This window comes from Halichoerus grypus, chromosome 3, assembly GCF_964656455.1.
Source record: "Halichoerus grypus chromosome 3, mHalGry1.hap1.1, whole genome shotgun sequence".
Classification (NCBI taxonomy): Eukaryota; Metazoa; Chordata; class Mammalia; order Carnivora; family Phocidae; genus Halichoerus; species Halichoerus grypus.
The window spans coordinates 76,356,186-76,898,618 of NC_135714.1; the positions used below are offsets into that span (position 1 = coordinate 76,356,186).

The following is a 542,433-nucleotide window of genomic DNA, read 5'->3' on the forward strand; positions in this document are numbered from 1 at the left end:
GAAACTACATCAGTTGTGTGAAAAACCAAAAATGATGTATTTTATCAACTTCAAACTTGTCCCGGGGCTTTCTCCCACACTGTGTTAAATAATAGAAGACTTTTTAATTGAATTTCTTTGTGTGTAGCATATGCTGGGCGACATTATGCCAGCATCTTGCTCTAAGCAGCAAAACGTCCTTCATAAAAGCATTAAGATCCAGAGCGTCATTCCGCATGGAGGGAGGGAACACAGAACTGCAACAGCTTGAAACCACATAAAAACGGTGCCTCTGAAATGTAATTGTAAAAACACATTGAAACAAAGTTGGGGGGGGGGGGATGATACTTAGAGAACAAAATCAAAAAAAAAAAAGAAGAAGAGGAAGGAAGGGGGGAGCAAGAGCGGGTACAGAAGGAGGAGAGGAAACCCTGTGGCACAACTCTGTCTATAATATCAAAGCAATAACGTTTTCAGCGTCCTGGCATTCCATCTGCAGGCTAATCTATATGTTCATTTCCCCTTGACAGCCACCATCCTTTAGCGGTGGGATTATAAATGGATGTGTTGTGGACCGAAGCAGTAACGATGTCTGCACTGACACATGGCTGTGTTCTTTACCCCAAGGATCCTGGAGCTTCAGCAGAATGGTGACATGGACATCCTGAAGCACAAATGGTGGCCAAAGAATGGCCAGTGTGACCTGTACTCCTCTGTGGACACAAAGCAGAAAGGAGGTGCCCTGGATATAAAGAGCTTTGCAGGAGTCTTTTGTATCCTGGCGGCTGGAATTGTCCTCTCCTGCTTTATAGCCATGCTGGAGACGTGGTGGAACAAGAGGAAAGGCTCCCGGGTCCCATCGAAAGAGGTACTTGATTGAGAGCTTCTGGCGCTCAGTTGAGCCAATAAGCGGGCGGTCTTTCCCGGGAGGGTAATCAGCAGGAAGAGGATAATGGGCTGGGGGTGGTCCTTGTTTCTTCTTTCTTGGAATATTGAAAATGAATTATTGATGAAATATAAAAATCGATAATGCCAATACCAATGACCATTTTAAGACATCCCAGATATGTGAAGCAGAGATTTGCAGTGCTTGCAAAGACTGATCATTTCATGTGCCATCAAGGGCTTTAAGATTCTGCCAGATCTCAAGGTAGACTTTCATTCAGTGATTTTCTTAAAGGCTGTGATTCCCTTGACCAGTTCACAGAGATGCTTGTCATCTTATTTCAATAAGTTGTTTAACTTATAGGTAAATTATTGGTATCTCTAAGCCTCAGCTGAAGAAATACAGTGCTGTAGGAACATAACCAGAATTTGTCTCTTCACTACCAGCGGCTCCTTCCCTCTATCGGTATGTGGACCTATAGAAGGGATCATATGTTTTTAGCTCTTTGATGGCTCTAAGCTTAATGAATCCAAAGTGTGGAATCATCTAGAGTTAAATTTTTAATAAAATTAAATTAAAATTTTTTCAGAGATCTGAAAGAATAATTGCAGAGTTACACATAATATCTCTTTGAAAGTGGCATGTGCCTTGTTTTCATCAAAAATTATGGAATTTACAAATCAGCAGAGAAAATGTGAAGTTAAAATAAATTACTTGATTAATTTATCATATTTCTACTGGACCAAAAGGTGAAAATTTTTTAAATAATGAAATCATATTCATTCACTAAAGCTTCACAAAATGAAATGGAAAATGACTTGAATTTGCTACATGATTTGATCTGCTGGATAGTTTCAAAGGACAGTTTTAAACTTTCTGTAACTAGACTTTGGCTAACTGAGGGTTAGAGCAAATCCTGAGAAGATCTGCTTTAATGCACAAATAAAAATGACTTCTCAACGTTCATATGAATTTTTACATATTAATATATTCTTTCAAACAGATCTTTTTCTAAAGTAATCTGAGAATTCCTTTCTACCGCCTTGTATGCAAAATTGATCAGCAGCATTTATAAGGAAAAGCTTGGCTTACCAAAGATAAAACTTAGCTTCCTACCTATCTGAATGATCATACATTCTAAATTAGTAGAGTATGAACTAAAAATTAAGCAGGGTTCACTGTAGTGTTTTCTTTATGGAATAAGCTCCTGGTTTTTCTATTGACGTTGATTCAGTGCAAAAGACCACATTAATGCAACATTATAGCTGAGATTTCATATTCTAAAAAATCTGGAAATTAAGGACTCCCCAAGCTCCTTATATTTTGAATTACTATATATGATATTAAATTTTTGCATTATTATATCTGTTGATGGATGACTACATTATAGTTGCTGTGGGAACCATAAAATTACATCTCTCAACCCTCTAAAGTCTCAGTGATAATATTGTATTAATGGATATTTTTTATTGGATTTTGAAATGAAAAAGGAGAAGGAAAAACCGTGATGCACATCAAAATATTTTTCACTGAGGAGCACTACAATAGCACAATGAAAAAAATACATACTCCATTCTAACTCATGACAGCTAATCCAGATCTATGAACAAATATTTTCTCTTCTTATGATTAATAGGTATTTTTAAATCCTCATGAATTTAATTTATTGAACTTGGCTATAAATATGACTGATAGGAGACAATTTTTTTTTTTCTTGCCAGTTTTATTTTTCAAACGTTGGGCTTTCATGCTCACTTTAAGTGAAAATCCTGAAAGATTTATGAATTGGTTTCAGCACCAGAAATCTGAGATTTTCCTTCCTTTTCCTTTATTAAGTACCTCCTTACTAAGACTCCATTAGCATAGCTCAAAGCATCTTTGATTTAGAGGCCATTTAGCATAAACCTGGCCCTAGACCAAAGTTGTCATTCGCAGGTCATGACTTGAAGGGGTCTCTAAAGGTCTTGCTGACCTCACAATATTGCCTCATTCAGGTACTAAATAGATTGAGTGTATGACATCCCTCAATTAGAAATGGATTCTTTTGTGTTGAATGTTGTTCTTTCTGAATAATCTCACATCTCTCTGGCCTGAAGAGAAATAACACTTTAACAGTCACTAACACTTTAGTGTGAACTAGCATATCGTATCACTTATCTCCAAGAATGGAAAGTTAAGGTTAGGAGGGAATAGGAGAAAAGAACAGAAATCCAACTTGGAAGGAGACACTCTGAAAAAGGAGAAAGCACGTGGAAAGAAGAGGTGTGGAGGGGGACTGAGTAGTTAAAACCGTATTTTTTGTTTGTACAGATTTGCCTGGGTCTGTCTCTGATCTCATAGAAGGCAATCACCCATCTACTGCTCCCCTACTTTTGTAGTTGCATGTGACATATATAGAACTTTTAGTGCAAGAAAATTATTTATTATAGATAACCTTATCTCAGAGTCATATTTGTACCCCCAGAACCTAGAGCAATGCCTGGCTCATATTAGGTGCTCAATAGGTATTTGTTAAATGAATAAACCCCAAAGTTCAGTTAATCACATATCATGTTTGCTGAACTACTTTTTTTTTTTTTTTTTTAACCATGGAAGCTAGTACTGATGAGAACCTTATCTTCTTTTTCTTCATCTCCAGGATGACAAGGAAATTGACCTGGAGCACCTCCATAGACGTGTAAATAGCTTGTGCACAGATGACGACAGCCCCCATAAACAGTTTTCCACCTCGTCAATTGACTTGACCCCTCTGGACATTGACACTTTGCCAACACGACAAGCACTGGAGCAAATCAGTGATTTCAGGAACACTCATATCACCACAACAACCTTTATCCCAGAGCAGATCCAGACTCTTAGCCGCACACTGTCAGCTAAAGCTGCCTCTGGTTTCGCTTTTGGCAACGTGCCTGAGCACCGAACTGGCCCATTTAGGCACAGGGCACCTAATGGGGGCTTTTTCAGGAGTCCTATAAAAACAATGTCATCTATTCCTTATCAACCAACTCCTACCCTGGGGCTCAATCTGGGTAATGATCCAGACCGAGGCACCTCCATATGAGCATCCAACAAAATCTCTTCACTGTTTCTTTTGTAGGACTCCCTCTGCAAGGAGCAACTATAAAATTGTGGGACTAACATGGATGTAACACTTAAAAAAAAAAAAAAATCAGGATTATTAGTAACAATTATAGTTCTTTCTCTCCACCTTCTCCCTCTTCTCTCTCTTCTATTTCTTTCTCTTTTTCCCTCTCTTTCTGTACATTTCCCTCCACTTTTTTTCATTACTCAACTTGTTCCCCCAGAATATAGTATACTAGGATCCTATTAGTCCGCTTTTCATATACTGTACTTCAAGTATAGGAAATGTGCACTGAGTATACTAAAAGTATATGCAGGATTAATTTTACATAAAGGCCTCTTACGTAACATTTCTCTATTTTTAAAAATATAATTGCAATAACTTCAGTCTTTTTACATTCTTCTGCTGCATCCATACAACGCTCCACTGTTGTTGAGTGTCCTTTAACTGTGGACCAAAGGCAACCCCTGCAGTGTTTATAAAATAATTTAAAGACCATTCAGGCCACATAATATGAGAATGCAATTTTGTAGGATTACAAAAAAGCCATTAATATGCCAGTCAAGACTACAGTTAAAACTACTCTCGCACTGCAACAGTGCATATGACCTTTATGTGATTGTACAGTATTAAAAGTTTTTTCTTATGTACAGTAAACTTTATCATATGGCAGAAGCCTCTATTGTGTTAAATAAATTAGTATCTCATCTATATATACATATATATGCACCTATATAATGTGTATATATATTAAAGGGCGGCCATTGCTATTGCAATTCATTTAATAAAGCTTTAGTTTAAAAAAAAAAAAAGCATTGTATACAGGAACTATGTATAGTGCAGGGGGTCTTTTCAGTTAGAAAAGGCAGGTTGCTTTAATGTTCTTCTGACTCGTATTGTTTGCCAACAGAGAATATTTTATACTTTTGTTATTAAAACATCCAGGGCGATTTAGTATTTGTTCCTAGATGTAACTCCTTTGAGTAGGTTTTGCATTTGTTACTCAGCAGTGTATAAAGCTAACCTTGATAATTTTACTTTTAATGAATTATCTAAATGGAAAATGCTATTAGCCGGACCACGTCCACAGCAGCACATAGAGCTCTAGAAGAGTTGAAACGTAGATCATTGAAGGTTAATAAATTCTCTTCCAAAGCAGAAAGCCAATCGATACAGCTGTAGTTGGGGAGAGGTGGGAGCCCTTACGAAATATTGATGTGGCCTTAATTACTGTCCTACATTATCCTAAAGAAGAAAATATAATGATCATACTGGGCTCTCGACTTAACCCCGCCCCCCCGCCTTTTTATTCAGTTCTATTTGGAGGAGTTATGTATTTTTTACATTAGTGCCAAGTGTATAGGAGGATGACAGCAAAAACAGTGCCTCTTTGTGCACGATCCTTTTAAAGTAGCATTCTTACCTGTTAGAAATAGAGAATGAACTTTGTTTGTAATCCTTAAATCAAAATGTGGTAAGTAGGAAGCAAGAACTTATCCTGTGTTTTTACGCAGCCATACACTTATTTTAATCTAATTCATTCCGTAGCTAGGATTGATATAGGAATCAACCTATGTGATTTGCTTTAGGAGAAATTAAAAGGTATATTCTTAAGGTATATTATATTTTGATGCTAATTCTGTTCTGGGGAGCATCTTGTACTGTCACTGTTTTTGTACTAAATCTTCAAATATTGTCTACTGTGTAAGGCAGAAAATTTTCTTATCATGCAAAAACCATTTTGTTTCCAGGGTAACAAGTACCTAAGTGCATGCACGACTTGTTTTCCCTTGTAACATTCATGATCTCATTCACAACACTGATTTTAAAACAAAACAAAAAAAAATTCTTTACAACAAGCTATATAGGGACATACCAGATGTTGCAGTGATTTTAGCTATCAACAAACTGTTAACCATGTACAATATTTAAAATAGGCCTATTTTGATGTATTGCCTATTATACGAATACACAAAACACTTTTTGGAGGCCTCAGTTATGAGTGGCAGAGCTTTCTGTGTATAATTTGTCTAAATAATTTGTCTAATAAAAATGTTTTCTAAACTTGCTCTCATACCATTGAAGTCTTAACTATAAAATTTGACGATGCTTACTCTCTCACAGAACGAACTGAATTTTTCTAAAAAATTATCTTGAGTTAATTAAAGCATAAAACACATGAAGTTTTACTAGCAGAACTATGCCGAAAGGAGTGGCTCTCTAAAAACAATACTGTGTGTGTGTCTTAAACCAATGAAAGACTGCCTTTCTGCTATTTGAAACAATTGGAACCAACAATATATTTGTTTTTCTTCACATATATTTATATTTGTGATGTCTCTGTGAGTACTTTTTTGGGAGAGAGTTATCCTGATTCATGTAAACAATGCAACCATTATAAGAATAGCAGGATGATGGTTTGTTACATCAAAGAAAGGAGGAGAGAAAGAAAGAAAGAAAGGAAAGAAAGAAAGAAAGAAAGGAAAGAAAGAAAGAAAGAAAGAAAGAAAGAAAGAAAGAAAGAAAGAAAGAAAGAAAGAAAGAAAGAAAAGAAAAGAAAAAGGAAATGAAGGGTAATTAAACTTAGAATTTATGTATTAATGATTGTTTTGCTGTTAGGGAAATACTCATCATGTTGAATCTATTAATTTGAAAATTAATTGACTTCAAGATTATTTCTAATACAGTGTTACTTTCCTCATTTGAACAATATTTTTGTCTAGCATTTAACTCACTCAGTGAATATATATCTGAAAACATATTTAATTAGATTAAAACCTTTGCTGATCTAAAATTCTATTAAAAGTGATTTTTTTATAAATGTTGGAACTATGATGAACTATACAGATCTAGACTCTCTCTCTGGTTTTGCAAATAAGGGAACATAAGATGCTAAGAAGCTGTGACTTCCCAGATGTTTGACAATCTAACACTTAAAACTGGGTCCTTTTTAATTATTATTATTTAACGCTGCCATGCTTCAGTCATATCCACAGGTCCTCATGGGTTTAAATGCAGGGACGGCTCAGGGACAATGCCTCCACCCGGTCCTCTCCCCAAGCCTAGGCTGCAAATCTCTAGGAACCTTCCCTCCTGTCTGCGGCCAACTAGAGCACCTGAATCAACCGCTCCTTTCACAGATGGGAAAGTGAACACCTCAGGCTACTTCCCCAAAGTCAGAGCATGAGGCAGACCTCAGGCCAGATCCAGCTTCTCTCTAGTGCTACTTCCTTTAGCCCACTGTCCGCCTGGTTCGCACCACTTACGCCAAACTTGCTATTTTGAAACCAGACAAATACCTTATATCCATGTAATTTTATTCTACTCAGATGTTGAAATTTTTCCTTCGGTGAATCATTAAGAGAACTGGTTGTCACTTTCAACCACATCAGAACTTATGCACAGGTTTTGGCTCAGTCATACATTAGAAGATTATAAGGCCTCCTTTCTTCCCTCATACATATCAAGCTACATACAGGCAATTTGTTGTTTTCATAATTATGTTATTTTTCATCTCTCTTAATTTGGGATTGGTTGTCAACTGAATAAATACTTTAAAAAATAGACTTTGCTGAACGCTACTTTGCTTCATCAATTAAAAAGAAAAAAAAAAAATGAGAAGATCCACAATGCCTTCCAAGCCACACGATTGGATAACAAATTATTAGTATTTTATAATCAGAAATTTGGAGTGGAGAAACACATTCGGGACTATTGAGTATAGTAAGTGAGGCAGAGCTAAGAACTTCTGTACTGGTAAACGCAGGTTTTATGCTTATATATACATCTCATGATAACTGACAAAATATAATGGTCTCACTAAAAATTGACTTCCTTCTAGAATGTTTTATTTCTAAAAACAAATCCTATTTCCAATCTTTGTGATCAGATATTAATAAAAGGCTAACAAGTATGGCCATAGTTATCAGTTCAACAAATTGTAGTAAATACCCTCTCATGAAGTAGCATATGAGCTCCCTTGGGCGCAAACGACTTACCTAGCATTGAAAAATCAGGAAATAAAGTTTGTTAGATTTGATAGACTTAATTCTATTATTTGTTTATTTATTTATTATTTTATTCTATTAGTGTTCGCTCAAAACCTATTTTGTGAAAGCCACTGTGCTAAGCAATTACACATGGCACAGATGAATATATATGCTTAAAAATGGGTCTGGATGTGTTCTAATGCCCAGTTCTTTCCTTGTCCCACATCAACATGCAAGATACAGAGACCACCTTACAGACTTTCTGAGGAAGCGGAATGAGTCTCTCCAAGCCAGTGCAGTCCTCTTTGGCCTTGGCCATTCCAACTCACTGGGGCAAGCCATCCTGGCAGTTCTCATGGGCTAATAGAATCTATCTGCTTAGATTCAGATCACCTCCACAAAGAAGACTTGGAGATTTCCCAAGATGCCAGACCATGAGGCCAACTTTTCAGAAATGTGAAAATTCCCATAAGCTTCAGGCAAACTATTAACTAACCCCTCCTCCTTATCAATACCTGCATACCAATCAGAGACTGACTCCTACCTTCAGATGTCCATGTCAGGATGATACAGACCACAGTAACTCATTTTCTGTCCCTGCAGGTCTAATCACTTGTGATAGAGCTCCTCAGTGTTTAAATTTGCTTCACAGGGATTACACAGTGAATCCTTTTCAGGCTACTTTTCAACTTTCATCAACTTTTATTTATACTGCAACTAAGATCCCGAGCCACCTTTCCTGTCATCTAAGACACAGAATACAGTGGGACCTATGAGCCTGAGGAATAGATAGCAGGGTTTTACAGGTTGCCAAATCAGGACAACAGCCTCCAACCCACACAACTTCCAGAAGAGTAGAAACCTCCCGGTTTTGCTCCATGCGTGGAGCTCCACAGAGGCACAGAACAATTACACCACATAAGATTCACCCTCCCATGGGGATAGAAACAGACTAAAGGAGAAGTTGCTCGTTTTCTCACCTGAATTTCCCAAATTTCCCTTGTTTCAATCATTCTCATTTGTTTTATTCCCATGTAATCTTAGTAACAAAGCAAAAATCGTTCAAATTTCAGTAATATATTTTCATTATCTAAAAGCTTTCCTGGACTTGTTATTACACACAAGATAAGACCAAGTGTCACCTCTTGACTAATTTTGCACATTTCCTAGAGCTTCCTCAGAGTGGAGGGAGAAAAAAACTGGTTGTGTGATTTAGACACGTCATTACCTGTGTCATGTGTAGGCCTGGCTATCTGACCTTTGGGAGGAATGGAGGCCTGGTTTCCCTTTGGGGAAGCCTATTGGTTCCCGCCTCAGAACTGGCAGAATGTTTCAAAAGTCTCAAACGACCTGTGATGAAATGGAAAATTCACACCATTTTCAGGATGACATTAATTCTCCTTAATTAAAAACTAAAGAAGCTTTCATAACAGCTGTTTTAGAAGGAGAAACATATCACAAAATCAAAAAATGATACAACATCAGAGCTAGACAGGGATGAGAAACAGTGCTTTTAATGAATACTTTGCCTGCCAGAAGATTTGAAATGTGAGTAAGCGGCACACTTTGGTTTTTAAAAATGTTGTGTCTGATTTTTAAATTGGTGCTACTGAAAATTCTTAGGAATTAAGTAGCAGACACCTGTGGCTATTTTTCATTCTTAAAAATCGGACATCACTATTAAAAAACAAAAAACAACTTGTTTATTCACTACACAAAAGATTCATGATGGGGGCCTTTGAGAATTAGTTTCTCTAATGTGTAATAAATAAGATTCAATTTGCAAAAGTTTAAGTGATATAAGACTTTTCAGGATCAGCCACTTCCTAGAGCAAGGGGCACCTCTATCTACTTGACACTTACGATGTAATGTTTAATTCCTCTCCAAAATTACATTAAAGTTGACTTTCAAATTAATGCTAGGCCTCTATTAATACCTGTTTATAAAAGGTAGCTATAAGATATGTCTAAAAAAAACACACACACACTAAAATTAAGTTGAAAATAGAGGCATCACATATCCAGCTCATTTAATTTGACCTTATTATTCTAGAAAGAGTTATTGAATGCCTAATATGTTCAAGTACTTCCATAAACAATGTTAAGGAGAGCTCTGGACATTAGTTGCTACATGAGTTATAGTCATGTCGTATATCTAATTGACATAATTGACATTAGATACCAAATGCAGAACTCTCATTCACATATGATCTTTTTTAATGAGTACAGTACTTCTTACTGTACTTACTTACAAATGAACATATTAAAAATAAAAATAAAAAATAACTAAGCAGTGTAGCAAGAGATACATGTAATGGGGACTTCCAGCCTCACTTCTGCATGACTAAGCATTTAAAATTTATTGTTCACTCACTCAGATTTCCCCATGGAAATATCATGGTAAAACTGTTCATAAACCGAGCAACAAGTATATAAAATCACTCCTCGTGTGTAACCTCCATTTTTTGGCATGTCCAATTAACATGGTAAGTCCTATAAAATAATTCAATCGCCAACAATTAATATATTTTAATTAATTCTTTTTCATCATTATTAAATGACATTTTTAATTCTTACTCCACAATCATGATTATGTGTCTCTTTTAAAAAAAAAAAAAACTAGTATTAGTACATATACATAAACCTTAGTAACACTGAAGAGCGATTATTAAGAATAAAACAATCACACAAGATCAATCAGTCCATTGACTAACAGTTTTCGAGCACCTACTATGAGCAAGGCACCGTAGGACAGAGATTTCCTAACTGGTATGCCAAGGCACACTCCTGAGCCAACAGGGGTCCAAGGGTGCTGAGGTATTGACCCTATCATGTCTCAGGGTGGTGAGGTGAGCCCCTGGTCTGGAATTCTGTCCATGAGCATTTCTAGTCATTTACACCTGGCCTTTCTTCAGAAAGCTCCTGAAGTTGGAGAAACAAAATAGAAACTTTTGAAAAGTTAAATACAAAGTCATAGTTTAAATAACATCAGAAGGCAAGAATATAAATTATATCATGATGCAGAATGTATTCCATTACCAAGTTAGTTGATAGAGAAAATATTCTATGAGAAGAGAAGAAGAAGGCAGCCTAGCATGGGATGGTTTCCCAGAATAAGAGGAAATTTAGCCTAATCACAGAGACTACGGAAAGGTCAGGGGAATGCAAAAGGGCTTCCAAGTGCAAGGAAGGCACAAAGATGGGAAAGAGTGTTCGGAGGATCAGTAGCCCACGATGTCTGGAATATGGGTTTCATGTCAGGAAGCAGCAGATAGTAAAGCTCAGGTGAGACCGTGGAAAGCCTGTAGGCTGGGCTCAAGAGATTGCACTAGACGCTGTTCATCCATTCATTCCTTCATTCATGTAGTCAACAGATGTTCACTGAGCTCTTGCTATGTGCAAAACACTATTCTAGATGCTGGGGACACACAGTAAACAAGACTCCCTGCCCTCACGGAGTTTACAATCAGTTGGAGGAGACAGACAGTAAACGGGATAAATAAGTGAGGTATATAATCGATTAGCTGATAAGTGCTATAGAGAAAAACAAAAAGGAGTGGGAAGCCTGGAGTAAGAGTAGGCATTTCCTATTTTAAATAAGGTGCCCATGAGCGGCCTCACTGATCAGTTGACATTTGACTGAAGTCTTCAAAAGAGCGAGGGAGTTAGCCCTGTCGCTATCTGAGGAGAGAACATTCCAGACTTTGAAAACAGCTAGTACCAGGCCTCTGAGGTGGGACTGTGCTGGGCACGTTTGAAGAACAGGAAGAAGATCCATGTGGCCGGACCACAATGAGGGGTGAGAGAGAGAGCTCAGGAAGGTAACACGAGGCCCAACATATAAGGCTTTATAGGATGCTATAAGAGCCCAGAAACCATCAGAGTGGTTTGAACAAAGTGGAATGCCTGTTACTAGATCCAGCAGATTGATTATAAAGCCAGATGTAAATCAAACTTGGGATCCGAAGTGCTGCCACTTTCCCACCCTCCCTTGGGCCTAAATATTTGCCACCATTTTGAGTGTTATGGGAGAGTGGCATGGAGTGCTAGTCGCTGGCCATGCCTCCATTTGAATTTCAGCCCTCGAACCATCAGAGAGAGACTGAAACCTGGCTACTGTTCACAGAGGCTCACAAACATGAGATGTATGGAGACTGCCAGCGTGGGCAAGAGGGAGCCACTGAAGATTTTTACCAAAGGAGAAACATGCTCTTAAAGGGGTGGTTTAAAAAGATCCAGCTGGTAGTAACTCATAGAATGCAGTGGAAAAGAGGCCAATTGAAAGCCTTGTGCAATAATTCAGGCATGATCTGAACTTCTGCGATAGCCCAAAAAGGAAAAAAAGATACAGATGGTAGATGTGTTTTGAAGGGACAGTAGAGAGAACCTGAAGATTAACTGAATGCAGACTGTAAAAGAGAAAAAGAAACCAAATATGACTGATTTTTCAAATTCAGATGGTAGAAAAGTAGAAATAATCTTACCAAAACGTGCTAAAGTCAGAAGAATATGTTGTTTTATTCTTTTTTTTTTTTTCTTAAATTGGGGGTTAAGGAGAAGAAATCATAGAATTGAGAATTGTTTATTTTCCATCATTAGGAGTCTACATGAGGGATTCGGAATGAATGGGGGGAAGGGGTTATCCAGAGTCCATGACTTTTAAACTGTGCTCCCCAGATTCCAGAGGGTTTTCCTCGGGGTTTATGGGGGTGCTGCTCAGCGGAGGTGAGGCTCACTGGGCCTCAGTCAGACCAGCTCTGTTTTGATCTCTTCATATATCTCACTTATAGTTCTGATTTCCCTCACCTCCGAATAGCACGTCCTGACAGATGACCACAACCTCAACTCCAGCGTGTTCTGAGGCAGTCCACTAGCACATTCAACAATTTTAATTGTCCGTTTGATTATTCTTCCTTACAGCTGGTCTTCGTATTGTGTTGAAAGTTGCCCCCTACTGGTTCTTTGAAATGCTGCAGAGCAAGCCTCATCCCTTTTTCTCACGTGAGGTTTATCCTGTTTCCCACATAGTGAATACTCAGAATTGACCAAACTGTCCTGTGATATGGTGATAGTGATTCAGATCGCATAACTGGGCTTGAAATACACCCAATATCTCCAATGTCCTTAAAGGAGAGAAAGAGCTAGAGCAGAGTCCCCTTGCAGTAGGCTTTACTAAAATGACCACAGAGCAGACATACTGAATAGAAAGCCGAAAAAAAAAAAAAAAAAATGTTTTCAACACAGACTTGTCTTATAAAAGGAACAAATTAAAATTAGCCCAATTGTTACAAACACCTGCTATGTGAAAGCCAGTATACTTGGGGCTATAAGTCAAACCAAAAACCTGTGGAACTAATGTGTTTGGTTCTTGTAATTGCTGTGTGCTTTTAGTTCTGAGTCTATGTCCGCTCAAGAGTTCAGAAGGCATCCACTAACACAGTTAAGAGTATTATATGAGAATCAAAAGGTAGGTCTGAAATACTCATCATCACCAATCTTATCCTCTGAGAGTTTAAGAAGTTAGATCTCACCAAGCAGGCCATCAAAAAGGCTACTTGGATTTTGCTCTGGATGTTGTCTGTCAGCTTTAACTGTCTCTCAACACTGAGGTGATGATAATGGTTCACTTTTAAAAGGTCAAAGATGATTTCCCAATTCTAAGGGAAAAATGTCATATATCAAATACAAAACAAGAAATAAGTAGCATGCGCCTTTATGAATTGAGAATAACTTTGATAAAACCTGCTTTTCAAATTGTGTGAGAATACAATCACTTGCAATTTACTCTTGCCCCAGAATCTCACTTTTAAAATATAAGCCACACACATACGCAGAACTAATCTTTCTTTTCCTATAAAAGATATAGCACCCAAATTGTGTACACATGTTGTACTGAATATCTACACAAGATAAAAATTTCAAGGTAGTTTGCAGAGTCACACATTTCTGAATTGCACTTCATAAAATATATGGCATATACCCTCAGCTAGAATTATTTCAAGTGCAGGGACTTTAATCCAGTCTCATCTGAAGATGTAAGTTGCCAATTTCTGCTTTAATTCTTGTCCTTTACAAGCCAATATCTATGTTCTTCTAAATGTAACAACCATGGGGAGGGAGGGCATGTTGACCATATGCCAGTCACAGTGCTTGGTACTACCTACATGGTTCACTTGATTCTCATAACCTCTCTGTAAATTTGCTATTACTGATACTAATCGAACAGTTTAAAAACAAAAAAACCTGTCTCTAGAAAGTTAAGTCATTTGGCCAAGGTCATCCAAATAGTAAGTGACCAAAACGGAATTCAAACCCACATGTCTCTCCCTCAGAAACTCATGTTCTTTCCATCCCAACAGGCTGCTCCTGACATCAAAGAGAGATGGAAGGTAAAAGGCCCTTTTATAGCCCTTCATTGCTGCAAGAGGCTTTGAACACTATGGGGATCCATAAAGATCAGCTGGTCCTCACCAGCTGACTATATTTTTGATACAAAAACTACAAGTGGTGAATAAAATATTCAAAAAGATGAATATAAATGATGCATGCATCATAGTCGCTTAGAAAACATAAACAGATTCTGATACTCCACCGGATTAGCATCTGCTGCAGACACTGCTCGAAGACCAGCAAACCTGCTGGTCCTGCTGTGGTCTTCATCTCTGCCAGTGATGTCAGCGATCTTTCCGTCTTCTTCCCCGCTTTCTTAGCATCCCTCTAATGGATCCGTTGGAAGAACAAAGCCCTGTTGAGTCACCTCACATATCTCTCTCCTACCTGACCCCCTTTTGTCCAACCTCACTGCTACCAGACAAGTTTAAACACATGTCAGCTTCTGTGGGAAAACATGACAAGCTTCACTCTCTTCCAGCACACATCCCTCCGAACATCTTACTAGGTGATCTTGCTACATTACTTCTCAAGTCACTTCCCAGGTCACTGCATGATTTCATTTTTTTCCCATGGTATTTCTATGGTCCGCTAACCAATGACGAAGCACCTTAGCCAAGAATCCCTTCTGGCAGGAAGTACTAAGGCAGCCTTCACAGAAAGCAATATTTAAGCCAAGGAGGTAGGATTTTGACAATGAGAAATATGAATGTGCACTATAACAGCTATGTGCAAAGAGGAAATGGGAAAATATAATGGACAAGTTTGGGGCCAGGAATAAGGCTATTCAGCTTGAAAGAGAAGGTCCTATGGAGACAGATAGAAGATAAGGTGAGAGCCAGTTGGTTGATGCATTCAACAATTACATTTTGAGAGTCCATCATACAGGTATATACACATATATCTCCACACATGCCAAGATGCTAGGCATGCAGAACATAGAAACATGAACATGCAAGATCTCAAAGCTATTACGGAGGAGATGTCCTGCATACGCATAACTACAACGTAAGGCAAAGCAAACAAGTGCTACAACATAGTATAGGAATTGAAGGGAGAGATGGTACTCTTCCAGGTATCCTTTTATGGAAATACGGTGATTTGATTTGATTTTTTTTAAGATTTTTAGTTATTTATTTGACAGAGAGAGCGAGCACAAGAAAGGGAGCAACCCGCAGAGGCAGAGGGAGAAGCAGGCTCCCCACTGAGCCTGGAGCCCAATGCGGGGCTCGATCCCAGGACCCTGGGATCATGACCTGAGCCAAAGGCAGACGCTTACTGACTGAGCCACCCAGGCGCCCCAAAATACAGTGATTATAAATGATACATAATAAGTACTTTAAAAAGTCTATAGTGTTTTGAGAATTCAGAGAAAAGCAAGACCTTTCTTCACCAGGGTGATAAAATGTCTTTGTGGAGAAGATGGCGTAGGAACTAGATTTAACAAGGAGTATAATTTCCAAAGATACAGCATAAGGGAAAAAACATTTTTAGGCCAAGGGCAAGATATGGTCTAACTCACAGAGGAGGAAAGCACAAAGCATATTTGAGAAAAATCAAATAATTTGGTGGCAACATATGGCCCATGAAGAGCAGTAAGAACATAAGATGACAAAACTATAAAAATCAAATCCAACCACCTACCTAACGTTTGAGTGTAGTGTCTTTTATAGTCTATTCCATCTTTGAACAGCTGTGAATATTAGTAATATGATAGTGTTTACAGTCTACTGGGGAAGGCAGACAATTTAACAGGCAATGACAATAAATTGTGATAAGTGCTATAGTAATGTAAATGCAAAGTGATTTGCAACCTAGTGCAGGGAAAGGAAAAGCTCCCTAGCCGGGATTCCAAGTTAGACCTGAGGTATAATTGAGAGTCAGCCAGGCAAAAGAAAGAGGGATGAGCAGCGTATGCAAAGACCTGAAGCCAGAGGGCAAGATTTGTTCCAGGAACTGAAAAAAGTCACACCAAGTCGGAACTTAGAGGGAACAGAGAATATCAAGAGAGTAAAATGAAGAGGTGAAAAGCAGTCCTCAACATCCTCCATAAACCACATTAAAGAGTTTGTATTTTTTAGGAATAAAGTTCCAGGCATCACTAGGTAGTCACTGAAGAGTATAGAGTGAAGTAGTGACCTGCCCATATTCTTATTTTGAAGAATCATTCGAGCTGCCCTAGGAGAAAGCTTTGGGAACAGGACAAGATCTGAGAAAGGTAGACGAGTTAGGAAGCTTGTGTGGCATCAAGTCCTAGTTACCTGTAGTAGCCACAGAGGAAGTAGGGGGTGGGAAGATTCTAGGGGCAGCTTTGGTGGGAATGGGGTCTGGGTCTGGGTTTGGGGCCTTTTCTGAAGTTTTTAGTGTAAGTGAAACCATGAGAGGTAATAAAATCATCCAAGGAATAAGAGGTCTATTTAGCAGAAATGAGATCTAGACACAGAACCCTGAGGAAGATCAACACTTGATCACAGGACAGAAGAGTATTCTGGCTAAAACAGAATGAGGAAGAAAACTTGAGGAGTGAGTAGTCTCAGAAGTCAAGGGAAGAGTATCTCGATAGAGAGAGGTCAGTGTCGTCAACCGCACTCCCGGAAGGAACAGCACCCGTTACAACTAGCAGCAGGAAGGTCTTCCAGGTCTCGTCAAGAACAGTGTGGAGGAAAAATGGCAGACAAGGAAGCCAAACTGTAGCTGGTGGAAGAATAAGTGGAAGGGCTTATACGCTGCTCTTCCAAGGAACGTGGTGATGAAAGAGAGGGGGAAAAAAAGGACAGAACGGAATCCAGGAAGGGTGTCTGTTTCCAAGCCAGGAGAGTCTTGAGCACAGTTAAATGCAACAGGAAGGTACAGGGAGGTCAATGTTGAGAGTACAGCAGCAAGTGGAGGATTCAAAAGGTGGTAAGTTATTGAGTTATTACTTGTGGAATGATTGAATATCATGAGATTAACAAGGTTCGTTATGGTGAGGTCAAGTTAAAATGAGAAATATACCCACATATTTACTAATGCTGGCTTAGGTGCAGAAAGAGAAGGAACACTCAAACATCATGACAGAGATTTGAGGTTGGATATTCGAAGAAACAGCAAACTCAGGGAAATTAGTTTTTAGGTGGAGTGGAAGATGATATTTGGTTTTTAAAATTTTTTTAATTTAAAAATTTAAAAATATCACATTTGAGGGGCTCCTGGGTGGCTCGGTCAGTTAAGCCTCCAACTCTTGATTATAGCTCAGGTCATGATCTCAGGATCATGGAGCCTGCTTAAGATTCTTTCTCTCCCTCTCCCTCTGCCCCTCCCCTCCTGCTCCTGTGGTAGCTCTCTCTCTCTCTCCCTCTCTCAATAACATATTTGAAATGAAGGTAAAATATCCAGGTAGATATATTCAACAACACACTGGAAAGGTAGAAGCTAGGTTTAGCCAGAACATTCAGAATTGAAGTCTCAGGATAAGAAGAGAAAAGCCTCATAAGAAGATGGAAAGCTATTCAATGGCCAGTGGACGTTCTGAGCAGCAAAATTTTACAATCTAGGTACATTCAAGGATAATTAATCTAGTGGCTTCTTATTGGATATTAAAAATATGTATATCACAACTTAATTCTGTCGAAAAATATTCATATAGGAAAATATTTACTTCCTCGTTTAAGTCAATTTCACTATTTATATAAAGTGCACCATATACATAAGGGAAATCTAAAGCTTGTTTTCTCATCGTTCTCCTGTTGAAAAGGGATCAGCGCCAACGCCCTCGTGTGGTGGCTCTAGGTAGGAACAGGCATACCCCTCGAGTCTGATTTGCACCATTCCTTGCCCACATGATGGAGAACAAATCGTCTTTTTTATTATTCTGTATCTGCATCTTCGGAGAATAGAGAAATAACTTTTCTTCCCCTCACAATCTTCCTCTTCTTCATATTCAACCTATCCCAAAGTAAGAGCTTAACCATGGATAACTAGTATGCTGGCAAAAGTCCAAGTCAACAAATACAAATGCTAGATAGATGACCAAAAGTTTTTTTATAATTCAAATTTTCTTTTCTTTTTTTTTTTTTTTTAAAGATTTTATTTATTTATTTGAGAGAGAGAGAACGAGAGACAGAGAGCATGAGAGGGAGGAGGGTCAGAGGGAGAAGCAGACTCCCCGCCGAGCAGGGAGCCTGATGTGGGACTCGATCCCGGGACTCCAGGACCATGACCTGAGCCGAAGGCAGTCGCTTAACCAACTGAGCCACCCAGGCGCCCATAATTCAAATTTTCAATAAATAACCATAGAAATGATTTTTAGGAACTTAGGAACTTAGCCAGTGACCTCCAACATTGTCAAAATCAATTTTCCAATTCAGCATCAAAACAGTACATTTTACGATATTTTTTATGTCACATTTTTTCTTTCTAAAACAGTGACTGAAATTATAGTAAAATATCCTACATGGCCCCACTTTCTTCTATCTCCATTAGAATAACATGGGACATGTTGTACTATATTTGAAAAAAAATTCCAATAAGATCAGTTTAAGAGTTGTTTGGGAGGCCAATTGTTACATAAGACTCAAATATCCACAGAGTCTCTAAAATTGATAGAGTATGAGTTTCAGAAGTATCTGAACCTCTAGAGAACTTTAGAAAATTCTGAACATTTTAACAAATTAGAAAAAAACTGAAGGGTTTCTCTGTATATAGCTAAAATATTAGCAACAGTTTCTCTTTTTTTTTTAAGATTTTATTTATTTATTTGACACAGAGACAGCGAGAGAGGGAACACAAGCAGGGGGAGTGGGAGAGGGAGAAGCAGGCTTCCTGCTGAGCAGGGAGCCCGACGCAGGGCTCGATCCCAGGACCCTGGATCATGATCTGAGCCAAAGGCAGATGCTTAACAGACTGAGCCACCTAGGCGCCCCAACAGTTTCTCTTAATTACTTTTTAGAACACACTACAATAAAATGAGCATGAATAATTCAATATAATTATCTAAAGTCATTATTTAGAACCTAAAATAGAAAATAAGGTAAAATAAAAAGTCCTCAATTTACAAAAATTCATTTCTAGAAGTTCATTTACAAGTCACTTATTTTGAGCACATGGTATATGATTTCTTAGGGTGGGGGAGATATACATAATGGTTGCTTTTTAGGTTAGCTTTCAAAAAATGTTTCATTCATTAACCATTAACACAATTGAAATATTTTTCATAAAATGATTTAAATGCGGTATTTTTACACTAGGTTCTTGCACAAAAAGAAAATACAGTAATATGAGAGAGCATGACATTTTAAATATTTTTAGAGTACTTTATACTGAGAAAATAGATTTAGTGTCATCATCAAGAACAGCTTTCATATCCATCATTTGTCAGCTCTGCTACCCTAGGCAAGTTACTCAATGTCTCTGTGTTTCATTTTCCTCATCCATGAAATAGAAATAAAAATAGGACACTCCTTAGTTTTGCTGAAAAGATTTCATGCCTTAACATGAAGTGCAGAGCACTTAGAACAGTTCCTTGTTCACAGTAGGCTCAAAACAGTGTTATAATGTTATCATTCTGCACACTACTGCTTAATAAAATGTAGGAATTAATCAAATATAGATGCTGCAAGAGGGCAAAATACGGTAAAAGCTAACATTTTATCTTTCAAGCCAATTCTGTAAGGTCTTCATTGAAAGAGATGTACAAGTGAAAATATATGCATTCGCCACTCTATTACTTAGCAATTTTGTACAATCTTGTGAAACTTTGCAATATAAAGTAAAAAAAAAAATTAAAGCATTCAAATTGTAGAAGTATAAACTTTATTCCAAAGAAAGTAAACTGTTAAATATGCAATAAAATTATTTCACCATCTCTTCAGGGTCAAAATCGTACTTCTGATTATGTATTAGAATATGTTTCATCCTAAATATCTCTGAGCTTTAAGAATGCAAAGAAGCAATAAATAAATAAAAACCAAAAATGCAAAGAAGCTTCCGCAACATTATGAAACAATCATACCCAAAGGCAAGGTGAAAATCAGTGAGGTAAGCCTGTTTATGGAAGCTCTACAGACGAACATGAAAATTACAGTTTTTAATATTAAAAAAAGACTTTTTATTTTCTGTCCAAATTAAAAAAAAATGAAAAGAAAGACTGCTAACATTAAAGAGATTTCCTTTTTTGAAGATTTTATCCACTAAAAATGGGTTCATTCTTCAAATTAAAATAGAGACAGAAAAAGAGATCCGGGGCAGTTTCCGATACCATAGACATTTTATGTTAGCTGAAATAGTGACAAATGCAACGCTACAGGGTTAAGAGAAATACAAGGGCTGAGAGAGTTCCTTGTTTTCCTTTTTCCAATCTCTCTTTAGGGAAGAGACAACTTTACCTTTCGTCTTCCTCTCTTACGTTGTGACTCCCTGCTCTCTTTTACAAAGCCAGATGGTGGCGCTGTGGTATCACTTGCCGAGATTTTAGCTTCAATTCCCTGGGCTTCTATAAGCAATAGCATTTTGTGAAGAATCAAGCCCTCTTTTAAAAAAAGAAATATTAAACGTGCTTTATTCTTCTTTTTAGTGGTAAGTAAGTCCACCATTTAAGTCCTTATGGTTATTTTAATGTTTACTCTCTTTACAAGGATGTATCTAAAACCTATACGTACAGGTAACTTATACTCTCTAAAAGATTGAGAGGTTGTGGCATTTTTGTGTTATTGTTTTTTCTTAGTCCAAGAAAATAAAAATAACAAATGATTATATTCTGTCTACCTTGTTTTCAGATATCCATAATTTATATATAAAGTCCTATGACACTTCCTAACCCCAACCCACTACCCAAATCTTCAGGAAAAAAAAAAATTGTTAAGGCTTTTTTCAGTAAAAGTAAACACAGTCTGTTTGTTTGTTTGTTTTTTAAGATTTGATTTATTTTGTTTGAGAGAGAGAGAGCACAGCCAGGGGGAGTGGCAGAGAAAGCAGACTCCCCGCTGAGCAGGACCCTGAGATCATGACCTGAGCCAAGGGCAGACGCTTAACCGACTGAGCCACCCAGGTGTCCCAAAAATAAACTCAGTTTTAATCCCAGTCCTCTCTCAAACTCTCTCAACAATTGGTGAAAATGCTTGTTTCTCTTGAAAGTGATATTATGAGGTTAATCTGGTGATGCCTCTAATTATCCTGACTCTCTCTTCCTCTGTGGATCTCATTAAACCACCTTCTTGTGAGTCTGGGTTTCATCTGATTTATGCCCCACAGATGAAAACTGAAAACAAAGTTGGCTGATGCAAAATTATGAATTGGGCCGTTTTCTTCCCCATCCACATTGCTATCAATGTTCTTCTCCTTTTATCTTTGGCCCACCCTGAACAAAAATCACTCTGGGTAACCCTACCATACCTCCTTCTACCCTTCTTCGAATTCTGAATAAAGCGAATGTCAGAACAACATTGAAATCAATGCAACTATCAGAATATGTCCGAGGAGACATATCACAGGTGAAAAATAAAGCCCAAGAAGAAAGACACATCAGGAAAGGGCAACATGCCCTTTTAAAGTCTATATACCAAGGGCCCCTGTGACCAAGGTGCAGTCTCAGCATCACTCGCATTATCTCGCTGAATGAGCAAGGGCCAAGAGAAGGACTCGTGATAGTCACGATGCCCCAGCTGGAGGGACACCTGTTCCTCTGCCCACTGCTACAGCTACCACTCCAGGGAGGCCCTTGGAAGCATGGAACTTCAGAGTTCAAGGACTTTCCCACCTCTTCTAGGTAACTTGCGGAGCAGGGTCCATGCAATGGAGATGCCGTCCTCTGCAATTACTTTTTCAATGGAAACTATGTTCTTTTCCAAACAAAACCCTAGGTCCAAGTCCAATATGCCAAACAGATTAAAACGGTATTTTAAACACGTTTATAGCTTAAAATTTATGAAATTCACTTCCCGAACGGCAATAAAAGAGGAAAATGGGTGACCGTTCTGGACCAAAGACTGAGCATTCTGCTTACTTTGGTCTTTTAATGGGCCCACATACAAAATTACTGTAGAACGGATCTGTACCATAGAATTTGAAAGAAGCCATTCCTAACCTGCTTTGATAATGGCTTATTTCTCTATGAGACAAAAAAGATTACACTGGAAATAATTGGATTCTAATAACGAAGATAAAGACATTGATCTATAACATGCTTTAAAAGCCCTCATTCTGGAACGATGCCCTGACTCCCCTCTACACCCCCATCCCCAGTTAGGCAACTTCCAATTCTTCCTATGTGTGGAGTTGGTTTCCAACTTGGTTCTATGGGAATTCCCCCTATCGTTAATGGTTGTCTATAATTTAACATGCCTTTTTCCCCCTCTATTTCAATAGTCCTAGTTCCAACTGTCTTCTAAAGTTGTAATATTGAGATGCACTTAAAACCAAATAATTTGAGAAAGCATCTTTCTGAATTCCACAATGCCACTTCGTCTTTTTGTGCACAAGACAACTAAGTTGAGAAGAATTTTCTGATGAATGATGAGGTGAGGCTGAATCTCAAAGCTTCAGAAGCTCCTGGAATGGAGGAAAAAGGAAAGGAAATGAGAGGAGCACCCTGTCTTCTCAGCGTGTCTCCCTCAGCCAGTTTTCACATCTTGGCGCTCTCCTCTAGAGCTTTTAAAATCAAAGGGGGAAAATGAGGTGACAAGAGGGATGATGTCGAGAATCCTGCCTGTTGTCAGGGACCAGTTGTGGGTTATCAATCTAATCTAATGTGGAATTCTCTTTGAAAGAGAAAGACTTTCTTATTTTTCCCATCTATAGCCTGTGTGTGTGTGTGTGTGTGTGTGTGTGTGTGTATGCATATATATGATTTACCTGATTGCAGATTTTCTTCCTGGAGACTGTGAATAAGTTGATAGAATGAAATTTGTTTCCATCATAAATGCTTCTCCAAACTATAAAATCAAACCCCTAATAGAAATTCTATCAGGGTGTCTCTACTTCTGAGCATAAATGATAGGTTCCTTTTGAGATGGCAGTGATACGTCTGTGGAGTTTTATTTCCAGGGAGACAGGGCAGGATTTGCTGCTATGCAGACTGAATAATGTTGGAAGCCAACATCATGTCACATTTTGTGTGCACTTTCCAAAGATTAATCCAAGCGTTACAAATGGGACACAGACTGCCATTGTCCCAGGGACACTTTAATAACCCACACCTACAATATTCAACCTGTTGTTTGCATAGGGACAACTTTGGGACACAAAAACCCACCAGAACGACTTGGGGAAAGGAGCCATGGAGAGGCAGAGACCCAGGCGCCACGGCACCTCCACATTTCATCCTTCATGGCAAATGAGTCTGTTTGGAGTTTATTTATGCTTGGAGATGGGGGTCGTGCAGCTTGCTTTCTTCAAAGCCCCTCAGCGAGCATGTCTTAAATCGGCTGCACACTAACTTGGTTTCTTCCTCGCTTTGCACTTTCAAGCAGGCTTTGCCAACTTGCAGATAATTTTTGTTTTGTTTTGCATAATGCCGCTCAAATTAAGTAACATGGCCACATGCCCTCAGGACTTAAATTTTGCCTGGCCAGCTTCTTTTCTTTTTCACCCCATCCCCCCCTTTCCTTATGATTCCTGGCATCTGTTGTTCAACTAGGATATTTGTCACGAATGGAAGACTCAGTAGAGGAAGATGAGAAGAACTCATAGTTGTCACATTCCCCCGTTCGTCATCTTTAAGCACAACTCTACAGTTCTTAATTATTATTACTTTCTTATTTACTTTAGAAAACAAATACTGATGGACCAGTAGATTGGAACTGATAACCAAGTTCCGTTTTGAGTTGAAAATATCAGTAACGTTTTCCATAGAAGGTATTTTTACCATAGAGATAGAAACATGTAAGAAAACAATGAACAGAATCACAAATAGTTATGATATATTTAATCCTAGTTATTTTGAACAGTCTCCTGAAAATAACTTTTTTCTTTTCATAAGACACTCTTACCTTATTTTATGGTAGTGATACTTATCAATAGGAGGCAATTCACTTAATTTCCACTTTAATGACAGGTTTTAATTATGTGGAAAATGACAAAAGGCAGGAGAAAATGAAACTAAAAGGGGCTAGTGTACATTTTGCTAAAAGACATGTTCCTACAATTTAAACTTAAACTTGCTACTTATTTAAATAAGTATCAACAAATCCATAATAATATAACATTTCAAATTTACGTTTAGTGCTTGATATAATTTTTTAATTCAAACTATGGTATTTCTCTAACATCCTATTTTTGTTTTTATTATCATTCTTATAACCAGGTAGGTAAGTAAGGCTTCTTCTTGATTTCTATAAACATTATTAGCCTTGAGATCTAAAAATAATACGACTACATGGGAATATGTGTATGACGCAGTCAGTTGAGTCTTAAAAGCGAGTATGTTAATGGCAAGTGGTTCATGGGAAAACTGTGTGTAGATTGCTTTGCCTTTATGAGCTTAGTTTGAGGCAATAATGTACCCAGGGGGCAGGTGAAAGAGTTGAGGGAACGTGTGGAGGGACCCAAGTTCATTCTCTGCTCGGGGTCCCACAAGGCTGGAATAAAGCTGTTGGCTGAGCTGCATCCTTTTCTGGCACCAGGAATTCTCTTCCAAGTCCGTTTGGTGTTGAAAGAACTCCATTCCTTGCAGACATAGGTCTGTATCCCCTCTACTCTTCCCCTGAGGTTTGTTTGGTCAGGGACCCCTCACAGCTCCCAAAGGCTGCTCACAGCTCCTTTCCACATGGCCATTTTCATAAGCCCTCCTGTGCTTCAAATCTCTCTGACTTCTGGAACGCCACCGCCCCCACCCCCCCACCCGTCCCTTTTAGGGGCTTGCCTGATGAGGTCAGGCTCAACCAGATCATCTGCCTTGTGATTAACTCAAAGTTAACTGATTAGTAACCTAATCACAGGAGTGATATTCCATCATGCTCACAGGTCCTGCCTACACTCGAGGGGAGAGGATTATACAGAACTCATCTAGCAGCATGTGGGAACTTTGAGGGCCATCTTAGAATTCTGCTTTGCACAAAAGCTAATTACAGATAGTGAAACGGTTGTGAAGGAAATAAAGTAGGAGATAGATAGAGTGGGCAGAAAAGGCCTCCCTGGGGCAGTAATATTTGATCTGAGACTTACAGGGCAAAGAATGGGCCTTTGTGGGAATGACTGCCAAAAGGGTATTGTGTCACTCTTCAAATTTCAAATTCAACGTTTTATTATAATATTGTTATAATTCCACTGATATGTCAAAGTACCTGCTTTTTGAGATTTCGATAACAAAGCAATTCCTACTTCTAATGCATATTTAAAAATAAAACTTCTTTGTCTAGAAGCTCTAATTTCGTTCCTCCAGGAAAGAGAGTTTGTGGTGCGTTTGAGCTGTGAGCTGCCTTTCTTAGGGGCCCCGCAGAGAAATGTCTCAATAGCAATTGGTGGGGAGATGCCAAGGCACTTTGCCCTTGGAAAGACAAAAAGAAAATCCCCTACAAACTAACAATTACAATTGCATCATAGTGACAGTGTCAAAACCACTCATGCATTAGTTCAAAAAGCATCTGTGCTAGGATATTTTTGAAACACGAATTTATGTTCCACTTTCTACAGTTTTCCCTCCTTCCTCCTCTAAGCATAGAGCCAGGCCCTTTGTGTTTCTTTGCCTGGGGGATTTTGCAAAGTGGAAAGAAGTGCTGGCAGGTGCTTTTCCTGCCTTTGGTACAAACTTAAAGTTATCAGAGATGATCTGAGAAGATCTGGAGATTCAGAAATGCCAGAGAGTTACTCTGGAAGCGTCAAGTAAGAAGGGCCAACATGTCCCCCAGAATAAAAAAAAAAAGGAGAGGAGGGGGAAGTGTTGGGGGCCAGGGAGCTGTCAGTGAAAGGGGACCCGGAGAGGAGGTTTGTAGTGCAGGACTCCAGTCTCTCCAAATAATCTTACTTTACTTCCCAAACACAAAGAGAAACAGCAAAGCCTTTGGACTTGAAAGGGACTCTCCCCTCAACCCGGGACGTGAGCATCTCATCAGAAAAGCACTGTGGACCCATGACTAGAGAAACCCCCTCGATATGGTGGCTAGTGTTTGAAGACCCGGGACCTTGGCCCAAACTCGATTTGAGGCCAAGCACATGTGGGGGAGGTGAAGGAGAACCTCAATAATGACCATGAGTGAATTCCCCAAGTCAAGTTTAAATCCAGTGTGAGTTTATAGACTATGCATCATGCACATAACGTCGAGGACTTAGGTATCGGGCGCATCGGGGAACTGTTAACAAATTCTGTCCTCAGTAAGCTGAATCGTTCAGGTAGCCAGAGTTGCTCATACATATGTTATGGACAACACAGAATAAATTTTGCTAGTTTAAATGCTCCGAAGCATTTCTGTACCTGTGACATTAAGTCTACCTCTACCTTCTCAAATGCCACCTTCTGCCCGCTGAATGGAGTGGTGGTGTAGAAGAAACAGAGCTGGACCAGTTAGCCAGAGTCCCGGGTTTCTTTGTTTTCAGTCTTTTATTGAGTGTTCTTCATTATCCGAGTGTTCTGGGCTTACAAAGATAAATAACACCAGTTCCTGCCTTTTGTCTGAGAATGGAGAAAGGCAAGAGAGAGAAAAGCGGTTATAGGCAGTATGCACGGTGGTTACTCACCAAAGCTCAGGAATCAGAAAACAGGAGTTCAAACCTAAGCTTTTGCGATGCTTTAGCTGTCTGATCTTGGGAAAACCATGGAATGATCCTGAACTTGTTATCTCACCCATTAAATGATCCCTACCATTAATGATTCTCACCTCGTGGTGCTGTTGTGGCTATGAGATAGTGTTTATGAAAGTTTATCATTGTAAATGAGTCACTGCGATGCAATGTCTTCAGTACTGTGGTGCTGTATTTATGTAACTCCGCATCGATTTTTCCAGTCAAGCCATCTCTACTGAGGAACTACTACGCTGCCAGATCTGAGGAATAAAAGTCATGTAAACTCTCCAAGTCTGCCTCCTTTGTGAAATGAGAAATTTGGAACAGGTGATCCCTAAAGTCCCTCAAAATAGGTAGTGAGCTCAAGGGGAAACTGTACAAAATACCAGCCCATTGTCCTTTTACAAAAATATTTAGGTCATATCCACGTAGACATAGAGGGGAGAGGGGAGAGAGAAGAACTAGAAGCAAAAGGACAAAAAATATTAAATTAAGCCCAGCAACTATCTATTTTTAAAGTAAATAAAATTTTTGGAAGCCAGCTAATAACTAAAATTTTGAATAACTGGATCATTTCACAATTCCGGTACTGAAATAGAGGCTATGTGACTAGCTGGTAAATTTGATCAATAAAAGCAACCAATTAGGATTATTTGGGTAGATGTGATATTTCAAGTATACACCCTTTTACTCTTTACGTAATAAAAAGTTTAATTGAAACTCTGAATTCAGTCAGCTAATTTCTAACCCAATTGCTACATTTTGCTTTTGTTTAAGAAGAAAAATATTTGAAAAAATTCATAGGTATCTGTTCTCCCAAGAGGTTTCTCTAAACATGGCTGTAATACTTTTCAGTGAGACTCTGAACCTTATTTTAGTGATTAGTCCAATAAATGGAAGCACTGCTAGGTCTAGAACTCGTCAATCTACTTTAAAAGACTAAATTTCTCTTAAATTTTGCATATTTAAAAAAATAAAAGCACGTGTATTCCCGGGGTTTGGATTACTATGAAGAGAATGTGTTCGTCTGATAGTTGGCATGCCGCATTTTGATGTCATTTTGTGGGTCAAAGATAACACCTCTGCAGAAAAGAAGGAAGAGGTAGAGAACAACTGTAAGCATAGCAAGACGAGATTTACAGCACCAGTAAAATATATGACATGACAAGTGGGGCAGAGCAGCGTGACACACCGCAGTGATCCTGTGCAAACTGGGAGGCCCCGTTTGCATCGCTCCTTCAGAACTGTGGCTTTCACTGACATTTATAAACAGGATGAGAACATTATATGACCCTTTGCACGCAGCCACTGCCTAAAGCTGGAAAGCATTGCAATGCCTGATTGGTACCTGCATATCTCATCGAATTTAGGATCAAATAATTTGGAAGCTTTCAGTATCTAGAAATGCTATGCAACATTAAAGACAGAAATGGGATTAGTTTACACTGCATCGGAAAGATAAAAATACTTCTTTTGTACTCTTCTCTGTGTAGTTGTATTAGGACTATGGTTTTTGTGTAAGTGAAACAGACCCCTTAAACTTTCTAGACAACATTTAAATGAGTATGGTGAGTCCCCAGCCTTTCCTAATATCAAAGAAATTTTTCTCATGTTACGTATAGATGTTTGAACAAAGATTCATAAATAGTAACTCAGATACACGTGGAAGAAACTCAAGAGAAATTGTAGTTATAAAAGTTATTGCATGGTTATTCCCAATTTTTGAAACAATCCTCTCATGTTATTGCTAAAAATATGTATTTGACCAATATTTGAATAATTGGATTATATCAGAAATCATTTTCTGTCTTTCTTTTAAGCTGCGGACATAGAAGCCAAAGTTAAAAAGAATTGGGGGCAATTAGCTGGTTGACTTGTTATCTGAGCATAAAATATGTTGGAAAATGCTGAATGGATTCAATGATACCACTATATATTTTCCTAGGAGTTAATAGGTAATGTTATTCGCACAAACACATAAATAGTGCTCAATACACTTACTAAACTGAATTTAATTTAATCGAAAATAACCAACCATTTGCTTATCAAATTTCCTTTTTTTCCTAGATTATTCAGCTAGTAGCATATTCTTTTCCAGGAGGCCTAGGAACACAAGAGTGAACTCATTTATGCAAAAGTAAACTATACACCTAATTAATATAGACTGGTTCTCTAAACCAATCGAACAAACCAGATAATTACTAAATTTGTAGTTACTGTGCTTCCTCACTTGTTTGGTCTTAAAAACAAAGGGTTTCTTTTAGAGACTTGGGTAAAAATTGAATTTAACTATTATCTGAACACCTTAAAGTGGTAAGTTTGTGTGTGTGTCAACTGAAACTGGACTGTTTTTCCTTATTTTCTGTGTTTTTTTTTTTATTTTCAGTTCCAAGTTCTAATTCAGTGACATAGTCCTGAAAGATTTGCCACATAAAGTGTAATATGTGAGTAAACAGAGATATTTTAAATAAGACATAACACCATCTTATTAAATATTTTTTTTAATTTATGAAAATGGAAATACTGATATGGAATGTAAAATATTAACTCCTCCTTCTATCTAGACTTTCTATTAATAATATAGAGCATGGCTTCTAACAATAGCTTGACAATACTTACAACAGCATTGCTTTCAACTTCATGCATAAGTAAATAGAAAGTTAAAGCACTGCACTTTCTCACCTCATTTTTTTTAAGGGAAAGGACCATGTGTCATTGAAAATCTCAGCTATGTTGATGCCCTAACAGCAGTGAAATGGAAACAAACTAATTTATAAATCATAGGGAAACTTTGGCGAAACTAACAAATAGGTAAATGCATATAAACATATCTCTGGTTCAAATTCCTACCTCCAGCTCCATCCAGGTTAAAAATCGCCCCAAAATGCCTACCTCACTGTTAAATTTTACATCACACATCCCTAGAAAATAATATCTGGAGAATATATTACATGTCCGCCCCTCCTCTTATGTGTTCTGATGCTGTTTCGGAGACAGAAAATCCAGTTTCTGAGCCTGGATCTGCCTGGCTCTGGTGAAGTAGCTGCCCCAGCCCTGTGTGCTTATGTTTCCGATTCCTGGGAAGTTCTCTTTGCCACAGGGCGTGCCCTGAAACACATCAAAAGAACCAAGTTCTACAAAAGAAAAAAGAAACTCAAGTAGGCTTGAACATACAAAGAGAGGGAGAAAGAGATGAGAAAGGGGCCAGGCAGAGTGTTGAATACAAAATGAGTTCAACCAACCCCAGGAGCTCTTCGTCACTTACATTTATCTTGTTCTGGGAGAGGGGCGTCAAAACCAGCCCTGACATAAACCACCCACTGCCATTGACTTTGACTCTATGTGTGAGTGAGTGAGTGTGTGTGTGTGTGTGTGTGTGTGTGTTGTACATAAAAAGGAACAGATTTCATGAGGTATCACTGTTACCTCACAAGCACCAAAAAGACAGCATTTAAAAGCACAAATCTCCAAAGTCCTAAGTAAATACGTTTAGCATGGTTTTGCATTTAATGAATGCATAGTGTTACTATCAAAATCTTCTAATTGTGCATTGCTTTAACATATTTGCTGCAGTATTTATATTGTAATTTCTGTGCTTAGAATCATAAAGCATGTGAAATTTTCCATTTCTACCTGTAGTATTTTTTACGTGTTTAGTTTTCAGGGTCAGAGCTCATGGTCAAAATCTCTGTAACCAGATACATTCTGTATGATAAATAAAAAACATAAGTAAAATATAAATGGTCCAAAAAGCTGAAAAATAAGAATATCTTTTCTGAGTCTATGCTCATTTCATCTTTGAAATGAATGCCCCGAAATTCTGATTCTCTGTTTTGTTAAAAGTATATTACAATTGATAAATCCCTTCAGATAAATTTTACTATCCCAATAGGATCATGTTCTTGAATGTCTGTGCAAATTTTCTAGAGCTAGAAAGTGTAACATCAGGTTTGCCTACACTATAGTCATGTAATGGAAAATGACCTTTAAATTTTGGTGGCTTGGAGGTAAGTACATTAGCAGTGAATGGGAAGAGATGAACTTGCAAAAAGAAAAGAAGAGAGAGAGAGATCGAAAGTACTATCAAAAAGACTTTTCTTACTAGAAAGATTTAAAAACATTGCATAAGAGGCACATTTAAAACTTCAACACAAGTTTTTGTTATCAAGACCACTATAAATAATAGTAGATCCAAGATTGTTTCCAATGCATAGGAAGCTATAATCTAACGTGCTGATATTGATTTCCTAACACAGATCCATTGAATTATAGTGTGGATCTACCAATATCATCATGCTTATTTTAATTTGTTGCTTACGTGAGGCTTCCTAATTTCTACTTTACTGTGTTTGCATTATTTTTATGTCTCTAGACGACCGATAAATCGTCATTATAATATAATTCTCACGAGTTGCTTTTGTTAAGTGGTATTCAATACAAAAACTAAAAAAAATTTTTTAAAGGATTTTTGCAAAAGGACATAAGTGCATTTAGGTGAGTGTGTCAGGTTTTCTTAGTGGACTGTGTCAAGCACTGCTCTGCTGGCCTTGCTTGAACAAAGGGTTTCGGTCAGTCGGCTGTCTGGGAGGAGAAGGTACAATCCTGTGCCCACCCTGTTTACACACAGCACAATTATATGTCCATAACTAAAGTGATCTTGCAAACTCTTTTACAGACTCTTTCTCAGTTTCGGCTTTCTTTCATTTCCTTTTTTTTTTTTTTTCCTTTTTTTTTTTAATTTTACTTTATTATGTTATGTTAGTCACCGTACATTACATCATTAGTTTTTGATGTAGTGTTCCATGATTCATTGTTTGCCTATAACACCCAGCTCCATTCATTTTCTTAAGCAAATAAAATAATTTAAAGTTTCAAACATTAAGAGGTGAGGCAATCATGCTCAACTCTGATACATCAGTAATAACAAAATAAAATGATGTGATCTCAGTTTCGTTTCTACAGTGAATTACCCAGAAAGTCTATTCAGAGAGAGAGCAAAAGAGAGAAACAGAAGTAATAATAAATAAATAAATAAATAAATAAATAAATAAATAAATAAAACATAATTTATAATTCTGAATGTTTTAGTCCTGGTCCCAATTTTTCTCTGCCTTCAAAACCAGCCCCTTTTCAAATGTATCACACAAATTCACCATATGATTTTATGTGGTTACGTTTCTTTTTTGCATACTTTGTGCTTAGCATGTAAACCACCACAAAGTGTAAATGCAACAATGGACAAAGCAGACAGAAGACTCACCTAAAGATTAAAAACAAAAACAATATAAAACACGACACCCACCACATCGCAGCCAAAGCCCAGGGGTCATGTGTGATGTTTCCAGGCTGAGCAACCTCTGGAGCCTCAGTGAGTTGGTCAGAGATAAAAAGAAGAAAAGCACATCACAGCTTTTACGTGGCCCTCTGAATTCTGCGGGTCAAATAATTCACTCTAACTGCAGGCTTTATAAGGCTGAAGGTCAGTCAGTCTTGACCCTGGAGGTCATGGCGTTCTTAGCAGGCAGCAACTTGCCTTGGGTAACAGCTCCCTGGCCGTCTTGGCTGTGCCCTCAGAAGGCATTGACTGGTTTCCTACCATATCCTGTCCTCTCAGAGGGAAATCCTCTTCTACATCACTGATGGGACTGTATTTTAAGCGATACATTAACAGACCCTTTAAAAAACTGATCATTTATTAAATCAAGCTCCAAGCTCTTAGAGACATAATGATAGTCTTTCCAGTGATATATTTCAAGATCATCTCGAAATTCAAATACGCAAAACCAGTCTGTTATCTTCTAGTGATGTTTCTACCTGTCTAAAGAACATTCGTCCCAATTCCAGAGATGGCCGGGGCTAGGGGCATAGGCTCTGAGGTGGGGCTGCTCCTTACTAATAGTGTGACTTGGAACAAATTTCTAAACTTCTGTAACCATTTCCCTCTCAATACAATAGAGATGACAATAGTTCTTATCTGATACAACTGTTGTGGAGAATAAATGGGATTGAATTAGAAATTAAACCGAGGTGCCTGATGCAACCTATAACAGTGATTCAATAAATTTTAACTGTTATTACACTTACAAAATAATTTTGGGTTCATGCTTCTTGATTCTTCACATCAGCCAACTCCAGAGACTCATTCACTTGGCATTTGTGCCTTTTCCCCATACATTCTTAGTGCTTGGTTCTAGACCCTTATCTCTTCATAACTAGACTGCTTTAACAATAATTTCAATGGATCTCCCAGTCCATTTTTACTTCATTCCAACTTATATGTCACTGCCAGTTTGAGTTTTCATAAGTAATGCTTTCAGCAGTTCTGTCTACTGCTGTTAAAAATCTTTTCTGATTTCCTCTTTCCTACTCCTCGCCTTCAAGAGCCTACACATTTGGATTCTGCTCAATCTATTCATCATTCCCCGATGGAAGAATCAGTTTGCTGTAGACAATTTTCTGCCATACAATTCTTTTCATAGATTCCCTCACATAGTCAACGAATATTTCTTGAGGGCCTACCATGGACCAGATGCTAGGGATGCAAAGATATTAGTTTCCAAGAATATAAAAATAAATAAAATATTCTCTCTGCCATCAATGAGACTATCACAGACACTAGACAATTAAACAACTCATTGTAATATACCAGGTAAGAAGAAGTCTAAAGAAGTATAGGACAAATAAAAGAAAACTATACTGTAACATTTTGTCTTTAGGTGGGAAGGCCTCAAGATGTCTTAGAAAATGAAATGATTACAACGTAACGAAGTATTATTTGCCACACTATTTCTCGCTTCTAGGAATCATAGGGCCCTAAAAGTTTGTGTACTTTTGCCCTTAATTAAAAATGCCCTCAACCTACCAGAATTCTAGCCATCCCCACAAAACCAGTCCTACTTCCTCATCATTTCTTCCTTCATTGTTCTGGTACTTGATCTTTTTCTCTGGAGCTAATGTAAGTCTGTATTATTTAACTTAGTGGTTGATTATATGGAATCTTCAGGTGTTGGACTTATTTTCCAAAGAACCTAACTTAATAACTGTAGTAAAATATAACTAGTAATTGGTTAATTTATTTATTTTTCATGGGAAAATGTGTATCTTTTAAATGACCGTGTTTTTCACATTTTTTTTCTAGCCCACAATTTCCTAAAATTTATGCTACATAGCACTAGTTCTACATGATGCTAATAAATATTACTCAGAACTTTAACTCTTGTTGAAATGTTGGGGAAATACTGAGTTAAAATAGTTAAATAAGTTTGTTTACTGCAAGACTTCCCAGAGCATTATAGCTTGTATAATTTAAGGCTTCAAGAACAGTAAATATTAAGCAGTGTTTCCCAAATCCACTTCATGACAAAACCCACTTCTTGGAATTAGTGTTCACAGGGTTCACTTTGAGGAATTCTGATGTTGTGTAAAGTCTATGGAACTGATTTCTATTTTTAGCTCAAACCATTTGCATAACTTAAATAACTGGTTATTTAATTTAATCAACTGGTAAGTGCTATCAATCCACTAACACTATTAGAAACACTTAGGTTTCTCTAAGTTCTATAACGTTAGCAGAGATTTTGATAAACATAAAACCTGGGCACAAGTTCTCCTAACAGGGACAGAGAGGCAAGAATCACACTAATGTCTTCAGAAGGTTGGCCAAAGTCAAAATCATGATTTGTGCCTACATTCAAGGCTCCTGCTATCAATCTAAATGTTTATGATTCTTTATTTAATGGCTGAATTATGAGATCCACACCTTAGGTCTCAAGAAAGAGGGAAGTTCCTTATTTAAGAGCACATATTTAATCACTGATAGATGAATAGATATAGAAGATATGATATAGATATATATACAATGGAATATTAGCCATAGAAAAAAATATCTTGGACCTTGAGGGTATCATACTAAGTGAAATAAGTCAGACAGAGAAAGACAAATACTATATGATTTTGCTCATATGTGGCGTCTAAAAACAAAACAAATGAATAAACAAACAAAAAACAGGACCAGACCTATAAAGACAGAGAAGAAACTGATGGTTGCCAGAGGGGAGGGAGTGTGAAGGGCTGGGCAAAATGGGTGAAGGGGAGTGGGAGGTACAGACTTCCATTAGAGAATGAATAAGTCATGAAAATGAAAGGTACGGCATAGGGAATATAGTCTGTGGTATTGTAACAGTGCTGTATGGTGACAGATGACAGCTACGCTTGAGGTGAGCATCGTGTGATGTATAAACTTGTTGAATCACCATGTTGTACACTTATACTAATATAACATTGTGTGTCAACTATACTTCAATTTTTTAAAAGAAAGAATGCATATTTAAATAGGTAGGTTCAAATGTATTTGACAATATCAAATCCAATTAGTGATTCCCAACTTTAGTATGACTTATATAACTATCATCATTAGTTGTAACAGCTTCTGTGTGGTCTGAAACTGATAACTAAAAGTCCAGATCTAAGGAAACAGGTTGCAGGATATTACATGTAATCGTATATCCATACCAACTTGGACTCCGTGTGAGGGTGATACTGACTTTGTCCTCTGGTGAAGATATCCAAGGCCTATCCAGTGTAACCTACCAATGTATCCTAATCCAGACCTGGCTGAACTCCAAGGCCCTCCCCTAAACAGGTTCTAGTGAACCAGAAGTCAGTAAGGCCCTGCTTTCTGATGGCTGCCTGGAGTCCAGAAAACCCATGAAGCCCAACATGGGAGGTTTGTAAGGGCTGTGCTCATGCTCCCCTTTGTTTACAATGGACCTTTAAAGTGGAGCCAATGCCTTGTAAGTAGTGGTAGAACCATGGAAAGCCAAGTCTTGTCTGAAATCAGCCTTGATGTGACCTTATGCTTTATTTTCCCACAGGCTTCATCCCTGCAGAATGAAACTACAACATCTGAAAGAAGGAATGCCTGGCCATTAAGGCCATGTTTGAAACTTGGCACCAATACCTGGAGAAGCCAGGCATCCAGTCACAGCCTGCACCAATCGTCACAACTGGGAGGTCCTCTGGATGATCCGTAACCTCTACCAGCACCACAGCTGCTGATCTCTTTCCCACCTACTGATTTCAGGACCCAAAACATCCTGAATACCCAAAACTGGTGAGCTGATGTACTATATCCTAAGTTAAAAATTCTTATTCAGTTCAAGGAAGTCACACTCACCGGGTTGTGCCACCGAAAAATCTTTGTTGTATTCCACTTAGAGAAGAGCAACAACGGGACTGCCATTTTCAACCAAAGGTGATGGGTCTTGCCCAAGCCAGCCCATTAGCTTTGGAGGGAGGCTTCTATGCAGTGGACTTCTTGCCTATGTGTCCTGGTCAGGAGCACTCACACTGAGGTCCAAGTCTGTACCATAGCAGCTTTGTCCTCCAGCTTCTACCTGTTTTAAGATACACCACAGTCTCAACTGTGGGCCTTGGGACTTCTGATGGCCAAGTGTTCAGGAAGACGTGGAGGACCAAGGAGAATGTGCCTTGGCAGAATTGAAGCAGAAAAAGACACAGGCCTCTTCCAACCCTATTGAAATACTGGTGATTGTGATGAATCATCTTTGGAGAATTTCATCACAGAGCTCTCTCCATATTACTAAAACATTATCTTCACATTTGCCCAAGTGATCCACTTGTCTCTACGCCGAGGGACATTGCCTTCACCCCCAGTGGCCATCAAATATCTGCATTCTGCATGGATCCCTGGCTAATATAGAGCCTCCCATTTGAATCCACATCTAGTAAATTTGTCATTGTAGATAAAGACCTTGGATCATGAGATTACACTCTGGAATAGCAGTGCCTGTGTATACTACCCAGCACCAAAATAACTGAGTATTCCCCATACCCAGATGAACATATCCATATTCATCTATAATACCTCTTCCATGCAAATCAATCTCTTACAAGTAAACTGTGGAAGCACCCCATAGAACATCCCCAACCCTCTTGAATTTGACCAGTTTTTACTGAGAACCTATCATGTGCCCAGCACTGTATTACATTCTGAGACTATAATGATGGATGAGGCATAGTGCTTGCCCTAAGAAGTGTGCATTCCAGTGGGGATGTCAGACAATTAAACAGCATGATGAGGGCTAGAGCATTGTAATGATGGCCATGAGAATTCCTTCATGTCTGTTCTTTGACCACCCAAGGAGCTCCTAGTTGCCCAGGCTGACTCACAGATGATCTTCTAATATGCCAAAGCAACCCACAAGATTCAAGCCAACAAGCAGCAGTCCCCAAGGGACCCCCTGCAAGTGGTGATCCTATGGATTCTGCTTACTAATGTATTATTTCTAAACCATCTGACTTTTAAACAAGTTAGATGCTCACTTACTAAGCGCCTTCCCATCACGTCATCAAACTGGTAGCCGTAAGATTGTAGCTGCTCATAGGTGGAATCAGGCTGTAAAGTTAGAAAATTTGGCTTCAAGTTTGGGTCCTGGCACTTATTATGACTGTGGGCAAATCACTTAAACTCTTCGGTCTTTGGTGTCTTTCTTTGCAAAATAAGAATAAAAACATTATATACTAGACCTACCTCACAGGGTTGTTGTGAGAACCAAGTGAAAATGTATATGAAAGCACTTTGTAAACTTTGTTATTTTTGATCACCCCATTTCTCATGGGTTCTTCCTTCTCCCTCCCAAATACAATACTATAACTTACCAGAAGGATGTACTATGACACCAGCCCCCCATGCAAGTGAATGATACAAAGAAGATGAAGTACATGCCTTCCTGGATATCTGGTTTCAGTATGGGAACTCTGACACCTCACAAGATGACAAGTATAGAAGCCACAGGACCAAAGCCAGGGCCGTATTGCCATATAGACGTTCCACCATTAACACTTCACTGGACCCAGACACCGGTCAGCCCTCTTGATGGAAGGTTTTCCCCCAGAACCCATTGTAGAGAACCTACTCTTGGCCCCAGCGAACTAAGCAGACAACAATAATTCAGGGAATCACCTGGGCTCTAGCTGCCAAAGGAATCACCAGCCACTCCAGTGGGGACCATGCCTCCCAAGGGAGAGTGAGAAGACTTGGTAAAAGGAGACACTGACTCAGTTAAACAAAATACAAGCCATCCTTCCTGCCTGACCTACTCTAGTTGGGCTGGCAAAAGAAACTCCTAGGCATTTATTTAAAGCAAAGATTTGGTGACACATTTCTCCTTTAAGCACAGTTTTTCCCTCAAGCCAACTTGGCTCTTGCCTTTCTGACTTTGACTTGTCTGTTCCCTGTCTGTCCAACAGACGTGTGCTGAGATGTACTCAGGGACTTGCAAGTCTTATATGTTCCTCTTACACACACACACACACACACACACACACACACACCCATTGAGGAATCCCACCCATGTTTCCTGTGTTACCCCCATAGCCAAGCCCGAACTTGACCTCCCATTTCTGGTGAGTCAAAATGGATTCTGGATTGGCTGATCTAATTTGAGTTCAGTCTCACTGGAACAGTCTATGCCCGGATGGAATGCTGACTGTATTTCAGTCCGGGGTAGGAGTTTAGAGTTCCTATGGAGTCAGTGATACCCAGAAATCCTTTAAGAAAAAAAAATTGATTTTTGCCTTCTACTTCAAATATACCACCTTCTCCAAAACTAAGAGCATATTAGCATGTGCCTCCAGGAATAGCATGAAGTTTCTGTAATAGATCTCCTGAGTTAGGAGAATGAGGATTATGTACCCAAAGATCAAACAGGATTGGCATCCCACAAATTCTGCAGTAAGATCTTAAGGCTAAAATATAAAATTTCAACTATAATCCATTCTTCAGTTTCCTGGAGCAAGGAAAGAGGATTATAGGGAAAATGTTTATTCAATGTTCATATCAGTTTTCAAAATATGTTTAAATGTAATGGAAAAATAATTCACAATTTCCTCTTTGCTGTATGTCAGAACAGCTGATCTAATATACCAACTCAATGAGCTGAGAAATTCCCAAATCTTTTCTTAAGGCTATAATATTAAATTTTCATTTTCAATACCTTTACTTTTTTTTTAAATTAAAAGTGTCTTATAGTTTACACTCACTACTTGTTGTGGGAAGGGAGCCAGAGAGACTCAGAGCACCAGCCACCCAAGGTCAGAGGCACTGAGCCAAAGGACCCAGCAACGAGAGGCCCAAGCCAAGAAGAAAAGCTGTTGCTGAAATGACAGACCAAGCATATGAAATAAGATGATCTCCAGGTCATGGTAGTTGAGAAAGAAGAATAGACAGATCCAAATTGGGAAGCAGATTAAGATGTTGAAGTAAGTATCAGGACGAATACAGCCAGGCAAGAGAAGAAGTCCCCTCCGCCACACGTTGTCTGTCTTACAGCAGTTTTTCCCGTGAGTCCCAGTATTATAGCCCTGGTTTTTTAGAAGTAAAATCCTCAGTATCACTGATGTCACTTACAGAGCCAGCCCAAAATAGAATGCTTTCCTTACCCACAGACATACCTTTTGCTGTCTTGGTTGATATAATTTTCTTTTTCAGAGATTTTTAATTTTTTCACAAATCTTTGATAGATGATCTTATCAATAAAAATAAATAATAACTCTCAATAAACAACTTCCTTGGTGGAATTCCAATTCCTTCCTGGGTAAGTAAAAATTGGTGATAAAAATGCATTCCTTCCATCAATAGTTTGCCTGCCCTTGCACGGCCAAGGCTGTACTATCTAACATAGATCACATGTACGTGAGCCAGAAACAATTACAGTGAAACTCTAGGCAAGGGCAGGCAGAGGGCTGTCTGAGAGTGACACGTAGCTTAACCTGAATCTGCAAATTGTACCTCTCTCTCAAATGTCTCCCACGGCCACATCAGGACACAGAGACTGCCGAGTGAAAGACAGACAGACAGACAGGATAGGAAAAAATAATGCAGGCAGCATTTTGCAGAAAGAGGTAGCTGGATGCAGAGATCCGTCACTCCCCATGGCTGGCAAGAGTGCCAGGCTTTTCAGAGAACTCACATTAGAAGTTGCAGCAGCTCATGGAATCGAGCCAGTAGACACAACAGTGGGGAGAATGGGGAAGATTCTGTAATTAAAGACTGAACCCAGCACACTTCCAAAGAGACGAAGAACTCTCTACTGTTGGCAACTAGGAACTGATTTTGTTTAAGTGAATGTTCTTACTGAACCTGGTAAATCATGGATGAGTGTGGAAATAAAGGAAATCAGTGGAGTACAGCCCTTGGGCTAAGAATAGAGAAGGTAATCTGAATGGTCCCAGGAGACAGAGATCCACAAACTCCCTAACAGGAGAGACTGGAGCAAAGTTGTGTCCTTTCCAAAATGCTGTGTATCCAGCTTATGCTTAACCTGACTGCCTCGTCGATTGCGATTCGTTCTCATCTTTTGTGTGAGTTCAATTCTTCTATATTGAGTCTTTTCACGGCCTTTATAAAGTCCAGAATTTATTAAGAACTTTCACAGTTAAGAGAGTACCTGGTAATATATGATAATTGCCGGCAATACTCTAGAATGACTCAGCCAAATAAGCACCAATTCTTTACTTAATAAAATCTATTTTAAACTGAACAGGTATAAAGGACATCAGGAAAACATAATACCTTCTATTACAGCAACCCCTAGTGTAAATATAATCCCAAATTTCCCATCTTCCACTTAGCCACAAACTAAATTAAATTTCTGAGAGCTGAAAATCTACACAGAGAGTATTACTTTTTCACTAGTTACAAAATGTGGCAGTAACTAAACCATTCTTTGGAGGAACTAATAAAACAAAGTTAAACAGCTCTTAAGTATTCTTTCTTTTAATTTATGTTGATTGAGAACCATTCACGTTCCAGACACTGGGTTAAGCAATGTACCTAACGTAGTGGGCAAAATTATGGAGTTCACACTCTGGGGTCGGAGAATGATACTAAATAAATAATCATACCGATGAATGTGTAATTGCCAACCGAGATTAATTCCCTCAGGAAAGGAACAAGATACCTTAAGAACGTATGACAAAGAACACTGACCTAGTTTGGAAGGCTTACTGGAAGAAATAAAAATCTCAAGCTAAAGGAAGAACAATGAGTAGACGTTGGGGGAGTAGAGGTAGGGGGTAGAGGACATTTTAGGCCGAGGGACCAGCAGTGGTTCTTCAGTGGGAGAAAGCTCATCTGAGAACTGAAATGCCGATGGCTGAGAGAACCGGCAGCAGTTCCAAGGGAGGGGAGCCCCAGAAACGAAGGTAAGAGTTGAGTTATAAAGGTCGGTATTTACCAAACGAGGCAGTTTTTGAGGCCACACGAAGGAACTCAGTCCGCAGCCTAAGAGAATTCAGAAGCTGTTACAGGTTTTTCCAAGAGCCATATCTTAAATTTTGTGTTGTGTTGTACACAGAGAGTACTCAATATATACACATTGAATAAATTCAGGAAGGTTTTTTGATCCCCCCCACAAAAGATCCTAGAGAACTGTCATTAGGTTATCCTAAATTGAATTGGTTATCAGAACCCATTACTCCGAAGCTTCCACGTCAAGAGGCATTCTGAGCTATACATTCCAGTGGTGCCAAGAGTACCCTCACTGCATCCTCTCCCGTGTGCATGCGGAAATTCCAGCTTTAAAACAGATCCCAAAACTGTCCCCATTAGCAGTAGTACAGATGAAAATATTTTGGAAGCTTCCATGACAGTAAGTGAAGGGGTCGTTAGTATTTACTACTCTACAAGGGACAAGGGTTCAATTTAGAATGTAAAGAGGAAATCAGGGAGCCCTAGAAATCCAGCATGCACACCAATAGCAACGTTAGGTTGCAGTCTCTCCCCCCGCCCGCTCGTGGACCCTTCCCTCACCCCAGCCTTCAGAGATTCCCCGGGCGGGGACCTTGGCTTCCCCTGAAGATTAAGGTGCAGGCTTTCTCAGTTCCACTAAGTCAGTGATCACTTGTCCGTCTGCTTCCATTTTGTAAAAATTTGTCAACATCTTTCATTTGTTATGGTCTCCTCAGCCATTCTCTTTGTTCTGTGGGTTTATGCCTTTTGTGACCTTTTTTTTTTTTTTTTTCTTTGTCGTATTAATGATGTTTGAGGAGGGCATCTGTGTGTTTAATCTGAAATAATTAACTGGAACTTTCTTATTGTTTTAATTTGCATTTCCGGGTTGAATATGTTTTTCATCTTTGTGGACCATTTCTACTGCTCCTTCATGAATTACCTGCTCTTATCTTTTGGCTGTTTTTCTTTCAGGAACTAGTCATTTTCTTATCAATTTTAATCGTTCCTCTTTATATTATGTCTGTTAACTTACCGTGTGTAAAATTTGTTGCAAATATTTTTCCAGTTTGTCATTTACTTTAAACTCTTATGATTTTTGTACATGGAAAGGGTTCTTTTAATTTTTATGTACTACAGTTTGTGAAACTTTAATTATTAAAAAGTATTATTAATTTTAAATTATTTAATTAATTGTTGAATTATTACATCTTTCAGTGATTTTTATGCATAGAAAGCCCTTACTTGGCCTGATATCAGTAAGACACTTTTGTTATCTTCACAGGTGTCTATAATTTCATGTTTTTATATTTAACTTTTAATCCATCTGTAATTTTCTTTTCATGTAGTGCAAGGAGAGATTTTAAAAAATAATTGAGAAATATAACATGTACACCATCAAATGCACGAAATGTACACCTATAGTTAGGCACAATTTAACAAATAATTGAAAAGCAAATACTCATTCTACCACATCCCGAATCCTTGTCTAAAAATCTGCTTCTGGGAGAACCTAAACTAAAATCATTCCTACTGGAGATGGTGTAGGAAGTGTAACCTGAGATGGATTTCTGGAATTGGATCATCCACCGGCCAGACCGTAACAAAGATAAGTGGGTTGTGATAACCCCTGCCATGCTGTAGGGTCAGTATTACTAAGAGTCTCTTCCATCCTGAACTGGGACGGCATGCAGGAGAAAGGGGATAAATTAGGTTTATGCTCTATCTCTACCATTTGAGAGATATGGCAGCAGTGGTTGTCATGAAAGACTGCAGATATGGTAGGGCGTTGTGGAGAACCATAGATGTACCCCTGAAAGAAAATGGTGGCTCAAGTCAGCCAACCACCAACTCAGGACACAACATAAAATCCAGAAAACGTCTATGACACCCACCTTCACTGCAGCCAGAGGGCAGTACAGGCTGAAAACCAGGCCTGATGGTGAGCGGAGCAGAATTGCAGAGAAGGCTTCCTACATAGCCCTGGCAAATGTACTACGCTACGATGCCTCAACAAGAGAATACTTGCCTTCATCCAAGATTTAGCCCACCGTTCTCATAGTTTATAGGCATATAGGTAGGGTCAAGTTTCAGCATGGCCCACTTGGGCAAGTACTGTTCTTTTTTGGATACAAAGGAATTATTCACCAAAAGTACTACAATACGTAGGGGAACTTCCATAACTTAGGATTTAACGTTCTAGAAGTCCAAATATTATGCTGGGATGGGTTTCTTAAACTTGAGAGAAGCACGGACCCATAGCAAATGAGGTGGAAATGCCAGAAAACAGCTTTATCAGTTTTAGAGGAGTATATGCTTGAATGGATTTAATGTTTAAGACTAGAGAAACCATTGGCTATGTTTCTCAGCAGAGCCCCAAAAAAAACCTCTTCACCAAATCAAAAAGGAAAGTGCTAATGTGAGGACACTGGCATGACTGAGAAAATTCAGTGACTCCTTTTTAAGTCAGGTGTATAGTTGGGAAAGCTGCCGTGGAATGGAATGATAGGATTCATCCGTGTGAATGGAATGATAGGATTCTGGAATTACTATTCCAGGGGCCAGGTGGTATCACTTAAATGTCAAAGGTAAGGTGGATGTAATTACTATATCAGAAAGCAAAGCCAGAATGGAAATCAGGGACCCAGACAGGGATCTGTGGCAATAGCCAACAGACCACAGTGTTTCCTGGGGCACAAGTAAATGGGTAATATGGTAGCCTAAATAACCCCTCCGCCAAAGATGTCCACATCCTAATCCCCTGGAACTTGTGAATGTGTTACCTTACATGGCAAAAGAGACTTGCAATGTGATTAAGAATCTTGAGATGCGGCAATTATCCTGGACGATCCGGGTGTGCCCAGTATAATCACAAGATTCTCCGTAAGGTAAAGGAGGCAGGAGGTGGAGTCAGAGATGGGCATGTGACAACAGAAACAGAAGTCGGAGAGATTTAAAGATGCTATGCTGCTGGCTTCAAAGAGGGAGAAAAGAGCCGTGAGCCAAGATGTGCAGGCAGCCTCTAGAAGCTGGAAAAAGCAAGGGAACACATTCTCCCTTAGAGGTTTAAGAAAGAGCATGGCCTTACCGACCCCCTGATTTGGGCCCTGTGAAACAGATTCCAAACCTTTAACCCTACAACCCTGAGGTATACACATGTGTGGTTTAAAGCCACTGAGTTTGTAGTCATTTGTTGTGATGATTAGTTTTTTGGATCAACTTGGCTAGGCTTTAGTACCCGGTTACTCAATCACACACGAATCTAGGTGTGAAGGTATTTGTAGATGTGGTTAATACAGTTTACAATACTTTAAGTAAAAGAGATTACCCTCAATAATGTAGGTAGGCCTCAATCAATTAGTTGGAGGCCTGAAGAGCAGAAATTGAGGCTTCCCATAGAAGAAGCCATTCTGCCTGAAGCCTGCAGCGTTAACTCCTGCCTGAGTTACCAGGCTGCTAGCCTGCTCTCAGCGCTCAGACTTGTCGGCCCCCACACTCTCATGAACCAATTCCTTAAAGTACATAAATGTATATATAGAATCTCCTATCCATTCTGTTTCCATGGATACCCTGACCAAAACATTTGTTATAATAGCAATAGGAAATGAATACAGATAGCCAGCAAGGGTATTGTTTGATCTACATAAATAGAGAAGACCAAAGTAGGTAGGTCAACGATTGGTATCAGACATCAAAACAACATTTTACTAATCTTTTCCTAGTTTCTACACTTGAGCAAGTTTGAGCCATTCAATGGAAAGGGGTATTAGATGCCCCGGAGGACTCCTCCAATCCTTTTGCAAATGGACCCAAACTAGTTATACCTGGGAAAGAAAAACACACAGAATATTAAAGGTTCTGTTGGATACAGGTTGTGAGCTGACACTGAGACCGGAGAACCAAAATGCTATCACAGATGTTTGTTACAGTGACAATATATGAAGTCCAGATGATACATAGAATCCTTCCTAACTCCGTCCAGTGGGAGCCCAGTGGGTGCAAATGCTGTGGTCATTTCTCCAGTCCCTAAGTGCATAGGTTAGATGAATATGATTAACAGCTGTCCGAAAGCTCACATTTGCTCTCTAAACCTTGGATTCAAACCCATAGTGGCAGAAGAAGCCAAGGGAAAGTCTCTGAAAATGCACCCCCTCCAAGAGAGGAAATCAGAAAAATGCCACATCCTGAATGGAGCTACAGACATTTAGTATCATGCTAAAGGATGCAGGAGGAGTTGTCTCCATCTATCCGTCTGACTCCTGCAAAAACCAGATGGATTGTGGCAGATGGGAGTAAACGACTGTGGTCCTAACCAAGTGGTAGTTCTGATCTCAGCTGCTGGTCTGCTGCTGCACTTACTACGTGGCTATTGATCTGCTGAATTTACCAGGAAGGATGATTAGAAGCAGTTTACGTTCACTTGAAATGAACAATGGTGCATTCAAGATCTTAACCAAGGATGTTAATATTCGAGTGATAAAGGAACTTGATTATTTGGACCTTTTGCAGGACATCATAGTGATCCTTCTACTGATGACATCATTTTAGTTGGACCTGAAAAGCGGAAAGTGCTTTGTAAAAAATGCCTTTGTGAGGCATATGTGGCCCAGGGGGTGGGAGATAAACCCTACAAATATCTAAGCTCCTACTAAACTAGTGATGATTTTAGAATTATATTACTCCTTGCACCTTTTGCCACTAGGAAAACCATAATGCCTGATAGTCCTCTTTGGATTTTGGAGAAAGCATGTGCCGTATTTAGGAACACAGCTCTGACTTACCAGTTGACTCATGCAGCAGCTAGTTTTGAGTGGGGCTTTGTAGCAGATTCAAGCTGTGGAATGAGCATCCTTGTCCCTTAGATCATATGATTCAGCAGATCCCATGGTGCTAGAGGTATTTGTGGAACACAAGGTTGCCATTTAGAGTCTTTTGCAAGCCCAAGTAGAAGAGTCCTAGCACAGACCCCTAAGCCTTGACACAAGGCCCTGCCATCTGTGGCGGAGAACTATTCGCCATCAAAGCAGATCCTGGCATGTTACTGGACCTTAGTAGAGACTAGACTCTCACCAAGAGATAGTAAGAGACTCTACAACTGGAGCTGCTCCGCTTAATCTGGATATCACATCAAGTCACAAGTGGGGTGGGAGGGAGAGGAGTCACAATAGCAATCCATCATGTTTCGGAGATGGGACATTCTGGATCAGACCCAATCAGGCCCTAAGAGTCTAAGTAATTTATACAAACATGTGTCCCAGGCCCTTATATTACTTAGCTACACCAATGCCTCCCTTTAGTGAGCTAACAGAGAAGGAATGGCTAACAGAAGGAAAAACTGAGGCCTGATTCATGGGTGAGGTGATTTGATACATTTGCAAACCGACAATAGGCCACTGTTGCACTACAGCCGATCTCGGAGAAGGCTCTGAAAGACAGTGTGGAGAGGAAATCCTGTGCGGTTCACTTGGCCACCAGCTTTCTATGAAGAAAGAAATGGTGTATGGCAAGGATACACCTTGATTCCTGGGCAATGTCTGGTTAATCAGGGGCCTGTAGGGAGTAAGATTGGAAGAGTGGAGATAAGGGGATATGAGGAAGAATCATGTAGGTGGACCAGTAGGAGTGAACACAAAGTGTCCAGATCTTTATCTCCCATCCCAAAGCCCACCACAGGCCATCTACCACAGAGGAAACACTGAAAAACCAGGTGGTGAAAATGACTCATCCACTGGAAATCAGCCAGCTTCCCTCCTCAGCTGCCCCAATGCTTGCACAATGGGTCCTTGAGCAGAATAGCCTCACCCGCAGGAGCGGAGGGTGATAGAGGAGAGATAAACATAAAATAAATAATCACACAAATAATCATCCGATAATGATTTTCTTTTTTTTTTTTTTAAGATTTTATTTATTTATGAGAGAGAGAGAGCACGAGCTGGGGAGGTGGGCAGGGGGAGGGGCAGAGAGAGAAGCAGACTCGCTACTGAGCAGGGAGCCGGACTCAGGACTTGATCCCAGGACCCTGGGATCATGACCTGAGCCAAAGGCAGATCCCAACCAACTGAGCCACCCAGGTGCCCTCTGATAATGATTTTCAATACTAAAGTGAACAAATATAATGTACCATTAAAGTGTAAAACGGGGAATTCTGGGGGGTCAGGAAATGCTTCCCTGAGAAAGTAGGAGCTGAAAGTGGAACAGGAAGTAGCCAGACAAAGAGGCGCCAGGACAGGAAGAGCATAGCAGACAACGTGTGCGAAGGCAGACACGGGAAAATGTTTGACACCTATGAGCAAAGAAAAAACCTGTGTGGCTAGAGCACCGCAAGGGACAGGGATACATGAAGCAGAAGAGACAGGGAGGGACCAGAGAGAGCAGGACTTTGCAGTCTCTCTTCAAGGATCCTTTTTGCTGTTGCTGTTATAATAGCTATGTGTCCATTCTCCTTCCTTAGCTGCCTCCTATTCAACTTTCAGGTCTTACTTCCTTGGGAAACATTCTCCGATCCCCCAAATTAGTGTTGGTTGTTGATGTTTGTGCTTACTTTAAGAGCAGTGAAAATCATCGAGAAAGAACCGGACTTTAGAGAAGACTTTACTATTGATTGGCATATAGATGGTATAGGGAAAGTAAGAGGAAATGAGAGCATAGTAGCAAGCCAATCAGGGAAGGAAACCTCCTCAAAAGAAGTTAAGAAAGAACAACCTGAGAAGTAGGGAGAAACAAAGGAGAAGAATATGCCACCCCCAAATCAAGAGAAAAGAAAGTTTGGAAAAAAATGTTTTTGACTGTGTTGAAAGTTGAAGAGGAAATCGATTAAGATATGGCTAAGGAAAATGTCCATTTGACCTAGGAACTGGAGTATTTACACCAACAGAAATCTGTAAATGCCCAAATCAAGGCTTGCTTTATTGTTGTATTGATTGTCTAAACTTAAGAAAGTGATAGTGAAATGTTAATAATGAAGATTAAACTTAAAATTTTGTCAGTGTCTGTAGCCATTACATTATGAATAATATCAAAAAAGGGCACATATTCTTACAATATTGGGAAATTATTATTATTATATTCAACAAAGAAGTTGTTCATCATTAACTCTCGAGCGTTTCCGACATACATCCTCATTATTGTTTCACTTTCATCTTATTCATTAACAGTAATTGAAAAACATTAATCCACATTCAAGTGGGCACTCTAGTTTTTCATCAAATGCAGCCATTAGTTAGTTATGCATACAAAAAAGGCAAAAATTAATGAAAGCATTCTATGAGAGCATCAGCAGCTATATTTACAATAAAGAATATTGAATATTTTATTATTATTTATTAACTGTGTGTTACACACTTTATATTAGTAAATTTTACAATAAACTTCTGTAGGTATACAATACATGCATGCATTTTTTTCAGTTGTTACACATTTACCAGCATACCACTGTCCCTAACCATCCCAATAGTCATTATAAAGCAATGGTCAGGATATACTTACATAAATTAAAAACAAATCCACAAATATGACTAAAATAAAAAGAGATCTCACAAAAACGTGAGAAAATGAAATACAAGGCAAATTACCCATCATAATATGGTTTCTGTGGAAAGTCTAAATGGTTGACAATGGTCAACATTGTCACATTATAAGTGGTCACAGATACAATCTTTAAACACATGCCATTTGAAATTGCTACAGAAACAGAAAGTCTGAAATTTCTCTTCACTTGTAATTTGCTAAATTAGTTCACTTACTCTAACCTTCACATGCAACTTCCAGAGCATTCTGCTGCATTTTTCTCGCTTTACCAAAATATCTCTGCACTCTGAGTTCAATAAAGAATTAAATTTTGCAAAAGGAAACAAAGAAATTAACATGAAACAAAGGTATGTGGTGGTTTTAACACAAGTTCACAAATTCTTTGATTCTTTTCCCTTCCATTAGGAGCTGAATTGTTCTCTCATTAAGTCTTGACTTAGTAACTCACCTCTAATAACTAGAATATGGTAGAAATGACACAGTGTGCTTTTGGCATGTAGATCTAAAACATAGTGCAGCTTGCTTCTCTCTCCCTTGAGTCACTTCCTCTGGCATAAGCAAGTTGATCATGTGTCAGAGGACACTCAAACAGCCCTACGGAGAAATCCACATGGCGAGAAATAGACCCCCTGTCAACAGCCGATGCTAACTTTCCAGCCATGTCAATGAGCCATCTGGGAAGTGAATCTTCCAATCCCAGTCAGGCCTTCAGATTACAGCCCGAGCTGATATCTTGACTAAAACCTCATGAGAGACCTTGAGCAGAACCACCCAGCTAAGCAGCATCAGAATCTCTTACCCACTGACCGTGACATAATGAATGTCTGTTGTATAAACCACTAAGTTTGGGGGGATTTATTATGCAACAATAGATAACTAATACAGATACTGTAAAATTGTGAAGGAGTTGACAGTTCCTGGTGGTCAATGACCCTTAGGTAAATGTAGGCACTATAATGAATGCAATTTTGAACTTCTCCAACCTGAAGACACCGCTTTCACCTCCTTGCTGAAAGACAAATGGTGGTCCTAGAGAGGGAAGAATTCCTAGAGGCGGTGGCATTTGATCTAGACTTTGAATCTTAGGTTACACTTTAGTAAGTAGGAATGAATAATAGGTATCTGGGGATTATTGATTTGTGGTGACAGAAATTACAATACATGTTCTCAGAAATATAAAGTAGCTGAAGAGAACACAGGAAAACTTGTAGAAAAATAGTTCTCAAGATAGGACACATCTAAGAATCCCTTGAAGTGTTTATCTATTTACAAGTTCTGGGCCCCCTTGACAAAGGTGATTTGGTATATGTGATAGGGGCCCAGGAATCTACCTTTTTAATAAATACCCCCAAGTGATTCTCATGCAGATAGATGATCTTTAAAATATAGTTCAAGAGGGGGGCGGAGCAAGATGGCGGAGGAGTAGGAGACCTGGATTTCGTCTCCTCTCAGGAATTCAGCTGGATAGGGATCAAACCATTCTGAACACCTACAAACTCAACAAGAGATCGAAGAAAAGAAGAGCAACAACTCTCTGAACAGAAAAGCGACCACTTTCTGGAAGGTAGGACGTGCAGAGAAGTGAATCCGAGGCGATATTCGGGAGGATAGACGGCGGGGGAGGGGCCTCCATCGACCGCTTCTGGCAAGTGATAGAGCCGCGGAGCACAAAATCGGAACTTTTAGAAGTCTGCTCCGCTGAGGGACGTCACTCTGGTGGCGAAGTGGGGGGTGGAACCCTCGCGGGACAGTGTGGTCTCAGGACCCTCGGGGTCACAGAAAGACCGGGGGTGCCTGAGTGCGGCAGAGCTCCCAGGTATCGGAGCGGGGAAGCCAGCTGCAGAGACGGAGCCCAGGCGCGGGCTCTCAGCTCGGGGTTGCTATAAACCGTGATCCGCGGCACAGTCGGGCCACTGCTCCTCCAGCAGGGACCCAACAAGCGGCAGATCCGGGGAGACTCACCTTCTTCCCCCGAGAGGAGAGGTGCGGGAGCGCACCGCGGGGATCTGCTGGGTTTGGAGACTCCACCTGGGGTCGGGTGCCGGAGATAGAAGCGCGCGGTCACAGGCCGGGTGAGCGCGGAGTGCGGCCAGAGACCGGGCAGACGGGAGTGACTGACTGCTTTTCTCTGGGGGCTCACTGAGGAGCGGGACCCCGAGTTCTCGGCTCCGCCGGGGCGGAGACTGGGAGGCCGCCATTTTCACTCTCCGCCTCCAAAGCTGTACGGAAAGCTTGCAGGGAACAAAAGCTCCGGAGAGCAAACCCGAGCAGATTACTTAGCCTGGACCGGCAAGGGCGGGGCAATTTTGCCTCCGGCAAAGACATTTGGGCACCACGGCAACAGGCCCCTCCCCCAGAAGATCAGCGAGAACAGCCAGCCAAGACCAAGTTTACCGATCAGTGAGAACGGCAGAACTCCAGCGCTAGGGGAATACTGCACATAGAATTCATGGCTTTTTTACCATGATTCTTTAGTCTTTCAAAGTTAATTATTTTTTTTAACTGTCTTTTTTTCTTTTTTCCTTTTCTCTTTTTTTTTGAATTTTTCTTTTTCCCTTTTTCAACCAACATCTTATCAATCCCTTTTTTAAAAAAAAACATTTTTATTTTTCATTTTTAAAGTCATATTCTATCCCTTCATAGTAGTTACCCGTATTTTTGGCATATATATATAAGTTGTTCTCTCTTTAAAATCTTGAGATAGTTTCTTCTAACAGATCAAAATATACTCTAAATCTCTAGTGTATGGTTTTTTTCTACTCCCCTGCCTGATCACATTCTCTCCCTTTTTTCTTTCTTTCTTTTTTTTTTTTTTAATCCTCTTCTTTCTTTTTTCAAACAACTTATCAAATCCTTTTTTAAAATTTTTTATACTTTCCATCGTTACAGTCATATTCCATCCCTTCATCATATCAACCCTTATTTTTGTACATATATAAGTTTTTCTTTCTTTAAAATTTTGGGAGGGACTTTCTTTTAACAGACGAAAATACACCCAAAATCTAGTGTGTGGCACTGATCTATAATCCAGCCTGATCATATTTGATCACATTCTGTTTTTGTTTTGTTTTGTTTTGTTCTGCTTTTGTTTGTTTTTATCTTTATCTTTTTCTTTTTTCTTTTTTTCTTTCCTTTTCTTTTTTCTCTCTTTCCCTTTCTTTTCCCACTGCTTCAGGTCTTTTCTGATTTGTTTAGAGTATATTTTCTGGGGACGTTGTTACCCTGCTAGCATTTTGTTCTCTCATTAATCTATTCTCCTCTGCACAAAATGACAAGACGGAAAAAATCACCTCAACAAAAAGAACAAGAGGTAGTACCGACTGCCAGGGACCTACTCAATACGGACATTAGTACGATGTCAGATCTAGAGTTCAGAATCATCACTTTAAAGATACTAGCTGGGCTTGAAAAAAACATGGAAGTTATTAGAGAAACCCTTTCTGGAGAAGTAAAAGAACTAAAATCGAACCAAGTAGAAATCAAAAAGGCTATCAATGAGGTGCAATCAAATATGGGGGCGCTAACCGCTAGGATAAATGAGGCAGAAGAAAGAATCAGTGAGATAGAAGACCAAATGATGGAAAATAAAGAAGCTGAGAAAAAGAGAGAAAAACAACTACTGGATCACGAGGGCAGAATTCGAGAGATAAACGATACCATAAGACGAAACAACATTAGAATAATTGGGATCCCAGAAGAAGAAGAAAGAGAGAGAGGGGCAGAAAGTATAATGGAGCAAATTATAGCAGAGAACTTCCCTAATTTGGGGAAGGAAACAGGCATCAAAATCCAGGAAGCACAGAGAACCCCTCTCAAAATCAATAAAAATAGGTCAACACCCCGACATCTAATAGTAAAACTTACGAGTCTCAGAGACAAAGAGAAAATCCTGAAAGCAGCTCGGGAGAAGAGATATGTAACCTACAATGGTAGAAACATTAGAATGGCAACAGACTTATCCACAGAGACCTGGCAGGCCAGAAAGGACTGGCAGGACATATTCAGAGCACTAAATGAGAAAAATATGCAGCCAAGAATACTATATCCAGCTAGGCTGTCATTGAAAATTGAAGGAGAGATAAAAAGCTTCCAGGACAAACAAAAACTAAAGGAATTTGCAAACACGAAACCAGCCCTACAACAAATCTTGAAAGGGGTCCTCTAAGCAAAGACAGAGCCTAAAAGCAACATAGACCAGAAAGGAACACAAACAATATACAGTAACAGTCACTTTACAGGCAATACAATGGCACTGAATTCCTATCTTTCAATAGTTACCCTGAATGTAAATGGGCTAAATGCCCCAATCAAAAGACACAGGCTATCAGATTGGATTAAAAAACAAGACCCATCGATATGCTGTCTGCAAGAGACTCATTTTAGACCCAAAGACACCCCCAGATTTAAAGTGAGGGGGTGGAAAACCATTTACCATGCTAATGGACACCAAAGGAAAGCTGGGGTGGCAATCCTTATATCAGACAAATTAGATTTTAAACCAAAGACTGTAATAAGAGATGAGGAAGGACACTATATCATACTTAAAGGGTCTATCCAACAAGAAGATCTAACAATTGTAAATATCTATGCCCCTAACATGGGAGCAGCCAATTATATAAGGCAATTAATAACAAAAGCAAAGAAACACATCGACAACAATACAATAATAGTGGGGGACTTTAACACCCCCCTCACTGAAAGGGACAGATCATCTAAGCAAAAGATCAACAAGGAAATAAAGACTTTAAATGACACACTGGACCAAATGGACTTCACAGACATATTCAGAACATTCCATCCCAAAGCAACGGAATACACATTCTTCTCTAGTGCCCATGGAACATTCTCCAGAATCGATCACATCCTAGGTCATAAATCAGGTCTCAACCAGTACCAGAAGATTGGGATCATCCCCTGCCTATTTTCAGACCACAATGCTTTGAAACTAGAACTCAATCACAAGAGGAAAGTCGGAAAGAACTCAAATACATGGAGGCTAAAGAGCATCCTACTGAAGAATGAATGGGTCAACCAGGAAATTAAAGAAGAATTAAAAAAATTCATGGAAACCAATGAAAATGAAAACACAACTATTCAAAATCTTTGGGATACAGCAAAGGCAGTCCTAAGAGGAAAGTATATAGCAATACAAGCCTTTCTCAAGAAACAAGAAAGGTCTCAAGTACACAACCTAACCCTACACCTAAAGGAGCTGGAGAAAGAACAGCAAATAAAGCCTAAACCCAGCAGGAGAAGAGAAATAATAAAGATCAGAGCAGAAATCAATGAAATAGAAACCAAAAGAACAGTAGAACAGATCAACGAAACTAGGAGCTGGTTCTTTGAAAGAATTAACAAGATTGATAAGCCCCTGGCCAGACTTATCAAAAAGAAAAGAGAAATGACCCAAATCAACAAAATCATGAATGAAAGAGGAGAAATCACAACCAACACCAAAGAGATACAAACAATTATAAGAACATATTATGAGCAACTCTATGCCAGCAAATTAGATAACCTGGAAGTAATGGATGCATTCCTAGAGATGTATCAACTACCAAAACTGAACCAGGAAGAAATAGAAAACCTGAACAGACCTATAACCACTAAGGAAATAGAAGCAGTCATCAAAAATCTCCCAAAACACAAAAGCCCAGGGCCAGATGGCTTCCCAGGGGAATTCTACCAAACATTTCAAGAAGAATTAATACCTATCCTTCTGAAACTGTTCCAAAAAATAGAAATGGAAGGAAAACTTCCAAACTCATTTTATGAGGCCAGCATTACCTTGATCCCAAAACCAGACAAAGACCCCATCAAAAAGGAGAATTACAGACCAATATCCCTGATGAACATGGATGCAAAAATTCTCACCAAAATACTAGCCAATAGGATCCAACAGTCCATTAAAAGGATTATTCACCACGACCAAGTCGGATTTATCCCTGGGCTGCAAGGTTGGTTCAACATCCGCAAATCAATCAACGTGATACAATACATGAACAAAAGAAAGAACAAGAATCATATGATCCTCTCAATAGATGCAGAAAAAGCATTTGACAAAGTACAGCATCCTTTCTTGATCAAAACTCTTCAGAGTATAGGGATAGAGGGTACATACCTCAATATCATAAAAGCCATCTATGAAAAACCTACAGCGAATATCATTCTCAATGGGGAAAAACTGAGAGCTTTCCCCCTAAGGTCAGGAACGTGGCAGGGATGTCCACTATCACCACTGCTATTCAACATAGTATTGGAAGTCCTAGCCACAGCAATCAGACAACAAAAAGAAATCAAAGGCATCCAAATTGGCAAAGAAGAAGTCAAACTCTCACTCTTTGCAGATGATATGATACTTTATGTGGAAAATCCCAAAGACTCCACCCCAAAACTGCTAGAACTCATACAGGAATTCAGTCAAGTGGCAGGATATAAAATCAATGCACAGAAGTCAGTGGCATTCCTATACACCAACAACAAGTCAGAAGAAAGAGAAATTAAGGAGTCGATCCCATTTACAATTGCACCCAAAACCATAAGATACCTAGGAATAAATCTAACCAAAGAGGCAAAGGATCTGTACTCAGAAAACTATAAAATACTCATGAAAGAAATTGAGGAAGACACAAAGAAATGGAAAAACGTTCCATGCTCATGGATTGGAAGAACAAATATTGTGAAGATGTCAATCCTACCTAGAGCAATCTACACATTCAATGCAATCCCCATCAAAATACCATCCACTTTCTTCAAAGAAATGGAACAAATAATCCTAAAATTTATATGGAACCAGAAAAGACCCCGCATAGCCAGAGGAATGTTGAAAAAGAAAAGCAGAGCTGGCGGCATCACAATTCCAGACTTCCAGCTCTACTACAAAGCTGTCATCATCAAGACAGTATGGTACTGGCACAAAAACAGACACATAGATCAATGGAACAGAATAGAGAGCCCAGAAATGGACCCTCAACTCTATGGTCAACTCATCTTTGACAAAGCAGGAAAGAATGTCCAATGGAAAAAAGACAGTCTCTTCAACAAATGGTGTTGGGAAAATTGGACAGCCACATGCAGAAGAATGAAACTGGACCATTTCCTTACACCACACACACAAATAGACTCCAAATGGTTGAAAGACCTCAATGTGAGACAGGAGTCCATCAAAATCCTAAAGGAGAACACAGGCAGCAACCTCTTCGACCTCAGCTGCAGCAACTTCTTCCTAGAAACATCGCCAAAGGCAAGGGAAGCAAGGGCAAAAATGAACTATTGGGACTTCATCAAGATAAAAAGCTTTTGCAAAGCAAAGGAAACAGTCAACAAAACCAAAAGACAACTGACAGAATGGGAGAAGATATTTGCAAATGACATATCAGATAAAGGGCTAGTATCCAAAATCTATAAAGAACTCATCAAACTCAACACCAAAAGAACAAAGAATCCAATCAAGAAATGGGCAGAAGACATGAACAGACATTTTTCCAAAGAAGACATCCAAATGGCCAACAGACACATGAAAAAGTGTTCAATATCGCTCGGCATCAGGGAAATCCAAATCAAAACCTCAATGATTTACCACCTCACACCAGTCAGAATGGCTAAAATTAACAAGTCAGGAAATGACAGATGTTGGCGGGGATGCGGAGAAAGGGGAACCCTCCTACACTGTTGGTGGGAATGCAAGCTGGTGCAGCCACTCTGGAAAACAGTATGGAGGTTCCTCAAAAAGTTGAAAATAGAGCTACCATACGATCCAGCAATTGCACTACTGGGTATTTACCCCAAAGATACAAAAGTAGGGACCCGAAAGGCTACGTGCACCCCGATGTTTATAGCAGCAATGTCCACAATAGCCAAACTGTGGAAAGAGCCAAGATGTCCATCAACAGATGATTGGGTAAAGAAGAGGTGGTATATATATACAATGGAATATTATGCAGCCATCAAAAGGAATAAGATCTTGCCATTTGCAACGACGTGGATGGAACTGGAGGGTATTATGCTGAGCGAAATAAGTCAAACAGAGAAAGACATGTATCATATGACCTCACTGATATGAGGAATTCTTAATCTCAGGAAACAAACTGAGGGTTGCTGGAGTGGGGGGTGGGGTGGGAGGGATGGGGTGACTGGGTGATGGACACTGGGGAGGGTATGTGTTCTGGTAAGCGCTGTGAATTGTGCAAGACTGTTGAATCTCAGATCTGTACCTCTGAAACAAATAATGCAATATATGTTAAGAAAGAAAAAAAGAAGAAGAATATAGCAGGAGGGGAAGAATGAAGGGGGGGAAATCGGAGGGGGAGAAGAACCATGAGAGACGATGGACTCTGAAAAACAAACTGAGGGTTCTAGAGGGGAGGGGGTTGGGAGGATGGGTTAGCCTGGTGATGGGTATTGAGGAGGGCACGTTCTGCATGGAGCACTGGGTGTTATGCACAAACAATGAATCATGGAACACTATATCTAAAACTAATGATGTAATGTATGGGGATTAACATAACAATAAAAAAAAATTTAAAAAAAAATATATAGTTCAAGAAACACTGTACAAAAGGAAAAAGGAAATCTCAGTCTAGAAACATAGGTTAGGACCAGATAACTGGGATTTTAAAGCTAAACTAAGCCATGTGGCTGGTATGTAATAGATAGTGAGAAGCCACTGGATTTTTAAGAAGTCTTTATTGTAAACATTTTCATGAGCAAATAGAGCTAATAGTCTAATGAATCTTTACATCACCCATATCCAGTAATTACTGAGATTTTTCTACATTCACTTCACTATTCCTTTTTCATATTGTTGATATTATGATGAAATACTTTAAAGGAAATCATAGATCTCCTGCTATTTCACCCCTACATGCATCTATGTGTGGCTCCGAACACAGATAGCTTCTCAGATAAAGACACTACCTTTGTTGTAACTGGGAAAAAAATAACAATAACTCATTGGTATCATATAATACTGAATTCAAATTCACATTTCATCAATTGTCTTAAAAAAAAAAAAATGTCCTTTTACAGTTGAATCTGAATCTAAACAAGGTCCACACAGTGCTTTTGGTACTATATCGTAAGACTATCTTAATCAAGAGCAATCCTTCTTCACCTCCCTCTTTTTTTCTTCATGTCACACACTTGTTGAAATTGAACATTTGTTCTACAGAATGTTAAATGATGTAGGTTTGGCTTTTTGCATTCTTGTGATGTCGTTTAACTTGATATAGTATCCTCCATATTTCCTGAAAGCAGGAGGTTATCTTGAAGCCTTAATTAAATTCAGATTTTTTTTCTTTTTTAAACAATACTTCATAAGGGTTTGTTTACTTCATAATTCATGAAAAACCAGGAAGCACAAAATATCAGCATCTTCTACTCTAAATGATGCTACTAAGATTGATGACTAGGGTTCGTGTTGACAAATGGACGCCTTTATTGTAAAATTCCCCAACAGACTTTGATCTAATTGCTCCTTCATTTGTAAATGATTGCCTAAATAGAAATTTTTATTAGGGGTTTCAAATAATCGATTTTTTTTTAATTTTCTATTTTTTCTACTTTATCAGATAGAAATAGTCTGAAAAGAAATTTTCCTGATGAACTAAAGTAAGACTATTTGATTACTCTGAAATACCATTCATATCAGAATGATTGAATAAATGCGTAATTCTTTCCCAAAATTGCCAATTATTAAGGTAAGGCTACAACCAGTGGTGAAAACAATCCATTTGGGCGGAGGATATTTGTTTGTTTCATTTTTTTTTATTATTGTTTGTAACCTGATCAGAACACTGCTTAGGAGAATTCATCATGACTAGGAAATTTTTAATTTAAAAACCTGTAAGAGAATGCATTTCAAGTTAATATTCCATTTTTGGCACCTCTTGAGAAATATTCTTTGAGTTCTTGTGAATGGAATAGTCATTAACACCTAAGAATTTTTAAACCCATTAGATACATACTGTGCTGTGGCTAGGCAGAGCACAGTTTAACTTAAAGCATCATCGATAACTATAGGCCTCAACGCCCTGTGGTATGAAGCTTGGATTGAGATGAATTAGTAACTCCAGACAAGAACAAAGTAAATATGCCTATTAGTTTGGGCTTTTGTTTTTGTTTTTGTTTTTGTTTTTACTTTTCATTAGAGACAATCTCAAACTTACAAAAAAGTTGCAAGCACAGTACAAAAAAGATTTTTACTAAACTATTGGAGAGTAAGCTGCTCTATTATCCCCAAATATTTTACTGAGTATTTCCTGAAAAGGAGAACCTTCTCTTCTTTTACATAACCATAACAAAACCATCAAAAATCGGGAAATTAACTTTGCTACCATCTATTTCTCACACACCATTCAAGTTTTCTCAATTTTCCCAATGATGCTCTTTATTAGAAAACAAGACAGCATAGAATCAGGCATCAGATTTATTATCATGTCGCTTTATCTTCCTCTAGTCTGGAATAGATCCTGAAGCGTTTTGCTTTTTATGATCTTGATACTTTTAAAATTTACAGGCTGGTTATTTTCTAGAAGCTCTCTCAGTTTGGGTTGGTTTGATATTCTCTCTCTCTCTCTCTCTCCAAAGATTTATTTATTTGAGAGAGAGAGAAAGTGGGGGAGGAGGGCAGAGGGAGAGGGAGAGAGATCCTTAAGCAGACTCCCCAGTGAGCGAAGAACCATCTTGAGGCTCAATCTCAGCACCCCGAGATCATGACCAGAGCCCAAATCAAGAGTCGGGAACTCAACCCACTGAGCCACGCAGGCACCCCATCATGCTCTCTCTTGATTGGATTCAGGATATGTATCTTTGGCAGGAATATCATGGAAGTAATGCTGAGTTTTCTGCATCATAACAAATGGCACATAAATTTGATTTATCCCATTGCTAGTGGTATTAACTTTGATCACTTGATTAAGTTGGTGTCTGCCATAGTTCACCATGGCAGTAAGGACAATCTTCTTTCATTTGTAATCAATACGTATTTCATGACTAAGTATTCATCAAACCTTCAATGCATTCATTTATTCTGTTATATTAATAAGGATTCATAGATTATTTCTCAATGGTAGCTAATTACATATTTTGATGCTCAAATTGTCCTATATTTTATCCGTAGAAGCCTCTTCAAGCAGGCTTCTGTGGTCTTTTGACCTGTCCCCATCACACTTCGCACACTTCCTTATTTCTGACACAAGATGTTTTATGTTCATCTGTATCTTTTCTGCCCCATTCTTGGAATCAGCCCATTTCCCCAAGAACACTGGTTCTTTTTAGAGGACAATTTTATTTAAAAACTAAAATCTGAGAACTAGATATGCTCATTGCTGATCCCAGGCCCTGAGAACAAAAAGAACTAGAGAATATGTAGGTACACACACACCTCAGATTTCTATCTGTTGATTTCTACTTCATCTATTTATACATATTGAAAACAATAAATTTATATCAAAATTTCCAATTTGAATCCAACATCACAGCCTTCTCCATTTCAATATTTGTAACTCCCTTGTGTGACAGTGAGAAACCTTACTCTGATTGTCCCCAAATATGTACTTCTTTCATTAATCCTTCCTTATGTCACTAATCCAGCTGCCCATGGACGCACAAGCCTTCCTCCCTCTGCTTAAATCACCATACCCTCCGCTGCACTACCATCCAGCCCCTACAGACACTTGCCTCACTTGATGATTGACATCGTATGCCACAGACCCTCTGCAGGGGCACCCTGCTCACACTACTCAGGCTCCAACCCCAACCCCCCAGCCCTGGGCCCTGTGTTCCCTTCCCCAGCTCAGACGCCTAGCTTCCTCAGCCCCACCTAATGGAAGAGAAAGGAAGGGAAGGCAAGACAAGGAAAATAGCTTCCTGTTTACTCTAAAGGCAAAAGAATGTATTTCACTACACCCTATAAAAAATTCTTACTGTCCCTCACATTATTGGGCCACTCTAATTTACTCACTTAAACATTAAGGCTTGCTTCAAAGAAGCACTAATGCTAATAATTATGTACAAAGCTAGCAAATTAGGATCAATAATCTGTGTATCTGACAAATATTTGGCTACAGCCCATAATACTGTTTAAGCGCAGAGGAAAATGAATATTTGGTGGTTATGCAGTCAAATCTAAAGTACAAACAAAACGTTTGGATGATGTAAGTCCAGGGAAAATTGGGGCATCCTACATATTTAGTAGTGACATTACGTGGAAGGAGTAACTTTCAGCTGATACAGTTGCGAACTGTTAGGAATAAAATGCAATATAAACAACTGATCCTGCCAGACTCTAGCCGTTTACTCTGCCACACCTATATAGAAGATGATTCATCGTTTTTCTGAAAGTTGTAATATGGCACCCACAGCTATTAGCAATTATTTTTTTGAAGTAGCACATTTTATATGGCAGTATTATTTATAAATAGAAAACGCATCATTAGTTGATGCCAGTAGTGCTCAGTCCAATCACCAAAAAATTGGAGAATTTTCTCCCCAAAAAGATGCTAGATGACTTTCCTTTTTCACGTTTTCTTTATTCTCATCAATAGTTTTCAGATTAAGTTTGGGTTTCTCTGTTTTTGCTTTGTTTCGGCATGTCTTACTTAACATACTGATTTCAGCAGAACCTAAACATTTATATAAGAATCCAGCTCTGATCGGTCTGGCTCTTAAGGTCTAAAGGCCAAGGACTGTGCCTACACACCAGCAAACAAACAAGGTTGAAGGAAAAACAGAATTAGCACTCTATTCTACCCTTCTATACCTTTATAGAGATGGAGATAGATGTAGCTATCTCCACAAAGGTATACAAGGCATGGAAGGGTAGGAGATAGTGTGTAGTATACAGTACAGAAAATGTAGGTAGAATACAGTGTGTGTGTATATATATAAAATACAGTGTGTGTGTGTGTGCGTGTGTGTACACACTAATCCAGTCCAGTCCCAGAAATTCTTCTGTCCAAGGAGATCTAAATAGCAGGTTAGATCAAGTCCCTGTGAATACTAGCAAGAACAACTTTGAGTCATTTCTGTGCCCTGCAAAACCAGGTTCTAGGGAGCTCTCTCTTCTGGCTTTTCTTTTCACCATCTCTTCTAGAGGAAGAAACCCCCTTCCACCGCTAACGTAGAAAGCAGCACTAGCACCCGCCGGTTGCGTCCCACTCCTGCGCCCCACGGACAGTGCAGGAAAGCGCCCCGAGGTGTAGCGACACAAGCCAGGGCGGTCCCCGGGCCAGGGCGTTTCTGATTGGCTTTTTGTTGTGAATTCAAGAGGCCTGGGCTAAGGGGCGGGAGCAAGAAGCTCACCTGAGCGACTGCGCCCCAGCTTCGCCAAGACCTCCCGGGTTTTGGCTCTCTGGCTGGCTGTGGTGATCGTGGGGGTGGGAATAGGGGATGCTGGGGAAAGCACCCCGAACTAAGCGGGGGGGGGGGGGCATGGAGTGAGTTAGGCTGTGGTTTTCTGGGTGTTTGCCGGAGAAGCCACGCGCCCTATTAAACCCAGGGCTCCTGAAGCAGAAGGGTAGGTAACTCTGGGATTCTGTACCTTGAAAAGGTTCAGAATTGCAGGGAACGGAGGCGCCTTTCATTTTTCTTTGGGCACTCTCCCCTGGCTCCGCATTTCGTAAGGAGTCCTACTGTGGGTGTTGAAAGTGTAAAATATCCCCGTCTTACAACACTCAGCAAGAGAGTTTCCTGCAGATTACAATCCTAGTTGGCCGGGGTGCTGGGAAAAGGGCACTGAGAGGACTGGGGGATCTGAAATTTAGTGCATTCTATCACTGTACCACAACTTGACTAGATTACATAAAGTCGATTTGGAGCGAGATATGAAAGTTAAGAAATGTATTCTGAGACAGTTACGGGTTTTTTGTTGTTGTTGTTGTTTTTCATTCTAACATTGATTTTAAATAGTGGGTCTCACCTAGCAATTATATAACTATGCAATTACATATCTATGAACATGTATTATGAAAGATTTATATATACATATATGTATGCCATACATGAGAGATTTTACACGTTTGGGCACAAATGGTGAGAGCTGCGATCCGGGCTTGGAGGCAGCAAAGGGCAGGCGGGTTTTTCCCCGCCGGGAGTGCCCTCCCAGAGCCAGGCGCGTCCAGCCCCGCTCAGGTTCCAGCCAAGAGTGCGCTCCGCATCCGCTCACGCACCCCGCGGCTGGCGCGGTGACACAACACTGGAGTCGAATTACAACCCTCAATTAACATATGAATTTGACTAACTTAAAAGAGCATAGACGAAGTGGCGCGGGGGAGGGCGGGTGGACATTGAGCGGGCGCTTGAGTCTTCAGTACGCAGGAACTTTTCTCCGGGTGTAAAAACTCTTTGATTGGCTGCTCGCACGCGCCTGCCGGCGCCCTCCATTGGCTGAGCAGACACGCGACCGGCGCGAGGAGGGGGCTGGGAGAGGAGCGGGGGGTGGGGGGAGGGGGGGAGACACACTGGCGCGTGCCGCTTTTTAAAGGGGCGCAGCGCCTTCAGCAACCGGAGAAGCTTCGTTGCACGCGACCTGGTGTGTGATCTCCGTGTGGGTGGGGGAGGGTCGAGGAGAAAAAAAAATAAGACATTGCAGTAGAGACCCAGGAAGGGTTTTTGTTGTAGTTGAGCTGGTTTGCCAGTACCTCATCTGACTCTGCGCCTCCGAGCCTCTGAGGTGCAATGTCCCGCCTGCTGCACGCAGAGGAGTGGGCTGAAGTGAAGGAGTTGGGAGACCACCATCGCCATCCCCAGCCTCACCCCCTGCCGCAGCCGCCGCCGCCACAGCCACCTGCGACCCTGCAGACGAGAGAGCATCCCGTCTACCCGGCCGAGCTGTCCCTCCTGGACGGCACCGACCCACGCGCCTGGCTGGCTCCTACTTTGCAGGGCATCTGCACGGCACGCGCCGCCCAGTACTTGCTGCATTCCCCCGAGCTGGGTGCCTCTGAGGCTGCGGCGCCCCGGGAGGAGGCGGACGGCCGGGGGGAGCTGGTGAGGAGGAGCGGCGGCGGCGGCGGTAGCAGCAGCAAGAGTCCTGGGCCAGTGAAAGTGCGGGAACAGCTGTGCAAGCTGAAAGGCGGGGTGGTAGTGGACGAGCTGGGCTGCAGCCGCCAGCGCGCCCCTTCCAGCAAACAGGTGAACGGGGTGCAGAAGCAAAGGCGCCTGGCGGCCAACGCCAGGGAGCGACGCAGGATGCACGGGCTGAACCACGCCTTCGACCAGCTGCGCAACGTTATCCCGTCCTTCAACAACGACAAGAAGCTGTCCAAATACGAGACCCTGCAGATGGCCCAGATCTACATCAACGCCTTGTCCGAGCTGCTACAAACGCCCAGCGGCGGGGAGCAACCGCCACCGCCGCCAGCATCCTGCAAGAGCGACCATCACCACCTTCGCGCCGCCGCCCCCTACGAAGGCAGCGCGGGCACCGCGACCGCAGCGGGGGCCCAGCCAGCCTCGGGAGGGGGCCAGCGGCCGACGCCGCCTGGAAGTTGCCGGACTCGCTTTTCGGCCCCAGCCTCCGCGGGAGGATACTCGGTGCAGCTGGACGCTCTGCACTTCTCGACTTTCGAGGACAGCGCCCTGACGGCGATGATGGCGCAAAAGAACCTGTCGCCTTCCCTGCCCGGGGGCATCCTGCAGCCGGTGCAGGAAGAAAGTAGCAAAACTTCGCCCCGGTCCCACAGAAGCGACGGGGAGTTTTCCCCCCATTCCCATTACAGTGACTCAGATGAGGCAAGTTAGGAAGGTGACAGAAACCTGAAAACTGAGACAGAAACTAAACCGCCCTTGCCCAATGCGCGGGAAGCCCCGCGGTTAAAGATCCCCGCACCCTTTTAATTTTTGCTCTGCGATTGTCGTTGTTTAGCAACGACTTGGCTTCACATGGCAGCTATATTTGATGGCTTGCAAAAGCCGCCGCTATTTCAAACTTCCTATGGTCCATAGTGATGAAAACTTGTTGTTGAAGTTCTGTTCTTTCCTCCCACCTTCTCCCCCCGTAGCTAGATAAGGTATAATTCTATGTACCCAAATATGGCATCATTACTCTAGTTCCCTGCTGCCAATACGCTGCTAAAACGTCGCATTTTCTTCTCTGTCGCTGGTTTGTGTTTTAATTTATTTTATGCCCTGGGCATTCATCCCTGTGTGTTGCGCGCACTCACGTGTGGGAGAATTGGTATTCCGAAGTATTTTCTCAAAATGTATCATGAAACGCAAAGTTAATGGCTCCAAAGTGAATAACTTTTGACTATGGAACGTTAGAAAACAGGGAACTCTTAGGCTTATATACTGTATAAACATACCCAGTATGTATGTCGGATCGCGATAATGTTGGCGTCTTTTAGGAAACTTGGCGCACGCACTTTATCAGCCGCTCCCGCTGCGGCTCCAGGACAAACTCAACTGCCAATTGCAGACCAGTTTTGTGTTGTTGTTGTTGTTGTTGTTGTTGTTTTAAACACGGCCACTTATAATCCTTAAGCTCTTTGCAAATGTTTGTTTAAAAAAATTAAAATTTTAAAAAAATCCAGTAGTGTCAAAAGCATTTGGTCCATTTTATTTTGCTTTGTTAATGTTAGGAAAGTTATTTATTATCGATTGTTTGCTACCATTTCTACTTACCTTGATTCATTTTTTTTTTTTACGTTTTTCTACTCGAGATCATTTTATTTTAATTTAGCAAAGCCAACTGCCATTGTTTTATGTATTTTCTTTTGCAAATGATAAAAATAAACGTGAAAATAACTTTATTTGTCACTTATTCCATTCTAATATAAGCATTAAAAACAGTTTTGAAATGACCTTGAAGACTTGAACTTATTCTTCTATTAAATGCAAATCTAAGAGTTTTGAAGGAAAAAAATCTGTCATAAACATTGTAGCTTCAAGCAGTACCGGTGATCAAGTCAGTAAATAAGTAAACGTTAGGTAAAAATTTCTCCAAATTTGCAACCATTTCGCCTCTTCGATAGCCTGGATCTTTCCAGTCTTCCTCACTCCTGGCCCCAACAACCTCTGCAAGAGGAGGCACCTGTTTCAGGTCTCCTAAGATCTCACCAGGAGTAGTGAACTTTACCAAGGTTACCTATTCCCACTTTATAAAAACTTTAGCCAAGTTGAAGACTTTTGCCATGGGTCAAAAACACACAGCACAAGCTTTCTCAATTTCTCTCTCTCTCTCTCTCTCTCTGTCTCCCCTTTCCTCCCTCCCTCTCTTTCCTTCAGTGGTGGGTGGGACGGGGGCGATAGGGCTAAGTTGAAGGCAGGAATGAAAAAGAGAACAATGGAAAAAACTTGAGGGGAAAGGGGATGGGGTTCCTTGATTCAAAAATTAGAAGCCCTAGGAAATTGTTGAGCTCCCCCCTTTTCCCCCCAAACAATTCTGCTTATTCCACTATAGAAGATAACATTTGCTTTCATTTTGTCTTTCTGAATTAGTTCCTATGTAGAAAATACTTATATTTTTGAGTCAGTTGCAGAAACTAAACAGAACTCCCACTCTCACCTCTGGGTCCACACCAAGGAAAAGCCTATTCTGGGTGTTAGGATCAAAGATTTTGAAAAAGCTAATATAGTGCGTGTGTGGAGATGGTAGAGAGGAATTTAAAAAATGTATTCGGCAAACGTGAGAGAAAAACTATTTGTTAAACTAAAGATTGGGCGACGTTCCACTGGATAAACCGCTGAATTTGAGAAGTTGATTTTAAGCCAAATCTTTTATATTTTGTGTCTTCATTAGGATAACAAATTGTGAGAACAAGAAAGCAGGGGTGGGCGGAGGGAAAGCCAGAGAAAGTTAATTTAATCGCCCCAGCATCATCCTCTCCCTCCAGCACCTTGAAAAGAGGAGAGCTCCAGGTTTGCAGTAAAGTAATGCGCGAAGCAGCGCAGTTCTGATCTTGAGTAGGGAACTGTGGAACCAGCTCTTGACTGACCACCTGGGTTTCCATGGCTTTCAGCTGAAGCCGAAGCTTGAGGGAAGCCCAGAGAGAGACTCCACCAGCTCTGAGAGGTGAGCGGTAGCTCCCGACACTTTCCAGGGGCAGAAACAATGCACCTGTCCCTTAGATAACCTTTTGCACCGCTGAGTTTGCCGTGCTCACGATAAACATCAGGAATCTTCAGGCTGCTGAATAAATCAAGCGATTGCTTCTAACACATGTCCATTCCACGCTCAGTAAGTAAACTCAACAGGCATGGACACACCGCAACTTTGCAGGATGAGCACACACATATTTTCATAGTTATTTGGCTTGGTGTGTTTGTATACATGTTTAGCGGGAGAGAGAGAAGACGACCTAGAATTATTTCACCTGTTATGAATCTGATTTGGGTAAGGGCAGGATGGAAAAAAAAAATTAAAGTTGTGATCTTTTTTTTCCTCAAAGTGACCTATATTTCATTTTTCAAAACCATTTATGCTCATTTTGTGTTGACCGGGGGGGGCGGGGGGGAACAACCTCTTCCAAAGTTATTATTTTTCTTTTCATGGACTTATAGGAATTTCAAAACAGAAATGACATTAACAACATCTTCCTTCCCATCTTTTATAAATGAGGAAACTTCTGCCCCTAACTGGTCCCGAAATCACACAATCACAAAGTGTCAATATCCAGACTGGATCTAACTATTCCCATCCACTAGGTCAATGTGGCCAAGACTTTTTTCTCTAAAAAAATCCATGGAACGGAGTTACAGCTAGGCAAATGTGCAGTGTTTTCTCTTGAACCACAAAAATAGATATTTATGTTTTTAAATGTTAGGGGCATCATACTTGAATCAGAGATGATGCAAACTTCATTTAAGGAAGTCATTTTGCATTTCTTCTCAAGAGAAAACAGCCAGAACAGAATGTCAGATTGGAAATTCTATATCACACTGATTGAAAAGTGAGGGTGAATTCTTCTAACTCATCAAGACATGCACAAAAAGCCAAATGACTTTGTGTAAATTAAGTGCTCAAAGTTCAAATGAGGACTTTAACCTCTTTTCTTTCCTTCATTCTATTTCTTTCTTTCTTTTTATGCTGGCATTTCTTTGAAAGAGATGTACAACCACATTTCCATCTTAGGGTTCTGCTATGGAGTTTGCATAACAAACGTTTGGCAGCCCTCTCTCTTACACTCCATTAACAAGCTGTAACATATAGCTGCAGGTTGCTATAATCTCATTAATATTTTGGAAACTTGAATATTGAGTATTTCTGAGCGCTCATTCCCCATATGCCAGACCACTCCTGCCATGCTGACTGGTTCCTTTCTCTCCATTATTAGCAATTAGCTTCTACCTTCCAAAGTCAGATCCAAGTATCCAAGATACTAGCAAAGGAATCAACTATGTGTGCAAGTTAAGCATGCTTAATATCACCCAAACAAACAAAGAGGCAGCATTTCTTAAAGTAATGAAGATAGATAAATCGGGTTAGTCTTTTGCGACACTGCTTGGTGCTTTCTAGAGTTTTATGTACTTTAAACAGCTTGTTTTCTATCCTGTCTTTGCCTTCTATCCCACCACTTTTATTCGTGAAGGGTTTTGGCTCACCACCCTTCGGGAAACTTACTTGATTTCACAGAAAGCTGAAGAAAGATTATTCTTGGCAACTGGCAAGTTTAAACATGTTCCCTATGGGACATTGTTAACTGGGGGTCCAGCATAACAAGAAAAAAAAGGGGGGGGGAGTTAAGTTTCCTTAATCTTAACTAATGCAGGACCAATGCTTTCATTAGGCCTTTCAATTGATTTTTAGAGCTTGAAACCTGAACGAAGCGAGCGGTCTTTTATCAAAGGATATCTGGGAATCATTTCTCTCCTCTGTCCATTTGAGAGTTCAAGAAAGAGATGATCAACTTCGTCATGGCAGTTTCAAACCCCAGTCAGAACTGGAAACGGAAAGCGGGCGACCTACTTGTCAACTGCAATCTAGACCTGTCCATTGCAATCTGGAAAACCCAGCAAGTACTGCTGGTGAGAGTTAAAGATGACCTCTAGCAGTTAAATTATTTGCAATTGGTTTTGTGGGAAGGGGTGGGAGATTTGAGGGAGACGGGGGACGGTGGGCATGTAATAAAGGTGTAAGTTTCCTCGCTGTTTTTGACTCTACTCTCACCAGCCACCCTCACCCCTGGGCCGAGCAGAGAGTCCCAGACGCCCGCCTCTGAGGTTGCTTCCCTTCCGCTAGGCCTCTAGCAAGACTAGGCGACCGGAGCGGAGAATGGGTTAAATCCTGGGACGCGGGGCAGAGGCAGGGGAGGAGAGTCGTCGGGGGAAGATAAAGAAAAGGACAGGAACCAAGAAGCGTGGGGGTGGTTTGCCGTAATGTGAGTGTTTCTTAATTAGAGAGCGGTTGACAATAGAGGGGCTGGCAGAGACTCCTGGCCGCGGTGCGGAGCGTCTGGAGCGGGGCACGCGCTGTCAGCTGGTGAGCGCACTCTCCTTTCAGGCAGCTCCCCGGGGAGCTGCGCGGCCACATTTAACACCATCATCACCCCTCCCCGGCCTCCTCAACCTCGGCCTTCTCCCGGTCGACAGCCTTCTTCGGCCCCCCACCGGCAGAACTCACAGAAGCGAGCGACTCTCGCCGCCTTCCGTGGCTGGCCGGGGCCCCTCTCCTCCCCCAGCTTCGCCGCGGGAGCCGCCACTGCCCACTGCACCTCCCAGCAACCGGCCCGGCAAGAAAAGAAGCGGCGCAGAGGAAAAGCCCAGCTCTGCCAAGGGGAGGGGAAGCTGGAGGAGGCGGCGGCGGGAGAGCTGAGGGCTTGTCCGGGAAAAGTTGGGCTGGGGGCTGCGGCACCTGAGGCAGTGAACCAGGACCAAGGAGCAGGCGCATCCTCTGCGCCACGGGCCCAGCCAACGCGCTCCCGGCCAAGCCGCGCCACTGACTGCCGGGCCCAGGGCCTGCGGCGGAAGATCCGTTCCCCCGCTTCCTAGCCAAAGATACAGTTCTTCAGCCCCTCCCTTATTCTAAAATATTTGATAGTCTATACACAGTTGGATATTGTTACAGTTCTTAGAATTCCAAACGTTGATTGAAACGAGTGCACGGGCTGGGACGTACGTGAAGGACTTTTCTTTCATTTAGCTCCTTAAGCAAAGCAGAATTAAGCACTTTTGTACAAAGATTTTGGGCCTCTCGACATCCCAGGGTTTCACTTCCTATTTCAGTCCTGCTTTCTCTGGTCCAAAACAAACAAGCAAATAAAATGGGTTTTTGCTGCTTCATCTGCAGAGAGGTCAGGCCCATGCTCCAAGTTCTCACTCCCCCCCCCCCCCCCCCCCGGGGGAAACCAGAAGCTACCTCCACAGGGATGAAAAACAAGATGCTCTCCACTATAAATATTTTTTTTAAAATCTGATTAAATAATTAAGAGATCTGATGAAAGAAATGGTGTTCTGCTGACCAGCCCATTTACCAGGCCCAGCTACAGTCAGGATGGGGAAAGAAGGTGGGAACTAGGATCTGAGGTGGCCGTCCTGGGACTTCTCAAACCAGCAGAGGTCATTGCTCTTTTGGGCCACTGTCCACTAATTAGTCTCTTCCAGAGACAGTTCCTTACAATTCTTCCTACTTTTCCTGCCCCTACAAACTCTTGGCATTAGGGTGCTGGTGAGGGAAGGGCTGGATTTAGGAGGGATCCTCAGCCTGAGACAGGGGTGAGGTAGCGCTTGAGGAAGGAGTAGGCATCATTTGTGGACTTTATATCTTAAAGGCCACAAGACTAGGGGAAATCTGAAAACATCGGGCCACCAGCTGACCAGGAAGGCAAAAGGTCAGTTCTTTTCATTTTCAATAACACGTATCTGCTTCTGGAAACAGCCTAGTGGCAATGTACAGGATTTTTTTCTTTAAATTTTCTTATAACCCAAGAGATGTTGATTCATTGGGTCAAAGAAAAATGCCAGGAATCTGCATACAGCATTCTTAGACGAATCTGATGCAAATGGAGCCAAAGACTATACTGTGAAAGCATTGGCCTAAAGGAGTCCCTGTTAGACATCCTCTTGGGATTGTCTATGAAAATGGATACTGGCTAATACAGGTTTCCCCTGCTATCTGAAAGTAGAGCATTCCCATGAAAACTTTCATAAGCCAAAATGGCATAAAGCAAAGAAGCAATTATCATCAATTTACATGGAAAAGTTTTTGAGCATTCCCAGACCCCCAAAAGAACCTTTCTTAATCTTTTCTGATCCTTTAGGACATACCTTGCTAATGGACACACAAAATAAATTGAGATAAAGCACAAGTGCTCACAGATACAGTTCAGAACGATGGCAGCTAGATGCTGAGATGTTGAGTGTAGTTCCTGGGAAAGGATCTAGGCAATGTCGCTATCGCTGCTGGGGGTGCTGTTGGCCGGGGGGGGGGGGGGGGGGGGGGGGGGGGGGGGCTGGGGGGGGATGCTCCTGCCTCTACACAGCTAGTAAGCTCAAAAATCCTCTTCAAGGGCGCCTGGGTGGCTCAGTCGTTAAGCGTCTGCCTTCAGCTCAGGTCATGATCCCAGGGTCCTGGGATTGAGCCCCGCATCAGGCTCCCTGCTCAGCGGGAAGCCTGCTTCTCCCTCTCCCACTCCCCCTGCTTGTGTTCCCTCTCTCACTGTGTCTCTGTCAAATAAATAAATAAAACCTTTAAAAAAAAAAAATCCTCTTCAGATTGCCCTTGGTCAGCAGGAAAAGGTACTAATGTAGATCTTTCACAAAAGAAGTGTTCTAATGTGGCCTCTCAAAAAGCAGGAGATATCTGTAATCCCCTTTTGCCTTCTTTTATAATATTCAGTCATTTTTCCAAGAAAAGAGCAGCAGGCAACTTAGCTTCTTGGATCCCATGAACTTGACTTGGTTGTTTTCAGGTTATGATGGGTGCCTGGGACGATATCCTTCAGGCCTGAGGTGTCTCAACTCTCAGGTGATACCAGCTAGCTTTCGAGGCAGAAGAGCAGCGTTCAGGTTCCAAGACCGTCACTCCCTGGCTCAGTTAGAGAAGCCAAATCATAACCAATGAGTCCTTGAGAAAAGTAGGGAACAGGAATCTTCTCTTGCTACACAAATTCTAAGAGAACAGAGGACAGAATCAGGTTGTCAGGATGCCCCTGGTTTAAGGTAGGTAGGCTAAGTCACATCACTGTAATAACTCCAGCATGAAGCATTTAGAGGGCTGTGGACTTCAATAGAAAGGTCAGCCACCTATAACCTGACTGAAGGAGTAGTTGCTCCCTTGTGTTGATTTATGCCAATTGATTTGTGCCAATTTGATGATTTAGAGGGCAATAATCTCATAAAGCAGCATGACTTCCTTTGGTCACTAATTTTTTTATTCTTTCCAAACTCTTGCCCCACCATCTCTCATTCGTATCCCCCCATCTCCCCGTTCTCTTCAGCAATGATTGAGCAATTTGTAGGTAGTGATGGCAGAGTGGCATTGGGGTTAGCCGCCATGAGAGATACACAGAGATAAAACAGAGCCCCTGCCCTTACACGACTTGGTGGAATCTCAGTAAAACATAGAAAAGAAGCTTTGTCTCCCAGGTGAGAGTGACATTCTTGCTACAAATGAGCCCACCAGACTTGAGGTCCTATGTTTGCCATCAAATTATTCTATCCCTAGTTCCAAGGATACCCTCTTCCTAGTCTTCATTGTTTCTCTCAAAAATAGTAGAGATTCCAAGTGGTTTGAAGTCCTCAGTGCTAATCTTCAAGTCAACCTCAGTCCCGATCTCTTCCTTTGGAACTCGGAGGAAACCTTCATTTTGTTTCTTATGAAGTGTTGAGAGTGTTGTTATAATTTCATACTGAAGAAACTGACGCTCTGGGAGAGGTTAAATGGCCTGCCAAAGTAATGCAGCTTTGGTACTGCAGAAACAATGGCCACAGAAACCCAGGTCTGCTCTGAGTCTGAGGTCAACGTTCTTCCCACTACACTTCACCTGCCTCAGGTGCGTATTTTCATCAATCATCTTACACCCGCTCTTTCTTTTGTTTTTTAAGATTTTATTTATTTATTTGACAGAGAGAGAGAGGGAACACGAGCAGGGGGAGAGGCAGAGGGAGAAGCAGGCCTCCTGCTGAGCAGGGAGCCTGATGTGGGGCTCGATCCCAGCACCCTGAGATCATGGCCTGAGCCAAAGGCAGACCCTTAAGGACTGAGCCACCCAGGCGCCCCACACCCGCTCCTCTTATTCTTGTTCAGACTTGTGAGTGATAGAGATTCCTGAACTCTTTCATGTTACATTTGCCTCAGAGAGAGGGATAATTCTCTGAAGATGGCCATGGATCAAGCTCTATTTCCAGAGGATAGATTTACGAGAAAACTAGTGAGAATAATTTTCATTTAGAATGCCAGCTTTGCTGTCTGATTCAACTAATACTGGACACGAGTGCCTCTTACTCTATGTAGAAATTCGTTTCTGCTCTCATCTAAAAAAAACAATCCATCCATATACTAAACAGCACATGTAGGTTAGGGAATGAGGCTAAATTTTAGAATGTTATATGAAACTGTGTCCTGAAGAGTAATGGCCTGAAAGGGGGTCATTTCCCAGAATTGTTACTCTATCTATGTTTGTAAGGATGTTAAGGAAACTGGGCTACAACTTTTATTGTTTCTTTCTGAGGGAGAAGTAAATTAACCTGCTACATTTATAGCTGTGGATTCGTTCAGTGATAACATACATTTTTTATTCCCTCAGTCATCTGAGCTATTGGCTTTTTCCCCCCCTTTAAACCTTCCTCCAAGTAAACATTTACCACTGTCTGAGTAGTTCAATGTCTGAAAAATATCTGTTTTGAAAAGTTCTGTACTTGGCCTACCATGAGTCAGTACTCCATTTTATAACACTTCTATTCATTGATTTAAGGCAATCTCTTCTGTTTTACTTGTAACTTAGATGCTTTCAAGCCCCCAACGAGTGAAGCGGGGAGTCCCTATTTGAAAAGCAGAGTATATTTCTAATCAAACTAGGAAAGTTTGCAAGCAGTTACATATGCCACATTTTATTTATTTGAGTATAGTTGACACATAATGTTACATTAGTTTCAGGTGTACAGTATAGTGATTCAACAAGTCTATATGTTACCATTATGCTCACCACAAGTGTAGCTACCATCTGTCACCATATAAGACTTTTACAATACTTTTGATTGTATTCCCTATGCTGTATCTTTTATTCCCTGTGATTTATTCATTCCATAACTGGAAGCCCATTTTGCCCATCACCCCGACCCCCGTCCCCTCTGGAAACCATCAGTTTGTTCTCTGTATTTATAGGTCTGCTTCTGCTTATTGTTTGTTTGTTTGTTTTGTGTTTTAGATTCCACATATAAGTGAAATCAAATGGCATTTGTCTTTCTCTGATTCATTTCGCTTAGCATAATACCCTCTAGGCCCATTAAAGTAGGCTACATTTTAGGACCAAGGGGTAAACTTTGTTCTTGCCCTGATACCTAGATATATCACCACAGGCTATGTATTCCCCATGCTCCTTCTCCCCACCTGCATACCAGGACAGCTCCTAAAGATTTAGTTAAGAGTCCTTTTTGCCAAGACCTAAACCCAGACTGTTTCTTAACATGTCCTGCATTGTGGTACTACATGACCCACCTGGCCAAACTCCGCCCTCCCTCACACACACACACACACACTATAGTGGACCATCTATATGGCTCCTATTTCTAGAAAGGGAGTACAAAGCTTTACTCTGAAAATGACCCAAAAGTTTATTGTAGGCTAGGAGGCTACTTTCCACTATTTTGTTCAGTGTGTCTCTTCTTGTTCCTCTACCATGTTCCTTTTGCTCTCAACAAAGAGAGGTGTGATCTACCCAGACCAAGGGCACTGGCTTTGTTTCAATGTTTTCTCATATGTCCAGGGATCGGAGGGGCTTGGGGGCATGGAGGCATGGTCAGTCAGCCAAAGAGGGAGCCCAGTGCTTCTCTGGAGCTACAGAATGGGAGGAGGAATTCAGGAGGATCCCTTTGGGAGAGTCTCTGGAGCACTTTGCCACATGCCAGGCACTTTATATGTATGTCTCCCTTGGTGGACCCCTCCCTATCCTCACACTCCTGGAAATAAAGAAAAAAAATAATTCATCTTGTTAACTAAGGGTTGTCCTCAAAACTGCTTTCCCTCCTGAGTTTGCCTTCTTCTGGAACTTCACCTCCCCCATCCTCCAAGGCCTAGTGAAGATTCAACTTTTTATTTTCTTGTGCAACTTTATACAAAGGTCTACATGCTCCACTGGAATTGCTGAATCCCTATCTAATTTGACTTTGTCACTGTCCCAATAGCAGGCAGCTTCTGCCCATGGAAGAGACAAGTGAGAATCAAGGTCCACCAGACTTCTGTGGGCTCTGCCTGGCCACAGAATTCCTTGTCCTACCTTCTCCTTAAGTTAGACTCTTTGCAGCCAACACCAGGACCTTTCCCTCTGTCTTGAAAACTCCTGCAAGGCCTTTGCCGCAGATTCTTCCAGTACTTTAGCTGTTTTCCTAAGCCCTGAACGCAGGCAGAGGTAAATGCTCCCTCCTCTGTGCTCCAATGATCCTAACAAGTGACTTGGTAACTATGTCTGGAAGTACTTTTCTGTGAACCCCTAGAGTCAGGGCAAGGTCTTACTCACTTTTGTATCGAGCTCCGAGACCCCCAACATGACCTTCCAGGATTTATCTGGACCAATAAATGCCCTTAGGCCAGTGTCAGGAAGCTGCTTTCAGCGGTGCTGACCCCAGACCTGATGACACGTTGTCCACTCAGGTCACAACACACCATCATCCCTGGAAAGCAGAGGGGCGATTGCAGCCTTTTTCCCTCTTTTCTCCCTACCTGCGTTTTCTGGCGCATTATTCTCTTCTGCGCACCATCTTTCCTTCCTTTTTAAGAGCTCTCACCTGCTTCTTATTCTCTTCCTTCAGCTTCCATGTCCCTATCATTTCCCCCTGTCCTAATGACATCTCTTCGCTCCTTCCCCCTTTATTCTTGCCCTTGATCTTGGTTTCCCAGTATTGATCCTCCTTAGCCTCAACTTTATTTCGCGGCTTTCCTCTTTCACCAACATCGCTCTAACCTCCTCGGTCTCCATTCCTCTTCTCTTTCTTCCCTATTCGCCTCTCGCCTCCTCCCCCCGTCAGGGCAAGACCTGAACGGCCACTTCACTGCGTGGCGAGCAAGGCAGCACCACTTCCTCCCAGGGGCCCGGGCAGGCGCTGGTGCAAATTAATGTCTTGGAAAGATCAAAAAACCTGCAGCATCTCCTATAGGAGCAACGGCGGGCGCGGCCCCTTAACCCTGGCCGGGAGTGGAGCTGAGGCCGGGGATGGGGGTGGGCGGCGGAGAGCTGCGCACACCGGATCTCCTGTCAGAGCGAACCGAAGGGTTTTTTTCTCCCTTATTCTTTTTTCCCCCTCCCCTCTCTCTCCTGACAAAACTACCCGGCAGCGTTTCGGTGGCTGCGCTGTCGACTTTCGCCTCCTAATCTCGGTTAATCAACTCGGGATCACTGATGCAGCTCAGCATCAGCCCATCTGTTTGATCAAGAGTCAGAGATCTCTATTTCTTTTTCGGTCAGAATTCTTCCCCAGGCAGGCATCTTGCTATAGTAACCCTCATTTAATACTTGCATTATCGTTAGCATCAGGGCTCATCCACACGTCTTGGCTCAGAAGGATCCCTCCTACAGCCTGCAGGACTGGCTGCACTTGGAGGAATACCTTTTTCAAATTCACCTTGACTGCGACCGAGGGGTTTCTGCTTTCAACACCAAATAGCCACTGAGTACTAAACTTCAGGATACTTTCTCTCTAAAATCAATCCTTCATTCTTTCTTTTTCTTTTCATCATGTACCCTTTTCAGTTTGTTTTCATCTAGGCAGTAAATGAAATTCTCCCAAAGAGGCTGTCTTCAAGGGGAATAATTTTGGCCCATCACGTTTGTAACCTGGTTTGCAGGACATTTACAAGGAACAATAGAGGAAATGAAATGAACCATTCAGAACTGTGTCCTGAAGTTTAAAGGTAACTGATCCTCTCACTGGGTCCTCCTGAATGTTTCAACAGTAAACTAGTTTCATCTCTAACGGATGGTTATATGTTTCCCAGACAGCAGAAGCTTCCAATTATTTCAACCTTTACCCCGTAAGTTAAAAACCATGAATGGATAGGACACCTGGTTAAAAGAATAATACTTCTAGAAATCAGAGAGGTAAGGGGAGAGAAGGAGAAGGAAGGAGGGAGAGATTGTTACTGCCAACTTGCAGGAGGGATTTGCACCTGTAGGACTTGGGGTTGCCTAATGTCTGCTGGAGTCCAGAGGTGTTACTGGGGCAGCTGGCAAATAAGGGGTTAATCATTACAGAAAATGAGGCATCCTATCCTTTCAGTTTGGCTTATACAGACGGGCAGTAAAGATTTATGCTTCACGAAGATAGAACTGTTATTTTCAAAGTGTACTTGATTCGTTTAATTTCTAAGGAAATGTAGATATAGATGGCCTATGTTATAAAACACCCTTAGCTCTTCCTAAAAGAACTCTGATTCCGGTGCTTTAGTCACTTTGATCTTCGTAGGCTATATGTAAACTTCTTAGGTTCCTGAAAAGTTCTGACACCTAAGACTTATAAGAATATGGAACTTCGGTAACATTTTTAAAAGAGAAAATTCTCCTGATATTAAGTTAAATTAGGTAATACTGTTTGGCTAAGTCCGCTTACTTTCTTGCAGCATTTAAAAAAGGGTTTTATCCTCCGAGTTCTAATTACTGCTAATCACATTTTAATTGAGAAAACTTTAGTGAGCCGCCCTTTTTTTCTCACACAGAGAATGCTTACTTCTGTCTTATATTTGGGAAAAATTAATTCATGGATATAAATAAGATAGGTATATCTTATTACTGTATATCTCTCTGGGATTGTTTTCCAATTCCAGTAAAGCAAGGTTGAAAGAGCTTTCTGTCACCAGCTAGTTATTAACAAAAACAGTATTCATTGCCATTCTGGTTTTAGGCAGCATCTGAAGCTCCCTGCAGTTCGATCCTGTGATTATTAACTCATTTCCCACCAGTATCTTATACAGGCCCATTATCTACTGTCAATATTTTTATAGCCTATGAGGAAAAGTCCTGCTTACTTCCTTTTAGCAGGGAGGTAACAGGGTGTTTTCTTCTTCTTCTTTTTTTTTTTTAAAGTAGATAAATATGTACTCAACAAATATGTTTGACTGAGGAGGTAAAAAAGGGGGAAAGGGGAACTTAGCATCTGCTGTCTCGCAGGCTCATTGTGTGGTTAATTGCTCCAGAATAGTTTTACAGGGTGTAGGCTTTCAGAAATAAAGATTACTGAAAAATTCAAGTCTGAAAACTTTTTCAGTTCTGTTCATACACCAAATCCTAGATAGTAGGGAAGGTTTTTGTTGTTGATGATGTTTTTTAAACAGCTTATTTCAGAGTAAACAATTTTGCTTTCCTTATGTTGAGAAACACCTTGAGGTATATTTTCCTGAAGGAGATATTTTCCCCATTCAAGAGAATAAGTTTACAACATGAGACTGTCATGAGGATATATTATGAATACAATGTTAGTGTTATCAAGGCTCTACTTTGTGTGAATAAGCACTATTTTAAATGTTTATGCAAACATAGCCTTTAGGTCAAAGTATATACTTTAAAAAGTTATGTTTATCACCTTCCTGTATTCTCAATCTCATGGCTACTTTGATCAGTTAAAAGACCAAGGCAAATTATCACCGATGTGGAAAAACATGAAATATTGTGGTGAATCATGATACTTTTAAATATGAATTATTATATGTAATACTCAACTCTGAAAATGCTTCTGTCAAGAATTAGAAGTAGAAAATTCTGTTTAGAGTTATATCTTAAAAGAGGAGTAGATGTGAAGTCAATAAGTCTAAGTTTCATTTCTAGTTTTTTCACTTATTCTGTATACCTAGGGCAAAGTATTCACCTGTCTGAGCCTCAGTATCCTTATCTATTAAAGAAGGAAGAAAATTAAGCGTGAGCTTCCTACCTCAGAGGTTGTTGTGAGAATCAGATCATATATATGATTTTACATATATATACATATATATAAATTCTTAACACATAAGAATCGTGTAAGCTAATATACATGTCAGTCAGGTTAAGCCAGGTTATGCTGTGGTAACAAACAAAGCCAAAATCTCAGTGAACTAAACAACAAAAGTTTATTTCTGATTTATGGTATAAAACTGTAACAGGTCAGCTAGGGCTTAGCTTGTGATCACTTAAGGACCCAGAATGACACAGTAGCCATCATTTCAAACATTCTGGAAACCAGATGCTGAGGAAAAGTAGGGTCTGGAGGCAATCATATCATGTTCTTTGAATTGACACATATTACTTCTACTCATGATTCATTGGCCAGAACTATTCACAAGGCCCCATCCAATCACAGAGCAATCAGAAAGTACAAACCTACCATGCAAGAGAACTGGAACTATTTGGAGTATAACATTAACTACCCCCCTAGTTTATGGGGGGAAATTACAAATGGCAAAGTGCTCTGCAGGTGAAAAGCATTCTTTATAAAAATATACTGTGGGTTTCTGGGAATTAGGGCTAACATGAATTAAGCTAAAATCAGTAAACTCTTTTAAAGTGAACTTCCTTAGAGGTCATTAAATTAAATAATATGGATATATTTCATTGGAGTTACAGAAGACATTGATCCAGAGCTTCCTAAGATGATGCTTGACATTTGACTTTACTATAAGTCATACCAATTTTCCTAACCTACAGGTCCTTAAATGTTCACTGAGATATCTGAGTTAAAAAAAAATAAAACATGTCTTTTTTGCCATAGCCCCCAGATAGTGATAGTAGCCAGGGAGGCACCTAAAACTCTGACAGAAGAGAATCCTTCTCTATATTGAGAGACCCAAGAGTGTGGAGCAAATCCCCATTGCTTTTTCATTTTCTCTGTCCTCCCTTTGCTTGGCAGTATATGCAGACAAAAGCAGGACATGAATATGGAAGACAAAGGAAGCTAAAGCCCTAGTTTTCTGTACAAAGAATCAGGAAGGAAGGCCCATGGGAGCCATAAGGTGTTGGGGGAAATCATGGTGAAGAGTAAAATCAGGAAATCAAACCCACAGACTTGTGCATGTACTCCTGAGCTGGCCTAAGGGCCATGCATACATAAATTTGACTCTAAATAGCATACCACACAGGCTTTGACAACTGAGTTACAAGGTAGACCATTGCCTGGGTCCCAGGCTGGCCACTGGGTGGCATTCCCATGGTACTGAACTTAATAGTACTATAAGCGCTTGGAAAACTAGATGACATTTGGACCACAGGCCACATGGAACAAATCAGAACTTGAAGCCTCCACCTAAACTGGTTGATTGCCTATTGAAACAAACAACTCTCTTCTTAAGATTTAAGCAAAACCCAGAATTAACCTACTATTCAACTCTGGATACAATTAAAAATTACTTGCCATATAAAGAATCAGAAAAATATCAACTCACAAGGGAAAAGACAGTCAACAGATACTCTGATGATACAGATGTTGGAATTAACTAATGAATACTGCAAAGAAGCTATTATAACCATGTTTCAAGAAGTAAGAGAGAACAGTCTTAAAATGAATGAGAAATCTCAGCAAAGAAATGCAAGACATAAAGAAGATCAAAATACAATTATGGAATTCAAATACCAAATAACCTAAAAAATATTCACTTGATAGGCTAACAGCAGAATCAAGATGACAGAATAAAGTCAATAAACTTAAAAAAAAATAGATCAATAAAAATTATCGTAAACAACAGAGACCAAAAAAAAGTTTGTAAAAAAGTGAACAAAGCCTTGGTTTGTAAAAAAATGAACAAAGACCTTTCAATACCGAAAGGTCTAAGTTTTGTGTTATCAGAGTGCCAAAAGGAAATGAGAAAGAGCATGGAGCACAAAAATTTGAAGAAATGATGGGTGAGAACTTCCTAGATTTGACGAAGGACATAAAGGTACAGATTCTAGAAGCTCAGTAAACTCCAAACATGATAATTTTAAAAGAATTCAATACCCAGATGCATCATAATCAAAATGCTGAACAATAAGACGAAGAAAAAGGCTTGGAAGCAACCAAAGAAAAACAATATATCACCTCTAGGGTAACAAAGATTTGTATGACTGGGTTTGTCATCAGAAGCCATGGAAGTCAGAAAGAAGTAAAATCCTCAAAGTGCAGAAGGAAAAGAACTATCAATCCAAAATTCTGTATCTAGTGAAAATATTTTTTTAGGAATAAAAGAAAAATAAACACATTTTAAGATGAAGAAAAAATAATAGAATTTATCACCACAGACTTGCTTTAAAAAATGCCAAAGGAAGTTTCTCAGAAGGAAAATGATGTAAGAGGGAAATCTGAAACTTTAAGAATGAAGAATAACAGAAATAGTAGAAGCTGGGTAAATATAATAGATTATTCTTCTCCTCTAAGTTCTTTCAAATATGTATGCCTGTCAAAAGCAAAAATTATTGCTTTCAAAAAACATTGTCTTGATTGGATTTTCAATGTATGTAGAAGCGATACATTTGACAACTACAACAATGAATGAGAGAAGTAAAGGAACCTTCAGGAGTTTTCTACATTCCTCTTGAATTGGTGAAATATTAATTCTAGGCATACAGTAATATAATTCTAATTATAATTTTTACAGCAACCACTAAACAAAGCTATACAAAGAAACAGTTAAAACTAAATAGCTAAATTGGGGTAACAAAAAATATTCAAATAATCCAAAGAAAACAGTAAAGGGGAAACAGACAAAGAAAATACAGAGGTAATAGAAAGAAAACAGATAATAAAATGATGGACCAAATACCGAACATATCAATAATTTTATTAAATATAAATAGTTCAAAAAGAACGACTCAAAAAGGTTGTCAGAATGATTTTTTAAAAGGTTCAACTATAAAAAAAATAAAATAAAATAAAAAGTTCAACTATATACTGTCTATAAGAACCTATCTTAAATATTATGATATTAGGAGGTTAAATATACAAGAATGGAAGAAGATACACCATGCAAACACTAATCAAAAGAAAGCTTGAGTGGCTATATTAATATCAGGCACAGTCTACTATAAAGCAAGGAAAATTACTAGGAAAATTACTAGGGGTTAAGAGTGACATTACATGATCATAATAAAAGTAAATTTACAGGAAGACATTTAAAAAATCCTGACCTTCAAAACATATAAAGTTAAAACTGATGAAACTGAAAAGAAAAATATACAAATCTGCAATAACACTTACAAACTTCACCATTCCATTCTCAATAATCAAAGAACAAATAATACAATAGTAAGAATAGTAGTACTGAACAGCACTATTAACCAATTGGATCTAATTAACGTTTATGGAATGCCCAACCCAACAAAAGTAGATTAAATATTTTTCTCAAATACACAAGGAACAGTCATCAAAATAGATCATATCCAGCATTACCCTGATGCCAAAACCAAAGACAGTACTAGAAAACAAAACTACAGACTAATATCTTTCATGAATATAGATAGCAAAATAATCAACAACATGTTAACATATCAAGCCCATAAATATTTACAAAGAATAATACACTATAACCAAGGGAATTTTGTCCTGGGAATTCAAACGTCATTCAATATTTGAAAATCAACAAATGTAATTCACCATATTAACAGATAGTAGAAGAAAACCCATATGATCATATCATGAAGCAGAAAGAGCATTTGACAAAATTCAACTTCTCTTTATAATGAAAAATACACAGTAAACTAGGAATAGAAGAGAAACTTCCTTAGCCTGATAAAAGGCATCTACAAAATACCTATAGCTAACATCATGCTTTGTGGTGAAATGATTAACGCTTTCTCCATGAGATAGAGAGTAAGGCACAACTGCTCATGCTCATCACTCAATTCAATATCATACCAAAAATCCTAGCCAATACTATAAGGCAAGACAACAAACTGGAAAAAAAGAATTAATCTGTCTCAATAACAGATGATATGCTTGTATATGTAAAAAATTTTATGGAATCAACAAAAAAGTTCTAAGAAATATTATGTGAGTTTAGCAAGGTTGTAGGTTACAAGTTCAACACACAAAAAGCAATCATATTTGTTTATACTAGCAATGAACAGTTAGAAACTCAAATTTTTTAAAAATAGCATTCATAATAATTCCAAAAAATGAAATATTTAGGAATAAACCTAACAACTTCAAAACACTGATTAAAGAAATCAAAGAAAACCTAAATAAATTAAGAGGTATACCCTGTTCATGGATCAGAAGCCTCAATACAGTCAATGTGTCACTTTTCCTCAAATTGATGTCGATTTAACAGAGTACCAGTCAAAACCCAAGCAGGAAATTGTGTAGATACAGAGAAACTGATTCTAGATCTATATAAAAAGTCAAAGGAATTTGGATAGCCAAAACAATTTTTAAAAAGAAGAACAAAATTGCAATACTTACACTACCCAATTTTAAGAATTGCTATAATGTTACATTAATCAATAAATTAATAAATAAATAATAAATAAATAAATAAATAAATAGTTTTGGTGAAAGGATGGCCTACCGATCAATGAAGCAGAATACAGCACCCAGAAATAGGCCCACACATTTAAAGTCAATTGATGCAAAATTAATCCAATTGAGAAAAGCTAGTCTCTTCAACAAATCATGTCAGAACAATTGGACAATCATATGTTAAAAACAAAAGAAGAACCTTGACCTAAACTATGCATCTTATGTCAAAACTAACTCAAAGTGGTTTGGAGATATAAATGTAACGCATAAAACTATCAAATTTTTAGAAGAAAACATAGTAGAAAATCATCATGACCTAGAGTTAGGCAAAGTATTCATAGAATCAACACCAAAAGCATGACCCATAAGAGAAGACAAATTGATAAATTGGAAGTAATCAAAATTTCTGCCCTGCAAAAGACACTGTTAAGAGAATGAAAAGACAAAGTAAAATCTGGAAGAAAATGCTTGCAAATCTTATATCCAGTAAAGTATATTTGTACAGAATACATAAGGAACTCTCAAGACCCCCAAATGAGAAAAGAAACAATTAAAAATAATGACTGTGATGGAATTATTCTGTACCCTGATCATGGAAATGGTTATACGAATTCATACATGTGTTAAAATTCACAGAAATGCACATCATTTGTGTGTTTGTTCATTTAAAAATAAAATAAAAGAAGAAGTACTTTAAAAAATAGTCATTGTGATTCTAGAAAATTAAAATCACTACTAGAGAAAGTACATGGAGAGAGACAGAAGTCAACTCATTCTGGTGGTTCAAAATGTTTATACTATGGGTATGCCTGGGTTGTTCAGTTGGTAAAGCATCTGCCTTCAGCTCAGGTCATGATCCCAGGGTCCTGGGATTGAGTCCCTCGTTGGGCTCAGCGGGGAGCCTGCTTTTCCCTCTGCCTGCCGCTCCCCCTGCTTGTGTTCTCTCTCTCTCTCTCTCTGACAAATAAATAAATAAAATCTTTAAAAACTGTTCATACTATGGATACTAAAAAGAAGTTGTAAGTCACATGCAATGACTTAATTGTTATATCTAAGACCCCATGAGAGAGAATAAAGAATGGAATCAAAATGTAGAACATTATGCTTATTAATCTTGAGGTTGACAGGGGTTGGAAGAGTCTAGGTTTTAATAACAAATTGACCAAAACATAGACCATTGTGATTTAACACACAAGCTCTAAGAAAATAGATTTTACCAAGAACACTATGATTTAAAAGGATGTAGAGAACAAAGGGGAGGTTCAGAAGAAAGACATCCAGATGGTAGTTAGAAAACGAGAAAGGTGGAAAGGCACTTTCTATATTATATTCCTTCATATCAAAGGTTTTGAGGTGTGTGTGTGTACTTGCTTTTTCTCCCTAACCAGATCTAACTTTCTTGAGTACTAAGAGCCAAGATAGAAGAGCCTTAGAGATGGCAATCTTATTAAGAGTATGAGGTAGAGGTGGAGTGCTCTTAATAGGGCATGTGTGCAGAAGGTACTTTAAAATATTAGATACAGTGCTTTTCCTTAGATTAAGATAGGTGATGGTAAATAACAGAGATTGTGGTGGATCTAACCACACCCTAATCAGCCACTGACACTGTCAATGATAAGAAATATATTGTTTGCTTGTACTCCTTGAAACACTGAGCATACTGACCAGTACTCAGTAAGTGCTTAATAAACATGGTTTAATTGAAGTTAAATGGAATCCTTCCTCCAATTCTAAGTTGTCTCCTAAATTCTCAGAGAAAGTGAGGTCATATGAGATAGGGTGCAAAAAAATGTTAAGAAAAGAGGGTCAAAGAATAATTCTATCCCTCGTACTAAAATCTTAGAATAACTCTGCTTCTCAATTAAACAAAAATATTGTTTAAGGTGAATACAGAAAATTGAATTCTCCATATCCTTGAAAAAAATTCCAACTGCAAAGCTGCACAATATCTTAAGAATTTAAAATATTCTGGGCTGAGGGGTGCCTAGGTAGCTCAGTTGGTTAGGCGTCCAACTCTTCATCTCAGCTCAGGACTTGATCTCAGGGTCATGAGTTCAAGCCCCGAGTTGGGCTCCACACTGGCTGTGGAGCCTATTTAAAATAAATAAATAAATAAAATATTTACTGTTCAAACTCCTTATAGAGGAAAGCTTATTACATTAGTAAAGATTTTATTTTGAAGGTGAATGTAATTGGTTCACTAGAAGTCACACAAATGTTAATCATTTAAAATCCCAACAAGTTAAAAATTTTGAAATATGAACACAATTTGTAATCAAGGTATCTATTGAGGTATTTAAGTGAAGAAAAAAATGACCTTTGGATCTGTCCTCACTTTGCCTGGATGATTAATTTTCTTTTTTTCTTTTTTTTTTTCTTTCTTTCTTTTTTTTTTTTTTGCTTTACACACCCTGCCATAAACTTTTTTATTTACACTTTATTGTAACTGACTTCATGTCATTTGCTCTTGCTTAATAATAATCGGTTAACAGCAAGGGCAGGTGTTCTCAAGGATGTGGCCCTTCCATAGAAAGATTCCAAACAGTCTTTTAAAAAAAATCTCCATAAAAAGCATAAAGATAAAACTCTCATTCTAGTGTCTGGCAGAGAAAAAAGATATGTCCATGCCAAGAGTCAGGGATGGAGAACTTGAAAGATAAAAATTAGTAGTAACCTACCCATTCTAAATTTATTTGTTGCCCTTTGTTTTAATAGTTGCGTTTGATCAATCACACCTAGTGATGGCTTCTGCTAGCACCCTAATTTTTACATGGCTTTTGTTCTAGCTTGTCATTTTATGTTTATATGTAGAAATTATAATTAAACTTTTGGTTGAATTTCTGTAGGGTTTGAGTCTGAGTGCTGATTTTCAGAGACCATGACAATAAGCCACTTTCCTATCCTCTTCACCAATGAGCAGAATTCTTTCTCTTCCCCTACTCAGTTTAAGAAACACATTCTCCCTCCTTTCATTATCCCACGTCACACACTTGAGTACCAAGTTCCCTCCAAACTGTATTCCACTTCCATTCTTCTAGAATTTCCTAGTCCAGTCTCCTGGTCACGTCAGCTTCTTCAGGATGGTCTGAGGATCTCCTCAAAAGCTTCCCCATTCTTCTCTTGGTCCTTTCTCTCACCAAGTTACCACCATTAAGAATAATCTTTAGATTAGACAAGGAAGATCCTGAGGCATGGTTAAAAATTAATGTATAATCTGGGAAAGCCCATCTAGCCATTAGAATATTGACTTGGATTAATTTATTAGTTATTTAGTGTCCTGAAGGGATGACCGTCCAGAGCTAAAAGGAAAGGCTTAAATTAATCTGGTTCTTGGAGCAACAGTGAGGGTCAGGATAAAAAGGAGAAACAACATGGGGAGAAGAGAAGTGAAGACAGCTTGAGAGAGACAGAGACGGAGAGACTTATTTGGTGATGATCAGAGTGATGGTGGTCGTTGAAGGAGTAGGCACCACTGAAGAAGTAACAGAAACAATTATCAAAAGAAAGGCAGATTCTGTTGGACACAAAATAGAGGCCAGATGGTCCTCTTTCAGAGTGTTTTCATGTGAGAAGGCCTCTCTATCTGGCATCCCAACCTTAATAATCTCAGGGCCATTCAATTTGTTATTTGTTTTTAAATGAACTACTTTGGTGTTAGGTATTTCCCTATTTAAATTCAAATACCTTGAGAAGGTAGCTCTTAAGCCAAAATATTACACTGATACCTGGGGCGCCTGGGTGGTTCAGTCGTTAAGCGTCTGCCTTTGACTCAGGTCATGGTCCCAGGTCCTGGGATAGGGCCCCATGTTGGGCTCCCTGCTCGGCGGGGAAGTGTGCTTCTCTCTCTCCCACTCTGTCAAATAAATAAAATCTTAAAAAAAAAAAATATTATACTGACCCTTAATTCCACTTGTTTGGAACTAATTAAAAGAAGTTCCACTTATAATAGCCAAATCCGGTAAGATGTTTTTGTACGCAAGGAACTGAAAGTCTCCTTCAAAATGAACAATAAGTACAGGGAACTAACTGGCTCACCTAACAGATAAGCTCTAGGGTCATCTGTGAGGGTGTGGGCAGGGTTTGGTCCAAATTTTCACATCACTGGGACTCCTCATCTATCCTCTGCAATTTTCTCAGCTCTGTCCACCAACATGGGTTGACTCTGCTCTCAGCTTGGCCTCACTAATGCAAACGATATAGCTTTTGGTAATTGACCATGTTACATGCTTCCTCATTCATATCGTGAGGGAAAAAGGTTTTGTTTTCCCCAATAATAAAACAGAAGTCTTAAACTGTAGGCTGAGGGGACTAAATTCGGACATATATACTTACCTTTGAGCCAATCATTTGCCAAGAGAAATGATATTACCTTGAATGACTTACATCTTAGAGTTCACCTCTGCTACCACGGGAAAAGGTTGAATAGGTGAGACAACCACAGTGTTCACTCGGTAGACCTCAGAACAAACTTTAATAGAGGGAGAAGTCCAGAGCTGGGACACTAACTAAGGGTAGATCTGAGCAGGTTATTTTAAAGGTGAGTCCTGTTTTACTGGGTATCTCCTAAAGACAGTAGGCCTCTTGGCAGGGTAGGTGATAAAAGAAGAAAAGAAGAAGAGGTCTGCAAAGAGCATATTCCACTATGAGACTCTTCCCTTTCCAGCTATAAATTCCTGTCAAGGACACAATCTGCCATATTCACAACATAATGACCACGGTGATTTCCTGGGTTATTGAAAATCTGTGTCATCTACATCTACAGAGAAGTTGCACTTACCAGTCTAGTCCAGACCCTCCTGGTAGATTTTGCTGATCCTCTGCACAGCAATGGAAATCACCACCACCACCACCACCCAACCCTTCTCCAGAAGAGGGGTCTCTTTTGTTCTGAATATGATTCTGCCAGAATTCTGCCTTCTTCTAATTTGAAATGAGCATATTCCTATATCACATTGAAGTTAGTTAAAAGCAACTAGGTTGCTTTCCATTATTTCCAAAGAATTTCACCCTTCTATCCTCAATCTTGAAGACTCATAATCAATCAACCTGAACAAAGTTGGATATTGAAACCATTCTGCTTCTAAACACTTCATTTGCCAGAATAAATCCTTAAAATGAAAAAATGCTAACGATTTATTTATTTATTTTTAGAGAGAGAGAGCAAAAAGGTGGGGGTGAAGGGGCAGAGGGAGAGAGAATCTTAAGCAGGCTCCACACCCAGCATGGAGCCCAGCACAGGGCTCAATCTCAGGATCCTCAGATCATGACCTGAGCCGAAATCAAGAGTCAGATGCTTAACCGACTGAGCCACCCAGGCACCTAGAGTGCTAACAGCTATTTTTGACTAAATAGGGCAAGCTAAAACAGTAGTTTTAGCCCCTATTTTCACAGTAGAATCACCTTGGTGCCTTGACCTTTCCTCAAATAACTCCTATTTAATTAGTCTAGAGTGAGAACTGGACACCAACATTTTTTAAAAATACCGTTATTGAGATATAATTCACATATTACAAAATTCAGTCACTTAAATTTATACTTAGTACATTTACAGAGTTGGGGTACCTATGTTTTTAATGCTCCCCAAGAGTTCTAATATTTATATAGATGGGGTTGAGAACCACTGAGCTAAAGCAAATTGTTAGATTGAGACGACTTAATAATCAATTGAACTATAAGTTCAATATAATTCAATTGGCAAATGATTGGCTCAAGGGTAATAGTTTCTCTTCTAGAAAATAGAATATTCTAAAAATATTCCAAAATTATGTGTTTCAAAAAACTAATAAACTTTAGGTTTTAGAGCAGTTTTAGGTTCACAGAAAAATTGTGTGGAGAGTACAGAACAAAAAAAAAATTTTTTTTAACTATCAAATTTTTAAATTTAATTTAATTGGCAGTTTCAGTCTGAGAAAAAAAACAGGAAAGTTTTTAATAAAGTTCCATGTTTCCATAGGGAAAAATTCACAAAATGATAATTCTTCTTACAAAGAGTTATTTTGTATTCATTTAAAATATAAGGTAGGGGCACCAGGGTGGCTCAGAGGCTTAAGTGTCTGACTCTTGATTTCGGCTCAGGTTATGATCTCAGGGTTGTGAGATTAAGCCTTGCATTGGGGTCCCTGCTGGGCATGGAGTCTGCTTAAGATTCTCTCTCTCTCCCTCTCCCCCTGCCCCTCTCCCCTCTAAAATAAATAAATAAATCTTTAAAAAATAAAATAAAATATAAGGTAAAATCAGAATAAGATTTTCTCTCTTTCTGAAAATCTATTTTACAACTTATTGATCAACACTTTCCTAGCTCTCTTTTTTTGGAGAAATAATGCACTCAAACAAAATTTCTGTGATAAGTAACTGAACATATCCAATATTAATCTAATCCTTATGCATTCTTTTCTACCATGGATATAAAAGTTGAAAAGTATTGCATATATATGTATATATTGTTGTCATTTGCTTTGAAAGAAATATTGATCATCCTCAGCTAAATTTGGTTTATGAAAATATTTATAATCAGAAAAGTTTTGATATGGTGTATTTAGTATTAAGAGTTACCTAAACTCTATAAAGTAAGGGGTGATGACACTGGTAGTTTCTGAATTGTATTGAAGCAAATAGAAATTTGTGTAGCTATTTGGTAAAGTTAGACCGTACAGTCAACTCATCAGATCCACTTAACAACCAAATACAATCCTTAGTGCCAGGTATGAAAAAGTAGTAACAGAAAAAGCAACATAGGGGCGCCTGGTGGCTCAGTCGGTTAAGCATCTGTCTTCAGCTCATGTCATGATCCCAGGGTGCTGGGATCGAGCCTCACATCGGGCTCTCTGCTCAGCGGGGAGTCTGCTCCTCCCTCTCCCCCTACTGCTCCCCCTGCTTGTGCTCTCTCTCTCTCTCTGTGTCAAATAAATAAATAAAATCTTAAAAAAAAAAAGCAACATAGACAGAGAGGTTAGGAAAGAGAATTGTGGTGTCAGAAAAACCTTGTTGGGGTTCCTCCATAAATTGTCACTGTGATTTAGGGAAGATTCTCTCTAATCCTAATTTCCCCAACAGAAAAGCTGGGGAAAGTTAATAGTACCTATTTCCTAAGGCAGTTGCAAGGATTAAATGGAAGCAGTATATGAGAAGGGCTTAGCTCCTGGCTGGGTGTATAAAACTCAGGAACTAGCAGGAGAGCAATGATATTATGGGATAATGCCCATTGTTGAATGTTCCTAGAGGTTCTGGAGTGAGGGATGGAAAATGGAATCCCCAAATATATTTCCATCTGGGGATGGAAAGCCTCTGTTCTTGCTTCTTAATTCTTGCTTCTGAAATTTGACCATGAGAAAACACAGGAAACACACACACACATTTGTCTTGGCTTCTTAGAGGTACTTCATGGTTGCCAACTTCCTTCCATTTCCATGTGGTCTGTTACTCCTTCTCTCCCTGAGAACTCTTCCTGGTTAACTGCACCCAGAAAAGAGCTGAGGGCCTTTGCCCTGTTTTACAGATGGAACCACAAGCTTAGATTACATCAGGAGGACACCTGAGGCTTCTCTAGTGATGCACCTTTTCAAAGTTACAGACTAGAGGGTGGGATTATTTACCTGTGCACTGCTTAGGTCCCTGTGCACGCCCAGAGTGTGATGGGAACCAGCTGCATCTTCCTCTAGTTTCCCCCCAATAAAAGCTTTTCCAGGTTAACGTGTGTGAGGTCGGGGGGTTGGGGTCAAATCCCGCCACCCTTACTTGCTCAGTACCCATTCTTCTACTTTTCCTCCCACTTTATTGGCAATGCCATTTCAATCTTCTTTGCTAATTCCTAATTATCTACCTGATTTCTAAACATCAGCTCCTCCAATTACATGGCTTTAAATACTATTCATATTCTGATACCTCCAGCATGGACCCCCTCCCCAACCTCCAGCCTCATCCATAGAACTTTCCACTTGAAACCTTCATTTGGATGACCAATAGGCATCTCCAAGTTAACGTGTCGAAACCTGACTTCCCGATTGCTCCTGCCTACACATGCTGTATATGCAGTCTTCCCTCTTTTAGTCAATCTTTCCAATTGTTCAGATTAAAAATCTTGTAGTCATCTCTAACTCTTCTTTTTATTTCACATTTCACACACAACCCATCAAACAAATCCTATTTGCTCCACTTTTAAAATATATCTGGAATGCACCCGTCAGCTGTGTCCTTGCCTCCTCTAGTCTATTCTCAACAGGGTAGCTAGAGTAATCCTTTTGAAACATAAATCGGATCACGCCACCCCTCTGCTCAAAATCCTCTAGTGAGTTTGTTTGTTGTTGTTGTTTGCTCGGAGTAAGTCTAAAGTTACTACAATGGAGCCAGGCCTACACACTTTAACTTCCTGTTACTCCTATGATCCAGTCTTGGACCCTTCCAAACGTGCCCAGTAGTAAAGAGCTAAATCCTATGACTCCTTAGGGTGGGCTGCAGTCCTGTGGGTCTATCTTATTAAAATCCTCACAAGGGTTTGTTTAATCCCTTCCTGATGTGTCTGAAGCATCAACGTGGCAATTGGTTTCTTAAAGGGTTTATTGACAGGAATTACAAACCACTTATTATTGTGTTATTATAATCATGAAATTATACATGAACGTGTTCACTGTGGGTAGCTGAGAATAAAAATGTTTCCAAGATTCCTAGTTCAGATTTTGCTTCGGAGTCAGAACTTTCATTTCTCAGTGTTAATCTCTTCCAGGTGATAGAATGCAAGGGAGTGAAATATAGTCGAGATTATACATTTTAGTAGTTTCCCTCTAAGAGTGAGCTCTTAATCTTCATCCAACTCTTATCCACAGTCTTAAGTCAAACCCAGAAATATTAACTCTGAAGGGAGCAGGGTTGGAAACAATACTTCTTACCACTTGTTTCCACCAATATTACGTATGGACAGCAGAGGCAGGATTATTATGGAACTAGGGGAGCTTAAAATTCAGGGCCCTCACTTGCACAGTATCTTGAGCACTTGGATTTGCGGGGAGTTGTGGAGAGTTCCAGGTGGGGAGAGAAGTCCAGGTTGCAATCAAGAAGCATTTCTATATAAAATTTCTGATAAATCAGCTAAGGACAGAAGATAATAGGCTAAATCTCCAAGTCTCCAGGAATTCACTCTGATTTTTCCATCCTAACTATTCACCCTCTTATCTAATTTTGTATTTATGTTTTGAAAGAGGCAACTCCCAAACTCGTCAGGTTGTGCAAATTTAAGGCTACGTGAAGTCTGGATCTACCCTGATGGATGGTTAATTCTTATGAATGTTGTTGACGGTTCACCCAGCTGCTAAAGAATAAGAATTGTCTAAGATAATCAGATTTCTTGTTTGTGAAGTCAAATTAAATGTCAAAATGACCGCTAGAATTTAAAGGATTATTTATTTTGCTATAACGTGAGGACTTTACCTTGTTTGATAGCACCCTGATTGGGAAAAAGATTAACAGTAAGAAGTCTTAGCAATTCTACTGCAATTGGTATGACACATTCAAAAGAGCAATTTACTCATTCTTATTGTAAAAATGTGGTACCACATATGGCAATTGAATGACTAGACGAAAAAGTAGTAGGGAGCCATTTTTAAGACTATATGATTATTCATCCAGATATTCAAATATTTATGATCTTGTCATCATCAGAATAGGTTTGGAGTCTAAATATTTCAATTAAGAGTCTAACATGGTTTATAGTTACTATTTGGTTAGGCATTTCTAAACAAAATTATTATTTATTCACTTGTTAGTAATAATACTACACAAAGGTTTGCACTCATTGATTTCCATCTTATCCATCTGAAAAGGCTTCCTAGTAGGGACTGTATGTTCCTTTAAAATGATTGCTGGCTGTAAAAGTGGGCACACGCATGCCGGGGTGTGCGTTCGGCAGCTTTTACAATGCTCCCCGGGTGTGTTAGGCCTCTGGGGCAGGGAGCCAATGGTGGAGCTGCCATCATTCAACAGTATAAAATGCATACTGTGGTGTGTCATCGCAATTATTCTTTTTTATGGCTTTGAAAGAAGCTCCACCTTCCCTTTAGTTATTTTAAACATTAACCTCCAGCTTCCAGAAGTACTCAAAATGGTTCAACTCTGTGTTTTCCATGAACAAGTTGTGGTTCGGTAGAAACTAACAACGCCTCACTACGCAAACATTTTCATCCATTACGAATCCTAACCTCAAAACATGTGAGAATTTCTAAGGAAAAATTTGTGGAAGAACTTTTCAAGAGGATGTATTTTCTGTTTAACTAGCAAAACAGATCTGAGAGGGATTATTTTCAAGAGTAAATGTGTTCCAAAAACTTGGGATTAGCTTGGGGTGGCTTTTGTTCATAAAAAAAATTTGAGATGAATAAAATACCTTTCATAAATCATTGGATTCATTTTAAAATGAAACCATTACTTTCCACAAACTTAGTATTTAATAGTTGAGGGATAATAAAGGCAAATACAGAAAAAAATTAATACAAGCAATCAGTTGTTTGCTGGAACTTTACAAGTTAGCACTCATTCTCCAATCTTTACTATAATTTGTGCCTATAGGATTTTTTTTTCCTCCGTTCTAGGAAATAATACAAAGTCTACTCTTTCCAAGGGTTTAAAGACACCTCTCAAACATCTCTTCTGCATCCTTTCTTCCCCAATCTCTTCCCTGAACCAAGTCCCAGTTTGCTGAATAATCTCTCATTTGACATTGTTTCTCAACCCCTTACTTACTCTTTGTATGCATCTTAATTTATCAATGTTCTTCTTAAAGAGGAGTGCCCAGAATTAGTCATAATTCTGCCTGGCATAATGGAGTTTTACTTTTGTTGACTTTATTGACCTAAGTAATACGCCATTAAGGTAGTCAACATTTACACTGGCTTTCTTAAGATCTTAGTTACACTGTTGACTTAAGTTGACCTTTCAGTCAGATAAAATGGTCAGAGCATTTTTAAGAAATATATGGTATGGTTAAGTTAGGTCTTCTATATTTTATTCATGTTTAAATTTTTTTTTAAATATCAGTGTAGGACTTTACATTTAGGCCCACTTTATTGCATCCATTGGTTTCAGCCCTTCTTTGCAACCTAAAAGATTTTCATTTAGCCATCACTAGACTATCCAGACCACCTAGATTTATGTCACCTGCAAATATGATGGGTGGGTCTTTTATGTAATCAGATATGTGCATCCATGAAGCATGGTCTTTAGGAACAAACAGATGTGTTTTGCATTCTGGATTTTCCAGTTACTATCTATGACTTTTGCAAAGTCACTTAACCTCTCTGAGCCTCCATAAAATGGGAACAATAACGCTTACTTCATGGAGTTATAATGAGATTTAGATGAAATATTGTATGTGAAATGCTTAGGACTGTGCTTGGTCCATAATTTAAATATTTTAAATATCATCACCTCCTGTAGGTGTGGCGTGGAGGTAGAGGCAAAAGTAATGACAGTGGAAGAAGCAAATGTGTTTATCTGACAAGTAGGAGAATTCAGAAACACTTGAACATGAAAGCAAGGGTATTGACTAGTATTGATTGATTGTTGACATATGCTAAAGGTCATGGGCAGCCATTTTATTGTTATGAAATGACTTCTTGAAATGAACTACTGGATTTTGAGTTCAATAATAAGATTGCAACCATATTTGAAGTTGATTACTGATAGTCTACATTTACTTTATTGAGAAAAATTGAAGCTGGAGGCCAGAAAGGCGTTTGACCACATTGAGCACACCTGGACAGTGTTCGGGGAGGCAGTCAGTAAGGAATATGTGGTTTTTTTAAGAGAAGAAAAAATGACCAAAAATGAACATGCATGTAATCAACCCATATACAACCTGAGGCTAAGGTTGGAATTGTATTTCTTCCATCTCCCTCAACTTTGATAAAATTTAACTACCTAATAATGTTGGGGACAAAGTGGAGATTTGAGTTCCCAGTATGATTTTCAAGTTTGCATCTTCTCAGAATGGCCCTAGATATCACAACTCAGAAAGCTTGGCATTGCCAAAAAGGAAAAAAATTTGTCAATGCCAAGTTCTGCCCCAAGGGAGAAGTTGGGGCTTTACCTCTTTCCTTCTAATAATAATAGTAGTAGTGGGTATTTATTGAGCACTGTCTATGTCTCATTGTTCTAACAACTTCATGGTATAATCTCACATAATCCTCCCAACAATTTTCTGAGGAAGTTTCCTCAAAATTTCTCCATTCCCCAGAAGAGATGACTGAAGTGCTGAGAAGATAAATCATTTGCCCGGGGCCATATAGCTGGCAAGTGACCACCAGGATTTGAACTTGGACAGCCTCATTGTAGAGTCCATTCTTTTACCTACTAAAATAAACTAGCTTCTGGTTCAAGATTTACTATTTTCTGAAGGTAAGTTATCTACAGCATACCCCTAGATCTTTCTGGGAACAATAAAAGGGGGGAATTAACAAACAACTAAGTGTTCCCTGAAGAAAGTAAAGCTAAAAAAGTTGGAACAAATAACATGTTTGTTCCGTGTGAACACAGCTGAGAAAAAAACCATTTGGGAATACTGTGAAGGCATGTAGTGAAATATCCATTGTTTCCTTTCCCCATAATTCTTTCTTCCATTTGGAGGAGAAGGGAAACTTCTACTCCACTACCCTCGCCCATCACAGATTCCATGATTAAAATAGGAATTGCCATGATTTTATACCACTCCGTCTCGACTTTCATTGTTGGTCCAGAGGTGAGCACCTGACTCAAACTAGACTAATGGCAAGAGTTAAACGCCCTCTCATGGTGATTTGTCTCAGAGATGGGTGTATGAAAAAAGCTAGAAGAATCCAAATCATGATCCTTCCTCACCTTTTAAAAATAGGGTAGTGAGTCTTGCTTGGAGTTCTTTCATTTTGCAGAAAGGAGTTCATAAGGACATGCGCTTCAAAGCTGTCGGTGGCTATGTCCCCCATATGAGAAGGAAATCAGAGAGTGAAGCCAACATGTAGAGAGATACAGAGACATATATGGAAAAAGGGAGGAAGAGATAGAAAGAGAGAGAGAATCATGATGACATTCAAATCTTCATTTCCAGACATTCCTGAACTTTACACCATTTGCCTACATAAGCTAATAAATTTCCTTTTTGCCTAAACAGCTTGAGTTTAATTTCTCTCTTACATTAATGTTGTTGAGGACATCATATACTACATCCCTCGGTACCCCCAATGTAAAGCTCCATATGAGAATCTTTTTCTAAAACGTAGACTAGAGATTTGTTTCTGTTGAAGGAACTGTTACATTTTCAACTTGTAGACAAACAATAATCATATGGATTAAGAGAGATCATATTAATTAAAATGGGATGAAGTAGATCATTTTAGGAGACATCATAATATGGTGGAAGAGCATTGACTTGGAGACATGATATACATTTACCAGCTGAATGTTCTCTAGCAGATTACTGAATCTCTCTGGACCTCAGTTTTCTCTTCTGTTAAATCGGGGTAATAATACTAGGTTTAACTAGGTTACACCAGTACTTTTAAAAATTAAATGGGATCATGTATGTAAAAATACTTTGTAAACTGTAAAGCACTCTATCTATTTTAGTCATATTTAGCCTTACAATCAAACTGGAGTGTTGTCTTATATGTAAAATGATTTCTTCGAGACTGGAAACCTTTCTATTCTTCACCAGAAGTTTATGGTGCTTAAAAATAATATAATCCTACTCATCTCTAAAGGGCTTAAATTCAATCCTTCTTTACCAGAACCATGAGTTGTAGTTCCATTTTGTACTGGAGACAAGCAGGAGATTATGGCAAGGAAAGGACAAGCAAGTTGTTAAGGGAAGTAAAGGATAATAAGGCTAATATGCAAATGAAACCCTAAAGCTCTAGCCTGCTTGGTCTTTACCATAAGGCAAAAGGACATCATTGTCTTGACAACTCACTGTCTTTTTTCCCTGCTGTTTCTGAAAATCTCTACCCTGAACCCACCCTGAAATGTAAGGCCTGAAATAAAGAAAAGGCAGCTTCCTCTGTTGTTCTGAGAAGATCAATATTAAGAATGAGGGATATTAATTGGAAACCGCATTATTGATTTAGACCCCAAGCCACATTCATTGTGTATGCATCTATTGCTGATCTGTGGGAGAGGGGGGATGCAGAATTTAGTTTCTTCTTCTTTAACTGAGTGTTGCTCAGTTTTCCTGCCAGCGTTGTAAGAACATTGCTAAAAGGCACAAAAGCTCACGGAGGTGTCAAACAGCAGGAATGAGAGGCTGGGCTTCCCCTCATCCGTGAAGGAGTCAATTAAAGAACAAAGACAACTCTTGGATTTTAAGATCACTAGTCCAAGTTGTTCCAGAGTTCTCATGTATATTTTGAATTCAATCTCCTCATATTTCTTGCTTATTACAAGAAACTGTAATTATGTGGTGGTTTTGTGCTTTGAAGAGCACAATTATAAAAGCATTTCGTTTTTTTCTTATATTTTGTAACCACGTGTGCTCCCATTGAATCCTGTCCCCATAGGAACTGTTCTGAGATTAAACAACAACCAGCATCAGGAAAACTTCAAGGAGGTCCCTCCGGTGCTTAACATCATTTCCGTTCCTGGACATTAAATGATCTATGCTTTTTCTTTCTTAATAATCATGATTTCTTATGTGTTCATTCACCAAGGGAGCTGAGAAGGAAGGGAGAGTAGGAACAAAGCACACCCTCAGTCAAGAGCTCTTTCACTGTTGGTTAGATTAGGGATGACTTCAACTCTTTATGTAAAGTGAACACTGTAAACTAATCTTTGTTTCTGCAATTTAGATAAGATTATTTCAATAGACACCAGTTTCAGTTTTGGGTTGTCTTTGTTTTTGGCCAATAATCTCAATGTGACTGTCATTTGACATAAATTTACCATATCTGTATTATATCTTGTGGGTTTATGCCAGGAGCAAAACATTATTTGTATTTATATCAGTAGGTAAACTTTAAAGGTGCACCTGTTGACTTTATTGAATATCAACAAAGTGCAGCAATTACTTTGGGTTAGTTAATAAAATTAACTGAACACATGCGATCTGTGAAAACTGTCTTTAAAGACATACGTTAATTTTGTATTTATTTCCTTTTTTTTCTTAAATTTATGTAAGTCAATTTTAAATAATAAATTTAATGGACTGTCATTATATGCCAATTATAGGACTCAATACTTAAATTACCACAAAGATAAATTGCTTTTCGATTTAAAGGAAATGTCAAGAATAATATGTTCTTACATTATGTAGACCAGGATTACTTCATACACTATTCATCGCATCATATATATTATATATATGATTCCATGATATATTACATATATTATCCATCATATATACTATACCTGAAGCAGAAAGCAAAATAAATTTTATGAAAATTAAACTAAAAGGAAATTTTTAAGCAAAAGATTAGTAACAAAACAAATTTTGCTTGAGATCTCAGCTGGTCAATGAAGCTTAACAAAAAATATTCCTGTTAATAGAACTAAATGTCTACCATAGATTTCAGGAATGAAGCTCTTTCTTTGTAAGTTTCATTACAAAACCCAAAATGACCAAGGACAATAAATATAAATTAAAACTCAAATCTTGGGGTTAAAGATGGAGGCTCCTAATACTCCTAGGTGGAAGGTCTGCTTTTAAAAGATATGTAAAAAATAAGTGAAACACGAATAAAAAAACAAATGTATTATAGGGGCACCTGGGTGGCTCAGTCGTTAAGCGTCTGCCTTCAGCTCAGGTCATGATCCCAGGGTCCTGGGATCGAGTCCCACGTCGGGCTCCCTGCTCGGCAGGAAGCCTGCTTCTCCCTCTCCCACTCCCCCTGCTTGTGTTCCTGCTCTCGCTGTCTCTCTCTCTGTCAAATAAATAAATAAAATCTTTAAAAAAAAAAAAAAAAAAAAAAAAAAACAAATGTATTATAAAGAACTTATAATTCAGTTTTTAAAATGTTATGCTACATTCATTTCCTACGGTTTCATTAAAAGTATATTATTGTGTGTATGTGAATTTGAGATAGAGTGTTTGAGAATGTATATAATTCTTTTTATCTACTATAGTGAGGTCTAAAAGCTAGAAAAAGGTCATTAAAAATTAGATTTTCTCAAAAAGATCTTCTTAAAATTACCTATCTTTTAGAAGTTAGAATTTGATAAGAGCCCAACCACATTAACAAAAACATTAATAGAAGAAAATTAAATGTGGTTAAGGAGACAATTAAAGAATAAATTAATTTAAGACTCTTTCTACCTGTGTTCTAGATTTCATCTCAGTTTTTCAGAGATTAATCCATCTATTATTGTGTCTTCTCCTGAATTCCACATCTTAAAAACTAAACAAACAGACCAAAACAAAACAAAACAAAGCTAAACTAAATACACACACACACACACACACACACACATCTTGTTATCTTCTAATATAGTATTCTGGTTTTCCTCCAGGCCTAAGTCTCAATAGTCTATACTCTTTAACTTCCCTCCACTTCTAATTCACTGCAACCCAATGCAATGTGACTTTACCCTATCACTGCACTGAAGGTTTACTCTAAGGTCAAGGTAACAATCTCAGTGACAAAGTTAATGGATACTGTTTAATTCTTAAATTCCTTGACCTTCCAACAGCTATTGAAATCCTCTCTTTCTAGGTTTCCATGTAACTAACACTCTCTCCTTGATTTTCTTCATCCTCCATAGCAACTTCTCATTCCCCTGTCAGTCTTCTCTTCCTCTATTCTCTCTGGGCATTCTCATTTATATCAGTGACTTTACTAATCATCCATATGCTGATAACTCCCACTTCTGTAATTCTACCCCAACCTTACTCCTGAGCTTCAGACCTGTGATATTTTCATCATGCTTCCAAGATTTCATTATTTTTCCTCACCTCCCTTCAAAGCCTTTTCAACTTCTTCTATCCTCAATCTTCTGTTAATGGTTTACATGTTTATAATGTTCTAAAATACAAAATTGTGAGTGATCCTTGATTCTTCCCTCTCCCTCAAATGTAATGTTTATTAGATCACTGAAACCCTACTAATTCTATCACAAATGTAGTCTTAACTTTGTCGAGCACCACTGTCAATACCACAGTCCATACCATTATTATTTATTGCAGAGAAAATTGCTTTGGTCATTGAACAGGTCTATTTCTTCTGTCTCTTTATATTCCTATCTTTACACTTAATGACACAATAATTTTCTAGAAAAGTGAAAGGTGGAGAGACCACAGTGCCATGCTCTTGTGTCACCAAATCCGCTTAAATCATTGTTGACATCTTTTTGCCTACAGGGAGACATCAATCTCTCTGTCTGTCACATAAATTCTTTATAATTAATCAGAACCCTGTCTATCTTTCCAGTCTCATTTCCATCTCTCTAAATTTTCACACTATCTTTTTTACCCCTCCAAAATACTTTCCGTTCTCTAAATGGCCACTGGCAGCTCCAGATTTATATCTCTCTTAAATTAACAATCCCAGAGAAAAGAAGATCCCGCTTTCTCTGCAAAGTCCTGGAAGGTCTTGAGTGGCTCTTCTTGGATTACTTGACTGTTGAACCAATCCCTGCAACCAAGGGAAAGGACTGCTCTGATTAGCCAGCCATGCTGGATCATGTGCTAACCATTCTGGAAAGAAGTCTACTCCACCTAAATTTCATGGAATAGCTCCCTCATAATAAAGAGGAGTCCTGTTCCCAGAAGCACAAGAGGAAAATGACTTCAAAGGAACTCTGTAAGAGAAAGGGAGTAGATAGAGAAGCCACATCATGTACATTCTAGAAACGTGATACTTTCTTAGCACTGCACCTCCACTCTCCCTCTATATTTCAAGTAAATGGGCATTCAGCCAGGAATTGGAAACAAATTCCTATCTTATTTCTGAAAATCAGAATTTTCACCTGAGGAATATTGTGCTGAATGAGATTGATTGGATCATTCGATCTTTATTCCTACATGTTTTCTTTGAGTCTAATTGTTCCAAGCTTCAGGTGGAAATGGTGTGCTTCAGAGTCCGGTGGAAATCAGTCACCATCAGCTTCAATCTTCCCTTTCACTTTCCATAATCTTCTTTAACTGTCTACCCCCTTCTCCACTATCACCTCCTTATTCCGATTCCCCTAAAAAGGAATAAACAAAGAGTTAAATCATATGGTATTTAGATTCAAATATTATTGAGTACTTATCATGTACTATATGCAAAATCTCAAAGTTTTGAATTGTGCATTACTGTTGGACCACAAATGTTGTGGAGGTGGTGTACCAGCTAACCAAGTGCCAAGAAAAAAAGAGTTCTTGGATGTGCTCTGACAGCTCAGGGGTGGGGAAAAAAAGATGTTCATGATATTCAGACAAATAAAATACATTTGTGTTTTGGTTTATTTTAAACCTGTATTCCTGTGGACAGCACACAACTTGATGTGCCTTGTTCTCCCTTCTTCCTTGCACCTGGCTTTCTGCTCTCTCCATTCCCCTTTCCTCTTTTGTTCTATTTATTTTTCCCCTTTTCAATTTCGTGGGAAAGCAAAGTAGCATAGTCTACTCTAAGTTTCCTTATAATTATTAAATCCCTCTCTTTAACTCTTTTTAAAACCTTCTTCTGACCCTCTTTCCACTGCAGAAAAAAATTCCCTTCTTTTATCCATATTCTTGCAGAATGACTTAACCGGAATATAACTGCATTGAGAGCATGTCTTACATTTCACCCTTCTGTAGTAACTCATCATCTCATCTCTCATGAGCAACAGGACCAGGAGGTGTTTTTCCTTCTGCTGATTGCCCATTGCCCATATCATAGCATTAGTGCATCATTCCTACGTAAAATTTCATGATCTATAGTGGTTAAAATTGAAGGCTCTGAAGCCAGACTGTCTGAGTTAGAATCCTAACTCTGGCACTTGCTAAATGTGTAATTTCAGGCAAGTGATAATCAAAATTATATATCTCTGACTGACTTATTTCTCTTAGCATCATATACTCTGGCTCCATCCACGTTGTTGCAAATGGCAAAATTTCATCAGTTGATGGACAGTTGGGCCATTTCCATAATTTGGCTATTGTAGATAATGCTGCTATAAACATTGGGGAGCACGTAAACCTTCAAAGCAGTATTTTCATATCCTTTGGATAAATACTTAGCAGTGCAACTCCTAGGTCATAAGGTTGTTCTATTTTTAATTTTTTGAACTTTTTATCTCTTTATACCCATTGCCTGATCTTATACGATAAAAAACCTTTACAGTGAAAGTCTTTGCTTTTATCATTTTCTTCTAGTCTTTCAGTCTCTTCTTAGCTTTTTATCCATCCCCGCATGGTTGGAAATTTTGTTTGATCATGAAAACTATTGTTCCAGTAGTCACATTGATTTTTTGGGAATTTTAATTTTTAACTGTACTTACCCAGCTCATTACCCACCAATTAACCCTTCTCTCTCTCTCTCCTTGCTTTAGTTTATAATCATGTTTCTACCATCATGAAACATGCTCACTTCACCCAGAATGCTACTCTTCATTGCTCTTCTCTTCTCATCCAAATTCTTCAAAGAGTAGTCAACAATTCTGTTTTTAACTTTCTCAACAAAATTATTCCCTTCAACCCACTATAATTTGGCTTCTGTCCTCACAACTCTAATGTCACTCTAATGTCACTAGAGTCTCACTAAATGTCAAATCCAAAGAACATTTCAACCCTTTGATTATTGCATTTGATACCAGCGAGTACCATCATTTGCCACTGCTGAGTATTTTCTCCAACTGCTGATTCCCATGGTAGCTCATATTGATGTGATCTCTGCACCTCTTTCTTCACTCCCGCCCTGTCACATTTGTTGGATCTTTATCTCTAACAACCTCTTTGTTTATAGCACCTTGCAAAGTTTCATTCTTGAACCTTTCTTCTTTTCAGTCTTCATAGTCTTCTAGGTGATAGCATGGCTACAATTAACTCTATTGGCTCCACCACCTACACAACCTGACCCTGTATTCTCTATTTCAGGTGATGAAAAAGCCCATCATTTTTTTTAAATTTATTTATTTGAGAGAGAGAGAGCATGCAGAGGGGAGGGGCAGAGGGAGAGGGAGAGAGAATCTCAAGCAGACTCCACACTGAGCGTGGAGCCCGACACAGGGCTTGATCTTATGACCCTGAGATCAAGACCTGAGCCAAAACTAAGAGTCAGATGCTTCACCGACTGTGCTACCCAGGCGCCCTGTAAAAACCCATCATTTAACCAATTTTCAAATCCTTCCAATTTTGGTTATTTCTTCTTAAATCCCTCCTCTTATTTCTAACCATCTCTGCTTTGACTCCAGTCTTAACATCTCTCACTTAGATTATTGAAATAACATCCTAACTATTTTTCTCTAGCTGTAATTTTGTCCTTTCTATATCCATCCTAAAATCAGCCAAAATGAAGTTTGAGCAATTTGCTTTTTTTCTTATAGATCCTTTAGTAAGTAAGGAGAAGGAACTGCTTTTACCAGATATTAAAATACAAAACTAGAATAAATAAAACCATGGAGCCCTGCCATAGGAATCGACAAGTCAGTGAAATAAAACAGAGTTCTTCATCCAAAATACCCACTGCCAAAACACTTTTACTTGAAATGAAGCTGCAAGCAAAATTCAGAAATATATGAAGAAATTTTGAGATCAAAAGACTGTTGGCAGATGGAACTGGTTGCTGCCTGGCTCTCCTTCTCTCTAATATTTTAACCCCAAAGACCTAAGAACTTTTCAGAATTCTCTAAGCCTAGTGACTGGAAAGCCAAGGCATTATTGTTTGACTATGCCAGCAGAAAAGTATAGCAAGTCCTATCACCCTGTTTGAAAAGCAGTATTCTTTATGGTAGAAGCTCACTCTTTCCAACTTTAACCAAGCAAGAGGGAATACTGGGGCTGTTACTCAGCAAATCATAAAACAAATCCTTAGAATCCCCACATCCATAGAGGTTTCCAAATAGGTGTAAAGTACAAGGGTTTCATCAAAGGAGGAATATATAGTTCTTTGAATTATTACTTGCTTTGCAATTAATAAAGAGTAATTTCTTTCTGAAATGTTCCTTTGATGATGCAATTTTAATTCAAGCATTCCTCTATTTAGCCAATGTTTACTAAATAAACACATGTGCCAGGGATTGTGGAGATGATAAAAGATTATATCCACAATTTGAATTGTTGAGCTTTTTTTTTAATTCCATACATAAATTCTGTATATACTTGGCTATTTATTCCATTTAGTGTTCTCAAATAGCACAAAGTATTATTAAAATTACTTTAAGTTGTTAGTTTTAAGCTGCTAATATTTTACTTATTTTTAACGTGCTCATTTTTTTTTTCTTGTACTCTGGGATAATTTGAAAAGTAAAATAAGTAAATGCACAGTGAGGTATATGTTATTATTGTAATTATATTCCTTTTTGAAGAAAAGGGAAAGATGAAATGTATGTTTGGTAAGAAATACACAGATAACCAAATTTTTAAGAAGATAAAAGCATCGACTAGAATATTAACCTCGTTTTACTTTCCTTTATCCATTTGTTTCTTTTTCCCAAACTTGTACTTTATCCTCAGGACGTAGATTTAAGGCAGTGAAAGAGCTGAAAATCGCATTTCTAGGGGAAAAGGCAGTAAAACTGGGAAAGGAAGTTCTCTGGCTCAGCCCTCAATTATTTATTCAGTAAACAATAAAGGAGTATTAAAGTTGTAAGGACCACAAAGTACAAAACTACATAAGAAGGAAATAAAGACAGAAAATTGAGAAACAAAAAATGGGTGTCATTCATAATCATCACAGACTCAAATTTACAAGTCAGTGAATTATTAATTGGTGTCATTAAGATAATTGTGTCAACATTTGACAACAGAATGTGAAATGAATCATGGAAAATTTTAGAAAAATAAAGTTTAATAATCTTTTGTGAGACATCCATTGCATTTGGACTCAACAGTCTTGTTATCAAAGAGATTATTCTAAGGTAATGTTTTAAATGCTTTTAAAAAGACTAGATATGTAGTCTAAAAGAAAAAATGATATAAGATTAGTTTAGTTAAAAGGGAAAAACTTCAATAGCAAGCTTTTCTTTCAGCTCATGTTTTCATTAGGATAAAAATAATGATCTCTGCCATAAATTTTGTCACTAAAATGCATTTTAAAAATATTCTGTGGGGATGCCTGGGTGGCTCAGTTGGTTAAATGTCTGCCTTCAACTCAGGTCATGATCCCAGGGTCCTGGGATTGAACCCCGCTTTGGGATCCTTGCTCAGTGGGGAACATGGTTCTCCCTCTGCCTCTGTTCTTTCTCTCTCTCTGACAAATAAATAAAAAAAATTTTTTGAAATATATTTCTGTGAATGTAGCTCTATAAAATAGTGGAGACAGCATCAATATTTTTGGTCAAGTTCTTCACTTAGGGATTTTCATGCTCATTTATATTGGGTCATACATATATATATGTAAATTCTTTTTAAGCTAACTAGCTCATTTTTTTACAAATTTGAAAAAAAGAATTTCCAACTTTGTGGAAATTTTGTCCACTTTTCTGTGAATTCTCAGTAGCTATAATCTTCTTCTACCAAGGTTCTGATAACCAACCATAGGATAATACAATCCTGTTGACATGTAAGCTTTGACTGATGGCATGGGCAAGAAAGAATATGGGGCTAGATCTATAAAACAACATGTTTGTTTCCAACCTCTATTGGAAGGAAGTGACATCAGAAAACCTGATTTGAGCCTGGTCTCTCAATATCAAAATGTTTCAAAACAGATTGCTGTTTCATTTTACCCTGCTATGGATTCTAATCTACCTTTTCCTCCACCAAATTGCACTTGATGTTGCAAACATGTTGGCATAACCATATTCAGGTTCTAAAGGTCACTCTGGAGCTTAAGAATTATAGTAAAAAGCTGCCTTCACAGAAAAAAAAAGGAATGAAGAAGTGTATTGTTTATCCAGATGATTATTTCAATAGCTTATTTTAGTAATAGAGACCTGGCTATTGCATTATTGGTAATAAAACTCCACCTAAGTAAGACCATATTTCTCTCAAGTTCCCATTTTTATGTATGTTGGAGACATAATCCAGCACTATATATGAATATGAGCTAAGACATCTTAAAATTAGATCTATGTAGGAAAACAGAAGATTTTGGTTCTGAGGGAATGAACATGTGATATTAAACAAGTCACTAAATTTCTCTGTGATTCACTTTCCACCTGAAAAGAAGAAAATTTTTTCCTGTTCTTCATGGAGCTGCCATTAGGGTAATAAGAACTGATATTTGCAAACCCAAATTCTGAGGAAGAACTGATTATGTTTAAGGTTTGTTATTTATCACATGAAACTGTCAACATTGCCTCCCTATTTATCCTAAGTTGGTTATGCGGAAGCTAGAAAAACTCCAAAGTCTGCAAACCAATTGCAGAAATTTTTATTTGAAAATTACACAGCTATTAGCACTGATTTAAAATGCAAAAATCATATAAACTTAAATTTAAATTCTGGATCAAACCAATACAGTTTCCTGAGATATAAAAATTTACTGAGCACTTACTTTGTGCAAAAGTAGCACTGTTCTGGGCTGTCCTCACGTAATTTACCATCTTGTAGAATAAGTGAGACTATTGAAGGCTCAAAGAGAAAAGAAGTCATCTGAGCAATTAAATTCATTAAAAAAAACAAAAATGCTTGGGGCTCCTGACTGGCTCAGTTGGAGGAGCATGTGACTCTTGATCCCAAGGTTGTGAGTTCAAGCCCCATATTGCGTGTGGAGATTCCTTAAAATAAAATGTTAAGGGGCACCTGGGTGGTGCAGTCAGTTAAGTGCCCAAATCTTGGTTTTGACTCAGGTCATGAGATCAAGCCCCAGGTAGGGCTCCACGCTCAGTGTGAAGTCTGCTTGAGATTCTCTCTCCCTCTGCCCCTCCTGTTTATGTGTGTTCTCTCTCTTTCTCTCTCTCAAATAAATAAATCTTTAAAAATAAATAAATAAATAGAGATGCCTGGGTGGCTCAGTCCTTAAGTGACTGCCTTCAGCTCAGGTCATGATCCTAGGGTCCTGGGATCGAGCACCGCATTGGGCTCCTTGCTCAGTGGGGAGTCTGCTTCTCCCTCTCTCACTCCCCCTGCTTGTGTTCCCTCTCTCGCTGTGTCTCTCTATATCAAATAAATAAATAAAATCTTTTTTTAAAAAGGTCCTTGTGTTGGCTGTTATAAAAAGAAAGATAAAATAATGTCAATCATAAATAGTACTAGATATGGGTTAGAATGATCTTCAAATGTTAAGTCTTAGAAGCAGGGGTTATGTTTTTTTAAATTAACCCCCACCTCCCCTCTGTAAGTTAGACAGTGTCCAGGAACATTGAGCTGACAGATTCAGGGATGAGAGGTTACATTCTACTTAGCATATTTTTGAGTGATAGTTAAAATGACTATCCTGCCAACTTTTCTCAGTATTAAAGTAACTGGAACTGTTCATAAGAGAAAAAATGAAGAAGAGGTTCTGCTTTTCCACTTGCTTATTACAGTTTTAGATTGCACTTCAATGACATTGCACACTGGGACCTAAAGTAAAAATGTTGACAAATAAATGAGATAAAATTCACACAATGAAAATAAAACAATATTAGAATTTTTTTCATTCATTTGGAATTTTGGTATCATTGCTTATTTGATTTTTGGCAAACTATGGCAAGATGTATAATTACCAAGCAATCTATTTGGCTCTTGCATATCCTCTTATTGCATTATTGCATTATTGGCTCTTGTAATTATCCTCTTAAAATTGAATATATTACAGCTATTTTTTTTTATTTTGAGGTTAAAATTGGGCTGTGGTTAAATATATGTGAAATTCCAGTGTTAATACAAGTAAATCTTATTCTTTGCCTTCAAGTAGTGAATTTTGAATAAATGGCAATAACCAGCCAAAATAAGGCTTATGCTGGTTTCCTGGTAAAATATTTCATTCCACTCTTACACCACTTGTTTACACTTACAAAACGCACATGTGCTAGAGAATAATAGTCATATTATCTATTGACATTTTTCATCACTTTGCTTACCCTTCCTCCCTCCCTTCTTTAAAAACTGTTTTAGAGCAGTGATAGGGTTAGACTAAAAATGAGGAGCCCCAGATAATGTTCTGGGCTTTCACAGCTAAATAACCATTGCTTAGATTACCAGGAGAGTTGGGTTCTAGTCCAATCATGGATAGTCAATTCACTTTGTAATTTTCTTCCTTGACATAGGTTAGCTTCCATCTATTAGAAGGAAAGTGGAAACTTGCTTACATTCTTGGCTATTTGGGAACTTCACTATGAAAGTTTCACAAAAATTCAGCCTTATTTCTTTAAATTATATATATGCTAACATTAGAGTTGAGAGACATTTTTAACCCTGATGAAATTTCAGGGATGACTTTCTGATCTGACAGTAACATAAATGAGTAGATTTTGAAAAGAAAGAAAAAACTGTAATGTCTTGATTGTAAAGAGATTTGACGTATTTTCTTTAAAGTTTCTGATGAAGTATGGCTCCCTCATTTCATTAGAATGGGGAGTGGGAATCAAAGGAGGTTGACAGTTGGTTGATGTGTATGTCTAGCTACTAAATCATTGCATTCATGCTAAGACCTCCTATGTGTTCCCATTAAATCCCATTCAGTTCATGAGGTAATATATGTACTGTAGCCTATGGTTGGCTTATCGCTGTTTTTTTTCCTCCCCATTAAATTTTCACAAACTCACATGGTCCTCTAGGCTTTCTTTTAAAGTGTTATATTTAATATAAATAGATCTCAAAAAACAAATGTTGAGGAAAAAAGAAAGTTGTAGAAATAGATTTACAGTGTGATATCATACTCTCTCTCTATATATATGTATATATATATTTACATAAAATTATATTTTAAAATACACACCAAACTCATATAATAGTTGCTTCTGGGGAAGATTCAAGGGTAATAGACTGAGGTTGTTGTCAAAGAAAACTTCAACTTCATCTGTAAAATGCTGCTTATTACTTTTTTAAAAGTCACCAAATCTCTATTGATTTGGGGAGCAGAGTATTATAATCTCCTGTGAGTTTCTCTGTATTCTTTGAAATATTGTGAATTAGCAGTAGTGATAGAATAGTGTTGAAGTGGATGGGATCTGGAGACTGGCTGGATTTTAATCGGCCACTTACTACATGACGAGGAGCAAGTCACTTAACCTTCCCGTGCCTCAGTTTCCTAATCTATAAAATGGTATTAATAATAAATAGTACCTACCTTACTGGCTTGTGAGAAGTAAATGAGATAATACACAATAGTGTTTAAAACAGTGCTTGGGACATAGCAAAGACTCAATAAATTATAACTAGTAATTAATTTTTTGATATCTCATTTTTTCTGTAGCATTTTAAGTCTTTTTAAAAGAACTTTTATGAAATTCATTTATTCCTGGATAAATGTAGAAGCAACATGTATATATAAAACAAGTGTAAACATTTATTTAATGAAGCTACAGAACTGGAACTTAAGTAAAATATTTCCGTATTTCATTCCAAGTATTAGGAGGCCCCTTGCTTCCAACTCCCTCTTCTACTTCAAAGTCATTCTCTAGGACTCTCGGCAATTCAACTGTCTGATCTTTCTCCCTTCTGTTTTTCACATCTTTCTTCTTAGCTCTGAATCTCCACAGTACAACCCAAATAGTTTCGAACACGAACACAGCAAGTATGCGTTTCGTCTTTTGGTGACAGTAGCTTTAGTATTAACTGAAAGGCAGGGTGGATAATGTGACACGCGCTTTACTTTCAGCAGACTTGTTAATATCAGCTCTGAATTTTTCATGACGGCTTCGGTAACCTGTAGCCCGGAGCTGAAGCTCTGGGGGTTTCCACCACAAAGAGGTGGATCAGCTGAGCTCTCACTTCCCATCTGGCACTGGGTGACAGGGACAGTCAGGGGGGCTGCAGGAAACCTGAAGAAGAAGAAAGCTGATGTGGGACACCCATTGTAGTGCATAAAAGACGAAACATGTGCTGTTGTATGGATGTATCTTTGAGACACTTGTTTATCACTGGCTTCAGAATATACATAGCCAGTGTGCTTAACGTTAGTCACAAGAACAGCTGCTGCTCGTGTAAGTAAAACCCTCATACCCAGTGGCATCCTGATTTGCCAAACCAGATTCAGGACCTTTCTGTAGTGAATGTTTTATGCTGCCTGGCATGCGTATTATTTACCCGCACAGGCAGGCGTGCGCGTGCAGGCACACACAGACACACACGATTGAGATTCGAAGCTGTTTGAAATTGAAAACCATCTTAGCTATGTCCCAAAGGTAACAAAATGATCCCAAAGTTCTCAAAAAAGCTGTATTTTATGTCTGAAAGTCTAAAAAGGAAGTTTTTTGGGAGGGTGGGAGCCTCAAATAAATTCCTATGTGAGAAATCAAAAACAGTAAAAGAAAAATAGATGAAATGTGAACATTTGCCTTTCTTGAGTCTTACGGTGCTGTCATTTTCTTTAACTGAAATATATAGTTACTCTCCTGTTTGCAGACAATTGGATCACTATATACTTGATCTTATTTTATTTTTTTTTAAAGATTTTATTTATTTATTTGACAGAGAGAGAGAGACAGTGAGAGAGGGAACACAAGCAGGGGGAGTGGGAGAGGGAGAAGCAGGCTCCCCGCTGAGCAGGGAGCCCGATGCAGGGCTCGATCCCAGGACCCTGGGATCATGACCTGAGCCGAAGGCAGACGCTTAACGACTGAGCCACCCAGGTGCCCCGATTTTATTTTTAATAACTGTAACAATTGACGTTCGCTCTAGACACGCCTAAACTATAATTCTTAGAATACAGGAGGATTTGCAAGCACACCAGGAGCAAGGTGTTCTCTTAATTACAGTATTCTCCAGTCACACCCTTTGTTTCTGTTCTATCAAGAAAAAAGTTAAGTAATTAAAGCTTAGTCTGTACTTGGAAAAAAAAATTTTGCAATCATAGCACTACAGCTCTGAATGAGAAACAGTGAAAAAGAGTAAATATGTATGTTGCTGCTATGATTTTTTGGTAAATCTTCACCAGCAGAAAGAACCAGATCAACTTTTGAAACTAATTGTTACTTTCATTTTCTTCTAAATTATTTGTCTCACTGTGTTCAATCTGCTGCTCCAATATTCCTCTAACTTCAAGATGCATTTCATTGTTGCTGTTTCATGTGTGAGGAATGTCATTTTTAAAAGCTCACTAGCAATTACTAACGTCCTAACTTTTTAAAAGATCTAACAGAAGGTTGACTTTCAATATAAAAATTGTATTAAAATAATATAATAAGGTGTACATTTATAGGAAAGTAATAGTAACTAAACAGTCACATAGATTTGTTACAATAAAATGGTTAAAACATTAAGCAATTAACTTTACAATCATGAACTCAATACATTTTGGTGATATTCTCCAACTATGAAATGATCTGAGTAAAACCTACTTAAGAGTATCTTCATGTGTGTTTGTGCACAGACTAGCATGTTCTCAATCCTGTAAAAGGATTAGGATTGATAGGTCAAGAATTTGAAGAGTTTTCACTCTGTTTTAAAAATTATTTTATTGCAAAGGAATAATAAAGGGTTTAACCCTTGAAACCAACCTACGTTTTATACGGCAAATGCAGAATTGAAGACTATAATTTTAGCTCTCGAACAAAAATTAAATCCTCTTGGCCATTACATCTACTTGTTTGGTTATACTTGATGAATAACAAATTACTCACAAACTTAGTGGCTTAAAACAACCATTTTATTTTGCTCATGACTTGGTGGGTCAGAAATCCTGGGAGGGTTTGGCTGGTCTATTCAGACTTAAGGTCTCTTGCATGGTTGCTGTCAGGTGTGGGTGGGGCCGGCAGTTGTCAAGCTCTCCCGGGCTGGACGTCTAAGATGCCTCATTCTCATCTCATAACTGGCACTTGACGCTGTCAACTGGGATCTCAGTTACACCGTCAACCAGGACACCCATGGTTGGCCTCTTGAACATGGCCTGGGCTTCCTCACGGCAGGGAGGTCTAAGGAGAGTCGGACTCCTTACATGGCAGCTCATAGTTCCAAACACAAGTGTTCCAGGGATGAAGGCAAAAGCTGCCTTGGAATTCATACAATGCTACTTCTGCTGCATCATATTGCTTACAATGGCATCTGTAAGTCCAACCCAGATTCAAGGGAAGGAGGAGTGGCCACTTGAGAGGAAAATTGTAAAAGATTTGTGGACATATTTTAATACTACCACAGTACCCTCTGTAGGATAGCAATACATGGATCCTTTGAGAGACAACATGGAAATCCTGGATCTTTACCATGAGTTTTATCAATAGAACATCATTTTAGTCCATGCAGATACCTTGTAGTGGCGATGGCAGGTTGCATTTTCCAAAATAACCATAACAATATTTCTCGTCTCACCGGCTCCCGCAGAATCTTGCCATTTCCCCATCAGGAGGTAGAATCTATTTCTCCTTGCCTTAAAATTGGACAGGGATTTGTGGTGGTCTTGACAAATAGAATGCAGCAAAAGTGACACTGCGTAGTTCCCAAGGCTGGCTTACCAAAGGTGATATGATCTCTACCTGAGCTTCTCCCTGGGAAATGCTTACCCTGGGAACCCAATCGCCATGTGGTAAGAAAGCCCAAACCATCCCACAGGCAGCATCCACTGCGAGCCTTCCGAGGACTCCAGCCCCAGCCTTTAAGCCACTCTTGATGGTGCTAAGCGTAGCGGAGACAAGCTATCTCTGCCCAGCCTCTCCCCAACTGAGATTCATGAGGCTCGTCTTCAATTACTGAAGAAGTAAGGAGTAGTGAATTTTGTAGTTTTGAAGGTCTAAGGTACCAACAATAGCTTTTTAGGGCAGATTAATCAGAAACATAATGCTCTGCACCTGGTTAACCTGGGCGAAGGTTTTCTTTGAGGAAATATGTACAGAAGCTGCAGCTACAGATAAGCAATCCAGTCAGTCATTCAATAAATATTTTATCAAGTTTTTGTTATGTTCCCGGCACTCACTGTTCTATGTGGTGGGATTACAACAGTGAACAAAACGACATTAGTCTCCTCGTGGCATTTATATTCTGGGAAACAAGTAGAAATTAACAAATAATAAACAAATACATAAATAAAATATATAATATCAGTTGGTGATAAATGGGGGAAAATACCAGAGAAGAAAGATAGGGAAATGGGGCTGGATAGAGGGTGATAATCACATACAGGGTGGGAATGGGAAGCCTCTCTGAGATGATCAAATTTCAAAAAAAAACCTGAAGGAAATGAGAAAGCCAGCAAAGAAGTTACCTGAGTAAAGGATGTTCTAGGCAGAGGGAGCAGAAAGTGCAGAAGTCTCAAAGCAACAGATGTGACGTAGTCTACTAAAAGCAAGGACACGTTGTTGGAGCTTAAGCAAAGGAGACCATAATGGGAGATAAAGGAAGTAGAGAAGGGACCCGACTCTCTAGGGCCTTCCAAGCAATTATAAGAATTTACTCTGCACGAGAAATGAATCTTTTGGAAAAGTTTTAGCAAAAGGATGACATGATTGAAAAAAAAAAGATGACATGATATAGCTTAGATTTAAAAGGATTCTGCTGGCTGCTGGAATAATATACAGTAAAGAGTGGTGTCATCAGGCAAATGAAAATAGTGGCGTGGGCAAAGATAATAATGGCAGAGTGGTGAAGAGCGATTGAATCAGGATGTATTTTGATGGTAAAAAACCAACAGATTTACTGACAGATTGGAATGGATACGGGGTATGAGAGAAGGAAAGGAGTCAGAGATGACTCAATGTATTTTAGAGTGAGCTTCTAGAAGAATGAAGGTGCCATTTATTCTGATGGTGAATACTGTGGGAGAAGACGCTTTGGGGAGAGATCAGAAATTCTTTGGACATGTTTAGTGTGAGACGTCTACTAGACATCCAGTTAAATAAGAGTTTCTACAGTCTGGTGGTTAGTGGAAACATGGAGTTAGCAATTTGGGAGTTTTCAGTATTTAGATGGTTCACCAGACTGGGAAACTTTATCAGGAAATCTTCTGCTTTGTATGGCAACTGACATAAACAGTCATAAAGTGCAGACTGATACTAATCCTCATCCATTATTTCACAGATTAGACATACTTGGAAAAAGAATTCTCTATCCCTATGAAGGATTAAGAGATAATAAAACGGACTTATTAGCACCTATTTATTCTTTGAATTGATCACTCTACAGCATGGCCTATTTACAAAAAGGCGTCTGTACCTAGTGTTTCCTTTGCCTGAGTGTATTCACAACTTGGTGTTGTGGAAACAGTAAATTGTTGTTAATGCAATTTAGTTACTTGAAGAAAATCTTGCTTGAATATAGTTTGTTTCTCTAACTCTCTAATAAGGTATTTCTCTTGATAAGTGCTGTTATGTACCACAAATAACATGCCTGACAGAAAGAAAGAAAGCAGAAATTGCTTTGCTTATTATACACTTAAACATAGCACGGTACAATTGGCCTGATGCTTAGATCACTTTCCACTTGCACACACAAGTGCAAATACTGCTATCTGAGCCACATTTCTTTTCTAGACTCAACAGTGCAAATTAAAGCAGATCACCTAATGTAAATTATGAGTGCCTAATCTACAGAAATCATGGGTTAAAAGCCTCTTTATGGTAGAACCTCAGCGTAGGAGTTCTGCATCAGCCAACATTTACAAAGAGTCCAACTGTCAAAAAAGTTTAAGAGATGGGAATTGCCAGAGACCAGTCTCCTGATTGCTTTTCAACCAGTTGGAAAAAGTGCAAATTGAAGGATTGTATTTAAAAACTCTATGGAGCTAAAACATAATTTTTTAAAAGAATCTTTGTTGCTAATATATATTCTCCTAGTTTCTCATTGTGTTTGGAAAGTTTTCAGAGTACGGGCTGCTAGACTTCAGGAATTGGGGGAGGGGAGCAGTGCACATGGACAAATCAAGGTCATCATTAACATTTAACACCCCGAGAGAAAGACTGAGATTCACCTATTCACCCTTCCCTCTCCATTTAGCCCTGGTGGAGCTTAAGAGGGCAATGAATTAAATTTATTCCAGACGGCCTGGGGTTTTAGCTACCATGAGTGACAGGCTGGTGTTGCAAGCAGCTACGAAAGAATATGCCAATCTGAGCCTGTACTCCATGAACTCAAAAAAATGAATGAAAGTTAAATACACATAAATTCAAAGCCAGCAAGTTCATGATAATGTGACTAAAAAGTTTAAGGTTAAAATATTAATTTGTTTTACTCTTATCTGAAAGTTTCAAACTTGTGAACTTGCAAAAATATTGGACATTTCATTATACCTAGTTTATAAGGAATACTTTGGTAAAAGCTAATATGTATGTTTGTTTTGTCATGCCTAAAGCATACAGCTATGTTACAATTCTATTCAATTATGGTGTGGCTCTGTACAAAAGATGCCACAGCACTATAATAAAAGCCACCAGATGTCACTGTTACAGATTATATTCAAGTATATGCTAATCTGAAAATATGTGAACTTTTCATTACTCAGTTTCGAGAAATTCTGGGTTATAATTTTGCCATCAAGAAAATATTTTAACTGGGCTTTCTTAACTTAGAGGGAATTTTTTTCCCATAGGTCTTAACTTCTCTATAATTCTTTTTAGGGTATTTTTGCAGTGGCTGGAAACTTAATTAGGAAGTAGGAAAGATTTTCCCACCAGGAGTGTGCATTATACATGAGTTGCTGTCAGAAGTTTTCCTTTGAAAGACTGTATGTACAAATAGGGCAATTTCTTATCTCCTCAGAAAAGCTGAAAGGTGGGTTGGTGTGCAGGTGAGCCAATAATTCCCCAGTCCTCTGATTCTTTGGTTTTAGTGGGATCAGATATTCCATGGGGAGTTGGGCATGGCAATCTTTCTGCCTTTTAGCTTCTACTTAGAAAACTCGCTCTTTCTTAATGCATGGTAGAGAAGATGATTAGTTTGGCACATAAATGAATACAGGTTTCACACCCCACAACACTCACTATCACACTACACAGGGGAGACCAAAGATAAATTGACACATTGGAGCAAAATTTCATCTACTCTATCTATCTTATATACAAGCTATGTTTCCCTTTAAATAGCAGCATCATGTAGACAACATCTCTCCTACAGAGGCTAAATGAAACCAAGGATTTAATAACAAGAATTTCTGTCTGGCAGGCAGATTAATGAGATGGACTTTGGAGTATACTAGTGTTTGGAACATCTGGCAATTCACACCTTGTAGGGGAGAATTTATACTATTTATTTTGGGGTTTTTTTTTTTAAGATTTATTTATTTATGTTAGAGGGGGGAGGGGCAGAGGGAGAGGGAGAGAGAATCTCAAGCAGACTCCCTGCTGAGCGCAGAGCCCCAGGAGGGGCCTGAGCCAAAATCAAGAGTCAGAAGCTTAACAGACTGAGCCACCCAGGCGCCCCAGAATTTAAACCATGTAAAAACAGAAGTTTATTTAATTATGTGATTGTGAAATTTGATGCACCCAGGTTGACTGATTAAAATAAGGATCTCACAGGGGTACTTGGCTGGCTCAGTTGATAGAGCATGCAGCTCTTGATCTTGGGGTCATGAGTTCGAGCCCCACATTGGACATAGAGTTTACCTAAAAAATAAATAAGTAAATTGCTTAAGAAAAAATAAAATAAGGATCTCACAGGACTTCAGATGCAGTACCATTTGAAGGGTTTTTTGTTTTGTTTTGTTTTGTTTTGTTTTTTTTAAGAAAGGACCATGCAGGTAGCTAGAAAGAGATTTCATGTCTTTATAAGTACTAGTTAAATCCTACTAAATTGATGTTGGTATGTTGCTATAGATCAGTAAAATCTGTATAGAAAAGGGGGGAAAAATCAGGAAAGCTTTGAGAAATGAAAATGTCCCTGACATAGGAACAAGTAGTAACAGCCACAAAACCTGTCTGTGTGCTTATGCCATTGTGGAATGCTGGGCAGCATATGGAGAGCTTGCCCCTTTTGCTGTCTGCCCAGGGCAAGGGATGAATTACCCAGGTAAAATCAAGTTCCTTCTTCAATAGATGCAAAATATTTTCCCCATGAGATGTCTAAGAGTCTAGGCAAAAAGCTGTTGTTCAAAGAACTGAGAAATTAGCCTGACAATGTTAAATATGATTTTTAAATAAGTTTTCATGGTAGTAAGAAAAAAACACCTTATGATTCTCTTAGAAACATTATCACGAGAGATATCAGTAAAAATCATCCATTGTTGTCTTCTTTATTTGAAGAAATAAAGGCAGTAAAGAGAGGGAAGAATCTTCCATGCAGAGCTCACCAATTTTTGCTTCTCTGCAAGGTCTCCTAGTTCCAAGACAGTTATGCTTAAATTTCCTGAACAATGATAAATTTTTTTTTTCAGTAATCAGGACCTGGGCTAGATTCAAGTTATTGACCTATTTAGAAAGATTTAAAATCTATTCCTATTTCCTTGGGCTTTACAGTATTTTCACTGAGAGAGGGAGGGGGTTGGGAGAGCAGTACTGCTCACTCTGATAAAAGACAAATGTCTCTGATGTCCACTTGCATTTCCCATTGTCCTTTTGGTTGTTGCTCTGGTTTTGTTCAGGACCTAGTCTCGGTGATACACATCATGACAAATTAGGGAAATTTGAACAGAACACCTTACATGCTTAGAAATTAAGCTGAAGTGCTTCCCAGATTAACATCTGCTCTGGTCTTAGAAGATAAGGTTGCATGCAGAGAGTGAAGAGAATGAGTGAGTAACTGTATCACTTTATAACTAACTCCTTTCCGTTTTCAAGTCTGCTGAAGAAATCGTGAAAAGATGCGGCTCTAAATTCAAGTTGTTAGCTTGCTTGCTACCAAGCAAGAGTCCAGTGTGTGCCTAATCATGAAGTCATACTTGTTTTATCTTCTTAGGTACTCTCAGCTGTCTTTGCTGGGCTTTCCATTTGTCTCCAAGTCATAATACCTGCCTTGATTGTCCCAGGAGCCCTCAAACGTTGACCTATTCCGAACTCTGCTTATCTCCTTTAAACTCACATCTACCTTGAGTCATAAACACATGTGAACAAGGAAGAATGAAGAAAAGGGAAAATCTTTAAAAGATTCCATCAGGAGGTGAGGATGAATATTGAGGACATTTTGCTGTACACATTGTCATGTATATCATGTTGCTGCAAATTGTCTTAGTTCAATTGACGAAATCTAGGGTTCTCCAGACAATTCCGTTTGTAATGGAATTTCAGCAAGTACAAGATTCAAAATTTTTCATTTAGCACATAATTTACAATTATCATCCTTTACTTATTTTCCCATGATTACATCACAACTGTCCTGAAATATCTTACTGGTTAAAGTACCCCTTACCCAAGCTCTTCGTTGTAAATATCTAGTTTCTTTGTGTTTTAGCAGCACACTCTGTTGCCCATTTTGTGAACCAGTTCTTGCTCATAAGTCATGTCAGCAGCTATGGGAGGCTGATTTTCTTGCCCAGCTGTCTGTTATTAATCTCTTCATTTTAGTTTGGGTTTAAACTACAGTGGTCTAGAAATTCTAAGTAGAAGAGACTATTGCATACCAATGGGATTTAGAGTTGGTTGCTACCTACACTGTTGCATTTCTGGCATCAGTTCCCTAACTGGGTTAATCATCAGGCTGTGTCTACAGTTCCCAGCAAGCAACTTGTTTGCAAATTCACCAGATAAATAAAACGATATTAGGCAAGAAAGGAAAAGTGGAAGACTAATATACTGAAAATCACAAGTGCTCAAATTCTAAACTGTTTTGTCAAATTTAAGGCAATCACTAACTTCTTCTTTTTTTTAAGATTTTATTTCTTTCATTTTAGAGAGAGAGCAAGAAAGAGAGAGCTCGAGCAGGGGGAGAGGCAAAGGGAGAGGGAGAGAATCTCAAGCAGACTCTGTGCTGAGCATGGAGCCCAATGCAGGGCTCGATCTCATGACCCTGAGATCATGACCTGAGCAGAAACCAAGAGTCCACGTGTAACCGACAGGCACCCCAGCACCCCAGCAATCACTAACTTCTAAGAAAAGAAAATTCCAGGATGGAGGAGGAGCAGCTAGATCTAAAATCCTGATTTTTGTCCCTTGATTTTCCTTTCCCTTTGGGAATTCTTACCTAATTTCACCTGCCCCCATTACAAGAGCCGCTAGTAGAAGTAGGGGGGTTACTGATCCTCATCAACCTCTTAATTCCTCACAACACGATTGAGAGAAAGATCATTCAAACATGAAGTTACTCAAGGCTAGAAAAATCCTCAAAGGGAGATAAAATAGCACAATACAAGGTAATCTTTAAAATATAAATTACCCAAATCCAGTTTTGAGATCTTTCGAGCCATGCTATCTAAAACAGTAGCCATTAGCCACAAGTGACTATTAAGCACTTGAAATATGCATAGTCCCAACGGAGATGTGCTGCAAGCATAAAACATATGGTGGATTTCACAAAAAGAATGTAAAATACCTCATTCATAGTTCTATATTGATTAAAAAGTAATTTCGTATTGATTACATATTAAAATGATATTTTTGGCATATTAGGTAAGTTAAAGATATACCATTAAAACTATTTTTATCAAAAAAAATTAATAAATAAAACTATTTTTATCTGTTTCTTTTTACTCTATTCTGCAGTGGCTGCTAGAATATTTTAAATTACACATGTGATTTGTACAAGATTTCTATTGGACAGTACTCCAAAGAAATCTTCTAATAGGGTTCCTGACTCACTGCTAGCTTGCCACTATTGCAGAAACTTCTAGGAATATATTGGCTTTGAGTTAAAATTAAATTTTAATTTAAGCACACCTGAGTTTATAGCCCAATTCTTCATTTACGACCCGAGTGACTTTGGATATATTACTTAAACTCTGTCTCAGCGGCTCCATCTACAAAGTAGGGATGATAATATAGTGCCCACCTGCATCTTATGGTTGCTGTGAAGATTAAATTAAATAAATTTCTCATTTGCCTCACTCATAAGAATAACTGTTATGACTAGTGTTATTTATACTCTTAATTCCTAATATCCAGGGATTCTCCTTAGTGTTCTTAGATTCATCACATCTAGGCTTACGAGAGTAAAACCTCAAGAATACTCAATAGGATTCCCTCCCCTGCCTAAATCAATTATACCTTAGTTTTCCTGGATGGCTGACACCCAAAATTACACCTTTTCAAAAGAGACCAGGCCTAATAATGAGGATATAATCTTTTTACAGGCCATAGCTGGGTGATGGATGTTTATTTTAGAAATACATACATATAAATACAGGATGTATAGATACAATTGGTTCATTGTTTAAATTAGCAACATAAATTATTTGATATAGAGGAGGGAATTTGCCATAAACTATCATTGACTACAGCAACTGAAAATCTCACTAAACTGTTTCATTTCTATTTTTTTAATTTTTTATTGTTATGTTAATAACCATACATTACATCATTAGTTTTTGATGTAGTGTTCCATGATTCATTGTTTGTGCATAACACCCAGTGCTCCATGCAGAACGTGCCCTCTTTAATACCCATCACCAGGCTAACCCGTCCTCCCACCCCCCTCCCCTCTAGAACCCTCAGTTTGTTTTTCAGAGTCCATCGTCTCTCATGGTTCGTCTCCCCCTCCGATTTCCTCCCCTTCATTCTTCCCCTCCTGCTATCTTCTTCTTCTTTTTTTTTTTCTTAACATATATTGCATTATTTGTTTCAGAGGTACAGATCTGTGATTCAAAAAAATATGGAACGCTTCACGAATTTGCATGTCATCCTTGCACAGGGGCCATGCTAATCTTCTCTGTATCGTTCCAATTTTTAGTATATGTGCTGCCGAAGCGAGCACCGTTTCTATTTTTAATAGAATTGTCCGATATAGTCCAATATTTGGAATCAGAATCAAAATAAAGAATGCTTATTAACAGAAAATACGACTTTACTCATAAACACAAAACAATGCAAAACCCTGATTGATTTGCATTTGGAACACTGCATGCAATTTTGTTTGCCAAACCTAAAATAAGAGAGTATTAAACTTATAGCAACTGAAATAACCAAGAAGACGAAAACACTTCTGAATAACTATAGAAAAAGAAAAACCGAAGTATGAGGATGATCATTAAGACTGGAGACATAGGTTTGAGTATGACAAAGAACACCATCTCTCTTACTGAAGTCCTTAATTCTAAAACTAGCATGCAACTCTAGAATTTGAAGAAAAAAAAGGCACTTTAATGCATATTAAATATTAAATGAAGTACTACTTTACTTGATACATTGCCCCAAGGGATAATACAGAAAATAAAGTTTGGAAGGGAATTTAAATGAACTGATGGATGCTGGACATATAATGTGATCTTTTAATTTTTATTTATTTTGGGGGGGGTTTCCTTTTTTTAAATTTAAATTCAATTAATTAACATATAGTATATTATTAGTTTCAGAGGTAGAGTTCAGTGATTCATCAGTTGCATAGAATACCCAGTGCTCATTCCATTACGTGCCCTCCTTAATGTTCATCACCCAGTTACCCCATCCCTCCACCCCCCTCCCCTCCAGCAACCCTCAGTTTCTTTCCTATGCTTAAGAGTCTCTTATGGTTTGTCTCCCTCTCTGATTTCATCTTGTTTTATTCTTCCCAGGTTTGTTTTTTTTACTAACCAGAATCATGCTGTATGTATTGTTCTTTGATGTGCTTGTTGGAGATGTTCTCAGCCTAGCACACTCCTTTTATCCATTCTATATTCCACAGAAATAGTGTCACTGTTTGGGTTGCTTCATTCTGCTGTTATAATTATGCCCAGTTGTGTGCACAAACTTGAGCACCCAGGGGCTGGAATTTGTGGGGAAGAGTGCCAGTTTGAGCCCTTGGCAATCTGAGGTGAAGGCATGTTGACTTGGCATTGAGTAGGTGGCAGGCCATGCATGCTGACTCGGGCAGGAGGCCGGCTGGACTGTGAATTTGGGACCCACAGGCCGATGGCATCATGTGTGACAGGGACGTGGCTGGTTTTGCTTTTAACTTTTGCTTTTCTGGGAAACTCTCTCTCTCTCCTTCTATTCTAAATGAAAACCTTGCTGGATAGAGTATTCTTGGCTGTAGATTTTTTTCTCTTAGCAGTTGGAATTGATCATGCTGCTCCCTTCTGGCCTGCAGAGTTTCTGCTGAAAAACCCACTGATAGCCGTATGGGGTTTCCCTTGTATGTCACTGCTTTCCTTTCTCTTGCTGCTTTTAAAATTCTCTCTTTATCACCACTTTTGGCCATCTTATTTACTTTGTGTCTTGTTGCAGACCTCATTGGGTTGGTTTTGTTGGGGGCTCTCTGTGCCTCCCGGATCTGGATTTCTCTTTCCTTCCCCAGATTCAGGAAGTTTTCAGCTATTATTTCTTCAGACAAATCTGTCCCCTTTTCTCACTCTTCTCCTTCTGAGATCCCCATCCCTGTTATGCCTGACAGTGTCATTGAGTTCCCTGGGTCTCTTCTCATTTTGCGTATTTTTTTCCCCTCTCATCTGCTCAGCTTGATTATTTCCCATTACTCTGTCCTCAAGGTGGCTGATCTGTTCTTCTACTTCCTCTTGTTTGCTCTTTATTCCAGGTGGTCTATTTTTATTTCCATTTAGTGAGTCCAATAGCTCTAATTGGTTCTTTTTTATGTCTCCTATCTCTTGGTGGAGGGTCTCATGGAGGTCCTGCACTCTTTTCTCAAGTCCAATGAGTATCTTTATGAGCATTACTTTAAATTCTCTATCAGACATATTACTTACCTCCATTTTGCTTAGGTCTCCTGCTCTGATTTTGTTCCACTCTTTCATCTGGGACATATTCTTCTGTCTCCTCATCCTGTCTATTGCTGTGTCTGTTTCTGTGTTTTAGGAAATTCAGCTATGTCTCTTGCACTTGAAAGTAGTGACTTTATGAATAAGAGGTCCTGCAGCACAATGTCTCCTTTTCACCAGAAAACGGTGCTTCAGGGGGTGTCTCCTATGTGTGTTGCTGTGTTTGCTTTCAGTCCAACCTGTGATGGCGCTCTGCCTGCTGTGGGCAGAGTCTGGTGCCCATGGTGTTAGTGGGCCGGTCTGGGGCTGCCTTGGGCTTGAGTTGAGTCAGACCAGGTGTTTGCCAGAGATGCAGGAGCACCAAACTGCAGGCACTGTCCCTGTGTTGTCCCCTGAGAAGCTTTTGTTGGTGGGTGGGGCCTGCAGTCAGACCAGCTGCCTGCCCCCAGCCCACTGCTGGGGTCACAGTCAGACTGGTGTGTGGTTATCTTCCCCTCTCCCTGGGACAGGACTCACTTTGGAGTGGTGCTGGCCCTTGTCTGGGCTGCGCGCACACTGCCAGGCTTGTGGCACCGCTTTGATGGGATCTTGCCAAGAGCAATCGGAGGGGGTGGATCTGTTTCACTGTGGCCTCTTGTCTATGCCGGGCTGTGGAGAGTCTGTTCTGCTGCTTTCTGGGTTATTTATGCCAATGTGGGTGCCACGCAGCAAGAAGTGAGCCCAGGGTCCTCCTGTTCCGCCATCTTCCCAGGAGCCTCTTAGTGTGATTGTTTTTTAAAGGAAAGTAGAGATGCTTTGGAAATTGCCTTGAGAGTTGCTATCCCCTCCCCCTGAAACATGTTTTTGGGTCATTATTAGTGTTCCAAGGCTCATGTCTTAGAATATGGACAGCAACTACCTAGTTAACTAAAGCAGAAGAAACAGAAAGAGGGTATTTAGACCTTACACTTGATTTTACAGAGGCAGTCACTCAGCTGTAGGAATGAAAAAGAAATGCAGTTGAGCAACAGGCTGGGGTCGACACAGATGTGGCAGAGGCCACCAGGCAGGAGGTTTCAGGTGGTGTAACACATTTTTCTCCGCAGGCAGAGGGGACCCAGTGGCAGTATATCCAGGAGAAGGCTACTTAGAATCTAAATCAGGGGCCGGGGTGATTGGATAGGGGCATCATAACAACTTGCCCAGTGGTCAGGAACTGGATTCCAGTTTCTTTAGTGGCATGGAAGAGAGAAAAGGCTGGTAAGCGTGAGGCAGAGCATCAGTCCTTTTTTTTTTTAAAGATTTTATTTATTTATTTGACAGAGAGAGGGGGAGAGCACAGAGGGAGAATGAGAGGGAGAAGCAGACTCCCTGCTGAGCAGAGAGCCCAACACAGGGCTCGACCCCAGGTCCTGAGATCATGACCTGAGCTGAAATCAAGAGTCAGCCGCTTAACCGACTGAGCCACCCAGGCGCCCCAGCAGAGCATCAGGCTTAAATGGATTGTGGCTCTAGGCTAGTGGTTCTTAACTGGGAGCCATTTTGCCCCCAGGGACATTTGGCAATGTGTGGAGACGTTTTTTTTATTGTCACCGTTTGGGGGTGGGGCATGCAATTGGCATCTAGTGTGTAGAAGCCAGGGATGCTGCTTAACTTCCCACAATGCACTGGATAGCCCCCCACCAGAGATAATTATCTGGCTCAAAATTTTAATAGTGGTGCTGTTTAGAAACCCTGCTCTAGGCAGATTTCCAAGACAACACTTGGACAGAGAACGATAACACTGAAGTCAAACTTGGGTTATAAGGTGGGAACCAGGTGCTGGCACAAACTTGACTCAAAAGAGATTAGGGATAACCTTGAAATGGATATGACTTGACACCACATCCTCAGGTATTGGGTCAGAACTCCCACAAGGCAGCGTGGTATAGAGCGAAAAAGCAAACCTGCATCCAAGAATAAGTATCTGTGGCTCAAAACGAGTTTCATAAGCTTGACTTCCTTGTGTGTAAAATTGATATAATATTACCAGATCATGGGGATATTGTGAAAATCATATAAACTAATATAACCTAAAATGCCTAGCACAGTACTTAGAACATCACGGCACTGGAAGAGCGAAAAAGTTGCTGCACCTAACACAAAAATACAGAAATTATATACGTGCTTGGCAAATCAACAAAATATTCTATGTCTTAATCAAATGAACAAGTGTAAATACTCATACTGACCTTATTTGGCCCCTCAGCACCACTGGATGCCTACTGTCACTTCCTCCTTTTGAAACTCTGCTGCCGGCTTCCATTTTCCTGAACCTGGATGGATCGCTTTCTGGTTCTCTATTCCAAAACTCAATTTCAGGCTCCTCTGCATTTATATATGCTTTTCATTTTGTTATAGTTCAGGCCTTTTTCTTCCTCCCTCCCTATGCACACTCTTTCTAAGTAAGCTCATGCGCCCACTCTCATTGCTTCACTGACCACCGATCACTCCAGTCCAACTATTTCTAGTATATTCCAGAAGCACTTCAAGCTCAGTATTTCCAAACCAACTTCATAAGCCCCATTTCTCTCCTGTGTACCTCTTATATCAGGGAATGACATGGCTATCCATGCAGTTACTTGGAAATCTGGAAGTTCTCCTTCATTCTTCCCTCTCCCTCGTTCATCACATGAGCGGCATAAAATTCTTCCTGCACTAACTCTGAAACAGTTCACTTAACTTTCATTTGATGCCCACTGCTGCTACACTACAGTTCCCTCTTCAAAAATCTTTCATCTAGATTATTGCCACATTCTCCTACTGGTGTCTCTCTGCCGCCTCTCTTTTTCCCTTTTTTTTATTATTATTGTGATTGTTTTAAAGTCTTTGCGCTGCTCAATACATTTAGATGGCTCTGCATTGCCCTTAGTATGAAGTTCTAACTTTTTTAAAATATTTTTTTAAGATTTTATTTATTTATTTTTCAGAGGGAGAGAGAGAGAGAGCACAAGCATGGGGAACTGCAGACAGAGGGAGAAGCAGGCTTCCTGCCGAGCAGGGATCCCCATGCGAGGCTCGATCCCAGGACCCCGGGATCATGACCTGAGCTGAAAGCAGACACTTAACCGACTGAGCCAGCCAGGCGTTCCCAAAGTTCTAACTCTTAACACAAATTACAAATCCCTAATTCTGCCTCCAGCCTCACTCCCTGAGGTCCAGGCAAACAGATCTTTTTCTCAATTCATGAGTTCCTCACCTTCAGTCCTTCCCAGAGACCATTTGCTCTTCTGTTAGCATAGGACACTTTCCTCCATTCTCCCCTGCCCCCACAATTTCCTAACTTCTTCTTACGGGTCTTTGTTCAGCTATTAATTCATCAAGATAGCCTTTGCTGGGTTCTCCCCACCACCCCTCTCAAGGCTGTGCGAGGCACCCTGCTGCTCTGTTCCCACAGCAGTTGCTGTGTCTTGCACTTGCTGCTCTCATATCTGTCTTCCCAACAAGAAGTGCATAAGCTCCACAGGCGGAAATGGTGTCTCTCTCTCATTCTCTTGTAACCCCACTGCCCAGCACATTACTCAGTACATGAATAAATGAATAAAAACATTTCAAGTCAGTGAATGAAGATAACCTCTCATGAACCAGAAGGCAGGAGTGCTTTTGATTATAAAGATGGCAGAATTCTTCTATGATGCCTATAAGCATCAGGAAGTTCTAGGTCAATTTCAAATAAAAATTTCCTTTTTTCTCAGTGGTTCCATTCCTGCTTAACTGTGAGACTCATTGACTCTAAAACATATGCCAGGGAATTCTCTGGGAAACAGAGCTACATCCATAGAGAATCTTTGCCTTTCAGATCAGTAATTCTAAACACTAGAGAGTGTTAGGAAGATAGGCCCTCAGCTCTCACTCGGAAAGGAAAGCACGTGTTCCTAAGTGTTTGGATCTACGACAGTGCCCTTACTCAGCCTGGTTGTCTTAAATGCTTGACCCAGGGCCACGCATGAGTAAGCACTCAACCATAAACATTTCTTTAAATAAATGATTTCAAACTCAGAATAGATTCAGACTTTTTTATAAAATTTTAGAGATATTTGTTATCTTCTTATATTCACAAAGCCACAATGTATAGAAGATACGGTTTCTCATCAGATTTTATATGACATTTCCAAAGTTCTCAGGTATTTTGATAGGAAATTTATTTGAAACATTGTAGGAATATAATCAATAGTCAATAGTGTATGCAAATTTAAGACATTTAGTCTTCAAATTTATTGCATTAGATTTGTAGTAAAATAATTAAAGATTACTACACATTATCAGATTCGCTTTTTTTTTCTTCCAAGGTCAGTAAACCTAACTATACATGATAAAGTTGCCATCTATAAACAAGTCCTGATCTACATATACATAGAAGTGACTTTGGAACTTTTTTAACCTTGGAAGAATGTGCATCCTTGTATACAGGAAACATTATAATAAAAAAGGAATAATACACACATAAGTTAATTCTACATTTAAAGCAGCAGTTTGATTACCATCCAATTATAATCGTCTTCTATATAAGTGGAAAGTATGAGATTAGAAATTTTATCTGTGTTAACCTTAAAGAAAAGAAAGTTTTTAGCATAATACCCTCTAGTTCCATCCACATCATTGCAAATGGCAAGATTTTGGGGTTTTTTGATGGCTGCATAATATTCCATTATATATATATATATATATATATACCACATTTTCTTTATCCTTTCATCTGTTGATGGACATCTTGGCTCTTTCCATAGTTTGGCTATTGTGGACATTGCTGCTATAAATATTGGGGTGCACATACCCCTTTGGATCACTACATTTGTATCTTTGGGGTCAATACTCAGTAGTGCAATTGCTGGGTCGTAGGGTAGCTCTATTTTCAACTTTTTGAGGAAGCTCCATACTGTTTTCCAGAGTGGCTGCACCAGCTTGCATTCCCACCAACAGTGTAGGAGGGTTCCCCTTTCCCCACATCCTCGCCAACATCTGTCGTTTCCTGATTTGTTAATCTTAGCCATTCAGAAGCCTACGAGTTTGATGGGTGTTAAAATAGAGATGTGTGGTGAAATATGGTGCTTAATATTCCAAAGAAATATGTAATTAAAACTGATAAGATTAAAATCATTTTTCCATCGCGGCTGTTCACATGCCATATGTTAAGGAGTTCCCTTTATGGAAACACTTAGGTCTAAAAGAAGTATATATCTTATTACAACCCTCTTCGAGTTTTCATTTAGCAAACAAACAAACAAAAAGATATCTGATGCTTGACTTAAAGGTCAGTGAAACAGTGAAGGCCCGTGGGTCAAGCACAAAGAAGTCGCAGTGAAGTTGAACTTCACTGGTCCCTGACTCCAACGCACTGTACATAGCCATAGTTAGCATACGCTTTCCACACAGTTGGTAGCAATCAGATACATATTTAATGTGGTTTCATTATATCCTATAAATGCTGGCAATAGAATAATCTCCCCAGGGTATTCAGTGAATAATAGAAAAGAGAAAATGATGAGCACATTTAGCACATGCACCCACAACCTCATGATAAAAGGCACCATTTCCCCCATACAGCACCTGTTGTCATAGCTGCTTTAATTACTTTTCATTGTACTCGGCAGCCTGAAATATTTATCATGGAGCCTATAATTTCCCTAATCCAAAATTGCCATCTACCCAAGTGACTACAGAAACGGACATTTTTTTCACCGCTCCTACTCCTGTGCTTAAATTGAAACATCAAAAGTGCTAAAGAAAATATCTTCCAGGGAAACTTCATTTGGTTAGGAGAATAGGTGCATTAAAAGATTTTAAGATGTTCACGCAACATTCAAAAGGCAGTGGATCCTATGAAATTTTGACTGAAATAGGGACATAAATCATTTCATTATTAAATATTAAGGTGTTCCATGTAAAGATACAAGTGAATTTAAAAGTTTTTTACATAGACATCAACTGAGAACACATTCAGTCCATTTCTAGGACCTCTTCTCCCAACCAGTTTAATAGGAAATTAGGTTTGACTTTTGCACCTCTTTCTCCAGCAGATTATTCATTATAATTCCCTTGCTTTGACTATGTATGTCTTTTTGATACTGAAATGTACTGTGACCCAGAATAAAGTTTAGCTGTTTCTTTCAATGAAGGTCCAAATGAATTATTTTAATTTTATTTACTTAATAAAAACATATTTATATTTACATATTACCAACTATACTGGACTGTTGTGATATATACAAACTTGTTTTATCCTCACAACAATCCTATCAGGTAGAACTGTTATTTTCTCTGCTCTCTGGTTGAAGAATTTGAGGTCAGAGAGATTGAGGAATTTGCCCACAATCATAAGGTCAGGAGCAGATATGGGATTCAAACTCAGTTCGTTTAGCTTCAGAATCTGTGTTCCTAACCTCTATACACTAAAAGTCACTTTAGTTTCATAGGAAGGTCCTTATGAATAGAAAAATAAGTTTATAGAAACTTCATTCATTCATTTGTGAATAGAAGACTGGTTCCAGTGATGAGCGTGTTCCAGTCAAAAACATATTTTATATAGCAACCAAGTAAATACTCATATCCACACACTGACACCAACATAGCCAGCCCAAAAGTTTCACAAATTAAGATTACCTTTCCTGCAAACATATTGTATTTCATTTTTAAAATGCTGCGTTATGACCAAGTAATTTGCTTCACAATTTACTCACATAGTGTTCTCGGATCCATTGAAATCATCTGGGGAGACCTTAACCCAAGAAATATGTAAGCCTGCCCCACTTCCACCAGTTAAATTAGAATCTCTGAAGAATAGCACTTTAAAAGCAATCGCGGTCAGACCAAGAAGCTGCTGCGGTTGCGAATCTCGGCACTGGTGAGGCTAATACATTCAGTGTGTGAAACACGCTGGAGTAGATGAAACTGACAAGAAGCATTGCTGTTATTTCCTGTTGAATACAGGACTTTGGTGTGCAGGATTTTATTTTTTTAAACAGGCATATCAGTTTTGTATGCTAGAAAGACCTATGGAATTCTTGAAGAGATGTTAAAATATTTTATTTTCACAAGTAAATACTCATTCTTTAATCTTATACTGTTACCAGGCTTAATATAACCTTTCTTCACTGACACCTTAAAGATATTTAAATCCAGTACATATCTGAACATAACCAGTTAATGGATCTTGACTCAACAAGATCTTGTTTTAAATGGGCAGTTAACTTTTAGAAAGAAAACAATGGCCCTTTGACCAAGATCAGATTAAAATGAATGTTTTTTCCGCTCGCACAAAACACCTTGCCCAGTTAATTTTACATCTGTATTTTCCTCCTTTTATTCATATCCTTTCCCCTCCCCCCCCGCCAAATCCTGTGATTGTCCAATCACAGCTAATCACAAATTAATATTTAGTTTATTAAGAACTGATTTAAAGTTTGGAGTCTGAACAATGAACTGCCTTATCTAGCAAGGGCTATGGCTGCCAAGTTTGCTGTATGACTAGTTCTCAGAAGACGAGACTGGGGTCTGCTGCTGAGCACTGAGAGGCGGAAGGACTGAAACAGGGTCACCTCACCTAACATGCTGACGTAGAAGGAAGCTACCGACTAGGTATAGGGAGAAGATTGCTAAAATGGGACAGAGAGAACAAGATTTGAATCAGGTGCTTGCCTTAACAGATACAGGTCCCAGATGTGTTAACATGATTTTTTTGTTTGGTTTTGATTTCCTATCATTGGTCCTTTTTTGTTGTTGTGACCTTATGGTTTTCAACCTGAACTGGCAACACTTTAATTTCTTCAGCCAGCTCTCTTCCGTGTTCTCTACAAAAAATGACTCTTCTGGACTTTGGCAATTGTCATCAGCTTTAAGTTGCAGAGCTTCATCCCCTGGAGAGAAACTCATGGCCATCATTGGCCAACGTTTTCAGTCCCTATCTCCGATCTCACTATTACTCACCTCCCCAATTTCCTCTCCCTTAAATCCCACTCAATCACTGTGGGTTCTTTTCCCTTTCCCCTAAAGTTATCCTAACTTCTGACTTGCCGAGTTCAACACCCTATTTCCGGTGGAAACTCTCTTTCACATAGTGTAATATATCTCACTAATTTATAACTCTTCTAATTTGTAATTCTTATCCATTGCCTTGAGCTAAAAGTTTTCCTCAACCAATCTACAAAAAAAGGTTTGGTGAGCAAATTAGTAGTAGAAATACCACATCTGCAGACATTTTAAACCTACTTAATTACTGCAAACTATTCTAATGACTTTAACATATAGCTTTTTAAATTAAGATCATGCTGCCAGCAGGTCTTTCTGCCCACAGGTCCTGTCCCCATGCTTTAATAAAATCACCTTTTGGGCACACAAAAAAATTTAATTAATTAATTAAGATAATGCTGCTGATTATACCTCAAAACAACAAAACAATTTTCTAGAGGGATCCTTCTTTAGGAGGAGTTTATTAGCATGAGTACTGTAAGTACTTAAAGTTAGAACCCTGCTTTTCTTCCAAGTATTTTCTGTAATTTATTACGGGCCTTGTCATCCATGTCAGTGATGCTTAACTGCATTTACGAACGCTAAGCTTTTATTTATTTATTTATTTATTTTTTAAGATTTTATTTACTTATTTGTCAGAGAGAGAGAGAGCACAAGCAGGGGGAGTGGCAGGCAGAGGGAGAAGCAGGCTCCCTGTTGAGCAAGGAGCCTGATGTGAGACTCGATCCCAGGACCCTGGGATCATGACCTGAGCTGAAGGCAGACGCTTAACTGACTGAGCCACCTAGACATCCCTGAACGCTAAGCTTTTAAATAGAACCACTTAGTTTTTAAAGAAGTATTCCAAATAGGAATACATTTATTTTATGTTTCTTCTCTCCTCTTCCTGCAGATCAGCCATTTTGCATATAGTCCTCAAATGTGTGTGGATTTCTTGTGTCAGTTACACCGCCTTGAGCAGGAGGGATACCACCAACTTTTTTTTCCCGACTGACAAGTCTGAATCACCTCCCAAACTTGAATATACTTGAGAGAAGGAAAAAAAAAGAGAGAGAAAAACACCAGGTGAGCCAGGATGTTTTGAGGGTTTTTTGTTTGTTTGCCAGGTTTGTGAGAATAGGGTGAGGTCCTGTAACATCAACAGAGTCTATGTTAAGGCAACAAGAAAGGATGTGTTGTGCCTTCCTTCCATTGTGAGTTTACACTCTCACACCATTCTGTTCTCTAAGCCCAGAGTAGCTCCGAGGAAAGCTGTGGGTGTGTGGAACTTCTCTACAACAGCTGTGAATGCTTGGCAAGACTGCAGGACACCAAGGCATTTTGGCTTTCTTCCGACCCACCCTTGTCGTCATGTGTGCTTATGATCACCCCTGCCCTCCAGACGCTATTCATGCATATGTTCAGGGGATTGTCCTTTGCTAGAAGCAGATTTCTGCATTCACCTCATTCTTGATAATGAAGTCCATGAGGATATGCAAACCTGGGAGACACCTGGTATGAGATGCTGCATTCTGGAAACCAAGAAAACCAAGACTAGGAGTATAGAGGTGTTCAGAACGATTGTAAAAATTAGGTTGACTTTATGGTTTTAGCAGATCACATATGTAGGAGAGTGTTACATCTCTTCCATGGCATTTTGATATCAGGAATAGTATGACTGCAAATTGACACTTAGGTTTGTTTTATTCCCCCCCCATGTGGTTTTAGTTGTTTTATTTTGGTTTGCTTTGGTTTAAGTATTAACTACAAATTAAGCTACATTAAAGAAGGAAGCTTAAAATATCATCACCTAGAGCTCCTGGGTGGTTCAGTTGGGTTAAGCATCTGACTCTTGGTTTCTGGTCAGGTCATGATCTCAGGGTCATGAGATCCAGCCCCGGATGGGGCTCTGTGATCAACGCAGAGTCTGCTTTTCCCTCTCCCTCCTCCTCTCCCTCCCCCTCTTCCCTTCCCTCTGCGCTCCATTGCGTGCTCTCACTCTCTCTAAAATAAATAAATAAAATCTTTTATTTTATTTATAAAATAAATAAATATTTATTTATTTATATAAATATATTTATATTTTTATAAATATAAATTTTTATTTTATATTTAATAAAATATAAATAGTGGGGGCCTCTAGCTTCCCTAGCAAGTGCCTGCCAAAGCCAGGCGAGGCAACCGGATGCACAGGGTAGTCGATGCCCGGGGGGCACCTTGCCCAGTGGGAGACAGGGGACAGGAAGGGGTTCTTCCTCCCTCTGAACAGAGTGTTCAGCCTTGCAACAATTTACACAGCTCTCTGACAGTGTCCCATTGGACAAGCAATCATTGGGCTAAAAAATGCTGGAGCGGGATGCCTGGGTGGCTCAGTCGGTTAAGCATCTGCCTTCGGCTCAGGTCATGATCCCAGCGTCCTGGGATCGAGTCCCGCATCGGGCTCCTTGCTCAGTGGGGAGCCTGCTTCTCCCTCTCCCACTCCCCCTGCTTGTGCTCTCTCTGACAAATAAATTAATAAAATCTTAAAAAAAAAAATGCTGGAGCATCCAGCTTCCTCTTTTCCTCTTTCCCTATGTTTTCTATTCCCACCTTTCACTCTTCTCCCTTTCTTTCCCATTTCCTCTCCTGTTCCCTTTCCTCTCTCTTTATTCTCTTCCTAAACAATTCCATCCAAAATCCTTTCACTGGGGCTGGGCAAGATAGGCATCTACACTGGGAAGGATGGGGGAGAGGCTGAGGAGGAAGAAGGGGACCTATGCGGGCCAGAGTAGAGTGCTGGAGCCAGCAATGAGGAGAGCACATGGCGCGGTGGGGGGGGGGGAGGCAGGAGGGGGGCAGTAACATAAGATGGCTTACAGACAAGAAGATTGCTCAAGCATATATATTAAGATGATGGAGCCAGGTTTCTCACTGTCAGAGACGGGAGTTATAAACATAGAAAACTAGATTAACCTCTGTGGTGTTGGATTAAATTTGAAATATGGGGATGAAATCATGGCTTTGAAGCTTTATACGGAGATACAGATGTGTATGCATGTGTGTGTGTGTGTGTGTGTGCACGTGTGTGTTTTCTAGCTCTGGCCACTGAGAGAGCCTAGGACCTACAGCCTTCCAATAGCAAAACATATGCCTAGGGCCCAGATACTGCTTTTTAGATATCATTCTTCACTATAAGAAGACAGGCCTCCTTGGAAGAATGGCTAATGCACAGGCGGGGGCCAAGAAAGTACAAGACAGACCTAGAACATCTTATTGTGCCAAAAAATAAAGTTCTTTAAAGGGGAAGATGTTTCACCAAGCCACATAAGCCAGCTTGAAGGCACATAACACTGGCTAAATCTGGCACAACTTTAGCAACAAAATAAATAACAGTAATGAATTATAACCCTCTGAATAAAACAAACCCAGAGTCTAGGCTGATAGAACACATAAATGAAAACATTTTTAATTTGACGAGGAACAGAGTAATTACATTATCTCAAAGTAACTGATAACATACTTATGAATTATGGAGTGTAAAGAGTGTAAACGTTAATCTGGAGAAGATTGACAGACACCACCTAAATCAGGTGATCAAAATTAACCTCACCAATAAAGTTGCACACCATTTTAAAAATAAATAAATGATAAAATAAAGATGCATTATACAAAAAAAAAACAAACAAACAAACCAAAAAAACCCCACAACCAACAAACGAACGAAAACGGGCACCATTTGATAAGATGCAATAAAAAGAACACCGTGTCACTTCTGCGATATTCCTGCAGAAGATGCCTAATCTGAATCGAATCACGAGGAAATATCAGACACAGATTAAGGAACATTCTACAAGATAAGTGGCCGGTAATCTTCAAAAATGTTATGGCCATGAAAATCAAGGAAAGACTGGGGAACTACTCCGAACTGAAGGAGGACAGAAACATGGCGACCTAATGGCAATAGGAGACGACAGATGGGATCCTCTGGCTCTAAAGCATATAGCAGCTGGACCTGCTGGCGTCACGGAATGGCGTCTCGGGATTAGATGTCAGTCATGTACCTGCAATGAATCTTTCCTGGTTTTGATGGTTGGGTCATGGTTGTGTAGGACTGCGTGTTGGTTAGAAGGAGACACTCGCCTTTAAGTGTAACAAACATTATGCTGGCAATTTCCTTGCAGCTAACTTAGGGAGAAGAAAAGTCCCTGTTCTGGTCTTGTAATTTTTCTGTAACTTTGAAGTTGATTCAGAATGAAGACAATGCAGAACAGCAGGAACAGCAGAAGCAGTAGAAGCAGAAGTGGTGGCTGGTCCAATAATACTCCCTTTGCGTTTGTTCTCCCTTCCTTGCTGATTCATTTTCCCTTTTTCCTGTTTCCCTCAGGCTCTGTCTTCCAGGGAATCTTATCTAAGTTACTAGGTGATTCACAGGATTGACACTGGTTATGAGACCGATGGAATGTGAACTCTTATAATAGAAAGTCCAGTTGGAAGCCTCTATATTTACATATTTGTGCCAAAATAGAAATTCAAGGACATACTTTATCCCTGGCAAATTGCAAGCAGTGGTGTCACCTTCAAAAAACCTGACAAATGTCAGAATGATGATTCTTATCACTTCCTCCATTTAACTTTCCTGCTTGGCCTGTGCAGAAGACATAGGGGTTTTGGAGAATGGGAAATGTATTGTTATTGATCTAATAATAATTTGGAAATTGTGTTTTTTCTGTTCTCCAATAACTGAGATAACCAAAAGCAATTTGCTTTCACCTGATACAGAAGCCAGTGTATTTTAGTTATCTAACGCTGGCCTTTACCCACTCGTCAGATCTTTGTCAAAAAGAACTTGATCATCTGATTGTCCCATTGAGCACTACTGAGTCACAACGTGATGACGTCATACTGACATGGTAGGTCAGAAGCAGCTTGCAGCCTCTGCTTTGGTCTATAGGAAGCCAGCCACCACTCCAACCACCCTGAGACTTCCATGCTGTGAAGGAAACAGTACATACACTATTATAGCAGAAATATTTACTACAAATACTATCTATATCAAATATCTGTTCCACCACATTCCCCAGCTAGCTGTCTGCTCATGGGGCTATATGACTACTTTTAGCCAATGAGCTGGGAATGGAATTAATGCTTGCCTATTCTGAGCTAAAGCATTCTGAGTCACTGCATGGCCCTCAATCTCATTCTTTCCTTGCAACAGAAACCCAGAACATTTGTGTTCCAGATGCCATAGTTCTATGATGGAAGTCTTAATCTGTGCATCACTGCTGGGAGGCACGGTTGTGCACAGGAAAGAATATACTTTTATATGTGAAACCAAGGAGACTTGGGTGGTTGGTTGTTAGCCACAGAATAAGATGGTCAACGTGCCATATATATATATGAAAAAATGGTCAAAGCCAAACAATATAGTTTTTCCATTTACATAGGAATTTCAGTGAAAGTGACTTCTAAGAAAACACAGTAAGGCTCATTATACTTTACTGAAAATGAGGATAAAGCGGCATAGAAGAACTTCTGTCTTTTCTGCATCATTTGAATGCATTTTGACAATTTAATATGTTTAGATAATACTTGTGTAATTTACTTTTAAAGAACAATGTGAATGAATAAATAGTACTAAAAGTAATGTGCTAACAGGGGGCATATTTGGAGGTGTTGAGCCATAGTGCTGAAGGTTTTTGCCAATTCACATTTCCATAAGTGGTGTGAGAGTATATGTCTTACCCCATTCTTGCTAATATTGTTTATTCTTTATTTTTTATAATTTATAATCAAATAAATAATCAATATAATCAAAGAAAAAAGTATCTGGTTTAATTTGTGTACCTTTCATTTTTGGTAAGGTCAAATGCTTCTTCATATATTCATAAGCCATTTTAATATATTATTTGATGAGTTACATTGACATCTCTTTGCTCATTTACATGTTAGGTTTCTGGTACCTCTATTACTTTATTACAAATGGTTTTTCTATTTTGTACTTTGTCTCTATTTTTTTATATTATTTTCAAGTTCAAAGGTTTTTAATTATTGCAGTAAAATTACTTTTCTGCCTTCATAAAGTCTTCTTTTCCTTTGGGCTTTAGGAAGGCCTTGCCAATCCAGGGATCCTATATGTACATCTACTCTAGTTTGGGGGGTATTTTTGACATATTTTTACAGTTAAAATTTGATTGATCTGAAATGCATTGCATAATTAAGAAAGTTAATATGGTGCTTTCCAATCATCTCAGTTCCGTTTTTTTTTTTTTTTTTTTTCGTGCTGATTCAGAGTCCTATGGCTATATAAATTATTGGGCAATCTATTCTATTCCATTGACCTATCATTTGATTCTTCAGCCAGCCCAAAACATAAATTACTTTAACTTAATAATATGTCATATAGCTTATGGAGTAAGCCCTTCCTCCCTGCTTCCCATACTCACACATAACTCCAGTTAATCTTCTTTTCCAAAGTTTCATAGCTAACACCACCCAACTGTTTTCTCAGATGAATTTTGGAATCCCATTGTTAAAATCCAAAAACAAACTTCCATGGAAATTTTGAGATTCTGTTAACTATTTTTCTTATTTTTAATTTGTTCATTTCATCTTTATTTTCATGTCTCTCAATTATTGGCTGGAAGTTTCTTTTGTTGTTTTTCTTCTTTCAACAGAAGTTCATGAATACATTTTCATATCTGGACTCTGCCCTTTTCAATTCATTCATTCATTCAACCACATTTATAAAGCCCCTGGTTTAGGTGTGGGAAAATACTGAAATGACAAAGCCTCTGCCTTATGAAGGTCATATGCTAGTGAGATGAGATAGACAATAATAAATAGATGAATAAAATGTATCAAATTATTTAAAGTAATAAACTATTTCATCAGATGGTAGTCTATAATGTATCACCTTCCCTCTATTGATAATTGTTATTTCAAAATATTGTTTTATTAAAGTCTGCAATCAAGATTCTTTAGCAAAAATCTTTTTTGAACTTGCACAAATATCACCTTTATATAAATTTCTAGAAGTGAGATGCTAGCTTAAATGATATACACAATTTATGTTTTGATATATGTTACCTAATTTCTCTCCATATTGTTTATGGTAATTTATACATCCAACAACAGGCCTATTTTTCTCTCTCTTGCAAAATCTGGGGATAGCATTTTAATCTTTGCCAGTCTGGTAGGCAAAAGAAGGATTTCTCATTGTTTCTATTGCACTGCTTTATGCTTTAGTGAGGTAGAAAATATTTATTTCCCTGTGTCTCTTTTCTCCATTGTAAAAGAGCTATTCACGGTGTTCATCCACTTTGCTATTGAAAGTCTTTGACTAAATATTTTCAGTTGTAAGCAGCAACACCCTCGGCCCCAGCTTAAACACAGAAAAGACTTCGAAGGAAGGATTCCAGTTGGTTTATGGGACCCGAGGGCAGGAAGGGTGTCCTGGTTTCCCGAGAATCTTGAGCAAGTATCTCCATCTCTCTCTGACAGCTGCCTTCTTTCCTCTGGGTAGTAAAAAGGGAGATTATTTGCCTGGTATCATGGATGTTTTCTACTTTTCCTCAAAGATCATTCATAATAGTTCTGGAATCTGGGAAGAAATCTGTCCGGGCCAGCAAGAGTTAAGTGCATTCAGAACATTATGTTTCTCTATGACAGCCTCTCATCTAGCATGACCTTATTGTTCCCATCCTCACCATCCCTCTTGATGAGATACACATACAAAATAGGAGGTGAACAGAATCAGAAAATCATAAAGCTGAGTGGAGTTGAAAGATCAGGTAGCCCGTTTCCCAAATGTCCACAATAAAGAAATTTAGGCTTCAGGAGGCGAAATAATTGGCTCAAGGTTTAATGCAAAGTGAGTGAACAGATCCCAAACCTCAGTGCCTCTGATTTCAAGTCCTGTGCTCTTTTCCAAACACACCAGGCCTTCTGACTATATGTCTATCCATCTATTCAAATTTCTTGTTTCACAGATTGTATTTGATAAGACTGGCACAATTATCTGAACTCCTGTAACTCTCCATTATATAGAATTATATGCTTAATATCACGTTCTATTTATATTAACAAGTAGCTACCTGCATAAGTTAAAATTAGAGCTTATTTACCAGCCCAAGATCTAAAAAAAATATACATTATCTCTGGAAGACTGTGGATTTTTATGTTTCTTAACCTAATTTCAAAATTACCATCATTCAATGACTTATATAGCTGGAATTAAAAGTCACCGTACAATTATTTAATTAAAATAATATAAAATTTCTTGAGTGACACTTATCGCACATAAATCAATTGTCTGAATTATTCGGTTTTACTTCATCCCACAACTTTTTGTGTGTACTTGTTAATAGCTCTGCTAGCCATATGGAATGCCTACAAAGTTGCTGCAGGGTACGACACGGAGAGCATCTGTAGTTTGATAGCATAAAACACGCCTAGTGATTTGGGCTCTTCAATTTCAGCAATTAAATCTCACAGCAACAAAGAGGAGTTTCTTCTGAATAATTGTCATACTCTGGTAATATTTAGCTCTGTGACATAGGCAGTTAAATGGAACAGCAAGTTAACGTCATAGTTGTAATTAATATCTCTGCAGCTTAGGAGAAATCACTCTCACAAGACTAAGATTATACCATTTTGATTAAAGAAATATACTGAAATTTCATAATACGTTTATTAAAATAAAGGCACACATTCTCATGGATTTAGATTTAAACCGTTTATTTGAATGAAAGGTGAGCATTTTAGTCTTCCAGAAGCCATCTTTTTTTCAGTAAATCTTGTGGCTGCCACAGAAAAACCCTCCAAATTGTCCTATATGTCAGAACATTTAACAAACATCTACACTGAACACTCTTACTACCAAGTGTAAATTAACTTTGCATAGTGTATTCCAATATGCAACTAACCAATGAGGTTTCCAAACACCCTATTTATGTTTTGTGTTACCTATATTTTCTATCACCTAAATAAAGAGTTGTATTTTGACAGAATCACTTGTTATAATTTATGAGGTTTTACTGTAGCTTCTCTACACTTTGAGTGTTTGAATGCTAGTTTGAGTCTCTCACTTAAATATAAACTTAGCAACTTAGCATATATGTGGGCATTTTAAAAAAATAACCAATTGGAAATCAGGCTTCTAGTTTCTTTCACAAAAGCAGTAGGGGTTTTTGTGTGTGTGTGTGTGTGTGTGTGTGTGTGTGTGTTTCTTTGAGTGTGTTGATTTTCCAGGTGTGCAAAATTGGACTCCTTCCCAGTAGGTTCCTAGGCCTTTACTTGATAGTCTGGGGATAGTTCAGTTGCCCGTGGACTGGGGTCAAAAAGCAGCAGAGACTTGATACCCCTGGTAATTCAGCTTAACATCTTGCCATTGTGGAATTTCTCTGACATGCTTCATGGCAGTAGGCCAATCCTTCATGTAATCTCTCTTACTGTGTGCATTTTTACCGGATGGATTTACCCAGCTCTGATCTCTGAGGGCTAAACTGAGGCCTGTAGAGTCGATATCGTTCGCTGTTAGAGAGTACTGATATCTTCATTGGACTGGCTAAGAGATTTCATCCCCCAGCTTATGGTGTCTACACTGAATCAGTGAAGATGTTCACATATTACACATATATACAAGGCATATATTGTCTTTCACAGCACCACAAACAAATTTAAAATATACATTAGATGATACTAGTTGTCTTTCTCTTCACTGTGTATAAATGCGCAAGCCTGTAACTGAGAAGGATTTCATTACAACAGTGCTGCACATTCAAATTACAAAAAAAAAAAAAAATTGTATGCCTGTTTTAAAAGTGAAAAAACAGTAACTAGTCAGAGACCTTCAGCATTTCTAGTATTTGGGGGAATATGCTTATGGAAAATGAAGTAGTAAGGATGAAATAGACTTTGCCAAGAGAGGAACTGAAATTTACACGTTCAAGATATATTTTTCGAACTGGAATATAATAGTTTTGTTTTTGACTATTTAAAATATATTTTCAGACTTCATTTGCTTCACAGCCATGCTTTTTTTCATCAGAGATTTAAATTTAACCATAGTTTGTTTGTTTTCACGCAAACAGATATTTTAGGACAGATTATGCCGTGCTGTAATGAGAAGATGAAAAAAGTAGTTTAACCCTGGTACACTCTCTCTGTGGCTTTTTTTTTTTTTAAAGATTTTATTTATTTATTTGACAGAGAGAGACACAGCGAGAGAGGGAACACAAGCAGGGGGAGTGGGAGAGGGAGAAGCAGGCTTCCCGCGGAGCAGGGAGCTCGATGCGGGGCTCGATCCCAGGACCCTGGAACCTGACCCGAGCAGAAGGCAGACGCCTAATGACTGAGCCACCCAGGCGCCCCCTCTTTGTGGCTTTTGACACTGATGTGGTATTTCTGTTCATAAAATACTTGTCTAGAGATTTACTGGTTTAGAAACCTAATTCAAATGGTTACAAAATGTCTGAAAGACAAAATGCTAATTAAATGTTTGGACAAATGGGGGTGCCTGGGTGGCTCAGTTGTTGAGTGTCTGCCTTCGGCTCAGGTCATGATCCAGGGTCCTGGGATCGAGTCCCGCATCGGGCTCCCTGCTCAGTGGGGAGTCTGCTTCTCCCTCTCCTTCTCCTGCTCCCTCTGCTTGTGCTCTCTCGCTCTGTCAAATAAATAAATAAAATCTTTAAAAAAAAAAAGTATGGACAAATGTTTCAGGCCTTGCCACACCTGAGTGAAGAGGGAGTTTTTGGAAAAGGGTGTTCCCCTTCTGCAGGTAAAGACTGCTAATGTACATAATGACTCACTCATTAGCCAGTTGTTAGCAACTTATTTATAGGAATTGACAGGCAGAGAATTTTGTAGAATTGCCCAGAAGATTCCTAGAGCAAGTAGTAAGCATTATTTTCATATTTACTTACAAGATGGACTTAGTTATCTCCTGGCAAGAAGAGTATTTGTCTCTTACAGTAACCATTCCAGCATATCAAACTTAACCATTTGCTCTCTTTGCCACTGTCTAATTAATGGCCTAAAATAACAAAGGAATGAAGCGTAGGTAATATAGGAGCCTTGATTTTTCTACACAGATTTCTATATTAAAATTGATTCAAATTCTTAAGGTGGTAAAAAATCCTACAACTGTAACCAGTTATTTCTCCATCATCCATTCCAATCACCCAGAATACCTGTTGTTTATCTGTTTATACATCACTCTCTGTGCTACATATCATGTTAGGTGCTTTGCAAATGCTAATGTATCTAATCTTTAGAACACCTCTATAAGATAAACTCTCTTTTAATCCCCCTTTTACAGATGGAGACACAATAAGCTAAAGTAACTTTCCCAAGATACCCGGCTATAAATGGCAAAGTCTGATACTACTCAGGCCATCTGGCTACAGAGGGTGGGCTCCAAACCCTTTTCCATGCTGCTTCTCAGGTCGCCTACTTTTCCCTTTATCGCCCTTCTCTGTATTTGAGAACTTCTAATTCGTTTATGAACACGTGAGAACTTCTATGTCAGAGTATGGAAAAAAAATAGGGGGAGGACACCTGATTGAAAGTCTCTGATAGAGCCAGGCCGGCATACAAGGACTCTCCTCATCACTGAATGCTAAAGAATAAAATCCCACTCGGGGTACTTTCAACCACAGCCTGTTGCTAATATTTACTTGAGGCAATAAATGCGTGCTATAACTTCACACCTAGAAGACCTGCAGAGATCATCATGCCTATGGAGATAAGTATGGTTCAGAGGAGGCTGCTCTTGTCAAATATGGGACAAAGTGCCTGGGTTACATCACAGGAATGTGGGAAAGTTGCAGACACTTTTTGCCAGGATGTATATTGCCCTAAACTGGAGACCAGAGATAAGCATAAAATAGATTAAATGTAGTAACCATAAAATTAAGATAACAATAGCAACCTATATCTCAGAGATATTGTCCACAGTAACTAATAAAATGATTATAAGCAAAGGAAAGAAGTTCTCTAGTAAATCCGAAAGTAGATGGATGTCTCCTGATAATAATAAAATCTGTGAGCAAAATTAATACGTTTCCATTTTAATGAGGAGCCAAAGCAAAATTTTTAAAAATATTTAACTGTAACTTCTGGGTTTTTTTTTTCTATATGCATTTCAAATGATATGAAGAATATCGATAAATGTATTACGCTACACTGATTTAGCCATATGTTCGTAAACTGAGAAGAATAAAGTTTGTGATTATAACAAATGAAAATTTGAGCCTTAATCCAAAAGAAGAAATTCTTGGTAAAACTTTGACAGTCACTGGGCTAAATGAGTCCTAGAGATCTGAAAACATGTGTGCACCTCCAGAAATATTTACTGCAAAGAGAGTCATAGGAATGAGGATCTGAGGTCCACTGTCTTCTACTACTTACTACAATAGGTTTAAAACTCTGCATCCTTGTCAGATGGAATCCTCAACTGAATACTTTGGTGATCCATTAAATTTCAGAGTCACTTACAGCATTTAGATGCTTGTATAAGAGATGTAAGTTGATTAGCAACATGACAATAGGGAAAGTATCCTCTACAATTGATTCTGTCAAAGCTCTTCCTTGAGGAACAGGCCCTCTGATTTTTTTCATTAAAATCTCAAGCCAGTTGGGACAAGAACATTTACTCTAACAGCTATTAATCATTTGGAGGTGAGTATGATTTCTAAACCCCAAAATCTAGCACAGCTGATTTTGTAAAAAGAAGAAAGAAAGGAAGAAAGAAAAAGAAAGAAAGAAAGAAAGAAAGAAGAAAGAAAGAAAGAAAGAAAGAAAGAAAGAAAGAAAGAAAGAAAGAAGAAAGAAAGAAAGAAAGAAAGAAAGAAAGAAAGAAAGAAAGAAAGAAAGAAAGAAAAAGAAAGAAAGAAAGAAAGAAAAAAAATAATTTGCAAGTTTCATATATTTGGTTATGTGAACTGAGATACCAACTGAGTTACCCAGGTGCCCCTAATGTTCTGATTTTAAAATCTCTTGTTAAAAAGCACTTAAAGCTAAGTTGCTCAAGGGGCGCCTGGGTGGCTGTCATTAAGCGTCTGCCTTTGGCTCAGGTCATGATCCCAGGGTCCTGGGATCGAGCCCTGCATGGGGCTCCCTGCTCCGCGGGAAGCCTGCTTCTCCCTCTCCTACTCCCCCTGTTTGTGTTCCCTCTCTTGCTCTCTCTCTCTCTGTCAATAAATAAATAATATCTTTAAAAACAAACAAACAAAAAAAGCTGGGTTGCTCGGTCAGTTAAGCAGCCAAATCTTGATTTCAGCTCTGGTCATGATCTCAGGGTCATGAGATCAAGCCCTGAGTTGGCCTCAGCACTGGGCGTGGAGCCAGCTTAAGATTCTCTCTCTCCCTTGCATGCTCACATGCTCTCTCTCTCTCTCAAAAACAAACAAAAAACCAGAAAATTAGGTAGCAGTCTTTGACAAATTTAGTTAATTCTTCAAATATTTTTAATCACTTATTATGTAAATGATACACAGGTGCTATGGGGGATGTGGAGAAGATAGAATCTTTGTCAGATTTAAAATTTAATGAGAGATATTATTAAAATCAAAAGCTAAGTAATAACATAATATGTGTATATTAAAATACCATCAGACCAAACAGAGATTACAACTCCAGGTAATTTGTGCATAAAGTTTTGAGAATCATTTTTCTAAAACAATGCAATATCATGGTATTTCCAGATTATATCAGACCATTGATGTGGCTTTCTGATAGTTAGAACACTTTCCTAAATAAGTAAAGATTTATTGCCATTAATACGATGTATTTTCCCAGTGGTAGAATTTTTCCCAATGGTAGAATTTCTAATAGGCTTGACTGGAACACAAGCCAGACTAGAATTCAACATTATGCACAGATGATCTTCATGCTAGTGGTATCTGATTCAGGGTCAGATAAATGGTCCAACAAAGAATTCAACAAAGGGGGTGCCTGGGTGGCTCAGTTGGTTAAGTGTCTGCCTTCAGCTCAGGTCATGATCCCAGGGTCCTGGGATCAAGCCCACATCAGGCTCCCTGCTCAGCGAGGAGCCTCCTTTCCTCTCCCTCTCCCTCTGTCACTCTCTCACTCTCTCTGTCTCTCAAATAAATGAATAAAAAATCTTAAAAAAAAAAAGAATTCAACAAAGAATTGAGTGAAGAAAGTTGACTTCATGAATGTGCAATGAGGGAAGGCATCATGATAGATATGTACCATAAAGATTGATCTCACAGAAAGGGAAGGAAAGGACATTCCAGGTGGGATAGAGTGTAGGCCAAACCTTGAAGATGGGACTACCCGAGGGATATAGGTGGAAGTATGCCATGGGGACATGGGATGGAGGTTAGGGAGGGATTAGGAAATAGAATTCCAGTTTTGAGGAACTGCATGACATTTACAATACATAAAGCATATACACACACATGTATATACATATGTATAATGTCTTCATTTATTTATGTCTGTAATGAAAAACTAGACTAAATAATTGATTTGCCAATACATCTGGAGTAAGTAGGGAACTTGTTAAAATAATAGATTTCTAGGCTCTACTTTGTAAGTGATAACTGCTGGGATGGAGTCTGGAATCTTATTTGGAAATTGTTAGAACTTAATGAGTTCTTTGATATTTTCAGATTTTATGTTTGGGGAAACATAAGCAGAATGCTGGAACTGAAAATTTGGCACAATTTTGATGAGATTAAAAAAGGAGGTTGAGGCAGGTTTATTAAAAAAAAAACAAGCTAAAGAGCATGTGACTCTTGATCTTGGGGTCATGAATTCAAGCCTCACGTTGGGTATAGAGATTACTAAAAAATAAATAAATAAACTAAAAAAATATAAGCTGAAGAGGTTGTATGTATTTTGGATCCAGTAGAAAGCCCAGTTCTGATAGAAATTCTATCATTCCTAACATACATTTTTATATAAATATATAAAGTCAGGGGACAGAGCAAGATGGCGGAGGAGTAGGAGACCTGGATTTCGTCTCCTCTCAGGAATTCAGCTGGGTAGGGATCAAACCATTCTGAACACCTACAAACTCAACAGGAGATTGAAGAAAAGAATAGCAACAACTCTCTGAACAGAAAAGTGACCACTTTCTGGAAGGTAGGACGTGCGGAGAAGTGAATCCGAGGTGATATTCGGGAGGATAGACGGCGGGGAAGGGGGCCTCCGTCGGCCACTTATGGCAAGTGATAAAGCCGCGGAGCACAAAATCGGAACTTTTAGAAGTCTGCTCCGCTGAGGGACGTCGCTCCAGTGGCTAAGTGGGGGGTGGAACCCTCATGGGACAGTGTGGTCTCAGGACCCTCGGGCTCACAGAAAGACCGGGGGTGCCTGAGTGCGGCAGAGCTCCCAGGTATCGGAGCGGGGATGCCGGCTCCAGAGACGGAGCCCAGGCGCGGGCTCTCAGCTCGGGGTTGCCATAAACCATGATCCCCAACACAGTCGGGCCACTGCTCCTCCAGCAGGGACCCAACAAGCGGCAGATCCGGGGAGACTCTCCTTCCTCCCCCGGGAGGACCGGCGCGGGAGCGCACCGCAGGGATCTGCTGGGTTTGGAGACCACACGGGGTCGTGTGCCAGAGATAGAAACACTCGGGCACAGACCGGGTGAGCACGGAGTGCAGCCGGAGACCAGGGAGACGGGAGTGAGTGACTGCTTTTCTCTGGGGGTGCACTGAGGAGTGGGGCCCAGAGTTCTCGGGTCCTCCGGGGCGGAGATTGGGAGGCCGCCATTTTCACTCTCAGCCTCCAAAGCTGTACGGAAAGTTTGCAGGGAACAAAAGCTCCTGAGAGCAAACCCGAGGAGATTACTTAGCCCAGACCAGACAAGGGCAGGGCAATTCCGCCTCCTGCAAAGACATTTGGGAACCATGGCAACAGACCCCTCCCCCAGAAGATCAGCGAGAACAGCCGGCCAAGACCAAGTTTACCGATCAATGAGAACAGCAGAACTCCAGCGCTAGGGGAATACTGCACATAGAATCCATGGCTTTTTTACCATGATTCTTTAGTCTTTCAAAGTTAATTTTTTTTTAACTGTCTTTTTTTTTTAATTTTTCTTTTTCCCTTTTTCTTTTTTTTTTAAAGATTTTATTTATTTATTTGACAGAGACACAGCGAGAGAGGGAACACAAGCAGGGGGAGCAGGAGAGGGAGAAGCAGGCTTCCCGCTGAGCAGGGAGCCCAATGCAGGGCTCGATCCCAGGACCCTGGGATCACAACCTGAGCCGAAAGCAGACGCTTAACGACTGAGCCACCCAAGCGCCCCTCTTTTTCCCTTTTTCAACCAACATCTTATCAATCCCTTTTTTAAAAAACATTTTTATTTTTCATTTTTAGAGTCATATTCTATCCCTTCAGAGTAATTACCCTTATTTTTGGCATATATATATAAGTTGTTCTCTCTTTAAAATTTTGAGATAGTTTCTTCTAACAGATCAAAATATACCCTAAATCTCTGGTGTATGGTTTTGTTCTACTCTCCTGCCTGATCACATTCTCTCCCTTTTTCTTTTTTTAAAATCCTCTTCTTTCTTTTTTCAAACAACTTCTTATCAATTCCTTTTATAAAAATTTTTATAATCTTCATTTTTACAGTCATATTCCATCCCTTCATCATATCAACCCTTATTTTTGTACATATGTAAGTTTTTCTTTCTTTAAAATTTTGGGAGGCACTTTCTTCTAACAGACCAAAATACACCCAAAATCTAGTGTGTGGCACTGATCTATGCACCAGCCTGATCATATTTGATCATGTTCTGTTTTTTTTGTTTTGTTCTGTTTTTGTTTGTTTTTATCTTTTTCTTTTTCTTTTTCTTTTTTTTTTTTCCTTTTTTCTTTCTTTCCCTTTCTTTTCCCCCGGATTCAGGTCTTTTCTGATTTGTTTAGAGTATATTTTCTGGGGACGTTGTTACCCTGTTAGCATTTTGTTCTCTCATTAATCTAGTCTCCTCTGGACAAAATGACAACACGGAAAAAATCACCTCAACAAAAAGAACAAGAGGTAGTACCGACTGCCAGGGACCTACTCAATATGGACACTAGTACAATGTTGGATCTAGAGTTCAGAATCATCACTTTAAAGATACTAGCTGGGCTTGAAAAAAGCATGGAAGTTATTAAAGAAACCCTTTCTGGAGAAATAAAAGAACTAAAATCTAACCAAGTCGAAATCAAAAAGGCTATTAATGAGGTGCAATAAAAAATGGGGGCACTAACTGCTAGGATAAGTGAGGCAGAAGAGAGAATCAGTGATATAGAAGACCACATGATGGAAAATAAAGAAGCTGAGAAAGAGAGATAAACAACTACTGGATCACGAGGGCAGAATTCGAGAGATAAGCGATACCATAAGACGAAACAACATTAGAATAATTGGGATCCCAGAAAAAGAAGAAAGAGAGAGAGGGGCAGAAGGTATATTGGAGCAAATTATAGCAGAGAACTTCCCTAATTTGGGGAAGGAAACAGGCATCAAAATCCAGGAAGCACAGAGAACCCCTCTCAAAATCAATAAAAATAGATCAACACCCCGACATCTAATAGTAAAACTTACGAGTCTCAGAGACAAAGAGAAAATCCTGAAAGCAGCTCGGGAGAAGAGATATGTAACCTACAATGGTAGAAACATTAGATTGGCAACAGACCTATCCACAGAGACCTGGCAGGCCAGAAAGGACTGGCATGATATATTCAGAGCACTAAAGGAGAAAAATATGCAGCCAAGAATACTGTATCCAGCTAGGCTGTCATTGAAAATAGAAGGTGAGATAAAAAGCTTCCAGGACAAACAAAAACTAAAGGAATTTGCAAACACGAAACCAGCCCTACAAGAAATATTGAAAGGGGTCCTCTAAGCAAAGAGAGAGCCTGAAAGCAACATAGACCAGAAAGGAACACAGACAATATACAGTAACAGTCACCTTACAGGCAATACAATGGCACTAAATTCATATCTTTCAATAGTTACCCTGAATGTAAATGGGCTAAATGCCCCAATCAAAAGACACAGGCTATCAGATTGGATTAAAAAACAAGACTCATCGATATGCTGTCTGCAAGAGACTCATTTTAGACCCAAAGACACCGCCAGATTGAAAGTGAGGGGGTGGAAAACCATTTACCATGCTAATGGACACCAAAAGAAAGCTGGGGTGGCCATCCTTATATCAGACAAACTAGATTTTAAACCAAAGACTGTAATAAGAGATGAGGAAGGACACTATATCCTCTTAAAGGGTCTGTCCAACAAGAAGATCTAACAATTGTAAATATCTATGCCCCTAACATGGGAGTGGCCAATTATATAAGGCAATTAATAACAAAAGCAAAGAAACACATTGACAACAATACAATAATAGTGGGGGACTTTAACACCCCCCCCTCACTGAAATGGACAGATCGTCTAAGCAAAAGATCAACAAGGAAATAAAGACTTTAAATGACACACTGGACCAAATGGACTTCACAGACATATTCAGAACATTCCATCCCAAAGCAATGGAATACACATTCTTCTCTAGTGCCCATGGAACATTCTCCAGAATAGATCACATCCTAGGTCATAAATCAGGTCTCAACCAGTACCAAAAGTTTGGGATCATTCCCTGCCTATTTTCAGACCACAATGCTTTGAAACTAGAACTCAATCACAAGAGGAAAGTCAGAAAGAACTCAAATACATGGAAGCTAAAGAGCATCCTACAAAAGAGTGAATGGGTCAACCAGGAAATTAAAGAAGAATTAAAAAAATTCATGGAAACCAATGAAAATGAAAACACAACTGTTCAAAATCTTTGGGATGCAGCAAAGGCAGTCCTAAGAGGAAAGTATATAGCAATACAAGCCTTTCTCAAGAAACAAGAAAGGTCTCAAGTACACAACCTAACCCTACACCTAAAGGAGCTGGAGAAAGAAAAGCAAATAAAGCCTAAACCCAGCAGGAGAAGAGAAATAATAAAGATCAGAGCAGAAATGAATGAAATAGAAACCAAAAGAACAGTAGAACAGACCAACAAAACTAGGAGCATGTTCTTTGAAAGAATTAATAAGATTGATAAATCCCTGGCCAGACTTATCAAAAAGAAAAGAGAAATGACCCAAATCAACAAAATCATGAATAAAAGAGGAGAGATCACAACCAACACCAAAGAGATACAAACAAGTTTAAGAACATATTATGAGCAACTCTATGCCAGCAAATTAGATAACCTGGAAGAAATGGATGCATTCCTAGAGATGTATCAACTACCAAAACTGAACCAGGAAGAAATAGAAAACCTGAACAGACCTATAACCACTAAGGAAATTGAAGCAGTCATCAAAAATCTCCCAACAAACAAAAGCCCAGGGCCAGATGGCTTCCCAGGGGAATTCTACCAATCATTTAAAGAAGAATTAATACCTATTCTTCTGAAACTGTTCCAAAAAATACAAATGGAAGGAAAACTTCCAAACTCGTTTTATGAGGCCACCATTACCTTGATCCCAAAACCAGACAAAGACCCCATCAAAAAGGAGAATTACAGACTAATATCCTTGATGAACATGGATGCAAAAATTCTCACCAAAATACTAGCCAATAGGATCCAACAGTACATTAAAAGGATTATTCACCACGACCAAGTGGGATTTATCCCTGGGCTGCAAGGTTGGTTCAACATCCGCAAATCAATCAATGTGATACAATACATGAACAAAAGAAAGAACAAGAATCATATGATCCTCTCAATAGATGCAGAAAAAGCATTTGACAAAGTACAGCATCCTTTCTTGATCAAAACTCTTCAGAGTATAGGGATAGAGGGTACATACCTCAATATCATAAAAGCCATCTATGAAAAACCTACAGCAAATATCATTCTCAATGGGGAAAAACTGAGAGCTTTCCCCCTACGGTCAGGAACACAGCAGGGATGTCCACTATCACCACTGCTATTCAACATAGTATTAGAAGTCCTAGCCACAGTATCAGACAACAAAAAGAAATAAAAGGCATCCAAATCGGCAAAGAAGAAGTCAAACTCTCACTCTTTGCAGATGATATGATACTTTATGTGGAAAACCCAAAAGACTCCACCCCAAAACTGCTAGAACTCATACAGGAATTCAGTAAAGTGGCAGGATATAGAATCAATGCACAGAAATCAGTGGCATTCCTATACACCAACAACAAGACAGAAGAAAGAGAAATTAAGGAGTCGATCCCATTTACAATTGCACCCAAAACCATAAGATACCTAGGAATAAATCTAACCAAAGAGGCAAAGGATCTGTACTCAGAAAACTATAAAATACTCATGAAAGAAATTGAAGAAGACATAAAGAAATGGAAAAACGTTCCATGCTCATGGATTGGAAGAACAAATATTGTGAAGATGTCAATCCTACCTAGAACAATCTACACATTCAATGCAATCCCCATCAAAATACCATCCACTTTTTTCAAAGAAATGGAACAAATAATCCTAAAATTTGTATGGAACCAGAAAAGACCCCGAATAGCCAGAGGAATGTTGAAAAAGAAAAGCAAAGCTGGCGGCATCACAATTCCAGACTTCAAGCTCTATTACAAAGCTGTCATCATCAAGACAGTATGGTACTGGCACAAAAACAGACACATAGATCAATGGAACAGAATAGAGAGCCCAGAAATGGACCCTCAACTCTATGGTCAACTAATCTTTGACAAAGCAGGAAAGAATGTCCAATGGAAAAAAGACAGTCTCTTCAACAAATGTGGGAAAATTGGATAGCCACATGCAGAAGAATGAAACTGGACCATTTCCTTACACCACACACAAAAATAGACTCCAAATGGTTGAAAGACCTCAATGTGAGACAGGAGTCCATCAAAATCCTAAAGGAGAACACAGGCAGCAACCTCTTCGACCTCAGCCACAGCAACTTCTTCCTAGACACAGCGCCAAAGGCAAGGGAAGCAAGGGCAAAAATGAACTATTGGGACTTCATCAAGATAAAAAGCTTTTGCACAGCAAAAGAAACAGTCAACAAAACCAAAAGACAACTGACAGAATGGGAGAAGGTATTTGCAAATGACATATCAGATAAAGGGCTAGTATCCAAAATCTATAAAGAACTTATCAAATTCAACACCCAAAGAACAAAGAATCCAATCAAGAAATGGGCAGAAGACATGAGCAGACATTTTTCCAAAGAAGACATCCAAATGGCCGACAGACACATGAAAAAGTGCTCAACATCACTCGGCATCAGGGAAATCCAAATCAAAACCTCAATGAGATACCACCTCACACCAGTCAGAATGGCTAAAATTAACAAGTCAGGAAACGACAGATGTTGGCAGGGATGCGGAGAAAGGGGAACCCTCCTACGCTGTTGGTGGGAATGCAAGCTGGTGCAACCACTCTGGAAAACAGTACGGAGGTTCCTCAAAAAGTTGAAAATAGAGCTACCATATGATCCAGCAATTGCACTACTGGGTATTTACCCCAAAGATACAAATGTAGGGATCCGAAGGGGTCTGTGCACCCCGATGTTTATAGCAGCAATGTCCACAATAGCCAAACTGTGGAAAGAGCCAAGATGTCCATCGACAGATGAATGGATAAAGCAGATGTGGTATATGTATACAATGGAATATTATGCAGCCATCAAAAGGAATGAGATCTTGCCATTTGCAACGACGTGGATGGTACTGGAGGGTGTTATGCTGAACGAAATAAGTCAATCAGAGAAAGACATGTATCATATGACCTCACTGATATGAGGAATTCTTAATCTCAGGAAACAAACTGAGTGTTGCTGGAGTGGGGGGTGGGGTGGGAGGGATGGGGTGGCTGGGTGATAGACACTGGGGAGGGTATGTGCTATGGTGAGCACTGTGAATTGTGCAAGACTGTGGAATCACAGATCTGTACCTCTGAAACAAATAATGCAATATATGTTAAGAAAAAAAAAAAGAAAGAAGAAGAAGATAGGAGGGGAAGAATGAAGGGGGGTAAATCGGAGGGGGAGATGAACCATGAGAGACTATGGACTCTGAAAAACAAACTGAGGGTTCTAGAGGGGAGAGGAGTGGGAGGATGGGTTAGCCTGGTGATGGGTATTAAAGAGGGCACGTTCTGCATGGAGCACTTGGTGTTATGCACAATGAATCATGGAACACTACATCAAAAACTAATGATGTAATGTATGGTGATTAACATAACAATAAAAAATTTAAAAAAAATATATAAAGTCAGGCTGGCTACCGTTTAAGACATGGGGGAAAAGAACATAATATAAAGTTATGTTGTTTGTTTATTTTGATTATTGGAGTGGATTAATTAATATTATCTGTCCAACTTGTGTATTTATATATATCAATCAATGGTATTTTGTTACATGCCATCTGAAACTTTTTTTAAAGTTTTATTTCAGCACATTGAGTTGTAAGTTTTTTTGAAGCCACTTAGCACGTATCATCTACATAATATTGTATCTATATATTTCCTACAGACTTTCTGAGAGGAAATATATATAACAACTATATCGAGTGCTTCATAAACTATATTTTCCAAAGCTAGACATGATTTTGTCAGTGAAAATGTGATTTAATGAGTGCTGTCTTCAAATGGCATTCTCAAGTGGATGTCATGGAGATATGCAAATGAAGTTAAAGACATTGTCCTCATTCTCAGGAAATTTACAATATAATAGGGGAACAAAATGCAGATGAAAAGATATAACAACACATGCAAAGATGACATGAAAACAGGTACAAATTAATGTAACACAGAACGTCAGCGCTAAGAGAAATGGAATAATGGAATGATCAGTGTGGAGTAGAACTATTCAAGTGGACTTGATGAAGAAGATTTATTTTAACTGGATGTTTGATAGAGGCACAAATATGGATCAAGAAATGAATAGTAAGAAGGATATTCTATTCAGAGAGCATGGCCAAGACCTCTGGAGAACAAAGGGTTAGAAGAAAGAGCAAGTAATTTAATATGAGTGCTTAAAGATACAAAACTTGAGCCCAAATAAAAATGTGATAAGTAACTCCCTTTTATTCTGTTTAGAGTGGACCCTTACTCATCAAATCACTTTTTTCCATTTTATGTAGGATAAGGAGGCCTGTTACCAAGGATTCCATGGAATTTTAGTTGTTTTCAGCATTCACTGAAAACAAGTGGGTAAAGGCTATGGAAACATTGATAAGGTTTTGGAAAAAAAAACAAGAAATGGAGTTTGACCAAAGATGAATACTTTTGAAAGTTTAATGTCTATTTACGATATCTTAAAAATACAGATGCTTTGCTCTTCCTCTTATAATTGGATCAGCATTGCAGTTATCAGTTCTGAAAGCATAGATAGCAGTTTTAAATTAAAAAGATTATTTCAAGAAAATTCCTGGAAATTCAATGCAAAGTAGGAATATCCTTGTTTAAAATTAATTTTTATTTTATTATGGAAATCTACACTCGTTTAAAAATAAAATAGCATTGGAGACAGTTGAAGATTTAGTAATCTCATAGACACATATCCCATCCTACCCTCTCCTTTCCAATATATTTATAATATAATTGTTCAGTGAAATTAGTAGAGTTTACAGTATTGTGACTTTATAAATATTGTTTGTTGCCAAGTATACTACAATTACATTGGTGTTTCATATAATTCTTTTCTCTGGTTAATATTTATTTATTTATTTAATTTTTGTTGGTCCATTATGTGCCTGCCTATCTCCAATTTTCCCCAAAGATTCAAACAGACCTAGCAAAAATTTTTTTCCACGTTTTCTAGCACTTCAGAGAATCTGTCCTGGAGATGTCAGTCCAGCTCCCCCATTCTCCTGCTTCAATGCAGCCTGACTGCTCTCGAGATCTGGTACACAGCCATCATCCTGACCATGCCATTCACAATGTCTTCCCCTCTTTTCAGGATTCTGCCTCTTCCTTTTTCTTCGTCTACTCCCTCATTTTAGTGGAACATATATTCCAATCAAGTTCCGGGGGTGGGAGGGACGATGAATGGGAGGTCACTTTTTGAGATCCTGAAAGTTTGCAAGTACCTTTATCCTCACACTTAGCTGAGTGGGAATTTACTTTTCTTTAATTGTAAGGGGATGGCCCTATTTTCTTTAAATTTCAGTTTTGCTCTTGAGGTGCCTAATGTCATTCTTATCTTTTACTTCATGACCTGTTTTACCTTCAGGAAGACCTTAGGACTTTTTTCTTTATTCTTGTTCTGAAAGTTTATGATGATATACCATGATGTGGGTTTTCTTGATGTTAGCTTTTGGGATTTTTGTGTCCTTATTAGTTCCCAAGTATAAAATCATGGAGTTAAAGGACTCAAAGAGGCCTTGGCAATTAATTGTATGGATGAATGAGTGGCAGAAGCAGAAAGAATATTAGTGTAAGGACTCTCATTAATGGCATTATACATATTAGCATATAATGTTTTATGGAGTAAACTGAAGGAATGCATGGGTCATGATGCTGATATGACTGAGAAATTTAATTGCCTAAGCAGAATTTGAAGGCAAGTGAAATTATACACAACAAAGGACTATTAGCTTTAATGTACAAAGAGTAATTTCAAACCCATTTTGCACAAAAAAAGAACTTTACAATATAAATTCAGCAAATAACTCAAAATAAAATGAATGTATAAATCAGGGTGAAGGCTAGGTTGCTATAATAAACAGGCCCCAAAATACAGTGGTTTCAAGAACATAGTTCATTTTTCTCTTTCATAACAGTCATGGGTGAGCATGACCAAGTGGGCCCCGTGGTTTTGTTTCACACTATCACTCAGGAACCCCATTTCCTTCCATCTTGTAATTCTGCCATTCCCAAATACGTCGTCACAAGCTTATTCCTGCTCCAGCTCAAAGACAGAAATAAAATATGGGAAAGCAGGCACTCAATATTTTAAGGTCAAAATCCATAAGTGGCCCATGTCCTGCTCACGATGCTGAGAATCTAGCCACAGAGGGAAACCTAGGTGCAAGGGGGACAGGGTCATGAGTCCTGTAGCTGAGCAGCTATGTGTCCAAGAGGGAAGTATGGATTCCTGCTGTGGAAGAAAGGAGGAAGGGATTTGGGTGGCCACTGACTCCCTCTGACTCAGTGAGATATGATTTTTCATAATTCAAACAAATATCCCCAAATGATAGTATTCAATGTTAGCAAATGTGAGCTGAAATGAGCACATGCACATGTTCATAGTGGAAGGTTATGTGGTACAATCTTTCTGAAAAACAACTTGGCAACACTTATCAAAATCTTCAAAAATAATCATGTCAATTGAACCAGTAATATTAATCCTAGGAATTTAGAGCAATGGGGAAAAAAAAGTCACCTCAAAGGATATTCATTTAAGAACTCTTTATAATAGTGAAAAATCTGGGAAACTATGAAGAAGTTTGCTAGTTACCTTCATCTAAGATTACAAGCTCATGCTTCATATAAATGTTTCTGGTCATAATTTAGCAGATGCTTTTGTGACTTCCACTTGCCAATCTGACTACCCTTTTGCTTTGAAGAAAAACTTCCAATGTAAATTCAAATCTACTGAAACATCAGCCATTGAGATTTATTTACCTAATAATGTAGCTTTAAAATATAGAAAACAAACAAAAAAACCCATAGAATCTCACAGAGAAATTGCTGAGTCCACAATTATGGTGGAAAATTTGGCTACCTCTCCTTCAAAAATCAATTGGACTATAAAAATTGGTGATTTTTTTGCACCCAAAAAATTGGTGATTTTAATAAGACAATTACTAAGCTTAATCTAATGTATATATAGTATTTTTTCAAACACTAGTAGAACATTTGTAAAGATTGTCCATGTGCTCGACTAGAAAATTTAAACCAACTAAAATCATGCTTCATTATCTTTAGAAAACTCAGTTTAACACTTATTTTCTTTTGATTAAATAATTATCACATGGTTAATGTTGAAAATTTGGAAAAGAGAGAAAAGGCATAAAAGAGAAGATGAATCACTCACACAACATTCTAACTTTCTAAAATGTACACATACATTATCCAAAGAATACAAAAATACTAATTCAAAGGGATACATGCACCCTGGTGTTTATAGCAGCATTATCTACAATAGCTAAGTTAGGGAAACAGCCCAAATGTCCAACAACTGATAAATGGATAAAGAAGATATGATATATATATATATATATATATATACACACACACACAAAGGAATATTACTCAGCCATAAAAAGAATGAAATCTTGCCATTTGCAATGACGTGGATGGAGCTAGAGTGTATAATGCTAAGAAAAATAAGTCAGTCAGAGAAAGACAAAGACCATATGATTTTACTCATATGTGAAATTTAAGAAACAAAACAAATGAGCAAAAGGGAAAAAAAGAGAGAAAGAGGCATACCAAGAAGCAGACTTTTAACTATAGAGAACAAACTGATGGTTACCAGAAGGGAGGTGGGCAGGGGGATGGGTTAAATAAGTGATGGGGATTAAGGAGGGTACTTGTGATGAGCACTAGGTCATGTATGGAAGTTGAATCACTATATTGTATACCTGAATCTATATTACACTGTATGTTAACTAACTAGCATTTAAATAAAAACTTAAAGAAATAAAATGTACACATGCATATTGATGTATTCTCTCCTGTAAATTAAAATTACACTGTAAGTTGACAGTTCTCTAAGTGACAACATGGTATCTGTCAGTAAATATTTTTTTGAAGTTGTGATTTTTTCTAAATGTCTGCATAATAGCCCATCATATGGATAAATGGTAGCATATATTAACCATTTCTTTTTGTAGTCATGAAAATATTTCTAATGTTTGTACTTTATAAATAAATAACAACATAACCTTAAAAAGAAAAAAAAAGGCTCAGCAAATCCAAAAACTAATATAATTAGAAGTAAAAGCAAAAGGTAGGGGCGCCTGGGTGGCTCAGTGAGTTAAGCTGCCAGCTCTTGATTTCCGCTCAGGTCATGATCTCAGGGTCTTGAGATCAAGCCCCACATCAGGCTGCACGTTCAGTGTGGCAGAGAGTCTGCTTGAGATCCTCTTTCTCCCTTTCCCTCTCCCCGCGCCCCCCAAAATAAATAAATCAATAAATCTGTTTTTTTAAAGAAAGGTAGCCTCCCTTCACAAGCCAACATACACACATACCCCAAAAAAGTATCCTTTACATTTGAAAATTTTAAAAACTCACTTCTAAAAATCAACACACTAAACAGAATATCAAAATGAAATTCTTAACAGAGTTATAACCAAACTAGAATCAAAGCACTTCATATTAAATGTATTGGAAGGGATTCCTGTTTGAAGATAGCAGCATAATTTTGTCATTCCTTCCTCTCCTATACATCATTCGAAAGTAACAATAAGGATGTGAAAGAGAAAATCCATCTTTATGAACTTAACAAACCGTGGGAACTCCAAATCACAAAACTAATAGAAAGGCTGCCGGAAGCAGTGACAATCAAACAGGGGAGGGGCTTCGGAGGAGAGGAGCCTGTGGTGTGCTCTGAGCAGGCTTGGTCCCGAAGAACTTTCTCAAAGCTGGAATGCATACTCCAAGATCCAAAATCAGATCCCTTTTTCTAATAGTGGGAAGAGAGAGTACGGACTGGTGACAGGAACATCCTTGGGCCTGATTTAGTGCCAGAAGCAGAAGAGGAACAGCTGAATGAGAGATCAATTAGGTAAGGCAATTTATCAGAAAGCAGTCTTTGCATAGCGTTACCTTTCCCACCTCTCCATAGGCTGGCTAGGAAGGAAGTGGCTGTGAGAACTCAAATCTATAACCTTTGCTTATAATGAAAATCTCTTCTAGTCTGTAACATAGCCCTAAATTTTCCAATACACAAGTTTTCTACAAATAGTAATCCAAGAGAAACCCATATAAAAATACTTTAAAGTATAATGTAATATTATCAAAGTATAACCCCCAAATGCCTGTCATATTGATAAAAGTCTAAACTAACCTATTAAAAGAAGAAAAATGTTTCAAATTTTTTTTTGCCCCTGAATTTGTATTTTTCACTTTGGGTCATTCTTCAATTACACATTTTTTAAAAAGTCTTACAAAGGTAGTATGGATATACCATGCTAAGAGCTATATAACATAGCGAGTGAAAGTATGTGTATGTGCTTGTGTTTGTGTGTCTTTCTGTGGATACAAAAGGTCATGCTGTGTGTGTGATATGACCTTTTTTATATTTCTTTTTGGACATGAGTAAATCTTACTTTAGAGCCATATATATCTTTATGCTTGAGGGAAGAGACTTAGTTGGTTTGGCCTAGAAAGTGTCTGAATCCATTTTAAAATGAGCCATTTTGTATACTCCACATTTTTATCCAATTATTTAAGTCAATGAACTGCATATTTCAAAAGCCAGTAGAATTAATTGTTAGTCATGGGTAAAACTTTGGCAAACTGATTTGGGAAGTGGTAATATAGGTCTGGCATCCACTCAAGTGCCTGAAGCCATGTTGGACTTGTATCACGACACTGATTTTCATCATGGGAATCATCTTGGCCCATCCTTCCTAATATTCTTTATCAAATCTTGAAGATTAGTTCTCATGGGTAACTGAGCTAAGTCAAATGGCCCTGACTTCTGGCTTTTAAGGAATGCCAGCTTATTAATGTGAAATATCAATTAAAACAAAAATTCCAAGTATTTCCTTTTTTTAAGTTTTTATTTAAATTCCAGTTAGTTAACTTACAGTGTAATGTTAGGTTCAGGTGTAAAATACAGTGGTTCAACACTTCCATACAACACCAGGTGCTCATTACAAGTGCACTCCTTAAACCCCATCACCTATTTAACCCATCCTCCCACACACCTCCTCTCTGATACCATCAGTTTGTTCTCTATAGTTAAGAGTGTGTTTCTTGGTTTGCCTCTCTCTATTATCCTGATCACACCAGATCTCATCTGATCTCAGAAGCTAAGCAGGGTCAGACCTGGATGGGAGACCAAGCCCTTCTAAAGCCCTACATGAAGAAATCTTGGAGAAGCTCTGAGTTAATTTGCTCTGAACATTTATTTCTTTTCCATTAAAAAGGTTGTGACAACACCATGTGGGTGGTAAAATCTGTTTTTTGCTTAATGGATCACTGATCCCTCATGGTCTTTGCAAATCCACTGCACCAGTCTACTTTTCAAAAACAGGTTCACAAAATATCTGCATACAAATGCAAATGTGAACTTTCAAAGGAAAAAAGACAACATTTACAGAATTTCATGCCCCAAGTGGGCAAAAGACTGAGGGAATGCAAGTTACAAATTGGAATTTGTGTCCAGGACCTATTTTATCCAGAGCTCTGTTTCATGTAACAATTATTTTCTCAGGAAAAGAAGTAATAAAGGTTCCTATCGTTAACATTCTAACCCATGTTTGTTATGTTAAAGAGCAGTATTTTATGATTTTCTTAAAGAATGTATAAATAGCTAGCTAGGTCATCAGTATGAACAATTTAGCCATGTCATGCGATTTTTTCCTGTCATTGATAAAATTATGAGTATACTAATGAAAAACGTATATTGACTTTTTAATTAGATCAGCAGTAACTTTTTAACCTTGAAACTTACAGTTTTCCACCCTGTACTCATATTTTATATTTGTACTTTCTGGACTTATCAAATAATGATCTTTTATCTCATTTATTTCTCACACAGTCTTGTGAGGCCCACAGAGCCAGTGTTCTTTTCTGCCGTTACCAGTGAGTTGGGGACATGTCTCAGGGCTCCAGAGGTAAAAGCAAGCTCCCTGAGTCCTCCCACAAGTCTGGGAGCTTTTCCCTAAGCGCCGTCTCTCTTGAAGCTCATGCACTTGCTACAGTCTATCCAGAAAGTTAATACATAGTACAAGTTTGAAACAATTCTTTCGTCCCTCGGGAAAAAGTAGAAGGGAAGAAAAGCAAAATAAAGTATTGTTCCTGATCAAGAAGGAAATTCAGTACCAAAGAATCTTTGAAACACGGACTCTCACAAACAGAATCATTTGTACCCTTGCCATCAATGGTATCCAGGCTACTTCTTGCTAAAAACCCACAGAGGGTGAATCATTGCAGACTCACCGAGGGCTGTAGCATTCCTTGGCTGTTCACTTTGTACAGAAGGTTAAGTGAAAGATCTAACCAGCAACAAACCTGTATCTACACATGAATATATAGGTGGTTGCTGAAGTTTTCTTGTAGGTATCTGAATACATATATTAAGACAGGTATATAGATTGCACTTACAGCCTACCAAAGATCTGTTATCAATTTGCTTATTTTCAATTCCAAGTTCAACTTCAAAATGGGGAAGTAATGTTTTTCTGTCAAATTATTATATTTAACTAACAATTCTGTATTTCTTCACTTTTACTTCCTGTATTGACTTCCTATTAAAAAATGGTTTCAAGTTTATCATAGTGTTCAAATCAGGGTAACAGGGTGTCTATTAAGGTGAAGATTGTATTAAGTGCTAGTTGAGGGAAAATTTTTAAATTTAGGGCAGCCTCTCCTATGCCTAAGGATGAGAATTATGGGTCACATTTGACCAGACCTTCTTTGTTTTGGGTTGAGTCGTTTGAATGGAACCACTGAGTACAATGTGACCCCTACCTTTTGTCCTCCAGGACAGTTGTAACCAGACTATTTGTTTGTTCACTTGGTGTTTTAAGCCAAAGCTACCTCAGTAGTGCTGGTTACTAGGAAGAGGTAGATGAATTTGTGTGAAGAGGTTTCAGCTTCCTGGGAGGACAAAAAACATGGAAGTTTCAACCCCTACTGTCCCTACTTCTCAAAATTCAGAGTTGAGGAGTCTTGCTGGTATAGGGTACATCATAGTGGCACGGAGTATGGCCCAGCCGTAGGACTGATGAGTGAATCAAGTAAAATAAATTTACACTGTGAAAAGCAGGATTCTGGGCCAAAGACTGGAGTTCTACAAAATGGCCAAAGACTTTGTCAAGAAAAACTGTCATGGGAAGAGCTTCTGGATGACATTGGTACCTCCGCTGGACATCTTTAATCTAGCACAGTTTCTGGGCAGCAGAGAGTAATGGCTGAGGGTGAGAATGTAAAATAGGAAGAGCTGTAATGTTGAAGTTCAATGTGACAACCATGGCCTAGGAAGATCTGGATCAGCAAGGACCACCCAACAACAGTGGACCCACAACTGTTCAAACCCATCTTTAACAGTGACCATTCTATGGCAGGAAGAAATAAAAGCAAGAGAAGACTGATTAGAAACCACTTTTTTTTCCTCCTTAACAGCATTTGGAAGAAGACTGAGCCCTGATTGAGAAAAAGGCCTGGGAATTCTCGGACAATTCAAGAATAGAAGGAGTTGCAAGAGAAACTCTTAAATTGGTGTACAGAGACCAATTTGTTACTAACATTTAAAAATAAGAATTTTCACATAAAATTCTCTTGGAGAAAAAAGTACTCTTGAAAAAAAAATCTGAGATCCTGCAACACTGAGCTCACATTCTGGTTATAAATAACAAGCAGAGGTAAATACCAACTACCCTCTTTCAATGTGGTATGTATACTGTAGGTCCCCACACCATGTTTCATTCTTGACTTTTAGCCAGAGTGACACTTGCCATTTTCACCACAAACTGTGCTTTTCATCATCACACAAGTTCTGTTTTTTTGTACCCACTCCACTTATTTATACTTGTCTAGCACTGGGGCCAATGAGATCTGTCCTCATCTCTGTCCTTTGGGTGGTATTTGCAATCTCAATTCCTAATACATATTTTCTAGTTCTCAGCAACAGAATGTCCCACTGAATGAAGCCCATCTGGTTTCTTCTCTGTTCTACTCCTGTCCTCTCTTCTACTCTAGTTCACAATTGCTGCAACTGGTTAACTAAGAAGTAAGCAGTCCAGTGATTTTGAATGGTCCCCCCAAATTCTGCAGAAACTACAAAGCTGAACAATATGAAGTAATTATTGGAGAAGCCTAGGGAAAAGAGCTGCAAGTCTTCTCTTCAATTAAACACAGACTCTTATTTCCTTTTCTTGGCCACACTTTGAAAGTAGGGGAGGACCCAAGAAATACTGATTATAGTAGTTGAATATTTAACTTTTCACATTTTATTCTAATGAAGAGTAAAAATTTTCTCTTCTTTAAGAAGTTGTGACTTCAGGTCGGAGGAGACTAAGGAGATATGAGAACTAAATACAACGTGGAATCCTAGAATAGGTAATTGGAACAGAAAAAGGGTGTTAGTAGAGAAAGTGGGGAAATCTGAATAAGGCTTTTAGTTTAGTTAACATTAGTGTACTGTCACTTCCCGGTTTAGATCATTGCACCGTGTTTATGGAAGATGTTACCATTGAGGGAAGCTGAACAAGGGTTATACAGGAACTCTGTACTGCTTTTGCAACTTCATCTAAAATTATTTCAAAGAAAAATATTTTAAAAATTTTAAAGAAATTATGTAGCTTTTCTTCTGATGCATCTATTAAAAATATATATTTATGGTCTGGAAAAGAGTGAATATGTCAAACATGAACCCCTATATAGCACTGCAATAGTTAGGAAAAGACACCTGTACTTTTGTCTAGAAATCCTCCCATGACTGAATATACCATTCCCATGGCATGCATTTTGTTAATAGTTGTTAGATCACCCATGGATTGACTGTCTGCCTGGATTTCCAAGTAGCCCTATAGCCTAAACACATGTTGGATGGTTGTATTACTCCATTTTAGTCTCCTATTATTGACTGTTGCCAAGTCCTAAGATGGCCAATAGCTCTTGAACACAGTGCATTGTGTGTTCTATTGTAACTCCTTCAGTGGGTCAGTTGCCCAAGCACCTGTGTCACCTTAATAGGAGGATCTAGCTGAGTCTGGCTGGTTTCACGTGCATGACACTCTGGAGGATACTACTTTCTCCCTTGGAGTCCTCACACCACGGTTGGCCAAATTTCTTTGCTACCGACATTACTATCTGTTCCCCTAGGTCTTCATTCACTCAACAAATACTTACTGAGCACCTACTATGTGTGATGCACTAGGCTAAGCAATGAGAACACAAAAAGAAAGTATGATAGATATTGATCTTATTCTCATGGAGCACACACACACCAAGTATGTGTGTGTGCTCCATGAATAAGCAGTTGGCTATTTTTTCTCTCTTTCTTCCTTCTTTCTTTCTTTCATTTTTTTCCTTTCATTTCAGATCTTAAATGATATTTTCTCTGTTTCCTAAAAATACTTTTAGAGATTTATTTCAGATCACCAAGTTATTATGTGAAAGAATCCTGATTGTATATAAGGTCCAACTCTGTTATATCAGCATCTATAACTTTTGTTCTTGAAAAATATTGCATGGTCAACAAGTACTATTTTATATATTTTGCCATCTAAAACTAAGATTTGTATATTTATGAATATGGGTATAAACATGCAAAGACTTGAAGGCCTTGAGTCTTGCTCTTTTCAACAGCCTGCTTCCATGACAACAGAACCTATTAGAAGCAACCTTGTCACCACAACTGTAAGTCCAAATAATTTCACAGAAAAGATAAAAAGGTATGTGGCAACTCTATCTTGCTCCATTTTTTACATAAAGTAATTTCTCAGAAATATGATCAGCATTTGATACAACAAGTGATTAAAAATTAAAAGGCCCTGAGAGAGAAAAAAAGTCTATTCACAACAAGGATTTTGAAAGCTTAATGAAAGGTGGAAGAAAACATTTTTTGCAGAGTGAACAATTGATCCAAAGATTAAAATGTGAAGATTTAGATCATCATTGGGAGATTAAAATGTTCATCCATAAGATTTGTACTTGGAGGCCCATGACGAGCAAAAAAACTTGATCCATTCAAGTTGAAGAAATCCTGTATTTATAGTGTCATTTATTACTTGGACCAGAAAATCAAACATGAGTGCAAATACTTCATTATGTTTCTTGAACTTTGAATGTCAGAACACTTTTTCCAAAATTATTGTACTAACTTACTGACAGCAAACAAAGGCAAATTATTTGGTCAATGTGCCCCCTTCAGAGATAAGGATAGAATAATTTCTGTAAAGAAGAGACACAGTCTTATCACTTGATATTCCATTTTTAAATTTACTTATAGTTAAAATAGAAATTAAATATATAGGAAATCAACATCTAATATTGTCTGATGTCTACAGCAATATACATATACATATGCAAATTTGTAAATTGTTTCTTATTCTGAAAAATTTGTATTCATTTTATGGAGCCTTTAGGACTCTCTATTTTTATTTTGTGACTTTCAAAATACATGAGCAAATTTTAAGGAATTTAAGTAAGTCTATACTAAACAAATAATTATTTAACATTTATTGAGTACTAGGTGCAAAGCAGGGGAAGATGCAAAGACAGAAGAGAAAGCTAATCTCATTTTACTAGCCTGTTTGGGGAGATGCCCTTGTAACATAAAAATGAGGAAGTAAATAAGGGATAATGAATGTAGAGTGAATTGGTAGACTTGGGATTTAAAGTTAGAGAATTAGGACTTAAATTTACAACATTAGAACCAAAATTGCAGTACTTTTATATTCTGCCCCAGCAGCCTAGTTCATGGTAAAGAGCTTTTAGTGGCAGAAAAATCTGTTTGTATTCTCATATTTTTTTTTCACAAATGTCTTCTCCCATCAGAATGCACAATCCAGAAGCACAGAGACTGTGTCTGTGTCTAATTTACCATAATAACTGGAGGAGAGTAAACATTCCATAAATAATTGTAGACTGGCTGAGGAGAACAAGCCAAGTGCAAGACCTACTTTTCTGTTAAATTTCTGTTAAATTGTAATTTGAGATTTTTTTAAACTGTCACTTTGAAATAATACTAGATTTACAAAAAAGTTGCAAAATTAGGACAAAGAATGCCCATACACCTTTTACCCATATTTCATAAATGTTATCTTATATAACACTATCATCTTATATAACAGCACTATCATCAAAATCAAGAAATTAATGTTAAAAATTAGCTTTAATATTAGGTAAGACTATTATCTAATTTATAGAACTCATTCAAATATTGTCAATTTATCCACAAGTGTTCTTTTTCTCCTTGAAGATCTAATCCACCATTACATGATGCACTTAGTTGTCATGTCACTTTATTCCCCCATAATCTGGAATAGTTCCTTAGTCTTTGTCTTTCATGACCTTAACACTTGTAAGAATGTTAGCCAGTTGTTTCTTAGAATGTTGCTCAATTGGGATTTCCCTGATGTTTTCTCATGACTAAATTCAGATTATTCATTGTTGGTAAGACTACCACAGGAGTGATGCTGGGTCCTTCTTAGTGCATCATATCAGGAGGCGCATGATATCAACTTGTCCCATCATGGATGACAATAATTTTGATTGTGTGCTAAAGATAGAGAACAGCTACTTTCAAATCTTATTCTACCAGCATTGGAGAGTCTTACCTAGGTCTACAGACATGCTCTACTTAATTTTTCAGATCCCTCCACAAACCTTCGAAGTCCTGTGTTTGGTGTCAGGGAATACCAGAATTTTAAAAAAGGCATGGTGCTTGCCATTGGATGATAGACTTGTAAGTATTTACAATAAGCTGTGAAAAGCACAATGCCAAATATCTAGGATGATACAGGAGTAAAGAAGAAAGTATTTGTGCCTCGATAGGAAAAATGATCAAGGAACACATCACAAAAGTGATGACAATAAAGAAGGGACTTGAAGGACAAATAAGCTTTTCCCTGGTGGAGGAGAGAATAGGAGTTGGTGGACTTTGGTAAGCAAGAATGAAGCAAGGTAATCATGAAAATATTTGCGGGAATCAAAGACTAACAAGAGGTTTGATGTAGCAAGTGCATGTGAGTGACTATAAGAAGGTAGGGTGAAGCCAGGAGGTCTTTCGTGCTCTAATTACAAGTTCGGAGCTTACCACATAGATGTTTGGTGAACTTTGGAAAAAGTTTTCATGGCAGGAGAGTAAAGTTTTGATGGTGGTCGTTGTTGTTGTTTTTAAGAACGACCATGTTGGCAATGGAGAAACAGTCTACAGTGGAGACAATCGGGTGTTTGAGAATTTTCAAAATGTGGACCAATTGTAGTCATCCGGTAAACAACAAAGAGGTCTTGACCTGGAAAAGAGGCAACCCAGAATGAAAGGCAAACCATAAATCCATCAATTTTCAAGGGGGAATTGCTGCTCCATTCAGAATCATCTTAGTCCCTGAAACTGGATTAATTGGATAAATTGGTGCCAAGAACTAACATAGTCTGATGGAAGTTGAAAATGTAAGAAAGAATAAAAAGCAACAAAATTGGATTTGAGTTGCTGTTAGTGAGAACCATTCAAAGATAGGCTCCCTGTAGGTAGAGCTGAATTTTTCTTCACTGACACAGTGATGGCAATCGACTCCGTGCATCAACTGCATTATGTATAAAGGTGAGCAAGTGGAGTCCTTCGTTATAAATGGTCAGGAGTCATGTAACTGGTGATAATATCCAAGAGCATCTATTACTTTCTAATGAATTTCTTCTATTAAATAAACTATTATCAACTGAAATAATTCATTTAACATAATTGTAGTTATTCTTGTCATTATTTATTAATAAATAAGGAAACTCCATGCTTTAATTGTATATTCATTTCCTAAGAGTTAATGGATGCATATACATTTTAGTTATTCAAAAGATGAATTAGTAGCAAAAAGAAAGCATTCCATTCTGTTTTATGATATTCTGGTACTGCCTGTGTTATTTTCACCCAAATAAGGGGGAAAATAATATTATTTGAGAGAGAGTAGAGAGGCTGTCCTGCTAGCCTTGAGAAGTAAACTATCCTGTTGTGAGGGGGCCTAAAGAAAGGGCTGGAGGGCCAAGGACTGTGGGCAGCCTCTAGGAACTGAAAGCAGCCTGAGCCAACGGTAGGAAAACAGGGAAGTCTGTCCCACAGGCACAAGGACAAGAATCCTGCCAACAACCTGAGGGAGCTTGGAATGGATATTCACTTCTTCGAGCTTCTGCTAAGACTGCAGCTCTGGTCAACAGATGGATTCCAGCTTGGTGAGACCCTGGAGCAGAGGCTCCAGCTGTGCTGTACCTGGACTCCTAACCCATGAAAACTATGAAATAATAGATACGTATTGTTTTAAGCTATCAGCCTGTCATAGCTTGTTATGCAGTATAGAAAATTGCTACCTGGAAGTACAATGCTGCTGTAACAAATACCTAAAACAGCAGAGCGGCTTTGAACTGGGCAGCCGTGTCCTTGCAAACTGGAGAAAAGAGAATCTGTGTTATGTAGTGGGTAGATATTTAGTGATAATATCTCTGCAGTTATATGGAAAACAGGACTTACAAGTAGTAAATTTGGTTATATAGTGAAGGAGACTTTCCAACAGAGTGTTGAAAATGCTAGCTGGTTTCTTCTTACTGCTTGTAGTAAAATGCAAGATGAAAGAGATAGATTGAAGAAAGAAGTGTGAACAAAAAGGAGCTAGGTCTGGATGATTTGGGAAATTTTCAACCTCTCCAGATTGCAAAAGATGCTAAAATTTTCACTGTCAGGAAAGCATGTTCTAGAAAAAAAAGCTAAGGTTCTGACTCCACAACCTTTTGCTAAAAACCTCAGGTCAAAAAATCAGAGTATTCAGTCATGCTAAAGGCTGTTTCAAGAAATCAGGTGTCCAATAGAGACCCTCTCCATCTGACCATATGGTCTCTAGGAAGCTTAAGGCCCTTGTCCCTTAGCCATAGACATAGAGAAAAGATTACCTGAAAAAGATCTGTAGATATGACCTGTGTTTAATGGAGAGAACCCTTTTAAGATCTAGAGAAGACCCACTAAGTTCTTGAGAAAAGTATTTCAGCAGAAACACTTCCAGCTTAGACCAAAAGGGACAGAGAGTACAAAACAAAAGGAGGCTGTTAGACTCCCTGAATCCTACTGCCACAAAGTAGGATGATAAAACAACTCAGCTACAAACATGTGTGACCTGTCATGAAAAAAAAAAGAATTATTCAAAGGGCAGGACCAAGAAATGAGAGGATGGAGCCAAGAACCAAGGAAGTCTGGAAACCCAAGCCTTGAAGCCTAATGAAGGAACTCTGGCTGGAGTTTGGCTGGCTGGATTTCAGTCCTGCTTTGACCAATGACTCCTTTTTACCTCCACTTCCCTTTTTTTGAACTAGAATGTCTTCAGCTGTTAGCCTATGTTCATGCCACCATTGTATGTTTGGAGTGTCCAAGGCAGATAACTTGACTGTGTCTTTAGTTTCATAGTCCCACAACTGGAGAAGAATCATGCCCCAGGAACTGTACTTAATGGATCACATTTGGGAACCTCAGCCATGCCTGCACCCAATTTCTCTGGACTTTGAGCTAAAGACATAATGGGATGAGACTCTTGAGAAACTTGGAAGAGAGAGAATGTATTTTAAATATGAAAGGGACATGATTTATTGGAAGTCAGGGGGCCAATTATAGCAGAGAGACCCAAGGGGCCCCCATGTTGGCATCCTGTAAATCACCTCTCCTTGAATGTGAGTGCTTGCTTCTAACCAATAGGATATGACAGAGGTGATGGAGAAAAAGAGAGAAGTCACTTTCAGATTTCTTCTATGTGCTTGATAAAGTAAATCTAAGAAAAAAAAATTAACTTCTGAAAACTCCCCTATTCATTTGCTACTTATTTTACCTTCATTTAAACCCTCTAATTTTCTCTCACTAAATAATAGAGGCTATGTTCTTTATTTTTTAATATCCTCATCCTCACTTTCAATGGTAGCCCCAAACTCTCTTTAATACAAACAGGGTTGTGTAATCTTTTGTTAACATATATATCTCGACCTAGGAAAATTCCTATGTGTGAAGGTATCTATAGACTCAATTCAATCAAGAAAGCCATGTAGCTATTGCTCTGCATACAGTTATGCTGAGCCAGAGAGCATCAGAATCTGGTAGGACATGCTACCTGATTCCATCTCATCTCATCTTTAAGCTAATAGAAAATCAGCTCAAAGATCTTCTTTGTGTTTTTAACTGAACCTGTATTCAGCTATACTTTTCATCTTACTGTTTATTTTCTGTTTTATATTCAAATACAGTCCATCAATGTTACATCTTTTTTCCCCTGACTTCCTTACAAGCATTCAGGCCCAGGCCCTGGGCAGACTTGAACTCACCAAAAATCTGAAAAAGAGAAAAACTGACCTTCTTCAACAGAGACATATCTAGGGGACACAAAGACCCCACATATCTGTACAAAGCAAATCCCTGGATTAATTATGTAATAAACTAATTATAGCAAGGAGAACACATTTTCCTTTGGTGTATTCCAAAAATCCCATTCTAGAGCTTCTTTCAATGGAATAAGATGTTAGAAAAAGCAACCTTTGATTGACCCATGTTTTGTGTTTCTCTTGTGCTATTTTTAATCTTCTTTATCTTTTGTCTTCTTCCTCTTCGAGCAGTTGCTTCCATCCTCCTTTATGCCTCATTCAAAGATTTCTTTGCAAAATGCAAATAATAGCAACTTGATACACCTAATTCACCCAACTTTCCTATTCCAGAACCCAAATCTGTTCCTGCTTTTCAAACAGGCCTAAATTCCTTATGTGAAATAAAGCACAATCCCCAGATGCAACATTCTGGAACTCCCACAACAGTTTAGTAGTCTTATGCAGACTTGATTTTCACCACTATTTTAGGAGCAAACCAAAAAGCTAAAGTAAAAAATAATTATTATTACTAAACACCACTATGGGAAGATCTTTATTTATATAATTTGCATACCTGAAACATTCGTAGTGAACATCCATTTTTAAGTAATAAATGACAAAAGAAAACCAAATCTGTCAAAATCAGGTATATCAGCAATCCCAGATATTTTGATATTCTATTACTGTTATTTCAGATATCTCAAAATAGCATTTATACTCAACATTACTTTGAAAAAATGATAGCTATTAGATCTACCAATAGATCTGATTATTTAGGGTGTTAATAAGGAAGCACATAAAATATTGTAACAAATATTTTGATAATTGTATTTCAATAATTTTCCACTGTAATCTTGTATATTTTTTCTTTATGCATAAATGCATTCTTATGCATTATTCTGAAAAGGGTCACTTCTCTTCACTGCCAAAGAAGGTGCTATCATCTGAACATTTGTGTCCCACCCAAATTCATTTGTTGAAATCCTACGGCCCAGTGTGGTAGGTATCAGGAGGTAGGACCTTTAGCAGGCAATTAGGTTATGTGGGTAGAGACCTTATGAATGGGATTAGTGCCTTTATAAAAGAGACCCCAGAGAGAGATCCTTTGCCCTTTCCACAATGTGAGGATACAACGGGAAGTCTGCAACCCAGAAGAGAGTCCTCACCAAAATCACATTGGCACCCTGATTTTTTTTAAAGATTTATTTACTGGGGCGCCTGGATGGCTCAGTTGGTTAAGCGACTGCCTTCGGCTCAGGTCATGATCCTGGCGTCCCAGGATCGAGTCCTGCATCGGGCTCCCTGCTCAGCAGGGAGTCTGCTTCTCCCTCTGACCCTCCCCCCTCTTGTGCTCTCTCTCTTTCATTCTCTCTCTCAAATAAATAAATAAATAATCTTAAAAATATATATATTTTTTTATTTATTTGAGTGGGGGCGCCAGAGGGAGAGAAAAATTTCAAACAGACTCCCTGTTGAGTGTAGACCCCCACGCAGGGCTGCCAATACGGTTTAGTTGAGAATATATATAGCTTTTCATGAAAAAGCAGTCTTTTTTTTTTTTTTCCTTTTAAGTAGGCTCCATACCCAGTGCAGAGCCTGAACACGGCGCTCGATCTTACGACCCTGAGATCATGACCGGAGCCGAAAGCAAGCACCAGCAGCTTAACCGACTGTGCCACCCAAGTGCCCGGGCACCCTGATCTTTGACTTCCAACCTCCAGAACTGTGAGGAATAAATTTCTGTTGTTTATAGGCTACCCAGGAGGTGGTATTTTGTTCTAGCAGCCCAAACAGACAGAAGGGGTCAATGGCACACACAAATACATTAAGACTTTCTGATAAAATATCAGGTATAAAATTAAAAGAGGAAAAATATTATTTTTATAATCAATTGATAAGTTCATAAAAATGTAGAGCTCTTCACGTTTTCTGTTTTATCTTGTGTAAGTTTTGTTAAGTTGTATTTTTCAAAAAATTTATCCATTTCATCTAAGTTGTTACATGAATTGTCATGAAGTTGTCCATATATTCTCTTATTTTCCTTTTAATGTCTTTATAAGATCTGTAGTGATATTCCCTCTTTATTCCTGATATACATATAATTTATGTTCCCTCTCTTCATGTCTTGATTTCTCTTGGTAGGAGCTTATCTATTTTGTTGATCTTTTAACGTTGTTAGATCTCTCGATTATTTCTCTACTTTCATTGATATTAAACCTTTCTTCATATGAACACTTTCAATCTATAAATTTCCCTCTAAGCACTGTTAGCTGCATTGCACAATTTTTGTAACTTTGTGTTTTCATTATTAAAGTATTTCCTAAATTCACTGGTGAGTTCTTCTTTCACCCCTGGTTATCTGTCAAAAAGACAAGAAATAACAAGTGTTAGCAAGGATGTGGAGAAAAAGGAATGAACTCTTGTGCACTGTTGGTGGAAATGTGAATTGGTGTAGCCACCATGGAAAACATTATGAAGTTTCCTCAAAAAATTAAAAATAGGATACTGTATAATCCAGCATTTCTACTTCTGGGTATTTAATCTCTAAAATGAAAACACTAACTTGAGAAAATGTCTGCACCCCAGGTTCATTGAAACATTATTTACAATAGCCAATATATGGAAACAAGTGTCCACTGATGGATGAATGGGAAAGAAATTATGATATAGATGTATTTTTTTCTAACTAGTTTAATGAAAAAGAATTATTAGGAATTAACATTTTGCTTCATGTTAAATAATGTGTATGAATTATGGAGAATTTTAAAACCATTATTTGATCTCTAATATCATTTCTACTTTATTGCTTTGAAGTTGTTGCATGCATGGCGTCTGATGAACGAAATATAAATAATAGTAACACATTTATTACTTCATGTTTCAAATATTCCTCTAAGTGCTTTATATATATTATCTGTGAATTTACACACTAACATACAACTTAGGCAGTAGTTTTATACATGAGTAATTCTCATTTTACAAATAAGTAAACTGAGACCCAAGGAGCTTAAGTAACGTATACAAGTTACACAGGTAGTTTATGGTGGAATGAAAGAGCCCATACATATAACTATTATGCTGTACTGCTTCTTAAAAATACCAGTCTTTGTCTCTGGCACTAGCTTGGATCATTACCACAGAAAAAGCGTTATTTACATAGTTACATTTGTCTAATTTTACCTAATTTTTAATGTACTGTGTGAAGTTAATAGTAAGTAAATAGAAGTAAATAAACATTGTAATTATAGAATTTTATTAAATAGAATAGCTTAATTTCAGAATCAAAGTTTATTTCAAAGTTTATTTCATAATTTGTGATCTTTTCAGTACACATGATTGACATATCAGAAATTCTTTAATGCTTAAAGAACTTGTACATTCTCCTTTTTTGTTGTTTCTTATCTGCAAGGCAAGAAAGCAAGAAATTAGATTCAATCTGATTAGCGCATACTCTGCAGATAGTTACATTATTTGTTATGTTATAACTTTAACTTTTATCATTGAAAAAAAATCCCTTTTTCTCTCCCCCCCCGCCCCACCGTGTCTCTATCTCAGCTGTTTGCTCTTATCATAAACATGACATGCTGTAAGACATGGACAAGTGTGTACTTAAGCAAAATAGTTATTTCCTTAACTTGACTCACCAAGGCACCCCAGAGATTAATACTCTTAGTGCTTTCACAGGTCTCTTGTGCATGTGAATTTCCATGAGATTCTATTCAACTGGGGTAACTAAGAAGAAAGAACAATGTTCCTCTATACGAGGTGGGTTTTGCATTGTCCCACACATAGCCTGCTGATGGCCGTGGGATGGCAAAGTCATTTTCATTAGACGGAATTTAATAGTGAATCAAAGTTCTTGTGGAGAATAGACTGATCTAAACTTTAGCCTCCCTTGGGTCCTGCTGAAAGATTAGAGGGAAAGAGTAGGGCCTTAGTAAGTTGAATGTATCAGATTGTTTTTCACTAATAGTTCTCTTGTAAAACTCTGAAAACCACCCAGTTTAACCCTTAAAAAAAGGAGAAAGCAAAAGAAGCGGGGCAAGGGAGGGGAAAAACTCAGGGAGCACACCACACGTATTGATTTCATTGATTTTTGAGAGGTTCTGTTATCCCAGTAGCAAGCTCCACAGTTTGGAGTACAGGTGAATGGCCCGTACCATTGTCCATCAAAAGTAAAGCAGTTTTCTTGCTACACGTAATAGCCCATGCCAAATGTCACAATGCTATAATTTAATAAAGAGTTTACAAAATTTAATTGCCTTTTAGTTTTGTCCTGGGATTGGAGATTCTAAGTCTCAATTCAAGAATGTAGTTCTTTGATAAAACTTTTTTCGTAAATATTCTGACTCCAGGAAGAGTTAAAGGTAGAAGAAAAAAGAGAAGCAGCACGGGTAAAATGTATCAACCCAGCGCCTGTACGGCAGGATCAGACATAGTTAACAAGAAAAAAGGAAGGAGAAACAAATGTGTTAGGTGATCTTTAGTTTAAAGAAATCTCTGTTGGGCAACTGGGCATTTTGCTCCTTGCCTTTTATTTCCAACTTCCTTTCAAAGAATTCGTTAAGTGAAAAGAGAGATGATGGCAGCTCAGTACATCAAAGCTCAGTTATCAGTTGCCTTATTCTAGTATCTTTAGTCTTTTGTGGATGCCTTATGATGTGTTGTGTGGTGACACTGGAAAGTCAATCTTATACCAGTGATTGCCACATGAACATTAAGGAGGCTGAAAAAAAAAATCACAAAATAGAAATTGTTGCTCTCTCAGGTATAAAATGGCACTGATAAGAATTAATGTACCCAAAAAGATTTGGGTAAGTTTCTTTTTTCTTTTTTTGGAGGGGGGAGGCGCAAAAGAGATTGACTTCTTTTTCAGTAGGGTGAGAAGGAAGGTCTAACAGAAAGAAAAAGGCATAGTGGAGACTGTTCCATTGTCAACTCTTTCAGTATTGGCCGTGAGCAGGTTGTCCTGATTATTGACCAGAGTAATTAAAAAGCTTACTACAACTACAAAGAAATCTATTTCCTTTTATGTAGTATCTTTATTTTTAAAAATGCACAGGAACTATTAAAATTAAACTTTAAAATCAAAGTACGCCTTCTGGGGGATAAATGTACTTTTGCTGATTCCATAATAGGAAGGCTTTAAAAACTCTTGAAAGATGGCATACTAGTAAGCAGGAGACACTCTCACTGGGATCATGAAGAGAATTGAATAAAGGTACTATTCTCAGAGTCACATGTAGGATTAAAGGAACCAGTAATAGACGGTGAGTCAGCCCAGAACTAGCAACAGCAGGAACCCATTACCACCGTAAGGCTATTGGGCAAGTAGAAGAAGTAGTGTTTCCAGACCAAGGGAGAATTCATCTGTGTGAGAGGGACACAGCCACAGAGCCAAAGCCAGAGGGGAGAGAAGAAATAACCTGACCTTCTCCTCCTGTCCATTTATTTTCTGCTGTGCCTCTGGTAGCCAAACCCCTCTAGAAGCCAGAATGAGTTTAGTGCCACCATCTTCGAGAACAAGAACCTCCTCTTTCACTGGCCTAGGGCACAGATCAAAGCAAAGACAAAAAGAAAATTGATGATGAGGTTTGCAGATGCATGACCAACTGAGATATTGAAAGAAAAATCACTATAGGAAGAGCAAGAAAGTCAAGAGAGCCTGAATTGCAGTCTTCAATGCATGCGAAGTCAATTCCCTGTGGCTAAGACTTTATTCCTGACTATACCTTCAGTAATGATCTTTCAGCTGTGATGGATTACAGGATTAATGCAATACACCTTTAGGAAAAATGTTTTAGAAAGAAAATGTGAAAAAAAAACACAACAAAAAATCCCAAACAGGTGTGAGAAGATTTTCTTTAGGATGACGTTATTTGTAACAATGACAGGTATAATCTGTTTTATTCTAGTTAACCATACTAATTCTTATTTTCTTTTGGTTTATCTACACAGTAGTATCTTTATTTTGGTATACCTGTATGAGGTAGTATTTTCTTCAAGATCACTTTGATTGACTCCTTGGAATATTTTAACAATGAGCAGCATTGTATATTGATTTTAGTCTGAAAATCTCTAACAGGGAAGAACACTGCAATGAAATTAACATTTGTGAGAGACGTTCCTCAGGAGATAGAAAACACATCATGCATTATAACATTTTGGAGCTGAAAAGAACTTTTAAAGATCAAATCTAAACCTTCTATTTTACAGGTGAGGACAAAAGTCTAGACATAGTTGTAGTCTCCCCTTAGCAACACATTGATAGTTTTCAGCAAGTTAAGATCAGAACCCAGGCTTCCTGACTGCCCCCCCCCATCTGTTTTACCCACCTTCCCACGGTATAGTTCCCATTTGTACTCCTATTCTGTAGTAGAACCAATCTTGTTTCAAGAAAATATAAGTTACTTCCTAAAACTGCCTGTACAAAAATGCATTGAAAAGATGTACCTACCACCTTAATATTTCTCAACCAAGATTTGGAGACACCATACGGAGTAAGAAGGGGTGTCCTTGTGGATTGCCATAAGTTCTGAGAGCTGCCTGCACTCATTGTCTCTCTGTGGACCTTGGTTCTATCATAACCCCATAAGCCAACTGTCCATTCAGAGGCTAAAGCTCCATTGCCCTCAAGTTTTCTCCAACAAATTGAGTTCATTATTTTGCAAGACCTATAAATGAAAGAGTTATACCTTGCTGTGTTTCAACTTCATGAAAGAAACTGTCAGAGCCCACAGACAATTTCCTGGATATAAATCAATTTATTTGACCTTTGCGTCTGTCTTATCCTTTCTCTATCACACTATTATTACTTAATCTGATCATTTGCTATTCCTATTTCCTCTTTAATGCCTATAATTTTTAATCCATGCTGTCTTGCTTTATTATACTCCCTGTAGTAAGTAAAAAAGAGGGCCCAGCCTCTCAGGCAGGTGTGTGCTTGCTGTGTGCTTACAGATAGGTCACGAAAAGTCCATGCAAATTAGGGTACGTCATGGAGCAGCAGAATTTCATCTGGAGTAGCAGGTGTGCTGTAGAAGAGAACTATAAATGACTCGGTTTGAGTGATGGCTGTTGATGTTCCTCTAGGCTTTATTCTTGCAGTTCACTTAATGAGTCATGATCTGACATCTGAACTCTACAAAAAATGGTCATGGAAACCTCTTGTCTGATGCTGTACTAGATGGGGCATTGAACTTTTTTTTTATATTTATTTCCAGTTTCTTAATTTTTTAAAAGATTTTATTTATTTATTTATTTGAGAGAGAGAGAGAGAGCATGAGAGGGCAGAGGGTCAGAGGGAGAAACAGGCTCCCCACTGAGCCAGGAGCCCGATGTGGGGCTCGATCCTGGGACTCCAAGATCATGACCTGAGCCAAAGGCAGTCGCTTAACCAACTAAACCACCCAGGCACCTGGGACATTAAACTTTTTAAGACAAGAAAATCACCAAGTGTTCCACCTTCATTTCTCCCAAAATAAAGATTTAGGAATTTTATAAATAAAATAATTATTCAAGAAATATAGGAGTTTAAAATAGTTGGCCTCTGGCAATAAGAGCTTAGGAAAGGTTTAGTCTTTTACTATAAGAGATTATAAAAGTAAAATAAATTTGTATTTATTAAGGCAGGCAGTATTTGACATGAATTTTTCAAAAAAAATCCCTGCAGTCAGAATAGTATTACATTTTTGGGGGTGCCTGGGTGGCTCAGTGGGTCAAGCGTCTGACTTCAGCTCTGGTATGATCTCAGGGTCCTGGGATGGAGCCTCCCTCCTCAGGCTCTACACTCAGCGGGGAATCTGCTTGTCTCTCTGCCTCTCCTCTTGCTCATGCTCTCCCTCTCTCTCAAATAAATAATAAAATCTTTTAAAAAAATACTATTATATTTTTTTAAAAATGCCATCATAGATTTTAAGGAGTGACATAGACATCTATCTTTCTAGAATATCTTAACTTCTTGCTTTTTTAAAAGTAGGTTGGACAATCTATAGTTCTCAACTGCTTCTCTGTGGAATAGGGCTAATCTATGGCAAAGACTTAGTCAATATTGAAAAGAGAAAATAATATTAAGGACAAAGTAAAGAGTGTGTGAGTGAGTGAGAGAGAGACAGACACAGAGAGAGATGTTTGTAAAATGCCAACCTTCCTTTCGTGGGGTAAGACCCTACTTTCCTCTGGGATTTTGCCATTCCTAGTCTAGGAGAGTCAAACCATTATGGTAATAGATGGTAGCTGATTTTTAAAATGTCCTTACTTAACAGAAAATACTTAGCAAACTTATGTCCATACTCTTCTCTACTTCCTTTTTGTAAATGAAAACTGTTTACTGATCTATGAAATGTACGCACCTAAGAAGGTTCTTATAAGCCCTAGGATGCTGAAATGGTTCTCCAGAAGTGCCAATCAAATTTAGCTGACCTATTCTTATTCTGATTCATCACAACTGCTATTGTCAATTCTAAAAGCCACAGACAACTACAGGGTATCTGTCCCTACCAATCTGAAAGTGAATTAGAAATTTTTGATCCTGTTAAAAAAAATACTCATACGTAGTTGGATTTTCATTGTTGTTCTCACTCTGATTTCATTACCTTTATTAACTTTCTCCTTACTACTCAACATGCCTTCTCAGCTGTCTTTTCTATCAAATATTGGCATTGGAATTTTCCAAATGATTCCAAGTCAGCACACACTGCTTATATTTATATTACCCAACGGACCAATCCTTAAAAATTTTGAACAATCATCTCTAAACCTATTGCATTGGAGAACTGAAATCACTGACAAAGGCTTACAACTCAGGGAAGCTGGTGGTATGAGATAAGAAAGTAGCTTTATTAATCATTAGAGGGAAAGCGGACTGAGGCTCCTATATAAAGAATTATCTCCAATTTTCCTACTGTGCTGGGACAAAATACCCTTGAGTCTTTTCACATAGAGATTTATTTCTAGAAAATTATTGATGGCCGAAGAGAAGAGTAAGTAGCTCCAGGCATGATTTGCCTCTGCTCTACCCATCAGTGACAGACCCTGAGTGTCTGTCTCCTGGGGCCTGAACAGAGGAGTGAAAGCTTTGGATTGCCTTAATTCTTTGGGATAAAAGCTCCTACAAGTAACTTCTGTACCCCCTCTGAGTCCTTGGATAGCCTACACAGTGCCAGCACTAGGGTGAGGCAAATGAGGAGGCACTCACTCTTAAGCCCCTGCAAGTTTGGGGGTGGGGGAGATGCCCTCTGAACCTGCCCCTTAAGCTTTGCCCTTCAGGTATGCCTCATCCTGGTCCTGGGCATCAGTCCACACGTTAATGGACTTGAGATTTGATAGCAAAAACCCCAAACAGCATGGGGTGGGGGTGGGGTGTGAGTTTTGTCTCTGCTATACCTAAAGGGAAGGGAAGAATGAATTTAGGGGTGCTGCCTGGTGAAGAATGAAAGGATCTTCCCCACTTGTCAATGATGGGGACTATTAAAAAAAAAGCCACACACTTTTCATACCTCTTAGGCATGTTTCGCAATATCTTTTCTTATACCATCTTTTCTTCATAGTCTTTTTTTTTTTAAAAGATTTTATTTATTTATTTGAGAGAGAGAATGAGATAGAGAGAGAGCATGAGAGGGGGGAGGGTCAGAAGGAGAAGCAGACTCCCTGCTGAGCAGGGAGCCCGATGCGGGACTCGATCCCGGGACTCCAGGATCATGACCTGAGCCGAAGGCAGTCGCTTAACCAACTGAGCCACCCAGGCGCCCTTTTCTTCATAGTCTTAATAATTGTCAATATGTATAGAAACAACCTTTTTTAAAAATGATTCCAAAGGTGCCATTTTTGAAAAACGTGCTTTCTTCAACCCCTTTCTCTCCGCCATTGAGGACTGTTCAGCCATCAACAGCAAACCCCCTTTGGCCTTAATCTCTGTGCAAGCTCTGCAGGTCTTTGCTTGAACGGACAAACCTCCTCCTGGACTCTGTTCTTGTGTCTGTCTGCTTCTGAGAAGCAGACCTACAATGGAATTAAAGATTTCAAGATTTTCCCAGGGACAATGCCCAGGTAAGAGAAAATGAGGAAGGAGCCAGAAAAGGCTGGGAGAGTCATGGGACTGCGACGTAGGTCTGACGTGAGTGAAGTTGGGGGAGAGGGAATTGTACTCGACTGTTGCGCAGCCTAAGGATGGGTGAGCACCATCCAGGAGTCCTTGAGGCAAAAGCAGCCTTCAAAGTGGACCCATGTCTCCCGAGAGCTGTCTTGCCTTAGCATTCCTGCCTCCCTCAGGAAGTGCTGGGGGCAGCACGTGGGAAGCATGGCCGAAGTGCCAGAGCTAGCAGCCAGGGCCCTTGGTTAATGAACCTCCCTGGAGTCCGAGGTCTGCAAGGCACATCCTCATGGCCACCACAACTAGTTGTGGCTTTTTAATCTTTCACACCTCCTATACCTGAGAATTAGGACTGATATCTCTTCTTCCTCTGATAAAACTTTTGGACCATTCCTCCTCTACTTTCCTTTTAAAAACAAAATAAAACTCTAACAAGGCCAGCAGTTTTCAGTCTCGCACCATTCAGCTAGTCCGTCTTCTGAGCACTCCCCCTCAGTCACTAGACTCTGCTCTCTGGTATGGCCTCCCTCATTCTCATCCGTGCCAATATATCAGGTAAATTCAAGGGACACCTGGATGGCTCAGTCGGTTAAGCGTCTGCCTTTGGCTCAGGTCATGATCCCAGGATCCTGGGATCGAGTCCCACATCGGGCTCCCTGCTCAGCGGGAAGCCTGCTTCTCCCTCTCCCTCTGCCTGCCGTTCCCCCTGCTTGTGCTCTATCTCTCTCTATCTCTTTCTCACACACACAAATAAATAAATAAAATCTTTTAAAAAATAAAATAAATTCAATACCTGGGCCTCTCAGTTCCTCATCTTCTCTAGCATCCATGATGTCCTCTTTTCCCCTCTTTTTTTTTATTTTTAAAAGATTTTATTTATTTATTTGACAGAGAGAGAGCAGGAGAGCACAGGCAGAGGCGCCAATGAATATTGGACAAGGCCCTTCCACTCAATCAGGATGAGGCACTTATTTCCCCTTTCCCTCGCTAGCATATTGGTGGGAGTAGGAACCTAAGCGGGAACTTTGTATCAGCACTGCCTTGGTCTTCCAGAGGCAGCCTCACTTTCCTCCCTTTTAGTGCCGTGTCTCCCTTCAGCCGGAGCTGGAGTCCCAGTAAAGACTTGCCTGTGCCTTGCACTTTGGGGTCTGGCCTCTGTTCCATCCTTGTTGGGCTGGAGTCCCCGACTCCAGTAACAATAGCATCTGTGCTGCTCATTCAAAGCTCAGGGTCGGTTTGAATGTATCTATTTATCTCTGTTATTTGATTATTATCTTTTCTTTATCTTTATTATCTTTACCATAGACTCTAAGTTCCCCGAGGGCAGTTAGAACTGTTTTGTTCATCCCTTTATTCTCAGCACCTGCAAGTTAGCTGGCACATAGTAGATATTCAGCAGATATTCCTTATATCACTAAATGATTAATTGACTATAAAAATAAATGAATAGATTTGAATTGCGATGCATTAAATTGAATAGATATGTCAATGGATGTGGCTGCCAAGGCTTATGTTTGCCTACATTTGAAACATATGTAGTTATCAATGTAATTAAAAACTTCGGAAGAATTTAAAACTTCTCTTGTTATTTTATATCCTATGACAAATTTTATCATTTAAAAAAATTACACTTAATTTTATCATTGGATTTTTTTTTTTACTTTAAATATCTTGACCACAGTGTTCTTTACAATTCATCTAAGGCTTCCTTGAAGATCATAATACGGGTCTTGTACATAATAGAATTTATTATATACAGCATTAATTTGCAATGCATTAATTCAGCTTCTCTAAATTCTGAAATTTTGTTCTGTCTAATGAAACTAGCCATCTGTCTGATTTCTCTTCTTCATTTATTTTCACCGAGAGACATAGTTAACTTGACTTTTACTTATATTTTGGGATTTATTTTCATCATAAGACCTTTTTAAAGAATGCAACCAGGGGTGCCCGGGTGGCTCAGTCAGTTAAGCATGTGACTCTTGATTTTGGCTCAGGTTATGATCTCAGGGTGGTGGAATCCAGCCCCAAATCCAACTCCCCGCTCAGCACAGAATCCACTTGGGATTCTCTCTCTCCCTATCCCTCTGCCCCTCCCCACTGGGCGTGCACACCCCCACGTGCATGCGCACGCACTCCCTCTCTCTCTCTGAAATAACTAACTAAATAAATAAATAAATAAAATCTTTTTTAAAAAGAATGCAAACATTTCTAATTTTTTTTTTGCTTGTTTTTATTTTTGAGTTACTAGGCTTTGACTTCTCTTCCGTGTTTATTTTGTTCTTTCAGGATTTAATAAAAATTAAGTTTTGGGGTTCCTGGGTGACTCAATCAGCTGAGCCACAGACTCCGGATTTTGGCTCAGGTGGTGATCTCAGGGTCATGAGATGGAGCCTCACCTCCAGCTCCCCCCTCAGGCTGGAGTCTGAGATTTTCTACCTCTGCCCCTCCCCCTGCACACACACTCTCTCTAAAATAAAAAAATAATAATTATCATTATAATTAAGTCTAAAGACTTAAAAGTAGGTTTTCTATAATTGCCTCAGGAAACTTTTTAAACATGGGTGGAACAGAGAACTATTTAAAGAAGAATATACTATTGTCAAAAATTCAGAAATAACAGAAGTAAAACCAGTGAATCACCAAAGTAGTAATTAGTAGAAATTGTGCACACACTGAAAAGACAGTTTACAAAGTGGTAGTACTCAAACCAAGACATGCAATGAAGCTCAGGTATAGTGGTTATAAGCAATCTACATAGTAAGAAAGCAGTGATTGTTTATTCTTCACAGTGATTGATTATGGTAGAATTTCTTAAATGATAGGGAATGATCAGTGGTTACCTCATATCAACCTTGGAAAACAGTTTATTTTGCTTATGATTTTCAGAAGCATAAGCAAGAAATCACCCACATCAGGTTAGCCTGGCAAAATAAACTAAATTAAGCTTTGTTTCTATGATTAAACTGGTTTTGTCTGCTCAGGGAATTTTCAAGGCTGGTCTCTGTTTTTTATTTTAACAGTACTTTAGTTGGTTTTCCATATTTAATTTACATTTTCTGTTTGAAGTTATCTTTTTCAGCAGTTTAATTTACATATTAAATCAAAATCCTTAACTTTCGATGTCATGTCAAAAATTAGGCCTTTCAAGTAAAAGTGTTCTGATATTTATTATTCTTGGGGTTCTCCCCATGTTTAATAGTAAAATTATTGTTTTATCCTTCTATCTTATTTTAATCTATTTTCTCCTTTAATTTAGTCCAGCATTTCACAATGTTTTTGGTCTTAGGACCTCTTTATGCTCTTAAAAAGCATTGATGATCCCAAAGATCTTTTGATTATGTGAGCTATGTCTATCCATATTTACAATACTAGAAATTAAAATGGAGAAACATTTACTTATTCATTCATTTAAACATAACAATAATAATTATAATAAAATAATAAATTATTTTAATAAAAATGAGTTATATTTGGGTCACCTGGGTGGCTCAGTGGTTAGGCATCCAACTCTTGATTTCAGCTTAGGTCATGATCTCATGGGCATGGGATTGAGCCTGCTCAGTGTATTACAGTGCATATAATATTGTATTATAGGCTTGAGATTCTCTCTCTCTCCTCTCCCTCTGCCCCTCCCCCTACCCATGATCTCTCTCGCTCTTTCTCAAATAAATAAATAAATCTTTTTTTAAAAATGAGTTATATTTTCCAAAACAACAACAACAACAAAATATAAAACAGGAGCATTGATTTACATATTTAAAAATTTAAAAATAGAAAACATTTGCCTCAAGAGACTAGCCTCGTAGTTATGAGGTACTTAGAGGTAAGGGGAAATGAGAAATATTGGTCAAAGAGTACAAACTTCAACTTATAAGATGAATAAGTTCTGGGAATATAATGTACAGCACAGTAATCATAGTTAATAATATTGTATTATATACTTGAAAGTTACTAAAAGAGCAGATTATAAATGTTTTCACCACAAAAAAGAAATGATAATTATGGGTCACGATGGGGGTATTAGCTAAAGTTATGGTGGTAACCATTCTGCAATATGTAAGTGTATAAATCAACACACCTTAAACTTGCACAATGTTAGATGTCAATTATATCTCAATTAAGCCAGGAAAAACAAAAAATAAAAAATTTTTTAAAGGCACTAATGTTAAAAAAAAGCATACAGCTATTTCAAATCATGCTAAAGGACAAGCAAAATGAGGAATAAGCACTAACCATTGAATTTAGCAATGTGATCCTGGGTCACACTGGTAATTCCTCATTCCTCCCTTCCAAGCAATTAAATTTTCAGTTAGGCACATCAAAAATATAGGAGATGTTTTGATCCAATATAATCCATATGCCATAATAATCTTGAGGGTGGTCTGCCCTCACTTCTATCTTATCTCATACAGAAACACTAAGAAGAAAAAAAGTCACAAGTCATCTAATTACCAAACATCCAGATGATTCTACATTTATTACAACATAATTCCTATTCCTGCACAACTCGCCTAGTGAGGTTATTCCTAAACTCTTAGTTCCTTTTCTCCTACATATAACTATTAGTGCAATCCCTGTTTTTCTTTGAGGCATGAAGATGAATGGACTTTTGATTTAAGACTTTCAGGTTATCAACCTTATGAATGATTTCTTTACAGATCATCATAAAACATAATTAAAGATTACATTAACCTTACATTTGTTCAATAACAAGATCCCTCTACAAACAATTATTTTAAGTACTCAGTTGATATATTTTTTTAAAGTAAGCAAAAATAAGAAAAGTTTTAAACCCACTTTCATTATCACTTTTAAGAAAATGTTTTCAACAATTTACTAATAAGCATCCAATTTGCCAGTAAGTTGTAAATAATTTAAAGCTCATCCAGGTTATTAAATACAAAATATAATTGTATGCAATTATTTTAACTTCTTAATTATTTTATTTATAAAATTATTTTATAGCCCTGGGGTACCTGGCTGACTCAGTCAGTAGAGCATGCCACTCTTGATCTCATGATCGTGAATTCAAGCCCACGTTGGGCATGGAGCCTACTTAAAAAAATAATAAAATAAAATAAAATAAAATCGTTTTATAATCCTTATATATTGACATAGAAAGATGTCCATGATATATTATTGAGTGAAAAAAAAGCAGGTTATAGAACAGTATGATTAGGGTTATCCCATTCGGGACCATATATATATATGTATGTTTATAAATATATGGGAGAAAACTGGGAAAATATATGTCAAATTATTGACATTATTTATAGTCCAAGAAAAGGGACTGTGTTTTATACACTTCTAATTGTTTGAGATTTGCCATGAATAAATATTACTTTATATTTTGTGAAAATACATTTGATTGTCAGAAATAGTTCCTGCTTTTACTTTGGGAAAATATTTATATTAGTATATACATGTGTATAAATTAAACTATATATAATTGTTACATATTAGAATATATATTAGCAAACATTCTTGTTTCGGTAAGAAGAAGATTTTTATTTTTAACAAATTAGAATCAAATTTTAGGACTTTGATTCTCTGGATTTTTAAACGATTACGGTGGCAGACGTGCAAAAGCCACAAGACTATGAATCAAGACTGATCACTAGAGACAGCCTGCATATTTCTCTTAATATAAAATTCTATTATGTAATAATACTCTGTGGCTCTCTGAAAATTGAAAGAAAATCTAGTTGCAACAATTTAAGTTTTATAAGGTTTTTTAGTCAATTGCATTTTCCAGATACCTTATTAGTTGGATTGAAGTAAATCAAGATTTTGTTCCAATGCTTTTAGTTCTACATGTTCACTTCCCAATATGTTGCTATCAGGATGATGAGGAAAGACTTATGTCTAGCATCACTTTGTTCTAAAAAATGAACCTCATTGTCACAAATATACATAAAATACCCAAATTACCAATTACTTTCACCCTACATCCAAATACGTTTATTGCGTATTATTGTTCTTTTTTTTAAACAAGTCTCATCTTTACTGTCCTATATAAGAAAAAGACTGTTTTCTCAACTTTTTTAGTTTACCTCGAAAAAACTGTTGTGTAAAAACCAAGGTGAAATGGCTGACAAACCACGATAACCAGGACAAAGCAGCACCTCACAGAAAACCTTTAGCCTGCACAAACTCAACTTGTATCCTTTCACCTGGGAGAAGAAAGAGTCAAAGTGTCTGATGCGAGAAATCTAGCAGGCAACAAGAACCCAGCACAATTAGAAATATGGCAGAGAAAAAGCATGCAATCAACTGTAACTAACCATCTTTTCAAAGAAGAATTACTTTGAATTCCAATCAAGACAGATCTGTCTTACAGACTGGGGGGCGATTTTGAGGGGTGAGCTCATGGGAGTATTACTAACCCTCTAACTCACCATATTGGACCTCAATGGACGAGCCTTCCATACCACAGGACTCTGACTAAGCCATAGTAAAATCACTTGTTGTGTTTCAAGGTATTTAAAATAAGTTTGCAGCAGCAATTTCACTGGAATCCTAGCTAATCTAAAGCAAAAGGAAATCGGAATACGCAATTTTCCTTACCTAATGAACAGGAACCAAGGCCATTTCTAGTTATGTCACAGTGCTCAGTACATTGATCATGCTCCACAAAGCCAAATAATAAACATCTTTTAAATTATTTCACACGAGGAATATTGCTCACACACAAAATACTTCACTGAAAAGAAGCAAGGCATTTTTTCTTTTTCTCTTTACAGTTAAATCAGTACACATTTACTAAATATCTATGATATACGGAACACTCTGCTAGGCATTGAATTTAGGTTGAGGATAGGAAATATTTACGGTTTTTCACTGTACTTTTCAAATATTTTTATCAGTATTTTTGTTGGTTCAACATAGCCTAGGTTATGCTTCAGAATATTATTTATCTTGCAAATAATCTCTTGTATAAAAAGAAAATACATTCTTCTTATAAGTGATCTAATGAAAACCTGCGATATCTTCACCTTTTTCCTCCTTTTATGGGGAAGATCTCCTCCTATTCTGGAGATATTCATTCATATCATTTTCTAGTTGGTGAAACTCTGATTTTAAATATTTGACCATGTCAAAATCAGAAATGAATTTACTAAACGGTACCCTGCTACCTATTTCCTTCTCAAAATGTGTCAGTAGGAGTAATCAGGGAAATGCTGACTTTTCTGGAGTAATAATTATTAGCTACCTTAGCAAATAATATACCCAATGCATATAGTTATTTAATATCCAGTCTACTGTAATGTACAAAATACCCCCTTACATTCGTGGATATTTTTTTATTTTCTCAAAATGGCTTATCCACTAATTATTTCTCAACACCTGTGTGGTCATATCCTTTAACACGACAGGAAAAAGGATAATGAAAACAGGGCACAAGTCAAGAAGTAAAATGAATGCCTAAAAAGTAGCCTCAGTGCTATCTTGCTTTACAAGCAGTTTTAAACTAAGTTGAATGCTGAACCAGTGAAAAATATTGGATCTAATTTTTGCAAGAAATTTAGCAAAAGAAGTAAATAATAACGCAAGCCACTACATAAAGAAAGTTTCTCCTTTCAATCAAAAGGCCAATGTTAATATTGAATGATTTATGTTAATACCTCTGATCACATGACTTATGCGTGAGATCTGCCACCAGGGGAAATCACATTCATCCATGTCAAGGTAGGATAGGGCTTCTCAGGAGAATCTCCTTTAATAGAGCCGTTATGTACCCTTAGAAAACGTTTCAAACTAGAAACCTGGATAGCTATTTGAACTGAGCTTTTCCCAATAGTGGTGCTTTTTCAATAACACAGTAGAGTACCTAATGGAACATAATGAAAAAGATCAACAATGAAATTGACAATTTCAGAGACAGAAAAAAACCCCACCGGACAATGTTCTCTTTGCTTATGAGTTACCGCTTCGGAGAGCAAGCTCTATAGAGCGTACGTAAGCACACATAGTTTCGGGCTTCAGAACAAAGAATAAAAGTCTAAAAAGGTAAAAATGAAAATGTGCACTGCTCTGCCACCATGTAGCTGAGAGTTATAAGGGCCCCGTGAACAATATTGAGTTTGCGGTGGCACAATCACATCACGAAAGATTTACCTTCACTCTGCAAACTCAATATAGGGCAATAACAGTCTATTACAAGCAGAGCAATACAACATCAAAGGAATGTTTAAAAGAACTAGACAGAACCTTTAAATCAACACAATTGAGTTATCTTCCCCCAAAGGAAGCACCACGGGAGAGATCATAGCAGGGTTTTTCAAGAGGTATTACTAATTTACCATAAGTTATATTTAATACACTTTTTCAACGTGGTTTGTAATCTCTCTCCACTTTTTAGAACACAGAGCAATAAATTAAAAGAGAAACGGTCCCCAAAGAGCAAGAGACTGGGAGAAAAAAAAAATGACAATAGTTTTCTTTCGGGGAGGAGGGTTAACATTTCAAATAATTCTTCCACAGCTGAAAAATCTGTATTGGATCTGTCCTTCCCCAATTTCAATGAGATTCTTCAGATCCAAACCTAGAGAAAAAAATAGAAAAAATTTATTATTTATATTTATAAAATTAATCAATATTCAAATTCTTTTAAAAACAGGAACATTCGGGTGCCTGGGTGGCTCAGTTGGTTAAGCGACTGCCTTCGGCTCAGGTCATGATCCTGGAGTCTCTGGATCGAGTCCCGCATCGGGCTCCCTGCTCAGCAGGGAGTCTGCTTCTCCCTCTGACCCTCCCACCTCTCATGTGCTCTCTCTCTCTCTCTCATAGAAAAATAAAATCTTAAAAAAAAAAAAAACCAGGAACATTCATAATAACATTTTAGAAGAATGGTGAGGAATTCTCTTTAACATCTCCAATAGAGAAGTAAGCAATTGTTTTCCACCTTCTTATGGCTTAAAAGGAACATTTGAGAAGGTGAATTTCTTGTCCAGGTCATGTCAGAAAGGGTAGTAGGATTTATTGCGAAGTAGTACTGTTCATTGTTGGCAGGTCTTAGACATTTTCTTAGCATTTTACTATTTCCCCATAGGTTTCTATTTTTAATTTACATAATAGTGTGCTTAGTTAAATGAAGTTTTAATATATTACTTTTTTACATATAAAAAGATATTACTTCTCTTCATGTATTGAAAGACTTATTGTTATAAATTTTCACCTAAATCCATGCATTTGTATTTCCCATGAAGGTAAATGGAACTATTGGGTTTTATCAAAACTTTTCATCATCTATTAATGTCTGAGATTTGCATACATAAAATCATAAGTTTCTATATGATGCTAATAAAACTGTTCCTCTGATTCTTTCAAAGGTTATAACCTTTTTTGCCTTTTGTTTAGCATTCTTGTTTTGGCTTAAGTTATCTTGATTTATACCAGTCGTATGTATTCAAAAAAGCTTTAAATTCTGGATAATTTGTATCTATAATGACTTTTCAATACACTAATTTTTTTTAATGCTGAAAACACACCCACAACAGGTGCATGAAACTGCCTGTAACACATGCCATATGGGGAAAGTACTAGGGTTTGTCCCTTTTGATATAGAATGGTTTTATTGGTGTCATACTGTAAGCTTTTATAATAAATCAGATCATATATGGATTTATACTTATGTATCTGGCATTAGAAAATATTTAATTCATGTTTACAGTGCTTTTAATTTTATAGCCAGCTTCCTAAATTTCTTTACAGTTAACCTTTATGTCAAGATTATTTCATTTGAAATTGCCCATTACCAGATAATCTTGTTCAGATATTTGAATTGTACCGCTGTTTTTCTTTTTTGGAGCATGGTCTTTTTTCCAAGTCCATCTAACTTCTTCATACTAATATTGTTAACTTAAAGGCAAAATTCTGATTCATTAGTTATTACCTATTCTTGGTGAGTTTTTGCAGCCTTGCACTATTTGAAACAATTGTTGTAAATGTGATAGCATTTTCATATTTTATAGTGATATGATTAGAATACGTGATCCCAACATGTGTTTGCAGGGTTTATCAAGGTTAGCTTGTTTATAAGATTCAAATCACAACTAGGAATTCTCATCTTTCCCCTATCCATTCAACCTACATTAATTGTATCACAAAGATCCAATATCCAACAAGAAGCTTCATATCATATGTAGTTCTAATGTCATAAAAAACACCACACTGATGTTTGGACAAGCTGGTTGATGTCAGCACAGCGGTTAAAACAATAGGTACTCTGGAGCCAAACCTGACTTTGAAATTCTGCTCATCTAGTTAATAGTTGTGTGACTGTGCCTCAGTTTCTCTTCTATAAAACAGAGATAACAATAATGTTTATAGGTTGCTATAAAGATTAAATCAGATACCACTTATAAAAGCCTAGCACCATGACATACAGTATGTACCCAAGAAATGCTAGCTATTCTTATTGGAAATATATGTTCAGAAATGCCTAATGCTTTCCAATTAGTACCATGAATATTATAAAGTTTTACCCAACCAAGGAACCCATTGGCTGTTATAAAACCAAATAAGAATGTTTACTCTTGTGCAGAGATTAGAGAACTAACACCTGTTGCCTAACAGTAGTGGGACTCATACCAGAAATCAATGAATGAATAACCACCCTAAACAGCTATCAGAGTCATAAGGCAGTTGGTTCTACAGTCTAGACCTGCTTAAGATTTGAACAAAGTCACCTGCTGACTATAATAGCCATTCATAGGAGTGATATAAAATTTAATGTTAGTGATTATCTGTTATGATATGACATCATGTGTATACGGCCTTCCAAGTCTTGCTTGAAGGACATTTTAGCAATGATACCTCGGAGTCTTTCAATATTAGGGGTTAAGTACCATCAATATTTACTAAATCTTGGCCTGTAAAAAAAACCAAAATTTGATGGTACCTATGTCATCAGTACTTTTAAGTAAGGCAGAGGAGAGAATATGACTATTGTCAGAAAGAGACAATTCAGAGCAAAGATAGCTTGCCAGAAATTGCTTAAAAATAGGAGGATCATAGTCTTTCAACAGTGAAGCTTGAAACAAAAATTTACAATAAATGTCTTATTAAAGTTTTACTAACTTTCTTTCAACATTTGGCATTAATTGGCCAACATTGTGCTTGAGTTTCATTTGGAAATATTGGTGCTTCTGGCCTGATATCTCTCTTTTTATCCTTAACCACTTCCTATAAAGTGGCAGAAGTAGACAATCCTTTCACTATTTCCAGGTGGACTGCCATAACTATCTTAAAAGACACTATCCCTCTTAAGACACTCTTATGAGTGGCACAGAAATAGCTGAAAGTTAACACTATCTTGGTAGATGCATTTGTAGGTCATTTAATATGTATTTATTTATTTCACTTGTGATTACATGTATTTATTTGGGCTCACACTGAGTCTACTATTTTCTTTTAAATTTGCTGTAGACAGAATTCATGTTTTCCACTTTTTTTTTCCTATTTCCTCAGTACTTGGTACAGTGCTTTTCCAAAACATTAAATATGGCATCCTATGTTCTCAAGAACATAACAAAGGGTAAGCTTGTCTAAGATCCATTAAAAGGTCAAGAGGTCTTTACAGCACCTGGGTGACTCAGTTGATTAAGTGTCTGACTCTTGATTTCGGCTCAGGTCAAGATCTCAGGGTCATGAGATTGAGCCCTGTGTGGGGCTCCATGCTGGGTGTGGAGCCTGCTTGTGATTCTCTCTCTCCCTCTCCTTCTGCCCTTCACCTCCCACACCTGCTCACGTTCTCACTCTCGCTCTCTAAAAAAAATGATCGAGAGGTCTTTAATGGCCTAAGTAATTTAATTTCCTACTTTATTTATTTGTTATTATTATTACTTTTACTATTATTGTTGTTGTTGTTATTATAGGGATTGAAGACTTTACCTGAAGAATTGATAATACTTTGCCATGTTTTCAGATATTGCACAGCAAATATGAATAAGTAATGAATTAATGTATAGGACAGATAGGAGAGCTCCAATTTCTACAAGTCATAGCCAATTAATGCAAACTAAGAATTTCTAGTCATTAAAATTTCCTGGTCTTCTCAACTACAGACTGAAATGTAAGTATTACATTACCTTATATCTCAATGGAAGTTGATAAGCAAGGTGAAGTTTCCACTTATTCCCAACCTAGAGACTATGCTGATCATAAAACAAGTCCAAGGACCTTACACTTCAGTGAAATGCGGCCAGTTGCTTCAAAGAACCAATTCTGGGTCTAGAATTCTTGGGTCTGAGAGACGTATGGGATTCTGGACGTGTTAGAGGAATACCTCAGTCGAGGAATTAATTCCACCGAAACCCCCAATATTCCTTAAGATTAGACTAATCTCTTGATGTAATTGTGGGTGGTATGCCAAGATTTTTCAAATTAGGGCCTGACTAATGAATACCAGGCTGTTCTCACTGCTCCCACAGCCTAAGTTGCCAGCCACACAGTGGCACACGATGGTAAATGGCAGACTAGTTACCACCCATATCCCATCTACTGTCTTCTGCTACCCCTCCTAACAAAATTCTAGGCATCCTTCAAGATATGGCTAAAATATTATCTCTTTTCTCATTTCTTTCAGGAGTCATTTCCAAACCTTACCAGTCACATGCCCATCACCTCCTTCATGAATTTAGCCATTTGTTAATTCAACAACTATTTTTTGAGCATCTATTATGCACCAGACACCTTTGTATTTGGTCTGAGCCAAGCAGATAAAGATTCCTGCCATGGTAGTGCCTACTTCTGATGGAAGATGAATTAATTATTCCTCCTATACTCTCTTATTACTTTACTATTGCATTTGTCACCTTTATTGTAGGTAATTGTTTTTGTGTATCTCTTACTGGATAGCAAGGGCTGGATAACATTTATCTTTTCAATTTTTATCACCAGCACCCAGAACATTGCCTTGCACCATGACATAAGGAAAAAGGCAAAACAAACTTTATAGTTTGGAGGCTCGCTTAACAAATTTAAATTTACTCAGTATTTATGTTTTGGTTATCTACTGTTGCTTAAGAAGTTAACTGAAAACAGTCATTTAAAACAATGTTTTTGTTTTGCTCACAATTTTGGAGGTCAGAAATTTGGAAAAGGCTTGGCAGGGTAGTTTATCTCTGCTTCACATGGCTTCAGCTACAGCTATGGTGGCTGGAGCTGGAGGATCCTCTTCCAGAATACCTTCTTTATTCATATTTTTGTACCTTGCAGCAATTTGCACCCATTCTTCCTCCCTCCCTTCCTTCCTTCCTTCCTTCCTTCTTTCTCTTCTTCCCTTCCCCCTCCATGTTATAGTATTTATAAAATAACACTTCATATTAAAATCAATATCTATTTGGTTTTAGTAATCCAGAGTGGCATTTATAATTTTGTTGTAATCTGAATTAGTATGAATTTACTTAAATGATCAACAGTATTAACACAAAGCAAGGCATTGCCATAATGCAGATATAAAAACTCTGGTTTATTTATTTATTTATTTATTTTAAAGATTTTTATTTATTTATTTGACAGAGAGAGAGAGACAGCGAGAGAGGGAACACAAGCAGGGGGAGCGGGAGAGGGAGAAGCAGGCTCCCCGCTGAACAGAGAGCCCAATGCGGGGCTCAATCCCAGGACCCTGGGATCATGACCTGAGCCGAAGGCAGATGCTTAACGACTGAGCCACCCAGGCGCCCCAAAAACTCTGGTTTATTACTTGAGGTAGAAAGGCCCTTTATTTATCATTCTCTTTAATAAAACATTCAAATTGAAAATAAGCCAAGTTCTCCTAGGAAGCTACTGAAATGTCTCTCCAGAGAAGAAAATCTACTACTGAAGCAGACTTTTCTGAGAATCAAATTAAGACCTTTGGCCAGAAAAAAGGCAGTGTGTATTTGAAAGTCAAATTAGACCAAGGAGTTGGTGAAGTAAGCCTGAGATAATCCTCTTCACCCTCTGTGCATTTGCAACACTGTAGGATGGACTGCAGGAGTCCTGCCCTGCTGACAGACCACTCCTGTACACCATGCAAGGCAGAATCCTGTGGGTCATTGTTTCCGAAGGTGGTCGTGTTTTCTGCGGGCCAGACGTAAACGGACATTATCACAAACCAACTCAACAATTCTACAATGCCACTTGAAAAGTGAGCTTCCCAATGATGGCTGTACCACTACGGTAAATCAAATCCAGGGTGTCAGTGCTGAACTCTTACCCTGCTTTATAAGGTGTTAAAGAAAATAATCAAAAAGTATTCTAAATTAGCTGTACATTTATTTCCACGTCAGTGTTTTAAAATCTAAGCTGTAAGTCTTTTTTTGAACATTTAGAATAATCCAGTTGAAATGATTTAATGATATCACAGCTCAACTAAGTGAAACCTCACAATATCTCCCACCTAACGAATCTTTTAAAAATAGTTCTCTTGGGGGGCACCTGGGTGGCACAGGTGGTTAAGCATCCAACTCCTGGTTTCAGCTCAGGTCATGATCCCAAGGTCATGAGCTTGAGCCCCATATCAGGCTCCATGCTCAGTGCAGAGTCTGCTTGAGATTCCTTCTCCCTCTCCCTCTGCCCCTCCAGCTCATGTTCCCTCCCCCACCAAATAAATAAATCTTTTTAAAAAAAATAGCCCTCTTGGTATACCGAGCGTCCAGATCCTGATCTCTAATACTGTTTCCCATTAAAAGGAATCAAGACTCCTTGGAGAAATGGCTGAATCCAGAAATAGGACAGGAAATATTCAAGATGAGCCCAGAACATTTTGTTAGGCCAGAAGTGAGGAGGTGCTCAAAACAAATAAACAAATAATGAAGCATGTTACAAGACTAAATAAATAGGAGAGAAAGGAGATTATATTAGATTATATTAAAATGTTAAATGCCAACTGGCAAATGAGGAGGGAGTACAAGAGTTGGAAAATCAGCATTTGTAATCATCATACTAAAGATTGGATCAGACAAGAATCATCAATGGACAATTTATCTGGGGAGAAGTTTTGATTCATTTGCATGCTCTTAAAGTGTCTCTCCATAGATTGCTTATTAGCTGCAAAGGAAAAGTGATACTTATAGAGTGGAGAAATCAAATAATACATTGACTGGGTGATCTAAATTAACATCATCAAGAGGAGTATATGGACATTGTGTGTATTTAGATGAGATATCCTGAGAAAGCCATAATATCACCTATGTAGTATTCTGAACAAAAATGTATAATGAAAATCTAACCATAAGTTGATATCAGATAAATGTCAAATGAGGAACAAACATTCCTTAAAAAAAAAAAAAAGGATGGGAGATTGTAGTCTTCAAAAATGTCAATGTTGTAAAAGACAAAGAAAGATTATGTAAATGTTCTGGATTTAAACTACAAAGACAACTAAATACAATACCACACTCTAGAGTGGCCCCCTACCTAGAGTGGGAAAAGCTATTGGAGCAGCTCCAAAAATTGAAATTATAAGGATAATAGATTTGACAAAGGTATTTTCTCAATCTTAACTTACTAAAGTTGTTAACTGAACTGTAGTTATATAAGAGAATATCCTATTATTAAGAAATATCCAGGGCGCCTGGGTGGCTTGGTTGGTTGAATGGCCAACTCTTGATTTCAGCCAGGATCATGATCTTGGGGTCATGGGATCAAGCCCCGAGTAGGGCTCCATGCTCGGCACAGAATCTGCTTGTCCCTCTCCCTCCCTGTCTACCCCTCCCCCCCTCAAAAATAAACAAATAAATCCTAAAAAAAAAAAAAAAAGAAATATCCACCAAAGTATTAAGGGGTAAAGGACCACAATATATGTAGCTTACCCTGAAGTGATTCCAGATATATACGTATGCATGTGCAGAGACAGAGAGAGAGAAAGAGAATTTGAGCCAATGATAAATCAAATGAGATAAAACAGAGATAATAAGTGAATCTGGGTAATGAATATCAGGACATTATTTGAACTATACTTATTCTTACAACTTTTCTAAAATTCTGAAATTATTTCCAAATAAAAAGTTAAAAATATAAAAGCAGCTCTGTGAATGAAGCAGCATGTACAAGAAGAAAAACATTGCTGTTTCCCACTGGCAGGCACACCAGCGTGTAATGGAGTATGCCCAAAGCCATTATGCAGAAAACTAGGAATTATTGTGTGCCCACATCTCAGGTGAACTTGATTCCGATTCATGTAGTAGGCAGTCTTGGTAGTTAACTAAACTGCCTGCAAATCAAAGGCAGTGTAGTACAGGTCATGGGATGGGGTTAACTGTAAAAAGCCTCGTTCTTAAGTCCCTAGGTGATACCTGACACACTCAAGCACTAACTTTGTAGGCTTGGGTACAGAAGATAAGCAAAAAGTCACACAGTGGTTCCTTTGCATTTGTCCCAGTAGCCAAGTTTAAAAGGACAAACAGGCTGCACTGCATAGAAGGTGAAACGCTTAAATGTCAGAGAAGCATTGTTAGGACCTGTCCGCATGCACAGCAGCTATCATGTGTTCCAAAGAGAAGAGACTACATTTCACGAAGGGAAATGAGAATAAAAGACTGTATCCTGTTTTACCATTCCCAGGACACTCAGAAAAAAATCTTTTAACAATTTAAATGTTGTTGACTCTCCTGACCTACGTATTGTATCAGTCTCAAAACCAAAGGAAAATATACAAAGTGTTTACCTATTTCTCATCTGGGGGCACAATAGGGAAGCCAATCAGCTTTAGGCTTCACTTGTGAAGGGGACATCTACTTTCTAATAGATTTCAGTGCCTCACTAAGAGCTATAAATCTTGACTGATTCTTTTGCGTTATGTGTTCTCCACTAAAGGCTTTTATGAAAGGCTGGTGAAAGATTTGTTTTGTCTAAAAGACATGCAAAATAAAGCTTTGGTTTGTTTTTTGTTTGTTTGTGGGTTTTTTGCTGCCTGACAAGATTATTTTTTTCTCTTTATTTTTTTATTTCATCTTTTAAAAGTATATTTCCTGTTCAAATGGAATTATTTAGCTAAAATTATTGGTCAAGTAAATTGATTATTTGTTATACATTGATGTATAACTGATTCTTTCACTTTTCCTAACAAATTGAGACTCTGGATGAGATTGAGAAGCTCTTCAAACTGCAGTAGAATTAGCAAGGAGAAGTTTTAAAGGACTGAGTTGAAGTCCTACAAGAAAGGGGATGAAGAATGCTGACACTCAGGGGAGGGGAGTTCTCAGGCTTGCTTGTATCAGGCAGCTCAACTCTGCCACACGATCTTATGTGCCCCTCTGTCTGAGTTCCAAAGCGTTCCCCCCACTTCATAAAGTGCTTTGTCTGAAATGGCAGGTTCTTTCTGTATCATCTTCTGATTTTTGTTTTGTTTTGTTTTGCTATGAGTAAGAAGATGGCAGTTTGGTTCGCTGAGTGAAGCAGAGAAGGAAGGGAGAGGGCAGAAAAGCCAGGGTCTTAAGTTGCAATCCTTAAATTATAACGGAGGGAAGGGGGGCATGCCCTAGGGCAAATCATTTCATTTCTTTAGGATCATTATCTCTTATTTAAAATTTGTGAAACATAAAGAATTAAATTGTTGGGAGAGTTGAAAACATTTTACATGAGTTCTAATAGGTTTATCATTAATAATTTAATTAATAAGTGATAATTATATAATAAATGTATATAAATAATTGATTAATAATTAACAATTTAATAAGTTTATTGTTAATAAGATTAATAATAAGTAAATCCTGAGAAATACAGATCTCTGAGTCAGAACCCCCACCTTTGTCATTAAATTTCCTTCCTTCATTAAGTCCCAGTTTCTTAGTTTGTAAAATGATGATAATACAAATAACCTGCTTCATATGTTTCTGAAAAGACAAATCAAGGTAATGAACAAGGCCTGATAAGCACTAAGTGTTAAGTGGTATTAGTTATTGGCATTTTCATTACAATTATATGAAGATCATTCTCTTGACTGCCCCTCAGTCACAGTGATAGATCTTCTCACTCTACTTGAACTGTCCTTTCAAGACCCTTTGTCCCATTATTATGTCCTCATCTTCCCCAGCTGCTATTATAGATCTCTAATACCTTTGGGGATTATAAGTTTACATGTCTGACTCTTCCTACTGGGATAACAAGCTCCTTCAGTGAAGAGATGACATCTGTTTCAACTCTGAACCTTACAACAGAGCCCAGCCTGCACTCAACCCAGAACTTGCAAACATTTATTAGACACTAACCAGTGCCAGGCCCCGCTGTAAGCACCTAACCTGTATTGTCTCATTCTCACATGACATTATCTCTCTGAGGTAGGGAGCATTACAGCATGATCTTAATTTCGCAGATGGGGAAACTGAGAAGTTGAAAACTTCATGAAGGTCACCCAATAAGAGTTAGAGCTGGTGATTTGACACCAGGCTATCTTTCCAGAGAAACTGCATCCTTATCCATCTTGCATACTGCTTCTTAGGGAATGTGCAATATATATATAAACACATAGACATGCTCTATTCTTCTTAGGCAAATGATAAGATCAAGGACATATGTTATAACCAGTAAACCAAGCGAAATTAGCTGGGGCATATGTTTGTACCTTGTTCAAAGAAGAGTAAAACAAAAGGATGCTCTTCCCATTAGATTAAGTATGGAGTAATTCTTAATTCTAAGAGAGAAAATTGAGACCCAAGGGTGAAGCTACCTATCTAAGATCACTGACTTGATTCAAGCTAACCATCCCCTGGTCCAGGGGTTCTCAAAACTCTAACATGCAATGGGATTACATAGAGGACTTGTTAAAACACAGATATGGAAACCCCATTCTCATAGTTTCTTATTCAGTATATCTAGGATATTTGCATTTCTAGTAAGTTCCTCATAATGTTGTTCTAGAGACCACAGTGAGAATCACTGTTCTAGTCAAAACTCAACTTTGTGCCTCTGTGATTCCTTGGATCCTTACCTGAAGTCATACAACATTTGTAAATTATAAATTGTTTTTTAATGCACAATCATGCAGCCTGATGTCACAGATACCTAATCATAATTTCCATTCACAAATTTAAGAAATGACATTTCAGCATCATCTCCGGCTATACAACAGAAGCATTTACCATGTGTCCCTCAACATTACAGAATGAATTTAGTTCTCCCTGACATCAAGGAGAATAAAGTCTGATAGGGATATACGAGTTTGCCTTCTTGAATTCCTGGATTTTGTGTGAGAAAATAGATAAACTTGCTCCATGAACATTATATGGATTATACATTATATGGGTGAGCATTATTCTGAGTCAAAAGCAATGTAGCACTGATGGCAGAAAAATATTTTTGAGCTATAAATCACTTTTGGCCCCACTTACTTGTTTCCCTTGTTCCTTTCCCCCCTCCAAGCAGATGGTCTGCTCTCAGTTCTCTTCTATTCCCAAAGAGAGATTGGGTTGTGATGAAAAAATTGTTACTAATCAATCTTACTGCTTTGATTCCCTAAAATCAAATCCCTTGAGACAATGTAAGATGTCTCCGAGGCAAAATAAGGAGGACTTTCTCCCAAGACTTTAAAAAGATTCCCCATGAGAGGATGAAACATAAGAGAAGGTTATGAGTGCATAAAGAATGTAGTCAATGGTATTGTTATATGGTGTTGTATAGCATTGTATGGTGACAGATGGTAGCTACACTTGTGATGAGCAGAGCATAATGAATAGACTTGTTGAATCCATCCCTATGTTGTACACCTGAAACTAATGTAACATCGTGTGTGAACTAGACTTCAATTTAAAAGGGAGAGAGAGAGAAAGAAGATTATGAGGGCAGTGGTCCGTGGGTGGTGGAGAGAAGCACCTTGCACTCTGTGCCTGGCCAGATCCCTGTGAAGCCAGAGAAGAAATGCTGCACAAAACATTTAAGAAAATAGGTCACAAACAGCTTCATAGATTTCCACTCTCATGCAGCTTAAAGTACCAGAAACATTAAAGTACCACATGGCAGAGCATAGTGGAAAGTGATGGGGAATGTCGCCCAGTTTGACAGGGGCCATGACATGAGAAACAAGGGATGTCTAAGTGGTTATCAACCTATATAGAGGAATGAGAAGATACCTTCAACACAAATGATTCCTTGGTCAGATGCATACTACTCCAATGCCTTGGACTATGTGACCCCATCCAACTCAAGCACATCCCCCTCAAGACAAGAGGGCACCACAGGTTGACCGAGATTAATTGCCGAGGGCCATAGAAATTAGTTTGCACAACAACATATATGAACTGAGAATTAAGTCCTGTAACAATCTGAACAGGAAAGCCTAAGTCCCTATACTTAATAAGGAGCCCCAGGTAGTATTTACCACTGGGGGTGGGGGAGCAGTTAGGACTTTCAGAAAATATTTCAAGGGGCCAGGATATTACTAGAAGCCAAAAGTCGTTTAAATTCTAAAGGAAACCCTACTAGATGGATGGCAACATCAGCATCAGATACAGTTTTTCCTTCTGCATGTCAAAAAGTCTTTCCCATTTACATCAACATTTAAGTCTTAGAAAATGACAGTGACATTCTGAGTGATAATTTTAATAAAAATAGTGTCTTTCTGATGTTATTTCACTACTCTTCTCCATTTTCTTATATTTGTTCCCAGTACAATACCAGAGTGTAATTAGCACTGCACTTAGAGAATAATATATCCCAAGATTGGCTATAACATCATATCAAGTTTTTAACATTTTTATTATTAAGGGCAGTGATCCAGATTCTTTGCTAAGGCACATAGTTTATCCTTGTACAAAATAAAATAGTCCATTTAGTCCTTCCATTTTTAAAGGTTGTGAATTTTATTTATCACAAAATGCCATCAGTATTTAGCTTTTCCTTCTGGGGTACAAATAGGCTTCCTCTCTAACTTTTCAGCTAATTACTGTCTTCTCCTTGCTGACTGGAGGATTGAAAAGACAGCTACTGTCGGGGCTCCCTAACATCCAGGTAGACATCTTGGAAACATTGATGAAACTGATAACAGGCCATTTTATAGGGACTTAAAAGCCACTCAAGAAATGAACAAGGTCCATTAGACTTTCTGTCATGTATATGATGGGAAAAAATATACCACCATAAGATCCACTCAATTGTCCTGCTGTGACAGCGGTAGCTATTGTGTGAGAGGTTTGGGGAAGGTGGCTCCATCTTGGTGTTTATGCTCTGCTGGCTAGTGGGAGTCTCAGGTACAGCATCCTAACAGAAGGGGCTTTGTGATAGGCTATCAGTGACAAACAAGAACGACAACGTGCAGCCCAGTGGTTTGACAAGAAGGAGAAGCTCAACAAAGGGAGAATGACCTCCTTCAGTTTCCCATTTCAGTCTGACATTTACTTCCTCACACAAAGCTTAGCCGGGTGTGTTGGTGTCCAAATCACATTTGAACCTTGTACAGATGATGAGAGTCAAGCTGAGATATTTTAAGTGGATTTCTTTTTTGTGTAGCCTGGTTTGAACTGCTTTTCAACCTACAGATGTTTGGCAGAGCTGTCCAAACTAAGAAGCTGAGAAAGAAAAACATGGAAAGTATGTTCCTGGATTAATGTTTTGCTTTTACATATATGGGTGCATGTGTCTGTCTCTGTATGTGTGTTAAATATGTCCTACAGCCCAGTCTTTGATGTGTAGATAAATAAGAGTCTAATAGACAAGCTTCCCTTTTTTTTTTTTTTTATAAAAAGGCCTGCTTTTTGGGGGCACCTGGGTGGTTCAGTCGGCTGAGCGTCAGACTCTTGATCTCAACTCAGGTCTTGATCTCACAGTCGTGAGTTCGAGCCCCACACTAGACTCCACGCTGGGTGTGGAGCCTACTTAAAAAAAAAAAAAAAGAAAGAAAGAGAAAAGAAAAAAAAAAAAGACTGCCTTTCATGAAGAGCTAAATATATTCTCAATTCAATAAATATTTATTGAGCACCTACTACTCAATATTACACTGCCTCTTGATGGAAAAGACAAGTGCAAAGATAACCAACACATGGTATGGTAATTTGCCCTCTGTAAGGAAACTGAGACATGTAGCCAAATCATTATAAGGTATGATATATTGTTAACAATGCCATGTTCCCTATCGAGACACTTTCAAGCTTTTCCCATATTTCTTAACTGGCTGATTCTATCGTCTCACCTTCTCACTTCTCACTTATTACCTGAGAAAACCCAACGTGAGAAAAGTCACTACACCTGTCACTATATAGAAGTTGTTTTAATAAAGATAAAAATGTGTCAAAGAGTACGATGATGAAACCATAGTTCAGCAGACTAGCAGTGATGAGCAAAAATGTGTCAAAGAAGTAGTGTAAGTGCCTGTTCCAAAGGAACCTAATGGGAGCACCTGGGTGACTCAGTTGGTTAAGCATGTGTCTTTGGCTCAGGACCTGATCCCAGAGTCCTGGGATTGAGCCCTGCTCAGCAGGGAGTCTGCTTCTCCTTCTCCCTCTGCCCCTTCCCCTCTCATGCTCTCTCTCTCTCTCAGTAAATTGATAAAATCCTAAAAAAAAAAAAGAAAAAAGGAACCTAACAGAACCAAATGGAAACTGGGGCTAGTCCTCAGTTTTAAGGTTAAAACTTGAATTCAGTGCTACACCAACATATGATCGTTCTTTTGTGTTCTTTTTAATTTCTCCCATCACTTTTTTTTTTAATTTTTTTTTTTAAAGATTTTATTTATTTATTTGACAGAGAGAGAGAGACAGCGAGAGCAGGAACACAAGCAGGGGGAGTGGGAGAGGGAGAAGCAGGCTTCCTGCAGAGCAGAGAGCCCAATGTGGGGCTCGATCCCAGGACACTGGGATCATGACTTGAGCCGAAGGCAGATGCTTAACGACTGACCCACCCAGGCGCCCCAATTTCTCCCATCACTTATTCAGACTTTTATTTTATTTTTATATTCTCTTGAAAGGGCAAATAAAGAAAGCTAGCATGTTGTAGTCATACTCTTTACACCAGTCTCTATGCTACCGTGTAATAGTGTATCTCATTTCAACCTCACCACACCCTCTGAGGCCAGTGGTATGATTTTCACAGAGTGGAGGACACTGAGGCTCAGCGAGATCTCACAGCTAGGCAGGACTCGAACCCATGTCTGCCTGAATGTGGTGTTCTCTCTGCAGCACACTGACATTCTGACACTCTGCCCATCTGGTGCCTTCCATTGTACATGGGATAGGAAAGGAGTCAGGAAGGAAGGTACCTGCTCGTGAATTATATCAAGTATTTCACACCATTATAATTAACACAGGTTCAAGCATTCCTTTTTGAAACGCAATCTTTAAAAATAGTCAATCTAGGGGTGCCTGGGCGGCTCAGTCGTTAAGCATCTGCCTTGGGCTCAGGCCCTGATCCCAGGGTCCTGGGATCGAGCCCTGCATCGGGCTCCCTGCTCCGCGGGAAGCCTGCTTTTCCCTCTTCCTCTCCCCCTGCTTGTGTTCCCTCTCTCGCTGTGTCTCTGTCAAATAAATAAAATCTTAAAAAAAAGTCAATCTACTATCCTACATCAATCCTTACTTTCACTGCCAAATTTTATTTTTATTTACTTTATAAGATTTTATTTACTTTATTTATTTATAAGAGAGAGAGAGCACGAGCGGGGGGGAGGGGCAGAAGGAGCAGGAGAAGCAGACTCTGTAAGGAAACTGAGCAGGACTCAAACCCAGAACCTTGGGATCATGACCTGAGCTGAAAGCACTTAACTGACTGAACCACCCAGGTGCCCCCCAAATTTTATTTTTTAATAATGTATAGACTTTAAAGTACCATTTTTCGATTTATAGAATAATTGAGTATGTAATACATTACATTCCTTATAGCAACTCCTCATTCCCAACACCCCCCCCACACACACAGCTTCTTTACGTTTAATATCTTGCACTAATGGGGTTGATTTGTTAAAATTGATGAACCAATACTAATACATTATTATTATTGTTATTAACTATAGTCCCTAATTTATGTTAGTGTTCTCTCTTGGTGTCATATAGTTCTGTGGGTTTTAACAAGTGAATAATGACATGTATCCATCATTATAATACCATAGAGAATAGTGTCTCCACCATAAAATTCCCTGTGCTTCACCTACTCATTCCTTCCTCCCCTGAGCCTCCCGCTCCCATCCCCCCACAACCACTGATGTTTTCACTGTCTCTATAGTCTGTCTTTTCCAAAATGTTGTATAGTTGGAATCACAAAGTAGGTAGCCTTTTCAAAGTGGTTTCTTCCACTAAGCAATATGCTTTTAAGGTTCTTCCATGTCTTTTCATGGTTTGATAGCTCATTCCTTTTCATTCTCTAAATATCATTTTCTTTTAACACAAAACTGTGGCACCTGTAATTTGTCAGACCCTGTGATGAGCACTGAGGATACAGAGATGAATAGGACGCAACTCCTACTCTCAAGGACCTTGCTGCCTAGCATTAGGAGAAATGTACATAAACACAAAAAGTAATAGCATTTTATAAGTGTCATAATAGAACTCTCCAGGGGTACAAAAGAGGGGTAAAGTGGGGAGAATTCCCTACAGGATTTGGAGTTGCCATGGGACCAGTAAGAGCCAGGCAGAGCTCTGGGATCCAAGTCGAAAGTGTTAAGTGGGACAGCAGGACATGTCTCAAGAAAGGCAAGAAGCCCAGGCAGAAGCTGCTATATTTGGACATGAAAATGCTAACTTCTGAAGTCCCATCTAGAGCTTGTATTCTCTCTCACTTCCTTCATGTCACTTCTCAAACATCATGTCACCTCATCAGAGGCCTACCCAGAAGATCCTAGAGAAAAGACAACCCCCTTCCTACCTCACACCCTTTCTCCTTACCTTCCTTCCTTTTCTCATAGCAATTACCTACGTTAATATGCTAAATATGTATTTGGTGTTGTCTGCCCCCTCCCACCAAAATGTACAGCCCTAGAGGTAGGGACTTCAGCTTTGTTCTGCTTCGCCCACAGTAGGCCTTCAATAAACATTTACTGAGGGCGCCTGGGTGGCTCAGTTGGTTAAGCGACTGCCTTCGGCTCAGGTCATGATCCTGGAGTCCCGGGATCGAGTCCCGCATCGGGCTCCCTGCTCAGCAGGGAGTCTACTTCTCCCTCTGACCCTCCCCCCTCTCATGCTCTATCTCATTCTCTCTCTCAAATAAATAAATAAAATCTTTTAAAAAATAAATAAATAAATAAATAAAATAAACATTTACTGAGTGAAGGAATACACAAAGCAGTTATATCTGTGCCTGCAATCATTCCTTGGGATAAAGCACTGTTAAAAGGATGTATTAACTCTTACTGGTAAGCAGGGGAACAGTCTATTTTTTTTAAAGATTTTATTTATTTATTTGACAGAGATACAGTGAGAGAGGGAACACAAGCAGGGGGAGTGGGCGAGGTAGAAGCAGGCTTCCCGCAGAGCAAGGAACCCAATGCGGGACTCGATCCCAGGACCCTGGGATCATGACCTCAGCTGAAGGCAGATGCCTAACTGACTGAGCCACACAGGCGTCCTCAGGGGAATATTCTAATCCTAATTTTTATTTTTCCAACAACTGCTACTAAATCCACAACACTCTAATTCCCCAGATTCTAATATTGTTTTATTTTTCTACATTATATTGAGAGACAGAAAAAAGAATTTCAAGAGCCTTTGAAAATGTCAGATAACTTTGACCTCCTCATACTGTAATTTTGACAAAAATTTTTTTTTCAATATTGTTCAAGGCCTGCTCTGATAAATGTCCCTTGCTACAAACTACCACAGCCTGGCAGTTACTCAAATGAGAATATGTTCAATTAAATACTTACATAATTACCTTAGAGAAAAACTGGAGATTGGCACCCAATTCTTTATTTTTATATAGCACATCTTGTGACCTTCAGGGTTTGAAATTTTATTAAAGAGGGCACGTATTGAATGGAGCACTGGGTGTTATATGCAAACAATGAATCATGGAACACTACATCAAAAACTAATGATGTAAGGTATGGTGATTAACATAACATAATAAAAAATAAATTAAAAGGGCGCCTGGGTGGCTCAGTTGGTTAAGCGACTGCCTTCGGCTCAGGTCGTGATCCTGGAGTCTCGGGATCGAGTCCCGCATCGGGTTACCTGCTGAGCAGGGAGTCTGCTTCTCCCTCTCCCGCTCCCCCTTCTTATGCTCTCTCTCTCTCTCACTCTCTCTTTCAAATAAATAAATAAAATCTTTAAAAATAAAAATAAAAAATAAATGAAAAATAAATTAATTAATTTAAAAAAATAAAATGAAAAAAAAATTATCCCTGTTGTGGTTAAGTTTTGAGGGCTATAACTGGTCAACTTTCAACTGGGAATGCTGTCTTGCAGGGGTGGGTGTGAGGAAGCAACATGTTCTGAGCACTACTGTGTGCAACATGATTCAAATAGCATTTCCGCAAGCCAAGGCTAAAGCCCCAAGCACTGATCTCAATGATAAAAGTCATTGGGGAAAATGATGGGGAAAAGAAAATTCTGCTGTGTGGCAAGAGTGACTGTTTCAGCTTTGGACAGAACTGCCCAGCGTATTTTTTTCCCTGGGGAGCATTTTATGGAAAGCACTGGCTTTCTTAATCCCTTGCCTTCTCAGTTCTTAGATCTCTCCAATCTTTTCCTCCATCTAACCCCATTCATCGTGTCCAATGTCATAACTCTAGACCTTGACATCACTAATAAATATACCACAGCAAAAAAAAAAAAACCATCTCAATGTCATGCTCCCACCTTTTAGGCAGGCATCCCTTCCCTGCTCCTCCCTTTCCCACTTCCAGTGCCAGCAATTCTCCAACTGAGTGGAGAAAAGCAAAGGGTTTTCTATTCCCATCATCTCACATCCTCAATTCTTACCTCCCCCAGTCTAGATTCCATGGATGATTATTACCATCCACTTACTTTTAACTCTGTTTTCTCTCTCTCCCTCTGTCCCATTTAATTACACACCATCACTGCTTAAACTCAATCGTCCACTTCTCTGCACCTCTGCCACAGAAGCTGAATGTTCCTGGAGAAAATCAACAATCACATAGACTGATCTTTCTCTAAATTTATGAAGAACGCTCACCAGTGCCCAGGAATCCTACTGCATTTCCCATTTGAGACAAGATTCAGATCTTCTTTCTCTCCAAGCACCCCTCCCCTCCACAGCTCATGAACTCACCTCATTCTTTCCTGAGAAAAGAGCAGCAATCAGATGGGAACTCCCTCAACTTCCCACCACCAACTTTATTAACTTATCTACATCAACAGTCACATTCTCGGCCTTCCTCTTATTACAATGAAAAAAAAAAAAAGTTCCCCAGTGCCTAAAAATGCCAACCCCTCCTCTTACTTTCTGGATTTCATCCCCCACCCCCTTCCCATGTTCAAGAAATTTAAGCCTGCGATTACTCTGTGATTCTCCACAAATCATTAGACTCTTTCTGTCTACGGGATAATTCCAGCAAACATACAAACCATTAAAAAAACAAAGACAAAAAACCTCCTTTGAACTTACATTACCTTCCAAATATTACCTCATTTTTCTAACTCCTTCACAACAAACTTATCAAGAATGACAAGTCAGATTTACTGACTTCTTTTTATCATCTCACCTGTATGGTCAACCCACCCCAGTGAAGTTTATCTCCTCTCCAGCCACTGAAACTGTACTTATCAAGGTAAGAATAATGTCTATGATGTGAAACTAATGGTCATTTCTCTCTCCTCATCTGACATGACCTTGCAGCAATTTCCTTCCTTCCCGAAATACCTTATTCTCTTTAATTCTATCTCACAACGTTGTCCACGTTTTTCTCCATGGAAATGGACTCTCTTCTCAGCCCCTTTTGCTGGCTCGGTGCTGGGCCTCCTTCACTTCTTCATCTAGACTCTCTGCTGAGATCCCATCCAGTTATCTGTGTGCTGTGCTCTTGATGCCCCATCTTGAATCTTTAGCTCTGAGTTCTGCCCCCGAGCTCCTAAACTTGTTTCTCTCCTTGTCTTCCCTAGCTAATAAAGGGCATCCCTTCCAATCATTCATTCAAGCAAAATTCCTGGAAGACATTCTTGACTTCCTTCTCTCCCTTACCCCTCCTACATCACTTGCACACATACTTCCTCACCTGGCCAGCTCTACCTCCCTCAGAAAGACCCTCTTTATCTGTCTCCTTCCCTCCAACTCGGCTGCTACCACCAGTGCCCATGTCATTGTCTTCTTTTGCTGATAGTACTTAAGTAGCCTTTAAATATTCTTCTTCTTTTTTTCTCTAGAACCCCTAAAATCTATTCTTCATACAGCAATCCAAGTAATCCTTCTACAATGTAAAATAGATCATGTTAAGTCCCTTAAAACTCACCAGTGGCTTCCCTTTGCATTTAGAACCATTTACAAACATCTCTTTCTTGCCTAAATGGCCTCTTATAATCTATCCCCATCTATTTCTCCAACCTCAGCACATCTCCCTCCTCCTATGTCTCTATGATCCAGCCACACAGGCTGGCCTTTCTGTATTTTTCAAGTTCACCAAACTCCTTCCCAATTCAAAGCTTTTGAAATTGCTTTCCTTCCACTCAGCCTTCTCTTCAGGTTTTAGCTCTATGTCAAGAACTTTCGTCACTAAACACCTTATCTAGCATGAATCTCCTCTCTAGTCACTACTATCAAATGATTATGTTTTATTTCTCTCATAACATTTATCATTATCCAAAATTATATGATAGCTTTAATTTACTGTCTGTCCTCCTCCCTTCAGAATATGAGCCTTATAACAACATGGATCTAGAATGCTGTCTCCTTCACTCTTATTTAACTTACTTTAAGAAGATATGCTACCAAACAAAAGGTGGTCAGAATAATTTGTTGAATGAATAAATGAACATTGGTTCTCAGTTTTTATTGCTAAATAAGACACAATATTTAATATCAAGATTATTAGATCATGTTGTTCTTTCTATTTTAGGATTAAGGCTTGAAATCCAGTGTTTTGGTTGTGACATAAGACTATATTTCAGGATTCCCAAGAACATTCACTGCAACAAAAACATACATTGTAGGGCACATAGGCGGCTCAGTTGGTTAAGCGACTGCCTTCAGCTCAGGTCATGATCCTGGAGTCCCTCGATCAAGTCCCACATTGGGCTCCCTGCTCAGCAGGGAGTCTGCTTTTCCTTCTGACCCTCCCCCCTCTCATGCTCTCTCTCATTCTCTCTCTCTCAAATAAATAAATGGAATCTTTTTAAAAAATACATTGTAAATTATTTTTTACATTAAAATAAATATGCACACCATTGTTTTACATATATTAAAAATATGAAATTGCGTTAAGGAGGACACATATTGAATGGAGCACTGGGTGTTATACACAAACAATGAATCATGGAACACTACATCAAAAACTAGTGATATAATGTATGGTGACTAACATAACACGATAAAATAAAATTTAAAAAAAAGGAAAAAATATGAAATTGCATATGCAATCATCTACAAAATAATAAAAGCTAAGCCTCAGTACTTGGTAATCTTTCTGTTATCTTTATCCCAACTACTATAAATTCTCCAGAGTTATCGCAATTTGCAGATAGACTCCAAAACTATAAAATGCCAGAGTTTTCACAGGAAATAAGCCCCAAGACTCATAATATCCTGCCAACATGGTGCTAAAGCTAAAGCAAGATGTTTTGAAGCCATCATTTTCCCTTAGAGTTTTCATCTATGTCAAGTTGACTTCAAAAATATTTTAATCTTACTGTTTTAGCTCCAGGATCTGCTATATGCTTCATTAACAACATGGCCCCTTTAGTAGTCTCTGCATTCAATAGTCACAAGTATAGTAAAGAATTAGTGTAACATTATAATAATCCAGATACCAGAAATAGAAAAACTGAAAAAAATCCAGAAGGAATTGCTCACAATTTTTCATGGATTATTTAAGAAATAACCTGAGATCCCATCCAGTTATCTGTGTGCTGTGCTCTTGATGCCCCATCTTGAATCTTTAGCTATCTTTTATTCATTTTAAAATACTATACTTTAGATAATAATGATAATAAACACAAAGTTAAACTAATAATGATTTAATCTGTACAAAAGAAAAATTTGATTTATAAATCTTTAAAAATTTAATTTGATGAAAATATTGAATAAAGTTTATTACTAAAATTGATATCATTTCTGATGCTTCACAACATTGTGAATGTACTAAATTTCACTGAATTGTGCTTTTAAGGTAGTTAAAATGGCAAATTTCATCACAATTTTAAGTACTATATTATGTAAAGCAAAGTAAATAGTACAAAATCATACCAAAATTTTAAAATCATGGGGAAATGCTTAGATTAGCTAGTCCTCTGCTCCGACTTCACTCCTAACAAATATGGTTTTCAAAAAATTAATATCAGAACTTAAAAAGAAGAAAAAACCTTCCCTGTAAACTTTACATGGAAAAGACCTATACCTGTGAAATGATTTCAGCATAATAAAGTTAAAATGTAAAATAGAGGACACATTTCATGTCTCCATTTTAAAAAATTATAAAATAATTAATTTGGCTTACTTGAATTTGCTTCATAAAATACTTACATTGCTAATTTATTAATGTCTTTGTTTTTGACTGAATATAGTCATGCATTCTTAGGGTCAGAATGATAGGGTCAAAACAGAGACCAAATTATCCTATACCCAAATGTAACTTATCCCTCAGGCAAGAACCAGGAAAGAGCTCACCCCCTTTCACTCAGGTTTTCCTCCCCCTTGCATATTTCTCAATACAGCAAGAGAAAAGATATTTCTAAAACATAAATTCGGTTGTTTCATATCCATGCTTGCTTTGCAAGGGCTTCTTTTTCTTTTTTTTTCTTAAAGATTTACTTATTTATTTATTTATTTTGAGAGAGAGAGACCTTGCAAGTGGGGGAAGGGGCAGAATATCCAAGCGGCCTCCTGCTGAAGGAGGAGCCCATGGCGGGTCTCGATCCCGTGACCCATGAGATCATGACCTGAGCCAAAACCAAGAACCGGATGTTTTAACTAACTGAGCCACCCAGGCACCCCTGCAAGGGCTCCTTTTAAATGTACGATAAAAGTCAATGGTATTTGGAATAAGAAGAAAAGGGAGCAAATGTTCTTTGTTTTCCCTTCCCACATCTGCTTCTCCTTAATCTACAGCCATCCTCTTCATCATCACCCCCCTAAAGAATTATCAGAAACAAAATAATCAAATTAAATGAAAAGAAGGAAGGGGGCGCCTGGGTGACTCAGATGGTTAAGCGTCTGCCTTTGGCTCAGATCATGATCCCAGCGTCCTGGGATGGAGCCCTGCATTGGGCTCCCTGCTCAGCGGGAAGCCTGTTTCTTCCTCTCCTTCTACTGCTCCCCCAGCTTGTGCTCTCTCACTCTCTCTGTCAAATAAATAAATAAAATCATAAAAAAAAAAAAATGAAAAGAAGGAGTCTGGCTCCATTCTAGATGACATAAGCTCACACAAGCAACTGAAAACCTTGGACAGATGCACGGAGCAGCTAAAGAAATCAGAACTCAAAGTATCACTGAACTAGATTTGAGTTTTCCATTTCTTTTTTCCTCCAGTATCTCCTGTCTTGGATATGTATCCAGAAACCCAGAACGGCACACTGGGGCGCAGCGGGGGCGGGTGGCGGCGCGGCATCCGGCTGGCTCAGTGACTCTTGATCTCTGGGTCGTGAATTGAAGCCCCACGTTAGGGATAGAGATTATTTAAATAAATAAAACTAAAAAAAAAAAAAAATGAACTGCACACTGGGGGCAAACAGAAAGAATTTCAAGAGAAGATTTCAATTTCTGGTCCAAGGAAATAAAAGGGCATCTCCACTGGTAAAGGAGTGGGGGAAATGCCCTGGTATTTTGTTTTCCCATTCTCTCCTTTGGCCACGGGGACAGACAGGTGTGGAAATATGCAGCAGTGCATGTAACTAAAACCAGTATTCTAGCAAAGTGATCAAGAAATGTGAACTCTATAAACTGGATGTGTTGCGGAGCTGGAGAAGAGGAGGAAGGAGCTCAAGAAAGTAACCCAATAGATTTGTGCATGAACTCCTAGACTTTATCTGGAGCTGCACATGTATGGATCTGACCTCAAGCAGAATACCAGGCTTTGAGAAATGAACTACAGGGTAGACAACTGCCCACACAACAGACTGTTATTGAAAATAGGAGGGGTAGCATTTCCTAACTGATTTTTTTTTAAGTTTTTATTTAATGGGTACCTGGCTGGCTCAGTCAGTGGAGCCTGCAACTCTTGGTCACACCAGCCCCTAAAATATGCAAAAAAATGTGAACTTTTTGCCAAAGAAGTCTCACGATGGCAAATAAGCACACAAGAAGATGTTCAACATCACTAGTCATTAAGGAAACGCAAATTAAATCTGTAATATCACTACACACATATCAGCACGGCTTGAAAAAAATGACCATACCAAGTGTAAGCAATGATGCCGATTCATTGAAACTCTTACATTCCCGATGGCAAGGCAAAATGGTACAGCCACTCTGGAAAGCAGTTTGGCAGTGTCTTAAAAACTAAATATACAGTTACCATATGACCCAGAAATGACACTCCTGGGCATTTATCCGAGAGGAATGAAAACATATCCACACAAAAACCTATACATAAATATGCCTAGTGAATTACTAGAAAAACTTAAATTATATTAAATTATATACATGGTTTGCATTATATTGCTATCGGATGGTGCAACTGTAGATTCACATATTCAGCTGCCCGCTGTACACCTCCTGGTTGTCCTATGAGCATCTCAAAGTCAATTTGATTCAATACGTCAATATGTCCCAAATTCAACTCACTGTCTTACCCCTAAAACCCCTTTGTGATTTTTTTTCCTTGATTGCTGGCATCATGATACACTTGTTCAAGCAAAAATCTTAGTAGTCATCCTAGACTCTTTTAAAATCACTCATCAACCATCCCAGTCATCCCATATTTTTCTACCTCCTTAATCACTCTTAAATCTACATGCCATTCTCCATTTTTACCATTATCTCTTTATTTCATTTCCTACTCTAATCACTGCATAGTCCTGATCTAGCCCCCTTCCCCTCCCTTACACCTCCCCAATTCCTACCCCGCTCAGTCTCTTATTCCCTCTGATGGCAGACTAATGTTTAGACAATTCAATATCAATCATGTCACTCCCTAACTCAAATTCCTTTCGTAGCTTCTTTGAAACTCTAAAATAAATTCAGACTCCATAGCTTGACCTAGATAGAACTTAGGATCTTGTTTCTCGCTTCTGTGCTTTTAGACCGCTTTTTAACTTGGCTGGACTGTAACTCCCCAACTTCATTTTAGCTCACTTCTTAGTTATCTCAAATTTTACCTCCCAGGGAAATTCCTTTTAAGTGCCACTCTCCAAACACCTTTATATATCTTCATCTGCTGGCACTTGAACTAGCTGCCTCCTAGTTCCTTTACCAATATGTCCTGCTAGACTAAATTCTCTGAAATCAGGGTCATTTTTTTTTTTTTTGCTGTTACTTTATACACCCAAAATCTGCCACTTAAATGGTATTCTGTAAATATTTATTAAATTAATGAGGAAGGGGATCTCCCTCGGTCTTTCCTTCTTTCTTCCATTCAAATCTCTGGAGAATACAATTCATAGTCTGATAAAAGTGCCAGGCATGTGAAAATAATTATTAATCAATATAATAAGTGCTAAAGGAAGAAGAAGTGTAGTTTTATAGAAGCTAATGACACATAAAACTTAGAACTGAGCTTTCCTTTTTTAAAGAACTTTAAACATAATTTCCTATAAGAGGAAACTTAAGAAGAATTCAGTTCAAATCACATATTCCTTACCAGCTTTTGTTTACAGATGTATACAGAACAAAGTTAGACTTTCTTTCCTCTTTCTTCTTTCTCATAAGCAAAGGGAGTAATTTATTTTAAGTGTTGGTACTATTAGTTCCTATACTTTCTCCGTCTTCATTACTTTTACTATTACTAAATCTGTCATTGCTCCTAGGCTTAGAGGCAAATCTCCAGAAGTTACATTTTAAAACTTTACGTTTCCATTTTGATAATCCACTTTCAACACCGGAGTTCCCTCACAATCCCACTGTGTTCTTATTTAACTTGGGAAGAGTTCTTTGGGGGCACCAAGGCACACATTCAACTCCCACATGGTAAAATTCATAATGATCCTGTCATGTGCATTGTGATACCTAATCCACACATGAAAAACCTGTGAGGTACGAATTATTATGCCCACTAGACAGATAAGAAAAATGGAGCCAAGACAGACAAGCTGGCTTACTCCAACAAGACCGTACCCATAGTTAAGTGGCAAACTAGGATCCAAACCAAGATCATGGAATTCCAACGCCAGCATTTTCTCCACTTGATCACAGCACTTTTTGTGCATTATCAATGCATCTGATCATGGAATGTAATAGCTAATGTATTTGCACTATTAAAATCTGTTACCACAAGGGACGCCTGCGTGGCTCAGGTGGTTAAAGCATCTGCCTTGGGCTCAGGTCATGATCCCAACGTCCTGGAATGGAGCCCCGCATCCAGCTCCCTGCTCAGTGGGGAGCTTGCTTCTCCCTCTGCCTGCCACTCCCCCTGCTTATAAATATAAATAAATAAATAAAATCTTAAAAAAAAGAAAATGTTACCACAAAAGAACTCAAAGTGTACCCCTGATTGATAATTGAGCTAAATTTCATTCTTGATGTAAAGTATTGTTAAACTTCACCTCAAGGAGGCAAAGACCACTTTTCATAGCCTCGTTGAGGATATTTACATTTATCTTAACATGCTCCATGTGATTGAATTTTTGTACCTATTATTATGCATAATAAAATACAAATGATCAAAATGTAAATATCACGGCAATAAAAATCTGTTGGCCTATGCAAAAGAGGCTTGACTGCACCGTTACTGTTGATCAGAAACATACTAGCAGAAAAAGGCTTACTTTTTGTTAATGTTGAAACTTATCTCAGTAATTGAAAGTTTTTTCTGTAAGCTGTCAGCATTTATTCTAGCTGTGAGTCACAACTGAAATCTTTGTAACAAATAGAGGAGACACTGTCTAAATTGAGAGAGGACAGAGGGATAGAAAGGGAAAATGGGATGAAAAATTAGATATATTAGATCAAACAGAAGAAAGTATAAGTATATTTTATTCCATCGTTTGAATAGCTATAACAGACTTATTCCCTTTGTGATCCTTTTGTTTCTTTCATTTCTTCCCAGTATTCAATCACATTTTCAATACAAATTATCGTATTACTTTGCAGAAACACTTTGTGTTCCTTGGTGGATTTATTCAGCTAATTAATGTTTAAAAAAAAAAAAACAGAATTACTGAAAGCAAATATTGCGAGAAATAATTTCCAAACTGAAATTTATACACTTGAAAGCTGATTCCTACAGAAATGATTTGGCTCTATAAAAAAAGAAGCAATCCATCAGCTCCACAGACCCAGACATGAGCCTGATAGGATTTCTTTTTCATAGGAAATTACTGCTATGACTGATTCTTGTTAACCCTGGGGGGAAAAAAAAATCCAATGGCAAGGCCTAATCAGAGACTGAAACAGAGTGTTCTATTGTCTGAAATAATTATCCTTGTGTAGTAGTTGAAAGACAAATTAAATGTGTTAGAATCAAGTGAAATACTCATTTTCCCTCTTACTTCACCAGGCCACCTCGCTTTAACTGAACGACTACTAGGTCCTTTTGCCCCTTAACTCCTCTTGCATCCTGATAATTAAATATATATATATATCTCCCATATTTTTTCCACCACAGGTGGGGCTGCTACCACCCCGCCCCCACCCTCCCGAAAGGCTCTTGCCCGCGCAGGCAGCAATGTGGAGACAGCATGAGAGTGCTTATGTCTAGTAGCTTTTGGTGCCGGTTTGTATTTGGTTGTGTTCCTACGGGCGTATGATGGCTAAGTAGACCAATTTTATCTTTCAAGTGAAAATGCAGAGGCCCAAAACATTCCTGAAAGTTAAGCCTTCCGTGTTCTTCTCTGAGTTCCCAAGTTTACCAAACATACAGGTAGTATTTTTGAATGTCACAAATCCTTTTCCTCCATCTTCAACAGGAAGCGTTTATCACATCATGAAACAGTGAACTGAAATCAACACCTCTGGAGATATTTTTAAATGATAACTCATGACTCAGTGGGTTTTCTTTCTATAGTTCAGATAAACCATGCATTTAATTGTGCCATAGCAGTAAAGCATTACCTGAAGTAAATGGTTTGTTTGTCCTAACATTTAGATTGTCACGTTAATATTCTATAACATAAAAATAATTATAGATATTTTTTGTGTGCTTACGTTGAATTGATCTCGGTGTTTTTCATCTCTGCTTAAAATTAATACATCTAGTGAAATCAGGTTCTTTTGCCCATACAATGTTCACGGAACAATGTAATGTTCAGAAGCCATCTCCTCAAATGCCTATCATTTAGGTTTAGTCTTCTTCATGAAATGAGTGGCTAGTGATCCCACTGTTCCTTTTTTATACTGCTGAAATCAACATTTTCTCATTGTACCTCCTGAATACAACCCTGATTAGACTTTTGAAAGATATTTGCTTACAAAAAATAAATGAATTCATTTTCCTCTCAATCATAAGTCAAATCTTCCTGGGAATCTTGCACTTTTTCCACTCTAATTATTCCTATTCTTTATTCAACATTTCAGAGAAAATGACTTTTGATATTATAATGTCTGTGCCTAGTGATGACTTGTTTAAAACACACACACACAACTTCTGATCAGAGCATTCTGTGAAACAAAATTCAAAGTTGTTCAGCCACTGACTAATGTGAGGGGTATTTATTTTATACTGATTCCCATGTCCCTACCAGGAACTTGTTTATTTTAATGTGTAAACTCTAGGAATAAGATACCTGAAGCTGAATGTGGCCCTTTAAAGCAAGCCCTTTCTTCTCCTCAGTCAGTCATGCAGCGTCAAGCCCAGTGCTGATCTCAGAGGTCCCTGCAGTAGCTAGAGCTGCCTGCCATTACGTTTTATATTTTCCCATACATGCTTAGTTCATGTAGACACCATGCTTTCTTTCCCCCACAATCATCCACAGATTTTTCATGGCTTCCTTTGAGACCTGAAACAGTATTTCTCCCTCAAAGGACTATTCTCATAGAAACATATACCATGGGCTTGTTTTTTTTATTAGCAGTTCTCTAACCTATATGTTCTTCTTCTTTTTTTTTTATTTTTTAAGGCAGTCATTCACTGCAATACTTAAATGCTTTGGACTTAAAATGTCAAATGTTTTAAACTGAGAAAATAAGTAGATTAACTATCTGGCAAAAAAAAAAAGGGTTAAACCTCATTTTTTCTTTCTTTTAAAAAATTTCTTTCCATTTGGGATGCCTGGGTGGCTCAGTCAGTTGAGCGTCTGCCTTCGGCTCAGGTCATGATCCCAGGATCCTGGGATCGGGTCCCACGTCGGGATCCCTACTCAGTGGGGAGCCTGTCTCTCCCTCTGCCTACCACTTCCCCGGCTTGTGTGCTCTCTCTTTCTCTCTCTCTCTCTCTCTCTGACAAATAAATAAATAAAATCTTATAAAATTTCTTTCCATTAAAATTTTTCCACTGGGGGCGAGTTTTATTCTTGTTTCTTGGCATTAGTGAGAAATTGAATTGTTTATATTTATCAAATAAATTTTAAACCCTAAAAGTAATGTATATAACCATAAACATAGCATTTATGTCGTTTGGCTATAATTTTATTTTTATTTTTGTTTTTGTCTTTACTTCTGAGCAACATTCAAATTTGCAAAGTGCTCCCAAAGACACTTGTTATGGTCGTGGTGTCACATTTTCTCCTTAATTCTTTGCTGCCAACAGAATTTTGTTATGCGAAATATGTGCACATATAATCAATACGAAACATATAACAATATATATACTGAATCCATGTATTTCATTTCAACATGAAAAATGCATTGGAATATTGAAAGTATTTATAGTACAGAATGGTTCCATGTTCTCAAATATTTGACCATGACTATAGTTAACATACTCATTAAGAAAATTCTGGTAACCTTAAGCCTATGTGATCTTCCTCTATGCTGTAACTTTCTCCACACCCTGGATAAGCATGACAAACTAGAGATCACTCTAATTTTATATGCTTTTATTAAACATACAGCAATTATATCGTCTAATTTAAAATATGGGATATTATAATAAAAATAGTTCTGAATCAGTTTCATTTCATAAGCAATTGAATTAAAAAATTAGAAAGCATATGATTTTCTAATTTTATTTAGATTTGAGTAAAGTGTTACCTTAAATTTATATGTAGATTATTTTATGTGCATTACATCTTCTTTTCCTTATATTTCATGTTCTTTTCCTTCCTTTTTTCTATTCCTGTTTGTATTTTATTTATCTCATTGTGACATTTCCTTTAGGCCACCTGGAATCCTTTCTGAAATGAGTGATAGTATGAATCAGTTAATTAAAGTACATTTTGAAGTAAATAATCACTTTTCAAATGGAAAAATAATAAAGTTATTAACTGAAGAGTAATATTGTATTAAACTTATGAATTATGGAACAATGTACCTAATAAAATTAATCATTTTAGTACGAATTTATGCCTATATTTTATAAGTTGAAGTACTTTCCTTTAGAGGGTTCTAAATTGTCCAGGCTCTGGCCATGCAGTGACTACCTTCACCCAAGCTAAAATCCAAGGCTGTGACAAGGAAGCTTGACCCAATACTAATTGCGTGCACTATTCCATTCCAAGTATCCTCAGCTGGAACATAAGTTATAGCCACTCTTGTTTCTGAACCCTGACATGGCAGGCAAGCAGGCAAGGAACTCATTTCTTCAGGACAGATGCTTTTCTCTCTCTTTGGTGGACGACAGCAGAGTCTCTACCAAATGACCAAATGATCTCTGAGTCGTGGCTCAGAAGAACCAATAGAGCTACCAAGAACAAGCAGCCGCCAAGCCCTTTTGAGCTGACAATAGCATTTGGCCATCAAATCTAAGGCAAAAGTGAAGGAGAGAAAATGTTAAAAGTTCTCAAAACTTTTAAGCATGCAAAATGTTTCATAGGGAGATTTTTTAATTTACTTATCTATAAATAAAAATTTTTAACTGAGGGTCAGCATCTTTCTAAAACAAAATATATAAATCTTGTTTCAGAAACAGCTTGCCATAGAAAGGATATAATTTGTTTTGTACACAATCTGAAGATTGTTGAAATTTTCCTGACAACACCAGTTTGGTAAAAAAGTAAATCTGTAAGGAAATATGCTTTTTTAATAATTGGTATTCATGATGAGGTTTCTATGCAAAAAAGAAAAAAGAAAAAAGAAAGAAAGTAAAATAAAAATAATCCAAAATAAATTGATAAAAGTGTGTGATCTATCAAGGCTTTTATCATTGAGACAATTTGGATTGTTCTTTGAGAACAGGTCTTCTTAATAACCAATATTAATTAATATTAATAACCAATAACCAATATTAATAATTATATGTATTTCACAATTCTTACTCTGAAGATATATGTCAGTCAGCTGAGTCCTAGAAAAAGGCTGAGTTCTTTTTATGTTTTACCTTTTATTGTCAATTCATTGACAGTAGATGTCAATTAAGAAAAGAGAGGTCTCTGTTTTCATCAAAGTCTTATTATGTCAGATTTATTCTCTACAAATAGCAGTGTTAGAGGACTTTAAAATAACTGTGACAATCACCTTAAACCAGTGCAACATGGGTTACTGACACTTGAAACTTCCATTGCTTATAAAATCACGATCTTCAAAAGTAGTGGCTATTGGATCACTAGTCTCTAAATGTCATCACTCAAAACAGTAAGCTAGATTCTCAAGTCAAAGAGTTCTTTTCTTCTTTTGAATCTCACAGAACAAAAATCTGACCCACTATGTAAATACTCACTAGTACATCCTTTAAAATGTACATTGGATTGTATAAAGTTTGTGCTTTGAGGTTTTTTTTTTTTTCTTTATCTTGTCCAATAGAGATGTCTGAGAAGAGTAACTTAGCCTTTACAACACTACAATTTTCCAGGATGTCTGCCAAGTGAGTACTTAGGAGGATGGCCTGTAGGCTGGGAGGAGCGCATTATCCTCTATCTGGGCACTAGACACAATCCAGGCGGCTCCCTGGAGGATAGGTTCTGTTATCTGATAGCTCTTTTCCATTTCTGACTAAGTAGATGTCAGGAGTTTCCAAGGGGTTAATATTTCCATTTAGACCATCAAATACACTTCTTTAGCTTCTTCCTTGAATATAGCATCTTATATTTTAATTTTTAGTGTCTTACTCTCAGAAATGTGGATTCTATAACTGATTTCCCTAATAAAAAAGAAAATGCACATTTTCAACCCTTCATTGAATCTAATTAGCAACCTCCCAAAGCCACTCCATTTGGGTTCGTAAGAAAAAGAATGGTTCTTCCCTTTGGAATTGATCATATTTATAGTACTTTGGGGGCCTTGGAAATCTTATTTTGTCATAGCCATGGATAATGTTTTTAAATAATATTTATCCTTTCTATATTTTGTCAATTTAATTTCTCCCTGGTTTATGTCCTTTCTAAAAAGTCCCTTTACACAACTGTTATTATATTTTATGATCCCACTCAAACATGCTGATTTAGGCCAAGTTTTATAACCTCACTGCAATAACTGAGAGAACTTTGTTCTAATACTGATGCCCAGGCCTCATCCCCAGAGATCCTAACTTAAGAAGTCCAGGTTGGGACCCTAACATCTCTATGTTTTTAGAAACTTTAAAATAATTTCATTATTTAAAAAGCAATTCATGTAGGGGCGCCTGGGTGGCTCAGTTGGTTAAGCATCTGCCTTTGGCTCAGGTCATGATCCCAGGGTCCTGGGATTGAGCCCCACATTGGGCTCCCTACTCAGCGGGGAGCCTGCTTCTCCCTCTCCCTCTGCTTCTCCCCCTTGCTCATGCTCTCTCTCTCTCAAAATAAATAAATAAAATCTTTTTAAAAATTAAAAATAAAAATTAATTAATTAATTTTTAAAAAGCAACTGGTGTAAGTGTTCCAGGTAATTCTAAGTTGCAGCCAAGGTTGAGAATCACTGATAGGGCTTAAAAAGGAATTTAGATGCCTTTCTTTGGATTAGTGATTTTTTTTTTTTCTTTAGAGGGACAGAGCAGGGGTGGGGGGGAGCAGAGAGAGAGAGAGAGAATTTCTAGCAGATTCCATGCCCAGTGTGGGGCCAACACAGGGCTTGATCTCACAATCCTGAGATCATGACCTGAGCCAAAATCAAGAGTCGGTCGCTCAACTGATTGAGCCACCCAGGTGCCCCTGGGTTAGTGATTTCTAAAGGACAGAGTGAACCATTTGTAAAGCTTCACAAACTATTAAAAAAAAAATTAAAATTAAAAAAATCCAATCCTGTTTTAAGGTTTAAAGATGAACTTTATAGAGAATGTCAAAACATATTCCCCACCATTCTACTTACCTGCTTCCCACTCCTTGTGAGTAATAGAGCTATTACATTGTATTTCTCCTGTCCTTTATGCAGTGTATTTTGGGACTTTCACAAACCATTAACAATTGAATCAAGAGGTAGGGAAGAAAGAGGAGAGAGTAAGGAGGAGAAAGAGAAGCACTGTCATCTTCTTTTCTTCTTTTCATTAAGGTGCTGAGGTGGCTGGTATTAAGCCCATTTTACGGGTGAGAAAAGTACTTCAGAATGAGGATGCACTTTATCCAAGGGTACATCACTAATAAATGGTGGAGAAGGATTCTAACCCAAGATCCTCTGGCTCCTAACTCATGCTATTTCCACCAATTCCAAGGAAATATGAAAGATTCATTTTGTTATTCTTCATTGACAATAGTGGATGGATAAAGAAAAGACAGAAAAGGGAGATTTGAAAGAACACTTCAGCAGAAGTTTTGTGATTTTTTTAAAAAGATTTTATTTATTTATTTGAGAGATAGAGCAGAGAGACAGCACATGAGTTGAGGGGAGGGGCAGAGGGAGAGGGAAAAGCAAGCTCCCTGCTGAGCAGGGAAAAAGTTTTGTGATTATTTAGGACCTAAAGCCATAGAATTTTCATGCCACCATACACAGTGACAAATTGATTTTACACTAATGCAAAAAGTAAGCTACTAAAATACATTGCAAAGCATGGGGTTGAGAACAGTTTTGTGTGTCTGTGTCCAGAGAGCGGGAAAATGTCCCTCACATGACACTAGAGCTGCTGAGGTGGCTTTTCCATCAGCACAGCTCCCTCTGATTCCATTGCCTAACTGGAGGGCAGCCTCAAAAACAGAGATGGGAAATTGGGAAGAGCATATAGAAGAAAGGAAAATTCTGACATCCCGTAGCTCAAATGCAAAACCTAGGTTACTCTGGTTAACCTGCTCTACCCTGTAAGCACAATTAAAAGGCTCTTCCTCATTCTCTGCCCTTTCCTCTAGATACACAGCTCTCACTTCCTCAGACTGAAGAGTTTGGAGACACCACATCAGTGAGAGAGAGAGAGAGAGAGTGTGTGTGTGTGTGTGTGTGTGTTTGTGTGTGTGTGTGTAATAGCAACATGAGAGATCTCCATTAATCTCTGAAATCTCATATCATCAATGCATGAAGACAGAAACATCGGAAATCAAACTCCCATGCAGCAGGTAGAACTTGTGTAAGAACCTAGCTCCTGGGGCAAGGTCTTGGAACTGAAAACCATGACAAGTCATGTAAGGTCCTGTTTTAGGCAAAGAGAGGTCACACCTTACAAACTGATGACAATTTACAATTGTAAGCTGGATGATTTATATGCTATCATGGAGAGAAAGTATGAGAAATGAACATACAGGTATTACTAACATATGCTTCCATGATTCAATTTAAAATACTGGACCTACTATGCATTAGGTAGTATAGTGGGTGCTGGCAAGAATAGAAGTGATTGAAATAAATCTTTGCTACAAGAAGCTCACTGTCTAACAGGAGTGATAAACATATAATAGGACACGTCCATCGAGATCCTTAAGACCCACAACAGTGGTGAGGACTAAGTAACACAGTGAGCCTGAAAAGGAGGATGGATCTGAGAATAATGCTTCACATTCTGCAATTGGGTCTTGACAAATGAGTAAGATTTCCCAGGTGGACACAAACACAAAACTAACCTACAGGTGGGCAATATGTAAAGGAATAGAGGAATGAAGCCACATAGAACTTTCACAGAACCAAAAATAATTCTACATAAGCCCATATTTGACCAGGTAAAATTAAACATCTGAGAAATTACTGTGGAATAATGGAATGAGTTCTAGCCGGAAGCCAGAAGTCTTGAATTTAAGGTCTGGCCCTGACATGTTGTAGGTGTGTAAAACTCTGCAAGCAAGTCAGGCTCTCGGGTTTTCCATTTCCTCCTCTGTAAAGTAGAGACAATAGTGCCCACGCAGACACTGGAAGTACAGATAGGGTGTCCAACCCAATCTGGGGGACTGGTGTCTTTTGGCAAAGTGAAGTGTGCCTCTGAGACCTGAAGGATGAGAAGCTGGGGTAAAAGGTCCAGGCTGAGATAAGCCGAGGTTTGGGTGTGAAAGAGAAAAGATGACACTTTTGAAGAATTTCAAGTTTAATATGGCTGACACATGAGGTAGCAATAGTGAAATTAAGGCTGTAGGGGAAAACTGTGAGCTGGGATTTCAGTGGATGGGCTAATGGTGAAGTATCAAAGATTTTTTTTGTTTTTTTATGTTTTGCTGGGTTTTATTTTGCTTTGACTTTATTTTTTTTAAGATTTTATTTATTTATTTGAGAGACAGAGGACATTCGAGAGAGAGCAGAGCAGAGGGAGAGGGAGAGGCAGACTCCCTACTGAGCAAGGAGCCAGACATGGGGCTCAGTGTGGGGCTCAATCCCAGGACCCTGGGATCTTGACCTGAGCCAAAGATAGATGCTTAACCAACTGAGCCACCTAGGCGCCCCAATTTTGCTTTGACTTTAAAGCTGAGAAGTAACTGAATCAGACTAGCCTTTTAGAAAGATGCATTATGCTGCAGGTTGGGGAATTAATTGGAGGAGGGGCTGGATTCCAACATACCAAGAGAGCAGTTTTAGTCAAGCAGGTGAAACTTAAAGGTGGGTTGAACTAAGGCAGTAGAAATGGAATACTCTGGTTTTTCTTCAGACCACATGAATCTTTTGCCTTTTTCCCAAGGATCTTAGTTATGGCCACCTCTTCTCATTGTTTACTTTTCACATTGCTAAGGTTTCTATTCCTTGGCCTGGTTCTTGTTTCTTGCTTTTACTTAATTCAACCTAGATTCATTTTTTAAATTTGTTCTGAATATCTTTCACATCAACACAGGAAATTATTACAGTATTGTGCAGCTACAAAGTATATTCAGAGATGTAAATAAGTGTCACCCTTGTGATGACAAACAAGAGAAAAATAGGATTTGTTCTCACTTGCAAGGTCTAATTGATTGGCTTGGAAAAGTTGTTCACAGCGTCTGTAGACTTCAACAGTTACCGAGCAACTTTTACACTAAGCAATGTTTTCACATATCTACTCCTTACTTTATTTGACAAACTCATATTTTGCATTTTTATTGCTCTGTAGGGTGGATGTCTTTATTCAACAAACACAAATGTTTTAAAACACTGCCTGCACCAGGATTATACTTGTGCTAGAAGAACAGGGTCATCAAGGTTATACCAAATTGCTCGATGATGGATTATCCTAGACAGCATTTCCCAAAATCTTTATACAGTATGTCACAAGCAGGTCAAAGGTCATGCTACTCTTCCACTGGGCCCTCTATCTCCAGATGCGCACTCTTTCTCTGGGTTATGTACCAGAAGGAGGTGAGAGATTTTACAGAGTTTTCATGTAAGTCACATGGAAAGTCCTAAGAATGCAGGCATCTAAATTACAGCTGTAACATTGTCTAAGAACCTAGCAACAAACATCAAATCAAAGGCAACCTAAGATATAAAATAACAGAACAGCAAATATTAAATGAGGTGAGTCTCTTTGATTTGGCAAAGTGTGGAGAATGCCTTCAAGTTGACTTACTATGTACAGAAAGCACAATAGTTATTTTGGCAAATGAAGGAATAATGCTAAAACAATGTTTCTTTCATTTCTAAGAATTACTGTGCTTTCTGGTGTGCTTTTTTACTGTGACATGGCATGATCTCTCCTAACAATTTCATATGATTTAAAGTTCTTCCATATCCAATTTTATGCCTTAATGCTATATAGAAATGAATTTTAAAATTAAAGTAAAAATACTAATTCGACATTCATTAATCTCATTTCATTTCAAAGCTAGGAAAATGTCATATTTTGAAACTAGCTTGGCAAACTATCTTCAATATACTAATTCTGATAGCAGCTACTCTAGTTGTACAGAATAAATTTTAAAAACTCTTGAATTAATCCACATAATACCTTATATAAATCTACCTAATCTCACAAAATAGGAAACAGGAAAATTTTTTTGTTCACTTCTAAGTAAAATGGTATGTAAATTGCTGTTGTCAATCACTGTGTCAAAAATTGCTCTTTTATCTCAGTGCAGAAAGAAATAAGTTCTTACCTATATTCCTAAACAACCAGAATGATAATATGCATTATGTAAATAAGAATGAGTTAACATCCTTAAGTATGTATTTATACTAATTCTATTTTTCTATCATCGAAATGAAACACAGCATTAGAAAAAACTTTTAGGGCGCCTGGGTGGCTCAGTTGGTTAAGCGACTGCCTTCGGCTCAGGTCATGATCCTGGAGTCACGGGATCGAGTCCCGCATCGGGCTCCCTGCTCAGCGGGGAGTCTGCTTCTCCCTCTGACCCTCCCCCCTCTCATGTGCTCTCTCTCTCTGTCAAATAAATAAATAAAATCTTTAAAAAAAAAAAAATAGAAAAAACTTTTAATTTTACATCTTTATCATATTTTAATACCAGAATTGAAAACATTAGATGTTTTATAAAGACTGTTAGTTTTGCCCATATAGAAACAGTCTGTGCTTTCAAATTATAGATTAAATGTCATTTTTAACTTTTTTATCAAAATGACTCTATAAAGTGATCAAAGTGTATGCTTATTTTATGTATTATTAGACTCCACTTCATTCTTTTAAGGAAAAAGAGTTAAAGGATCATTGCAAAATGTGAAAGAAATCACTCATGTTAGGTGTTTGAATTACAGCTTGTTTTATGACAGCAAGAACCTAAATGTGAGTGTGCTTCCAAGAAGAAGAGATCTCATCTTCAAGTAACCATTAGGACAGTGATTCTAAAGAAGTTGATCCTCCTGTGCTATTCCCTAGGCTGATCAACCACTCCTAAGCTTTATATCCTCCATGAGTTGACTAAAAGCTTGCACTGACTAGACACTGTCCAGAAAAATATAAAGGGCCTACGTGGGGGGAGGGGGGGCTTGCAAAGATTGCAAAGCAGTCAGGAACACAGACCTGGAGTCATTACTACCTCTTTAATCCCTGCTTTATGATTTTCTATATGTATGATCTGGGGCAAGTTACATAACCTTTCTAACCTTCAGTGTCCTAATCCATCATTCAGAGGTAATAACTGCACCTGCCTCTTAGGTTTATTGTGAAGTTTCAATAAAATAATCCACGCACCACACTTGATATAGAACTTGGCACAAAGTATAATTAGGTCAAGTAGGGGAGATGCTAATCAAACAAAAGGCATAACACTAGTGAAATCCAACATCCTTTCTGGCTGGAAAGTTCTAGAAGCTCAGTTTTATCTCCCTGAGAACATTAATTCTTTAGTTAAAGAATGAGTAGAGCACATTTTCCTTAGTGCAGTATCTGAATACATATATATATGTGTGTGTGTATAAATTAAAAGTGGAATAGTGACCTAAACATGTTCCTCTCATTTGCTTTATGGCGAAGTAGAGTTGGTCTATTTTGAAAATATAGCAAATGAAGAGAGAAACTAGTTAAAACCTCAGAGAAGATTAATAGCAGAATTGCTCCCCTTATAATCTACAATTTAATTCACTGTTCTTTGGAGATGTAATATGTAAATTCACCTGTAAAAGATAATTAATAATCCAATAGTAGGAAACTTGTTCTATAGAAATATCTGTGGGAGGATTTGCCATATTATTCTATACAATCCTTACCTTGGGGGCAAAGATAATAATGGTAAATAATTACAATTATTTATTGAGAAGGTACTTTGTGCCAGGAACTATGCTAAGCACATGGCATATACTATCTAGTATAATTTTCACTAAAATTCTATCATGATGGCTCAGAAAAATTAAGTAATTTTCTTGCATTTGCACAGTTATAAAGAGGTAGAAGTAAGATTCAAATTCAGAAGTGATGCACTCCAAAAATCCTGCCCTTCCACTATGCTACATAACTCTCGGTAATCACTGAACAAGTTTGATCTTAGCTGTGACAAGACACTGCCTATACATTCAACCTAGTATCCAAGACCAAGGTTACCTAAGTGGTGTCACTGGGACCACCCATGTTGTCAGTTCAGGACACATTTATTGCACTTGTTTTAAGATTTTTTTTCTTCTTATGATGGAAAAAACAATGATATCAAACGGAAGATTTATCCTCATTTGCAAAACAGAAACATAGGAAATTTAGCCAACACCAGAAAATTAGCCAACCTCATTATTGTTACCCAAATTGTGTCACAACAGAAATGAAACAGCAATTCCATTTCCAAGCTTGATTTGGTCTCTCAAGTTTTTAATAATATGCTCACAGTACCAATCACCTTCGTTCCTTTTCTAACTTTGGACCACCTGTACTCAAACTAATCATCATTTCCCTTCATGTGCATTGCTCTAAAGCAAGTCTTGCTAAAAAGACTTCTGGTCATTTTCACTGTCACCTGGGATCTGAGATAGTAACTTAGAGTAGAGATCTATTCCATGTCCGGTCTTTCTGTGTCGATCAGCACTTATGTTTTTACTTCAGGATAACAAAATGAGGCGCTTAATTGAAATTCACATGTTTGTAAGCTCATCTCAGCTCATTTACAAACAGAAGAGGTATGAATCTGATCAACAATGGCTATGAAGTGTTGCTCAATGTACATTTCTTATTGCAGAAGGGCCAGCCCACAGAATCTTTAGCTTATTTTCAGTGCTCAAGGTGTAGTTTCTTTTGAGGCATCAAGATTTTTAAAACTAAGTGAAAATGTAATCTGAAAGCAGTAACTGAAATTTCATAACTTGAAGAACTTATTCTTGCATATTTTATTTTTTCCCTGCATATTTTAGATATCCTTTTAAGCAGTAAGCCAAATCTTTGTGCAATAGCAACTGATAAAAAATAAGCTGTCATTAGTAAACATGTTAATGCATATACAGGTAAAAATCCTATGACGATCTGGACAAGTACTCACAGAATTTTCTATTTCATTCACCTTCCATTTATTTAACATCTATTTATTGTACGTCTAATATGTGCCAAGCATTGTACGTGGCATTGGAGATATAGAAATGAACAAAGCAGATGTCATGTCTGCCCTTCTACTGACCCTTGGTATAAATGAAAAAGAGGAAAGAATACTCTAAGTAAATTCCTTTATCATAAACAAAATGATGAAAACAGTGGAAATTATAAAGATGTCATTTATGGGAACTTATTGCCAGAAAACTAGAAATAAAACAAAACAAACAAACAAACAAAAAAACAATGGGTCTTCATGCACCAGTATTTGTACACACACAGCAAGGTTTAATAGAATTTTTTAATTTTAGAGTAGAAGACATGTCAAATGCAGTTTACATTTCTCAGCCAGTAATTATATTTTCTTATAAGTGGCTATTACATTTTTAGAGACAGACACAACAAATAATAAAAGGTTTTATTTGAGAGGAGAAACAAGCATGGTGCTTTTTTTTTTAGATGAAAGGGGTATAATAAATTTATGAGACCTCACATACAGCTATAATATAATAAATTAGAAGGATTAATAGAATTGTGAGCTACAGTAACCTGCACTGGTAGAATGCCTATTTTATGGAGCTCGATAATACAGTTTATCATTGACTCCATGGGAATTCCCACAATATATTAGCTGTGGTGTAACAATAAAGCACACACAGTAAGGGGCATGTCCCTTTTGACACACATTCTCTTCCCACACTTATTTTACCAGGGAAACAACTCTGGTGCAGTTTAATTAAACTGCACTGCAATGAATTAGTCCAGGTCTTAGCCCTCTGACAGAGAGGGGCCTGGCAGTACCACAGGGGTTTGTCCCCCCGTGATACCCGAGAGACTTCAGAAAACCTGGGAAAGAAAGTGTAGGGTCCCTCAGATGACAGTGTCACTGGGCAGGCCCAGAGCTGTCAATCAGTTCACTTAAGGAAGCGCTCATCCCTTTGGAGAAGTTTTTATATTTCCCCATTTGTTGACTAAGGGTCAATCTTTTGGGAAGCCTCTAATGGCTTGGGAAGGTTATGTTCCATCTGTCTAGCTGGGGACAAGACGATCATGGCTCACTTTAAACACAAATAGCCTTGCTATTTTAAAGTCCACTGTGTATTCATAGCAGGCTTTGGAAAGGCAAACCAGAAAGTAATAACTGGAAATAAACTTAGGATGATGATGAGTTCAAATAAACTCTATTGGAAATCAGATATGAATAAAAACATTTTCCTTCAAAGTAAAAACTCTCCAGCTAAACATGATCTAGACTATCCAAGACGGAAGTGTATTACAGGAGATATGTTATTTCCCCAGAGTTTCGGATCAACAGTGTAGTAAGGTTACACCCCCCAATGACACAGAAAATCTTGCATTATTGATGAATATTCTTATTTTATCTGAACACTGTTTATTAATTCATGAGGGTGTTTTGGAATTGAAAGATAAAAATTTACAAAACAATTACATTTTTAATAACTGCTTCGAGCTAGATACATTGAATATTTAAGTGAACCAACACAAAGACCTCAAAAGAATTTATTAGACAATGGCAATTAGATCTCTAATAACTTGGCTCCGCTGGAATTACTGAGCTCCATTTAGATGCCAGACATGGCACCTTAGTGATGGGTACACCATGTCGCCACCCTGCCTTTGGCTGGGGACCCTGAGAAATGACAGTCCCATTAGGTGTCGTGTAAAGCAGCTGACCTCACACTCTCAGCACTTGATCTTTGCACCGCAAGTGACCATTTGTCACTGTTGCCCAGAGATGGGACTCAGGTGACTCAATGACACCACTGTCTTTTCAAAAAAATAAGACAATTATAAGTTTTTACCAAGTCTAGAACAGAGGATACAAATTTGCTTAGAAAAATGGATAGGCAAATTAAAAGGAGGGAATAGACTTCTTTATTCATAGGCAATAGGTTTCTAATCATTACAAAAATTATCTGGATTTGAAACTTTTGACCAAAGGGGAAAAAAAGGAGATTCATGGTCGCCTGAAAACTTTTCCCATTACAATCTTTATCCCAAGTAGGTAACAGACAATAAAAGTATTTCTACCAGAACAAACACATTAACCTGGAGCACCCACAGAGGCTCATTCACAAAAAGTAGTGGTTCTCTTTCCTTCTCAAACAGGGCTTTGTTTTCTGTAAATTGCAACTCACATAATAGAAAAATCTTCACCACAATATTTTCAAGCTATGAGGATAATATTATCTCCTCTATTTGTTGTGCCTCTAGAAATCCCAGAATTTGAGCTAGCTAGTTAAGAGATAAGCTCCTCACATTTCTAGTCTTCTGGAGCCTTTTTCACCTCTAGTGATTCTGAAACCTCTGTGTTGATTTCATAGTAGTAGCTACTGCGCAAATGGTCATTGCATGCGGGCACTGTCCTAAGGGGTTTACATAGTATATTTAATGAGTGTGTCATTTTATTCTTTTATGAATGTGTCATTTTAATTCCCACTAGAAAACATGGAAGTTGGTATTGTTGTCTTTTTATAGATAAGTAAACTGAGAGTTAGCATTATGTTATTTTCCCAAAAGCAACAGAGCTAGTAGCAGAGCTTGGATTCAAACAGGGTGATTCTAATTTTAAAACAGACGCTGTTAAGGGAGCCTGGCTGGTTTGGTCAGTAGAGCATGCGTCTCTTGATCTCTGGGTCATGAGTTTGAGCCCCACGTTGGGTGTAGAGTTTACTTAAAAAATAAAATCAATAAAATTACCCTCATCTGGGGGCACCTAGCTAACTCCGTCGGTGGAGCATGTGACTCTTGATCTTGGGGTGGTGAATTCAAGCCCCATTGAGGGTAGAGTTTACTTAAAAAAAAAAAAAAGTTTAAAATAGATGCTATTAAATTCTTAGCTACATTTATCTCTCAAAATTAAAAGTTTGAAGATCGTTTATCAGTATAAATATTTCCATATTGTGTCCTATTTGAAAAATGTCTAATTTTTTCAACAAGATTCTTTTTTTTTAAAGATTTTATTTTTTTAAGTAAGCTCTACATTTAATATGTGGCTCAAACTCACAATCCCAAGATCAAGAGTCACATGCTCCAGCCAGGCGCCCCTCAACAACCTTTTTTTTTTTTTTTTAATTTATTAATTCAGGGGGGTGGGGAGGGGCAGAGGGAGAGGGAGAGAGAGAATCTCAAGCAGACTCCCTGCTGAGCACAGGGCCGGACATGGAGTCAATGTTACATGGAGCCCGGCATGGGGCTCGATCTCATGACCCTGAGATCATGACCCTAAGCTGGAACTAAGAGTCAGATGCTTAACTGACTGAGCCACCCAGGTGCCCCACTCCTCAACAAGATTCTTAAGAGACTGAGTTATTTCTTATCCCTTTTGACTATCCTACTATGTAATGACAGAGGCTGAAATATTGTTCTATTTGAAGAAGCAACTTTATTATTTATTCTGAATTCATGTTTCTTTAGAAATGATATTGTTCACATGCATTGTATTCTTGCCCTTTCTTCATGTACCTGTGTCTCCCCTGGAGTTTCTTTCTACTGGACATACAATTCTGACACCAAAAATAAAGTATTGCCTTAATTGTCAAAGGAAGAAATAACTGAAACTCAAAGTTATGATAAGCTACCTGTTACTATATTCCTCCCTATTAGTACCTTCCATCTCCCAGCCCAACCCTTGATTAGAAGAAATTGATTTACAGTTGAAAATATAATTTGATCACTTTAATTTATTGGAATTAGAGGGGAAACACCTGTATTTTGGTGAATCCAACATCACAGTTTTAATATTCATGGCCCTTGTTTTCCCAATTTATATTACATTCCCATATTTTCCCAGTTTATAGTATTTATGAAAATAAGTTTGTATCACCCCTTGAACTTTTTATTCTGAAATGCCAAGCATATCAATGAAAAATAAAATTTTTGACAATCTCAATGTTTCCGTATATTTAGAACTAATATTTGGCTGACTTTGAACATGATAGCTTTAAAATATAATATAATTTAAAGGTATTAAAATATTAAAATGCTAAGTACAACTATAACAGAAAGACAAATACATAGCTGATGTCAAATGAAAGAAAGAGAAACATCCAGGTGCCAGGGAGGAGCCCAAACAGGTAACTTACAAGAAATCAGACCAAAGTAGAGAAGTTACATGATCTAGGGGCCAGAGGCTAAGGTTTCAATTTCCATACAGGGACAAGAGATGTGGCCTTGAACACATATACTATAAAGAAGTAGAAATGAGACCTTTCATGAAGTTAGGACCCCAATGGGGCTGCCCCTTCAGTGGAAGACAAGCATTACACCCAAAAGTTCCAGAGATGAAAAAGGACACTGTCTCTTCCAAAGGCTCTGTAAGGATTTAAAAAGTAAAAACTCACTTGAGAAAATGAAGATTCAGTTTATGTTATCTTATGGCATAGGAAATCTTAAGCCAAAAAACTCAGCATGAAGATTTATTCCCAACTCTTAAATTTCAGGAAAATGCAAAACTACCCTGCATCAACACTGTAGAAATGTAGGTTGATGGTTATTTTCCTTCAGCATTATCTTCTGGCCCTGGACAAATATACACACAATCATCAATAAAGTTCACTTGAACTCCAAATTACAAATCCTAAGAGGAAATACTCCAACATGAATACAGTAAGCAATACAACAAACAGGGAGATTAGAACCCAAGAGCTTCAGGTAATAAAATAATATGAAAGAAGGCTACCTGGGTGGCTCAGTCAGTGGAGTATGTGACTCTTGACCTCAGGCTTGTGAGTTTGAGCCCCACGTTGAGTGTAGAGATCAATTAAAGAAAACAAAATCTTTTTAAAAAAATATGAAAGAAACTATAAAATAAGTATATTTTAAATTTTAAGGAGATAAGAAGAACAAAAACTATAGGGAAAAAACATTATTTTAAAAATCAAGATATAGGGCGCCTGGGTGGCTCAGTTGGTTAAGTGACTGCCTTCGGCTCAGGTCATGATCCTGGAGTCCCGGGATCCAGTCCCGCATCGGGCTCCCTGCTCGGCAGGGAGTCTGCTTCTCCCTCTGACCCTCCCCCCTCTCATGTGCTGTCTCTCTCATTCTCTCTCTCTCAAATAAATAAATAAAATCTTTAAAAAATAAATAAATAAATAAATAAAATAAAAATAAAAATCAAGATATAGAAAAAAATGACTAGAACTTTTGGGAAAAAAAGAAAAATTTTAGAATTAAACATTGAAATTAAAAATATAAAGGATGAATTAATAACAGAGTACATGGAGCTGCTGAAGTTTAGATTAGACAACTGGACGGTAGTTCTGAGGTTAACAGAGTGAAAGAAGAGAAGGAATAGGAAATATGAAAGTAAACAGAAGAAACATGGAAAATAAAATGAAAATGTCTCATATATAAGATATAGGAGTTCCAGAAAGAGAGAATACAAAGAATATAGTCAAAACATATTCAATGAGATGATGTTTTGTTGTTGTTGTTCTTGTTTTAAGATTTTATTTATTTAGTTGTCAGAGAGAGAGAGAGAGCACAAGCAGGGGAAGCGGCAGGCAGAGGGAGAAGCAGGCTTCCCATCGAGCAGGGAGCCCGGATGCAGGGCTCAATCCCAGGACCCTGGAAAATCACGACCTGAGCCAAAGGCAGACAATTACTGTATGATCTCACTGATATGCGGAATTTAAGAAACAAGGCAGAGGATCATAGGGGAAGAGAGGAAAAAATGAAACCAGACAAAACCAGAGAGGGAGACAAACCATAAGAGACCCTTAATCTCAGGAAACAAACTGAGGGTTGCTGGAGGGAAGGGGGGTGGGAGTGATGGGGTGACTGGGTGATGGACAATGGGGAGGGTATGTGTTGTGGTGAGCATTGGGTGTTATGTAAGACATGAATCACAGACCTGTGCCCCTGAAACAAATAATACATTATATGTTAATTAATTGATTTTAAATTTAAAAAAATAAAGAATAAAAAATAGAAGACAGAATTGTAGACTAGTGGTTGCCAGGGTGAGGATGGGCATGAGGAGGGCAGGAGGTGGGTATGACTACAAAGGAGTAGGATGAGGGGGATCTTTGTGGTAATGGACTAGCTCTGCATCTTGCAAGGGTGGTACATTGATCTACACGTATGATAAAAACGACAAAACTATACACATATGCTGTACAAATGTCGTGTTTCTGGTTTTGATATTGTACTATAGTTATGTAAGACGTAACCACGGGGAAAAACTGGGAGACAGGTACATAAGACTTCCCTGTACTATCCTTTGCAATTTCCTATGAATGTATGATTATTTCAAAATAAGGTTTTAAAAATACTGTAACTTGCTTTTAACTAAATATGTATATAGTAAATGCAGAAAAACATCTCAATATTGTTTGAGTTTTTCTGAATGCTACATGCTTGATACATAATGTTTACAAAATAATAATAGCAATGATGCAGGAGGCAAGAATTGTAATAGCTTACAAATAAAAATGTGTGACCCAGGAATCATGTCAGAAAATAGCATACAAAGGCAAACTAAACACGACATTTAGACATTCTCTTTGTTTTGCGATAAATATTAATTCATTTAAGTCCAGTCTCAGAAGCTCAGACAGAATTATAATATTCCAGTATCAGCAGAGAATACAAGCCGTCCTGACTTTGCATGATTCCCATATACACAAATTTCAGTTACCATGGATCGGTTGAATCACATCTGCCCTCCAGTGATTCCTATTTCAGGTACCACAGTATATTCAGTGTGAGTAATTACACAAAGTACCAACTTCAAGGTACCAACTGCTAGGCTTCAGTCCACACATCACTACCTAAGTAAAAGATGTGCATCGTGATTAGAAAGCAATCACATCCCTTGTTTTCAACAACTTGGTGGTCGGTCCCTGAGCATCTGTTACTCAGTTCCCGCACAGTGAAGTGTGTAGTTGGGCCGTGTCTGTTTCCCGTGACAAACTCAGGTGACATTTTTCAAAAGTGGATAATCAAAAGATTATGGCCAATAAAGATAAAAGCAGAGCAAAGAAAAGAAAGGTGGAAATGCTGGAAATTACAATCAGACATAAATGCAATTATTGAGGGAAGAGTTGATCGTGTGAATATACACACTGGTGCCCGTAGAGTCTCTGGTAAGAGGAACTTAGTGAAGGGAGACACAACTGGGAAAAGTTGTTGTAATGAAAAGCATAAAAATATCCCAGAGGAAGTGACTCCAGGAAAAAGCTTCACATAAAAGGAATTCTCAAAGATATTTCCCAACATTGCATAGGATAAAATGTTGGAAGCTGATCCAAACTTAGAAAGGAGTGCAACAATTAACCAACACATAGAAAGGATTCTTACTCCTCATTGTAAGTTATACGACAAAAAGACAAACATTGTTCAAACTATACTTTAGTTTTTACAAATAAAACACATTAATATATGTTCTATATTACAGTGTACTAAACATTAGTTTTACTATTTTGTGTGTGTCCTTATGTACATATAACCATGTATATACATGTATAAACAATAAAGACATTTTTAATGTTTCGGCAAAAAATGTTTAAAGATCACAGAACAATCATGATTTTTTTCCCATGGATTTTAAGATCATTTGCACAATTATTTTTACTGTCCCACACTACTGTTCAAAGTGAGGACTGCTTATATATAAAGGGGATAATCTACCTGTGCATAAATTGAGTAATGACTCCATCCCCCTTTAGGAAAATATATTTTTGGGGCGCCTGGCTGGCTCAGTCAGTAGAGCATGCAACTCTTGATCTCGGGGTTATGGGTTTGAGCCTCACATCGGGTGAGGAGATTACTTAAAAATAAAATATTTTTTAAAAAGGGGGGGGCACCTGGGTGGCCCCGTCAGTTAAGCATCTTACTTGGGCTCAGGTCATGATCCCAGGGTCCTGGGATCGAGTCCCACATGGGGCTCCCTGCTCAGCAGGGAGTCTGCTTGTCCCTCTGCCTGTCACTCTGCCTACTTGTGCGCTCTCGCTCTCTGTCTGTGTCAAATAAATAAATAAAATCTTTAAAAAAATAAAAAAATAAAAAATAAATTTAAAAAGGAGGGGATATATTTTCTAAATGACTTAGGAGGTAAATAACACAAACAGGACTTACTTATGCTTCTCTACTAATCTGGTGTGCTGTCATTTTTAATGGTCTCTTTTTAATGGTCCTTCATATATTTTAAGCAATAAAACTTCCTTTAAATGAAATCTGAAGTGAAATAACTTATTAAACATCAGCTCAAGATTACTCTTAAATTTATTTTGTTTATAAAGCAATTGATGAGAAGTATGATGAACTGATGACTGTATATGAGAGCTACAATCATTTCAACCATTTTAATCCAATTTTTTCCTGCGTGTTTGTTCATTATTCAGAGCATACAGATAAATAACTACAGATGCTACCAGTTCAAACTACCCTTGACATCTCTGTAGTATGCTTCCATCAATCTAAGAAGTCTAATTTGCCTATGTGAGTACACGTGTGAAAGTTTTAGTAATAAAAAAAACTTAGATAGCTGCTGTATTCCAAAATATGCACAAAAATTAAAAAAGGGAACAGACACAAATAAATTTATCATCAGAACTATAGAAGAGAATTATTATAGAAAGTTTTGTTAGTGCCATTCTTTATAAAGGCTAAAAAATTTTAAATGGAATTGACTTAAATATCCAAATTTAGATGAAAGGTTGTGCAAAAGACGGTAAATTCAGAATGGAATATTAAGCATCTGTGAAAATTTATGTTTAGGAAATGTTTTAACAATGAGAGGCAATGCATATAATTTAAACAAAAAAGAGTGTAAGGAGATACATCTAATGCAGTTATGTATTTCAAAATGTACTAAAATACTAAATAGTAATATAATATTAACAATTATCCCTGGAGGGTGAAATTGTGAATGTTTGACTGACTGATGGATGGAAGGATTGGTATTTACATCTTTGTGCTTTTCAATACTTTCCAAAATATAAATGACAATAGAAGTATTTTAAAATACTTCACTAATAAAAATTGCATAAAACAAATAAGCCTCTCCTTCCAGTGGTTTTCAGCCATGAAGCTTGAGCAACAAAGCAAGGACTCTTCTTGGGGAGGAACTTTCTACATCATATTCAGGCCCCATTTTCAGGGACTAAGTTCAGTAAAGAAAGATAGGAGCCCATGATCCCCACCAAGACAGCTACCAGCAAATTCTGCAGCAACTCTCCCCAGACCCCATTCTAATTCCCCACCTCCGTGGTACTGATGATGGGGAATTTGCCACAATGGAATTTGCCTGTGGCTATTTTGTAACAACTTAACACGATGGAAAAATAAACTATGTCTGCTGAATTTGGTTATAGCTTATATAAGACTTCTTTAGGAAACCAATATTATTTCATAAGAAAAAGGTCAGGACAAATGAGCACTCTCTTAAAAAGCCAGAATTAAATAAATAATCAAACCAAACAAACCAAGTGAAAGAAACAAAATCAAAGAGAACTAAAAATCATCAAATATCAATTTACACAAGTCATTCCTTAGAGGTAGTTTATTTGAAAAAGATTAGGAGGTTGATGAACCTATGTTACTATGTTTCTCCATAGTGTCATTATCAGTAAGTGGGAAGTCTTTAAAAATAGTTCAATTTTATTTGTAAGGTAGTTTTTATTTACATATGCACAAAAAACTACATATGCATATGACTTTCTTTTATAAATTCAAAAAGGCTGAAGGCAGTAAGAGAAAAAAAGAAAAGAAAAGCTCTCTGTGCTCCAAACCTAAGTCTCACTCTCCAGTGATAAAATTAATAGTTTCTTGGGTCTCATTATAGAAAATTTGAGTATATAGACAAGAATACAAGTATATATATAAGTATATACTTATTTCATGCATGTGAGAAACATAATATGCCTGCCATTCTGCATTAGCTTTTCTCCCTTAAAAATATGTATTGGAAAATTTCCATGTTGGTACATAAAAATAGACTTCATTCTTTTTAATAGTTAAATGTCATCACATGTATGATTGTTCTATAATTTACTTAATTTCCTATCGACATAAATTTAAGTTGCTTCCAGCTCTTACACTATAATCTGCTAAAATGGGCATCCATGTACATATATTTTTGTATGTTAGTTCAAGTAGGATAAGTTCTTAGCAATGGAATTGCTGGGCCAAAGACATATTTAATTTTTGAGAGATATCACCCAATTACCCTATATATGTTTACACTGACACTCCCATGAACAGTGTATTGAATAACTATTTTTCCTTCAACTTCATCTTCAGCATTATTCTATAACTGTAAAACATCCACCCTGAAAATAAGTATCATTTCATCCACCATTAGCCATAAAAAGACTGTGATCACATATTCTTTCATATTATTCTCGCCATTAGAAGTGTTCACCCTAGTCATAGAGTTGGTGGGGTTCTGGTTTGGGCAGTAACAATGGAATCTAGTAGTACTGGATTCTGAAACCCTCATTTTAATGGAGGGGATAACTGTATAATCCTATTTCTAAACTGTGTGTTAAAACTGGCTCGAGTGGTACATCCAAATGTAGTCATTAAAGAAATGTTTTTAAAAAATTAAAAGGTAGTGATTAGTTTCTGAATGATATCCTGATTTTCATTTCTATTTTTTTCAAAATATAACTTTAAAAACTTATAGCATTCTTCATGCCCCCCAGAGTAACTTTGAAATGTTTATCAGTTCGTATGCTTATCTCCTCAAAATACATATTTCTTCAAACCTTAGTAAGGAAAAATTAACTTTCTAATTATTAGCAATGTAAAAATAAACAATTTCTTACCTGAAACTCTTGAACTTCTGCAAGACCTTTCTTCAAAGCTTTACAAAGTAGAATCTGTGAAACATACGGCACATCCAAGGAGGAAATCTTTAAATTTTGGTCACAAGCACAAAGTTGTAGCTCTTCTAGAAGAGAATTTTCTCTACTGCAAACCAGCTGTAGGCACAGTCTAGTTATAGCCCTCAGAAAAGCTGTGCTGTGATATATTAATTTACACCTACTGTGCACTAAATGAGAAGCCAAAGGCCACGTACTGGGCACATAACTTATTGCCCCAACATAAAACAGATATTACATTTACTAGGAAAAATATTTAAGGTATGATGTCTGGGAATTTGCAATGTGACAAATAAAACTGAGTATTTATTGTATAATTAGCTAACCCATGAGGCCAGAATATCCATAACAAATAGTGAAAGCAATGATCAACTAGACCTTGAAAATTTTAACCAAATAATGGAAAATTGGTAATTACTAAAATTACGAAGGCCATAAGTCAATGTTTTGACACTAAATTTGTGTAGTTCAGATCAACAAATCGGAGTGTAAAATACTTATTCTTATTCCATAAAGCAATAGGGAAAAAAGTAGTGATTCTGCACTATTTTTCAAAGGATAGAGTCTTCTATCTCAGGAGCAAAATAGTAAATAATTATAACTTTCATATTGGAAATGCTCCATTTTCATCGTGACAGCTGGGCTACTTTCACATGAGAAAACACACAAGAATAATACTGTATGACCCAGAGGTGATGGCACCCCACATTGCTGACAGCTTCACCTGCACTGGCACGTGAATGTGCCTCTGGAACACTGACAGCTCTGGAGAGTAAATACCCTAGGGAGGAAACGCCTTCATCCGGTGGGAAATGGAGTCAGTTGGTGAATGTCCTAGAATCCCTGCTTATTGCTGGGTGATTCTCAGATGAGTTTCTTGGAGAATCGCCCATAGGATGTGCCTACAGCAGTTCCCCACACATTCGTGCACCCTTTATCACCTTTGCTCTCCTGCCTTTGCTTCCCACGATGACTTCCCAAATAAATTAACTGCAAACGAGTCCTTGGCTCAGAGTCTGCTCTGGGATAACCCAAATTAAGAAAGTAGCTTGTATATGATAGAAGTTTATCAGTCTTTCTTGAACTACTCCAGAGGTGTACAGTGGATGGCTGGTAGTGTAACCCTGCCATCCTCGACGTGTTGCTTCTTTATCCAATTACAGGACGGTCTGAGATGGCTGTTCCATCTCTCACCATCTTCCACCATGTGGAAAAGGGGAAAAAACAGAGTGCACAAGGCCACTCCTTTTAGGGGCACGTCTTAGAATTGTACACAACAGTTGTGTTCATGGATCTTTGGCCAGGACTTAGTCCTATGGCTACATTTGGCTGCAAGGGTGGCTGGGAAATGTCTCTATTGGGCAATCATGTACACAGGTAACCCTCAGGAGTTCTATTATTTAAGAAAGAGGGAGAGAATATTTGTGGCAAACAAATACCTGCACCTTTATAATGTCCTATATTACCTTAAACCAATTGTAGTTAATGTGATTATTGGTAGGGTCAGGTTTAACTCTGCCATCTTGATATTTATTTTCTATTTGTCCCATCTGTTCTTGGCTCTCTCTTCCTCTTTCTCAGGCTTCCTTTAAATTGAATTTTTTCTGTGATTCCTTTTTTTTTTTTCCTTTCTCATTTTCCAACCTACTAGCTATAAATCTTTGTCTTATTATTTTAGTGGTGGCTTAAGGGCCACCAGCAAATATTCATCTTTAACTTCTCTCTATCTTCAAGTAATAGTATGCCACTTCACACATAGCAACAGACCTTACAATACTATACTTCCATTTCTCTGCTTGCAACCTTTGTGCTATTTTTGTCAGACATTTTAATCCTACCTATATATTATCCCCGCAACACATTATTATGAATTTTGTTCAGTCAATTATCTTTTTAAAAAGTTAATAAAAAGAGAAAAGCCATACATTTACCTATGCAATTGGCAGTTCCTGTGCCTTTTATTCCTATCTGTAGATCCGCATTTCTATCTGGTATCATTTTCCTTCCTCTTGAAGGAGTTCCTTTAACATCTCTTATACCACAAATCTGCTGATAATTAATTCTTTCAGCTTTGTATCTCTGAAAAAGTATCTCACTTTCATTTTTGAGAAACATTTTTGCTGGGTATAGAATTCTAGTTTTTTCTTCTGGTACCTTAAAGTTGTTGCTTCACTGTATTCTTACATGAATAGTTTCTTAAAAGGAAATCTGATGTTATTATTATCTTTGTTCCTCTATGCATCACATGTTTTTTTTATTCTAGCTGCTTTCAAAATTTTCTTTTGAAAATCACTGGTTTTGAGCAATTTGTAATGTGCCATGTCACTTTCTTTATGTTTCTTCTGATTAGAAATTGTTGAGCTTTTGATTATAGGTTTATGGTTTTCATCAAATATGGAACTGTTCAGCCATTATTTCTTCAAATATTTGTTCTAAACTCCTTTCCTTCAGGGACTTAAGTTCCATGTATATTAGGTTTCTTGAAGTTTGTCTCATAATTAATACTCTGTTCCTTTTGTAAAGTTTTTACTCTGTGTTTCATTTTGAACAGTTTCTATTTCTGTCTTCAGGTTCATGAATATTTTCTTCTGCAATATGTAGTTTGTCATTATTTCCTCCAGTGTATTTTTTTATCTCGGACATTATAGTTTTCATCTCTAGAAATTTGATTTGGTATTTTTTTTAATCTTTTATGTCTCAATACATTTAATCTTTCCTTTAGCTTTTTAAATTATGTCATATGTTGCAATAAAACTATTTTAATGTCCTTATCTGCTAGTGCTAATATCTGTGCCATTCTGGGTCAATTTTAATTAATTGATTTTTCTCTTCATTATGCATCATATTTTCCTTCTTCTTTGCATGTCTGGCAATTTTTTTACTGATCCCTGAAATTATGAATGTTAACTTGGTTGCTGGATATTTTTGTATTCCTATAAACCTTTTTTAAGATTTTATTTATTTATTTGAGAAAGAGAGAGAAAGAGCACATATGAGAAAGAGAGCACATGAGCAAGGGAAGGGACAGAGGGAGAAGCAGACTCCCCACTGAGCAGGGAGCCCAGGACAGGGCTCAGTCCCAGGACCCTGGGATCACAACCTGAGCCAAAGGCAGATACTTAACTGACTGAGCCACTGAGGTGCCCCCCTATAAACATTCTGAGTTTTATTTAATCCTTTTGGGTCTTGCTTTTAACATGTGTTAGGTGGGACCAATGCTGTGTTTAATCTAGGATGAAAACTACTCCACCCAATATCCTATGAATTATGAGATTTTCCATTGTGCCTGATGACCCTACTTGAGCTCTGGTTACTGTTCTCTAATTTTGTGGTGGGTTCTTCTCTTGGCTTTAGGCAGTTCTTTCACATACTAGTTAATACTCAGTTATCTTGGACAACCATCTGCAGATCTACTGAATATCAGTTAACTTTTGTAAAGGTTGAGCCTCTCAGGGGGAAGATAGGGGTGCTCTAGTTTTAAAATAGAAGAAGACTTTCGCTTAGTAGAGGGAGAGAGTAGGTTGATGTTGGTGGCTGCGATGTAAAAAGTTCCCCTTATTCATGTTTCCATCAACTGTACCTGGAGCTCTAGGTACCAAGCACAGGTACAGGTACAGGAAGCCTCACAAAAGATGGTAAATCACACATGGGAGTCACTGCCCCTTGAAAAAGGTGCCATAGTACCCCTCCCCAAACTCTGAGGATGTATTCTTAGATGACAATGGACACTTTTGTAAGAGTCTACAAAAGTCTAACTAGGAAATAAGGGATGGTTAATGGACCTTTTAACCAGCTTAAATGAAGCTCAGAAACTGTTAGTATAAATAGCATTTTTCAACCCCATCCCCAACACCTTTTTTCATCCATTGATATATATTTTTTTGGTTTTGTTTTTAGATGGGAAAAGAAATAAAGAATTTGAGATTGGAGCAGAGCCCAGATGACAGATGAGAGGAAAGAAGGAAGGATGGGTCTGTCAGCTACTGAGACCCAAGAGTTAGCTTTTTTTGTCCCTCTGGGTTCTGGGAAAAAGTTAAAAAATAGACTCTGAAAGATTTAGGATGCAATCAAAGCTACTTTAGGTCCAAAAAGGGAAATATTCTATCTTTCACTTTATTAAGATAGTGTTTTGTCCCAATAGAAAGGCAATTTTTTTTTAAATAACACTAAGTATTCATAGGGATGTGAGGAAATAGGCTCTCCCACACAGTGTTGGGAAGATGGCAAATGAATGAATCCTTTTGGAAAGACAATTTAGCAGAATGTTACAAAAAATATAAGGTGGACATCATTTGACCCAACAATTCCTCTTTTGAAACTCTGTCTGAAGGCTATCAGACACATACAGAAAAATGTACACAAAATTATTTTCAGCGTGTTAATGCCTTTGGTAGCAAAAAATGAGAAACAACTGCTACAGGTTGAATTTTGTCCCCCAAAAAGTTGTATTAAAACCCTAACCCCCAGTACCTCAGAATGTGACCTTATTTAGTAAAAAGTTTCTTACAGATTAAAGATGAGGTCATACCCAAGTAGAATGGGTCCCAATCCAATATGAGTAGTGTCCTTACAAGAGAGAGAACAGTTTGCAAACATGGGTGCCCATGGAAAGAAGACATTATGAAGATACACAGGGAGAAGATGGCCATGTGCCTGGCGTGCTGCATCTAACAGCCAAAGAACACCAAGTATCACCAGCAAACACTAGAAGCTAGAAAAAGAAAGAAAGTATTCTCTCCTAGAGCTGTCAGAAAGAGTATGGCTGGGTGGACATCTTGACTTCAGACTTACAGGTTCCAAACAATGAGACAAGAAGTTTCTTCATAGGTTTAGTATGCATACACACACATACACATGTGTATACACACATACACATCGCTGTAAGTGGATTAGAAGGATACAAACCAAACTCATGTTTTTGTGTTATATCTTTTATATTCCCTCAATCTTTAATAATAGTAAGGTAGTGGGGCACCTGGCTGGCTCAGTTGGTGGAACATGTGACTCTTGATCTCAGGGTTGTGGGTTTGAGCCCCATATTGGGTGTAGAGATTACTTAAAAATAAAGTATTTAAATAATAGTAATAATAATAATAATAATGTAGTTGTATACACTTTGTATAATTTTCAAAACATTTTTAAAAGTAAAGTTTAAGCACTTTCTTGAAAATCACCCTTTAATAAGTTTACGCTTTTGACTAGACATTGTAACACTAAAGCAAAAAGGAACTTTTTAAATACCATCTTCACACAGGAATACAGGTTAATAATTTTGAAGCTGCTATACACGTATATTAGGATTGAACAAATAAGTAAACGTTTGACTGATGGTGAGAGCAGGCTTCTCATTGCTGGAAAAGAGGAATATAGAGATGTAAGAGGAGAAGGCAAGAAGGAACCATATGGTGCTAGATTAGATTTGAAGACATAAGTATGAACTAGTTTAAGTTAATATAGATAGAGATGGACAGAGAAAGAAATAATTATATAGATGTGTATATACATGGGTTAGTACACATTCATATATTTTCTAGTTCTGTCCACTGAAAGGACTTAGAAGCAATGACACCCCAGTGGCAACAAATATTCAGTATCTGGAACTTGGTTTCTAATACCATTCTCCAATAAAAGAAATCAGGGATCCTTGGTAGAACGAACAGTTCTAGGACCCGGTTAGGGAAAATACAAGATGATACTGGAGCATCTTGTAGTGCCAGAAAGTAAGGACACATCCAAAACCTAAATAATGGGACACAGGAGTCAACCAAAAAAAAAAAAAACAAAAAAGTCCCAATAGCTAAAACAAGAACAATTTAAGTGGAAAATAAATAGCATAGTAGTGAATTATACGCAAAATATAAAATTAATATCTAAGAGTCTATACTGATACAAATAAATGATTGAATAAATAAGCTAAAGGGAAAGAGACAAATCTCCCATACAAAAGAATTCCAAAACAGTGTATGTGGATATTTTCCTCCTAAAGAGAGGGAGGGGGGCAGAAGGTATATTGGAACAAATTATAGAAGAGAACTTCCTTAACCTGGGGAAGGAAACAGGCATTTAAGTCCAAGAGGCACAGAGAATACCCCTCAAAATCGATAGAAATAGATCAACACCTCAACATATAATAGTGAAGTTTGCAAATCTCAGAGACAAAGAGAAAATCCTGAAAGAAGCTAGGGACAAGAGGTCCTTAACCTACAAGGGTAGAAACATTAGACTGGCAGAAGACCTATTCACAGACCCGGAAGGTCAGAAAGGACTGGCATCATATATTCAGAAAATTAGAAAAACATGCAGCCAAGAATACTTTATCCAGCAAGGCTGTCATTCAAAATGGAAGGAGAGATAAAAAGCTTCCAGGACAAACAGAAACTAAAAGAATTTGTGATCACTAAACCAGCCCTGAAAGAAATATTAAAGGGGATCCTTTAAGCAAAGAGAGAGCCTAAACGTAACACACCAGAAAGGAACAGAAACAATACACAGAAACAGTGACTTTACAGGTAATACAATGGCACTAAATTCATATCTTTCAATAGTTACTCTGAATGTGAGTGGGCTAAATGTCCCAATAAAAAGACACAGGATATCAAATTGGATAATAAAGCAAGACCCATCAATCTGCTGACTGCAAAGGACTCATTTTAGACCCAAAGACACCTCGAGATCAAAAGTGAGAGGGTGGAAAACCATTTATCATGCTAATGGACATCAAAAGAAAGCTGGAGTGGCAATCCTTATATCAGACAAATTAGATTTTAAACTAAAGACTGTAATAAGAGATGAGGAAAGACACCATATCATAATTAAAGGGTCTATCCAACAAGAAGATCTAACAATTGTAAATATTTATGTTCCTAACATGGGAGCAGCCAATTATATAAACCAGTTAATAACAAAATTAAAGAAACACATTGATAACAATACAATAATAGTAGGGGACTTTAACACCGCACTCACTGCAATGGACAGATCATCTAAACAGAAGATCAACAAGGAAAAAAGGGCTTTGAGTGACACACTGGACCAGATGGACTTCACAGATATATTCAAAGCATTCCATCCTAAAGCAACAGAATACACATTCCTCTCGAGGGCACATAGGACATTCTCCAGAATAGATCACATACTGCATCACACATCAGGTCTCAATGGTACCAAAAGATTGGGATCATTCCCTGCACATTTTCAGACCACAATGCTTTGAAACTTGAACTCAATCACAGGAGGAAATTTGGAAAGAAATCAAATACATGAAGGTTAAAGAGCATCCTACTAAAGAATGAATGGGTCAACCAGGAAATTAAAGCAGAATTTTAAAAATTCATGGAAACAAATGACAATACAACTGTTCAAAACCTTCGGGATGTAGCAAAGGCAGTCCTATGAGGGAAGTATATAACACTACAAGCCTTTCTCAAGAAACAAGAAAGGTCTCAAATATACAACCAAACCCCACACCTAAAGGAGCTGGAAAAAGAACAGCAAATAAAGCCTAAACCCAGCAGGAGAAGAGAATTAATATAGATTAGAGCAGAAATCAATGAAATAGAAACCAAAAGAACAGTAGAACAGATCAATAAAACTAGGAGCTTGTTCTTTGAAAGAATTAATAAGATCAATAAACCCCTGGCCAGACTTATCAAAAGAAAAGAGAAAGGACGCAGATAAACAAAATCATGAATGAAAGAGGAAAGATCACAACCAACAATGAAGAAATACAATTATAACAACATATTGTGAGCAACTATATGCCAACAAATTAGGTAATCTGGAAGAAACTGATGCATTCCTAGAGATGTGTAAATTAGCAAAACTAAAATAGGAAGAAATAGAAAACCTGAACACACCCATAACCAGCAAGGAACTTGAAGCAGTCATCAAAAGTCTTCCAACAAACAAGAGCCCAGGACCAGATGGCTTCCCAGGGAATATCTACCAAACATTTAAAGAAGAATTAATACCTATTCTGAAGCTTTCAAAAAATAGAAATGGAAGGGAAACTTCCAAACTTTTTCTATGAGGCTAGCATTATCTTGATCCCAAAACCAAACAAAGACCCCACCAAAAAGGAGAACTACAAACCAATATCCCTAATGAACATGGATGTCAAAATTCTCACCAAGATACTAGCCAATAAGATCAAATAGTATATTAAAAGGATTATTCACCACAACCAAGTGGGATTTATTCCTGTACTGCAATCGCCACAAATCAATCAATGTGATGCACTACATTAATAAAAGAAAGGACAAGAACCATATGATCCTCTCAATAGATGCAGAAAAAGCATTTGACAAAGTACAGCATCCTTTCTTGATCAAAACTCTTCTCAGTGTAGGGATAGAGGGAACATACCTTAATATCATAGCCACATATGAAAAGCCCACAGTGAATATCATTCTCAATGAGGAAAAACTGAGAGCTTTCCCCCTAAGGTCAGGAACACAGCAGGGATGTCCACTCTCACCACTGTTGTTCAACATAGTACTAGAAGTCCTAGCCTCAGCAATCAGACAACAAAAAGAAATAAAAGGCATTCAAATTGGAAAAGAAGAAATCAAACTCTCACTCTTCACAGATGACATTATACTTTATGTGGAAAGCCCAAAAGACCACCCCAAAATTGCCAGAACTAATAGGAATTCATCAAAGTGGCAGGATATAAAATCAATGCACAAAAGTCAGTTGCATTTATATACACTAACAATGAGACAGAAGAAAGAAAATTAAGGAATTGATTCCATTTATAATTGCACCAAAAACCATAAGATATCTAGGAATAAACCTAACCAAAGAGGCAACGGATCTGTACTCAGAAAACTATAGAATATTCATGAAAGAAATGGAGGCAGACACAATGGAAAAATGTTCCATGCTCATGGATTGGAAGAACAAATATTGTTAAAATGTCTATACTACCTAGAGCAATCTATACTTTCAAAGCAATCCCTATCAAAATACCATCAACTTTTTTCACAGAACTGGAACAAATAATCCAACAATTTAGATGAAACAAAAGAAACCCCGAATAGCCAAAGGAATGTTGAAAAAGAAAACCAAAGCTGGTGGCATCACAATTCCAGACTTCAAGCTCTATTACAAAACTGTAATTATCAAGACAGTATGGTACTGGCACAAAAACAGACACATAGATTATTGGAACAGAATAGAGAACCCAGAAATGGATCCTCCACTCTATGGTCAACTAATCTTCAACAAAGCAGGAAAGAATATCCAATGGAAAAAAAAAACAAGTCTCTTCAACAAATGGTGTTGGGAAAATTGGACAGCCACATGCAGAAGAATGAAACTGGACCATTTCCTTACACCATACACAAAAATAAACTCAAAATGGATGAAAGACCTAAATGTGAGACAGGAATACAACAAAATCCTAGAGGAGAACACAGGCAGCAAGTTCTGTGACCTCGACCACAGCAATTTCTTGCTAGACACATCTCCAAAGGTAAGGGAAACAAAGGCAAAAATGAACTATTGGGACTTCAAGATAAAAAGCTTTTGCACAACAAAGGAAACAGTTGACAAAACCAAAAGACAACCAACAGAATGGGAGAAGATTTTTGCAAATGACATATCAGACAAAGGGCTAGTATCCAAAATCTATAAAGAACTTAACAAACTCAACCCCCAAAGAACAAATAATCCAATCAAGAAACAGGCAGAAGACATGAACAGACATTTCTCTCCAAAGAAGACATACAAATGGCCAACAGACACATGAAAAAAACTCTCAATATCACTTGGCATCAGGGAAACACAAGTCAAAACCACTGGGAGATTTCAACTCACACCAGTCAGAATGGCTAAAATTAACAAGTCAGGAAACGAAAGATGTTGGTGAGGATGAGGAGAAAGGGGAACCCTCTCACACTGTTGGTGGGAATGTAAACTGGTGCAGCCACTCTGGAAAACCATATGGAGATTCCTCAGAAAGTTGAAAATAGAGCTACCCTATGACCCAGCAATTGCACTACTAGGTATTTACCCCAAAGATACAAATGTAGTGATCCGAAGGGGCACCTGTACCCCTATGTTTATAGCAGCAATGTCCACAATAGCCAAACTATGGAAAGAGCCCAGATGTCCATTGACAGATGAAGGGATAAAGAAGATGTGGTATATATATACAAGGGAATATTACTCAGCATCAAAAAAAAAAAAAATGAAATCTTGCCATTTACAATGGCATGGATGGAACTAGAAGGTATCATGCTAAGTGATATAAGTCAATCACAGAAAGACAATTATATGATTTCACTCATACGTGGAATTTAAGAAACAAAACAGAGGATCATAGGGGAAGAGAGGGAAAAATAAAACAAGACAAAATCAGAGAGGGAGATAAACCATAAGAGACTCTTAACTATAGGAAACAAACTGAGGGTTGCTGGAGGGGAGGGGATGGGGGGATGGGTTAACTATGGGTGGTGGACATTAAGGAGGGCATGTGATTTAGTGAGCACTGGGTATTAGATAAGACTGATGAATCACTGAACTCTACCTCTGAAACTAATAATACATTATATGTTAATTAATTGAAATTAAATTTTTAAAAAAACTAATTAAAACAAAAAAAAGTGTATTTACAGTGAAGAAACCTGACAAACATTATCTTGGCCGGGTGATCGAGGTTAACATCATCAGTGATAAGACAAGTTGATAACAAGTACACTTAATATCATGTGATGAGAACTACAATTCATCTCTGTGATCATCCTCCCAAACACCCACAACCCTAGTCTAACCATGAGAAAAACAGATAATTCTAAATTGAGGGGCATTCTACAAAAGAGCTCACCTGCATTCCTTAAAAACAAGAAAAGTCTGAAAAAATGTCACAGACCAAAGATGCTAAGGAAGCATGACAACTAAGTGTAAGTTGGTATCCTGAATAGAGTCCTGGAACAGAAAAAGAACATTAGAGAAAATTTAGTGAAATCTGAATAAACTGTGGAGGTTAGCATTGCTTGTGACAAATGAGACATACTAAGGTAAGATGTTAAGAATAAGTGAAACTGGGTGAGGGGTATAGAGGAACTCTCTGTACTATCTTCACAATTTTTTATTTTAAATTTAAATTTTATTTACTTTTTTTTAACACATTCGTGTGGTTCCAGTTTTTTAATTGTGGTGAATAACACATAACGTAAAATTTATTATCTTAATCACTTATAAATATAAAGTTCGGTAGTGCTAAGGTGGTATTCACACTATTGTGCAACCAAAAGTCAGAACTTTTTCATTTTGCAAAACTAAAACTCTATACCCATTAAATAACAACTCCTCATTTCCACTTCCCTCCTATCTCTGGTGACTACCATTCAACTTTCCATCTCTATGGATTTGACTACTCTAAATACCTCATGTAAGTGAAATCTTACAATATTTGTCTTTTTGTGACTGGCTTTTCCACTTAGCACAATGTCCTCAAAGTTCATCCATGTTGTTGTGTGTGTCAGTGTCTTAAGTCAGCTTGAGCTGCTATAGCAAAATACCATACACTGGGTAGCTTAAACAATGGACATTTAATTCTCACAATTCTGGAGGATGGGAAAATCAGGGTGCCAGCATGGTCAGGTTCTGGTGAAGCCTTTTTTCTGCTTGCAGACGTCTTGTTATGTCCACATATGGTGGAAAGAGAAACTCTAGCCTCTTCATCTTCCCTTAAGGACACTAATTCCATCATGGGGTCTCCACCCACATAACCTCATTTAAAGCTAATTACCTCCCAAAGGCCCTCCTACTACTATTACATTGGTGATTGAGATTTCAACATATGAATTCATGGGGAATACAAACAGTAAGTCCAAAGTGAGAATTTGCTTTTTAAAAGGCTAAACTGTATATATATTTATCCATTCATACGCACATGTTTATCCATTCATTCATCAATATACACTTGGGTTGTTCTACCTCTTGGCTATTATAAATGGTGCTGCTATGAACATGGATGTGCAAAGATCTCTTTGAGAACCTGCTTTCAATTATTTTGGATATATACCCAAAATGGAATTGCTGGATCATGTGGTAATTCTACCACTAACTTAGGTCTCAGGTGTAGGTCTTTGATCCACTTGAGTTAATTTTTGTACATGGCGTTAGATAAGGTCCATCTTAATTTTCTGCATGTCGATATCCAGTTTTCCAAACAGCATTTGTTGAAGAGACTATCCTTTCCCCATTGAATGGTCTTGGCATTCTTATAGAAAATAATTCGATCATATATGTGAGAGTTTATTTTTGACTGTCTAGGCTGTTTCATTGACCTATATATCTGTCTTTAGGCCAATACCACACTGTCTTGATTATTATAATTTCATAATAAGTTTTCAAATTAGGAAGTGTAAGACTTTTAACTTTGTTCTTCTTTTTCAAGAATTTCAGCTATTCAGAGTCCCTTGAGATGCCATACAAATTTTAGCACTTTTTAAAAATAAATCTTAAATAATTTTAAAATTATGTTTATCAAAAAATGTCAGGAGGGCGCCTGGGTGGCTCAGTTGGTTAAGCAACTGCCTTCGGCTCAGGTCATGGTCCTGGAGTCCTGGGATCAAGTCCCACATCGGGCTCCCTGCTCAGCAGGGAGTCTGCTTCTCCCTCTCCCGCTCCCCCCTCTTGTGCTCTCTCTCTCAAATAAATAAATAAAATCTTTAAAAAAAAAAAAATGTCAGGATATTTTTCTCTATCAACAAATATAGATACTCCTTTGTATTTTAATTACTATAAAACACAATATTGTACATATATGCTACAATTTATTGAAGCAATTTCTTATTGATGGAAATTTGGGGTTTTGCCAATGTTTTGCTCTCCAAATGGTTTCAGTGAGCATCTTTGTGCATATATCTTTTCTAACAGGGGCTATTATTTTTATTTTTTTTAAGTTTTATTTAAGTTCCAGTTAGTTAACATACAGTGTAATATTAGTTTCAGGTGTATAATATAGGGATTCATCACTTCCATACAATACCCAGTGCTCATCACAGCAAATGCCCTTTTTAATCATCTTTAACCATCACCTATTTAACACATCCTCCCACCCACCTCCCCTCTAGTTACCATCAGCTTTTTTTCTAGAGTTAAGAGTCTGCTTCTTGGTTTGTCTCTCTCTCTTTTTTTCCTTTGCTCATTTGTTTTGTTTCTTAAATTCCACATATAAGTAAAATCATATGGTATTTGTCTTTCCCTGACTGACTTATTTCACTTAGCATAATACTCTCTAACTCCATCCATGTCATTGCAAATGGCAAGATTTTATTCTTTTTTAGGACTGAGAATATTCCAGTGTATGTGTGTGTACTACATCTTGTTCATCAGTCAATAGACACTTGGGCTGTTTCCATAATTTGGCTATTGTAGATAATGCTGCTCTAAACATCAGGGTGCATGTATCCCTTTAAATTAGTATTTTTTTATTCTTTGGGTAAATACCTAGCAGTGGAATTGCTGGGTTGTAGGGTAGCTCTATTTTTAATTTTTTGAGGAATCTCCATACTGTTTTCCAGAGTGGCTGTACCAGTCTGCATTCTCACCAACAGTGCACAAGGGTTCCCCTTTCTCTGCATCTTCACCAACACCTGTTGTTTCATGTGTTGTTAATTTTAGCCATTCTGACAGGTATGAGGTAATATCTCATTGCAGTTTTGATTTGCATTTCCCTGATGATGAGTGAGGTTGAGCATCTTTTTATGTGTCTGTTGGCCGTATGTCTCTTTGGAAAAATGCCTATTCACATCTTCTGCCCATTTTTTAATTGGATTATTCATTTGGGGAGAGTTGACTTTTTAAGTTCTTTATATATTTCAGATATTAATCCTTTATCAGATATGTCATTTGCAAATATATTCTTCCATTCCATAGGTTGCCTTTTAGTTTTGTTGATTGTCTCCTTCACTGTGCAGAAGCTTTTTATTTCCTTGTAGTCGCAATAGTTTATTTTTGTTTTTGTTTCCCTTGCCTCAGGAGACATATCTAGAAAGAAGTTACTACAGCTGATGTCAAAGAAGTTACTTCCTGTGTTGTCTCCTAGGATTTTTATGGTTTCAAGTCTCACATTTAGGTCTTTGACCCATTTTGAATTTGTTTTTGTGTTTGGTGTAAGAAAGTGGTCCAGCAACTATATGGTCTATGGTCAGTTAATCTTCAACAAAGCAGGAAAGAATATCCAATGGGAAAAAGAATGATTCTTTAACAAATGGTGTTGGAAAAAATGGACAGCAACATGCAAAAGAATGAAGGGCTATTATTTTTTAGAAGTCAGCACTTGGAGTGGGATTGCTAAATCAAAGGATATGCTCATTTTAAAAGTTAACTGAGGGGTGACTGGGTGACTCAGTTGGTTGAGTGTCTGACTCCTGATTTCCATTCAGGTCATGATCTCAGGATTGTGAGATTGAGTCCCACATCAGGCTCTGTGCTGGGTGTGGAGTCTGCTTAAGATTCTCTCTCCCTCTCCCTCTGCCCCTCCATACCCCTCTCTCCCTCTCTAAATAAATAAATAAATGTATGTTACTTTATACCAAATTGTACTATGGATTAATATTATCAACTTATATGCTATCAACACAGCATGTGAAGGTTTTCCCTTCTCTCCTTAGTGTGTAGTTTATCTTTTTCATCCTTGCTAATTTGATGAATTAAAATTTGGAATTTCCTTTTTGCTCTAACTGCTAAACCTTCAAACTAAGTGTTACGTATTCATTATTATGTAAACTTAAAAAAACTTTAACTTTTCCCATTGTCTTCAGTAGAAATGTTTCTTGGTTACAAATCGAAGAAACTGACTCTGACTAACTTTAGCAGAAGATAATGTACTGGAAGCAAATCGGGAGAGTCATAGAATTGACAGAGGCTGAAGAATCAGCATTTTAAAATAATAAGTGGGTGGTTTCTAAGGGTAAGGCCAAAAGCACGGCAGCAATGGTCTCTAAGCAAGAAAGATTTGATCAGCTCATTACCACAGATGCCACGAATAACTTTCAGCTATCCTTTCTGTCTTTCACTCAAAATTCCAAAGTCCTGAGAGAAAGAAGTGTCTGTGTGGCCAGGTCTAAATCATATGCCCTGACCCCCTCAGTTTCCACAGAGGTAAGTGAGTTCAATCCCTCATGAAGTACACAAACAATGGAGATTCTCCTACCAGGAAATGAGAGTACTAGTAAAGACAGACTGGGATGTTGAACTGCCCCTGCATTGGCAAGTGTACACTAAATGGGGAAAAAATGCTTATCACCTAACAACTTTTTCTATATCTATAATTGAAGATTGGATATAAAGAATACTAAGTGGATTTTCCTTCAGATTGATGTTCTGGTATCCTTAACCTGTGTAGGTAAATTTTTTTATTAAATATTTCAGACATTCAATATCTTCAGCAAAAGCTAGTATGCAAATAGACACGAATTTATATTTCTAATATATTAATTTTTATTGGGTATTGAAAATTTAAATTCTCCTAGTGATTCCAAGGACCTCAGAAAGATTACAAAATCCATCCTAATAATACTCCTGAGGTAAGAAACTACTTTCGTTAAATGAATTCTGCAAGCATAGGTTTGAGACTCAGCTAACAAAACAAAACAAAAAATCGTTATGACATTAAAAAGTTATCTGGTCAAAAGAGACCAATCCCTAAATCCATTTGTGTTCGTTTTTTTTTTTAATGTGGCTTAATTTTGTAGGTGTTTTTAGCCTTTTTCAGACATTATAAACAAGTAGTTGGTCTGAATTATTTACTTATCAGTCAATGATTTAAACTTCATGAAAATCATTTCAAAAATGGTACAGAACCAGAATGGAGTCTAAGACTCCATTCTACACCTTATTCTAAAGTAATCACTCTGATCCTTGTCAAAACTTGCTCAAAACTTGGCCCAGCGTGGAGCCTCCTTAAAAAAAAAAAATTTTTTTAATTTTTTTAAGTCAAAAAAAAATGTGCTTAGCCAGGATGGAAATTACATCTGAGGTAAAGGATGACATCATAAGGGGAAAAAATTATAGGATATTATAGAATGAGGATGTTATAGATCTAATTAAAATAATGTCAAATATCACTAAAATTATTTTTAAAATCTGAATATTTTGGCAAATGGAGGGGTGAGAAATCCTGCTATTTTCAGGAAGGTAGAAAGTAGACAACTGCTCTCCCACTCATCGCCATTTTTCTGAGATTGTAAATGGTAACCACTTTAATACATTACATTTAGTTCCAAATAACTTTTGTTTAGAGCTATTTCCTGAAACAAAATCCACTCTCGAAGAACAAAAATTCACGACCAAGGATATTGGGTCTATAATTCAGCTTCCCACTGAAGTTCTACCTCAGTGTAAGAATGTAATGGTCATGCACACAGAAGTATTCTGGCCCATGTGGATTCTATTTTTACTTTATATGGGAAAATTTGTCGCAGTACACACATCAGTCATGAATAACATTAGTGCATCCTTGAGAGATTTTATCCATCAAGACAGAATAACTTATTCTGAGATAAATGCCCCTCCCCTTCCAAATCTCAGTGACTTACACACAGGCATCTACAGATCTTGTTCATATGATCCTCCCTCTGGAATCCCAGTCTTACAGAATATCTCCTAACAGGAATATCATAGGTCGTTGTTGTAGCACTAGAGAAACAGAACATGAAAATTTTCTACCCAGAAATGATATCAGCAAGGCAAGTCATCTAACCTCACCTGAGTTCAAGAAGGTGGCAAACATTATTCTTATTCAAGGAGGAATAACAATTATTGGGAAACAATCGACTTCAGTTATGTCCTTACTCTTTGTTGACAAAATTACATGTTTGAGCCTGAACGTTTTTTTTAAGATTTTATTTATTTATTTGACAGAGAGAGAGAGAGAGACAGCGAGAGAGGGAACACAAGCAGGGGGAGTGGGAGAGGGAGAAGCAGGCTTCCCGCAGAGCAGGGAGCCCGATGCAGGGCTCGATCCCAGGACCCGGGAATCATGACCTGAGCCGAAGGCAGATGCTTAACGACTGAGCCACCCAGGCGCCCCTGAGCCTGAAATATTAAGGACAAGACCCACCAAAATATTTGCCACTTTGGGGGACATCTTGGATACTCTGGTAGTCACACTTTGTTCTCTTTCAAACTTCAACTAAACATCTTCCTAATGTCTACTAATTACTAATGATCTATTAACACCTATTATGAAATACATGGTATTAATACACAGTCAAATGTTGTAGGTCCCCTAAAGCCATCACTAGACTAGCTACACAACTTTTTATCTTCAGAGAAGCAGGGGTGTCCATTTCAAGATGGAGAGTATAGACTACTCTTTCTGCTACTCTCCGTATCCTACAGTAAACCTAAATTAAATAACTTAGATTGTATCGAGGATCAACCAAACATGTAGTGGATCACATCCCACCTTCCTCTCCTATCCATCAAATTTGCCTACCTGCTATTAGTGTCAGAAATTTTTAGGCAGTTTCAAGTTCTGAAAATGTACCTGCCTATACCTGCCTTTAGGCAGTTTCAAGTTCTGAAAATGTACCTGCCATACCTACTATGGCAAAATTCTAAGAATTTTTCTATCTTAACTCACGATAGTCTTCATCATAAACATACTTGGCTATAAATATGATGTTTGATGTTTGTGTATCAATGAACACATTTTGTAGGTGCCCAATGATTAAAGCTAAAATAAAGCCCAGCATAAACTACAAAATGCTAGCTGATGTCATATAAGAGGTATACACATGTCATACAAACAATAAGTTTAAGGAACCACCTAGAAGCCATCTATTAACTATAAAAAAAGAGAGAGAGTTTATTTTGGTTTTTATTTTCAATTTCACACTTAAAAATGACAAGAGAATACCTTCAGAAATATTGGCACTAAATTTGATTAAAATGGTAAAAATACATTATTAAGCTAATTTATTTGATGGATAAAAGAAATGATGAACAAATTCACAAAAGAAAAATTAATAAAAAATATTAAATGATGTTTTATTTTATCAGTAATCAATGAAATATGAGTTAAATTTTGTTTCATTCTTGATGGAGAGTTTTTAAATTTTTGAACAGTTAATTCAAAATAGGTGAATATGTGCCCATTGTATACAACTAAAAAGTATAATTTCAATGTGGATCTCCTCAATATACTCTATGTTGTATTCTTGCCAGAAATTATTAAACTGAATCTAATCATGAGAAAATAGTGAGAAAAATCCCAATTATGGGACATTCTACAGGACAATTGCATTGGCTTGGACTCTTCAAAAATATAAAGATTCTGATAAAACAAAAACAATGGGAGCAGGAATATTCTAGATTAAAGGAGATTATTAAGACTATTTAATCTCCTTTAATCTAAAAATAACTATATGCAATGTATAATCCTTGATGGGACTCTGGATTGAACATGAAGGAGAGAAGAGGAAGGAGAGGGGAAGAAGGGAGGGAGGAGAGCTATATAGCTATATTAAGGGCATTTGGGGGAGAATTGAGGAAATTTGAACATGGATTATATTTCAGAAACTATGATTATATTCATTTTAAATTCTTGGGAAAATAGTATTGAGATTTTGTAGGAGTGCCCTTGCTTTTGGGAGACACATACCAAGATACTTAAGAATAAAATATCATGATTTCTGCAACTTACTTTCAAAGCATTTAGCAAAAACAGTAACAAGTGATTCTTTTTTTTTTAATAACAAGTGATTCTTGTTACAAGGCATGATTATAGCCTAAATGTCCACACTGAAATCTCTATATAACAAGGTTGCATATATTAAAATATCCTTATGCTTTGCATCATTTTTCCCTCAAAAAACATGGGGAGCTCTAGGGGACATTTTCTAAAATGTTGTTTTTTTCAAAACAAAATAATTTTTAATGTGATTTCTTTGAGATATAAGAAAAGCCAAAGAATCACCAAACCTAATGGAAAAACCAGTAAGTTTCTGAAGTAGTAGACCAATTGCTCATTGATAAACTCCTTCAGATTCAAGGATTCCATGCTAACAAACCCACTGGCAAGTACGAGATAAAGAAACATGATTTCTTCAAATGTTGGTTTCTGTAGTCAAAACAAGAACTAAGTAGGAAAGACAGATACGAAAGGTTAAAACCAGGTATGTACTGTGCAGTTTAAGAAGGCCAAAATAATAGATTTCAAGACACTTTCAGATATTCTAGAATAGGCCAGGCACTAAGCATTTATCAGCTAACACCTTACTAGCAAAATGTAAGAAACATTCGAGAAGAGTATCCATGAGAAAGGAAAAATAAAGTACTAAGGCATAAAAAGTCACAAAGGCAAACTTTTCCTACCACCCTTTGTTTCTAGGATCAGCCCTAGAACCCACATAAAACTCCCTCTAGATTCTGTTTCATTGTACACTGAACAATGATCTCATGTCATCTTTGGCATATGTGCATAGGTTACTGATTTGTTCTATCTCCCTGTTGCCAAACAATAGGAAGAGTAGAGAGAGTTGAGTTGCAATGTCTTAGGTCTACAAATGGGACCATTTGGAAAGGCAGTTTTCCTGTGGAACCTGTCTTCTCTGACTGAAACCTATTCAATAAGACTGTTCATTCCTGACCTCTTGCCCCCCTGACACTGATCTGTCCTAAAGAGGATGCCAATATATTGTCTGTCAAATTTATATTAGAAAGCCATAGCATAAGGTCCCTATTTCTATATTGCACACAATGCTTTATGTCAAAGTTTGATAAACATGAAATCACATTTTCAAAGGTTAAGAAACAAGTGTCAGTCAGTCAAAAATAGTTGACCACTGTGAGTGTCTCACTGGTTGACCTTGAACTCTTCCATGACTCTGAGGTCAGTGATATGTCATTAGAGGAGAAATTTCTTATAGATTTATAAGCTCACTTCTTTGACTATGATCTTGCCATTAGAAACAATTTTAAGTTGTCCATCTTCAAACACCTACCTAGTGAAAGAAAACATAAAAGCTATAAAGGGATCAATCTTCTTTTCAATTGTGCAGAGAACTAACAATTTTCATGCAATGAAATTGATGTTAATAGGAGTTATACATGCATATCTACAAGGCAAAGAACCCAAAGATTTCAATAGAATCTAAAACTCAATAAAAGCGAGAAGGTAGAAGAAAAACAAAGAAATGTTCAGTATTTACCACAGACTTCATTTCTACCTCTATTTTATTTATATAGAAGAAAGTTAGCAGGTAGAATTATGCAAGCATCTTCAAAGGTCTGATAGAACTGTGAAGTTCATCTTTTATTATATTATGGCTTTGGTATACCATTTAAATATTGCTCTTAGAGTTATAATATGCCACACAAATATATTAATTAATGCTACCCAAAGATTGTCAGGGTCAGTTTTTAATATCAAATACTAAGGGATTAAATACAACCCAAGAAAGGGTTACTCTGTTTAGATGATAGAAAGTGTCATGTACAATTAATTAACTTCAAATGCAGTTCTTTCCTAGAAATAGTGTTTTGTTGGCTAGTTTTTGTTTATTTATTTGCTTGGTTTTGCCTACCTGGAAAAGACAGAGAGAATAAATAAAATTGCATTTCTCTTTCTTCATTTTCTTCAATGTCAAAGTTATGAGCAATCAGAGAGATTTTAAACCAATGGCACAGATCTATTGCAAACACTCACAGATGATTATAGAGAACATCCTTTTGCTTTCTTCATTTCTTGAACATTAAAAGTTAGCTTATCATCCTCTCAGGAATGTGCAATAGATGCAAAATATATCTTATAATTTCTCAATTCTGATTTAAAAGAAAATGTTAGCCACTTAAGTATTCTGCAGAAGTACAGGGGCATAAATATAGGCTTCTGTTCCTAAATATTTCTTAAGCTATGGGTTTCAAATGTTTTCAGCCATGGGATATTCTGTACTGTGTCTTTCATATCAGATGAAGTGTGACTGAAAATAATGCGAGGCAGCTTTATTATTTAGCAAACACAGTTCTTTCACTCATTTGAGTTTCCAACTCAGATAATCAACTTCATTACACTTTAGTGTCTATGTACATTTCCTCACTGCTGTTTGTTAAGACTTACGTAAAGATGGTCACTGAGGGGAAGACAGCCCTTAAACCCTATACTTAGTAACTTCAGACTCACATCTACTTGCAGGAGAAATACATGACAGATCTATTGTTCTGTATTAGCAGGACATTGTCCCAGTATATGAACACATGCTAACTACTCAGGAAGGCCTTTGAATATTTAAGGCAAGACACTAGTGGCTCATCCCAGTGGGAACCACAGAAAAGGGGAACCTGATTAAATTTAATGTCATTGTCACTTTTTTTCATTGCGAAGAATTATATAGGTAGCCATAGCTACCACACTGTTCAGACAGCATGACCACAATATTCCCCCTCAGAGGTTGGCGTCAAGGACTGAATTATTCACTCGAAGAATGTGATTCATTGCTGGATGTGGTTCTTACAAGATTAAAAGAGTCATCACTATATAAAATGCACATACATACTCTGGGGGCAAACATAAAACAAACCATTGCAAACTTTTGATCACTGATCATGCTTTGTCAGAATAATACATTAAAAATTATAAATCCTTATTCTTTAGTTTAATTGGGACTATGAATTCAGTATCTTTTCCTTCTTGTCCCCCGATTCAAAAATCAACTTGAAGTTTAAAGTTTTATTATGAACTGTTGGAGGAGTTTAGAATGAGATTCTCTTCTTATTCTCATTCCCTTTAAAAGGGAAGTCACTGACTCAGTATTAATTCTGCTCCTCTATAGTATGCATACCATCTCTGGATAAAATCTGGGTAATTCACAAAAGATCGTTTTGCAAATAAGCATTATAATAATCTAACAATATTCACCATATATGTTGTCCTTTGACGAAATGTGATTTCTCTTAAGTCTAAATTTACAATTTTTCCTGTCTGGGGTAAATATTTTCAAGTGTGCGAATCCTTTCTAAACACATATTTTACCTAGTTAAGTCAAATAAATAAGTTTTTAAGTAAGATGACTGAAAATTAAAACTTCAGATAGTTCTCACTTACTCAATCTAATCAAATAACATTCTCTCTCACAGAAGAAAACATGTTATTATTTAGCCATGGGTTAAATTCCTTACACTTCTTATCTTTTTTACTAATACCAGGACCTGCTCTTTAAAAGGCAATATAAAACTGAATGCTGGCTACTGCATAAGGTAGTCCACCAAGGAAGTAATTGGTGGCTTTTGATAAACTCAGGGGACTAGTAATACGCTTTCACTTGCATAATGTCAGTTCCTCAGTTCAAACTCAGTCCACGCAGACCTGACTGAAAGCCATGCTACCTGAGCATCACTCACTGGAGTTTATAATATAAGCTGGAGGCAGACTCAGTCTGATTAATGGTGGACACAAGTCTACAACCCAGCACCCACCATCATAATTGGCTCTCTCGTTTGAAGTTTCAGGAGACTGAATGGGCAATGGAATTTGAACTACCAGCTCATTCTAGTCTCACCAGGGAAAGATGAATGCTCCCTGGTGGGGCTACTTGGAGAAGCTAGTAATGCTGCTATTGTGTCTTGGACCTGTCCTATAAATAAATAGAGAGCTTTCCCCTGTATGAGTACACACTTAGGCACCTTTAAAACACCAAATAATTCATTCTGTGTATACATGGTTTAAGTAATGTTCTTTTATGACTGCCTTCAAAATAAAAATGTAGTTTCTTTGTTTGTTTTAATCTTCTTTATTTGTTAACCTCAGTCACAATTTTGTTAAAGAATATCAATTACATTACAAAGAACTTCATTTGTACTAATAAAATCATATCATCTTCCAGTAAAATTTTATTTATTGAGGTGAAATCACCTTTAGAATTTTCTTAAATGCAATCTTATTCCGCAGTATGAAAACATGCTGATGTCAAATTCAGAGGTCATAATTTCTATTTTTTAAAGAAAAAACTCTATGTAGATTCTACATATTGATTATTTAAATCAGATGCCTAGAGAGATATCACTTTATTGAGAGTTGGGTTGCTTTACCATTGAATTTATGAGAAGACAACTGTAAGCAGAGGAAGCTCTGGAGATGCAACTTTGCCCCTGAAATACCAAGGGATATTCTCCTCGGTGAAATGTGAAACAATGTGCCTTCAACAATCAACTGACAATGCCTTTCCTGAGGCTTGTGGTGTGGTCACGGTGTTGATCTTGTCTTTTCTTCTTAATGTGCTCCCATACCAGAGACACTACAATGGTCATTCACAAAAACTACAGTACGGAGAAGTTTAAGATGCTTCTTCTGTAATGTTTCTTTCTTCTATCTGCAGCTGGGGGTTTACAGCTGGTGTCTTTTTTTTTTTTTACCTGAATGGATTTCCGCTTAACTGTACCAGCCTGCCGTTCATTGTGACGGTAGGTTCAATCAGAATATTTTTATGTCCTTTGGCTTCTGAGTTACCTTTCACCCTTCAGTTTTAAAGTTAGTTTTGCTAATGTTGAGTATTTTTCTGTTTAGTGCCCTCAAGTTATGTTCCTTTATAATTACCTGAAACTCTCTCATATAATAAAATGACTAATACTTACAAATAAAAATGATTGAGAAAGTTTTTAACTAAGGTCTGTATGTACAGAATGTTTCTTTTCAAAAGGCTATCAACAGAACAGAGGTTATTAAAACTGGAATTACTTAACCTCAGTTTTCTGATACGCATCTGTAAATGTTTATGGCAAAAACAGAAATAAGGAAAAATGAAGCATAAAACAACTAGAATTAGGATCTCTGCTTCTTTTTTTTTTTTTAAGATTTTATTTATTTATTTGTCAGAGAGAGCACAAGCAGGGGGAGCAGCAGACTCCCTGCTGAGCAGGGAGCCCGATGTGGGACTGGATCCCAGGACTCCGGGATCAAGACCTGAGCCCAAGGCAGACGCTTAACCAACTGAGCCACCCAGGCATCCCTAGGCTCTCTGCTTCTTAATCTATATTCTATCTAGGACTAACAATGGAAAAGACTCAATCCAAGGTCACTACTAGTATTGCCCAAAAGCAGATATTGAAGCACCACAAACTTGAGTATTTTTAATGACTCTCTGACCTGCATATTTATAACAATAGCTACCCTGTATGGTGTTCTTACTATGTATCAGGCACTGTACATAGTACTTTCTTTTTTTTTAGTGACTGTGCATAGTACTTTACATTATCATATTAATTCTCACATTTTTGAACCTGTGAGGTGGGTACAAATATGCCCACTTCACAAGTGAAGAAACTAGTAACTAGATAGGCTAATAAATTCCCTAAGGTCCGTAATAATATAGAATTTTAATTCACATCTGCCTGACTTCAAAACTTTTGCTCTTAAATGTTGCGTTTTACTGCCTCTCCATATTTATATACACAATTGGATGTTCATCAACTGTAAATTTTTTTTTATAAACTACTATTCAAATATTATCCCTTGTGTAATCTCCTCTGGTCTTTCTTAATATTGGTTTCAATTTGTTTTTATTGACAAACTTTATACTTACCAGATATGTGATCTTGGGTTTGTCATTTTATATTCCTGAATCTCAACCTTCTCATCTCAAAAATGAGTTAAATGAACTAGATAAATTTTAAAACTCTGTATTAGTTAGCTTCTGCTGCATAATTGACTACGCCAAAACTCAATCACTTAAACAAAAAACACTCGTGTATTAGCTCATGATTTTGTAGGTGAGAACTTTGGGTAGAGCTCAGATAATGGTTCTTCTGCTGGTCTTGGCTGGTTCAATTATGTATCTGGGATAAAAAACTGTCTCAGTTTGCCTGGGACTGAGGCACTTTTGAAGGCATGGGACTTTCAGCACTAAAACTGGAAAAGTTCTAGGTAAGCCAAGATGATTTGGTCACCCCACATATATTTGGGGTCAGCTGGTGTTGAGACTGGCTGGAAGCAACAAAGTAAGTGAGCTACAAGTATGATCATTCTGCTTACCCAAATTCATTAAATATAGGATTCTCAAGAGAACAAGAGAGGCAAGTCCTAATGAATAAAATCTCTATTTCTATTACATTTGCTACTATCGCATGGTTCAAAATATGTCTTATGGCCCAGATTCAGGTAATGAAAGAACAGATTCTACCTCTTTGTGGGAGGCTATATGAAGTCATACTGTAAAAGAAAAAAAAGGTATGTAAAGAGAAAGAATTTGTAACCATTTTTGCAATCTACTGCAGAGCATTTCCTGCCCTGAAATCAGGATTCCTGTGCTCATCTATATCCTCTATCCAAAAGCATTCAGAGGAGTAACAGAAATTAAGTAACACAAGTTATAGTCTATTGTGGCTATACTGCCCTGAGTAAACAATATGGCTGGTTAATTTGTCCTTGGAGCCCTATCCCACTTGGTGAGTTTACTTAGACCCCTTAAATGAGAAATAGACTAGAATTAAATTTGCAATATATCATCTCTCCTCTCTTAACTTCCATGAACAGATTAAGTCTGAAAAGATATTTAAAACTGGGATTATGTACACTGACTAGCATTTTTATGTAGTTTCAGCTGTGCATTAAAAGGGCCCCAAATGGGTGGGTTAGGCAAGAGAGTCTAAATTGAGGGCAACCTAATAATAATTGTTTCCCATTTTAGAAAGATCTTTGTGGGGATGCCTGGGTGGCTCAGTCAGTTGAGCCTCTACCTTCGGCTCAGGTCATGATCCCAGAGTCCTGGGATCCAGTCCCGCATCGGGCTCCCTGCTCAGCAGGGAATCTGCTTCTCCCTCTGCCCTTCCCCCTGCTCATACTCTCTCTCTCAAATAAGTAAAATCTTAAAAAATAAAATAAATAAATAAATAAATAAATACATAAATAAATAAGAAAGATCTTTGTGAAATGAAGAAGGAAAAAGGAAGGAGGGGTGCCTGTGTGGCTCAGTCGGTTAAGCGTCTGCCTTCAACTCAGGTCATGATCCCGGGGTCCTGGGATCGAGCCCCACATTGAGCTCTCTGCTCAGTGGGGAGTCTGCTTTTCCCTCTCCCTCGTCCTGCTGCTCCCCCCTGCTTGTGCTCTCTCTCACTCTTTCTCTCTTGCTTGCTCTCTCTCTCTCAAATAAATAAATAAAATCTTAAAAAAAAGAAAAAAGGAAGGAAAAGGAAATGGGTTTTTCGTAAGGGAAAATATACTGGATTACTTTTATAAATAATGTGTAAGTACACATGTACCACGTATCTATACATGTGTAAGTTCATGTGTACTGTATATATAGCATATATCTTCTTTTTATATTGTATTTGCCTTGTAATTTATCTTATACATAATACAGAAGGAGGAGAATATAGTAAATGTAAGTAGATGTCCCATTGAACTAGCTGATTACTTCCAGGTAGAATTGGGGTCCCGTGTACCTTCTTGTTTTTAAAGAGAAGTAAAAAATACACAATTTCTCAATTGAAAAATGTTGAAAACTGAATTTTTTAAAGAATTTTTAACAGTACAAGCTAAGCAAAATACATCCAGAACCAAATTCCCGCCACAGCCACCGGTCTCCAACTTTTATAATAGTTACTACTATAGATTATTTACTCCTTTGCCAAAATATGAAGTCAGGACAAATATTCAGGGGAAATTTACTGGTCAGTGAGTTTACCAGGTATGGTGTCTTTTTATCTGTTGTTAATGTTACTTATGGTATGGCACGGTGTGGTTAGTTCTCTGCTCAAGGTCTCACAAGGCTGAACTCAAAACATTGGCTGGGGCTGCAATCTCATCTAGGTTCAGAGTCCTTTTCCAGACTCACTGGTTACGAAAAAAATTCAGCTCCTTGCAGTTGTAGGACTGAGGACCCACTTTTCTCCTTGCTGTCAAGTGGAGCCATTCTTAGCTCCTGGAGGCATCCCCACAGTTGCCTGGCATATGTTCTACTCCACAGCAAGTTAGTTTGCTTCTTTAAGGCCAGAAGGAAAATCGTTCCATCTCTTGCAAGAGTTCACCTGATCACACGCAAGGAGAAGGGACTCTTGGGAATGTGTACACTAGGCGATGGGAATCTCAAAGGCCATCTTAGAATCCTGCCTACCACCTACAGGAAACACTAGTTTAGAGAATTATGATTCTCTAGATTAATATACATGAATGGAACATGTTTTGTGCCCTGACCTTCTTAAGAATTACCTTTACCAAGATGTAATATTTCTAGTCTTTTTTTGTGTCATTTGCTTTTAATGAAAAATAATCTAAGACACAGTCTTTTGAAAACTGTTGCTTCATGTTTTGTAGAAATAATGAAATCATTGTCCAAATTATACTCTATGATCTCTTTAAGAAGCTCCAAATGAAGAATTTCCTTTAATACTTACTAGGAGATATTTTGCTTTCCCTGAAGAAGAAGAAAAAAAAAAAACCCTGTCTTCCACTATAAATATAAATTGATTTTATCTTTCTTTTCCTTTTGGCTGCCATGAAACGTATTGCCTGATTTAAATGGGCCTTTATTTTCTGTATATAGTGGATGGAGAGTCTTCATTCATAAGCTCATATTTGTATTTTTCTACTGCTGATTTTAAATCTTAATCTTACATATTTAATGTTTTTGTTGTGGTCATCTGAAATCAAAGAAGAGATACGTGACAAACACACAGATTAGATAAATTAAGGGGGACAGAAAATAATAGATTAAAGATAAAAAAAGAAAAAGAAAAATCATTAAGTGATGAAACTAGAGAAGGGGAACATGGGTATCCATCTCTGTTCTCTTGGCTTTTTTTCTGGATTGGAAAATATTCAAAATTTAAAAATAAATTGGTTAGCAACCAATAAAACAAAAATGTATTTTAGGGACCAGCAATGCATTTTGTTCTAGAAAATAAATTGTATGTTCCCTTCAGAGTTGTAGCTTTATTATTTGTTGAAAAATTGAGAATTACATGAACAACATATGCATGTGTAGTCAAAATACGGTTCAAAAATATATTCCAAAGTCTAGTATAAAAAATGCAAATATGTACAGCACCTGGCCTAGTGACCAGCATTCATTCTGTGTAATTCTGAACTACTTAAAATTTTGGTTAAGATTCACAACATGGTTTTTTTTGTTTTGTTTTGTTTTTAAGATTTATTTAGGGGCACCTGGGTGGCTCAGTCAGTTGAGCGTCTGCCTTCAGCTCAGGTCATGATCTCAGGGTCCTGGGATCCAGCTCCCCATCAGGCTCTCTGCTCAGCAGGGATCCTGTTTCTCCCTCTCCCTCTGTTCCTCTCCCCAGCTCTGCTCTCTCTCTCTCTCTCAAATAAATAAATAAATAAATCTTTTAAACAACTTAAATATTTATTTATTTATTACAGAGAAGGGGAGAGGGGCAGGAGGGAGAGAGAATCTTGAGCAGACACTCCACTGAGCACCAGCCCCAACACAGGGCTCGATCCCACAACCCTGAGATCCCAACCCTAGCCGAAATCAAGAGTTGGGCGCCCGACTGACTGAGCCACCCAGGCTCCCCTCACAACATGGTTTTTAATTCAAAGCCAAACCAGCATGAAAAGTATGAGCTTTGTAGTCAGCCAAGCCTGGGTTTGAATCAGGCTATGCTACTTGTTATTTGAATAATCTCACACAAATTAGATACCCTACTGGATCCTTAGTTCCCTCATCTATAAAAGAAAATGGACATGATAATATCTACTCCAGAATTATTTTGAGGACGAAGTGAGACAAATATACACAGCACCTAGCCTAGTGACCAGCATTCATTCTGTGTAATTCTGTAAGCACAGCTCTGGGCCCAACAACCCAACAGTGAAGAAAAGAGAAAGACATCTACCTTCTTCTCTTGGAACTCATAGTCTAGCAGAAGAGATAAAATAATCAGACAAATTACTACATAATTACAAATTGGGAAATGATAGGAGAATATAACAGGAGCATTTAATGTACTTGTAATAAACACTTTATAATGTGTACATGTATGCAGTCACACACACCCGTGTACACATATACACATATGTACAATTCTAAGACTGATCAGTCAATTAATAATTGGCAAATCTAGAGCTAGAACTTGGGCCCTTTCTCACTGCTAATATAGCATTTCCTCTGTCAAAATTATGCTTTCTAAAAGCAGTGTTTTGTTTTAAAGATTTTATTTATTTATTTGACAGAGAGAGAGCACAAACAGGGGGAGTGGCAGGCAGAGGGAGAGGCAGGCTGCCCACTGAGCAGAGAGCCCGATGCGGGGCTGGATCCCAGGACCCTGGGATCATGACCTGAGCCGAAGGCAGACACTTAACCGACTGAGCCATCCAGGCATCCCTAAAAGCAGTGTTTATGGAGAAATTTATATACCAGTTCCATTTACATTGTTATTCAATTTGTAAAAGAATGCAAAAGATAATCAGTAATGACCGGATTATAGTTCTGGAAGGGAACAGAAGAGGTCATATAAACGGTCACCTTCTTGGTAAGTTTTACCTTAAAAAAATTTGAGTCAGATATTCTCTTTTTGGTTTGTTTAAAATATATTTACATCTGATACATACTACAATATGCATGAACCTTGAAGACACTATGCTAAGTGAAATAAGTCACATACAGAAGGACAAATACTATGTTTCCACTTATCTGAGGTACATAGAATAGTCAGATTCATACAGAAAGTCAATCAGTGGTTACCAGGGACTAGGAAGAGGGGAGAATGGAGAGTTATTATTTAATAGAATTTAATATAGAATATGAAATTTTTGTATGAGATGACTAAAAAGTTCTGGAGATGGTAGTTATGATGGTTGCACAACAGTGTGAATGTACTTAAAATCACTGAACCATACACTTAAAAATGGCTAAAATGGTAAATTTTATATTATATATAAATGTTTATTGTAGTACTAAAATATTACAGTAAAATATACATAATAAAATTTATATATGCATATTTACCAGCATGAAATTGTTAGTATTTGTTATCTTTGGTTTTGTTGTTGTTGTAAGATTTTATTTATTTATCTGTCAGAGGGAGGGAACACAAGCAGGGGGAGCCGCAGGCAGAGGGGGAAGCAGGGTCCCCGCGGAGCAGGGAGCCCGATGCGGGGCTCAATCCCAAGACCCTGGGATCATGACCTGAGCCAAAGGCAAACACTTAACCGACTGAGCCACCCAGGCGTCCCAATGTTGAACAAGAAGTGTAGCAAACAGAAATATTTTTAGTTTCTGTGTAACACATCTCTTTTGTTTAAATTACTTACATGTATGTATTACATTTATAATCTGTAATAAAATTTTTAATAAAATTTTTCAGGGTTGAAACCCTGTGACTATAGAAATAGGGAAAAAGAATATCAATAATATGTAGAAAAGATAATGCTTTCAAGATAATATACTTCCAAGAACTCTCTTATCAGGGCCCCACTGTTTACACACAGTGGCTCCTGTTGTTCGGATCAGTATAGAGAAGGCTTCTGTGGAAGTTAAGCCTGAACGAGTCTGCTCAATGCCAATACCTCCCGGGCAGACCTGAAGGGGGACAAGTTCAAAAACTTGAGCATTAGACCTTGGATGAGGAGAGAACAAACTTGAAAGAACTAATGGTGATCCTGCAAAGAAAGTGAGCATTTCACACAGTATCTAGGTTTCCCTACACACTTCTTGGAGAACTTGGTGAGAATGCCACCTAATGACAAAGTAGTGTTTGGGATAAACGCATTCTAGCTCTCAAAGTCAATCAAGGCAAAACCCCAGTTTAGTGATGGTCTTGAAAGGAAGAGGAATTTTTCTTTTAGAGTAATGCTGAAGACCAGCCAAATTTTTAACTTCTGGTTTTTTTCACCACTTTTGTAGGAAAATTATATAAAATCTCTTGGTTGATCCTACCGACTGGAGGACCAGGGTGGGGGGATGAGGAAGGGTGTGGACAGTGAAGAGAAGACAAAGAAAGATATTCTCTGACTGGGAAACTCAAAAAGGCCTTGAGCACCCAACATTTAGGCCTTGTTTATCCCCAAGAAGCAGATAAGGGCCTTTATGGGTTTCTAAGTTCCTCCTTTTGTACTAAAAGGGCCTGAAAGGGGATGTGCATCCAAAGAAGGGAGTTATTAAACACTATTCTTTTTTTGGAGCCCAATTCAGGGCTTGAATTCATGACCCTGAGGATCAAGACCTGTGCTGAGATCAAGAGTCGGATGCTTAACTGACTGAGCCACCCAGGCACCCCATTAAATACTATTCTTGTAACAGTTGTAATTACTCAAATCATTACTAAGGAAGAAATTCCTTCTACAATATACACTTATCTCTATAGAAAAGGTATTAACACAAACTTATTTTCCAATTTGAGATCCTTTGTTGAGATATTTTATTAATACCTCTGTACTGTTTGAGGATTTTTAGCAATGAACATATTCTACTTTCAGAGTTAGAATTTTTAATATCTTATTGATTGTTTAAGAGGAGTGCTCCACCTCAAACATACACCAGGTTGCCCCCTTACACCCTTGATCTAATTTTTAATAAGATCCAGATCTAAACACATTCTAATCTTCATCAACATGCATTAGTTTATCTTAGCTCTAACTTGGAAAAGGAATTCTTGAGGACTTCATTTATTACTCTCCACAGTTTCTAGAATGATGCAAACCATATTATCGATGCACAATCACGTTTGTTGCCCGGCATCTTTTTTCTAGGTGATTTCTGATAAAGTCACAATTTCCTTAAAAATGGGAGGGCTGAAGGTAAAGTTTGTCATTAGGGCAGAGTCTGTTTATTCTTAGAATTCAATGGAAATAAATTACATTACAAATTACAGTATCCTTACCATGTAACATCATTCAAATGATGAAAACAAGTTTTCTTTTTTGAGGATTTAGCCTCTGGGCTTCCGTCACCTATAAAAAGCCCATTGGGTTTTCAGTACATACTCCTAAAGGCAATTATAAAGAAACAAACTAAAAACAATCTGTTCTTAGAGCAGCTTTTAGGAGGTGTTAAACATTGTCTTGCTTTGTTTACTTGAGGCCTTTTTACAAGTCACATTTGACTAATCTGTTTCTTCTAGTTTCCTTTGGAAATTTATCACAAATTATGTACTTTTCCCAGTGAATTTCCGTTCACTTTAATAATAGATGTTATCCACCTGGGAAAAAACTACTAGGAAAAAATTGAAACAACAGGAATTTATTTTGATAACCTCCTGTTATACAGATTTCCTAGTAGTTTCATTAATTTGCTGTTTTTGTTTTTGTTGTTTGGTTTGGAGATTTGTTTGGTTGAGTTTTTTTCTCCCCAATAGAATTTATTCAACAAATTGGAGAGTAAACTTAGTCAACCTTATGTCAGTTATCAAGAGAGAGAAAGAAAAACTCTTTCATAGAAGTTACACTGAAAGTGATTTATCTGAAAATTAATCCTCCAAACACATTAATTTAGAAAAGAAAAATTTGCAGACCAACTGGTAAATCCACTGGTTACTCTAGCAACTAGTCAGCCTAAGCATGATTGTAAAAATTCATTGCAGATTCCTTAGTGACCAGATAGAGTAATAAGATCCTCAAAAGATTTTGAGAACAGGGAAAACACAGTGCTATAAAGTTATAATTGTCCTGGGGGAAAATTATTCAGGAGGCTAATAATCTGGAAGAAGACAGAGAACTGGCTTCACACACATGATAAAGGTATGTTTATTTTATATCACCAAGTGCTAATCTCAGATTACATTCCCATGAAGATGCTATAATTGACACTTCACAGGTACATCAAATATTGTGACTCAAGCTAATAAGTGTTCTGAATACTTAGCAGTCTTGTTAGGGTTGTCTCAGAGCATAGAGTGGGATGCCTTGTGCATCTTCACATACTGAATTCTATTCACTTCATTGTTAAATTCAGCCTACCAAACATGTCAAAGAAAACTGAAAGATCTTCATTTTTTCAGTTTTAATAATCTCTAAAAACAAAATAGAATAGTAGTGCCCCTAAAGAAAATTCAATCACAGTTTTATTCGATACAGTTCTCTAAAAAGTTAAATTATATCTCTTTATTATGTTTTAAGAAAATTGGCTTTTAACCTTTTTTTTCTTGGAAGAGGAAACAGAATGAATATATACACAAAAAGAAAAACAAAGAATAAACATGTATGAAAAAGAACATGTCATGTAAAAAATGTAAATGGTGGAAAAGCAAATGAAACCATTTTTAGCTGCCATAGACAAAAAGAAAAAAGCTCCAAAATAACTTGATTTTTAAAGTCAATAAATATAAGCTCCCTGCCCTCCTGCTAAAGGATCTTGATAGAACTTTAGAAGCTAACACTACTATGCAAATTTTAGATCATTAGCCATATTTATAGGAGAGGACATCAGAAAGAGAATGTGAAGGAAAAGACAATTGTTTGTGTTTGGATCCTGTTACCAGATAAAACAGCATCTGCATAAAGCTTGCTGAGTCAAAGTACAGCTTTGCTCGGCAAAGGAAGTGTGGCATCTAGTGGACATTTCGTTTCTACAATACCTTAGTGTATTTTGCAGAGAAATAGATGTGATATGTGATTCATCTTTGTGGCTTAACTGTTGTGCTGGTGGTGGTTGTTCTTTTAAATAAGTCGGGTTTTCATCTCCCATAGTGTGATTTTTTTTTTATATACTAACTTCGTAATAAAATTCAAACTGCTCATATGAAAAAAAAATGTTTAGAATCTATAGTTCTACAAAGTGAGTCTCACCCAAATGTGCTTACTTTTTATTTTTAAGAATATTGCAATATGAGATTCTTAAATTATATTTACATGAAATAAAACCTTTTCTGTTTTTCTTGGGATATTAAGTTTCACAAAATGTGATATGCCTTAAGAAACAAAAATTTGTATGCAAAATGTAATGCCTCATATCAAAAAAATCTTTTACGAATCAGAGATTTCAAGTAATAACAGAGGTATTGAACATGAAATTTATAGATTTCTAAGGTACACATTGACTTTATTTTGGAAAACAGTATTTTTAAAATAAGGTATTTTAAATTACAAATTACAAACAAGTTTCAGGCTTTTTTCACCTTAGTTATTCACTGATAAAATAAAATAATTGGATATTGTTCAAAAAAAAAAAAAACACTTTACTTCTGAAAATTCATCATGATCCAAAATACATTAACTTACTATACACTATGGAGTCATTTCAAAATCCACCTTTGTCCTCTTATCAAATCAGTAAATTGTTTTTTAAAAACATAACTGTACAACTTGGTATTTACTAAAAGCTGAACAATTTCAAAATAGCTTAGTGCTTTTCTATGAATTGACTAAACTTTTAAGTTACCAAAGATTCTAGGCAAACCTTTTGCTCTCCTCAAAATATTGTCTAGTATTAATTCTTCAGTGTTTCCATAGATTTGCTTGTCTATCCAGATAAGGTTGAGTTGGCCTTTTAACAGTAGAAAATATTGAAGAATAATTTGTGAATTTCAGGTGGGCAGGGTTTTTCATCACTTGGGAAAATAGAAGCCTATACTCTTCTGTTCGTGGTTTGGTCCCCTCTAGTGGGCACCAAGTAACACTGTAAATTAAAATTCTTACATAATAACCTAATGGTCAGTCAAATAATAGAGACTAGTTGTAGGTTCAGCCTAGGGAAATGAAATGGTTATATTCCTGTTTTATATTTGAACCTTACAGTTCACATTTAACTTGTTATCTAACCATCTATTGTTCAAAATGTGAGTCAAAGACCTGTAAATAATCTGTAAATCCATGAAAAAAATTATATGCTTCCAAAGTTAACAACTAAAATTTGAAAAAAAATATTGAAATGAGACATTTATTTATCTATTTGGAAACTTTTTTGCTTCTTTATTTCTAAGGTAGTTAAATAATGGCCCATACTTTGTTCCATGAGACTTTTGTAAATTTGGGAACACCACTTCCTTTTTTTTTTTTTTAAGATTTTATTTATTTATTTGAGAAAGAGAGCGAGAGAGAGTGAGAGAGAGAGTGCATGAGTGGGGAAGGGAGGAGCAGAGAGGGTGAGGGAGAAGCAGGCTCCCCGTTGAGCAGGGAGCCCAATGCAGGACTTGATCCCAGGGCCCTTGAGATCAGGACCTGAGCCAAAGGGAGACACTTACCCGACTGAGCCACCCAGGCGCCCTGGGATCACCACTTCCTAAGAGATAACTCACTCTTAAGATTTTGCAGTGGTTTATAAAGTGTGCAACAGTGTTTCTTAAAGAGAAAGCTCTTCCTTCCTATATAATGATACTCATTAGCATATAATATTCCCTCCCCCACCTTTCTGGAATACAAGAATGAACGAGAAGATAAAATGGAAAGAACCAGTGAATTGTTAATGTAATATTTATGTTTAACAAAACTTGCTCTTAATAAAATGTTAATAAATAAATAATTAAAACACTTTGGAAAATGGGATTAGAAGGGAAGGGAGGCGATCAAAGAAAAGGAGAGGAAAGAAGTGAATGGAATTGCTCTGTGACCTCAGGGAAAGGGAGGGATTGTCTGGTGTGTGCCTTTCAGCACTGAACTGTCCAAATAACTATGGCAAAACACAGCAACTTAACACAAATACATGCCACACACACAGCTGCGAATGGCTTCAGTATCAATTACAAGAGGTTTTCGACCAGTATTAAGGAGGAAAGTTTTCCATAATGTCTGAAGCACCACACAAATATAAGGTGCTCCTATTAGTATTGCTGTTTTCAGCAGCAGTGATAACAGCTCAAACTTATAGTCTTACAAAGTGCTAGATAGTTTTAAGTGGTATATGTATATTAGTTATTTTGATCCTCACAACAACCCTACAAAGTGGGCTCTATTTTATCCTTATTTTAGATAAGAGAACAATGAGGCACAGAGAGGTTAATTGCCTGAAGCCACACAATTCCACAAAGTTAGAAAATGGTAAAAAAAAAATAAATAAAAATAAAAAAATAAAAAAAAATAATTAAAAAAAGAAAGAAAATGGTAGAGAAGAAGGTTTTAGCCAGTAATCTTAGATCCTAAATCTGTGTGCTTAACGTCCGAATCTCTTGAAAATCACATTAGTAATGTTAATAAAGGCAATAAGAATCTGGTAAATAAGTATATTAAGTGCATATATTAAAACTAAATTATTGTGACCTCTGTTTTGGTGAATCCTACTTCAAGATGACAAGCACCACAATCATACATTATAGATGTTGATATTATCCTTTACGTTTATTTTTACATTTGAGAAAACAAGCAGCAAAAAATGCCCTCTTGCAGAATCGGCTTGTTGCTATAGATTAATATTTAGAATGGAAACAGAAAAAATGACAAGGCTCTGTACCAACTTGTAGTAAGAAAATAATGTATTTAATCCAAGATATTCATTTATTTTTTTAAGCATGTGTATGTGTGTGTTTTAAGTAATGAAACACATAACTTTTCAAAAGCACTGGATTAAAGGGAGATTTACCTTTTTCTTTAAAAACAGCTTGCATGCAAAGGTCTGGAAGTTCCCTGGTTCTGGGTGATAAAGGGGTGCAGGTTTATACAAATGTAGCATTCTTCAGGGATATTTGGAAGTGGATTAGTTATACCAAATGTTAAATAATATTAATTTCAAATTATTTCTTGAAGTTATAAGAGGTCAAAATATCAAATCCACCATAATAGTACCCTTGATACACTTTAACACCTCTTTGCGGAATTCACCATTATTCTTCCCACAATGAAAATGTCTTCCTATTTTATGATTAATTGATTTAGTTCTATCTTCTGTAACATTAATTTTAGTGAAGCAAAAGCTGACCAAGAAAAAGAAAAAAACACAAATTAACAAAATCAGAAATGAAAGAGAAGATAATAATTTCTTAGAACTTAAAATTATCATAAGAGAGTACTATGAACAACGCTATCCCTACAAATTGGACAACTAAGATGAAATGGACAAATTCCTAAAAAAGACAAAAATACCATTACTAAAATTGACTCAAGGGACGCCTGGGTGGCTCATTCGGTTAAGTGTCTGTCTTCAGCTCAGGTTGGGATCCCAGCATCCTGGGATCAAGTCCCACATCAGGCTCCTTGCTCGGCAGAGAGCCTGCTTCTCCCTCTGCCTGCCGCTCCCCCTGCTTGTGCCCTCTCTCTCTCTGATAAATAAATAAATAAAATCTTTAAAAAATAAGAATAAAAAATAAAATTGACTCAAGAAAAATTAAAATCTGAATATACCTACGACAAATAAATTGAATTAGTTACTTGAAATCTTCCCACAAATGTAAAAGTCAAGCCCAGATGACTTCACTGATAAATTCTACCAAACATTTAAAGAAAAAAAAAATACCAATCCTTCCCAAACTCTTCCAGAATACAAAGGAGAAGGAAATACTTTCTATCAGGGTACCCTGATACCAAAGCCAGATAAAGATTTAAAAAAAAAAAAAAAGTACAAACCAATATCCCTCATGAATTTACACACCATAAGTCCTCAACAATATATTAACAAACCAAATTCAGGAACATGCAAAAAGGATAATGCACCATGACCAAGTGGGATTTAAACTGGGAATGCAAGGTTGGTTTAACACCCAAATAGCTATTAATGTGATATCTTATTAGTAGAATACAGAAGAAAACACATATTATCCTCTTAATATATGCAAGAAAGGCACTTAACAAAATACATTCATGATAAAAACAAAATACAAACAAATTTTTAAAACCTCTCAAAAAGCTAGGAATAAAAGGGACCTTTTGCTTTTTTTTTTTTCCTCTTCTCAAAGATTTTATTTATTCATTTATTAGAGAAAGTGCCAGAGAGGGTGAGAGAGCATGAGCAGGGGGAGTTGCAGAGGGAGAGGGAGAAGCAGACTTCCTGCTGAGCAGTGAGTCCCACTCAGGGTTTGATCCCAGGATCCCAGGACTCTGGGATCATGACCTGAGCTGAAGACAGACGTTTAATCAGACTGAGCCACCTAGGCACCCCAAAGGGAATATTCTTAACCCTAAATGCAATTCAGGAAAACTTACAGTTAACACCATACTTAATAATAAAAGACTGAATGCTTTCCTCCTAAGAAGAAAGCAAGGATACCTGCTCCCAAAATTTCTACTCAACATTGTAGTGGAGATTCTAACCAGGGTAATCAAGTGCAATCAATTGAATGTTTGTGTCCCCAAAAATTCATATGTTGAAACCTAATCCTCAATGTGCTAGTATTTGGAGGTGAGCTTTTTGGAGGTGAGGTTTTTTTGAAGTTGGGTTTTTTTGGGATTACTGTTCTTATAAAAGAGACCCCAAAAAGCCACCCCACCCTTCCACCATGTAAAGACACAAAATGAAGATGGCTCTATATGAACCAGGAAATTAGTCTCACTAGACACCTAATCCACTGACATTATTGATCTGGGACTTCCCAGCCTCCAGAACTGTGAGAAATAATTTGTTGTTTAAGTGACTCAGTTTAAGGGAGAAAGAAAAAAAGAAAGGGAGAAAGAAATGGATTACCTGGAGGTCAATGTTCAGGGATTGACAGAAGAAATAGTCAATGTTTTCCCCTTTAAGTTTGTTTATTTTTGTTATAGCCATCTGAATAGACTAAAACATCATGTAAGAAAAATAAATGAATAGGTGCGCCTGGGTGGCTCAGTCGTTAGGCGTCTGCCTTCGGCTCGGGTCATGATCCTGGGGTCCTGGGATCAAGCCCCGCATCGGGCTCCCTGCTCAGTGGGAGGTCTGCTTCTCCCTCTCCCACTCCTGCTTGTGTTCCATCTCTCACTGTGCCTCTCTCTGTCAAATAAATAAAATCTTAAAAAAAAATAAAAATAAAAATAAATGAATAAATAAACAAATAAGTAAATAAATAGTATCTACATGAGAAAGGAAGAAGTAAAAACTGTCAATTCACAGGAAACATGATCTGATGTGTAGAAAATGCCAAAGAATTCACAACAGAACTATAAGAACTAATTAATAATTTCAGCAATGTCACTGGGGAGACACAGTTCTCCCCAAATTGATATATAGATTCAACATAATCTTGATCAAAATTCCAGCAAGCTTTATTTATAGACACTGACAAGCTGATCCTAAAGTTTATACAGAAATGCAAAGGATCCAGGGTAGCAGAAGAAAATCTTGAAGAAGAACAAAGCTTATTCCGTTTCAAAATTTTCTATAAAGCTACAGTAATCAAGGCAGTGTGGTTGGCATAAATAGAGACACATAAATCAGCTGAATTAAGTTGAGAGTCCAAAAATAAGCCATTAAATTATAAATGTATAATCAATTTGTACAAAGACAATTCAATGGGAAAAGGATAATCCTTTAAAAAATTGAATATCCACATGCAAGACCGTGAATTTAGACCATTAACTCATACACTTCACAAAAATTAACTCAAAATGGATCTTAGCCCTAAACATTAGACTCACTATATACATAAACTAAAATTCTTACAAGAAAATATTATGAGAAAATTTTCATGACTTTGGGATAGGCAAAGATTTCTTAGGTAAAACACCAAAAGCATGATCCATAAAAGAAAAATTAATAAATTGAATATTGAATTTTAAAATGTTGCTGTTCAAAAGACTCCATTTAGGAAATTATAAGACAGAGGGGCCCTGGGTGGCTCAGTTGGTTAAGCATCTGACTCTTGATTTCAGCTCAGGTCATAATCTCAGGGTTTTGAGATCGAGCCCCACATCAGGTTCTACACTGGGCATGGAGCCTGCTTGAGATTCTTTCTGTCCCTCTCCCTCTGTCCCTCCTCCCCTGCTGTCTCTCTTTCTCTAAGAAAGAAAGAATGAAAGAAAGAAAAAAAGAAAGGAAGGAAGGAAGGAAGGAAGGAAGGAAGGAAGGAAGGAAGAAAGAAAGAAAGAAAGAAAGAAAGAAAGAAAGAAAGAAAGAAAGAAAGAAAGAAAGAAAGAAAAAAGAAAGAAAGAAAAAAAGAAAGGGAGAAAGAAAGAAAGAAATGGATTACCTGGAGGTCAATGTTCAGGGATTGACGGAAGCAATAGTCAATGTTTTCCCCTTTAAGGTGAACTGGTCCAAGGTTGAATTACTCACTCAGGAAGAAGGCCTTTGTAAAATGCTTCAGACAGACTTTTTAAAAGGCATACAGCATTAAACCCTAAGCCCTAGAATGTAGAAATCTTTTGATTTTCATCTTATTTGGACATCTCCATGATATATAGAATCAAATTTAGTAAAATGGGTGTGTCAGCCCCTTGATATTCAGGCTACAATCTAGTTCTTTGGGGAATTGAAAACAACTGTCTTTGTCTTGCAAATCTCTACCAAACTAGAACCTTGACTCTAGTAACAATTCAAAATTCAACTATTCTTTCCCGCAATCCTTAAACCATTCCTATTCATCTCAGAATGTTTGCAGATATTGTTAAAAGATCAGAACATCAATTCTGAAAACAGAATTGTCTTGCACTTTAGAAAAAGAAAGAAAAATTTAAATAGTAATTACACTAGACCTTTGATAATAGGCAAATATACCCTAAATCTCCTTGGAGAAAACTTAAGTACTTTCTATGTGCCTTTGTGATATAAATTTTATACCACATATTTTCTATGACTTAAGAGCCATGCAAAGGAACTATTCGGAAATTTGGCTAATGAAAAAGCTTAAATATTTTCTCCACAAATACAAATACAAAAGTCTTAGCAATCTGAGCAGAGATTTACCTTATTCCAACTGCCAAAACAAAATTTGGATCTAAATGTCTTTTATAAATTTGCAAGGTTTGCACTATTGTACCTGACACACGTCTAAAATTTTAGAACAATAGCAGTAATTTCTCTGTATCTACCTGTATATTTATGTGTTGTAAATGTATGATATTTTTCTACTTCCAGATAGCATTGTCAAAATTAATTTGCAAAAAAAGCTCTATTTCATTGGCTTAAAATAAGCTTTTATATAAATTAAATATTTCTAAACTATCAAAAATATAGAAACTAGCTCAAATGTTTTTCAAGTTCATGTGATATGAGATAATCTTTGCTTAACAAAAAGTTATTTTAATTTCTCCAGTGTAATTGAAAGAGGTATGTCTTCAGAGTTAGAGCATTAAATATAATGCAGACATGCAACTTTTATTCTACCTGGGTTTATCGGTCAAATAAATTTATGTTATCTTTGTTACAAAATTTGTCAGCAAAAATAAATAGCTTGGGATGATGCTGATTTTGTCTAATGTCTCATGAAGTTTTTGTGAAAAATCTACACATAATTGTTGGGAGCAAGTGATCTAGATAGATGTAAGATTTAGATAGATGTAAGTGGGATAAGAATTTTTAGGGAAACTTCTCAGCAATAACGACGATTTATGGTATGTCTACTTAAAAATAATTTCCCAAATCTTTTTGGTAACTTGAAACCTTATGAGTTTTTGCTAATTAAAATTAAATCATGAAATTTTATCAAATATCTGGATCATTTTCACAAAAGATAAAATACCAAACATTAATTACTGAACATAGGTTCTACTTTTGACTTCTTATTACAGAGGAACTAAAGATAAACTTGGGGTCTGTAGTAAACATATCTTGTGCCACACTGAAAGACTGTACTATAAAAAAGGGTATACTCATAACTTCACTAATGTACAGAATGCTAGTGTGACAATTCAGAATTGCCAACTTCTTAGTTTTCACTAGAAATTAAAGTTTCTAAAGGTTAAGAATCTGAATTAATATGTAATTAAAATAGTACAAGTAAAGGAAACAACTTTGTATGCAAAGAAAGTAAGATATCTTTGGGGGTAATAAAAAGTATGAGGTATTATTAACCTTAAAAATAAAAACTACCTGTTATTTTATCAGTAGAAAAAAAATGGGTTTATTCGAGAATAAAAGAGAATTGCAATCTGGGACAAACAAGCTGCAGTAAAACCATAGGCAAGTCCAGGGAACAAAGGAGAGGTATACATTTTTAAAGAAAAAGGGAGTAAGTTGGAAAAGCTGTGGTAAACTAAAAGTCCCTTGGAGTAAACTGAAAATTTGAAGTATGGTGGCTTCTCATTGGCTGAGCTGTTGCCCTAGGAGATAAGGAAAGGGTCTCTTTCTCCAGCTGGAATAATAGAGTAGGATCCACATTCAAGGTCAAGTCTGTGTAAGGTCACGTTCATCTCTTCCTGTTGAGTCTGCAATTGACTATGAGTGGGAGGGCATGAGAACTCCTCCTGCCAAAAAGTCCTAACTCCGTTTTAGTGAGATTCCCATTACTAATTTTTACAGCATGATGATGCATTTGGTTAAGGGGGGGGGGGGGCGGAGTAAATTTGTCCCAAAGTAAAACTAGTTATTTCGAATGGGAAAGAGGAGAAGAAAGGACAAAATGGTATAGAAAATCGGGGAGAGAGAAAGAGAAAAAAGAGAGAATTTTACCTTGGGTATTCAAGCTGGAAAAAATTGAATTGTTATTATAAGGGTTCTAAAAACAAACTTTAGGGGCGCCTGGGTGGCTCAGTTGGTTAAGCGACTGCCTTCGGCTCAGGTCATGATCCTGGAGTCCCTGGATCGAGTCCCGCATCGGGCTCCCTGCTCGGCAGGGAGCCTGCTTCACCCTCTGACCCTCCCCCCTCTCATGTGCTCTCTCTCTCTCATTCTCTCTGTCTTAAATAAATAAATAAAAAAATCTTTAAAAAAATAAATAAATAAATAAATAAAAATAAAAAAATAAAAACAAACTTTACTATCAATAATGCACTTATGTTAGGGGTGCCTGGGTGTTTCAGTCGGTTAAGCGTCTGCCTTCAGCTGAGGTCATGATCCAGGGTTCTGTGATTGAGCCCCTCATCAGGCTCCCTGCTCAGCAGGGAGTCTGCTTCTCCCTCTCCATCTGCCTGCTGCTCCCCCTGGTTGTGTTCTCTCTCTGTCAAATAAATAAATAAAACCTTTAAAAATAATAATAATAATAATAATAATAATGTGCTTATATTAAACAGAAACTTAATTTTCTTTCACCTGCTCAAAGGACAAAGTCTTCTGGGACTATTGGTCTGCTCTTGTTAATAAGAGATTGTGAAGTGTTTTTCTTTATCTTTTAACTAATTTATCTAGAAAGCAAAGATTTTGTGTCTTGCCAAAATAATTTTTTTGTGCTCCATGTTGTCTTAATCAGGTCTTTGATTACCTTAAAAAAATGGAGTCTCCTCAATATTAAAAAAAAAAGTAAATTTTGTTCACCATTATATAACCTTCTGTATTTGCCTTTAAAATTTTTGTAACTTTGGTTAAATGGATAACTGAGTATTGTTTCATAATGATCACTGATCCTATTTAGTCAAGTGTCCGAAACTTTTCATATTTTTGACAAACTTCCACAAATCAAATTCTAAATGAAGTCTTTTAGACCTGAAATTAACTTTGGAAGTTTTTAGAGGGTCTTGGAACATCTCAAAAGATTTGTTCTTTCTATTTATAAAAGAAATACTAAACTAATTAGACTTATTTGATATGTTAAGTTACATGGGAAGCATTGTCAAATAAAAAGTAGTACTAAGCCTTCTTTATGTTAGATCTGTAACTTGTATATAAGTGTTCCAGAAACTGTATGAAATTCCTAGAAATCTGATGTGACTTAGTATAACGTTATCAGTCATAATTCCACTTATTATCTCAAAATGTTGTGTGTCAGGGAAATAACCTAAGTTCCTTATCAATTACATTATAATGAACTCTCATCAGATCTTTAATCATGGCCATTTTTAAGTCTTTTGTCATTTGAAGTTATTGTTTTACTCTTACGCTTTTCAAGTGTATTCCTGCAAAAGTATTTCATTTTCAAGGAGATTCATGGAAAAACCTCTGGTAAGCACAGGTTTCTGATAACTTTTTTTTTTAAAGATTTTATTTATTTATTTGAGAGAGAGAGAGAGAGCATGAGAGGGGAGAGGGTCAGAGGGAAAAGCAGACTCCCCACTGAGCGGGGAGCCCGATGTGGGACTCAATCCTGGGACTCCAGGATCGTGACCTGAGCTGAAGGCAGTCGCTTAACCAACTGAGCCACCCAGGAGCCCTCTGATAACTTTTAAAATAAGACTAAACTGTGAGTTTCTAGAACTAATGGAAAAACTGGATTCAAGCAGAACAAGAAATAACATGGGACTTAATGAACTAATAAGGATGATTATAATTTTTATGACTTTTTGTTTGAAACATTGCAGGTTCTTTAATGCTTTGATTTTCCATATTTAAGAACACTTTTTCACTTAAGCTACCAATGACTTAGAGTAATTTGGTAAAGTGCACCTTTGTGAACAAGGATGAAACAATTACTTTTTCTCCCTATCTGATCCCTCTAAAATTTGGAAACTTACTGAATATTCTTTATGGCAATATAGTTATTTGCATAATTTCGGTATGAATCTATTGTCCTTGTAATAGGACACAATTGGAAACTATGGAGCCAATAAAGCCTATTGGAAAAGTGGCCTACTATCTTTTATGGGGCTCTCTGCAGCCTTCTCAGGTGAGTAAGAAAGGTCACTTCCTTGCAGGCTCAGAAAACTCATGATATTTCAGGTACCTCAAACAAGAAAGGAATTAACCCAAATCTATAGGTATTTCATCAGGTAGTCTGATGACAATTTTTGGCTTGGCTTCCTAGGATTGAGACTTTTAAAAGTTCAATCTGAGATTCCTTATAAAAAGTTTCAGCAGAGCAAATTTATTTTTTATTTTTTAATTTTTATTTAAATTCTAGTTAGTTAACATACAGTGTGATATTGGTTTCAGGAGTAGAATTCAGTCATCCATCACTTACATATAACACCTAGGGCTCATCATAACAAGTGCCCTCCTTAATACCCATCACCCATCTAGCCTATCCCCACCCTCTTCCCTCCATCAACCCTCAGTTGTTCTCTATCCTTAACAATCTCTTATGGTTGGGTGATGGACATTGGAGAGGGTATGTGCTATGGTGAGCGCTGTGAATTGTGTAAGACTGATGAATCACAGACCTGTACCCTTGAAACAAATAACACATTATAGGTTAATTAAAAAAAAAAAAAAGAATCTCTTATGGTTTGTTTCCCTCTCTCTCTCTTTTTTCCCCCGTCTCTCTTTTTTCCCCCTTCCAATATGTTCACCTTTTTTGTTTCCTAAGTTCCACATATGAGTGAAATCAAATGGTATATGCCTTTCTCCAACTGACTTATTTTGCTTAGCATAATACATTCTAGCTCTGTCCATGTCACTGCAAATGTCAAGATTTCATTCTTGTTGATGGCTGAGTAATATTCCATTGTGTATATATACCGCCTGTTCTTTATCCATTCATCAGTCAGTAGACACTTGGGCTCTTTCCATAGTTTAACTATTGTTGATGACATTGCTATAAACATTGGGGTGCATGTACCCCTTTGAATGTGTATTTTGTATCTTTGAGTAAATACCTAGTAGTGCAATTCCTGAATCTTAGGGTAGTTCTATTTTTAACTTTTTGAGGAACTTCCATACTGTTTCCCAGCGTGGCTGCACCAGTTTGCCCACCAACAGTGCAAGAGGGTTCCCCTTTCTCCACATCCTCACCAACACCTAATGTTTCTTATAATGTTAATTTTAGCCATTCTGACAGGTGTGAGGTGGTATCTTATCATGGTTTTGATTTGTATTTCCCTGATGATGCATGATATTGAGCATCTTTTTTTTAAAGATCTTATTTATTTATTTTAGAGGAAGATAGAGAATGGAAGCAGGGGGAGGGACAGAGGGAGAGGGAGAGAGAGAATCGCAAGCAGACACCATGCTGAGTGTGGAGCCAACATGGGGCTCTATCTCAGGACCCTAAGATCTTTTTTTTTTTTTAAGATTTTATTTATTTATTTGACAGAGAGAGACAGCAAGAGAGGGAACACAAGCAGGGGGAGTGGGAGAGGGAGAAGCAGGCTCCCCGCTGAGCAGGGAGCCTGATGTGGGGCTCGATCCCAGGACCCCAGGATCATGACCTGAGCCAAAGGCAGACGCTTAACGACTGAGCCACCCAGGCGCCCCAGGACCCTAAGATCTTGACCTGCACTGAAATCAACAGTCAGATGTTTACCTGACTGAGCCACCCAGGTGCCCCTGAACATCTTTGCGTGTGTCTGTTAGCCATCTCAATGTCTTCTTTGGAAAAATGTCTATTCATGTCTTCTGCCCATTTCTTAACTGGATTATTTGTTTTTGGGTGTTGAGTTTGATAAGTTCTTTACAGATTTTGGATGTTAACCCTTTATTAGATATGTCATTTGCAAATATCTTCCCCCATTCGGTAGGCTGCCCTTTAGTTTTGTGGATTGTTTCCTTCACTGTGCAAAAGTTTTTTATCTTGAAGACTCAGTAGTTCATTTTTGCTTTTGTTTCCCTTGCCTTTGGAGATGTGTCTAGCAAGAAGTTGCTGTAGCTGAGGTCAAAGAAGTTGTTGCCTATATTCTCCTCTAGGATTTCCATGGTTTCCTGTCTCACATTTAGGTCTTTCATCCATTTTGAGTCTATTTTTGTGTTCCAGTTTCATTCTTCTGCATGTTGCTGTCCAGTTTTCCCAACACCATTTGTTGAAGAGACTTGTTTTTTTTTCCATTGGATATTCTTTCCTGCTTTGTCAAAGATTAGTTGACTATATAGTTGTGGGTCCATTTTGGTTCTCTATTCTGTTCCATTGATATATGTGAATGTTTTTGTGCTAGTACCATACTGTCCTAATGATTACAGCTTCGTAATATAGCTTGAAGTCTGGAATCGTGATGCCTCCCACTTTGCTTTGCTTTTTCAGGATTGCTTTGGCTATTTGAGATCTTTTGTGGTTCCATACAAATTTTAGGATTGTTTGCTCTAGCTCTGCGAAAAATGCTATTGGTATTTTGATAGGGATTGCATTAAATGTATAGATTGCTTTGGGTAGTATAGACATTTTAATAATGTTTATTCTTCCAATTTGTGAGCATGGAATGTTTTTCCATTTCTTTGTATGCTCTTCAATTTCCTTCATAACTGTTCTATAGTTTTCAGAGTATAGATCTTTTACCTCTTTAGTTAGGCTTATTCCTAGGTGTCTTATGGTCTTTGGTGTAATTGTAAATGGAATTGATTCCTTTATTTCTTTTTCTGCTGCTTCATTATTGGTGTATAGAAATGCAACAGATTTTTGTACATTGATTTTATATGCTGCAACTTTGCTGAATTCATGGATTAGTTATAGCAATTTTTTGGTGGCGTCTTTTGGCTTTTCTACATAGAGTATCTTGTCTGCAAATAGTGAAAGTTTGACTTCTTCCTTGCTGATTTGGATGCCTTTTATTTCTTTTTGTTGTCTGATTGCTGAGGCTAACACTTCCAGTACTATGTTAAATAGTAATGGTGAGAATGGACATGCCTGTCTGACCATAGAGGAAAAGCTCTGTTTTTCCCCATTGAGGATGATACCAGCAGAACAAATTTAAAAGAGCCTATATATGGTCAATCAGTATTTTTGCTGCAGTTATTGAAATAATTAGGCCAAGTTTAATGAGATTAGATTTATTTTGCAAACAAATTAGTCTTACACAGTTATGATTGATAGAAATGGGGGTGAGGGCGCCTGAGTGGCTCAGTTGGTTAGGTGACTGCCTTTGGCTCAAGTCATGATCCTGGAGTCCCGGGATCAAGTCCCGCATCAGGCTCCCTGCTCAGCAGGGGGTCTGCTTCTCCCTCTGACCCTCTTCCCTCTCGTGCTGTCTCTCATTCTCTCTCTCAAATAAATAAATAAAATCTTTAAAAAAAATGGGGGTGAATACAAAAAGAAATTATGTTTGCACCTTTGTAGATATTAGATTCTAGTCACGTTGTTTTTGAGGTTGTGTTATTTACCTGTAAACTGGACCAGATCCTCAATTCTATTTTCCTCAAATATCAGGCTACAACTTTCCAAACTAACATTTTCAGTTTTCTCCCATCTTTTTTGCCTGGAATAACTAAAAGCTAAAACTGCCCTTTTCTCTGAAGCCCCACAAACTGAATGTGGACAACTTGATATAAACTTAGGAGAAACTGTCACAATGATTCATGTCTAGACAATCTTCATGCCTGTCATGGTGTGGGCCGCTCAGAAAGTTTACCTGAACACCTGATGATATTGTTAAGGAACAAGAATTCCTGTCTCCCCAAAGATCCTTCTAGCTAACCTAAGAATCAAATTGTTGGGCTAGATTAAAAGAAGAAAATTAAATTTAATAGGCATATGAATGGGAAATCCACATAGACAAAGAAATTCCAAAGACAGTCAGACAAAATGAGGTATACACGTCATTCTGAACTAAAGAGAAGGGGGCAGGGGGCAGGGACTTCACAGGAAAGGAATGAATTTCACAGGGTGATAAGAGCAGATGTTTAGGGGCACCTGGGTGGTGCAGTCAGTTAAGCATCTGACTCTTGGTTTCAGCTCAGGTCATGATCTCAGAATTGTGAGATCAAGTCCCACACCGGACTCAGTGCCAAGTCTGCTTAAGACTCTCTCTCCCTCTCCCTCTGCCCCTGCTCCCCACTCTCTTTCTCTCTCAAATAAATAAATCTTAGAAACAAAGAAAAGCAGATATTTAGTAATTAGATGTTTGCCCTACCATACAGATGGGTCACTCAGATAAAATTTATCTCTGTTAATAACCCTTTCCTGGGAAAGACCCTCAATTTAGATTATTCTGTGTAGTTAAGGTGTTGCTGGGTAACTGGGGAGACCCTGGGTCCTGAAGCCTCAATCCAGCCCATACCCAAAGATGTTACTGAAGGTTCTTTGTTTCATCATGAGAAAGAATTTAAGAACAGACATAGTATAGTGGATGAGCAACCCAAGTGGGAAAGTTTATTAAAGCAAAAGTACACTCTGGAGATGTGAGTGTGGATGAGCTAAAGAGAGAGAGAGAGAGAGAGAGAGAGAGAGAGAGAGAGCAAGCCACACACCCTGGAGTTTGGGTTTCTATCTTTTATTGACACTTATTAACCAGGGGGGGAATATTCATTACTTGGTGGGGCAGGTGGGGGGGAACGTCTCAGAAGAAGGGTTTCATGCCCTTTCTTCCTTATTTGGTCAGAGATTTCCTGTCATGGCACTCACCATCTTGGGCCTGTCTGGTTTGATCTGGCTTCTTATGGAGTGCTTCCAGGACAGGCCTCTGACTTTCCTGATAGATGGGATGACTTCCTCTTTGCTGGCCTCCAGGTATCCCCTTAGAACCTAACTAACTGCCTACTCTAACAAAGGGAGGGACAAAAGTTTCTCTTTAGCCTGTAGGGTCTCAAGCGCCTTCAGCTCAAAATAATCCACATGCCAAAGTGGCACATTCAGGAGAGAGGAGGACGATCCTGAACCCCTTCAATATCATCAGAGAATTTCAAACTGCAAAAGATGCATTGAGCCCAATATCTAGAAATACTGACTGGCTGCCTTCAGGACTCACATCGGGTTTGTAATTTGCTCCAACCACTAATTTTTGTTTTTCTTTCATTTCCATAGAAATTCCTCTTATTAAATACTTCCTTTCTAGCACAGCTTAGGCTTAACTTTGGGAGCCCATTCCCATCATCATTGCCTCCTAAAATGAGACACAACTGTTTAACTGAGCTGACCTATTACCAGGATTGAGACTGGTTAAGTGATACCAATTTTGCTTCTGGATTGTGAAACTACAGTTTCAAAGGTGGAACTGAAGGGGAGCAAAATATACCACCCTTAAGACACATTTTTTTAAAAGATTTATTTATTTGTTTGATTGAGAGAGAGAGAGAGGGAAGGAACAGAGGGAGAGAATATCCAAGCTGACTCGCACAGAGCACAGAGCTCGAGGCAGGGCTCAATCCCACAAGCCATGTGATCAGGACAGGAGCCAAAACAAAGAGTTGGACGCTTAACTGACTGAACCACCCAGGTGCACCCAGGCATATTATTTTAAGCTGGTTATTTTTAAAAAAACAGCAGACACAGGTAAAGACCTGAAACCTGAGAATTTACCCTCTTACGAGAAACATTTACATTTATAAGGCAAATCTCCATTAGTAAGGGTTTTTCCCTTTCTGTACCAAGAAGAGAAGGATGACTCTAAATCTCCAGAAATTCTTATCAATGCAGAAGGCAATGACTTAAATCTGCATAACAACCTTACCCTTGTTTACTGTGCTTTTCCTGGCAACCTCCCATTCCTGACCTTCCCCCTCACGCCCCACATCTTTTTGTCTTTAGTTGGAGATGGTTGTTTGGATCATTGCGGGGGGGGGGGGGGGGGGGGGTGGTTACTCAGTTTTCCTGGGTATCGTATGCAGAAGGTATACATGTTATTAAGCTTTCTTTTGGTTTTCTCTTCTTAATTTATCTTTATTACAGGGGATGTCTCAGCCAAAAATCTAGAAGGATAAAAAGAAAATTATTTTTCCTCCCCCACAACCTCTAGGAATGCATCTCTCCTCCCTGGTCTACTCACGATCCCAGTATCTCCAAATCACGATTATAGTTAGAGAACAAAGCAGAGCTAGCAATGTAATGGAGAGTATTGAGAGTATCTCTAGGGACTGATGTTTCAGACTTGACTCCCAGAACATTCAACCTGGAGATCATAACAGATGTCAAGTCATTATCCTTTTCCAAAGAAAATGAGCTGACTTGCAGAAAATTAGAGGCAAAGAAAGATCTAGAACTAAAGCCTCTTGTTTTATTCTCCTCATCTTAGAGATCCCCCTTCTAGCCCTCTAAACTTAGGATGCAACTTGCCACAGTGTCTGAACACCTTGACACATCTGGCTCTCCTCCAAAGAAATAGGGAGGTGTGACTCACTTCCCACCCCAGGGACCTGCTCACAGAGTAGTGACATTGTTCTCCCATCCACATATCTCCTTTATGAGGAATTAATTCCATAAGAAAATAGACCTTTCAGATTTGGAAGTAGCTACAAAGTGAAATATTTTAGCAAAATAGTGCTAAACAATATAACAATTGGCTTATGAGGCTTTTTTTCACATTTCCTTGCCAAAATACCTTGAAAATTGTGATTAGTCAATGATTATTTGCAGGCTATTATCCTTAATTTGTTAACAACTTCACTAACAAAAAGGCACAGAAAAAAGTTTGGAGTTCAAAATATAATACACTTTTAAAAGTAATTTGTTTTCCTTTATTCAACAAAGTAACAGATCATATCAGCAACCCACTCATCCTGATTTCTACTCTCCACATTCTCACTTCTCAGAGCCAGAACCTCACAGGCTGGGAGTGAGTCACCTTATCCAACACCTGCATACAACAGGAGCACCCCAATACTAATTCCACTAAGATTTTTATCTAGCTCATTTTTCTACACCTCTAATGATCCTGACTTAATAACTAAATATGGCAATATATCAGAAAAACAGTTCCTTTACAAAAAAAAAAAAAAAAGGGAATTTTCCTATGTTTCACAAAGCAGAGCAAAGCAAAATACTCATGACACTCAATCCAGATGGCCTTTTCCTCCTTGAAAGCTTCCAAAGGCTCTATGCAGAAAACTCATTTCCATACCTCCTTCCTACACATCCTTTGCCTAGCTAAGTCCTAGTCAGCCTTGTCTTCATTCTAAAGTTATTTTAAAGTCATTTAGTCATCCATTTATATTTTTTTTAAAAAAAGGAACTAAGTGCATGCTAGAGGCAAGTTGCTATGCTGAGTTCTGAGGAATAACTGGGGGTGGGGTAGGGGGGCAGATATTAACAATTTAAAACCAATACATAACTACATAATCACTAAAAAATGATTGAAATGGAGAAAGGTACAGGTTACAAAGAATAAAACTAGAGAGATCTAATTTAAAATAGGATGCCTCTGAAGGCCTTTTGGTAAGTGAATTTAAACTGCAGCGTTAAATGTAAACAGCAGCTATCATGGGGAAGAGTGGCCCAGGACAAAGGAGCAGCATTCTGAGTGAGGAAAGAGCCTAAAAGCTCGGGAGGACCTGAAAAAAGCCCAGTGTGTTTAGAGCAAAGTAAGCAAAAAGGAGAAAGGCTTTAAGATGAAAGTAAAAAGACAGACCAGGCCTTGTAGGCCCTTTTGAGAGTATTAGTTTTTATCCTAAGGGCAAGAGGAAGCCTCTGATTGGTTTCAAACAGGTAAAAAACAAAATCTGATTTCTTTTTCAAGATTTCAGTATTGTGTGGACTTTGGATTGGGTTAATTAAATTAAGAGAGTTTAATCCCCAGATTATTAAAATAGGCATTTTCTTTGGGAGTAAAGCAGATGAAGAAGGAATTCGTTGTTCCAATTTCTGGTCCCCTCCAGTATCTCCCCCTGGGCAGAAAGAAGTAATCTCTGGATCATTTCCCCTAGGATGGATAGTACCTCTGATAGCTGAACATCAGACTTTCTGGATGGGTTCTTTGCAGCTTATCTCTGGGCTCAAGTAAAAGAAAGACCCTGAGGGCAAAACATCCCCTGATGGGAACTGGAATTACCCCCTCAAGCAATAAGGACTGCCCTGAGCCACCAAGCCCCACCCTCCCAATCCCTCCACCTCCATGACTGACTCCAAGACAATGACTGATCTGACCTTCACTACCTACCTGCACTACCCACCCATCTTTTCTCCACCTTTTCCCTACATAAACTTGGAAGAATTTTTGGCACTTTGTCCACTGTCTTCTCAGTGTTAGCCTCACTGAAATAAATTCCTTTCTTATTTCACCACCAGTCCTTTCTCTGCCTTTAGATTTTGTTAGTGGGGAGTAGCCAAACCTGATCTATTTGGACCCACCCCCAGGGCCTGGGTTCTGGCACTCCAGCTAAGTGGCTATGATGCTAACAATGTTTTTTTAATTTTTTATTATTTTTTGATTGAAATTCAATTAGCCAATTTTTAGTACAACATTAGTTTCATATGTAGTGTTTAATAATTTATCAATTGCATATAATACCCAGTGCTCATCACATCATGTGCCCTCCTTAATGCCCATCACCCCCTTACCCCATCCCCCTACACACCTCCCTCCAGCAACCTTGTTTGTTTCCCCTAGTTAAGAGTCTCTCTTGGTTTTTCTCCCTCTCTGATGACTTCCCATTCTGTTTTCCCTCCCTTCCCCTATGGTCCTCTGCCCTGTTTCTTATGTTCCACATATGAGTGAAACCATATGATAATTTATTATTTTTTTTATCATACATCATGGTTTGGCTGCTAATGGGCCCCACTTTTGGCTGTATACTCAAGAGAGCTTAGGAGTGTCAATAAGCTAGCAGGATGCACACTTAGAACAGCATCACCAGGACACTGTCTTCGATAGGAGTTCTAACTTCTGTTGTCAAAACCAAAGTTTGGCTCCTCAGGGATGATCTAATCCCATAGTAGAAGATTATTTCTCATTCATTAAAGTGTTTCTACATTTCTGGGGGCACCTGGCTGGCTCAGTTGGTAAAGCATGTGGCTCTTAATCTCTGGGTCCTGAGTTCAAGCCCCACATTAGGTGTGGAGCAAATGACTACTGTTGATAAGTCCTTCAAAACCACACAATTTTTTTAAAGTCTTTCTCAGCATGGAGTTTCCTCAAAAAGTTGAAAATAGAGCTACCCTACGACCCAGCAATTGCACTACTGGGTATTTACCCCAAATATACAAATGGAATGATCCAAAGGGGCACCTGCACCCCAATGTTTATAGCAGCAATGTCCACAATAGCCAGACTATGGAAAGAGCCCAGATGCCCATCAACAGATGAGTGGGTAAAGAAGATGTGGTGTATATATACAATGGAATATTATGCAGCCATCAAAAAATGAAATCTTGCCATTTTCAACAACATGGACGGAACTAGAGGGTATCATGCTAAGCGAAATAAGTCAATCAGAGAAAGACAATTATCATATGATCTCACTGATACGTGGAATTTAAGAAACAAGGCAGAGGATCACTGGGGAAGAGAGGGAAAAAATGAAACAAGACAAAACCAGAGAGAGAGACAAACCATAAGAGACTCTTAATCTCAGGAAACAAACTGAGGGTTGCTGGAGGGGAGGGGAGTAAGGAGATGGGGTGACTGGGTGATGGACATTGGGGAGAGTATGTGTTGTGAGCACTGTGTATTGTGTAAGACTGATGAACCACAGACCTATACCCCTGAAACAAATAATACATTATATGTTAATAAAAAAAAGAATAAAAAAAATTAGCAAAGATGGACAGAAGTTTCAAACTATGCCACGTAAGAATGAATAAAAGTATGAAAGATTAAGAATAAAAGAAAAAAATAAGATGGCTGGGAATTTGGGAGAAAAGGAAACTATGAATCATCTCAAGCATATACTCTCATTTAAATTTTCATTTAAATTTGAAGTTAAAAATTGCAAAAAAATAAAATAAATTTTAAAAAAGAAGATGTGGTATACATATACAATAGAATATTACACAGCCATCAAAAAATAAAATCTTGCCATTTGCAATGACGTGTGGATGGAACTAGAGGGTATTATGCTAAGCGAAATAAGTCAGTCAGAGAAAGAATTATCATATGATCTCACTGATGTGTGGAATTTAGGAAACAAAACAGAGGCTCATAGGGGAAAAAAGGAAAAAATGAAACAAGACGAAATCAGAGAGGGAGACAAACCGTAAGAGACTCTTAATCTCAAGAAACAAACTGAGGGTTGCTGGAGTGGAGGGGGGTGGGGGATGGGGTAACAGGGTGATGGACATTGGGGAGGGTATGTGTTGTAATGAGCACTGGGTAATTATATAAGACTGACGAATCACAGACCTGTACCTCTGAAACAAATAATACATTATATGTTTAAAAAAAAAGTGCTTCTATGCTTCCAAGAATAGCAACATCAAAGAGCCACATCAAAAACTAGCATGTTGGGGTGCCTGGGTGGTTCAGTCGTTAAGCGTCTGCCTTCGGCTCGGGTCATAATCCCAGGGTCCTGGGATCGAGCCCCATATCGGGCTCTCTGCTTGGCTGGAGGCCTGCTTCTCCCTCTCCCACTGCCCGCTTGTATTCCCTCTCTCGCTGTGTCGCTGTCAAATAAATAAATAAAATCTTTAAATAAATAAATAAATAAATAACAAAACAAAAAAAACACTAGCATGTTATGGGGACCAGTGATTGCTAATCAATACAAAGATAAATCTGGGAGTAAAAAAATAGTGTTTTTAATCTTCCATCTTCACCCTAAAGTCTTACAGGGGACCTCTTAAAAGTTCTATTTTTTGTTGTCTCATTTTGAGAGATGAGAATGGAAGGGAAAACAAATATCATCATGTTTCTATATTGTTATAAGAAAGCACAGTTAGCATTGAAGATGTAAAATATCTAGTTCACATGGAAAAATGTCATGATTGAAATTGCTTCCAAATAATTCAATAGGAGGGGATAAAAATGAAGTTGGTAATTGCTGAAACTGAGTGCTGTGTACATGGGTGCTCATTACACCATTTTCTATCTTGTTTTTTAATAAAAAGTTTAAAAAATTTACAAGGATTGAGGAAATGGACATTCACATGTTATTAATGAGAGCATAAATTGGCAAAACTTTTCAAAAATTAATGTGGAAGTGCAGTGCCTGGGTGGCTTAGTCAGTTAAGTTTCTGACTCTTGATCTCAGCTCAGGTCTTAATCTCAAGGTTGTGAGTTCAGGTCCTGTGTTTTTTTAAAAAAATAATGTGGAAGTACTAATTAAAAGTTAGTCTTCTGGACAACAAAGGCTAAATGGAAAGGCAACCTACCAAATGGGAGAAAATATTTGTAAATCATATATCTGATAAGAGGTTAATATCCAAAATATATAAAGATCTCATACAATTCAATAGCAACAAAACAAACAATCCAATTAAAAAATGGGCAGAATATCTGAATAGACATTTTTCCAAAGAAGATCTACAGATGGCTAACAGATATAGGAAAAATTCTCAATATCACTAATCATCATAGAAATCCAAATCCAAACTGCAATGAGATATCACCTCACACCTATTAGAATGGCTATTTTCAAAAAGACAAGAAGTAAGTGTTGGCAAGGATGTGGAGAAAAGGGAACACTCATACAAACTGGTACAGCCAATTTACATTCCTCAAAAAATCAAAAATAAAACTACCATATAACCCAGTAATTCTCTTCAGGGTATTTATCCATAGGAAATTAATATACTGACTCAAAAATATATATGCACCCATGTTCATAGCAGCATTATCTAAAATATTCAAGACATGGAAGCAATGTCAGTGTCCATCTGTGGATGAATGGATTTTAAAAAATGTATATATACATATACACAATGGAATACTATTCAGCCATTAGAAAAGCAAATATTGCAATTTGCAGCAACATGAATGGACCTTGAGGGCATTATTCTAAGTAAAATAAGTTAGACAGAGAAAGACAAATACCATAAGATCTAACTTATATGTGAAATCTAAAAAACAAAAACAAAAAACCCAAATTGATAAATGCAGACAACAGATTGGTGGGTGCTAGAGGCAGAGTTTGGGGGATGAGTGAAATGGATGAAAGTGGTCAAAGGTACAAACTTCCAGTCATGACATAAGTAAATCCCAGAGATGTAATGTACACCATGGTAACTATAGTTAATCATACTCTATTGTATTTTTGAAGTTGCTAAAAGTAAATCTTAAAAGTTCTCATCACAAGAAAAAAATGTTATAACTATATGTGGTGATGAATGATAACTAGAATTATTGTGGTGATCATTTTGCAATATATACAAATACCAAATCATTATATTGTACATCTGAAATTAACATGTCAATTATACCTCAATAAAAAATTAAATTAAAAATGTGCATACCCAGGGCATCTGGGTGGCTCAGTCTGTTAGGCATCTGCCTTCGGCTCAGGTCATGATCCCAGGGAGCTGTGATCAAGCCCCACACTGGCTTCCTGCTCAGTGGAGAGCCAGTTTCTCTCTCTCCGTCTGCTGCTCCCCCTGCTTGTGCACTCTCTCTCTGTCAAATAAATAAATAAAATCTTTTAAAAAATAAAAATATTCATACCCTTTGATTTATCATCTGTTTGAAACCTAGCCTACAGAAATAATAACATTTTATATATATATGTGAATATATATATATTCACTTTACCACCTAATAGTAAAATAATGGAAACCTAAACACTCATTAAATAGGCCAATAGTTAGTAAGACAAAAAGAAAATACTATAGTCCTCTTTTTCATGAGATTAGCTTATGTGTACTAGCCTACAAAATGGTCCATGTTAGATCACTAAATGGTTTTTTTTTTCAAGTTGTAAAACAGTATTATTAGCATTATGCATGTGTCCATTACACACTAATGTGTCTGACTTTGGGAAAAAGTTGACAAGGGTACTAATCACACATAGAATGGTTAATGGAGTACAGGTTTGCTTTCATCCCTTACTGTAAATACTTTGTACTTTCTCTTTTTTTTTAAGATTTTTTATTTTATTTATTTTTGTGAGAGAGAGCACGCACGCATGTGAGAAGCAGACTCCCCACTGAGCATGGAGCTGGGCTGGGCAGATCCCAGGACCCCGGGATCATGACCCAATCACAAGGCAGATGCAACACCAACTGAGCCACCCAGGTGCACCTTTGTATTTTCTTAAGTAGTGGAATTATAGGTAATTTTTATTTCTTCTCCTGAAATCACACACTTAGTGGCAAAGTTGAGCAATAAATCCCAGCAGTCGGTCTCCACAGAGAAGCCCTGCTTTTAACTACTCACCAAACAGCCTTTAACTAGATTACTATGTAAAATACAAATTAATATTAGAATTTATTTAGTTCTTACCTATCAGACCCAAAATGACTATACATTCCTTATTTTTTTTTAAAGATTTTATTTATTTATTTGACAGAGAGATACACAGCGAGGGAGGGAACCCAAGCAGGGGGAGTGGGAGAGGGAGAAGCAGGCTTCCCGCGGAGCAGGGAGCCCGATGCAGGGCTCGATCCTCAGGACCTGAGCCGAAGGCAGACGCTTACCAACTGAACTACCCAGTCAAAATTGCTCTAACCATCCTCAAGTAGAGGTCCTTTGTTTCACAAAGTCTTGACCCAAACATTTTAGGTCCCGGTTATTCCAACAGAGAGCCATTTCCAGGAAATAAAGAACAAAGGCCTATTTACAGAGCTTTAGAATAAATCTTTGTTATTTGTAGTGCCCTTACAATTACAATTTAGTTTGGCATGTAATTAAGCCAATTATCTTGAAAATGCTACTGAAATTTTCAGTAAGTAACTACCCCTCCGGCCCCCTTTGCCTGGCTTCGCTGACATTGTTAAAGCTTCTGTTTTGAAGCACAATAGCTTCTTTGTTGCAGAGCCACAGGTGAAAAAACGCTCCTGTTCAAAGGTGACGGGATCCCTTCATCATTAATCCCAGGATGACCCCACCCCACCCTCCAGAAGTTCTTAGACTGTAAAGGTTCTCAAGTATATGCCTGTTAAAACCAAGTCCTTTTAGCCCTGTTCTTGTCTCTCTCTTCTACCTTCTCTGCAATTTCTTCTTCCTTAAGGCATTTTATTTAAGTGGAAACACTAAGTTACATAAAGGAGGCAAAGAACATTTTCCTGCTTATCCGACTAATGGAATCCTCTTGAAATGAGTTGAGATAGGATTAGTGAAAAGAGAAAAGCTTTTGCCAAGAAAAGCAAAAAAAAAAAAAAAAAAAAAAAAGTTAGTAGTGCCCAGAATTAATTAGATGGGCAGTTACATTAGTACTTTTTCCCCTTATCTCCAGCAGTTTTTAGAAGACTCATTTACCAGGCAGATTTTCCAGCCAAGATTCTTTCATGGAAAACTCTGCTTTACCTAGACAAAGTACATGAAAGCATTTAAAGCACATGTAAGATTAAGAAGGTTCCAACTGTTTTTCAAAGCATATTTTAAAATTACCTGAGTCTTTTCCATTTCTTTTTACAGTATGTTAGTCCAGAAGCTTGTGCACCATGCATGCTACTAACCTGAGTATTTTTATTCTTGGAGCTTTACATAAAACTCCACAATAGAGTTGATGAATTATTTAAGATTCATATTGGCCTTACTTGTGATTTTGAGAACTAACTCTATAGCAATATATAATCGCATGCACATCTGCATGTAGATGAAAATGGTGGCTATCTTAAAATTTTTCCCTTAAAAAAAAAAAGTCCTGAGTAAGCACATACAGTGATACCATGATACTTACAGGATTCTTTCTTCTACTAAAATTTTTGAGGACTTGTCCCCTAAAGTGAAATGAATGAACAAACTTTTTCTGATCTTCATATTAAATAATTGAGAAACTGCCTGCCATGGCAGCCACTTCCCATAAGGACCAAAATGAGACGACAATTTGAGCGCAAAAAAAGTACCCCATTAACCCTAACTTGTTCCAGGAAATGGCCCGTCACAGAAAACCCTCCAATCTTAACATCGAACAGCCAGTCCTTCCTCTTTTGCAATGACCCCAAACTGCTTGCTTCCTTACAGCCAATCAACAACTGCCAAATGTACCTGATAAGCAATTAGTAGATCTCTCCTACTTGCAAAATTCCCACCTGGCCAATCAGATTCTCAGAATTCTCTTTTCCCATGATAAACTCGGGCCTTTCTAACACCATTGAAAACCTGCTGAAATTAAAGTGATAGCAGAGGTTTGCCTTGCTGCAAAGTTATGAATAAATAGTCTTTGCTAATTTTGTCTCATACTTAGTTTTGTCTTCAACATAATTGTGTATGGTATTATGTTAAACTATCTCCTAAATATCTCTGAATCTTTTTCTCCACATTCCCATTGTCATTACTATTATCCTTACCATGCCTCACCTAGGTAGAAATAATCCAGGAGATAAACTCTTTGCTTCCATGTCTTTGTAGTCATCCTTCTACCACTGCCAAAGTAGTCTTGGTAGAAGGCAAATCTGTTCACACCCTACCCTTCCCCTATTTTAGTGGCAAAGAGCAGCTAACTATGGTAATAAAAACCAAATGCTTTCCATGAAGGGGACTTATAGTAGTAGTCACAGAAGTAGTAGAATATTAAAGTTAAAATAAATTGATATATGTTAATTTATAATGTTTCTATTAACCTTGACAGATACTCTGAAAGGTAGAGAAGTTCTGTTATCCTAGCTGAGAAATCAGAGGTTCAAAGAAGCTAAGAGTCTTAGTCCATTTGGTCTATCATAACAAAATACCATATACTGGATGGTTAATAAACAGCAGGAATGTATTTCTCACAGTTCTGGAGGATGCAAGTTCAAGATCGGGGTGCCAACACCATCAGGTGAGGGCTCTTTTCCAGACTGCAGATCTTGTTATACCCTCACACAGAGGAAGGGGCCAGGTTGCTGCAGGATTTCTTTAATAAGAGCACGAATCTTATTCATAAGCACTCCCCCTCATGACCTAACCACCCCCCACCTCACCTACTGATAACCATCACCCCTGGTGGTTAGGATTTCAACATATGAATTTGGGGGGAACACAAACATTCAGACCACACCACTAAGTAAATGTATCCAATGTCATTTAGGTAGTAAGTAGCAGCACTAGAATCTGAACCCATGTTTGTCAACTTCCAATGTCCATGCATTCCACTAAATGCCCTACCCCACAGCCAAATTAAACTACTGCTATTCTTTCAACATGCTGTGCTGGTTCAGATGTCCTTGCCTCTGTATGTGCTCAGACTGCTCTCATCTTTCTGTGAAGCTTTCTCTCACCTTTACTCTTTCCAGATCATTATTCCCTTTTTTTCACTACTGCTTTGTCTGAATCTTGCCTCTTTTATAGCCCTTATAACACTTTCATATAATTATTTCCTTACACTGTTATTTCACTGGCCTATAAACTCTTTGAGGACAAAGAATTCCATTCCATTTCCTGGTAAAAATTCATTATTCTGACATCCCAATGATAGAAATTTTCAGAGAAGGGAAAAAAACTTAATTTTTTTATAGCCCATTAGAGCTCTTTGCTGAAAGAAAAACTAGCAATTAGTAAGTAAATAGTAAGTAAAAATTAGTAAGTAAACAGTAAGGAATTAGTAATTACCTTACAGGGTCATTCTGAAGACTAAATCAGTGGTTCTAAAACCTAAGGGTATATTGGAATCCGCCTAAGAGATAAGGATAATGTAAATAACAAGATCTGATGTCATATCTTCTGATTCATAATCTGTGAAAGGAGAGCTCTTGAATCTGCATGTGTGTAGATCCTTGTGTGCAGATCCCAAGGGGATCTACATCGAAAAACTAAATTTGGCAATCATAGAGTTTAATGTTATAAACTTTATGAATCCTCAGCACAATGAGTAGCCTATGAGAATGCTCAATAAATGTTAGGATTTAAATGATAATACCTTACAAATATCATACCACTATAATTTATAAAGTACTCACCCAAGAATTATCCCATTTGCTCTTTGGAACAATACAGGATCAACACTTAATCTCTATTGCCCCAAATTATTCAGTAGATAGTGATCACTTAAATGCTATGTCCTTCAAATGAAACGGAGAGATGGAAACCTCTTAAAAATAAGGTCTTCTTTAGCCTGAAAAATGTTCATCTGCTCTTCCAGTGGCATGTTGTCTATGATGACTCTCAACTTTGAGTAACTGGATCTCTAGCTTCTTTTTTTTTTTTTTTTTTTAAAGATTTTATTTATTTATTTGACAGAGAGAGACACAGCGAGAGAGGGAACACAAGCAGGGGGAGCGGGAGAGGGAGAAGCAGGCTTCCCGCGGAGCAGGGAGCCCGACACGGGGCTCGATCCCAGGACCCTGGGATCATGACCTGAGCCGAAGGCAGACACTTAACGACTGAGCCACCCAGACACCCCTGGATCTCTGGCTTCTTTAAATAGTATTAGATGCACTAGCATTAGGAGGATTCAAAAAAGGGGGGGTTGCTGGTTAGGCAACCATCACTTCTGTTACAAGTGATATTCTTAGGGAAGATAAAAGTGGACATTCTTCATGAAGAGAGTCCTCACCTGTACCTTGAGAAAAGGAAGAGTCCCAAACTGTTGAGAAAAGTTGTTACTAGAAATCTGACCCTAAATTGTGCAATCCCTGCTCACTTCCTGGTGTAACTGTAGAATACATACATGAAGGAAGGAAGGAGGGGAAGGATGAGGGAAGGGAAAAGGAAAGGAAAAAAGGGAAGAAAAAGAGAAAAATGCAAGGTTTCTGTCTTCCAAAGGCATTCAAAGTGTTATCTTTTTACATTTCTCTGTTTTGGAAATATTCATTCACCCAATATTTTTCAGGTGCTCAAGTGCCAAGTCCTGTGTTAGATGCTAAAGATACAGCCCAGAACAGTACAAGCACAGTCTATACCCATGCCGAATTTAAATAGAACTCCAGTTAGAATAGAATAGACTAAAGAAGTACAGAAGACAGGTAGATATTAACTTTTCTAATTAATTTAAAAGATCTCTAAAGTATGTTTTAATTATGCACTTTACCAAACTTAACTATATCCTAATATATATACTGAATTTAAAGGGTAGATGTGGAAAAAATAATTTTCTATGACAGTAAATGCCTTGTGGCTGGATGTTTAAGATAAACATTTCCATATTTCAGTTCTAGAGACCAGTTCAGACTAGTTATTGTTATTGAACACAGGGGCAAATATAACAAAACAGACTAATTTTCCTGTTAAAGGAAATTATTTTTTTTAAATGGTCACAGTTACTGTGCTTTAAGAAATGCTTTATAAGTTTGGACAAATCAAAGGACAAAAATTTTCCTAATCCATGGAAATTAAATCTGAAATTATTTTTAGCCTATTAAATGCAATTTTGAAAATGCTCTGTACACGGATTATCACATTTAACAGATAGAGACAGAAATATCTGAGATTCAGGAGTCATTCCTGACTGATTCCTTTTTTCTGTCTCAACCCCTTAACATCACTGCACCTCTCCCTATTCTTTAAACACCACTCAGCATACCGAAGTTGTACTGATTCATTTTGACATCATGGTTTGTTTTTCTCTCATGTTGTACTATACATTTCCTTTCACTCTGTTGAACCGATAGAAATGATTTTCCCATAAACTCTGCCCCCAGCCTTTGATCAAGAATGGATACATTAAAATTTTTTGCTTACCTCTTCTAGATCTCTCAAATAATCCTGTTTTTTCATTCAAATTCAAAGATCCAGTTTGGTTTCTGTGGAGCTGAAATGCTTACGCCAGCTCTACAATCTCCAGGCTGCATCCCACCTCTCAAACCATGCCTTAATCTTGTTTGAGAAGAGAGCAGCAGTAGTGACCATTAGCGAACATTTGGTGCCTTCTAGATGCCAGTATTTCGTGTCCCACCTCGGGGACACTTGCAGGAGTAAAACGAAGCTGGCCCTGTTTCTGTGTTTTCTGCTGCTTGATGAGCTATTATTACTCTTCAATTTCTTGCTTTGCTCTTGGAGGATGTCTCCAAGAGCTTGGATAGGGTTATTTACCTTGCAGGAATCAGATATTAAGCAGTGCCAGTCCACAGAAACCCAGACTCAGCACCTGCATCTGGCTCTGATTCACATCTGTTGGCTATTAGCTAGTTTAAAAACATACAAGTTTTTTTTCCCCCCTATTCATGGCCACATGATCAGAAATCCAAATAAAAGCAAGCACCATGAATTATCTTATTGATAACAATGATGAGACAGGGGCACCTGGGTGGCTCGGTCGTTAAGCGTCTGCCTTCAGCTCAGGTCATGATCCCAGGGTCCTGGAATCGAGCCCCGCATTGGGCTCCCTGCTCCGCGGGAGGCCTGCTTCTCCCTCTCCCACTCCCCCGGCTTGTGTTCCCTCTCTCGTTGCGTCTCTCTCTGTCAAATAAATAAATAAATAAATAAAAAACAAAAACAAACAAAAAAACAAAACAACAAAAAAACCAAAACAATGATGAGACAGACAAGAAGGTATGTGTGGTAACTCTCAGGGTGATCAAATACATCTGGAGGTTCTAGCCATACTTGTTTTCCATCTACTAGTGGCTTTTCATATGCTCCAATTCAAAGTGGAATTTAATTTGAATGTCTCAAAATCGATTAATCAGCTTTAATTACAATCTCTAGTATAATATCTTGTAGCAGGCAATTACCAAGACAGTACAGAATTAGTTAGGACATACTGACACCCAGTTTATATATGTTCTTTAATAAGTTTTGTATTTCATTTCTTTTTCTAAAATCTTAGAGCAGATATGCAGCATTTTGGATGCTCAGGGTCTACTTTATTTTAGGAATGATAATATTGTATTTTTACTGCCACCCCTCCTTGTTGGGGTGTTCCTATAACCCAAAAAGTAAAGGTAAATTGAATAAAGGTGAATTAACACTTTTAAGCTAGCAGGATGCCTTTCTGGTTAAGTAGAGCTATAACTGTCTCACTCTTTAAAATCACATTTCAGGGGCGCCTGGGTGGCTCAGTCGTTAAGCGTCTGCCTACGGCTCAGGTCATGATCCCAGAGTCCTGGGATCGAGCCCCGCATCAGGCTCCCTGCTCAGCAGGAAGCCTGCTTCTCCCTCTCCCACTCCCCCTGCTTGTGTTCCCTCTCTTGCTGTGTCTCTCTCTTGTCAAATAAATAAATAAAATCTTTAAAAAAATAAAAAAATAAAATCACATTTCAGCTCAACCACAGTTTTGATCTCAACCCTATACAATTAACCCTGTGTGAAAGACAAATGTACCTGAAAATTAAGGAGATGGCTTTATTCAAGCTACTGTAATAGTGAGAGCATTCATTAATAAGGAACATCGCAAGGAAAAGGAAATGGAACTAGGGTTTGGTAGAGGCAGATAAACAAGGGAGAAATAGGAGTGCCTGGGTGGCTCAGTTGATTAAGCATCCAACTCTTGATCCCAGCTCAGGTCTTGATCTCAGGGTCATGAGGTCAAGCCCCATGTTGGGCTCCATGCTGGTGGAGCCTACTTAAAAAACAAGCAAACAAACAAGGTAGTATTGAGGAAAGATGGAGATGTGTCTCGCCAAGAAGTATGTGACGGTAGGGTAGTCTTTTATGGTTAGCCATTTCTTGGAACACAAAAGAGTGGAGAGGAAGGGTCCTGACTGGTGCTGGTTTCTAGGAACACAGGGCTCAGATAAAGTTCAACACAAGCCAATGACAATTGTTCAAGACAAATGAATATCATTCACCCTGAACAACTCAGAGCTGATCATAAACCTCTACATAAGACAAGGTCTAAGAAATAATCTCTCAGAGATTCTTGTTGGCACTGTTTCCTGTAAACTCGGTAAAACCATCTGTTGAGAGGTGATGGCAAATGTCAATCATTCTGGAGTCCTGGAGGCTTTAAAGACTTAGGCATCCTAAAAGGGGGATGCTTAAAAGGAAAAAGAGAAATAGTAGTGTAAAAGTCTGTATTAAAATAAAGGAGTTGAAGCCTGAGGGCAACCAGTCCAGTGGATTCCAAGAATCTTTTGGTTATGCAGCACCATTTGCTGAGTTTCATGCTATCAAACTAGGACCTCAGTGCTCTTGGTGATGTTGTCCACAGGCTTGGTTACATCTTACATAAAGTTATGCTTAACTGAAGCATCTCTCTGGACTTCCTTCGTGGTCCAGACAATGACCTGTGCGGGGAGAAATCTGGACTATGCATGGGTTATTGCAGGAATGACTTCTTCAAGATTTATATCAGGCCATTGGGCTTCAGCTTGCAGAGCTTCTTCCTATCCTATGGAAAGCGTCAGCTTCAAGGCAGCTTAGAGTCCTGGGGACTGGGCAGTCAGGTTTTTGTTCTCCATGATGCTGAGTCTAACCAGGTTAGAATCTGATAACCCAGAAGGGTATGCTATAAATGATGCAGTTTGCCATTGAAATACAAAATTTCTCTCAATAGTCACCCACCTTTTAATCAAAAATAATCACAAAGAAAGATTATTCTTTTTTTTTTTTTTAAGTAGGCTCCATGCCTACTGTGAGGTTTGAACTCACAACCCTGAGATCAAGAGTTGCATGCTCTACCAACTGAGCCAGCCAGGCACCCCAAAGAAAGATTATTCTTGGTCATAAAATAAAACTGGTATAATTAGATTTAGCCTGATTATTTACATAAGTGTAGCAATGATGGTAATTTATTATTTAGGCCTTTTAAAATTTGCTTTGCTGGAAATTTTCATTAAAAATCTCAGATTAGACTTTTAAAGGCCTCTTGAAGCTAGGAAGCCAAGCCAAGAAACTGCTATTAAATTTCACCTGCAGTAGTTACAAATTTGGGACAATTCTCTTCACAAGATCCCCAAAATAGCTTAAGATTCCTGGGCTTGCTGGAAGAGGACACTGTAAGCCAGGTACCAGGCTAGTTTTCCGAAATGGTTTTGTAAGCATTGCTCCATAAAGTCAATTTTAGTTCCTTAAAAGTGCCTGGGCATATAGAGCAAATGAACATCATTCTCAAATATGATATTCCAGGCAAGGTCTCAGTTGTGTAACCGATTCTTCTAATTATGTCCTGGTAACAAGGAAGAGAGGTTCTTTTTGAACCTACGCAAATAATTATATTGTTATTAAGATAAGAATATTCAATAATAGTTTCCCAATTCTAGAGGGGCCAGACAGAGACAAAAAGATCATTTATAAATGTTGTATTTCTGTTTTAAAAAGCAGAAAATCATTGAGTTATAAATAGCTTATGAGAAATGAGAAAGCAGTTCCGTAGATATGCAAAAAATAGAACACCAATATTCCCAACAAAAGCCACAATTATCTCTCATTAGTTCATTCAGTCCTATGTAATTATTCTTGTACTGCTCAGTCTTGGGTTAGTAGGCTCATGAACCCATCTGCTTTTTGACAGGAATTCTGGAAATCCCAACTCAGTCCACCAATATGCTCTCCAAGTTGTTTAAGTGATGCTATCAGAAGCCTGTACCCAAAAATATCTGGCATCATCTTTTTTCCCAGAGCACTGAGACAGTCCTTTGTTGAAGATGAAGTATTCAGGGCTATCACTGATTGTAAGAGTTTTCAGGGAAGCATTAGAGAAAAAGAAAATCTCTGGGGCGCCTGGGTGGCTCAGATGGTTAAGCGTCTGCCTTCGGCTCAGGTCATGATCCCAGGGTCCTGGGATCGAGTCCCGCATCGGGCTCCCTGCTCCTTGGGAGCCTGCTTCTCCCTCTGTTTCTCTCTCTCTCTCTCTCTATCATGAATAAATAAAATCTTTAAAAAAAAATAAAAAAAAAAAAAAAAAAAAAAAAAGAAAAAGAAAATCTCTGTAGATGACAGACTTAAAATGACTATGGTAAAATTATTACTGGTAATTTTCTAAAGGGAAAGATCTGATGAGAGTTCTCAACAAGAAGAGCACAACTGACAAGGAAATTTAGTTGTTTCCATTGTATGCAAGACAAGATAATCCAGTCAACAACAAAAAGTTTTAGACAAAATATCTATAAACACAATAACTAAAAATTAACCTATTTTCAAAGAAGAATGGATATTGCATTAATTTATGACAATGACTAAGCATACTCTTTACAAAGAAAAAACTATGGATATACGTGAGACATAATATACCATGAATACACCAAGCACATAGTTAGAACATAACAAGAATATATCAAGAATATCAAGTAAAAGGATTCTATAAGTCTATATCATCTGTATGTTCATATAACTCCATAGGTAAGTGATACGAGGCCCCAATTGACAACCACTTGCCTAGGGACGCCTGGGTGGCTCAGTCAGTTAAGCATCTGCCTTCGGCTCAGGTCATGATCCCAGGGTCCTGGGATTGAGTCCCGCATCGGGCTCCTTGCTCAGCGGGGAGCCTGCTTTTCCCTTTCTCTCCCTCTGCTTGTGCTCTCTCTGTCAAATAAATAAAATCTTAAAAAAAAAAAAAAAAAGAAAACCACTTGCCTAGAAGAAGCTAGATTCAAATTAAAGATGTAAAGTTCTGGCCAATATTTTTAAAAATTACTGAAATTATGACTGATAATACTGTGGTGGTGTTGTCTGATATCAGGCAAAGCAGCACCGGAACTCTGATAAATAGAAACATGTCTTGGACAGCAAGGGCATTGACAATTCTCTACAAACATCCCATACAGCATAAAATTTCTAAAGCATTTGGATTAATAACATTTTACCATACAAATTTAAGAAAGGTGAAGCATTTCTTCTGATATAGCAACTTCCTTTCCCCAGCCTCAAGTTCAATTCAGCAACTATGTTCCAGGAATAAATACAGTCTCTGGGATTCAAAGATGAACAAGACACAGTCCCTGTCTTCAGATATTCTTGTTTTACAGTTCAGTGGGGAAAAATATGCAGGTGAGAGTTAGAGAAGCATAGACTAAGAGGCTCTGTGCCCAGTCTGGGAGGAGTAAGGAGAGTGACAAAAGGGAGGGAGATGAAAGTGGGTTACATGTGGCTTTTGGAGAAAGGATGCCTGGACTCAGTGGTCCTCTGAAGAGTAAACAGGAGAAAAAGAAATAGAATCTGTTTAGACTTCTTTTCAAAGAGCTTAATGGAATGGATAGAAAAGTGATGACAAGAGAAGGAACAAGATCTTTAAAGAGATAGAAATCAAGAGCAGAGATCAAGAACACCAAAATTTAAGAGTATTCAAATTTAGATACAGTGGTAGGAAAATTCTTCCTTAATCAGTAAAATTTTCTCAATAGCGAGGTCCTCTGCTGAGTGTGATTCATTGTGACTCATACAGGAATTAGAGCATTTGGAGGTGGTTAAATATGTTTGAAAGAGTTGCCAAAGAAAACAGGGGGATAAAACTGTCCAAAGACTGTAAAGGGACTTTTCCATTGGCACTACCTCCCCGTTCCTAATATTGAAGATAAAATATTTCTGGAGGTATCAAACAGCACAACATGGGACCTTCTCTAAAAGGTCAAACAGCATTGGGTAGAGAAAGCAGATCATGGCCAAGTATAGAAAGACATGAAATCTGGAGTGGACTCAAGGAACACGAAACTAGGTGGAAATCAAGGCAGTGCAGAATTCAGTGCAGTTAATAATAGGAGCTGTGGGACAGCCTGAATAGCTGGAAGGATAGGACTACTCCAGGCCCTAATGTGAACCTAAACTATTATAAATAGGTTGTTGTATTAAATCCCTTAATTCTCACATCAAGCTTGTGAGGTAAGGTAAAATGACATATTTTAGAAACCACAGAATCCCAGATCTTGTAGAGAAAATCTTCCTTCTAGAAATTTTTATTACCCAAACTCTTTTGAACCAACCCAGACGAGAGGGTATTTTGGTAACCAATTGATTGTATTTTATTCCTACAGTAAACTCCTTTGAACCTAAGGATTAGGGTAATTTACTCCAACCCCTTAACAAGTTTATTCAGTCCAACAACTGATGGATAAATAAAATATAGTCTAAACAAACAATAAGTATTATTTTGTGATAAAAAGGGATGAAGTGCTGATATACTACAGTTTGGATAAATGTTAAAAACAACAACAACAACAAAAAAATAGTTTGCTAAGTGAAAGAAGCCAGGTACAAAAAGCAATATATTGTATAGTTCCATTTATATGAAATATTCAGAATAGGTAAATCTATTTACACAAAGTAAATTAGTGGTTGACTTCAGCTGGAGGAAAGAGAGAGGGGAATGAGGAGTGATAGGGTACAGGGTTTTTTTAGGGGAGAACAAAATACTGTAAAATTAGATTGTGATAGTGGTTACACAACCTTGTGAATATACTAAAAAATACTGAATTGCACACTTTAAATGTATAGATTATATGGCATACGAATTCATATCAATAAAGCTTTTTAAAAATGTTATTCACTTAATGTTTAAGACAACTAAAATGTACTAACAATTCAAAAACATGATAGTTATTAACAATTTAATAATATATGTAGGGGCGCCTGGGTGGCTCAGTTGGTTAAGCGACTGCCTTCGGCTCAGGTCATGATCCTGGAGTCCCTGGATTGAGTCCCGCATCGGGCTCCCTGCTCGGCAGGGAGTCTGCTTCTCCCTCTGACCCTCCCCCCTCTCATGTGCTTGCTCTCTCTCATTCTCTCTCTCAAATAAATAAATAAATAAAAAATCTTTAAAAAAAAAAAATATATATGTAATGAAATACTTCATAGCCTGTATCACCTATTAAAAATTATTATTTATCATGCCATGAGGAAATAGTAAATTGATTATTTATTTAAAAACTATATTTTGGGGCACCTGGGTGGCTCAGTCATTAAGCATCTGCCTTCGGCTCAGGTCATGATTCCAGGGTCCTGGGATCAAGCCCCGCATCGGGCTCCCTGCTCGGTGGGAAGCCTGCTTCTCCCTCTCCCACTCCCCCTGCTTGTGTTCCCTCTCTCACTGTGTCTCTCTCTGTCAAATAAATAAAGTCTTTAAAAAAAAACTATGATATTTTGATAAAATACAGGCTGGGTGTTTTGTTTTGTTTTTCTTCAACAAGGATTGCTACACATTAACTTCAAGATGACTCCTAGCCGTTTAGACAGATCATCTCATCTCCCCAGGGCTTTTTACTGCCACACCCTAGGGCCAAAAATCAGGTTTCCAAATCAGCCTTACTTAGTTCTTCTTAGCAGCTTTTGCTTTTTATGTATTCATTCATTCAACAAATTTTTACTGAGCACCTCTTATGTACCAGGTATGGGGAATATGCAACAAATAGGTACTATCTCTATAAGGTAAGAGTCTAGGAAAAATACATAATTGAATAAGTAATTACAATAGTGTAGGCATTGTGGGAGCACAAAGCAATGAGGCATCAACAGGTATATGTGTTAAACTAAGGCATTTCAAAGAAGGTGGTATCAAAGTTGAGACTTGAAAAATGAACAGGAATTAGGAAAGCAACAATAAGAGTAGTTGAAAGAAAAAAATTTATATGATAAAGTTCAGAAATGAATGACACCATCAAGCTTCCAAGGTAATTTTCCCACAGTTCAGAATGGTTTAAGAATTGAGGGCAGAATCGAGGGCAAAGGAGGAGATACGGCTGGAGAGAACTAAACAGGTTTTGAAATGCCTAATGAGCTGTTCTACGGAATTTGGATCTTCTAAGGGCAATGAAGTCTTTGAAGAGTTTTAAGCTTTAAAACAACAAGATAAGACCTGTGTTTTTAGAAAGATTAAGTAGGTATTTTTTTCCCTTTAAGGTACTTCTCAAAACCAGGCAACCTCCAAAATCCTTATAATCATGATTCCTATAAACTTCAGCAATTAATTTTAAATATTTGACCTTTTTTTCACTTAAAAAAAAGCTATCCCAGTGCAATAATCAGTCCCATCTGTTATCAAGTAATCAATTTGCATGGGGAGCTCTCTTGGCCAGGAGCTTCAGGAGCACTGCGTCAAGGACCATGAGTAAGAACAACTGTTTTTAGAACGCCCCACTTTGTGGAATGTTCCCCTTTAAAGAGATAATGGTGCATTTGCAGGGATGCCTGGGTGGCTCAGTTGGTTAAGCATCTGCCTTCAGCTCAGGTCATGATCCCAGGGTCCTGGGATCGAGTCCCGCATCAGGGAGCCTGCTTCTCCCTCGGCCTGCACTGTTTGTGCCCTCTCTCTCTAACAAGTAAAAATAGAATTTTAAAGAAATAATGGTGCATTTGCACCATGGAGTATTATGCAATCATTAAAAATAATGAATGAGAGCTATTGACATGGAAAGGATTCCAGGAATAATTCTGAGAAGAAATGCAAAATGCCGTAAAGTGCCTCCATAATGTCATTTTTGTAAAACCATGACATCCCACCATATCTGTATGTGTATATTAATATATGTATGTATATGTTTATATGTGTTTTAATATGATGACATGAGTCTTTATCACAGGATCTGAGCTGAGTAAATTCACTCCCACAAACTGAGTGGCCATTTCCTTTTGTTACATTTTTACGTAAGTATACATTTGACTACACAAAACAAAAACAATCAAGTAAAAAGAACCTCACCAACCAACTACCACCAGGAATCTCAGATTAATCCTGATTTTTTAAAAAAGATTTATTTATTTATTTGAGAGAGAGCGAGCACAGGAGCCAGTGGAGGGGCAGAGGAAGAGAGAAAGAGCAGACTCCCCGCTGAGCACAGAGCCCCATGCAGGGCTTGATCTCAAGACCCTGAGATCAGACCTGTGCCAAAATCAAGAGTCCAATGCTCAACCAACTGAGCCATCCAGGCACCACAGGTTAGTCCTGATTTTTTTTAATAAATATGTATATGTGTATATATATATGTGTGTGTGTGTGTATATACCCCTTAAATTATCAAATAACTCTACTACCTTACTCATTGCATTCTTCACAATTCTAGTCACCTAATTACTGAAAGTAGGGATCTAAGGTATTTCAGTTTGCCCATACATTCCAGAATTTTGATTTTTGTGACACACTCCTTTCCTTCTACAATTGCTATATCATATATATTAATATATTTTAATTATTTTTAAGGTATAAAAATTATTTTTGTTACACTTACAAATCATGTTTATTAAGGAAAATGCCAGTCATTTTTTATCTATCCATACACACATGTACATAATTTTTAGAAATGCCTTAATTGAATCATAAACTCACTGTTTTTTTCCCCTAATGTTTATTGTTTTTGTTTTTGTTGTCCTCACTATATCCCTCCTCCATTTTACAGCAGCAACCAAGGTTATAGAATAGTAACTGCAAATAGAAAAATAACTGCAAATAGTAACTTACCATTACCAGAACTGTTCAGAGTGCTTTATGCATATTAACTTATTTAACCTTTGTAACAATCCCAGATGGTAGGTACTATTGTCCACATGTAATAAATGAGGAAACTCAGGCATTGAAAGATAAAGTAACTTGGCCAAGGTCACATAAGTGGTAGGTGACAGGGACACTTTTAAACTCATAGTCCATGCTCCATAGGCCACGCTCTAACCACTATTCTAACCCCCCACCCTCAAATTAACATAGCCTTCCATTTTTGTCTCCATGCTCATGTCATCATATGCAAACATACATAAACATGTACATACATATAAATGTATGAACAGGAATGTATGGTTTTGCAAAAATGGGATTATGGAGACAGTTTCCTACATTTTGTATTTCTTGCATACAGTCATCTTATTTTTATTACTGCAACATTCTATTACACTGAGACCTTCATCCTGGCACTCCTTGTCCCCCTTAACCACTCTACTTTATTTTTTCCCATGAACTTATCACCTTCTAAGACATAATTTATTGTATTTATTATTATTGCCCTTGTCCCACCATAATGTAAGCTCCATGAGGACAGAGAACATTGTTTTATTTATTGAAGTATCCCAACCACCTGGAATGGTGTCTGCCACATGAAAGGCACTAAATAAATATGGGTTGAATAAACATACAAAAGTGAGCATCAATTATCTATCTACATACATATATCTAGTTTAAAAATAATTAAAAAGTAAGCAACTACAAACCCCTCAGGTCAAGAAATAAGGCATTACCAGCACTCCTAAAAATTCTTTATATGGCCACCCCAGTCACATTCTCCTCTGTCATCATTCTTTATTTTTTTTCCTCCAATGCATTCCTTTTTTTTTAGGTAAAATTAATTTAATAATATGTATATATTTTTTTACATTAACTATAGTTGACACACAATGCTACATTAGTTTCAGGTGTACAACATAGTGATTCCACAAGTTTATACATTATGCTACACTCATCCCAATTATAGCTACCATCTGTCACCATACAACAAACAGTATTACAATATTATTGACTAGGTTCCCTATGCTGTACCTTTTGTTCCTGTGACTTATTCATTCCATAACTGGAAAACTTTATCTCCTACTCCCCTTCACCCATTTTGCCCATCTCTTCACCCACCTGCCCTCTGGTAACCATAAGTTTGTTCTGTATTTATGGACCTATTCCTGCTTTTTGAGTTTATTTGTTCTGTTTTTTAAATTCCACATACAAGTGAAATCATATGGTATTTGTCTTTCTCTATCTGACTTATTTCACCTAGCATAATATCCTCTGGGTCCGTCCATTGTTACAAATGGCAAGATCTCATTCTATTTTATAGATGAGTAATATTCCATTGTATACATACACCATGTCTTTATCCATTCATCTATCAATGGACACGAATTTCTTCCATATTTTGATTATTGTAAATAATGCTGCAATAAACATCAGCGTGCCTATATCTTTCAAATTAGTGTTTTCCTTTTCTTGGGTAAATACCCAGTAGTAGAATTTATAGATCATATGGTATTTCTATTTTTAATTTTTGGAGGGACCTTCATACTATTTTCCACAGTGGCTGCACCAATTTACATTTCCACCAAGAGTGCACAAGTGTTCTTTTCCCTCCACATCCTTGCCAACACTTTTTTTTCTTTTTGATTCTAGCCATTCTGACTGATGTGAGGTGATATCTCATTGTGGTTTTGGCTTGCATTTCCCTGATGATTAGTGATGTTGAGCATCTTTTTATGTGTCTGTTGGCCAACTGTATGTCTTCTTTGGAAAAATGTCTATTCAAATCCTCTGCTCATTTTAATCAGATTATTGTTTTTTTGGTGTTTGCTTGCATATGTTCGTTATATATTTTGGATTCTAGCCCTTAATCAGATATGTCATTTGCAGATATCTTCTCCCATACAGTAGGTTGTCTTTTAGTTTTGTTGACTGTTTCCTTTGCTGTGCAGAAGCTTTTTTTTTTTTTAAAGATTTTTTTTTAATTTATTTGACAGAGAGAGACACAGCGAAAGAGGGAACATAAGCAGGGGGAGTGGGAGAGAGAAGCAGGCTTCCCGCGGAGCAGGGAGCCTGATGCGGGGCTCGATCCCAGGACCCTGGGATCATGACCTGAGCCGAAGGCAGACACTTAATGACTGAGCCACCCAGGTGCCCCTGTGCAGACGCTTTTTATTTTGATATAGTTCTGATAGTTTATTTTTGCTTTTGTTTGCCTTGCTTTAGGAGACATATCTAGAAAAATGTTCCTAAAACCAATATCAAAGTAATTACTGCCAGGAGTTTTCTTCCAGGAATTTTATGGCTTCAGGGCTCACATTTAGGTCTTTAATCCATTCTGAGTTTATTTTTGTGTGTGGCGTAAGAAAGTAGTTTAGTTTTATTCTTTTGCATGCAGCTCTCCAGTTTTGCCAGCACCATTTATTGAAGAGACTGTCTTTTCCCCCATTGTATATCCTTGCCTCCAATATACTTTAATGCCTGAAAATTTTAAAATAAAAAAAAAAACTGGTGTATCCTATAAAGGTTAGATATAACACAGCTGTGAACTCACTTGACCTAGGTGACTTTTTTAATGTTACAGTTTAAATCACCTTTCCAATCATCTTTATGGTAATTGTTCATTTCAGTGGTTCTCATACTTTAGCATGTTTGTTAAGACACATTCATAAGCTCCATTCACAGAATTTCTGATTTAGTGGGTCTGAGAATTTTACTTCTAACAAGTTCCTGATGATGTTAATACTGTTGATTGAGGGACCACACTTTAAGAACCATTCGTCTCCATAAATACACTTTTTTTCCTAGGTTTTCAAATTTGTAGCCATGAAGTTTCACATAATGGTCTCATAATTCCTTTTCTACCTCTTGATCTGTGGTAATATCTCCTTGATCATGTCAAACCTTGTGTGCCTTTGCTTTCTTCCATTTTTCCCTAGTCGTATTCTATTTGAATGCTTTTATGGAAGAAAAGCTTTTGGATTTTTTTTCTCCTATCAAATATGTTTTGTTACTATTTCTTTAATTTCAGCCTTTTGTTTGTTTAATTTTTTTGTTTATTTCTTCAAAAGATTACCAAGTTCCTTTATTTCTCATCTTTAGGATTATTTTTAAAAGTTTTTTTCAGGACACCTGGGTGACTTAGTCGGTTAAGCATCTGCCTTTAGCTCAGGTCATGATCCCAGGGTCCTGGGATCAAGCCCCACATAGGGCTCCTTGCTCAGCTCTGCTTCTCCCTCTGCCTGCTGTTCCTCCTGCTTGTGCTCTCTCACTCTCCCTCTCTCTCTCTCTGACAAATAAATAAAAAAAAAGTTTTTTCAGAAAATGTAATACTGAGCATGTCAAAGCTGTAGTACAATCTTTCCATAAGGGAAAAGCCAATTCAAAGATAGTCTCTTGGTCGGCCGACCTCGTGGCGCAACGGTAGCGCATCTGACTCCAAAGATAGTCTCTTGGTAAAAACAGAAGTGTTTAGGGGTGCCTGGGTGGCTCAGTCGTTGAGCATCTGCCTTCGGGTCAGGTCATGATCCCGGGGTCCTGGGATCGAGCCCCGCATCGGGCTCCCTGATCCACGGGAAGCCTGCTTCTCCCTCTCCCACTCCCCCTGCTTGTGTTCCCTCTCTCGCTGTGTCTCTCTGTCAAATAAATAAATAAAATCTTTAAAAAAAAAACCAAACAAACCAGAAATATTTATTTGCCTAAACACACAAAAAATCATTTGGTATAAGGTCACTAGACTCAAATCTGGTAGGCAATAGGTAGATTGGTGACTAGTAGTTAAATATATATTGTGGTAGCCAATGATCCAAGATGGTCCCCAATGATCCCTGCCTCCTAGTTCACATATTCATGTATAGTTTCCTCCCACATTGTACCAGGATTAGTTTGTTTGACCAATGGAATACAGCAGAAGTGATGTCAGTAATGAGATGAGATTATAAAAGATACTTCCATCACTCTCTTTTTAGATCACTTACTCTGGGAGATGCTAGCTGCCATGGCCAGGCTCACTAGTGAGGAACCAAAGCCTGCATATAAACACATGAGTGAATTTGGAAGTGGATTCTTCAGTCCTACTTGAGTATTGATAATTGTAGCAGCAGCTAAAAACTTGATTGCTATCTCATGAGAGACCCTGAGCCAGAATCACCCAGCTAAGTAACTCCCAGATTCCTAATCCTCATAAATGGTGTGAAATAATATATATTTTAACCCACTATGTTTTGGAGGATAATTTGTTATGTAGCAATAGATAACTAATACACATATTTTTTAAATGATTACAGTTTTTCTACCAAAGTTTCTGGGACTTAAGACAGTATAATTACACCAATCTAAATAATTAGAAGAGGATGAAGAGTGGAAGGTTATTCGAATATTAGAACATTTGGGAATACTGTATGTTTTACTATGTTGGAATCTAGATACTTGTACAAGCAAAAGAAGAGTAAGATTGCTATAGAAACAACATTCATTATATACATCCTTTCTCATGTCCTCAACAAATATGGTTATGCTGGTTTGAACATTTCAGAGCTTCTTTCCTTCCTTCTTTTATTTTTTCCAAATTAATATTCATGTAGAAACTCATCTGGGACTGACAGTCTGGATTCTAGTTTACAATTTATAGCAATGCAGAACACCTACTTTTAATGATGCTGAACAATCTTTGGGGACAGGTCCTAACACATGTGCTGCAAATGTTTGTTTCCAAGACAATGATAACTATGTCAATTTCAAACAGGAATGTGTTAGAATGGGCTGTGTGCCAGTATTTGTTGAAAAACTTAAAACAATCATGAATCAATGACCAAAAAAATAAGATTTAAAGGAAACTGGCCTGACAGAAAACTACCATCTCATATTATTACATATTTTTTCTTATGTATGCTAAAATTTTATTTTGAGGTTATGCTGTTTTAAACAAATCAATGTATTTTATTTTATTTTATTTTATTTATTTTTTTTAAAGATTTTATTTATTTATTTGAGAGAGAGAATGAGAGACAGATAGCAAGAGAGGGAAGAGGGTCAGAGGGAGAAGCAGACCCCCTGCTGAGCAGGGAGCCCGATGTGGGACTCGATCCCGGGACTCCAGGATCATGACCTGAGCCAAAGGCAGTCGCTTAACCAACTGAGCCACCCAGGCGCCCCACAAATCAATGTATTTTAAAAATTAATTTGGTAATCCCCACATTATTAAAGTTAGACAATTTTGTAAATATCACAGGGAACATAAAAACAAAAAATTCTTTTTTTTTTTTAAAGATTTCATTTATTTATTTGTCAGAGAGAGAGCACAAGCAGGGGGGAGTGGCAGGCAGAGGGAGAAGCAGGTTCCCCACTGAGCAAGGAGCCTGATGCAGGACTTGATCCCAGGACTCCGGGATCATGACCTGAGCCGAAGGCAGACACTCAACTGACTGAACCACCCAGGTGTCCCAAAACAAAAAATTCTTGAGCTACAAATAGAAGTACAATAACTTTGTGAAACCTAAAGAACAAGGAGTTTACGAGAGAGCTCATTAGCCTCAAAATCCTAAAATGGAACACAAATCTTTTCAAGCACTAGGAATCATTCAACCTAATGTTTTTATTTACAGATGTGAGCCCAAGTAAGAATAATGGTAGATAGTATTTTACTAAAGGCTCATATATGTCAAGCATATGCACCTACCTAATCACCCATCCCTAATTCTGATTTTCTCAATCTTATTTTAGCCTTTTCTTTTCAAAAGCAATTATCACTTTCTATTATACCACGGAATTTACATATTTATTAGACTAGTGTTGGGTTAAGTGATTTACCTACTTTCATACAGCTTGAGCTGGGATTAGAATCCGGATTTCCTCATATTCATTTGCATCAGTCCAGTCAACAAATGTTTGAGAGCCTATCATGCATAACATAATCCATCCAACAGGCCCAATTGCTCCTTATTTTACAGGAAATATTCTTTTTTTTTTGAAAAGAAAAATACTTTAAAAATGATTCTAAAAGTTTTTATTGGCTAAGAGCTTATTTAGAATATGAATGCATATTGTGAACTATTTTGTTACTTGAATACATCTTTTATTCTATGACTCTCTTTCCTAAGTATACAGAAATGTATGTAATGAAATGTCCCTTGCAGTATCAGTTCTTTTATCTTAAAATGTTGTCACGTTTATAGTTAACTTTGTGCTTAGGAACTGGAATTCAGGCACAGTAAAGACCTGTTTGGTTTGTGACTCATGGTGTATAGATTTGGGGTGGCTTAATGCCTCTGGCAGTTCAGACCTGTAATGACAAATCACTGCTAGAATAATGATTTTTTTCTCCTCATTTTGAAATCCTCCATCAAATGAATAAGTATACTTAAATAGTTTAACTTAGGTAGGCTGATACGGCAAAAATAGATTTGGGATTATGCTGTTAACACACCTTTCCCATAGTTTTCACTAAGAGCTCACATTTAACCAACTACATTTTGATACCTATTTTTCCCTATAATTTAATCTTAAAACTCAACCTTAAATATCAAAGGAGTTTCTATGCCATAGTGTTAAAGTACATTTATATATTTCTTAATTACGTCTCATTTAATCCAGTTAAACTTGATGAATCTTAGTCTGAACTCAAGTCATTGATTCCTAAAAAGCACTTCAATCAGCTGTGTCATGCAGCTTAGAGCCCATGAGGGGTGACAGAGAATTATAAAAGCAATTAAAATACAGTGTGATAATGACATCTGGGAGGGAAACCCCATATGATCTAAGAACACTGAGAATATTTGAGGGAGGACATGGAAGACAGTCAGCTAAATGAAGTGGGTTAAGACATCATCAGAATGCAAGGAACAGTTTTTCAGGGCAAGAGAACAGTTTATGTAAAAGCTAGGAAGGGAGAAAGAAAACAGTGCACTGGAGGAACTGAAAGTTCAGTGTGACTGGAGTAGGGGTAGAAGGGTCATGCTTAAAGATGAGACTGGAGAGGAACCCAAAGATCAAGAACCAGAACACCTAGAATCCTATGAGCCAGGCTAAAGATTTTGTACCTAATCCTAGAGCTATAGAGTCACATAAGGGAGTAAAGCTGACGTGATATCTTTGCAGAATGGATTAGAGATTGGCAGACCAGGCTGTGGAGGTTAAACCCAAAGAAGGAATAATAAAAGGTATTATCCAATTAGAAGAATAAATGTGGCATTTGGAATGGTGTTGAAGAGTCTAATGATTTTGCTAGGAAGAGATGGAAGTAGAAGAGATAGTTCAGACAGAGAGAACATTTGGAATTCTTGAATTTAAGGCTAGTAGCCATTTCCTTTACTAAATAGGAATCAAAAGACTGTTGGGATAAGTGGCAAACACTATCAATTGGCAACATAAAAGCATTCTTAATCCCTCTTTCTCTTTGGCAGTTTCTACAATAAATCCAGGAAAACCAGGTTCTCATTTTCCTGGCCTCCCTTTGATCTCAGGGGTAGACACATGACCCAGTGGCTTTCTAAGTGGCTTTCTAATAAGGGGTAAGAGGTATGGAAAAAGTGGGCTCACTGCACTCTCCCTTCTCTTTTTGCCTTGAATGTGAATGTGATATTTAGAATTGTGCAGCCCTCTGGCAAACAACCTAAGACAAAAAATATGTGGATGAAATGCTGAGGATACTGGAGAATAACCTAGAAGAGTCTGCATCCTTGATGATAGTCTGACCAATTCTGAGATCAACAACTGGTAGTCTTCTTGTAAAGAAAACAAGAAATGGCTTTATGGTTTAAACCACTGTTAGTTTTTCTGTTTTTTGTGGGAAAAGAATTTCTGACAAGAAACTGAAACAGGAAATTAATTGAGGGAAGGAAGACAGGAAGGAATAAACTGATACCAAATTAAGACTTCTGTGTCACACGGAAGTGGCCGTAGGTATGATTTCTGTAGAATGAAGAAATGTTCTCCAATTCCAGAACTGTTTCCTCATCTATTTGTTGACCCTTCAAATTCAATTAACTTCCTTGCTGGTTTGATCATTCAAACCAGAGCCTTTTATTATGTAATTAAAGATCAAATTTAAACTGCAAAGATATATGGCAGAAATCGCCATTGACAGTGTTGATAGATTATTTCATTAGTTCAAACACCTGGGAAAATGAGTCCTAGAAGCCTGAAGTTGGGGGCAAATGCATGAGGACTGGAATGTTGACCTTTTATTACATATACCTTGAACAGATAGATTTCACCCACACTTATCTTCACCCCCCTTTGCAGAAGACCCAAAAACGTTCATAAATTAGCGCCTATGTGCAGATATAGCTTATCTCGTCTCTTTGTCTTCTTCCAACTTCTTTCAGGACCCAACTCAATTACCATAATCTTAATGTAGGATATCTCCCAATATCCACAAAGTTAGTTGTATGTTTTCTGTGCCACCAAAGTATGTCACTTTTATCTTTGTAATAGCACTTACCCTGTGGCAATATTCTGTTGACAAGCTTGTCTCTACCATTTGATAATAAGATTTTTCCCTTCAGGGACTAGATTTTATTATCTCTGTATCCCTACCATCATGCATTGCAACTAACATATAAAACAAAATGATTGAGACAGAAATCAAATCAGTGGCTGGCAGGAACTGGGGAAGAGGGAAGAAAACTGGTAATAGAGAGACAAGATGGAACTTTTTGGGGTGATAAAAATGTTCTACATCTTAGTTGTGGTATTTAAATGACCACATATATTTGTCAAAAATCATTGACCTGTATACCTAAAAGGGTATATTGTACTGTATATAAATTATACCTCATTGTAAACATGTATTGTAAAAAACTATGTAAGAATAAGGAAATGAACATGAATAAATGCAAAACATTGATATATTTACCTGAGATTTAATTTTCTTTATACGCTGTTTTTTTAAGCACATCTAAAACCAAGGCAATGCTTAGCACAAATAAAACTTGAATGGTGGGCATTTTAGGTAAGCCAGTGAGATTTCTGAACAGGGGAACTTCTAGGAATTCATAAATTATTCTATACAATTTGCCTAAGTAGAAAAGTGACTGGTCAAAATGTATCATTTAGAGACAACTTTAGTATTGATTCTTTTTTTTAATTAATATTTTATAATGTTATGTTAGTCACCATACATCATTAGTTTTGATGTAATGATCCACGATTCATTGTTTTCGTATAACACCCAGTGCTCCATGCAGTCCTTAATACCCATCACTGGGTTAACCCATCCACCCACCCCCTCCCCTCTAAAACCCTCAGTTGTTTCTCAGAGTCCATAGTCTCTCATGGTTCATCTCTCCCTTCGATTTTCCCCCCTTCATTTTTCCCTTCCTTCTCCTAATGTCCTCCATGTTATTCCTTATGTTCCACAAATAAGTGAAACCATATGATAACTGACTTTCTCTGCGTGACTTATTTCACTTAGCATAATCTCCTCCAGTCCCATCCATGTTGATGTAAATGTTGGGGATTCATCCTTTCTGATGGCTGAGTAATATTCCATTGTATATATGGACCACATCTTCTTTATCCATTCATCTGTTGAAGGGCATCTCGGCTCTTTCCACAGTTTGGCTATTGCAGACATTGCTGCTGTGAACATTGGGGTGCATATGGCCCTTCTTTTCACTACATCTGTGTGTCTGGGGTAAATACCCAGTAGTGCAATTGCTGGGTCATAGGGTACCTCTATTTTTAAATTTTTGAGGCACCTCCACATTGTTTTCCAAAGTGGCCGTACCAACTTGCATTCCCAACAACAGTGTAAGAGGGTTCCCCTTTCTCCACAACCTCTCCAACATTTGTTGTTTCTTTCCCTGTCCATTTTTGCCATTCTAACTGGTCGTAAGGTGGTATCTCAATGTGGTTTTGATTTGAATTTCCCTGATGGCTAATGATGATGAACATTTTTTCATGTGTCTGTTAGCCATTTGTATGTCTTCTTCAGAGAAGTGTCTTTTCATATCTTCTGCCCACTTTTTGACTTGATTATTTGTTTTTTGGGTGTTGAGTTTGAGAAGTTCTTTATAGATCTTGGATACCAGCCCTTTATCTGTAGTGTCATTTGCAAATATCTTCTCCCATTCTGTGGGTTGCCTCTTTGTTTTGTTGACTATTTCCTTTGCTGTGCAGAAACTTTTTATCTTGATGAAGTCCCAAAAGTTCATTTTTGCTTTTGTTTCACTAGCTTTTGGAGATGTATCTTGAAAGAAGTTGCTGTGGCCAGTGTCAAAGAGGTTACTGCCTATGTTCTCCTCTAGGATTTTGATGGATTCCTGTCTCACATTGAGGTCTTTCATCCATTTTGAGTTTATCTTTCTGTAGGGTGTTAGAGAATGGTCGAGTTTCATTCTTCTGTATATAGCTGTCCAATTTTTCCAGCACCATTTATTGAAGAGACTGTCTTTTTTCCATTGCATATTTTTTTCCAGCTTTGTAGATTATTTGGCCATAGAGTTGAGGATCCATATCTGGGCTCTCTATTCCATTTCATTGGTCTATATGTCTGTTTTTGTACCAGTACCATGCTGTCTTGGTGATCACTGCTTTGTAATATATCTTGAAATCAGGCAACGTGATGCCCCCAGATTTGTTTTTCTTTTTCAACATTCCTTGGTGATTTGGGGTCTTTTCGGGTTCCATACAAATTTTAGGATTGTTTGTTCCAGCACTTTGAAAAATGTCATTGGAATTTTGATCGGGATGGCATTGAAGGTATAGATTGCTCCAGGTAGCTTAGACATTTTAACAATGTTTATTCTTCTGATCCATGAGCATAGAATGTTTTTCCATCCTTTTGTGTCTTCTTCAATTTCTTTCATGAGTGTTCTGTAGTTCCTAGAGTATAGATCCTTTACCTCTTTGGTTCGGTTTATTCTGAGGTATCTTATGGTTTTTGGTGCTATTGTAAATGGAATCGTTTCTCTAATTTCTCTTTCTACAGTTGCATTGTTAGTGTATAAGAAAGCAACTGATTTCTGTGCATTGATTTTGTATCTTGCCACATTACTGAATTGCTGTATGAGTTCTAGTAATTTGGGGGTGGAGTCTTTTGGATTTTCCACATAAAGTATCATGTCATCTGCGAAGAGAGAGTTGACTTCCTCTTTGCCAATTTGAATACCTTTTATTTCTTTTTGTTGTCTGATTGCTGTTGCTAGGACTTCTAGTACTATGTCGAACAACAGTGGCGAGAGTGGGCATCCTTGTGATGTTCCTGATCTTAAGGGAAAGGCTCTCAGCTTTTCCCCATTGAGGATGATGTTCATTGTGGGTTTTTCATAGATGGATTTTATGAACTTGAGGAATGTTCCCTCTATCCCTATACTCTGAAGAGTTTTAATCAAGAAAGGATGCTGTATTTTGTCAAATGCATTTTCTGCATCAATTGAGAGGACCATATGGTTCTTCCCTCTCCTCTTATTAATGTGTTCTATCACACTGATGGATTTGCGAATGTTGAACCACCTTGCATCCTGGGATAAATCCCACTTGGTTTTATTTAGTTTTATTAATTTGGGTCCTTTCTCTTTTCTTTTGTGTAAGTCTGGCCAGTGGTTTATTGATCTTATTAATTCTTTCAAAGAAACAGCTTCTAGTTTCGTTGATCTAATCCACTGTGTTTCTGGTTTCTAATTCATTCATCTCTGCTCTAATCTTAATTATTTCTCTCTTCTAATGTGTGGCTTAGGCATCATTTGTTGCTTTATCTCTAGTTCTTTAAGGTGTAAAGTTAGTTGGTGAATTCAGGATTTTTCTATTTTTTTGAGTGAGGCTTGGATGGCTATGTATTTCCCCCTTAGGACCGCCTTTGCAGTATCTCATAGGTTTTGGACTGATGTGTTTTTGTTCTCATTGATTTCCATGAATTGTTTAAGTTCTTCTTTGATTTCCTGGTTGACCCAAACATTCTTGAGCAGAGTGGTCTATAGCTTCCAAGTGTTTGAATTTCTGCCGAATTTTTTCTTGTGATTGAGTTCCAGTTTTAAAGCATTGTGGTCTGAGAATATGCAGGGAATAATCTCAATCTTTTGGTATCGGTTGAGACCTGTTTTGTGACCCAGTATGTGATCTATTCTGGAGAAAGTTCGATGTGTGCTCGAGAAGAATGAGTATTCTGTTGTTTTAGGGTGGAATGTTCTGTATATATCTATGAGGTCCATGTGGTCCAGTGTGTCATTCAAAGCTCTTGTTTCCTTGTTGATTTTCTGCTTAGATGATCTGTCCATTGCTGAGAGTGGAGTATTGAGGTCTCCTACAATTAACGTATTGTTATCAATATGACTCTTTATTTTGGTTAACAGTTGGCTTATGTAGATGGCTGCTGCCATGTTGGGGGCATAGCTATGTACAATTGTTAGATCTTCTTGTTGGATAGACCCTTTAAGAATGATATAGTGTCCTTCTGTGTCTCTAACTATAGTCTTTAGTTTAAAATCTAATTTATCTGGTATAAGAATTGTTACCCCAGCTTTCTTTTGAGGTCCGTTGGCATGGAAGGTGAACCTCCATCCCTTCACTTTCAGTCTGCATGTATCTTTAGGTTCAAAATGAGTCTCTCATAGACAGCATATGGATGGGTCCTGTCTTTTTATCCAATCTGCAACCCTGTGCCGTTTTATGGGAGCATTTAGGCCGCTCACGTTGAGAATGATTATTGAAATATATGAATTTATTGTCATCATGTTGCCTGTGAAGTCCTTGTTTCTAATGATTGTCCCTGTAAATTTCTGTTGTATATCACTCTTGGGGTCTTTCTCCTTTTATAGAACCCCCCCTTAATATTTCTTGCAGGGCTGGCTTAGTGGTCTCATATTCTTTCAGTTTCTGCCAGTCTTGGAAGCTCTGCATCTCTTCATCCATTCTAAATGAGAGCCTTGTGGAATAAAGTATTCTTGGCTGTGTGTTCTTCTCGTTTAGGACCCTGAATATGTCTTGCCAGCCCTTTCTGGTTTGCCCGGTCTCTGTGGATGGGTCTGACTTTATTCTGATGTTCCTCCCTCTGTAAATAAGGAATCTCTTCCCCCTAATTGCCTTTAAGATGGTTTCTTTGGTTCTAAGATTTGCAAGTTTTACTATTACATGCTGGGGTGTTGTCCTGTTTTCCTTGATCTTGGGAGGGGTCCTCTCTGCCTTTAGGACATGAAAGTTTGTTTCATTCCCCAGACTAGGGAAGTTCTCAGCTACAATTTGCTCAAATATATCTTCTAGTCCTCTCTCTCTCTCCACCCCCTCAGGGATCCCAATAATTCTGACATTGGAATGTTTCATGGTGTCACTTATTTCTCTGATTCTATTTTCATGGATTTTTTTTTTTTTTTTTTTTTTGGTTTTCCCAAAGAGTTTATTTGGGCAGACCTGAGATAGGGAGGCTCTGCATCTAAAAGAAGGTGTTGGGCCTCTTGGTGGTGAAGTGTGGCTTGTGCTGGCGATGCAGGACCCGGTGGGGCAGTAGGAACTTGATCTTGGAGTCGTGGCACTGCTTGATGGCTGGTCGGTGGGACTTGCTGGCTGCAATCTCCACCTTCATGATCCGGATTGAGTGGACCCAGGCACGGTGTCGGGCACCCATATCTCGGTAGCACTGGGTGATGGCGCCCACAGTGGTCAGGTCCTGGTACTCCCGGTACATGCTGTGGGTGCCGTTGCACGAGTCATAGCGCAGCCAGATGCCGAAGTTCTTCACCTGCAAGGGGGATTTCTTGAACACCTGTCCACAGTAGACAATTTCCCTGAAAACTTCTTTTTCAGCTGAGACACAAAGTACCAGAAGTGGGACTTGGCGACGACATGATTAGGTGCAAAGATTCACATGCGATACAGGGGCGGAGTGTGACATTTGGGGGTGGGCAGGCAGCGCCCCACCACTTTGTACTCTCGCAGTGTGCCCGAGGCCTTCATGGTGCACTCTCCGCTCTTGCCGCCACAAAAGAAAGGCTATATTTATGGATTTTGAGTTGTTTTTCCCTGGCCTCCTTCTTTCCCTTCTTGTCTATTAATTGGTCTTCTAGATCACTAATTCGTTCTTCTGCCTCGCTTACCCTAGCTGTAGATTATCTAGATTAGATTGGATATCACTGATAACATTTTTAAGTTCTGCCAGTTCAGCTTTCATTTCTGCCCTTAGAGACTCTATGTTGCCATTAATCGATTTCTCCATTCTAGCCATTGTCTTCACAATTGCTACCCTGAATTCCATCTCCGACATCTTGGTTATATCTGAATCCATTTGTAAATCTGTGGCATAAATCATAGTCTCTGAGTCTTTCCTATTTTGGGGGTTCCTCCTCCTAGTCATTCTGTTGAGGGGTGGTTGAGGGAATGTATAGAGTCCAAATTATTGACCACAACCCAAGCAAGATGCACCTGTTTATAGGGACCTTAGGGTTGCTGGCCTCTTGTTCTCCCAGCCTGTCTTCTGGGGAAGGGGCCTCCTGCCCTGTTACTCAGGCAACCCTGTTTGGGCAGAGTTGCCCTGCCCTCTGTGGCGGGGGATGGGCTCAGTGAAAACCGGTTTTTTGGGGCTTTTATTCTCTGGCAGCTTTCCCTGGAGGCTTTCCGCGCGTCTCTTCTGAGAGTCAGAGCAGAAGAGATTGTTTCCAACCCTCTGCCTCAGAGCAGAGAGATCGCAGTCTGTTCTTCAGTGAGCTCTCCAGGCTACACTATCTCTGTTTCTGTCTGTGTTGCTATAAACTGCAGCGTCCTGGGTTGTGTGCCCCTCAGCAGCGCTCCCAGTCTTCGCCTCCAGGTCAGGGCATGTCTCTGCCCTTTGTGCTTCTAAAACCACCAGCTGCCCCCAGTTCGCACGTGCCGTCCCGCCACTCTGGGTTTCTGTCTGGGGGGCTGCCCTAAAGTCCTTTCCCCTCGCTACCTTCTGCAACTCTGTGCCCCATCCCCAGCACAGGAGGCTATCGCTCATGGGCGGTGTAGGATCCCGACGGCTGGCTCCCTCCCCCTTCCATTTATCCTCCTATATCTGCCTGCGGAATCACAGCTCCCTGTTTGTACCTTGAAACCAACCACCTCTGATATTCTGTTTGTGGAGATCCAGATATATCTTCTTACATCTCAGGCTGATTTCATGGGTGTTCAGTGTGGTCTGGTAGATATTCAGCTCAGTTCCAGGGACCGGTTGGAATAGGGTCCCCTACTCCTCTGCCATCTTTTCCCTCTCTCTTTTTAGTATTGATTCTAACATAGTATGAAGTAATCCTTCCTAGTACACTAACTCAAATGTACTTTGCAGTCAGTCTTGGGAGTATCTTATGTTGATATTAAGAGGAGAGAGCTAGTGTACTATAGAAATTTCAAATGAAGCTGAACTCTGCACATGCAAAACTTACAAAATATTTTGTCTACACTGTATTTTATCACATTAGACTTCCCATCTTCTTACATATGTTTTAAGATTATCTATGTGTCTAGAGAGTTACCCTTACACATTTTTAACATGGTGGTGATCTGACAACAAATTAAACTGATGTTGAGTTAGACTTATGATAGATTACTAACCTACCGGGGCTCCTGGGTGGCTCAGTTGGTTGAGCGTCTGCCTTGGGCTCAGGTCATGATCTAGCTGTCCTGGGATTGAGCCCTGCGTCAGGCTCCCTGCTCGGTGGGGAGACTGCTTCTCCCTTTCCCTCTACCCTTCTCCCCCCACCCCCTCTTTTGCTTGTTCTCTCTCTCTCTCTCAAATAAATAAAATCTTTAAAAAAAATTTTTTTTTAAATTACTAACCTACTTTGCTTTATAAAGACTTAAGTTTAGTTTCTCTTAGGACATAAATTTAAATGTTTACTACTTCTAATCACCAGTGGAAGATGGCATATGACTATGTAGGTATGTACACACAGCACCCATCCCACCCTTCATGAATTTCAGTCTCTGCTCAGAAAAGTCACAATCCTAAAATTAAGTGAAACTTTAAACCTGTATAGAGTGTTGTTGTACATTACCTGGAGCAATGTCTGAGATCACATAAATTTCAGAGTTGTTTCATTTCTTCTTGCTCAATTTTTTAAACTCAGCATTTTGTACAGTACCTGTGGGGCACGTTTGGCCCATGTCTGTTTTCTAGTTCTACTTCTTACCAGCTATAACATGGGCTGAGTTATTACCATTTAATCTTTCTAAGAGTCAATTTCTTCATTTATAATATGTAAAAATAACATCTTCAAGATTATAATCAAGATTAAATGAAATGACATATGTCTTTTATAAACATAATATGTTCTTTTATTTTTATCCTGGATTCTCATCTCAGAGCATGGACGAATCAATAACTTTGTTTTTTGTAACTAGTCATAGCACAAGCTTTTTTATTGGTAGAATGAAAAGTGAACATGGGGAAATTTCAGAGATGTTGTATTTAATTCAACATATATTTATTAAGCACTTGTTATACACATAGGTAGTAGGCAACTGGGACACAATACAATTCTTTCTTTCCTGAAGTTTATTATAATATGACTAAGTCTTTCTTTTGGGGGGGATAATTAAACATTTTAATGTAGAATATTACAGATGAGGCATTTCAAGCCATTTATGAGGGGATGAATTTTTCCAGTGGTTTTCAAAGTACACCTTGTGGGGTGGTGGGAATGGGGCTATGCACTGCTGGCAAGTTGCAATAACTCATTTGTTTCCATTTCAACCATATTTGTCTGTTTTACATATTGAACTTACTGGTAAGTTGATCTGAAGGGTTCTGGACCTATCTTGTATGAAGATAACATCATTTTTTGCATGGACCTGGAAGAATTGGGTGAGAAAATAACATTTGAAGAATTTCTCTTTCAAACATATTTCTTTTGAAGAAAACTTCTTCACTGAGAGCCTTTCACTCCCCTCCCCTTCTAGGAGTTGTGAACTTTAGACCCTCTGCTTCCGACACCCATTCCCTTTATTTCTCTGATACGACTAAGTCTTATACTTGTTTTACAATGAGGAACTAAGGCTCAGAGAAAAAATATACCAAATAATTATTTCATTGGACTGTGTAAAGATTATATGTGTAATGTATCTGTGAGTTCCTAACATAGCTCGGTTTTACAATTAATGGTCAACTACACTGAAATGTCATCTAGGGAAAAATGGGTGGCTGTTCATGCAGGTCTCACCATGTTCTGGTTATCATGAGAACTTTGTAGGTCCAGAAATCCTGATTGGTGATTGTCATTACCCAACACTGACTTAACCATCTCCTTCATACTAGTTCCCCCGCCCCCCCACCCCCGAAACACACACACTTCCTCCTCCTTTTCTATCTTAAAGGAACCAACATTTTTATCATTGTCCATTCCAGAGTTCTCCCCTCTCCTGGCCAACACCCTCACCACATGTCAAGCTATCAATAAATCCTGTCAATTCTACTTCATACTTTTGTTTCAAAATCCATTGTTCTTTCTCCATCTCCACTATCAACACCCTGGTCTAAATCACTGTCACTTCATGTTTGGAATATTACAACATTCTACCTGAAGTTCAGTAGGCCTTCAGACTTTTTATCCTCTCTCTCCCCAAATTCTTACTTTAAATGTATAAAAAATAATGTACTTAAGTCCTACATATATCTCACTTAGATTCATCAGTTAACATTTTGCTACAATTGCTCTGTGTCACTTTCTTCCTCTCTCTCTACATCTGTAAATTTTTCTCTCTGAAAAATCTTTAAAAATAAAAAAAATAAAAAAATAAAAATAAAAAAAGGAATATTATGGTACATAAACACAGTATCATTGTTACACAAAAAATTAATAATTCCATAATATTATGTAATATAATATGTAACAATCCATATTCAAATTCTCTTAATTGTTCCAAAAAGTGTGTTTACAATATGAAAATATCTTCTTTCTCCCATTTAGGATCCAATCAGTATTTACATATCAGATTTAGTTATTAGATTTCTTTAATTTTTTTCATTTAGAATACCCCCCTCAACATTTTTTTTGTTTTGTTTTATAAGCTTGACTTGAACAGTCCAGGTCAGTTGTCATAAAATGTTCCACTTCTGATTTGTCTGATTGTTTCCTTATAGTGTTGTTTAACTTGATCCAATGGCTCCTGTACTCCCTGTAGATCGAAAGTAAGGTGGAGACCTAACTAGAATATTTTAAACATTTTTTGGCAAGAATATTTACAAAAGTTTGTAGTTAGTTCTGTATTAGTTTTCTAGGATTGTCATAACAAAGTACACAGGCTAGGTGGCTTATTTATTTATTTTTTTAATTCCAGTTTAGTTAACATATAGTGTTATATATTAGTCCCACGTGTACAATATAGTGATTCAACAATTCTATATATTACTCCGTGCTCATCAAGATAAATGTTCTCTTAATCCCCTTTACCTATTTCACTCATCTCCCCACCCCCCCCAACTCCCCTCTGGCAACCATCTGTTTGTTCTCTATAGTTAAGAGTTTGTTTTTTCATCTCTTTTTTCCCTTGTTTTGTTTCTTAAATTCTACATACGAGTGAAATCATATGGTATTTGTCTTTCTCTGACTGACTTATTTTGTTTAGCATTATCTCCCTAGATCCATCCATGCTGTTACAAAGGGCAAGATTTCAATCTTTTTTATGGCTGAATAATATTCTATTGTGTACACACACACACACACACACACACACACACACACACACACCACATCCCCTTTATCCATTCATCTATTGATGGACACTTGGGCTGCTTCCATAATTTGACTATTATAAACAATGCTGCAGTAAACATAGGGGTGCATATATCCTTTCAAATTAGTGCTTTCATAATCTTTGGGTAAATACAAACTAGTGAGATTAGTAGATCATATGGTAATTCTATTTTTATTTTTTTGAGGAACTCCATACTGTTTACATAGTGGCTGCACCAGTTTGCATTCCCACCAACAGTGCATAAGCATTCGTTTTTCTCCACATACTTGCCAACACTTGTTGTTCCTTGTATTTTTGATTTCAGCCATTCTGACAACTGTGAGGTGGTTTTGATTATGGTTTTGATTTGCATTTCCCTGATGGTTAGTGATGTTGAGCATCTTTTCATGTGTATGTTGGACATCTGTATGTCTTCTTTGGAGAAATGTCTGTTCATGTCTTTTGCCCATTTGTTTTTGTTTTTGTTTTTGTTTTTGTGTGTGTGCGTGTGTTTTGTTGATTGCTTCCTTTGCTGTGTAGACGCTTTTTATTTTGACATAGTCCCAATAGTTTATTTTTGCTTTTGTTTTCCTTATCTCAGGAGACATATCTAAAAAAATGTTGCTATGACTAATGCAAGAGAAATTACTGTCTGTGCTCTCTTCTAGGATTTTTATGGTTTCAGGTCTCACATTTAGGTCCTTAATCCACTTTGAGTTTATTTTTGTGTATGGTGTAAGGAAGTGGTCCAGTTTCATTTTTTTTTGCATGTAGCTGTCCAGTTTTCCCAACACCATTTATTAAAAAGACTTTTTCCCACTACATATTCTTGCCACCTTTCACGAGGATTAATCAAACATATAATCATGGGTTCATTTCTGGGTTTTCTTTTTTTTTTTTTTAATAATTTTTTTTAAGGATTTTTATTTATTTATTGAGAGAGAGAGAGAATGATAGAGAGCATGAGAGGGAGGAGGGTCAGAGGGAGAAGCAGGCTCCCTGCTGAGCAGGGAGCCCGATGTGGGACTCGATCCCAGGACTCCAGGATCATGACCTGAGCCGAAGGCAGTCGCTCAACCAACTGAGCCACCCAGGCGCCCCATTTCTGGGTTTTCTATTCTGTTCCATTTACCCATGTGTTTCAGTACTGTACTGTTTTTATTACTACAGATTTGTAGTATAACTTGAAATTTGGAATGGTGATATCTCCCTCTTTTTTTTTTTTTTAAGATTTTATTTATTTATTCGACAGAGAGAGTGAGAGAGTACAAGCAGAGAGGAGTAGTAGAGGGAGAGAGAGAAGCAGGCCTCCTGCTGAGTAGGGAGCCTGACGCGGGGCTCGATCCCAAGACCCTGAGATCATGACCTGAGCCGAAGGCAGACACTTAGCCATCTGAGCCACCCAGGCACCCCTCCAGCTTTGTTTTTCTTTTTCAATATTGTTTTGGCTATTCTGGGTCTTCTGTGGTTCCGTATAAATTTTACATTTGTTTGTTCTAATTCTGTGAAAAAATGCTGTTGGTATTTTGATAGGAATTGCATTAAATCTGAGGTTGCTTTTGGTATCATGGACATATTAATGATATTTGTTCTTCCAATCCATGAGTATGGAATATCTGTCCACTTGTTTGTGTCATCTTCGATTTCTTTCATCAGTGCTTTATAGTTTCCAGAGCACAGGTCTTTCACTAACTTGGTTAAGTTTATTCCTAGGCATTTTACTCCTTTTGGTGCAATTGTAAATAGGATTATGTTCTTAATTTCTCTTTCTGCTGCTTCATTATTAGGGTATAGAAATGCAATGGATTTCTTTCCATTTGTTTTGTATCCTGCAGCCTTACTGAATTCATTTATCAGTTCTAGTAGTTTCTTGGTGAAGTCTTTAGGGTTTTCTATATATAGTATGTCATCTGAAATAGCAAAAGTTTTACTTCTTCCTTACCAATTTGGATGCCTTTTATTCTGTTTACTTATCTTATTGCTGTTGCTATGACTCTGAGTACTATTTTGAATAAAAGTAGTGAGAGTGGGGACGCCTGGGTGGCTCAGTCATCTAAGTGTCTGCCTTCAGCTCAGGTCGTGGTCCCAGGGGCCACATCAGGCTCCTTGCTCAGTGGGGAGCCTGCTTCTCCTTCTGCCTGCTCCCCCTGCTTGTGCTCTCTCTCTCTGACAAGTGAATGAATAAAATCTTAAAAAAAAAAAAAAAGTAGTGAGAGTGGACACCTTTGTCTTGTTCCTGACCTTAGGCAAAACACCCTCACCTTTTCACCACTGAGTATGATGTTAGCTGTAGGTTTTTCATATATGGCCTTTATTATGCTGAGGTATGTTCCCTCTAACCCTACTTAATTGAGGGTTTTTATCATGAATGGATGTTGTTGTCAAATGCTTTTTCTGCATCTATTGAAATGATCATGTGATTTTTATCCTTTCTCTTATTGATGTGATCTATCACATTGATTGATTTGTGAATATTGAACCACCCTTGTATTCGAGGAATAAATCCCACTTGACAGTGGTGAATGCTTTTCTTTAATGTGTTGTTGGATTTGGTTTGCTAATATTTTATTGAGGATTTTGCATCTATTTTCATCAGAGATATTGGCCTGTAGTTCTCTTTTTTTGTAGTGTCTTTATCTCATTCTGATATCAGGGTAATGCTGGCCTCAGAGAATGAATCTGGAGGTTTTCCTTCCTCTTCCATTTTTTGGGAATAGTTTGAGAAGAATAGATATTAAGTCTTCTTTAAATGTCTGATAGAATTCACCTATGAAGTCATCCGGTCTTGGACTTTTGTTTGTTGGGAGTCTTTTAATTCCTGATTCAATTTCATTGCTAGTAGTTGGTCTGTTCACATTTCTTCCTGATTCAGTTTTGGGAAGTTCTAGATTTCTAGGAATTTATCCTTTTCTTCTAGGTTGTCAAATTTTTTGGCATTAAATTTTTCATAATATTATCTGAGAATCTTTTGTATTTCTGTGCTATTGGTTATTTATCTTCTTTCATTTCTGGTTTTGTTTATTTGAGTCCTTTCTCTCTTTTTCTTGGTGAGTCTAGCTAAAGATTTATCAATTTTGTTGATTTTTTCAAAGAACCAGCTCCTGGTTTCACTGATCTATTGTGTTTTTAAATTTCTATTTCATTTATTTCTGCTATAATCTTTATTATTTCCTTCCTTCTACTGGTTTAGGGTTTTGTTTATTCTTTTCTAGTTCCTTTAGCTATAAGGTTAGGTTGTTTGAGATTTTTCTTGCTTCTTGAGGTACACCTGTATTGCTATAAACTTCTCTCTTAGAACCACTTTTGCTGCATCCCAAAGATTTTGGACTGTTGTATTTTCATTTTCATTTGTCTCCATGTATTTTTTTATTTACTATTTGATTTCTTGGCTGCTTAGTAGCATTCATTGCTTAGCAGCATGTTGTTTAACCTCCATGTATTTGTGCTCTTTGCAGATTTTTGCTTGTGGTTGATTTCTAGTTTCATAGTATTGTGGTCAGAAAAGATGCATGGTAAGACTTAGATCTTTTTGAATTTGTTGAGATTTGTTTTGTGGCCTAATATGTGATCTATTCTGGAGAATGTTCCATGTGCACTTGAAAAGAATGTGCGTTCTGCTGTTTTAGGATAGAATGTTCTGAATATATCTGTTAAATCCTTCTGGTCCATTCAAAGCCACTGTTTCCTAATTAATTTTCTGTTTGGATGATCTGTCCATTGATGTGAGTGGGGTGCTAAAGTCCTCTACTATTGTATTACTATCGATTAGTTCCTTTATGTTTGTTATTAACTGTTTTATATATTTGGGGACTCCCATGCTAGGTGCATAAATATTTATAATTATTATAACTTCTTGTTGGATTATCCCCTTTATGATTATATAGTGTCCTTTGTCTCTTGTGACAGTCTTTATTTTGAAGTCTTTTTTCTCTGTGGTGCCTGGGTGGCTGAGTCGGTTAAGTGTCCAACTCGGTTTTGGGTCAGGTCATGATCTCAGGGTTGTGAGACTGAGCCCTGCATCGGGCTCTGTGCTGAGCATGGAGCCTACTTAAGGCTCTCCCTCTCCCTTTCTTCACCCCTCAAAAAAAATTTTTTTATTTAAAAATATATACATAAAGTCTATTTTGTCCAATATAAATACTGCTGCCCTGCCTTTCTTTTCATATCCATTTTCATGATAAATGCTTCTTCATGCCTTCACTTTCAAGCTGCCTGAGTTTTAGGTCTGAAATGAGTCTCTTGTAGGTAGCATATAGATGGATCTTGTTTTTTTAAATCTATTCTGTCACCCTATGTTTTTTGATTGTTTAGTCCATTTACATCGAAAGTATTGATAGGTATGTACTCATTGCCATTTTGTTACTTGTTTTATGGTTGTTTTTATAGTTCTTCTCTGTACCTTTCTTCCCTTGCTCTTTTCTCTCAAAATTAGTTAGCTTTCTTTAGTGATATACTTGGATTCCTTTCTCTGTATTTTTTGTGTATCTGTAAGTGTTTTTTTATTTATGTTACCATTCGGTTTGTATGTAACATCTTCTGCATATAGCAGTATATATTAAGTTGATGGTCATGTAAGTTTCAACCCATTCTTTACTCTTCTCCCCCGCAAAGTTCTGGGTATAAAATGTCACACTTTACATCTTTTTATTTTATAACTCCCTTGACTGAGTTTTACAGACATACTGATTTTTACAGCTTTTGAGCTTCTTACTTTTCTTACTCTTACTTATGGTCTCTCCTTTCCACTCAAAGAGTCCCCTTTAATATTTCTTATAGGGCTTAGTGGTCATGAACTCCTTTAACTTCTATTTGTCTGGGAAACTCTTTATCTCTCCCTCTATTTTGAATGATAATCTTGCTGGGTAGAGTATTCTTGCAATTTTTTTTTCTTTCAGCACTTTGAATATATTGTGCCACTCTCTTCTGACCTGCAAAGTTTCTGTTGAAAAATCAGCTGACATTAAGGGGGGTTCTATAAAAGGAGAAAGACCCCAAGAGTGATACACAACAGAAATTTACAGGGACAATCTATAAAAACAATGTCTTCACAGGCAACATGATGACAATTAATTAATCTTTCAATAATCACTCTCATGTGAATGGCCTAAATGCGCCCATAAAACAGCACAGGGTTGCAGATTGGATAAAAAGACAGGACTCATCCATATGCTGTCTACAAGAGACTCATTTTGAACCTAAAGATACATCCAGACTGAAAGTGAAGGGATGGAGATCCATCTTCCATGCCAGCGGACCTCAAAAGAAAGCTGGGGTAGCAATTCTTATATCAGACAAATTAGATTTTAAATTAAAGTCTGTAATAAGAGACACAGAAGGACACTATATCATTCTTAAAGGGTCTATCCAACAAGAAGATCTAACAATTGTACATAGCTATGCCCCCAACATGGCAGCAGCCATCTACATAAGCCAACTGTTAACCAAAATAAAGAGTCATATTGATAACAATACGTTAACTGTAGGAGACCTCAGTACTCCACTCTCAGCAATGGACAGATCATCTAAGCAGAAAATCAACAAGGAAACAAGAGCTTTGAATGATACATTGGACCAGATGGACCTCACAGATATTTACAGAACATTCCACCCTAAAACAACAGAATACTCATTCTTCTTGAGCGCACATGGAACTTTCTCCAGTATAGACCAGATACTGGGTCACAAATCAGGTCTCAACTGATACCAAAAGACTGAGATTATTCCCTGCATATTCTCAGACCACAATGCTCTAAAACTGGAACTCAATCACAAGAAAAAATTTGGCAGAAATTCAAACACTTGGAAGCTAAAGACCACTCTGCTTAAGAATGTTTGGGTCAACCAGGAAATCAAAGAAGAACTTAAACAATTCATGGAAATCAATGAGAACAAAAACACATAGGTCCAAAACCTATGGGACACTGCAAAGGTGGTCCTAAGGGGGAAATACATAGCCATCCAAGCCTCACTCAAAAAAATAGAAAAATCCTGAATTCACCAACTAACTTTACACCTTAAAGAACTAGAGAAAAAGCAACAAACGATGCCTAAGCCATGCATTAGAAGAGAAATAATTAAAATTAGAGCAGAAATCAATGAATTAGAAACCAGAAACACAGTAGATCAGATCAACAAAACTAGAAGTTGGTTCTTTGAAAGAATTAATAAGATCGATAACCACTGGCCAGACTTATCCAAAAGAAAAGAGAAAGGACCCACATTAATAAAATTATGAATGAAAGGGGAGAGATCACGACTAACACCAAGGAAATAGAAACAATTATTAGAAATTATTATCAACAACTATATGCCAATAAACTGAGCAATCTGGATGAAATGGAGGCCTTCCTGGAAACCTATAAGCTGCCAAGACTGATACAGGAAGAAATTGACAACATGAATAGTCCAATAACCAGTAACGAGATTGAAGCAGTGATCAAAAACCTCCCAAAAAACAAGGGTCCAGGGCCTGATGGATTCCCTGGGGAATTCTACCAAACATTCAAAGAAGAAATAATACCTATTCTACTGAAGCTGTTTCAAAAAATAGAAACAGAAGGAAAACTTCCAAACTCATTCTCTGAGGCCAGCATTACCTTAATCCCCAAACCAGGCAAAGACACCACCAAAAAGGAGAATTTCAGACCAATATCCCTGATGAATATGGTTTCCAAAATTCTCAACAAAATCCTAGCTAATGGGATCCAACAATACATTAAAATGATCATCCACCACGACCAAGTGGGATTTATCCCTGGGATGCAAGCGTGGTTCAACATTTGCAAATCAATCAATGTGATAGAACACATTAGTAAGAGGAGGGAGAAGAACCATATGATCCTCTCAATTGATGCAGAAAAAGCATTTGACAAAATACAACATCCTTTCCTGATTAAAACTCTTCAGAGTATAGGGATAGAGGGAACAGTCCTCAAGTTCATAAAATCCATCTATGAAAAACCCATATCATCCTCAATGGGGAAAAGCTGAGAGCCTTTCCCTTAAGATCAGGAACATCACAAGGATGCCCACTCTCACCACTATTGTTCAACATAGTACTAGAAGTCCTAGCAACAGCAATCAGACAACAAAAAGAAATAAAAGGTATTCAAATTGACAAAGAAGAAGTCAAACTCTCTTTTCGCAGATGACATGATACTTTATGTGGAAAATCCAAAAGAGTCCACCCCCAAATTACTAGAACTCATACAGCAATTCAGTAATGTGGCAGGATACAAAATCAATGCACAGAAATCAGTTGCTTTCTTATACACTAACAATGCAACTGTAGAAAGAGAAATTAGAGAAACGATTCCATTTACAATAGCACCAAAAACCATAAGATACCTCGGAATAAACCAAACCAAAGAGGTAAAGGATCTATACTCTAAGAACTACAGAACACTCATGAAAGAAATTGAAGAAGACACAGAAAGATGGAAAAATATTCCATGTTTATGGATCGGAAGAATAAACATTGTTAAAATGTCTATGCTACCCAGAGCAATCTATACCTTCAAAGCCATTCTGATCAAAATTCCAATGACATTTTTCAAAGTGCTGGAACAAACAATCCTAAAATTTGTATGGAATCAGAAAAGACCCCGAATCACCAAGGAAATGTTGAAAAAGAAAAACAAAGCTGGGGGCATCACGTTGCCCAATTTCAAACTATATTACAAAGCTGTGATCACCAAGACAGCATGGTACTGGCACAAAAACAGACATATAGACCAATGGAACAGAATAGAGAACCCAGATATGGACCCTCAACTCTATTGTCAAATAATCTTTGACAAAGCAGGAAAAAACATGCAATGGAAAAAAGACAGTCTCTTCAATAAATGGTGCTGGGAAAATTGGATAGCCACATGCAGAAGAATGAAACTCGACCATTCTCTAACACCATTCACAAAGATAAACTCAAAGTGGATGAAAGACCTCAATGTGAGACAGGAATCCATCAAAATCCTAGAGGAGAACATAGGCAGTAACCTCTTTGACACTGGCCACAGCAACTTCTTTCAAGATACATCTCCAAAAGCTAGTGAAACAAAAGCAAAAATGAACTTTTGGGACTTCATCAAGATAAAAAGTTTCTGCACAGCAAAGGAAATAGTCAACAAAACAAAGAGGCAACCCACAGAATGGGAGAAGATATTTGCAAATGACACTACAGATAAAGGGCTGGTATCCAAGATCTATAAAGAACTTCTCAAACTCAACACCCAAAAAACAAATAATCAAGTCAAAAAGTGGGCAGAAGATATGAAAAGACACTTCTCTGAAGAAGACATACAAATGGCTAACAGACACATGAAAAAATGTTCATCATCATTAGCCATCAGGGAAATTCAAATCAAAACCACATTGAGATACCACCTTACGACCAGTTAGAATGGCAAAAATGGACAGGGAAAGAAACAACAAATGTTGGAGAGGTTGTGGAGAAAGGGGAACCCTCTTACACTGTTGTTGGGAATGCAAGTTGGTACGGCCACTTTGGAAAACAGTGTGGACGTTCCTCAAAAATTTAAAAATAGATCTACCCTATGACCCAGCAATTGCATTACTGGGTATTTACCCCAGACACACAGATGTAGTGAAAAGAAGGGCCATATGCACCCCAATGTTCACAGCAGCAATGTCTGCAATAGCCAAACTGTGGAAAGAGCCGAGATGCCCTTCAACAGATGAATGGATAAAGAAGATGTGGTCCATATATACAATGGAATATTACTCAGCCATCAGAAAGGATGAATCCCCAACTTTTACATCAACATGGATGGGACTGGAGGAGATTATGCTAAGTGAAATAAGTCAAGCAGAGAAAGTCAGTTATCATATGGTTTCACTTATTTGTGGAACATAAGGAATAACATGGAGGACATTAGGAGAAGGAAGGGAAAAATGGGGGGGGGGAATTGGAGGGAGAGATGAACCATGAGAGACTATGGACTCTGAGAAACAAACAGCGTTTTAGAGGGGAGGGGGGAGGGGAGATTTGTTAGCCCAGTGATGGGTATGAAGGAGGGCATGCACTGCATGGAGCACTGGGTGTTATATGAAAACAATGGATCGTGGATCACCACATCAAAAGGTATTGTATGGTGACTAACATAACATAATAAAATTAAAAATAAAGAAAGAAAGAAAAGAAAAAGAAAAATCAGCTGACAGCCTTATGCAGGGAGTGGGGGAAGTGTGCCTTTGTATGTAACTGTATTCTTTTCTCTTGCTTCTTTTAACATTCTCTTTTTATCACTACTTTTTGCCATTTTAATCACTTAGTGTCTTAGTGTAGACCTCCTTGTGTTGATTTTGTTGAGGGATCCTTTTTTTTTTTTTTAAGATTTTATTTATTTGACAGAGAAAGATACAGTGAGAGAGGGAACACAAGCAGGGGGCGTGGGTGAGGGAGAGGAAGAAGCAGGCTTCCTGCTGAGCAGGGAGCCCAATGTGGGACTTGATCCCAAGACCCCGGGATCATGACCCGAGCTGAAGGCAGATGCTTAACGACTGAGCCACCCAGGCGCCCCTTGAGGGATCCTTCTGCCTCCTTGATTCTGGATTTCTGCTTCCATCCGCGGATTCAGAAAGTTTTCAGCTATTATTTCTTCAAATAAATTTCAGCACCCACCCTTTTCTCTCTCTTCTCCTTCTGAGATCACTATAATGAGAATGTTATAATGCTCTGGTGTCACTGAGTTCCCTGAGTTGTCACTGAGTTGAAATAATTTTCATTTATTTTTTTTCTCTCTCTCACCTGTTCAGATTGATTGCTTTCCATTGCTCTGTCCTCCAGGTCACTGATCCATTCTTCTGCTTCCTCTAGTCTACTATATATTCCATCTAATGTATATTTATTTTCATTTATTGAGTTCTTCATCTCTGACTGGTTCTTTTTTATGTTTTCTATCTCTTTGTTAGAGGTCTCATTGATGTCTTCCACTCTTTACTCAAGTCCAGTGAGTATCTTTATAATCATTACTTCAAACTATCTGACATATTACTTATCTCTGTTTCGCTTAGGTCTCTTGCTGTGATTTTGTCCTGTTCTTTCATTTGGGACATATTCCTCTATTGCTGCATTTGCCTAAATCTCCTTGTCAGTTTCTGTGTGTTAGAAAAGTCAGCTACATCTGCTACACTTGAAAGTAATGGCCTTATGAAAAAGAGGTCCTCTAGTGTCCTGCAGTGTAGTGTTCCCTGCTCACCAGAAACTGGTGTTTCAGGGGTGTCTCCTTTGTGTGTTGCTGCAAGCTGCTGTTGTGTCTTGGCCACTTTTTCCATCAGTCCAGTCATCTGCAGTGGCTTTCTTTGCCTATTGTGGGCAGTGTTTGGTTCCTGTGGTGTTAATGGGCCAGTCTGGGACTTGAGTTAAGTTAAACCAGGCATCTGCCAGAGATGCAGTAGTACCAAAATGCAGGGTAGTTTCCCTGTGTTGTCTCTGGAGAAACTTTCATTGGTGGGTGGGGCCTGCAGTCAGACCAATTGTCTGCCCCAGCCCACTGCTGGGGGCACAGTCAGACTAGTGTGGTTATCTTTCCTTCTACCTGAGACAGGAGTCATTTTGGAGTAGTGCCAGCTTCTGTCAGGGCTGCTTGCACACTGCCAGTCTTGTGTCACTGCTTTGGATGGGCTCTGGCCAAGAGTGTATTGGACAGGGCAGATCTGCAAAGTGCACAGGGGCAGGACATGCAGTGTTAGCAAGGTTTGAATGCTCTTTTTTGTTTGTTTGTTTTTGCCTCTCAGAGCCTGCTGATTTTTATTTTTTTATTTTTTTTAAAAGATTTTATTTATTTATTTGAGACAGAATGAGAGAGAGAGAGAGCACATGAGAGGGGGGAGGGTCAGAGGGAGAAGCAGGCTCCCTGCTCAGCAGGGAGCCCGATGCGGGACTCAATCCAGGGACTCCAGGATCACGACCTGAGCCGAAGGCAGTCGCTTAACCAACTGAGCCACCCAGGCGCCCGCCTGCTGATTTTTAAAATTTTAAGTTGTAAGTCCCATTGGTTGTATGAACTCATAAAATTTAGACCCTTTGGTCTTCAAAGCCAAATGTTATGTGGATTCATCTTCCCCATGTGGGCTCCCTGGTGTGAGGGTCTATTTCTCTCTCCTCTCTACACCCCTGGTGTCCCTCCCTCCAGCATACAGTCCCATTGTCTGTTTAGTTCCCGACTATGTCTCTGCCCTTCCTATTCTCTTCAGTTTGACTTCTTCTCTACATTTAGTTGTGGAGTTTGTTCTGCCAGTCTTTGGGTCATTTTCTGGGTTATTTACACTGATGTGAGTGTTATCTAGTTGTATCCATAGGACAAAGAGGGCCTTGGGTTTTCCTACTCTGCCAAGGTTGGTTTTTTCTGCAGGCATCTTTTCTTGACTTGTATATGTCCATCTTTTTCCTGTCTTTACATGGTCTTTCCTCTGAGTGAATCTGTGTGCTCATCTCCACTTCTTATAAGGACAAGAGTTGTTGTATTAGAGTAGGTCCACCCATGTGACCTCCTTTTATCTTTTTTTTCCCATGTGACCTCATTTTATCTTAATTACTTCTTTAAAGACCCTATCTCCAAATACAGTCACATTCAGAGATACTGGGGGTTAGGATGTCAACATACGAATTTTGGGGAGATACAATTCAGCCCATAACAACTTCTTATTGCATTACATCAAAAGGCACATAATGTCAAGTTCACAAGATCTCTCCATTGTAAGGATGCATATTTTGCTTTGTAATTAGTAAATCATCTGTGGGATGAAAACTTGAATATCTTGTGATTATCCAGTTCCATGCCATCCTTTCATCCATTCATTTTTACCATCATCCATTAATGATTCTTCCCTAAATTATTTGAAAGATTCACAGTAATGTTTTCTAATTTCATCATTCTTCTGCATTTATTATAGCTGCCATTCTTTTGTAAAGATAGACCTTTAGTCTTACTCTACTCCAATTCAGTGTTTATATAACACCAGAGACTATAACTGCTTAAAAACCTTTAATCCTATCCTCTGCCATGAGGATTAAGCACAAATTATTTTACATGGCCTCTACAGGACTTCAGCCATTTCTATCCTTGTCATAATTTTAACTCTTTGCTCGTTTACTTCTACTCCCTCCTTCAGGATTCAGCTGTCACTTTCTCCCTGGCTTCCGCCACCAAAATCATAAGAGCCCCTCCATTACCCTATACTTTCACTATCAAAGCATAATTTATACTATTTTGTAATTCATGGTTAATTGTCCCCCTGACAGAAATTAAGCCCTTAGAGGAAAGGAATCACATCAGACTTGTTCATTCTTATATCTCCCACCACTTCTTATAGTCCTTGGCACAGCACAGGCACACAATAATAATTAAACAAATTAATAGGAGTTACATACTATACTAAATCCATTATGTACTCTAATTAATTATTGCTTTACTGAATTTATGAGGGTAATTTTAATTAAAAGTGATTTTTCACATAATTTTCTTACTGGGAGTCTAACTCCTAAATGAGGTGAATTTCACTTTAAAAATCATAAATATTTACTTGCTATTAGCTATATGCCAGGCCCTGCCCTAAACATGAATTGTTTCAAATTTAATGCACAGAAACCCACTAGTGTGGGTACTATTTTCTCTCCTTTACAGATGAGGAAATTGAAAGAATATCACACCACTAATCAACAGAAGAGATGGGATCAGGTGTCTTTAATTTCATAATGACTTTGTAATTTTGAAATTGTTTTCTTATGAAGAATTCATTGTACTCTTTATAGATGACTATAAATATATCATCCATGATTATTTATTGAAGCCTATATCTTTGGTTCAGTAATGCTTCTACTTTCAAGAATACAGACATATATAATGTAAAGCATTTATAATATTATCAAATAACTAAGTAGGAACAGTCCACAGACAACATACATTGTACAAAAATGTAAAATGTGAAAATGGAATTTATCCCCAGAATTGTGTTTTTATTAAGTCTAAGTAGATCTGGCAGTAAGAATTTTAAATTATGTTAAGTATTTGTGGAATTTGAAATGGCTGAAGGAAAAGAGTAACTTACTTTATTTTTAAAAATCTTTGTAAAGACCAATTCAAGAAGAAAAAATTTATATAAAGAACTGATTATAGGGGCGCCTGGGTGGCTCAGTCGTTAAGCGTCTGCCTTTGGCTCAGGTCATGATCCCAAGCTCCTGGGATGGAGTCCTGCATCAGGCTCCCTGTTCAGCGGGAAGGCTGCTTCTCCCTCTCCCTCTCCCACTCCCCCTGCTTGTGTTCCCTCTCTCTCTGGCTCTCTGTCAAATAAATAAATAAAATCTTAAGAAAAAATAATTGATTATAATGATACAATTTGAGTTAAATATATGGTGAAAAGTGATATTTGCAGAATGGCAGATGTAAAAGGATAACTTCAAGGCAAGCATTACTACAAAAAAAAAAAAAATGAGATGCCACAAGTACAGATGTGGAAAGTTTGGACTGGATGTGTGACTTGAATGATTCAAAGTATCAAGCACCATCCTGACATTGTGGGTGTAGAAAATGACAAAATGATGACCACACAGTGTCTTGTGTGTTTGTGAACTCAAGTTTCTATTTGAGAGTATCCGACAATTTTAAGACATAATTAACTAGAAAAAGAGAAAAAAATTAGGATGAAAAAAATCAAATAAGGAAAAGATACAACATAGTATTTTCTCTTTAATGGGAAGTTATTGGAAGTCAAGCATTATGTTTTTTTAATGAAAGTAATTTTAAGATTTAATAAAACTCCATGCTAGATTTGAGAATAAAAATTCTCTGCCCAAACTATTCCAGAAATAACTTTACTTCATGTTTGACTTTTATAGCAGGATCATAGAGTCTTTCTTTTAATTCCAAAAATACTTTTTAAAATTAATATTTGAAGGTTTAACCAGTTTTCCACAGGTCATTCTTTTTTTTTATACACAAATTTTTATTTAAATTCTAGTTAGTTAACATGTAGTGTAATACTGGTTTCAGGAGTAGAATTTAGTGATTCATTGCTTACATATAACACTCAGTGCTCATCAGAACAAGTGCCCTCTTTAATACCCATCACCCATTTAGCCCATCCCCTACCCCCTCCCTCCATCAACCTTCAGTTTATTCTCTATCATTAAAAGTCTCTTACGGTTTGCCTCCCCCTCTCTCTTTCTCTTTTTTTCCCTTCACATATGTCCATCTGTTTTGTTTCCTAAATTCCACATATGTGTGAAATCATATGGTATTTGTTTTTCTCTGACTGACTTATTTCACTTAGCATAATACACTCCAGCTCTATCCACATCGCTGCAAATGGCAAGATTTCATTCTTTCTGATGGCTGAGTAATATTCTATTTTATATATATATATGTGTGTATATATACATATATATAACACACACACACATATATATACATACACACACCACATTTTTTCTTAAGATTTTATTTATTTATTTGTCAGAGAGACAGCACACAAGCAGGGGGAGTGGCAGGCAGAGGGAGAAGCAGGCTCCCCACTGAGCAAGGAGCCTGATGCAGGACTTGATCCCAGGACCCTGGAATCATGACCTGAGCCAAAGGCAGATGCTTAACTGACTGAGCCACCCAGGCATCCCTATATCACATCTTCTTTATTCATTCATCAGTCGATGGACACTTGGGCTCTTTCCCTAGTTTGCCTATTGTTGATAAAGGCATTATGTGTTTTATCTAGAATTTAAATCCCATCTTTTTCTAGGAAAGCAATTATGGTAGTTATCAACATATAGCAGGTAATTATCAAAGGGTGAAGCATACTCAATATTTTTAATCCCCTAAATTGGTTAATAAGTGTTTCAGCATAATAAAGGCCATATATGAAAAACCCACAGTTAATATCACCCTCAATGGGGAAAAACTGAGAGCTTTTCCTCTACAGTAAGGAACAAGAAAAGGATGTCCACTCTCACCATTGTTATTTAACACAGCACTGGAAGTCCTAGCCACAGCAATTAGACAACAAAAAGAAATAAAAGGCATCCAAATCAGTAAGAAAGAAGTAAAACTTTTACTGTTTGCAGATGACATGATACTCTATGTAGAAAACCTGAAAGACTCCACCAAAAACAAAACAAAACAAAACAAAACAAAAAACCTGCTAGAACTGATAAACAAATTCAGTAAAGTCACAGGATACAAAATCGATGTACAGAAACCTGTTGTATTTCTATATACCAATAATGAAGCAGCAGAGAAATTAAGGAATTAATCCCATTTACAATTGCACCCCAAACAATAAGATACCCAGGAATACAAACCAAAGAGATAAAAGACCTGTGCTCTGAAAACTATAAAGCATTGATGAAAGAAACTGAAGATGACACAAAGAAATGGAAAAACATTCCATGCTCATGGATTGGAAGAACAAATATTGTTAAAATGTCTATAATATCCAAAGGAATCTACACATTAAGTGTAATCCCTATCAAAATACCTACAGCATTTTTTACAGAGATAGAACAAACAATCCTAAAATTTGTACGGAACCACAAAAGACCCTGAATAGCCAAAGCAGTCTTGAAAGAAAAAAACAAAACAAAACAAAACAGTAAAGCTGGAAGCATCACAATTTCAGACTTCAAGTTACATTACAAAGCTGTAGTGATCAAGACAGTATGGTACTGGCACAAAAATAGACACACAGATAAATAGAACAGAATAGAAAAACCCAGAAATGGACCCACAACTATATGGTCAATTAATCTTCAACAAAGCAGGAAAGAACATCCAATGGGAAAAAGACAGTGTTTGCAACAAATGGTGTTGTGAAAACTGGACAGCAACATGCAGAAGAATGAAACTGGACCACTTTTTTCTTTTTTTAAGATTTTATTTATTTATTTGACAGAGAGAGACAGAGTGAGAGAGGCACAAGCAGGGGGAGTGGGAGAGGGAGAAGCAGGCTTCCCGTGGAGCAGGGAGCTCGATGCGGGGCTCGATCCCAGGACCCTGGGACCCTGACCCGAGCTGACGGCAGATGCCTAACGACTGAGCCACCCAGGTGCCCCTGGACCATTTTCTTATACTATACACAAAAATAAATTCAAAATCAATTAAAGACTGAATTGGAGACATGAGACCATTTAAATCCTAGAGGAGAACAAAGGTATAACCTCTTTGACATTGGCCCAGGATATTCTTTCTAGATATGTCTCCTGAGGCAAGGGAAACAAAAGCAAAAATAAACTATTGGGACTTCATCAAAATAAAAAAAATGTCTGCACAGGGAAGGAAACAATCAACAAAATTAAAAGGTAACCTTTAGAATAGGAGAAAATATTTGCAAATGATATATCTGATAAAGGGTTAGTATCCAAAGTATATAAAGAACTTACAAAACTCAACACCCAAAAAATGAATAATTCAATTAAGAAATGGGTGAAAGACATGAATAGACATGTTCCCAAAGAAGACATACAGACGGCCAACAGATATATGAAAAGATGTTCAACGTCACTGATCATCAGGGAAATACAAATCAAAACTATAAAGAGGTATCACCTCACATCTGTCAGAATGGCTAAAAAAAAACAACAACAAGTGTTGGCAAGGATGTGGAAAAAAGGAACCCTCTTGCACTGTCAGTGGGATTGCAAATGGGTACAGTCACTCTGGAAAACAGTATGAAAGTTCCTTAAAAAGTTAAAAATAGAACTACCCTACGATCCAGCAATTGCACTACTAGGTATCTACCCAAAGAATACAAAAGTACTAATTCAAAAGGATAGATGCACACGATGTTTATAGCAGCATTATTTACAATAGCCAAATTATGGAAGAGCCCAAGTGTCCATCAACTGATGAATGAATAAAGAAGAGGTACACACACACACACACACACACACACACAGGAATATTACTCAGCCATAAACAAGAATAAAATCTTGCCATTTGCAACAACATGGATAGAGCTAGAGAATATTATGCTAAGTGAAATAAGTCAGAGAAAGACAAATACCATATGATTTCACTCATACGTGGAATTTATGAAACAAATGAGCAAAGGGAAGAGAGAGAGAGAGGGAGAGAGAGAGGCAAACCAAGAAACAGATCTTTAACTATAGAGAACAAGTTGATGTTTACCAGAGGGAAGGTGGGCGGATGGGTTAAATAGGTGATGGGGATTAAGGAGTACAGTTGTCGTGATGAGCATCAGGTATTGTATGGCAATGTTGAATCACTATATTGTACACTTGAAACTAATATTACACTGTATGTTTAACTAACTGGAATTTAAATAAAAACTAAAAAAAAGGCACATACAGGGATAGAATCATCACGAATTCCACCAGTTATAAGGATTGAGGACCTCTTTGTCATAATTTTTCAATGTAAAAAAAATAATAATTACTCAATGTGAAGTTCACAGAGCACTAGGAGTTCTATGAACCTCCTGAAATTATGTACAGTCTATCACATGCATATGCAGGTTTTGGAAGGCAGTCCATGGCTATTTATTTATTTGAGAGAGAGAGAGAGCACGTGCATGTATGTGCAAGCATGAAGGGGGGCAGAAGGTGAGGGAGAGAGAGAATCTTAAGCAAGCTCCCCGCATAGCGCAGAGCCCCACGCAGGGCTTGCTGTCAAGACTTTTAGATCATGACCTGAGCCAAAATCAAGAGTCAGATGCTTAACCAACTAAGCCACCCACGTACCCCTCCATGACTTTTTATTTTTATTTATTTTCTTTTTAAAGTTTTTATTTATTTATTTGAGAGAGAGGGAGAGTGAGAGGGAGAAGCAGACTCCTTGCTGAGCAGAGAGCCCGATGTGGGACTCGATCCTAGGACTCTGGGATCATGACCTGAGCCGAAGGCAGACGCTTAACTGACTGAGCCACCCAGGTGCCCCCTCCATGACTTTTTAAAGAACAGATTCTCGAAAGAGTTTCATGACCATCCCCTCTACCTCACCTCATTAAGAATTATTACTCTGGGAAAAGAAGTATTTGCTTACAAACTGGTAATATTTGTCTTAGTCTTGTTACCAAGGAAGGAAGATCTACTTAGTTTTATGGCTTGGTATCTTGTCTTTTCCATTTCATATTTGTGTGTGGGAGGTAAGATTAGTTTACACAAGTTTCCATTACCAACTAGGTGTGATTTACATTTTTAAGGTATCAAGTTAAGAAGGGATCCAGGTTTGCAAATCCCATTTTTAATCTCTGTTGCTGTTTATTATTTTGTTTGGTTTCTTATTTGATTCAAATTTGGAATGGTTTCTGTTTCCTTGAATTGCTTCATGGTTTTATTTTGGTAAATATAAAGCAAAAAGAAATAAAAATAAAATTTCCACGAAGTCTTTCCTTCTATATAATGAAGAAATTTGAGGTTTCTATAAAACATTTTCACTGGGCCTATTTCAAAGCTAACAAGTAATTAACAAGATTTTGGCAGCTGTATTAGTCAGGGGCTTATGGAGAAACAGAACTGGTAGAATATATATATAAGTATACAGAAAGAGATTTATTATGAGGGATTGGCTTACTCAACTTTAGAGATTAAGAAGTCCCTCTACAAGCTGGAGATCCAGGAAAGCTGGTGATGTACCTCCAGTCCAAGATGCAAGTCCAAAGGCCTGAGAACAAGGTCAAAGGCAAAAGAAGATGGATGTCCCAGGTCAAGCGGAGAGAGTGAATTTGCCCTTCTACCTTTTTCTTCTACTCAGGCCCTTAAAGAATTAGGTGCTGTCCACCCACATTTGTGAGGGCAATCTTCTTTAGTCAGTCTACCAATTAAAATGCTGAACTCTTCCAAAAACTCTCAGAGACATACTTAAAAATGTGTTTTACCAGCTAAATGGGCATCCCTTTGTCCAGTCAAATCGATACATAAAACCAACCATCACAGCAGCCGTACAAAAATACTTATTTTAACTTAAAAGGTGAATTCTATCCCCATATGGACACTTGAAGCAATCATTTATTTCTGAAATCTTAGTCACCACATTTGAGTAGTCCTGCTGACAAAATTCTACTTTATAGTCTGTTATTCTAGGAACTTTATCTTAATTACCACATTGAATCACCTTATACAAATTAGAAATGATATGCTTTTTTGTGACTAAGTATATATTTCTAAAAAGAGGTGACTTTAATTTCATTTGTACTACTGAGAAAGAGAAATTAGATACTATTGTGGGAAATAATTCTTTTGGCAAGGAAGGCAGAGAAAAAGTATGAGGACACACAAACTAAGTATTAAATGTTGATTTCTGGACTCAGCTACTCCAAACTTGAGGTGAACAGGAAATGAGCCTAAGATTTCCAGACAATTTCTGAGACTAGGTATTTGGAGACAGGAAAATAAGTAACATTTTACTTCTAACTGGAAGAATCAGTATACTTAAGACAAAAATGTCAGAAAATATTTGGATATGTTCTAATTATTATCTATTATTGCATAACAAACTAACTCCCAAATTTACTGGTTTAAAACAATAGCCATTTTATTTTATCTTACGATTCTGTAGGTCAGAAATTTGGGCTAGACTTGCTGAGTGATTCCAATTTTATCATTTCTTTCTCACTTACTAGTTGAAATACTTTTATGAAGAAACATTTCCTTCATCTCTTATTTAATTACCTAGTAGAACCCTTCAGAGTAAAGGCAACATAAAAGCTTGATTCTTTTCCCATATCTATTAGTTTTCATAACAATGAATTATCTTTTCCTTTCATTCTCCAAAAACAACCAGGTTTTTAAAAATACCATAAAGAACTCATGGATTTAAACATAGTTGATGGCTTTCAAATAACTGGAATTCTTAATCTTATTCAAGTTAAACTGCTCCATCTTTGGCCAGTAGTAAGAGCCTCTTCAAGTTGGTTCCTGAATCTTTTTGACATGATGTTAGCGGTCTTTGATAACTTGCTTGTTTTTGGTATAGGAAGATATTCCAGGCCCATCCTGTGCATTTCCTATCCTAGAATGGTATCTGTTCTTTTTCCAAGAAGTGTGTGTGTGTATCAAAACTCATAGGTTCCTAATGACATTTCCAATTCAAATAAAAGATCACTCTGCATTCTAGGACTTGCACTCTAACCTCTTTCTTTTTTTCTTTCTTTCTCTTTCTTTCTTTCTTTCTTTCTTTCTTTCTTTCTTTCTTTCTTTCTTTCTTTCTTTCTAGGACTTGCACTCTAACCTCTTTCTTTTTTTCTTTCTTTCTCTTTCTTTCTTTCTTTCTTTCTTTCTTTCTTTCTTTCTTTCTTTTTCTTTCTCTTTCTCTCTTTTTTTAAGATTTTATTTATTTATTTGAGAGAGAGAGTGAGAGAGAGATCACAAGCAGGGGGAAAAGGTAGAGGGAGAAGCAAACTCCTCACTGAGCAGGGAGCCCGAAACAGGACTCATTCCCAGGACCCTGAGATCATCACCTGAGCCGAGGGCAGACGCTTAACCAACTGAGCCATCCAGGTGCCCCACACACAAACCTCTTTCTATCACATCTGTATCTCCTTTCTTCTACTTGAAAATCCTGGCTTCCAAAGAGACAGGATAAAATGGAGTTATTTATTTGCTTTATTCAAAAATGTACACACAAAAGTCTCAGAATAACAATACTAATATAATTACTCCAATACAATTACTGAAAAATTAAAAAAAATTTTCATATGTTTCTACCATTCACTTCCAATTTTAAGAGGTATGCACTGACAGATCATATAACCATTATATGCTACTCTTTTCCTTTTACACCTCTTATTGTCTTTGTTCTACAAATAACTATATAGCTAATGCTCAAAATCTGTCCTTTCTTATTGTTAGTATAGACATTTTGGTTTTATGAAGTTCATTCTCTAATAAATTCTGTAGGAGTTCTCATGAGAATAATATCCACAGAATTCTTGCATGATGTTAAGAGTCCATCTGTGCCTTTATATTTGAAAAGCACTTTTGCTCAATATAAAATCCTTGGATCACATTTTATTTCTTTGAGCCTCTTATGTACAGTATTCCATTTTCTTTCAGCATAAAGACTTGCTGTTAAAACTGTGATAATATAATTTTCTTTCCCTTATAGCTCACTTGCTTATTTTTGTCTAAATGTTCAAGGAATTAAAAAAAAAAAATTAATTCTAAATTTTACTAGAATAGGCCTTGGTGTTAGCCATTTCGGTTGATATTCTCAGGTAAATGATGTGCTCTTCCAATATATGGCTTCAAATCTTTGATATTTTCAGGAAATGTTTTTTGAATTACAGTTTTTAGTTATTTCTTCCACACTTTTGCTTTGTTTTGGTTTTCTTCTGTAATGATTCCTATTATAATTATGTTGGATCTTCTTCGCTTATCTTCAATATTTATTATTTTCTCTTGAAATCTATTTACCTTCCTATTTTTATGTTTTATTTTTCCCTTTTCACCCTTTCTCTTTAGGCATTATCTGTTATGTTTATTTAACTACATGTTACATCTGGTTTAATCTTCACCTCTAAGATATTTTTTTCTTTTACTTTTCTTCCCTTCTTGAGTTGTATCACCTCTTTCCTGAGTTTTATTTTATTTTTTTTCACTTTGATTTATGGGGTGCCTGGATGACTCAGTTGGTGGAGCATGTGACTCTTGATCTCATGATTTTAAGCCCAACGTTGGCTGTAGAGCTTACATAAAAATGTAAAACAAACAAAAAAATTTTTTTTAATATTCTGGTTTATGTTCTTCCATGATGTAATATTCAGCTTATTTTAAAATATATTTGTGGTTATCTGTATGCTTAGGCATCTTATGTAGTTATTAATATCATCCATTCACTCAACACATATTTATTGAGCATGTACTATGTGCAGACAGGCATTGTAGCCCGAAGTTGAACCATCCCAGCCAATCAAGATTATTGTTTTATGTAACTAACATTTTGTGGCTGTTATGCAACAAAATGTTGATGAATACACTGTACTTATAATTATTAAGTCCTAACTTTATTTAGTCTCAACAGAATACTTCTATACCATGAATTCTGCATTCTTGACCCTGCCACCTGGATTTATGTTTTTAGGAACGGTTTAACAGAGATATATTTTCAAGGAATTAAAAGTTTGCAATTTTTTTATCCATAAATGAATAACATATACATAATCTAAAAAATTACTGAGTCACAATCTTTTCCCTCCAGATCTTTGAGTTCTTTCATCATTACCTTCTGGCATTTAGTTTATTGAACAAGTTTTTTGTGTGTTTTTCTTAAATATTTTATTTATTTATTTGACAGAGAGAGAGAAGAAGCACAAGCAGGTTGAGTGGCAGAGGGAGAGGGAGAAGGAGGCTCCCCACCAAGTCGGGAGCCCAATGCAGGGCTTGATCCCATAACCCTGGGATCATGATCTGAGCTGAAGACAGACGCTTAACCAACTGAGCCACCCAGGCATCCCTATTGAACAAGTTTTTGACTGATGTTTTTTGTCCCTTTGTAGGCTGTATATTTTTTCTGACAAAAAAAAAAATTGTAATAACATGCTTTAAATTCTTGAAATTAAAAAAAATTCTTTAGAACATTTTTAGTGTCTACTTTAATTGCTTTTGTCTTGAATCCCATGAGCATTTTCATTTGCAGACTAATGAGAATTCATGAACATTTTCTATTATGTATTTTCATTACTTATTTTGCTCATTTTGTGTGTATTCTGTTCTTTGATTATATTAATTCATCAAAGTTTGCTTCTCAGTCTTCTGAATCCTATATTTATCATTTCTTTAAATCTCATTGGTTTTACCTCTTCATCATTTTCCTCTTCATTCTAGGGGGAGAGGTGGTTTTCAAATTTTCTTCCTTATCAATTAAATGTTTATAGTCACTTTTTAAAAAATGTTAGGTTTATTGAGTTATAACTTATAAACAGTAAGATTAAGCCTTTTTAAGTCTATAGTTGAGGATAAGATTTGACAAATATATTTAGTCACCACTATAATCAGTGCACTCTGGGCAAGAGTAGGGTGAGATAAGCAGGACACCAAGGATTGAATTTTGGAAAATGATCATATTTAGGGTCAGAAGGAAGAAAAATCAGAGGACTAGTTTTTAGCCCCAATTCCTGCTATCATTCCAGAAGATTTTAGGTTCATATAGAGAATCCTTCCACTCTTTTGCCCTGTTATGTGCTGAATTGTGCTCCCCCAAATTCATATGTTGAAGTCCTAACCCCCAGTATCTCAGAATGTCACTACCCTTGGAAATAGGGCCTTTAGAGATGTAATTAAGTTAAAATGTGGTCATTTTAAGTTGTGAAATTTAGTCACAAGTACAGGGGAAGATTACATAAAGACCCAGGGAGAAGATGGCCAAGGAGAGACGCTTGAAGCAGATCCTTCCCTCATGGTCCTCAGAAGCCAACCCTACCAACGTCTTGATATCAGACTTCCAGACTTCCAGAGCTATGAGAAAATTAAATTTCTGTTTTGTAAGCCATCCAATCTGCGGTACTTTGTTATGGCAGTCTGTGTACTTTGTTATACACTCTCTTAACCTTTTGATCCACAATTAAGCAAAATCCCAATCATAGAAAATTCCAATTCTCCCAGGTCAGTGAATGCTACAGAACCATCCCACCCTTAGAGCTGGGCAAGAGTGGTTCCTGTACTGCACGTATGGCTTTACAGAACAATTTGGCCCTTTTCCTGCTATACCGAACCCCAAAGAGCAAGGAATCTGTGGGGCCAAAAAGACAGGTTCACTCAGAACCTATGTCTTCAATTTTAGATAATGCTTTTGAGTAGCAGCTGGTCTTTGAAATCTCTGATCACACAGCTCCAAAAAGGCTAGGAGTGACTTTCCCCCAGGTCCTTTGTGCTAAGGGCCAACAGTGCTTCCAGTATCTAAATCCTAGACCCAACAGGTAGTAAAAAAGCTCCTAGGCCCAAGAGGTGGCTTAGCAGTGGAGTGGAAGTAGGCTTGCAAATAAAATACAGTATACCTTGTTAAATTTGTATTTCAAACAGACAACAAATAAGTTTTTAGTACAAGCAAGTTCTGAATATTGCATGGTACATACTTATATTAGAAAGGTATTGTTTATATAAAATCCAAATTAAACAAAACAACCTTTTTTTCTTTAAACAATGTAGGAACCCCAGGTGGGGTCATAGTTGGGCATTTGAGCTGGGTGTCCATATGCATGAGCACAAGGCCACTAATGGTATCAAACTGAGCGGGAGGACATTATACAGGGAAGGCAGGATACATGCACCAATCAATTCTCCTTGAATCATCCATTCTGACCAACAGAGGAATTATAAATTCAACCTGGCTTTCTAGGTCATTTTCAAAATAGGACAATAAAACATAATTTATTTTTACATTTTGTTAACTGTATTTATGTTTAAATATTCAGACATATGATGTTTGGGTCTCTATTTTCACTCTTGCCCCAGCTATACAAATGTCAAGGGGTTAATACTGTGTTGCAGAATTGCCTTAAGAAGTCAATGGTATCATCAACCACATTTAAAAGATGAGGAAACTAAGGCTTAGAGAAGTTAAATATAATTTGCCCAAAGTCATTCAGCTAGTGGAATCCATTTTCAATGTTAGATCTGTCTGAATATAAAGCAAATACTCTTTTCTAAAATTACATGTACTGAATGGTGACTATAGTTAATACTGTATTGCATATTTGAAAGTTATTGCAAGTAGATCTTATAGCAAATATTCTTCACCAAAAATAATTTACTATGTATAAGTTGATATATCCTTTGATTCCATCAGTTTACATAGATGCATAAAGCTGGTGCATTTCATGGGATATCAAAAATAGGTATAACAAAATCACAATTGTTCAGGCTTTGATCCTGAATTTTATGGGTCTAGACACTCAATTCTATAAGTGTGCCCGCATTTGATAAAACTGTGGGTTCATGTTATAATTATACACTTCAAAACACTGATTTATAAAATAGAATGCCAATTTAAGTTTACAATGACCAGTGTTTTTGGTAGAATAATGATTTGTATTAATTTCTCTTTAAGGGAAATGCCAACCAGAGGATCAAATTAAAACAGAAAACTGCCTGTTTAGCCTAATGTTAGAACAAAAAGGGTAAATATTCTTAAGGTAGTATTTCCGTCAAGATAGGGGAATTGTCATATTCCACTCTAAGAATAATCCACCCAACGGTGGGGAGGCGGTTCATATGCTCTGAAGCTCGAAATACCCGGGTTTTTACTTCTTACTATTTAACATCTGCAGGCCTCAGTTTCCTTATTATGTAAAAAAGGCTTCTTTCTTGTAAGGGTTGAGATTGTTCATGTAAAACACCTAGCACAATATTACCATCACACTATATATACATTATACAAAATATTATACATTATATCAAATGCTATATTATTTATTATTACTATGTTATTTATTGCTATTGTGCAGTTTATTATTGTTCTATTTAACAACTCTCTTGCTAACCTGGAGAAACAGGCCATAAGCGCGCTTCCCAGGCGTAGAGGCGGGTACGAGTTACCATGGCAACAGCGCGCGCCTAGACATCTTCCGCTCGCGCGTCGCTGGGGAAGAAAAAAAGCCTAAGCTGCGTGTTGCGTCATCACCGCGCGCTCGTTTGGGCTGTCCGTGCTGTTTTGGAAGGTCCCGGCCCGGCTACCGTCGCTCCCCTCCAGGAATTATTCTTTCTTTCAACCTTTGTTACATCGCATCGAGCCTGCAAGACTGTAAGTACTAAAGAAAGAAAGAGGGCAAGCGAGTGAGCATTAAAAGAGATGCCGCAGCACACTCCCCTCCTCTGAACCCTCCCTATGTTTTCTTGATCCTATCAGCTTCCTCTCAGCTGGGATCGCGCCGCGTCAACTTCCGGGCGGGTGCCCGCCAGCACGGCCTCCGCCGCTCCCCTTCTTTGGCCCCTTTGTGTCCCCGCAGTATCGCGGCGCGGGCCCTGGCACGTCCTTTCTCGAGGCAGGGAGCACCATAGTGCAGGGAGCCTCTCCCTGTGGGCGGGCGCGCGGCCCGCAGGGGGGTTAGAGTGGGGAACGTGCCTGCGCGTGCTGGGGTAAGAGGAGGTTGCACGAGGGTCAGCGTGTGGTTCGAGGAAGGCGGGGCGGGGCGGGGAGGGGGGAGACGAAGGGGAGTAGAAAGAGCAATGGAAATTTTAAGAAAGATATCCCTGTCCACCTTCTGATTATTGTGGCCTAACAATGAGGCGCAGCCATAATAGTCATCCTGTGCCACTGGCATGTTTGCGTGCTCTTAATTGCCTTGGGAATGAACTGCTAAGGCTTTGTATTTTGTATTGTTTTCATGGCCTCTTTTTCTCTTTTTATTTTCTTCCTGCAGATAGTTCATTTAAAGCTCTTAATTCTACAGGGTGGTGGTTTCGACCAATATGAATCTTTTCAACTTGGACCGTTTTCGCTTTGAGAAAAGGAGTAAGATTGAGGAAGTGCCCGAAGCAGCCCCTCAACCCTCCCAGCCTGGCCCTTCTTCACCAATTTCTCTTAGTGCTGAAGAGGAGAATGCTGAAGGGGAAGTTAGCAGGGCAGGCACACCTGATTCAGATATAACTGAAAAAACAGGTGAGTTACAATGTTGCAAATTGATGTAGCATCAGGAGGTATTTTTAAAAGATGAAAGGCGGAAGAGAGTCTAATATTCTTGATGTCGTACATACTAATATATTGTCCTCCACCTTGCCCTTTAAGATACCGCTTTGGGGCTGCCATTGGCACCATATACCTGCCGTCAACTGAGCATCCATGGCTTCTTCAGTTTTGTATGAGTTCTTGGAATATGGCCCAATGATGGAAATTGATGTCTGAATTTAGGTCATCCTTAGGTCAGAATAGTTGCCGCTGGAAGAGAAACTAGGTGATTCAGACCAATGATGTAGACTTTGAGTCTGTTATTTGGCCAGGTGTTTACGTTCATCTCAGTATTTTTCAAAAAAATACTGCTCACTTAATATGAACCAGACTTTACTCAAGGTGCATGAAGACAACCTCTGGACAAATGAAGAGCAGATCACATTCAGATTTTGCCACCATTTGACTTCCTGGAGACCCCAAGGGTGCGAATGAGTAATTGGTATTCTTCAAGGTGAAAGAACCATTTTTAACCTCTTCAGCAGATTGTCCCAGACGATGGGATTTGAGAGGAGGCCAAAAATTAGCATTTCCATTTTAGTCTGTGTTCTTTGAACAGTTAACAGGATATATTTGAACTCTTATGTTTTAGGCACTGTGCCGAGTGCTTCACATTCTCTCATTTAATTTGCACAGCAATACTACAAGATATGCACATTTTGCAGAAATGAGACCCAGGGAGGTTAAGTTGTTAGGAATTTGATAGACCTGGAACTCAAATCCAGTCAGTCTAGTTCCTGAGCATAAACTTTTAATTGTTTACATTATGCAGTTTCTTATGAAGGGTGGAAGGAATATTAGAAGTTTTATTTTAATGTTTATTTTAGTGATACCTTTTTTTAATGCAAAACTCAGTATTTCCCAAGCAGCTTTTATGCTGATGTGGCCCTGACAAGATTGGTAATACGTATGTCATTATCCTTGGTATCTTATTTTGTTTGCTAGTCTTCTATTTAACTGTACCAGTGATGGCAGACTCCCCACACATTATCTCTTGAATAACATTTAAAAATCTTTGGGTGTATTGGAACATGGTGGAATGATTTGGTAGGTTGAATTATATGGGAATGAGGAGTCATAATTTTGAAAGGCTTTGTTTGTATAAAAGGTTCTGAACTCGTCCAGATTCTGTGGGGAACCACTGAAGCTTAGGAGTGCTGTCTCTTTGTTCGTTCTTTCAATAGGTGTTTACTTTGCATAACATGCTGTAGTTAATGTGTAGATATCCCGGTACTTTAATATTTTAACAATCAATATATGAATTTGTTTCTTACGTAGTTAAAGAGGGCTGGGAAGGCCAGCATGTAGGCATGGGATTTTGAGTCCTTAGAAGTCTCTACTGCTTCATTTTAGTTAAATGGGACATTGGACAAATTACTTAAAATCTGAGATTAAGATTTTTTTCATCTGTAGAATAAAAAGCACTTTGTAAACTGGAACACAGTGAAATGTTTTATTTATCAGTATTAGTAATGTGAAATTCTTAATTGTCTCTTCTAATCAGAAGATGCTGCTATACCTTTTTTTTTTTTCCTGTTTAAGGAGATTTCATTCATCTTTATTGGTTTTTTTTTTTCTCATATGTAAATTCCTCTTATAAGCTGAGATTGCCTTTAGGGATCACATGGTTAGTCTTAATGACATTGGGAAATATGAAAATTAAGTTTGTTGTGGGAATGGTGAGAATTCATCCTACTAGGAATAGAGAGCTTTAAGAAAAGATCATTGCAGATGGTACTGTGAATTTGGGAGAATATTGAAAACGAAGGCTAGGTTTTGGTTTTACATTGTAGTTATTAGAGATCCATTAAAGCCTTCACAGATAGAAGGGTAAAATGGTGAAAGAAAATTGTTTTGTTAAACCAGTCTAGCCGTCCTGAGTACTGCCCTTTGTTAGAGGGTAAGTTTTGAAGAAAGATAATTCAACTAGGAAGTAGAAAGAACAGTAGAAATGGAGAAGAAAGAGATACGAGAGAGATGAGAGAGAGTGTCCTGGGATCTAGCCCCGCATTGGACTCCCTGCTTAGCAAAGAGCCTGCTTCTCCCTCTCCCACTCGCCCTGCTTGTGCACATGCACACGCGCGCGTGCTCTCTCTCTGTCAGATAGATAAATAAAGTCTTCAAGAATTTTAGGTAATTGAAAAAAATGGTAGTTTCATACATCAGAATAGGTATAAAGTACCCGTTCTAACCCATTGGGCATGCCTTTAAAAATTCAAATAAGACTTAAATGTCCTGTCCCTAATTTAGCATGTTGGACCAGACCTAAGGCAACTTAACATAGAGGTGGGGAATTCTGAATTGAGTGTTGAAGCTTGGGCCTGTATACAGGATGAGATACTGAAGCTGGTTTAGGATCCTGACTAGAGATGGAGATTAGGGAATCATTGGTGGGATATGGATTTTGATCTTACTTCCTTTATCATCATATGGTAACTACTTATTTTGCCATTGTATGATAATGCTGTGTTTGCTTATTTACAATAGAATGTTAGGGTCTAAATCCGGTCTAAATCACCTATTTCTTAAATAGAATGGAAATTGTAAAAATTACCTGTCATGACTCTTTTAGCTAACCCTTTAAATTTTACCAATATGAATTAAGATTTTATTTCCTACCACTCTCTTTCAGTTACTGTGCCACAGCCACACCTTTTCTTAAATATGCCAAGGACAGTGCCATCTTTCCTTCTTACTCTTTTCTCTTCTTCCTCCAAGACCCTTCCTGCTGATATATGCATATGACTGTGGGCTTAGTGAAATATTTACTGTCTTTAGAAGCCCTTCCCCTGATCATACTCTTTGAAATAGCAACTCTTTCCCCCTGCCCCCAGTTTTACTCATCTGTGTTTTTCTATGTAGTATTTATTTTTACCTAACATGATTCTATATATCTGTGTCTCCCTTATTAGAATATAAGATCCATGTGAGCAGAGACTTTGTCCTGTTCACCATTGCTCAGAGCAGTGACTGGCACATAGTAAGCTCTTAGTAAATATGTGTTGAAGGAAGGAGTATTGAGTGATAAGTGGGCGATACTAGTACTTTGTACAAATTTTTAAAAGTATCCTTCCTCTTAATGATCTTGAAACAGTCCCATAGCCATCAGGCATTCTTCAGTCATGGTTACTTGAAACTGTTTTTGATGGAGGATGGTCTTCCTTCATCCAGCCTTTGGATATGGGGGCATACGCTCAACTTGTGGGCACCTCTCCTTCCCGTGTTTATTTTGCCCTCATGGTGTCCAGTTATTAATGGTTATTGCTTGTTTACACATTCTTTTTTTCTTTTGACCTTTTTGAGAGCACAGCAGGTTTCGAGGGAATAAAATAATGGCAGATGAGTGACAGAGGAGAGAGCTTATTATGTTTTATGCATAAAGAGTAAAAATAAGAGCAAAGCTTGATCTCAAGGAACACCAGGAGGAAGGGACATATAAATACATATAGTTAAAATAGTACAGTGTAATAACTCGGGAAAATATTAAGCAATATAGAATCACAATCCAATTCAGAAATTATTATTCTTGGAGAGGATCAGGAAAAGTCACAGAGAGATGACTTGGAATCAGTGAATCAGTGCTTATTTGGTGAGCAAGAATGAAAATATTCATTGCTTAGAAGAGTGATATGTCTGTGGGAAGGGAGGTTATCTGTGGAAGAGGAGGTTTAGGGCAGGTATAGATGAAACTGAGAAGATAGAAATGTAAACTGCTGGGTTGTGAGGGGACTTTATATGCTATGCCAGGAAGGATGGACTTTTTTTGGTACACACTAGAGAGCATTTCGGCATGGGAAGACCATTGATGAAGCTGTTGAATTAATTGAAGCCTAAGTGTAGGAAAATGTTAGTAGGATAGAGGAGGCATTTTAGGGAAGTTTTATATTTCAGTATTTGATGGTATTTGGTGATAGTTAAATGTAGAGGGTTTAAAGATAACTCAGATGTTTCTTGCTTAGACAGCTGGGTGATGGGCACTGTCAACTGAATTAGGCAGTGCATTTGGGAGAAATACACTTAAACATGTTGAGTTCAGTTTTCCTGTTTCAGAAATGAGGTCTAGTAGAGGATTGAACATTAGGTTTGTAGCTCAAAGATGGTTGGAACCTGAGAAATCAACTTTCAAGGGGTCATAATTATGGCAGTTAACCAAAAATACACCCAAAGCAAGGCATATAGTAAAAAATACCAACATTTAATGGTGGACAAATGAAGGAAACCAGTGAAGATAATAAAGGATTACTTGAATATTCATAGAAAATGATAGTACTCTGAAAGCTAAAGAAAGACCAATTTCCAGTTTTGTGTATAGTGAACAGTATCAAATACTGTAGAGAAGTCAGATTGGATGGGGGACTGATCAGAGATCACTTTCCTTGGAAATTAAATGTTATTGTTGACCTTTAGTAGACAGTTTCAGTAGAAAGGTAAGGAAATGAAGACTAGTCTCTCAAGAAGAAGAGGGAAACAGCTTGCCAGTACAGCAATGTCAAAAGAAAATGTTTCAGGATTGTTGAAAATTGAGCATATTTGTTGGCCTAGGGGAAGAAGCTAGTGGAGAGGGAAAGGATGAAGGGAGTTGGGAGGTATCTGAAGACAGGCATCTAGGGCATAGGAACAGGTGCACAGCTGGACTGTTTAACGTTGCAAAGGAGTAGAGACACATTTTACCTGGGGAGAAAAAGTGATAAAAATAAATGGGTTAATCAATTATTTTGAGGTTGGAATGGAGGAAAGTTTTAGTAAATGCTTGATTAATTTCTTTCCTTAGTGAAGTAGATTCAGTCTCCTAAAATGATTGCCATTTCAGTGTGGTGGTCATGTTGAAAGTAACAGTTGTTAATAAGAGAAATTTCAAAATTATTCCAGTTAATCAAAAAGATCCTCCCCCCCCCCCCCCAAAATAAAAGCTTTCCAGAGAGCACTGCTCTATCATACAGGTTGTATGATCTTGTGTAAGACATGAGCATTTTTGGACTTCACTTCCTTTGCCTGGATGTTCTCTGAAGTCCCTGCAAGCAGTAAAACGGGTATGTCCTTTGAATAATGGAGCTGAATGTATCATTTTAGCATCATGATTTTATAACCATTGGGTGATACTTCGGGGTTTTTTTGTTTGTTTGTTTTAGGTGTGTGTGTGGCCAAAATGCAAATCCTTACTATGTCTTTGGATAGTTATTCTGATTTCTTCATGTCTGCAAGTGTTAGTTGACAAGCAGTACTTGGCAGAAGGCTAGGTGCTGAATTATTATTTTTTTTTTTGAGATTTTATTTATTTATTTGACAGAGAGACAGCGAGAGAGGGAACACAAGCAGGAGGGAGTGGGAAGGGAGAAGCAGGCTTCCCGCTGAGCAGAGAGCCCAATACGGGGCTTGATCCCAGGACCCTGGGATCATGACCTGAGCTGAAGGTGGGTGCTTCACCAACTGAGCCACCCAGGCACCCGGTGCTGAATTATTTTAATAGAAGAAAGTACAATGAGTACTCATACTTAAGTAAAAATCTTAAGTACATTTTAAGTGTATACTTTCTTCTGTGTTTTCTCTACCTTCTTACTCTCCATGCTTAGCTATTGTTTTCTTCAGAATAAAATGTTATATATAAAAGATGCAATATTGTGTAATGAAGAATATTCTATAATCCTTTAGTTTTGGTGTTTATTTTCACATTTTTTTTCTGCCTGTATATATTCCAGGTTTTTGTTTTTATTTATATATAATATTTATTTATGCTATACCTCAATTTTTTTAAATGATTACAGTGTCTTATATAGATATAATTCATGTAGTTTTCTAATAATGGACATCGGTTAGTTGGGTTTTTCTTTTTTTCTTTTTTTTTTTTTTGCTATCAAAAGAAGGCTATAATGACCATCCTTTTAACAGATTTTTTAGCTTGTATTCAGTCTGAAGAAAAATTCTTGGAAAAGGAATTGTCAGATTAGAGTGAATATTAGTAATATTTTAGTAATTGCCAAGTTATCATACACAGAAGTTTTACCACTTTGCACCAGACTACAGCTTGGTTTTTAGATGTATACTTTTTCGTACTAGGTCAAAATATTGCAAACCTCTTTAATCTTTACCAGGGAATTAAATTACTTTACTTTTATTCTTTACTTTTAAGGTTAAGTATGTTTTCATAAATGTATTAGCCTTCTGGACTTTTTCTGTGTTCCTTTTTCTTTTTTTCTGAAAAATAATTTGTAAGTTTTTTATTCTTTTGATTCCTTATTGTTTGTCATAGAGAAATTTTACATTTTCGTGTGGTCAATTTGTTCATTTCTTTGATGGTTTCTAAGGTTTAGGTCCTTATCAGACAGGCATTCCTTAGTATCACATCATAAATATTTTCATCTGTATTTTATTCTAGCACATTTGTGTTAATTTTATTTTTAATTGTAAAATATACATAACATAAAATTTACCATCTTAACTGTTAAGTATACAAATCACAGGAGTGTTAGGTACATTCACATTATTGTGCAATTAATCTTCAGAACTCTTTTTTCATCTTGCGGAAATGAAACACTGTACCCATTAAACACTTCCCTCCTATCCCCAGCCTGTGGTAACCACCATAGTACTTTTCTTTCTCTGAATTTGACTACTTTAGGTACATCATAAAAGTGGAATTATACAGGATTTGTCTTTCTGTGACTGGTTTATTTCCCTTTGCATAAAGTTTTTAAGATTCATTCATGTTGTAGCATGTATCAGAATTTCCTTTTCAAGGCTGAAAAGCATTGTATGTGTATACTACATTTTGTTTAACCATTCATCTGTGGATGGATACTTGGGTTTCTTCTACCATTTGGTTATTGTGACTATTACTGCTATGAAATTTGTGTACAAATATGGGGCGCCTGGGTGGCTCAGTCATTAAGCGTCTGCCTTCGGCTCAGGTCATGATCCCAGGGTTCTGGGATCGAGCCCCGCATCAGGCTCCCTGCTTGGCGGGAAGCCTGCTTCTCCCTCTCCCACTCCCCCTGCTTGTGTTCCCTCTCTCGCTGTGTCTCTCTCTCTCAAATAAATAAAATCTTAAAAAAAAAAAAAAAAAAAAATTTTGCGTACAAATATCTCTTTGGGACCCTGCTGTCACTTCTTTAGGGTATATACCCAGAAATGGAATTGATAGATCATACAAGAAACCATCACGTTTTCCATTAATACCTGTACCATTTTATTTTCCCACCAGCAGTGCACAAGGGTTACAGTTTCTCCACATCCTTGCTAACACTTGTTACTTTCTTTTTTTGTTTTTTGATTCTTTGTTTTGATAGCCAAACTAATGGATCTGAGTCAGGTTTTGCATTGATAACCAAACTAATGGATATGAGTTAGGTTTTGTGTTGATTTTTATTTTAATCTTAAATCTCATCTGGAATGTATAATAAGGACTAAAGAAAGGATGATACAGTTTTCTCCTTTGCTCATTATTTGTCATTTACTAGTCACTTGTTCCAGAATCATTTATTGATAAACCTTTTTTCTTATGAAACATCAGTATACTCTAAATTCTCATGTATATTTGCATCTTATAGGCCACTAATCTATTTCTCTAGTTTGATATTTGTTTACCCCATTAATAATCATGTTTAGGGTCATAATCTAAAATGTGTCTCTTACAGTGGGTCCCAATCAAAAATGTTTAGAAAGCACTATTGTATGTCTTATTTTTGTGCTGTGTGTTTAAGAGCTTGGAGAAGAGAGTTAACGCCTCATGTTTGTCTCTTGACTTTTTGCTTTATGTATCCTGCAGTGTTTATGTCTTTCATTATTAGTATGCAGTTAAGATATATGTTATATTTTTGTTGTAGATATAATTTCTGTTATTAAAAAGTGTGTCTCAAGTTAAACACTTTTGCTTTGTCCAGTAACAATAGCATGGCTTTGTTTTTCTTTACGTTTTTCCGGTTTATCTTTTCTTTTGGCTTACGCCTGAGATGTTTCTTCTTTCTCATTTCATCTTAGAGTGATGTCAGAAACTACTCTTCAGTCTTGTATTTATTAGTGTATTCTTTGTCTTTTTTAGAGCTTTCATCAGAGAAATAGTTTGATTTTGGAAGATGCTAATGGTATTTCTCTTTCTACTGTGACATTCAAATTAAGGCTGCTTAGATTTCACTATCCATTATTTTGGTTACCTTTTAAAACGATAAATCAATGATGTGTTTTAGTTGGTATTCAAAGGAATTGCCTTGAAAATTAGTTGCCATGTTGAAGAATTGAACCATGTAGAGCAACACAACTAGACGATCAGAAATGGCACAGTTTTGTAAGTCTTCAGGACAGATATAAAGGTTTATGTATTTTCATTCTTTGGGAGATAACTTTTATTTATGGGTTATCAAATTAATTTGGACTACTTTAGTGTGAACTCATAATCTCCTGTAGTGATTTTTGCTTGTTTTTAAGTGGCCCTTGATCTTGGACCCTTTGGAAAGGTGAAACCATTGTCAGACTTAAATGCTTCTTTTGTTTTGTGGTAGACTTAGATATGAGAATGGGTACAAGCATACTGGAAAAACTTGGGATATAAGATTGTCTTCTCTTGTGCATACCATTAATGGGGAATTTAGTTCGGAAAAACTCCCTGGAACCTTGGAGTCTTCTTGCATATGCTAATGATGTAGGTTCCCATTACCTTTTGGTAATGAGAAAATATTCGTCTTCTATCTCTAAAATATAATAGGCTTCTTTATGGTCTTTGTACGAAAGGATAGGCTGTTTTCCCTCATGTTCCTGTAGCATTTTGTTTAATCCTTTCTCATGGCACAAATCATATTTCATAACAGTTACTTGTGTATCTGGCTACTTAGCTCTTATTTGTTTCTTTAGGGCAAATTGAACCTTTTTTCTTTAATATATTCCCTACCTCCTGGTACAGTGCCTTAAGCACAGAAGGCAGTCAGCAAATGTCAGAATTTAATAGTAGCTGATGCCTTCATAATTGGTTCAGGGTTTCACCATTCTTTCATTTGTATTTTTCTGTTTCCTCTCTCGTGCTGCTGCTCAAAAGTGCTTGTTTGGCTTGGGTCAGGAACCATTACTGCATTGTTTTGGCCATTCATTGCCTCTTAGCTATTTTTGCTTTTGCTTACTTCTAGAAATAGTCCAAACAGACAAATCTAAGCATTAAGCATTATTCTAATTCTAAATTATTGACTGTGTTGGAAAGTTGATGTTTTTAGATAAACAAGCTCTTACTGTGGCCCATCAGTTTTCAAAGTGTGGTATGCGAACCTTTAGGATCCCTAAGGGCAAACTACTTTCATAATAATACTAAGATACTACTTGCCTTTTTACTATGTTGATGTGTACAAAAGCAGTGGTAAGTAAAACTGCTGGTGCCTTAGCACAAATCAAGGCCAAGACTCCAAACTGTTGTAGTAGTCATTGTATTCTTAAAATTTTTTAAATGTCAGTTTCACTTAAGAATGTTTTTGATAAACAGTAAAAATTGTTGATTTTGGTAAATCTCAACTAAGCAGTAGGTGTCTTTTTAATACTTTTGTGAAACAAAATGTGAACCAGCCTTTGCTGTATACTGAAGTGTGTACAGTGGTTATCTCAAGGGAAAGCATTTGAACAGTTGCTTTCAGTTCTGATTTGAACTTGTCATTTTTTTCACCAAACACCATTTTTACTTAAAAGAATGACTGACAAACTGTAGTTAAGCAGACTTAGGTATTTAGCAGACATTTTCTCAAAAAAGGACAGTGAAAGCAAGGAAATAACCAGCAGCATTTATTGCTAGTGATAAAATTCCAGTTTTCAAAGGAGAGTTTGGATTTTGGACTGTGAGTTTGACAATCTTCTGATATTTCAGGATCAATGGTGATATTAATAAATCTAATTTTTGATAAAATATCATGAAATGTGTCAACATTTGGAAGATCTGCATTAATCAGCAAGTGAACCAGTATTTTCCAAATGACCAGTGCACACAATGTTACAAAATAATGCATGATTTAAAGGTCCATTAAAGTGCAAGATAGACCAGTGGGTTTAAATGTAATAGAACACAAAAGTTTACTCATATGGTTTCAGATTCCACATTGCAACTGACCTTTAAAAAAAACCTACCACCTGTCAAATTTGGGTTTAGTATCGAAGAGAATATCCATAGTATTGTAAAAAGGTTATGAAAAAACTCTTCCTTTCCTAACTGTATATCTGTGTGAAGCGTGATTTTCTTTGTAAACCTAAACAAAAACTATATTACAATAGATGAATTACAGAAGCAGCTAGAACCAAAGATTCTTACAAATATAAAAGAGTGCCACTCTACTCACTAGATTGGGGGGAGAGGGATGGGATGAGGGGATATAGTTTTCATAAAAATATTTGTTTTTATGTAAGCAGTTTAATAAAGTTTTTCAGTTTCTACTTTCTAATATGGTAATATCATAGATATAACCAACATAAGCCACATAAGCAAAAACTCTAGGGTCCTCAATTTTTAAGAGTGCAAAGGGTTCTAGTTTGAGAAATGCTATCGTATGGTAACCTTCCCTTATCCTCCATATTATCAAACTACTTCCTCTGTTAGTCACTTACCAGTTAGGCTATGGGGATGTCACTTGGTTCAGAGCTGTGTACAAGTTTAAGGTATATTTTTAGCTAGAGATATGTAGGTATATATATAGTATATATTATAATATAATACAAAATAATGCATTGTATGCATACAGTATATATATATATATATATATATATATATATATATATATAAAATGTATATATTTTGTGGTACATATTACATTACCAGTAAAAGCTCTGAGTAATTGAGTACATGATGGAGAGTAAGCCAAACTTCTTTATTTTTTTTTTGTCTCGTTAACTAAGCACATTAAGCATGAGTTTTAAAAATTATGTCTTCACTGTATATTTTTGTATTATCTAGAAGAGGAAAAAAATGAGAGAAAATCAAAGATGAATATGTAATCAAGTTCAAGAAACTCTAGTTCTCCTAATACTCATTAACAGATTTTTTAGGACTCCCTTCCTCCAGGCATTTAGGCATTTAAGTAGCTAGCTTTAAAAAGATTATTATTCATTTTGAATAAAGAGATTTTGAAGAAAACAGACAATTGAAATCATCTTGCCTTAGCCCTTTGAAAATATAAGAAAACAGGACACTGGTTAACATGTTTAGCTGATATGCATTAGCTTTAGGTCAGATTTTTGATACGGTGAACATCTAGTTTTTAATTTTGTGTATGATTTGTGATATATCAGGTACACTTTGTAAAAGCAGAATCCATATTACCATTATACTTATTTTATAGGAATTGGGCTGTAATCTTGTTATTCATAAACATAACTATCAGAATTTGTAAGTGTTGCCATGCTTATGGCAGTTAATATAGCTGTGATTTGTTCCAATGCAGAGTTCTTCATCCAGGTTCTTCACTCAACATTTATAAAATTGTTCTTTTGGAAAAAATGTGATTTGCTTTTCAGTTGTGTTGATAGGACTTCATTGTAGGAAGTAAAGATATATCGTTTTAGTGCCCTCCAGGTGAATAGTAGTCATGTAGGCCATGGTTAATATTATTTACAAATATAACTCATGAGCTTCATTATAATGATTGCTATCATTTTGTGACAGGTATTGGAGACGGCCTGAGTTTTAGAGTATAAGGATTTAGACCTTTACACATAGATTGCAGATTTGTTACTTCTCCTATATGACTTTGGACAAGTTGCTTTCTCTAAATCTAGTTTATCTATAAAATGTTGATATAATGTGTACCCTCAGGATTATTGTGAGGATTAAAAATGTTTGTGCATCACTTGAGGACTTGATTCTGACTTAGAAAGTAGTTGTCAGTTAATCGTTTTTTACATTGACTCCTTTGAGCTAAAGATTCATCTGGTCGTTGCTTTTTTAAAATACATTCACTAGACCAAGGCATTGACTACTTTAATATGAATTTCTTAAATGTGATCTTTTCATTCTCAAATATGTAAGGGAGAATGGTGGTTTTCTGGGGAAGGGAGAATAATTTTGGAACTCTGCTATTGAAGAGAAGAGACCTTGGTAAAATATTTTATTCACCTGTTTTGAATGAGCCAAAATTTTTAGCTTATGAGGACTGCCATAACAAAATATAATACCAGGTAGCTTAAACAACATACCTTTATTTTGTTACATGGCTGGAGGCCGAAAACCCAGGATCCAGGTTGTTTCTTCTGAGGACTTTCTCCAGGGCTTGCAGATGGCCACCTTCTCACTGTGTCCTCACACGGCCTTCCCTTCATGCACACATCTTTTGTTTCTCTCTCTCTTCTTATGACATCAGTCATACTGGATGAGGGCCTCCACCGAAGCAGCCTCATTTTAACTCAGTCTCCTTTTTGAAGACCCTACCTCTAAATATGTTACGTTCTGAGGTTACTGGGGGTTGAAACTTAAGAATTTTGGAGGGGCCCTAATTCAGCCCATAACACCAACATTTGCTTAAGAGGTAATGTGTATTGAATATGGGCTATGTGTCAATGACTGAATTAAATGCCTAATATATATCTTTTGATTTTATATTCACATGAGCCCTGTGATTATTAGCATCTCTATTTTACAGGTGAGGACACTGAGGTTTGGGGTGATTACATAACTTGGCTAAGAGACAGGATTGGAGTACAAGTCTTTTGGGCTGTAGTGTCCATGTTCATTTAGGCCAGAACTGGGTACTAGGAAATAAAAGCACAGAGAGAAGAAGATGACACTATAACACACAAACTCCTCTTTTGCAATTCCCACTAGGGTCTTGCAAGTAAATTAACCTGTGAAATGGAAAATCATTTAACATCAGCCCTGGTTTGACTGTTAATATTTTCTTTAAAAACTGGTGGGAATTTTTGGTTTTAGGATGGAAACAGTGAACAAATTAGAGATTTTTAGCACATGATTATAATTATCAAAAAACATTTATTTTCGGGTTGCTCAAAATGCCTTTCTCCTTTTTTTTTCTTTTGCAGAAGATTCTAGTGTTCCAGAAACTGCAGAAAATGAAAGAAAAGCTAGTATCTCATATTTCAAGAATCAAAGAGGAATACAGTATATTGATTTGTCTTCTGATAGTGAAGATATCGTTTCCCCAAATTGCTCCAGTACAGTTCAAGAGAAAAAATTCAACAAAGACACAGTAATTATAGTGTAAGCAGCTTAATAGATTCATTCATTATATTTGCCTATGTAAGAAGTTTTTCAAGAAAAAGTTATTTAATTTGAAAAATAGTTTGGTGACTTCTCTTTTTTCTTTCTTTTTTGCCTTTTCTCTATTGCATCTTGGTTATTTTTCCCTAACTTAGAACTGTAGAGAGGTATTTGTGTGTGTGTGTGTGCGCGCGCGCGCGCGCGTGTGTGTGCATGTTTCTGGATAACACTGATTTTCAATGAAAAGTTTATAGTGAGAGCAGATAATTTAGTTTTTTTAACCCTCCATAAATAGGGAAATTATTTTAACATGTACCTTTGATCATCTATAATTTCTTTATGGTCTATTCTTGAATCCCAGAGTCAAATTGTTTTAACATTTTTTGGGCACATTCTGTGGAGTAGCACGGAGCTTGTATTATAGTCAGGTAGAAAGACAATAAACAAATAAACAATGTAGTATGCGAAATAATAAATATTATGACCAAAAGGGAAGGAAAATAATGGAGTTCAGGGCCAGGGGTAGGGGGTATGGTTTCTAAAGAGCACAGTTGGAAAAAAGCTTTATTGAGAAGGTGATGCTTGGGTAGAGATCTGAAGGGGTTAAAAAAGTGTGAACCATATGGATATGAGGGTGGGGGGGCAGGAGTGGAGTATTCTGGTCATTGGAAATAACTTGTTTAATGACCCTGAAGTGGTATTATACCTGATGTTTCTAAGGAAAGTAGGCGGCAGATGAATCAGAGAGAAAGACCTAAGGTCACAAGGTAAGCAGCAGGTTAGAAGAGGGATTTAATTATCTTAAACCCATAGGCTGTTTGGCTTTTACTCTGAATGAGATAGAAAGCTAATGAATGGAGTGTATTGAGCAGAGGGGTAAATTATTTCATTCACATGTTTAAAAGGTATTTGAGACTATAGGGGAGCAGTACTAGAAGCATGTATACTATTGTAATAACCCAGGTCAGAAATGATGGACACTTAGACAAGGCTACTACTTGTGGGGATGATTAGAAGGGGTTAGATTCTGTATATACTTTGAAGGTAGAGCAGAGAGGTTTTATTGTTGGATTTTGGGTGGGAGAGAAGGGAGTGAAGGATGACCCTAAGATTGACCTGAGCAACTGGAAGGATGGAATTACCATTAACTGAGATAAGGAAAACTGTTTTGGGTGTGGTAGGCTTCCTTTTGAAGGAAAGTTTGGCAATTCAGTCTTAAACATGCTGTGATTGGGAAGACTCTTAGACATCTAGGCGGGAGATGTCAAGTAGGCAATTGGATTTGTGACATTTGAGTTTTTGGGGGGAGGTCTGGTTAACATCTAAATTTAGGAATTGTCAGAATATAGATTTGATATTTAAAGTTATATGATAAGATGAAATCACTAAGAGATACTAGTATAGCTGGAAAAGAGATCTCCTGGTTGAAGGACTCAGGCCAGCAGAACTTGGGATTTTAGGAACAGGGAGATGAGAAATCTGTGGAGGTTCTGAGAAGGAATAGTTGTTGAGGTAAAAGTCAAAGGGTTGTGTGCTCAGAAGCTAAGCTAAGAAAATGCTGCAAGAAGGAGCCAAGAGATCGAGACTGTGCTGATGGTAATTTCCTCTTAAAATGAACTTTTTGTAAATAAGCCATAATGAACATGCCTTTCTCCTGAAAGTCACTCTGAAATAAAAAATAGTGAAGATCCTGCATGGTTAAGTGTGTTAGATTCACATTTACCTGCTAAGAACAAGGTCTTTCTCTTACATTACAGAAGAAGCAGTCAAATTCAGAAATACCAATTAGCATTGGCACAGTACAGGTGTCTAATGTATAGTACATATTTAAATATTACCAGTTAATCCCACGTTCAAAAGTACTGGTTTGTAAATAAGGATTGTGCTCTAGAATGCAAGTCAGTGTACCAGTTTCTTTGCCAGGAAAGTATTATAAGGAAAAATCGGCTCGACTAAGTTATATGCTTAGTAATGTAGTTGTTTTACCTTCTGGTGTAAATTCCTTATCTTGTTATCGATGGATAACAGTGTGAGCTTAAGAACTAGCAGTCAGTCCTTGGACTGTATTTTAAGTAAGTACTTTATAGTTATTTTTTCCTCAGTATCATGTTGGATTTTTTTTTGAACAGTATCCTGTGTCTTTAGTCTCATTTTCTCTGAAACAGTTTCTCAGCCTTTTTTTTTGTTTCTCATGTCATTGGCCTTTGAAGGTTAAGAGGCCATTTTTTAAGGAGGCTTCTCAATTTGTACTTAGCTGATTTTCTTCATGATTAAATTTAGGTTAAGTGGTAGGAATGCTACATAAATGATTTTGTGTCCTCAGTGTGTCATACAAGGCAACTGATAGCAATTTGTCTCTTTATTGAGGAAGTGAACTTGAATTACTCAGAAACCTGCCAGCTTTCTCCTAAAGAGTTACTATTTTCCCCTTTGTAGTGATTAATCTATTGGCAGATACTTTGACCTTATTCCTTAGCAGACTTTAACTCAGTAGTTTTAGTACCTGTTGATGATTCTTACCTGAATCATTACTTAAATGTGGGTTGTGAATTGGTGGTATTTTAACTAGCATTTCAGATCTTATATTTTAATTATTTGGTATTCTAATATAAAGAAGGGTTTTCTGTTTTTCCCCATTCATTTATTTATATAGTATTTATATAGTATGAGTAAGTATCAAAATGGAATCATAGATATTTATTTGTTCAGTGGGTTGTAATTCACTTACTGTCATTATTCATTTTGGTGCTCAAATTGCTAAATTTTGGCAGTTGAGGGCCCTTCTAGGCAGGCTCTGGTTTTGAGAGGTTCCTGTTACTTTATGAGCCTTTCCCTTCTGGCAAAAGATGGTACAGACTAACACTATCCCTACCCTAGGCCTGAATTTAGAATTAGCCATTTCTCCAAGAAACACTGGTTCCTTTTATATTTCTTTCTTTCTTTTTTTTTTTTTTTTGCACTGGTTCCTTTTAATAGAGAATGGTATTTGGAAATCTGGGGACTAGGAGTGTTCTTTCTTTGCTATCAGGCGAGGCAGGGGTTATGTCATTGCCCTTTTCAGCTATACGAACTAGGAAATATGAGGGGAATGTGTGTGTCTTGTTTTTTTGTGTGTGTGTTTAAATTATGAGTTTTTAATGATAACCTTTAATTCTAATCTACCACTACAAGGCTTTTCCTTGGCTCTCCTTCTATATTTCCTTTTCTGACATTGAGAACTCTGGCTTCTTGCAATATCAGTTTATTTCTTAACTTGCTCAGTCATCCAGTATACATAATATAGTTTCAGAATTGCTATCATCATACCATTTGACCATTAAGCCTACTAAGTAGAGTTAAATTTTGTTTATAGGTTTGTTTTGTCTTTAGATTGAAGGTATATGGTCAAAGTATTCAGATTACTTAACGTTTTCTCTGTTATTGATTTGAAATATAGTTCAGTTCATTAATTTCTCTTTGTATTCCTTTTAAGGTTTTTTCCTTATCCCTCTTTTAAATTTTACTTTTGAATATTTAAAATATTAAGGCTTTAGAAATCAAAACTCTGCATAGAATGTGCTCAGAAAAGTATTACCTCTCTTCCTTTTTCTTGTAATACCCACTGTCATCCACCTCAGAACTAACCAGTTTAGTTTTTCATCATACATTTTCTTCCATGTATCTTTTTTCTCCTTCCTTCCTTCCTGCTTTCTTTCCTTCCTTCCTTTTTTTTTTTTTTTTTTTTTTTAAGAGAGAGAGGAAGAGTGCACATCCATGTGGGGCAGAGGAGGGACAGAGGTAGACAGAGAAAGAGAATCTTAGCAGGCTCCATGCTCAGTGCAGAGCCTGGCTCGGGGCTCGATCTCATGACCCTGAGATCATGACCTGAGCTGGAATCAAGAGTTGGAGAGTTGGACACTTAACCGACTGAGCCACCCAGGCGCCCCTCTTTTTTCTTGTTTCTTACACAAAAGATAGCACACTACATAAATGCATACATATATACATACTCAATTGAGCTTTGTTTTATTCAGTTAGGTATATATCCTAGAAATTGTATTAGTTTATAGAAACCTGTATTTTTTTTCATATTCCATAGTACTGCATTATGTGAATATTCCATGATTATAATCAGTACCCATGAGTGGGCCATTTTGGTTATCATCATTTCTTAACCTTGATGTGGACAGTTTGGGCCAGATAATTCTTTGAGGGGCTTCTTTCCTGTGCATTGCAGGATGTTTTGCAGAATCTCTGATCTCTACTCACTAGATGCTAGTAGCACCTCCCTAGTCAAACAAGCAAAATTGTCTCCAGCTATTGCCAAGTGTTCTCTTGGGGCAAAATCATCCCCCTTTTGATAAGCACTGGTGTCAGTAATAGAAACTGGCAGTTGATGAAATCTCCTAAGAATTATTAATAGACGAGAAGAAGCTGAAGATAGAATCCTAGGAAACACCAACAATTCACAAATGTGAACAAAGGAAGAAAAGCCTTCTTTAGAGATTAAGGACAGGTGGAAAGGTAAAGGAAAATCAAGTACTAATGTTGCAAAACCCATGGGCTGAGGGTGGGTGTGGGGCCAGATTTTCAGAGATATGTCAACAATGTGTGAGACTACAGAGGAGTAGATAACCAGTGAAAGGTTTTTATTACATTTGACATTTTAGAGGATATTATTGCCTTGGTAAGAACAACTTCACTGAAATGGGTGGGGCAAAAGGTAATAAAACATTGAGAGGAAAACTACAGGAAATGAGCAAGTGGATACTTGGTTTTATAAAGTTTGTGAAGGAGAGGAGAATTTGCTTAATTCAGTGCTTGTGTCCACAGTTCCTAGAGTTCCTGGCACATTGAATTAGTTGGTTAATGCTGTCTTGAGCTCATTGTAGGCTTGGGAGGAAGAGCTCAGGGAGGGAGAGGAGACTGGGGAGAGAAGATAGTAGATAGTTGAAGCAGGGTCCTGTAGGAAATAGAAAGGGCTGGAATCCCTTAGCACTGAGAAGGGACTTTACATTCAGTAGTAGAAGGGAAGAACTTTATCTGAGACCAGATAAAAGAACACAAAGTAGTCAACTCTTGTTTTTGTAGATTTTTTCTTTTATTTTTAAATCTTAGGCATACAAGAAAATAAAGTAATAGACAATGAACATCCATGTACCTACCACCTAGACTTAACATTTGTTAATATTTTTCCTTGTTTGTTTCATTGTTTCATGTATTATTATTATTGGCCTCGAGTATTTTAAAGTAAATTATGGACATTCCAACATTTCTTGGTGATACTTTGTGATAGGTCTTTCTCCTGCCCAAAGCCCAATACCAATCAATGAACAGTTCTCTAATATCATCTAATTCATGTTTTTTTTTTTAATAAATATTTATTTGAGAGAGAATGAACACAAGTGAGGGGAGGAGCAGAGGGAGAGGGACAAGCAGACTTGGCCCTGAGTGTGGAGCCTGATGTGGGGCTTGACCCACAACCCTGAGATCATGACCTGAGCTGAAACCAAGAATTTGACGTGTAGCCCACTAAGCCACCGACGTGCCCCTACATTCATGTGTTTTATAGCTGCTTTTTCAAACCAGGATCCAAACAAGAAGCATCCACCGCATTCACATGTTGAAACTCCTGACTTTCTTTTGATCTTAAAGAGTCCTCTCCCCTCCTCTTTTTTAAGGATTTTAACTACTGAAGAAGTAAAATCTTTTCTTCGAGAAAATAGTTTTTTATGATTGTCTCCTTATGATGGTATTGAATTTATTCCTCTCTCACTTGTATTTCCTGCGAACTGACAGTTAATACAAGGCATGGTAAGATTGGTAGTCAGTATAATTACTACAGCAAGAGGCACATGGTTGTGAATCTGATCATTAGGTTAAGGTGATAGCTAGCAGAGTAAGAACTTTTGAAAATGGTTTTCTAGGACAGAAATTGTGAGAAGATTCCAACCTGAATGCTTTCATTTTCTCAATGAACTAGGTCGCAAAATCGGGAATGTATCCAGAGTGAGGCAGAATGAGAATTCAGAGTTGAGGATATGAAGAATGAGAGGTCTGGGTGTAATGGAAAGGGAGATGCATGTAATCGCCTTCAAATATTGAAGGATATTCCTTCTACAAAGGAAGCGATTTATTTTACCTCATTACTCTAGAGCATTTTCTTAAAGCAGGGTTCAAGAAGTCAATCTAGAAGTCTGTTAAAATATGTATATTCCTGGTCCTTGGGGATCTGTCTGCTTTTAAATATTTTGCGGGATTCTCAGGTAAAACTAGTACCGTGACCATACAACTGAACTAACATGAATAGATACAGTGAAGTTACTAAAATACAGATTCTGGATATGTTTCCCAAAATAGAATTAGCTGTATAGCAATAATCTGCATTCTCTGACACTAAGAACGAACTTAAATTCCCACTTTTCTTTCTCTGATCTTTATAACTTCTATCCATTTGTTATACTTCTATTTTCTGATCTCCAGAATGGCTATCATGGTAGAAAACCAAAATTTCAAAATGAGATTTTTGTTTGGGAGATAGATGATTAAAATTTGGCCTCAACTGTCTTTTATATAGGATTAACATATAAATTGAGATAGAATGAGATTAAAGTTAGTTGTAGAATAAAACCTCACATGGAATAAATGCTCCTTGTCTGGTACCAGAGATTCTGGTACTCAATGGGACCATTCTTATTTTAACACTTAGATTCTGATCACCTAGGTAGGCCATGAAAATCCTTTTATCTTTGTATTAGTGTAGGCTTTATAATTTCTCAAGAGCAACCTGACAATGCTCATCTGATATATAGAGTATAGGTGAAAAGGGAATAGGAAAGAGAAAGTGGGCATGCAGTACGTGTGTGTATCTTAAAATAATTGCCAGGTATTTTATTGTTCTCCATCCCAGCCCAGATAATATGAGATATTTTCAAAGTATGCTGACTCTGGGAATGTAGATTTATATATATAACCATACTGAAATGAAAGAAGTTGTTTTAATCTTTGACAGAGATTGCATTCTTTTTGGAAAGAACTGCTGTATTACATATATATATGATTCTAATAAAATAACAGTAGTACATCAAAATATTGTTTTTTTCCTCTGAAAATATTTTTAGTTCTGAGCCATCTGAAGATGAAGAGTCCCAGGGCCTTCCTACCATGGCAGGTAGAAATACTGATGATATTTCGGAATTGGAAGACCTTTCGGAATTGGAAGACCTTAAAGATGCTAAACTTCAGACCTTGAAGGAACTTTTCCCGCAAAGAAGTGACAGTGATTTACTTAAGGTTATACCCTTTTATAGTAATTGGTTATTGTAGCTGTAATGATGTTTAAAATTTCCCTTGTATCTAGTACTGTATTTAGTGGATAGTCATTTTTCTAAAGATATCTTATGTTTTGAGGTAATTAACTTTTACATAATAATAAAAGTAAATGCCAGAGATTTACTTGTTGGGAGTCTTAACTTTTTAATAGGTAAGGCTATTCACCTATAAATAATAAAATATAGTATTTCCCTCAGTAGCTCACATAGCTTGTGAAAATTTTTTTGTATGCTTAAATAGTTCTAAAATAGAGACTTAACTGGTCTCACTAGAAACTCAAATGTCAGGAGGCTTTTTTTTTTTTTTTTGGTCTTCATAATGACAAAGGGTTGCTATTGATATTTAATGCCAAAGGCCCAGGGACACTAAATCCCCTGCAGTACTGAGGATGGTCCTGCATAACAAAAGAATTATCCTGTCAATAGCACTCTTGCTGAGAAACGTTGATTGAGTTATATAGAAACAAAATAAGTGGCTGTATTTGGACTGTAATAGGTATCTTTATAAGAGCACATAAAAATTGATGAATTAAATTTCAGGTAGAGAATAAATCTCTGAAGATTACTAGTAAATAGGTTCTTTCTAGCTCTATCACTTATTAGTTGAATGACCCTGGGAGGATCATTTAATTGCAGGTTTATGTTTTTCACCTTTTTGTCTGGTGACTACCACCATTTCCAGTCGGAACTGTAGGAGGTACTGTATCTGTATGGGGTAGGCAGGTAACTTGGAAGTGCTGGACACTGGCGTATCATAGAGTATATGCTCTTTCTGAAATGGGCAGCTGCTCTCTAGTGCCCGCAGGAGATGGCCATGTGGTATCAATGGTAGCCCATTTTTATTAGGTTTCAGAGTTTCCAAATAAAGTGAAAAGGCTGTTATTTACTATTGACCTATTTAATAGCTTCCTTTAACTACTTGAAGTGTATAATTTAGTGGTTTTTAATATATTTACAAAGTTGTGCAATTATCACCATAATCTAATTTTAGAACATTTTAATCTTTCCAAAAGAAACTTTTTTTTTTTTAAAGATTTTATTTATTGTCAGAGAGAGAGAGTGCGCACACTAGCAGGGGAAGTGGCAGGCAGAGGGAGAAGCAGGCTCCCTGCTGAGCAAGGAGCCGGGTGTGGGACTGGATCCCAGGACTCTGGGATCATGACCTGAGCCAAAGGCAGACGCTTAACTGACTGAGCTGCCCAGGCATCCCCAGAAGGAAACTTTGTATTCATTAACAGTCATTCTGCATTTCCTTCCTCTTGCTCTAGGCAACCACTAAGCTCTGTCTTTATAGATTTGTCTATTTTTCACATTTTATATAAATGGGATTAAATAAGATGTGATCTTTGATGATCTGGCTTGTGAACTGGCTTCGTTCACTTAGCAAAAGGGTGTCAGGTTCATCCATGTTGTATCAGTACTTTGTTAACTTTTTATGGTAACTAATTTTTTTTAAGATTTTATTTATTTGAGAGAGAGAACACAAGCGGGGGGAGGGGCAGAGGGAGAAGCAGACACCCCGCTGAGGAGGGAGCTGGACAGAAGGGCTCAATTTAGGACCCTGGGATCATGACCTGAGCAGAAGGCAGACACTTAACTGACTGAGCCACCCAGGTGCCCCTATGGTAACTAATTTAAAGAAAGAAGTACTTTTCAGGCCAAACAACATGTCTGAACTGAAGGTCGTCCTGGGCCTGCTAGTTTAAACTCCGTAGAATAAATTATTATTATTCTCTGTTATTTTTAACGTGAACCTTTTTTTGACCCCAAATCATTTTGATACATTCTTACTGTTAGCTAAATGAAACTTCAGTGGTATCTTGAGTCTGCACCCTGCTAGCAGTGTTATTTTCCTCTGGGTGTGATTTTTTTCCTAGACTAAGAAGACAATAAATGTAGCGACTAGTAGCTACAGGGGCTGCTTACAGTGTTGGAAATAGCTTCCAACAGAATAAACATGATGGAGTATTAAATATTCAAAGGAACAAATCTCAGTTTAAAAATACTTTAGCCTGATTGCTAATTGTTCACGTAGTTGAAGGGTATTTTTCTTCTGTAAGAATATTTAGTTCTAATTTTATAATTACAGTGGGAAAATAGGATTGATAAACAGAATTTGTATGCATGTTTCATTAATCAGTATTTGAAATTTAGGGAATTCAGTGTATCACTCACTCCAAAGCAGAGTATTCTTGAAGTACTCTGCATTTCAACTGATCCCTATCATTTCAAGAGATTTAAAGGTGACATTTATAAAGTACTGTGCAAAGGCTCTTAACACCCATATAAAAGAATTCAAGAAGTTGTAAAATATAAATTTAGTCCTAGACTTGATAAGAATATGCTTTGACTATTTTGAAAATGAAGAGGGGCTTACAGGATAATAAAGGATCCAAGATTAGGAAAACTAATAGAAGAGAGCACTCTTACTATAGCAAGGAAAAAATATGGGATGTTTAGTTTCTTTTGAAATGCAGAATGTTATAGATCAGTACAAAAAATTATATATTGAGATTATTAGTTATATAAATAGTATATGAGTATGTTCTTGAATAAATTCAGGCCAATTCAGAAATAGAGGAAAAATCAAAAAGAACCTTTTGGTCCCACTCATCTTAAGAAATACTAGATTTAAAAAAATCATTGCAGAATTGTGGTTTATTTTTTCATAAATAAAAAAAGAATAATACAAATGTCTACCAGTGTTCCTCCTCCCTCTCTCTCCATCTCTCTCTCTCTCTTACTGCCTGGACACATAAGCACATAAGTAGGGAGTTTTTAAGGCTTTAATGCAGAACTTTGCAATTAAAAAATTAAGAATACCTTGAATATATATTTCAATACATAGGGATGATGAGTAAGTCCAATAACATTTTAAGGTGTACTTATGTTGTACAGACTTTTGTGAAATAATTCTTAAAGTGTTATTTTTAAAACAATCTTTTCTCATTCTGTTAGTTGATTGAATCAACAAGCACTATGGATGGAGCAATTGCTGCCGCCTTGCTGATGTTTGGTGATGCAGGTAGGCCTGACTTAGTTCTAGCCATGTCAATTTATTAGTTTTATAATAATAAATACCTTCACATTTTTGATAGTTGCTCTCCAATTTACCAAGCACCTTCATGAATTCTTACAGGAACGTTATGAGTTGTTAATAGCTTCAGTTTTTTTTAAATGAAGAAACTGAAGCTTAAGAAGGTTAAGTGACTTACCTGAGGTCATACAGCTATTTGGGAACCAAATTTTCTAGGTTGATTTTTTTTTTTTTTTTTCCCCTAGGGAGGGGGCAGGTTTTCATTGGTAATTTTGCTTGTTTTCTACAGATCAAATCTCGTAACAGTGAAGTTTTGGAAGGTATATTTTCTTTCTTAAGTGTCCTTTCTAATTGCATTGTGGTTTTATTTACAGGTCTACAAATCTGAGTCAGTAGGAACATAATGTCTTGTGGAAAGTCCTAGCTGGTAATCAGCATTCCTTCATTTAGTAAATATTTATGCTATGTTCCAGGCTTGGGATACAAAAATAAATGCATTTGAAGGAGCTTGCAATATAAAAGCACCTCCATTTTTTTTTTTTTTTTTCCAGCAAATACTGTCTTGGTTTTTTTTTTTCCTAACTTGTATATACCAAACAAGTAAAAATAACCTAAATCCCACTACCAAAAAAGCATTTAAGGAATGAAAGCAAACCCACACTCCATTAACCACTCTTAAATTTGCTTTGTATCATTTTCAGCTTTTCTTATGCTTGTACCTACTATGACACAACACATGCACACACATTTAACTAGGAAATGCAATAATAGTATTGGTTTGCATTTTTTAAAAAATCACGTGATGAATTATCATGGATAACTCGTCAGAACAATCAGATTTATCCCGTTTTGAAATACGCCCCCATGACATTCCTCTGTAACTACCCATGTGATTGGTTTATTAACTATTTCTCTGTTAAATAGCCTTTAAATCTCCATTATTTTGTTATTATAGTACTAAAGTAAATAGCCTTATAAGGAAATCTTTATGTTGTTATTTCTGTAGGCTAAATTTCAAACCGGGATGCTGAATCAAGTTTAATATGTACTTCCATGTTACTTTTTTAAAGGTTGTGCTGATTTGTTTTTTCATCAACATTGTGTGAATAAATGCCCATTTCCCTAAGTGAATTTTTTTAGCTTCCTAAAATTTTTTGAAACTCTAAAATATATGTGCAAAAACAGAAGATAGCATAGTGTGTTCCTCTGGGCCTATCATCCCTCTTCAACAAATATCTACCTCACTTTTACCTCCAACCAAGTAGATTCTATTTAGAGTGCATTCCAAAGATGAAATTGTTTCATCCATATGAAATATTTTAAGTCTTTCATTTTCTTCAGTTTGAGCAAGGGAGTAGTATTGTGTTGTGTGGGTGCTACCTACACAGTATGTTAAGGTTCTTCCTTTTCTTCCACGTACTAGCTGTGTGACCTTGGGCAGCGTTGCCTAACTCTTCCGTGTCTCTGTTTCCTTAGCAGCAAAACAGCGTAATAATAGTACTGAACTCAAAGGTTGTTGTGAAGAAGTGATAAAGTTAATGTAAATTTCTTACTGTACTGTGTGGCACATAATAAATAACTGTGCTGACATCATAAATGTTAGCAGTCATTTGTTCTTCTGGGCCATCTGATGATAGAAAATGGTATAGGAGAAGGTTGACTGTATCTCCCTCATTACCATAGCCCTAGCACTTATTGTAAAAGTTCTGAAAAATGGTAGACTCATTGAACATTTGTTGAGTTGCAGAATGGTTTGGGAAATTTTACATATACTTTCTTGTTCTTATAATATCGCAATATTCCATAATCTTTCCAGATTTGTAGAAAAAACTTTATTCCATAATAGTGTCTAATCTTTTTTCTCGAGCAACTTATATCATTCAACTTATTCATTAATTTAACAAATATTTATTGTGTATCTACTACTAGGTGCCAGATGCTGTTTTAGGCATTGAGGATACATAAGGAAACAAAATAGACAAAACCTTTGCTTTCATGGAGTTCACAATCCTCGTTAAATTTGAACTTCATCTGAGTTTTTTTTCTTGTTCTCATTCTTGCACTGTACATTGATACTATTTCTTACTAAAAAAAGTATTTTCGGAGCACCTGGATAGCTCATTCGGTTAAGTGTCCGACTCTTGATCTCAGCTCAGGTCTTGATCTCAGGGTCGTAAGTTCAAGCCCCCCATTAGGCTCCATACTGGGCATGGAGCCTACTTAAGAATAACAGCAATAATAATAATCCATACTGGGCATGGAGCATACTTAATAATAATAATAATAATAAATAAATATTTTCGAGTGTAAAGTTATAAGGAAAGAAGAAATCAGGGTGTTCTTGTTTTTAAAGTAGACTTCATGCTTCATCTTGGAATAGACTAGACCGTCCTATCAGTCATCTTCATCTTTAGTACATTATACTTCTGAGGTGATGTATAGAATGACAGCTTTGCCTCAGCGACGTAAGATAACCTTTAATATACAGTATCATTAAGACAGGAAACTATTTTCGATATATTAGAACAGTTTTCCCAAAAAAGGTCTTTTTAAATATCTGTTAAGATATTTTGGACAGTTCTATACATCATGATGTTGGATATTGGTTTTAGCACAAATTATAATCTCTTACAGATAATATTTCACATATTAAACAATAGGGGTACCTTTTATGCATTGCTTTCTGAACGTTTTCATTTAAGAATACTAGGTTACGAAAACAAAAAATTACATATGTATATATCTGAAGTTTTTACCCTGTTTTAAAAGGTAATAATATGAATTTATTGATGTTGTCAGGAGTCTCTGGCTATTTCTTCCACTTCTCTGTGTTTGTATAAAAATACGTAAAACATTTTTAGGTGATTGTGATCCTTTTATATTTCTGCTTTGTGACCTTTTCATTGATTAGAGACATCTTTCCCTGTTTATTTTTAAAAGTCTACCTAATTTATAACAGTGGGATTTATGTGTATGTTCTAACTTGTTTAATATCTTAGGCATTTAGGCAGAATTCTTGTATGTATACTTAAGCACACATTTCCATCAGTTCTGTCAAATAAATTCCTAGAGAAGGAATTGTTGGACTAAAAGATATCTAAAATTCTGAGATGTATTATTTACATTGCCTTCCAGAAAGGGTATAACAGTGTGTAATGTTTCAAAGTGCCTTTTTGCCTGTGGTCTGCTAGGACTGTCTTTTTTAATGGATGAAAAATAATGGTATTTTATTTTTTTTATTTTAACTTTTTAATTATTAATGAAGTTGAACATCTTCTCATTTTTTTTCCTGTTGAACTGCCTATATGTGTTCTTTGTTTATTTTCTTTATACAGTTTCATGTTTTATTTTTTATTGTTAAATACTGGACTTAGATGAAATTTATTTTCATCTGGGTATGAGGTACAATTTTAACTTTTTTTTCTGAAATTGATGATGGGTGCTCCCAGTAAAAGATGGGAATTTATGAAACACAAGTTGGAAGTGCTATTTAATGTAAAATATTAATTTGTTTTCTTTGGACATGTGCAAAAACTTTTTTTATCGAAGTATAGCTAACACACAGTGTTACATGAGTTTCAGGTGTACAACAGTGATTGAACAGCTATGCCTTATGCTGCACTTACCACACGGTGAGCACGTCTCACAGCACAGGGAATATAGTCAGGAATACTTAATAGCATCGGTAGCTACACTTAAGATGAGCACAGCATAACATAGTTACATACAAAATTTTTAATTAATTATAAATAGAGTAGATTTAGATGTAGGCAGCATTGTGTGCTGTTATGTAACCTTTTCATACTAAAATTTTAGGTTTGTATTTTGTCCCCCACATTTTGCAAATTTTTTGCCTGTAGCCACTTTAAATACATGTAAATATTTGGTGTCATAATATTAACAAAAAGGAAAGATGTTTAAACAGATAATTAAGGTTGAAGAATCCTTTATTGACAAAACAAAGTTCTTGTTCTTTGGGGAAAGAAACATGTCTAGGTGACACGGCATAAATCATCTAGTTCGAAGTTTTTTTCAGACTTAGACTGTTACTAACAGTGCTCACCCTACCCCAATAAATATATGGGTTATAATCCCTTATTAAAGTGGATAATGGGAAGTAGTTGGTATCTGCAGAATGCACATTTACTTTATGAAATAAATTGGAAAATAAAAATTTAACCATCCACACTTAATGAAATTATACTTTAAAACTTTAATAATACCAAAGTGTTGAGTTCAGTTCAGGGTAGCTTCCCTGTTCTGTTAATTAAACTTTGGAACATTGAAACCTGGGCTGTGGGAGATGATTGGATAGAAAGCATTACTCTATTCATTTACTACCTCCCAGCCTACAAAAATGAAAAGAAAAAAAAAGAAAAAAAAAAACAACTTTAATAACATTTACTTAGTTTGTTACAACTATATTATAAAATTTTCAGGCTTTCAACTTAAAAGCTGTCATGTTTATATTTATTTTGAATACTGTACTTCTACAAGTTTTATTTCTAAAAGCATAGGGTACTGATTTAATTAATACTGCACTTTTGTAAGCTTTGGCAGATGGTTTCATATTAGCACAGCAGTATGTCTGAGGAATTTGCTCTCTGAAAGTAAAAGTATATAAGAAATAGATAAATGTATTCAAAGTACAAATATGTAATATAGCTTCCTTTTTTTGTTTCTTTTAAGATTTTATTTTTAAGTAATCTCTACACCCAGTGTGGGGCTTGAATTTACAACCCCAAGATTGAGTCACTGCTCTACCTACTGAGCCAGCCATGCACCCCTATAGTATAGCTTATTAAGATCATATAGTTTGAGTTTCTCTTTCAGTTATGACGATATGTAAATTTTCTATCACTGTTATAGCCTCTGTTACACTCTCTTGGTTTTAGGTTAAGAGCATTAATTACTTGAGCTATCTATATCTCATTTCCTCCTCATTTGTTAAATGAGAGAGACTGTTACCTACTTTGTAAGTTTATTGTGGAAGTTTATAACAACGGTTAATAAAAGCCCTTTGCAAAGCCTGGTACATAGTAAACAATTATTCAAATAAGCTACACTGATAGGGCTCAGCTTCTTTTCACTGCTGAACACTCAGTCACAGGGGGAACCCTTTCCTTTCAATATTGCTCTGTAGAATTACCTGTCAGTTTAGTGATGTATGTTATTGTTAAGTAACATTATGGTTTACAAATAACATTATTACAGTGATTTCTACTTTTGAAAGACTGATAAAAGTCTCTATTTTTCCTTTAATTCAGTTGACATTTACTGAGTATACAAGATAAGTAGAAGAAATAACATTGGGCCTGATGTCAAGAGAACTGTCTACACATGTATTCATTATAATAACATTTTTGCCTTTATTTTGCATTAATGCTTCTTATAATAACTGTGCAGACTTTGATTGTTCTTCTCTGTTTTAGAAGGTGGTGGACCCAGGAAAAGAAAATTATCATCTTCTTCGGAGCCATATGAGGAAGATGAATTTAATGATGATCAGTCTATAAAAAAGAAAAGACTGGATCATGTAAGTTATATTTGAACTGCAGTATCAAAATCAGCTGTTAGGCATAGAATATCTTGAATCTGTGGATATTAGACCTAAATGAATCACTCCTTTTTCACAACCAAATCAGAATGTGTTTACATTTCATTTATGACTTTTTGCTTTCTTTTTAATTTATCTGGTATTAATTGCTTATCTCTGAGTTATAAAATCAATTATTAAAAACATTCTAGTGGCATGATAAAGTAACTTTGGGAAAATATACTTTGAATATATAATTGAACACTTAAGAAAAATGGCTGTTATCACCACCAGCACCATTTCCTCCTCCTCAGTGGCAGCTATTTATAATTCTTCTAGATGACATCTTTGATATTTAACTGCTTATCTAAAAATAATTACGGTTATGCTTTTATTGGGTTACTCTATAGTTTTCCATTAACTTTTCACTTTATGAATAGAACTACTGAGAGGCCTCCCAGTGAAACCAGACATAGTCCTCCCTGCCTGCATTCAAGACAACAAAATTTCTTCTTGGTAATCAAAATCAAAATCAGTTACCCCAACTAGTATAATAACCTTTTTTTTTTTTTTTTAATGTGTGATTTAATGGTATAAGAAGCCCAGAGTAGCCAGGTGGCAATCTCTACCCTAATTTAATGAGACAATGTTATGTCCCTACATGGAAGCATTTTTTTCTTAAGAACTAATACTAATGGGAAGTAAAAATTCTGTGATTGGGTTTTTAGCTATGAGGAACAGCTGTAGTATAAGAGACTAGGCCCACATTTTATTTTACAGATCTATATATAATGGCTGTGGGGAAAATAGCATCATATTGATTGCTGATTCAAAGCATTTACTTTCTTTGTACATCCTGTTGAATAACACATCAGTCTTGGGTGTTCTCTATAAGTTCATGTGCTGAATTTTCACTAAGTGGTACCACTGTTCTATAAGCCTGCTGCTTCTGAGTATTGAGGCCCGTGGTGAAATCACTGAACTTGGGCATGAATTCATTGATGCACTTTTCTTAGCTCCCTGGTCAGGAGCATTATGGTGTCACAGTGTACTGTGTGAATTAGGTTTTCTCTATATCTGTATATGATATGTTAGTTTCCTAGGGCTGCCATAACAAAGTAGCACAAGCTGGGGGGCTTAAACAACAGAAATGTATTGTCTTACAGTTCTGAAGCTAGTGCGTCAGAAGGGTTAGTTTCTTCTGAAGGCTTTCCATTATTCTCTTTGTTCCTGGTGGTTTGCTGGCAACTTTGGTGTTTCTTGGCTTGTAGATCCTTGCCTTTGTCATCACATTGTGTACTCTTTGTGTGCATGTCTGTCTCCAAATTTCTCCTTTTCGTAAGGACACCAGTCATCAGATTAGGGTTTGCCCTAATTTTAATTTGATTATCTCAGTAAAGACTCTGTCTCCAAATAAAGTCACATTCTGAGCTACTGGGTGTTATTCGTCACATGAATTTTGGAGAGACAGAATTCAACCCATAACTGATATTGCCAGGAGCAAGTAGAAAGGAAAGGCAGCTTACGGTAGTTTTCTGTTACTGTCCCTTCCATGATGAAAGGGGTCCAATGTAATCAGCTTTCCACCAGACAGTTGACTGAATCTCCCAAGGAATGGTGGTATTGTGGAAACTCATTGTTGGCCTCTTCTCTTGGCAAGTCAAGTATTTGTTGATAGCAATGGTCAGATAAATCTTGGTGTGGGACTGTCTTGTTGATTTGTATGCACAGCCTCAATTCCTGTTACCATGGCCATTTGTATGTAGACCCATTGAGCAAGCATTCAGATGGCTGTGGTGGTATTGGTATTCACAAAATAGATCATCTTGTCTATCTGATTACTAAAAATTTCCTCTGTAGTAGATGGCCTTTGCTGAACATTCTCAAGGAAAACTGTTTCCCTTGCATTCTGTTCTCAGAAAAACTCCTGATAAGTTCAACAGTGCACCTCTTTCCCAGACTTCTGGTTACCGATCTTTTACTCTTACTCTCCTCCTTGGCTTCTGTCCATACTATATCATAGCTCTATACATCTGGCCATCTCTTTCTATACAAAAGGGACAGTAAGATGTACTGCCCAAAGTTGTGCACAGGGCTACTCTTTTAAAAGAGGTTAAATCATAGCAGTTGTTTACTTCACTTTGGGCTGCTTCTAACAGTATGTAAACCCTTTGAAAACCAAGTTCAAGATTTTCCTTCATTATTTGATCATAAAGAATTCCCAAAAGTGCCGTAGGTACTGGTTGAAGTAGAGGCAGCAGTAAAGCAGAAGTAGGTACTATGGGAGTCTGGGACTGCTGCACATGCAGCTTATTTGTGCCTCCTGAACCTGCTCAAGTTCAATTTCAGTCTCCCGTTTTGATGATGGGTTGCTGCTGTTCATGCCCAGTTTTAGGCTTGGTAGATGAGATAATCAGATCACATCAGCTCAAGTCTCATGGTCATTTAATGTCCCATGGCCAACCATTCTGTTCCTATCAGGACTCCCTATCAAGCCAACAATTGTTTCACAGAGAGAAGTCCATTCTGTTTTTAAAAGGTGAATGTGTTCCAGTGCAGTAAATATGTTAAACAGCAGTTTTAGTGTAGCCTAAATTTTGTGTTATTTATGTACAGTTTTGTTCATGGAAGTACTAGATGAACACAGAACACTGTACCCAGCTGCACTGGGCCACATAGGAATACATAAAATGCACACACCCCAAACACCTACTGGCTCCCTCATTTTACCATGTTTATTATCCCATGAGCCTGTGTTTCTGTTCTTTCACAATGGTGAACTTTTTGGGAAAAAAGCACCTGTTCAACATCCCGAACATATCTAAGCAATCTCGTTCAAAAATATCAGGCAGTACATACAAAAGGAAAGTTTTAAGTGTTGAAGAAAAGCTTGAAACAGACATTTGGGAAGAAATAAGGATATGCTATATCCTGAGCAACAGGCATAAAGGAATGCACATTGTGAAGCATCAGAGACAGTGCCACAAATATAATACAGCCAGCCTGTCATGAAATGCTGGGATAGGCATAAAGAAATAGGAGAAAAGTAAAGATGGTTGAGCATTTGAATTAAAGATCAAAGAGTGAAAAAATCAGGAACACCCTTTTCCATATGGATCTTTATATACAAAGCCTTTTTAAGGAAATAACTGTATCCTGCAGAAGTAGCTTCTTTCGGTGCCACTAGTGGTTGCTTTAGTAGTTTCAAACAGTGCTGCAAATTCCTAAGCCAACAGCTGTCACGCAGAGCAATGAGTGCAGATGGGAAAGCTGCAAAAGAATTTTCCAGGTGTGATACAGAAGTAAACTAAAGGAAGCAACTGTACATTGAATTAAACTCTAAATTTTGACAAAACAGGTATCTGTTACAAATGCCTGCCTTACAAGTCCCAAATCTGAAAGACAGAAAAGAGGAATTAGGGCTTTGAAAGATGGCATTACTTGATGTTCAGCGCTAGTGCCAGGTAGAGACTTAGAGCTAAAACCAATAGTAGTTTATTACTTACCAAACTGAGCTGAGCCTTTTAAAAGAAATAAAGTCAGCCTTAGAGTTCACTACAGGTATAGGAAAAATGGATGGATTGCCCAAATCTGCATTGATACTTTTACTTAATTCTTGTCTGTTGTAAGAGAATTATTGTAAAAACAACAGCAAGTGAAAAAAACTTTCCTTAAAAACTCTCATAATGCATCAAGCCTGCCTATTTACAAAAACCAAACTCAACCCCATTTTTTTTCTTCTTTTTGCCTCAGAAAACCACCACTCTGAGATAGCCCTGTGATAAAAGTGTGATTACATCATTTATGGCTTACTATTTAAAGTGAGCATTTAAGATGCTAATTGCTATTACTGAAAGAATGCAGATGTGATTATAGAATTTGGGAATAGATTTAACATCAGAATGTTCATTGCTACCATTGTAAAAGCCTGGAGTGATAAAAGAGTGTTTGCATTATGTGTGGTGGAAAACTCTCCTTGATTTATTTGTGATTTTGAAAGATTTTGATTCTTTAGAGAAGTTTTTAAAACTTAGAACAAGCTATGTTAAGAAAGCAGGTTGGATTGGAGGAAGTAGAAACTGGAGGAGATAAAGAGCTAGGGTCCCACTCTGATGATCTAACCACAGAACTCTTGCAATAATTTGCTGCTGCTGGCCATATGAATGCAGAAGGTGATGATGACAGTGATGGTGAAGACTAAAAGGCTACACCATGACAGCTTAACACATCACGTTAGCTGGTGTTTTAAGTGTTACTGAAAACAGTTACACTGGTTTGAAGATAATGGCTTTAATGCTGAATGTAGTAAGAGTCATGCATAGCATCCATTTGAATTTAGAACCATACAGACAGGGGCACCTGGATGGCTCAGTCAGTTAAGCATCCAACTCGATTTCAGCTCAGGTCATGATCTCAGGGTTGTGAGTTCAAGCCCCACATTGGGCTCTGCGGTTGGTTCAGAGTCTGCTTAAGATTCTCTGCCTCTCCCTCTGCCCCTCCCCTGGCTTGAATGCACGTGCGTGCTCTCTCTCAAATAAGTTAAAAAAAAAAAAAACCATATAGACAGCATTAGTATGAAAGGAGGGGCTCGCAAAGGAGCAGAAATATATATTTGTTTATTTTATAATTTCTTATTTATATTTTTAGCCAGTATAGCAGAGATAACACAATGAGCCATGGCATTCCATAGCTGGTGTTAACAAATTGGTTATTTTCAGATAACCCTTCTACCACTTCACAGTACCTCATAAGCTGCAATCCTTCCAGTGCTAATGCCCCCAGGCAGACTTCAGTTCATATTTATTATAGTATTTATGTATTTCTTAACCATTTAATGTATGTGAAATTGTGCCACCCTGTTTTAAGCACAGTCCTTTCTTTTTTTAATGTGTCACTGATGAAGTTTTTGAATGTTGTGCCTCTAACATGATTTTTCTTAGACACTGTAGTTTATAATTTTCATGATTTTGCACAGTCCGGTAATTTTGGAATTGCATATGTCATGTAGCAGAACAGACTGTAGTTTTCAGCAGGACACCCGACCTTGCTTCAAAAGCTTATGGGTCTCTGCTGTGATTTTCCTATTAGGGCTTTCTAGAGACACTATACAACATCCTTATTAGCCACAGATTCTTTGAGACCATTGGCATCTGCTTGTTGGTCAAGAAACCCAAGTGGCAGAGCACCTTGTACTGTATCCTGGACTGCTACAGAGTCTTCTCTTCATGTGGGCCCAATTCGAAACTGTGACCGTGTTAAAGAGTTAGTTTGTAAACAGATTAAGCAGCACACACCATAATGAAGTATACCTTGCCTCCAATATTGAAGGAGGCTGACCAAGTGTTGTGCTTCTTTCTCGTAGAGTTAAACAATATGCACCCTTTTTCCTTTTTTTTTTTTTGAATGGCATTTGCAACATGCCCCAGATTGGATCCCTCATAAAATTCATGAAAGTGGTGGTCCCCAGAATTTGAGGGGGGTTATTCCCCACTCTTTGGCATGCATGTATCTTACTAAGGTACCCACTGCTTCCTGCCTACCAGGTCCAGTCAGTGTGATGTCTTCGGTGTAGATGATTAAAGTGAATTCTGTGCACTGTGCAAAACTATCAGTCCTAGAGTACTGTATGAGGAAAGAGCAAGAGAGTTACCATAACCCTAAAGACAGTGAAGGTGCATCTATCACTGACCCTGCCCAGATGAAAACAATTGCTTTGGCTTGTCCTTTCTAATTGGGATGGGGACAGTGGGGGAAGAAGCATCTGACAGATTGATAACTGCACAGTTTTATTGATTTGCTCCAGTAAAAATACCACATCTGGTTTAGTAGTTAAAATCAGGGTCATCACCTCTTTGTTTATGATAACCTGAAGTAATCCCCCAAAACCTATCATCTAGCTCTCGTATAGGCCAAGGAGGCCCATTTCATTGGGATGGGATGGTGATACCGTCTCTCAGTTCCTTCAGGAATATGCTGTTGCTGCTGCTTGTACTTCTCTTCTTCCTCTTCCTACCCCTTCCTCTGCCCCTCCGCGGTTTTAGGAACTTGGATTTGTTTTTTTCCTACAATAATGGCCCTTCGTGGGCCAAGGAGCTACTACGAGATTGCTGCCAGTCCTAAATATATCTGCTCCAGCTCTGCATTCTGGAATGGGAAAAATAACCACAAGATTAATTCATAACCCTGTAGCCCACTGAGACAGATTTAGGCCCAGACTCTGTGTATCACCTGTCTTGTATAAAGCTCTGGTGTTACCACTGGATTGCATAGGTATTTTAAGTCACCAGAGATTAGCAGAGCTGGCAGAAGTGTTAAATCTGAGAGCAGACAGCAAATGAGAGATATACCATCTACTGAATGTTTAATTTGTACTATCATATATTTGATTCCCAAAAGATATTTACTGCTTTCCAAACGTCAGACTTTTTTTTATTAAGGTAAAATTCACATAGCATAAAATTAGCCATTTTAGAATGAACAGTTCATTGCTAGTCTAACATCCCATCTAGTTCCAAAATCTTTCTATCCCCCCATACTAGCCTGCCATCCCTTTTAAGTCGTTTCTCTCCTTTCATTCCTCCCCCCAGCCCTGGGCAGCCACCAGTCTGCTTTCTGTCTGTGGATTTACCTGTTCTGGATATTTCATGTAAATAGAAGCACACAATATGTTACCTTTTGTGTCTAGCTTTCACTTAGCATAATGTTTTTGGAGGTTCATCCACATTGTAGCAAGTATCAGTACTTTTTTTAAGGCTGAATATCATTTTGTGTATATACTACAGTTTGTTTATCCATTCATTCTTTGATGGACAGGAATGTGCTATGTGAATGACTAAGGTTTAGGAAACATTTATATAGTAGAAAAACAGCAGTTTACAGTTAGATACCTAAGTTTCTATTCCTGCCTCAGATAGTTATTATCTATCTATGACCTAAAAGGCTTATTCTTGGCGTTTCAGTGTCTTCAGCTGTTAAGTGAGGATGGCAGTATGAATTTCTGAGGATTTTGAAATGCTTTCTCCATGTATTAGTGTTTTTTTCCCCAGCTCAAAATCCTTTGCTTTCTTAATAAAGGCTGACCTCAATTTAGCACTGCAGGCCAAATGCGGTATTAGCTCTGATTTAATTTTTCAGCCTAATAGCCTGTCCATGGTCTCTGTGCTTCAACCCAAATGGGCCATTCACTAATATAAAAACACATGGAGTTTTCTTCTTCCTCTTCCAAACTTCCATAGTATTTTATTTGCTTCTGTCTTGTGGAACTCCATCTTTACACCTCTGTGCAGCAGAGGTATCACTCACAATTTAGTATTTCTATTTTGGGTAGGGAAAGAAAAATAACATTTAGTTGTTGGATAAGAAAGGAGGTAGAAGAGAAAAGATGAGGCTGTATTTTTCTATATCTTGATTATATGGCATGTGGTATAGTTCTAAGCAGAGTTAGATAAATCTTTTTTGATTGACTGAAATGCAAGATTTTTCTTATGCATGAACCCCAAGAATCTTTTTTTTTTTTTTTTAAGATTTATTCATTTATTTTGAGAGGGAGAGAGAGAATCTCAAGCAGACCTTCCGCTGAGCGTGTTGTGAGGCTTGATCCCACAACCTTGGGATCATGACCTGAGCTGAAACCAAGAGTCAGACACTTAACTGACTGAGCCACCCAGGTGCCCCTTAGATGTGGAATTTTAACCAGTTTCTTTAAGTCCATTTAAGTGACAAGAAAGAGATTATATGAGTAACTATAATTATTCCCAGATTAATGTTTTGGCTTCACATAAGTTTATTATTCATGTTACTTTTATGTTATGGCTGAACAATTAATACTTAAGCCATTCTGTGAATCAGCACCAAATGAAAAGTAAACTTTTTTCTCTCAGTATTTGAAATTTGTAGGGAGGTATAAAAGTGTGAGCATAGATGAGATATTTGAATCTTTTTTTTTATTTGGCATTAGCAAATATACTTCAAAATACCTAAATTATTTAGAATAATTTGAGGAACATTCTAGTCTTTTTGCAGATTTATCTCATTTTGAGTGTTTATGAATGAAGTGTGAGTTATTGGATAGGCAGTAAAGGTCTTTTTGTGATCGTAAAACAGCAATATTTTTTATCCTTAAAGATACTAATTTGTCAGTTTTCACAAGAAACAGAAACATTTCTGAATTCTTAATGTGGTAAGCTCCAAATCAAGTCAAATATAAATGTAATTGTCTTAAGACTGTTAGCGTTATAGATGTTCTCCGTAATTGTTTTTTTTTTTTTTCTTTCCATTAGGGAGAGGAATCAAATGAGTCTGCAGAGTCTAGTAGTAATTGGGAAAAGCAAGAAAGTATTGTATTGAAATTGCAAAAGGAATTTCCCAATTTTGATAAACAGGTAGGTGGTCGTGGACAGAAATATAATCAGTGTGTACTAAATATTTGGAACAAAATAGTGTTTGAGAAAAACTGTGGAAAAGCTTAGGGTGTGTTTTGCATTTTCCTAATTAAATATACTCCTTTATCAATATTATAAAATACTTTTATACTGCTTCTTAATTCTTTACGTTGTTTATTTACCTTAATTGCCAACTTTATCAGCACAGTAACCATAATCATAACAAACATAACAGTTGGAACTCATATATGAAATGTGAATATGTAGAAAGCCAAGTCAACTGTTTTAGCTTTTTTCATATTCTTGTCCTTTAAATTTTTCATTAAGAATTTTAAAGGGTTAGGGGTGCCTGGTTGACTGAGTCGGAAAAACGTGACTCTTGATCTCAGGATCATGGGTTCGAGCCTCACATTGGGTGTAGAGATTACTAAAAAAAAAAACTTAAAAAAAATAATCTTAAAGTATAATACTGCATTTCAGTACTTTAGTATTCCATAAGCTTTGTTCTACTTGCTAAGTAGTAAGAATGCTTTCAGAGTCTGTATAAAGATTCATGCCAAACTTGCTTCTCTTCCATCACCTGATTGTATGTAGAAGCACATTATTTGTTAACCATTTAGAATACATTCACACTTGCATTGATTTATTCAAGTATATGCACAGGTAGTACATCTGCTGAATTCTGATAAGCTAAATGCAAAATCTTGTTGGTTGGTTCTTTACATGTGTTGAAAATATATGTTTTGAAGTTAGCAGTTTGAAAAAGCCTAGCTGCATGGTATGTTTAATTGAACAAACATTTTTGATCCTCATGTGTTCAGAGCCTTCATAGGGAGAATAGAAATGCAGAAAAAGTCTAGCTTCCTTTCGTTTGAAGACTTACAAATTCGCAGAGGTGAAATTTTATATACACAGAAAGAATTTGTAAAGCAGCATGTAAACAAATCTGAAATAATCAGATACGAATTTTCAAGTGAATTTTTAAAAGAGCATAAAAGTTTTTTACAAGTTGCTAATTTTAGATTTTTAACAAAAAGATCAATGACTTATTTCTAGGAACTAAGGGAAGTACTCAAGGAACATGAATGGATGTACACAGAAGCTTTAGAATCTTTAAAAGTGTTTGCAGAAGACCAAGGTAATTAGCTCTTCTGTCCTAGAAAACACATAATTCCTGTTATGTTCTGTATTTTGGAATATAAGAAAATGTAAACCTATTAGGTAATTATCACAGAATGGGATTGCAAAAGATCTTGGAAATAATGATGTAAAAATTTTTTAAATGAGCAGTTTCCAAATGTTTTGGCTTGTTCTTTAATGGCAGTGTAAAATGAAATAGTAAATATCTTTTTCCATTTGGCTTTTTTTTTTTTTTTTTGATAGTTAAGGCTACTTTTAAATTACCATGTTTTATTGAATATAAAAGGAACATTTTTTATATTTTAACAGCACACAGGATGGATCTTATGATTGCTGGTGGTTTATAATCCCTGTAATGTAGGTGTCCTAGCCTGCTCTTACATGAATAATCAGAAGCACCAGTATCAGAAACCTAAAAGATGAATATCACTGGCATGGAAGAAAGTCCCTAAACCTGTATTGGAGTACTTTTAACTTTCAGAACCAAATGTTAGAGGATAAGTAGTGGAGAAGAGTTGAATCACACATGTTTAGTAACATCCCTATGAAGAGCTGATCTAATTGATTCCTGCTTGATTACAAAACCAGCTTTAAAAACCCAGTACAGTGGTTTTATGTTTTTTGGTTTTGTTTTTTAATAAATTATTTTAAGAAATACCTTAGTACCAGTGCTCTTGATGGCACAGAGAATGAGATTGTGTGGGGGGAAAAAAGCCACCAATATCAGCAATTCTGTGTCTGAAAAATGATTCAAAAGAGATTATGAATGTGAAGAATTTGAGAACTGCCTTATCCCAGTTTCTGTCTTTTATATGTGCATATGAATGAATGTATGATAATCAGTGTATAAGTCTGAAAGCTCTTTGAGTAAGTAAAACAGACATTCTAAACAGTAAAGTATTATGTAATAGATTAACTGGTAAGAAATAACAGAGTTATCTTCAATCACAGGCATCTTAGAAATCAATGGAGTATGATAGGTTAACCAGTGATAAAGTAGCAATGTTTTTTAATAATAGTAGATTTCAATAGATGGACATGGTGATGGAAAATTAATATAATAGGAATGGTTTTAATTTAGGGTGTACATGTTTTTGCTATACCTGTCAGTGTTGGCATGGAGATGGGGCTGCTAAGTAGCATCTGCGATATCTTACAGAAATGCAGCTGCCATTTATATTCTCAGGACCTTTGTTAGAAAATGGGGGTTTTTATTCATTTTTATTTTTTAGTAATCACCTGTTTTTGAAGCTAACTATTTCAACTCATTGTACAACTTCAAATTCCACTTCAGTATTTCTCTTTAAAGCATATCAAAATTTAACAAATTATAGTTGAATTCTGTATTCAAAAGGAAAATAACACGTTTAGGTAATTTGTTCTTATTTGAGGGCTTATATCTTTATATTTATATTTAATTTATATCTTCCTAACTTAGTTATTTTTGTCTTTCTACACAGATATGCAGTATGCTTCACAAAGTGAATTTCCAAATGGAAAAGAAGCTTCCTCAAGAAGTCAGAATTACCCTAAAAATGCAGCTAAAACAAAACTGAAACAGAAATGTTCCATGAAACCACAAAATGGTTTTAACAAGAAACGTAAAAAAAATGTATTTAATCCTAAGAGAGTTATTGAAGACTCTGAATACGATTCGGGCTCTGATGTGGGTAGTTCACTAGATGAGGACTACAGTAGTGGTGAAGAAGTGATGGAGGATGGCTATAAGGGTAAAATTCTTCACTTTCTTCAAGATGCTTCAATTGGTGAACTTACTTTGATTCCTCAGTGTTCTCAGAAAAAGGCTCAGAAGATAACAGAACTCCGGCCCTTTAATAGTTGGGAAGCTCTGGTAAGGCTACATTTTTTTCCCTGTGTGTATGTGTGTGTGTGTGTGTGTGTGTGTGTGTGTTTAATTCACAGTACCGTTTATAGTCAAGGTGTCTTCAGCCCAGGGAGGCATAAATGGGTGGCCTTATCCTGTGTAGAGGCAAACATTACTTTCATTGTAAGCCAATAGTATTTCAAATAGTGTCATATGACCTAATTTTGAATGAATTAAGGGGTGATTTTCCTGAAAAAACCCAAGCTGATTGGCTGGGCATACTGTCACTCATTCTTTTGCATAGAAACTTGGTTCATTTCACTGCAGAAGAAGAAATTAGAGCTTACATTTAGGAAGGAGTTGCTTGCTAGCCTGTTCTGATCTGTTACTGCTGAGACACCATGCAGAAAGCAAGAATGGCAGAAATTTTACTACAACTACTTGAAGAGCAATAGCAACGTCCAGGGGAGCTCCATGATTCAAGATGCCAGCCTAAGTGTTTTATGCTTCACCACAAAAGAAGCAAATGTTTATTTTCTTTTTCTTTTAAAAATGACAGCTCAATCTCTAACATGTTTTTCTTGGTTAAACAACACGGCCATTTTATGGAGTGTAGCAGGCTGCAGCGTTTTTAATTGGAAAAGATAGAAAAGTGTGTGAAGCCTAGAATTCAAGCGTTAGGTGAAGGGAAGGCATAAGCAACTGGTAAGTACACTTTGCATGATCCTTTTATGGAATTCAATTTCCTATAAGCAAGTGTTATCCAAATAGTTGTATTTTGAGTTTTGCAAGTCTCAGTGAGCAAATTTTATTCATACGGAGCAATATAAGAACTCTGTCTTTTCAATTTTGCCTTGACTTTTGTGAGAATGTAGGCTTTTATAGCATGAATTATATACAGGCCCTGCTGTGAGAGCAATATGGATGATTTTTTACAGCTTTCGAAGATGAAGTGCCTCTTGAAGCTTTAGAAATTTTAAGGAAGTTTTATTCCCTATCTTAAGGAGTAAAGTTGTTCTGTGGTTAATTTTATACTTGTGACAAATCTGTAAGAGCCTAAGTTCCCTTAATAAGTATCTTTAAAGTGGTAGTATGGGAGGGTCCCTGAACAGTGGTTCTGAAAAGCATTTTTAAAAAAATTAAGATATTTGAAAAATAAACAACATTACTGGTATTTCATAGCTTAAAATAAAATAAATAAAGCCATTTGTTTTGCCTAAAGCCTTTGCTTTTCCAGAGAACATCTGTCAAAGCAGGTCCTTTCAAAACTTGTTCGGCTTTGCCTGAGTGATTTATTTGTTAAAGTATTTGCTGAAGGGCTTTCTTGTTCTTCTTTTCTTGCTTTTCTTCTTTATTTTAATCTTTAATGGTCTCCTATGTTATTGCAAAATCGGTTGCTCAGGCTTGTTGGGATTCTAATTTATTTAATAAGGAATGCAATTATCTACACCACTGTGTTTAGTAACTGTAACTACTTGCCCAAATATCTTATAGTAAAAGTAAGTTATACCAGACTTATATGTGCCAGATGCTTTTAAAAATATTCAACTTAACGTGTAGAAAGCATAGTTCCCCTGCTAATTAATTGGCGTAGTTTAAATTAGCCTCAACATGAAATTTTTGTGGATTATGCGTTACCTAGGTAAATCTCCTATTGTATGTGATCCCTCTTTAAAAATTGAACACAAAGATTTTTTTGCTAGCTATTTATTTAAATGTTGGTTATTTTATGTAACAGTTAAAAAGTAAACTTGCTACATCAGCAAAAAACAGGGTTTTGCTGTTCTGAAAAATGTAGGTAAATGAAGAGTTTTTGGAAATGAACAGTAACATTAGCACATCTGTGTATATAAGCTTTGAATTTTAATTTGTGTAAAACTTTAAGTTTCTACTTTCAGTCACTTTAGAATTTTCAGTGTGACTGATTTAGAGAGCAATTTCATCTTCAAATCATCAAAGGTAAAGTTAATATTATGTACATTTTAGTAAAAAGCTGTATATGATATACTCCTTTCCTGTTATTCAGAAAGGTTTAATAATGTACCTATAAACAACTTCAGAAAGAAATAAAAGAAAAAACATAACTTTTGTTTTCATAGCTACTGTTTTTAGAAATTCCTATGAGAATTAGTTGAAATTTTAATTATGACACTCAGTCATACTATAATGACAATTACATGGCATTATATATTAAGATCAGCACGTAAATGATAGTAGTCTTAACATTGTTGAAGCTTATTTTGTCTTAAGGATTGGGGAATTTATCAGAATTTTAAAAGTCATTTATATTTCATTTAAAAATGCATACTGAGCTAACAAATCAAGTACACGTTTTAATTATGATTTTTGTTAAAAATGAAGTCTGTAACATTGGTAGGTTAATGTAATCATTAGTATTTCATTGTCTTATAAAAATAGTTCAAATGTGAAAATTATGTTTACAGTGCCTTTTAAAACAAAATTTGAAAAGTACCTCAGTTATGACTTTCCTTTTCAGAGAAATACACTTTTTAAACATTAAATGCTGTAAGATATGCTAGTCACCCTTATTTTACATGAGTAAAATGTGTTTATTTAACAAAATAAGTGCATTGTGTACGAGTGTTTATGTTTGCAGCTTTACACCTATTGTTTTCTTTGAATCAGAATTTAAATAGTTTGTCAAATTTTTTTCATAATTTTTCCATCTCATTTTTCTGCTTAATAGTAGTAAAGTATGTGTTTATTGTAAGAAACCACAACATCAAATCCTGTAGACTTTGGAAATACAGCAAACCAATAATGTCAGTTTAACATGTACAGTTAATGTGGAAAATTGGGATTTTAATTGCCAAATTTCACTCATTTGATTGCATCAGTTCACTAACCTTCACTAACAACTTACTGAGTTTTTGTCTAGCCTTGTGCCTTGGGACGCTATTACATCTGTGATTATCTTATGATGTTGCATCTTTATACTTTAATCAGGATGTAATGTATGCTGACCAAAGCAAGATTCATGAGTAACTCATTCATGGATAACTCAACCTAAAAACTTTTCATATATGCATCTACTTCCTTAACATTTAGGTCGGCGTAGATGCAGTTTTCCTTGATCCTTAACAATGCAACCCAAGTTTTCGTTCATGTTAAAATACTTTATGTTCCTCATTGTGCAATTCCAGTTTACTAGTAACTCAGACCCCAGGTTTCCTTTTTTGCTTTCTCAGTTGTTATTGTAAAATGTCTTCTTAAGTTTGTCACATAAAGCATTGTAAGGCCTGTTACTTCTTCCTGATAGGATGATTTTCAGTAAATTCAGCTTTATTTTAATTTGTGTAAGTTTGATAAACATTTATAAAAAAAATTATAAATGCATTCTGAGCACTTCGTCGGCTGCTGCCAGGTATTTGTATCGGTGAATAAGATTAGGACTTTGTCCTTATAAATGTTACTTGTTAGGTGTGGGGTTAAATCTGGTTTTAAACAATCCCCCCCCATCAATTCAAAAATACTTGTAAGAGTGACACACTGTGGTGGGAGAGAGGTACTTCAATTTGTGACTATTTTTAAAAGAAAAAAGTCTTTAGAGTGATACTTGAGTTTTTAATCAAAGTGATCGTAATCAGGGCCATATTGATATTCTTTTTTTTCTTTCCATGCAATTATCCAGGAAGTAGGAATTGCTTTCTTTTTATTCCTTCCACCCGAAAAAAAAAATAGCTTTATCTCTTTTTTTGAGGAATGCTTTTTCTTTGTCTAAAATAGTACCTTCAATAACAAAGAAGAAAGTTAGTAATAATTCTACCAAAGATACCCACCACCTAAGACTGTATTGAGCATCTATTTGGGCATCCATTTGTATATTTCATACTATATAAATAGGACCGTATTTTCTATGTTCATCAGTAACTTTAGATTTACTAGTAGATCCTGCATTTACAGAGTATTTTCATTTCTTAAATCCTTTTTTGGTGAGGCTAAGTAATTTATAGAATTCTTACATGCATTTTGTCTTCAGAAAACAGTAACAACAGTACAGTATTCTTACATATTTCCTTAAGTGCTGGCCTGTCTCTTTCACAAAAACACAAACATACACACCACTACTGAAGATAAGTTTTGATTTTTTTTTTTTTTTTTTTTTTTTTTAAAGATTTTTTATTTATTTATCTGAGAGAGAGAATGGGAGACAGAGAGCATGAAAGGGGGAGGATCAGAGGGAGAAGCAGACTCCCCGCTGAGCAGGGAGTCCGATGCGGGACTCGATCCCGGGACTCCAGGATCATGACCCGAGCCGAAGGCAGTTGCCCAACCAACTGAGCCACCCAGGCGCCCCAAGTTTTGATTTTTATTATTCATGTATTTGGATTAACAAGTTAAATAATTCTACATGCTTGTTTCCTCCAAAAATCCATATTCACCCCCTTCTCCAGCCTGTTTCCCACACTGCAAATAACTGCTGTCACTTCTTTTGTCTGATTCTTATCACTTCCATATCTCTAGGTAATATAAGCATAAGGCTATTTTTAATTTTTGTTTTAGGTCTTATCTGTTGACATGACATTATAACACTGTGGTGAGATTAACTCTTGTTGTCAATCTCCCCTCCCATGCCCATTTCCTATTCCCTGGTCCTACTAATAGAAGTTAATAATAGGTTAATTTTGAAGATCATTTTTTAGTTATCTACATTGTTGTCACTATATAAATGCTTTTCTTAGCTTAGCCATGTAGAATATTACATGATATTGCTTAGCATTTTGTTTTCTCTAGGTATTAGTTGTCTTGGTTTTTCTGTTTGCTTAATCTTCTATATATTTATTATTTCAACTCTAAAATTTTCCTCAGTTGTCTAAATTTCCCCTCAGTTTTTAGACACTTCAGGTATTCCATCAGTTTCATCTTCCTAAGAAAGTCTCTTTGGGATCTTAATGACCTGCTCTGGTTTACACTGGTTGGATTATGGGCCTGCTATTCATCTGTGGCTTTGGGCTCTCATTTCCCTGACATCCTCGGGAAAACTTGTTGTCTCTCTTGTGTAGGATCTCTTCTTCCTGAATTTCACGCATGCCTCTTTATTCCCTTGGTTTTATGAGTACATACTAAGCTAAGAGGTAGAGGTGGGTGAATTATATAGTGGAGCTAGATGACCTGGCTTTGAATCCCAATTCTGACATTTCCAGCAGTTTATCTGACCTTCAGCAAGTTCTTATTCTCCATTTCTTCATCTTTAAGTAGGGTGTATTTATGGTACTGACTGGTGGGACTTTTAAGGGTTAAATAAAGTAAACGTCCATTTAGTTGCCCAGTTCTTAGAAAATGTTAGCTGCAAATATCCACAATATTTTGCATTGGAAGTGTTGTATATGTTACTAGTGAAATGCTAAGAAACTGTTGTTTTCTGCTTATCCCCCTTGCAGTTATAGCTATATTGAATGGAACTTTTTTGGATCAGTTTTTCTTTATTTTAAAACTCCTTCTGGGCTTTAAACAGATTTATGGCTAGTTACATTACCCACAGTATATTAAGACAACATTTTTCAGCCTTCCTTGTGGTATTTTGACAAAGTTCTGTCCAATGGTATATAAGCAGAAGTGTATTAGGAGTTTTGGAAAGTGTCTTTAATAGGATCCCTTTTTCCTGTTGATTGAGATGTCATTATGGTGGCAGGAACCCCACATACTGAGGATATGAAGCACCAAAGTAGAAAAATCCTTGACTTGGGAACCATTATGCCAAATCTGAAGTGCTTCTGCAGGTCTTCATTTACATCAGAGAGAAATAAACTTACATTTTATTTAAACCCCTGATTTGGGTTTACTGTTACTCATAACTGAACCTAATCCTAACAACTTCGTCTTTTAGTGAAACTTTTTCCTTGAAAATCTGGTGTTTTACATTCATGGATAGTGTATTACTGCTAGATAGATTTAAATTCTAAACTAGCAACAATAATTTGGATCATCTCTAATGTCGGTTGGCTTATATGGGAGGAAGGGTAGGGACAATAGGAAGCCCCAGGGAGATAAATTTTGACTTCAGAAATAACCAAAATGTCAAATTCATTTAAAAATCTTAGTAACCAACTCAAACTGATGCAGTATCCTGAAATAAGAGTTACCTTTTGTACTCTTCTTTATTTCCCCTACAAGAATTTCAAACATAAAAATTAGAATAGTGTAGTGAACCCCCATGTCTTCATCAGCGGCTTCAGTTCCTAGCTGATGTCTGACTTTGTTTCATCTTTACCCTCATCCACTTCCTTCCTTCTCGTATTATTTTGAAGCAAATCTCGGAGTTCATTTTATCCATAAAAATTTAAATAGATATCAAAAAAGATTTTTTCCCTAAACAAAACTACATTGTCACACCTAATAAAAATCATCACTAATTCCTTAATATTAGAACATATCCATTCAGTGTTCGGATTGTTTCTCATAAATGCCATAAATTTTATTTTCTAAGTAAGTTTGAGTTAGAATCCATTAAATAAGGTCCACATACTGAAATTGTTATCAGTCTTTTAATTCTATTTTAACCTATAGGTTCCCCAGTCCCATCTGTCTCTCTCTCTCTTCCTCTGATATCTTTAGTGAAGGAACTGGATCATTTGTTCTGCAGCTTCCCTGTCTAGATTTTTCTGCTTATACCTCCCTAGTATAGTTTAACACTTTCCTCTGGATCAGTATTTTCTGTAAAATTACAATTAGAAGGTTAAATGCTCCCACCACTACTGTTACATGGTTGTTGATGTGTTCTTTCATCAGGAGAGTTATGTCTAGTTGTTTCTTTTTTGTACTGTTTATCTCTTTTCTAGATTCTGACATAATTGAATTGATCTTCTTTGGGTCAAAATAGTTCTTTCTTACTTCTGGCCTTATTACTCTGAAAGAACTTTCTAGATCTTAGATTATATTAGTCTCTTTGGGAGGTGCCCGTGAAATTTTGTTCTTTCCCTTGTAACACAAGTCATTACACTTAAAATTATTCATTGCATGTCTTTCCCAACAACTATAAACCACATGAGGACAGGGACTGTGTCTACACATCAGATGTCTTCACCAGCCAGGGTACTATCTGCTAAAAAATTAAAATATAGTAAATGGTAGTTGTTTACAGAAAAAAAAATTTTGTTTTTTTAAACTTTTAAGGTTTTTTTTTTTTTTTTTTTAACTTAGGGAGGTACTAATTGTAGTGAAAAAACAGTATGGACTTTGGAATCTTACCCTACTTTATGACCTTGGAAATTGAACCTTGGTTTATTCATGCAGAATTGGTGAATTTATCTTCAGTTATTGTGAAGATTTAATGAGTTAGTAAATAAAAGAGACGTCTAGTAGTTTCTAGCACATACATGGTACACAGTATTTGTTCTTTATTTCCTGGTTATTCTTACTTGTTCACTCACACACGTACACATCAGAAACATACACATTTATCCACAACAGGCATGAGATTGGGTTTCTGGTCTGTATTAGGGTTCCATTTAAAAATTTATTTATTTTTTAAAAAGATTTACTTATTTATTGAGAGAGAGAGCACAAGTGGCAGGGAGAGGCAGAGGGAAAGGGAAAGAGAATCCTTAGGCAGACTCTCCACTGAGCGCAGAGCCCTGATGCTTGGGCCCGCCTGGGGCCTTGATCCCAGGACTTGGTCCAGGGACCCTGAGACCATGACCTGAACCAAAATCAAGAGCAGGCCACTTAACCAACTGAGCCACCCGGGAGCCCCTGAAAGTATTTTAATTAGAAGTTCTAATAGAGGGGCACCTGGGTGGCTCAGTGGGTTAAGCGTCTGCCTTTGGCTCGGGTCATGATTCCAGGGTCCGAGGATGGAGCCCTGGTATCAGCCCGGCATCAGACTCCCTATTCAGTGGTGAGTCTGCTTCTCCTTCTCCCTCTGCTCGTCCCCCTCGCTCGTGTTCTCTCTTTCTCTCAAGATCTTAAAAAAAAAAGTTCTAACAGAACCTCCTGAAAATCTTCAAGGCACTGATTTCTTATATATCCTGGTGTTTATGTATAAATCTTTTCCCTGGAAAGCACAAAGTGGGAAGTCACATTGTGATTGTTAATGTTGCCCTTGTGAAGATGTAAAGTCGTGTGCAAGTAACTTTGTATTTCACAGTGCCATTTTGTGAAGTGCTAAGAAGTTTTTGTTTTGTTTTTTAATCCTGCAGTATAATAACAACATGGCTTTGGAATAGAGTGGAAATTTTATTTCTTTCCAACTTTTTCTAAGTTAGATATGAAAAAGTATATTATTATAAATGCATTTTTGATGAAGTTATCTTTGTATAGCCCGTAAGTGTTGAATTTGTATTATTTGAGCTTCTCTGTGAATTTAGATACACTGTGATCACAAAGATTAGAGTTGTTAATGTGATTCTTGTTGTAACTTGAAAGAATATGCTAAATAAGATGACATGAATCAAAATCATGTAGTTTTATCTTAACAGGTGATTTTACTCTAGTTTCTTTCTTTTTTTAAAAAAAAAGATTTTATTCATTTGAGACACAGAAATAGAGCATGAGCAGGGAGAGCGGCAGAGGGAGAAGGAGAAGCAGGCTCCCTGCTGAGCCAGGAGCCCGATGTGGGGCTCGATCCCAAGACCCTGGAATCATGACCTGAGCTGAAGGCAGATGCTTAACCATCTGAGCCACCCAGGCATCCATTTACTCTAGTTTCTTTTATTCATTTCTGGATTGTGGGATCTCTCTTTTTGCCCAACGAGGTTTTTAGTTTTTAGACAGCTGTGGGCCTTTCTGTTCCTCCTCACTAAAAGTTTTTTTTTTTATAAGGTTCTTCAGGATATTTTTTTTCAGCTGTCTGTATGGAAAAATTCTAATTCTTTTATAGCTTTTACATGATCAAGTATTCAGTGTCTTTCTTTTTTAAGATTATTTATTTTAGAGAACGCGCAAGAATGGGGGGAGGGACAAGAGGCAGAGGGAGAGAGAGAATCAAGCAGCCCCGCCACTGAGTGTGGAACTGACCACGGGGCTCGATCCCAGGACCCCATGATCATGCCCCAAGCCGAAACCAAGAGTCGGACGCTCAACCAGCTGAGCCACCCAGGTGCCCCTCAGTGTCTCCTTTAGAAAAATAAGTACACTGGGACGCCTGGGTGGCTCAGTTGGTTAAGTGACTGCCTTTGGCTCAGGTCATGATCCTGGAGTTCCGGGATCGAGTCCCGCATCGGGCTCCCTGCTCGGCGGGGAGTCTGCTTCTCCCTCTGACCCTCCCCCCTCTCATGCTCTCTCTCTATCTCATTCTCTCTCAAATAGATAAATAAAATCTTTAAAAAAAAAAAAAAGAAAAATAAGTACACATACATTTTTGAAAAAAAATTCTTTGAGCTTTCACAAAAAAGCCATTTATACAAGTGTATTGAAATTGACTTTTTAAAAAACTTTTATCAAGTTATTTAATTGGTTGTAGTTAATTTTTGATTCATGCAGTGTCTTTCCAAATAATGGTCTCAGTTTAGGAGCAAAAATTTAAGTGGCAAATAATAATTGAGGGTTTGAAAGCTCAAGGGGTGGTGATTTGATAATAGGGAAAAGTATGTTTAGGAAGATTAATCATACGATAATATGTCACAATCATGGGAAGTGACGAAAATGGAGGCAAGATTTCAGGTATACAATTATTATATTTGGTGCCACTCCTTTGGTGATAAAGATGAATCTGAGATTTTGAAAACAAAACTTCGTAGAAGACATTAACGATTACTTGAGAGTTTCTCCTATAAGAGAGCAGCTACTAGGGGCAAAGTAACTAGCTTGAGATTGAGATTGTGCATTTTGGGGAGAAATATACAAAGAGAAACATGGAAATTCAAATGTAAACATGAAAAAACAGGTTTTCTTATCTCTTAGCACTTGATTTAAGGTCATTAGTAAAAATTTAATTAAATTAACAAAATTTATTCCCTTAAAAAGAAAGAAATTGATACTGGATTTTTATTTACTAGATCTGAAGTATTAAATTATTTTTCTTCTTATGCCATAGTTCACAAAGATGTCCAAAACTAATGGCTTATCAGAAGATTTGATATGGCATTGTAAAACACTGATCCAAGAAAGGGATGTAGTTATAAGGCTTATGAACAAATGTGAAGACATTTCAAATAAATTGACAAAGCAAGTTACCATGCTCACTGGAAATGGAGGTGGATGGAACATAGAACAACCCTCCATTCTAAACCAGAGGTAATATTTGTTGTACTTACCTACTTCTTACTTTATTTCAGTCGTATAAAAATTCTGAACTTACTTCTGTATTGTGCCTAGGGAACTTAAATGTGGATGTTTTATGAAAACTAATGTTAGAAGGGAAGCCCAGGGTTTCCTGTAATGATACGTAAGTGATACAGGAATTGTTTTTTATCAATACCCCCCCACCCTGCCAAGGGTATTTACTCCATTATATCATTATAAATTAGAGGGAGTAAATGTTATGATCTTACGTAACCTGTATTTTCCTTGTCTGATAACAGATAATTTCATATATAATCACAAAAACTGAAAAGTAATTTTAGCTACCCCTTTACACAGTATGGTGCTTCAAAAAGTCAGCTGCTTAATTGCACCAATGAAAAAAATTTCTCTTAGCTCAGTTTCTTTTTAGTCATAAATAAAATGAAATGATTAAAATATCCTGTATCTGTGATTTAATGTTTTAAATGCTTTAAAAAGCCCATATTTTTAAATCTCTTTTTGGAGTAGAAACACATCAGAAATGAAAAGGACACTTATTAAATAGATTATATAAGGAAAGATTATAAAAAGTGTATTTCCCAAAACTGCTACTGTCAGTAAAATGCCTTGTCAGAATTCTTACAAAAAATAGACACTAAATTATTTTCAATAAAAAATTCATACAACCAGTGCATATTAAAATGGCATTTTATAATTGTGAACACCCCCATTTTGCATGGTGTTGGGATATTGGGATGGGGAGATTGGTTTGAACTTCCTTTAAAAGTTTATTTTTAAGTGGTTTGGGGACTCAGAACTATTAGAATACTTCCTTCTTAAGAAATGTATAAAATTGTTTACTGTGGTAATATTTATAGTGACAAAAAACATGAAAACAGTCCAATTTCCTAAAATCAGAATAGTTAGAATGAATTGTGGTATGAATAGTTAGAATGGATTATGGTATATCCAAGGTATGTAGTGTTATGCAACATTAAAAATAAGTTACATCTGTTCAGAATATTTCTGATAGGTATTTAATAAGATTAGCACTAGGGCCTCATTAAAATTAATTACCTTAGTTGGTGATTTTATTTACTTCTTTTAGCATTTTTCTAGTTCATGATCAAAGCATATTTGCTGATCATTGGTTAATTAAAAGTCAAGGTATGGTTACTGGCCTTTAATAGTAAGCTACAATCTTTTCTGTGCCCTTCTAGGGTGCTATGGGATGGTGTAGGGAAACGTGATGCAGTTCCCACAAAGAAGCTCTTTTCTCTGTTGCATAGAAAGAACTATGGCCATGTCAGCAAATTCATCTCCTAAAAGTGTAGTTGGAGCTGCTCCTTCTTGTTCTACAGCATTGGATATGGGGAGTTCTTCACTCTACAAGACTTACCCAGTTGAGTCTACTTTATCATAATTTGGATTTTAAAAAATCAAGTGCTTTATTGCATCACTTAAAAAATTTCTCTCTTAAACCCACATCTACAAAGTCCTGTTACTTGTAAATAGTATGATCAGGTAATAAAGTATCCTTTCCATTAGGCTGAGGAATTTTTTGATGAAATATATAATAGATGAGAAAAATAGCTCTTTTTAAAAAGTGCGCTAGCCCAAAATATATCTTCTAAACACCTGTGTGGTAGTTTCTTTAGAGTTTATTTAAATGCACTTTTAGGGGGTGAAATTTGTTGTCTTGGTTTTTATTTTTAGCCAAGGTAAAAGTTACACAAGCAGTTTTACTTGGTATACTGGCCAGGCATCATTGCTGCTTAGCATAGAGACATGCAAAGTAGTTGCCTTGCCTTGGGAAAGGATTTACTAGCATGGAGGAAAATGTTGAATTATCCTGATGACTCAGCTGTCCTGCTTTTCTTAACAGAACCAATTCTTTTTAGCAAAATTATGTTAACTGTTTATTTTCTTACTACAAATTTATATGAATTATAACAGAAAAAAATGCCTTTTAGAGATTAAGGACATACAGACATACCAACATCTTAATAAAAATAAAATCTTTGCAGAGGAAAATAAAATGTCTCGCATATATCTCAAAACCATTACATTCATAATTTTTATTTTAAAATGCCAAAACTAAAGGTGCCTAAAGTTAAAATATAATACAGTGTGAGGGAAAAGGAAAAAAAAAAAAAATCAGGTACTTCTCCCTTTTTATTCCTACCGTTAATGTAGCCATCTCTCAAAATTTAGCTTTTTATCTAAAATGTATTGGGTTTAAATTGTTTTAACTGAAAAGATTTCTCAGATGTTCAATATAAAATATATTTAATTGTATGTGTCCTGTCTTTTCTGGGCTAAATCTACCCGAGGTTTTTCTGATTTTGTTTGTCCCTCAACTTGACGAGATGGTTTTCTGTCCTGTTCTAAACAGTTGCTATGAAGCCATTTGACAGTGATGTGAATGCAGATCAATACTGCAGATGTGATTTGACTAACTCAGAATACCATGATGGAAATATTTTAGTAGTTTGGATACTACTATTAGTACAAACTAATGTTGTAGTAGTATTTTCAGCAACTATGTTACACTTAAGGGACATAAACTTTTGGTCAGCTAGTATCCCTAAACTTGTTTCATATGAACTACTTGCAACAAGTCTCCCTAGACTGTTTCTGCATTTTAAACTCAAAGTTAGCACATTGTATGGGCTCCTCTTGTTTCCATTTCAGGCTTTTCTCACCTTTTCAAAATAATTTTGATACTAGTTTCTCTGGCAGGAGATTTAAACTAATTTAATTTTCACTCTGAAAAGAAATTGTAACTGTCTGGAATGATTTTTTTTTCTCCTAACAAAACAAGTAACTTCAGAATAATGTGCTGCTTTGTTTTCTCTCATGATCTCAAAAAAATTAAAATCATAAAATCATTTTTTTTTCTTAATAGGAGGTAAAAAAAACCCTTCAGTTTAAAGATATTTATAGTCTGCTAATGAGAAGAGAGCACTTAACTAATTCAGAAGGCCTGGGCCTTAGTTCTTGCCATTTGGGTAACGCTGGACAGATTACATTCTGATCTGTAAACTGGTGTTGGGGTTCATACGCAGTCATGAAAATTCTTAGAAAACTATAGAATGTCAAAATAAATTGAATAAACGGAAGGTACAGTTGTACAACATCTAAATATTAGATCCTGCTAGAGAAAGAATACATCTTCCCTGTTTTAAAAGTTTGTCATAACAAGTGAATTGGATTTCAAACGTCTTTGTCAAAATTGCATTTTCATTGATCTTTTGCATTCTGAAGAAAGGATCTGTTGATGGACAGCACTGTTGGGATACTAAGCAACAGAAAGTTATTTGTAGCTTAGGTAAATCCAGTAGAGAGCGCATCCACACGCAAATATGTGTATGTATATACACATAAACAAGCACACACACAGACAAATACTTGTATTTTTTTTTTTAAATATTACAATATAACAAAGCTATTTAATGTCCTGATCAAAAACAGCTACCAGAGCTGCTTTGTGATTATGGATGAAACAGTTTTATTTGATCGAAAAATTCTGTATAGTAGATGCTTCTCAAAATTCCTTCCTCACTTTTTAAAGTTTTATGCGTAGTGAAGAATATTTTAACAGTAATACTAGTTCCTCAATATTTCTTGGCCACTTGTGATAGATTGACATTGGAATAGCATACTGGCCCTTTGATGCATTAATAAATGGTGTGCTATGCCTACCTTATCAAGTTTCATCATTTTCATGAAATGGGAACTTATATGTCTGGGATGACTAAGGCCTCGGGAAGGACTCAAAAATACTCACTCAGTTCTGACCATAGAGTGGGTGGGTCAGAGAGAAAGAACTTTTTCGTGTTTTCTGTTTAAGGGATGAGCTCTGGATCAGACCTGGATTGGATACTGTCTCTGCCACTGCAGACATGGACTTGGATAGCAATATGACCTTGGACAAGTTACTTACCTCTCTGAGTCCCAGAGATGGTCTCATCTGTAAAATGGGGATAATAATTTTACTTGCTTGATAATGTAGATTAAATGAAGAAATAATGCATATCAAGCCCATAGCATTGTGTCTGGAATAGAGTAAATATTCCAATATTAGCATTTACTTTCACCATTATTGTAGTAGAAAGAATTCATTTGGATTTGGAAATTAAAATATCTATGATAATATGTTTTTATTTATTATTACTTTCGTAGTGGCAGTAGAAATTATATTGGCCAAGAAGTAAAGGACATTTTTAAAAATCACTACAAAGACTTCAGCAATACTGCTGATTTTTTTCCTACCAGTACTTTAAATTTTTTTTTAATGAGAAATGTGTAGATTGCATACCTCACAGTTGAAGCATAGATTCTGATTTAAGATGGAACTCTTTCTACCCCAGCTCTTTTACCCATGTTCCAATTAAAGTATATTGATTTTAGAATTTGGCCCTTTATTTTATTATAGTTAAGTCCAGACCCCTTCCTTGTGTGTAGATAGGATGTGTGTAATAGGAAATTAAGGGGACAGGATAAAAGCTGGAGAACGAGAGGCGCATGGCCTTATCCTAGCTTTCCATCTTAATATGGCCTATATGCTTACCTAGTGAGTATGAGAATAAACTTCTGAATGAGATAGACTTCCTTAGTTAAAATCTTAGCCTTCCATAAAACACTTTGTAACTATGCAGCCTCAGGCAAATTACTTAGCCTCAGGCTTTTCATCTGTTTAAAATGATGATAAAAGGCTATCTTTATAGGATGTTAAAGGATTAAATGAGGTGGTACTTGAAAATGATATTTGTGTGTCTGTATATAATTATGTTTATTAATAACTACTATTAGTTTTTAACCACTTGAACTTCTGGGGGAAAAAAATAACTGTATTCATCCATTGTAACCTTCCATATTACCTTCCAAACAAGTTATTTCCAAATTATGTGTTTACAAATTAAATGAGATTTTGACACTGGCTTGCTACTTTCTACTCACTGGTGCTAACTGATGACTAGCAAATTTCCATTCATACATAGTTCAAACACAAATATACACCTTCCAGAATTACACATTCCACTGATATTAGAGGTGATTGACATTTATTGAGTCATCCCAGCAAAGGCAAATTAAGCCTGTGTTGTTGTCCTAATACTTGAAGTTCGTTAATGTGGTAAAATTCAAATCCATACAATACCATTTTCTAGTATAAATATTAGGTTAGTAATATGTTATCATAATTAATATTCTGATCATTTATGGAATTAATTTGGTGGCATTACATTATGACTGAATATGGAAATGGTTTTTTATAATTCTTACAGCCAGAAAAAATAAATCAATACAAAATAAAATTTGGGAAAATTGAAAAAAATGTATTGTGTTTTGGGCTAATTTTCTTAACTAAGTGTAAATAGCTTATATAACATAAGGTAAAAGGTAAGACTAGACATAGTTATTTCAGTTTTTGTGTACACTATAAACTTAACCGTCATGTCAGAAAACTAGTAGAGAAAACTAATAGAAGTACAAATCCATAATATTTGGTAACTCTCTTTACCAGTTTGTCCCTCAAGCCATATCAGAAAGTTGGTTTGAATTGGCTGGCATTGGTACATAAACATGGACTTAATGGCATTTTGGCAGATGAAATGGTAAGTACTACTCTATTTTTAGGATTTGTCATTAAAAGGCATTCTTGCTATCATTTAAAAAATAAAAATTTCCATTGACCCCTGTAGTTTACTGCTCTCACTTTAGTATTTTAATACACCAATCACCCCTTCTAATTTTCTATTGCTTCTCTTAGCTCTAGCCTCCTCATTGCCCCCCAAAATTAAAATGGGCTTACTTCCTAATTATCAAATTAATAAATACATGTGTTTTAAAAATTAGACTATATAAAAATACAAAAAAGATCAAGATCACTCATATTCCTACCACTTTGAAATAAGTATTGTTTTGATGTGTATCTTTTCAGATTATTTTCTTCTGCAGGTGTGTGTGTATGTGCACATACACATACACATGTATAAAATACTAAAAGATTTTGTTATATGTGCTTTTCTATAGCTACCTTTAAAATTTATAGATAACCTATAAATAAATCTGCACATTTATCATCAAATTTATAAATAAATCCACACATTTATCAGCAGCATCATTTCAGCCATTTTACTTTTGTTAGATGTCTCTGAGTTTCTGTTTTTTCCCAAATCACATTTGCTTGAAACTAAGCTTAGGAAGTTCATTATAGCCTAGTTTAGGTATTGTCACATAGAAACTTGACCTTTACTCTAACCTAATGTCCTTCCTCTTTTAAAAAGTTTATTAAAAATTAGTCATGTTTAGTGGAGAAAATGTTTATTAAATACACATATTACATTGTGTATTACATTATTAAAATAAAAATTAACATAGTGATCTTTATTCTGTAGTTAGCTTCTAGTAATCTTTTGTACTTCACGACTACTCCCACACAAGGGCGCTAGGTGGCGCAGTCAATTAAGCATATGCCTTCAGCTCAGGTCATGATCCCGGGGTCCTGGGATAGAGCCCTGCATCGGGCTCCTTGCTCAGCGGGAAGCCTGCTTCTCCCTCTCCCACTCCCCCTGCTTGTGTTCCCTCTCTCGTTGTGTCTCTTTCTGTCAAATAAATAAAAATCTTTAAGTAAAAAAAAAAAAAAAAAAAAAGACTACTCCCACACATATATCATACTGTCATCATAACAAGTGCTGTTTATCTGATAGAAAACTAAATAATATATGCAGGATTTCAAAATAGTTATGGAATTAGATACAGAATATTACAGTTGTGGAAAGCTGGACTTGAGGATCAGATCTGGGTTTGGGGCCCCAGCTTTGCCTCTCATAGGCTAATCCTTACCAAATGAGGTATAAGATGTAAAACTTTTTGTGACCTGTAAAGCACTGTATTTATAAGTTAGTGTCTTGCTTGGTCTGCTAGGACTCCCATAATAAAAGACCAAAGACTGGGTGGCTTAAACAACAGAAATTTATTTGTCACAGTTGTGGAGGCTGAGTCTAAGACCAAGGTGTTGGCCGGTTTGGTTTCTCCCGAGGCCTGTCTCCTTCATTTGCAGGTGGTGGCCACCTTCTCACCATGTCCTCACATGTCTTTTTCTCTGTGCGCACACATCCCTGGCATTTCTTTCTCTTAAGATGGGGATTGACTCCATCCTTGTGATCTCATTTAACCTTAATTACCTTCTTAAAGGCCCTGTCTCCAAATACAGTCACATTGCAGTATAGAGCTTCAAAACATGAATGGGGCAGTGAGGGCAGTTCAGTTAACAGTTGGTAATGTTTAGCTCCTCCCCAGTAGCCTTTAAAAACAAACAAACAAAAAACAGAAAAAAACCCTTCATTGATGTATAATTTACTTGTAATAAAATGCACAAATGTCCAGCTTGGTGATTTTTTACATATATGTGCCCCTGTGTGACCACCCCTCCCCAGATCAACATTTCCATCATCCCAGAAAGTTCCCTCATGCTCCTTTTTAATCATTACCACCACCACTATTTGGACACCTAGAACCATAGATTATTTTTTTCACATTTTGAACTTTATATAAATAGAGCCATATAGTATATACCGTTTGTTTCTGGTTTGTTTGGTGCATGATACTGAGTTTCATCCATGTTCTTATATATATCAGTAGTTTGGTGTTTTATTGGCATGCGGTAGTCCCTAGTATAAATATGCTACAACTTGTTTATCCATTCTCCTGTTGAAGGACATTTAAGTCATTTCCAGTGTTTGGCTATCATGATAAAACTACTGTCAACATCCTTACTCAAGTCTCTTTGTGGACATAAGTTCTCATATCTCTTGAATATACTCTTAGAAGTGAAATTGGTGGGTGACAAGGTAGGCATATGTTAAAATCCAGTTAGTCATTGGAACATTGTTCTTAATCTATCCAGTATGTATTAAATAAGAAACTTGTTTTATATAAAACAGTTACCAACATTATTTCCTTTATATGCATTGCAGAGCTCTTCCATATTCATGTGTGTCCCATTTTAACTAGAGGTTAGGATACATCCTGCTCATTAAGCTAAGTTGTAGTATCATTTGGAGATTATGATCTGTTTTATCTGTCACTGGGAACTAAGAACATGGTAGAATTCTCATAGGGTTGCATTTTGGGGAATCAAAAATAAAACCAGAAATACTATTTTTCCTTTTGTGTTTTCCAGTATTTTTTGTTTGTTTTAAAATTTCATATATTGTCTTTTGAACATTTAATTTTAGGGCCTAGGAAAAACTATTCAAGCCATTGCATTCCTGGCATACCTTTATCAGGAGGGTAATAAAGGTCCTCATTTGATCGTTGTTCCAGCGTCAACTATAGGTTTGTAATACTGTGAACCACCATACTTGACTGTATAGTGTTTTATACAGGGAAAAGAAAAACTGCTTATGTGTGATTTCTTAGTTTGTGGAGGTGAATATAATTCTCTGGTCTCCTTACACTTTTTCCCCCCTTTGTGTGTGTGTATGTACGTGTGTTTGATTGTACTAGACGTCTTTTAAAAGAAAACAACTCAAATAAAAGTCAGTTATTCAGCTTTTAAATTATTATGCCTCAAGGACCATCGATAAGATCATTTGTTTTTGTAATTCTTTTTGTTTTAATGAAAAAAATAGCTTTAATGAGTAATTTAAGAGAAACAAGTGCTTTTAAATTTTAATTAACATTTATTGAATCAAAAAGTAAACAGTTCATCCCACTGAAATTACATAATCAATTGGATGTAGACTAGAGTAAGTGAATGTATGTATCAACATAATCCAAAAAAACTCTTTAAATTGGAATATAATCATCCTATAAATATAATGGTTGCTCCTTTGCCTTTTGTTTTATGCCTCCTCAAAATTACTTTAAACATCAGGAGTAAAATTGTGAAGGGTCTGTGATTTTTTAAAAAATCTTGTATTATTTTGCAAAAGAAAAAATTCTGTAAAGAACTCATTTCACTGCATACACCTAACCTATTTAGCAGATGCAAGTAATAACCTCTCCTGTTTCCTAGATAACTGGTTAAGAGAAGTTAATTTATGGTGCCCCACTTTAAAGGTGCTCTGTTACTATGGTAAGAATGTCATTTTGCCTTAAGTGGAAATTTCTTTAAAATCCTAACATAAAGTACATTAAATATAATCAATATGTGTGTGTTGTTTTTAAATTGTAGGCTCTCAAGAAGAACGTAAACAGATTCGATATAACATCCATAGTAAATATGAAGAATATAATGTAATTGTGACCACGTAAGTATGGAGAAAAAAAATATTGGGGGGAGATACTGTGTAACCCCTATATTTAAAAAAATATTTAAAATATGTTTCCTGAAGGAAAGTTCAGGCTTCCTGAACAAAAGTAATGGAATGACTTATGTTGAGTATTCAGGCATTTTTCAGTTTTTCACTAGTACAACAGGTGACTGATAGTGGCTATAAAAAGGTTTTGTCCACTTGATCGAAAGCATAGTTTTATAGGACTCTTTCTGTTAAACTTCAAGTAAAATTGAAGATATCCCACCAAAATGATTTGTAATATTTGTAACTTATAAATGTTAATTATTAATATTAATAAGTATTAAATACAGTGGAATCTCTAAATGAAAAAATTGAATTAAAAGGATGGAAAATAAGGGCGCCTGGGTTGGCTCAGTTGGTTAAGCGAATGCCTTCGGCTCAGGTCATGATCCTGGAGTCCCGGGATCGAGTCCCGCATCGGGCTCCCTGCTCTGCAGGGAGTCTGCTCCTCCCTCTGACCCTCCCCCCTCTCATGTTCTCTCTCTCTCTTTCTCTCTCTCTCAAATAAATAAAATCTTAAAAAAAAAAAAAAAAAAAAGGATGGAAAATAAAACTTTGAATAAGTCATTATTACTTGGTAGTAACCGTTTAGGATAAATACCTAGCAGAGAACTTAATGCTGTCATGTTGCATTTTTAAATATAGGTTATTTCAAGTTCATATTAACTGTCAGTATTTAGTTATTATTTCCATTTACTGACTTCTGTAGGAGGCCATGATTAAAAGATGAATCCAAAATTCATCTTTTCTACTTAAAATGGACTTCATTTTATATATAGTCTAGTACTGCTAGCTACTATTAACTGTTTTTCCTTGGATGTGCTCTACTAGTTTAATACAGTCGTATTATGTTCTTAACAAATGTCTTCATTTCATGTCCTTTTTTTCCCCACTTTTGTTCTGAAAATATAACAGTTCATGAAGCAAAGTGTGTAACAGTTGCAGATAACATATAAATTATACCCAAATTGGCTTCTTCTTAGTTGTGTAGAAGTTGTCTAATTATAACATTAAAATTTTCCTTTACCTACGCATTGCAGCTTTTATAACTTGATTACATGTACATAAATAATTATTGTATACAAGTGCATCAGTATTTATTTGAGCACCAACTATGTCCAGTGGTATCTTTCGGGTACTGGGTACTAGAAATGTATAAATAAAAATAATTTTAGAAAACATTAAGTCTCACTATGGTCCAGGCTCTTAAAAGGTATAACCTTTAACCTTTTTTTTTTTTTTTTTGGTGACAGCTATAATTGTGCAATCAGCAGTTCTGATGATCGTAGTCTGTTTCGACGGCTGAAACTTAATTACGCGATTTTTGATGAGGGCCATATGCTGAAGAATATGGGCTCCATCCGCTACCAGCACCTTATGACAATTAATGTAAGATATTTTGTGAATTTTTCCAATTATAATGAGGTTATGTGTTTTAATGTATTTAGTATTTTATATCAGGGTCAGTGGACTTTTTCTTTAAAGGTCCAGTAATAAATATTTCATGTCTTATAGGTCTTCCTCTGTGACTTGTTCTTTGCTTTTGTTTTTGTTTTGTTTTATAACCCTTTAGAAGTTTAAAAACCATTTTTATTAGCTCATGAGCCTCAATTTACCAACCCCTGTTCTGTATGATAAACTTTATGCATATCAAATACAATCAAGTTACCTACTTATAGAATGAAACCATGAGTTTTCACATTCTACCTTAGATGATAATTTACAAGATGATAATTTTTCTAAATTACTAGTCTTTCATCACAGAATGTTACATTATTAATAATGGTTTTAATTTTTTCCCCCTACTGAATAGTATAGACAGGAAGGACTTAGCTCTTTAAAAAAAAAGAAAGCTAATCTAAATTTTACTTTCACAGGCAAATAACCGTTTGCTGCTCACAGGCACACCTGTACAGAATAATCTGCTAGAGCTCATGTCCCTGTTGAACTTTGTTATGCCGCACATGTTTAGTAGTAGCACCAGTGAAATACGAAGAATGTTTTCTTCTAAAACAGTAAGCATACGTTTGTATTTTCTCCCAAATATGTTACTTTTTGTTTTATATAGGCCACTCTTATTTTTTTTTGTTTTCATAGTGTATACGTGATACCAGTTAAGTTTAAGTAGTTGATATCCCTGTACTTGGATGACTTGGGAAGTCTGCCAAAATACCATGGGAAATAAATTGGTGACTTCTGTAATTGATATCCAAAAGATTTGGTTTTAATATCCTAATTTTCTGAAATGACAATTTTAAATTAGTGGAGTGTTCAGATATATAATATGTGGGGAAGGTTTCGTCATTGCATTTACCTTGTTAAAATTTGGTAGATTAGTAGCATTTCTTTATAGGTAAACTGTAGAACTGGACAAAGGTAGAATATCCAGAAAACTCCTGTACTGGGAAATATGTTTTGAAATAAAAGTCCATAAATTCAAAAGTAACAATATTTTTTTTTAATTCATTTATTTTAGAGAGAGAGCATGAGGGGACAGGTGGAGGGGTGAGGCATGCAGAGGGAGAGGGAGAATCTCAAGCAGATTCCTGGCTGAGCCCATGACCCGGCAGGCCACGACCTGGAGGCCACAACCTGAGTCAGAACCTAGAGTCAGACGCTCAACCTACTGTGCCATCCAGGCACCCCAAAGTAACAATTTCTTACAGTTACGCTTAAAGAAACTCTGTATAGAAGAAAATCTGGTTAATTTTCTCCATGTTGCTTAGAAAAAGTTACAGTATAGGGGAGCCTGGGTGGCTCAGTTGGTTAAGTGTCTTACTCTTGATTTCAGCCCAGGTCGTGATCTCGGGGTCGTAAGATTGAGCCCCACTTCAGGCTCCGCACTCAGCGTGGGGTCTTGAGATTCTTTCTCTCCCTCTTCTGCCCCTCCCCCCTGCATTCTCTCTCTCTCTCTGTCTGTCTCAATAAATGAAAAGAGGAAGGAGGGAGGGAAGGAAAAATCTTTTAAGAAAGAAAAAATGCAGGGGCACCTGGGTGGCTCAGTTGTTAAGCGTCTGCCTTTGGCTCAGGTCATGATCCCAGGGTTCTGGGATCGAGCCCCGCATCGGGCTCCCTGCTCGGCGGGAATCCTGCTTCTCTCTCTCCTACTCCCTCTGCTTGTGTTCCCTCTCTCACTGTGTCTCTCCCTGTGAAATAAATAAATAAAATCTTTAAAAAAAAAAAAGAAAAAGTACAATATAAAGAAAAAGAACAGTATAGTCTTCAGGAACTCCTACTAAATTCTCCAGTACAGCAATGTTTATATAGATTCTTGACTGTCTCCCAAGTCACATATATTTTGCAGGAATTCTCTATGATATTCTTCCACTGCACCTTAACTGCCTTTTAAACTTTCACTAATGTATTCACTCCCACTTGATGGCCTAGTAGATTATAGAATATGGAGGACTTCTTCACATCTTAGAATAAAATTCCACTTCTTTAATTCTCCAAAATTAACAGGCCTTGACTAGGAACCATCCCTGTCTTTTAGAACATATGGTGTACATCACCTGCACTAGCATTCTTTTGGGGTCATTTTTCTAGAAATAAATATAAGTTTTCTGTCTCTCTCTTCCCCTTCTCCTCTTCTCCCCACCCTGTTAAACACACACACACACACACACACTTTCATGAGAGCTATCTGGTAATTAGTTAATAACTCATTAGTTATGACTTAAACTTCTGGACACCATCCTAGGGCAGTTCCATTTTATTAGCTCAGCAGAGTACCTGAAACCTCAAAATACATATGGAGCTTGAAGAGGTAGGTTAATAGCCCAGAGTTGAAATGTGAAATTCCATCTAGAATGAAGTGAGTTTCTGTGGAAAATAACTCAGAGATTGTAGTGAGGTTGATTTTCATGTTCTGTAATATTGTTAACTGTGATCATTTAAATGAGTAATTTCTAAAAGGATGTGTTCTTTTTTTTACTTAGAAATCAGCAGATGAGCAAAGTATATATGAAAAGGAGAGAATAGCACATGCAAAACAAATTATAAAACCATTTATTCTCAGAAGGGTAAAAGAAGAGGTAACTTATCTGCATATTTATTATGATGATTGTTTTTTAAAAATCTGTTTTCTTTATTTGAATGATCTGTTTAAACTGTTTCCCTTTCTCAGGTTCTCAAGCAGCTACCCCCCAAGAAAGATCGAATTGAATTGTGTGCAATGTCAGAGAAACAGGAGCAACTCTATTTGGGTCTTTTCAACAGATTGAAAAAATCTATCAATAACATGGGTATAATCTGATTTTCACAATTGCATGTGAAAAATAATCCTGTACTGGGGCTACATGTTCTTTAGTCATGTTATAGTGGGATTTGCTCATTTTTAAAAATTACTTAGAATTTGAAGAAATAATTTTAAACTTTTTGTTTGCATTGAGATGTATTTCAGCACACAGCTGTCAACTTCGGTTTTGTTTTTTTGTTTTTAATGTGTGCTCTTTGGATCACAGAAAAAAACACAGAAATGTGCAATGTCATGATGCAATTGAGAAAAATGGCCAATCATCCTTTATTACATCGCCAATATTACACAGCTGAAAAGCTCAAGGAAATGTCTCAGCTTATGCTAAAGGTAAGGATTTCATATTATGTTAACACTAACCTTTATTAACACTGTTAAACATAAGGTTAAATTGTTAGGCTAGCTCAAGATCAGTCGAGCCTAATGAACATATTGATCCATTAACCCCATATTTAAGAAAAGCATTTTTAAGACAAAGTTCCAGATAATTTAGGGGAACATAAGAGCCAAGAGGACTGACAGTCTGTATTAGGAGTCAGCAAACTATGGCCTTAGGGCCAAATATGACAGTGGCTATTTTTATAAAGTTTTATTTTAACACAGCCCCGTCTTTCTGTTGCTTTTTTTTGTGACTGCTTTCTCAATACAGACATACCTCAGAAATATTGCAGGTTTGGCTCCAGACCACTGCAAGGGAGTCAAATGAATTTTTTTGTTTCCCTGTGCATATAAAAGTTATGTTTACACTGTACTGTAGTCAAATTAAGTGTGCAGTAGCATTATGTCTAAAAAAAGTATATACTTAAAAAATACTTTGTTGCTAAAAAAAAAAATGCTACTGTCATCTGAGCTTCCAGCAAGTTATAATCACTGATCAACATAACAAATATAATAGTAATGAAAAAGTTTGAAATATTTTAAGATTTACCAGAGACACAAAATGAGCAATATTGTTGGAAAATGGCACCAGTTGGCTTGGTCGACACAGGGTTGCCACGAACCTTCACATTATCTGTGAAACCCATACACAAAAATGAAGCAGGGTATGCCTGTACAAGGGCAGAGTTGACGAGTTGCAGAACAGGTCGTTGTGCCCCCAGAGCTTCCTGAAACGTTCATTGTCTGGCCCTTTACAGAAAGTGTGCCAACTCCTGATTGAGACTGCCATAATGCACTTCTTTATTTTACCAAAAGGATCCCTCAGATTTTATGTCCAGGGCAGTGAGTTGTTTTTCTCCATTTGTTGTCTTCATTTTTTTCTTTATTATATTTTGTCTATAGTTTTATTAATCTTTATTTTTGCCTCATTCTCCCTTAGCACCCACCTGTAGTTCTCCTTTATAGATCTTTGTGTTAAAAGCAACTATTTGCTTTTTAAAATGTTTTTATATTATTTTAAATTTATTATGGAAATTTTCAAACGTGTAAGTAGAGAGAATTGTATAATGAAATCCTCTGCCCATGTCATCACCCATTTTTTTTACAGTTATTATCTAGAATGATGCTACTCTTGTTTCATCTAGATCCCTCCCCAGGATTATTGTGAACCAAATTCTAGACATTACTTCATCTCTAAATATTTCAGGACATTGTCTCTAAAACAATAAGGACGTTTCCCCCTTTATTGTACCTAGAATAATGAATATTATTTTCCTTTGTTAAATTGTACCATGTAACATGTGCTATTTAGCTACTTAATATTTTATCAGATGTAAACAATTTTATTCGAGTGTTCTGGTCGTATTATAAATTATCTTCATTTTGAAGTGTGAATTGTTCTGTTTTGTTTTAAGGAACCTACACATTGTGAGGCGAACCCTGACTTGATCTTTGAAGATATGGAAGTTATGACAGACTTTGAATTACATGTACTTTGTAAGCAGTATCGACATATTAATAACTTCCAGTTAGACATGGACTTGATTTTAGATTCTGGAAAATTCCGAGTTTTAGGATGCATCTTGTCTGAATTGAAACAGAAGGTAATAAAGAATGCTACTTCTCTTGTTTTTTCCAATTAAACTTCTTTAAGATAATTCTGGCATGATTTGACTTCCTTGAAGTTTTAGCCTATGTCTATTATATATGTTTCTAGAAATTAATGCTTTGAACGTTTAGAGGATATTATTTGGGGATATGTTTTCCGGATTACTTTTCCTCTATTGAGTTTGAGAAAGAAAAATAGAAGTTAGTAGAATACATCTGTATTGATTTTTTTTTTTTTTAAAGATTTTATTTACTCATTTGACAGAGACACAGCGAAAGAGGGAACACAAGCATGGGGAGTGGGAGAGGGAGAAGCAGGCTTCCCGCTGATCATGGAGCCCGATGTGGGGCTTGATCCCAGGACCCCAGGATCATTATATAATAGACATTTGCTGTGATCACCTGATTTTTGTTAAAGAAGCAGTTGATCATTAGATTCTTAGAATTTTATTTTTCCATGTTTCTAATCCATATATGTATTTTCACAGGGTGATAGAGTTGTATTATTTAGCCAATTTACCATGATGCTGGATATTTTAGAGGTTCTCTTAAAACATCATCAGCATAGGTACCTCAGATTAGATGGGAAGACTCAGATTTCTGAAAGGTTGGTATGTTTCACTTCAGTTTCAGAAAATCTCCACCTCACCTTTAAATAAGAATAAACGTTGGAATTTTAAATGTATATAAAGCATTTGAATGAATTGTATTGCTTTTGAGTCTTTTGTGTGGTTATTTCAAACCATTGTCTTAAGATAAGGAAAATTTTCTAAGTTTTTGATCTGAATTGCATAGAAATCTATTTCGATACCGAATTAGAATGTTTTCCCCTTTAAGACTCATTCAGACCCTTGAAGCACCTTACCTTTAAACCAAGATTGTTTAAAAAACAAAAACCAAGATGGTTTTAAAATCTTGGGCTTTTCGTATTTTAAGAGTAATTGAATAAGTTTGGTTTGTTTATTTTTTTAATTCCCAAAGATTAAAAGATTGTCTTAAAAAAAGAAAACTGCATTACATCTTTAGGTTTATTTTTTATCAGCCAGAATGATTTTTTTCCCCTGCAGTAAAGATAGAAGTCATGCTAAAAGGGAATACACTGCTCTAGTTTGATCTTGAGATCTTTAGTTCATCTGGTATCAAGAGCAGCCACTAACAGACTTCTGAGAAGGCTAAAGATTGAAAAGCCGTATGCAAAATTTAGATAAGCCAGAAGTCATTAAACAAAGGAGAAAATAACCCTTTAGCATTACTCAAACCCAAATAGTTGAATTAAAGTGAGAATTAATAGAAAGAGAAATGGAATAGAAAAGAAGTTGGTGAATTGGGAAGGTCTTTCAGTAAAATCACTGCAGGAAAGGTAACTGTATTGCCAAGAGCATGTATTTACATCTTCAGGGTTTTTTTTCCATGTAGTGTGATTGTTTTCAGTTTTAGTTGTATACATTTTAGTGAAATATAGCCTAATATATTTATCTTATAGGATTCACCTAATTGACGAGTTTAATACCGATATGGATATCTTTGTGTTTCTGCTGTCAACAAAAGCTGGTGGCCTAGGAATAAACCTCACTTCAGCGAATGTTGTTATACTTCATGATATTGACTGTAACCCGTACAATGACAAACAAGCAGAAGATAGATGCCATAGAGTAGGCCAGACTAAGTAAGTGTTTTGAGTTGAAATTTATTTTTAACTAAATGCCAATTTAATTTGTATATAATAGTAGAATATAGTCTGTCAGTGTCCTGCTTCAGTGTTTTTATTTTCAGCAAAGCATGGCTGGTGATACGTTTCATACCAGCAGTGTTGAATATGAACTTCACTATATAACCTGTTCATTTTCGAGTAGTTAAAGCAAAATAACCTCCCACCTCACCCCAATTAGTTCTGCAGCTGATGAAAACAAAGTATTACCAGTTGTTCAGCCCCTTTGAAAAATATTAGTAGTTAAAAAGTCTTGTTAGATCCCTTAAGAGCCAGATAGACAGTAAAATGTATACCATTGCTACCTTGTTATCCTTTAGGAAATACATTATTTGAGTTGTAGATATTTTAGGTGAAGGTTCATTTTGACATTGGACCATAAAGAGGTGCCAGTACCCCTAACTCAACTCTGTTTTCACATGTAAGTAGTGAATAATCAGTGTTTTCTGTGTGGAGTGTGTTACTATATTTCCAAAAGTTATTGATAAATTCATTTATGAATCAGATATTTATCTGTACCTGTTATGGGACTAAAACTTCCTGTGTAATCTTTGTACTTCACTATGCTTTCTTACTTTTTATACTGAATTATTTAGTGGAACCTGACAAGCAAAGCATGTTCCTTTTTATTTTTTTTTATTTTTGTTTTTGTTTTTGTTTAACATGTTCCTTTTTAAAATGAATACCTATCTGATCCCAGACTGTTTGTTGTAGTAAGTTTTACCAGTAATTTTTGGAGTACAGATATCTTGGATTAATAAGAAACGTTGTTTAAAAGTTACATGCTCAGAAAACATCAATCCCAAGTTTGAATAAAAGGGAATTTAAAGTTATGGATATATTTGTTATACAATCTTCAGATTATTCTTATTGAACTCTAAGATGTTTCATATAGCTTATATGTAGCCAAATAATTTTATATTAAGTAACCAACGGACATATCTTCTGTTTTCTTTAGAGAAGTACTAGTTATAAAATTAATAAGCCAAGGGACAATTGAAGAATCCATGCTAAAAATTAACCAACAGAAATTGAAACTAGAACAAGATATGACCACAGTCGATGAAGGTAAGTTGTTTGTAAACAGAAACATCAATATTTATTTATATGAAAAGGCATCAAATTAGTAGCAAGGGATTAACAAAAATGGCCCAAATCCTTCACTGGCATACAGTATAGAAAAAGCATGCTCATTTCAAACGTACTACAATAACTAAGATTATTTTGCCAGAATTGATGTAAACACTTGATTTTGGATAATTCTGTCTCTTCCATCCCTTATCTCTTGATGCCAAAGCATCCCCGAAATAAAATTAGTTCTATAATTTTATCCACAATTTTATAATTTATTTACTACATAAGTAACACATATGAATCCCCAAGAATTAAAATACATGGTGTAATATTAATTTCTTAAGAACGGTAACATTTACATTAATTTCATTTTGACCAGTAAATACTTCACTGTACTAAAGTGCAATAAAATGCATTTTTTTCCTCAAAAATTTAGTAATTTCAGATTGAAGTTGGTTGGGTACTAGAAAGAACCCTCTAAGAGAACCCTCTTCATTCCACCTTTTTGAAAAGAGTAGTTTTTAAATAAAGTTTTCCATTTTTGAAAAGATAATACATTCACATAGTTCAAGATTCAAAAGATATAAAAAGCAAACAAAGGCCTCCTTCTCACCCTATCCTCCATTTTCCCTCTAACAATGACACGTTGACTTTTATTAGCATGTGACCGCTCATTTTATGCAGATAGAAATAAGTATATGTATTCTTTTTCCCTTTTACACAACTTAGCATGCAGTCTTTTACATCTTACTTTTCTTATTTAATGTTAAATTTAACTGGATACAAGCTGTTTAATCATTATTCTAATAAGTAAGGATCTTCCTAATGTTGATCATTGTTTGTTTCAATTCAGCAAACTTCCATTGAATATTTACTAGGTCCCAGTATTTTGCTGGGCACTTTGTGCTTATAAAGAGTTCAGGGTATTTTAATCTGTCTTTGAGAAGAGAGAGAGAGGGAGGGAGGTGTGTATGGTGAAATTAGTAGATGTCCTTCCTGTATAGCATTTATTTCAGGGTGTTTCAGGCTGGGGAGGCAGGCATTAAAGAAAGTTTGAGTAGAAGCAGCTGTGATGATTATAACTTAAACAGTTACTAAGCCTTGTGTGGAGGGGTCAACTTGCCAATATCAGATTATCTAGCAGAAGCAATAGAAGGCAGATTCCATAGCACAACATTTTTTCCTGACTGTTTTGTTAGGGCATCTTTTCAAATTTAGTAAAACAATTAAATACCTGTTCTCCTTTAGCACTGCTGCCACCTTTCCAGATACATAGTTTTTATTCTAACAGTAAGTCTTTAAATAGAATCATCATAGTTAGTTGGGGTTTCAGCAGTTTGATGGTTGGAGTCCCCACTGTCTTTAACTATATAGGTTGCTTCTCATGGGCTATTCATTTCCCCAGGAACATATTCACCAATCTTTTGTGAAATGAGGATGGTGGGACATAGAGTATAAACCTACTGACTGCATTATTAGAGCTAAGGAGAAGCCGGGGGGGGAGGAAGGGCTGTTGTCCTATTTATATAGTTAATTTTCCTGTTCCAGTATAGCTTCACTGTCTTCTATGCCCATATTTGGCATTCCTCTGATTCAGACTTTCCAAAGAATAAACTTCATTTGTGTATCTGGGGTAAATGGCTGGCTCTGTTGGGCAGGCTTTAGATGTTCTACTCTTCTATCTGTTTTAGCTCTGTATATTCCCCATCCTTTGGGAGCCATGCATTACCTCTGTCTTGAGTTGGGGCGGTGAGGGGGAGTCGGGAGGGAGGGGTGTGGTTAGATTCTGAGTATGAAGTAACATTCTTGCATTTTCTGTGTGCTCACTTAAGTTTTTGCTTTGTCTATTCTGCTAAAGTCAACTTCCATTCTTCCATTTGCTTTTCATCTTCCAAAATTTGTTGACAGCTCTCTCCTCACTGTTGTTTTTTTCTTCTGTTCTTTTCTCTTTTGTATAATGCCCCTGATTTCTTTTTTCCATGGCATTTTAATGGCATTTCAGATGAGACCAGTGTATATCCAGTCATGTCTAGTCATAATTCACATAAATTATTTGTATTTATATAAATTTGTTTAGTCTAAAGTTTTACCTGTTATTTTCACATCAAGTATCTGTTAGAATAGCAACTTATTTCAGCTATGCTTTTAGGCTGTTACCTGTAAAGCATTTATTACAAAGAATCATTCCCCCATTTATCACTCTTTCTTTCTGTAGGAAATTTTACTCTGTCTTGTTAAAGCTATTTGTATCAGTTTTTTCTGGTATGTGTTTTATTTGGTAGGGTAAGGATAAAATAATGTCTTTATTCTCTTAACTGTAATGATTTTATCATCTTTGCTTCTGCTTCTGCTTATTCATTTAAATAACTGGACACTGACCTAACGAGAGTACATGTACCCTTTTCATCTCTCACAGTGAGGTTCTTTTCCACTGTAAACAAAAAGCATATTTGTAATTGAGTGTGTCTGTGCTTCATGTTAACAATCTGTATGCCCCCCTTTCCATGAAACTGTGAAAGATAAGTACCATGATTCCTCTCAGAAATGCTTGTCAGATTTTTGTATTTCTAGAGCTTGCCTTAGTGGTTCTCAAAGTGTAGTCCCTGGACCAACAGCAACAACATCACCTGGGAAATTGTCTTGAAATGCAAATTCCCAAGCCCAGCTCCATCCCTATTCAGTCAGAAATTGGGAATGGAACTCAGTAATCTGGTTGGTGTTCTGATACATGCTAAATCTCTTAATGTGATTAATAGATTTTCTACCTTTTAAAATGGAAATTTTCATGCAGAGATGTTAAAAGCATAGTATAAATGAATTTAGCAGTTGTAAACATTTTGCTTCATACTTCCTTTTTTTCCTCATGAACCATTTCAGTCAGTTGTAGACATGACACATCATTCTGAATATTTTAGCATTCCCTCTGAGTTGCCAATTACATCCAAGAAAATTAACAGTAATTTCCAAATATTATCATGTTTTCCGAATTATCCCCTCGTCTTTTATAGCTTAAAAAAAAAAAATCCAGAGTTCACGAACCATTGCATTTTATTGCGTTATATCTTTAGTATCTTCAGACTTACAGGAGTCTCCTCACCCCTTTTCCTTCTTTTCACCCCTCCCTCCATTCCCAGAATACTGAATCTTGCACAGTCTTGTTGTCTTGTACTTTTGAATTCTTGTTGTCTTACTGTCTTCTGGAGCTGTCTGATTATTTAGTTGGGTCAGTTAATTTAACATGTTTCAAGTTAGATTTCATAGGCTGTTAAATCTATGGAAGAGCCTCAAGGCGCAAGGGTGTCCGCAAACTCCTTGAGAGTTTATGGAAATAGTCTGTGTTTCTTTGCATATGTGTTTTACTGAAAGAAGAGTAGATAAAAGTACTCACAATTTTAGATTATAACTGGGGTGTGTATGTGTGACAGAGAAGTGATTAGTTTGGCTGCATTTTAGCCACATCTAATTTATAAAATTATTCATTGCTATGAACGTACAAATATTTATGAATTGTCAACTATACCATTGTCACTATAAACTAATAAATCAGTTCATCTCTAAACAGTCTGAGTGATTAATTGACACAAGGTGTTTTCCTGCTTTAGAAAATCCTGGGGACACCTGGGTGGCCCAGTCAGTTGCGCGTCTGTCCGGCTCTTGGTTTCAGCTCAGGTCAGGATCTCATGGGTCGTGGGATCGAGCCCCGTGTCGGGCTCCACGCTCAGTGGGGGGTCTGCTTGAGATTCTCTCTCTCCCCCCCTCCCCCCACTCGGGAGTTCGCTCTCTCTCTCTCAGATAAATCTTTAAAAAAAATCCTGAATGCTTCCTGTGTAAGTGTCTAGATACTGGAGTCTCATTTAATTGAAATATGGGCAGACATTGGGAAAAGGTTATTTACAGTGAGCACTTTAATCTTCAACTGGTATGCCATATTCACAATTTTGTTTAGATATGCCAGTTAAGTCTATGTTAGTGATTATATCTTTGGATTGAAAATAAGGGTTTGGATGAATGATTTGATTGGTTGTCTTTATTTGCATTACTCAGTTTTGTTGCACAAATGTTTTTATCGAGTATACCTGAGTAGTAAATACTGTGCTATATGAATAGAATATGATCCAAATTAATACTTGCCTATCTTTTTTATTTATGTCAACTGAGAAACCTAGCCTCTAGATTACTGTGCTGGTAATATGAACATAAGCACAGAGGAAATAGCCTTAAATGTATGTAGGGATTTGCAAAGGTCGTTTTGTTTTGTTTTAGATTTATTTACTTACTTTAGAGAGCGTGCACGGTTGTGGGGGGCAGAGGAAGAGGGAAAGAGAAACTGAAGCAGATTCCACGCTGAGTGCGGAGCCCCTCGCAGGGCTCAGTCTCACGACCCTGAGATCTGGACCTGAAGCCAGAACCCAGAGTCAGGCACTTAACCGACTGTGCCACTCGGGCACCCCTCACGAGGGTTTTTAACAAGGAGTGACACTGAAGCAAGCTGGACCTTGAAAGATGATTAGGAATTCATGAAAGTTAGAGAAAATATATTTCGTAAAATATTTTTATTCAACTTTTAATGCCCCTTTCTGACCTGCAGGTGACGAAGGGAGTATGCCAGCAGATATAGCCACGTTACTAAAAACGTCAATGGGCCTGTGAAATTAAGAATTGTGAATTCCTAATAGATGAGGAAATATCAACTTGGTGCACTCAAGGACATTTACATTATGATGACCATGGGGTTTATGAACATTTATAACTTTTTATAATTTCCATATTACATTTCTCATAGTATGGACAACTTTTTTGCCACTAACTGAATTCTCCAGATGCTCACATGTGAAATTAAAAAAAAAAAAAAAAAAGCCACAAATAATGTAGTCCTGAAGATGTTGAATAATCATTTTACAAAACAGTTTTCTGAATGGGGATTAGTTGGTGATTGTTTGTAACAAATATGCTAATGCTTTAGAAATGTCAGTATTTTTGTAATTATTTCTACCTCCAAATATATATATATTGTCTTTCACTGGATAATGTGTGTAGATTTTTACATGTGCCTTATTTGACAATGCTTACGTCTTGTTTTTCCTTGTCTCATTTGAAGTTCTTTTTTTGTTAGTTTAAAGGACGCAGCTGTATAGATTATATAGCTTTCATTTTATTGCTATTTGAAGCAGATGTTCACCACTGTCAACAAGAACTCAACCTGAATTTAAAGGTGGCATTCCATTTACTAACACCCCCAGGTCCTTCCAAGTACTTCTGTTAAAACAAATTTGTTTGGCTAGGCACTAAGTTGTTTTCCAGTGAATAGTAACGAAGAAGCCCTTCTCTTGCTCCATGGATTAATTCCTTCTGTTCATTTCCCCACTGCACTAATTGTGCTTATTACTCTGCCTATTCTTGTGCATGTTTTCATTGATTTCCCTCTCCTGGCTTTTGCTTCTCTTGAAACTGTTGCCCAGTCACTTCTGCTCCAGTTCTCTTTACTCTAAATAGTAGTTTATTCCTGCTACGTCTCCACGTATCAGCAAAATGTGGGTAACATTTGTCTAACCTGGCAGAACAGATTAACAGGCTATTTCACTTCAAAGCAGACTGAATGTGACTTCATATTAAGGCAGCGTTAGGTACTGCATGGAAATAGGTCATTAACTTTAAACACTTCTCAAAATATAATTTATCAGTTTCCAGAATTTCCAGTACAGGACCTCCTGAAGAGAGAGCCATTGTTCAATTCCAATTCAGTGTGGGTGACAAAGTGAAATTTAGAAGAAGTAAAGTTGTCTATTTGATATTTAACTCTTTATTAAATCTTTCTTTAAATTTTTGCCTGTCAGTCTATCTTGCTGTTTTTATTATACATCAGTTTCTTTGTATAACTTGTGAGTTTCATGTGTTTTGTTTTTATTATGTAAATATCATTATAAATAAACTTATTTATAAATCACAGACTTGTTAATTTTGGAGATTGTACTTTCAAGGCATCCTGACTTGCTAAGATGCTTAGGTCATATAATACTCTGGAGTTAGAAGAGTAATGAAGCTCTCAAAGCAATCTTCAGATATTACAGACTCTGAAAACTGATGATTCAGTAGATTTACCCAATCTTGAAGGTATATTGAATATAATCGATATATTTTAGTATAATGGGGCTAGAAGGAATCTACAAATACTATTACTACCTCTTCCTACATCGCAGGACCCAAATCACTTAGATTGTTGGAAATACTACCTTTCAAAATCTCATAATGGATTTCTTAATAACTTTTCTGTGGTAATGTGTCTTCAGTGATAGGCTGTTTCTTTTGTTGTTATTAAGTCCATATTTAATGAGATGTAGTTGAGTTCTCCCTGTCATGCTCTATTATGTCTTGGGCTTAATAAAAATATTTGTGATCATAAGTTGTATTTTCACACCCTTTTTAATAGTTTCTAACTCTCCCTTTACCTTTAAAATGAGATCATTTGTGCTTAAATATTATCTATTTCTCAATAAACTGGAATTTATTACTTAGGATATATTCCCCCCATTAGTCCTTCCATTGGACTGATGTTCATAGGAACATCGTAATCTATTACCAGTAGTAAAGAGCATGTGAAGCCATAGTTGGAATATCATCTTGACCAATTGAAGCAACTTTTATTTTTTAATGCAACTTACAAGGTAGAAGACATATGCCTTATGTGTTTCATAACTGTATTCCTGAGGCCATAGACTTGTAACTTTATACCAACACATACTTATATTGCAACATTAACTACTGTTGTTTCTAACTTTGGTGTTACTGTATAGAGGTTGGACAGGAGTATTAGGAGATTTGGGTGACCCTAAGCAAGACACTTAAAATGTCCATAAAATTAAGGAACTGATTCTTTTAACTCTTTTCTTCCCAGAATGTGTGTTTTCTGGTTACAATCTGCAATTCTGATTCATTCATATTCTCTCATGCTTGCTCACTCAGCAAGGAGCCATTTATTTTGGGTACAGGGTGGGATAACGGAATGTGTTGTCCCTTCAGTGAGAAAAGATGACCTAAAGATTGATGATGATGCTATGATTTAAATGAAATAATTTCTTTATGAAACCTGCTGTGGTTGCATTTTATATTTGAATTACGATTTGTGTAAACAAGTGGGACTGATGTTACTGTGAATTTTCATAATGTTAGATAAGCGTTGTCGTTCTCACTTTTACTAAATTCTATTTTCATTAAAGCTTGTCAGAATTTAATTTTATGGCAGAAAATGAACATGCATAAGAGGGAAAAAAAGTTACTACTTTCATTGTCTAGAGTATTATTTGAATTTCTGTTGTGAAAGATAATTTTTTCTTAAATTGCCTTAATAACATGATACAATACTTTGCAATGAGATTCACTTATATAACCTGTTATCATTTATTAACAGCGACTAGCAATAAGAAAATGTGATCCAAAGAAGCAAATCATTTGGGAAATATATTTTGTTTTTATGTATAATCCTTAATGATGTATCAAGTATTTAACATCTTTTCTCCTATTTTGTAGAACATTGTTGGGATGAAAGAAGCACCTTAAAATCATACTTAGCCCAGCTTTCCTTTTCTTTTTCTTTCTTCCCTTACATCCTCTCCCCATTTCTGGCTTCTCAACCATGTTCTCTTTCCTCTGTCCTGCATTTCAAGTATATGCCATCTATTTCATTAGTCTCTTTCTATATATAACATGACATGCTAAGATTAGACAATCCAATATTAATATTAACATGCAAATTGAACTAAAATATATTCCAGTGCTGTAGTTATGGTTTAAAATGTGTTGAGGGATAACCTATAGTTACTTGGAAGATTTCTATTTAAATGGTTTGTTTATATGGGCAGTTCTTGCTTTCCACAGTAGTGTGGGACCATAAAAATGAGTGCAGGTTGAAATTGTGCAAAATAGTCAATGAAGAAAATGTTCTATGACTTCTAAATTTTTTTCTCAACACATTAAAAACATTGTTGGTTATAAATGTATAGGTAAATAAAGTAGTAAAACTAATTTTAGTAGTAAAAGAAACTGAAAAAGTGTATTACTTCGGTAAAAAATGTATTAAGAATAGTTTTAATAATACCTTCATGTATAATTGCAAGTGAGCATTCTTTTTATACCTTGGCAAATTATCACAATTTTAAGTTTGGATCACCTTCCCACATTTTATTGCATTTCCAGTGTCATGAAATATCCCTGCTTTTTTCTTTTTTAATAAACTTTATTTTTAAGAGACTTTAAGAAGAGTTTTAGGTTCATAGCAAAATTGAGCAGAAAGTAAAGAATTCCCATATACCCCTGCCACCACACAAGTACACCCTCCCCCACTCTCAACACCCCCATTCCAGAGTGGTACATTTGTTACAATCAGTGAATCTACACTGACACATCATAATCACCCAGGCTATAGTTTGCATTAGGGTTTGCTCTTTGTCTTGTACATTCTGTGGGTTTAACAAATCCATTATAGTATACAGAATAGTTTTACTGCCTAAAAATTCTCTATACTCAACCTGTTCAACCCTCCCTCCCCCTTCGCCTCTCACAACCACTGGTCTTCTTACTGTCTCCATAGTTTTGCCTTTTCCAGAATGTTCTATAGCTGAAATCATACAGTTTATAGCCTTTTCAGATTGGCTTCTTTCACTTAGTAATCTGCACTAGAGTTTCCTCCATGTCTTTTCATGGCTTGGTAGCTCATTTCTTTTTAGTGCTAATATTCCCTTGTTTGGATGTACTACGGTTTGCTTAACCACTCACTGTAGAAGGGCATCTTGGTTGCTTCCAAGTTTTGGCAATTACCAGTAAAGTTGCCACAAACATCCATGTGCAGGTTTTTGTGTGGATCTAAGTTCTCAACTCCTTTGGGTAAGTACCAAAGAGCATAATGGCTGGATCATATGGTAAGAGTGGGTTTAGTTTTGTAAGAAACTGCCAAACTCTCTCCCAAGTCTTTATCATCTCCCATTCCTATCAGCAGTAAATAAAAGTTAATTTTGTTTCGCATCCTTACCAGCATTTGGTGGTGTCAGTGTTTTGAAATTTTGCTATTCTAACAGGTACGTAATGGTAACTCGTCTTTATTTGCACTTCACTGGTGACATGATGTTGAGCATCTTTTCATATGCTCATTTGCCATGTGTATATCTTCGATGAGGTGTCTGTCCAGATCTTTGGTCCATTTTGTAATTGGGTTCATTTTGTTGGATTTTAAGGGTTCTTTGTCTATTTTGGGTATAGTCCTATATACCCAAATTATCATAATTTTAAGTTTGGATCACCTTTCAACATTTTACTGCATTTCCAGTGTCATGAAATATCCCTGCTTTTTTCTTTTTTAATAGACTATTTTTAAGAGGAGTTTTAGGTTCATAGCAAAATTGAGCAGAAAGTAAAGAATTCCATATCATGTATCCATGATTTACATACCATGTAAAGATACGTCTTTTGCAAATATTTTCTCCCAGTCTGTGGCTTGTCTTCTCATTCTTTTGATCTCTATTCTTTTTTTTTTTTTTTTTTAAGATTTTATTTATTTATTTGACAGAGAGAGACAGCGAGAGAGAGAGCATAAGCAGGGGGAGTGGGAGAGGGAGAAGCAGGCTTCCCGCAGAGTGGGGAGCCCGATGCGGGGCTCGATCCCAGGACCCTGGGATCATGACCTGAGCCGAAGGCAGACGCTTAACGACTGAGTCACCCAGGCGCCCCGATCTCAATTCTTTTAACGTGAAGCTCTTTGGCAGTCTCCCTTCCTCTGGAACATCCTCTTTGTCACGGCCGTTTTCCTCATTTCTGTCAGTAGGTCTGCCATGTTCTTCCAGCTACATCTCTGGAGCCCCTTGAACTGCAGCCGTGTGAATGTTCTCATAGTCCGCTCTTTCCATTTATGTGTAATTTGAATTCGGCTCCAGCATGGTCACTTTTCATTTCTTTATTGTACTTTCATCTTTGTTGCTGAGTTCCCTTTTTCAATGATCCACTTTTTAAAAATTTCTGAGTGGGTTTATCACTGAGAAACAAGCCGGCAAGGCAGCTACCCACCCTGCTACCTGTGCATGAGTAACAGGTGTGCAGTGGCCACTCATTAACAGCCTTGGAAAGAAGTGATGGGATTGGGCACTGGTCATGCTGTGCATCTGTTATTTACATAGTGATTTGTGGACCACAGAGCTAGCAGCAAAGTTAACACTTTATGCAATTACAGCTTAAGTCCAAACCATTTTGGGGGGAAACGTGTATGTTCCTTAACCATTGTGACTGAAATCCATGCATGCCGAAACCCATGAAATGTGAGCCCTGCCTGTATCATAAACTTTTTTCTCAATTGTAAATGATGTGAAATTATTCTAAGGGAAAGGGAAAAAAAACAAAAGGGATACTCGAAACTAAGTGATCTCGTTCCCCCCTCTTTTTTCTTTTTTTTTTTTTAAAAAGCAGAATATGGCAAAAGTGAAAGAGTTGGTGGAGCTGCGGAGGGGAGTGTGTAGATTCCATGGCAGGCTGACGTAGCTTCTTATCTGATGGAAGTGATGCTGTGAATAGCAAAGCTTAGAGGCAGCACGCATTACCTAGAGTTTGGTTTGGGGCCTTCGTTGTATCCAGTCAGCGATAGCAGGAATGGCTTGAACTTTCTTCCGTAATGTTTCCAGCCTGGGATGGATGTCCAACAAGTCAGGTTTAAAGACCAAAAGTGTGGTACTGCAAATTTCCCAGTAGAAATCTGCCCAAGTTACCTAGTTTAAAGCAAACAAAAATTGCCATTTGAACATAGAAGGCATAACTTACTAAATCAAGAATAGTTTTTTAATTCAAAATTATCTGTTACTACGAAAGTGGAATGAGTATATGATAGAAAATTACAGATAACACCATACTCCCAACACCCAGAGGTTGCTACCATTAACACCTCTTTGTATAATGGTATCACGTGTGTGTGTTCTAAATGAGATCTTAGAATACATACTCTTATAACTTGATTCAGTCTCCACCTCTCTGCGACAATACATTGTCTAATACCCAATCAATACTTTTTCATCTGTTCCAAAAATGTCCTTTATAGGACAAAGCAGAATCCATTCCAAGACATGCATTTCGTCTGGTTATGCCCTTTAACTCCCTTTTACTGGAGATTTCACACTAGTCCTGAAGAACATCATGTCTTCAGGATTTGTGTGGTTATTTCATCTTACTTACCTTGTTCCTTTCTTTTGCAGAGTATAAAGGGATAGGGTGCAGGTTATCCCTAGAGAGTTCGTAGTTGCAAGTGAAATATTTTTGGCTAACACATTAGATTGCATCACCTCCGAAGACATAAGGTGTCTGAGCGTGGATCCCCAGGTGTGATGACAGCCTGGTCCTACCCTTGTATACTTTTTCTTTGTACACTTTTTTTTTTTTCCCTTTGTGACTAGAAACTAATCTGGCTGAACATTACTTTGACTCCAGATGATGAATACCCATCAAAGAGTGAAGTTTAAATGTGGGCTATCCGTAGTTTTATTTTTGTATGGAATCTAATAATGCTAATTGCTAGTGTCTTATGAACCTGCATACTAAACACCTGTCAACCAGGAGAGTTTTGGGTTAGAGGATTCACAGTTCAGTCAACACACATTTACGGCGCACTTACTGTGTGTGACGTGCAGGTCTACGTGCTAGGCTGGGCTGGACTGGAGAGCAAGATGTGATACAGGCCCTTTCCCAGGTGCACCTTTTGTTTTAGAAGCAGGAAGACAAACATTTGTCAACCAGTAGGGATGATGAAGAAAAAGTGAAGTGATGGGAAGGACCCTCAGGTGGTCATGGAGGGAAGACCTTACATGTGTGACATTTAAGCCCAGGCTTAAATGAGAACAGGATCCAGACAGGCAGCGGTCTGCAGATGAAGCCTTGTAGGCAGAGGGAACAGCAAGTATAAAGGCTCTTAGGTGGGAGTGAGTTGTGTGTTGGAGGAGCACATAAAACGCCAGTGTGTGTGGAACACTGAGGAAGGGAGAGTGCTGAGAGATGGGGTCAGGAGGTAGTTTACAGAAGAATCTTAATAGAAAACAAGGGTGGGGGGGATTTTAAGTCCTTCAGTAGGGCAGGGAGAGGACCATTTTAGGGAAGTCTCTTGGGGAACGTGGGAGGAAATGAAGAGGCATGTGATAGGTTGGAAGTTGAGAATAAAGATGTGGAAAGTATGCGTCCGGGTCACCCAGAAGGACTCAACAGACCATAAACAGAGTAAGTCACAAGAGTGCTGCCCAAAGCAGTCTGTGTCTTCTAGAATGCAGCCTCCTTGAAGGCACAGACTCCGACCTACCACAGCATGAGTCATGTTTAGACTTGAGTTTTTGTCAGTAACGTGCTCCTCTCTCTCAGTAGTAGGGCTGTAATAGCTGATTGTCTCGCTTTTTGTGATATTACTAATTATTAGTCAATGCCTTGGTCTTTTCCAACCATCAGGGGTTGGAAAATGGTGATAGTTGATTTTAATCTCCCCTTTTTACTTACTAACTGGAATACTTATATGAAGACAAACTTTGCCCTTCGGTTTGTGTTATCTCAAGGTACAATTGGCACAGATCAGAAAGGCAAGATAAATTCTTCATTCAAACCTCCCAACTTTTTAAAAAAGAGTTGTCAGAGTAATAATTTGTCTCCATATCATCTTCCAAAAGTAACCAATGAAGTTCTATTTGGTTTGGGGGTTTGCATGTATGTGTTTGTGTTTGGTTGTGGTGGTAGGAGTGGTCATCATAAATTCATGGATTCATTCATTTTGATTTGTTTCAATCCACTGCTGTTAATATTCTTAGCGAAGCTTGAATTGTCCCATATTTAGCCAGTGGAAGCGTTTGCTTCAAGTTGACTTTTGAGTCCCCAGTTCAGTTGTCTTTGATAATTTATTTGCTTCTGATATGACAAGGTATTTCCAGCTCATCTCTTACATTTCCTGTCCCAAACTGAGAACGAGCCATTTCTCTAAGAAGCCCTGGTTCCTTTTAATATTTAGAGACCAGAATCTGAGTCCTGAAGGTGCCCAGGACAACAGGGTTGGTCATTGTTTCAAGAAAAAGAAATACAACATGGTTTTTCCTTTATTTAGCCTAAGATACAGTCAGTGCATCATGACCTTATGTTATATATATATAAATTTATATATTCACATATAATATTTTTATATATATTCATATATATATTTCACATTCAGGAATAGGGTGTTTACTTAGCTTCGCTGACCTTACATCTCTGTCTTCTTTCTCCCACACTGAAAATCCTGGTTCTCAGTGACATCCACATATTTTCTTACTGCTTTACCCCAAAATATAGTTATATCAGAAATCCTAATAAAACAATATGACTGTACCCAGTACCACTAAGAATATAATTACAGGAATGCCCGTTTTATTGCGCTTTGCTTTATTGCATGTCGCAGATAGCGCGTTTTTGACAAATGCTTGTGGCAACCCTGTGTTGAGCAAATCAATTGGCACTATTTTTCCAACAGCATTTGCTCACTTTGTGTCTCTGTGTCACATTTTTGTAATTCTTGCAATATTTCAAACTTTTTCATTATTATGGTAATCTGTGATCAGTGACTACAACTCTGAAAGCTCAGATGATGGTTAACATTTTTTAGCAATAAAGTATTTTTTAATTAAGATATATACATTGTTTTTTTAGACATAATGCCATTGCACACTTAACAGATTACAGTATAGTGTAAACATAACTTTTATATATACTGAGAAACCAAAAAATCCATTTGATATGTGATACTATATTGCTGTGGTCTGAAACCAAACCCATAATATCTCTCTGATGTATGCCTCTACTAAAAATGGTGTAAGATTTCTATTTTTTGGTTCTGAGAGAATATTTATAATAAAATGTGTATTCAGGTTACTGTGTTTTACAAATGATGATATTTCTTAAAATGGTTCTCCTCAAATAGGTACTTCTCTACACATTTCATGCATCAATTTAACATAGGTTCATTTGCTTCACTTTGCTTTGCAGTGTTAGCTTTTAAAAATATTTTCATTGTTTTTATATAATTATATAAAATATTTTAGTTCATAGTTCCAAAGTTAAGTCCACCAAAACAGATTTATTCAAAGTAGTTTAGCTTTTATCCCTGCTATCTATTCCTTCCTTATGGGTAACTTTTTTTTCTCACTGAGTCTTTGTAAGTTTTTGGTTATATGTATGTGTATATGTGTATACTTGTATTTTTTAAAGATGTAAAAACATACTCACAGAGTTACCAATAAGCCACTCCTTTTCCGCTAAGTATGTGTCCAAATCTTGCAGCAGATGAGGTCCATCATATGTAAGTAGCTCATTAAACATCTGATTCTAGGAGAGGATGAAGAAGATCACTTTAAGGATAATAGGAAGAAAAATAACATGATTTGAAGAGGAAGTAGATTTTTCCATCTTTATTCTCCCACATGAGTTCAGAAAGAAAGAGAAGTAGCTATGTGTTCTTGTTTGTTTGTTTCAAATATATGACATTATCGAGATTGAGGTCTGATTCCTTATACTTAGTCATCCCTTTGTTACTATGGATTACTTTTGTGTCCACTTCTTACAGTTTCTTTGTATGTAATGACCAAATATTTCACCTACAAAATCTTTTCATGATTTTTATCTTAATTTTTATTAAGATAATTTATAAAATTATCCTCATTCTCTTTGAAGTGAAGTAACATAACTGAGGGTAAAGAAATTAGTTTTATTTTGTATGGCTAGGCTCCTTCAGCTTGGCAGTCTTTTATTTCACCATCACACTTAATGGAAGTGATCTATAATGAATCCTTATGCTCTTAGGCTTTATGGATCTTGTTGGCTTGACATTGTGCCTTAGTATGAGGTTTGTCTGCCTTGACTATTATCTACAAAACCATCAATTAGTGCCCCCTTTTGATATATTATGTAAGGTAACATTATAAATCAAATATCCTTAGAAGAGAAAAATTAAGATATATCCATTTTTAAAAATTGTCTTTTTCCTTGAAACTCTGAAAGACCAAATAATTTATTCATGGCCTCTTTCTTTGTAAGAAATGTTTGCTTATATATGAAAATTCTGGCCGGTGTGTATCTTGGATATAAAATGTAAGCCAAACTCAAAAATACCATAAAATATGTGTATATATATTATTTATTAATAATGATAAATTACCTATAATAAAATCCAGCCTTACTAAGGCAAGTCGGGTAGTGGATAGCTCCCTCACCAACTTGCTGATTTACTTTCTGTTATTACTATAACTTAGCAAGGTAATAGAGATTACTGCCACATAATGCCTTGTTTGTAGGGTACAATTTACAAAAGCATCATTACATATTTACATACATTTGCCCAATTTTACAAACTGAAACTTGGGAAGCTTGTCATTATTTTGACTTTATATCCTTTCCACTGTTCTATACCACCTACATTCATAAGGTTCTTTCTCTATGGTTAATATGTCATAGTTTAAAATAAAACAGCGTGAGTTCTTCTTACACATGATTTGTGAGCTGAGAGACAATGGGCCCAGATCCATGTGGCACTTCCCACAGCCCAGCCCAGCTCAGCTCAGCATCAGGTGGGAAGGTGATGGCCAATTTGGCTCTCCTAAAAAAGCTAGAAATGGAACGGAGTTGAATGGAATAGGATGTAGCTGCTGGACAGCTTTCCAAAACTTTTGTGTGCTCACCTGTATCATCTTGTTACTTCTTCGAATGTGCATTTCCACCACTTAAGGTACACGTACACAGATGCTTGTGCGCACACAGTGCCACATAAAAATCTTTTCTCTGTATTGACTTCTCCCGTAGCCCAGGTTCTCTATAGGTTTGGTGAATCATCCCAGTGACTCATCTCATCCAACGATATGTAAATTACTAACCCCAACATAATCATTAGTATTTAAGAGTCATTGTAAGGAATACTCACCAAAATAACATAAAGAAGTTGAAATTTGATTATACATCCTTTTTTCCAGATGTGTACTTTTTAAAATGCATTTCTTGATAAATCTTAGATAGCCGCTCTTACACTTGGTAGACTCAGAAATTTCCTTCCTCTTCCTCTGGAGACTTATAAGTCAGGAGGTTTCTCAACCTGAGAAGTCATTGCTACAGTATTCTATCAAAGGACTTTTAGAGGAATGATGTTTCTCCAAAGCACCATTTTTAAATCCATACTACCAAAATCGTTTAGTATTGGAAATGCGCCACTGGCATTTCTTTGATCCTGTTCATCCTTCGTCCTCCCCTCCTCATTCTTTAGATGAGGAAACTGAAACAGACAGGTTGAATAACCAGAGAAACACTAGTGGTAAATTCAAGGATTATCAGGGTGACCAATGTCCACAAACATATTTTGCCTTCTAAATTAATTTTAATTTTTTAAAAACTGGAAGTGGAATTTTTAGCAACAGATACTGAAATATTTATAATTATGTGTATTTGATAGATTTTGAGGGCACATATAATAAGAGGACTATGTTTACTATCCATCCATCTTCACTGTTACCAATATTCTGCTTTTGAAAAATTACCTGACCACAAGGTGGCAGCAACGCGACCCACTTCAGGGAGACTAGGTGAAGAAATGAACTAAAACTATGCAGGTTTTTTGTCGTATACTAGCCAGGTCCTCCTTATTAATCAGATAGTATGTAGGCAACTGCAATATTTCTGCAATGCGTCCTCTCTTCATATGACTTATTTATAAATTTGGTTTTTGTCCTGTGAATTTTTTTTTTTTTTGAGATAGGAGGTATGTAAGAGCATTGTTATTCTAATACAAAGGTAGAGCGTTACTCATATCATAAGCATTCAAAGAATAGTTTCCTCTGGGAGGTAGCTTCTATTATGGAGCCTCAGCCACAGAAGGGTAAAAAATAGCTAAGGGCAAGCCCATAAGTTGATAGACTGCCAGTCAGTGGGGTTTTGGCATGTGAAACGAAAAGCTTTAGATCCGTTTTTCTAAATTGGACATTATGTATCTACTTGTTTCTGCATTTATAAGTATGTGTAAAATAGAGATGCCATGTCCGACAAAAAGAAAAGCAATGAGCAGTGAACTATATAACACTATTAATTATATATATTAATAGTTATTAATATACTAGATAATACAATTATAATATCTAAAATTTGTTGAACACTTTCGACCTAGTCATAGGTACTCATGCTAACATTTAATCCTCCCAACATACTTCAAAGTAGATTCTATAGTATCCCTACTTTACAGACGAAGAATTTGAACTATTGATAGGTAGGTATGTGACAACTAGAAGGGCATCAGAATTCAAGCCTGGCAGTGTGACTCCAGAGCCTGAATATATTGCTATATCAAAGCTGAGCTTTTATTTTAGACTTTGCTCTGGTTAGTCATATATTTGTGTGTGTGTGTGTGACACACCTTACATTTATATCAAGGAATCAGTAAATGTGAATACTTTTATGTTCCAAATATCTCTATTGAAATCAGAAGTTCCTAATTAAGTGGTATTTAGCATAAATATGTTTAAGTAAATTGTTAAACTGTCATTCGCTCTGTGCGGTACCTTTTGGATATAGACCTTAAGCCCCACCGCATACGTACACACCGACCAGCTGCCGGCCCTGCGGCCTTAACAACCAGTGGTTAAGAGGTCTGAGTCCGAGCGGCTGGGATTTGAATTCCTTGTGTACCACTTTCTAGCTAAATAACCTTATACAAGTTACTTCTACTACATGAACCTCAATTTCTCCATCCGGGAAAATGAAGAGAACAGTTTCTCCCTAAGGGATGCTCTGGGTATTAGTCACTCATTTAAAAGGAAGTATGCGTAGGTGATGAGGCCATGGCTCTGGGCAACTCCATAACCACTCTGATTCTCAGTTTCTTCATCTGCAAAGTGAGCATGATGATAGAAAGCACGTATCCCATGAAAGGATTGGGAGGACTGGCTGAGGCCGCACGCGTGCAGGGGCGGAGCAGCATCTGCACATGCTGTCGGAGAAATCAGCTCTTGCTCTCTGTCGTTCGACAGATACGTAGTCCCTGCTGCGTGAAAGGCACACGGTCGGTGTGGGGACACGAGTGGTAGTACAGACATAATTACTACCCTCACCACACGTTCTACCGGAGGAGACGAGTCAATAAGAGTTTAAAATACAGAGTCTGTGATGCGTGCCCCCCAGGAAACCACTAGGGGGCGGTAATGGAGCATAACCTACAAGGTCTATTTAGAATTCTGGATAAAGATGATGGATTTGACACACATGTATGATTTTTTTCATCCCCAAACCACAGTAAATACATATTTTTGAAAAGACAGCACCCACAAAGAGGTGGAAAACAGGAGAGGAGACAAGAGAAAACAAAATTCAAAGCTATAAAGCTCATGGATGACTGGTATCTGCAAAGGGAAAGCTGAAAACCAATACTATCTACCCCATAAAACCCTCAAATGGTTCAGAAAAAGGCAGGCTACATCCAGGATTGTGAGTAAGGAGGTAAGGGAGAGGGTAATGTGAGGAGTGGCTGAAAGCTGTGAAAGAGGTAGTTTTAGCATAAGATTTCCTTTTTCATTTTACACTGCTTGACACATCCCACTTCCCCGTGTTTATCAGAAGGCTGGAGAGGGGAAATCGATGGTCTGTGTGTTGGGAGCAGACCTTCATAATGTCTTCAAAATAGGGGATTGAATGAATATATGCATACTGAACACTAAGTTCTGAGACTCGTAGCCCTCTCTTCGCTGATTGTCGGTCACACCTTTCTTTCCAGGCAAAAATCGGAAGTCTTCTCTAGGGACTCTTTCTAGACCCTAAAGATAGTAATATTGGGAAATACTCCACAAATGGCCTAGTGATGCTCAAAATCAACACACCCTGTCCACATGCCGAGAGCTTTGGGTAAACTTTTTAATTTTCCTATTCTTTATCATGGATTCTAAAGGATGGTCTGACTCCTGGGGAAAGACAGACCAAAACAAAGAGGAAAAATATGGTAATAAAGATTACAGAATGACAACGGTGCACCAGGTTTTTTAGGGTGACCAAACCAGACTGAAGCAGTGTGACACACAAGACGGACATATCCATGCTGTCCGTCATCAGTACACCTCTTGTCATCGAGCCTTCATTTTAATTTTGGGAATCCTGGAGGACAAAGTAAGCAAAGACAGAGGATGGCATCCAGGAAATAGGACTCCAACTCAAGAGAAGGACATCCCTGGGATGGCAGTGGAGGCAAGTCCAGTGGGGACAGATATGCAGCTGCGCAGAAAACCCAGACAGCTCTGCAAAAAAAGAGGGGGATCTCGGCCAAATCTCTCCAAGAATATAGTGGATAATCTGATATCATTGACCTTGTGGAAAATTGTATTGGCGGCCTACTGGATGGTGTGGGAAGGTTCAGCAATAAACGTAAAAATAATTAGGCAAATGAAGGACAGACAATTACTAATTTTGAGGAGGTAAAGCAAGCAATGAAATAAAATCAAAGTATACTACAACTGACAGTTCTGTACGATATTTGCGTAGGCATACTAACGTAACAAGTGACTATTGATTTGGCCAAAACATTTTAATATCATTATATTGGGAGTTCAGGAGAAGGGGAGCAGAGACAATGATTACATAAGAGATAAATTCTTATTACTATAATAAGAAGTCCAGAGAAACTAAAATTAGTGAATCAAAGAAAGCCGGATTTATGTGTCCTAAAGAAATAGTTAAAAGTGTTAAAAAGTGGGTTATGTCTGAGGAGGTGTTAATGTGAAGAGACGGTAGAGCAGGGAATCACTGTATTTTGTTTTAAATTTCTTAATATAATTTGATATTTTAAAACTATAGGTATGTCTTACTTTGATAAAAAGAAACTTTTTTTTTTTTTAAGATTTTTTTATTTGAGAGAGAGAGAGAGCAAGCACAAGTGGGAGGAGGGGCAGAGGGAGAGGGAGACGTAGACTCCCCAGTGAGCAGGGAGCCCAATGCAGGGCTCGATCCCTGAGCTGAAGGCTGACGCTTAACCAACTGAGCCACCCAGGCGCCCGATAAAAAGAAACTTTTTAAAGCACCCCACAAGTAGATATGATTAATAGTAGTAATAACAAACTGATCACATTACTTTTATATCTTGTTTTTTCTCTGCCCAAGGAAAACGTGACATGAAATCGTCCAATGTGTCCACAATTGCATCAACTTGACATTGTTCCAATTCTGTTTTTCCAGCCAAATCTATAAAATAGAGACCATTTAATGCCCAGACATACGCTGGATTTAATTTACTATATTCAAATGTTAGCTTTTTAATAGACAATATATTCTTATGGTTCAAAAATTCAAAACAATATAAAACTGTATCCAATGAAGACTAACTTCTATCCGTGCCCCATCCATCTCATTGTGCTCCTTTACCTACCTACCATATTGTTAACCATTCTATTAGGGGTTTTTTTGTATTCTTCCATTATTTCTTTATGAAAATAAAACTATATATCCCACTCAATATACACATCCCCATATATCCTACAGATCTTTCCTTTACAAGTTTGTTAAGGGCATCCCTGCTCTTTTTTCAGCTACATGGGATTCCTGTAAGTAGAAGTGCCACAATCCATTTAATTACCCTCAGCTGATTAGGTTTGTTTCTTTCGTATCTTTTGTTTCATTCTTTACACTATACTGTTCAATAATAAAGTTATTTAATAAATAAATAGTGAATATATGTCATGTATTTTTTTCAGTTATCAAAACTCTTCAACACAATAAACATATTACCTGTGTTTTTGGCCAAGTATCTTGCTATTGCCAGGCTCTGGTGAAGGTTAAGTCCATCGACTTCCAAAATGGGGATTTTACCAAATGGAAGAGCTTAAAAAAAAAAAGCAAAAAATCAACTTCCATAACAAAATCAAGTAATACTACTTCCATTTTTACATTTATCAGTAAAATGATGGAAACAAATCATGATTTTAAAGTTCTGGAATTCCTGAATATTTGTTCTAAAAGGGACAATAGGCCCCCTCTAGTGGAATCTTTATAAGTCTTTTATTTTTTTTTTATTTTTTTATTTTTTTAAAGATTTTATTTATTCATGAGAGACAGAGAGAGAGAGAGAGAGGCAGAGGGAGAAGCAGGCTCCCAAGGAGCAGGGAGTCTGATGCGGAACTCGATCCCAGGACTCTGAGATCATGACCTGAGCCGAAGGCAGACACTTAACCATCTGAGCCACCCAGGGGCCCCTATAAGTCTTTTAGAAGAAGAGTTGTTAGAAGACCTGCTGCAGAGTTCATGGCAGCACCAGGTCTAAAACCCAGGTTTATAGTGATACCACATATTAAACTGTGTATTACCTCATAGGCTTACATATACCTACTACTTACCTTCTAAATAAACCTTTCTTTTAAAGCTTCATTAATTTTTGTGGCCTCGATCAGCGATACCATTAATTATTCTTTAAAACCATAGTCTGGGGCACCTGGGTGGCTCAGTCGACTAAGCATCTGCCTTCGGCTCAGGTCGTGATCTCAGGGTCCTGGGATCGAGCCCCACATCGGGCTCCCTGCTCAGCGGGAAGCCTGCTTCTCCCTCTCCCTCTGCTCCTCACCCCTGCTCGTGCGCTCTCTCTCTCAAATAAATAAATAAATAATCTTAATAATAAAAAAATTTAAAAAAGAAATAAAAGAAATTTTTAAAAGATGAGGAAATGGAGAGTTTGATTTATATATTGAGTTATGATAAGGAATTTAGCCACATTCTTATTTTGATGAGGGACTATGTGAAGTATATAGTAAGGCAGCAAGCAATTTGTACAAATACAGGGCAGCCTCAGAGCAGATGCATTAACATTTTATCTGTAGATCCTACTTTGTTTTCTTATCTAAACTTATTATATTTTTGTCGAGGGTAATATATGTTTTTATAGAAAAATTCTAACTTGATAAATAAATTCTACCACATAATTATAACCATTTGAATATTTTAATTGCTTTCTCATTTATATTTAAAAACAGCATCCTAAAGTATGTATTTGTAAACCACTTTTTTTATTCGACAACATCTTTTTGAAATCTTTCCAAATCAGTGAAACATCACCTTTTTAATGGCTACATTATATTTTATCATATGTATTGATCACAATTTTTCCAACCGGTGCCTTACTTTGGGAAATATAATTATTTTGGGAAGAGAGAAAAGAACAAAGTGCCGCTCACAATCCCATGACCCTAGAGCAACTACTAGAATCAACCGTCAAGTGTCTTTCGTACACATAAGTACAAGATGAACTGTGGTTCACGTCAGGAATCGAACCGTCTTTGAGTACATACCTAATGAGTGTGCCGAGTACTAGTCTTCGTGATGCCTCATCTGCAGCGAAGTATGTGATTAGGAATTGACATGCCTAACATTTTGAGGGAGGCCCCCTTTATGCTAGGCAGTGTACTACATATTTAACGTACCCATTAGGTTTTCTAGTCCTCACAACAACCCTATGATGTAGGCATTAACTATTATCTCATTTTACAAATGAGGAAGTGAGGTGAAGAGAGGTTATATAATTAGTCCAGGTCACATACCTGGTAGAGGTGAGATTCAGACTGAGTTCAGCTGGAACTTTTGCTCAGCTGTGTTGATAGTTCTAAGAGCCAAGTTTTGAGAATACATTAAAAATCAGAGCAAACCCAGAGGATAGTATCCAAGTTAGAGAAGGGTCTGAAAACCACATTTTATAAGGCTTGGCCGGAGAACTTGGCACTCTTTACTGGGGGAGATAAAACAAACGAAGACAAAAGAAACCTAATAGCCATCTTCAAATATGGTGCAGCTGTCAAACGGATGAAAACTTGGACATTTTCCGACTACCTCTAAAATGCAGAGCTACAATTAAAAGGTACTTTAAAAGGCACAGATATTAACTCAAGATGAAGAATAATTTTTTAGCATTGGCACCATGGATGACCTGTGGGATGGTAAGCTTTCAGCTACTAGCAGCATTTGAGCCAAGCTTGGGATGATTGCCAACACTTGGAATATCGGGCTGCATCTAACAAGAAGAAATTTAAGAATACAAACGCCAAGTCCTTCATTTGGTTCCAGAAAAAAATTAATAACTTTGGGGTTATTGGAGATGTAATCCAACAGGAGCACCTGTCGAACAACTTTAAGGAATTTAGTGATGCTGAATATAAGGCTGTGGGATACGGCTGTCAAAATAACCACTATAATCTTGGTAAAATGTCTTTGGATAGTATCTGGACCTGTGCTGGGCGTGGTGGTCCTGCTGTGCTCTGCGCTAGTCCTATGCCTGGAACATTGTGATTTCCCAGGCACCACACATTAAGTCTAACAGGAGCTTGTCCTTCTTGGGTGGTGAGGAAATCCAAACCAAGGGATATAAATGGATCACTCAAGGAACAGAAGAGAGTTGTCCCTTGGACCTACCGTGCGGATCTGATATAGTCCATGGGAAACAGTATCTAAATCAAGAAGTAGAGCCTGGGCTGGGAAGTTTGGGCTGACAGTCACAATGATGATCAGAGAAACAATCAAGCAAGTTCTAAAAGTTGGTAACTAGAGGGATGGATGCATGAGTTAACTGGGACTCAGTTCTGTATTCAGCCAGTGACCTTTATCTCCACTCAGAGTATTATCATTGAACTGTCTACACAGCAGTGGCTTTTTCTCTATGCTGTCTTAAAGATACTAAACTGCTTCAAATAATTGGATGTGAAAGAAGGAATAATCAGCTTTCCATGATTTAAGATGATATGTCCAAGACCGGTGTATGAAAGCCACTGAGGAGATAGATTTTAATTTTATATAAGGAAGGGTCTTTTAAAATTTTCCTTCTTTCTTCCCAGAATTTCACTGAGACATTGGACATCCTAAACCTACTGAGTCTCAATTTTTCTAATCTTTTTTCTCTAATTTTTTATTTCTTTTTCCTATTGTACTTTCTGGAGGAGTTCCTTATTTTTTATCATTTCATTGATTTCATTTGTTTTGTCTGTATCAAATTTTTAATTTTCAAAACCTTTTTGTCTCTGAACATTCCTTTTTATAGCATGCTTGTTCAGAATATATAGAATTTTTCTCTCTGAGGGTCTTTTTTTTTTTTTTTTTAAGATTTTATTTATTTATTTGATAGAGACACAGCGAGAGAGGGAACACAAGCAGGGGGAGTGGGGGAGGGAGAAGCAGGCTTCCCGCCGAGCAGGGAGCCCGATTGGGGCTCGATCCCAGGACCTTGGGATCATGACCTGAGCTGAAGGCAGACACTTAACGACTGAGCCACCCAGGCACCCCATCTCTGAGGGTCTTATATCTTTTGAAGTTTTTTTCTTGCTACATCACCCTGATGCCCTCAGCTGATTTTTTCTCCCTCTGCTTCTTTGTTTATGTCTATTTCACATTAGAGGCCTTCTCACAAATATCTCTTAATTTATGGTTTGCCATTCCTGTTTTAAATAAGCGAAAGGAATAGAAGCTAATTGGAATCTCAGTGTATATGGGATCGGGCTGGGCCATGGCCTTGAGACTCCCATCTGTCCAGTGTCTGTTAGATATTTCTCTGGGACTGATCGGCTTCCCCCCGAGAGAACTCTTTCTGTCCAAGGGATACTCGTCTGGGTGTAGCATTCTGATTGGGGAGCCGGGGATAAGGGCTCTGGGTCTCACGATTTAGTTTCTAGACTTCCACTGAGTCCCGCTTGTAGTATTGTGTCCTCAGAAATGCCTGTTGTCCCACAAAGCTCTGGTCCGTCGTCTGTTGAGAGTCATCTCCATACTGCTTCCAGGGTGGTCATGCTGTTGCTTCACATGCTTCCAGTCCACCCTCTGTCGGTTCAGCTTTTAGAGTTCTCTGTTGCTACCAATTCCTGAGCCTTTTGGGGGCTCCCTGCAGTGATTCGGCTTGCCTTTGCCTCTACCAGGCTTATATTTGGGCATCACTGGCCTACTTAGTCACCTTACCATTCTTGGACCTGTTTTCCAGCTTTAAGAATTTTGTGCTCTCTTATTCAAGCTTGATGTCTTTGTTCTTGTAGGGCTTTGCCTTTTTTTTTTTTTAAAGAAGTATTTTAATGTTATTTGAAAAGAAAAAAATGTCAATACCTGTGCACAGTCCACCAGGTTTGACCTGGAAGAACTTTTTTTTTTTAAGATTTTATTTATTTATTTGAGAGAGAAAGAGAGAGAGAGCGCGAGCATGTGTGTGCACAAGCAGGGGGAGGGGCAGAGGGACAGGGAGAGAAGCAGGCTCCCCGCTGATCAGGGAGCCCCATGAGGGGCTGAGGGGCTTGATCCCAGGACTGTGGGATCATGACCTGAGCCGTAGGCAGATATTTAACAGACTGAGCCACCCAGGCGCCCCAACCTAGAAGAACTTTTTAATAGAAATATCCAATGATACTCTAGGTTATCACAGAGGGGAGATCATAGAGGGTTTCTAACACCAGAGAGCACTCCTGAATCAGATAGGAGATGAGGCCAGCTAAAATTTGTAATAAACTGTTTTTAACATTTATTTTTTCCTTTTTTCTCAAAGCAATAAAGTCAGGATTTCCCGGCTTCCCTTGCAGTAATGTGTACCAATGTGAAGAAGTTCTTGCCAAGGGGCTATAAGCAGAAGTGAGGTGTAAAACTCTCTGGTCATGCGGTTGAAAGAAAGAGATGTGCCTCCTTCCCTCTCACACTTCCTGTGAGAAGGAGACAGGAGTCTCTTACACTATGTAAATAAGACAACCAACTAGGGGTGGCAGATCAACAGAAAAAAGGAACCTAATCTTTGACAGCTCTGTGGAGCAGAACTGCCATATCAGCTTGGGCTTTTATGCAAAAGAAATAAATTGCTATCCTCTTTAGTCCATTTTTGTGTTGGGTGTCTGTTTTTGTTTTTTGTTTTGTTTTGTTTTAATTTAAATTCTAGTTAGTTGACATACAGTTCAATATTGGTTCAGGAGTAGTGTTCAATGGTTCATCATTCACATACAGCACCCAGTGCTCATCATAACAAGCGTTATGTTAATCCCCATCTCCCATTTAGCCCATCCCCCACCCACATCCCTCCATTAACCCTCAGTTTCTTCTCTGTTGTTAAGAGTCTCTCATGATTTGTTTCCCTCTCTTTCTCTCTCTTTTTTTCCCCTCCCAAATGTCCATTTTGTTTCTTAAATTCCACTTGTGCTGGGTGTCTGTTAAAGCATTGGAAACTATATATATATAGGAACTATATATATATAATATATATATATATATATATATATATATATATATATATATATATATATATCCTAACCATCATGAACTTTAAGATACCTTCCCACTCTAAGAATCTATGAAAATATTAGGTGCTTGGGTGGCTCAGATGGTTAAGCATCTGCCTTCGGCTCAGGTCATGATCCTGGAGTCCTGGGATCGAGTTCCGCATCGTGCTCCCTGCTCCTTGGGGAGCCTGCTTCTCCCTCTGCCTCTCTCTCTCTCTCTGCCTCTCTCTCTCACTCTCTGCCTCTCATGAATAAATGGATGGAATCTTTAAAAAAAAAGAATCTATGAAAATATTAAGAAAATTTGGCAATTCCATTTTCAATAACATAATGAAAAGTCAAGATAGAATAGGGTATGAGGCACTCAAAGAATTTATATCTAAAAACTAAAAGGCAGAATTTGTTATATGTAACATCTTTTCAGCTTGTTATCCATCTTAATTAATGGATAAAATTAAACTTCACCCATTTTATAACAACAGAATTAAAAATCCCATGTACAAATTCTGATAGCAGGAGGAAAGTTTGGATATTAATGAGAAAGTTTCATGAGAACAGGAAATAAGATATTCTAGCCCACCAGGGAAGAGTTCTCTAATAAGGAAAAGAGTGGCTAGAGGGCTAATGATTTTTAAGGAAATCATGTTTCCGGAAGGCATGTGGCGATATGTATTGTTAATATGCCAGTTATCATGGTGTTATTGGCATTATCTAGTGTAAATAACTTGGGCCACTCAATGAAATTGACCTGTGTTTGAAAAACAGTTTTACCTTGCTAGGACTGTGAACCTGGAAAAATTACATAAATTCTGTGTGCTATAGTTATCCCAGCTATAAAATAGATACAATAATACATCCCATGAAGGCATGCTGGAGAAATTAAATGAAATCCACCAGGTGCCCAAAAGTCTTCAAATACTCAATAGTTGTTTTCAACTTCATCTTTAAGCAAATTTGTAATAATACCAACACAAAAATGTGAATTTTAGACAAATAATTAATATTTAGTTAGTATTTCTAGGCAGACATGATGGGCAAAGAATTAGCTCATCTATCCTTTCTTCATTCTAAAAAAGAAAAGAAAATAGCACCTAGAGGATGACTTACAGCTTATTGAGAGCCACACACTTTTTAATGTAATAATATTTCTAATTCTTCCCCTTTGTCCTGAGTGCTAACTAGCATGTTTTCATTGGATTACCTGCCCAGTTTGTCAATTTGCTCTTCCCTCTGATCAAACATCCCAGTTTTGTTCACATATTCACCCTTCTTTTGAATAGTCACATACTTCATGAACATTGATTCTAACCCCAACTTCTGAGGTAGACTAGATGGTTCAAGGTTCTTCCCATCTGCTTGGTCAGTGACTGGTTCAGAAATGGACATGTGACCCAATCCGAGCCAGTGAGACATGACAAGTTTGCTGAGGTCTTCTGGGAGTTTTTGTTCATTCTTCTGGGAACACTTAAGGAAGCAGTGCTCTTTCTCTCTCATATACCTCTTGATGTTACTGTTCAAGGCTGTGGGGCTGAAATTGCTGCAAACTTATTGCTACTAGCCTCATGATGCCGGCAACACACAGAGGAGGAAAAATGAATAAAGTCATCTCCTGAAACCTGTCCTATTTCTGGATTTTCAGTTATGTGATACAATTTCCTTCTTATTTAAGCCACCTTGAGTTTGGTTTTCTGTTAGAGCGGCATATCTGATCCCTTGTCAGAAGATTGTAGATATCTGTAGTAAGCCCATCCAATTCGAGTTGTCAAGAATACTTGCTTCAGGATTCCCTCTTTCAGCTCTTATGACAAAACTTCTTATTGTTTATCTTGATATATTCTTTCTGTGAGGTTTGTGTTTTCATCTTGAATAGGAAAATTTGGGCCACATAGCATTGATTTAACTTTCCTGAACTGCTGCTTCTCAATGTAAAGCTACATGAGATTTAAAAACCTCTATTTTTTCATTTCCCTGAGGAAAGACAGAAGGTTTTGGAGACATATTTTCCCTACATTTTCATAAACTGTTACTTGTGCCACTTACTTGATTTGACTTCAGGCCAATCAGCTTGTTCTATCCTGTGGTCTTCATATTTTATGTCCAAATAAGCAAATATGTAACGAATAATTTCCGCTCTCCCCCTCATATTAAAATAAATGAGTTTGTAGTTTGGCATGGTAAGATTCTGGAAAAAGAAAAATTGAAAGATTATTTTAACAGCCCTCTAGAGATGTTTCAACATTTTCCTTTGGGGACTTTTTCAAAACTTTATGGCATATTTTGAGATAACTGGGGATATTAGAGAATATTTCAAAGCCTGAATCCTAATAACATATGGGGAAAATTTGACAGAATTAAGATCATGACCCTCTCTTTAAGAACTAACTGGATGGGGCACCTGGGTGGCTCAATTGGTGTCTGCCTTCAGCTCAGGTCATGATCTTAGAGTCCTGGGATCAAGTCCCATGTGAGGTTCCCTGCTCAGCAGGGAGTCTGCTTCTCCCTCTCTCTCTGCCCCTCCCCCCCACAGCTCCTGCTTTCTCTCCCTCAAATAAATGATTAAAATCTTAAAAAAAAAAAAAAAGGAACTAGCTAGAACATTCCAGTGAAATAACCAGACTCAAATTTTACTTACAAAAAAATTCAGAGTGAGAGGCTATCTATCACCAACTGTCAGAGGACAGAGTCCAAAACTTTCCATTTTAAGCTGTTTTTGTCCTGCCTTTACTCACTTGTAATTTGACATTTGGTTTATTGTTTGCTTTGGTGACTCAGCTGAGTTTGTGAGGACAGCTGGATGAGGATTTCAAGAACAGGGTACCTGCAAGAGGATGGGAGCCAAGCGTTGCCAACCTGAGCTGGCCGTCCGTCCGCTCCCTTCCCACCCCCGTGGAATTCCCCTCTAGGAATCAATGACTTAGGGAAACATTGCTCTCTTTTTTTTTACTGCATCCATGCTGCTGGGTTGCAACTTCTCTTAAATTTCGGAGAGTTGGCTAATACTGGCGGCATTGGGTAAGCTGTAGGTCGTTACAATTTTTTGATTTTCTGTGATTTGTATCCTCCCATTGTCATTGTTTATAAACAATGATTTTAAGCAATAGTAGTAGCACGTATGGTAATTTTATGATGATCCGGCAACTGAGAAAGAAACGTTTTCATTTGAAATTCAGCTCTTCATCTTAGTTGCTATGTATCTTTGGGCTAATCAATAAAATCTCTCTGAATTTCAAAGTCCACTTCTGTAAATAGAGGTACTAATAGGGATTTGGAGATTTAATGAGGTAATACATGTAAAGCATTTAACACAATGCTAAACACTTAATTATTAGCTATCAACAATAATAACTTTGAATTCATTCTATGGTCAAGAATAAACACTGTGAATACAGTACACTAAAAATAAATAATAATCATAGTAATTCCATGAATAGAAGTCATAAATATCATTAATTTTAAGTGGTTTAAGTATAAATAGTTCATTTTCTGCTAAGGAAGTCTTTCAAGGATATTAATGGAATGTGAGATAGAAAAGTTGGGCTGAACTCTCAAAACAAAATTCTATCTGAAAGCACATCACAGGGTCCTGGGTGGCTCTGTCGGTTAAGCGTCTGCCTTCTGCTCAGGTCATGATCCCAGGGTCCTCGGATCCGATCGGATTGAGTCCCGCATCGTGCTCCCTGCTCAGCGGGTAGTCTGCTTCTCTGCCACTTCCTTGGCTCATGCGCTCTCTCTTGTGCGCGCACGCTTTCTCTCTCTCTCTCTCTCAAATAAATAAAATCTTAAAAATATATATTTGAAAGCACACCACATAAAAGGTCAAACACAAACCATAAAAATGTAGATTGCCAAGTTCGTGCATTCATGGTGTCTATCTATGGTGAGGATGACTGCAAAGAACTATCTGGTTGCCTATCTAGACCCCCTCAAGATCCAAGAAATGATGATGATGGTGATTTCTGGTGACTCCACTTCTCTGGGCCTTGGTTTTCCCTGTCCAGGTGTTGTGGGGGGAGCTGGTGCTCCTTGCTGGAAACAGAGTCACTCTGAACATCCCATGCCCATCCCACTCCCGTTAGCCAGTCCAGTCTGCACCCAAGTGACATGTGGCACCTGCCACACACATCACTATGTGAGGGAGTGCTCTCTCTAGAGGGAAGAATTCGCTGGAGTGAACTAATGAAATCCCAAGATTTACAGCCCCAGTACTTTGGGGGAGAAATATGCATAGAAGGAGTTCAAATTTGGGGTTAGGACTAAATGAAGCTTAATGTGGAGCTTAGAAATAAATAGTGGGAAAAATAGGAGAGTGCAAAAATAGCCAATAAAAAATGTAAAGTAGTAAGCTTCCTTCTGAAAAAAGGAAATACTTATGTAATCACAATAAAGGGAACATTCTTATCTAGGAAATAAAAAGCATAGTGGTTACAATTCCTTGATCTATCTGTTTTAAATCTCAAAAGAACAAAAAAAGCCTTCAGAGTGGAAAAAGTGTCATTCTTGGTTGCAGTTTTTGTTTGGCGAACATTTTACACAACTTTCCTTTATTGATTTTTGCTGTCATAGGTCAATTTTTCCTCAGCAACAGAGACATGATATGCATTTTCCTTACAAACATTATACGAGTAGATTTATATACATCCATTATGATCAATATTAAAAATTAAACATACAACTTTTTCTCATTTGGTCAAATGCCATGTAAATGTCAGTGTCTACCTCCTAATTCTGCATGAAAACACAGGGATTGTTTGTTGTTGTGGTTCATTTGCAAAAACATGCTATTTTATATTGTGTTTCACTCAAGTAAAGAAGACATTAAGAAATCATTAGCGTAAGTTGGCAGCTATCTATAGTTCTCTGCAAATATATCTTTAAATCTAAGATTTGGCACAGGTCCGTGACCATCTGACAAATGCTTATCTTTCCTTCTAGAACATCCTTTCAACAGTCATGACTCATTAATGAAGCTGTACTTGCACAACACATTCCTGTAGTTACTTGCATAATTATATTTTCTACTGAGCACAAGTCTGGTTTCTTGATTTTTACAGCTACAAACTTCCAAACCTGAAGACTTTTGTTTTTTAGGGTAAATGTGCACATTTTTAGAACATGAAAAATAAGTAAATGTAAATGCAATTGGAAACATTTATGGATTCTTCAAATCCTTTCTATATTTTATAAAGCTTTTGCATAAAAACTAACAGAAGAGGGGCTCCTGGGTGGCTCAGTCGGTTAAGCATCTGCTTCGGCGCAGGTCATGATCCTGGGGTCCTGGGATCAAGCCCCATATTGGGCTCCCCTGCTCAGTGGGGAGTACCTCTCCCCCAGCTTGTGCTCTCTCACTAGCACTGTCTCCCTCAAATAAGTGAATAAAATCTTAAAAAAAAAGCAAAACCTAACAGAAGAAATTCCAGGTAAATATTTGTATGGTGAAAATTTATAAGGAAATTTATAATATAAACTAATGATCACCAAAGAGGACAGTGCCTAAAAAAAATTTTTTCCCCTCTTACTGCATTTAGCAGTAAATTTCTGTTACAATAATCTCACTTTGTTAAAGCCTTTACTTCATGAGGATGACGGGTTAAAAGGATGAAAGTAAGACAAATCGCGCTCCCACCGAGAGATGCAGTGAGGAACTGGCTCAAGGGCGGAGCAGATCAGTGGCAAAGGGAATGTGTGATTTTGGGGTCACCCCTGCCACTTACTATCTGAATGGCCTTGGGCAAGTCACCTGTCCCCAGCTTTAGTTTCCTCACCTGTAAAATGGTAAAGCAGGTCCCTGAGTTCGGAGAGAGGCAGTGTCATCCACGAGGGTAGCTCCTTCAGAGAAAAGGAGAATCAAGTTCCCCCTCAAATGGGAGGCTGTATAGAGACGCACTGCTGGAAACTAGGGCCTGGCAAGCTTTTATATACAACTTTTAAAAGGTCAAATTGTAAACCTCCAGTAAAACTGATAAAGAAACTGTATGAAAAGTCATAAAAATTAATATTATACACAAGAAGGGGTCATAAGAGCAGATGAAATAGATCATTCAAAATCATAAGCTAACATGGCAAATAACTTTATGTCCCTGAATCTGAACGCTTAAATGGAAAAATTTTTAGAAATATGTGAACTAACACGAATTAAAACAAAAAACAAAAAACACCTGAAAGCCTGCATGTAACACTAACCAGTAAAGAAACTGAATTGGTAGTTAGTTACATTCATGAAAGACACCAGGCCCAAAAGAAAATAGAGTCTCTACAAAAAAAACTTAGAGCAAACATCATACATAATGGGGAGCCAATAGAAGCATTTTCTTTAATGTCAGGAATAATGAGAACCCCAGTATTACCCTTACTGTTCAACATAGTCCTGGATGGCCCAGCTAACTCAGTAAGATAAGACAACAATAAACAACATATGTAAGGAATGGAAAAGAAGAGACAAAACTGTCCTTATTTGCAATCAAAGTTACTGTTTGTATTTAAAATTCAAGAGTGTCTGTGAATAAACCTGAGCCTAAATTTCAAATGGAAATGCTAAGGACCAAAGTAACCAAGACAAATTAAGAGAACAGAAGGAGAGGACTTGACCTACCAGATTGCAAGACTTTAAAAAAACCTTGTAATGAGGATAATGTGATCTTTGTTCAGGACCAGACATCTAGAGGTGTGTAGAGTCTGGAAACAGAACCTCAGATATATGACAGACATGCCATTTCAGTGGGGATCTAATGGGACCAGACTGAGACAAAGAAGAAAACTATACAAAATTAGATCCCAGCTTCCCATAATATATAGAAATAACACCCAGCTGCATGATAGACCTAAGTATGCTTTGCCTGGCCTAGGCAAATCCCAGTATCATGCTGTTCCCTGTGAGCTTCATTTCTGAGCCCTGAACACTGTCACTCCGTGTTAAGAATCCCATGTAGGGGACGCTGCAAAATGTTTCCTGAAATGATACAGGACAAGAAGTAAAAAGGTAAGCTGATTGTGCTTAATGCTTTCCTTTACAACTAAAACTAACCACTGGCTTCCTTCCACTCTGAAGAAGTCATTTAAAGTTCCTGATTCAAGGGGTACCTGGGTGGCTTACTTGGTTAAGCGTCTGCCTTCGGCTCAGATCTTGATCTCGGGGCCCTGGGATGGAGCCCCACATCGGTCTCCCTGCTCAGCAGGGAGTCTGCTTCTTCCTCTCCCTCTGCCACTCCCCCTGCTCATGCTCTCTCTCTCTCAAATAAATAAAATAAAAGCCTTTAAAAAAAATCAAGTTCCTGATTCATCAGATAAATAAAAAACCCACTTAGAATGTGTTTGAAAAATAAGATACACAGTTTCTCAAAGAACATATGAATGATGACTCATAAAACCCCTGCATAGACACTTTCACCTGTGAACTCAGACAGATGGAGCCATTAAATGCAAAAGAAGATTTAGCTTTTAATATATAATATTTAATGTTAATTAAATATTTGATTATTTTAATTACTTAAATATTTAATTATAAGAGATAAATAATTAAATTATTTAATCAATAATTAATCAATTAATATTTACATGGAAAATAATAGTGTTTTTGAAAAGTTCTGTCTTGGGGAGCTCCTTTCTTTCTCCTCGTTTGTAGCTCTTTTTCCTTCAGGTAACACTGGCACATTTCAACTGATTAACGACCACAAAACACAGGACTCTTCAATCCCAGAGACCATTTTAATGCAGTCATTGATAAAGCACAAGCTATAATAAAACCATTTCATTTTAACTGAGCTGAGGTTCTAATCTGTATGTTGCTGTAAGCGCACAGTAAAACATAGTATCAAAAATGCTAATGTCTGCCAGAAAGGAGATAACCTTCCAAATTCAACTCTGGCCAAGGAGGCTAATATTCATTTACTATGTTACATACCTTGAAGATTTCAGCAGGTAACTGAAAAAATGAATTGAATTTTTGGAGTAATTTTGATGGATAGAAAAACTTACAAATAAGGAATTAAGTATTAACCATTTACAATTCACTTCAAAACCTAAACGCTATTTATCTTTATTTTACTCATAAAAGTGTTGATCTACATGAGCTCTTACTCTTAAATAAAAGGAATGTCAAACATACTCAAGAATTCCAGATATAGTTTTATATATGCCTAGTAGTAAAGCAATAACCTACAAGTCTGAAGTATAAGAACAAAGATTATTTGTGAATTTGCCGACAGTTCTTTGCTAGATCCCAACTTGACCAGTATTTAACCTACACAAAATGTACCGGCATAGAGTATAATGTTTGTGATCCCATCATATAGACTGTAGTGTTTTGAATTGTAAAAAGTGGATTTAGAGAGCAATCACAGGAGCTGCTGTTGTCTACATAAGAACTTCTTGCACATTATGGCATTAAATAACAGCACTGCATTACCCGCTAACAGTTGGTGGTAAAGAATGTTGATTTCCCTTCTTCACAGGGTCCCTGAGCGTGTCTAGTTCGGCTCTGGAAAAGTTGCCAGGTTGGAGTTAAATTGTAGGACAATAGAGAAATATAAGCATTTTTGTTAACTGAGTAAAATACTGATTTCAGTCGAATCCTGAATGTTTAATTTTGCATTGGCAAGCCAGGATCTCTCTTTTCCCACCAAAGACCAACTAAATATTTTAAATTGTTGCCTCACGTTAAAGCCAAAGCAAGAGGAATAATTGAAATATCCTTTGGGAGCTGAGAGCTCAAATTCTTAGTCTGGGGTAAATGCCTTAAATTACCTCTGAAACCAAATGATGATAGAATGCAATTCTTGGCAAAACACGGAGATGCTTCAACAAAATCAGCCTTAAAATGATAGAAAATATTACAAAGAAAATCCCTAAACAGAAAGAAAGAAAGAAAGAAAGAAAGAAAGAAAGAAAGAAAGAAAGAAAGAAAGAAGAAAGAAGAAAGAAAGAAAGAAAAAGAGAGAGAAAGGGAGGGAGGGAGGGAGGGAGGGAGGGAGAGAGAAAGAAAGAGACAGAAACAAAAAGAGAAGAACTTCACTGCTTCACACATTGAAAATATTAGTGGGGAAAATTCTGGAAGAATTTTTCCTCCAGTACTGACTGCATTTTTTATGCTAATATCTACTTAAAGGATCTTTTAAAATCTTAAAATCCTTCAAAATCTCCAGTACCTATATTTCTCTTAGAAACTAGTGTTTGATTTTGGGGAGCCTGGGTGGCTCAGTTAAGCATCCAACTCTTGATTTAGGCTCAGGTCATGATCTCAAGGTCATGGGATTGAGCCCTACACCGGGCCCAGGATGGAGCCTGCTTAAGATTCTCTGTCTCCCTCTCCCTCTGCCCCTTCACCTACCCTCAAGAAAAGAAAGAAGAAGAAAGAAAGAAAGAAAGAAAGAAAGAAAGAAAGAAAGAAAGAAAGAAAGAAAGAAAGAAAGAAAGAAAGAAAGAAAGAAAGAAAGAAAGAAAGAAAGAAAGAAAGAAAGAAAGAAAGAAAGAAAGAAAGAAAGAAAACTACTGTTTGATTTCTACCTGGCCACTAACAGAGAGGCTCTGAATGAGAGCTGAATGAGTGGCATGGTGAAAATAGGTATCAGTTGCTCAGTCACACACACAATATCACAGTAATAAAAAACACTAAGATGAAGAAAGAACACTATCTCGTTTCTTATCTTTGTAGAGTTCAGTCGTATCACTTACTTGTGCTACGTCTCCGTGGAGTCTAGTATCTTCTATGCTCTCATCAGTGACTGCGTCTTGGGTTTATATGATGAGTAAGGGACAATCACAAGCCAATGAGAGATGGAGCGACTTACTTCCCCCTAAGTCTCTTCCTTCATTTCTTAGATGAGATATGCCTGCCAAACAGTCCAATCCTGCAAAGACTTCTGGTTCTTCTTGGCATTTTATAGGATCTCTGTGTAAATAATAACCTAACATATTTGCATTCAGTTGATAAAATCAAAGTTGCAGGTGCCGATGCGTGCCTATTGCTACATGCTCATCTATGTTTAAAAACCTTACACCATAGGCTCCCGGAGAATGAGAGAAAGTGAACACAAGTAAGCCTTCTTTTCAGATATGCACGGGGCTGGCTTCTGCAATTCACTAGGTCTCCTTAGGGAACGCTTGGCTGACCACGTCTTCACCGGGACCCTCCTCCAACAGTCTCATCCCTCACCTGCTGTGTGTTTCTTCGTTACCATGTCTGACAACATAGTGTATTTTCTTGGTTTGTTTTCACCCTCCCCCAGCAGAATGTGAGCTTCGTAAGAGCAGGCCTTTCAGTGTTCAGTTTACTGTGGTGCCCTCGTTATGGGAAGGAATGCCGGGCACGTCACAGCCACTAGTATATCTTTGCTGAATGAATGATTCCAAATATTATATTGTCCCACAAATCACATTTTTACGAGGACTCCTTAAGTTCTCATTGCTGCTAGCGTATTTCCTTTACATTCCTTTTCTCCGAAGAGCCATATTGTTTAAATATTTAGTGAGTACCTAATCTTTGCTGGGTACTATTCTGGATAATAGAGGTAAAGCAGTAAACAAAAACAAGAAAGAAAAAAAAATCCTTGCCCTCATGGAGCATTCCTTTTTTTTTTTTAAAGATTTTATTTATTTATTTGAGACAGAGACAGAGACAGAAATAGCGAGAGAGAGCACAGGTGGGGAGGAGAGGGAGAAGCAGGCTCTGCACTGAGCAGGGAGCCCCACGCTGGCCCCATCCCAGCACCCCGAGACCATGACCCTAGCCCAAGGCAGAAGCCCAACCACTGAGCCACCCAGGCGCCCCCCCTCATGGAGCATTCTTAACAATATTAGTAACGACAACCTTAGGAGGTTTTGAGAGCATTAAATGGGTACGTAAATGTGTGCTTAAAAAGACGTGTGCATCACCTCCATGCTTACACGGAGGTGATGAGTGTTTTTCTGGCCTCCAAGATACAATTTTGCTATAGGAGAACTTTGGTTCTTCATGAGCCTGAGCTATATGGAGAGAAAATATCAGCCGTTTCCAAAATGCTGGGACCTAATCCATGAAAGCTGGGAATGGTACGTTTTCTGGCACTACGGACATTTTGTTGAGGGAGCAGTTTCAATAGCTCATGGGAAGCTCCGGGCCTCAATTCCGAATGAACCACCTTAGGCTGGGAAAAGATCCAGAATTATCAGTATCAGTCTGGGGTTTGGAGGAATTTATATAAATTGTTAACTTGTCACCTGTGGACACCAACTGAAAGAAGATGTGTAAATGTGATTCTGAAAGGAATTGCTTCCTAAATATTAACACAGTCCCTGTGGCTTATGTAACAAATGTCAGATGCATTGGTGCTGTGATCACAGTATCTTTGTATAATTGCTGGCTAGGGTGTTTTGGCCATTTGGCTGTTCCCTTCCTTCCTCAAAATCCTTGTGATTTCCTCTCAAAGTGCTATGTTCTTTCAAAGAGAGCAACCTGCCTCAATTAAATACTTCTGTTAAATCAAGAAGTGAAAAATATACAGGTAAAGGAGTAACTAACATGACATTATCGCTCAATTAACACTCATGTACCCGACATGGAATGAACACTGGTCCCAGCACTCTAAGACGTCTCCTATAGAGATGTGTTCTTACAATGTGTGCTTTTTGGTGTCTAGTGAGAATACTTGAAAAGAAAAAACCAAGTAAGACATTTTTCAGGTTTCCACCATTATCGAAGATAATGCTTCGATAAAAGATGCTTCGATAGACAGGCACAGGTATTCCCCTTTTCCAAGCAGATCTATCCCTTTATCGATTATGCTTTTTGTTAAAATGATCCAGTTCTGTATAATTTGATTCAACACCCGAAAGAAGATTTGCTAATGTTTGGCAAATGTATTTCTTGTTTGCCAAATGCATGTTCTAATAAATTTATATTTTGTATTTTTTTGATTCATGAAATATTGAGTAACCTAATTAAATTTCCAAAATAAGCCAGACTAAGGAGCAGATGTTAACAACAGAGACTTACTCATTGCAGACATTTTGTTAGGCCCAGTTTGGAAAGACAGGCTTTCTTTTCTGCAAGTAAATAGAAATTCATATGAAATTGTATGTTATATTGACTTAAACTTCATGTTAAAATGCTACTATGTTTTTGTAAATATTGAAAAACAAATCTTGGGGGGCGCCTGGGTGGCTCAGTCAGTTAAGTGTTTGCCTTTGGCTCAGGTCTGATCTCAGGGTCCTGGGATCCAGCCCTATATTGGGCTCCGTGCTCAGTGGGGAGTCTGCTTCTCCCTCTCACTCTGCCCCCTCCCATGCTCCCTCTCTCTCTCTCCCAAATAAATAAATAAGATCTTAAAAAAAATCGAGTCTTTGCCTTTTATTTTATTTCTTTGGATGTAGTGGTAGTTATATATCAACTGTGAATTTCTACTTGTTTCCTGTTTTAAGACAGCTGAGGAGAGATAAGTATGTTCTGGAATACAGCAAAGTCTGTTCAGCTACATAGCTCAAGCAAAACGCTGTTCTGACGAATATTAGCCACCCAGATTAAGTTGCTGTTTGTGGCTCACATTTTCAGTTTTAGCAAATGCAAAGTATTCTTTTCAAAAAAATCAAAGACATCTTTTATCAATGTCAAAGACATCTTCTAACACACTTTGAATTTCCAAAAGTGAAGTTTGAACTTAAGCCAGTTGAGTGTTTAGTTTTAGTTCTCATTCTTTGGATCCTGTTTAGTAAACCTTGTTTACAAATTCAAAGAGTAAGGATGGCAAAATTCCTGAAAAAATGTGTTTTCAAAAAAAAGTATTCAATCTTCTTCCTGTATTATCTTCAGAGTCAGGTGATGGAAGTGCTCAAATTAAATGTATGGCTTCATCTCCAGAAACTGAAAAGTTGCAATTCTTATACATCCTTTACCTGAGTTTTAAAAATTACTTTCTTCTTTTTTATTATTCACATCTTAGTTTTAAATCCTATTGTTTAAATTTCCCAACTTGTTGTTTCCAAAGCAGCTGGTTAAGCGTGTGTCAACACACGGAAAGGAGAGGAAAAGTACCTAAAAGGTATAATCAGAAAGGACAAAGAGAAAGGAGAGAAGTAGAGTGTAAGACGCATTGCAAAGAACATTTTGGCAGACAGGAAGCAAATGGAGGAGTGACACTTGATCAAACCCATGGAGTCAAAATTATGACCCAAGTTTCTCTAACGGTGGAGAGGAGGGCATACACTAAGGAGACGCTATCTCAATAACCCTGAGGAACCCAGAAGACCAGAGCTCCAAGACCTATAAAAGTGGACTTGAGATTCAGGACTGAAAACAAGGGGATTATCTAAAAGTCAGCAGAGAAAGCGTTAGACTCCTGGTGGCCCTACCTCTTCTCAACCCCCGGCCCTCAGTCTTACTTTTTTTTTTTTAAGATTTTATTTATTTATTTGAGAGACAGAGCACGCACAAGCAGGGGGGGCGGCAGGCAGAGGGAGAAGCATGCTCCCCGCTGAGCAGGGAGCCCGATGTGGGACTCGATCCCAGGACCCTGGGATCATGACCTGAGCCGAAGGCAGACACTCAACTGACTGAGCCACCCAGGCGTCCCTTACCCCTCAGTCTTAAAAAGAAAAGGAGCAGGGAGAATCTTGGGGAAACAGAGACCATGTAGGGTGTGGGATATAAAATCAAGTATTTTATTTATTGAATAATTTTCTTACAGATATGTAGTTTTGGAAAATAATTTCCATAAAAATTTAAGTGAAGTGAGAAAATTGCATTCAATTCAAATATCTGGTATGCTTATTTCATGATAATGATAGTTGTGGAGCTGTTTAATGCACACGGCATGTCTGTAATGCAGATATAGTTAGACCTGCTGTACAGATGAGAAAATTACGGTGTAGACTGATTCAGCAAGTTTACCCAAGGTCATACAGCTATTAGGTTTCAATGCTAGTGCTCAAACTCAGTTCTGTTGATTACAAGCCTATACTTTTACAACTACTCCAAAATGCTTCACAAAGTTTTGGTTTATAACCACTTGGCACAGAGGGAAGAGCCTTCAGAATAAGGAAAGAAGTGTCACGGAATGTTCCCTACAAGCTTAGAACTTCTCTAATTACTTCATTGTTTAACCAGACTAATCAGCTTGAAATCCAAAGCCCAGTATAAATCCTTTCAAATATTATTTTGTTCCTAAAGCTGAAAATACACAAAATTAAATTTAGAAATACACGTTAAACTGAACAATATGAGTCAATCTTACCAAGTGCTTCTTAATCTTTTTTTCCGTTAGGCATTTCCTCTGAGACTATCTCTGTGCCTAATGTGTCCTGGACTCGTTGTCCCCTAATCAAAGCTGTGTTCTGGCTAATGGTTGGGACCAAAGTACTTAATATGATGTCTATCCATTTACATATTAGCTTAATATATTTTTTAATTTTTTACCAACTTTTTGTTCTTTGTCGGATGGTCCAAATAGCAGTTTGCATGTTCACATAGTGATTTGAGATTCCTGTTTCCTCTATGTGAACAGGTGGGCAGAGCCATCCCTCAGGAGAGTTGAGCTGAGATGTGGGGTGGAGAATTGGGTAGGAAGGGTGGGAACATGGGTTTGTGGAAAGATCTGGAGGGAAAGATCTTACATTTTGTCTTTTGTCTACTTGCCACGTGCAGCAATTTTTAGCTGGTTAAATAAAATGAAAAGTATAGCAAAAGTAACAGTAAAGAGGGGGAAAAAATCTTCACATCAAAAGGCTTTGTGAAGATAATATGCAAATAGAATAGGGGCAGTGCCACTCTGTGTAACTCAGGTGATGTTAAGGAGGGAGGTGAAGTCCCTGAATGGGTTCTAGCCTTGACAGACTGTTAGCAGCAACTGAGAAGCCGTTCCTCCACCATGCCCGCCCATGCTTCCCCCCACGCCCCCACTGGGAAGACCTTCAGAATAATGAGCCTGGGCTGACCACCCCAGGCCACTTTACTAGAAACTGCTTCAAAATCCTCTCTATCAATTATGCTGCACATCTTTTCCTTCCATTCATTTTATATCTGCTAAACAGATTCCTGACGAAGTGTGTTGGCTGCTAAGGTTCACAATCTATATGTAAGATGCTGAAAAGTCCATCTTTTTGTAGACCCACCATGAAACCCAGAAAACGTGTTATAAGGAAGTGCCTGATAACCGTTCTCTTTTCAATTTTTTTCTGCTTTATCTTTCTTTTCCTATCTCATTTTTTCCTTCCTGTAGAGATATTTTTTAATGTTTCACAGTAAAAGCACATTTTTTAGTGCAAAAAAGAAATTCATCATATTGGTGGTGACAAATGTGTTACTTTCCCAGTAAATTTAGTCTACTATGTCACTGTGCAAAAATTGTGATTATATTTTGCTGATGAATTGATTAATTTAGCCCTGCCATGTACCTAATGATAATGTTCAGGCAAAAGCAAGAGAACAAAGAGCTTTCTTCAATTCATTTCCCATTTTTTCTTTTTTACCCGTAGTAAATATTTTGTACATGGATCTTGGCACAATCTTTATTTTGTTTTGTTTTGTTTAGGATAAATTCCTGGAAGGAGAATTGCTGAATAATTGGTTATGTGCCTTTTAAATGATAATACCCATTGCCAGACTGACATCCAGAAAGTTTGCACAAATCTATTCTTTAGCTAATATGAGTTAATGTTATTATTTTATTCTTTTCCAATCTCATGGGTAAAAAGTATGTCACGGGGCTTTAAATTAGCATGTCTTTGATTACAGATAAGGTTGAACATAAGGTGAGCATCCTTTGTTTCTTTGTCATTTATATCTATTCTTCATAAATTTCCTGCATTTTTTTTCTATTGGGTTTTTCATCTTTTCTTCTTGTTGATTTCCAGGGTTCTCTTTATATGTGTTATAGACATGCTATAGAATTATTTTTTCCCATACTTACTGTGGATTCACAGTAGACATGGTGTTCTTTTCTACCATTTGACTTTGGACTTGGCCATGTGACTTCCTATGTCCAAAGCGTAATACTGAGTTGGGAAGAAGGAAGCATTCTCCCTATTTCTTTTTTTTTTTTTTAAGATTTTATTTATTTATTTGACAGAGAGATTGAGCACAAGCAGGGGGAGCGGCAGGCGGAGGGAGAGGGAGAGCCTGATATGGTCTCGAGATCATGACCTGAGCCGAAGGCAGAAGCTTAACCAACTGAGCCACCCAGGGACCCCTCTCCCTATTTCTTTGTGGGATGCAGCATGGCTCCAATGCCCAGAACACTGAAATATACATACATACATGTACACATATACACTATGTCATTTGCTATACTGAGGATTTTCCAGCCACAGGAGCATCCGGACCAGCACTCTTGTTTAGGGCAGCATCATGCTCACCTCCTCCCACTGCTTAGCCACAGCAGTGAGAATGAGGAGGCGCGCTCCCTCATGTTGCTGCGGGCCACAGGCAGCAGCACAAGGAGGCTAGGTCAGCAGAACAGGAGCAGACACACCACTGAGACACCCTTGGGAGATGTCTACAAAAAAGACTGCAGGAGATTTGGAGAGAGGAAGGCTGATAACCATTAGTCAGGCAGCTAAGGCCTTGAGCCTGTTAAATTTGAGCAACTAAAGTTAACGTGATCTCATTTGTACCTTCACGTCGGTAGAAAAAAGGATACGTGTGTATGTGTTGTATAGAGGGATAGGGGTTATTCTTCAATTCTAGAAATATTTTTTGAGTGTCTTCTCTATGCCTGGCACTATTTCAGAAATCGGTGGTATAAGGGTGAACATGATTGACAAGATCCTTTCCCTCAAGAGTTACACAGCTGAGTTTCTGGGAAGTAGCAATGACCTGGAATGTCATTTTCTTGATGTTCTTGAGCTCTGTAGCTGTTATAATTCATATCATCTAAGGATTCTCAATCTCTGTGAATCTGCCCCTAAATTAGATTCAGAATTAACCCTACAGCCCAATCAGTGAGATTATAATGCCTGCCCCAGCTAAACTCAAGGCACAAAGCATTCCTCTAAGTCCAAGAAATTATTAGCTCTATTAATTCTATCCTATCCATAATAGTTGGAGACCAGCAGTCATCTTGAAATGAAAGATATGGTTTTCCAACTTGGTTAGAGAAATGGAGACTGAATTTTTGGCATCAAACTCTTGGTGTTTTCTTTTTTTCAATTACTTCAGATGTACCTTTAAAAAATAGAACCACCATGATAGCAGATCCAAAAATTATTTCCTAAAGTGGAATACTGATCATTCACGTGTGTAAATGCCATCACTATGATTGAATTTTCACACTACCTTACCTGGGATGAAAATATAATCCAGGGTAATTTTTTGCCCAGTAGGGTTATTTTCTAGTGCTCCCAAGTGGAGAATTAAAACACAGAAAGAGCAAAGCATGCATTTGAACAAATTGAACTCATGTGATAAACTCAAATTCATATTCTTTTAAGGAACTAGGAAGTAATCAAGTTTCTTCAAAAGACATTTTTAGGGAATCAACATTTTAAAAAGCCAAACCTGCATATATTCTCAAACTATGCATCTGTTGGGAGGATGAAAAATTTCTGGAAATGGTGATGATGGCTGCACAACAATGGGAATGGACTTATACCACTGAGCTATATACTTAAAAATGAAAATGGGAGGTGCCTGGGTGGCTCACTTAGTTAGGTGGCTGCCTTCAGCTCAGGTCATGATCTCAGGGGACCTGGGATCCAGCCCTGAGGCAGGATCCCTGCTCAGCGGGGAGTCTGCTTCTGCCACTCCCAATGACCCTCCCCCCTGCTCCTGTTCTCCCTCCCTCTCTCTCTCTCAAATGAATTAAAAAAAAATCTTTTAAAAAAATGGCTAAAATGGTGTATTTTAAGTTACATATATTTTACCACAACAAAAAAAATTTTTTTTTAAGATTTTATTTATTTGTTTGACAGAGAGAGAGAGAAAGAGAGAGAGCACAAGCAGGGGGAGTGGGAGAGGGAGAAGCAGGTTCCCTGCTGAGCAAGGAGCCCAATGCGGGGCTCGATCCCAGGACCCTGGGATCATGACCCAAGCAGAAGGCAGGTGCTTAACCAACTGAGCCACCCAGGTGTCCCCAAAAATATTTTTTTAAAGATTTATTTATTTATTTATTTATTTGAGAGAGAGAGAGAGCAAGCATGTGAGTGCGAGGAGGGGCAGAGGGAGAAAGAGAAAGGATCCTCCAGCAGACTCCCTGTCCCCCAGCATGGAGCCCAAGGTGGGGCTGGATCCCAGGACCCTGAGATCATGACCTGAGCCAAAATCAAGAGCCAGCGGCTTAACTGACTGAACCACCCCTCAAAAATATTTTTTAAAAAACAGTTTGGCCTGAATAAAACCAAACTTGAAAATATTTTTCAGATTGAGCTTGAACTTTCATCATATGTTATTTGGTTTAAAGCCTTGAGTGACTACCATACCAGTGGTTCTTAAGTTCCTGCCAAAATCTTTCTGGGTGTATTTGGCTTGGTTTTGAAGGATAACATTTATATTGGATACACAAAATGTAGCTCATGTCCTTACTGATTCATTTAAACAAGCAAACAAACAGACAGACAAACACACTGTCCAAACTGAGCTCAGTTTTGAATCAAAAGTCATATCCTTAGCTCCAAGAAAATGCCTATTGCTTTTCTAGCATATGTGTTCAATATTTGTATTTCTGTTTGCCAAACAGTCATTCCTCCAGAGATACCATATGACTGCTTTTAACTGAAATATGTTGGACTGTTTTATCTGATGTCCAAATCTTACAAAACTTATTTCTATGGAAAACTGGTTAATGGTTCAATGTCCGTCTTCAGGCCAAGGTATGTACATAGCTCAAGGAATGTTCAGTTCAAGTCCATTGGGGTCAATGCACCATACAGAGTTGATGGTCCTATGACCTGGGAGATTATTGTCAGGTATCTCAAGTAGGATCCTTAAGCCAAATGGCTGTGTGATTTTTTTTTTTTTTTGGCTGTGTGTTTTTGTTTGTTTGTTTTTTATTTTATTATGTTATGTTAATCACCATACATTACATCATTAGTTTTTGATGTTGGCTGTGTGTTTTTAATGTAAAACTGGCCCAGGTTTATATTTGTCATAGACTCAGGACATTGTTTTCCAAGATCTTTTCGTGGTAGAGAAGCTATTCTGCAATAAGTCTAGGCATATATTACTAAGAACTTTGGTTGATTTTGTTTTTATTTGAACAATTTTCTGTTATAAACAATTTATTGTAATTCCAGTTTGTTGTAGGTATTTTTTATTAACTTAAATGTGTGTTTAGTTCTGATCATATATGAAGCGATTCTTATCCTACTAAGTTCAAAGGCTTGGGGCACCTGGGTGGCCTAATCGGTTTAAGTGCAAAGGGCTCGTTGCAAAAGTAATGTTTCAATTCTTGGTCAGTGATGCTTATCTTAACGGTTTTTGCTTTTCTTTTGAAAAAATCTCATAATCTTCTCCAGTGCAGGTTATGACACAGAGATAATTAGTGGCATCCTCTGCACAATACCATCATTGATGATGATGTTAATCTTTCAGTCAGTTACCAAATAAGGATCTCTGATTAGATAGATTAATTCTTCAGAATAGTTTAATTCTTCAGAACATCATGTTTGGCTTTTTGTTTTGAAATACGGTGGATACAGTTATGATCTGATTAAGTCATTGTTTTGTATTTCCTCTTAATAATACTCATAGTTTACATAACTTACTGGCATCAGACATTTTATAAGCACATCATATAAATTAACTTATTTAATCCTCATGCCACCATTATGGGGTATTATTATTATTACCCCTATTTGATAAGTAAGGAAACTGAGGCTCAGAACTTGCTCACATTCACACAGCTAAGAACTGAAAGGGTTAGGATTTGAACCCAGGCAGCCTGTCTTTAAAAGTGGTGTTCTTTATCTCTAAACTATAATACAGGCACATCCTGAGAGATTTCCTCTCTTGGCTTTGCACAGTGTTTTTGAACCCTATGCTTGTATAAGACTTTCGACTGTTTTTGTTTTGTTTTGTTTTGTTTTTGGCCTTTACGATACTTGTTTTAGTCAGTAAAAAGTATATGCCAGAGGGCAGAACAATGTTCCTGATTCTGTTGCTTTGCTCCAAGTGGCTGGGTCTTGGTCTCCTTGTCAGTTCGGACTAGCAGTCAATAGGATTGCTAAAGTGACTCACATGGAAATCAGCTTTTGCAGAAAAACAACAGAATAAAAGATATGACAAGTGTATTTTTAAAGTATTCCCTATGGAATTGTTAAGCTTCCATGTAAAGGTAATCTAGGTGAGCACTGTAATGAAGAAAAGAAAGAAAAGAAAAACAGGTCCAGCATCATTCATAATGTGTGTATGGTGAGACTGAGACCTGACAGCAAGGCTGAGAATAGAGGCCCTCTCCTCTGACTCCCCGCTTAGTGCTCTGCTACTCTGCCCTCAAGAATTCATAGACTGGGTGGCTCAGTCAGTTAAGCATCCGCCTTCAGCTCAGGTCATGATCTCCGGGGTCCTGGGATCGAGCCTGGCGTCGGGCTCCCTATGCAGCGGGGAGCCTGCTTCTCCCTTTCCCTCTGTGCCTCCTACTCCCCCTGCTAGTGTTCTCTCTCTCTGTCAAACGAATAAATAAAATCTTAAAAAAAAAAAGAATTCATAGCCTAACGGTGGATGCAGGGAAGAAAAAAGACAGCTGAAAACTGGGAACATGTGGAAGTGGACACAAAATGGAGAATGGAATCCAAATGGAGAGGGGAGAAATGTTTCTCAAAGGAAATGACACATGACTTAAGAGTTGATGAGGTAAAGGGAAGGGAAGAATGCCGCAAGCAGGGAGAGTAGCATATTTAAAAATCGCAGATCTGGGAGAGTGGAACCTGTGCAGAGATTGCAGCTCACCCAGATGTCTGCGTGAGCTGGAGTTGGTGACAAAGGAGGCTGGAGAGATGGGAGAAAAGAGTCAGCTCCTGCTACGTCATACTAAAGAATTAAAATTTTAGGCAAACTTTTTGGGATGACATTGGGGGATTTTATACAAGGAAGTGTTGTGATTAGATTTGCATTTTAGAAAGAGTGCTGTGGCAGGAGAATGTATAGGGTCGGGAGTGGGGAGGGAGGGCTGTGAAGATTACCAGCAGGGTGCAAATGGACTAGAGGACACATGCAATGGAGAGAAAAAAGCAAATTCCAGAGAGAGTAATGAAACAGTGATACGATGGAAACACATGCTGTATTGGTCTGTTGCATGACACCACATCAAAAATGTGGGATGAGGAGCATCCTAGGAGGTTCCCCTTGAGGTGATCAGCGGACATCTAAGTGCAAACATCCTGTTGATAATATGGTTCTGTGCCTCTGGTGCTCAGAACAGTCCAGAGAGAGAAGTGATGATGGTCAATCATCCATTCATTAAACATCTAGTGAGCATTTACAAAGTGCCAGGAATAGAGATAGGCTCTGGAATTCAGAGGTGAATCAAATCAGAGCCCATTCTTGTCTCCCAGGTGTGCAGAGTTTAAAGAGGAGGCAAGGAACATGGGAAGAGCTAAAGGAAGGAAAGAAACATAGGTTCTACTATGCAGTTGTTTTCAGAGTATGGTAGGGCAGGCAGTTCTCTTGCAGGGAAAAGGTAATTTTATGCATTGCTCTGAAGTCATATTCTCAGCATCCTTGAAAAAATAATTTGCATTAATGGTAAAGTGCTAACTTGCTCAGGATTTTCCTTGACATTTGATCCTAATGAACAACATACTCATTGGGCAGTTTATCTAAACCCCATTGTCTCAGGAATAGTAAAGCGGCTAACATTTATTGACAATCTTCTTCAGCCAATCTTCGTAATATTTCAAATGTATTTTCTCATTTAATCCTCCTAATGACCCCAGGAAGTTGGTATTATTATTATAGTCTCCATTTTACATATGAGAGAATGAAAGCACAGAAAGAATAAGTAACTTACCCAACATCACCAATTAGAAAATGGTTCATCTAGAATTCAGGCATGCAGATTAACTCCAGATACTATGTCTCCTTATAGGAAAAGTAAGAATTAGTGGCAATAGGAAAGATAATAAAATGCTTTCCCATCACCAGTGTATATTAATGTTGACTTTTGTTATTTTCCTTTTTTCAAATATTCCTATGGGTTTTTTTTTTTTCAGAAGATCGTTATTGTTTTGGCTGAATAAGCACCCCAGAGCTCCTCCCTTTATACATATGAACTGCCAGAATTTAGCTAGGTTCTATTCTCCACAGGTGTATACACAGAACTTAAAGGATCTCTTTAACAAGAAAGACCCTTGAAAAAGATATTTAAATTTTGTAAAGAACTGGTTAGTAAAATATATCTGTTGAATAATTATTTTGGTTGAGAGAAATATTTGTATGGAGAAAGTTACAATTCATTAAAGGAAAAACATTGTGTGTCAGGCACTGTGCTAGACTCTAGAGATAAAAATATAAATAAGATATGGTTTCTGCCCACATGTTAGAAGGAAATAAGGATTAAAACATTCAATTCTGGTTCCCTATAAAGAAAACCCACCCACGGAACATTCAGAGGGCATAACGATTAATGGGTGAAATTAGGAGAAAAATCATATACTTGCATTATTATGCTTAGCTAATACATTAAGATACAGTACTCAGTTTGGTTTCCAAAGTAAGGGCCATTATTAGACTCTTGGAAGTTTCCTTTTGTTTGTACCATTAATTTTCTGGGTAATCCAAAAAGTTTTACTTTATAACTTTACTCTTTTATAAAACAGACACGTAACCTTTATGCCTTGGATCTACATGTTTGGGTGTATTTAACTGATTGAGAATCATTGACGTGTGTGTGTATGTGTGGGCTCCCACGCAGGAAAGTAGATTATCCTTTTGATTTCCTTGGTTGTGTTTGCTTTTGCTCATTTTTAGGCTTCCAACATACTTAATGACTAACCAAGAATGTGACCACCCCAGTTGTGACCCCTTTGAACAGCTTAGTCAAGACAAGCCCTCTTTCACTGATTCTTTTATCTTTAAAAAAAAAGAAAAATCAATTCTAGAGACATTTCCTTTTAGTATCTTTCTTTTCTCTTATCGCTACAATTCTAACACTTCTGTCAATTATAGTTTTTGTTCCAGAGAAAAGACAGGAATCTCTAGCAACACACTCAGTCTCTGAACACTGTGGCTATAAAAACAGGGCAACCTACATCTCTCGCGGGCTGCTCTGGGCACGGGGCATCATGTGCAAGAAGGTCTAACACTGAGGTGTTACCCAGGTATTTATTTACCTCACTGTAGTGCTGTAAGGACAAACATGGTAAACTTGTCCTCATCTCTGCTTGAATCTTCTCAAAAGAAAGGAATAGGAATAGGAAGTGTTACAAATGAATATGAAACATACATACAGAAACAAACAAAAATTTACTACATTTTCTGCTTTCATTCTCTTAGTCTGGACCACAGGACACTGGCTACAGCAATTGTAATCTGCAAGTACAATTAATATTCAGTTCGTCAGGCTGATCTCTTTGAAGAGTTGATCAACTGGTTTTGGTCATGATCATGAAACAGGAAATTTATTTTTATATAAATTATGTGGGGTCTTGATTTTAAAAGCACAGTTAAGGAAGCCACCTCCCTGGCATACCATAACAGAAGCTAATTCCAACTTAACTGCCAATCAGACCTTTCAGATTTGATAGAAATTGTCGCCAAGCTCTATTTGGGGACTCAGAAAGAGGAAGCTATCATGAACACTGAGTTAGATCATTAGAAACCAGTCCTTCTGCCTCCAGTCTTGCTCCGGCAGATTCATCCTGGATTTTACAATTAGATTCATTTTTCTAAATAGCAGTATAATCTTCTTACTCTTTGGGTCAAAAACTTCAGCAGCTCTTTATTGTCTACAAAAAGGCAGTTGATTACAGCATTGGTCTCCAAGGTTTTTTTTTTTTTACAACTACCTATGCCTAAACAGTAAATAAATAAAAAAAAAATTAAGCATGCAAATATGTATTTCGTCCATATGAAATTATATAAGTGTATTACTATAATTATCTAATATCTTAAAATATAATTATATCTCAGCATGGAGCTTATTGCTAATTATCATGGTTTAAATTTATGTCTCAGGATGACTGGGTGGCTCAGCTAGTTAAACAACTGCCTTCAGCTCAGGTCACGATCCCAGGGTCCTGGGATCGAGCCCTGCGTTGGGCTCCCTACTCGGCGGGAAGCCTGCTTCTCCCTCTCCCTCTGCCCCTGCTTGTGTTCCCTCTCTCGCCGTGTCTCTCTCTGTCAAATAAATAAACAAAATCTTAAAAAAAAATAAATTCATGTCTCAAAGGGCCTTATTGATTGACTAATTTTATTAGACTACCTCCTCATCTTGTATCCAATTAGATTATCATTTACTTTTTACCTCCAAACATAGTTGCCAAAGAAGGGCAAGAGAAAAGTCAGTTTTGTAATTTCCTTTTGTCTGCCCGTGCCTGCATTTTAATATTTTCTATTTACTCTTCTTTTGCGTGGATCCTTTCATGGATTTTCCATTTATGACTGTCTTACATATATAATCCATCAGTTCACATAAACAAATAATGTACACATAAACAGTCAGACAATGTACAGTATGTAAAGACTTTAAGATCTGGTCCCTGATAAGATATCCAGTCTCAACTTTTGTTTCTGGAAATATCGCAGTCTATCATTCAGAGAAATCCTTCCTCATAGGACAGTACTGTACAAAACATTTTTCAAAAAGGATTGTTGATTGATGCTGGCGGAGGAATTAAGGAATCTTCAGAAGCCACAAACAACAAAAAGGCATTGGTTTTTGTTTTTGTTTTTTTTTTTAAAGACTTAACGACTGAGCCACTCAGGTGCCCCAAGAAGGCGTTGGGTTTTAATGGACCACCCACAAAGCTGGGGCCCTGACTAGTGCAGATGTGTAGACCTGAGACCTTGGCCGTAAAGTCTGGACACTTAAAGAACAATATCCTTATGAAGTGAAATAGGAAAAAATTAACCATCCTCACATAGAGAGATACCTGCTGCATTCTGGGAAGATTGAAAAAAGAAAGAAAAAAACAAAGAAAGTTTAATAATTCTTAATCTTAAGTCTGTATTCACACTAACTTTGTACGCCCTCTTCCAAAACACAGATCAAAAATTCACTTTGAAGCAATTCCACGTTGTGTGCTCTCTAGCTATAAAATCAGTTGTCAAAGAAATCTCACAGATAAAATTCCAAGGAAAATCAGCTCACAATAAAAAATTAGTAAATATGCATGAAGACAAGATATTGTGAGAGTCAACAGAAATCAAACTACTGTAGTCACACTTTAAGAATGGCAGTTATGGGGCACCTGGGTGGCTCAGTCGTTAAGCATCTGCCTTCGGCTCAGGTCATGATCCCAGGGTCCTGGGATCGAGCCCCGCATCGGGCTCCCTGCTCAGTGGGAAGCCTGCTTCTCCCTCTCCCACTCCCCCTGCTTGTGTTCCTTCTTTGGCTGTCTCTCTCTGTCAAATAAATAAATAAAATCTTTAAAAAAAAAAAAAAGAACAGCAGTTATTAGAATTGATAACAAAGGAGAATTTGAAATAATTACGTTTAAAGATATAAAAGAATTAATTGAAAGTATGATGAAAGAAAAAATGATTATCAAAGTTGAATAAGCAAATTTATAAAAAGTACCAAGATGAATTTCGAAAAATGAAAAATATAATATTGACATTAGAAACTCAATACATTGGCCCCATAGCAGACTGGAAATGGCTGAAAAGATCATTCATAAACTGGAAGATAGCAGCAATAAAGAAATTACAAAAATGTAAACCTGAGGGGTGCCTGGTGGGCTCAGTCGGAAGAGCATGGGGCTCTTAATCTCAGGGTTGTAAGTTCGAGCCCCCTGTTGGGTATAGAGATTACTTAAAAATAAAATCTTTTAAAAAAATGTAAACCAGAGACACAAGGATATGAAAGAAAAGAATGAGGAACACAGAAGATAGAGGGAGAAATCTCTATCCACCTTTAATGGAAGGTCCACATAGAGAAAATACAGAGAATAGGGGAGGGAATTTAAAGAGAGATTGGCTGAAAATTGTAAGAAATGATACAAGATATTAATCCTCAGGATTCAGAAGACTAATGAGTCCGATGAAGAATCTATAAAAAGAAATACACTCTTTCATCACACTGTAGGGAAAATTTCAAAATACCACAGGCAAGATCTTAAATAGTAGCCAGATCAGCTTAAAATACAGATCAACTGAGTACTCGGCTGCAGTAATGGAAGCCAGATGGTAGTGGAATTATATTTAGTTGTTGTCAACCAAGTTAGTACTCTAGCCATATTCAGCATTTGGAAATGTAGGGGAGTGTTTTCATTGCCATAATGACTGAAGGGTGACTGCCAAGTTACTTAACTTCCCTGCCTCAGTTTTCTCATTATTACAGCAAATGTACTGTTTATCTCATAAGATGGTTGTGAAGATTACATGAGTTACATGCATAGAAAGCCTTCATTAACAATGCTTGGCACATAGTAAGTGCAATGTAAGTGTAACTATTATAGCACCCTGGAGCTAATGCCCTATGATGCAAAGGAGTTAAGACAATGAAGAATTGTTGGACACAAGTTTCTAAGAAAGTCCCCTTGAAAAACACTGAAAACCTATCCAGCTTTTTACACTATTCCCACTATTTTCATCTCACCTATCGTCACACCCTATCCTCTGGTTCCTCTCTGCATTCACTTTTTCATTCAACAAATAGTTACAGAAAGCAGTACTAGGTGCCAGAAACTATTCTTTGCATTGTCTTTTTTTTTTTTTAGTATTTTATTTATTTATTTGACAGAGAGAGCGAGAGAGCACAAGCAGGGGGAACAGTAAAGGGAGAGGGAGAAGCAGGCTCCCCGCCAAGCAGGGAGCCCGATGCGGGGCTCAATCCCAGGACCCTGGGATCATGACCTGAGCCGAAGGCAGACACTTAACCATCGGAGCCACCCAGGCACCCCTCATGTGGGAAGATCATGTTTCTCAGCCTCCCTTGCAATTGCTATAGGGGTACACAACTGGATTCTGACTAGTGGAAAGTGACCTAGGCACAAAGCATCCTGGGCCATCCTTCTCTCCCTTGCTCTCCTTGCCTATGAGCCTGTTAAACATGGAGTATCCAGGGGTGGATTCCAAGGAGACCAGAAGCTCTGAATCAGCACATTTAAAGCACCTAGTCAGATTTTGATACAAGCAAAAAATAAATCATTATTGTGTTGAGCTATTGAAATTTTTGTCTTGACCAGTATAGGACAATTGTTTCTCTTTTAACATGTAAACCTAAGACAGAGCACGGCGCCTGGTATGTAGTATATCTGTATAAATATTTGTTAAGGAAAGGAAGGGAGCGAGGGAGGCAGTCATCTCTAAATGAACTTAACCATTCCTTATTTTATCGGAAGTGATTATTCTAACCCATCTACAACTCCTTAATCTTAATAATTACAGCACCCCCCGTTTTTGTTTTGTTTTGTTTTGTTCCATAAGGAAGACTTCCTTCTCTGCCTCTTATTTATTTTCTTTTATTTACTTTCACTCTGTAAGGAAAGACAAGACCACTTTAGTGATAATGTGGACCTTTTAAGTGCTGTTCATAATGAATCTAAGTATGAGCATCTCTATTTCAAAGGCAAATTCAAATTCAAAATGTTCCTCAAACATTTTTTTTTCCAGAAAGGAACGCTGTGTAAGCATTTCACCATTGAAGTTAGTGTGGAAGTTACGTGGAAGGATAGGACCGAGACTTTGGACAAGGCAGGAAATCTTAGATTAGTCCTGGACTGCCTGCACCTGAGACAAGCCCACTAGAGGAATAAGGAGGGAGACAGGAAGAGTTGCTTTTCTTGCTGGGCCCTCACCTATCTCTTACCATAGACTGCACTAGAGTGGTACTGGGAGGATAGCTATCAAGAATCTGGGCCAGGGGTCCCTGGGTGGCTCAGTTGGTTAGCCGTGGGGCTCTGTGCTCGGTGGGTAGTCTGCTTGAGACCACCCCCCGACACACACTCTCTCAAATAAATAAATAAAGCTTTAAAAAAAAAAGGAATCTGGGCTAGTAGAAGAACAGGAGCAGGGATGTAGGGGGAGGAATAAGAGAGGTTTCAGGATCTGCAGCTGGAAGGAAATGAGACTCTCTGGCTTCAGCACTTTAGGGCAGGTTTTCCTGTGTACACACTATTTGTAAATTAAGTACTTTGTGGACTGCCATGCCATATCTTAATGCTAATACACATGAACCGATGTCCTTCATTTAATTTTACAATTAAAATTATTCTGAAGGTTTTAGGAAAGGGAGAATAAACCAAACACTTCAATTTGTATGAAATCTGCCTACATTTGAAAACCACACATGTATTTGTTTCATTTACTATTATTTTCCTAATATTTCTCCAGTATTTCTTTGGAAATAAGCACTGTTGTAAGCACACTGGTGTATCCAGGGAGATCGTTAGAAACCTAGTTTCAAACATATGGCAAAACAAATACATAATAGTATTTGGAAATGAATTTTTTAATCACAAACATTCTTACCAATGATTGGGAAATCACACAAAAAAAACTTACAGCTCTCTGGTGGGGCTTTGATTTAAGACGAGAAAATGCTGGTAATCATTTTTCTCCAACGTGTTTTACTTATAACCTTTACTCTTTTCCATAAAGGAAAACATCTTTATGAGACTATAGCTTTAATTGAAGAAATATCTATTTTTATATATCATGCCATTCAAAAGAATTTATCTTCTGATTTTTGAGCATGCTCTCAGTGTCAGAGTAATCTTCATAATTTTCTTTGGAACCCTTGACAAAACTTTTTAATGCACAGATCCTTAAACATTTCATTGAATTATGTTTTCATAAATTTCATATTGTCTTTTTTTCTGAAATGGAAAGTTCAGATCAAGTCTATAAGGAGGTCTTGCCTCATGACCACATTTCAGGACATGTAGAGATAGTTTCCTTGTAGTTCTCCCAAGAACCCCAGTTTTAGAATCCTGACTGTAGATGATATGTTTCAAGATAGACCTTTGGGGAATGTGGCTTCCTTGAAGCAAGACAATATAAGAAGATGGGAAGGAACTGGATTAGAACAATGACTTTTGATCTCTAGCACATGTGACCATAGGAGTTAGTTTTGAAACGAAGTGAGGAGTCTCTATGCACATTAAACACTAACTTTATTCAGAATAAATAAAATGTCTTGTAAATATGCATATTAATAATTTTCAGATTTATGCAGATGCTCTTAAAAGTAGCAAAATGTCAAAGAGTTGTTAAACTCATGGTGACTCTTCCACTCTCTGTTCCCCATCAGTTACTTTCAAGTGCAATGTACATTAGGCCCATTACCAGAACGTAACCAGAGGAGTAAGTCTGGCTGAGAGCAGAGATGTCCTGGGATGTCCAGAAATTTCTGTTTTAATTGAAGCCAACAGTCTCCACTAGAGGATCCCCATTTATCAGTGAGAGCTGTCATTCTTTTCTTTTATAGAACAACATATCTTGATAATAGCTACAGAAGTAAGTGCTCAGTCAAGTTACAAATTGTTGGTTTTGTTGACTGGAGGCTCAGGTACCCCTGGATAAGCTTCTTCCCTAATGGCAGTTATGTATATGACTCAGATTCTAACTAACCTTGCTTCAATCTCTGTCATAGGCTCCATCCACCTGTTAGGGTATCCAGGTGTTCTGTACCAATGCCATTGTTGGTGTTTGTTTGAACTGGATTTGAAGACTGTTGAAATCCCTGGATATACCCTTTCCTGCAAGACTAAATCTGTGTTGTCAACCACTGTCGTTAGGATGGGCTTCCTTGGGTCTGTCCTGCTCTGGTGGATGGGTCTATTGCCATCCCTGGATCAACTGTCCCAGCCAGTCAAGTGCTATGCAATGTTATAAAAGTTCAAGAATGAGCACCAGATGGAAATGTTCTCTAAAGGACAATACAGTTTTTCCTTTAGAAAAAGAATGCCCCTTCCTTTCTGGAGAGCTCTGGATTGTTTTTGTTTTATTTTCCTTCTGCTTTAATTGAACTAAGTATTCATCTTAAATATGTTGAGCTGTGATGAATTCTTTTTCAGACTGTTAATGAACCAGATTGTTTTAATTTCCAACTGTTTCTATCAGGAGTCTGCAAACTAGGACACACAAAGACTTTCCATGAGGGATGTCAACGTGGAAAGTTTTAAAAGAATCAATTCCTTAATCTCAACTTTCATATGCATTTTTCCTTAAAACTGATCTGCCTCAAGGAATGCCAATCTTCCTCTCCCACCTTCCCTTTCACTGTATAAAAGTGAAGTGAACGGTCCAGCCATCCAAGTTTTACTATGTACATTGTGCCAGGGTGTGAAAATCTCTGAGAGTGCCAAATCTAGGAAAAACTCAAAATATTTGCTGTCAGTGAAGCCTCATTTAAACAAGGCATCATAAACCCACAGTAGAACTTTCTATCTTTCCCTGTCTTATACACACTTCTGTGCATGGTGTTAAGAATGAAGAGCTTTGTCCCATGCTGGATACATGTAGAGTTGGCAGAGCAACAGTGATGACTATTTAAGTTTAATAGTCATTTCTTTTCTCTCCCTAATTATAGGCAACAAAAATACTTTTCATCTGAGGAAGAGTGCAATGAGAGCAAAGCAGACCACATCAATAATGCATACTAAATGGTGACAGCACCTTATTTCATCCAGTCAGCAAATTCAGTTGTTTAACTCTTCTCCAGTGACCTTGTACTTCACCCCCACTCCACCATTAACTTCTAGGGTCATGGGATCCACCTTGTCATTTCTAATAACTGTGATGACTCCAGGAGTCTCCCATCCCCACAGGTGTCCACCCACCAAAAATGTAACCATATACTCTGCTTTCCCACCTGTCAGCATCACTAACTATCATGCTTAGGTAGAAAGCCAATTCCTCTCCACTTGGACATAGATACCATCCTAACTCTCCCGACTCAAGAACAGTTCCACCCCTTCCTATGTCCTCAATTTCTCACTCTCTACCAAATATTTCCTATCAGTATCCAAATATGCTCTTATTTTTCCTATCTTAAAATACCCTCTTGGGACACCTGGGTGACTCAGTCGTTGAAGTGTCCAACTCTTGATTTCAACTCAGGTCTTGATCTCAAGGTCGTGAGTTTAAGCCCAGCTTGGAGCCTACTTACAAGATATAAATAATAAAATAAAATACCCTCTTTTAACCACACTTACTCTGAAAACTACCATTCTTTTTTTCGTCTCATTCCTAAAGAAACTTCTCAAAATAATTGTCTATATGTGCTTTCCCTGATTCCTCTTCTCCCATTCTCTTCTTAGTCCATTAATTGCTACAAAATTAGGCTTTCACCTATCATTACACCAAGTTTTTTATAAGATTCATTAATGACTTTCACAGTTACCAAATCCAATGATCAATCCCACTTCATCTTACTTGATCTATCAGCAGGATTTAATATAATTGATTAATCTTTATTCCTTGATGTAAATTTTTATGTAAAATTTTTCATTCCCTTTTTTCCAAAAATGTAGCTTTTCTTCCAAACTTTTATTTTTTTCTTTTCTGCTGTAGTCTTTTTTTAAAAAAACAAATTTTATTTGAGTCTAGTTGACACACACTGTTACATTAGTTTCAGCTGTACCACACAGTGATTCAACTTCTCCATACCTTGGGCTGCGCTCACCACAAGTGTAGCTACCATTCACAACCATACAACGCTATTACAGTATCATTGGCTGTATTTCCTATGCTGTGATTTTTATTCCTGTGACTTATTCATTCCATAACTGGAAGCCTGTGTCTCCCACTCCTTTTCACCCAGTTTGCCCATCCCCCACACCCTTCCCCTCTAGTAACCTAAAAATTTCCATTCTTGGTGCTCCTCTTCTCTCACAGGTCTCTCTTTCTTCCTCTTTACCCAACCTCAAAATGTTGGTCTACCACATGGCTCAGTCCTTGATCCTCCACTGTTCTCAACATTCATTCTCTTTGTGATCTCATTCCACCTCTTAAATAACATTGTCCATATTGCCTCTCAAAAGTATATTTTCATCACAGTCCATTGTCCTGAACTTCAGGCTTATCTATAGATATTACATTTTATATATATATATATATATATATATATATATTTACATCAAAAACCCTGAGTTATCTTTTACTCCTTTCTTTCTCTCATGTTGCACATCTGAGCATCTAGAAATCTTTAGGTTTTGACTCACCTTCAAAAAAATCCATAATAGACCACTTCTCACTAGCCTGTTCCAAGACACCATCATTTCTTACTTGAAGTATTCAATAGTCTCCTTAGAAGTCTCCCTACTTCTACCTTATGGATGGTCTATTCTCAACAAAGCAACCCAGAATGATCCTAAAAAAATGTATTTTGGATCATCTTATTCCTCAGCTTAGAACCATCCAGTGCCTCTCTCCTTTATACTCAGAGTTAAAACCAAAGTCTTTACAATGGCTGCCAGGTCCCCTCAGGGGCTGACCTCCCATTGCGTCTCTGAATTCCTCTTCTACTATGCAACACACCCATCCCTTACCATCCTCCAGAAACATTGGCACCCTTGAACATGCCTGGCAAGCCTCCCTAATAGGGCCTTGCATGGGCTGTTCCCTTTGGAATGCTCTTCCCCCACTTGGGCAACTTCTCCCCTCTGTTAAGCCATGGCTCAAATCTTATTAATGCTACAAACTTCCCAGTATTTTCCTCCTACCTTTTCATTCCTGACCTCCCTTTTCCTCTTCTACTTTTTCTTTCTTTTTTTTTTAAAGATTTATTTATTTATTTTGAGAGAGAGAGAGTGAGAGCAGGGGGAGGGGCAGAGGGAGAGGGAGAGAGAGAGAATCCCAAGAAGACTCCCCACTAAGCATGGAGCCCAACCTGGGGTTTGATCCCACACCCCTCAGATCATGACCTGAGCCAAAATCAAGAGTCAGTTGCTCAGTCGACAAAGCCACCCAGGTGCCCCTCCCTTTTCCTCTTCTACTTTTTCATTTTTCCATGGCACATATCACCTTCTAGCATACCATTTAGTGTAGTTATTATGCCTATTATCTGTTTCAAGACTGTAAGCTCCCAAAGGCAAGAACTTGGTTTATTTTGTTTATTGATATATCCCAAGAACATGGAATAGCACCTGTCTATAGAAAATGTTCAAAAATCTTTGCTGAATAAATGAATGAAAAATCCTCTAGGGATTAAACATCCAAGCAAATAGTTTTAAAAACCATTGATATGAATGATTTCCAGTTTCATAAGGGAACTATAATTCAAATGAGACATATCTAAGTGAAAACATTTTAACTTCAAATTATGGTTTCAGGGCACCTGGGTGGCTCAGTTGGTTAAGCGACTGCCTTTGGCTCAGGTCATGATCCTGGAGTCCTGGGATCGAGTCTCACATCGGGCTTCCCTTGCTCTGCAGGGAGCCTGCTTCTCCCTCTCCCTCTACCTGCCATTCTCCCCGCTTGTGCTCTCTCTCTGTCAAATAAATAAATAAAATCTTAAAAAAAATTATGGTTTCAATTCTTAAAAATTCAACAGTATTAAATTTGAAAACTTTTTTTTTTTTTTAAGTAGGCTCCATGCCTAGTATGGAGCCCAATGTGGGGTTTGAATTCACAACCCTGAGATCAAGACCTAAGCCCTGATCAAGAGTCAGACGCCTTACCAACTGAGCCACCCAGATACCTCTAAATTTGGAAACTTTTAAGTTATTTTGTGAAATGTAATTCTGAATGAACACTAAAAAATACCGACTATTTTGCAACTCAGAGCAATGAGGAACTATTACCTAATTCATGGCCAACTTAAAATAGTACATTATTTATAAGTCTGCTTTGGGAAAAGAATGGAGAACTACCCTGGAAAGTTTCATACTGTGTGCTTATATATTTTTTTTAGAGACAAAAATTAAGGATTGACTTACTGCCTTATTTTTTTTTTAAGATTTATTTATTTGAGAGAGAGAGAGAGAGTGTGTGGGGGGGTGGGCCAAAGGAGAGGGAGAGAGAGAATCTTGAGCAGACTCCCTGCTGAGCGTGGAGCCCGACATGGGGCTCGATCCCACGACCCTGAGATCAGGACCTGAGCCAAAATCAAGAGTTGGATGCCTAACCAACTGAGGCACCCAGGTGTCCCTACCTTAGTTTTTTTAATTTCAACCTTTAGTATTTGTTTGTTAACTGTAAATTCTGTCAGTACGAGCCAATGAAGCACCTATCTTTTTAAAAACAAAAGGGACTCTTTAGAAATTAAACAGTTAAGAGTTCAATGCCTCCCCCTTCCAAATGCACCTTAGAAATTGTTGACTTAAAAAGTTCAACAACCCTTCCCTCCAAATAACTATATTTAATCATTAGAAAATCTACTGGCAAACACTTAAGGAACAACAAAATAATAAAGAGCATGGCTTTGGGAAAAATATCCCGTGGGACCAATCTAACTTTTTTGCAGACCAGAGTGACAGAACTGGTTAGAATCAGTATAATTTATCTTGACTTGAATAGGATCACTGTAGAAATGGAAATCATGACCCCAGGAAAACAGTCTGGCACGAGAGTCAGCCCCTTCTTTCAGTCAGTTTCTTCTTGATTTTTAAAAATTTCATTTTTATTTTTTTTTAAGTAATCTCTACATCCAAGGTGAGGTTTGAACTCATGACGCCAAAACTAAGAGAATTTCTAGTTGGACTCTATGTGAGCTTTCTGCACATACTGCATTTTGTGATTATGGTAAAAGTCTTATTGGAGAGAGGTTGTGGCGGCAGTTGGATGGCATACAATAGCAGTGAGATACACTTCAACGGAACAAGGCTGCAGAAGCCAGCATTCACTAAAACCAAATGGCACAAATTTACAGTGAGCAGTGTCTGGTCTGTCTGCAGAAGGCAGAAAAAATAATGCTTGAGGAACAAACTCAGTGCAGCAGCAATGCTGATCAACACCTCAAACAAAGTATATATGTGTGTTTTACCCAAAAACTGTCTTAATGTTATTGTCACTGGAAATATTTTTCTAGAAAAAAAAAAAAACAGTCCTCAAAGGCAACATTGACCTGGAAGTCAAATGTTTTCTAGAATTTATGTTGAGTGTAGTTTTTTTTTCATGTTTTATTTGATGATCACATTAATGGAATGTAGAGCATATAAATTAAAATCAGGTAATTTCAAATTAGAATAATAGGAAATTTGCCACTACCGTAAGATAATTTCTCTAAGTCAGAAAAAATGGAGTTTGTCTTAAAGATTTATGTTCCTAAAGAGATCCAAATACAGAATAAAAAGTACAGTAATTGAATTCAAGAATGTATGGTTTAGCTAAAAAGATGGTAATCACAGAGAACACAGATAATGACATATTTTGAAACACATAATATTGTTTAAAAGTGGATATGACACCAAGATTTTATGGACATAGATGTAGAGGGAAAAAAGAAATTATTCTCAACTCTGGTACAAATATTACAGTGTTTTGTACACAATTTATGAATGACATGAAAAACTTAGAATTCAAAGGCATGAATTTAAATGATTAAGAGTTTGCAAATAGGCGATATGGGGACAGGTTAAATGAATGGGATCATTATCCAGTAGAAGAGGAGCCTGTGGGATGACCTCAGCCTTCTCATTTATAAAGAAATATGCAGATGGTGACCAGCTGTTCTCCATCTCTACTGAGGACTGAACTGAAGGAAATGGGTCTAAACTTTGGCTTGTGGGATTTAGGTTAAATATGAAGAATAGTTTCCTGACAGCTAAGGTTGTAAAGAACTGAACAAATTCCTGAGAGGCATTATAGAGTCTCCTTTCCTGGATATCTCCTAAGAACATAAAGTACTTTACCATCTGCCAGCAATGAGTGCATGGAGAGTTGCAGAGAATAGGTGATAACTCAAATTTCTGTCTTTATTATGAGTCAATATCATCAGATTTGATATTTCCACCCAAGTAGATTTCCATGTATTTTGGGGGTGAGCGTGGGGTTGTTTTGGGTTGTTTGTTTGTTTCTGAGAACTGATGTCTTAGTGACTGAAAATTTTACTCACATCAATATATTTTTCTATGGAAGGTAAAAACATTCTCCTTTACCTCATTAAAAAATACATGTTGCTCATTTCTACTGGTTTCTAAAAGCCTTGTAGAACTTCTAGACAATTAAATACTGCCTTATTCGTTACTCAAGAGTAGATGTTATGAGAGCTGACCATTTTTCCGTTAGTATTTTTATCACTGTGATAGATAAAGCCCTATTTCTGGGAGAGACCCTAGCTTGGTCTGTTCGCATATGGTTAAAATATTCCAATTGCCAATAAAACAATGGCTTGAGACTGACTTACAGCATTGTAAGAACCATTGTGTTTTACCTGTACTTTGCATGTATTTAGTCCCTTATTTTTCTTTTGAAAGAAGAGAAGATAACACCTATTTTATGTTCCTGGGCATAGGAATTTAGCTATGTATGTCTGCTCTTCTTCTCTGAGTAAACCAACAAGGTAAGTATGAAGCTTATAGTTCATGCATGTATATGCAGGAAAAATTAATAAACATTAAGTGTCCAATTCTAAATTTTCTAAGGAGGCAATATATATTGGCTATAGTTGTTACTGGTTTTAGAAATGAGTTCTTATGTAATTTATGACATTAATGGGGGACTTTTTTGCCTGTAAAATGTTATGTTCAATACTGGCTGTAAGAACTTTCCATACCTGTTACCTTTGTAACGGCTTTGAGAACTTCGGAAGTTGCTATTTGACAAAGCATATCCCATGTAAATCTAATACTTTGCCCAAGATCACATAGTTAGTAACTGGAGAAGTCAGAACTAGATCTCAGAAACTCTGAGGGTGGAAGTTTACCTAGAATTCTTTGTCTCAGGGAATACATGCTCTACCCATTAAATTTTACAAAATGAATGCTTGCCTCTTTCCCTTCCCTTGTCCTTCCCTTCTCTTCCAGTCAGACCACTGCATCACTTCTGTCATAATCCTGCTAGAGATAACTGAATTTAATCATGAGGAAACATTTTGTATAGGGAATATCCTAAAAAATAACTGGCCATAATATTCAAAAGTGTCAAAGTCATGAATGTCAAGGAAATGTTGAGAGTAGTTCCTGATTAAAAGAGACTAAAGAGACACAACAACCAAAGCAACATGTGATCTGGGCTACATTTTTAATTAACAATGACATTATTAAATTAAAGTGTTTTGATGTCTTAAGGGGGCAAGAGGCTCTCGGTGAATATAGATATCCACATATACCTTAATAATACTTCCTCAGTGGTACCTAAATGCCTATGTCACATGCCACCAGTGGGGGTCAGAATTTAGCACAATGTCTTTAATCTCTAATATCCATTCTTTCCAAGAATGTTTCTAATAGTGAACAGCCTTTGAAGATAGATATAATGTCTCTTCTGGAGCAAAGGGAAGCCATGCTTTCTGCCCATTATAAAAGATTCAGATTCCTTTCCTGTAATACAATGCATTGCATGTACAGATGTCATCTGGTCCTCTTTGGATTTCCCTGTAGAAACTGAGGCTCAGAGAACAAGCACATACACCAAATGCTGATTTCCTAGCTACTGCTATTGATGTGACAGTAAACTGTCCACTCTGACCCAGGAGTGTTGAGAGCATCCATGAATCTCCGTGAGGTTAACTTGCAAGTAGGGTAAATCTTGCAGTTTGCAGTTTGGGACATTTCTCCTCCACTAGTTTCATTCACAATCACATATTGATAGCCTGTGCCAGATTTGTAAAATTAACCACTACCAATCGTGCCATATAAAACAACAGAGGGAAGGAAGAAAGGAAGAAAAAATGTACTTGGTTATATATACACATAACACATAGGCGGTAAGGTGAGATGAAATATGAATCCTACACTCCCCATTTCTGCAACTGATCAAAGGCCCAAACTTGTAACTTCTTTTTCCAATATCCATTTTATATTCTTCTTTCCCTTGGTTGCACTCAGTTGGTCTAAGTTCTTTATTAATCAAATGTGACAACTCAATAATACATTGTGGTATATTCTACAATGGAATACATATCTCAAAATGGATGAACCTCACAATTATAAATGTTGATGATAAAGTGACAGAAGAATGCACGTAGTATGGTATAATTTACACTAAAACTAATATTTAGGGGTAATATATATGTAGCAAAATTATAGTGACAAGAAAGGAAATGACAAAAATTATAAACATGAAAATCAGAACAGTGTTACCTGTGGGAAAAAAGGGAAATTTGTTTACACAGCTATCAAGTGCTAGATAATGTTCTATTTATTTGGATACGTGGTGTGCACAGATGTTTGCTTTATTAATATTTTATAATGTATATATTTGTTGGGCATATGAGTGATAGTCAAAGTCTTTCTGCCCTACCCCCAGAAAATTAATGTAAAACAATAGTTCATTTTAATGTCCTACCCTCTTATCTTTTTGGCTAGATTAACAAATAAATAAACTAAAATACAAAATTAAAAAAAAACACTTCTTGTTATAAGTCTGAATTCTTGTAAAATCTCCTTGAAAAACTGTTGATATATTTTAGGGTTTTACTTATTTGTTCCTTCAAGTGTATCCTCTTCTCTGGATAGTAAACAGCTTTCAGGTGGTAACTATTAAGGTGTAACCGGAATAAGTAGTAATAACAGGAACCTGGGCCCAAATCTTAGCTTGTGCTCTTACAGTTTGTATTTTTGTTTCCTTTCCCCCTTTTTTTAAAGTTTTCGTTTAAATTCCAGTTAGTTCACATACAGTGTAACATTAGTTACAGGTGTACAGTATAGTGATTCAACACTTCCATACATCATCTGGTGCTCATCACAAGCACATTCCTTCATCCCATCACCTATTTAACCCATCCCGCCCCCTCACCCGCACCGCCTGCCTCCCTGCTGGTGACCATTTAGTTTGTTCTCTATAGTTAAGAGTCTGTTTCTTGGTTTGCCTCTCTTTTTTTTTTCCCTTTGCTCATGTGTTTTGTTTCTTAAATTCTATATATGAGTGAAATCATATGGTATTTGTTTTTCTCCGACTTATTTCGCTTAACATGATACTCTCTGACTCCATCCATGTCATTGAAAATGGCAAGATTTCATTCTTTTTGATGGCTGAGTAATATTTCATTATAAATAAAGATACAGCTATATAGACATAGATATATAGATATACAGATAGAGATCACATCTTTATCCATTCATCAATGGACATTTGGGCTGTTTCTATAATTTGGCTGTTGTAGATAATGCTGCTACAAACATCAGGATGCATGTATTCCTTTGAATTAGTATTTTCGTATTCTTTGGGTAAATACCTGTAGTGCAATTGCTGGATCCTAGGGTAGTTCTATTTTTAACTTTTTGAAGAAACTCCATACTGTTTTCCACAGTGGCTACACCAGTTTGCATCCCTACCAACAGTGTAAAAGGGTTCCCCTTTCTCCGCATCTTCGCCAACACCTGTTGTTTCCTATGTTGTTGACTTTAGCCATTCTGACAGGTGTGAGATGGAATCTCATTGTGGTTTTGATTTGTATTTCCCTGATGATCGGTGATATTGAGCATCTTTTCATGTGTCTGTTAGCCATCTGTATGTCCTCTTTGGGAAAATTCATGTCTATTCATGTCTTCTCATTTTTAATCAGATTATTTGCAAATTACGTATCTGATAAAGGGTTAGCATCCAAAATATATGAAGAATTTATAAACTCAACATCCTTTTTCCCTTCTTGACACAGAGCCACCTGCTGGCAATAGGGTGTTAGTTAATCTTGAAAATATATATCTATATATATTTTAAAGATTTTATTTATTTATTTGAGAGAGAGAGAGAATGAGCAGGGGCAGGGCAGAGGGAGAAGCAGGCTCTCCGCTGAGCTGGGAGCCCAATGCAGGTCTCAATCCCAGGACCCTGGGATCATGACCTGAGCTAAAGGCAGATGCTTAACCGACTGAGCCACCCAGGTGTCCCTTGAAAATATTTTCTAAATGCAATTAGATTCCACTATACAGGAAAAGTAAAGTTGATGAGGCTGAACCTCAAAATATTTGATAGGCTTTACTGATAGGAACACTGTTAATGATGCTGAGAATGTTGATGTTAAAATGTGCCATGTAGTTGAGGGAAAGGTATTTTTTAAGCCAAGAAAGATTCGATCAAATTGAAATGCTGGTGGGAAAGCCTCATTAAGAGCAGAGAGGTTGAAGGTACAGTGGGGAGGAAGGAGAATGAATTTCTTAAGACCCTTAAAAGGCAAAAGAAGAAGGATTCTGGGGCATTGATGGAAAACTAGTCAAGACAAGAGAGGAGGACTCTCTTCAGATGCATCAGGTAAGAATGGGGAAAGAGAGGTGAGAGTTGGGGAAGGCAACAGGGAGTTGATTGTTTTGACTTCATCTGGGCTGAAAGGGACATTGGAGTAAGTCTAAGGAATTTAGGAAATTAGAGAAAATGTGAAATAGCTAAGCAAGTAAGAAAGCAAGTTACCTACGGAAACACACTAGGATTTCAGGGCCATCCAGATAGCCCAGTTGAAGCTGGTGATCGTAAGTTTCTGGTGGTACTGATATACCCTGTCTTATGACTTTTTTCCTCTGTAATTGTTCTGTTGTCCAAATAAAGATAAGAGGATCACACCGGAAGGGTTTTTGCCAGATAGAAGAGGTGAGACAGTTTATGACACTGACAAAACTGTTTTTAAAATTGTAGACTAGGGAAAATAAGCTGAATAGGAAGAAAATTAAACATAGAAGGAAAGATACAGAAATGGGGATTGGCCCCTCGTTGGAGGGTTCAAAGTGGTCAGAGAGTTGTCAAGATGGATGAAGTTGAAGAAGCAAGCCAGAAAGATGAGAAGTGGTGGTGAGAGTGCACAATGTCATAGTCAAAAATTTGGAAAATCAAGAATTTAATTGATTAAAAGATCCAGAGTGTGACTATGGGAGGAGGTAGCTGAGGTAGCTGAGAAAAGGCCATAAGAGATAAGGAGGGTCTGGAAATGAGAGGCCAGAGGGTTGAAAAAAACACTGCAGTGTGGATATTGAACCCACCTGTGAAGATGACAGGACTTGACGCAGAGAGAAGACTGTGAGTCTGGTGCCAAAGTTTTTGATAAACAAAGGAGAGTGGCCAAGGGATAGATATGACAACGACAAAGAAACTTAAGATGTATAGAGGACAAATGGCATAGCCTCAAAGAAGTAGGGTTAGTAGGATTACTCTCTATAAATAGAGATTGGTGGATAAAGATGTGGGAGATGTAATGAGGAGCAGAAAGGATTCTAATCTTGCCCTTCGAGAGTGAAGCCTGTAAGATTTGGAAGAACCGCATCCACCACTCCCCGGGGCTGCTGGGGAGCAGCAGGGCTGCAGTGAGGCAGCGGCACACAGTGTGTGCAGCAGGGGCTTGTGCCAGCGAGGAAGCAGAGGCTTCAGAGCTCCTCAGCCGGAGAGGGGATGGTGGGAGGCAGAGATGGAACGGCGGCCAATACTTTAACCAACAGTGGTCTGCTGAGCGTCTTCATCTTTCCTGAAGGAGTTTCTCAAATTGAAAAACTCAGCTAAGGCTATTTCTATTGAGTATTTACTGTTACTTAAATAAAAATGTATTACTCTCTAGCAACTGGTTAGTTCATAAGAAACATACGGCAAGGTCTAGGCTTTAGTATTATCATTTACAAAATGGACATAACTATTATCCCACTAATTTGTAATGGAGAAATGGAATTTAATTATATATGTATATAGAATATACATATGTACACAAAATAGCATTAGAAATGGACACTTTACAAAAATAAATGCATGTAATGGATTAAAAGATAAATAGAAAAATAAAATCAGGGCAAGAAAAAGTAGGATCATAAGATAAAGGCAAGGATGAAGCTCATATACTGAAAATATTAAATTCTTACACAAATGCTGGAGTTAAGCCACAAGTTTCTTGATTTCCTAGGAGGAAATATGATGAATTCTAAATTCAGTGCCAATAAAATGAAAATACTCTGGTTGTTTAGGTCAAGTACAATTTTTCCTAGCACTGAGGATTAAAATGCCTCTCACAGCATCTCATTAAATGGAATTCTCATGGTGTTAACATTTCAACAAGATCCCAGCAATAAATGCCACAACAGGAAAACTTTTGTCTATGTGTGATTAGGTAAGAATTTATGAATTAGAAATCAAGTTGCTGCCACCAGTAGGAGCAATACCTTGTTTATGACACTTATGCCTTCAGATTGGCCTTTTCCAATTATGAGCAAATGAGTTTTAGCTTTTCTATCAAAATAGCGTTTTAGCTTTGAGAAATAAAGGGGAAAGAAAGAGACCTGGGCGGGAGAGAAAAAGAGAAAGAGAAACCCACAACATAAGTTAGGCAATTTCTCATGTAAGATTTGAATTTTTAAAAAACTCATTGTTATTTATTTTTTTAAGATCATTTTTTATTAATATCTAGTATATTATTTGTTTCAGGGGTACAGGTCTGTGATTCACCAGTCTTACACAATTCACAACACTCACCATAGCACATACCGTCCCCAATGTCCATCAACCAGCCACCCCATCCCTCCCACCCTGCCTCCACTCCAGCAACCCTCGGTTTGTTTCCTGAGATTAAGAGTCTCTTATGGTTTGTCTCCCTCTCTGGTTTCATCTTGTTTCATTTTTCTCTCCCTTCCCCAATGATCCTCTGTCTTGTTTCTCAAACTCCTCATATCAATGAGATCATATGATACTTGTCTTTCTCTGATTGATTTATTTTGCTTAGCATAATACCCTCTAGTTCCATCCACGTCATTGCAAATGCCAGATTTCATTTTTTTGATGGCTGCATAATATTCCATTATATATATATATATATATATATATACCACATCTTCTTTATCTATTCATCTGTTGATGGACATCTAGGCTCTTTCCATAGTTTGGCTACTGTGGACATTGCTGCTATAAACATTGGGGTGCACGTACCCCTTCGGATCACTACATTTGTATCTCTGGGGTAAATACCCAGCAGTGCAATTGCTGGGTCGTATGGTAGCTCTATTTTCAACTTTTTGAGGAACCTCCATACTGTTTTCCAGAGTGGCTGCACCAGCTTGCATTCCCACCGACAGCGTAGGAGGGTTCCCCTTTCTCCGCATCCCCGCCAACATCTGTCATTTCCTGACCTGTTAATTTTAGCTATTCTGACTGGTGTGAGGTGGTATCTCATTGAGGTTTTGATTTGGATTTCCCTGATGCTGAGTGATGTTGAGCACTTTTTCATGTGTCTGTTGGCCATTTGGATGTTTTCTTTGCAGAAATGTCTGTTCATGTCTTCTGCCCATTTCTTGATTGGATTATTTGTTCTTTGGGTGTTGAGTTTGATAAGTTCTTTATAGATTTTGGATACTAGCCCTTATCTGATATGTCATTTGCAAAAAGCTTCTCCCATTCTGTCGGTTGTCTTTTGGTTCTGTTGACTGTTTCCTTTGCTGTGCAAAAGCTTTTTATCTTGATGAAGTCCCAATAGTTCATTTTTGCCCTTGCTTCCCTTGCCTTTGGCGCTGTGTCTAGGAAGAAGTTGCTGCAGCTGAGGTCGAAGAGGTTGCTGCCTGTGTTCTCCCCAAGGATTTTGATGGATTCCTGTCTCACATTTAGTCTTTCATCCATTTTGAGTCTATTTTTGTGTGTGGTGTAAGGAAATGGTCCAGTTTCATTCTTCTGCATGTGGCTGTCCAATTTTCCCAACACCATTTCTTGACGAGACTGTTTTCCACTGGACATTCTTTCCTGCTTTGTCGAAGATTTGTTGACCATAGAGTTGAGAGTCTATTTCTGGGTGCTCTATTCTGTTCCATTGATCTATGTGTCTGTTTTTGTGCCAGTACCATACTGTCTTGATGATTACAGCTTTGTAATAGAGCTTGAAGTCCGGAATTGTGATGCCACCAGCTTGGTTTTTCTTTTTCAACATTCCTCTGGCTATTCGGGGTTTTTTCTGGTTCCATACAAATTTTAGAATTATTTGTTCCATTTCTTTGAAAAAAGTTGATTGTATTTTGATAAGGATTGCATTAAATGTGTAGATTGCTCTAGGTAGCATAGACATTTTCACAATATTTGTTCTTCCAATCCCTGAGCATGGAATGTTTTTCTATTTCTTTGTGTTTTCCTCAATTTCTTTCATGATTTTTCTATAGTTTTCTGAGTACAGATCCTTTGCGACTTTGGTTAGATCTATTCCTAGGTATCTTATGGTTTTGGGTGCAATTGTAAATGGGATCGACTCTTTAATTTCTCTTTCTTCTGTCTTGTTGGTGTATAGGAATGCCATTGATTTTATATCCTGCCACTTTACTGAATTCCTGTATGAGTTCTACCAGTTTTGGGGTGGAGTCTTTTGGGTTTTCCACATAAAGTATCATATCATCTGCAAAAAGTGAGTTTCACTTCTTCTTTGCTGATTCAGCTGCCTTTTATTTCTTTTTGTTGTCTGATTGCTGAGGCTAGGACTCGTTGTTATTTAAAACTAGGAAGTATCCTCCCCAAGTTGATGCCTCATTTCAACACTTTTAATCTTGTTTGGCTTGTCTTGAGGAAATTAACAAGGTGTTTCTAAAATTTATATGAAAAAAAGAAAATTTATGTGAAAGAGCAGAGTATCTAGAATAGCCAAAACAGTTTTAAAAACGAAGAAAATTGGGGAACTTACACTGCCTGCCATAATGATTCACTATAAAGTTACAGTAATTAAGAAAATGTGGTATTGGCATAAGGATTGACATATAGACCTATGGAACAGAACAGAATCCAGAAACACACCCAGAAATCAACTTATGTGGTCAATGGAGTTTCAACATAGTTGCCAAGGCATTTCAATGTGAGAACAATAAATCCTTTCAACAAATGTTAACAATTGGGTATCGATGTGGAAAAAAATGAATCTCAACCTTTACCTAACTAAAATTAGTTCACAATGGATAAAAAAACTAAACCACAAATCTTTGAAAAGAAAACATAGGTGGCGCCTGGGTGGTTCAGTCAGTTAAGTGTTTGCCCTCTGCTCAGGTCATGATCTCAGGGTACTGGGATCGAGCCCTGCATCAGGCTCCCTGCTCAGAGGGGAGCCTGATTCTCCCTCTCCCTGTGCCCGCCCCCACTCGTACTCTCTCTCTCAAATAAATAAATAAAATCTTAAAAAAAAAAAAACTTTGCAAGAATGACTCTAAGAATCTGTCCATTTATACAGTCAGAAATCTATCTGATTTCTGTGATGCATTTCAAAGTAAGTTGTGAACATCAGAGTAATATTTTTTGGCAGTTTTATATTTATTTATGTATTTTTCAAATAAAAAGTGTATATACTTAAGGTGTACAAAATGATTTGATGTACATATACATAGTGAAGTGATTACTATAGTCAAATTAATTAACATATCATCTCCCTCACATAGTTCCCATTTTTCTGTGTGATGAGTTCACCTAAAATCTACTTTTAGCATATTTCCAGTGTTTAAAATAGTGTTATTAAATATAGTCATCATGCCTGTACATTAATCTCTAGACTTATTCATCCCAGAAAACTGCAACTTTTTGTACCCTTGGCCAACATCTCTCCATTTCCCTGACCTCTTTCCCTATCCCCCAGCCATTGGTAACTACCATTCTACTCTGCTTCTATGAGTTCAATTTTTTTTTTTTTTTACTTTGCACATATAAGTGAGATGATACAGTATTTGTCTTTCTCTGTCTGGCTTATTTCACATAGCATAATGTCCTTCAGTTTCATCCATGATTTCACACAAGGTAGGATTTCCTTCTTTCTCATGGCTGACTAATCTTCCATTGTATTTATATATCACACCTTTTTTATCCATTCATCCACTGATGGACACTTGGGTTGTTTTCATATCTTGCTTCTCTGAATAATACTGCAATGAACATAAGAGTACAGATATATTTTTGAGATCCCAATTTCATTTCTTTTGGGTATATACCCAGAAGTGAGATTGCTAGATCATATATTAGTTATAGTTCTAGTTTTCTGAGGAATTTTCATACTATTTTCCATAGTAACTGCACCAATTTCCATTCCCACCAACAGTGTATAAGGATCCCCTTTTCTGCAATTGTTCTCTTGTACTTTGATCATAGGCATAGTAACAGATGTGAGGTGATGTCTCATTGTGGTTTTGATTTACATTTCCCTACTGATTAGTAGTGTTGAGTACCTTTTCATATATCTCTTGGCCATTTGTATGTCTTGTTTTCAGAAATGTCTATTCATGTCCTTTGCCCATTATTATTTGGGTATTTGTTTTCTTGCTGTGAGTTGTTTGAGTTCTTTATGTATTTTGGATATTAACCCTTTATCAGATGTAATCCTTGCAAATATTTTCTCCCATTCCTTAGATTGTCTCTTCACCCTGTTGATTGTTTCCTTTTTTGTGCAGAAGATTTTTTAGTTTGATGCAATCCTAATTGTCTACTTTTGCCTTTGCTGCCTATAATTTTGAGATCATATCCAAAATATCATTACCCAGACCAATGTTAAGAAGCTTGTTCCCTTATGTTTTCCTCTAATAGTTTCATGGTTTCAGGTCTTACATTTAAGTCTCTTATTCCATTTTGTGTTGATTTTTGTATATGGAGTGAGATAAGGGTCCAGTTTCATTCTTCTACATGTGGAAAACCAGTTTTCCCAAAAACATATATTGAAGAGATTGTCTTTTCCCCATTGTGTGTCCTTGGCACCTTTGTCAAAGATCAACTGACCACAGTGAATGAATTTATTTCTGGGCTCTCTATCTGTTCCATTGATCTGTATGTCTGATTTTATGCCAGTAGCATGCTGTTCTTATAAATATAGCTTTGCACTATATTTTGAAATTAGGAAGGTGATGCCTTTAATTTTGTTCCTTTTGCTCAAAATTGTTTTCATTATTCAGTCTTTTGTGGTTCTCTCTCTCTCCATTTTTTTCTAGTCAAGTTTTTATTTAAATTCCAGTTAGTTAACATGTAGTGTAATATTAGGAGTAGAATTTAATGATTCATCACTTACATATAACACCCAGTGGTCATCAAGTGCACTCCTCAATACCCATCACCCATCTAGCCCACCCCCCACCCACCCATTCCCCCCTCCTCCAGCAACCCTCAGTTTGTTCTCTATAGTTAAGGGTCTGTTTTATGGTTTGCCTCTCTTTTTTCCCCCCCATGTTCATCTACTTTGTTTCTTAAATTCCACATATGAGTGAAATCATACGGTATTTGTCTTTCTCTGACTGACTTACTTCACTTAGCATAATACACTCTAGCTCCATCCACATCATTCAAATGGCAAGATTTCATTCTTTTTGATGGCTGAGTAATATTCCAGTGTGTGTGTGAGTGTGTGTGTGTGTGTGTGTGTACACCACATCTTATTTATCCATTCATCAGTTGATGGACATTTGGGCGTGCATGTGGGGGAGGGGATGGGGCAGAGGGAGAAGGAAAGAATCCTTAAGCAGACTCCCTGCTGAGCACGGAGCCTGAGGTGGAGCTCAATCCAGGACCCTGAGGTCATGACCTGAGCCAAAATCAAGAGTCGGATACTTAACTGACTGAGCCACTCTGGCACCCCCCTTTTTTTTTCTTAATGTAGGCATTTGTTACTATGAGTTTCCCTCTTAGATCTGCTTTTGCTTCATCCCGTAAGTTTTGTTATGTTGTGTTTCCCTTTTCATTTGTCTCAAGATATTTTTGATTTCCCTTTTGATTTTTTTGACCCATTGGTTGTTGAGAAGTGTGTTGTTTAATTTCCATATATTTATAAATTTTTCAATTTTCTTCCTGCTCTTGATTTCACTGTGGTCAGAAAAAATATTTGAGGGTGCCTGGGGGGCTCAGTCAGTTAAGCATCCCACTCTTGATTTCAGCTCAGGTCATGATCTCAGGATTGTGAGATTGAGCCCTGCGTCGGCTTCACGCTGGGTGTGGAGACTAAGATTTTCTCCCTCCCTCTCCCTCTGCCCCTACCCCCACTCTGTCTCTTCCTCTCTAAAAAAAAGAAAAAGATATTTGATATTTCAATCTTTTTAAATTTGTTAAGACTTGTTTTGTGGCCTAATGTATAACATATAATCTATCTAAGTGAATGTTCCATGTGCACTTGAAAAGAATATGTACTCTGCTGCTGTTGGATGGAATGTTGTTTATGTGTCTATTAGGTACCTTTGGTCTATAGTGGTGTTCAAATTTGCTATTTCCTCATGGATTTTCATACTAATATTTTTGCAGTTTTTACAGCAGAGCAAAAGTTACCAGATTATTTCTACTTAGTTCAGTTGGTTATAATGTGTTAATGAGTCCAGTGATATTTAAAACTATTTAATTAATGTATGAATCATTTTACATGAATTATCATATTTATTTACAAAAACACTTGAAAATACATACTATTTTTTTTTTAAGATTTTATTTATTTATTTGACAGAGCGAGACACAGCGAGAGAGGGAACACAAGCAAGGGTAGTGGGAGAGGGAGAAGCAGGATTCCCGCTGAGCAGGGAGCCCGATGTGCGGCTTGATCCCAGGACCCTGGGACCATGACCTGAGGCGAAGGCAGATGCCCAATGACTGAGCCACCCAGGCACCCCCATGCTATTTTTTTTTTTTTAAGATTTTTTATTTTTTATAAGAAGAGAGAGAGAGAGAGTATAAGCAGGGGGAATGGCAGGCAGAGGGAGAGGGAGAAGCAGGCTCCCCACTCAGCAGGAAGACCGATGTGGGGCTCAATCCCAGAACCCCGGGATCATGACCTGAATCAAAGGCAGATGCTTAACTGTTTGAGCCACCCAGGCGCCCCCAAGTTACATACTATTATTATCTCCAATTTTTAAGTGAGGAAATTGAAGCTTGAAAAGTTAAGATATTTATTCAGTGTTATATAGCTATTAAATGTGTAGAAATATATATAAATATATTTTTAATTTAAATTCAATTTAGTTAACATATAGTGTATTATTAGTTTCAGGGGTAGAATTTAGTAATTTCATTAGTTGCATATAACACCCAGTGCTCATTACATCAAGTGCCCTCCTTAATGCCCATCACCCAGTTACCCCATCCCCCCACCCACCCTCCCTCCAGCAACCCTGTTTGTTTCCTGTAGTTAAGAGTCTCTTCAGGTTTGCTTCCCTCTCTGTTTTTATCTTATTTAATTTTTCCTTCCCTTCCCCTATGTTCATCTTTTTGTTTCTTAAATTCCACGTGTGGGTGAAATCGTATAGTATATGTCTTTCTCTGACTAACTTATTTTGCTTAGCATAATACCCTCTAGTTCCATCCATGTCATTGTAAATGGCAAGATCTCATCCTTTTTGATGGCTGAGTAATATTCCAGTGTGTGTGTGTGTGTGTGTGTGTGTGTGTGTGTGTGTGTACTATATATATATATATATATGTATATATATATATATATATATATACCACATCTGTCAATGGACACCTGGGCTCTTTCCATAGTTTGGCTATTGTGGATATTGCTGCTATTAACATTGGGATGTATGTGCCCATTCGAATTACTATTTTTGTATCCTTTGGATAAATACCTAGTAGTGCAATTGCTGGGTTGTAGGAAAGTTCTATTTTTAACTTTTTTTTTTTTTTTTTAAAGATTTTATTTATTTATTTGACAGAGAGAGACACAGCGAGAGAGGGAATACAAGCAGGGGGAATGGGAGAGGGAGAAGCAGGCTTCCCACGGAGCAGGGAGCCTGATGTGGGGCTCGATCCCAGGACCCTGGGATCATGACCTGAGCCGAAGGCAGACGCTTAACGACTGAGCCACCCAGGCGCCCCTATTTTTAACTTTTTGAGAAACCTCCAAACTGTTTCCCAGAGTGGCTGCACCAGTTTGCATTCCCACCAACAGTGTAAGAGGATTCCCCTTTCTCCACATCCTTGCCAACATCTGCTGTTTCCTGAGTTGTTAATTTTAGCTATTCTGACCAATGTGAGGTGGTATCTCATTGTGGTTTTGATTTGTGTTTCCCTGATGCCAAGAGATGTTGAGCATTTTCTCATGTGTCTGTTAGCCATCTTATGTCTTCTTTGGAGAAATGTCTGTTCATGTCTTCTATCCATTGCTTCACTGGATTTTTGGGGTTTTTTTGTTTGTCTTTTTGTTGTTGTTTTGTTTTGTTTTGGATTTTTTGTTTTTTTGGGTATTGAGTTTGGTAAGTTCTTTTTTTTTTTTTTTTAAGATTTTATTTATTTATTTGAGAGAGAGAGAATGAGAGAGAGTGCATGAGGGGGGCAGGGTCAGAGGGTGAAGGAGACTCCCTGCCAAGAAGGGAGCCTGATGCGGGACTTGATCCACGGACTCCAAGATCATGACCTGAGCTGAAGGCAGTTGCTTAACCAACTGAGCCACCCAGGCGCCCTGAGTTTGGTAAGTTCTTTATATATTTCGATACTAGCCCTTTATTTGATATGTCATTTGTGAATATCTTCTCCCATTCCGTAGGTTTCCTTTTAGTTTTGTTGATTGTTTCCTTTGCTGTGCAAAAGCTTTTTATCTTGATGAAGTCCCCATAGTTCATTTTTGCTCTTGTTTCCCTTGCCTCTGGAGATGTGTCTAGTAAGAAGTTGCTGCAGCCGAGGTCAGAGAGGTTGTTGCCTGTGTTCTCTTCTAGGATTTTGATGGATTCCTGTCTCACATTTAGTCTTTCATCCATTTTGAACTTATTTTTGTGAAAGCAATAACTTCAAGGCATAAACTATTAATAAACATGAAGATACTCTTTGGTGTTCAAATTACTTAAACCCATGTGATAATTAACATTGGTGACAATGGCTTCTATTGACTCCCTTGGCACCATGGACCGTAGGTTTTCCTCATGTTTCTTTGGGCATTCCATCTCAGTTTGTTTTGCAGGTTTATCTTGTTTAACTCATTCTTTTTATGTTGATCTCCTTCATGGTGATGTTCATGCCTTCTCTTCTTTTCACCTACACATACACCAGATGGTTTCATGCATGTTACGGGTTTTAATTACAGTCCATATGGTGATGACTTTCAAATCTTTTTCTGGAAACTGAATTTCTCTTTTGTGCTCTATATCACATATATAACTATTAATATTTCTACCATCCATCCGTTGCCTTGACAAAAATTATAACCACCATTTTTTATTCTCTCTTTCTCTTTAAATAATTACCAGGTCTTTTAGAATCTACTTTCTAAATCTCTCCAAAATTTGTCAACTTTTCTCTATTCTTTTGTTTTAAATCTCTATCATTCTTGCTAGGATCATTGCAACAGCTTCTTAACTGTATTCCTAACAGTATTTTCCTGCTATGACCTATTTCCAGAGGCAGACAGAATAATTTTTTATATTGTCTGCCCCCTGCTTAAAAATCTACAATGATTGTTCATTGCCTGTAGGGTGAAGTTCAAAATCCTAAAAAGGCTGGGAATTGCCTTCAATACTTAACATTGTCAACCTTGTCTCTTTTCACTCCACCCCAGTGTCTAGGCTCACATCATGCTCTCTCTAAACTTTGGGTCTTAAACATACGTCCCACTGAAATACTTTTTTATTTTTCTCTTGCACCCCTCTTCCCTCCTCTACTTCTGATCTTCAGCTCCTATTCCAACACGTCCTTCAGTTCTTAGGTCAGATATTACTTTCTCTGGAAAATGTCTCATTTCCAAAGATTGAGTTGTATGGCTTTTCTATATGCTTTCATAGCACCTTGTACTTAATCTCACCCAAGAACGTATTATACTTCTTTACCAGACTGTGTTATAATTGTCTACACACTTGGTTTTATCCTATGTAAGATGTCAAATCCATAGGAGTGAAGACTGTGTCTTCTTTATTGTTACATCTCCAGTAAATGCCTGGCACATGGCACATACTTGTAAGTGTTTGTTATATGAATGAATGAATGGCATAATCTAGAGACCAACTTGACCTTTTTACAATTTATAATCAATTGAGATGAATAGAACTCATATTCTTTCATTTAGAGCACCATATTCTAAGCCCAGTAAGGTATGAATAGGATAATGGATTGCCTCTTTCTTAAGCAAATATAAAATATTAAAACAACAATGATTTGATCTGCATGGGGAAAAAAAAATAGCTCCCTAAATAACAAATACAAGGATATATTAAGTTTCATTTATTTAGAAGTTATTTAGAAGTTCCTATTTAGTAGGTAAGAGAAAATAATTAGCCTTTGCCAATTCCTAAGTGTATATATGATTCATTAATAGAAATTGACTAACAAAGAAGACAAAGTTAATAAAGACCCCACTCCTCATTCTTTAAATTCACACACAAGCCTAGAGCTTAAGACTTTTACTTAAACTCCAACTAATGTAAGCCCCATCTGTCATTTCTGGTCATCCCCTCTGTTCTATAAATAGGAAGAAGCCAGGACATACCTCATCATTTCTAAACAGTGACAGGATGGAGTGCTAAGGAATGGAGCTGAACTAGGGACAGTCAAGTATGTGGCGCCTGGGCTCAGTTAGAAAGGGTAAAAATGTATTTTAATATAACAAACATTATGAGCCAGTTATCTCAGTTATACGAGGGGAAAAACCACAAAAACTTAGAAGAAATCAGATTTTTGAGCATTTCAAGATGCTCATTTTTCCCCTTTATAGGATAAATATTTTAAAAATCTAAATGGGAAACTTTTATTTATTTACTTCTTAAGAGAGCTTTATTCTTTGTATGCTTTGTTTAATCTGTTATTCTTTGAACTTCTCTATGTGAAGAGAGTTCTCATGCAAGTGTGATTTTGTTAACTGATGCTAAGTAGCAATTTCAACACTTCTGGGGCCATGTGCCATTGCACTTAGCACACTGCATGGATAGAGAAGAAACAGGAAGATTTTATCTTATCTGTGGCCGTATTTCCCATCAGCAATGAAAAGCATAGCATACTTTTAAAGAAAGTTCTATTTCAACCAGAATTTTCTGTCTTTGATCTTTCTTTAAATAATAATTTTGTTACGGGGCCGTGTAGTTATCTCGTATCCCCAAATAGTGTCAATTGCAGCAAAGCTAAACATTTCTATCTTTGAATTCTGTGCTTTTATTTAAGAATAGTTAGGGAAAAGGCCACTAGTTTTGAGTTCAATCTATCGTAAACATAAAATTAGTTTATCTTTTTTAGTAATACTTCTTAACCAAGTCGATACTTTGGAAAAGATGTTGAAATCAGTGCCTAAAATTCACTCTCTTACAGCATTTGGAATTAAGCATTCAGAGTTTTATTTCAGGCTGTTTTGTTTGTTTTAGTTATGTATTTAAATAAAACAGTATCTTTAACATCTTGTAATTAAAGATTAAATTTCCTATTGTAAAAAATTTCCCTGAAATAGTAAATATCTCAAATTAGTCTGTAGCATTCCAGAATTTTTCCAGAAAATGGTGGTTTTTCTTATTTGGACATGTATACAATAGTATAAAAAAAGTTAAGGAATTTAAGATAAATTTTAAGTGAGGTCATTGTGTTAAATTTCTAAGGATCCTATAGCTCAGTCTGCAGAGAAAAATACTCTGAATATTCAGGAACTCACTGAATGTTTGAAGTTTCAGTTCTTGGTCTCCTACCCAAAGAAAAATACTGTAATGCAATTTCTCTTCTCTTTTATCATTTATTAATTGCAAAGTAAATAGCTCTCCAACTGCTTTTAGAAGGCTACACTATTTCTGGGAATAGTGTTAGAAATGAATTTTTCTTAAACTCTATCTATCTGTAAAGTTTGCCTGTATTAGAATACATGGTTGGCCTGAAGATTTCCAAGTTTATTTCTGGCCACTGAATTTACAGCATTCATTGAACATTTTCTGCTTTTCCTTCCCAAATCCTCCATCATGAGTTAAAGAACAAATTCCTTGGGATAACAAACAATGACAGTAGAATTGATAGAGTAACTGGCAGCTCCTTCTTCATGTCTCACAGACCTTCCATTTTAAACAACAGTGACTTACCTCTTTTATAAATTAAAATGTTTAAAGTACTTGGTGAGTAGTGGCTCTTACCTCTTTTTTCTTACTTTTTACTTTGAACAAAAATTCTGAATATACCAGGAAGGTACAAGAATTGTATGACTCTTCTTATTTTTTGAAGTGCAGTTGACACACAATGTTACATTACTTTCAGGTGTATGACATTGTGATTTGACAAGTCCATGTGTATGCTATGCTCGCCACAAGTGTAGCCACCATCTGTCACCATAAAACACTATTATAATACCATTGACTATATTCCCTGTGCTGTACCTTTTATCCCTGTAATTTATTCATCCCATAACCAGAAGTCTGTATCTCCCACTCCCCTTTACTCTTTTGCCCATTTCCCCACCACCCTCCGTTCTGGCAACTAACAGTTTATTCTCTGTATTTATGGGTCCATTTCTGCTTCCTGTTTGTTTATTAATTTGTTTTGTTTTTTAGATTTCACATATAAGTGAACTCATACCGTATTTGTCTTTCTCTATCTGACTTATTTCACTTAGCATAATACCCTCTAGGTCCATCAGTGTTGTCACAAATGGCGAGATCTCATCCTTTTTTATGGCTGAGTAATATTCCATGATATAGATAGATCTCCATACCATCAATATTCCATTAAATATATATATATATATATATTTATATATATATTTATATATATAAATGTGTGTGATGTATATATATATGTGTGATATATATATGTGATATATATATCTTTACATATATAGATCTATATATCTATATATATCACATCTTCTTTACCCATTCATCTATCAACAGATTCCATTCCCACCGACAGTGCACAAGGGTTCCTTTTTCTTCACATCTTCACCAACATTTGTTATTTCCTGTGTTTTTTATTTTAGCCATTCTGACAGGTATAAGGTGATATGTCATTGTGGTTTTGATTTGCATTTCTGTAATGATAAGTGATGTTGAACATCTTTTCATGTGTCCATTGGCCATCTATATGTCTCCTTAGGGGAAACGTCTATTCAGGTCCTTTGCCCATTTTTTAATTGTATTATTTGGGGGTTTTTATATTAAGTTGTATATTTTGAATATTAACCCCTTGTCAGATATATTATTTGCAAATATCTTCTCTCATTCAGTAGGTTGCCTTTTTGTTTTGTTGATGGTTTCCTTTGCTGTACAAAAGCTTTTTATTTTGGTGTTGTTCCAACAGCTTATCTTTGTTTTTGTTTCCCTTGCCTGAGGAGATGTACCTAGAAAAATATTGTGAAGGCTGACGTAATGACTCCTTTTTGATCCTTCACCTAATCTTCGCCAGATACTTAGCATTTTGCCAGACACTGTTCTCTCCATCTCTCTGTCTCTGTCTCTCTCTATATATACTTATTAGTAGTAAATTTATTACTAGTGATGTATATATACACTTAGTAGTAGTGAATTTAGTGCTAGTATTTTTGCTGACTCTTTTTTTAATAACCATAATATAATTATAAAACCTAGGAAATTTTACATTGATAAATTAACATTACCTAGTATATAGTTCACATTCAGATATTGCCAATTGTCTCAGTTTGATCCTTTCTAGCATTTTTTAAAAAATTAAGGTCCAATCCAGTATTACACATATCATGAATTCTGTGTTTAAAAGAAACAACTTCATCCTACCTAGAATCAGAACACACAGGCGATGTCATTGTGTCTAAAGATCAATACCCCATCCTTGTGGTACCAACAAAACATATTAAAATTATTCGTGGAAATTTTTAATCAAATTGTCTATGCAATGTCCATTATGTATCTAACACTATTTAAAATCCTGAAGATTTTAGAAAAGATTTCATGGTTCTTGCTCTCAAGTAACTCATAGTACAGATGCTGGGGCAGATCTAATATCCAACTAACAACTGGCTAACAAGTAGCTTTTTTATCTGTTAGCTTTTGCTGCAAAACAAGCCATTCTTAAATATAGCGACTTAAGGCAACAATGATTTTTTTTCAGCTAGCTCTTCTGTGAGTCGGTAATGTCAGCTGGCAATGTCGGTCTTTCCAGGGCTCAGTCTTGCAGTTGCAATATGTTGTTTGGGTTGGCTGGGGCTCGAGGTTCCGGGTGAGCTACACTCGTATGCTGGCGGTTGATACTGGCTGTTGGTCGGTACTGACCCTGAATTAGGAAATAGGGAGGGCTGGGCCGCATAACGCCGTCAGGATAGTCTAAGCTCTTTTGCATGGGCGGTCTCAGGGTTCCCAGAAGTAGCAAGAGAAGGCAAGCCCCAGTGGGCAACATTTTTCAAGTTTCTTTTTGCATTGTATTTGCTTATTATCTCTTAGGCCAAATTATGTCAAGTGACCATGTCCAGAGTCATTATATGAGAGTCTACCCAAAGGCATAGATACAAGAAAACATGAATAAGTCAGGGTCATCACTGCAACAATCTACCTCAACAATATAAAATGTGACTAGAATTACATTGATGGGCGATATCATGGAATAAGTATCATTTTATAACTGTACCTTATAAAAAACCAGATAGTAAAGGTTAGTCAAAATATGCTATAGGAATTATGCCCCAAATTTTGGCTGTAATAGTTTAAGAAGAGCCTGATGGAAAGAATGGCACATAATGACTTCTTTTCAAAGAATAGATAGGACTTGGATGTGTAGGGACAAGTTTATGGACAGAGGGTTAAGAATGGGTAAATGAGGGATATAACTTAAGCAAAGCATAAACTGACAAAGAACCTGACACGTGTGTGGGATAATGAAGAAACAAACTTCAGTTGAGTAGATGGCCCATTAGGAAGAGTAGAAAACAAGATTAAATAGGTAAAATTATGAATGGAGGCATTTAAAGGTCAGCCATAGTTTAGAATTGATGTAGCTCCATGACATCAACAATATTTTTAAAAGAATCATCTAATAACAGCATTAAGATGAATGACGTCAGGGGTAAGCAGTAAAAGTCAGATACACATTTATTATAATAATCAAAATTAAAACACTAACATTGAGAGTAGAGCAATTGTGACAAATCTGGGAGACATATTAAAAAGAAGAAAGGTACAAATCTGAGGCATATTTAAATAGTAAACAGTGGAATTTTAAAACTATAGACCCAGACTTAATATGTTTCCTCTTCCAATATCTTTTTCACTATATAGTCTTCCATGTATTTGAAAAGAGCTAAAATATCAGCAATTGCCCAGTTTGTTTAGCTGTTCTCCAAATACCTTCCAACATTATCTTGACTACTCTGTGGTTTGTTGGTATCATTAAACTCTGATGCCAGAATAGAGCACAGTATCACACATGTGCCTGACAGAGCCCAGTATTAATCTGAATATCATACTGATATCAGTGTGGGCATTGTCGACATTCGCTATTTTTTCTTACGATGTCACATGATCAGTTCATATTTATCCTATAAAATATACTGAATTCCTTAGCAATATTACACAAGAGCATTCAAAATAAAATATTTCTACCTATTAACATTTAAATAGAGTCATTCTAGACAAGGACCAACTTTGTTAAATCTTTGGGGATATTTTAAAATATGTAACAGTGACTTTTTCAGGATTATCTGACTTCCAGTACATAGTCCTGCAGTGTGTGGGGCCACAATTAAATGCAGGGTTTAGTACAAACTTTATTATTTTACTTGCATGATAAGAATTTACTGAACATGGTTTTAGAGATAATTCTAAAACCTCTATTCCTGTTTTTGACATACAACTCTATCTCTAGAGACCAAGGAATCTGAAGTCATGAGGTATAAATCCACTGGGAAGCCAGATCTTTTCTGGATACTCCTGTACAAGACAACGTGCTCATAACTAAAAATGGTATTATAATAATGATGAGTCCTGTAATGTCTTTTTAATTACCTGGAAAAGGAATTAAAATAATCAGTGATGGCTCATCAGCTTTTCTTCTTCTTATAAGTAAGGCAACAGGTAAATGCAACAGGTTAAGAATAGTTGTAAATAAGGGACCCAGCTAAGACAAGGGCATACTCCTTCCTCTCCTCTCTCCACCAACCAGTCCCACATACCTATGCCAATTTTGTTTAACATTGCAATTCTTCTAGCATTGTGATTTTCTTCTTTAAAAAATTAGCTGAACACTAGAAGAATTATGATCTTCTTCTTAAAAAATTAGCTGAACACTGAAAATGGTCTCGTCTTAATGACAAGTAAATCAAGCATGTAGGATCATAGGATTGTTTTTCTAGCAAATAAAACATTGCTACCATAGATTTTATGTTTGTGCATATACTCACCTACGTTAAAAGTGTCTTCAGTGGTAAGAACAATTTTGTCCTTCTTTTGTGAATATACTTGCCTACAGGTGGGTTCATAGTAGATACTTAACAAATATTTTCTTGTTAAATGTAAAAACCTATGATAGCAACAAATAAAACCTACTAATATAAAAAAGTATATATAAGTGTGTGCCTTTCAAAAAGGGAGATGAAAGCTTTGGGGATGAAGATGACATTGGCAATAGATAACAAACATTTTTTTTTAATGGCGCTCTGAATATTAATAAGAGGAAACTTCCCAAGAAAATGTCTGAGGCACTTGAGGGCTAAGAGAGAGGGCACCGCTAGAGGGAGGTAGCCCCCAAACTTGCCATAACTAAAGCTTCAAAGGATAACTTCCTGTACCTATAGCTGTTTAGTATTTCCTCCAGCTAATACTTCATAATTTTCTTCCTTTCACAGCAAATATCCCTTACGTAGTTTCATTAACTCCAAAATACCAGTAGTTTAGAGATACAACACCTGAGAGTGTGATATGGAATAAAACATTTAGAATCGGTTGTTTTTATTGGGGTTTTGTGTTTGTTTGTTTTTCGGTCCAATAACTCAGAGATAAGGCGATACCTTGGATTTGGGAGAGAAATCACTTCTCACACCAAGCACAACTCTTACAGGTAAAATGTAGTCTGTGACCCGTGGAATGCTGGTTAAAACCACTTCTTCTCACACTTTGCCCTTTATCCCAGTACATAGGCAGCTGCAATAAGAAAGCCCATTTGCCAAAAATAGCCCTCTACCAGCCTGTCACTCTACCTGAAGTCATTAAGACACTGGTTCCCAATCTTTTCAAAGTGAGGACTCAAAAAAAATTTTCACAGAATCCTATGTGATCATTCTTGAACTCTTAAGATCAGCATATTAAACATATGTATCTCACATTAGAAAGATACTATCAGTAACACATTTTAATGAATTAATTTTGCATTAGCCACAACAGCATACATTTTAAAAATACCAGTACATATATACAAAATATATTATTTAGTCAGCCAACAGTTTAGGCTCTTTGACTACACAAGTTAATGAATCCCTTGAAGTAAACCCATAGTCTACCCCTTACCTACAGCATAAGGTCTGGGGTCTGAAAGAAGGGAATCATTGAATTTATGGATTATCTCACCAAACTTCCAGTTTTAGGAAACATCATATTTTTCTGGTTAGATTTTTATTTTTTAAAAACCTCACCAACTCTTAGAAATGAAAAATGTGTATCTTTCTGCATACATGAAGAAATGCCTGGCATTCATCAATTAACATATCTGACATAAGTGTGCATGTAGTTCCCTACACATGTTCTTCCCGTGAAGATTTACCAAGGTTAAAGTTTGTAGAATGTCAGTGGAAGTTTGATTTCTCAAAGACATCAGTTCCAAATACAGTTTGTCCGTATGACCTGAGCAACTTTCTTCGGTGTCCTACTGAGTACGTAATGTGCATTCTTAGCACAAATGTCCTGAGAGTTTTGACATCATAGATAAAATATTTCCTGGCATGATTAAAAGAGTATCTGGCATCATGTAGCTCTACAGAAAGCCAAGATTCCAGAGATCATGTTAGCTGACAGTGAAACTCCACCACTCATGTCAGGGGAAAGTCAAAGTTCATCTCTTATGAAAGTATCTTATACTCTGCTCCTGCTTCTCATTGGAATGTATCAACTGAAGTGCAACCTTTTAATTGAATCAAATACACAGGTATATATCTATCCTTGTTTCATTATTATCAGGAGAGGTACCAAATATAATAAAGATCATACACAATACTAAACTGAAGAAAACAAACTTACTCAAAAGCCATCATATGGCATGGAAGAAATTAATCAATTATACTTTTCTATACCTCAAAGTTATTTTACTGTAGAGTAGAAGTGATTATTCTTACTCTTGTCAAACATTCTTACTATTGTCAAATGTAGAAGCGGGGTCTATGAGTCAAGAGCTAACAGAGAGAGATGGAAAGCTTGTCCATAACTTATACCAGTGATTCTTGCCCTTTTCAAAAGTCCTCTTGGGAACATAACTCCACAATCTTTCACATGTCTCGGTAGTACTCAGTCACACAGTTCTGGGTTGCATATACTTTGGTGGGACCTCGGCAGAAGGGGGGATGCTCTGGAATTTGAGGCCCACAGGTTAAGAAACACTGATCTGGGCTAACCTTCATTTTCTGAGGTCCAAAGAGATTAAGCAATCTGTACAAAATTACTAGGGTCACCTAGAGCTAAAATACAAGTCTTTCCAATCTTTGTCTCTTATAATTCCGCCATCCTAGAATTATACGTGAAAGTACATAGTGTCATTGAAAGAAGAGTCCTCTGCCAATTCAAAGAACTATATTTTCAGGCAAATCTATCAGCTAAGTGCCGAGAGCACTACTATAGTTTATACTGGAAACTCAGAAGGGTGCTCAGGAAACTTAAAAATAGAATGGTTACAACTGGTTTGATGTCAGGCTTAAGACATAAATAATGTTTAGCAGGTGTCAAACCAAAGCCCAGTCCTATTTGATATTTTCATCAGTGACCGAGATAAGACATTGGCAACCTAGAGAGCCAAAATCTTTCAAAAGAATTTTACGTTTTAGGAAGCCTGCTGGTGTCTCCTGCCCACAAATTACCGCTCCTTCTTTTCTTCCATAATCAAGTTCCCACAGTTCAGTTGATCCTACCTGGGAGTTAGATTACTTAACTAATTACTACCAAGCTGTGAGTGAATGAGTGACTAACATAACAGCTCTTCCAAACGTCTTAGAGACCTTTAATTTTAAAAAAAGAAAACAAGTTTATTTTTCTCAAAGAATACTATTCAGTGGAGATACGCATCTCTGTGCCGTTTACTGACCAGAACGTTTCTTCTTGCCAAATATAACCTGAACTCCTCTAAATTCATTAATATTTTTGAAAAAATTCTTGAAGCTTTCAAAATCACAGCACTCTTTCTTGCTGCACCTGAACTGAACTCCAAACCTTTCTCCATATGATTCTCCAGCAGCCACTAAGAATTGATCAATGAGAACTGGCCAGCCCATGCAAGAAAACTTACTTACCATCTCTGATCTATGTAATGAGTGTATTCCTGTTTGGAAGTAGAGCATGATATTCTATAACCTCACAAAAACACTCCTCCCTCCTGGTTTATCTTATAAAAAAGCAAAGGTTATATTTCCTTTTTTGCTGTTACTAATAAACTGTGCTGAAGCTTGAAGAGAGAAAAAAACAAACAAACATAGCAGCGGCTTTAGTTTGTACCAAAGGAAAGCAGATCCTCCTTCAGGATCACTTAGATCTAAAAATTATTTCTGGGAGTAACCAAAATGCATCCAATGGCATGAAATTATGTAAAGTGAAGTTTTAGCCATAGGTGGTATATCGTTAATGACTACACTACTACATTTTTTTTTTTTTTAAATAAAATGACGCCAACTGGGGGAAGAAAAACCACAAGCAAGGGCTTACAAATGAGGCTACTTAGAAGTGGCTCCGAGTATCTGACAGGTCAAGAAAGTAGACTGTCTCATACAGACTTCGCTGTTAAAAATACTCCAGTGATGTATTTTTATAGGCAGGCGAGGAAAAATGTCCGTAAATAGCTTTAGGAAGTTTGGCCAAAAACGTAAGTTGCCAGTAAAAATATTAAATTGACCATCATTAGAAATATTTCAAATTTAGTTAACACATAAAAGACAAAAATAGGAAGAAATTGAATTCTCGTAATATTTGTTTGTAGAATTATTTTGTCTGTTTCATTGTGTATTTTTCTACATTTTTCATTGTTTCTTCCACCATTTTCATAACCTATGATTTTCTTCATCCCCAATTTTATTTTTATTCATCATTGATCTAAATGTTTTATTTCTTTTCTGTTCCAAAGTGTGGATTTTTTTAACCTTATTCCAGAAACTTTCCCTTCTGCGTTACAAATCTTCACTGCCAGTCAATTTCTTTTTAAGGAAAAAATATTTAAATGGAATTTGGTGGGTTGGGAGGGAGCCCTTCACCTTTCTGACACCAGCAATCCACATCAATAAGATGTTTTGCATTCTGATATAGGCTTCCTTGAGTGCCAACTGTCGGCACTCGACCATGAACTATGACTTGGCAGCTAGGTTCTCTAATCCTAACTCAGGTTTGTGAAGTTTCACAATTTTTTCCCTTGAGAACAGCCAGTGCTGAGCTGGCACAATCCCACCAAGCACAGATCTCTGAAGAGCGCTCTACTCAAGTCTATGTAAGGAATATGATACTTAGCCATGACACCTCTTCCTAATAAAATTGCCATCATGGTAGTGAGGAGGAGGCTCTTCAATCTCTCTCTGATCACCTTCCCCCACATTAGTTTGAGAAAGAGCTAGAAAGAAACCAAGACTTCAGTTGACATTTCAGAATGACCATCGGATTCATGGTGACTTCCAACTTACTAAAAAATAGAAATATTTATGTCTGGGAAAAAAACAATTCATTGGGCAGTAACTTAACTTGTTATAAATTTTTAAATTGAAAAGCTTCTTCATCAAAGTCTGATGTGTCTCAGCTTCCTCCCCTGATGAATTTAGGAGAATCATTTTAGCCCTTCATTTCTGCCTGATTCGAGAAGGAAGCGAGGAACAGGACCACAGTTCAGAAGCAGGACCAGGTCTCAGCTGGAATCATCTCTCTAGTGTTTTTGAGTTTGGGAAGCTACCTCACTGTATTTTCCTTAGACACAGACAATATTCGCCCATGTCTTAATGTCTACATTCTTGTCCTCCCTAACAGAATGTGTCATCTATGCAACGTGCCATCTGTCTCTCACATTCCAATTGCCTTCATGCATCCGTGCTCACAGTTCTTCGCCCGTTACTACAACAGAGGTCATCTTAGCTAGCAATTTTAGAGACTACACTGCATTTTAACGTAAAATCATCCCCCTCAAAATTCTTCCAATAAACGACCCATGTCATTTCTTCTGATAACTCTGCCACTGAAAGCTACAAAAGAGGTTAAGGGTCACAAAAGGCTCCTTTTCCTGTTTTCCTCAGGGCTATTGCAGTTTCAAATTCTTACTGGGAATTTTAATGTAAACAAGGAAGAGTTTGCAGTGACTCTTAATAACATGTTCCTCGAAACCTCTGAGCCTCATAAACATCTCTAGGGTATGTAGAGGTATGTAGAATGATCACAGCTGGATTTAATTTATTTCCTCCCCCCCCGCCTTTTTTTTTTTTTTTTTTTTGCCTAACTTAACAAGATTGAGGTTCAGGGACATGGAAAATTCGCCTTAGGATTTGAAAACACTGCTCAACCAACATCTACTCAGTTGAAGAAGATTATTATTTCACGCCTCACTGCCAATTATTTTGGAATACATTTGATAACTAAGAGTGAGCTAGATTAGTCTTCAAAACAAGTAAGGAAAAGTTACTGGTTTGCTTTTGGCAAAGTGTATTCATTTTATACAGATGACAGAGGGAAAATAGTGAGGCTCTTCAGTGTGGCTTAGGTTCTTTATATTTGCCTTTGGCAAGTATACCAAAGGCTAATAAAGCTCTTTGGAATTTTAATTTCCCAAACACTGTCACAGATAAACTGAAATGCTCTACCGGCTGATTAGAAAAATGGTATTGTCGGGTGTGAATGCTGCTTGTTTCACACGCAAAATGTTTCCAGCAAACAATGCTGGGAACTGAGCCAAGAAATGTCATTTCTCTCACTTTGTACTTCCATAAAAAGTCTCCATCCCCAAACGCTTGCCCCTGTTCCATCCTCTGACTAATCCACCCACTCCAAATCTTTCCTGTTTACACTGTAAAAGAATGGTATTTTAAAAACCTTACCCCTGAGCAAATGTACCCAACAGAAACCCTGGCACACAGGGACATGTCATAAATGCCATTTTGAAAATCTTTTAAAATCGGTATCCCTTTATGAATTGCATAGTTCATGAAAAGAAAGGACTCGAGGCTAAACCCAGCAACCGACTCTCTTGCACGGAAGTGTCAATGTCAGGGAGCACTGGAGCCTGAACGCAAGCAAGATGGAAACTCTCAGAGATTTACCTCATTTCTCATGTAGGTTATTCAGTCGCTAATGCACTGAATCAGTCTCAGCATTTCAGAAAGTTTGGTCCTGATTTGGCAGAAGCTTTGATTTTTCTTATTTTGTGAAATTGCTCCTCCCCTTGAATATTGAACTTTGAAGAGACATTACTAGGCATCAACAAGAGTTTATTTCTGAAATCCGAATAAAAAATAAGCACAGTAGGTGATGATTTGTGGTCATTTCCCTTATGTCAACAAACTGCGCTTGACTAAGATGTCCAGAAACATCTTTAAGTGACAGTACCTGCAAAAAGTCAACGCAGAGTTTATTTTCCTTCCTTCCCATTGTGGGAATGTTAGAAACCATCGTGTCATTTGAAAGAGTCTTCATGTAGCTCTACATAAATTAAGAATTGTTTGAAGTCTCTTTAGAGGCACGGCAATGATGCAATTGAATTTTTTTCATTTTCCCTCCACTGAGGCAGCGATTCTCACCCTGTGGTTTCAGCAAACACTTAGAAACATAGTCAAACAAATCCTATCTTGTTTTCTATCTCCAGCCACCCCAGTTCCACAAGATACGGCCATCATTGCGTCAAGTTGCCCATGGCGAGCACAAACTTTGTTATATCAGTTTTGGTCCTTACCAATTCTTCCACTCCTGCCATCACATTTGACAGGTCTGTCAGTGTCCTGCCAGTAGCCAGTATAAAACCACAAAGTGACTGTCGACTGCCCCCAGTTACATTTGCCTCCCTTCCCATTGTGGTTACCAGAGCTTGCCGGTTCTCTTTCCAGGCATCTCCTTGACGTACACCAATTTCCATTCAGAGCAGTTCCTTTTACAAGCTTTGTAATTTACCACTTAACTATTATGATCGTTTGTTTTCTTGGCTTCTCTCCCCTTTAATCATCCTAAGTGCTATTTGTTTTACAGTAATATATATATATATATATAAACCAATTATAACTGGAGCCACAGTTAACAATAAATGTAAGGTATCATTATAGTACAATCTTATTTAGTAATTAACATCAACCCACCTTTGTTCTTATTCTCTAACACCCAACGCACCTGGGGGCAGGGCTTGTAAGGTGAGGTTTGGGCACTCAACCATAGCAGAAAGAACATTCCTGGGGTCGAGATGATTCACTCAATAACACAGATCAGTGATAGAGCTGAGCCAGGAGGGAGTCCAGTCATGAGTCTGCTCCAAAAAAGGAGGCGACAAACACAAGTAGAGCATGGCATCAAAATCTGAGCTCAAGCTGCAGCAAAATCGAAGAGTAGGATAAAGCGAAAGTCAAACCATAGTGCAGGGAAGGATGGGATGTTGTGGAAGAGAACACGACCAGCCTACCCATGTTGATACTCTCCACTTTGTAGCTCCTCTAGACCCTTGTTTCATCACCACCCACTCATCCTGGACACTCAAATCCAAGAATTCTGTTTCCCCCACCTCCTATCTTTCTCCTTTTCCCTCCTCTTCATTATGTTGATCCACCACGTTCTCTGGGTTTTTGTTTTTGTTTTTTTTAAAGCTTTCTATTTGCTTTACCCATCCTCCTGACAAAACCCACAATCCACTTAGGCAAATCTGTATATCTTCTCAGATGGAGGGGAGGGAGAAGGATGGGAATACTTGTTCCCCTAGAGCACAGTGGGAATTCTTGTCCTCATTGTACTTTAATAATGTTTTGAATTCTTCCCTAATTTTTTCAAGTCTTGTATATTAATTTATGTCCTCAGTTGGACTACAGATTTTTTGAGAAAAAGGAACGTGTCTTACTCTTCTTACTTTTCTCTGTAGTCTGTTGTTGGCAAATAACCACTCAATGTTTGCTGATCAGAGTAAACATAAGAGATGTTTGTGTTACGAATATGTCAACATGTTTTAGAAGAGTTTTATTATATGTGCTACTGGATACTTAGGAAGAAAAACCGTTGGAGCAAGTGAAAAATTACGGGCTTATATATGAAACTGAAAAAATCAAGTGTAAAAGAAAGGAAAATACATAAAGAAATGATTTTTAAAAAGAATTTCATTTCAATGAATTTTGTGTAACATAGTGCATTGTTGGGGGATTCCTACTATGTGCCAGTTTTTCTTCTAGGTGCTTTACATAGAATATCTCATTTACTCTTCACAACAATAATAGCAGTGTGAAACAGGGACTGTTATTATCCCTAATTTACTTACTAATCAAGAATCAGAAGCACATAGCTATCACTTGTCTAAAGTCATCCGGGGGGGGGGGGGCGGCGTGCACTTGGGTGGCTCAGTCTGTTGGGTGCCTGCCTTCAGCTCAGGTCATGATCCCAAGGTCCAGGGATCGAGCCCCACATCAGGCTCCCTTCTCCGCGGGAAGCCTGCTTCTCCCTCTCCCACTCCCCCTGCTTGTGTTCCCTCTCTCACTGTGTCTCTCTCTGTCAAATAAATAAATAAAATCTTTAAAAAAAATAAAGTCACCCAGGGAATAAGTTATGGAGACAGGATTCTAATACAGGCATTTTGACACTTAACCCGTGTCATGACTTCCCCACTCTGCTACCATTTCAATGTGGAGGACATTTGAATGGAGAAAGTATAACCAACAACTCCCGTCATCATACTTGTGATGGTTAATTTTATGTGTCAACTTGACTGGGCCAAGGGCTGCCCAGATATTTGCTCAAACATTATTTTTGGATAAGGTTAACATTTAAATAGATAGAATAAAGCAGATTATCTTCACTAATGTGGGTGGGCTTCATCCCATCATTTGAAGACCTGAATAGAACAAAAAAGCTGACCCTCACCCAGTAAGAAAATTCCTCCTGCCTGACTAGGACATCAGCTCTTTCTGGTCTCCCACCCACCAGCCTCCAGACTGGAACTACACCATCTGCTCTTCTGAGTCCCTAGCTTACCAACTCACCCTAAAGATCTTGGGACTTATGTCTGCATAATCATGTGAGCCAATTCCTTATAATAAATTCATATATATATATATGTGTGTGTGTGTGTGTGTCTTACTCTTATGAATATATATGGACACATATACATACACGTACATACTACACACACCCACACACACACACACACACATACCGCCTATTGGTTCTGTTTCTCTGGAGAATCTTGACTAATACAGTACTTCATCTATATGCTTCCATTGGGAACTGAGGTTATTTTTTGCGATCTTTGGATTTTCTCATGAGGAAAATGAGAAAACCGTTTCATTATTATTCCTTTAACATGTAAAGACATTATTCACATTATTTTGTGTTGAAACTTAGCGCTTGAGATGAAAAGTCTTAGATGTTCACATGAATAATAACTTTGAACTTTAATTTTCAAGTGATAACAAATACCTAGAAGCTTAGAAACACATATTCATATCTCAACTTAGTCATATAATAAACACTCTAGATATCCAATTTTAGAACTTATCTGTTGCAACTTAAGTCTAGTAAAATGTGAAATAATTTAGTGTTTTTTAGTTGTCAATTTATCATAGTCCATTTTCAGAGTAAAGGTTATTTTTTCACTCACTGCGTTCTTTCTCCAAAATATTCAATCTATTTACCTGTACCTTGACTTTGCTCTCAGTCTCAAATGGAAATACTGCACTCAGTTTTTCCTTCATAAGCAAGTCTCAACTACTCCCACATACTTTGTAGGTTTTATTTGTAGGTTTGGTTGCCACATGAGCTTTGGTAGCTTATTTTTCAAATTAGAAATCTTACACTTGGGAGATGCGCATTCATGCAGATAATCGATCAAATATATAATCTCACATTGAAATGGCATCTCCAATTTCAACAACTGGTGATTTAGTTCCTTAAACAGTTATTGCAAGATAATCAGCTCCTCCAATTGATAAGCATGTTTTGACATGAAATTTGTTTTTTTCATGGTTAGCATACTAAAGTTAAATTAGATAAAAGACCAGTTATTTCCTTTATTTTATGGTCTCTTAAAAATTGCTATTTGGAACATGAAGACTAGATAAATCCCAATCAAAAAATTAAAATGGAACTCCCCAGGAATGTAAATTGTTTATGGTTTTCTAAAGTTTTTATTTCTCTAATACAATAATATTTATAAACCAGAAGCCTCATTAGCTCTCATTACTCTCGTCTTTGTGTTTCTTAAATTAAATCAAAGTAAAGCCTTGTCTTCTTAGATTTTGAAACCTTCCCTCATAACATAAGGAGATCAAAGCAAAGGGATTGCTTGACAGTATAAAGTGGATGTTAATCCTAGAGTCAGTCAGTAGAATTGTTTTAATCATCTTAATGTCTGAAAAGGTAGAAAGAAAAAAAAACCCTGTTTCTATACTAAACAGCAACATTCTGAACAGTTGGTTGGACCACCCTGGATTTATGAGTTTTTTTAAATCTTACACTCACCTCTCCGAGCTACCTTATAAAATTATAAACATATGTAACTGATTAACTGATAGTTGAATATAGATGAGATCTCGTTTTTAAAAATGTAATTATTAAAATTAAAATGTTTCCTGTTTAACTGATGAGTTATCTGAATGATTCCCCACTTATTTGGAGGGAGGGATAGCTACATAAATTAGATTAGACCCTTATTTAGCCTTGCTAATTATTGTGTACTGCAAAGGAATCAAAATTATATAATTTTCTATTGTTACTGGTTGATTTACTGTAGTATTTCAGTCTTTCCATATGGGAATTATAAGAAATTACTGATCAATATTGAGGATACAATCTTCATTGTGTTCTAATGTTCTTTCAGTTATAAATTTTTGTGATTTTTTTTTTTTTAGATTTATTTATTTATCTGTCAGAGAGAGAGAGAGAGAGGGAGGGAAGGAGAGCATGAGCAGGGGAAGGGGCAGAGGGAGAAGCAGGTTCCACACTGAGCAAAGAGCCTAATGTGGGACTTGACCCCAGGACCCTGGGATCATGACCTGAGCCGAAGGCAGATGCTTATCCGACTGAGCCACCCAGGCGTCCCTCGAGGTGTGATTCTTTTATAATTCATTCATATTCTCCCTTTCCCTTTCTTCCCCAACCTCCCCTAAAGCCCCCAACCTACTCCCCACCCTCCCTACCCCCCAGCAAAAAAAAGCTACATCCTGAACTTTCCCTTTTCTTGAGAGCATATCTTTTCAAATCAGCATTTTCTTTCTGGTGTGATTTGTTTACTTTATAACCTATGTAACTAAATTGTTTTTCATTTGCAAGTCCCAAGTAATAGCTAGATAAAAACTTTGTTTTTAAGAAAGATTTTATTTATTTATTTGAGAGAGAAAGAGAGAGATCATGAGCAAGGAGGAAGGGTTAGAGGGAAAAGCAGACTCCCGCTGAGCAGGGAGCCCTGGGATCATGACCTGAGCTGAAGGCAGAAGTTGAACCGACTGAGCCACCCAGGCACCCCTAGCTTTATAGCAACATTTTATTTATTTTTTATTTTTTTTAAAGATTTTATTTATTTATTTATTTATTTGAGAGAGAGAGAACGAGCAGGGAGGAGGGGCAGAGGGAGAGAGAGAGAAGCAGACTCTCCGCTGAGCAGAGAGCCTGATGAGGGGCTCGATCCCAGAACTTGTAGATCATGACCTGAGCCGAAGGCAGACGTTTAACCAACCGAGCCACCCATGTGCCCTTATAGCAACATTTTAAAACACCTCTGTACATGTATGACTGTGCTCAGGATACAACTATAATTTTTCTTCTAAGTTGCTTTGTGTGGTATTCAGTATAAATAAGAGCAATCTCAATAATTACCCTAGTCCATCACCTTAGAATTGGATGCCTCCTCAAGTCACAGAGGAGTGGACCCAGTATTGAAAATGAAACTAGCATTTTACTGTGTGACGAATACGAACAGACAATATGCTTGATTATTTAAAAAAGTTGTTGTTGTTGTTGTTTTTCTAATGTAGGAAAAAAGGCCCAGACTCAGAGACATGTGGAGCTCAACTGGAGAGATAGTTGGGGGAAATAGAGTTTAACTATAATCTAGTTTTCAAACATTCCCTAGGACTTTAATCTTAAAAACTCGGCACTTTGGCAGACAATTTGTAAGATAAGAGCCATTAGTAGTGTTATAATTTAAAGGTGAAGGCACAGAAAATACTTCCTCACTCTGGTTATCTCCTTTCTGACAAGATTAGGCGGGCCTTTGGGGCCTAAATAATCCTTTGCATTGAACCATGAGTCAGACTGCAAACCACAGGATGATGAACACATCTGAACTTTCCTCTTTATTTCAAAACTGATGATACCTAGGCATTTTTATGGACAGGAGAATTTTATTTCTTTATTATTGATTACATCTGAAAGTAACCCTGTTATAATCTGTGTAGAAAATATGCTGGTAGATCTTCAGGAAGAAATAATTAATAAACAATTTTATACTACAGTTACTCTTCATTGATGGCACATCTGAGTTATAACAGAAAACTTCTTAAACTATTAAATAGATTATACCAACAGTGTATAAGAGATGAAATAATAGTATTTGCTACTTTTCATTCTTACTGTGTCAGGCTCTGAGCAAAGCATCCTGTATATAGTATCTTACATAAGCTTTGTAAAAATCTCTAAGGGAAGAGTTAATATTCCAATTGTACAGATGAGAAAAGGATAACTTGGTCGCATAGTTAGTACGTGGTTGATCAGGGACTCAAGCCAAGGTAGGCTTGACTTCCAGGCCCACGTCTGCAATTTTACCCTGCACAGCCTTCACACACTAACTGTTGTCAGCATCAGTCTTAAAAAGACACATAAATAGCAGAAAGAACACAAACTTTCGTGTGGTTTGAAATATATCTCATTTGTTAGTGAATGGCTGGAAAAGAATGAGGGAGGAGGGAAGGACAACGTATTAAGGAAACACTGGCCTAAGTACCAGCCAAATGCCCCCAAGTTAGTGCCTTTAACATAATAATTTTTGCTTTTCTTTTCTTTTTTTAAAGATTTTATTTATTTATCTGACAGAGAGAGAGACAGCGAGAGCAGGAACACAAGCAGGGAGAGTGGGAGAGGGAGAAGCAGGCCTCCCGCAGAGCAGGGAGCCCGATGTGGGACTCGATCCCAGGACCCTGGGATCATGACCTGAGCCGAAGGCAGATGCTTAACGACTGAGCCACCCAGGCGCCCGCTTTTATTTTCTTGCTCACATGAAGTCAAAACAGGGATTCCTGATAAATAGAGAGCTTTCCTGTAACATTTCCTGTAAGTGATAATGCAGTTCCTTCCTTCTCATGGCTTTGCCATTTTCAGTATGTGACTTGTCAGGGCTCCCCAATGATGGGAAATCACAGTGGGTTGTGATCTGGAGGTTTGCAAGGTCCAGGCCTAGGAGTGCCATACATCTCCTTTGCTCATTTTCCACCGGCAAACATTCAGTCACACTGTTACACACAGAACTCCAAGGGAGGCTGAGAGATGGTGTAGGTATGTGATCCGAAAAAAAAGAAGAGTAGTTTGGTGTTATGGCTTGTTGTTCTGGACTTGAGCACCACAGAAACCTGAGCAGCAATCTGGTAGTGATAAAGAAAAACTACTGGCCACTCGTACAGTTAAGCCAGCATTATCTTTAATTCTCTTTTCTCTACTTATTCTTATTAATGCTTTCCTCTTTCACAGCCTTTAATTTTTGTTTTTAGGTTTGAGAGGGAGCCAGAACAGCAACTTAAAAATAACAGAAACCAACCTGCCAACCTCTCAAAAATGAAGGTGAAATCAGGACATCTCGGTGGGGCTCAGTCAGTAATTGTCTGACTCTTGATTTTGGCTCAGGTCATGATCTCAGGGTCCTGGGATCCAGCCCACATGGGGCTCTGTGCTCAACAGGGAGTCTGCTTGAGGATTTTTCTTCCTCTGCCCCTCCTCCCACGCATGATCTTTCTCTCTCTCTCTCAAATAAATAAATAAATCTTTTTAAAAAATGAAGGTGAGGGGCACCTGGGTGGCTCAGTTGGTTAAGTGACTGTCTTCCGCTCCAGTCGTGATCCCAGGGTTCTGGGATCGAGAGCCCCACGTCGGGCTCCCTGTTCAGCGGGGAGCCTGCTTCTCCCTCTCCCTCTGCCTGCCACTCCCCCTGCTTGTGCTCTCTCTCTCTCTCTGTCAAATAAATAAATAAAATCTTTAAAAAAAATTAAAAATAAAGGTGAAATAAATACATACTACACATAGTAAGATGGTAGATTTAAACCCAACTCAGCAATCCTACTTCTTGATATTGACTCAGATGAGATAAAATGTTATGTCCACACAAAAACTGGTGAGCAAGTTTGCAAATTTTTTGTAAGTTTATATAAGTTATAAGCAACTCAAATATTCATCACCTTGTGAATGGATGAATAAAATACAGTAAATCCATACAATAAAATACAGCAATAAGGAACAACCTACTTATACATGCAAAGACATGAATGAATTTCATTATTATGCTAAGGGGAAGAAGCCATCCACAAAAAACTACATACTACCTGATTCCATTTATGTGAGGTTCTAGAAAAAGCAAAACAGCAGCAACAGAAAGCAGATCAGTGGTTGTCAGAAGCTGCAGGGGCAGGAAGAGGATTGACTACAAAGAGGTAATAGAGGCACTTTTGGGGTGTGAGGGAATTGTTCTATACCTTGATTGTGTGTATGGTTACAAAACTGTATACATTGAATTATACATTTAAAATTGTCCCTCAGTAAAGTTGACATTAAAATGAATTAATAATTTGACAATCGTATCTTTAAAAACAGCAAGTTGACATTACAAGTGAGCTAGTGAATACCTTTCTTTAGAATTTTATTTATTTATTTGAGAGAGAGCGAGAGAGCATGAGTGGGGGGAGGGGCAGAGGGAGAGTGAGCAGCAGACTCCCCATTGGGCAGGGAGCCCGATGCGGGACTCCATCCCAGGACCCTGGGATCATGACCTGAGTCAAAGGCAAATGCTTAACGGACTGAGCCACCCAGGCGCCCCACTAGTGAATACCCTTGAAATAAGACCCAGCATGGGGAGAAGGGTAACTCATTGGGAGAATGTGAGGGGAGAAAATCGGTAGAATAACCCATGTTGCAGGAATCCTGGGACTGAGCGTATTAATAGAGGCCCTAATCCCCTCTCTATAGGTGTCTATTAAAATGTCCCTGAGAGTTTTGGCTACTCTCTTATCTAAACAGAAAAAGTGACTTCATGACAGCTAGTTTACTAACTGATTTCATGGTGAAGGCATCAGGTAATATGGCAAGTTAGAATACCCTTGTGTTTGCTACCTAGCTCCAAACAGCAAACAAACAGGCCTCATTTAGCTAATTGAGGCCAACTGGTTCGGGTCTTAAGCAGTCACTGGATTAGAACAGATGACAAATGTTTTTGAGATAGATGTGTATAAACCATTTTAGAGCCTGAGGCAGAGCATATCATACTACGTGTGGAGCAGCATGGGGCACAGCTAGGGAAAGAAAGTAAACTTTAAACCAAGGAACAAGTTGATGGTAATGCCAAATGTAAAGTTAGAAGAGGGAGCTGAAGATGCACCTGTCCACTTCTAAGGTTCATTAACGGGTGTAGAAGCTGGATAGTTTTAAAACCTCTCTAAGCAGGTAAATGCAGTTGATTTTTCTATCTACTTACTATATAATCTCTCATTTAACTGCTTGATTTTTATTAGTATATTATTGGTATATTTAAATTAAAAAAAATAAAAGTAATATATGAGTGAGATTTATAAGAAAATTTGAGCAAATGCAGAAATGTATAAAAAAGAAAATTGAAAACATCTTTTCCCATTGCCCATGCCTATTGTCCTCTAGAAACGTAATTCATGGTAAAGTGTCTTGATTTTTGTATAAATGTGACTTTATGCTGTAGCACCTAAGATTTTGAGATTTATTTCTTTTTTTTTTAAGATTTTATTTATTTTTGAGAGAGAGATAGCTCACATGCAAGCAAAGGGAGGGAGAGGGACAAGCAGACTCCGTGCTGAGCGCTGAGCCCAGTATGGGGGCTCGATCCCACTACCTCGAGATCATGACCTGAGCCGAAATGAAGAATTAGACACTCAACCAACTGAGCTATCCAGGCTTCCCGAGATTTATTTCTAATTCTCATACATATTTATGTCATCTAGCATCACTGATTTTTTTTTTCTCTAAAAACTTTGCTTTCCATTTGCCTTGACCATTCTCCATTATCTCAGTTAGAGGCATACCATTCATGTATAGGCACGAGGCAAAATGTTAGGATCATTCTTGATTCCTTTTTTGCAAAATTATACTCCAAAGCCATCAACAAATATCTTCAGACCCACTCCCAAAATATTTTCAATGTTCCACAACTTACCACATCTACTACTAACACACCTAGAGTGAAGGCCCCATTTCTCTCCTAACTAGTTTCCCTGATTCCACTTCTACCTTTTAAAGTCTGTGTTCATGGAATTATGTCCTACCCCTGCTAAAAACCATCCAGTGACTTTCTGGACACTGGACTGAAATCCAGACTTCTTCATGGCCTACAAAGCCTGATGTTTGGCCTTTGGCTACTTCTCTGATCTCATCTTGGCTTCTCTCCCTCTAGTTTTCCTCCTTGCTGTTCTGAAAATAAATTCAATGCATTTCTTTCTGAAGATCTTTTGCGTTTGGTTGGTTTTTGCTTTTTATTCTATCTGAAATGTTTTTCCTCAGAACTTCGTGTGGCTCATTCTTTTATATCACTCAGCAATCTGCTTAAATGTCACCTCCTCAAAAAGTTCTTGCTCTACAATATCACCCCATCCCATCATAACATTAATCCCCTTATCCTACTTCTTGGTCTTTCTAGCATTTACCACCACTTGAAAATAATGTATATACCTATTTTATTGTCTATCAGATACACAAGTGTTTACTCCATGAGGGCATAGACTTAGTTTATTAATTATAATACTTACATCCCTAGAAGAGTGCCTATTATAGAATAAGCACTAAATATTTTTTGAATGAATGAACCTTCAGCCTGTCTAGCTATTTAGATAGTTTAACGAAGAGCCTTCTACTTCATTGAACTGTTCTCACTACCGTGATTACCAAGCACAGATCAATTGGAGATATCTGTTATTTTTCTCTTTGAGACTTGGGCAGAGCTAACCAAAAATAAGTGAACTAAGTCCAGTACTGGTTTTTAATATGTTATCAATAACGTAATACACTAGACTGGGTGATTAATTATGTGTTAGAATCTTTGCCTCAAAGTAGATAAAGAAAAAAAAATAAAGAAAATAGTGTTGATGTTTGTGTATTTCAGAGACTATTTATTCTATTTTTTTTTAAATATACAATCTCATTCCTCAGGAAATCTCGACAAATATCTTGCTGTGGAAGGTTAGGTCCAAGGTCCATCAGTGTGAATCACACATTCATTTGCTCCAGACGCTACACTGGCTTTCACAGCTCTCCAGGGTTGCAGTGTTCTATATTAAGCTGCATCACTCTGATCCAGCTGGTTCTGGAACACTGCCAAAGCTATGGACATCTTCAAAGGCCTTTTTAAAATTGCAGGGTGGAACTGTGTTTCGAGAGTTTGTTTGCCTTCATGATGTAGATGATGAGCTTTCTAAACTTTGGACAGCATTGGTAATAGTTTCATCTATTTATATCAACAAGAATACACGAAAGAACTAAGAAAGGAAAACTTTAATCATTTTTTACATTCCCCAATTTAAACTAATGAGATACGAAATTCAAAAGCCCTCCCAAGATATCCTTCCCCCTCTCCCAGGATATGTAACAGCTTAATCCATTACTCTGGTCCTGTCATTCACTTGGCAAGATGATACTTAGTCATCAAGTAAAACAGTCAGTTAAAGGAAATGTTTTACTCTGTTCATGGTTGCTAGTGAAATTAGATGATTTGGGGGGGCGGCGGTGGCAGGGAGCAGGGAGAGAGAGAATCCCAGGCAGGCTTCATGCCCAGTGCAGAGCCAGACACGGGGCTCTGTCTCACAACCCTGAGATCATGACCCTGAGATCATGACCTGAGCCAAAATCAAGAGTCAGATGTTTAACTGACTGAGCCACCCAGTCACCCCCAAATATAGATACTTTAAAGTAAATTTAGGACTTCAGTCCAAAATATCTCCAAACCTGCATTAATGAAAAGATGTCTCCACTAGATGTTGCTTGCAGGTTTCACACACTCAAGTGGTCCTTACTTTAAGGAAAACAATATAAATCTCAAATATGCTAGTAATTTAATCTAGTAATTAGATATTGATACGATATATAATATTTTGACATGCTTGGCTATGAAGCGACAGGAAGAATGGACTTACTAAAAACTGGGTTGCAAACTTTTGTCTTATGTTGACAATATAATGAAATCTGTCTAAAGTAGCAATGGTGATAGTACTGGTGGGAAGCCAGTCTGATGCAGTGGAGAATCTGTGGGGATTACTCAGCATAAGCTTAAAAGTTGGTTTTTTAAAAGGACTATTTTCTGGATACAGTTATTATATTTGTGGAATTGTCAATTGATTCACATAAAAATTCATGTAATATTAGGTCTTACTAAAGCTAGATTCTCTTCTACTTATTCACTCCTCTCATTTGGTGGGAGGCCAGCTCAGATGTCTTCTCCAACCTATCTTTCTCATGGTAGTGGCCTACGCAGACTGTTCTTTAAACTGGAACATGTTCTGGGATTTTGATGAAACTGTGTAAGAAAACTAGGGGCTTCCCCCTGAGTTGGGCACATGATAGGCACTCTATAAATCCCATTTTCCTTCGTCTTATATGCCATGCTGTCTAATTTCCAAAATGATGCTTACATTCAAGTTTGGATTCTACATCATATTGTCTTGTAGTTGCTAGAAAGAGCCATGAAATAAACAGAACATACAGAAAAGCTTTTATCCTTGAGAATCTCTGTTACCACATGTATAGCTTTTCTTAAGAACTTGTTTGTGGAGTGCCTGGCTGGCTCAGTTGGTAGAGCATGCGACTCTTGATCTCAGGGTTGTGAGTTTGAGCCTCATGTTTGTTACCTGTTTGTAACTTTTGAAGGAAATAAAAAGAAAAATTATTCTGTGAGTAGTGGAGTGGTAGAGTTACAATGAAAAGATTCTTGGCAATGTTATTTTGAAGAAAGGAAATAATTCCATACTAAAAACCCCTCAAATCTGGCCAAGTAAATAGCTGTTTTCTACCATTTGGCATATTACCTCTCTTTCAACAAGGTTCTATTGCTCTTCTCATCTCACAGTTTATAGAGATCGAGTAGTCAGGACACTTGAAATTCTAGGGTAGGCCTCAAAAGAAGGAATCAGGAATCGGTCTGAAGGAAAAAGGGAAGTTTGGGTTAGTTGATCCATGATTGTATTTTTTTGCTGTTTATTAAAGGACATATGGGCAAATATGAAAGTGAGTTCTTCCTCTATGTGAGTAAATGTAATTGTACTATATATTAATTTTATAAACCTATCACCATTGAGTCTTGAAAAAAATTCATCACTTTAAATCATGATTCAACATAGAGATTTTTAAATTAAATCAATACCTATTTATTGAGCACTTACTATGTGGCAGATACCCTTTCTAAACTTTCTGAACTCCAGTGTCCTCATCTGTGTGATTAAAAACTGTAGCTCCCTCATAGGGTTGTTATGAGAATATGCATCTAAAACACCTAACCTAGTACATGGCACTCAGTAAGCACACAATCAAGAGGGCCATTATTATTTGTTATTCTTCTTAAATGCCTTGAAACAGATTCCAGAAACAAAAAGGGATGACAGATATAAAAGCCATAGATCTTATAGCAGGCTGTGATAATAAAAGATCCCCTTAAGCTAGATATGAAAAAACATATGTGGTTACACTAAGAAACACATCCACTCACTTATTAAATATTTAATGAACACTTACTATATGCCAATCACTGTGGTAAGTGCTGGGGATATCAGTGAACAAGATAAACAAATTCTGCCCTCCTGGTGCTTATGGTCTAGAAGGCAACAATGACATTAAACAATAATCACTCAAATGCTCTATAATTATTATCAGAACAAGAGCTATGAAGGAAAAGTGCCAGTGCTATAAAAGTCTAAATAGAGCGTGGTTGGGGGTGGGGTGGATAATTTAGTTTGAACAGTCAGAGAAGGCTGCCCCAGGGAAATGACATTTAAGCTGAGATCTAGAGTCAACAAGACAAATTGGTAGAGGTGGTGCTGATAGAACACAGTAAAGTAATTCAAAGGTATAAACAAAACCACAAAAAAGATCTCATTTCAGCCAAAGATGTTTTTACTTTAAAATAATAGAACATTTCTAAAGGTCCTTAAAGTTTGAAACTATTATTATAGGGTTCTTACCAGATTATTTGTCTCAATACGAAAATTAAGAAAATGTTATTTAGCAAAATGCCCTTAAAGGGATCCATCTGTTACAATTCAGGTGTTGTATGCATAAAAAGCTAGAATTACAAAATTGGTCTCACTAAACTCCAGGCTTCGGAGGCATTAGGTAAACAGAAATGGATAAGGTTTTATTTGCTTTGGGGAGTTTTTTATTTGTTTGTATTTTTAGGCATCGTTAAGTGGAAAGAACATTGAATCTGACGTCAGGAGGTCTGAGTTCTATTTCTGTTATTCCCTCACTGGGGAGCCATAGGCAAGGCCTTCAAGCTACAGCCCCCTCTTCTGTAAAGAGGGGTATTGCTTACAAAAGCCCTGCATTATAGAAGCTTAGCTGAGGAGCTCTGTTAGCTCAGGTCATGGCCTGATGGTATGGATTGGGGTCAGAGGATTCCTGAAACCTTTCTTCTTTCATCTAAACATCTGTTTGCTCCTCTGTTCTGGCTTTATGACAGTAAATGTCCAGGCTTCTCATTACCTTAAGACTGAAAGGAGAGGGGCGCCTGGGTGGCTCAGTCGTTAAGCCAAAGTGCCTTTGGCTCAGGTCGTGATCCCAGGGTCCTGGGATCGAGCCTCGGACGGGGCTCTCTGCTCCGTGGGAAGCCTGCTTCTCTCCCTCCCACTCCCCCTGCTTGTGTTCCCTCTCTCGCTGTATCTCTCTCTGTCAAATAAATAAATAAAATCTTTAAAAAATAAGACTGAAAGAGAAAGAGAAAAGAAAAGATCAGCAGCTTTTGGTAACAGTCATGGAACAAAAACTGATAGGAGCAAAAGTTAACTTGAGAGTGAAGAGGACAGTATGGGAATTGAATATTTATCACCTCACTTACGTGAGTCTTTTATCTTCTGGGTGGTGCTTGGGGTCCTGTTACTGGAAATAATGACACTACTGTGAGAATCAAGCAGACTGTTCCTTATTCGCTCAGAGTTTTTCCTTCTTGCTTTTCTTCCTAAGGGACTTTCTGCCTTCTCCCAGCCCTTTCTCCTTTCCTTTTTGGCTTCCCTGTCTCCTTTCATTTGTTTTCCCTGCCACTCTTTTTCCCTGATCCTTTCACTTTCCCCTCTCTATTGCTTCACCCCACGAGGACACAATCATTAATTAAGACCCTTAATAACTGAAGCAAAAATGTATTGTAAGGGGCATCTGGCTGGCTCAGTTGGTGGAGCATGAGACTCCTGGTCTCAGGGTTGTAAGTTCAGGCCCCACATTGGCTGTAGAGATTACTTAAAAATAAAATATTTTTAAAAAATGTATTTTAATAAAAGCCTTAAAAATTATAATCAGTTGTTATGACTACATAGTACAAAGCCAATTTGTCAACAAATATCGTCCAAAGGTCACTGTTCATGTCACCCAATCCTATCTGCAAGATTTCCATTTGCAATAAAGTAATATCCTACCACTCACATGGTGGTACTTACAAGTTTTTAAGGGAAAAAATGTGAAGAATAGAAAGCATTGTATATACGCTCTGTGTGTATGCCAATGAGCTAAAAATGTCATGCTCTGATATTGTCAGATGATCTTATTGTCATTTTGCAGGTGGGTTCTTCTAAGAAATTACTTGTCAATCCATAACAGTTGTAAATATATAGATAAAAAAAATAAACACAGGTAAATAAATCTGAGGAAAAAAAATAGAAGATTGCCTTAGATTTTGTGTAACTAACCAGGGAAATTTTTAACTTGAAAACTAAAAAGTAAATTGTTTTCAGGGAAATTATTTATGCCCAACATTATCTTATATATGTCTAGAACATAACCAAACATCATTATTTCTTTTTTTTATTATTTTAAAAATATTTTTATTTATTTGAGAGAGAGTGTGAGCATGAGAGAGAGCATGAGTGGGGTGTGGGGGCACGGGGAGAAGCAGACTCTCCACTGAGCAGGGAGCCCAACTCGGAACTCGATCCCAGGACCCTGGGATCATGATCTGAGCTGAAGGCAGACGCTTAACCAACTGAGTCACCCAGGCGCCCAAACATCATTATTTCTGAGATGTTTCTGATACCTAAATGCTACAGCAAGGAAATGCTGTAGGAGCATCCCCACTAATTTGTCACCGCATGATCTACTAGCCAACCATCTTGCAACACACCAGCAGAGAAGGAAACTGCTCTTCGCAAATGCCAGAATCAGAATGTGTTGGCAATTCATGAGGGTACACTGAAATGCTCTCCGATTTTCTTTGGTTGGAATTGATTTTTAAGAATTCATATAATTGGCAGGCTGGCTGAGTGAGCCAAATTATTATGGATTTGGCTGGGTTAGAAATGAAGTCACTCAGAACAAATGAAGTCATGAAACCTGTCCCTGTTGCCGAACGCTTCTTACTATTCTTTTGTTACCTCATATGCGAGAGAGCTAATGAAATAGAAGTTCTAATCATATAATCTGAGAACTCTTGAAATTGTTTCACTTCTTAACTCTTTGATAAAAGAGAATATAGCAATAAATTGGTAGCATGTGCATGCACAAAAGAGAAACAAATCTATTTTGTTGATTTTATAAACAATAGAATGAACAAGCTTGGAAAAAGATGAAAAAAAATTTTTTTTCTGGTGTTCAAGTTGGAAATCTAAGCAAGAACTTTGATTCTTTAGGAAGGCATCCCATAGAGTTTGGTTAATAGGCCAGTCTTTCTTTTAGCAATCCCAGAAAAAAAACCTCAAGAGTCCTTTCCCTGAAATCTGCAAAAACAGGACCCAAAAATTATATTTTGTGTTTTGCCAGTATTCCAATCTAAATGACCTGAGGGATGGTAGAGAGCATACCCAGGAGTCCATGGTTTCCAAGTAGATTTCTTCCTGAACATCAGCCAGGGGCCTGGGAGTTTCCCTCAAAAAGGAAGACATTAATTTAAAAGCTACTTAGGAAGGTAAACTACAATATTAGAAATTAGATATCTTCATGGTGGAGTGTTTTAATGATAGAAAAAAAAAAGGAAATCAGGAGCTTTAACAAGGAAAAGTTTGAAACTAAGCTCTTGTTAGTGTTCTCCAACTGTGGCCTGAGAACAGTATGTTATGAGCATTCTATGTCACCTACTGAAGTGATCACCCAATGATTATCTGGTTATCCCAACTGAATGAGGTTCTCCTTAACTTCTTCCACCTCTTTTTACTCTGATTCTACTCCGGATAAGCAAACTTCTTACCTAAATTTTATTTTTCAATTGGACTTCCCTGGAAGTAAAATGATCTGAATATTCCAGATTGCTTCACAAGTATCCTTTTTTTAATTTACAATAAACTTCTGGGTTTCTCATCAACTTCTAGTGAGCTTTATTTTTAGCATAAATGAGTCCCTGAGAGTCTGCCTATTCTGCAGTTGTACAATAAAAATGAATTTCTGAATATGCTTGGTTTTAATTGATAGAGACTTCATAAAGAATAATTTGCTCTGAGAGTTTCAATCTGAAAAAAACCTGCCTAGTGTTCTCTTTCTAACCAACCCTTTAAGTGCGACATGACTGAACTAAAAACCACATCCTTCATTTAAACTGAATAATAGTTTGTGAAATCTTGTCATATATAAAATTATCTTTGTTTAAAGCTATGTATAAAACTTTAAGATTATATATTAATGCTGATAATTATTGAGCCTTGATAATGGATACATTGGGAGTTCATTATAACATTCTTTCTGTAATAAAAAGTATGTTTGGGGCATCTGGGTGGCTCAGTCAGTTAAACATCTGCCTTTGGCTCAGGTCATGATCCTAGGGTCCTAGGATTGAGCCCCACATTGGGTTCCCTGCTCAGCGAGGAGCCTGCTTCTCCCTCTGCCCCTCCCCCGCTTTTGCTCGCTCTCTCTCTCTCTCTCTCTCAAATAAATAAATAAAATCTTTTAAAAAGTGTATGTTTGAAATTTCTTAATAAAAAGTACAGCAAAAAATTAAAAAATACCAGGAGATTTCAAAACCATCTTCAAAGAACGTTCTAAAATTGAGGTAATGTGGTTTGTTCTCTGCCTGGATTTTCAGTGTTATTTGTCTCCACAACAAGCAAAACTTTAGCTCAAGTTACTCAGGCAATGCTATCAGGTGTCTACCAGCTCTGCCTCTTGCTGTGGGCTGTTTCTTTGCCAGGAGGCACTATATTTGGATCTATGTGTAACGGTTGATACTTTGGCTCAAGTTGTAAGAACCAACTCATTTCTTTTCTAGGAGGGGTTGATACTTGTTTGTCCCTGCTGATCATATTGAAATATCTGTGAAATAGATAAGATTTTGATTTTCATAGGGGTATTTCTGCCCTCTTGATAAAAAACCTCCTAAAAGTTCTCTTTGTACTCCAAGGCCTCTGTCCCCTTGTATATGATAGGATCTCTTGGTCAAAATTTTTATACGCTTCTGTCTTTGGGTCAGAAACACTTTAGTGTTACAGAGACTAAGTTCTGAAATGACAACACGTTGATTTAACTGTTATATAAACATAAGTACATATTTAATAATATAAAATTTAAAGTATTATAAATTTAATAAATAATATAAACAATATAAAATTCTATTAAATATAAAAAAAGTCTGTAAGAATTTTGTCAAGGAATCTGACCAGATAGATATAAAGAAAACAAGAAATGTCTTCATCTTTTTTTCTCCTAAGGATTAAATCCTACATAGAAAGACTTATTGGCCTAATAAATTTCATTTAACAAAATGTTCAGTTGATGTTAATTTAGGAAATGTGTCTCATTTACTTCAATGTGGTATTTGTTTTGCCCATTTTATCACAGTGCTTTTTGTTACATTAGTTTAACTGTTGTGTTGAATGTGTTTGTTTAAAAATCTATCAAAATTATCTTTTAATGTTTAATACTGCTTTGATTAAGACCACACTATTATGTTTGATTAAGGTGTATCTATATCAAGTACCTGGCTTAAATTAAAAAATAAAATAAAATCTAGGACAAATTTGAATACTGTATTTTTCAGATTTAATTTGGATGTTTGACTTTGTATTGATGGAACAACTATATACATATGTTCTCAAATTTTCCTTTCTAGAAGAAATTCATAGAGAAAACCAAATATTCTGTGGAGATTATAATTTGATTTTTTTCACTCTTTTTCACATAATAAAAAATAAGTTACTATTATCAAGAGGTCTCATTCTTTAGGGAAGGCTATGAATCTTAATGGAAATAATGGTTTCAGCTTAAAATATTTGAAGAAAGTATTCTTTACTATCAGGTTTAGAAATTTATCTCTTAATCCTGAAATTACCTTTATTATGATCAATCTTTTTACTTTATTGTCACTCCCCTAATATTCCTTGTCAGTTATGCAAAAACATAGGAATAGTCAAGGAAGTTTACATCTTGAATGAGAACCACATTGGGCTGAACCCGACTTGCATGAAAAGAAAATTTCAGAGATATAAACTTCCATAATACACTCTGTAAAAGCAGCCACATTTCAGTTATGTACATGTACTCTATAGTCAAAATTGTTAGGGTTCAAAGCCTGGTTCTGCCTATACTAGTCAGCTGTACAAATGTGAGTAAGTTATATTAACTCTGTTCTTTCATTTCCTTATCTGAAAATAATAGTACCTATCTCCTACAGTTGCTTTATACAAGTAAATCAATACGTATAAAGAATTCAGAAGAATATCTAGCTAGTAATGGCTATTATTCAAAATTTCAGTTTGTTCCAAAGATATTTGTTATGTGAATATGCGAATTTCCATAACAATATATGTGCGTATAACAGTGTTATGTGTATTAGCACGTGCTAAAAATGCTACTCCTGATTTTCACTTCATTATAAACGTAAAATGTTTTCATAGAAAGTTTGGGAAGTACAAAAAGCAAATAGAAGCATAATAAAATTATACCAAGTTTCATCATCCAGAGGCAACTATCGATAATATTTATAGCTACACTTTTTCCATGAATTTTTAAATGTAAGTTTTAGTGTCTAAAATAATAATATTTAAGTGGAAATGGGTGGATTTATTATTTATACATAGCACACTGCAGTTACTTTGTTAAAGCTCTTAAATTCTGAGAAGAAGCAGACATCAAACTTTTGGCTAAAGTATTAAAAATATTAAAAATATTTTGTCATGTAAAATAATCAGATTATGAAAATACTGAAAGATTCCAGGTTCATATCTCATAGATTAAAAAAAAAAAAGTCTATCTTACTTTCTTCATCAGTTAACCTCTACGCAACTGGCAGAAAGTGGCTTTGAGGAATTTCCCAGAATAACTTTATTCTGAAATTTAATGTCAATAGGTCTCTGCATATTACACAGGTTGGCAGAATTTGATATGATGTGTAAATTGGATATTATTAGTAGAATTCAGTTTAGTTTTTGTATATGTTATTGATCCATGGTCATTCCTTCATATTATTCCTTATCCTAAAACAATTCTATGCTTTAATTAGATTTTTGATGAGTTGATTCATCATTCTTTGTATTACATCCCTTTACATTTTGGCTAGGAATGGCATACTTTACTGCATTCCACTGTGACTACACATGTGGATACCTTCCAATGAAAATATTAGTTTCCTTGCTTTTCCCAGAGTGTGTAAACGGATTTTAAAAACACTTAGTGGAGGTACTGTCTTTTGGGTGGAGAGATTTTACTGTAAATAAAGCATGTCAAGATTAGATTTCCCCAAGGATCTTTCTAATGCAAAATACCACTTGTTTAAATGCCCTTATTTGTACACTAGCCTTGTTAATAATTATGTCTTCATAGCTCCACCATTGCTGGAGAGATACAAGGAAAAGCTTGAGAAATTCTAAACCCAGACAATGTAAAAGACTACCTAAAGGATCAGAAGAGATTACATCAGTAGTTTGGGACAAAACTATAAATTAAAGAAATTGATACTTAAAAAACAATTTAAAATTAATCTTGGGCTATTAAAAATTTATATTATTAATATATATAATATAAAATTTGTATTATCATGAAGTTAATTAATGTGTGTGGTTCTTTTAAAAGATTTTATTTATTTATTTGACAGAGAGAGAAACACAGCAAGAGAGGGAACACAAACAGGGGCAGAGGGAGAGGGAGAAGCAGGCTTCCTGCAGAGCGGGGAGGTGGATGCGGGGCTTGATCTCAGGACACCAGGATCACGACCTGAGCTGAAGGCAGATGCTTAACAACTGAGCCACCCAGGCGCCCCAATTAATGTGGTTTTTAAAAACAAGTCTGTGTTGTTTTATTCTCATTATAGGTGTGATAAATATTCTCTACAAATTGAAATACAGAAATTTATAAAGTAAAAGATTAACAGTTTCCCAATCCTACCTCCCAAAGATAACTCTGGTTAATTGTTTACCCTATATGCATAGACAAGGTCTAGATTTAAGATGTATTTTGTTTGTGATTCAGAATAATCACCTTTGCTAGCTCTTTTAAAAATTGGTTAAAAGTTGACAATGCGGAAAGAAAGCACTTATCTCCAGATTTTAAGTGATGGTGGGTCATACCACACTGTAATCTAAAGGAAATGCTTCTAAAAATCCTAAAATGACTAAAAAGTCATCAATTTAAAAAAAATCACAAAAGCAAAAGTCATAATATTTTTACAAAAAGTGACTTTACTTTTAAAATTACATATCAACGGAGTTTAGGGCATGATAGATGCTCAGTAAATAAGTGTGCATAACATTCTAATGATTTATGTGAAGGTACTGATGATAGAAAGAATCACCAATAATGTATCAGTCAGGGTTTTGAGAGGAAACAGATGGTACCCTCGGAGGTGTATAATTGACATACAATAACCTATTAGTATCAGGTGGATAGCAAGTGACCAATATTGAAAATGTTTTAATAAAGGAACACTGCACAGAGGTGTGGGCAGATCTTTCTAATGAGCTCGCACAGTATACATCTAGATCTCTCTTTACAGTTTCCTAAGTTCATTTAGCTCAAAAGTATAAGTCATCCTGATCACCCTGATTGAAAGATGGCAGGCTTTTTTCATTTGTCTTTTCTTGGTTTCCTGCTTCTCAACTCTTTTTACATCAAGGCAAACTTAGAAATGGAGGAAAATGGATAAGCCTTCTTCCCAGCCTGCACTACCTCCCAGACTGAGAAGATTAATTTCTTGGCATAACCAACTAATTGGGAAGTTGTGCCCAGGCCTATTTCTCATTCTCTTGACTTTCTTCAAATGACATTTTTCTTTATATACCAAGCTTTCTCGATTATGTTCTATCTCCTCTCCAAAATCACATATTCTCTATCCTTTCTATCACCAACCAGATGCCTCAAAGAAATGACTTTGAGTAAACTATCGGACTGGCTAAACCTTGATCTTTTTTTTTTTTTTTTTAAGATTTTATTTATTTATTTGACAGAGAGAGACACAGCGAAAGAGGGAACACAAGCAGGGGGAGTGGGAGAGGGAGAAGCAGGCTTCCCTCTGAGTAGGGAGCCCGATGCGGGGCTTGATCCCAGGACCCTTAAAGACTGAGCCACCCAGGTGCCCCTAAACCTTGATCTTATCATGAGGAATATTCCTTCCCTCCTGAAATCTGAAACTTGGAGCTCTCTGGTACTTTTTTCAGTGCCCTTACTATCCTCCCTTTTTATTCATAAATTGGCTTTTTTTTTTTTTCTTACTAGAAACTGCCAGGGAAATGCATTGTCCCTTCAAAAATGTCTCCTCTCTCTTCAATATTAGTTATTAATACCACTCCCCAAAACCAGACTTGAAATCTTGAAGCAGTTTTAAAAAGTTTAAACTTTTTAACTTCTTCCTCGATACCCTATTTATTTACTCAATTGCATAGGCTTCAAGGATCTGCTCCCAGAGCGTTTCCCATCCATTTATTTCTTTCTACTCTCTCTCTCTCTGCTTCTTTAGTGCTTGCCCCTCTTCCCAGCATCCTCTCCATTCTGGATTTTATTTTATTTTTATTTTTTGGGGGGAGGGGCAGAGAGAGGGGGGGAGAGAGAGAGAGAATCTTAAGCAGGCTCCACCCCCAGCACAAAGCCTCATGCAAGACTCGATCTCATGAGCCTAAGATCATGACCTGAGCTGAAATCAAGAGTCCAGTGTTTTACCAACTGAGCCACCCAGGCGCCCTGACCATTCTGGATTTTAAATATTAAATATTCATACCTCTGAGTGGTTTGTTTGCTTTTCAGGATTAGGACTTAAAAAGGTGACTTAGAGTAATGTAGGAACTTTTTAAAGACTGGCACTTTACAATTTATTGGGTGCAACCGTAAGAACTTGTCACAGCCATGCCATCTTGTAATTAAAAGTTTGTTATTTTTGAAGTACCGCAAGAGGATAATAAAATGTTAGAGCAAACATTTACTCACTTGGGTAAATACTGTGTTTAGATGGAATATTCGTAAAAACTCTTCCTTCTAAATTGATCTTTTGATCTACTTTTTCTTTCTCTTGTGCACTGGTTATGATAAAGTGAAACTTTAAATACAGTTTCTTTTGTGGTGAGTTCCTTTGCTTAGCGTGTAGAGTTAACAAGGCTAAGGACACTGGTCTGATGTCCTGATGGATCAGTTATCGTCCTGCTTAGTGTGTAGTCACAGACTGTCCTTCAAATCATGGCCAACCATTTCATAAATGTTAGTCATGAACAAGACGGAGAAGGGGATTCAGAATGTCTTGGGAGCAATTCATTCTGAAACAAGTTAAGGCACATCCTCTACCGGAAATGGTTCAGGAATTTTGTCCTGTTTCATATACAAGTGATATACGTACTCATAATAATATACAAGTATTTAATTTCCATAATTTGTTGCAGATTGCATCTCTCTGGCTCCCAACAGTGTTAGCTGCTATAGTTTTCCATCTCCTTTCTCTGGTCTTTAAGCTGGATGGCTTATTGAATTTACCGGAAGAAGTGTGTTGCGATGAAAAGGACATGGTTTTTGGAGTCAGATCTTGTGATCTACTTCTGTCACTCATTAGTTGTGTGCTCTTGGTTAAGTTTCTTCATCTCCACATTTCTGTTTCTTCTGAAAAAATACCTACTTTATATGGTGGTAAGAATTTAAAAAGATAATGTACGTAAGTCACGAAGAACTTAGTCCACATTGAATGCTCAAGTTCTCTACTTTTCTTTGTGATATGTAAATAAATGTAATCAATTGGTTTGGCAAGTTTCATATGGCTACCATTTATTCAACATCTACTTGGTGTCAAGCATGCTGCCAGGTGCTTTATATATATTATCTCTACTCCTCATAATAACCTCAAAAAGTTATTTATAATTATTTCTTAAGGATGAGGGAACTGAGATAAGTTGCTGCTGTCTGGGATGCATAGTTCTCACCTAAGTACATTATACAGTAAATTAGGGATAGAGGGATATTTCTAGGGAAAAGGTTTTTAAGCATTGTAGTTTAATAATTACCTGGATTTGGGGAGGGAGTGTTTTTTAAAAAGGCAGATTCCTAGGGCCCACCTGCAAGGATCCTGGGTCTGGGTAGGGCCCAGGAAAACACAATTTTAACAAGCTGCGTATGTTATTTTGATGCAGCTGTTTTTTTGGAGGACACTTGGATAAATGTATCTGCATTATACCTTAATTTGGTTTTTTTATTCTTACCCCACTTTAAACCACGAGAGGAGGAGGAGGATTTAGAGGCCGGCTAGCACCTATACGCTAAACTATGAATTTGCTAAGTAAACAACACTCCTCTTACTCTCAGCTCTTCAAGGTGCTTACCCTCTGGTGAAATCTCCTTATGCTACCTGCAATGCTTGATGTCTTCATCAACCTTGTTGATCTAGGTTCATTTTAACTGTATCAACAACAAACATAAAGAGGAGCAGAGATGGGAACTTTACAGGCCATTGCCCTGTGGAACTGTCACAAACCGTAATTTCTTGCAACCTCAATTTTCTTAGCTATAAATGGGGATGACCTTTGTCTTATAAAGTTATTGTAAGGATTGCCACACTGTCTGGCACTTGGTAGGTATTTGCAAATGTCACTGTTATTATTTAATTTTGAGGTGAGGTGTCAGAC

The 542,433-nt window shown here is 37.4% G+C and overlaps 4 protein-coding genes, 1 long non-coding RNA gene, 2 other non-coding genes and 1 pseudogene across 14 annotated transcripts in view; 4 read left to right on the plus strand and 4 right to left on the minus strand.

Annotated features, from left to right (window-relative positions):
* The window catches only part of GRID2 (glutamate ionotropic receptor delta type subunit 2), a 1,423,646-nt gene extending 1,387,581 nt beyond the window's left edge, over positions 1-36,065 (plus strand). Inside the window, exons 15-17 of one of the 2 annotated variants that reach the window (XM_078068970.1) lie at positions 607-847; positions 29,403-29,460; positions 35,890-36,065. In XM_078068970.1, coding sequence (XP_077925096.1) covers positions 607-847; positions 29,403-29,423 — 262 coding nt within the window. In that variant the 3' untranslated portion in view covers positions 29,424-29,460; positions 35,890-36,065. Of the gene's footprint in view, positions 1-606; positions 848-3,503; positions 6,503-29,402; positions 29,461-35,889 lie in introns of those variants that run through there. The other variant, XM_078068969.1, reaches the window with a different exon arrangement.
* A 27,405-nt stretch (positions 36,066-63,470) lies between these two features.
* ATOH1 (atonal bHLH transcription factor 1) lies at positions 63,471-64,535 on the plus strand. The gene has a single exon (XM_036082894.2). The coding sequence runs from the start codon at positions 63,471-63,473 to the stop codon at positions 64,533-64,535; it is 1,065 nt and encodes a 354-aa protein (XP_035938787.1).
* A 56,608-nt stretch (positions 64,536-121,143) lies between these two features.
* Positions 121,144-121,251, minus strand: LOC144381439 (U6 spliceosomal RNA). Its single transcript, XR_013446687.1, has one exon. It is a non-coding gene; the product is annotated as a U6 spliceosomal RNA (small nuclear RNA).
* A 52,197-nt stretch (positions 121,252-173,448) lies between these two features.
* LOC118535517 (uncharacterized) lies at positions 173,449-356,536 on the minus strand. 4 transcript variants are annotated; one of them, XR_013446414.1, is made up of 11 exons: positions 356,398-356,536; positions 329,008-329,073; positions 239,642-239,695; positions 188,713-188,954; positions 188,035-188,240; positions 186,463-186,582; positions 184,643-184,826; positions 176,297-176,410; positions 175,748-175,862; positions 173,961-174,508; positions 173,449-173,718 (listed from the first exon to the last, which is right to left on the minus strand). It is a non-coding gene; the product is annotated as an uncharacterized LOC118535517 (long non-coding RNA). The 4 variants fall into 4 exon arrangements; XR_004917227.2 differs by having other exon boundaries at positions 173,961-174,221; positions 188,035-188,954; XR_013446413.1 differs by having other exon boundaries at positions 188,035-188,954.
* Positions 325,561-326,232, minus strand: LOC118535505 (large ribosomal subunit protein eL20 pseudogene; annotated as a pseudogene).
* SMARCAD1 (SNF2 related chromatin remodeling ATPase with DExD box 1) lies at positions 356,536-431,356 on the plus strand. 4 transcript variants are annotated; one of them, XM_078068972.1, is made up of 24 exons: positions 356,536-356,657; positions 357,277-357,515; positions 370,569-370,746; positions 377,847-378,018; positions 381,015-381,081; positions 386,526-386,629; positions 394,909-395,010; positions 396,067-396,148; positions 397,611-398,002; positions 407,970-408,169; positions 413,685-413,775; positions 416,401-416,500; positions 417,183-417,242; positions 417,342-417,417; positions 418,719-418,854; positions 419,343-419,480; positions 421,404-421,499; positions 421,592-421,709; positions 421,929-422,050; positions 423,514-423,702; positions 424,195-424,313; positions 425,190-425,372; positions 426,373-426,482; positions 431,077-431,356. In XM_078068972.1, exons 2-24 carry the CDS (start codon positions 357,326-357,328, stop codon positions 431,136-431,138), a joined length of 3,087 nt encoding a protein of 1,028 aa, XP_077925098.1. In that variant the 5' UTR covers positions 356,536-356,657; positions 357,277-357,325; the 3' UTR covers positions 431,139-431,356. The 4 variants fall into 4 exon arrangements, with proteins under 4 accessions (XP_077925098.1, XP_035947692.2, XP_077925097.1 ...); XM_036091799.2 differs by having other exon boundaries at positions 356,537-356,657; positions 357,307-357,515; XM_078068971.1 differs by lacking the exon at positions 356,536-356,657 and adding an exon at positions 356,798-356,992.
* Positions 385,314-385,450, plus strand: LOC118535588 (small nucleolar RNA SNORA36 family). The gene has a single exon (XR_004917246.1). It is a non-coding gene; the product is annotated as a small nucleolar RNA SNORA36 family (small nucleolar RNA).
* Positions 431,357-436,894: 5,538 nt separating the features above from the next.
* Positions 436,895-462,431, minus strand: HPGDS (hematopoietic prostaglandin D synthase). Its single transcript, XM_078068974.1, has 6 exons — positions 462,407-462,431; positions 454,781-454,922; positions 447,255-447,347; positions 446,602-446,711; positions 440,742-440,840; positions 436,895-437,230 (listed from the first exon to the last, which is right to left on the minus strand). The coding sequence occupies exons 2-6, from the start codon at positions 454,911-454,913 to the stop codon at positions 437,066-437,068; spliced, it is 600 nt and encodes a 199-aa protein (XP_077925100.1). The 5' UTR covers positions 454,914-454,922; positions 462,407-462,431; the 3' UTR covers positions 436,895-437,065.
* Positions 462,432-542,433: the final 80,002 nt, after the last annotated feature.

What these genes read in the sequence shown, in the direction of transcription:
- ATOH1 (XM_036082894.2), top strand. Translation starts at nt 63,471, where the DNA reads ATGTCCCGCCTGCTGCACGCAGAGGAGTGGGCTGAAGTGAAGGAGTTG.
- SMARCAD1 (XM_078068972.1), top strand. Translation starts at nt 357,326, where the DNA reads ATGAATCTTTTCAACTTGGACCGTTTTCGCTTTGAGAAAAGGAGTAAG. An exon ending in AGATATAACTGAAAAAACAG is followed by an intron (nt 357,516 to 370,568) that starts GTGAGTTACAAT and finishes TTTCTTTTGCAG; the next exon opens with AAGATTCTAGTGTTCCAGAA. An exon ending in AAGACTCAGATTTCTGAAAG is followed by an intron (nt 424,314 to 425,189) that starts GTTGGTATGTTT and finishes TTTATCTTATAG; the next exon opens with GATTCACCTAATTGACGAGT.
- HPGDS (XM_078068974.1), bottom strand. Translation starts at nt 454,913, where the DNA reads ATGCCAAACTACAAACTCATTTATTTTAATATGAGGGGGAGAGCGGAA. An exon ending in TTGGCCTGAAGTCAAATCAA is followed by an intron (nt 447,348 to 454,780) that starts GTAAGTGGCACA and finishes TTTTTTTTTAAG; the next exon opens with CTCTTCCATTTGGTAAAATC. An exon ending in AGAAAAAACAAGATATAAAA is followed by an intron (nt 440,841 to 446,601) that starts GTAATGTGATCA and finishes ATCCTCTCCTAG; the next exon opens with AATCAGATGTTTAATGAGCT.